We start from the raw sequence: 576,716 nt of genomic DNA, 5'->3' as shown, positions 1-576,716 counted from the left end.
TTTAATTATCTTCTCAAAGAACCAGCTTGTAGCTTTGTTGATTTGTGCTATGGTCTCTTTTGTTTCTTTTGAATTTATTTCTGCCCTAATTTTTATGATTTCTTTACTTTATTAACTGGGGGGTTCTTCATTTCTTCCTTTTCTAGTTGCTCTAGGTTTTCATTTCAGTTGTTGCTCAGTCGTGCCTGACTCTTTGTGACCACATGAATCGCAGCATGCCAGGCCTCCCTGTCCATCACCAACTCCTGGAGTTTACTCAAACTCATGTCCATTGAGTCAGTGATGCCATCCAGCCATCTCATCCTCTGTTGTCCCCTTCTCCTCCTGCCCCCAATCCCTCCCAGCATCAGAGTCTTTTCCAATGAGTCAACTCTCTTCGCATGAGGTGGCCAAAGTATTGGAGTTTCAGCTTTAGCATCAGTCCTTCCATTGAACACCCAGGACTGATCTCCTTTAGGATGGACTGATTGGACCTCCTTGCAGTCCAAGGGACTCTCAGGAGTCTTCTCCAGCACCACAATTCAAAAGCATCAATTCTTTAGCACTCAGCTTTCTTCACAGTCCAACTCTCACATCCATACATGACCACTGGAAAAACCATAGCCTTGACTAGCTGGACCTTTGTTGGCAAAGTAATGTCTCTGCTTTTCAACATGCTATCTAGGTTGGTCATAACTTTCCTTCCAAGGAGTAAGCGTCTTTAAATTTCATGGCTCCAATCACCATCTGCAGTGATTTTGGAGCTGAAAAAAATAAAGTCTGCCATTGTTTCCACTGTTTCCCCATCTATTTCCCATGAAGTGATGGGACCAGATGCCATGATCTTAGTTTCCTGAATGTTGAGCTTTAATCCAAGCTTTAGGTGTAGAGTTAGGTTATTTATTTGACCTTTTTTTGGTTTCTTGAGGTAAGCTTGTATTGCTTTGAACCTTCCCCTTATCACTGCTTTTACTGAGTCCCATAGGTTTGGGTTGTTGTGTTTTCATTTTCATTCATTTCTATGAATATTTTGATTTCTTTTTTGATTTCTTCTGTGATTTGTTGGTTATTTAGAAGCGTGTTGTTTATCCTCCATATGTTGGAATTTTTAATAGTTTTTTTCCTGTAGTTGATATCTAATCTTACTGCATTGTGTTCAGAAAAGATGTTTGGAATGATTTCAATGTTTTTTTAAATTACCAAGGCCAGATTTATGGCCCAGGATGTGATCTATCCTGGAGAAGGTTCCGTGTGCACTTGAGAAAAAGGTGAAATTCATTGTTTTGGGGTGGAATGTCCTATAGATATCCATTAGGTCTAACTGTTCTATTGTATCATTTAAAGTTTGTGTTTCCTTGCTAATTTTCTGTTTAGTTGATCTATCCATAGGTTTGAGTGGGGTATTAAAGTCTCCCACTGTTATTGTGTGACTGTTAATTTCCCCTTTCATACTTGTCAGCATTTACCTTACATATTGCAGTGCTCCTATGTTAGGTGCATATATATTTATAATTGTTATATCTTGTTCTTCGATTGATCCTTTGATCATTTTGTAGTCTCCTTCTTTGTCTCTTTTCACAGCCTTTATTTCAAAGTCTATTTTATCTGATATGAGTATTGCTACTCCTGCTTTCTTTTGGTCTCAGTTTGTGTGAAATATGTTTTTCTAGCCCTTCACTTTCAGTCTGTATGTGTCCCTTGTTTTGAGATGGGTCTTTTGTAGACAGCATATATAGGGGTCTTGTTTTTGTATCCATTCAGCCAAGCTTTGTCTTATGGTTTGGCCATTCAACCCATTTACATTTAAGGTAATTACTGATAACATGATCCCATTGCCATTTACTTTCTTGTTTTAGGTTTGAGTTTATACAGCCTTTTTGTGTTTCCTGTCTAGAGAAGATCCTTTAGCATTTTTGAAGAGCTGGTTTGGTGGTGCTGAATTCTCTCAGCTTTTGCTTGTCTGTAAAGCTTTTGATTTCTCCTTCATATTTGAATGAGATCCTTGCTGGGTATAGTAATCTGGTTATAGGCTTTTCTGCTTCATCACCTTAAGTATGTCCTGCCATTCCTTCCTGGCCCGAAGCGTTTCTATTGAAAGACCAGCTGTTATACTTTTGGGAATCCCCTTGTGTGTTATTTGTTGTTTTTCCCTTGCTGCTTTTAATATTTGTTCTTTGTGTTTGATCTTCGTTAATTTGATTAGTATGTGTCTTGGGTGTTTCGCCTTGGGTTCATCCTGTTTGGGACTCTCTGGGTTTCTTGGACCTGGGTGGCTATTTCCTTCCCCATTTTAGGGAAGTTTTCAACTATTATCTCCTCAAGTATTTTCTCATGGCCTTTCTTTTAGTCTTCTTCTTCTGGGACTCCTATGTTTCGAATGTTGGGGCGTTTGGGTCTCTGAGGTTGTCCTCGTTTCTTTTCATTCTTTTTTTTTTTTTTCTTTCCTCTCTGCTTCATTTATTTCCACCATTCTATCTTCCACCTCATTTATCCTATCTTCTGCCTCAGTTATTCTATCGTTGGTTCCCTCCAGAGTGTTTTTGATATCATTTATTGCATTATTCATTATTGATGGCTCTTTTTTATTTCTTCTAGGTCCTTGTTAAACATTTCTTGCATCTTCTCAATCCCTGTCCCCAGGCTATTTATCTGTAACTCCATTTTGTTTTCAAGATTTTGGACCGTTTTCACTATCATTATTCAGAATACCTTATCAGGTAGATTCCCTATCTCTTCCTCTTTTGTTTGGTTTGGTGGGCATTTATCCTACTCTTTTACCTGTTGCATATTTCTCTGCCTTTTCATCTTACGTATATTGCTTTGTTTGGGGTGGCCTTTCCGTATCCTGGCAGTTTGTGTTTCCTCTTTATTGTGGAGGTTCCTCCCTGTGGTTCCAGTTGTACAGGTGGCTTTTCAAGGTTTCCTGGCTAGGGAAGCTTGTGTCAGTGTTCTGGTGGATGGGGCTGGATTTCTTCTCTCTGAAGTGCAATGAAGTGTCCAGTAATGAGTTTTGACATGTCTATGGGTTTGGTGTGACGTTGGGCAGCCTTATGTTGAAGCTCAGGGCTATGTTCCTGTGTTGCTGGAGAATTTGCGTGGTATGTCTTGCTCTGGAATTTCTTGGCCCTTGGGTGGTCCTTGGTTTCAGTGTAGGTATGGAGGCGTTTGATGAGCTCCTATCAATTAATGTTCCCTGGAGTCAGGAGTTCTCAGGTGTTCTCAGGATTTGGACTTAAGCCTCCTGCCTCTGGTTTTCAGTCTTATTCTTACAGTAGCCTCAAGACTTCTCCATCCATACAGCACCAATGATAAAACATCTAGGTTAATGGAGAAAGGAGTATCCACAGTGAAAGACACCGAGAAAGGTTCCCTGAGTTACATGGAGAAGAGAAGAGGAAGGAGGGAGATAGAGGTGACCAGGAGGAGAAGAGAGGGAATCAAAAGGAAAGAGAGCAATCTAGCCACTAATCAAATCCCTATGTGCTCTCCACAGCCTGGAACACCCAGAGAGGTTCACAGAGTTACATAGAGAAGAGAAGAGGTGGTGGTGGGGGGGGGGGGGTGGGGGCAGTAAATAGAGGTGACCAGGAGGAGAAGAGGGAAGTCAAAAGGAGAGAGACCGATCTAGCCAGTAATCAGTTTCCTAAGTGTTCTCCACAGCCTGGAATACCCAAAGAAATTCAAAGAGTTGGACAGAGAAGAGAAGGGGTGGGAGGAGATAGAGGTGACCTAGGAGAGAAAAAGGAGAGTCAAAAGGCTGAGAGGGCAATCAAGCCAGTAATCACACTCCTAAGTAAAAATGGGTACTGAAGATTGCATTCTTAAAGGTACAAAATTGATAACAAGTACCAAAAAGCAAAGATTAAAAATCTAGAGTACAGGTTAGACCCTCAAAAATACAATATTTTAAAAAAAGGAACAAAATCACAAAAATTATAAAAAATATATATGAAATTTGCTTTAAAAGTAGAATCTTTCTTTTTTGCAAGGTTATAAAAATGGAAATTGAAGGAGTAACAAAGGACTTAAAATTTTTTTAAATGATAATAGTAAAAATATATCTAGGAATTTCTCTGGAGCTATTGCAGGCAGTGTGGTGTCAGTTCAGTTTCAGGTAGTTCTTTGTTCCAGCTTTTACTTCTCAATGTCCATAGGCCCCTTCCAATGTAGTCGGTGCTAACTACAGGGTTTTAATCTGTTGCACCTGTCACTTCAAAGCAGTTCCATCTGTTTATTTTGGCTTCATCTGTCTCTTCAGTGTCTAATTTCCATCCTGACACAAGGGGGCGGTGGTGGACACTCTTTTAGGCTCATTTATTCAGTCCTGCTCTGGGGAGGGAAAAGTGAATGTGAAGTCGCTCAGTCGTATCCGACTCTTTGCGACCCCATGGACTGTAGCCCACCAGGCTCTTCCATCCACGGGATTCTCCAGGCAAGAATACTGGAGCGGGTTGCCATTTTCTTCTCCAGGGGATCTTCCCGACCCAGGGATTAAACCCAGATCTCCCACATTGCAGGCAGATGCTTTAACCTCTGAGCCACCAGGGAAGCGAACACTGCAAACAAATATCACTGGCATGTGTGGGGAATGCTCGCAGTGTGCTCACAGTGTCTTGACCACACTGGGTTTGGCCTGGCTCATGGCGTGTGTGCTTTCCCAGTCTACATTGCTCAGGCTCCAGGTTGCTCTGCAGGGGAGCTGTCTAAAGTGGGCCCTGGGTTGTGTGTACTTCCCAGGTCTAAGCCGCTCAGGTTCAGGTTCTCGGGTACTCCACAAAGGTGCAGACTTGGTTGGGCCTACGTTTTGTGCCCTTCCCAAGTGCAAGCAGCTCAGTCGACCAGGTGCTTGGCAAGTGCACTCTCCCCAGGCAGCTGATCTCTGGCTGCGACCCTCCCAGGGGATGTCAACCGTCCAAGATCCCAGGAAGACTTGGTTAGCAACTGGGAGCCTGCTCACAGTTTGGTAGAGGATGCCATCTCTGGAGCCGAGTTTGCCCTTTGCCTTCTGGCTCTGGCTGTTGCTGCCTGCCTCTCTGCCTCTGGTGGGGGATGGGCCGGTATGCAGCCGGCTACCTCTCTTTTGGTATTCCTTCAGTCTTTTGTTCTGTGAGTGGGCCGGCATGTCTTGGGTTGCTGCTGCTGCTAAGTCGCTTCAGTCGTGTCCGACTCTGTGCGACCCCATAGACGGCAGCCCACCAGGCTCCCCCGTTCCTGGGATTCTCCAGGCAAAAACACTGGAGTGGGTTGCCATTTCCTTCTCCAATGCATGCAAATGAAAAGTGAAAGTGAAGTCGCTCAGTCGTGTCAGACTCTTAGTGACCCCATGGACTGCAGCCAACCAGGCTTCTCCGTCCATGGGATTTTCCAGGCAAGAGTATTGGAGTGGGGTGCCATATGCCTTGGGTTAGAGCTTTTCAAAGGAAAGTTCACACTCTCTCTCTCTTTTCTCTCTCTCTCTGTGGCCATCCCACAGTTTGTGTTGCTAGCTCATGTTAGCTCCCTCAGATTGCCCTCAGGGCATTCAGGCCTAGTCCCTACCCTAAGGAATGTAGCCTGCACCTCTCTGATCAGCCCCCGCTTGCTGGTGATGGATGGGAGCATCTGGGCTTCTCTGCTGGGAGTTGCCATTAGGCACGTAATCTGTGGGGTTTATTTATTAAATTATTTATTTATTTATTTTTCCTCCCAGTTATGTTGTCCTCTGTGATTCCAAAACTCCCCACAGACCCACCAGTGAGAGGGTTTCCTGGTGTTTGGAAACTTCTCCTCTTTTAAGACTCCCTCCCGAGACAGGTCCCTGTCCCTAACTCTTTTGCCTCATTTTTTATCTTTTGTATTTTGTCCTATCTTCTTTTGAAGACAATGGGCTACCTTTCTGGGTGCCTGGTGTCCTCTGCCAGCATTCAGAAGTTGTTTTGTGGAATTTACTCAGCGTTCAAATGATCTTTCGATGAATTTGTAGGGGAGAAAGTGGTCTCCCAATCCTATTCGTCTGCCATCTCAGGACCGCCCCCCTTCCAATTTTAAATTTTCAAAAATATGTATGACTATTAAGTGAAATAATTTTAACATTGTGTGGTTCTTAATATGTGTAGAGGCGAAGCATGCAAAAAAGGAAAGATACATATATGGATGTAAGAGTTCTACGTTTTACTTCAAATGGTAGAATATTCATTCTGAGTAGAATATGAAAACTTAGGTATACACTTTTTTAAATTTCTAGAACACTCATATATGAAATAGAATATAAAGAGACATGGCCAAAGGCTAATAATCAGATTTAAATGAAATGCTAAAATGTACTGGAATAACTTATTTAAAAGTAAAAATGGGGAAACAGAAGAAAACAAGGAACAAACATACACCAAATATAAAGTAGTAAACCTAAGTCCAGCCATATAAATAGCTATATTAAATCAAAATGAACTAAATATGACAATTAAAATGGCAGACTGTTATACCATATTTTTAACACACTTAAAAGTTCACATAAGAATATTATCAATTAAATAAAAAATATGAATAGTAAACAAAGTACAAAAAGATATGCAGTATAAACACTAATATAAAGCTTTTTTATACTAATATAAAAAAGAATTCAAAGTAGAATATTTTGAGTAGAAGTGGACATTAATTAATGAGGAAACAGTAAATTCATCAAAATACCATAATCTAAATTTACAACAAATATAAACTTTACAATAAAAAGCATGAAATACATGAAGCAAAAACTTCATGGAATAATGCTTGAATACACCAATATTCCTCTTTCAGTAGACAGGAAACAATAGGATTTATTGATAGAAGATCTAAATAAGACCCTCAACTTGATATTTATGAAGCACTCTACACATAATTGTAGAACACACTTTTTTTCTCAATTTTTCATAGAATGTACACCTAAAACAAAATCCAGGTGACAACACATGCTGTAACAAATCTGTAATAATAGAAGTTATGTTCTATGACCATAAATAAATTTAATTATAAATCATTAACAGAAAGGTAAATGGATTACCCTCCCCCACAGTATTTGGATTTTTTATTTTATTTTTTAACTTTACAATATTGTATTGTTTTGGCCATATATAAACATGAATCTGCCACAAGTATACACCTGTTCCCCATCCTGAATCCTCCTCCCTGTACCATCCCTCTGGGCCGTCCCAGTGCACCAGCCACAAGCATCCAGTATCGTGCATCGAACCTGGACTGGCGACTCATTTCATACATGATAGTATACATGTTTCAATGCCATTCTCCCAAATCATCCCACCCTCTCCCTCTCCCACAGAGTCCAAAAGAATGTTTTATACATCAGTGTCTCTTTTGATGTCTCATATACTGGGTTATTGTTACCATCTTTCTAAATTCCATATATATGCGTTTGTATTGGTGTTTTTCTTTTGGGCTTACTTCACTCTGTACAATAGGCTCGAGTTTCATCCACCTCATTAGAATTGACTCAAATGTATTCTTTTTAATGGCTGAGTAATACTCCATTCTGTATATGTACCACTGCTTTCTTATCCATTCTTCTGCTGATGGACATCTAGGTTGCTTCCATGTCCTGACGATTATAAACAGTGCAGCAATGAACATTGGGGTACAAGTGTCTCTTTCAATTCTAGTTTCCTCAGTGTGTATGCCCAGCAGTGAGATTGCTAGATCATAAGGCAGTTCTATTTCCAGTTTTTTAAGGAATCTCCACACTGTTCTCCATAGTGGCTGTACTAGTTTGCATTCCCACCAACAATGTAAGAGGGTTCCCTTTTCTCCACACCATCTCCAGCATTTATTGCTTGTAGACTTTTGGATCGCAGCCATTCCGACTGGCGTAAAATGGTACCTCATTGTGGTTTTGATTTGCATTTCTCTGATAATGAGTGATGTTGAACATCTTTTCATTTGTTTTAGCCATCTGTATTTCTTATTTGGAGAAATGTCTATTTAGTTCTTTGGCCCATTTTTTGATTGGGTCGTTTATTTTTCTGGAATTGAGCTGCAGGAGTTGCTTATATATCTTTGAGATTAATTCTTTGTCAGTTGCTTTGTTTGCTATTATTTTCTCCCATTCTGAAGGCTGTCTTTTCACCTTGCTTATAGTTTCCTTTGTTGTACAAAAGCTTTTAATTTTAATTAGGTCCCATTTGTTTATTTTTGCTTTTATTTCCGATATTCAGGGAGGTGGGTCATAGAGGATCCTGCTGTGATTTATGTCGGAGAGTGCTTTGCCTATGTTCTCCTCTAGGAGTTGTATACTTTCTGGTCTTATGTTTAGATCTTTAATCCATTTTGAGTTTATTTTTGTGTATGGTGTTAGAAAGTGTTCTAGTTTCATTCTTTTACAAGTGGTTGACCAGTTTTCCCAGCACCACTTGTTAAAGAGATTGTCTTTTCTCCATTGTATATTCTTGCCTCCTTTGTCAAAGATAAGTTGTCCATCAGTTCAGATCAGATCAGTCACTCAGTCGTGTCCGACTCTTTGTGACCCCATGAATCGCAGCACGCCAGGCCTCCCTGTCCATCATCAACTCCCAGAGTTCACTCAGACTCACGTCCATCAAGTCAGTGATGCCATCCAGCCATCTCATCCTCTGTCGTCCCCTTCTCCTCCTGCCCCCAATCCCTCCCAGCATCAGAGTCTTTTCCAATGAGTCAACTCTTCGCATGAGGTGGCCAAAGTACTGGAGTTTCAGCTTTAGCATCATTCCTTCCAAAGAAATCCCACGGCTGATCTCCTTCAGAATGGACTGGTTATATCTCCTTGTAGTCCAAGGGACTCTCAAGAGTCTTCTCCAACACCACAGTTCAAAAGCATCAATTCTTCGGCGCTGAGCCTTCTTCACAGTCCAACTCTCACATACATGACCACAGTAAAAACCATAGCCTTGACTAGACGAACCTTTGTTGGCAAAATAACGTCTCTGCTTTTGAATATGCTATCTAGGTTGGTCATAACTTTCCTTCCAAGGAGTAAGTGTCTTTTAATTTCATGGCTGCAGTCACCATCTGTAGTGATTTTGGAGCCCAGAAAAATAAAATCTGACACTGTTTCCACTGTTTCCCCATCTATTTCCCATGTGGGACCAGATGCCATGATCTTCGTTTTCTGAATGTTGAGCTTTAAGCCAACTTTTTCACTCTCCACTTTCACTTGTCCATAGGTGCATGGATTTATCTCTGGGCTTCCTGTTTTGTTCCATTGATCTATATTTCTGTTTCTGTGTCAGCACCATACTGTCTTGATGACTGTGGCTTTGTAGTAGAGCCTGAAATCAGGCAGGTTGATTCCTCCAGTTCCATTCTTTTTTCTCAAGATTGCTTTGGTTATTCAAGGTATTTTGTATTTCCATACAAATTGTGAAATTATTTTTTCTAGTTCTGTGAAAAATACTATTGGTAGCTTGATAGGGATTGCATTGAATCCATAGATTGCTTTGAGTAGTATACTCATTTTCACTATATTGATTCCTCAAATCCATGAACATGGTATATTTCTCCATCTATTAGTGTCCTCTTTGATTTCTTTCACCACTGTTTTATAGTTTTCTACATATAGGTCTTTTGTTTTTTATGTAGATATATTCCTAAGTATTTTATACTTTTCATTGCAATGGTGAATGTAATTGTTCCTTAATTTCTCTTTCTCGTTATTTTCTCATTATTATTGTATAGTAATGCAAGGGATTTCTGTGAGTTAATTTTATATCCTGCAACTTTACTATATTCATTGATTAGCTCTAGTAATTTTCTGGTGGAGTCTTTAGGGTTTTCTATGTAGAGGATCATGTCATCTGCAAAAAGTGAAAGTTTAATTCTTCTTTTCCAATTTGGATTCCTTTTATTTCTTTTCCTGCTCTGATTGCTGTGGCCAAAACTTCCAAAACTATGTTGAATAGTAGTGGTGAAAGTGGGCACCCTTGTCTTGTTCCTGACTTTAGGGGAAATGCTTTCAGTTTTTCACCATTGAGGATAATGTTTGCTGTGGGTTTGTCATATATAGCTTTTATCATGTTGAGGTATGTTCCTTCTATTCCTGTTTTCTGGAGAGTTTTTATCATAAATGGATCTTGAATTTTGTCAAAGGCTTTCTCTGTATCTATTGAGATAATCATATGGCTTTTATTTTTCAATTTGTTAATGTGATCTATTACACTGATTGATTTGCAGATATTGAAGAATCCTTGTATCCCTGGGATAAAGCCCACTTGGTCATGATGTATGATCTTTTTAATGTGTTGTTGGATTCTGATTGCTAGAATTTTGTCAAGGATTTTTGCATCTATGTTCATCGGTGATATTGGCCTGTAGTTTTCTTTTGTTGTGGCATGTTTGTCAGGTTTTGGTATTAGGGTGATGGTGGCCTCATAGAATGAGTTTGGAAGTTTACCTTCCTCTGAAATTTTCTGGAAGAGTTTAAGTAGGAAAGGTGTCAGCTCTTCTCTAAATTTTTGGTAGAATTCAGCTGTGAAGCTGTCTGGACCTGGGCTTTTGTTTGCTGAAAGATTTCCGATTACAGGTTCAATTTCCGTGCTTGTGATGGGTCTGTTAAGATTCTATTTCTTCCTGGTTCAGCTTTGGAAAGTTGTACTTTTCTAAGAATTTGTCCGTTTCTTCCAAGTTGTCCATTTTATTGGCATATAATTGCTAGTAGTAGTCTCTTATAATCCTTTGTATTTCCGTGTTGTCTGTTGTGATCTCTCCATTTTTGTTTCTGATTGTATTGATTTGAAATTTCTCCCTTTGTTTCTTGATGAGTCTGGCTAATGGTTTGTCAATTTTATTTATTGTTTCAAAGAACCAGCTTTTGGCTTTGTTGATTTTTGCTATGGTCTCCTTTGTTGCTTTTGCATTTATTTCTGCCCTAATTTTTAAGATTTCTTTCCTTCTACTAACCCTTGGGTTCTTCATTTCTTCCTTTTCTAGTTGCTTTAGATGTAGAGTTAGGTTATTTATTTGACTTTTTTCTTGTTTCTTGAGGTATGCCTGTATTGCTATGAGCCTTCCCCTTAGCACTGCTTTTACAGTGTTCCACAAGTTTTGGGTTGTTGTGTTTTCATTTTCAATCGTTCCTATGCATATTTTGATTTCTTTTTTGATTTATTCTGTGATATGTTGATTATTCAGCAGCGTGTTGTTCAGCCTCCATATGTTGGAATTTTTAGTAGTTTTTCTCCTGTAATTGAGATCTAATCTTACTGCATTGTGGTCAGAAAAGATGTTTGGAATGATTTCAAGAATTCAAAATTCAAATTTTTGAATTTACCAAGGGTAGATTTATGGCCCAGGATGTGATCTATCCTGGACAATTTTCCGTGTGCACTTGAAAAAAAGGTGCAATTCATTGTTTGGGGCTGAAATGTCCTATAGATATCAATTAGGTCTAACTGGTCTATTGTATCATTTAAAGTTTATGTTTCCTTGTTAATTTCTGTTTAGTTGATCTATCCATAGGTGTGAGTGGGGTATTAAAGTCTCCCACTGTTATCGTGTTATTATTAATTTCCCCTTTGATACTTGTTAGCATTTGTCTTACATATTGAGGTGCTCCTATGTTGGATGCATATATATTTATACTCGTTATATCTTCTTCTCCGATTGATCCTTTGATCATTATGTAGTGTCCTTCTTTGTCTCTTTTCACAGCCTTTGTTTTAAAGTCTATTTTATCTGATATGAGTATTACTACTCCTGCTTTCTGTTGGTGTCTATTTGCGTGGAATATCTTTTTCCAGTCTTTCAGTCTCAGTCTGTATGTGTCCCTTGTTTTGAGGTGGGTCTCTTGTAGATAGCATATATAGGGGGTCTTGTTTTTGTATCCATTTAGCCAGTCTTTGTCTTTTGGTTTGGCCATTCAACCCATTTACATTTAAGGTAATTATTGATAAGTATGACCCCATTGCCATTTACTTTGTTGTTTTGGGTTTGAGTTTATACACCCTTTCTGTGTTTCCTGTTTAGAGAAGATCCTTTAGCATTTTTGAAGAGCTGGTTTGGTGGTGCTGAATTCTCTAAGCTTTTGCTTGTCTGTAAAGCTTTTGATTTCTCCTTTATATTTGAATGAGATCCTTGCTGGGTATAGTAATCTGGGCTGTAGGTTTATTTTCTTTCATCACTTTAAGTATGTCCTGCCGTTCCCTCCTGGCCTGAAGAGTTTCTATTGAAAGATCAGCTGTTATCCTTATGGGAATCCCCTTGTGTGTTATTTGTTGTTTTTCCCTTGCTGCTTTTAATATTTGTTCTTTGTGTTTGATCTTTGTTAATTTGATTAGCATGTGTCTTGGGATGTTTTGCCTTGGGTTTATTTGATTTGGGATTCTATGGGTTTATTGGACTTGGGTAATTATTTCCTTCCCCATTTTAGGGAAGTTTTCAACTATTATCTCCTCAAGTATTTTCTCATGGTCTTTCTTTTAGTCTTCTTCTGGAACTCCTATGACTCGAAAGTTGGGGCATTTAACATTGCTCCAGAGGTCTCTGAGCCTGTCCTCATTTCTTTTAATTCGTTTTTCTTTTTTCCTCTCTGATTCATTTATTTCTACCATTTTATCTTCTAATTCACTAATCCTATCTTCTGCCTCCATTATTCTACTGTTGGTTCCCTCCAGAGTGTTTTTGATATCGTTTACTGCATTATTCATGATTGATTTACTCTTTTTTATTTCTTCTAGGTCCTTGTTAAGCCTTTCTTGCATCTTCTCAATCCTTGTCTCTAGGCTATTTATCTGTGATTCCACTTTGTTTTCAAGATTTTGGATCAATTTCACTATCATTATTTGGAATTCTTTATCAAGTAGAATCCTTATCTCTTCCTTTTTTTTTTTTTTGGTTTGGTGGGCATTTATCCTGTTCCTTTACCTGATGGGTATTCCTCTGTCTCTTCACCTTGTTTATATTGCTGTGTTTGGGGTGGCCTTTCTGTATTCTGGCAGTTTGTGGAGTTCTCTTTATTGTGGAGTTTCCTCACTGTGAGTGGGGTTGTATGGGTGGCTTGTCAAGGTTTCCTGGTTAAGGAAGCTTGTGTTGATGTTCTGGTGGGTGGAGCGGGATTCCTTCTCTCTGGAGTGCAATGAAGTGTCCAGTAATGAGTTATGAGATGTCAATAGGTTTGGAGTGATTTGGGGCAACCTGTATATTGAAGCTCAAGGCTATGTTGCTGTGTTGCTAGAGAATTTGCATGGTATGTCTTGCTCTGGAACTTGTTGGCCCTTGGGTGGTCCTTGGTGTCAGTGTAGGTATGGAGGTGTTTGATGACCTCCTGTCAATTAATGTTCCCTGGAGTCAGGAGTTCTCTGGTGTTCTCAGGATTTGGACTTAAGCCTCCTGCTTCTGGTTTTCAGTCTTATTTTTACAGTAGCTTCAAGTCTTCTCCATCTATATAGCACCATTGATAAAACATCTAGGTTAAAGATGAAAAGTTTCTCCACAGTGAGGGACACCCAGAGAGGTTCACAGAGTTACATGGAGAAGAGAAGAGGCAGGAAGGAGATAGAGGTGACCAGGATGAGATGTGGTGGAATCAAAAGAGGAGAGAGCAAGCTAGCCAGTAATCACTTCCTTATGTGCGCTCCACAGTCTGAACCGCTCAGAGATGTTCACGGAGTTATACAGAGAAGAGAAGACGGAGGAAGGAGACAGAGGTGACCAGGAAGAGAAAAGAGAGAATCAAAAGGGAGAGACAGATCCAGCCAGTAATCAGTTCCCTAAGTGTTCTCCACCGTCCAGAACACACAGAGATTCACAGATTTGGGTAGAGAAGAGAAGGAGGAGGGAGGAGAGAGAGGCGACCTGGTGGAGAAAAAGGAGAGTCCAAAGAGGGAGAGAGCAGTCAAGTCAATAATCTCGCTCCCAAGTAAAAACAGGTACTGAAGATTGGGTTCTTAAATGTACAAAATTAATAACAAATACCAAAAAGCAAAGATTAAAAATCTAGAGTAGAGGTTGGATTTTCAAAAATACAATATTAAAGAAATAAAATCACAAAAATTATAATATATATATATATATGAAATTTGCTTTAAAAAAATAAACTATTACTTTTTTGGCAAAGTAATAGTAGGTTACAAAAATGAAAATTAAGGCAGTAACAGGGGACTTAAAATTTTTTTAAATATTTTAAGTTACATAATGATAGTACAAATAGTAAAAATATATCTAGGACTTTCTCTGGTGCTGTTGTGGACAGTGTGGGGTCAGTTCATTTTCGGATAGTTCCTTGGTCCGGCTTATATTTCTCAAGATCTATAGGCCCCTTCCTATGTAGTCGGTACTTAGCACAGGGTTTTAATCTATTGCACCTGTCACTTCCAAGGAGGGTCCCTCTGTTTTAGCTTCTTCTGTTTGCTGGTCTCTTCAGTGTCTAATTTCCGTCTTGACACAAGGGGGCGGTGGTGGACACTTTTTTAGGCTCACTTGCTCAGTCGTGCTTGGGGAGGGACACTGCAAACAAATAACACTGGCGTGTGCTCGCAGTGTCTTGGCCACACTGGGTTTGCCCCTGCTCATGGCGAGTGTTCTTTCCTTGTCTACACTGCTTAGGCTCTAGGTTGCTCTGCCAGGATCTGAGGCCAGCCCTGGGTTGTATGCACCTCCCAGGTCTAAGCCGCTCAGGTTCAGGCACTCGGGTAGTCCTCAGTAGTGCAGACTCCATTGGACCTGCGTTTTGTGCTCTTCCCAGGTCCGAGCTGCTCAGGTGACCAGGTGTTTGGTGAACGCAGTCTCTGCGACTTATCGCCTCCCCTGTCCCTGCAGCTTGGTTTTCTGGGTGTACAACTGGTGCACCTTCTTAGGCGGATGTTGACCGTCCAGAATCCCAAGAAGTCTTGGTTAGCAATGAAGTCTGCTTGCAGTTTGGTAGATAATGCCTCTCTGGGGCCGTGATTGCCCCCCTTCCAGCTCTGGCTGCCCTCGCCTGCCTGTCAATGGAGGAGGATGGGCCGGTCTGTAACTGGCTAGCTCTGCCCAGTCCTTTGTTCTCTGAGCGGGCCTGGCAGTGTCTTAGGTTAGGGCTTTTCACGTGGTAGCTATCCCACAGTCTGGTTTGCTATCCCAAGTTGGTTCCCTCAGATTGCCCTTGGGGCATTCAGGCCCGGTCCTTACTCTAAGCAATGCAGCCCATGCCTCCCTGCCCAGCCCCCCTTGCTAGTGGCGGATGCAAAAGTCTGCGCTGCTTCTCCACGGTGGGAGTTACCGTTGGGCACGTAAACTGTGGGTTTTAATTATTTATTTATTTTTCCTCCCGGTTATGTTGCCCTCTGTGGTTCCAAGGCTTGCCACAGACTCGGCAGTGAGAGTGTTTCCTGGTGTTTGGAAAGTTCTCTCTTTTTTAAGACTCACTTCCCGGGACAGAGCTCCATCCCTACTCTTTTGTCTTTCTTTTTATCTTTTATATTTTTTCCTACTTCCTTTCAAAGACAATGGGCTGTTTTTCTGGGTGCCTGATGTCCTCTGCCGGCATTCAGAAGTTGTTTTGTGGAATTTACTCAGTGTTCAAATGTTCTTTTGATGAATTTGTTGGAAAGAAAGTGGTGTCCCAGTCCTATTCCTCCACCATCTTAGTAAATTATATTGTTATATACAAAATTAAGAACATATCAATGAATTATCTAATACTACAGATTAAGAAAGTTTTGAAATGAACAAAATAAACCCAAAGCAATTCTGAAAAGATAAATAATAAATATAATATGAGAAATCAATGATATTAAAAGCAAAAAAACAATAGAGAAAATTAATAAAACAAAGTTTGTTCTTTGAAAAAATAATGCAATTGATCAATCAGACTGGCAAGTATTTAAAAAAAAAAAATGAGAAGACACAAATTACCAAGTTTCTTTTTTTATATGGAAAATGGCAAAAAATTCAAAGTACTGAGGAAAGGGAACAAATAATGTCAAAGGAAAAGTTAAGCAGAAACGATAGAGTAAGAAAGAATAAGAAAGAAGTATAAGACAGTTGAGGCTATTTGGGGATTTAGAAAGTCATAGTACTTACTAATCCATCCGTGGTCGAATATAAGGCTATGTTATTGCAACACAGTGGACATTAATGTTACTGAAAACACAAAAATCAGTGGTTGTTAATTTCTTCTTCGTCACCCTCAACTTGCTACATTTACCCTTGTGCAAGCAGATTTTAAGATTTTAATCTGTTTATTTCCTACATCATTAATATGGTACTTTCCATTTTATTTTTCAGATCAACTTTTGCAGATACCTGGTAATGTTTGTTCTTCAAGCATTCTGCTACTTTGCCTGTTAGAGACTTTTTTCCCCTGTTTCCACTCTCTCGTTTTGTTTCTTTTGTCTTTTACTTTCTCTTACTCCTACTTCGTTTCCCAAATGTCATACTACCTTTCTGCTTTCAGGTCTACTCCATGTTCTGTTTCATTTTTTCCCCTTCTTGCTTTCTCTTCCCTTCCTTCATTCCCTTTCCTTTTGCTTATTATCTTCACTTTGTGCTTCAGAAGTATTCTATATCTTCATGATAAGGTTGTTGAGAAACAGATTAAAGGATCCACTGCCACGATCATCAGGGTCACTTTCTGGATAAAAGCTCCAAAATTTTCTCCTTTACAATCTGTTTAATTCTAAGTTGATATGCCCCTATCTATCCTGAGAGAGGAGTACATATTTCCTCTCTAAAGTTTATTCATTTTCCCATAATCATTCCCAAGAAAATATCTATAAAAGCATCAGAGAAGGCCATTTTCAATTAGCTCCCTGACTCTGGGTTTGAGTAAAATCCCATCTACATATTTTTCAGAAAATATGACACTGACAACAACCTATGATTATTTGGATTGAATAATCAACTAAATAAATTAATATTTCTCTCTGTTTTTCAGATGCGGTAGCAGTAGAAAATGGTAAGTTCCGTTAGCCATTTTACACTGTGCACATAGTCTTTGGATCTTCTGTCCATGTTGCCTTGTTCCTTGTTGTTTTACTGTCCTTGAAACAAACATGTTTCTTATATGCTATATGACTTAAATTTACATCATTGTGCCTTATTTTTTCTCACTCCAACTGAAGTCAACAAAGTTGTTTCCATTTGCACTTAAACACTATGGCATTTAAATTATTCATGCTACAAGTTGTTCTCTGTTAAAAAATAGACATACATGAACCATATTTGATAATGAATTCCATTAATTATACACTTCTGAATTTCTGGAATTTTTAAGTGGAGGAAATATGCACTTTGTCTAAAATCTCAGAGAATTTGCTTTTTAAACCACTATACAAATTAAGTAAAGTTTATTTTACCTCTTATTGCAGATATTTAGAATTAATTACCTTCTATTAGAAGGAATATTAGGTAATAAATAATCTTTTGTTCTCAGTGAGTAACATCAGTAAAAGGTAAAAACTGAGGAAATGGAAAAAAGTACTAATTGACAAATTATGGGGGGATGAACTCTCACTTTTCATCTCTATTTTTTTTTTGATATAATAATATGTAAATTTATTTAGAACAGTTCAAGTAAACAAACCCATCTGTTTCTTCTATGTTACATAGTAGAGGGTTGCTAGTTTCTCTCTAATGAGATTACATTGTTGTTTTTTTTTTTTTTCTGACTCTTTTTTTTTTTCCTCTAATTTTATTTTATTTTTAAACTTTACATAATTGTATTAGTTTTGCCAAATATCAAAATGAATCCGCCACAGGTATACATGTGTTCCCCATCCCGAACCCTCCTCCCTCCTCCCTCCCCATACCATCCCTCTGGGCCGTCCCAGTGCACCAGCCCCAAGCATCCAGCATCATGCATCGAACCTGGACTGGCAACTCGTTTCCTACATGATATTTTACATGTTTCATTGCCATCATCTCTATTTTTTTGAAGACACGGGTTCAGAGTAGCAATACTGAGTGTTAAGCTGATGAAAAATTTTGAGTGAAGGTTTCCCTGTAGAAAGAAAATGGCCATGGGAAATTTGAACAAACTATAATTCAATAATTTCATTATATTGTGCTAAGAACACTTATGTGAGATATAATAAAACTTTATGTGTACAATGCAATGTTGTTTATTATAGATACAATGTTTTACAAAATATCTCTAGAATTTACTTCTCTTGCTTAACTGAAACGTCATGCCCAATCATTAATAATTTCTTATTTGACCATCAGCCTGACCCTTGACAATCCTCACTTCACATTTTTATTCTATGAATGTGACTGTTGTAGCTACTAGATTTACGTGGAATCATGCAGTATTTGTCTTTTTGTGGCTGGTATATTGGCTTATAAATTTCTTTTCTTGTGGTTTTTGTATTAGATTTATTTTCCTCTGAGGTTTTGGCTTTAGGATGATGCTGGCCTCATAAAATGAGTTTGAAAGTTTCCTCTCCCCTTCTTTTTTGAAAGAATTTGAGAAAGTTTGGCATTCAGTTCAGTTCAGTTCAGTTGCTCAGTTGTGTCCAACTCTTTGTGAACCCATGAACCACAGCACGCTAGGCCTCCCTGTCCATCACCAACTGCCAGAGTCTACCCAAACCCATGTCCATTGAGTCAGTGATCCCATCCAACCATCTCATCCTTTGTTGTCCCCTTTTCCCACCCTCAATCTTTCCCAGCATCAGGGTCTTTTCATATGAGTCAGCTTTTCACATTAGGTGGCATTAATTTTTCTTAAATATTTCATAGTAAAAGTACAAAGAAAATAGAGAATTTTGAAAGAATCAAGAGAAGAGAGAAACCCATATACAAAAACACCCTCATAAAGCTATCAATGGATTTCTCAGAAGAAACTTGCAGGTCTGAAGAGACTTGGATGATATACTCAAACTACTGAAAGAAAAATAACTGCCCACCAAGTATATTATATCTGCAAAACTAAATTCCAAAAATGAAAAAGAAAGAAAAAGTTTGCAGACCAAAAAGCTGACTCATAACCACTAAACCTGCTTTACAAGAAATGTTAAATGAAGTTTTTCAAGTTGAAATGAAAGAATATTAATTAGTAACATAACATTTGAAAATATGAAGCTCACTGGTGAAGTTATGCAATCAAATTCAGATTATTATGATACTGCAATGGTACATAAATCACTTTTACATAAATGGTACATAAATCACTTTTAACTCTAGTTTTAAAAAAGTTAAAAGACAAAACTGTTTAAAACAAATAAAGAAACAAACAGATAGCTAGTGGGAAACTGCTGTATAATACAGGGAGCTCAGCCCTGTGCTCTGTGATGAACTAGAGGGGTGGAATAGGGGCTAGGAGGGAGGCTCAAGAGGGAGGGGATATGTGTATACTTATAGCTGATTCACATTGTTGTACAGCAGAAACCAACACAATATTGTGATGCAATTAGCCTCCGATTAAAAATGAATTAAAAAATAATAATTTGTTAATAGATATGCAATGCAAAAACAGGTAAATTGTGACATCAATAACATAAAATAGAAGAATAAATGGAAATTTTCTTTCAAACTTATACCAAAACTCAAAATGGATTAAAGACTTGAATTTCAGACTTAAAACTATTAGAAGAAAACCTAGAGAAAAACCTCTTTGACATTAGTCTGGGCATATTTTTTATATGATTCCAACAGCACAGGGAATAAAAATTTTTTGAAAACAGACCAATGGGATTTCATCAAAAGCTTCTCACAGCAAGGGAAATGACCAACAAAGTAAAGAGACAACCTAGAGAATAGAAGAAAATATTCACAAACCATGTATCTGAAAGGGTTAATATCCAAACTATATAAAGAAGTCAACTCAATAGCAAAAACCAAATAACTCAAAATGGCAAAAACCAAAAAACCATTTTACTCAAAACAGCAAAAACCAAATAAGTCAATTAAATATGGACAAAAAATTTGAAAAAACATTTCTCCAAAAAGACATACAAATGGCCAATAGGTTTGTAAAACAAATTTTTAAAAATGTTCCAAATCACTACTCATCAGTTCAGTTCAGTTCAGTCTCTCAGTCACGTCCAACTCTTTGCAACCACATGGAGTGCAGCACGCCAGGCCTCCCTGTCCATCACCAACTCTCGGAGTTCACTCAGACTCATGTCCGTTGAGTGAGAGATACCAACCCACCATCTCATCCCCTTCTCCTCCCACCTTCAATCTTTCCCAGCATCAGGGTCTTTTCCAATGAGTCAGTTCATCGCATCAGGTGGCCAAAGTGTTGGAGTTTCAGCTTCAACATCAGTCCTTCCAATGAATATTCAAGACTGATATCCTTTGGGATGGACTGGTTGGATCTCCTTGCAGTCCAAGGAACTCTCAAGAGTCTTCTCCAACACCACAGTTCAAAAGCATCAATTTTTTGCCACTCAGCTTCAGGGAAATACAAATAAAAGCCACAATAAACTATCACTTCATAGCTGCTGAAGGGGCTTCCCTGGTGACTCAGACAATATGGAACCTGCTCGCAATGTGCAAGACCCAAGTTCAATCCCTGGGTCGGGAAGAACCTGCAGAAGGGAATGGCTACCCACTTCAGTATTCTTGCCTGGAGAAATCCATGGACAGAGGAGCCTGGTGGCTACAGTCCATGGGATCACAGACTCAGACACCACTGAGCAACTAACACCATCATAGCTGCTGAACAGCTTTATCAAAAAGACAAAAAATTCAAAAAGAAAAAAATGAAAAGTTTGGCAAGGATGTGGAGAAAAGGGAACACTGTTGCTAAGAATGTAAACTGATACAGTTATTGTGGAAAATGCTATGTAGTTTCTTTCAAATATTATAAGTAAAGTTACCATATGATCCAGCAATCTTACCTCTGGATATAAATCCAAAGCAAATAAAATCAGTATCTCAAAGAGATATCTACACTCCTGTGTTCACTGCAGCATTATTCACAAAAGCCAAGATATGAAAACAACTTCTATCCTCATCAATACAAAAACACATAAATATATGGACTGTATATATCCAGAATAGATATATTGAATATTATTGTATTCTATTGTAATATAGAATATTGTAGAAAAAGAAAGAAATTGTCATTTACAATAACATGTGTAAACCTAGAGGACATTATACTAAGTGGAAATAAGCCAGAAACATAAATATAACACATGATCTCACTTATACTTTTTAGTTTAAATCAGAATGGCAAAATGTATTGCTTTGCTCTTCCAAATCTTATGAACTATAAACCCAAAGATGACACAAGCAATTTTAAAAATTGTTTTCACCAGCCTTCCCAACTCCAAAGGAGATTAAAAAGTAGTAATGTAAAATGTTAAGGTCAAGTTGCCTTAACTTGTTTTTCACTCTCTAAGTTATGTCCGACACATTGTGATCCCATGGTCTGCAGCATGCCAGGCTTCCCTGTCCTTCACCATCTCCCAGAGTTTGCTCAAACTCATGTCCAATGAGTCAGTGATGCCAACCAACGATCTCATCCTCTGTTATCCCCTTTTCCTCCTGCCTTCAATCTTTCCCAGCATTAGGATCTTTTCCAATGAGTCGGCTCTCTGCATCAAGTTGCCAAATTATTGGAGCTTCACCTTCAGCAGCAGTCTTTCCAATGAATATTCAGGGTTTATTTCCTTCAGGATTGACCGATTTGATCTCCTTGTAGTCCAAGGGACTCTCAAGAATCTTCTCCAGAATCACAGTTTGAAAGCATCAATTCTTCAGCACTCAGCCTTCTTTAGGAGAGCCTACTAGTGGCTCAGACAGTAAAGAATCTTCCTGCAATGCAGGAGATCTGGGATTGATCCCTGTGTCAGGAAGATCCCCTGGAGAAGGGAATAGCAACCCACCCCAGTATTCTTGCCTGGAGAATTACATGGACATAGGAGCCTGGCAGGCTTCAGTCCATAGGTCACAAAGAATTGGACATGACTGAATGAGTAACACTTTCAGCCTTCTTTATAGTCCAAATTTCACATCCATACATGACTACTAGAAAAGCCAACAGACCTTGTACAGACCTTGGTCGGCAAAGTGATGTCTCTGCTCCTGTTAGGTCCATGCTGTTTCTCTCTCTCTCTCTCTCTCTCTCTCTCTCTCTCTCTCTCTCTCTCTCTCTCTCTCGCTGTATGTGCGTGTGTGTGTGTGTGCGTGCATGTATATATATGTATATATACATTTTGTTACTCTAGGAAATCTCGTTGATAACATGCCTCAAAAGCCTAAGGCTAGTTCTAAGATTCTTTTGAACCATTTTTCAGTATCATAACACAAAAATTATTGAAACCTTCATATCTCTAGATATTAAATGATGTTCTTTAAATTGTAGTGATGTTTTCAATGGAATAGATTTTAGAAATCTACCTCTTTAATTATGGAATGGATGTGACAAAAATGTTGCAGGAAAAAACTATTAGAAGAAGAGCTTTGTTGCAGCTTCTTTATAATGTTCATATATGTGTGTTTAGATATTTTCTCTCAGAGAGGAGGTGGCACAGTAAAGGCATGGTGGCTGAGAAGCAAAATCTTTCTTGGAGAACCCATCTTTTTCTCTCTCCTGGATTCAGCACCCATGTGATTGCCTTCAGATAATTTCATTTACCCATGAGTTAAAAGAATACACAGAAGAACTATACGAAAAAGATCTTCATGTCCCAGATAATCACTATAGTGTGATCACTGACCTAGAGCCAGACATTCTGGAATGTGAAGTCAAGTGGGCCTTAGAAAGCATCACTATGAACAAAGCTAGTGGAGGTGATGGAATTCCAGTTGAGCTATTTCAAATCCTCAAAGATGATGCTGGGAAAGTGCTGCACTCATATGCCAGCAAATTTGGAAAACTCAGCAGTGGCCACAGGACTGGAAAAGGTCAGTTTTCATTCCAATCCCAAAGAAAGGCAATGCCAGAGAATGCTCAAACTACCACACAATTGCACTCATCTCACATGCTAGTACAGTAATGCTCAAAATTCTCCAAGCCAGGCTTCAGCAATATGTGAACCGTGAACTCCCTGATGTTCAAGCTGGTTTTAGAAAAGGCAGAGGAACCAGAGATCAAATTGCCAACATCTGCTGGATCATGGAAAAAGCAAGAGAGTTCCAGAAAAACATCTATTTCTGTTTTATTGACTATGCCAACACCTTTGACTGTGTGGATCACAATAAACTGTGGGAAATTCTGAAAGAGATGGGAATACCAGACCACCTGACCTGCCTCTTGAAAAATCTGTATGCAGGTCAGGAAGCAACAGTTAGAACTAGACATGGAACAACAGACTGGATCCAAATAGGAAAAGGAGTACGTCAAGGCTGTATATTGTCACCCTGCTTATTTAACTTATATGCAGAGTACATCATGAGAAATGCTAGACTGGAAGAAATACAAGCTGGAATCAAGATTGCCGGGAGAAATATCAATAACTTCAGATATGCAGATGACACCCCCCATGTGGCTGAAAGTGAAGAGGAACTCAAAAGCCCCTTGATGAAAGTGGAAGTGGAGAGTGAAAAAGTTGGCTTAAAGCTCAACATTCAGAAAACGAAGATCATGGCATCTGGTCCCATCACTTCATGGGAAATAGATGGGGAAAGAGTGGAAACAGTGTCAGACTTTATTTTTCTGGGCTCCAAAATCACTGCAGATGGTGACTGCAGTCATGAAATTAAAAGATGCTTACTTTTAGAAGGAAAGTTATGTCCAACCTAGATAGCATATTCAAAAGCAGAGACATTACTTTGCCAACAAAGGTCCATCTAGTCAGGGCTCTGGTTTTTCCTGTGGTCATGTATGGATGTGAGAGTTGGACTGTGAAGAAGGCTCAGCGCTGAACAATTGATGCTTTTGAAATGTGGTGTTGGAGAAGACTCTTGAGAGTCCCTTGGACTGCAAGGAGATCCACCCAGTCCATTCTGAAGGAGATCAGCCCTGGGATTTTTTTGGAAAGAATGATGCTAAAGCTGAAACTCCAGTACTTTGGCCACCTCATGCAAAGAGTTGACTCATTGGAAAAGACTCTGATGCTGGGAGGGATTGGGGGCAGGAGGAGAAGGGGACGACAGAGGATGAGATGGCTGGATGGCATCACTGACTTGATGGACATGAGTCTGAGTGAACTCCGGGAGTTGGTGATGGACAGGGAGGCCTGGCGTGCTGCAATTCACGGGGTGGCAAAGAGTCGGACAAGACTGAGTGACTGAACTGAACTGAACTGATGAGTTGAAAGAGAAATTCAAATACAACAAAGTTGCAAATTAATCGCTGGCAGTAACATTGTGAAAAGAGGCACCCAGAAACCTGACAATGTATTATCTATCCAAAAGTGTTTCAGTATTCCCTTGTATAGTGTTTGTGGCAACTTTATACAATGTAGCTACTCCAATCATGAGAATTGATTTATACATGTAAAAAAGCCAATGACCATATTAAAGCTAACAAACAGGACAACAGGAGCCTAAATATTGCCAAAGGGATCAAGAATATTTTTTACAAATTAACCACCAGAATATTTCTGAAAATTTTGTCAATTAATTAAATTGATTGCATTTCCCTTTTTTTCGTTTACTATAGAATATCTGGGCAATATTGACTTCTGAACCAATTTGTGTGTGTGTGTGTGTGTGTGTTTATCTGAAACTGGATAGGGTTCATTTTAGATACAAACTTTTCAGTAAATTTTCTTTCTTATTGTAGTTCTGTCTAATGAAGCTAACATTTATCTTTCCTTTTTTTTTTTTTTTTTTTTAAGAAGAACCTTGGAAAGAACTAGGTAAAATTTCTGCTCTCATTATGATTGATCCCCTTTAAAATGACTGGTTCATCACTTAATATTGCCTGACTTCTTGTCTGAATGTCTTGTGTTGGCTTGCCTCCTCCTCAGGTATACTAGTTCCACCCCAATATTTTGGTGTTTAATTTCTCCCATTTTAATTCTGATCATTTCTGTTTCTCTACCTTCTCTACTTTTCCATTCCTTCTATTTTCACTTTATACCATGCCATCCCTTTAAAGACTGGTTTCTTCTCTCTTACAAGGACTTCCCATGGTTTCATTAGGAAGCTGGTAACATAAAAGGCATGAGGCTGACAAGGTTTCGATTCAGATATATATTGTTGGAAACCATCCATACAAAGTACCATACATAGTTGGTGTTCTTTGTCAGCTATTCAAGTTTGAGGATACTTATGACACAATCAATACTTCTTTTAAAACATAAATGATGAGAGAAGACACCAATGCTGGGTGTCTTCTCTATTCATTGCCCTTTCAAAATGCTGGGTTAATCTTCTCTATTCATTGCCCTTTCAAAATCTAAATAGTATATGATATTATTCATTGGTTAAGTGTGAACTTGGATATCACTCTTTCACTGTACTTGAACATAGGAACAAAATGTCCCCAGGTATCTAAATATATTACTGAAGGTTTCCTGTTTTAATTTTAACAAAATCAAACCTTACTAATTGTTCCTTATTCTTTTGCAATTTATTTACATAATTATCGAAACATCAGCCACAGTCCCATTAAATATTTTTGGAAGAATTGTGTATCTTAAATGAGGTTTAAAAATATCTCTCCATACTGAAAACATTAAGTGAAGGACACAAGCACTATTGTCTTGCAAGCTTTCAAAAGAAAACCTAATAGATTCATTCAAACTTTAATATTCTTCCTTTCTTATAAAAATTCAAATTACATTCTTGCTTTGGAGGAATGTATCTTAGAAATATATGACTTTAATGAATATAGCTAATATAGATTAGCTATGACAAACCTACACAGTGTATTAAAAAACAGAGGCATCAGTGACAAAGGTCTATATAGTCAGGTTATGATTTTTCCAGTAGTCATGTATGGATGTGAGAACTGGACCATAAAGAAAGCTGAGCACCGAAGAAATGACGCTTTCAAACTGTGGTGCTGGAGAAGACTGTGGAGAGTCCCTTGGTCTGCAAGGAGATCAAACCAGCCAATCCAAAAGGAAATCAATCCTAAATATTCACTGGAAGGACTGATGCTGAAGCTGAAACTTCAGTACTTTGGCCACCTGATGTGAAGAGCTGACTCACTGGAAGAGGCTGTGATGCTGGGAAACATTGAGGGCAAGAGGAGAAGGGGGCAACAGAGGATGAGATGGTTGCATGGCATCACTGATTCAATGGACTTGAGTTTGAGCAAACTCGGGGAGATGGTGATGGACAGAGAAGCCTGGCGTTCATGGGATTGCAAAGAGTCAGACATGACTTACCAACTGAACAACAACAATGAATATAATATATCTCACATGACTATGGCAACAAATTCAGTTTGGCACAAATACATGCCTTCTCTGTATTCTTCCTCACTATTTAATAAGTACCTGTCTTGTGCATGTGTGTACATTTCCATTTTAAAGTGAAAAAGAATGTCCCAATGAAAGAAGAATGGCTGATCTTGTACATCCCAAAAGAATTCCCACCCTAATTCTCCTTAATGGTTTCATTTCCTAATTTAGTTTCTTTTGCACTAAGGGGTGGAATGATGTAAAATGACACTGTCTCTGACTGATGAGATATCCTTTGCAACCTTATGGCTCCAGTTTTCACAAATATGGGTCAAGTTGTACCACGGAGTAAACTATGAAAGGAATCCCAGTTTTTGTTCTCCTTTCTTCCCGGCAATATGCTTTTATTTGGAATGAATTTTTGTTTCTTCCTTTTACTTTTCAAGGAAGAGTGAACAGGAAAGAGGCAAGTACCAATAAGTTTTCCGTTGTGTACTTTGCTATTCTCTTATCTATTTCCTGTATCTTTGAAACTCTTAATATTGAAACTTGTGCTGATCACCTGCCATATGTCAAACAGTGACATGTTTTTACATGATTTTATGTCAGTATCTTAACTTTCAACTCAGTTACCTAGTATCATTTGCAATTCAGTTCATGCCATTATTACCTCTTTCATATTTCTATCTATATCAAGAAGGCAAGGCCCTTCTGTGAACAGAATTTTAGCATCAAGTTATGTGTCAGATTTGAGTAAAGTTCTGATCTGTCAGTTTTCCTCAAGATAGGCTTTTTCAATTTCGATCTCTCTTCATTCCCACATTACATCTCTGTTCTATTCCTTTTCTACCCTATTTGCTTTGCAAGGATGCGTTTTTCCTCACAGTAATGTATATGAGATTACATTATTCTCCCCTTTTTTAAGTTAGGAAGTATATCCTAAAAGACATCTAAATTTAGGAAGGTTATAACTTGAGAGGCAGAGGTGAGTATTAATAGATATTTTAGTCTAGTGAACACAGGAGAGATGTGGGAAAGACCACACAGTGGATTAACACTACCAGAGAGCTTTCCTCCAAAAGTAGGACAAGGAACAGTGTGCACAGTGCAAACACCTTGAAACCTATAAATCACAAGGACTCCCAAATACTGTCGTTTGACAAAATGTCAATTTCTATAAATGAGCTAATCTCTTGAAATTTATACGAAAGCTTTATAAGTGACTTCAATATAACCCAGAGTCACATTATAGAAAGAGATAAAATTCGTGCTTAAAGTACAGTCTTCTAACACTTTGCTTTGATTATATGGTATAATCACAGCATTTGTTTTCCACCATTGACTCAGTGCTGAAGATTATATTTGCCCCAAATGCACAAATCAGTCATCTACATCAATCTTTCCATTTATTTTCTGTTTGTAAAAGATTTGTTTGCTGAAAATTCTTGATAATGAAAGTGGAAAAGTATGGAAAGAATTTGGTTAGAACCATGTCATTCAATTTTTTTACTTTCTGAAGTAAATGATAAAATAAGAAAGTATGGGCTTTCAAAGCTAATTTGGAAGTCCTTCTATTGACCACTAATTTATCCCAGTTTTATTAAGTGTAAACAATCAGAAACCAACAGACTTGCAAAAACATTGTACCAAGACATATAGTCATTAATTTTCTCAATGGCTGTGGCATCTTCTAAAAATACCTTTTTAGGACTTATACATGTGTTTCGTGGCTCAGACATAAAGAATCTGCCTGCAGTGCAGGAGACACGGGTTCAGTCCCTGGATTGGGAAGCACTGGAGAAGGGAGCAGCAAACCACTCCAGTATTCTTGCCTGGAAAATTCCATCATGGTTAGAAGAGCCTGGTGGGCTACAGTCCATGGGGTTGTAAAGAGTCAGGCCCAACTAACAGTTTCACTTTCACCCTAATCATACAAATGACATTTTCTGTTATAGACATCTTGTTTAATCTGACATAGTCAGAAACACTTGAAAACTAAAAATCAATTTTGGTAAACTACTACCAAAATAAAATTATTGTTGCAAAACTATTTTATTAAACAGGCATCTTGGTCTAAATTTGAAATACTTATATCCTGTAAAACTCTCCAAAAATGAAACATGTATGATATGAAATTCTGGTTTTCATTCTACCTACACATTTCACATGGTTCTTTTATTAAGTCAATTGAGAAATTGATTCCCTTTCTTAACTTTTCCAAGTGCTTCCTTACTATATTTTTTCTTTCTTTGTTTTTTCAGCAGGGGGTTGTTTTTGTTTATGTTTTTTTATTCTTCCTACCAATTTTACATAAAGTGAGAACATTCGAAATATTTCCTTTTGTGTTTGCTGGAGTTCTTTGACATCTACATGAGTTTTTTTCTTTCTTTAATTAACTAATTTATTTTAATTGGAGGATAATTATAATATTGTGGTGGTTTGTTTTTGCCATACATCAACATGAATCAGCTAAGACCTTTCATAATTACTTCAGTATTAATGAGTAACTTCTTTCTGACTTTTTAATGGATATATGTCCTAGAAATATTTTTCTTTGTTTTGCTTCCTTCCTTTGGTATATTCTTGGGCTTCTATCTTCCAAACAACTACCAAATTTTCATCATAAGCTTGTTGACATGAATGGGATTAGACTTAGAAGAATGTGATTTTCTCCATTTAATAGAAAGCTTTCTTTAGCCTGGGCTCTCCAAAGTGTCTTCTGAGATGGAATGCCCATTGTTTTGTACATGATATTGTCCCTGTTTTTAAGGGAAGGCTTCAGGCTTCCAACCCGGTGAGAGAGAGAACTTTTTCCTTTTGATTTACACACTTTGTCTATCACTGATATCAGGAGTAAACGTAAGACTTGCTAATCTACTTCTCTTGACCATACCCTCAAGTGATCGAGTGTATGTAAATATTTTTGCCAGATATGGCCTAGTTATTTTCTTTTTTTTTCTTTTTTTTTAAACTTATTTATTTTAATTGGAGGCTAATTACCTTACAATATTGTAGTGGGTTTTGTCATACATTGACATGAATCAGTCATGGGTGTACATGTCTTTCCTATCCTGAACACCCCTCCCATTGCCCTCCCCATTCCATCCCTCAAGGTCATCTCAGTGCACCAGCCCTGAGCACCCTGTCTCATCCATTGAACCTGGACTGGCCATCTGTTTCACATATTAATATATACAGGTTTCAGTGCTATTCTCTCAAATCATCCCACCCTCGCCTTCTCCCACAGAGTCCAAAAGACTGTTTAATACATCTTTGTCTCTTTTGCTGTTACGCACATAGGGTCATTATTACCATCTTTCTAAATTCCATATACATGCATTATTATACGCTTTGATGTTTTTCTTTCTGACTTACTTCACTCTGTACAATAGGCTCCAGTTTCATCGACCTCATTAGAACTGATTCAAATGTATTCTTTTTAATGGTTGAGTAATATTCCATTGTATATAGGTACCACAGCTTTCTTATCCATTCCTCTGCCGATGGACATCTAGGTTGCTTCCATGTCCTGGCTATTATAAACACTGCTGCGATGAACACTGGGGTACACGTGTCTCTTTCTCTTCTGGTTTCCTCAGTGTGTATGCCCAGCAGTGGGATTGCTGGGTCGTATGGCAGCCCTGTATCCGGTTTTGAAGGTATCTCCACACTGTTCTCCATAGTGGCTGTACTAGTTTGCATTCCCACCAACAGTGTAAGAGTGTTCCCTTTTCTCCACACACTCTTCAGCATTTATTATTTGTAGACGCTTTGATAGCAGCCATTCTGAGAGGTGTGAGATGGTACCTCATTGTGGTTTTGATTTGCATTTCTCTGATAATGAGTGACGTTGAGCATCTTTTCATGTGTTAGTTCAGTTCAGTTGCTCATTCCTGTCCGACTCTTTGAGACCCCATGAATCGCAGCACGCCAGGCCTCCCTGTCCATCACCAACTCCCAGAGTTCACTCAGACTCACGTCCATCGAGTCAGTGATGCCATCCAGCCATCTCATCCTCTGTCGTCCCCTTCTCCTCCTGCCCCCAATCCCTCCCAGCATCAAAGTCTTTTCCAATGAGTCAATTCTTCTCATGAGGTGGCCAAAGTACTGGAGTTTCAGCTTTAGCATCATTCCTGCCAAAGAACACCCAGGGCTGATCTCCTTCAGAATGGACTGGTTGGATCTCTTTGCAGTCCAAGGGACTCTCAAGAGTCTTCTCCAACACCACATTTCAAAAGCATCAATTCTTCAGCGCTCAGCTTTCTTCACAGTCCAACTCTCACATCCATACATGACCACTGGAAAAACCAGACCCTTGACTAGACGGACCTTTGTTGGAAAAGTAATGTCTCTGTTTTTCAATATGCTATCTAGATTGGTCATAACTTTTCTTCCAAGGAGTAAGTGTCTTTTAATTTCATGGTTTCAGTCAGCATCTGCAGTGATTTTGGAGCCCCCCAAAATAAAGTCTGACACTGTTTCCACTGTTTCCCCATCTATTTCCTATGAAGTGATTGGCCATCTGTATGTCTTCTTTGGAGAAATGTTTGTTTAGTTCTTTGGCCCATTTTTTGATTGGCTCAGCTATTTTTCTCCAACTGAGCTGCAGGAGCTGCTTGTGTATTTTTGAGATTAATTCTTTGTCAGTGGCTTCGTTTGCTATTATTTTCTCCTGTTCTGAAGGCTGTCTTTTCACCTTGCTTATAGTTTCCTTCATTGTGCAAAAGCTTTTAAGTTTAATTAGGTCCCATTTGTTTATTGTTGCTTTTATTTCCATTACGCTGGGAGGTGGGTCATAGAGGATCCTGCTGGGATTTATGTCGGAGAGTGCTTTGCCTATGTTTTCCTCTAGGAGTTTTACAGTTTCTAGTCTTATATTTAGATCTTTAATTCATTTTGTGTTCATTTTTGTGTGTGGTGTTAGAAAGTGTTCTAGTTTCATTCTTTGACAAATGGTAGATCAGGTTTGCCAGCATCACTTGTTAAAGAGACTGTCTTTTCTCCATTGTATATTCTTGCCTCCTTTGTCAAAGATAAGATGTCCATAGGTGCATGGATTTATCTCTGGGCTTTCTATTTTGTTCCATTGACCTATATTTCTGTCTTTGTGCCAGTACCATACTGTCTTGATGACTGTGGCTTTGTAGTAGAGCCTGAAGTCAGATAGGTTGATTCCTTCAGTTCCATTTTTCTTTCTCAAGATTGCTTTGGCTATTCTAGGTATTTTGTATTTCCATACAAGCTGTGAAATTATTTGTTCCAGTTCTTTGAAAAATACCGTTGGTAGCTTGATAGGGATTGCATTGAATCCATAGATTTCTTTGGGTAGTATACACATTTTAACTACATTGATTCTTCCAATCCATGAACGTGGTATATGTCTCCATCTATTAGTGTCCTCTTTGATTTCTTTTATCAATATTCTATAGTTTTCTATATATAGGTCTTTTGTTTCTTTAGGTAGATTTATTCCTAAGTATTTTATTCTTTTCATTGCAATGGTGAATGGAATTGTTTCCTTCACTTCTCTTTCTGTTTTCTCATGGTTAGTATATAGGAATGCAAGGGACTTCTGTGAGTTAATTTTATATACTGCAAATTTACTATATTTAGTGATTAGCTCTAGTAATTTTCCGGTGGAGTCTTTCTGTTTTCTATGGAGAGGATCATGTCATCTGCAGTGACAGTTTTACTTCTTCTTTTCCAAGCTGGATTATTTTATTTCTTTTTCTGCTCTGATTGCTGTGACCACAGCTTCCAAAACTATGTTGAATAGTAGTGGTGAGAGTGGGCACCCTTGTCCTGTTCCTGACTAGGGGAAATGCTTTCAATTCTTCACCATTGAGGATAATATTTGTTGTGCGTTTATCATATATAGCTTTTATTATATTGAAGTATGTTCCTTCTAAGGCAACCCCCTCCAGTACTCTTGCCTGGAAAATCCCATGGGTGGAGGAGCCTGGTAGGCTGCAGTCCATGGGGTCGTGAAGAGTTGGACACGACTGAGCGACTTCACTTTCACTTTTCACTTTCATACACTGTAGACGGAAATGGCAACCCACTGCAATGTTCTTGCCTGGAGAATCCCAGGGATGGCGGAGCCTTGTGGGCTGCCACCTATGGGGTCGCACAGAGTTGGATATGACTGAAGCGACTTAGCAGCAGCATGTTCCTTCTATTCCTGCTTTCTGGAGGATTTTTGTCATAAATGGTTGTTGAATTTTGTCAAAGGCCTTCTCTGCATCTATTGAGATAACGATATGGTTTTAATCTTTCAATTTGTTAACATGGTGTATTACATTGATTGATTTGTGGATATTAAAGAATCCTTGCATTCCTGGGATACAGCCCACTTGGTCATAATGTATGATATTTTTAGCATATTGTTGAATTCTGTTTTCTAAGATTTTGTTAAGGATTTTTGCATTTATGTTCATCAGTGACATTGGCCTATAGTATTCTTTTTTGGTGGCATCTTTGTCTGGTTTTGGTATTAGGGTGATGGTGGCCTCATAGAATGAGTTTAAAAGTTCACCTTCCTCTGTAATTTTATGGAAGAGTTTGAGTAGGATAGGTGTTAGCTCTTCTCTAAATTTTTGGTAGAATTCAGCTGTGAAGCCGTCTGGGCTTGCCTTTTGTTTGCTGGAAGATTTCTGATTACAGTTTCGATTTCTGTGCTTGTGATGGGTCTTTTAGGATTTTCTATTTTTTCCTGGTTCAGTTTGGGAAAGTTATACTTTTCTAAGAATTGGTCCATCTCTTCCAAGTTGTCGATGTTATTGGCATATGGTTGCTGATAGTAGTCTCTTATGATCCTTTGTATTTCTGTGTTGTCTGTTGTGATTTCTCCATTTTCATTTCTAATTTTGTTGACTTAATTCTTCTCCCTTTTTCCTTGATGAGTCTGCCTAATGGTTTGTTTATTTTAATTATCTTCTCAAAGAACCAGCTTGTAGCTTTGTTGAGTTTTGCTATGGTCTCTTTTGTTTCTTTTGAATTTATTTCTGCCCTAGTTTTTATGATTTCTTTCCTTTATTAACTGGGAGGTTCTTCATTTCTTCCTTTTCTAGTTGCTCTGGGTGTTCAGTTCAGTTCAGTTCAGTTCAGTCACTCAGTCGTGTCCGACTCTTTGCCATCCCATGAATCGCAGCACGCCAGGCCTCCCTGTCTATCACCAACTCCCGGAGTTCACTCAGACTCACGTCCATCGAGTCAGTGATGCCATCCAGCCATCTCATCCTCTGTCGTCCCCTTGTCCTCCTGCCCTCAATCACTCTCAGCATCAGATTCTTTCCATAGAATCAACTCTCTTCACATGAGGTGGCCAAAGTATTGGAGTTTCAGCTTTAGCATCAGTCCTTATATTGAACACCCAGGACTGATCTTGAGGATTGACTGGTTGGATCTCTTTGCAGTCCAAGGGACTATCAAGAGTCTTCTCGAACACCACAGTTCAAAAGCATCAATTCTTCGGCACTCAGCCTTCTTCACAGTCCAACTCTCACATCCATACATGACCACAGGAAAAACCAGAGCCTTGACTAGACGGACCGTTGTTGGCAAAGTAATGTCTCTGCTTTTGAATATGCTATCTAGGTTGGACATAACTTTCCTTACAAGCAGTAAGCGTCTTTTAAGTTCGTGGCTGCAGTCACCATCTGCAGTGATTTGGGAGCCCCAGAATATAAAGTCTGACACTGTTTCCACTGTTTCCCCATCTATTTCCCATGAAGTGATGGGACCAGATGCCATGATCTTCATTTTCTGAATGTTGAGCTTTAAGCCAACTTTTTCACTCTCCACTTTCACCCTCATCAAGAGGCTTTTTAGTTCCTCTTCACTTTCTGCCATAAAGGTGGTGTCATCTGCATATCTGAGGTTATTGATATTTCTCCTGGCAATCTTGATTCCAGCTTGTGTTTCCTCCAGTCCAGCGTTTCTAATGATGTACTCTGCATATAAGTTAAATAAGCAGGGTGACAATATACAGCCTTGACGTACTCCTTTTCCTACTTGGAACCAGTCTGTTGTTCCATGTCCAGTTCTAACTGTTGCTTCCTGACCTTCATACAAATTTCTTAAGAGGCAGATCAAGTGGTCTGGTATTCCCATCTCTTTCAGAATTTCCCACAGTTTATTGTGATTCACACAGTCAAAGGCTTTGGTATAGTCAATAAAACAGAAATAGATGTTTTTCTGGAACTCTCTTGCTTTTTCCATGATCCAGCAGGTGTTGGCAATTTGATCTCTGGTTCCTCTGCCTTTTCTAAAACCAGCTTGAACATCAGGAAGTTCATGATTCACATATTGCTGAAGCCTGGCTTGGAGAATTTTGAGCATTACTTTACCAGCATGTGAGATGAGTGCAATTGTGTAGTAGTTTGAGCATTCTTTGGCATTCTGTTTCTTTGGGATTGGAATGAAAACTGACCTTTTCCAGTCCTGTGGCCACTTCTGAGTTTTCCAAATTTGCTGGTATATTGAGTGCAACACTTTCACAGCATCATCTTTCAGGTTTTGAAATAGCTCAACTGGAATTCCATCACCTCCACTAGCTTTGTTTGTAGTGGTGCTTTTTAAGGCCCACTTGACTTCACATTCCAGGATGTCTGGCTCTAGGTCAGTGATCACACCATCGTGACTATCTGGGTCATGATAGTACAGTTCTTCTGTGTATTCTTGCCACCTCTTCTTAATACCTTCTGCTTCTGTTAGGTCCCTACCATTTCTGTCCTTTATCAAGCCCATCTTTCATGAAATGTTCCCTTGGTATCTCTAATTTTCCTAAAGAGATCTCTAGTCTTCCCATTCTGTTGTTTTCCTCTATTGCTTTGCATTGATTGCTGAGGAAGGCTTTCTTATCTCTTCTTGCTCTTCTTTGGAACTCTGCATTCAGATGCTTATATCTTTCCTTTTCTCCTTTGATTTTCACTCCTCTCGTTTCACAGCTATTTGTAAGGCCTCCCCAGACAGCCATTTTGCTTTTTGCATTTCTTTTCCATGGGGATGGTCTTGACCCCTGTCTCCTGTACAATGTCATGAACCTCAGTCCATAGTTCATCAGGCACTCTATCTATCAGATCTAGGCCCTTCAATCTATTTCTCACTTCCACTGTATAATCATAAGGGATTTGATTTAGGTCATACCTGAATGGTCTAGTGGTTTTCCCTACTTTCTTCAATTTCAATCTAAATTTGGTAATAAGGAGTTCATGATTGAGCCACAGTCAGTTCCTGGACTTGTTTTTGTTGACTGTATAGAGCTTCTCCATCTTTGGCTGCAAAGAATATAATCAATCTTATTTCGGTGTTGACCATCTGGTGATGTCCATGTGTAGAGTCTTCTCTTGTGTTGTTGGAAGAGGGTGTTTGCTATGACCAGTGCATTTTATTGGCAAAACTCTATTAGTCTTTGCCGTGCTTCATTCTGTATTCCAAGGCCAAATTTGCCTGTTGCTCCAGATATTTCTTGACTTCCTACTTTTGCATTCCAGTCCCCTATAATGAAAAGGACATTCTTTTTGGGTGTTTGTTCTAAAAGGTCTCGTAGGTCTTCATAGAACCATTCAACTTCAGTTTCTTCAGCGTTGCTGGTTAGGGCATAGACTTGGATTACTCTGATATTGGATGGTTTGCCCTGGAAATGAACAGAGATCATTCTGTCGTTTTTGAGATTGCATCCAAGTACTGCATTTTGGACTCTTTTGTTGACCATGATGGCTGTTCCATTTCTTCTGAGGGATTCCTGCCCGCACTAGTAGATATAATGGTCATCTGAGTTAAATTCACCCATTCCAATCCATTTTAGTTCTCTGGCTTCAGCAATACGTGAACCATGAACTTCTTGATGTTCAATCTGGTTTTAGAAAAGTCAGAGGAACCAGAGATCAAATTGCCAACATCTTCTGGATCATGGAAAAAGCAAGAGAGTTCCAGAAAAACATCTATTTCTGCTTTATTGACTATACCAAAGCCTTTGACTGTGTGAATCACAATAAACTGTGGAAAATTCTTAAAGAGATGGGAATACCAGACCACCTGACCTGCCTCTTGAGAACTCTGAATGCAGGTCAGGAAGCAACAGTTAGAACTGGACATGGAACAACAGACTGGTTCCAAATAGGAAAAGGAGTACAAAGCTGTATATTGTCACCCTGCTTATTTTACTTATATGCATAGTACACCATGAGAAACACTGGGCTGGAAGAAACACAAGCTGGAATCAAGATTGCTAGGAGAAATATCAAACACCTCAGATATGCAGATGACACCACCTTTATGGCAGAAAGTGAAGAGGAACTAAAAAGCTTCTTGATGAGGGTGAAAGTGGAGAGTGAAAAAGTTGGCTTAAAGCTCAACATTCAGAAAACGAAGATCATGGCATCCGGTCCCATCACTTCATGGGAAATAGATGGGAAACAGTGGAAACAGTGTAAGACTTTATTTTGGGGGCCTCCAAAATCACTGCAGGTGCTGACTGAAGCCATGAAATAAAAAACACTTACTGCTTGTAAGGAAAGTTATGTCCAACCTAGATAGCATATTCAAAAGCAGAGACATTACTTTGCCAACAACGGTCCGTCTAGTCAAGGCTCTGGTTTTTCCTATGGTCACGTATGGGTGTGAGAGTTGGACTGTCAGAAGGCTGAGTGCCAAAGAACTGATGCTTTTGAACTGTGGTGTTGGAGAAAACTCTTGAGAGTCCCTTGGACTGCATGGAGATCCAACCAGTCCATTCTGAAAGAGGTCCACCCTGGGATTTCTTTGGCTGGAATGATGCTGAAGTTGAAACTCCAGTACTTTGGCCACCTCATGCGAAGACTTGACTCATTGAAAAAGACTCTGATGCTGGGAGGGATTGGGGGCAGGAGGAGAAGGGGACGACAGAGGATGAGTTGGCTGGATGGCATCACTGACTCGATGGACGTGAGTCTGAGTGAACTCTGGGAGTTGGTGATGGACAGGGAGGCCTGGCGTGCTGCGATTCATGAGGTCTCAAAGAGTCGGACACGACCGAGCGACTGAACTGAACTGAACTGAATAGGAAGAAATAATTTTTTTTTCAATTCAGAATGTTCACTCATTTTTATCTTTTTCATTTTTTAAAGAAATTCTTTGCAAAAATTACATAAAACCATGTCAGAAACATTTTTTATTTCAACTGTTCCAGATATTTTTCCTAAGTAAATTCATTGTTTGTTCTTTTATATTCATAACCAATATTCTCCTGAAAAAGATAACTTTCAGCTGCTCTGTGTATATGTGTACATGTGTGTGTGTGTATACTTGCATGAGTGTGTGTATTTTGTGTGTTGGCCTGCATCCTGGTACATGTAACACTGCATATGAATTGTCATTAAATTTATATTTTCCTTCTTTTTCTGTTCTCTAACACTTATATGGACCTTTTCACTTTATTTTTCTGATCAGGGTTTGCATTTTGGCAAATTTCTCTGACAACATTTATACTCCAATATGCTTCTAAATGACTGCTTTCTCACAGTCTTTCATATTCCTTTAATCTGTACACCATCTTTTGGCATACCCTACCCCTCAATGTCTGTTATTTTGCTTCATAAGCATCATCTATATTAAGTTGTCTCTATTTCTGTTTTCCTACCCTCTACCCTCGTTCTTTTCCACCCCTTTATTTTTTCAGAACAGATGTTCCTTCCCTATAAGCACTGTCTTCTACTCTGTAGAGTCTTGCCAGAATTTCAGTGTGCATTTTATAAAACAAAAAAGAAGAGACTGATGGGTACATGATTACACTCTGTACTTATTTTCTGAAAACTAGCCATTGTTAGTACATCTACCATATATTCAAAGTTCAAAGGCCATTACACGCAGTTGATATCTCCCCAAACCTTAGGAGATAAGCTAACATTCCATTCTTTCTGAGTGAAGCTTCTTGGTCTATAATCCTTTTAAGGACTATGTAAACTCAGATATCCTTCATGGTTCCAGTGTGAGGTTTAGACTCCCTCTTCCATTGCCCTTGATCGTAGCACCCAAGTACCCTAAATAACAAACATTTACATGGCATTCCTTGGCTTTATTTTCTTTCATACTGTACTAATTGTTCCATCTTTTCCTTCATTTTTATTCTGAAATAATTATTAATTTAGCAATCTATACTTATTTTGGTAGAAAGACTTTTAAGGAAATGTATAACATATTTCTCGATATTGAATTGTTAAGTGGATGACATGAGAAACTAGAGTCCTATGATACTTCTAAAAGATTTTTTAATAATACAATACTATAAATATCCAAAATTTAACAACCTTGTTTTGCGAATGATGGTTTTCAGTCATTTTTTGTTTACAAGTTTAATGAACTTAGCAACACACCTCTTCTTTATACTGAGCAGCCTTCATAAAACTACAGTTACAGATACCATTTTAGACTGATGGGTACTGCTACTGTAGACCTCTTTATGACTTGCTAAATATGTGACTCATGTATGTGTGCTTGTTTCCCTCCACCCTAAAAAAAGGAGAAGGTCCACTGAAAGATGAACGATAGATATTGTTTGCCTTTGTAGCCCTATTCTACCTCCTCTCCTTGAGTCATTATCTGTCTTTGCTACTTTGGTCCAGGAACTGGAGATCGAGATGGTGGGATACAATAAAACAATAACTCTGAATGCAAGACGTCCTGTGAAACATACCTTTACACTTTGGTCAATATGACTTATGGAGTCAAATACAGAAGGATTTCAAATTTCTGCTCTCCTTTTTTTACATTGGGCCCACATTTTGATGAGATGCTTTTTTCCTTCTTTTTTTTCAGATAAGATTAAACAGAGAAAAGACAAGTCAAAAATTGGGGATTTTTTTTTTTTTTTTTTTTTTTTTTGCCTGTTCTTAGTTGTTTCATCTCTCACTTGCACCTTGAAAAAAAGCTGTCATTTTACCTTACCTAAATTCCATCTTTTCCCATTCTTACCTTTTAGCAACAGCAATCTTCCCCTAAAACATTGGCTTCTTTTCAGTTGTTTTTCTCTTCTTTTTTTTTCCCCCCTCAGATAGTATTGCACAGGAAAAAGGCAAGTCAATTTTTTTTTGTCTGTTCTTAGCTCTTGTTTCATCTGTTACTTGCACCTTAAAAAAAAAACTGTCATTTTATGTTACCTAAATTCCATCTTTTATTGTTCTTACTTTTGGTCCATACCAACCTCCCCCTAAAACATTGGCTTCTTTTCAGTTGTTTCTCTTTTTTTTCTTCCTCAGATAATATTGCACTGGAAAAAGGCAAGTCAATTTTTTTTCACCTGTTTTTAGTTCTTATTTAATCTGTTACTTGTACCTTAAAAAAAAAAGTCTGTCATTTTATATTATCTAAATTTTATCCTTTTTCATCCTTTCCTTTTACTGACAGCTATCTTCCCCTAAAACACTGGCTTCTTTTCAATTGCTTTTCTCTTCCTTTTTTCTTTTTCTCAGGTAAGATTATACTGATGTAAGGTGAGTAGGGAGGAAAGAGAGTGAACCTAGCAATCAGGCAAAGAAAAGGGAAATTTATTAGAGGGAAGCAAGAGGGTCACTGGCCCTTAAGGAGAACCAGCATCCTCCCTTTTAGATGGGGTCTTTCTTGTAACATGACAATGAAAAATTCTCTGAAGGGATGGTTAATTATTAGCCTGTAGCTGAGTCCTGCAGTCATGTAGCCAGAGGTCTGGAATCTGGTGGTCTCATAGCCTTGAGAAGGTCGGCACCAGTGGGAAAACAGAATATCGTTTTTGCAACTTGGCCAGTCTCAAGGGTCACTGTGACTTTATTCTTTGTTTGCAAGGTCAGTATACTGAGCCATTTCTACCAGGAGCCCCCATGGAGGCCCTCTCACTCCAGCCTTTTTGATTTAGGATAAGAGCCAAAGGTCAATCTTCTCTAACTGCTTCCTGTGGGACAGGGGTGTTATAGGGGTAAGATGAGAAAAGGTTGGAATATGGGTCAAGGGGATTTGTGTGGGGCCAAAGTTTTTGATAATCTGAATGAGTTAGAAATAGCTTATGGATAGTTTTATTGGTGAAGGCTTGTAAGTGGTCCTGAAGAAATTTTGAAAAAAAGGACTCATTAAACATGGGCAAAAACTTGGAATAAGGGTAAGTAGAAGGAGAGGGCCTAGAAAAGGTAGAACCCAGGGCATCCAATTCCAACTGTTTAGCCAGTTTTCCCATGAATTGCTGAGGTGTCAACATATTTCAAGGCCCTGTTTGTCAGATTTCTTGCTGCTTCCTGATTTGTTGGTGGAGAAGTAGCAAGCTTCCTCCAAAAATAGACATAGGCCCCTTTTTTCTGCTGTTAGAAGATCTAATCTCCTTCTATTTTGGAGGATCATGGCAGCCAGGGAACCTAGCTGGTTTTGGATAATGATAAGTCTAGTAGCTAGTTAGTCTAGGCTCTCAGTGAGGTCTTTAGAAAGGCTTTGGTAGTAATTTAAAGAGGTTGTGAGTCCTGCAGTCCCTGTTCCAATCCCAGTTTCTATTCCTAAACTGATTAACAGGGGAATGAGTTGAATTGCCCGTTTGGGTCAGTTATGAATTAGTGGGATAGGGAGGGTCTAATATTTAGGAGCAATAGAAAGATCCAGGGCTAGATATACCAGGATGCATGTTCCTGTCCAATTAGTGGGAAGACATAAATAGGTGGTGGTTCCAAATAAGAAAAATATTCCAAGTGTAAGAAGACAACAGCTGAAATTAATAGTAAATAGAAGTCTTTCTGGGAACCTGTTAGTAGTTTCTGAGACTGACAGTGAACTTACCAGTGTAGCCCCTACAAAAGAAGTATTTATGCTGTATGTAGAAGGGAGTCTCCCTGAGAAGGCAAAACAATGTCCTGAAGTTCCTGATATGTTGCAGATGGATTGGTCTGAAGGAAAGGAGAGATGTGAAGTGTAATTACAGAGGTGCAGTGGCATAGTTCCTAGTTGGGGGTAAGAATTGTTTACAGAGTTTTGTCTAGAAAAACAGAAAGGACTCTGTTGTTGTAGATGAACGTCAGAGGTTGGGGAGGGTAGGGGTGCGTTTTCCTGTAGCTGGTCCTTTATGAGTAAAAGTGAGATCTGTAAGGAGGGAAGTCAATATCTTGTCAGGATTGTGAATTTGATCAATTGAATATAAATAACACATGTATGATGAAAAGATTCTCCTCTATATTTGTGATAAGGAGAGTTGTTTATGTGAGTCCATTTGCCTGTGGAAATGAGATGCATCTATTCTCCAGGAGAGGAAATGGATAAGCAAATCCAACAATCACTGGCCAGGGTTTGGGTTTTAGGTATTGAGTAAATGATGGATCAGATTTAGAGTTCTGAATAGGTAGGCAAGGTTTGGGGAAGGGTGAATTATAGGCAGGGTATTACTGTGAGGTTTGGACTGTAAAAGAAGAGGGAGTAATAGTAAAATCATGATGTGATGTCTCATGTCTAAGGGGAGAAAATTACAAAAATAAGAATCCAGGTGTAGAAATAAATTTGGGTTGGTGTGAACTCTATGAAATCTCCCTGGAGCCAAAGATTGTTTATAAAGTCAAGGAGTAAAGGGCGATCAGTAACAATGGTGTCTCCAGGAAAGGTAAGGGTTTGTGTTACTACGTGAAGAAAAGTGGATAATGAATTCATCTTGGCTGATCACAGTAAGAGAAGGACCATGCTCAAAAAAAAAAAAAAAACAAGAACTATGGAGAAGTAGGTAAAGCAGAGGGAAAGCTTTTGAATAATAGTCCACTCAGGGGGAGACATAAAGTCCTATTGCGAATAGGGTAGGTAGGGGAAATCCCAGTCCAATTAGCAACCAATACATCTCTTTTTATTTTATTGATTGATATTTGGTTTTGGCTATTCTGTTTCTTCAGGAATTCAATCCAGTCAAAGCCTGGTGGGTCTCAGAACAGTGCTGGTGTAGCAAAGAGTTTTGAGCTAGGAATGTTTCTTGGGGGAGATGGAGAGACTCCTGGGGCCCATTTTAATCTAGAGATGGTGGCTCAGCTGGTAAAGAATCCACCTGCAATGCAGACCTGGGATTGATCCCTAGGTTGGGAAGATCCCCTAAAGAAGGGAATGGCTTCCCACTCCAGTTTTCTGGCTTGGAGAATTCCATGGACTATTTCATATGGTCGCAAAGAGTCAGACATGACTGAGCAACTTTTACTTTCATTTTCACAAAACGATGAGTAAAGACATGCCAGTTTAGCAGCTGTGGTATGGTTAGAACAACCTCAAATGGACCAGACCATCGAGGCTGGAGAGCTTTATGGTATAAGGTCTTAAGTAGGACTCCAAGTATGAGTGTTAAGTCAGCTGGATTTGTTTGATGAGGCTTTGGGAGAGAGTGATCTGCATGCTCTCTCACAAGGGGTACCTAATAAGATTAAGGGTGGGAAGATACTCTCCTAGCAAGGGGGTCGCAGTAGGGAATTGACCTAAGAGAAAACGGCATCCATACATGAGCTCAGAAGGACTGAGGAAAGACAGAGCCCATGGAGTAGCTCTAATGCAAGCCAAAGCCATGGAAAGGGATTCAGTCCATGGCCTTTGTAGTTCTAAAGTTTGGTTAGGTGCGTTTTGAGAATAGATTTTGCCTTTTCTATATTTCCTGAGGATTAGGGTCTGTAAGGAATATACGGAGAAGCCAATGGCACCCCACTCCAGTACTCTTGCCTGGAAAATCCCATGGACAGAGGAGCCTGGTGGGCTGCTGTCTGTGGGGTCGCACAGAGTCGGACACGACTGAAGGGACTTAGCAGTAGCAGCAGGAATATATAGTTTCCAGGTTATGCCAAGGGATTGGGCTACTTGTTGAGTGATTTGGGAGATAAAAGCTGGCCATTTTCAGATTGGAGGGAGAGTGGGAGGCCAAAACAAGGGATGATTTCTCATATGAGAAACTGTGTTACCTCTGAGGCAGTTTCTGATCTCATAGCAAAGCCTCAATCCACTCTGAAAAAGTGTCTACTAGAGTAAGCAAGAGTTTTATTTTTCATGCTGGAGGCATGTAAGTGAAGTCAATTTACCAGTCCTCCTCTGGGATAGTTGAGCCTGATGTGTTGGGAATGAGAAAATAAGCTTTAAGTCTCCCTGCAGTGAGCCTGAGGAGCAGATAATGCAAGACTGAGTGATTTGTTGTAGGAGTGAAAGAAGGTTAGGGTAGGTGATAAGAGGTCTTAAGAGGTGATAAAGCAGTTTAGTGCCTATGTGTAGGGCCTGATGAATGTGCAGGGCCTGATGAAGGTCCATAAGAATCTGTGTGGCCTGAGATTTGGGGAGAAGATAACAGCTCTGTTTTTGTAAACTCTCTCCTTGTGGTTGTGCTCCCTCTTGTAATAATCACGATTTTCTCCTCAGAGAAGTAAAGAGGCCTTATGTTCTGGATTACTATGAATTGTTGAGTGGGTGATGGGAGTGAAGCTTATTTTGTTCTGTCTGTGGCATTGCTGCCCCATGAAATGGGGTCTGAGGCCACCTGGTGACCTGGACAATGGATGATGCCTACTTCAGTTGGCATGTTACCTGCATTTAAAGGCTGGAGTACAAATGGGGCATTAGTTATGGGAGAGCCTTTCATAAATAGGAGCCTTCATTCTTTCAAGATGGCAGCATGTGAGTGTCTGATGTGGAAAGTATATTTAGAATCAGTGTACATGTTTGCTCTGTTAGCTACGAGGGTAAGTGCTCTAGTTGGTGCAATAAGTTCTGCCTATTGGGAAGAGGTTCCTGAGGGGATGGGTTGGGAATCAATAATTTCAGACAACTGCATATGCAGCTATCTTTTTTTTCCTTCTGATGTCATAGCAGAGCTGCCATCAATATACCAAGTAAAGTCAGGGTTATTTAAAGGGGCTGAGGAAATATGCAAGAAATGGTCAGGTCTTCTAATACCTCTTTGCAAGTATGGATGGGGGACTCAGAAAAATTAGGAATAAGTGTGGCAGAGTTGAGAGTAGGACAGCATTCAAAGAAGAACATGGGAGATTCAGGAAGGGTGACATGAATTAGTTGGATGTGTAAAAGAGATAGAAGGGTCATGGATTTGTGAGAAAGTAAGTCCTTAAAGTCATGTGGTGAATGAATGACAGTGGGTCCTTCAAAAGTAAGTTTTTTACTTTCCTGAACAAGGAGTGCAGCTGCTGCCAGAGCATGCAGACAGGCTGGCCATCCTCAAATTGTGGTATCTAATTGCTTTGATAGATAAGCAATAGGGTCAAAGGAGGGGCCCTGATTTTGTCCCAAAACTCCTAGGGCAATTTTGTGTCTCTCAGTAGTGTAGAGTATAAAGGGGTGAGAAAGGTCAGAAAGTGTTAGAGCTGGGGCTGAGATAATGGCTTGCTTAAGGCTGTTAAAGCCTGAATGGGTATTTGATTTTAGCCCTAGGGATTTTGAAAGATCTTCTCTGGTGGTTGATATAGGGATTGTGCCAAGAGGGCAAAATTAGAAATCCAAAATTAGATATCCAGCTAATCCCAAGGACAGGATCTCTGTTTTGGATGTAGGGAGTGGTAGGGTGGATATAAGGGCCTTTCTACCAGAAGTGATATATCTTTTGGTTGGTGTCAAAAGGACTCTGAGATAGGTGACTCTAGGAAGAGAGAGCTGAACCTTGGTGGGAGATACTCTATACCCTCAATTGACTAGAAAATTGAGTTATATACTATATTGTTGAGAGTGTGTAAGTGAAGGACTACAAAGGAGGATATCATCCACATATTGGAGGACAGTACTTGGAATAAGGTCAAGAGAGGTTAGGTCTGATGCTAGAGCTTGGCCAAAGAAATGAGGGCTTTCACGAAAGCCTTGTGGGAGGACTGTCCATGTCAGCTATTGGGAGTGATGATTGTGTGAATCAGTCCAGGTAAAGGGAAAGAGGTCTTGAGAGTCTGGGTGTAAAAGGATGGTAAAGAAGGCATCCTTGCAGTCTAGAACAGTGAAGTGGGTAGTGAAAGAGGGAATGAGAGAGAAGAGTCTAGGGATTTGGAATTACTGAGTGTATGGGAATAACAGCCGCAATGATGTCTCAGGTCCTGGATCAGGTGATAGGAGCTATTTGGCTTTTTGATGGGTAAGATAGGGCTATTATAGGGAGAGTGGGTTGGGCACAAGAGACCCTGATGTAGGAGTTTGGTGACAATAGGCTTTAGCCCTTATTGATATTTCTGAGAGATGGAGTATGGTTGTTGATTGGGGAATATAGAGGGGCCTTTGAGACAAATATGAATTGGAGCATGGTGAGAGGTGAGAGATGGGTTGTCTGTATCCCAAACTATGGGGTTTATGGACAAGGAGGGCAATGGAGAAGGGGAAGAGGAGGTGGGATTGAGGAGCAGTAACCAGGCTAGACCAGAAGGTGGACTTGGGATAGTAATAGAGGCTTTGAATTTTGAAAAAAGTTCTCTCCCAAGAATAGGAGTGGGGCATTTTAGGAGTAGGAGAAAAGAATGGGAAAATGGGGTATCTTGAAGTGTGCAAGGTAAAGGCTCAGTTTTCATGGCATAAACATTAAACAGTCAACCCGCATAACAGAGACCTGAGAAGCCTTGGTTTTTCCAGGGTAGGCAGGCATAGCAGAGTAAGTGGCCCACGCGTTGATGAGAAAAGAGATTGGCTTACCTGCCACTGTAAGAGTTACTCTGGGTTCAGTAGACGTGATGAGAGTTGGGGCCTGGAGCCCTGGGCACCTTCAATCTTCAGCAGCAAGCCTGAGGAAGCTAGGCAGAGCTGGGTCAGAGGATTCATGCTCAGGACCAGGAGGGGATGTCTGATCCCTAGAGGGGAATTTGGGAACTTGACCTTCCAATGTCCCTTTATGCCACAGCTGGTACACTGACCTGGAGAGAGCCGCAGGTCTAGGTAACAATGGCCCAGTGGCCTTCTTTGCCACATTTGAAGCAAGGCAGGTGGCTTCTTGTCTTTGTTGGTTGATGGAGGTTTGGAGCCATGGAGGGCAGAGGCTAAAAGGTGGTATTTGGCCTGATCTCATTGGGCCTCCTCTAGCTTTGCCTGTTCTTCCTGGTTATTGAAAATCTTAAAAGCTAAATTTAAAAGGTCTTCTTGGAGGGTTTAGGAGCTTCTTCTGCTTTTTAGTTTCTTTAGGATGTCTGGGGACTATTGGGAGATAAAATGGGTATTAAGGACAGTGGTGCCCTCTGTGGAAGTGGGGTCTAATCTTGTATATTTTTCTGGACTTCTGTTAACCTGGCTAGAAATTGTTCTGGGTATTCACCTAGTCCTTGAGTTATTAGCCAGAGCATATCAATGTTGATTCTATTATCTGGCCTTTGATGAGTAGTACCTTAATAGCAACTCAAGCCAATCAGACACTAAAGGTGTCCCCACAAGAGAGAGCAACGATGTAGTCTTCACAAGATCTAAAATGTTTACTCCCAAAAATAGTCTAAGAAAGTAAAGGGCCTTCATTGTACAGGCAGTGCACTGAAGGAGAAGATGGCAAAGGCCTTATAGTTAGGGACCCTTATGACAAATTCCCTCAAAACTGGCACGCTCTGAGAGTTGGCATGACTGAGAGTTGCTCAGTCATGTCTGATGTGACCCCATGGACTATATCCTGCCAGGCTCCTCTGTCCATGAAATTCTCCAGACAAGAATACTGGAGTGGATAGCCATTCTCTTCTCCAGGAGATCTTCTGACCCAGGGATTGAAGCCAGGTCTCCTGCACTGCAAGCAGATTATTTACCAAGAGTTGTCATAACCAGACAAAAAGGTTGCTCAGAATTCTAGTCTATTTGACGGGCTGCCATATATAGACCATATGTTACTGGGGTCCAGCCCTGGTTGGATCCAGGGATTCCCTCGGGAGGACGGTGTTGGTGATTGAGAGAAATAGAGAAAGAGATAAGGAAAGAATTTTGCAGTTAAGAAAATAGAGGAGAGAAAAGAGGCTGATATTCCTTAGTTTACTCAGAAAGCCAATAAAGCCCCACCATGAGACTTGCTCTGTTCCCGTAGGCTGAAGGCGCCCACTCAATAGCTGAAGGTGCCCCACCTTAGGCACCTTCTCGAGTGGGTCTCAGAAGCCCAGGCAGGAAAGTGAACACAGAGGGCCCCTGCACTCCAGGGAATCAGCCTGAAAAGGAAAAGGAAAGAGAAAGAACGACATGGGGAGACCAAGCTTCGGTGAGCAAGGCCCACACTTTATTTTCCAAAGTAGTTTTTATACCTTAAGTTGTGCATAGAGGATAATGGGGGGAGGGGTGGAGTCATGCAAGGTCAGCAGTCCTTGATCCTTATCGAAGCCAGGCTTTCTTTCTGCAAACTTATCGTATGCAAAGCTTTAGGTGATTTACATCATCTTCTGGCCAGGAGGCCTGTTAACATTTTATGACCCTTTCTTCAGAAAACTTATTTTTCTCTAAAGGTGATTATTCTAAAGTCAGGTGCCACCCTCCAAAAGCATTAGATAAAGTTGCATTCCTATAAGGCAAAAGTGTGGTGGGCTATAACAAGAAAAGAATTAACTCAAGGGTCCAAGGTTACAAACATCAAAGCTACTACTTACATTTCTATATACCAACTATATTAATCAATACACTCCCAGGGACACAGTAGGTAAGGGATATGGAAACTTGGCAGCAAGCATTAGCTCAACAAAGAAATCTTCTACTAGTCTTATTCTAAGAATTTTAACTCTGAGAAGCTCTGCATTGTTAGAATATCTTAAGCTTCCCGCTCCTGTCGTGGTTGGGAGGCTGTTAACAATCACATGCGTAGCTGCAGAAGTCCGAACAAACCTGTCAGGCAAACTAGAAAGTCATCAGAGGGGTTTGAATTGAAACACTCCTATGATGCCCAGGAGACTTATTAACTAGAGCTTTAAGTTGATTTTCTTCAGAGAAAGGTGGTCGGGGATAGCCCCCTGTTAATGTCAGAGGAGTTGGTAAAAGTCATAAAATAGTAAAACAGACAGATTCTGGTTTTGGGGTAGATGCTCAGGCAGATCGGGAGGGTGGGGGGAGCCGCCCTTGAGCCCTGACTCGCCTTGCCCATCAGGGCTCTCCCGCATGACCTTGTCATGGGTGGGAACTCCCGGGCTGGCTCCCACCAATATGTTACCTTGGTATGCAGAGAACACACCCTCAAAACACAGAAAAAAATCTGAGAAGAGGAGGTAGAACATTTACATCTCAAAGACACAAGGACAAAAGTGCAAGTTCACCCATAGAAAAGGTTTTTTTTTTTCCCCCTTTAAGGTCAGAATTCTGAAAAGATGTTCCAACAAGCAAGGTCTTTTTATCTGTGCATGCAAAAATATAATTTTGGTATGTCAGTTCAGTTCAGTCACTCAGTCATGTCCGACTCTTTCCGACCCCATGAATTGCAGCACGCCAGGCCTCCCTGTTGATCACCAACTGCCAGAGTTCACTCAGACTCACGTCCATCGAGTCGGTGATACCATCCAGCCATCTCATCCTTTGTCCTCCCCTTCTCCTCCTGCCCCCAATCCTTCACAGCATCAGAGTCTTTTCCAATGAGTCAACTCTTCGCATGGGGTGGCCAGTGTACTAGAGTTTCAGCTTTAGCATCATTCCTTCCAAAGAACACCAAGGGCTGATGTCCTTTAGAATGGACTGATTGGATCTCCTTGCAGTCCAAGGGACTCTCAAGAGTCTTCTCCAACACCACAGTTCAAAAGCATCAATTTTTCAGCACTCAGCTTTCTTCACAGTCCAGGTCTCACATCCATACATGACCACTGGAAAAACCATAGCTTTGACTAAACGGATCTTTGTTGGCAAAGTAATGTCTCTGCTTTTCAACATGCTATCTAGGTTGGTCATAACTTTTCTTCCAAGGAGTAAGCGTCTTTTAATATCATGGCTGCAGTCACCATCTGCAGTGATTTTGGAGCCCCCAAAAATAAAGTCTGACACTGTTTCCACTGTTTCCCCATCTATTTCCCATGAAGTGATGTCAAAAGAGCCTCAATTTGGCCATTTTTAGGGTGAAATGTCTTTTAATTCACAACAAAGCAAGTACTTGTAAGTATAAATGCTGTACATACACAACAAAATCTTCCCAATGTGTCTCACCTGAGGATAAACCTCTCAGTGTCTTTCAACTGAGCAAAAGTTTCTCAGTGTCTTTTACCTGTTGCCCTAATGGTCTGGTAACAAGCGATGATAATGAAGACAGAACACAAAATCTGGAGCAATGGGTCAGGAGACCTGCAGCCTCTACTGGACTGAGATGCAGAGTCCACTCTGAGTCCAGCTTTTGTTGCTAATTGCAGACTACAAGACTTTGTTTGATCTTATCTTTCCCAACACACTACACTGACATAGTCCAGATCTTGTTTTTACCCCAGGCTGTTCCCATCTGGGCTAGTTTCAGGAACAATCAGCAACTGCTTAGGCAACGTTCATGCCTGATGCCAACCCGGTGTTCCAAAGTCCATACTTTGATGATCCCAGTCATACTCCCTTCCGGGTTTGGCCTTGGGGTTTGTAACAAGAAGATTATTCTTAAGAAAAACAGTTTCTTAATATATGCTGTTTTTCCAGGTGCAATTCTATGAAATTTCTCAGGGCTGTGAAAGTACATTATCAAGAATTCCCACTACATTCACCCAGGCATCTCTTCTTGACACTGAATTTCAGACAGAGATTTAACACCACAGACTAAATTTCAGGCCATCAGTAAAATGGGAGATTCAAGATCCACCCAGAATCATCTGGACTCTCTGAGGAGGCAGATGGGCACAAACAAACTTCTGCTAGTGACAAAGCTAGAGATCCTCATGGAGTTCAGGTGAAGGAGAGAAGTATGTTTTTGGTTCCTTTGTTGGTCACCAAACCAAAATTATTGACTGAAAAACAAATGCACAAGCTTAAAGTGTCAAGTTATGTTTTATCTGGGGACCTTACTCAGGACTACAATCTGGGAGACAGGATCCCAGAGAGTTCTGAGGAACTCTTCCAGAGAGGTAAGAAAGGATTCAAGATATCTTGAAGTTTTTACCGAGGGGATGGGGGTAACTGTAGTAGAAACACATCAAGATTACCTCTGAGAATAATTTTAAAAAGAAACAAAACAGGCATCTCAAGTTAATGATGTTAATGCTTTTCTATGTGTGGTAAGATACAAGTGTCTGGGCTCACCGAAATTATTCCTTTGACATGCATCATAACTACTGGGCCAGTATCCTGTTTTTCTCTATCCTGAATCCACTCTCGGGTTCTGATGGCTTCATGGTGAGCAATATTCATTGCTTACCAAAATGTCAGGTTAAGATTTTTTTTCTCTGCAAGAACAAATCTTCCATTCTTCCCAAGATAAAAATACTTGTTTCCTTGGTATTTTTCAGGACTTTTTGTTTCTTTGGGTTTTTTTCTAATTACATTCATCTTATCTATTTACTGAGCAGTGGAATTTTATTTTCACTTTCATATACTATATTGTTTTTCCTTGAAATTGACATGAGGTTTTCCATTATATTTTTCAGAACAACTCAAGAAAGAAAATGGTAAGTTTTATGACTTTTTTAAAAAGATTTATTTCCTAGATATGTTTTTTTCCTCTTATTTTATTTTCTGTATTGGCTTTCCTTGAAATTTACATGAGTTTTTCCATTATATTTTTCAGAACAACTCAAGAAAGAAAATGGTAAGTTTTATGACTTTTTAAAAAAGATTTATTTCCTAGACATGTTTTTTTCCTCTTATTTTATTTTCTGTATTGGCTTTCCTTGAAATTTACATGAGTTTTTCCATTATATTTTTCAGAACAACTCAAGAAAGAAAATGGTAAGTTTTATGACTTTTTTAAAAAGATTTATTTCCTATATATATTTTTCCTCTTATTTCATTTTCTGTATTGATTTTCCTTGAAATTTACGTGTTTTTCCATTATATTTTTCAGAACAATTCAAGAAGGAAATTGGTAAGCTTTGTGACTTATTTTTTTAATTAAGAAAAATTTGACATGAATCTGCCACAGGTGTACATGTGTTCCCCATCCTGAACCCCACCTCCCACCTCCCTGCCTCCCACCCTTCTAGGTCATCCCAGTGCACCAGCCCCGAACACCCTGTCTCATGCATCGAACCTGGACTGGTGATTCATTTCACATATGATAATATACATGTTTCAATGCCATTCTCTCAACTCATCCCACTCTCACCCTCTCCCACAGAGTCCAAAAGGCTGTTCTATACATCTGTATCTCTTTTCCTGTGACTTTTTAAAAAAGATTTATTTCCTAGATATAGTTTTCCTCTTATGACATTCACCTCTTACATACTCCTGTCTTTCCTTTGCCTTCTTGTGAATTTCAAATTACCTTATCCATTTTCTTTTTGGTTTCATGAACTCCTCCTGTATTAAGTCTCTTAATTCCCTCCTCTAGTTTTTAATCTTCCTTTTTATTTTATCTTTCTGGTGATTACCATGACTTCATTATAAGGTTGGTGAAAAAAAAAAGATTGGTGAGATCAAAGGGATTAAGCTAAGAAGAATGTTGTTATTTCCATTCAATAGAAAGCTTCTTTTAACTTCGGTTTTTTCTTATGTGCTCTGAGATGGAGTCCCCATTTTTTATATATTATATTCTTTCAACTTAAGAATAATGTTCAGACTCCAAAGCTGCTGAATAAGTTCTTCCTTTGTTGACCTTTCAAACACTTTGCATATACTAATGTCAAGTGTAATCTTGATACACTTTGCTTGACCATAATCTCCAGTAATCTAAGGTATATAAATATTTTTACATGAATTTGCATCCCTTTTTCTTTCCAAGCAAAATTATTACTGTTTATTCATTTTTATTTTAACTATTTAATAGCTAATTCAACAAATTTCTCTTCCTTCAGGGTCTTGAACATACATTTTTCAGTCACTCAAATAAACTTTATTGATATTTTATACATAAATTCTATGGCTATTTTCTAAAATAATTCTACATTATTTTTAGTATCCTACTACAAGAATTATTAAATCTTCATGTCTATTTATATCTGATTATTTTCTTCAAATTATAGTGAAGTTTCCAGATGGAATGAACTTTACACATTTCTTTCATTGCTTTTGAAATGGACATTACTTAGCAAGTTTCAGACACAAATATTGACAGATGTATGGCGTTACTTGCATCTTCTTCATGATGTTAAGAAAATCTGTTTATATACATGCATGATTGTGTATTTTCTTTCAGAGAGGAGGAAGGCTCAATTCAAGTCTGGTGAGTAATGATTATCTCTCAGACACCTTCATTGTTCTGTTTTTCTTGGGTTCTACCCCTATGCCTGTGGGATAGAATGCAAAAATATTTTTTAAAAAAATGTTTAGTGTAAGCAAAACAGCACTGGAAGCATTATCTTTATAAATATCAATGCTTTAATAAATTCTCTCTGAAGTGAAGCCACTAATGATGACTCAGCATGTAATCCTTCCTCTCCCCTTTCCTTCCTTCCATCTCTGCTCCTTCCTTCATGCTTCTGTCCCTGCCACCTTTGTTTTTTCTATATTTCTATCTATCCTTCACCTGATAATTTTATCACCATGTTTGAAATTGGAATATGAGGATATAGGATAAAAAGAGAAAGTTCAAAGGATTCAATAGAAGAAATAGGACAAAGACAAATATTTCTTATATTTGCTTTTAATATAACAAAAAAGACAATGAAAGAGGACACGCAAGAATAAAAGTTAAGTTTTTTCTGTTTTGTTCTTTTGCAGCATGGAGGGACATACCATTATATGCTGGTGAGCAACATGGACTCTGATGAAGAAAATTCTATTATCAAAGATATTTTCAATGAACACCCTACTGTGTGCAAAATGGTTTGCTGAAAATCAAGGAAACTCCAAGGCTTTATTCCATGAACTCAGTATATTGCTCATTATTCTAACAGATAATAATGTGTTTGGAACATTACATTTTAACAGCGTTATTATTTTTAGTTGCATATAACATTGTGATTTGAGTGAAGGTAGAATGGTTATCACCTGTAAAATCTGAAGAATCTAAAGTGAACAATAAGTTATTTGTTTTTTTTTTCTTTTTTTTTTTAATTTTATTTTTAAACTTTACATAATTGTATTAGTTTTGCCAAATATCAAAATGAATCCACCACAGGTATACATGTGTTCCCCATCCTGAACCCTCCTCCCTCCTCCCTCCCCATACCATCCCTCTGGGTCATCCCAGTGCACTAGCCCCAAGCATCCAGTATGGTGCATCGAACCTGGACTGGCAACTCGTTTCTTACATGATATTTTACATGTTTCAATGTCATTCTCCCAAATCTTCCCACCCTCTCCCTCTCCCAGAGTCCATAAGACTGTTCTATACATCAGTGTCTCTTTTGCTGTCTCGTACACCAGGTTATTGTTACCATCTTTTTAAATTCCATATATATGCGTTAGTATACTGTATTCGTGTTTTTCCTTCTGGCTTACTTCACTCTGTATGTTCAGACCCAGCATATGCTATATTTCCTTTCAAACATCCCAAATAGATTGCAAATATTTGTCCTATATGAATTTTGGATGAGGAGAGCAGAGCATTGACACAGGTTTTCAAGTCATACATAATTTAGTATCTTGTAAAAAGAGGTTCAAGTGTATAAAAAGAGGTTGGTTTTTCTTTTCTTTTTTGGTTGCTGTTATTCTTCAATTAAGACGTTTATTACCATAGTATTCTGGACAGACAGGAAGCTCTATCTGTCAGAAGGTGGATTCTTACGTTCATTTGCTCTTTGCAGACTGGAGGAAAGAAGAGTTCCAGACTGGTAAGTCTGTAATGATCCAAGAGAGACCCAGCTCCTTGTGGGGTAGTCCCAGGGAGGATGGGTGAGGGAGGTGAACTGGATCTTCCCAGGGCCAGAGGAGCCCTCACGGAAGGGAGACCGTGGCCTAAGCCTACTGAGACCCTCCCAGAAACTTGATGATCCCTTGTCTTTGCAGTAAATCTGACTCTGGATGCAGCCACTGCCCATCCTGCCCTCTTCCTGTCTGAAGAGGGGAGAAGAGTAACATGGCAAGAACCATGTCAGGAACTTCCCAGCTGCCCAGAGAGATTTGTCTCCATTCCCTGTGTGCTTGGTCAGCTACACATCAGCTCAGAGAGATACTTCTGGGAGGTGGAGGTTCAGGACGCACATTCCTGGGACCTGGGAGTTTGTAGGAATAATGTAGCAAGGGAGGGGAGGGTCACAATGTCACCGCAGAATGGTTTCTGGGCCATTAGGCTCTATGACGGGGAGTACTGGGGCCTCACATCCCCAGAAACTTCTCTTACTCTAAAAGAAAAACTCTGTAGGGTGGGAGTATTCCTTGATTATAAGGCTGGAGATGTATCTTTCTATAACATGACAGATGGATCCCACATCTACACATTTTCCAAACAAGCATTTTATGGTGGCCTAAGACCACTTTTTAGACTTTGGTCCTCTGACTCAGGCCCTCTGACCATTGTCCATTCACATGCCTAACCTTCCGTGATGATTACAGTTCTCCCCACTAGACACAAATTTATTTTTTTCTTCCTCCTTTACTGATTTATTCTAAGTTGAAGCTCTGATACACAGACTGATGGTTGTCTCCCATATTAACTCTCCCCTCTTCCTAAGTTATAAGCCCCTCTTCTTATCACTATGCCTATGACAGCCTAGTACAAAGATTAAATTTCCTCACATCCTCTGCTGAATATGACTAAATTATGACCAGTGCATTTTAAGATGAATTATTCTATATGACTCTTTGGAAAAGACCCTGATCCTGGGAAAGGCAGAGGAGAAGAGGATGACAGATGATGAAGTGGTTGGATGGCATCACTGATTCAATAGACATGAACTTGGCAAACTCTGGGAGATGGTGAGGGACAAGGAAGCATGGAGTGCTACAGTCTGTGGGGTTGTGAAAAGTTGGGTACGGCTTGTCAACTAAACAACAATATTCAGTATGATCTCTGGAATGTGTTCTTAAAGGAAAATTATGTGATTTTCTTCTTTTCTCTAATTATTTGGATGGCTGTAATGTGCCATGATGGATGGATCTCTAAGAACATCTCTGATCATGTAATATGATACAGACAGAAAAGATATTAATAGAATGAGTCTAGAGTTTTGACAGCTTTATGAAACTACTATATGCTCACTTTCTGAATTTCTTCCAGTAAGAAATAAATTTTATATCTTTAAACCATTTGTATGTTGTATTTTGTCTGTTGTGACGAATCCAATACTAACTCAAGCACCCTCCCTTTAAGGATGGTGGCAGATGACTTCCACAGTTGAATATTCAGATGGAACAGGAAATGTAAAGTCCTGTACTTGCTTGCTCAGCTACTCCAGTGTGTCAGTCTCATTAGGGTCTTTCAATTTCTCCTGAATCCTCAGTACCTCTTGACTTTACTTCCCACCCTCTCCTTTGTGGTTACCATGGTTAATAATTTTAAGTATTATCTTACTAATGAGTAAAAATCCTTGGCCTCATTGCCCTTATATCACATGCACTTGGAAAGAAAAAGTCCAAATATGAATAAATCTAATTACCTATCTCTCATACTGGTATAGAAATCCACACATGTGAGCAGATGGTTCCTCTTTACATGTGTGATTACCTATCACAACTTGGACACCAGCACTATCAAGTAATCCTCTCATTCATTAAAAAAATCTACCTTCGTTAAACTTCCAAATCTACTCCCACCTTATACTCAATATATGACTGTGTTCCCACTTTGAAAAATAATATTAATAATAATAATAATCAATTAGAAGACAATTATCTCATCTTTGCAATAATAAATATAACAAATCTAAATCTCTACCTCTCCATTACTCCTCTCTCACTGTGTTATTAACAGAATTATTTCCCTTTCTTCATAGGGAACACCAACCCATCTTTATCTCCACTCATTCTGTACTGTGCTCTCTGGACTTCGATCCTTCACTTGTTCCTCTCAGACTTTCCACAAGCTTTTTCCCATGAACCTTATGTTTTTCAAAATCTTGTCCACCTTAAAAATCAAAACAATACAATTTTCTACCTACTCTAGATCCTCCTCTATACTCTTTTTTCATAAATTCCTCAAAATAATTACATAAAAACTGTGTTCGTATTTCTGTGATTCCCATTTCCTTCAGAATATACTCTAGGTTATGGGGTTAAACTGTATCTCCCTCACCACCTCTCCTAAATTCACATATTGAAATCCTTTACCTCCAGTACCTCTGAATGGGACTTTGTTTGAAAATAGGGTCGTTGCAGGTGTCCTTAAAGATGGAGTAGAGTGCATCCCTAATACAGTAAAACTGTTGGCTTTAAAAAGAGGGGGCGAAATTTAGACATCCACATAGGCACAAGGAGAATGCCATGTGAAGTCTGAAGTCTGCTTCCACAGCCAAGGAATGCCCAAGATTGCTAACAAAATATCAGCTGCTAGGAGAGAAACTTGGAATAAATTTCTCCCCAGCACCTTCAGAAAGAGCATTGCCCTGCCACACCTTAGTATCACAATTCTTGCCCCCAGAGCTGTGATATAATAAACTTCAGTCACTTAAGGTTAGTTAATGTGTGATACTTCATTACAGTCTATTAATAGTCATAGCAAGCCAACGTACTATTTTTTATTTTGGTTTGTTAAGCACAGTCTGATCATTTATTCTTTTTTTTAAATTTTATTTTATTTTTAAACTTTACAATATTGTATTAGTTTTGCCAAATATCGAAATGAATCCGCCACAGGTATACCCGCGTTCCCCATCCTGAACCCTCCTCCCTCCTCCCTCCCCTACCCTCCCTCTGGGTCGTCCCAGTGCACCAGCCCCAAGCATCCAGTAGCGTGCATCAAACCTGGACTGGCGACTCGTTTCATACATGATATTATACATGTTTCAATGCTATTCTCCCAAATCTCCCCACCCTCTCCCTCTCCCACAGAGTCCATAAGACTGATCTATACATCAGTGTCTCTTTTGCTGTCTCGTACACAGGGTTATTGTTACCATCTTTCTAAATTCCATATATATGCGTTAGTATACTGTATTGGTGTTTTTCTTTCTGGCTTACTTCACTCTGTATAATAGGTTCCAGTTTCATCCATCTCATTAGAACTGATTCAAATGTATTTTTTTAATGGCTGAGTAATACTCCATTGTGTATATGTACCACAGCTTTCTTATCCATTCATCTGCTGATGGGCATCTAGGTTGTTTCCATGTCCTGGCTATTATAAACAGTGCATTTCTCCAAAGAAGACATACAGATGGCTAACAAACACATGAAAAGATGCTCAACATCACTCATTATCAGAGAAATGCAAATCAAAACCACTATGAAGTACCATTTCACGCCAGTCAGAATGGCTGCGATCCAAAAGTCTACAAGCAATAAATGCTGGAGAGGGTGTGGAGAAAAGGGAACTCTCTTGCACTGTTGGTGGGAATGCAAACTAGTACAGCCACTATGGAGAACAGTGTGGAGATTCATTTATTCTTTAAAAAAATTAATAACCCAAAACCTGCTACAGAAACTCCAGAGAATTTCTGCATTTATATAAACTTCATGAAACAGTTGAAAACCAACATACAAAAAAAGTTTTAAATTCTATGACTGTAATGAATTTATGTAAAGTACTTAATTCTATGATAATTATGTCTGTATTTCAGTGTTCATAATTCCACATGCCTTAATACCCATTGTTTCATGTTAAAGCTATCAATATCCTTAATTCCTATTTTACAGATGAGTAAAGTAAGGCTTTGATTATTTATATTGTTATCAGACTTTTAATATTTCCCAAAGTCACACATTTACTAGATGCCAGAACTGGAACTAGAGTCCCAGTCTTTTAACTCAACAAATCCAAGGCAACTTTTCCTAAACAAACTCACTTTTTTCTTATTTATCTAGGCTATGGTTTTTCCAGTAGGCTTGTATTGATGTGAAAGTTAGACTATAAAGAAAGCTGAGTGCTGAAGAATTGATGCTTTTGAATTGTGGTGTTGGAGAAGACTCGTGCGAGTCCCTTGGACTTCAAGGATCTCCAACCAGTCAATCCTAAAGGAAATCAGTTCTGAATAGTCACCGGAAGGACTGATGCTGAAGCTGAAACTCCAATAGTTTGGCCACCTAATTGGAAGAACTAAGTCATTTGAAAATACCCTGATGCTGGGAAAGATTGAAGGCAGGAGAAGGGGACAAGAGAGGATGATATGGTTGGCTGGTATCACTGACTTGATGGACATGAGTTTGAGCAAGCTCTGGGAATTGGTGATGGACAGTGAAGACTGGCATGCTACAGTCCATGGGGTCACAAAGAGTCAGACACACCTGAGTGACTGAACTGACATGTGGGATCAAAACTTTCCAAACATTCTAAAGAATTCCCTTCTAACTTCTTCCTATCTCTCAGGGTGGGGATGAACCAAGCTTCCCCCACTCCAGCAAATTCCCTTAACCCTTCAGATTCTTCTGATGGGACAAAAGTCTCACTTCCCACCAGAGGGACAATCCAAGATTTTTATCAGCTGATCTGCCCCTGATATCAGATCAATTTGAACACTATTTGGTCTATAATTCAGGTATAAAACTATGACTACAGAAAAGATGATTTGATGGCCCTGATATTCTTTGGACTCCAGAGAAAAATGTTAAAGTGACATTTTTTTTCTTGGAAACCACAAAACTGGTTCTTTTTTGCATATGCAATTAAAAACAACTAGCTTGTTTAAAAAGCCTGCCTCGGGAAAAGCTAAAGTTAACCCTTTCCATATCCTTGAAATACACTGCCCACTTTGCCTGAGACCTCAGCCTTAGGCAAATTAGAACTTCAAGCCAAAAAAACAATTCCAAAGAAATATTTTAAATCTCAGGCAGAAAACTACGAGAATATGTCTGTCTGTCTGTCTATGTGGATTTATGTATGTCTCAGTGTGTGTCTTTCGTTTTTTGATAATATTGCTGAAGTTGTAAATGAGTTCTTACTTAATTGGCCTAAAGAAAAGTAAACACTTACAAATCAAACAGTTCTAAACAACAACAAAAAAATTATCCTAAATGAATTTCAGATTCACTTGAACTGGGAAATATTCAATATTAAATATCTAGTGTTAATGTTTGCTTGATAATCTAATATAGACATGTCTGGTGGTGGTGGTAGTTTAGTCGCTCAGTCATGACTGACTCCTGTGACCCCATGGACTATAGCCCGCCAGGCTCCTCTGTCCAGGGATTCTCCAGGCAAGAATACTGGAGTGGGTTGCCATGCCCTCCTCCAGGAGATCTTCCTGATCCAGGAATCGAACCCTGGTCTCCTGCACTGCAGGCAGAGTCTTTACCAACTGAGCTATGAGTGTCTAAGAGCCATTAATTAATATTAAGCGTAATATTTTAATTGTGCCAAGTTTTATTATAAGTTAAATAGGTTTATATTATATTATATTATTATGTATTATATATTATATTATAATAGGTTTATTATAAGTTAAATAGGCTTATATTATATTATATATTATACATTATATTATAATAGGTTTATTATAAGTTAAATATTGCTATATTGTTATATCTGTTACAAGTGTGTCAACAAGAAAAGTACTTCTAGGAAAAAAAAAAAAAACTCCTAAAAAATGTAAATGAGATATGAGCTTTTAGATAAACTATTCAAAATAATTATACTTTAAAAATGTCTGTCTAAAATAGTCTTTCCAAATTTTGGTAACATGAATTACTAACATTGTGCTAAACTAAGTGGTGAAAGTTTATTGAATAGCTAGGTTATTTCCAAATAAAATAAGATTCTGAAACATTCACTACTTAACACTAACTTCCTCTTACACAGAAACTAAAGAGATTTTAGAGTATTAATGAACAGCATTTGGTGCCATCCTGAGATGTTCTCTATAAGAAAGCAAAATTTTTTTTTAGAAATTATCATTTCTAAATTTTATGTTCACCAATCTATAGAATGCTAATATAAAGGTCAGGTTTTGGTTGCTTAAGGAAAGTAGGATGTATATTTTGTTAACAAAGAAGGTATGAGGAGTGAAACTGCATTTTATGAAGGGAAAAAGAAGTAGTTCTGACACACATGTGGCTGTTTCGGGATAGGAAAACAAAGGAATGGGTACAGAAAGTCGTAAGGAGGTTTCATGAAAAGTGGACTCCCAGAAAAGAATTTTGCACATAATACAAGTTTTCTTGAGATGTTGAACTGCCTTTGATAATAGATTTTAAGTTCCTTTACCTCTGAAGTGATCTGTTCTATGTTTACCTTTGAAATCTTTTGTTAACTTTGGCTAAGCGAATGATTATGTTTCACAGTGACTTATATGATCCTACCTGACTGTTATAAACCCTTTTGATATTTATTGACAAAACTTCCTAAATAACTTGACTTCTAGCTAACTTTGGGATGCTTCAAAGGGCCCCTGAGACATCCCAAAGAGAGTTCATTTGACATGTTTAATTACACGGGGAGTATTGTTAGAAGAGTGATGAATCTTCTCAGGTTATATCGTATGGTTGATGTTACTACTATAGATATCCCAGAAATTATGTGAAATTCATGAAAATCTGATATGTCCTGGTAAAATGTTGTCAGTTATCATTCTAGTTAACATATTAAAGTGTTACAAGTCACAGCAATGACCAGGTTACTTTGTCAATTGCAATTTAATCAGATTTTAAACATGCCTTCTATGGTTTCATTCTGATGCCTTTGCAAGAATATTGCTACTTCAAGATGTATAGAAAAGACCTTTCTAAGGTTAACCAATAAACAAATTTTGTTTGTTTGTTATCTGGTAAGCTGGTACCAGGCTGGAATTTAGTCTACTCTCAAAGTTAAGAGAACAAAGTTTTCTTAGAATGAAGCTTTCAATAACAGATTTTGAATTTCTTTGCCTTTAAGTGATTTATATTTGTTTTTTAAATCTTTTGTTACTTTGGTAAAGTAAATAAGCATTATTTAAGATTATGGTACATGTAGACAAGGCTCATTCTGCTTCTACAAAAATAACCCCTCATGGTTAGACTTTTGCTATCCTGACATCCTTAAAACATGGCATGGTCTGCTCCTAAATCAGGGAATTAAAAATGGGTGAACAATAGCTGTAAATCAAAGAGTCATGGCTATGGGAAATCCAAGATGGCTGCTTGGCTTTCCTGGGCTCCCTGACAAATCTCATTTTTATTTGATGGATTAAAGCCTTCCCTGGCTACATGGTTAATGCCTTCATACTGACCAATAAATTGTGTTTCACTTAATATTAAGTTCTAATTTTGTTAATTAAGGTCTGTGTTTACAGCAACTCACTTCTGAGCTAGTTCCTTGTTGTTATTGCTAAAAGGTTTAACTAAGTTATTTAAAAGGACACTCTAAGTTTGCTTCTAAAGCTTATCTCAGTAACCAGTCTTTGGATAAAGGTCAGATGCTCCATGATGTACAACCAAGAGATTAACACCTGGCTATAATCATTTAACTAAGCCAGATGACGTGGGGTATAGCTAATGAAAGTTCTTGACTTAAATTCTTGCTTGTGACCTTACTAATAACTGCTAGCTATATTATTTTCTATGTCGCTTGTTTCAGAAGATTGTTTCTTATGTTACCAAATGTGTGACTGAGCCTATGATAAAATGCTAATATGCAGTACCATATGAGATCAATGACTGTAATAAAGTAACTAGATATGGGAAAAGCAACAAGAGGGAATATTTTCCAGGACCAAGAGGCTAGTAAGACAGGTATGGTCCAGAGACTTTTGCTACTTGCAAGGTTTGGTCTAGTAACAATACATTGAGTGGCCTGTCAATGGAATCTTCGTTAGACCTGGGAATGAGCCTTCCCAGCACCACGGGACACAATGGTCATGAAATGCTCCAACGCATGGTCATATATGTGGCTCTGAAGGGGCCTTACTGACTAGAAGTTGGCACTTGCCAGTTGCCTCTACAAAGATTAAATCATTACCACTGCAGGCTGCTGACCTTCAAGACCCCTTGAAAGGAGTTCAGCTTGGAGATCAGAAATAAGGCACTCTGTGTTCTGGGAAAAAACTGGAAGAACAAGCCTTCAGAAAGTCATATGTTTTGAGATAAATATTTTATGAGCCCAAATTCTTGCATCTTCTCATACCTAGAGAAACACTAATCTCACAAAGCAATGTCTAGTCCTGGTTCTCCTGAGGCTACCTCCTCAGCGATTTTCTACCTCTATTAATCTTTGGGCCATGTATCTTTAACTTTCTTGTTAAGTCTGTTTCTTCTAGAATACAACAAATTTCCAAGTGGTAGTACAAGAATAGTCCCTAGCCAACACCCAGACAATGCTGAAACAAGCTGACTTATCCTTCTGTGAACTCTCGTCTCCCTCCATAAATCACCTGACAGAGAGCAGGCAAAGAGAACCCAGAGCCCAACGACACCCCTGTACAGCCTGAAGAAGTGAGAATGGTTATTGCCCCTTTTCCTTTGAGATTGGGTTCCCAAAAGCCTGAGAAGGGAAATAGGTAGATAGTTAGATATGAGTAGGGTATCAAAAGGGGCCAAAGAATTGCCCCTAAAAATAGAGGAAGGAATAAGGTGACCCAAGGATGAAAGACCAGATGAAACCAAGGAGGGTCTTGGAATGCAAGAACGGAAAAATCAGACCCTTACCATCCTTCCCTCCCCCATGTTGTAACTATTAACAGATTTCAGGTCCTCCTGAGCCTGTCTCCCCTCCTACCCCACACAGTGAGAAGATATTTCCCTTACTCTTCTCCCAACCAGTGTACATGCCTCATCCAATCAGCAAATGACCCCCAAGACCCCTATCCTGCTCCTTGTACCCTGGGTATAAAAGTGGACTAAGGACTCCTTTTCGACATCGGTTCTCCCTTTGGCTGGCCCACTGTTCTAACAGCATCTCCCACTCTAATAAACTTTATTCTCCTCTTATTCTGCCTCATGTCTGGAAATTCTTTTCAACCCACGCACAGACCACGACAATAGACACTCTCCAAAATGTAGCTTTATGTACCAGGGTACCTCTGATTCTGGCTCTATAATTGTGTTGTTGCTGTTGTTGTTAATCTCTAAGTCATGCTTGACTTTTTGCAACCTCATGAACAGAAGCATGCCAGGCTCCTCTGTCCTCCATTATCTTCTGGAATTTGCTCAAATTCATGTCCGTGAGTTATGATGCTGTCTAACCATCTCATCCTCTGCCACTCCCTTCTCCTCCTGCCTTCAATCTTTCCCAGCATCAGTGTCTTTTCCAATGTGTCAGCTCTTTGCATAAGGTGGCCAAAGTATTGGAGCTTCAGCTTCAGCAACAGTCCTTCCAATGTATATTCAGAGTTGATTTCTTTTAGGATTGACTGGTTTGATCTTGAGAGAGTAACAGGCAGGAAGGCTAGAGGTCCCCAAGCAAAGGAAATAGACTACAAGTGTCAGACTTTTTTTCTCTCTAAAGCAGCAGGAGGAAACAAACTCAAGTGACAGACATTTTTGTTTCCTTCTCTATACAAAATTAAAAGGAGGTTTCTTTTAAAATTCTGCGTTGTCATGACTACACCTGGTTCCATCTGAACTTAACTTTTCTCAAACCTTAAGCTAACCAATGCATCTCTCTTATGGAAATGTTTTTCTTAAGCTATGTTAATGAACTACGTATTTGCCTTAGGATCTGCCTTTTTTCAAGTCAGTTCTGCCTAAGACTCAAACCTTGAACCACTAAAGGCTGAACAAACCAGTGTGTCTTACTCATGGAAATGTTCTCTTAAGCTATGCTAATGAAACTCTGCATTTGCTTGAAAAGCTGCCTTTAAGATTCATGTCCATTGTTTCATGGCTGGGAATGACTCAACTTGTGCCCAGGCTATCTCAAAATGCATGTTGTGGGAGAAGGGCCTGATGGAACTCCCTCAGTTTTGAGGTGATTCTTTAACAGATATATAACTCTTTGCTAAAAGCTAGCAAGGGGGGCACTCTTTCTACTCCCTTCTGATGTCTATGTCAGAAGCTTCCTCTATCCCTTTATACTTTAATAAAACTTTATTACACAAAAGTTTCATGAGATAAAGCCTCGTCTCTGACCCCGGATCGATATCCTATCCTCCAAAAGTTACAAATTGTGGTGTAGCTCCTGGTTCCTAGCTACAAACTTTCAATCTCCTTGCAGTCCAAGGGATTCTTAAGAGTCTTCAGCACCACAGTATGAAAGTATCAGTTCTTTGGTGCTCAGCCTACTTCATGGTCCAACTCTCACCTCCATAACATGACCACTGAAAAAACCACAGCTTTGATTATGTGGACCTTCATTGGCAAAGTGATGTCTCTGCTTTTTAATGCACTGTCTAGATTTGTCATAGCTTCCTTTTGTTAGGTAGGTAGAATAGGGAAAAGGAGTCCAAAATGGCGGTGGCTAAAAGACAAGGAAGGTCAAAGGAAGGTCCAAGGACCAGAGTGAAGACTTCAGGCAGAACAAATAGAACAAGCAGCACTCCTGGCTAAGCCCAATTTGCATAGGGCAGGCCCAGGTGGAGGAAAAAACATATAAAAGACGGAGCCAAAGCACTTTGTCTCAGACTCTCTCGCGCACGTGCGTGCGCTCTTTTCTCTCTCTCTTTCTCTTTCTCTCTCTCTTTCTCTCTCTCTCTCTCTCTCACTCTCCTGCTATCTTCTAAATAAAATAGAGCTGTAACACTGATTTGCCTAAGAGCTGTAACATGATTTGTCCAAGACCTGAGAGCTGTGATGCACCGAGGGCTTTAATGTCCGTTGCTCCAAATCTTTGTTGTGACGAGACAAAGAACCGAGGAACATACACTCGCGTGACACTTTCAAGGAGCAAGTGTCTTTAAATTTCATGACTGCAGTCACCGGCAGCAGTGATTTTTGGAGCCCATCAAAATCTCTCACTGCTTCCCCTTAGCCCTGACAAATATGCCATGAAGTGAGGAAGAAAGCCTTCCTCAGGAACAGTGCAAAGAAATAGAGGAAGAGAATAGAATGCGAAAGACTAGAGATCTCTTCAAAAATTAGAGATATCAAGGGAACATTTCATGCAAAGATGAGCACAGTAAAGGACAGAAATGGTATGGACCTAACAAAAGCAGAAAGTATTAAAAAGAGGTGGCATGAATACACAGAACAACTATACAAAAAAGATTTTCAGGACCCAGATAACCACAAAGGTGTGATCACTCACCTAGAACCAGACATCCCGGAATGTGAACTCAAGCGGGCCTTAGGAAGCATCACTACAAACAAAGCTAGTAGAGGTGACGGAATTCCAGTTGAGCTATTTCAAATCCTAAAAGATGATACTTTAAAGTGCTGTATTCAATATGCCAGCAAATTTGGAAAACAGCGGTGGCCACAGAACTGGAAAAGGTTAATTTTCACTCCAATCACAAAGAAAGGCAATGCCAAAGAATGTTCAAACTAATGCATGATTGCACTTATCTCACACGCTAGCAAAGTAATGCTCAAAGTCCTCCAAGCCAGGCTTCAACAGTATATGAACCATGAATACCCAGATGTTCAAATTGGATTTAGAAAGGCAGAGGAACCAGAGATCAAATTGCCAACATCTGTAGGATCATCAAAAAAGCGAGAGAGTTTCAGAAAAACATCTACTTCTGCTTTGTTGACTACACCAAACCCTTGACTGTGTGGATCACAATAAACTGTGGAAAATTCTGAAAGAGATGGGAATACCAGACCACCTGACTTGCCTCTTGAGAAATCTGTATACAGGTCAGGAAGCAACAGTTAGGACTGGACATAGAACAATAAGCTGGTTCCACATTGAGAAACGAGTATGTCAAGGCTGTATATTGTTACCCAGCTTATTTAATTTCTATGCAGAGTACATCATGGGAAATGCCAGGCTGCATGAAGCACAAGCTGGAATCAAGACTGCCAGGAGAAATATCAATAACCTACATACGCAGATGACACCACCCTTGTGGCAGAAAGCGAAAAAGAACTAAAGAGCCTCTTGATGAAAGTGAAAGAGGACAGTGAAAAAGTTGGCTTAAAATTCAACATTCAGAAAACTAAGATCCTAGCATTCAGTCCCATCACTTCATGGCAAATAGATGGGAAAACAATGGAAACAGTGACAGACTTTATTTTGGGGGGCTCCAAAATCACTGCAGATGGTGACTGCAGCCATGAAATTAAAAGATGCTTGCTCCTTGGAAGAAAAGCTATGCCTCTGCATATTAAAAAGCAGAGAGATTATTGCCAACAAAGATCTGTCTAGTCAAGGCTATGGTTTTTCCAGTAGTCATATGTGGATGTGAGAGTTAGACTATAAAGAAAGCTGAGCACTGAAGAACTGATGTTTTGAACTGTGGTGTTGGAGAAGACTCTTGAGAGTCCCTTGGACTGCAAGGAGATCCAATCAGTCATTCCTAAAGGTAATCAGTCCTTATATTCATTGGAAGGACTGATGCTGAAGCTGAAACTCCAATACTTTGGCCATCTGATGTGAAGAACTGACCACTGGAAAAGACCCTGATTCTGAGAAAGACTGAAACAGGAGGAAAAGGGAATGACAGATGATGAGATGGTTGGATGGCATCACTGACGCAATGGACATGAGTTTGAGTAGACTTCAGGAGTTGGTGATGGACAGGGAAGCCTGGTGTGCTGCAGTCCATGGGGTCACAAAGAGTTGGACATGACTTAGAAACTGAACTGAACTGAACATATTTTCTGCATAGCAATTCCCTCAACTGATCCCTAAGTCCCAACAACTTTTTTAATTTATTTATTTATTTTTGGCTATGCTGGGTCTTCATTGGTGTGTGGGCTTTTCTCTACTTATGGTGAGCGGGGACAACCCTCTAGTTGCAGAGTGCAGGATTCCCTTGTTGAGGAGCATGGGCTCTAGGGAGCACAGGTTTCAGTAGTTGCAGGCCCTGAGCTCTAGAGCACAGGTTCAATAGTTCTGGCACATGAGCTTATTTGCTCTGTGGCATGCCGGATTCTCTAGGATCAGGGAGCAAACCTGTGCCTCCTGCTTTGGCAGGTGAATTCCTGATCACTGAGCCACCAGGGAAGCCCAAGTCAGCTCTGAAAAATAGATTCATTAAATGAAATAACTGCCCATGGAGAAGTTGTATATCTGAGACTTTTGATATCCTCTTCCACATATTTCTTCAAGCCATATCAGCTATGGGCTGGTTTCAGGACCTAATGAAGCTCAGGTTCTTGATGGCTGAATGCAGAAAGAATCCAGTGAGAGATAAAGTGTGTCTCTTTTAGAAGTAAGAAGTGGATTTATTTAGAAACATACGCCACAGACAGAGTGCAGACTGTCACAGAAGGCAAGTGTGGCCAGTGCCAATCACTTTTGAAACTTTTTCCTAATAGTTCACCTGAGCTTTGGACACTGGCCAAATCCACACCTTCCACTGCATCTTAGACTTGGGAATAGACTGCCTGTGTCACCTAGATCTGAACCTACACTTACAAGTTACTAGACCCTCAGAAGCCCAGGTGTTCCTTTTCTTTTCGAAAGTGAAAGTGTTAGTCACTCAGTCCTATCTGACTCTTTGTGACCCCGTGAACTGTGGCCAGCCAGGCTCCTCTGTCCATGGAATTCTCCAGGCAAGAATACTGGCATGGGTATCCAATCTTTTCTCCAGGGAATCGTCCCCATCCAGGGATCAAACTCACATTTCCCGCATTGCAGGCAGATTCTTTACTATCTGAGCCACCAGAAAAGTCCCAGGAATACTGGAATGGGTAGCTATTCCCTTCTCCAGGAGATCTTTCTCTTTAACTTTATAGCAATCTGCACATTCTGGGTTCTGAAAGTTTTACTCTGCTACTGGGGTCCTGTCCCAGTTGGATCCAGGGATTCCCTCAGGAGGACGGCATTGGTGAAAGAATAGCAAAAAGGGAGAGAAAGAGGCTTGATCTAACTGTTTTACGTGGAAAGCCAATAAAATTCGTGACACCGAACTTGCTCTGACCACGGAGGCCACAGGCACCCTCTCGAATAGCTGAAGGTGCCCCCACCTTAGGCACCTTCTCAAGTAGGTCTTAGAAGCCTGGGCAGGTAAGTGGTTTCAGAGGGCCCCCACTCACCAAATTAGTCATCCTGAAGGAAGAACAGAGAAGAAAAGGAGAGAAAAGGAAGCAAGAACAACTCGGGGAGACCAAGCCTGATGAGCAAGGCCCTTAGCTTTATTTTCAAAAGGAGTTTTTATACCTTAAGTAGTACATAGAGGATAATAGGGGTTGCAGAGTCATGCAAAGTCAGCAGTCCTTGACCCTTATCGAGACCAGGCTTTTTTTCTGTATACAAATGCTTTAGGTGATTTACATCATCTTCTGGCCAGGAGGTCTATTAACATTTTATGACTCTTTGTTTTGATAAAGGTTAGTTAACCAGAAAACTTATTTTCTCTAAAAGTAATTTTTCTAAAGTTTGGTGCCACGCTCCAAAAGCACTAAAGTTACATTCCTATAGGGCAAGGGTGCAGTGGGCTGTAGCAAGGAAAGAATTTACTACCTCAAGGGTCTAAAGTTGCTAACACCAAGGCCACTAGTTATTTTTTCTATATACCAACTATATTAATTAATATACTCCCAGGGACACAGTGGGTAAGGGATATGGAAACTTGGCAGCAAGCATTAGCTCAACAATGAAATCTTCTACTAGTTCTATCCTAATAATTTTAACTCCCCAAGAAGCCCTGCATTGTTAGAATATCTTAAGCTTTCCGTGCCTCTTGTGGTTGGGAGGCTGTGAACAGTCACATGCATAGCTGTAAGAGTCCGAAAACCTGTCAGGCAAGTTAGAAAACTATCTAAGGGATTTGAATTGGAACACACCTATTGTACCCTGGAGAATTATTAACTAGAGCTCTAAGTTGATTTTCTTACAGAGAAAGGTGGTCGGGGATAGCCCCCCATAAATGTCAGAGGAGTTGGTAAAAGTCATGAAATAGTAAAACAGACAGATTCTGGTTTTTGGGGTAGATGCTCAAGCAGATCCAGGGGGCCCCTCGAGTCCTGACTCGCCTTGCCCATCAGGGCTCTCCCGCATGACCTTGTCATGGGTGGGAACTCCCGTACTGGCTCCCGGCACTCTGCAAATTCTAATGCTTATTGACCTTGAACACTTACTTTCTGAATGTTCGTTACCATTATATACTATACTAATGAAAACATTTATCATATTTTACAAGGTCCCTGGTCCACAGAATTATGAGAACTTTTCTAAAATCACACACACACACACACACACACACACACACACACACACACAACACTTGTTGTGGAGTCAAGAAAGCCCCAGTGGCCCACCAACACCACCTTCTTATTTAAGTTTCATAAACCTGCCCTTTCTAATTCCAGCACTAGAGTTTGGGTGGCAGCTGAACAAGCTAGATAGGAAGGCTAGAGAAACTAGACACACTGAGGGAGGTGGTGAACATGAGGCAAATATTAGACTCAGTTCCAGCAGCAAGAAGATGAAGGAGTCCATCAACGCAGAAAGGTCTCAAATAATAGGAGGGATAGCTACACAAGTAGCCAACATCAAGGAGGGCCCTTCATGAGGACACAGCAGAAAAATCTACAGAGAGTCTGATGGACATGCCCAGGAAGCAGAAACCAAAACAGGTAGATAGTTGGTATAGGAAGGACAGAATATAGTCCTTGGCAAACAGATCCAGTTTTAGATGGTAGAAAATATCTTCAAGGCAGAAGAACATTACCACCAAATCATGGTTAGAGTAGTCAATTGTTGTTGTTTAATCACTAAGTTGTGTCTGAATCTTTTGCTGCCCCATGGACTGTAGCCCTCGAGGCTCCTCTGTCCACACATTTTGCAGGCAAGAATATTGAAGTGGGTGGCCATTGCCTTCTCCAGGAGATCTTCCTGACCTAGGGATTGAATCCACATCTCCGGCTTGGCAGGCACACTTTTACCACTGAGTCAACAAGGAAGCCAAAGTACTCAGTTAAGCTACAGTTATAAATTGACTAAAGTAATCTACACAAGGTTAGATCCCATGGAGAGTGACTGCTTCTGGAGGCCAAGACTCTCAAAAACTGGGAGAAATATGATGAGAGCAGAGGGGACAGCAGGCTCTGGGAAAGGGAGCATCTCTGAGTGTTTAGGACAATGAACAAGTATGAGAAAATGGAATTGTCTGTACAGGTAAATCATAAAAATGGTTCCAGTCGCATTTTTGCCTCTTACTTAGTTATGCTTTTGCTTTGTCACCATTTGGCTTTTTCAAGTGGGGAGCTCAAACACTGCCAAGTCCCATGAAGTTTGTATCTATTTATAACAACCCCCGGGCTGAGCCCAAAGTCATTCCCCTATATATGCAGTACCAACAACCCTCACAGCCATCATTATATCTTGGTATAGAAATAATCTTCCAAGATTCTGTCAACTCCCTCCAGATATTTGCTCTTGCTTCCTCAAAAGCTCTTTGACCTGTATCATATTCAATTGTTAAAATCTTTTCAAATCTTTTCTCTAATTGCTCTTTTGCACCAATTAGGTCAGGATTTTGCCTCTGAAATGTCCCAATATGTTTTTAAACCTGGAAGATCTTCTTGGTTTTTAAAAAAAGAAACATGTAAAGTTTCTTATCAAGTTATTTTCTCAGCAATAAAACTATATCTCCCCCCTCCCTTGTGGACAAAGGTCAACCAGATACATCCCAGATATCTTTGCTAACTCATCAGTTGTAGCTGCGTTATTATTGCAATCATTCTTATGTAGGCAATAAAACTTTATAAGACTTGATTTCTCATTATCTAAAGTAAAACGTTTAAAGATCAACAATATACTGAAATGGAAAAAAAAGAGAAGGACAGAGAGACAGGCACTTATTACACTCAGTAGAGAGTTCATAAAGAGGAAACAGAGATGAGAAAATCAGCAAACCTTGGGGGACAATTTGAAGATTATTCTATATGACTTACTTTGAAAATAAAATAGAATGGTATATACAGTGAAATAAGGAAATATGAAATTCATTCATTCAATTGCTCATTTGTTGTAAATGTATTTACTAGGTTTTAACCCAGTCACATTGTGCAGGTCAGTATAAAGTAACAAAATTTTTAAAAGCTCGCAATCAAGGAAATTTTCTCCTGAGCATTAGGAGAGACAAATTATAGTCCCTTGATTTGATATGTGATGGAATTCTACTACTGGAAATAAATTTTCATGAGCTACTATGTAACTGGAGAAAGAATATATATATTTCAGCAGAAATGCCAAAAACTAAAATAGGAAAATTACACAGGACATTTATACGTAAGCACAAGACATAGTCTTAAATCAGGGAAGCATAAGCAGTTGTCTTTACCAAGGGAAACCAGGATTTAAAGCAAAAAATCTCAGAAATGTCTTTATCATTTTTTCCTTTTTGGAGCCCTCCATAAAGTTAAGTGGTAGAGAAACCAACCCCCATTCCTCTATAGCAGTAAGCAAACTCTCTCACCTGACCACCTTAGAATAATAGTGGGTTTGTGAGCATGCTAAGTCACTTCAGTTGTGTCCAACTTGGTGCAACCCTATGGACTACAACCTGCCACACTTCTCTGTCCATGAGATACTCTCAGCAAGAATACTGGAGTGGGTTGCCATGCCCTCCTCCAGGGGATCTTCCCCACCCAGGGATCGAACCCATAGCTCTAATGTCTACCTACATTGGCACATGGGTTCTTTACTACTAGCACCACCTGGGAAGTCCAAGAGTGGGTTTACTTCATGTAAATTCCTGATATTTTTAATGGAATTTTTATGGTAGGACTTGCCTGTTACTTTTTGCCTTAGATCTTTCCTATTTAACTCTTTTGTTTGTCAGTAACCACAGAATTAACAATTTGTCCAGTAAAAAGAAAGTTATTAGTGATTACTAGGTAGACTCAGAGAGATGAGTTATCCACAGGTGCTACACAGTTGCAGGCCATTATGTCCTTCAAGTCCCTGAAATTCTCCAAAGCAGGGGAGAGGTTTAAAGAGGCATTTGCCTTTCTGATGTCCCTTGTGCATTTAAGACCACTGAAATCTGTTCTTAATCTTGTCCATTAATCTAAAAGAACATCCTCCAAATAGCATCATTCAGCATTTCTCATCTACAAAGGTTTCTGTGTGTATATATTCTCTAGCTTAACAGCAGGATGGGATAGGTTTGAGAATTTGTTGCACTAAGTCACCCAAATTGCCATATGAGAGGCCGGACAATGTACAGCATTCTCAGACCAGGTGTAAACACCTCCAAGGCCAAAGAAATGCATCATGTTGACATCAGCATGGGACCTGAGAACCTTTAGAATCAGTTACACTTGTCTATCAGGGATCAAATGCAAGAAACCAGGAAACATCTTGTAAATTCAGCTGATGATCCCTAGAATTTAGTTTTTGGCCTAATTGATTAGACTGAATGCAGATGTTCCAACAACACATGAAAGGTGTGTTCTTGCCTAGAGCAATCATTAGAATTCTAATTAATTTTATGGGCTAATAATACATAATTCATGGGAATATCCTAGAGAAAATGAACTCTTGATGATTGTAAATATCTGCATCAGCTTTTTGAATGAATGGGCTAGAAATATTTATGGGGCTGGAGATGTAGAAATCAGCTATTCTCAACATCCTGGGCAGATTTTCCATAAACTGTAGGATAAATAAGGCTAAGACTGCAAGAACTTGTAGAGGTAGCATATATATGCATTCCTCCCTCTGATCTAGGTAAATACGTAAATCTGGGGCCCTGGTGTGAGAAAGTATCATTTACAGTCTCTACTATATGTTAGGAGAAAGAAATGGCAACCCACTCCAGTACTCTTGCCTGGAAAATTCCATGGATGGAGGAACCTGCTGCTGCTGCTAAGTCGCTTCAGTTGTGTCCGACTCTGTGCAACCCCATAGACAGCAGCCCACCAGGCGCCCCCATCCCTGGGATTCTCCAGGCAAAAACACTGGAGTGAGTTGCCATTTCCTTCTCCAATGCATGAAAGTGAAAAAATAAAGTGAAGTCGCTCATTCGTGTCTGACTCCTAGCGACCCCATGGACTGCAGCCCACCAGGCCCTTCCGTCCATGGGATTTTCCAGGCAAGAGTACTGGAGTGGGGTGCCATTGCCTTCTCCAGATGGAGGAGCCTGGTAGGCTACATTCCATGGTGTCGCAAAGAGTTGGACACGACTGAGCGACTTCACTTTCTTTCTTTCTATAGTTCCTTTTGGAGAAGGAAATGGCAACCCACTCCAGTGTTCTTGCCTGGAGAATCCCATGGATGGAGGGGCCTGGTGGGCTGCAGTCTATGGGGTTGCAAAGAGTTGGATATGACTGAGCAATTAACACACACATACACACACTATATGCTATGATCTTTAAAATAATAATAAAAGTAATAAAAGCAGGGTGAAAGGCAGTCTGTACATGTTCATATGAGCACATATATATCTGAATTAAGTACTTGGCTTTATTGCCCTGTGAGGTTTTTATTATGGTCACATGAATGCAGAAGAGCAGAGTGCAGTCTAAAGTCCCCTCCCAGCTATCTCCTTTCCTTGTGCTACACTTATATCCCTGTTGGTTGGAGTACATAGAGGAGACACAAGTGAGTGGTCTAACTAATGCTTCTAGGGCTTCAGTATTTCAGAGAAGGCTTAAAAGGAGAAAAGAAATGCCCAGTGTATGCTAAGAAACTGATATTTTCTGTCGCTGATTAAGCCAGGTAAGTGTAAAAAGAAACTTCTATCATGTAGAAGAAGGGTAGTGTTGAAGAGAGAGAGAGAGTGAGAGAGAGAGAGAGAGAGAGAGAGTGTGTGTGTGTGTGTGTGTGTGTGTGTGTGTGTGTGTGAAGAATCTGAGAAAGGTCAATAGAGACAGTAAAGAGTCTAAGCAAAATAAATTTAGCATCTTCAACTCTCATGATTTGTTCATCTTTGTTCTAGTTGGAAAGCCTTAAGGGCTCTTCTAGAAAAGCTGTAATCTTCTCCAACCTTAGATATTAGGCTTTTATCTTGCTGTCTCTGGTCCTGAACTTATCTAGTTCAATCCTGAGTGAAGTCGCTCAGTTGTGTCCGACTCTTTGCGACCCCATGGACTGTAGCCTATCAAGCTCCTCCATCCATGGGATTTTCCAGGCAAGAGTGCTGGAGTGGATTGCCATTTCCTTCTCCAGGGGATCTTCCCGACCCAGGAATTGAACCCAGGTCTCCTGCATTGCAGGCAGACGCTTTACCGTCTGAGCCACCAGGGGGATCAGTCCTAGTTGGTTCTCGATCCTCTGCATGTTCCTTGCATTATCTCTATATCCCTTGGTTTTCTTTCATCACTGTCTAGCCAGCAGAGACATTTATTCTTTGTCAGATGAGAACACAGTGAGTCTCTTTTCACCTGCACTCCTTCACCTGAACTCAATCATTCATCCAAAACCAATGCAAGAATTCATTCAGGCAAACCTTCTTCTAAAGGTCTGGAATCTTTCCAACACCTTCCAGCTTCTCATACCTCCTTTGAGAAGGAAGATGAGAATGACAGCAGGTCTGTGGTCAGGTGGAGCTTCCCTCACTCCCATGTGCTGGTGCTGTCAGATGAAGGTACCTCACTCACAGCATAGGACCCAGGAGAGAAGCTCCTCCTCATCCCAACCCCTCCTTGATTTCCCACCTTGGGTCAACCCAGACAGCAATCTTCCCTTGACTCCCCAGGGGATAATGGAGGTCAGCTTTCCTGAGGAAAATGGACCTCAGTTATGATTTTTGTTTGTTTACAGGGAAGAAGCGAAGAAAAACTTTGTTTTCTACATAGAAGCCAACTAAGAAATCTCTGGGTTTCCATTCTTCATATCTTACATTATGATTAAATTATTCCGTATCATTTTAGCTGCTCTTCTAATCTGCACGCTAACTTTGTCTTATCAAGGCATCTCTCAGAAGCCTGGAGGAAGTGGTAAGTTTGAAAAATGAGTGAAGTGGTATTTATAATACTAGACTTCTGCATGGTGCCAAGAAAAGATATGAACAGTGTTTTAATGTATCTGAACAAAGTAATTTCCATGGACCATATCTGATAAACTCGCTCTATCATTTCATCATTCACTTCAGTTCAGTCGCTCAGTCGTGTCCGACTCTCTGGGACCCCATGGACTGCAGCATGCCAGGCCTCCCTGTTCATCACCAACTCCCGGACTTTACTCAAACTCATGTCCATTGAGTCAGTGATGCCATCCAACCATCTCATCCTCTGTTGTCCCCTTCTCCTCCTGCCTTCGATCTTTCCCAGCATCATCATTCAGTGGTCATGTAAGATCTGTGTTAACTCTGGGATCAACAGTGCTAAAGACATCAGATTATATTTTCCAGAATCTGCAGGGTCCACAAACTCTAATGGAGAAAGAATGATTAAATAAATAAAAGACTTAGGGAAAGGAAAGCTTTGTGAGATGTAGCAATTATTTTACTTTCAAATACATAATGAACTATCTAGTTTGATTAATAGTCAACTGATAGAATTACTCAGGCAGAATTAAGACTAATCTGTACGAATTCTTTTTTAAATCCACAGTAATTTTTTTTCTTTCACATTTATTAAGGTGTAATAGCACTGTATAAGTTTAAGGCATATGGCATCTTTTACCTTTCATTTATCATGAAATGATTATCATAATAATTTTAATAAACATCCTCATCTCATATAAATACATATTCATAAAATAGAAAAAAATTTCTTGTGATGAGACCTCTTAAGATTTATTCTCTGAACAATGTTCATCTATAATGTAAAGCAGTGTTAATTACCTCTGTCATGTTGTTTATAATTTAGTAGTTATTCATCTAGAGCTGAAAGTTTGGTGCTGGGAAAACTGGACAGCTGCATATAAAAGAATGAAATTAGAATATTTTCTCAAACTATATACAAAAATAAATTAAAAACAGATTAAAGACCTTAATGTAAGACCAGAAACCATAAAACTCCAGAAGAATACATAGACAGTGCACTCTTTGACATGTCTTAGCAATATTTTTTAGAACTTTCTCCTCAAGCAAGGGACACAGAAAAATAAACAAATGGAACCTAATTAAGCTTAAAAGTTTTTGTACAAAAGGAAAGACAATCTACTGAATGGAAGAAAATATTTGCAAATGATATGACCAAAATGCGTTAATATTCAAAATAAACAGTTCATATAACTCAATTAAAAAAAAATAAACCTGATTTATGAAAGGGCAGAAGAACTGAATAGATGTTTTTTCCAAAGAAATTATACAGATGACAAACAGGGCTTAGTATCCTTTTTTAAAAATTTCCCAGGTATCTTATTTAAAGTCTTTTCACTCATTTTTTATTTTACTTATTGGAGTCTTCTTTTTTTTTCTTAATTAATCTTGTCTGGCTAAGTGAAAGAAAGTGAAAGTGAGAGTCACTCAGTTGCATCTGACTCTTTGTGACCCAAGGGAATTCTCCAGGCCAGAATATTGGAGTTAGCCTTTCCCTTCTCCAGGGGATCTTCCCAACCCAGGGATCCAACCCAGGTCTCCCACATTGCAGGCAGATTCTTTACCAGCTGAGCCACAAGGGAAGCCCAATAACACTGGAGTGGGAAGCCTATCCCTTCTCCAGGGGATCTTCCACACCCAGGAATTGAACAGGGTCTCCTGCATTGCAGGCAGATTCTTTACCAACTGAGCTATTCAGTTTAGTCGCTCAGTCGTGTCCAACTCTTTGCCGTCCCATGAATTGCAGCACGCCAGGCCTCCCTGTCCATCACCAACTCCCAGAGTTCACTCAGACTCACGTCCATAGAGTCAGTGATGCCATCCAGCCATCTCATCCTCTGTCGTCCCCTTCTCCTCCTGCCCACAATCCCTCCCAGCATCAGAGTCTTTTCCAATGAGTCAACTCTTCGCATGAGGCGGCCAAAGTACTGGAGTTTCACCTTTAGCATCATTCCTTCCAAAGAAATCCTGGGGCTGATCTCCTTCAGAATGGACTGGGTGGATCTCCTTGCAGTCCAAGGGACTCTCAAGAGTCTTCTCCAACACCACAGTTTAAAAGCATCAATTCTTCGGCACTCAGCCTTCTTCACAGTCCAACTCTCACATCCATACATGACCACAGGAAAAACCATACCCTTGACTAGATGGACCTTTGTTGGCAAAGTAGTGTCTCTGCTTTTGAATATGCTATCTAGGTTGGACATAACTTTCCTTACAAGGAGTAAGTGTCTTTTAATTTCATGGCTGCAGTCACCATCTGCAGTGATTTTGGAGCCCCCCCAAAAAACTGAGCTATTAAGGTCTGGCTAAGTACTTCCAAATTTTGTCTTTTTTAAAAATCTCACTCATTGTTTTGTTAATTTTTTTCATTGTTTTTGTTTTCTGCTCTGCACCTCATTATTTCCTTCCTTTTGCTTTGAGTTTAGTTTATTCTTTTTGTACTTCGTTGATTCAGTTCAGTTCAGTTCAGTTGCTCAGTTCAGTCAACTCTTTGCCATCCCATGAATTGTAGCACACAAGGCCTCCCTGTCCATCACCAACTCCCAGAGTTCATTCAGACTCACATCCATCGAGTTAGTGATGCCATCCAGCCATCTCATCCTCTGCCGTCCCCTTCTCCTCCTGCCCCCAATCCCTCCCAGCATCAGAGTCTTTTCCAATGAGTCAGCTCTTCGCATGAGGTGACCAAAGTATTGGAGTTTCTGCTTCAGCATCATTCCTTCCAAAGAAAACCCAGGACTGATGTCCTTTAGAATGGACTGGTTGGATCTCCTTGCAGTCCAAGGGACTCTCAAGAGTCTTCTCCAACAACACAGTTCAAAAACATCAGTTCTTCAGCGCTCACCAATTCTCATATCCATACATGACCACAGGAAAGTCCATAGCCTTGACTAGATGGACCTTTGTTGGCAAAGTAATGTCTCTGCTTTTGAATATGCTATCTAGGTTGGTCATAACTTTCCTTCCAAGGAGTAAGCATCTTTTAATCTCATAGCGGCAGTCACCATCTGCAGTGATTTTGGAGCCAAAAGAAAAATAAAATCTGACACTGTTTCCCCATCTATTTCCCATGAAGTGATGGGACCAGATGCCATGAGCTTCGTTTTCTGAATGTTGAGCTTTAAGCCAACTTTTTCACTCCCCACTTTCACTTTCATCATGGGGCTTTTTAGTTGCTCTTCACTTTCTGCCATAAGGGTGGTGTCATCTGCATATCTGAGGTTATTGATATTTCTCCCGGCAATCTTGATTCCAGCTTGTGCTTCTTTCAGCCCAGCATTTCTCATGCTGTAGTCTGTATATAAGTTAAATAAGCAGGGTGACAATATACAGCCTTGACATACTCCTTTTCTTATTTGGAACCAGTCTGTTGTCCCATGTCCAGTTCTAACTGTTGCTTCCTGACCTGCATACAGATTTCTCAAAAGACAGATCAGGTGGTCTGGTATTCCCATCTCTTTCAGAATTTTCCACAGTTTATTGTGATCCACACAGTCAAAGGTTTGGCATAGTCAATAAAGCAGAAATTGATGTTTTTCTGGAACTCTCTTCCTTTTTCCATTATCCAGCTAATATCGACAATTTGATCTTTGGTTCCTCTGCCTTTTCTAAAACCAGTTTGAACATCTGAAAGTTCACGGTTCACGTATTGCTGAAGCCGGGCTTGGAGAATTTTGAGCATTACTTTACTAGCGTGTGAGATAAGTACAATTGTGCAGTAGTTTGAGCATTCTTTGACATTGCCTTTTTTACATTAAATTATTTGATTTTTTTTTTAATTTTAGAGATTTTTTAGTGTAGTCTTTTTTAACTATCAACTGAGAGACTAACACTTTCATTTTCTTTCCATTTTATCTGCCTGCAAGGCAGAAGATTGGGGTTCAATCCCTGGGTCGGGAAGATCCCCTAGAGAAGAGAACAGCAACCCACTCCAGTGTTCTTGCCTTGATGATCCCAAGGACAAGAAGAGCTTGACAGGCTACAATCCATCAGGTTGCAAAGAGTTGGACATGACTGAGTGACTAACATTTTCACTTTCTTTTATAACTATGAACTTCCCTCTTAATACTGCTTAGACATAGATGTAATAATCCTCAGTCAAATTCTAGCATGTCATAAAACTGTACACTATGACAAAATGGGATTTACCCCTGGGATACAAGGTTGGTTCTATATATACAGATCAATCAATGTGATACAATATAACAGAATGCAACATTTAAAACAAAAAGATCACCTCAATAGGTGCAGAAAAAGCATTTGACAAAATTCCACATCCAATCAGACTTTAAAAAAAAAGAAAAATTCCAAACAAAATAGATATAGAAGGAACTAAACACAATAACTAAACACAGGCAGGACTTTCCTGGGGGCTCAGACAGTAAAGTGTCAGTCTACAATGCGGGAGACTCAGGTTTGAGCCCTGGTTAGGAAGATCCCCTGGAGAAGGAAATGGCAATCCACTCCAGTACTATTGCCTGGAAGATCCCATGGACAGAGGAACCTGGTAGGCTACAGTCTACACGGTCACAAAGAATCAGACATGACTGAGCCACTTAACTTTCACTTTCACTTTTCAAACACAATAAAGGCCATATGTGAAGAGCCCACAGCTAGCATTATAATTAATAGGAAAAAGCTTCTTCTTAAAGATCCTGAAAAAGGCAAGCATGCCCACTCTCTCTCTTTTAATCAACATAGTCATGAAAGTACTGGCAATAGCAATTACACATGAAAAAGGTAAAGCTCTCCAAGTCACAGTGGAAAAGTAAAATTGTTTCTATTCCCAAATTGCATATTCTACATGTAGACCATAGATTTCACCAAAAAACTTCTAGAACTCATAAATGAATTATATAAATTTTCAAGATAAACAACCACAAAAATCAGTACCATTTCTTTACAATAACAGCAAAATATCTAAAGAAGAAATCAAGAAAACAACCCTATACATTTAACCAAGGAGATAAAATATCTATATACTGAAAACTACAAAGTATTGATGAAAAAATTTAAGAAGACACAAATAAGTGGAAAAAATATGCACATGGATTGGAAGAATTGATAGTGTAAAATGGTCATATTACCCAGAGTAATCCAAAGATTCAATGAAATGCCTATTAAAATCTCATGGCATTTTACATAGAAATAGAAAAATCAATGCTAAAATTTGTATGAAACCGGAAGACATCAAAGAGCCATAGCAATCTAGAGCAAGAATAAAATGGAAGTGTTTTATTGATTTCTTGATTTCAAATTATACTAATCCAAACAATATGGAACTGTCATGCAAACTAACATATAGACCAATGAAACAGAATGAAAGGTCCAGAAATGAGCACATGCATATAAGGTCAACTAATTTTTAGCAATGGGGAAAGAACAGTCTTTTCAAAAGTGTTGGAAAAACTGTACATTCACATGAAAAAGCATTAAATAGAAAATAATACAATCTACCTGTAAATGGCAATGGCAAATGTGATGGATGTTTGTCCATATAAATGATGTAGTCATTCAGGATGATAATAGTATGTATGATAGAGATAAGAGGCAGAAATAAAATCTGTGAAATAATCTATGAGAAGCAAATTGAAAATTAGTCTACTCACCTTTCTAGAACACAAACACAAATTTTCTTAATTATTCTGACATTTAGATAAATGCAGAATATTTTTCTTTTGTTTTCCAGTGATCAAAACAGAGAGAGCAGGTGAGTAATATTTTTCTTTAGTGAGCCCCAATGATTATCAGATTCTTTGAGATATTGAAATGAGAGGTGTTGAGGCATTAAGATTTTCAAATGAGAAGTACTGATGTATGGACCCTGCAGTCACTGCTATTTGTAGAATCTTTTGCAAAGCATTCTAAATTTGAGATACCTATTGCAATTTCTCGGAGAAGGCAATGGCATCCCACTCCAGTACTCTTGCCTGGAAAATCCCATGGACGGAGGACCCTGGTAGGCTGTGGTCCATGGGGTCGCCAAGAGTCCGACACGACAGAGCGACTTCACTTTCACTTTTCACTTTCATGCATTGGAGAAGGAAATGGCAACCCACTCCAGTATTCTTGCATGGAGAATCCCAGGGATGGGGGAGCCTGGTGGGCTGCCGTCTATGGGGTAGCACAGAGTGAAGCGACTTAGCAGCAGCAGCAGCAGCATTGCAATTTCTGATACAGAATTTCCTTGAAGCACTCATTTTAATTTTTCCAAATCTTTGAGGAGCCTACTACTACTACTACTAAGTCGCTTCAGTCGTGTTCGACTCTGTGCGACCCCATAGATGGCAGCCCACAAGGCTCCCCCTTCCCTGGGATTCTCCAGGCAAGAACACTGGAGTGGGTTGCCATTGCCTTCTCCAATGCAGGCAAGTGAAAAGTGAAAGTGAAGTCTCTGAGTCTTGTCTGACTCTTAGAGACCCCATGGACTGCGGCCCACCAGGCTCCTCCATCCGTGGGATTTTCCAGGCAAGAGTACTGGAGTGGGGTGCCATAAAGAGGCTAATAAATTTCTTTTTGGTGGCTATTACTTTAGAGAAATCCTTTTTAACTGACGTTCTCAAGAAATCTTTATTAACATCTCTAAATATCAAAGTTTTAATTTCTCCTTTGTCATTCTGTCATTACTGAATGTGCCCATTTACAATTTGTCAGACGACCTTGCTTTGGGAACTTGTAACACCAAACTGAATAATTTATCTGCTTCCTAATTGTATTGATTGAATTCAATCTTTCTTACACAGGTTTGTCAGGAAATTGCTTGGAAGCAAAAGAAGGTAAGTTTCATTACCCTTTTTACATCTACTTATTCACTACTGCTATTTTTTTACCTTTTCAATTTTTCCCTTGGACTTTCACCTTCCACTGCATTCTTTCACGATCCTAGGCATATTGCTAAAGTCGCTTCAGTCATGTCTGACTCTTTGAGACCCCATGGACTGTAGCCCGCCAGGCTGTCTGTCCATGGGCTTCTCCAGGCAACAATACTGGAGTGGGTTGCCATCTCCTCCTCCAGGGGATCTTCCCCACCCTTGGTTCAAACTCATGTCTCCTGCATTGGCAGGCAGGTCTTTACCATTAGAGCCACCTGGAAAAATTTCTCTCTCAGATTGAAGCTTGCATGTGCTCAATCATGTCCAACTCTCTGTGACTCCATGGACTGTAGCCTGCCAGGCTCCTCTGTCCCTGGAATTTTCCAGGCAAGAATACTGGAGTGGGTTGCCATTTCCTACTCCCGGGAATCTTCCTGGCCCAGAGACCTAACTCGCATCTCCTCCATTGGTAGGTGGATTCCTTATCACTGTGTCACCTGAGAAGGCATACAAATATATTTAAATTTGTCTCTCAGTTTGAAGCCTACACAATTTTTAAATGTACCTTTCTTCCACACATTGCCTTCTTTTTTCTTCACACCTCCTCTGATTCTGACATTCCACCTCTATCTTTCACTTGATCCTTGTGACTGCATTTGACCCACCAAGAGAATCAAAGATAACCTCCCCATCTGGATGTCTTTAGCTTAATCACATTTGCATAGTCCCTTTTGCTATGTAAGGTAACATACTCCAGAATCCAAGGATTAATTAGTATGTCAGAATTTTTAGAAGGCCATTATTCTTTCTATCACAAAATATACTTCTGCTCATTCTCAACAGTATATGGAGATGTTTTATAGATTTTGTGCTTTACTCTCTGCAAATTTTAAATTCTATTTCCTTTTGCTGTTTTGATTGGGTGCCATAAAAAGTCTCTGCAAGTTTTCTTTCCTAATTTAGTCCTCTATGGCTAAATTAAATTAACCAACCATTCACTGGCCAAACATAGCTGATGTTAAAAAACATGTTTTTGTTTTTTTGAACAAAGAGACAACTCTTAAACTCCTACAGATGGGAGAAGAAAAATGAAAGTGGATTTTTGGGGGATGTAAGGGGTCAAAAAATGAATATTGAATTTAACTGTACATGTCTATATTTTGTTTTTCAGAAAAATTTTCATGGAAAGATATAACTTTAATTGTGTTTGGAATCGGAATAATTGTCCTAATAATAATAAATGCATTTCTCTATTATCACATAAAAAGACACAAAGAACGGGGTAAGATATAAAAAATCAATGCAATAAATTATAACAAAGCCCAACAAAATAATTGGGAAAATAAAAATAAGGAAAGAGTAATATCAATTTTTTCCTGTGTTATTTAGGTAAAAAAAAAGAGATTCCCTGGGAAGGAAAAAAATTTCCCCACTCTCCTTTTGTTTTTTAGCTAGTCTAATAATTAAGTTGACACAGGTAAATTAGCAAGATAAAAAAATTAATTTTGTCCATACAGAGATCTCATAGGTATAAAAACTAAGAAGTCATCAAAGTAGGATTTTATATACTTTTTAAACAAAGAAAATAAATTTGTGAAGAAATGACAGGGCAAAAAAACCTGAGGCTTTGGTACTAATTAATGAGGAAGAAATTATTTTGGAAATACACATTATCATATTTTGGAAATACACATTATCATATTTTCTCATTTTTAAATTATTCTTATTCTGATCAAAACTTACTTGTTCAAGAGGTATAATTTCTTCATATATTGTCATATAAGGCTAACTAAATTTTTGATGTGAACTTTGCATTCATACTTATAAATCTCATTTATTCCATAATAATTCTTTTCTCAGGTTTATAGGATGTTCTAATTAAATTTCATGTAAATTTGGCCAAGGCCAATAAAATATCAAGCTTTACTTAATTTAGCTATTAATGAATATATTTTTGAAAAACTATGAGAATTGAAAACAGTAGGATTTTAAAGCTTTACACACATCATAATGACTGAAAATAGTTTTTCTGAAAATTATTAAGCAACTATATAATCATATAAAAAACTATAACATTTTGACTTTTTTATAACATAAAATATTGATTTAATATTATGCTTCTGCTCTCTGTTCCCCATCAGTCTAAGAGGCCTAATGAAAGATTCCCTTCCCTTTCAGGTTTTTACCAAGGACACTCAGGTAAGATTGAAATATTAATCCCCCCAATAGAAATAATTAAATTACTTAAGCATAAAAATAAGATAATATTATAAACTATAACTTGGTGCTAGTGATAAAGAATCTGTGTGCCAATGTAGGAGACACAGGAGACCGGGGTTTGATCCCTGGGGTTTGGAGAAGGGAATGTCAACCCCCTCTAGTATCCTTGCCTAGAGAATTCCATGGACAGAGGAGTCTGTTGGGCTACAGTCCCTGAGGTCGCAATGAGTCAGACACAACTGAGCACATTTTCCTCCTTTCAGAGCTTATTTATGAAGATTTGCTTATTAGTTGCTAAAGCTTCCATAACAAATTGGATAGGTTAAGTAACAGAAATTAATTGTCTTATAATTCTGGAGAATATAACTCTGGGATCAAGAGACAGTAGTGTCCAACAATCATAATTGTGCACATTATTGATTTGCCACAAAACGAACATACCTATGTCACCAACAGTGAGATTAGGAATAGAACATCAACACACACAGAAAGCTTCCTTCTTGCACCTCCCAATTATAGCCCCCTTATCCACAAAGAACCACTTTTCTGACATCTATTAGCACTATAGATGATTTTTTTAAACCATCATAATTTAGTGCATCTATAGAAATAAAAATGTCAGAAAATGAATTTCATGTATATAAGGTCAACTGCTAGATGAATAGTGACATTTAACTGATATATAGAAGAGACATACATTTGTAATAGAGTGTAAATTAAGAATTTTATTATATTCTTTGTGTTTTTCAAATATTCAACAGTATGAGTTGTTTGTATATTTGGAAAATTAAGCCTTTGTAGGTTCTATCATTTGCAAATATTTTCTCCCAGTCTGTAGGTTGTTTTTCATTTTGTTTACCAAAGGAAACTTTGTGACTGCAGCCATGAAATTAAAAGATGCTTACTCCTTGGAAGGAAAGTTATGACCAACCTAGATAGCATATTCAAAAGCAGAGACATTACTTTGCCAACAAAAGTTCGTCTAGTCAAGGCTATGGTTTTTCCTGTGGTCATGTATGGGTGTGAGAGTTGGACTGTGAAGAAGGCTGAGCACCGAAGAATTGATGCTTTTGAAATGTGGTATTGGAGAAGACTCTTGAGAGTTCCTTGGACTGCAATGAGATCCAACCAGTCCATTCTGAGGGAGATCAGCCCTGGGATTTCTTTGGAAGGAATGATGCTAAAGCTGAAACTCCAGTACTTTGGCCACCTCATGCGAAGAGTTGACTCATTGGAAAAGACCCTGATGCTGGGAGGGATTGGGGGCAAGAGGAGAAGGGGACGACAGAGGATGAGATGGCTGGATGGCATCGCTGACTCGATGGATGTAAGTCTCAGTGAACTCCAGGAGTTGGTGATGGACAGGGAGGCCTGGCATGCTGCGATTCATGGGGTCACAAAGAGTCGGACACAGCTGAGAGACTGATCTGATCTTGCTGTGCAAAAGCTTATAATTTTGATTAGGGAGATACAGGTTGGATCCCTGGGTCAGGAAGATCCCTTGGAGGAGGAAATGGCAACCTACTCCAGTATTCTTGCTGGGGTAATCCTATGAAAAAAGGAGCCTGGCAGGCTATAGCCTATGAGGTCACAAAGAGTCAGACATGACTGAGCAACTGAGCATGCATGCATCTATTTGTTTATTTTTACTTTTATTTCCTTCTGGAGATTCTCTTGTGGCTCCACAGTAAAGAATCTGACTACCAATTAGGAGAAATGTGTTCAATCCCTGGGTTGGAAAGATCCCTGGAGAAGGAAATGGCAACCCACTTCAGTATTCTTGCCTGGAAAATCTCATGGGCAGAGGAGACTGATGGGCTACAGTCCATGGGGTCATAAAAGAGTCAGACGTGACTTAGCAACTAAACAACAGTGCTCTTGATGGTACACACTTATTGTTAAAATCCCTATTTATTTGTCTTAGAAACTGATCTAAGAAAATATTGCTATCATTTATGTCAAGAATGTTTTGCCTATGCTCTTTTCTAGGAGTTTTATGGTGTCAAGTCTTATATTTAAGTATTTTAGGCATTTGGATTTTCTTTTTGTGTATGCTGTTAGGGTATGTTCTAACATAACTGATTTACATGTGACTGTGTAGCTTTCCAAAAAGGCTGTCTTTTCTCTACTGTATATGCTTCCTTCTTTTATTAAAGATTAACTGACTATAGGCACATGGGTTTATTTCTGGGTTCTTAGGCATATGGGTTTCTTTCTGGGTTCTCTATTCTCTTCCATTATCCATATGTCTGTTTTTCTGCCAATACCATACTGTTTTGATTACTGTAGCATTGTAGTATTGTCTCTGTTATGGAAGGCCTATGCTTCCAGCTTTGTTCTTTTGCTTCAGTATTGCTTTGGCAATTCTGGGTCTTTTGTGGGTCTATAAACATTTTAGGATTATTTTTTCCTAGTTTTGTGGAAAAGGTCACAGCAATCAAAAAATGGGAATAAGAAAAAAAGTAGGCATAGGACCTAAATAGATATTTATCCAAAGAAGATATACTAATGGCCAAAAAGGAACAAGAAAAGATGCTCAATATTGCTAATTATTAAAGGAAATACAAATGAAAGCTATAGTGAGGTATCACCTCACACTTGTCTGAAAGGCCATCATCAACAAGTCTACAGATAATAAATGTTGGAGAGAGGGTGGAGAAAAGGAAACCTCATGCACTGTTAGTGAGAATGTAAACTGTAGCAACCACTATTGAAACAGTATGGATTTTCCTTAAAAACATAAATATAGAGTTGTCATATGATCCAGCAACCCCATTCTTGGGATAACTGGAAAAGAAAAAATTCTAATTTGAAAGTTACATGTACCCCAATGTTCATGGTAGCACTATTTACAATAGCCAAGACATGGAAGCAACCCAGTTCAGTTGGGGTTCAGTCACTCGTTTCCAACTCTTTGCAACCTCATGGACTGCAGCACACCAGGCTTCCCTGTCCATCACCAACTCTTGGCGATTACTCAAACTCATGCCCATAGAGTCAGTGATGTCATCCAACCAACTCATCCATTGTCATCCCCTTCTCTTCCCCCCTTCAATCTTTCCCAGCATCAGGGTCTTTTTTAATGAGTCAGCTCTTCCCTAGCAGGTGGCCAAAACTACTGGAGTTTCAGCTTCAACATCTGTCCTTTCAATGAATTATTCAGGACTGATTTCCTTTAGGATGGAACTGGTGGGATCTCCTTGCAGCCAAGGGATTCTCAAGAGTTTTTTTAATTTTAGAGATTTTTTAGTGTAGTTTTTTAACTATCAACTAGAGACCTAACACTTTCATTTTCTTTTCCATTTTATCTGCCTGCAAGGCAGAAGATTGGGGTTCAATCCCTGGGTCGGGAAGATCCCCTAAGAGAAGAGAACAGCAAACCCACTCCAGTGTTCTTGCCTTGATGATCCAAGGACAAGAAGACTTGACAGGCTACAATCCATCAGGTTGCAAAGAGTTGGACATGACTGATGTGACTAACATTTTTCACTTTCTTTTATAACTATGAACTTCCCTCTTAATACTGCATAGGACAGATAGATGTAATAATCCTCAGTCAAAATCTAGCATGTCATAAAACTGTAACACTATGACAAAATGGGATTTACCCCTGGGATACAAGGTTGTTCTATATATACAGATCAATCAATGTGATACAATATAACAGAATGCAACATTTAAAACAAAAAGATCACCTCAATAGGTGCAGAAAAAAGCATTTGACAAAATTCCACATCCAATCAGACTTTAAAAAAAAAGAAAAAAATTCCAAAACAAAATAGATATAGAAGGAACTAAACACAATAACTAAACACAGGCAGGACTTTCCTGGGGGCTCAGACAGTAAAGTGTCAGTCTAACAAATGCGGGAGACTCGGTTTGAGCCCTGGTTAGGAAGATCCCTGGAGAAGGAAATGGCAACCACTCCAGTACTATTGCCTGGAAGATCCCATGGACAGAGGAACCTGGTAGGCTACAGTCTACACGGTCACAAAGAATCAGACATGACTGAGCCACTTTAACTTTCACTTTCACTTTTCAAACACAATAAAGGCCATATGTGAAGAGCCCACAGCTAGCATTATAATTAATAGGAAAAGCTTCTTCTTAAAGATCCTGAAAAAGGCAAGCATGCCCACCTCTCTCTTTTAATCAACATAGTCATGAAAGTACTGGCCAATAAAATTACACATGAAAAAGGTAAAGCTCTCCAAGTCACAGTGGAAAAGTAAATGTTTCTTCCCAAATTGCATATTCTAACATGTAGACATAGATTTCACCAAAAAACTTCTAGAACTCATAATGAATTATATAAATTTTCAAGATAAACAACCACAAAAATCAGTACCATTTCTTTACAATAACAGCAAAATATCTAAAGAAGAAATCAAGAAAACAACCTCTAATCATTTATAACCAGTAGATAATAATATTCTATATACTGAAAAAACAAGTATGATGAAAAAATTAAGAAGACACAAATAAGTGGAAAATATGCACATGGATTGGAAAATTGATAGTGTAAAATGGTCATATTACCCAGAGTAACCAAAGATTCAATGAAATGCCTATTAAAATCTCATGGCAATTTTAACATAGAAATAGAAAAATCAATGCTAAAATTTGTATGAAACCGGAAGACATCAAAGAGCCATAGCAATCTAGAGCAAGAAAAAAATGGAAGTGTTTTATTGATTTCTTGATTTCAAATTATACTAATCCAAACAATTATGGACTGTCATGCAAACTAACATATAGACCAATGAAACAGAATGAAAGGTCCAGAAATGAGCACATGCATATAAGGTCAACTAATTTTTAGCAATGGGGAAAGAACAGTCTTTTCAAAAGTGTTGGAAAAACTGTACATTCACATGAAAAAAGCATTAAATAGAGAAATAATACAATCTACCTGTAAATGGCAATGGCAAATGTGATGGGATGTTTGTCCATATAAATGATGTAGTCATTCAGGATGAATAATAGTATGTATGATAGAGGATAAGAAGCAGAAAAAAAATCTGTGAAATAATCTATGAGAAGCAAATTGAAAAATAGTCTACTCACCTTTCTAGAACACAAACACAAATTTTCTTATATTTCTGACATTTAGATAAATGCAGAATATTTTTCTTTTGTTTTTCACAGTGATCAAAAACAGAGAGAGCAGGTGAGTAATATTTTTCTTTAGTGAGCCCCAATGATTATCAGATTCTTTGAGATATTGAAATGAGAGGTGTTGAGGCATTAAGATTTTCAATGAGAAGTACTGATGTATGGACCCTGCAGTCACTGCTATTGTAGAATCTTTTGCAAAGCATTCTAAATTTGAGACACCTATTGCAATTTCTCGAGAAGGCAATGGCATCCCACTCCAGTACTCTTGCCTGGAAAATCCCATGGACGGAGGGACCCTGGTAGGCTGTGGTCCATGGGGTCGCCAAGATGCCGAACACGACAGAGCGACTTCACTTTCACTTTCACTTTCATGCATTGGAGAAGGAAATGGCAAACCCACTCCAGTATTCTTGCATGGAGAATCCCAGGGATGGGGAGCCTGGTGGGCTGCCGTCTATGGGGTAGCACAGAGTGAAGCGACTTAGCAGCAGCAGCAGCAGCATTGCAATTTCTGATACAGATTTCCTTGAAGCACTCATTTTAATTTTTTCCAAATCTTTGAGGAGCCTACTACTACTACACATAAGTCGCTTCAGTCGTGTTCGACTCTGTGCGACCCATAGATGGCAGCCCACAAGGCTCCCCCTTCCCTGGGATTCTCCAGGCAAGAACACTGGAGTGGGTTGCCATTGCTTCCTCCAATGCAGGCAAGTGAAAAGGGAAAGTGAAGTCTCTGAGTCTTGTCTGACTCTTAGAGACCCCATGGACTGCGGCCCACCAGGCTCCTCCATCCGTGGATTTTCCAGGCAAGAGTACTGGAGTGGGGTGCCATAAAGAGGCCTAAATAAATTCTTTTTGGTGGCTATTACTTTAGAGAAATCCTTTTTAACTGACGTTCTCAAGAAATCTTTATTAACATCTCTAAATATCAAAAGTTTTAATTTCTCCCTTTGTCATTCTGTCAATTACTGAATGTGCCATATTACAATTTGTCAGACGACCTTGCTTTGGGAACTTGTAAACACCAAACTGAATAATTTATCTGCTTCCTAATTGTATTGATTGAATTCAATCTTTCTTACACAGGTTGGTCAGGAAATTGCCTTGGAAGCAAAAGAAGGTAAGTTTCATTACCCTTTTTACATCTACTTATTCACTACTGCTATTTTTTTACCTTTTCAATTTTTCCCTTGGACTTTCACCTTCCACTGCATTCTTTCACGATCCTAGGCATATTGCTAAAGTCGCTTCAGTCATGTCTGACTCTTTGAGACCCCATGGACTGTAGCCCGCAGGCTGTCTGTCCATGGGCTTCTCCAGGCAACAATACTGGAGTGGGTTGCCATCTCCTCCTCCAGGGAGATCTTCCCCACCCTTGGTTCAAACTCATGTCTCCTGCATTGGCAGGCAGTCTTTACCATTAGAGCCACCTGGAAAAATTTCTCTCTCAGATTGAAGCTTGCATGTGCTCAATCATGTCCAACTCTCTGTGACTCCATGGACTGTAGCCTGCCAGGTCTCCTTGTCCCTGGAATTTTCCAGGCAAGAATACTGGAGTGGGTTTGCCATTTCCTACTCCGGGAATCTCCTGGCCCAGAGACCTAACTTCGCATCTCCTCCATTGGTAGGTGGATTCCTTATCACTGTGTCACCTGAGAAGGCATACAAATATATTTAAATTTGTCTCTCAGTTTGAAGCCTACACAATTTTTAAATGTACCTTTCTTCCACACATTGCCTTCTTTTTTCTTCACACCTCCTCTGATTCTGACATTCCACCTCTATCTTTCACTTGATCCTTGTGACTGCATTGACCCACCAAAGAGAACAAAGATAACCTCCCCATCTGGATTCCCTTTAGCTTAATCACATTTGCATAGTCCTTTTGCTATGTAAGGTAACATACTCCAGAATCCAAGGATTAATTAGTATGTTCAGAATTTTTAGAAGACCATTATTCTTTCTATCACAAAAATAACTTCTGCTCATTCTCAACAGTATATGGAGATGTTTATAGATTTTGTGCTTTACCTTCCTGCAATATTTAAATTCTATTTCCTTTTGCTGTTTTGATTGGGTGCCATAAAAAGTCTCTGCAAGTTTTTCTTTCCTAATTTAGTCCCTCTATGGCTAAATTAAATTAACCAACCATTCCATTGGCCAAACATAGCTGATGTTAAAAACATGTTTTTGTTTTTTTGAACAAAGAGACAACTCTTAAACTCCTACAGATGGGAGAAGAAAAATGAAGTGGATTATTGGGGATGCAAGGGGTCAAAAAATGAATATTGAATTTAACTGTACATGTCTATATTTTGTTTTCAGAAAATTTTCATGGAAAGATATAACTTTAAATTGTGTTTTGGAATCGGAATAATTGTCCTAAATAATAATAAATTGCATTTCTCTGTTATTGCATAAAAAGATACAAAGAACGGGTAAGATATAAAAATCAATGCAAAATTATAACAAAGCCCAACAAAATAATTGGGAAAATAAAAATAAGGAAAGAGTAATATCAATTTTTTCCTGTGTTATTTAGGTAAAAAAAAAAGAGATTCCCTGGGAAGGAAAAAAATTTCCCCCACTCGTCCTTTTCGTTTTTTAGCTAGTCTAATAATTAAGTTGACACAGGTAAATTAGCAAGATAAAAAAATTAATTTGTCCATACAGAGATCTCATAGGTGTAAAAACTAAGAAGTCATCAAAGTAGGATTTTATATACTTTTAAACAAAGAAATAAATTTGTGAAGAAATGACAGGGAAAAAAACCTGAGGCTTTGGTACTAATTAATGAGGAAGAAATTATTTTGGAAAATATACATTATCATATTTTTGGAAATACACATTATCATATTTTCTCTTTTTTAAATTATTTTTTCTGATCAAACTTAACTTGTTCAAGAGGTATAATTTCTTCATATATTGTCATATAAGGTTAACCTAAATTTTTGATGTGAACTTTTGCATTCATACTTATAAATCTCAATTTATTCCATAATAATTCTTTTCTCAGGTTTATAGGATTGTTCTAAAATAAATTTCATGTAAATTTGGCCAAGGCCAATAAAAAATCAAGCTTTACTTAATTAGCTATTAATGAATATATTTTTGAAAAAACTATGAGAATTGAACAGTAGGATTTAAAAGCTTTACACACATCATAATGACTGAAAATAGTTTTTTCTGAAAATTATTAAGCAACTATATAATCATATAAAAACTATAACATTTTGACTTTTTTATATACATAAAAATTGATTTAATATTATGCTTCTGCTCTCTATTCCCCATCAATCTAAGAGGCCTAATGAAGATTCCCTCCCTTTCAGGTTTTTTACCAAGGCACTCAGGTAAGATTGAATAATTAATCCCCCCATAGAAATAATTAAATTACTTAAGCATAAAAATAAGAAATAATATTATAAACTATAACTTGGTGCTAGTGATAAAGAATCTGTGTGCCAATGTAGGAGACACAGGAGACCAGGGTTTGATCCCTGGGTTTGGAGAAGGGAATGTCAACCCCCTCTAGTATCCTTGCCTAGAGAATTCCATGGACAGAGGAGTCTGTGGGCTAACAGTCCCTGAGGTCGCAATGAGTCAGACACAACTGAGCACATTTTCCTCCTTTCAGAGTTTATTTATGAAGATTTGCTTATTAGTTACTAAAGCTTCATAACAAAATTGGATAGGTTAAAGTAACAGAAAATAATTGTCTTATAATTCTGGAGAATATAACTCTGGATCAAGAGAACAGTAGTGGTCCAACAATCATATGTTGTGCACATTATTGATTTGCCACAAAACGAACATACCTATGTCACCAAACAGTGAGATCAGGAAATAGAAATCAACACACACAGAAAGCTTCCTTCTTGCACCTCCCAATTATAGCCCCCTTATCCACAAAGAACCACTATTCTGACATCTATTAGCACTAATAGATGAATTTTTTTACACATCATAATTTAGTGCATCTATAAAAATAAAAATGTCAGAAAATGAATTTCATGTATATAAGGTCAACTGCTAGATGAATAGTGACATTTAACTGATATATAGAAGAGACATACATTTGTAATAGAGTGTAAATTAAGAATTTATTATATTCTTGTGTTTTTCAAATATTCCTACAAGTAGCCATCCAACCATCTCATCCATCTGTCCATTCCTTTTCCTCCTGTTTCAGTCTTTCCCAGAATCAGGTCTTTTCCAGTGGTCAGTTCTTCACATCAGATGGCCAAAGTATTGGAGTTTCAGCTTCAGCATCAGTCCTTCCAATGAATATAAGGACTGATTACCTTTAGGAATGACTGATTGGATCTCCTTGCAGTCCAAGGGACTCTCAAGAGTCTTCTCCAACACCACAGTTCAAAACATCAGTTCTTCAGTGCTCAGCTTTCTTTATAGTCTAACTCTCACATCCACACATGACTACTGGAAAAACCATAGCCTTGACTAGACAGATCTTTGTTGGCAATAATCTCTCTGCTTTTTAATATGCAGAGGCATAGCTTTTCTTCCAAGGAGCAAGCATCTTTTAATTTCATGGCTGCAGTCACCATCTGCAGTGATTTTGGAGCCCCCCAAAATAAAGTCTGTCACTGTTTCCATTGTTTTCCCATCTATTTGCCATGAAGTGATGGGACTGAATGCTAGGATCTTAGTTTTCTGAATGTTGAATTTTAAGCCAACTTTTTCACTGTCCTCTTTCACTTTCATCAAGAGGCTCTTTAGTTCTTTTTCGCTTTCTGCCACAAGGGTGGTGTCATCTGCGTATGTAGGTTATTGATATTTCTCCTGGCTGTCTTGATTCCAGCTTGTGCTTCATGCAGCCTGGCATTTCCCATGATGTACTCTGCATAGAAATTAAATAAGCTGGGTAACAATATACAGCCTTGACATACTTGTTTCTCAGTGTGGAACCAGCTTGTTGTTCTATGTCCAGTCCTAACTGTTGCTTCCTGACCTGTATACAGATTTCTCAAGAGGCAAGTCAGGTGGTCTGGTATTCCCATCTGTTTCAGAATTTCCCACAGTTTATTGTGATCCACACAGTCAAGGGTTTGGTGTAGTCAATAAAGCAGAAGTAGATGTTTTTCTCAAACTCTCTTGCTTTTTTGATGATCCTACAGATGTTGGCAATTTGATCTCTGGTTCCTCTGCCTTTCTAAATCCAATTTGAACATCTGGGTATTCATGGTTCATATACTGTTGAAGCCTGGCTTGGAGGACTTTGAGCATTACTTTGCTAGCGTGTGAGATAAGTGCAATCATGCATTAGTTTGAACATTCTTTGGCATTGCCTTTCTTTGTGATTGGAGTGAAAATTAACCTTTTCCAGTTCTGTGGCCACCGCTGTTTTCCAAATTTGCTGGCATATTGAATACAGCACTTTAAAGTATCATCTTTTAGGATTTGAAATAGCTCAACTGGAATTCCATCACCTCTACTAGCTTTGTTTGTAGTGATGCTTCCTAAGGCCCGCTTGAGTTCACATTCCGGGATGTCTGGTTCTAGGTGAGTGATCACACCTTTGTGGTTATCTGGGTCCTGAAAATCTTTTTTGTATAGTTATTCTGTGTATTCATGCCACTCTTTTTAATACTTTCTGCTTTTGTTAGGTCCATACCATTTCTGTCCTTTACTGTGCTCATCTTTGCATGAAATGTTCCCTTGATATCTCTAATTTTTGAAGAGATCTCTAGTCTTTCCCATTCTATTCTCTTCCTCTATTTCTTTGCACTGTTCCTGAGGAGGGCTTTCTTCCTCACTTCATGGCATATTTGTTGGGGCTAAGGGGAAGCAGTGAGAGATTTTGATGGGCTCCAAAATCACTGCTGCCGGTGACTGCATTCATGAAATTTAAAGACACTTGCTCCTTGAAAGTGTCACGCGAGTGTATGTTCCTTGGTTCTTTGTCTCGTCACAACAAAGATTTGGAGCAACGGACATTAAAGCCCTCGGTGCATGACAGCTCTCAGGTCTTGGACAAATCATGTTACAGCTCTTAGGCAAATCAGTGTTACAGCTCTATTTTATTTAGAAGATAGCAGGAGAGTGAGAGTGTGAGAGAGAGAGAGAGAGAGAGAGAGAAAGAGAGAGAGAAAGAGAAAGAGAGAGAGAAAAGAGCGCACGCACGCGCACGACAGAGTCCGAGACAAAGTGCTTTGGCTCCGTCTTTTATATGTTTTTGCTCCACCTGGGCCTGCCCTATGCAAATTGGGCTTAGCCAGGAGTGCTGTTTGTTCTGTTTGTTCTGACTGAAGTCTTCACTCTGGTCCTCGGACCTTCCTTTGACCTTCTTTGTCTTTTAGCCACCGCCATTTTGGACTCCTTTTCCCTATTCTACCTACCTAACAAAAGGAAGCTATGACAAATCTAGACAGTGCATTAAAAAGCAGCGACATCACTTTGCCAATGAAGGTCCACATAATCAAAGCTGTGGTTTTTTCAGTGGTCATGTTATGGAGGTGAGAGTTGGACCATGAAGTAGGCTGAGCACCAAAGAACTGATACTTTGATACTGTGGTGCTGAAGACTCTTAAGAATCCCTTGGACTGCAAGGAGATTGAAAGTTTGTAGCTAGGAACCAGGAGCTACACCACGATTTGTAACTTTTGGAGGATAGGATATCGATCCGGGGTCAGAGACGAGGCTTTATCTCATGAAACTTTTGTGTAATAAAGTTTTATTAAAGTATAAAGGGATAGAGGAAGCTTCTGACATAGACATCAGAAGGGAGTAGAAAGAGTGCCCCCCTTGCTAGCTTTTAGCAAAGAGTTATATATCTGTTAAAGAATCACCTCAAAACTGAGAGAGTTCCATCAGGCCCTTCTCCCACAACATGCATTTTGAGATAGCCTGGGCACAAGGTGAGTCATTCCCAGCCATGAAACAATGGACATGAATCTTAAAGGCAGCTTTTCAAGCAAATGCAGAGTTTCATTAGCATAGCTTAAGAGAACATTTCCATGAGTAAGACACACTGGTTTGTTCAGCCTTTAGTGGTTCAAGGTTTGAGTCTTAGGCAGAACTGACTTGAAAAAAGGCAGATCCTAAGGCAAATACGTAGTTCATTAACACAGCTTAAGAAAAACATTTCCATAAGAGAAATGCATTGGTTAGCTTAAGGTTTAAGAAAAGTTAAGTTCAGATGGAACCAGGTGTAGTCATGAGAACGCAGAATTTTAAAAGAAACCTCCTTTTAATTTTGTATAGAGAAGGAAACAAAAATGTCTGTCACTTGAGTTTGTTTCCTCCTGCTGCTTTAGAGAGAAAAAAAGTCTGACACTTGTAGTCTATTTCCTTTGCTTGGGGACCTCTAGCCTTCCTGCCTGTTACTCTCTCAAGACCAAACCAGTCAATCCTAAAAGAAATCAACTCTGAATATTCATTGGAAGGACTGTTGCTGAAGCTGAAGCTCCAATACTTTGGCCACCTTATGCAAAGAGCTGACACATTGGAAAAGACAATGATGCTGGGAAAGATTGAAGGCAGGAGGAGAAGGGAGTGGCAGAGGATGAGATGGTTAGACAGCATCATAACTCACGGACATGAATTTGAGCAAATTCCAGAAGATAGTGGAGGACAGAGGAGCCTGGCATGCTTCTGTTCATGAGGTTGCAAAAAGTCAAGCATGACTTAGAGACTAAACAACAACAGCAACAACAAAATTATAGAGCCAGAATCAGAGGTACCCTGGTACATAAAGCTACATTTTGGAGAGTGTCTATTGTCGTGGTCTGTGCGTGGGTTGGAAAAGAATTTCCAGACATGAGGCAGAATAAGAGGAGAATAAAGTTTATTAGAGTGGGAGATGCTATTAGAACAGTGGGCCAGCCAAAGGGAGAACCGATGTCAAAAAGGAGTCCTTAGTCCACTTTTATACCCAGGGTACAAGGAGCAGGATAGGGGTCTTGGGGGTCATTTGCTGATTGGATGAGGCATGTACACTGGTTGGGAGAAGAGTAAGGGAAATACCTTCTCACTGTATGGGGTAGGAGGGGAGACAGGCTCAGGAGGACCTGAAATCTGTTAATAGTTACAACATGGGGGAGGGAAGGATGGTAAGGGTCTGATTTTTCCATTCTTGCATTCCAAGACCCTCCTTGGTTTCATCTGGTCTTTCATCCTTGGGTCACCTTATTCCTTCCTCTATTTTTAGGGGCAATTCTTTGGCCCCTTTTGATACCCTACTCATGTCTAACTATCTACCTATTTCCCTTCTCAGGCCTTTGGGAACCCAATCTCAAAGGAAAAGGGGCAATAACCATTCTCACTTCTTCAGGCTGTACAGGGGTGTCGTTGGGCTCTGGGTTCTCTTTGCCTGCTCTCTGTCAGGTGATTTATGGAGGGAGACGAGAGTTCACAGAAGGATAAGTCAGCTTGTTTCAGCATTGTCTGGGTGTTGGCTAGGGACTATTCTTCTACTACCACTTGGAAATTTGTTGTATTCTAGAAGAAACAGACTTAACAAGAAAGTTAAAGATACATGGCCCAAAGATTAATAGAAGTAGAAAATCGCTGAGGAGGTAGCCTCAGGAGAACCAGGACTAGACATTGCTTTGTGAGATTAGTGTTTCTCTAGGTATGAGAAGATGCAAGAATTTGGGTTCATAAAATATTTATCTCAAAACATATGACTTTCTGAAGGCTTGTTCTTCCAGGTTTTTCCCAGAACACAGAGTGCCTTATTTCTGATCTCCAAGCTGAACTCCTTTCAAGGGGTCTTGAAGGTCAGCAGCCTGCAGTGGTAATGATTTAATCTTTGTAGAGGCAACTGGCAAGTGCCAACTTCTAGTCAGTAAGGCCCCTTCAGAGCCACATATTTGACCATGCGTTGGAGCATTGCATGACCATTGTGTCCCGTGGTGCTGGGAAGGCTCATTCCCAGGTCTAACGAAGATTCCATTGACAGGCCACTCAATGTATTGTTACTAGACCAGACCTTGCAAGTAGCAAAAGTCTCTGGACCATACCTGTCTTACTAGCCTCTTGGTCCTGGAAAATATTCCCTCTTGTTGCTTTTCCCATATCTAGAGTTACTTTATTACAGTCATTGATCTCATATGGTACTGCATATTAGCATTTTATCATAGGCTCAGTCACACATTTGGTAACATAAGAAATAATCTTCTGAAACAAGCGACATAGAAAATAATATAGCTAGCAGTTATTAGTAAGGTCACAAGCAAGAATTTAAGTCAAGAACTTTCATTAGCTATAGCACAGTATACCCCAGGTCATCCGGCTTAGGTAAATGATTATAGCCAGGTGTTAATCTCCCGGTTGTACATTATGGGGCATCTGACCTTTATCCAAAGACTGGTTACTGAGATAAGCTTTAGAAGCAAACTTAGAGTGTCCTTTTAAATAACTTAGTTAAACCTTTTAGCAATAACAACAAGGAACTAGCTCAGAAGTGAGTTGCTGTAAACACAGACCTTAATTAACAAAATTAGAACTTAATAGTAAGTGAAACACAATTTTTTGGTCAGTATGAAGGCATTAACCATGTAGCCAGGGTAGGCTTTAATCCATCAAATAAGAATGAGATTTGTCAGGGAGCCCAGGAAAGCCAAGTGGCCGTCTTGGATTTCCCATAGCCATGACTCTTTGATTTACAGCTATTGTTCACCCATTTTTAATTCCCTGATTTAGGAGCAGACCATGCCATGTTTTAAGGATGTCAGGATAGCAAAAGTCTAACCATGAGGGGTTATTTTTGTAGAAGCAGAATGAGCCTTGTCTACATGTACCATAATCTTAAATAATGCTTATTTACTTTACCAAAGTAACAAAAGATTTAAACAACAAATATAAATCACTTAAAGGCAAAGAAATTCAAAATCTGTTATTGAAAGCTTCATTCTAAGAAAACTTTGTTCTCTTAACTTTGAGAGTAGACTAAATTCCAGCCTGGTACCAGCTTACCAGATAACAAACAAACAAAATTTGTTTATTGGTTAATCTTAGAAAGGTCTTTTCCATACATCTTGAAGTAGCAATATTCTTGCAAAGGCATCAGAATTAAACCATAGAAGGCATGTTTAAAATCTGATTAAATTGCAATTGACAAAGTAACCTGGTCATTGCTGTGACTTGTAACACTTTAATATGTTAACTAGAATTATAACTGACAACATTTTACCAGGACATATCAGATTTTCATGAATTTCACATAATTTCTGGGATATTTATATTAGTAAAATCAACCATATGATATAACCTGAGAAGATTCATCACTCTTCTAACAATACTCCCCGTGTAATTAAACATGTCAAATGAACTCTCTTTGGGATGTCTCAGGTGCCCTCTGAAGCATCCCAAAGTTAGCTAGAAGTCAAGATATTTAGGAAGTTTTGTCAATAAATATCAAAAGGGTTTATAACAGTCAGGTAGGATCATATAAGTCACTGTGAAACATAGTCATTCGCTTAGCCAAAGTTAACAAAAGATTTCAAAGGTAAACATAGAACAGATCACTTCAGAGGTAAAGGAACTTAAAATATATTATCAAAGGCAGTTCAACATCTCAAGAAAACTTGTATTATGTGCAAAATTCTTTTCTGGGAGTCCACTTTTCATGAAACCTCCTTATGACTTTCTGTACCCATTCCTTTGTTTTCCTATCCTGAAACAGCCACCTGTACGTTAGAACTACTTCTTTTTCCCTTCATAAAATGCAGTTTCACTCCTCATACCTTCTTTATTAACAAAATATACATCCTACTTTCCTTAAGCAACCAAAACCTGACCTTTATATTAGCATTCTATAGATTGGTGAACATAAAATTTAGAAATGATAATTTCTAAAAAAAAATTTGCTTTCTTATAGAGAACATCTCAGGATGGCACCAAACGCTGTTCATTAATACTCAAAAATCTCTTTAGTTTCTGTGTAAGAGGAAGTTAGTGTTAAGTAGTGAATTTTCAGAATCTTACTTTATTTGGAAATGACCTAGGTATTCAATAAACTTTCATCACTTAGTTTAGCACAATGTTAGTAATTCATGTTACCAAAATCTGGAGAGACTATTTTAGACAGACATTTTTAAAGTATAATTATTTTGAATAGTTTATCTAAAAGCTCATGTCTCATTTACATTTTTTAGGATTTTTTTTTTCTAGAGGTACTTTTCTTGTTGACACACTTGTAACAGATATAACAATATAGCAATATTTAACTTATAATAAACTTATTATAATATAATATATAATAATATAATATAAACCTATTTAACTTATAATAAACCTATTATAATATAATATACAATACATAATAATATAATATAATATAAACCTGTTTAATTTATAATAAAACTTGGCACAATGAAAATATTATGCTTAATATTAATTAATGACTCTTAGACACTCATAGCTCAGTTGGTAAAGACTCTTCCTGCAGTGCAGGAGACCAGGGTTCGATTCCTGGATCAGGAAGATATCCTGGAGGAGGGCATGGCAACCCACTCCAGTATTCTTGCCTGGAGAATCCCTGGACAGAGGAGCCTGGCAGGCTACAGTCCATGGGGTCACAGGAGTCAGTCATGACTGAGCGACTAAACTACCACCACCACCAGACATGTCTATATTAGATTATCAAGCAAACATTAACACTAGATATTTAATATTGAATATTTCCCAGTTCAAGTGAATCTGAAATTCATTTAGGATAATTTTGTTGTTGTTGTTTAGAACTGTTTGATTTGTAAGTGCTTACTTTTCTTTAGGCCAATTAAATAAGAACTCATTTACAACTTCAGCAATATTATCAAAAAACAAAAGACACATACTGAGACATACATAAATCGAGACAGACAGACAGACAGATTCTCGTAGTGTTCTGCCTGAGATTTAAAATATTTCTTTGGCCTTGTTTTTTTGGCTTGAAGTTCTAATTTGCCCAAGGCTGAGGTCTCAGGCAAAGTGGGCAGTGTATTTCAAGGATATGGAAAGGGTTAACTTTAAAGCTTTTCCCTAGGCAGGCTTTTTAAACAAGCTAGTTGTTTTTGATTGCATATGCAATAAAGAACTGGTTTTGTGGTTTCCAAGAAAAAAAATGTCATTTTAACATTTCTCTCTGGAGTCTAAAGAATATCAGGGCCATCAAATCATCTTCTTTTCTGTAGTCATAGTTTTATACCTGAATTATAGACCCAATAGTGTTCAAATTGATCTGATATCAGGGGCAGATCAGCTGATAAAAATCTTGGATTGTCCCTCTGGTGGGAAGTGAGACCTTTGTCCCATCAGAAGAATCTGAAGGGTTAAGGGAATTTGCTGGAGTGGGGGAAGCTTGGTTCATCCCAACCCTGAGAGATAGGAAGAAGTTAGAAGGGAATTCTTTAGAATGTTTGGAAAGTTTTGATCCCACATGTCAGTTCAGTCACTCAGGTGTGTCTGACTCTTTGTGACCCCATGGACTGTAGCATGCCAGTCTTCACTGTCCATCACCAACTCCCAGAGCTTGCTCAAACTCATGCCCATCAAGTCAGTGATGCCATCCAACCATTTCATCCTCTCTTGTCCCCTTCTCCTGCCTTCAATCTTTCCCAGCATCAGGGTATTTTCAAATGACTTAGTTCTTCCAATTAGGTGGCCAAACTATTGGAGTTTCAGCTTCAGCATCAGTCCTTCCGGTGACTATTCAGAACTGATTTCCTTTAGGATTGACTGGTTGGAGCTCCTTGCAGTCCAAGGGGCTCGCAAGAGTTTTCTCCAACACCACAATTCAAAAGCATCAATTCTTCAGCACTCAGCTTTCTTTATAGTCTAACTCTCACATCAATACAAGCCTACTGGAAAAACCACAGCCTTGACTAGATGAACCTTTGTTGGCAAAGTAATGTCTCTGCTTTTTAATATGTTGTCTAGGTTGGTCATAACTTTCCTTCCAAGGAGCAAGCATCTTTTAATTTCATGGCTGCACTCACCATCTGCTGTGATTTTGGAGCCCAAGAAAATAAAGTCTGTCACTATTTCCACTGTTTCCCCATCTATTTGCCATGAAGTGATAGGACCAGATGCCATGATCTTTATTTTCTGAATGTTGAGTTTTAAGCCAACTTTTTCACTCTCCTCTTTCACTTCCATCAAGAGGGCTCTTTCGTTCTTCTTTGCTTTCTGCCATATGGGTGGTGTCACCTGCATATCTGGGTTATTGCTATTTCTTCTGGGAGTCTTGATTCCTGCTTGTGCTTCCTCCAGCCTGAATTTGGCTTGATGTACTCTGCATGTAAGTTAAATGAGCAGAGTGACAATGTACAGCCTTGATGTACCTCTTTCCCAATTTGGAACCAGCCTGTTGTTCCATGTCTGGTTCTAACTGTTGCTTCTTGACCTGCATATAGATTCCCTAGGAAGCAGGTAAGGTGGTCTGGTATTCCCATCTCTTCAGGAATTTTCCACAGTTTGTTGTGATCCACAGAGTCAAAGACTTTGGCGTGGTAGGCTGCAGTCCATAAGGTCCCTAACAGTCAGACACAACTGAGCGAATTCACTTTCACTTTTCACTTTCATTCACTGGAGAAGGAAATGGCAACCCACTCCAGTGTTCTTGCTTGGAGAATCTCAGGGACAGAGGAGCCTGGTAGGAGGCCATTTATGGGGTCGCACAGAGTCAGACACGACTGAAGCAACTTAGCAGCAGCAGCAGATGTTTTTCTGGTATTCTCTTGCTTTTTCGATGATGAAAAAGTGGAACTATGAGCCATGCCGTGTATGGCCACCCAAGATGGGTGGGTCATGGTGGAGAGTTCTGACAAAACGTGGTCCAGTGGAGAAGGGAATGGCAAACCACTTTGTATTCTTGCCTTGAGAACCCCATGAATAGTATGAAAAGGCCAAAAGATATGATACTGAAAGATGAACTCCTCAGGTCGGTAGGTGCCCAATATGCTACTGGAGAAGAGTGGAGAAGTAATTCCAGAAAGAATGAAGAGAAGGAGCCAAAGTGAAAACAATGCCCAGTTGCGGATGTGACTGGTTGATGGAACTAAAATCCGATGCTGTAAAGAACCATATTGCATAGGAACCTGGAATGTTAAGTCCATGAATCAAGGTAAATTGGAAGTGGTCAAACAGGAGGTGGCAAGAGTGAACATCAGCATTTAGGAATCAGTGAACTAAAATGGACTGGAATGGGTGAATTCGATCCCTCAGATTTTGCAAAATAGGAGAAAGACCTGGACCAAAGGGAACCTCAGAATCCTTTCCTAGAGATCATGTGGATATGAAAGGTCGAGTAGGGGTCATCTGGAAATCTGATGGAGAGAAAGAGAGAGGGACAGGAGATAGGGAGGCAACAGAAAGACACATGTGGTATGAATCCCTCAAATCTGGATTCTGACTGAGGGCTTTGAAGGAATGAACATAAGGAAATTCTGAGTCCTTTCTCTGTTTTTGGCAAAGCTACTGTGCTCTTCAGAGGCCACTTTTTGGGGGTTCTCCCAGTTTGTATTTGGGCCATGCCTTTTGCAGGGTCAAAATTTTCCAGTTTCTGAGACTGTAGCCAAGGAGTGAGTCTGAGAAAGGCTTCCAGGACATACCAGAACCCACTCTTAGCTTACCTGACATAGAATGGGGGTACTGAGAGAAAGTTGTCCCTTTGGTCCCAGTGATCTCTCCATGTGACTAATAGCACACAATGGCCAACCGTCCCAACAGTCACATCCGCAGTGAGAGGTGACCCCTGAGAACCATGTGCTAAGGCACCATGTGACCCCAGCAGACAGACATTCCTGGGTGACTCACCATTTGGTGATTCCCTGAAACGTGGAAGGCACTCTTGGGATGGCTCAGAGGTAATATCTAGGCTCCATAAATTAATCCAGACCGAAAAGAGAAGTGAAAGTGACAGGGAAGAAGGCTGAGGAATCCACCTTACTATCCTATTGGGGAGGCATGGCCAGGGGACAATCGTCTCTGTTTTGCTTCAACCACTATGTTCCTGACGGAGTGCATGGAAGTTGTCTTGCTGGGGCTGAATGCCCTTGTGGCCTGATCCATTCCATGTCCCCCTTATCCTCACACAGGAGTCCTCATGTGGCAGGCACCCTAATTGCTTTTAAGTGCCTGACCTGTGCCCATGCAATATTGGTTGGCCTAGTCCTCAGTTAGAAAGGAGTCTAAAGGAGAGACCCTTACCCATTTGGGTGGCAGCTACTGGGGCACAGTGAGCAGTGGGGCCTTTGGAACACACCAGAGGGTAACCCTGGCCAGAGTTCCTCAGTTGCTTCTATAGCACTTGCCAGTTTGTAGAGGGTCCCTATGAGAATGGAGAAGTGAGGAGGTGGGGGAGGAGACCCCAAGTCCCCCTATGGGCCATCAAAAATGTCATGGACCAAGTGAGGATTGGAAAAGAATTTCCAGAAATGAGGCAGAATTAGAGGAGAATAAAGTTTATTAGAGTGGGAGATGCTGTTAGAACAGTGGGCCAGCTCAAGGCAGAACTGACGTTGAACAGGGGTCTTTAGTCCATTTTTATACTCAGGGTACAAGGAGTGGGATAGGTGTCTTGTGGGTCATTTGCTGATTGGATGAGACATGTGTACTGGCTGTGGGAAGAGTAAGGCAAATACCTTCTCACTGTGTAGGGTAGGAGGGGAGACAGGTTATACTGCTCAGGAGGACCTGAAATCTGTTAATAGTTACAACATGGGGAGGGAAGGATGATAAGGGTCTGGTTTTTCAGTTGCTGCATTCCAAGACCCTCTTTGGTTTTATCTGCTCTTTCATCCTTGGGTCACCACGTTCTTCCCTCTATTTTAGGACCAATTCTTTGGCCCCCTTTGGCAAGCCTCAGGTATGGGATGTGTTATTTTCTTCCTTCCTGCCGTCCACAGGTGGACAGGGTTCTGAACAAAGGCACTTTAGTTTAACGATCAGGCAGAGGGGCAGGATTCTCTGAAGCAAATCATTCTGTATGATTATAATAACAAAATCAATGAAAGCAAGTCAAAGAAACAGTTCCATAATGGAGTCAGAATTGGCTTCCATGATTTACTTATTGAGAGGGTAAGGGAAGTTGGTTTAATTATTGTGAGGACTATCAAATCTGAAATCCATAGGGAAGGGCAAGCTGGCAGATTCTATTTCTTTTGATGGCTTCATTTTTAGGGTTGAAATAATTTAGAATAGCACTTTCTAGAAAATACAGCAACCTATGCTGCTGATGCTGCTAAGTCACTTCAGTCGTGTCCGACTCTGTGTGACCCCATAGACGGCAGCCCGCCAGGCTCCCCCGTCCCTGGGATTCTCCAGGCAAGAACACTGGAGTGGGTTGCCATTTCCTTCTCCAATGCATGAAAGTGAAAAGTGAAAATGAAGTTGCTCAGTCGTGTCCGACCCTCAGCGACCACATGGACTGCAGCCTTCCAGGCTCCTCCATCCATGGGATTTTCCAGGCAGGAGTACTGGAGTGGGGTGCCATTGCCTTCTCCGACAGCAACCTATTTAATTTTATAATTTTGAGAGCTTTATTTAAGCAAAAGGCTATCGCAGAAAAGATTTGAGAGCTTTATTTAAGCAAGAGGCTATCATAGAACTAATATTCCTTGGAATCATACTTCGAGAATTAATAGCTTGTGATCATTTAAACTAAGAGCTTTAACACCCACCGTTTAACTATAAAGTGGGCTTGTCAGGTGGTGCTAGTGGTAAAGAACCCACTTGCCAATGCAGCAGATGTAAGAGACATGGGTTTGATCCTTGAGTTGGGAAGATCCCCTGGGGGAGGGCATGGCAATCCACTCTAATATTGTTGCCTGGAGAGTTCTATGAACAGAGGAGCCTGGTGAGTTTCAGTCCCTGGGGGCACAAAGAGTTGGACACAACTGAAGCAACTTAGCATAGCATACATACATTTACTATAACTCTTTGGTCACACTGCTGTTGATTTTACTTCTTTAATCATAAACCTGTAACTGGTCCTCATCATGAAGTATATGTATCGTGATGTTTTGGTCTAGATAAATAAGAAAAGAGTGAGTTTGTTTAGGAAAAGTTGCCTTGGATTTGTTGAGTCAAAAGACTGGGACTCTAGTTCCAGTTCTGGCATCTAGTAAATGTGTGACTTTGGGAAATATTAAAAGTCTGATAACAATATAAATAATCAAAGCCTTACTTTACTCATCTGTAAAATAGGAATTAAGGATATTGATAGCTTTAACATGAAACAATAGGTATTAAGGCATGTGGAATTATGAACAGTGAAATACAGACATAATTATCATAGAATTAAGTACTTTACATAAATTCATTACAGTCGTAGAATTTAAAATTTTTTTTCTATGTTGGTTTTCAACTGTTTCATGAAGTTTATATAAATGCAGAAATTCTCTGGAGTTTCTGTAACAGGTTTTGGGTTATTATTTTTTTTTTAAAGAATAAATGATCAGATTGTGTTTAACAAACCAAAATAAAAAATAGTACATTGTTTTGCTGGGACTATTAATAGACTGTAATGAAGTATCACACATTGATTGCCTTAAATGACTGAAGTTTATTATATCACAGTTCTGGGTGCAAGAATTGTGATACTGAGGTGTGGCAGGGCTATGTTCTTTTTGAAGGTGCTGGGGAGGAATCTGTTCCAAGTTTCTCTCCTAGCAGCTGGTATTTTGTTAGCAATCTTGTGCATTCCTTGGCTGTGGAAACAGACTTCAGACTTCACATGGCATTCTCCTTGTGCCTATGTGGATGTCTAAATTTCTCCCCCTCCCCCCACCCTTTTTAGGGTCAACAGTCTTACTGTACTAGGGATGCACTGTACTCCATCTTTAATGACACCTGCAATGAACCTATTTCCAAACAAAGTCACATTCAGAGGTCCTGGAGGTAAGGGCTTTCAATACGTGAATTTAGGAAAGGTGGTGAGGGAGATACAGTTTAACCCATAACCTAGAGTATATGAAGAAGGAAATGGGAATCACAGAAATACACAGTTTTTATGTAATTATTTTGAGGAGTTTATGAAAGAAGAGTATAGAGGAGGATTTAGGGTAGGTAGAAAATTGTATTGTTTTGATTTTTAAGGTGGACAAGATTTTGAAAAACATAAGGTTTGTGGGAAAAATCTTGAGGAAAGTCTGAGAGGAACAACTGAAGGATTGAAGTCCAGAGAGCCCAGTACAGAATGAATGGAGATAAAGATTGGTTGGTGTTCCTGTGAAGAAAGGGAAATACTTCTGTTAATAACACAGTGAGAGAGGAGTAATGGGGAGGTGGAGATTTAGGTTTGTTGTATTTATTATTGCAAAGATGAGATAATTGTCTTCTAATTGATTATTATTATTAATATTATTTTCAAAGTGGGAACACGGTCATATATTGAGTAAAGGTGGGAGTAGATTTGGAAGTTTAATGAAGGTAGATTTTTTTAATGAATGAGAGGATTACTTGATAGTGCTGGTGTCCAAGTTGTGATAGGTAAATCATACAAGTAAAGAGGAACCATCTGCTCACATGTGTGGATTTCTATAGCATGTTTAACTGCCAGTATGAGAGATAGGTAATTAGATTTATCCATATTTGGATGTGTTTTTCTAAGTACATGTGATATAAGGGCAATGAGGCCAGGGATTTTTACTCATTAGTAAGATAATACCTAAAATTATTAACCATGGTAACCACAAAGGAGAGGGTGGAAAGTAAAGTCAAGAGGTACTGAGGATTCAGGAGAAATTGGAAGACCCTAAATGAGACTGACACACTGGAGTAGCTGAGCAAGCAAGTACAGGACTTTACATTTACTGTTTCATCTGAATATTCAACTGTGGAAGTCATCTGCCACCATCCTTAAAGGGAGGGTGATTGAGTTAGTATTGGATTCAGTCACAACAGACAAAAATACAACATACAAATGGTTTAAAGATATAAAATTTATTTCTTACTGGAAGTAATTCAGAAAGTGAGCATATAGTAGTTTCATAAAGCTGTCAAAACTCTAGACTCATTCTATTAATATCTTTTCTGTCTGTATCATATTACATGGTCAGAGATGTTCTTAGAGATCCATCCATCATGGCACATTCCAGCCATCCAAATAATTAGAGAAAAGAAGAAAATCACATAATTTTCCTTTAAGAACACATTCCAGAGATCATACTGAATATTGTTGTTTAGTTGACAAGCTGTGCCCAACTTTTCACAACCCCACAGACTGTAGCACTCCACGCTTCCTTGTCCCTCACCATCTCCCAGAGTTTGCCCAAGTTCATGTCCACTGAATCAGTGTTGCCATCCAACCACTTCATCCTCTGTCATCCTCTTCTCCTCTGCCCTCAATTTTTCCCAGGATCAGGGTCTTTTCCAAAGAGTCATACAGAATAATTCATCTTAAAATGCACTGGTCATAATTTAGTCACATTCAGCAGGGGATGCGAGGAAATCTAATCTTTGTACTAGGCTGTCATAGGCATAGTGATAAGAAGAGGGACCTATAACTTAGGAAGAAGGGAGAATTAATATGGGAGACAACCATCAGTCTGTGTATCAGAGCTTCAACTGAGAATAAGTCAGTAAAGGAGGAAGAAAAAAAATTTGTGTCTAGTGGGGAGAACTGTAATCATCATGGAAGGTTAGGCATATGAATTACAGCATCATTGTGTTCTAGTCCACCTGGACAATGGTCAGAGGGCCTGAGTCAGAGGACCAAAGTCTAAAAAGTGGTCTTAGGCCACCATAAAATGCTTGTTTGGAAAATGTGTAGATGTGGGATCCATCTGTCATGTTATAGAAAGATACATCTCCAGCCTTATAATCAACGAATACTCCCACCCTACAGAGTTTTTCTTTTAGAGTAAGAGAAGTTTCTGGGGATGTGAGGCTCCAGTACTCCCCGTCATAGAGCCTAATGGCCCAGAAACCATTCTGCGGTGACACTGTGACCCTCCCCTTCCTTGCTACATTATTCCTACAAACTCCCAGGTCCCAGGAATGTGCGTCCTGAACCTCCACCTCCCAGAAGTATCTCTCTGAGCTGACGTGTAGCTGACCAAGCACACAGGGAATGGAGACAAATCTCTCTGGGCAGCTGGGAAGTTCCTGACATGGTTCTTGCCATGTTACTCTTCTCCCCTCTTCAGACAGGAAGAGGGCAGGATGGGCAGTGGCTGCATCCAGAGTCAGATTTACTGCAAAGACAAGGGATCATCAAGTTTCTGGGAGGGTCTCAGTAGGCTTAGGCCACAGTCTCCCTTCCGTGAGGGCTCCTCTGGCCCTGGGAAGATCCAGTTCACCTCCCTCACCCATCCTCCCTGGGACTACCCCACAAGGAGCTGGGCCTCTCTTGGATCATTACAGACTTACCAGTCTGGAACTCTTCTTTCCTCCAGTCTGCAAAGAGCAAATGAACATAAGAATCCATCATCTGACGGATAGAGCTTCCTGTCTGTCCAGAATACTATGGTAATAAACGTCTTAATTGAAGAATAACAGCAACAAAAAAAGAAAAGAAAAACCAACCTCTTTTTATACACTTGAACCTCTTTTTACAAGATGCTAAATTATGTATGACTTGAAGACCTGTGTCAATGCTATGCTCTCCTCATCCAAAATTCATATAGGACAAATATTTGCAATCTATTTGGGATGTTTGAAAGGAAATACAGGATATGATGGGTCTGAACAAATAACTTATTGTTCACTTTAGATTCTTCAAATTTTAGCAGATGATAACCATTCTACCTTCACTCAAATCACAATGTTATATGCAACTAAAAATAATAAAGCTGTTAAGATGTAATGTTCCAAACACATTATTATCTGTTAGAATAATGAGCAATCTACTGAATTCATGGAATAAAGCCTTGAAGTTTCCTTGATTTTCAGCAAACCATTTTGCACACAGTAGGGTGTTCATTTAAAATATCTTTGATAATAGAATTTTCTTCATCAGAGTCCATGTTGCTTACCAGCATATAATGGTATTTCCCTCCATGCTGCAAATGAACAAATTAGAAAAAACAACTTTTATTCTTGCATGTCTTCTTTGTCTTTTTTGTTATGTTAAAAGCAAATATAAGAAATATTTGTCTTTGTCCTATTTCTTCTATTGAATCCTTTGAACTTTCTCTTTATATCCTATATCCTTATATTCCAATTTCAAACATGGTGATAAAATTATCAGGTGAAGGATAGATAGAAGTATAGAAAAAACAAAGGTGGCAGGGATAGAAGCATGAAGGAAGGAGCAGAGATGGAAAGAAGGAAAGGGGAGAGGAAGGATTACATGCTGAGTCATCATTAGTGGCTTCACTTCAGAGAGAATTTATTAAAGCATTGATATTTATAAAGATAATGCTTCTAGTGCTGTTTTGCTTACACTAAACATTTTTTAAAAAAATATTTTTGCATTCTATCCCACTAGCATAGGGGCAGAACCTAAGAAAAACAGAACAGTGAAGGTGTCTGAGAGATAATCATTACTCACCAGACTTGAATTGAGCCTTCTTCCTCTCTGAAAGAAAATACACAATCATGCATGTATATAAACAAATTTTCTTAACATCATGAAGAAGATGCAAGTAATGCCATACATCTGTCAATATTTGTGTCTGAAACTTGCTAAGTAATGTCCATTTCAAAAGCAATGAAAGAAATATGTAAAGTTCATTCCATCTGGAAACTTCACTATAGTTTGAAGAATATAATCAGATATGAATGGACATAAAGATTTAATAATTCTTGTAGTAGGATACTAAAAATAATGTAGAATTATTTTAGAAAATAGCCATAGAATTTACATATAAAATATCAATGAAGTTTATTTGAGTGACTAAAAAATGTATGTTTAAGACCCTGAAGGAAGAGAAATTTGTTGAATTAGCTATTAAATAGTTAAAATAAAAATGAATAAACAGTAATAATTTTGCTTGGAAAGAAAAAGTGATGCAAATTCATGTAAAAATATTTATATACCTTAGATTACTGGAGATTATGGTCAAGCAAAGTGTATCAAGATTACACTTGACATTAGTATATGCAAAGTGTTTGAAAGGTCAACAAAGGAAGAACTTATTCAGCAGCTTTGGAGTCTGAACACTATTCTTAAGTTGAAAGAATATAATATATAAAAAATGGGGACTCCATCTCAGAGCACATGAGAAAAACCAAAGTTAAAAGAAACTTTCTATTGAATGGAAATAACAACATTCTTCTTAGCTTAATCCCTTTGATCTCACCAGTCTTTTTTTTTTTTTTTTTTTTCACCAGCCTTATAATGAAGTCATGGTAATCACCAGAAAGATAAAATAAAAAGGAAGATTAAAAACTAGAGGAGGGAATTAAGAGACTTAATACAAGAGGAGTTCATGAAGCCAAAAAGAAAATGGATAAGGTAATTTGAAATTCACAAGAAGGCAAAGGAAAGACAGGAGTATGTAAGAGGCGAATGTCATAAGAGGAAAACTATATCTAGGAAATAAATCTTTTTAAAAAAGTCACAGGAAAAGAGACACAGATGTATAGAACAGCCTTTTGGACTCTGTGGGAGAGGGTGAGGGTGGGATGAGTTGAGAGAATGGTATTGAAACATGTATATTATCATATGTGAAATGAATCACCAGTCCAGGTTCGATGCATGAGACAGGGTGCTCGGGGCTGGTGCATTGGGATGACCCAGAGGGATGGGAGGGAGGGAGGTGGGAGGGGGGTTCAGGATGGGGAACACATGTACACCCGTGGTGGATTCATGTCAAATTTTTTTTTAATTAAAAAAAAAAAAGTCACAAAGCTTACCAATTTCTTTCTTGAATTGTTCTGAAAAATATAATGGAAAAACTCAGGTAAATTTCAAGGAAAACCAATACAGAAAATAAAATAAGAGGAAAAATATATATAGGAAATAAATCTATTTAAAAAAGTCATAAAACTTACCATTTTCTTTCTTGAGTTGTTCTGAAAAATATAATGGAAAAACTCATGTAAATTTCAAGGAAAGCCAATACAGAAAATAAAATAAGAGGAAAAAACATATCTAGGAAATAAATCTTTTTAAAAGGTCATAAAACTTACCATTTTCTTTCTTGAGTTGTTCTGAAAAATATAATGGAAAACCTCATGCCAATTTCAAGGAAAAGCAATATAGTATATGAAAGTGAAAATAAAATTCCACTGCTCAGTAAATAGATAAGATGAATATAATTAGAAAAAAAAACCCAAAGAAACAAAAAGTCCTGAAAAATACCAAGAAAACAAGTATTTTTATCTTGGGTAGAATGGAAGATTTGTTCTTGCAGAGAAAAAAATCTTAACCTGACATTTTGGTAAGCAATGAATATTGCTCACCATGAAGCCATCAGAACCCGAGAATTTCAGGATGGAGAAAAAGAGGATACTGGCCCAGTAGTTATGATGCATGTCAAAGGAATAATTTCGGTGAGCCCAGACACTTATATCTTACCACACATAGAAAGGCATTAACATCATTAACTTGAGATGCCTGTTTTGTTCTTTTTAAAATTATTCTCAGAGGTAATCTTGATGTGTTTCTACTACAGTTCCCCCTCTCCCCCTGGTAAAAACTTCAAGATATCTTGAATCCTTTCTTACCTCTCTGGAAGAGTTCCTCAGAACTCTCTGGGATCCTGTCTCCCAGATTGTAACCCTGAGTAAGGTCCCCAGATAAAACATAACTTGAAACTTTAAGCTTGTGCATTTGTTTTTCAGTCAATAATTTTGGTTTGGTGACCAACAAAGGAACCAAAAACATACTTCTCTCCTTCACCTGAACTCCATGAGGATCTCTAGCTTTGTCACTAGCAGAAGTTCGTTTGTGCCCATCTGCCTCCTCAGAGAGTCCAGATGATTCTGGGTGGATCTTGGATCTCCCATTTTACTGATGAGCCTGAGTTTTAGTCTGTGGTGTTAAATCTCCATCTGAAATTTAGTGTCAAGAAGAGATGCCTGGGTGAATGTAGTGGGAATTCTTGATAATGTACTTTCACAGCCCTGAGAAATTTCATAGAATTGCACCTGGAAAAACAGCATATATTAAGAAACTGTGTTTTTCTTAAGAATAATCTTCTTGTTACAAACCCCAAGGGCGAACCCGGAAGGGAGTATGACTGGGATCATCAAAGTATGGACTTTGGAACACCGGGTTGGCATCAGGCATGAACGTTGCCTACGCAGTTGCTAATTGTTCCTGAGACTAGCCCAGATGGGAACAGCCTGGGGTAAAAACAAGGAGATCTGGACTATGTCAGTGTAGTGTGTTGGGAAAGATAAGATCAAACAAAGTCTTGTAGTCTGCAATTAGCAACAAAAGCTGGACTCAGAGTGGACTCTGCATCTCAGTCCAGTAGAGGCTGCAGGTCTCCTGACCCATTGCTCCAGATTTTGTGTTCTGTTTTCATTATCATCGCTTGTTCCCAGACCATTAGGTCAACAGGTAAAAGACACTGAGAAACTTTTGCTCAGTTGAAAGACACTGAGAGGTTTATCCTCAGTTGAGACACATTGGGACGATTTTGTTGTGTATGTACAGCATTTATACTTACAAGTACTTGCTTTGTTGTGAATTAAAAGACATTTCACCCTAAAAATGGGCAAAATGAGGCTCTTTTGACATCACTTCATGGGAAATAGATGGGGAAACAGTGGAAACAGTGTCAGACTTTATTTTTTGGGGCTCCAAAATCACTGCAGATGGTGACTGCAGCCATGAAATTAAAAGACGCTTACTCCTTGGAAGAAGAGTTATGACCAATCTAGATAGCATGTTGAAAAGCAGAGACATTACTTTGCCAACAAAGGTCCGTTTAGTCAAAGCTATGGTTTTTCCAGTGGTCATGTATGGATGTGAGAGTTGGACTGTGAAGAAAGCTGAGTGCCGAAAAATTGATGCTTTTGAACTGTGGTGTTGGAGAAGACTCTTGAGAGTCCCTTGGACTGCAAGGAGATCCAATCAGTCCATTCTAAAGGAGATCAGCCCTGGGTGTCCTTTGGAAGGAATGATGCTAAAGCTGAAACTCCAGTACATTGGCCACCCCATGCGAAGAGTTGACTCATTGGAAAAGACTCTGATGCTGGGAGGGATTGGGGGCAGGAGGAGAAGGGGAGGACAGAGGATGAGATGGCTAGATGGCATTACTGACTCGATGGATATGAGTCTGAGTGAACTCTGGCAGTTGGTGATGGACAGGCAAGCCTGGCGTGCTGCGATTCATGGGCTCCCAAAAAGTCGGACGTGACTGAGTGACTGAACTGAACTGAACTGACATACCAAAATTATATTTTTGCATGCACAGATAAAAAAGACCTTGCTTGTTGGAACATCTTTTCAGAATTCTGACTTTAAAGGGGAAAAAAAAAACCTTTTCTATGTGCGAACTTGCACTTTTGTCCTTGTGTCTTTGAGATGTAAATGTTCTACCTCCTCTTCTCAGATTTTTTTCTGTGTTTTGAGGGTGTGTTCTCTGCATAACAAGGTAACGTATTGGTGGGAGCCAGCACGGGAGTTCCCACCCATGACAAGGTCATGTGGGAGAGCCCTGATGGGCAAGGCGAGTCAGGGCTCAAGGGCGCAACCCCCCCCCCCCACCCATCCCCACCGGATCTGCCTGAGCATCTACCCCAAAACCAGAATCTGTCTGTTTTACTATTTTATGACTTTTACCAACTCCTCTGACATTAACAGGGGCTATCTCCGACCACCTTTCTCTGAAGAAAATCAACTTAAAACTCTAGTTAATAAGTCTCCTGGGCATAATAGGAGTGTTTCAATTCAAACCCCTCTGATGACTTTCTAGTTTGCCTGACAGGTTTGTTCTGACTCCTGCAGCTACGCATGTGATTGTTCACAGCCTCCCAACCACGAAAGGCACAGGAAGCTTAAGATATTCTAACAATGCAGAGCTTCTCAGTGTTAAAATTCTTAGAATAAGACTAGTAGAAGATTTCTTTGTTGAGCTAATGCTTGCTGCCAAGTTTCCATATCCCTTACCTACTGTGTCCCTGGGAGTGTATTGATTAATATAGTTGGTATATAGAAATGTAAGTAGTGGCTTTAATGTTTGTAACCTTGGACCCTTGAGTTAATTCTTTTCTTGTTATAGCCCACCACACTTTTGCCTTATAGGAATGCAACTTTATCTAATGCTTTTGGAGGGTGGCACCTGACTTTAGAATAATCACCTTTAGAGAAAAATAAGTTTTCTGAAGAAAGGGTCATAAAATGTTAACAGGCCTCCTGGCCAGGAGATGATGTAAATCACCTAAAGCTTTTGCATATGATAAGTTTGCAGAAAGAAAGCCTGGCTTCGATAAGGATCAAGGACTGCTGACCTTGCATGACTCCACCCCTCCCCCCATTATCCTCTATGCACAACTTAAAGTGTAAAAACTACTTTGGAAAATAAAGTGTGGGCCTTGCTCACCGAAGCTTGGTCTCCCCATGTCGTTCTTTCTCTTTCCTTTTCCTTTTCAGGCTGATTCCCTGGAGTGCAGGGGCCCTCTGTGTTCACTTTCCTGCCTGGGCTTCTGAGACCCACTCGAGAAGGTGCCTAAGGTGGGGCACCTTCAGCTATTGAGTGGGCGCCTTCAGCCTACATGAACAGAGTAAGTCCCATGCTGGGGCTTTATTGGCTTTCTGAGTAAACTAAGGAATATCAGCCTCTTTTCTCTCCTCTATTTTCTTAACTGCAAAATTCTTTCCTTATCTCTTTCTCTATTTCTCTCAATCGCCAACACCGTCCTCCCGAGGGAATCCCTGGATCCAACCGGGGCTGGACCCCGGTAACATATGATCTATATATGGCAGCCCGTCAAATAGACTAGAATTCTGAGCAACCTTTTTGTCTGGTTATGACAACTCTTGGTAAATAATCTGCTGGCAGTGCAGGAAACCTGGCTTCAATCCCTGGGTCAGAAGATCTCCTGGAGAAGAGAATGGCTATCCACTCCAGTATTCTTGTCTGGAGAATTTCATGGACAGAGGAGCCTGGCAGGATATAGTCCATGGGGTCACATCAGACATGACTGAGCAACTCTCAGTCATGCCAACTCTCAGAGCATGCCAATTTTGAGGGAATTTGTCATAAGGGTCCCTAACTATAAGGCCTTTGCCATCTTCTCCTTCAGTGCACTGCCTGTACAATGAAGGCCCTTTACTTTCTTAGACTATTTTTGGGAGTAAACATTTTAGATCTTGTGAAGACTACATCGTTGCTCTCTCTTGTGGGGACACCTTTAGTGTCTGATTGGCTTGAGTTGCTATTAAGGTACTACTCATCAATGGCCAGATAATAGAGTCAACTTTGATATGCTCTGGCTAATAACTCAAGGACTAGATGAATACCCAGAACAATTTCTAGCCAGGTTAACAGAAGTCCAGAAAAATATACAAGATTAGACCCCACTTCCACAGAGGGCACCACTGTCCTTAATACCCATTTTATCTCCCAATAGTCCCCAGACATCCTAAAGAAACTAAAAAGCAGAAGAAGCTCCTAAACCTTCCAACAAGACCTTTTAAATTTAGCTTTTCAGATTTTCAATAACCAGGAAGAACAGGCAAAGCTAGAGGAGGCCCAATGAGATCAGGCCAAATACCACCTTTTAGCCTCTGCCCTCCATGGCTCCAAACCTCCATCAATCAACAAAGACAAGAAGCCACCTGCCTTGCTTCAAATGTGGCAAAGAAGGCCACTGAGCCATTCTTGTGTAGACCTGAGGCTCTCTCCAGGTCAGTGTACCAGCTGTGGCATAAAGGGACATTGGAAGGTCAAGTTCCCAAATTCCCCTCTAGGGATCAGACATCCCCTCCTGGTCCAGAGCATGAATCCTCTGACCCAGCTCTGCCTAGCTTCCTCAGGCTTTCCGCTGAAGACTGAAGGTGCCCAGGGCTCCAGGCCCCAACTCTCATCACGTCTACTGAACCCAGAGTAACTCTCACAGTGGCAGGTAAGCCAATCTCTTTTCTCATCAACACGTGGGCCACTTACTCTGCTATGCCTGCCTACCCTGGAAAAACCAAGGCTTCTCAGGTCTCTGTTATGCGGGTTGACTGTTTAATGTTTATGCCATGAAAACTGAGCCTTTACCTTGCACACTTCAAGATACCCCATTTTCCCATTCTTTTCTCATACTCCTAAAATGCCCCACTCCTATTCTTGGGAGAGAACTTTTTTCAAAATTCAAAGCCTCTATTACTATCCCAAGTCCACCTCTGGTCTAGTCTGGTTACTGCTCCTCAATCCCACTTCCTCTTCCCCTTCCCCATTGCCCTCCTTATCCATAAACCCCATAGTTTGGGATACAGACAACCCATCTGTCAACTCTCACCATGCTCCAATTCATATTTGTCTCAAAGGCCCCTCTATATTCCCCAATCAACAACCATACTCCATCTCTCAGAAATATCAATAAGGGCTAAAGCCTATCGTTGCTAAACTCCTACATCAGGGTCTCTTGTGCCCAACCCACTCTCCCTATAATACCCCTATCTTACCCATCAAAAAGCCAAATAGCTCCTATCACCTGATCCAGGACCTGAGACTTATCATTGCAACTGTTATTCCCATACACTCAGTATCCAAATCCCTAGACTCTTCTCTCTCATTCCCTCTTCCACTACCCACTTCACTGTTCTAGACTGCAAGGATGCCTTCTTTACCATCCTTTTACACCCAGACTCTCAAGACCTCTTTCCCTTTACCTGGACTGATTCATACAATCATCACTCCCAATAGCTGACGTGGACAGTCCTCCCACAAGGCTTTCGTGAAAGCCCTCATTTCTTTGGCCAAGCTCTAGCATCAGACCTAACCTCTCTTGACCTTATTCCAAGTACTGTCCCCCAATATGTGGGTGATATCCTCCTTTGTAGTCCTTCACTTACACACTCTCAACAATATACTATATAACTCAATTTTGTAGTCAATTGAGGGTATAGAGTATCTCCCACCAAGGTTCAGCTCTCTCTTCCTAGAGTCACCTATCTCAGAGTCTTTTGACACCAACCAAAAGATATATCACTTCTGGTAGAAAGGCCCTTATATCCACCCTACCACTCCCTACATCCAAAACAGAGATCCTGTCCTTGGGATTAGCTGGATATCTAATTTTGCCCCCTTGGCACAATCCCTATATCAACCACCAGAGAAGATCTTTCAAAATCCCTAGGGCTAAAATCAAATACCCATTCAGCCTTTAACACCCTTAAGCAAGCCATTATCTCAGCCCCAGCTCTAACACTTTCTGACCTTTCTCACCCCTTTATACTCTACACTACTGAGAGACACAAAATTGCCCTAGGAGTTTTGGGACAAAATCAGGGCCCCTCCTTTGACCCTATTACTTATCTATCAAAGCAATTAGATACTGAGGATGGCCAGTCAGTCTGCATGCTCTGGTAGCAGCTGCACTGCTTGTTCAGGAAAGTAAAAAACATACTTTTGAAGGGCCCACTGTCATTCATTCACCACATGACTTTAAGGACTTACTTTCTCACAAATCCATGACCCTTCTATCTCTTCTACACATCCAACTAATTCATGTCGCCCTTCCTGAATCTCCCATGTTCTTCTTTGAATGCTGTCCTACTCTCAACTCTGCCACACTTATTCCTAATTTTTCTGAGTCCCCCATCCATACTTATAAAGAGGCATTAGAAGACCTGACCATTTCTTGCACATTTCCTCAGCCCCTTTAAATAACCCTGACTTTACTTGGTATATTGATGGCAGTTTTGTTACGACATCAGAAGGAAAAAAAAGATAGCTGCACATGCAGTTGTCTGAAGTTATTGATTCCCAACCCATCCCCTCAGGAACCTCTTCCCAATAGGCAGAACTTATTGCACTAACTAGAGCACTTACCCTCATAGCTAACAGAACAAACATGTACACTGATTCTAAATATACTTTCCACATCATACACTCACATGCTGCCATCTTGAAAGAATGAAGGCTCTTATTTATGAAAGGCTCTCCCATAACTAATGCCCCATTTGTACTCCAGCCTTTAAATGCAGGTAACATGCCAACTGAAGTAGGCATCATACATTGTCCAGGTCACCAGGTGGCCTCAGACCCCATTTCATGGGGCAACAATGCCACAGACAGAGAAGCAAAATAAGCCTCACTCCCATCACCTGCTCAACAACTCATAGTAATCCCCAACATAAAGCCTCTTTACTTCTCTGAAGTAAAAAACATGATTATTATAAGAGGGAGCACAACCACAAAGAGAGATGTTACAAAAACAGAGCTGTTATCTTCTCCCCAAATCTCAGGCCACACAGATTCTTATGGACATTTATCAGGCCCTGCACATTCATCAGGCCCTAAACTGCTTTATCATCTCTTAAGACCTCTTATCACTTATCCTAACCTTCTTTCAGTCCTACAACAAATCACTCAGTCTTGCATTATCTGCTCCTCAGTCTCACTGCAGGGAGACTTAAAGCTTATTTTCTCATTCCCAACACATCAGGCTCAACTATCCCAGGGGATGACTGGTAAACTGACTTTGCTCACATGCCTCCAACATGAAAAATAAAACTCATGCTTACTCTAGTAGACACTTTTTCAGGGTGGATTGAGGCTTTGCCTATGAGATCAGAAACTGCCTCAGAGGTAACACAGTTTCTCATATGAGAAATCATCCCTTGGCCTCCCACTCCCCCTCCAATCTGAAAATGGCCAGCTTTTATTTCCCAAATCACTCAACAAGTAGCCCAATCCCTTGGCATAACCTGGAAACTATATATTCCTTACAGACCCCAATCCTCAGGAAAAGTAGAAAAGGCAAAGTCTATTCTCAAAACACACCTAACCAAACTCTCTGTAGAACTACAAAGGGCATGGACTGAATTCCTTCCCATGGCTTTGGGTTGCATTAGGGCTACTCCATGGGCTCTGTCTTTCCTCAGTCCTTTTGAGCTCATGTATGGATGCCCTTTTCTCTTAGGTCAATTCCCTACTGCAAGCCCCTTGCTAGAAGAGTATCTTCCCACCCTTAATCTTATTAGACCCCTTGTGAGAGAGCATGCACATCACTCTCTCCCAAGGCCTCATCAAACAAATCCAGCTGACTTAACACTCATACTGGGAGTCCTACTTAAGACCTTATACTATAAAGCTCTCCAGCCTCGATCGACTGGTCCATTTGAGGTTGCTTTAACCATACCACAGCTGCTAAACTGGCATGTCTTTACTCATCGTTTTGTGAAAATGAAAGTAAAAGTCGCTCAGTCATGTCTGATCTTTGCGACCATATGAAATACTCCATGGAATTCTCCAGGCCAGAAAACTGGAGTGGGAAGCCGTTCTCTTCTTCAGGGGATCTTCCCAACCCAGGGATCGATTCCAGGTCTCCTGCATTGCAGGCAGATTCTTTACCAGCTGAGCCACCATCTCTAGATTAGAATGGGCCCCAGGAGTCTCTCCATCTCCACTAAGAAACATTCCTAGCTCAAAACTCTTTGCTACACCAGCACTGTTCTGAGACCCACCAGGCTTTGACTGGATGGAATTCCTGAAGAAACAGAATAGCCGAAACCAAATACCAATCAATAAAATAAAAACAGATGTACTGGTTACTAATTGGACTGGGATTTCCCCTACCTACCCTATTCGCAATAGGACTTTATGTCTCCCCCTGAGTGGACTATTATTCAAAAGCTTTCCCTCTGCTTTACCTACTTCTCCATAGTTCTTGTTTTTTTTTTTTTTTGGAGCATGGTCCTCCTCTTACTGTGATCAGCCAAGACGAATTCATTATCCACTTTTCTTCACATAGTAACACAAACACTTACCTTTCCTGGAGACACCATTGTTACTGATTGCCCTTTACTCCTTGACTTTATAAACAATCTTTGGCTCCAGGGAGATTTCATAGAGTTCACACTCAAATTTCTTTCTACACCTGGATTCTTATTTTTATAATTTTCTCCCCTTAGACATGAGACATCACATCATGATTTTACTATTACTCCCTCTTCTTTTACAGTCCAAACCTCACAATAATACCTTGCCTATAACTCACCCTTCCCCAAACCTTGCCTACCTATTCAGAACTCTAAATCTGATCCATCGTTTACTCAATACCTAAAACCCAACCCTGGCCAGTGATTGTTGGAGTTGCTTATCCATCTCCTCTCCTGGAGGATAGGTGCGTCTCATTTCCACAGGCAAATGGACTCACATAACAACTCTCTTTATCACACATACAGAGGAGAATCTTTTCATCATACATGTTATTTATATTCAATTGATCAAATTCACAATCCTGACAAGATATTGACCTCCCTCCTTACAGATCTCCCTTTTATTCATAAAGGACCAGCTATAGGAAGACATTACTTTGCCAACAAAGCTCCATCTAGTCAAGGCTATGGGTTTTCCAGTGGTCATGTATGGATGTGAGAGTTGGACTGTGAAGAAAGCTGAGTGCCAAAGATTTGATGCTTTTGAACTGTGGTGTTGGAGAAGACTCTTGAGAGTCTCTTGGGCTGCAAGGAGATCCAACCAGTCCATTCTAAAGGAGATCAGCCCTGGGTGTTCTTTGGAAGGAATGATGCTAAAGCTGAAACTTCAGTACTTTGGCCACCTCATGCGAAGAGTTGACTCATTGGAAAAGACTCTGATGCTGGGAGGGATTGGGGGCAGGAGGAGAAGGGGACGACAGAGGATGAGATGGCTGGGTGGCATCACTGACTCGATGGACCTGAGTCTGAGTGAACTCTGGGAGCTGGTGATGGACAGGGAGGCCTGACATGCTGCGATTCATGGGGTCGCAAAGAGTTGGACACGACTGAGCTACTGAACTGAACTGATAGGAAGACACGCTCCCCGCCCCCCCCCCCCACCCCCAACCTCTGACGTTCATCTACAACAACAGACTCCTTTCTGTTTTTCTAGACAAAACTCTGTAAAAAATTCTTACCCCCAGCTAGGAACTATGCCATCGCACGTCTGTAATTACACTTCACAACTCTCCTTTCCTTCAGGCCTCTCCGTCTACAAAATATCAGGAACTTCAGGACATTCTTTTGCTTTCTCAGGGAGACTCCCTTCTACATATGGCATAAATACTCTTTTTGTAGGGACTACACTGGTGAGTTCACTGTTAGTCTCAGAAACTACTAACAAGTTCCCAGAAAGACTCCTATTTGCTATTAATTTCAGCTGTTGTCTTCTTACACTTGGAATATTTTTCTTATTTGGAACCACCACCTATTTATGTTTTCCCACTAATTGGACAAGAACATTCACCCTGGTATATCTAGCTCTGGATCTTTCTATTGCTCCTAAATATTAGACCCTCCCTATCCCACTAATTCATAACTGACCCAAATGGGCAATTCAATTCATTCCCCTGTTAATCAGTTTAGGAATAGAAACTGGGATTGGAACAGGGACTGCAGGACTCACAACCTCTTTAAATTACTACCAAAGCCTTTCTAAAGACCTCACTGAGAGCCTAGACTAACTAGCTACTAGTCTTATCATTATCCACACCCAGCAAGCTTACCTGACTGCTATGATCCTCCAAAATAGAAGGAGATTAGATCTTCTAACTGCAGAAAGAATGGGCCTATGTCTATTTTTGGAGGAAGCTTGCTACTTCTCCACCAACAAATCAGGAAGCAGCAAGAAATCTGACAAACAGGGCCTTGAAATATGTTGACACCTCAGCAATTCATGGGAAAACTGGCTAAACAGTTGGAATTGGATGCCCTGGGTTCTACCTTTTCTAGGCCCTCTCCTTCTACTTACCCTTATTCTAAGTTTTTGCCCATGTTTAATGAGTCTTTTTTTCAAAATTTCTTCAGGACCACTTACAAGCCTTCACCAACCAAACTATCCATAAGCTATTTCTAACTCATTCAGATTATCAAAAACTTTGGCCCCACACAAATCCCCTTGACCCATATTCCAACCTTTTCTCATCTTTCCCCTACAACACCCCTGTCCCACAGGAAGCAGTTAGAGAAGATTGACCTTTGGCTCTTATCCTAAATCAAAAAGGCTGGAGTGAGAGGGCCTCCATGGGGCCTCCTGGTAGAAATGGCTCATTATACTGACCTTGCAAACAAAGAATAAAGTCACAGTGACCCTTGAGACTGGCCAAGTTGCCCAAAGGATATTGTGTTTTCCCACTGGTGCTGACCTTCTCAAGGCTATGAGATCACCAGATTCCAGACCTCTGGCTACATGACTGCAGGACTCAGCTACAGGCTAATAATTAACCATCCCTTCAGAGAATTTTTCATTGTCATGTTACAAGAAAGACCCCATCTAAAAGGGAGGATGCTGGTTCTCCTTAAGGGCCAGTGACCCTCTTGCTTCCCTCTAATAAATTTCCCTTTTCTTTGCCTGATTGCTAGGTTCACTCTCTTTCCTCCCAACTCACCTTACATCAGTATAATCTTACCCGAGAAAAAGAAAAAAGGAAGAGAAAAGCAATTGAAAAGAAGCCAGTGTTTTAGGGGAAGATAGCTGTCAGTAAAAGGAAAGGATGAAAAAAGATAAAATTTAGATAATATAAAATGATGAAAGTTTTTTTTTAAGGTGCAGGTAATAGATTAAACAAGAACTAAGAACAGGCAAAAAAAAATTGACTTGCCTTTTTCCAGTGCAATATTATCTGAGGAAGGAAAAAAAGAGAAAAACAATTGAAAAGAAGCCAATGTTTTAGGGGAAGGTTGGTATGGATAAAAGGTAAGAATGAGAAAAGATGGAATTTAGGTAACATAAAATGACAGTTTTTTTTTAAGGTGCAAGTAACAGATGAAACAAGAGCTAAGAACAGGTGAAAAAAAATTGACTTGCCTTTTTCCTGTGCAGTATTATCTGAGGGAAAAAAAAGAAGAGAAAAACAATGGAAAAGAAGTCAATGTTTTAGGGGAATATTGGTGTGGATAAAAGGTAAGAATGGGAAAAGATGGAATTTAGGTAAGATAAAATGACAGCTTTTTTTCAAGGTGCAAGTGAGAGATGAAACAACTAAGAATAGGCAAAAAATAAAATAAAATAAAATCCCCAATTTTTGACTTGCCTTTTTCTTGTTTAATCTTATCTGAAAAAAAAAGAAGGAAAAAAGCATCTCATCAAAATGTGGGCCCAATGTAAAAAAAGGAGAGCAGAAATTTGAAATCCTTCTGTAGTTGACTCCATAAGTCAAATTGACCAAAGCATAAAGGTATGTTCCACAGGACATCTTGCATTCAGAGTTATTGTTTTATTATATCCCACCATCTCGATCTCCAGTTCCTGGACCAAAGTAGCAAAGACAGATAATGACTCAAGGAGAGGAGGTAGAATAGGGCTACAAAGGCAAACAATATCAATTGTTCATCTTTCAGTGGACCTTCTCCTTTTTTTAGGGTGGAGGGAAACAAGCACACATACATGAGTCACATATTTAGCAAGTCATAAAGAGGTCTACAGTAGCAGTACCCATCAGTCTAAAATGGTATCTGTAACTGTAGTTTTATGAAGGCTGCTCAGTATAAAGAAGAGGTGTGTTGCTAAGTTCATTAAACTTGTAAACAAAAAATGACTGAAAACCATCATTCACAAAACAAGGTTGTTAAATTTTGGATGTTTATAGTATTGTATTATTAAAAAATCTTTTAGAAGTATCATAGGACTCTAGTTTCTCATGTCATTCACTTAACAATTCAATATCGAGAAATATGTTATACATTTCCTTAAAAGTCTTTCTACCAAAATAAGTATAGATTGCTAAATTAATAATTATTTCAGAATAAAAATGAAGGAAAAGATGGAACAATTAGTACAGTATGAAAGAAAATAAAGCCAAGGAATGCCATGTAAATGTTTGTTATTTAGGGTACTTGGGTGCTACAATCAAGGGCAATGGAAGAGGGAGTCTAAACCTCACACTGGAACCATGAAGGATATCTGAGTTTACATAGTCCTTAAAAGGACTATAGACCAAGAAGCTTCACTCAGAAAGAATGGAATTTTAGCTCATCTCCTAAGGTTTGGAGAGATATCAATTGCGTGTAATGGCCTTTGAACTTTGAATATATGGCAGATGTACTAACAATGGCTAGTTTTCAGAAAATAAGTACAGAGTGTTATCATGTACCCATCAGTCTCTTCTTTTTCGTTTTATAAAATGCACACTGAAATTCTGGCAAGACTCTACAGAGTAGAAGACAGTGCTTACAGGGAAGGAACATCTGTTCTGAAAAAATAAAGGGATGGAAAAGAACGAGGGTAGAGGGTAGGAAAACAGAAATGGAGACAACTTAATATAGATGATGCTTATGAAGCAAAATAACAGACATTGAAGGGTAGGGTATGCCAAAAGATGGTGTACAGATTAAAGGAATATGAAAGACTGTGAGGAAGCAGTCATTTAGAAGCATATTGGAGTATAAATGTTGTCAGAAAATTTGCCAAAATGCAAACCCTGATCAGAAAAATAAAGTGAAAAGGTCCATAAAAGTGTTAGAGAACAGAAAAAGAAGGAAAATATAAATTTAATGACAATTCATATGCAGTGTTACATGTACCAGGATGCAGGCCAACCCACAAAATTCACACACTCATGCAAGTACACACACACACATGTACACATATACACAGAGCACCTGAAAGTTACCTTTTTCAGGAGAATATTGGTTATGAATATAAAAGAAGAAACAACAAATTTACTTAGGAAAAATATCTGGAACAGTTGTAATAAAAAATGTTTCTGACATGGTTTTATGTAATTTTTGCAAAGAATTTCTTTAAAAAATGAAAAGGATAAAAATGAGTGAACTTTCTGAATTGAAAAAAAAATTATTTCTTCCTATTATTATCATACAAAAATTATGTTGATCCCATTCAAATTGTTTAACTTTCTAATTATTTGGAGGTTAACCTTCATAAATTCCTTGACTGCTACTAAATTAGAGTCACTGCTTATTATTTTGGTAGCACTAGCTGTACAGTAGCCACACTCGCTGAATTAAAGGAGTCTGAACCACTGCTAACAGAAAAAAAACCAAGTTAGGTTCCTGGGTGCTCATTTTCACAAAATTTTCTACAACTGAGTAAACTATAACTTTTAAAACATAGATTAATATTTAAATTGATGGCTAAAAGAAGTTCATTTTAATTAAATCACATGAAAAAAGGAAATGATGCTCTAGACATAGCATATGGGGATTGAAATAAAATGGCTGGGCATATGTGGGACAAACTTTCACATTAGTTCCTGAGGATGCCAATACTTTATAAATGTATGATTAATAAAATTTACACAGCAGGAAGGGTCTGTTAATGCCAGTTTAAGCAAAGTGACAAAGAAGTGATAACTGGGGAAATTGAATGAGAAATAAAAATGGTGAATTTCACTTGAAAAGACAAAATAATGAGACAAAACTCTAAAAGTATGTATAAAGACTTAAAGACAAAGGTACCAGAAAAGAAAGAATCCATGACTAGGTAAGCAAGGAAGATGCCTTTATGTTGGGGACTTGACCTTTTTCTCCTCACATGAAAAAGGAAAAGAACTCAAAATGCATTTAAAATGATAATCCAATGTGAAGAAGAAACAAAGAAAAATTGGAAAAACTTCCATACTTTACTCTGTGGTTCAAACATAACCTAATTTTTTGTAAGATTTGAAGAGCTTTCTAGAAATCTGGGAAAAGATTGTTTTACTTTCATTCACCCTTTGAGGTTAAAGGAATCAAGATAAGAAATGACACTGGGGAAGGAGATAGAATAGAACTTCCTCTTGGATAAACAATGTCTGTCATTAGTGCTGTATTAAACCTTCTACATTTTTCAGAATAAATTGCAGACTCACAGTTTGCACAAAAGAACAGCTTAAAAAGAGGTGAGGAAGCAAAGACAAAAGGCATTCATTTTTCAAAAACAATGTATAACAATAGTCATATGAATCTTGCTACATGCATTAAAGAAATATATTCCTAAATTCCATTCCCTTTGAAGACAAAATTATAATAGAAAATTTCATTAGAAGAGAAGGATGTTAAGTTTAAAATAACTCTATTCAGATCAGATCAGATCAGTCGCTCAGTAGTGTCCTACTCTTTGCGACCCCATGAATTGCAGCACGCCAGGCCTCCCTGTCCATTACCAACTCCCGGAGTTCACTCAGACTCACGTCCATCGAGTCAGCGATGCCATCCAGCCATCTCATCCTCTGTCGTCCCCTTCTCCTCTTGCCCCCAATCCCTCCCAGCATCAGAGTCTTTTCCAATGAGTCAACTCTTCGCATGAGGTGGCCAAAGTATTGGAGTTTCAGCTTTAGCATCATTCCTTCCAAAGAAATCCCAGGGCTGATCTCCTTCAGAATGGACTGGTTGGATCTCCTTGCAGTCCAAGGGACTCTCAAGAGTCTTCTCCAACACCACAGTTTAAAAGCATCAATTCTTCGGTGCTCAGCCTTCTTCACGGTCCAACTCTCACATCCATACATGACCACAGGATAAACCAGAGCCTTGACTAGATGAACCTTTGTTGGCAAAGTAATGTCTCTGCTTTTTAATATGCTATCTAGTTTGGTCATAACTTTCCTTCCACGGAATAAGCGTCTTTTAATTTCCTGGCTGCAATCACCATCTGCAGTGATTTTGGAGCCCAAAAAGATAAAGTCTGACACTGTTTCCACTGTTTCCCCATCTATTTCCCATGAAGTGGTGGGACCGGATGCCATGATCTTCGTTTTCTGAATGTTGAGCTTTAAGCCAACTTTTTCACTCTCCACTTTCACTTTCAACAAGAGGCTTTTTAGTTCCTCTTCATTTTCTGCCATAAGGGTGGTGTCATCTGCATATCTGAGGTTATTGATATTTCTCCTGGCAATCTTGATTCCAGTTTGTGTTTCTTCCAGTCCAGTATAGTGTGATATAAACAAAAGAAAACAACAATAAAAACTGCAACAAAGAAATTGGCTACATCTGATGGGAGGAGAACAGAAATACGGAATGCTTTTGTAGCTTACTCCAAGTTTCAAAGTGACCAATATTTTTTAAATTGGAAGCAAATATTTCCAAAGGACATCTTGTCAAACAGGGCAAAGGTGTATTACACACACACACACACACACACACGCACACACACCACCTGATGCAAAAGTTATAGAGATGGAAAATGACACTATGAGGTAAAAGATTTCTTCTGGGATAAACAACATCAGTCACATATGTTTCACTGGACTTTCCCCTTTTTCTCAGAATACAATCCAAACATGCACATGTACACGAGTGCTTAAAGTGCTTAAGAAATCATGAGCAAGCCTACAACAAAAGCATCCATCTGGCTAAAACTCTATCAATAGCAGTAGACCTATGAAGTCCTTCATGCATTAAAGAGATGTATTCCTTAGTTCCATCTAATCTGTAAGCAAAAATATAATTGAAAATTATCACTGTAAAAAGAAGGTTGTTAAGCTTTTAATGGTTATATTAGTGCTTCATTAAAAAAATGTATATATGTGTATATATATATATATATATATTTTTTTTTTTTAGGAGTATCCTAGAACTCTAGCCTCTTGTGTCATTCACACAAAATTTCAAGATGCAGAAATATGTTATAAAAAATCTTGCTCAATATATAAAGTCCTTCCACAAACACTTAAAAGTTATTGCAGTGTGACAAATTAATAATTATGTCAAAAAATACAAGAAAAAGACAGTAAAATTCCTATCGTATGAGAGAAAATTAAGCCAGAAGTGGTATGTAAAATATCTGTGCCTGAGAGAAGACTCTAGTGAATGGTCTAGGGTATTGACCCTAAAGCCCACATTAGATCTACAAGGTATACCTGAATTTGTACTGTCTTTGAAAGAATATCTCAGCAAATCTAGAGTCTAGTCTTAAAGTTTGGAGAGGTATCAGTGGCATATTAAAGACTCCTTGAATTTTGAATACATGACAGAAACCCTAAGTTATTGAAAGTGTACCAGAAAATAAGTACAGAATGTAAGCCACATGCTCATCAGTCTCATCCCCTTCATCTCACAAAATTCATAGTGAAACTGACAAGGATCTGGATGAGAGAAGAAGACAGGGTATATAGGGAGGGAATATAGGAAATGAAACAAGAAGCACTGAGAAAGAATCAGGTTAGGGTAATAGATGGAAAGAATTTAATATGACAGAAGTCCATAAACAAAAACATCAAGGAGAGAAGAGTAGAGAATAAGATAAAGTGTGAATGAAAATTGGGTTTATAGATAAACAGAAAAGGAATGTTAAAAGAACCAAGAAAGTAGTTGTTTAAAGCTTATTGGAATAAAAATGTTTTCAGGGAAATTTATCTAATTTTTTCCCAAAGATTAAATGAAAATTTAAAAGAAAACATGCAGGTAAGTATAATGGGATTAAAGCACCAGGGAAATTCAAATTTAGTGAAAAATTCACATAAAATGTTAAATGTAGTAAGATTTAAACAAGTGCAAACACATACACAAATGTGGTGATATACACAATGTGCCACAGTTTCTGACAGCTTCCTTTGGTTTTGATCAAAAATTAAAGGAAGAAAAAGATCAGTCTTGCTAACTTGAGTAAAAATTTCAGGCATATTAGTGGTGATGTTTACCATGCAAAAATGTTCTTGAATTATTTGGACACTACATGGGCTGTTATTGTTTGGTAGATTACCTTTAATAAATCCTTTGGCTGCTACTAAATATACATTATTAAGTCTCACAATTATTGTAGCTATGTTGCATAAAGTATCCACAAACAGTGAATTAGAGGCTACTGGACTGCTTCAAGAGAAAAATGCAGGGCTTGGTTCTTAGGAACCTCTGTTTACACTTTGTTAAACAATGATGACATGATTTTCTTTCTGGAGAACTGCTGTATTAGCCCATGGCAAAATGAAGCTCATCTTATCGTGACTGCCTTTTCAGAAAAAAAGGTAAACATGTGCCCATGAAAGCAGAATTGGTTAAGAAGAGATGAGGAACTAAGGAGAAAAAGAATCACTCATTTGTTCAAAATAGTATATGTAGCAGTGCCTGCATGCATTAAAGAGGTAATCTGATTTTTCTCTGCAGATAAAAATATAGTGAAAAATGTCATTAAAAATAGGATATTTCATTAGAACTGATTCAAATGTATTCTTTTTAATGGCTGAGTAATACTCCATTGTGTATATGTACCACTGTTTTCTTATCCATTCATCTGCTCATGGGCATCTAGGTTGCTTCCATGTCCTGGCTATTATAAACAGTGCTGTGATGAACATTGGGGTACATGTGTCTCTTTCCCTTCTGGTTTCCTCAGTGTGTATGCCCAGCAGTGGGATTGCTGGGTCATAAGGCAGCTCTATTTCCAGTTTTTTAAGGAATCTCCACACTGTTCTCCATAGTGGTTGTACTAGTTTGCATTCCCACCAGCAGTGTAAGAGAGTTCCCTTTTCTCCACACCCTCTCCAGCATTTATTGCTTGTAGACTTATGGATCGCAGCCATTCTGACTGGCGTGAAGTGGTACCTCATAGTGGTTTTGATCTGCATTTCTCTGATAATGAGTGATGTTGAGCATCTTTTCATGTGTTTGTTAGCCATCTGTATTTCTTATTTGGAGAAATGTCTATTTAGTTCTTTGGCCCATTTTTTGATTGGGTCATGTATTTTTCTGGAGTTGAGCTGTAGGAGTTGCTTGTATATTTTTGAGATTAGTTGTTTGTCAGTTGCTTCATTTGCTATTATTTTCTCCCATTCTGAAGGCTGTCTTTTCACCTTGCTAATAGTTTCCTTTGATGTGCAGAAGCTTTTAGGTTTAATTAGGTCCCATTTGTTTATTTTTGCTTTTATTTCCAATATTCTGGGAGGTGGGTCATAGAGGATCCTGCTGTGATGTATGTCAGAGAGTGTTTTGCCTATGTTCTCCTCTAGGAGTTGGTATACCTGTGGTGGATTCATTTCGATATTTGGCAAAACTAATACAATATTGTAAGTTTAAAAATAAAATTAAATTAAAAAAATAGGATATTTAAATTTTAATGGATAATTTTGCATCTTATGGAAAATATTTTTGAAAGCATTGAAGACTATAGTTTGTGGCTTCATTCACATAAAATATTCAAGTTTAGAGATAAAAAGTTCCTAACAATACAAATCTTTCCACGAATATTTGAAGTACTTGCAGTTGACCAAATTGACAGTTGTGTTAATAAAAGTAAGGAACAACGAATTAAAATTATTCTCTTCATATATAAAACAAATTGGAGGGGAAAATGGTGAAAAGTATTTTAATACTTGGAGTAGCAGATTTAGGGCAGTGTAAGAATGACCCTCAAGTTTACATGTGACCAATGAATGATTTCAGATATTATTCAGGTTTTGAAGACCAGAAAGAGAGTACTATGGGAGAAGTCAACGAGCAAAATATTGCCTTAGGATGGCAGAGATCTGGATAGTGCAAGGCAAGGATGGTACATTGACTGAAAACTGGTATATGATTAGGACATCAGGAAAGTAAGGATTTTAAAGTCTTTTGGGAATAAAGGGATGCCAAAGATACTTTACAATTTTTAAAAATTTCATCTGTAAAATTCAAAGATGTGTCAATATAAATGTCAGTGGAAAGAAATACACAAAAAATTCATATTTGTTAAAAACTGTATGTAAATTTAAATAATTAGGATACAGATAAACACACAAACCCCACTCATTTACACCAACACACACACAGGCACACATACAGTGTTTGAAATTTCCGATTAGAGAAATGAATAGTATTCAATAAATGAATAAGGAAAAAAGGAATACATTTTTGAATTGAGAAGACAAAACATTTTTTTTTTTTGTTAAATATCTGATGAAATTATTATGATTCCTTTCAGCAATATGTTTGGCCTGGAGAATTCCCTGGACAGAGGAGCCTGGAAGGCTACAGTTCATGGGGTTGCAAAGAGTTGGACATACTGAAAGATTAACACACTCAGCAATATGTACTCTTTTGTTACCAACTTTTTTATCTTTAATAAGTGATTACATGTTGTTAAATATATCAATAAATACACAACTGTCCTAGAGTAGTAGTTTTGCCATATAAAATCACCAAACACTGAATTATTGGATCCCAAACAACTGTTCTTATAGGTTATCACTTTCAGGTTCATGGTGCCTCTTTCCACATTTTAGTCAACTGATTAATACGTAACTGTATTTTATGAGAGTTTGATTTTAACTCATTCCTCAATGAAACTTACCTTCACAAAGTAAAATAAAGGGAATGGAGATGAAATATTAAGTGGCAGTGAGGGAGCTTTTAAATTAAATGAATGAAAATATCTTGGACAAAAATTTCAAATCAGAAACTTAAAAATGGCAAAATTTTATAGGTAAGTTAGTACATATATACACTTTCCCAAAAGGAAAATATCTACATGAATTACACAGATGGGACAAATCAAAGCAAAAGTGATAGAGCATTGAATAACAAACGAAGGGGGCAGACTTCAGTTGAAATAATCATAAAATGAGAAAGAATGATGTAAAGCTATACATACATTGCAGCTGAGGAAGATGATTGCTGAGAGTTGAAGACTAAAGTCAAGGAAACAAAAGAAACATGACAAACTGCAAACTGTGAAACATTAGTGGGACTTACATTTATCCTGTTCACCCTTATCTGAAAAAATAAAAGGAAGAAAGAGCCATGTAAACCAAACTAAGGCACAATGTAAAAGGAGACAATAATTTGATTCCTTTCCATCAGTTACTCATTCAATAAAAATGACCTCCCTTGTCTAAGAGTTGGAACCTAATGTTCCAAAGGCCATATCACTCATGTGAGATAATGCTGCTTTTTATTCCCTCATCCTTTGTGGCAAAGGAATAACTATAGGAAGGGAAATCAGGTAAAGTGAATTCAGTTTATCCCAGTTTATCCTCTGGGATAAGCTGAATAAATACCATATATGAACGCACATACCACTAGACCATTCAGGTATGACCTAAATAAAATCCCTTATGATTATACAGTGGAAGTGAGAAATAGATTTAAGGAACTAGATCTGATAGACAGAGTGCCTGATGAACAATGGACGGAAGTTCATGACATTGTACAGGAGACAGGGATCAAGACCATCCCCATGGAAAAGAAATGCAAAAAAACAAAATGGCTGTCTGGGGAGGCCTTACAAAAAGCTGTGAAAAGAGGAGAAGCGAAAAGCAAAGGAGAAAAGGAAAGATGCAAGCATCGGAATGCAGAGTTCCAAAGAATAGCAAAAAGAGATAAGAAAGCCTTCTTCAGTGAGGTTTGGCAAAACTAATACAATATTGTAAAGTTTAAAAATAAAATAAAATTAAAAAAAAAAAAAGAAAGAGAAAGAACAAAAGGGAATTGCATTCAACTTTTTAAACGAAGAGAGGTTTTTAGAAATATTTGTTCAGATAGTTGCATTTTCAAAATTTTTGTGTTCCTTTTGACTTTATATGGGCTTAAAATTTTTTTTTAATTTTATTTTTAAACTTTACAATATTGTATTTGTTTTGCCAAATATCGAAATGAATCTGCCACAGGTATACATGTGTTCCCCATCCTGAACCCTCCTCCCTCCTCCCTCCCCATATCATCCCTCTGGGTCGTCCCAGTGCACCAGCCCCAAGCATCCAGTATCGTGCATCGAACCTGGACTGGCGACTCATTCCATATATGATATTATACGTATTTCAATGTCATTCTCCCAAATCATCCCACCCTCTCCCTCTCCCACAGAGTCCAAAAGACTGTTCTATACATCAGTGTCTCTTTTGCTGTCTTGTACACAGGGTTATTGTTACCATCTTTCTAAATTCCATATATATGCGTTAGTATACTGTATTGGTGTTTTTCTTTCTGGCTTACTTCACTCTGTGTAATAGGCTCCAGTTTCATCCACCTCATTAGAACTGATTCAAATGTATTCTTTTTAATGGCTGAGTAATCCTCCATTGTGTATATGTACCACTGCTTTCTTATCCATTCATCTGCTCATGGGCATCTAGGTTGCTTCCATGTCCTGGCTATTATAAACAGTGCTGGTATGAACATTGGGGGTACACGTGTCTCTTTCAATTCTGGTTTCCTTAGGGTGTATGCCCAGCAGTGGGATTGCTGGATCATAAGGCAGCTCTATTTCCAGTTTTTTAAGGAATCTCCACATTGTTCTCCATAGTGGCTGTACTAGTTTGCATTCCCACCAACAGTGTAAGAGGGTTCCCTTTTCTCCACACCCTCTTCAGCATTTATTGCTTGTAGACTTTTGGATTGCAGCCATTCTGACTGGTGTGAAATGGTGCCTCATTGTGGTTTTGATTTGCATTTCTCTGATAATGAGTGATGTTGAGCATCTTTTCATGTGTTTGTTAGCCATCTGTAGGTCTTCTTTGGAGAAATGTCTATTTAGTTCTTTGGCCCATTTTTTGATTGGGTCATTTATTTTTCTGGAATTGAGCTGTAAAAGTTGCTTATATATTTTTGAGATTAGTTGTTTGTCAGTTGCTTCATTTGCTATTATTTTCTCCCATTCTGAAGGCTGTCTTTTCACCTTGCTTATAGTTTCCTTTGTTGTGCAGAAGCTTTTAATTTTAATTAGGTTCCATTTGTCTATTTCTGCTTTTATTTCCAATATTCTGGGAGGTGGGTCATAGAGGATCCTGCTGTGATGTATGTCAGAGAGTGTTTTGCCTATGTTCTCCTCTAAGAGTTTTATAGTTTCTGGTCTTATGTTTAGATATTTAATCCATTTTGAGTTTATTTTTGTGTATGGTGTTAGAAAGTGCTCTAGTTTCATTCTTTTACAAGTGGTTGACCAGTTTTCCCAGCACCACTTGTTAAAGAGATTGTCTTTTCTCCATTGTATATTCTTGCCTCCTTTGTCAAAAATAAGGTGTCCATATGTGCGTGGATTTATCTCTGGGCTTTCTATTTTGTTCCATTGATCTATATTTCTGTCTTTGTGCCAGTACCATACTGTCTTGAGGACTGTGGCTTTCTAGTAGAGCCTGAAGTCAGGTAGGTTGATTCCTCCAGTTCCATTCTTCTTTCTCAAGATAGCTTTGGCTATTCGAGGTTTTTTGTATTTCCATACAAATTGTGAAATTATTTGTTCTAGCTCTGTGAAGAATACCGTTGGTAGCTTGATAGGGATGGAAGAATCAATATAGTGAAAATGAGTATACTACCCAGAGCAATTTACAGATTCAGTGCAATCCCTATATGGGCTTTTATTATTCAGTATGCTTGCTGTAATAAGTTTCTTAACATCTACTAAATATAATGTAAATATATTGTAATATATTTACATAATATATTTGTATAATATCTACATAAATATAAAGTAGTCCAAATCTTAGTTTTGTTGTATCTCAATTGAATGTTAGTCATAAACACTGAATCAAGAATCTTTAGCCACTGCTTCTAGTAGAAAACATTGAATTATTTTCCTAGTTTCTTTTGTTCACATTATCTTCATTGGCCAAATAATATATCACCTTGTTTTATGTGTGTTTCTATCAATGAATGCCTAAATGAACTTGAAGACAATGGTACAAGAAAAGATCTATCTTTAACTAGGTTCACAGGGAAATACAAGGGGAATTGGGATTTTTTTTCTTCTCAGTTTTTGAGAAGTGAGAATTAATTCAAACTGAAGGTGTAATACCAGGAAAGGAAAAGGACAGACATTTGAAAAACTTCCATCCTTCCCACTGTGTCTCAGCCTGACCCACATTTTCTGAGAACTGGCATCATTTTCAGAGAAGGTTCAGTGCCCTTCCCAGAAGTCAAAGGAGACTTTTTTTTTTTTTTACTTTCATTCAACCCTTGTGCTAAAGAAACAAGACCAGAAATGATAGCAGGGGAGGAGGTAGGACAGGATTTCTTCTGGGATAAAAAAACACCATCATGGGTGTGAGCTTAGAGCCCACACTGGACCAATGAATTCACACAGTCTTTGAAAGGACAAGAGCAGTAGAAACTTCACTCAATAACTTTGGAGTCTTGTTTTGTCTCATAAGGTTTGAAGAGGTATCCATGGCATATTAATGGCCCCTGTTCTTTGAAAACATAACAGAGGTTCCAAGTGGAATGGGAGTGCTCCAGAAAACAAATATAGAATGTAAACCATGTTCTGATCAGTCTTACCTCCTTCACCTCACAAAACATAACGAAACGGGCAAAACTCTAAATGATAGAATGCAACAGTATTTATAGGGAAGGAACATAGGAATAGGCAAAGGAAGCATTGGGAAAGAATCAGGTATAGGGTAACATAAATGAAGAGAATATTAGTGAAGTTCCTAAGCAAATAATTTGGGAAGTTAGAGTAGGTGTCCGTGCAGAAATAGTTTAAGGTTAAAAGGACAGGAAATATTCAAACTGTTGAGAAAGGATAGTTTAGTGAGGGCTTGGAATATCAGTGGTAAGAAAAATTTACCAATTTTTTTCTGAAGGTCACCTGAAAAAAATAAAAGGAAACACCATTATAAATATGCCTCAGAAACGAAAAGGAATTTAAATGTAGTGGAAATTTCACATACAATATTAAATGTAACAGAGATAGACAAACACAGATACTTACACAACATATGTGCAGGCATACACATATGTACCAATATGACTGGTAACTTCCTTTTGTTCTGAGAATATTGGTCGAAAATTAAAAGAGGAAAAGGAGTGATCTCACTGACCTGAGGAAAAATTTCAGGAATGATACTACTCGTGGTTATCCTTTTGTTTTTGATTTACCTGACATCACTTGGGGTCTTACTGTATGGTCTGTTGCTGCTGTTGCTGTTTAGTTGCTAAGTTGTGTCTGACTCATTTGTGAACCCATGGATTATAGTCTGCCAGGCTCCTCTGTCCATGGGATTTCCCAGGCAAGAATACAGGAGTGAGAAGGAAGTCAGAGTTGCCAGCAATTCCAGCCCTCCAGGATGCTCAGGAAGGAGAAGAATATCTGTGCAATCTGGCAGCCCCCAGGCTGCAGCCACTCCTTATGATGAGCACTGAGGAACTCAGGATGTGGAAAAAAAACACAGGATACTGGTCCCAGGATGGCTGAGGTGCATATGAAAAGAATGATTTCAGTTAGCCCAGAAAACTCTTGCATCCTCCCATACATACAAAAGTGCTAAATTCCTTAACTTTGGATATCTAGTCCTGTTTAATTCACAAAAATATTTTTGATTTTCTGACTGCATGCCCTTTGTTGCAAACTTCTATATGACCTGACTTCTTCCCCTGTCTCCTCAGAGCAGTTCTCTCAGTGTCACTTGAGATACCGTCTCCCAGGCTTGAAGTCTTAAAATTCCCCACGGAATAAAACACAACTCAACTTTTGTGTTGTGACTGTTTTTAAGTTGACAATGGTTTTTTCTATTATCAAGACCTTGACAATTTGGTATAGTGAAATTTTATTGATTTACAAATACTTTCATGTTTCTTTTCTCCTTTCAGAATTGAGCTTGCTCAGTTTGAGAGTCAGGCTTGTTTTGGTTAAGAATTTTCAGGTTAGGGACAATTGCAAGACAAAGGAACAAATAGTCCTGTGGTTTTCTTCCATAACATTTCAGTGACCTGCATAATTTGTGATTCTTTAGTGCTCAGACAGTAAAGAATCTTCCTGCAATGCAGGAGACCCAAGTTTGATCCCTGGGTTGGGAAGATCCCAGGAGAAGGGAATGGCAAACCACTCCAGTATTCTTACCTGGAGAATCCCATGGACAGAGGAGACTGGCAGGCTACAGTTCATGGGGTTGCAAAGAGTCAGACATGACTGAGTGACTAACACACATACACACAAAACTAAGAGCTAGCTTGATTTCATTTAACTGAGCTATACTAATATATTGGGGAAAAGTATTCAACTTTCAGATATAAATGTTCTCAACTTAAAAAAAGAATACTGGAGTGGATTATCATCGCCTTCTCCAGGGGATCTACATGACACAGGGATCTTACCCATATCTCTTGAATTGGCAGGTGGATTCTTTACCCCTGAGCCACCAAGGGACCCCATTTGGTTGGTTACTTTTAATAAATTCTTTGCCTGCTACTAAAAACAAGCAATCAAGTCTCGTATTTGTTTTAACTATGTTGTATAAAATATCCACAATAGTGAACTAGAGAATACTGAACTGCTTGAAGAAAAAAATGCACGGTTTGGTTTTTTAGACTATCTATTCACATTTTATTAAGTGATGATGACATAACTACTTTCGCACATGTCAAAATGGAGTTCATGATATCTCAATCACCTTTTCAGAAAAAAAAAAAAAGATATTACATGCACCTATGCAAACAGTATTAGTTAAAAAGAGATGAAAAACCAGAGAGAAAAAAAATCATCCACTTGTTCAAAACAGTATCTGTAGCAGTGGCTGGCTTCCCAGGTGGTGTTAGTGATAAAGAACTCGCCTGCCAATGCAGAAGATGTAAGAGATGGGGTTTTGATTCCTGGGTCAGGAAGATACTCTGGAGAAGGGCATGGAAATCTACTCCAATATTCTTGCCTAGAGAATCCCACATACAGAGGAGTCTGGCAGGCTAGAGTCCATAGGGTCACAAAGAGTCAAACACAACTGAAGTGACTCAGCACACAGCACAGCACAGCAGTGGCCACATGACCTCTGCTGCCTGACTTAAAGAGGTAAATTTTATTTCTTCTAAAAACAAAAGTATATTGAAAAATGTCATTAGAAAAACAGGATATATTAAAGTTTTAATGAATAATTTCTGCTTTTGTGGGGGAAAAATCTTTTGGAGACACTGCAGGATGGTAGTTTTGGTGAAATTTACATAAAGTATTTGGGTTTGATATATGTATTATTTTTCAGCTTTCCTAACAATATAAAGTTGATAGTCCCCTGGACTGCAAGGAGATCCAACCAGTCCATTCTAAGGGAAATCAGTCCTGGGTGTTCATTGGAAGGACTGATGCTAAAGCTGAAGCTCCAATACTTTGGACACCTCATGCGAAGAGTTGACTCATTGGAAAAGACTCTGATGCTGGGAGGGATTGGGGGCAGGAGGAGAAGGGGACGACAGAAGATGAGATGGCTGGATGGCATCACTGACTCGATGGACATGAGTTTGAGTGAACTCCGGGAGTTGGTGATGGACAGGGAGGCCTAGCGTGCTGCGATTCATGGTGTCACAAAGAGTTGGACACGACTGAGTGACTGAACTGAACTGAACTGAACTGAACAATATAAAGGGGCTTCCCAGGTGGTACTAGTGGTAAATTACCTGCCTGCCAATGCAGGAGGTGTAAGACACCTGAGTTCCATTCCTGGGTCAGGAAGATCCCCTGCAGGAGGACATGGCAACCCACTCCAGTATTTGTGCCTGATAAATCCCACTGATAGAGGAGCCTGGCAGGCTACAGTCCATAGGGTTGTACAGAGTTAGACATGACTGAAGTGACTTAGTATGCATGCATGCAGTAATAGAAAATCTTTCCACAAATATTTGAAGTAATTGCAATTGGCCAAATTGACAGTTGTGTCAATAAAAGTAAATAAGAATGAATTAAAATTGTAGTCTTTGCATGTAAAAAAAGTTCCAGGAAAAAATTATATTTTAGTATTTGATACTTAAGGGTAATAGACTTCAGGGCAATGTAAGAAGGACCCTCAAGTTTACCCTTCGCCAATAAATGATTTCAAATTTTATTCAGATCTCGAAAGAAAAGAAAAGGGAGGCATATGGTAGAAGTCCATAAGCAAACGTTTGCCCTAGAAGGGTAGAGATTCAGGAAAGTATAGGCCAATGAGGGCATGTTGAATAAAAGCTGGGATATGTTTAAGACATCAGGAAAGCAAGTCTTTAAAGTGTTTGGGGAATAAAGGGATGTCAAATATACTTTACCAATTTTTATCTGAAGTTTGTATGTAAAATAAAATGAAAGACAATTTAAATTTCATTGGAAAGAAACACAAAGAAAATTCAGGTTTGTTGAAAATTGTATATAAAATTAAATTATCAGAATATAGATGAACACACAAAACACAAACACACACATACAGATTTTGAAAGTTTCCTTTTGAGAAATAAATAGCATTCAATGAAAAAGAAAAATGAATACATTGTCTGAATTGAGAAAACTTAGGAAATATTATATTTGGTTAATTACCTAATAAAATTTTTCATGATTTCTTTTGAAAGCATTTACTCTTTTATTACTTAGTTTTTTAAAGTTTTTAATTACTTATCTGAGCCCTGCTGAATATATATATATATACAAAAATCTCCTATACTTGTAGTTTCTCTGTATATAAGGTCACCAAAAGCTGAATTACAGAATTTTGATCCACTGCTCTACTGATATTCAGGGTCAGGCTAATGGGTGCCTCTTTTCACAACACTTTGTCAACTGATCAAAACATAACTGCATTTTATGGGAGTTTGATTTTAACCATGGCTTAATGAAGTTTACTCTCACAAAATCAAAGAAAGGGATGGGTATGAAATATTAAATGAGAGTGAAAGGAAGTCTAAGTCAAATGACTGAAACTATTTGGACAAAGCTTTCATATCAGAAACTAAAAATAGCAAAATTTTGCAAATAAATTCTTAGTCGTATGTACTTGACAAAAAGGAAATTTCTTTTAGATAACAATAACAGGATAAATCACAGAATAACACATGAAAAGCATAAACTTCAGTTGAAATAATAATAAAATGAAAAAAAATATGATGGGAAGTTAGGTATATAGGTTGGGGTTGATAGAGGTGGAAATGACAATTAAAGACAATGTAAAAGAAATAGATGAGACATAAGATACAGAGTGTAAAAAATTACTGGTATTTATCTTTATCCTGTTCACCCCTAACTGAAAAATGAAACAAAGAAATAATCATTCAAATAAATAAATCATTCAAATATCGGCAAGAGGACAATAATTTGCAACATTTTTTATTATTTATTCTTCCTTTAAAACTGTCCCATCTTTCTAAGGATTGAAATCAAATTTTTCCAATGCCATGTAACCCAAGAGAAGTAATGTTGCTTTATAACCTTTCATTTTTTTTTCTCATTTACAGAGTGAAACCAAAACCAAAATATGACATTATTATTTCCCAAGGATTTTTCTCCTTTCTTTTTTAATTGGAGGGTAATTGCTTTACCATGTTGTGTTAGTTTCTGCCATACAAGGATAGGAATCAATTTTTATATATCATTATATAATCAATCAATCATTATATATAAATTTATTTATAATATATGTTCTCTCTTTCTTGAGCTTCCCTTCACCATCCTATCCCACCCCTCTAGGTAGTCACACAGCACCACTTTGGTTTCCTGTGTTCTACAGTAGCTTCCCACTACCTATCTGCTGTACAGGTGATAGTGTACATATGTCAGTGGTACTTTCTCAGTTTGTCCTCCCCTCTCCTTTCCCTGTAGTGTCCACAAATCTGTTCTCTAGTCTGTGTATCCATTCCTTCCTTGCAAATAGGTTCATTAGTACTATTTTTCTAGATTCCATATATATGCGTTAATACACAATACTTATTTTACTCTTTCTGACTTATTTCACTCTGTTTAACAGGCTCTAGTCATATACCTCACTCCAACTAACTCAAATTTGTTCCTTTTTATGGCTGAGTAATATTTCATTGTGTATATGTACTGCATCGTATTTATCCATTCATCTGTCCATGGACATCTAGGTTGCTTCCATGTCCTAGATATTATAAATAGTGCTGCAAAGAAAACTGGGATACATGATTTTTGAATCATGATTTTCTTAGGATATACACCCAATAGTAGGATTGCAGTGTCATATAGTAGTTTTAGTCCTAGTTTTTTTTTTTTTTTTTTAAAGAATCTCCATAACTATTCTCCATAGTGACTGTAACAACTTACATTCCCATCAACATTAATTGTTTGTAGTTTTCTGAGGATGGTCATTTAGATTGGCATGAGGTGATACTTCATTGCGGTTTTGATTTGCATTTCTCTAATAATGAGCAATGTTGGTCATCTTTTCATGTGCTTATTGGCTATCTGTATATCTTTTTTGGAGAAGTCCCTCACAGTTTTGTGCAAAGAAGATTAACTTGAGAAAGAAAATAATGACAGAATATAGAGTAGAACTTTCCCTGGTATAAGCCATGAAAATCATTAATCCTACAATGGGCTCATGGGCTTTTTCACAATAAAAGACAAAGATGATCACATGTATAATAAGATATCTACAGTTTTACTTGTGAAAGCATATGGTAAAAGTACCCTCGTGTTACAAACTGCATTTGTTATTATATCCGTATGAAGTCTACTTCATGTTATTAACAAGATATGTTCCCTAATTTCATTCAATTTGTAAATCAAAATATAATAAAAATATTATAAATATTTATTTAGAAAAACCTTTTCGATTTATGCTAGAACAGCAGCATCCCCTGTCATTGACATCAAAAGTTATAAATTGAGATATGTATTGTGCATAAACTTTTCTTAAAATATAACCTCCTTCTGCAAACATTGAAAAATGATTGCAGTTTGAAGAATTAATATTTATGTTAAAAAGTATAAAAGAATGAAGAACATTTATTATAGTTGAAAAAAAAGGAAAGTATTGTAAAGTATTTGTAATATTGGGAACAGTTTGGTAATAAGATAACAGATTAGGAAGGGAGGAGGACAACATTTTGAAACTACCGTAGTGTTCTGTGGGATTCTAACAGACACATATTTCTGAGACTGAAAATGTGAGATTCCAAGGTTATCTCAGTAATTAGAAGATAACGTTTTTGTACTACCATACATGTCTGGTTGCAAAAAAATAAATATTGAAAATGATACCCAACAATGCTGCTGTATAGCACTCCCTCTTGTATAAAAAGATATCAATCATTGTTCTTGCATTGAACCTTCCACTTTTTCAGAATATGATGGAAACATATACTCATTCACCAGAAAGGTAATTGAAAATAGATGACAAAGACAAAGTAAAGACAACCATCTGTCCATAGTTCTGCTGTAACAGTAGTCAAATAAGTCTGCTACATAAATAAGTTTAATATATAACTGAAATGAATTCTTTCTGAAACGAAAATTATCATTAAAACTGTCTTTTAAAAATATCAGTTTTAAGGATTATATCCTGTTTTTGGAAAAAATTCTTTGGCAATTTCCTAGGACAACGTTTTCCTTGACTTTCACATCAAAGTTAAGAACTGAGAGAGAGGTGTAAACCAAATGCAAAACTTTTGGCATATAAATTTATTCTAAAACATCAAACAAAATTCAAGTTGTCAACACGATCACTGTGTCATTCAAAATCCAAAAAAGAAAGAAAACAATTTTAAAAAGGAAAATTGCCATTGTTAGAAGAAAAAAAAATCCCAAACCAGTCTTTGGAAATATTCTTATGCCTGGGAATGCTAAGGTAATGTATTTGGGTACAGTGGGTCAACCGCCTTTTCCAAAATTCAGTAAAAACAGACTACAGGAGAGGTACTTGACAAGGATGAGGAAGAACAGAGTAAAGAAACCCATCTGTCCACAATCTACCTGCAGCAGAAGTATCAAGCTTCTTAGATACATAATTTGATATATAACTGAATTAAATTATCTTTGAAACAAAATATACCATTGAAAGATATCATTAAAAAGTATTAAAGTTTTACATATTCTATCATGCTGTAGGAAAAATAATATTTGGCAACTTGCTAGGGCAATGGTTTCTTAGTCTTTCAAACTGAAAACTGAGAGAGGAATATAAACAATTGAAAATTTCCCAGGATACATATTTCTTCTAAAACCATTAAATAAAATTTGGTTGTGAAGAAGATCATGTGTTATTCAAAGTGCAAAACAAAGAATAAAAAGGGAAAAAATTACTAATATTGGAAGAAAAAATTGCAAGGATAACATTGGAAATATTATTATATCTGAAAATGTGTTCAGGCACAGTGGAAGAATGAGTATCAAGTTAATGGACCAAGAAAAGAAAGCAGAATTTATACAGGCTTTGAAGATTCAATGAGTAGTCAAGCTTTACTCAGCCTGTTAGTGGTCTTCTCTGATCTCTGCAGGTTTGGGAAAGTCTCGTTGACCTAAATTTGGGCCCTAGATATTGGAATTAGCCAGAGGACCTAATTGTGATGTGTTCTGACAAATGACGAGAAGGAACACAGTTCCTGTCAACCTAATATCCTTAATTTCCTCACCTTTTAAGTAAGCCTATAACATTTCTTAAAAAAGAAAAAAAAGTTAATGTAAACAGGAAAGAAATGCCATGGAATGGAATAAGGAGGCATTGAAATGGGTTTTTAGAAGTGGAAATTAATGAAAAGAACTCTCTATGGACAAGTCTATAACTAACATTTGGAGAGAGAAAAGTAGACATCCAAAAATAGTGCAATACAAAGAAAGCGTATGGATTAAGAGACTGGGAATGTCAAGGCCTCAGAAAATCACTTATGTAAAATAGGTTTGTGAGAAACATGTTTAAGAATACTTACCATTTTTCCCTAAGGTTCTTTAGAAAAATAAAATAAGAAGTTTAAGGGCAATGTCATGGAAATGGTACATTAGGAAACAAAATTTGTTATAAAATTCATATTTATGTCTTAACGATCTAAATGCAAATACATAAACATGCCCACACACATACACAGAGTGGCTGAGAGCTCACTTGTTTAAGAGACTATTCTCCCAAACGGAATATGGGTAAAAAGTAAAAGTATTGTGCTAATTGTGAAAAAAATTTAAAATAATAATTCTAAAGTCTACATTTAAAAAATATTCATTATCTATATTGAATATACTACTGTTGTTGCTTTCCAGCTTATTATGTCTAATTTGTCACTGGGCTTTTATTCTATAAATGGAGTCAACTTCATCAGTGCTATACCTAAGAGAGATTGCAACAACAGGACAAATCACAGAAGCACCTATGTGGGAAATTGACTAACAAGTATATATGGCACACAACCATTGAAAGGACATAAAAATGAGATAAAATCATACAAGAATGTGTGTACTGACTCTAAGGAAGATGATGATCAAGCATTGAAGGCAAACTTACAAAAGAAAAATGAAGCTATGACTAGGTACACAGGGAAATACGTTAACAAGAGTTGGATTTAAAGAAGTAACTTGTTAGGAATGGTAGAGGACGATATTTTCAAACACTGCCATATTTTTCTGTGGAGTTCTAACCAACACACATTTATAAATATTTGAACCATGAGAGTCAAAGGCTATTTCAGCAATTAGAGGGAAATGAGTTGTACTTCTTATATGCCTGAGTTCCAACACTTCCCTGGTGGCTCAGACAGTAAAGCATCCGCCTACAATGCGGGAGACCTGGGTTTGATCCTTGGGTCGGGAAGATCCTCTGGAGAAGAAAACGGCAACCCACTCCAGTACTCTTGCCTGGAAAATCCCACGGATGGAAAAGCCTGGTAGGTTACAGTCCGTGGGGTCACAAAGAGTCAGACATGACTGAGCGACTTCACCTTCACCTTATGCCTGAGTTCTAAAAAGAATAAGATTGAAAATGATACGAAGCAAACAGGTAGTATAGTTCACCCTTAGTGATAAAAATCATATCAATAATAGGTCTTGCCTTAAGCCATTTCTTTTTAAGAACACACAGACAGCAAACAAAAGCTCATTTGCAAGAGAGGTAGTTGAGAAGACACGAGGAGGAGGGAGTTCCTCTGTCCACAAATCTACCCTGTAACAGTGGTCATTTAACTCCTGTCAAATATGTTAATTTGACATATTCCTGAGTTGAATTATCTTTGAAATAAAAATTATCACTGAGGGCGGTCCTAAGATGGTGGAGGAGTAGGACGGGGAGACCACTTTCTCCCCTACAAATTCATCAAAAGAGCATTTAAACGCTGAGTAAATTCCACAAAACAACTTCTGAATGCTGGCAGAAGACATCAGGTACACAGAAAAGCAGCCCATTGTCTTTGAAAGGAGGTAGGAAAAATGTAAAAGACAAAAAAAGAGACAAAAGAGGGAGGGATGGAGCTCCGTTCCGGGAAGGGAGTCTTAAAAAGACAGAAGTTTCCGAACACCAGGAAACACTCTCACTGCTGAGTCTGCGGCGAGCCTTGGAAGCACAGAGGGCAACATAATAGGGAGGAAAAATAAGTAAATAATTAAAACCCACAGGTTACTAGCCCAACAGTAACTCCCCCAGCAGAGAAGCAGTATAGACGCCTGCACTCACCACTAGCAAGCAGGGGCTGGGCAGGGAGGCAGGGGCTGCATTGCTTAGAGTAAGGATCAGGCCTGAATGCCCTGAGGGTAATCAGAGTGAACTAATTTGGGCTAGCAAACCAGACTGTGGGATAGCTACCATGCGAAAAGCCCTAAGACTCCACCAGGCCCGCCACAGAACAAAGGGCTGAACAGTACTAGCCGGCTGCAGACCATCCCCCTCCAGTGACAGGCAGCCAGAGCTGGAAGGGGGCAGTTGCATCCCCAGAGAGACATTATCTACCAAACTGCAAGCAGGCTTCTTTGCTAACTAAGACTTCTTGGGGTTCTCAGTCATCATCCGCCTGAGAAGGTGCACCGGTTGTACACCCAGAAAACCGAGCGGCAGGGACGGGAGAGGCGATAAGTCGCAGTGACTGCGGTCACCAAACACATCATCATCTGAGCTGCTCGGACCTGGGAAGGGCACAAAAAGCAGGCCCAACAGCGTCTGTGCCCCTGGGGACTACCTGAGTGCCTGAACCTGAGCGGCTTACACCTGGGAGGTGCATGCAGCCCAGGGCTGGCCTCAGACGGTTCCCAGCAAAGCAACCTAGAGCCTGAGCAGTGTGGGCAGGGAGAGTGCACGTGCCATGAGCAGGGGCAGGCCTAGTGTGGCTGAGACACTGTGAGCACACGCCAGTGTTATTTGTTTGCAGCGTCCCTCCATCCCCACAGCGCGACTAAACAAGTGAGCCTAAAAAAAAAAAAAAAAGAAAACGTGTCCACCACCGCCCCGCTTGTGTCAGGGCAGAAATCAGACACTGAAGAGACCCAACAGAAGAAGCTAAAACTGAGGGAACCACCTTGGAAGTGACAGGTGCAATAGATTAAAACCCTGTAGTTAGTACTGACGACATAGGAAGGGGCCTATAGATCTTGAGAAATATAAGCCAGACCAAGGAAGTATCCGGAAATGAACTGACTCCACACCCCACACTGCCCACAAGAACACCAGAGTAAGTCCTAGATATATTTTTACTATTTTTCTGATCATTCTTTTTTTTGTTCTTTCTTTCTTTTTTAATGTTTTTAAAATTTTAAGTCCTCTTTTGCTCCTTTAATTTTCATTTTTATAACCTACTGCTGCTGCTGCTAAGTCGCTTCAGTCGTGTCCGACTCTGTGCGACCCCATAGATGGCAGCCCACCAAGCTTCTCTGTCTCTGGGACTCTCCAGGCAAGAACACTGGAGTGGGTTGCCATTTCCTTCTCCAATGCATGAAAGTGAAAAGTGAAAGTGAATTCCGACTCTTAGTGACCCCATGGACTGCAGCCTACCAGGCTCCTGTGTCCATGGGATTTTCTAGGCAAAAGTACTGGAGTGGGGTGCTAATGCCTTCTCCTATAATCTACCATTACTTTTCAAAAAAAAAAAAGACTTTTTAAAAGCAAACTTCATATATATATATTTAAAATAATTTTTGTGACTTTTTTTTCTTCTTTCTTTAATATTGTATTTTTGAAAATCCAACCTCTACTCTAGAATTTTAATCTTTGCTTTTTGGTATTTGTTATCAATTTTGTACCTTTAAGAACCCAATCTTCAGTACCCATTTTTACTTGGGAGAGAGATTACTGGCTTGATTGCTCTCTCTCCCTTTGGACTCTCCTTTTTCTCCATGAGGTCGCCTCGGTCTCCTCCCTCCCCCTTCTCTTCTCTACCCAACTCTGTGAATCTCTGTGTGTTCCAGACTGTGGAGAACACTTAGGGAACTGATTACTGGCGGGATCTGTCTCTCTCATTTTCATTCCCCCCTTTTATCCTCCTGGCCACCTCTGTCTCCTTCCTCCCTCTTCTCTTCTCTGTATAAATCCATGAACATCTCTGAGCGGTCCAGACTGTGGAGCGCACATAAGGAAGTGATTACTGGTAGCTTGTTGTCTCCTCTTTTGATTCCACCTCATCTCATTCAAGTCACCTCTAACTCCCTCCTCCCTCTTCTCTTCACCATGTAACTCTGTGAACCTCTCTGGGTGTCCCTCACTGTGGAGAAACTTTTCATCTTTAACCTAGATGTTTTATCAATGGTGCTATATAGAAGGAGAAGTCTTGAGACTACTGTAAAAATAAGACTGAAAACTAGAAGCAGGAGGCTTAAGTCCAAATCCTGAGAACACCAGAGAACTCCTGACTCCAGGGAACATTAATCGACAGGAGCTCATTGAACGCCTCCATACCTACACTGAAACCAAGCACCACCCAAAGGCCAACAAGTTCCAGAGCAAGACATACCACGCAAATTCTCCAGCAACACAGGAACACAGCCCTGAGCTTCAATATACAGGCTTCCCAAAGCTACTCCAAAACCATTGATATCTCATAACTCATTACTAGACACTTCACTGCACTCAAGAGAGAAGAAATCCAGCTCCACCCACCAGAACACTGACACAAGCTTGTCTATCCAGAAACCTTGGCAAGCCACCAATACAACCCCACCCACAGTGAGGAAACTCCATAATAAAGAGAACTCCACAAAAAGCCAGAATACAGAAAGGCCACCCCAAACTCAGCAATATAAAGAAGATGAAGAGACAGAGGAATACCTGGCAGGTAAAGGAACAGGATAAATGCCCACCAAACCAAACAAAAGAGGAAGAGATAGGGAATCTACCTCATAAAGAATTCCAAATAATGATGGTGAAAATGATCCAAAATCTTGAAAACAAAATGGAATCACAGATAAATAGCCTGGAGACAAGGATTGAGAAGATGCAAGAAAGGTTTAACAAGGACCTAGAAGAAATGAAAAAGAGTCAATATATAATGAATAATGCAATAAATGAAATTAAAAACACTCTGGAGGCAACAAATAGTAGAATAACAGAGGCAGAAGATAGGATTAGTGAAGTAGAAGATAGAATGGTAGAAATAAATGAATTAGAGAGGTAAAAAGAAAAACGAATTAAAAGAAATGAGGACAATCTCAGAAACCTCCAGGACAATAAAAACGCTCCAACATTCGATTCATAGGAGTCCCAGAAGAAGAAGACAAAAAGAAAGACCATGAGAAAATACTTGAGGAGATAATAGTTGAAAATTTCCCTAAAATGGAGAAGGAAATAATCACCCAAGTCCAAGAAACCCAGAGAGTTCCAAACAGGATAAACCCAACGTGAAACACCTCAAGACACATATTAATCAAATTAACAAAGATCAAACACAAAGAACAAATATTAAAAGCAGCAAGGGAAAAACAACAAATAACACACAAAGGGATTCCCATAAGGATAACAGCTGGTCTTTCAATAGAAACTCGTCAGGCCAGGAGGGAATGGCAAGACATACTTAAAATGATGAAAGAAAATAACCTACAGACCAGATTACTGTACCCAGCAAGGATCTCATTCAAATATGAAGGAGAAATCAAAAGCTTTTCAGACAAGCAAAAGCTGAGAGAATTCAGCACTACCAAACCAGCTCTCCAACAAATGCTAAAGGATATTCTCTAGACAGGAGACACAAAAACGGTGTATAAACTCGAACCCAAAACAATAAAGTAAATGGCAATGGGATCATACTTCAATAATTACCTTAAACATAAATGGGTTGAATGCCCCAACCAAAAGACAAAGACTGGCTGAATGGATATAAAAACAAGACCCCTATACAGGGGACACGTACAGACTGAAAGTGAAGGGCTGGAAAAAGATATTCCATGCAAATAGAGATCAAAAGAAAGCAGGAGTAGCAATACTCATATCAGATAAAATAGACCTTAAAATAAAGGCTGTGGAAAGAGACAAAGAAGGACACTACATAATGATCAAAGGATCAATCGAAGAAGAAGATATAACAATTATAAATATATATGCACCCAACATAGCACTGCAATATGTAAGACAAATGCTAACAAGTATGAAAGTGGAAATTAACAATAACACAATAATAGTGGGAGACTTTAATACCCCACTCACACCTATGAATAGATCAACTAAACAGAAAATTAACAAGGAAACACAAACTTTAAATGATACAATAGACCAGATAGACCTAATTGATATCTATAGGACATTTCACCCCAAAACAATGAATTTTACCTTTTTCTCAAGCACACATGGAACCTTCTCCAGGATAGATCACATCCTAGGCCATAAATCTAGCCTTGGTAAATTAAAAAAAAATGGAGATCATTCCAAGCATCTTTTCTGACCACAATGCAGTAAGATTAGATCTCAATTTCAGGAGAAAAACTATTAAAAATTCCAACATATGGAGGCTGAAAAACACGCTGCTGAATAGCCAACAAATCACAGAAGAAATCCAAAAAGAAATCAAAATATGCATAGAAATGAATGAAAATTAAAACACAACAACCCCAAACCTATAGGATGCTGTAAAAGCAGTGCTAACAGGAAAGTTCATAGCAATACAGGCATACCTCAAAAAACAAGAACAAAGTCAAATAAATAACCTAACTTTACACCTAAAGCAACTAGAAAAGCAAGAAATGAAGAACCCCAGGGTTAGTAGAAGGAAAGAAATCTTAAAAATTAGGGCAGAAATATATGCAAAAGAAACAAAGGAGACCATAGCAAAAATCAACAAAGCCAAAAGCTGGTTCTTTGAAAGGATAAATAAAATTGACAAACCATTAGCCAGACTCATCAAGAAACAAAGACAGAAAAGTCGAATCAATAAAATTCGAAATGAAAATGGAGAGATCACAACAGACAACACAGAAATACAAAGGATCATAAGAGACTACTATCAGCAATTATATGCCAATAAAATGGACAATGTGGAAGAAATGGACAAATTCTTAGAAAAGTACAACTTTCCAAAACTGAACCAGGAAGAAATAAAAAATCTTAACAGACCCACCACAAGCATGGAAATCGAAATTGTAATCAGAAATCTTCCAGCAAAAAAAAGCCCAGGTCCAGATGGCTTCACAGCTGAATTCTACCGAAAATTTAGAGAAGAACTAACACCTATCCTGCTCAAACTCTTCCAGAAAATTGCAAAGGAATTTTCAAATTCCTTCCAAACTCATTCTATGAAGCCACCATCACCCTAATACCAAAACCTGACAAAGATGCCATAAAAAAAGAAAACTACAGGCCAATATCACTGATGAACACAGATGCAAAAATCCTTAACGAAATTCTAGCAATCAGAATCCAACAACACATTAAAAAGATCATACACCATGACCAAGTGCGCTTTATCCCAGGGATGCAAGATTCTTCAATATCTGCAAATCAATCAATGTAATACACCACATTAATGAATTGAAAAATAAAAGCCATATGATTATCTCAATAGATGCAGAGAAAGCCTTTGAAAAAATTCAAGATCCATTTATGATAAAAACTCTCCAGAAAGCAGGAATAGAAGGAACATACCTCAACATAATAAAAGCTATATATGACAAACCCACAGCAAACATTATCCTCAATGGTGGAAAATTGAAAGCATTTCCTCTAAAGTCAGGAACAAGACAAGCATGCCCACTTTCACCACTACTATTCAACATAGTTTTGGAAGTTGCAGCCACAGCAATCAGAGCAGAAAAAGAAATTAAAAGGAATCAAGATTGGAAAAGAAGAAGTAAAACTCTCACTGTTTGCAGATGACATGATCCTCTACATAGAAAACCCTAGAGACTTCACCCAAAAATTACTAGAGCTAATCAATGAATATAGTAAAATTGCAGGATATAAAATCAATACATAGAAATCCCTTACATTCTATACACTAATAATGAGAAAATAGAAAGTGAAATTAAGGAAACAATCCCATTCACCATTGCAACGAAAAGAATAAAATACTTAGGAATATATCTACCTAAAGAAACTCTAGACCTATATATAGAAAACTATAAAACACTGGTGAAAGAAATCAAAGAGGACACTAATAGATGGAGTAATATACCATGTTCATGGATCAGAAGAATCAATATAGTGAAAATGAGTATACTACCCAAAGCAATCTATAGATTCAATGCAATCCCTATCAAGCTACCAACGGCATTTTTCACAGAGCTAGAACAAATAATTTCCAATTTGTATGGAAATACAAAAAACCTCGAATAGCCAAAGCAATCTTGAGAAAGAAGAATGGAACTGGAGGAATCAACCTACCTGACTTCAGGCTCTACTAGAAAGCCACAGTCCTCAAGACAGTATGGTACTGGCACAAAGACAGAAATATAGATCAATGAAACAAAATAGAAAGCCCAGAGATAAACCCACACACATATGGACACCTTATCTTTGACAAAGGAGGTAAGAATATACAATGGTTTAAAGACAATCTCTTTAACAAGTGGTGCTGGGAAAACTGGTCAACCACTTGTAAAAGAATGAAGCTGGAACACTTTCTAACACCATACACAAAAATAAACTCAAAATGGATTAAAGATCTAAATGTAAGACCAGAAACTATAAAACTCTTAGAGGAGAACAGGCAAAACACTCTCCGACATAAATCACAACAGTATCCTCTATGACCCACCTCCCAGAATACTGGAAATAAAAGCAAAAATAAACAAATGGGATCTAATTAAAATTAAAAGTTTCTTCACAACAAAAGAAACTATAAGCAAGGTGAAAAGACAGCCTTCAGAATGGGAGAAAATAGCAAATGAAGCAACGGACAAGCAACTAATCTCAAAAATATACAAGCAACTCCTACAGCTCAATTCCAAAAAAATAAAGGACCCAATCAAAATGGACCAAAGAACTAAACAGACATTTCTCCAAAGAAGACATACAGTTGGCTAACAAACACATGAAAAGATGCTCAACATCACTCATTATCAGTGAAATGCAAATCAAAACTACAGTGAGGTACCATTTCACGCCAGTCAGAATGGCTGCGATCCAGAAGTCTACAAGCAATAAATGCTGGAGAGGATGTGGAGAAAAGGGAACCCTCTTACATTGTTGGGCGAATGCAAACTAGTACAGCCACTATGGAGAACAGTGTGGAGATTCCTTAAAAAACTGGAAATAAAACTGCCATACGACCCAGCAATCCCACTGCTGGGCATACACACAGAGGAAACCAGAATTGAAAGAGACATGTGTACCCCAATGTTCATCTCAGCACTGTTTATAATAGCCAGGACATGGAAGCAACCTAGATGTCCATCAGCAGATGAATGGATAAGAAAGCAGTGGTACATATACAGAATGGAGTATTACTCAGCCATTAAAAAGAATACATTTGAATCAGTTCTAGTGAGGTGGATGAAACTGGAGCCGATTATACAGAGTGAAGTAAGCCAGAAAGAAAAACATCAATACAGTATACTAACACATATATATTGAATTTAGAAAGATGGTAACAATAACCCTGTATGCGAGACAGCAAAAGACACACAGATGTATAAAACAGTCTTTTGGACTCTGTGGGAGAGGGAGGAGGGGGATGATTTGGGAGAATGGCATTGAAACATGTATAATATCAAATAAGAAACGAATTGCCAGTCCAGGTTTGATGCAGGATACACGATGCTTGGGGCTGGTGCACTGGGATGACCCAGAGGGATGATATGGGGAGGGAGGTGGCAGGGGGGTTCAGGATTGGGAACACGTGTACACCCGTAGCAGATTCATTTTGATGTATGTCAAAACCAATACCATATTGTAAAGTAATTAGCCTCTAATTAAAATAAATTTAAATTAAAAAATTAAAAATTATCACTGAAAATTGTCATTAAAGGATATTAAAATTGTTAAAATTTTATCCTCTTATAGGGAAACATAATTCTTAGTGACTTCCCAGGTAATGGTTTCTTTATCTTTCACATCAAAAGTCAAGAAGTAAAACAGAATAATATAAACAATTGAACATTTCCTAAGATATAAATTTCTTCTGCAATTATTAAGCAGAATTCAGATCGCCATGATGACCTATCATTCACAATATAAACAAAAAGCATTAAAAGATGATTACTATTCTTGGAAGAAAAAAAAAATCTAAGAATAACATTGGAAATATTCTTAAAACTAGGAGTGCTTGGGTAAAGTACTCAAGGACATGGGAGAATGTGCCTCAAGTTTATGAATGATGGAAAGATAGCAGAATTTGCACAGGATTTGAAGGGACAATGTTTCCCTTGTAGCTCAGCTGGTGAAGAATCCACGTGCAATGCAGGAAACCCTGGTTCAATTGCTGGGTTAGTAAGATCCCCTGGAAAAGGGAACAGCTATCCACTCCAGTATTCTGGCCTGGAGAATTTCATGGACTATCCATGAAGTGGCAAAGAGTTGGACACAACTGAGTGACTTTCACTCACTTTCACTTTGAAGGGACAACGAATATGGAAATTTGACTCCGTCTTTTAAGCATTTTCTTTCATCACTGCGGGTTTGAGAAGGCTTCATTGACATAAATGTGGACCCATGAAGTTGGATTTTCTTGGAAGTGCTAACTAGTAAAGTGCTAACTAGTCCTGGGAGATAAACAGAGTGGAGCCCAGTGCCTTTTAACTTAATGTTCTTCATCTCATCACCATCTTAGTGAACCTATAACAAGTCACTAAAAGGGTTTCCCTCATGGCTCAGACGGTAAAGAATTTGCCCACATTGTGGGAGACTTGGGTTGAATCCCTGGGTTGAGAAGGTCCCCTGGAGAAGGGAATGGCAACCCACTCCAGTATTCTTGACTGGAGAATTCCATGAACAGAGGAGACTAGTGGGCTATAGTCCACAGGATTGCAAAGAGTCGGACAAGAATGAGCAACTTTCACTTCACTAAAATAGGAAAAAATGAATGTTAACAGGACAAAAATGATATGGATACACACTACTATATGGAAAATAGTCAAAGAGGATCTACTCTATAGTACAGGAAACTCTACTTATTCTAATATTTATTATATGTCAAATGGGAAAAATTTGAAAAAAATAGATACATGTCTATAGAAATGAATTACTTTCTTGTACACCTGAAATCATGATGGTGTGATCACTCAAGTAGAGCCAGACATCCTGGAATGTGAAGTCAAGTGGGCCTTAGGAAGCATCACTACAAACAAAACTAGTGATGGTGATTGAATTCCAGTTGAGCTCTTTCAAATCCTAAAAGATGATGCTGTGAAAGTGCTGCACTCCATATGTCAGTAATTTGGAAAACTCAGCAATGGCCTCAGGATTGGAAAAGGTCAGTTTAATTCCAATCCCAAAGAAAGAAAAACGCCAAAGAATGCTCAAACTACGGGACAATTGCACTCATCTCACACGCTAGTAAAGTAATGCTTAAATTCTCCAAGCCAGGCTTTAGCAGTACGTGAACCATGAACTTCCAGATGTTCAAGCTGGTTTTAGAAAAGGCAGAGGAACCAGAGATCAAATTGCCAACATCCGCTGGATCATGGAAAAAGCAAGAGAGTTCCAGAAAAACATCTATTTCTGCTTTATTGACTATGCCAAAGCCTTTGGCTGTGTAGATCACAAAAAACTGTGGAAAATTCTTCAAGAGTTAGGAATACCATACCACTTGACCTGCCTGTTGAGAAATATATTTGCAGGTCAGGAAGCAACAATCAGAACTGGACATGGAACAACAGACTGGTTCCAAATAGGAAAAGGAGTACGTCAGGGTTGTATATTGTCACCCTGCTTATTTAACTTATATGCAGAGTACATCATGAGAAACACTGGGCTGGAAGAAGCACAGATTGGAATCAAGATTGCCAGGAGAAATATCAATAACCTCAGATATGCATATGAAACTACCCTTATGGCAGAAAGTGAAGAAGGACTAAAGAGCCTCTTGATGAAAGTGAAAGAGGAGAGTGAAAAAGTTGGCTTAACTCAACATTCAGAAAATGAAGATCATGGCATCTGGTCCCATCACTTCATGGCAAATAGATGGGGAAACCATGGAAACAGTGACAGACTTTATTTTCTTAGGCTCCAAAATCACTGCAGATGGTGACCGCTGCCAACTCCTTGGAAGGAAAGTTATGACCAACCTAGACAGCATTTTAAAAAGCAGAGACATTACTTTGGCAACAAATGTCTGCTAGTCAAAGCTCTGGTTTTTCCAGTAGTCATGTATGGATGTGAGAGTTGGACTATAAAGAAAGCTGATCACTGAAGAATTGATGCTTTTGAACTGTGTTGTTGAAGACTCTTGAGAGTCCCTTAGACTGCAAGGCGATCAAACAAGTCCATCCTAAAGGAAATCATTCCTGAATATTCATTGGAAGGACTGATGCTGAAGCTGAAACTCCAATACTTTGGCCACCTGATTGGAAGAACTGATTCATTTGAAAGGAGCCTGATGTTGGGTAAGATTGAAGGCAGAAGAATAAAGGGATGACAGAGGATGAGACGGTTGGATGGCATCACTGACTCAATGGATTTGAGTTTGAGTAAACTCCGGGAGTTGGCGATGGACGGGCGGCCTGGCATGCTGCAGTCCAGGGGGTTGCAAAGCGTTGGAGATGGCTGAGAGACTGAACTGAACTGATGGATCAATAAAAAAACTATATTCCTGTAGTATGAAAGATATTTGACATTATCTTTGGTAACTGCGTCTCATGAAATTTTAATGAAAACTGATATTTTAGAGATATTTATAATAGACCAATTCCTGAGATATAGGTCTTTCTATAATTATGTATCAGGAGGGTCAGTTTGGCAGTTTAAATTATGTTAATGAAAACGCAAAAATAAAAAGAACAAAATGATTGCTCATTAAAGTTTTTCCAAGAGAATCATGTAAAATTATTTATATACTTGGAAATATTTTGAGAACATGTTAAAAAGAATTGAATAAATAAGCCTTAATTTCATATTAACTAATGATTGAAATTTACTCATGTTTCAGAGGACAATGGATGGAGAAACATCACTCACATGATAGATATCTTCTCTTGTCTCTAAATATTTGGGATATATAATTGATATATTAATAGACATGGCCTCTTGGACTTGGTATATGTGAGAGTTCCTATCTTTGGATGTGTTTTAGAAAGACAATAAAACATTCCTGTCAACTTAATTGCCTTTAATCTCACCAATTTCTCCAAGAAGCTATTGCAAGTCTCTAGAAAACAAAAAAGTCTGACCTGCCTCTTGAGAAACCTGTATGCAGGTCAGGAAGCAACAGTTAGAACTGGACATGGAACAACAGATTGGTTCATAATAGGAAATGGAGTACGTCAAGGCTGTATATTGTCACCCTGCTTGTTTAACTTATATGCAGAACACATCATGATAAATGCTGGGCTGGAAGAAGCACAGGCTGGAATCAAGATTGCCGGGAGAAATATCAGTAACCTCAGATATGCAGATGACACCACCCTTATGGCAGAAAGTGAAGAGGAACTAAAAAGCCTCTTGATGAAAGTGAAAGAGGAGAGTGAAAAAGTTGGCTTAAAGCTCAACATTCAGAAAATGAAGATTATGGCATCTGGTCCCATCACTTCATGGGAAATAGATGGGGAAACAGTGGAAATAGTTTCAGACTTTATTTTTTGGGGCTCCAAAATCACTGCAGATGGTGAATGCAGCCATGAAATTAAAAGACGCTTACTCCTTGGAAGGAAAGTTATGACCAACATAGATATCATATTGAAAAGCAGAGACATTACTTTGCCAACAAAGGTCCGTTTAATCAAGGCTCTGGTTTTTCCAGTGGTCATGTATGGATGTGAGAGTTGGACTGTGAAGAAGACTGAGCACCAAAGAATTGATGCTTTTGAACTGTGGTGTTGGAGAAGACTCTTGAGAGTCCCTTGGACTGCAAGGAGATCCAACCAGTCCATTCTAAAGGAGATCAGTCCTGGGATTTCCTTGGAAGGAATGATGCTAAAGCTGAAACTCCAATACTTTGGCCACCTCATGTGAAGAGCTGACTCATTGGAAAAGACTCTGATGCTGGGAGGGATTGGGGGCAGGAGGAGAAGGGGACGACAGAGGATGAGATGGCTGGATGGCATCACTGACTCGATGGACATGAGTTTGAGTGAACTCCCGGAGTTGGTGATGGACAGGGAGGCCTGGCCTGCTGCAACTTATGGGGTTGCAAAGAGTCAGACACGACTAAGCGACTGCACTGAAATGAACTGAACTGAACTGAATAGGTAAAGAATGGTATGAAATAAATGAAGTTAAGAATGGAATATGAAGGAAAATGGGAAAGTAAAAGGAAATTAACTTCAAGTAACTTAAGAAAGAAGTGCATAGATATTTAATTGAGAGAGAAGGTAGATATACCAGAGAAGAGCAAGCCAATGGATCATTATAGATTAAAAGTCAAAAGACATCAATGCAAGGAGAAACCATCATTTTAGTGGTGTTGAGAACAATAGGTTTTTTGAAAAATTTACCTATTTTAACTGATGTTCTTTCTGAAGAAGAAAATAAAAAGATCAAAGTAAATATAATATAAAAATGGGACGATAATTCAAATTGAATGCGAAATCTACCTTTTGAACCCACATGAATGTGCACACAAATACACACATGTATGTACCACTGCAGGAAGGCACACACATTCACATACTTATACACATGCCCAGTAGCTGAGAGTTCAGTTTTATTCAATGAGTGTTTTTCTCAAAGTGAAAATGGGCATAAAATGAGTGAGTATTCTGACTTGTGAGAACTTTTAGAAATAGCAGTTCTCATGCTTATCTTTAAAATATTACTCTCCTCTTTGAGATAGTTAGGCTTTTATTATTCAGTTTGTATGCTTTCCCGATAGCTCAGCTGGTAAAGAATCCGCCTGCAATGCAGGAGACCCCAGTTTGATTTCTGGGTTGGAAAGATCTGCTGGAGAAGGGATAGGCTACCCATTCCAGTGTTCTTGGGCTTCCCTTGTGGCTTAGCTGGTAAAGAATCCTCCCGCAATGCAAGAGACTTGGGTTTGATTCCTGGGTTGGGAAGATCTCTTGGAGAAGCAAAAGGCTACCCACTCCAGTATTCTGGCCAGGAGAATTCCACAGACTGTATAGGCCATGGGGTCGCAAAGAGTTGGACACAACCGAGAGACTTTCACTTTCACTTTGTATGTTGTAATAATTACTTTGCCTTTTAATTAACATGTGCATTCAATCTGGTTATTATGACATCTATATGTGATAAAATAGCCACAAACACTGATTTGGAGGATCTTAGACCACTGCTTCCAGAGGTACTATAGGGTATATTACCTGGCCTCCTCTATTAAGAATGTTTTCATCACCTAAAGAATATATAACATGGTGCATGCAAATTTATCTTTTAAGTATGCACAAATAAAATTTTTCTTAATTTCCATGAATAGAAAAGAAATATTAAAAGTCAGTAAAGTAGGTCTGAATGAAGTGACCTGAGCATATCTTGAACAAAATTTTCACTTCAGCCACTTGAAAAGACAATAGTTTAGAGGAATATTATTGATAAAATTTACTTGACTCAATAGGAATGCCTGCATACATGACAGCAATAGGACAAATCAAATAGCTATACTGGGGGATAATTGAATAGCTAATGAATATGGAACCCTTTAGTTGCAAAGATAAGATTGAAGTGAAAAAATCATGTAAAATATGTGTATCTTGGAGTTGAGAAAAATAATGTTTGGAAGTTGAAATAAAAGGTATTAAAACAAGTAACAGTTGAAATAAGACTCAGTGGTAAAGAATCCACCTGCCAAGCAGGAAATATAGGTTTGATCCATGGATTGGGAAGATACTCTGGAGAAGGAAATGGCAACCCCACTCTAGTATTCCTGCCTGAGAAATGCCATGGACAGAGGAGACTGGCAGGCTACAGTCCATGGGACTGAAAAGGGTCAGACACCACTTAGTGACTAAGCAATAAAGAGTTGAAACCATGCTTAGGTACACAGGGAATAATATTTATGGGATTTATGTTTTTTTCTTCACCTTTGTCAATAACTAAAAGAAAGAAACCATTCATTCAAAATGATGCACAAGGTCACAAAAGAGGAGCACAAAACTTTCAAACATTTCCAAAGTTGCTTCTGACAGTTGTCTTCTGAGAATTGAAAGTTCAGTGTTCAAAGACCATCTCACTAATCAAAGGAAGATTTATTTCACTTCTGCATATCTTTTGATGATAAGGGACTAAGCAGAAATTACAGAATGCAAGGCCGTGGAATAGTACTCCCTCTGGGTTAAAGGCTATGCGTATGTATACTAAGTTGCTTCAGTTGAGTCTGACTCTTTGAGACCCTATGGACTGTAGCCCGCCAGGCTCCTCTTTCCATGGGATTCTCCAGGCAAGAATATTGGAGTGGGTGGCCATGCCCTCCTCTAGGAGCTCTTTCCAACCCAGGGATCGGATCCATCTCTCTATGTCTCCTGCATTGGCAGGCAGGTTCTTTACCACTAATGCCACCTGGGAAGCCTGGGTTAAAGGCTATAGGATACATCGATCATTGATTTCTATTGAGTTTTTGACTTTTTTAAGAAAAATTTTTCTTTTTTAAAAGTTTTTCTTTTTTAAAGAAAAACACACAGGCATACGCAGAAAGAGGTACTTGAAAAGAGACAGACTGAATAAATAAAGGCCCCATTGTCCAATACTCTCTGCATTACTAAACTTCAGTTCAGTTCAGTCACTCAGCCATGTCTGACTCTTTGAGACCCTGTGGATGGCAGCATGCCAGGCTTCCCTGTCCATCACCAACTCCCAGAGCCTGCTCGAATTCATGTCAATCGAGTCAGTGATGCCATCCAACCATCTCATCCTTGGTTGTCCCCTTCTCCTCCTGCTAAACTTATAGACAGTTGCTAAACTTAAACACAATTTTATAGGAGCATTGAATCAATATATGCTTGAATTGAATTCCTCTTAAAATAGAATTTTCATTTAAAATAATGTTACTTGGAGTAAATGTACAAATTAAGGAGAAGGGTGAGCAAAGGAAAGAATACAGATTAACAGACTGGGAATATTAAGGCCTCAAGAAATCCACCATGTAAAAGGGTTTGTGCTGGGAGCCACCACGGGAGATCCCATCCATGACAAGGTCATGTGGAAGAGCCATGACAAGCAAGGTGGATCATGGCTCAAGGGACCCCCTGAATCTGCTCAAGCATCTATCCCAAAGCCAGAATCTGTCTGTCTTACTATTTTGTGCCTTTCACCAACTCTTCTGACATTAACAGGGGGCTATCTCCGACCACCTTTCTCTGGAAAAAATCAACTTAGGGCTTTAGTTAATAAGTCTCCTGGGCATGAAAGGAATATTTATATTTTAACCCCTCTGTTGGCATTCTAGCTTTCCTGACAGGTTTATCCATACTCTTGCAATTAACACACATGATTGTTCACAACTCCCCAACCTTGAAAGGCACGGGAAGCCAAAACATTCTAAAAGTCCTAATGAGCATAGAGTCCTTTAAGGGATGAAAAATTATTAGAATAGATAGTACTGGTAAAGGGCTTCATTATTGGGCCAATGCTTGCTGCCAAGTTCCCATATCCCTTATCCATTGTGCACCTGGGAGTGCATTGGTTAACATAGTTGGAATGTAACAAAACCAAGTAGCAGCCTTGGAATTAACCACATCAGACCTTTGAGCTAATTTGTTCTTTCTTTGTTGTAACTTACTGCACCTTTGCTCTGTGAAAATGTAACTCTGTTTAGCACTTTCTGAGGCTGACATAGATTAGCAATATAAAGAAAAAACACTTCAAGGGAAAATAAGTTTTCTGGCTGATCAGCCTTTATCAAAAAAGGGTCATAAAATGTCCACAGGCCTCCAAGGTCAGAAGATAATGTACACAACATTCTTTATGGGAAAGGTATGCAGAAAAAACCCTGGTTTTGATAAAGACAAAACAGATGTAATGTTTGGGCTGACTCTGTATGACTTTGCATCTTTCATTTCCCTCTATGTACAAGTCAAGGTAAAGTTATGGGCCTCGCTCACTGAAGCTTGGTCTCCCCGTGTCATTCTTTTGTTTTCCTTTTCTCTCTTTTTCTCTCTCTGTTCTTCTTTCAGGATGACTCCTTGGAACACAGGAGCTTTATTGGTTTTCTGTGTAAACCAAAGAAGATCAAGCCTCTCTCTCTCTCTCTCTCTTTTTACTTTCCTTATTGCCTATGCCGTCATCCTGAGGGTACCCCTGGATCCTGCTGGGGCTGGACCCTGGCAAGTTTGTGAGCAACAAGTTTTTAGCAAACATACAATTTCTTTCCTGTGTTTCTTTAGAAAAATAAAATGTAAGTTTAAGGGCAATATCATGGAAATGGAACACCAAAACCCCAAAATTTATTGAAAAATTCATATTCAAAATTATAGCTATCTGAAAACATATACAAACACACACTACAGGAACACACACACACCACACACACACACAAAATAGTTGAGAGCTCGTTTTGTCAGGAGACTCTTCTTCCATATGAGAATAGGGTAAAAGTTAAAACTTTGTGTGTTAATTGTAGAAAAATATTAAAATAATAGTTTTGAAGTTTACTTTTAAAATATGCTCTTTATCTATTTAGTTATTACTAGGGCTAATATTCTGTTTATTAACTCCAATAGGTTCTTTGGCAGTTATTAAGCAGATGGAGCCAAGTTTATTACTGTAATAGCTAAAATGTGTTAAGAAGGCATGAACATTGAAATAACATCTTGAACCATTGACACAGAGAAAATGCCTGGTTCATTTCTTGTGTGATTCTATTCATACTTAGGTCAACTGGTGAATACATAAACTCTTATAATGTGAACTTCTAGTTTAGCTGAAACCTGAGTGATACATGTCTTAATGAGATCACACAAAAAAGGGATTTAACTACTAAATGATAGTGAAATTGGTTATAAATCAAATGATGTGCATATACTGGAGAAAACCCACACTTCAATATCTTGAGAATGGCAAAAGTATGAAAAGCACCATTACTCACATTTAGTTGACACAAAAGTAATGTCTTCCTGCTGCTGCTAAGTCGCTTCAGTCGTGTCCGACTCTATGAGACCCCACTGCTGCTGCTGCAGCTAAGTCACTTTAGTCGTGTCCGACTCTGTGTGACCCCATAGACGACAGCCCACCAGGCTCCCCCGTCCCTGGGATTCTCCAGGCAAGAACACTGGAGTGGGTTGCCATTTCCTTCTCCAATGCATGAAAGTAAAAAGTGAAAGGGAAGTCTCTCAGTCATGTCCGACTCTTCACAACCCCATGAACTGCAGCCCACCAGGCTCCTCCGTCCATGGGATTTTCCAGGCAAGAGTACTGGAGTGGGGTGCCATTGCCTTCTAGATTACATCAAGATGAGAAATCACAGAAGTACTAATGGAGAAAACTGAATAACAATCACAGAAGGTGAACTTCTAATACCTAGCCTAATATCTCTCATGCCTATAAAAATCAATAAAATAAGGGCACTTCACTGATGACATGTACAATAAAACCCTAATGCTTACAGAGAGGAAAAGGTGTGCAATGAAAATCAAGAAATGAAAAAGGAAAGAATTAGTAAAAACAGATCAAAGACATTAATACAGCATAGTCTACATCCAAAAAATTGGGAGGGAAGGGTGAGCCATGGGTGGCATACACATAGAAAGGCAGAGAATTTTAGCATTCATTTAAGGTTATGGGGCAAAGAATGTCAGAAAAAATTATCAGTTTTCCCCCATAAATTCTGAAAAATAAAATGTAAATATCAAAAGAAAAAAAGATATTTCAATTTTATTGAAAAATTTTATAAAAATTTGTATGTGCTATAAATTAATTAATGTAAAGATATACACACACACATACTAGGAACACCTCTATGGAAGACATGAATATATAAGAACACACACACACAAATATGCTCACAAGTCCACACTGGCAAATCTTGCTCTTGCTCAAGGATAGTCTCCAGAAATAGAGAGGGTCATAAACTGAGTAAATGTAATATGTTTAGAAATATATTTAGAAACTTAGTCCTGGAATTTACCTTTCAAAAAATTTCTTAATTATATTTATCATCAGTTTGACTGTCTTTTTCAGTCTGTAAGACAAAACAAGCTATTTGGGTGCTACTATGCATCTTGAAGGTAGTAGGGAAAATCACTAGACCATTCAGGAATAACAATTCAAGTCCCTTACAATTATACAGTGGAAGTGACAAATAGATTCAGGGATTAGACCTGATAAAGTGCTTGAAGAACTATGGATGGAGGTTCGCAACATTGTACAGGAGGTGGTGACCAAAACCATCTCCAAGAAAAAGAAATGCAACAAGGCAAAACGGTTGTCTGAGGAGATCTTACAGATAGTTGAGAAAAGAAGAGAAGCATAAGGCAAAGGAGAAAGGGAAACATATACCCATCTGAATGCGAGGTTCCAAAGAATAGCAAGGAGAAATAAGAAAGCTTTCTTAAGTGAACAATGCAAAGAAATAAGGGAAAACAATAGAATTCAAAAGACTAGAGATCTCTTCAAGAAAATTAGATACCAAGGGAACATTTCATGCAAAGATGGGCACAATAAAGGACAGAAACGGTATGGACCTAACAGAGGCAGAAGAGATTAAGAAGAGATGACAAGAATACCCAAAATAACTATACAAAAAACATCTTAATGACCCAGAAAACCATGATGGTGTGGTCACTCAACTAGAGCCAGACATCCTGCAGTGTGAAGTCAAGTGAGTCTTAGGAAGCATTGCTACAAACAAAGCTAATGGAGGTGATGGAATTCCAGCTGAGCTATTTCAAATCCTAAAAGATGATGCTAAAGTGTTGTACCCAATATGGTAGCAAATATGGAAAACTCAGCAGTGGTCATAGGACTGGAAAAGGTCAATTTTCATTCTAGTCCTAGAGAAGGGCAATGCCTAAGAATGCTCAAGCATATCGCACATTTGCGCTCACTTCACATGCTAGCAGAGTAATGCTCAAAATCCTTCAAGCTAGGCTTCAACAGTATGTGAACTGAGAACTTCCAGATGTACAAGCTGGATTTAGAAAAGGTGGAGGAACCAGAGATCAAATTGGCAACATCTGTTGGTTCATAGGAAAATCAAGAGAATTCCATGAAAACCCCTACTTCTGCCTCACTGACTATGCTATAGCCTTTAACTGTGGAGCATAACAAACTGTGGAAAATTCTCAGAGATGAGAATACCAGACCATCTTACCAGCGTCCTGAGAAATCTGTATGCGGGTCAAGAAGCAAAAGTTAGAACCAGACATGGACAAAGGACTGATTCCAAAGGAGTCAGTCAGGAAAAGGAGTATGTCAAGGCTGTATACTGTCACTCTGCTTATTTAATTTACATACAGTGTACATCATGTGAAATGCCAGGATGGATGAATCACTAGCTATAATCAAGGTTTCCAGGATAAATATCCACAAACTCAGATAGGCAGATGACACCACCTTAATGGCAGAAAGCAAAGAGGGACTAAAAAGCCTCTTGATGAAGTTAACAGAGGAGAGTGAAAAAACTGGTTTAAAACTCAACATTCAAAAAACTAAGATCATAACGTCTGGTCTCATCACTTCATGGCAAGAAGGTGGGGAAACAATAGAAACAGTGACAAGCATTATTTTCTTGGGCTCCAAAATCACTGCCAATGGTAACTTCGGTCATAAAATTAAAAGATACTTTCTCCTTGAAAGAAAAGTTTTAACAAACTTAGACAGCATATTAAAAAGCAGAGACATCACTTTGCTGATAAAGGTCTCCTTAGTCAAAGCTGTGGTTTTTTCAGTAGCCATGTATGGATGTGAGAGCTGGACCATAAAGAAGGCGAAGGCCATAGAATTGATGCTTTCAAACTGTGGAGCTGGAGAAGACTCTTGAGAGTGTACTGGGCAGCAAGGAGAACAAATCAGTCAATCCTAAAGGAAATCAACCCTTAATATTCATGTGAAGGGTGAAGCTGAAGCTCTGATACTTTGGCCACCTGATGCAAAGAGCCAACTCATTGGAAATGATCCTGATGCTGGGAAAAGTTGAAGGCAGGAGGAGAAGGGGGTGAGAGAAGATGAGATGGTTAGATGGCATCACCGAATCAATGGACATGAGTTTGAGCAAACTCCAGGAGATAGTGAAGGACAGAGGAGCCTGTCATATTGCAGTCCATGGGGTCGCAAAGAGTTGGACATAGACTGAGCGATTGAACAATAACAAATGCATCTCTGGGCTTCCTTAGTGGTTCAGATAATAAAGAATCTGCCTGCAGTGCAGGATACTCCGTTTCAATCCTCTGTCAGGAAGAACCCCTGGAGGAGGGCATGGCAACTCACTCCAGTATTCTTGCCTGGAGAATTCTATGGACAGAGGAGCCTGGCAGGCTACAGTTCAAATGGTCACAAAGAGTAATAAATGACAAGCAACTTGGCACACATGCACCATTTGAGCCAATGCCTAAATGAAATCATCTGAATTAAATCTCATGAAACGAAGGGAAACAAAATATTCAATTCCAGTGAAAGAAGTTTAAATTACAGGACAATAATTTGTATTAGACAAACATATTACATCAGCCACAATGAATATGACAGTATTTCAGTGGTATGTGATCACTAACTTTAACTGGATTGGAATAAAACATCTGCAGAGATTGCAACTCTAGGATGGATCATAAAAGTACCAATGGGGAAAATTGAATGACAGCAGAATATGTCAAATATCCTTGAAAAGACAAAGAAATGAGAGAAAAATCATACAAGAATGTTCATACAATATCTTTGAAAACGATGGTAACTGAACATTAATGACAAAAATACAATATCAGATGGATCCATGACTAGGTACACAGGGAAACACATTAATAGGACTTGCCACTTTCCCCCCACATTTATTCATAAAATCAAAAGCACAAATAAACAATTCACTCAAAATGAAAATAAAAAGTCAGGAAGGAAAGAGGACAAAATTTTCAACCTACTGGAGTTATCTGTGAGGTTCTTATAGACACATATTTCTGAGCACTGAAACCGTGAGATTCCAAGACTATCTCATTAATTATAAAATAATGTTATGCTTCTATGCCTAGGTACAAAAGAGAATATTATTGATAACGACACCAGGTAAAGTGGTAGTATAGCAGCCCTTCTTGGATAAAAACCTATCAATCATTCTTTCATTGGGCCTTCCACCTTTTCCAGAACAGAATGAAACCATATATCAACGCATATACATACCAGAGAGGTAGAGGGGTCAGATTCAAAGATGGAGAATAGAATGGTGTTTGCACATGGTGGGGAGAGAGGAAATGGAATGTTTGTTTAATGGGAACAGAGTTTTAACTAGTGAAGATGAAAAAGTTCTAGAGTTGGAGAGTGCTGATGGTTGGAGAAAAATGTGAATGTACTTAATGCTACTGAATTGTACACTTAAAATGGCAAATCTTATGCTGTTTATTTTACCACAATAAAAAATAGTGGAAAAAAAAAAAAAGAGAGAGACATGAGAAGAACAGAGTAAAGGCGCCTGTCTGTCCACAATTCTAGCTGTAACTGTAGTCAGATAAAACCTGCTATATAAATAAATTTGATGTTTAACTGAATTGAATTATTTTTGAAGTGAACATTATCACTAAAAATGTCTTTAAGAAATGTCAAAGTTTCAAGGATTATATCCTGTTGTAGGAAAAAAAATTCTTTGGTTACTTCCTACAACAATGTTTTCTTTGACTTTCACATCAAAAGTTAAGAACACACAGCTGAAAAATTCCTGGAATATATATTTCTTGTAAAAACAGTAAACAAAGTTTGGGTTGCCAAGATGTTCATTGTGGCATTCAAAATGAAAACAAAATATCAAATAAAAAGGAAATAATTACCATTGTTGGAAGAAAAAAATTCCAAGAATAACTGGAAATATTCTTATGTCTGGGAATGCTAGGGTAATATATTTGGGTACCATAAAAGAATGTGTCAAGTTTATGGACCAAGAAAAGAAAGCAGAATTTACACAGGCTTTGAAAGGACAATAAATAGGCAAACTTCACTCAGCCTGTTAGGTGTCTTTTTTCATCTCTGAAGATTTGGGAAAGTCTCATTGACCTAAACGTGTGCCCTTTAAAATAGAAAATGATGAAATTCCTGACTAGGGATGTGCCCAGAAGATAAATAGGATGGAACCCTGGGCTTTAAATTTAATGTCCTTTATCTCATCAAGTTTTCAGTAGACCTATAACAAGTCTCTGGAAAACAGAAAAAGCTGATAAGTGTAGGAAAGAAATGATATGGAATGGGAAAAGTGGAAACTGAAATGGCTTCTAGGAGGAGAAACTAAATGGAAAGAACATCCTCTGAATAAGTCTATAACAAATTTGGAGATATAAGACAGACATCCAGGGGAAGGGCAAGACAAGGAAACCTATGGATTAAGAGAGTGGGAATTGTTAGGTGTCAAGAAATTAGTCATGTAAAATTCATTTATGAGTAATAAGTTTTACTTGCCAGTCCTTTCCTGAGGTTCTTTAGAAAAATAAAATGGAAAGTTTAAGGTCAATCATGGAAATTCAAGAGACAAAATTTATGGAAAATATTGATACATATGATATCATGTATCATACATGTATCATGTTTAAAATGATAACTAACACACAGACACAACAGAAACACAGAAAACAAGTGGTTCTGGGAAAACTGGTCAACCACCTGTAAAAGAATGAAACTAGAACACTTTCTAACACCATACACAAAAATAAACTCAAAATGGATTAAAGATCTAAATGTAAGACCAGAAACTATAAAACTCCTAAAGGAAAACATAGGCAAAACACTCTCTGACATAAATCACTGCAGGATCCTCTATGACTCACCTCCCAGAGTAATGGAAAAAAAGAAAAAATAAACAAATAGGACCTAATTAAACTTAAAAACTTTTGTACAACGAAGGAAACTATAAGCAAGGTGAAAAGACAGCCTTCAGAATGGGAGAAAATAATAGCAAACGAAGCAACTGACAAATAATTAATCTCAAAAATATACAAGCAGCTCTTGCACCTCAATTCCAGAAAAATAAACGACCCAATCAAAAAATGAGCCAAAGAACGAAACAGACATTTCTCCAAAGAAGACATACAGATGGCTAACAAACACATGAAAAGATGCTCAACATCATTCATTACCAGAGAAATGCAAATCAAAACCACAATGGGGTACCATCTCATGCCTGTCAGAATGGCTGCTATCAAAAAGTCTACAAACAATAAATGCTGGAGAGAGTGCAGAGAAAAGGAACCTTCTTACACTGTTGGTGGGAATTCAAGCTAGTACAACCACTATGGAGAACAGTGTGGAGATTCCTTAAAAAACTGGAAATGGAACTGCCATATGACCCAGCAATCCCACTGCTGGGCATACACAGTGAGGAAACCAGAATTGAAAGAGGCACGTGTACCCCAGTGTTTTTCACAGCACTGTATACAATAGCTAGGACATGGAAGCAACCTAGATGTCCATCGGCAGATTAATGGATAAGAAAGCAGTGGTACATATACACAATGGAATATTACTCAGCTATTAAAAGGACACATTTGTATCAGTTCTACTGAGGTGGATGAAACTGGAGCCTATTATATAGAGAGAAGTAAGTCAGAAAGAAAAACCACAATACAGTATATTAACACATATATATGGAATTTAGAAAGATGATAATGACGACCCTATATGCGAGACAGCAAAAGAGACACAGATATAAAGAATAGACTTTTGGACTCTGTGGGAGAAGGTGAGGGTGGGATGATTTGAGAGAATAGCATTGAAATATGTATATTACCATATGTGAAATTGATCACCAGTCCAAGTTTGATGCATGAAACAGGGCACTCAAAGCTGTTGCACTGGGATAACCCTGAGAGATGGGGTGGGAAGGGAGATGGGAGGGGTTTCAGGATGGGAGACACATGCACATCTATAATTGATTCATGTCAATGAATGGCACAAACCATTACAATATTGCAAAGTAATTAGCCTCCAATTAAAATAAATAAATAAAAAAAAGAAAACACATACTGTGGACTATGAATGAGAGCTCATTTTTTAAATATAGTATTCTCCTGAAAGAGAACAGGTGTAAAAATAAAAGTCTTGTCTAAATTGGGAAAAAGTATTGAATACAGGGTTTGTAGACTGGATGATTCTATTCACATGTTTGTCAATAAATGAATATATAAACTCAATTCAGTTCAGTTCAGTTCAGTCACTGAGTAGTGTCCGACTGTTTGCGACCCCATGGACTGCAGTACACCAGGTCTCCCTGTCCATTGCCAACTCCCGGAGTTTACTCAAACTCATGTACATTGAGTCAATGATGCCATCCAACCATCTCATCCTCTGCATCCCCTTTGCCTCCTGCCTTCAATCTTTCCCAGCATCAGAATCTTTTCAAATGGGTCAGTTCTTCGCATCAGGTGGCCAAAGTATTGGAGTTTCAGCTTCAGCATCAGTCCTTTCAGTGAATATTAAGGACCAATTTCCTTTAGGATGGACAGGTTGGATCTCCTTGCAGTCCATGGGACTCTCAAGAGTCTTCTCCAACACCACAGTTCAAAAGCATCAATTTTTCAATACTCAGTTTCCTTTATAGTCCAACTTTCACATCCATACATGACTACTGGAAAAACCATAGCCTTGACTAGACGGATCTTTGTTGGCAAAATAATGTCTCTGCTTTTTAATATGCTGTCTAGGTTGGTCATAGCTTTCCTTCCAAGGAGTAAGTGTCTTTTAATTTCATGGCTGCAATCACCATCTGCAGTGATTTTGAAGCCCCCCCGCCCCCCCCCCCAAATCTGACATTGTTTCTACTGTTTCCCATCTATTTGCCATGAAGTGATGGGACCAGATGTCATGATCTTAGTTTTCTGAATGTTGAGTTTTAAGCCAACTTTTTCACTCTCCTCTTTCACTTTCATCAAGAGGCTCTTTAGTTCTTTGTTTTCTGCCATGAGGGTGGTGTCATCTGCATATCTGAGGTTATTGATATTTCTCCCAGCAATCTTGATTCCAGCTTGTGCTTCATCCAGCCCAGTGTTTCTCATGATGTACTCTGCATATAAGTTAAATAAGCAGGGTGACAAGATACCCTTGAAGTACTCCTTTCCTCATTTGGAACCAATCTGTTGTTTCATGTCCAGTTCTAACTGTTGTTTCCTGACCTGCATACAAATTTCTCAAGAGGCAGGTCAGGTGGTCTGGTATTCTCATCACTTTCAGAATTTTCCACAGTTTATTGTGATCTACACAGTCAAAAGCTTTGGCATAGTCAATAAAGCAGAAATATAACTCTTGCTTTTTCCATGATCCAATGGATGTTGGCAATTTGATCTCTGGTTCCTCTGCCTTTTCTAAGACCAGCTTGAACATCTGGAAGTTCATGGTTCATGTACTGTTGAAGCCTGGCTTGGAGAATTTTGAGCATTACTTTACTAGGGTGTGAGATGAGTGCAATTGTGCGGTAGTTTGAGCATTCTTTGGCATTGCCTTTCTTTGGGATTGGAATGAAAACTGACCTTATATATATATAAACTAGTGTTATGCAAATTTCTCTTTTAGCTAAAGTCTAAGTGAGGCAGGTCTTTTATGTATGAAAACACGTGAAGGAAATGTATAAGTACTAAATGATAGTGAAAGGGTTTGCACATCAAAAGACTGAGCATATATTGGAGAAAACTCACACTTCAGAAGCTTGAAACTGGTAAATCTTTGAAATATACAAATATTAACATTTTGTTGACAAAAAAGAAATGTCTGCCTAGGTTGTATCAAGAAGAGAAAATCACAGAAGTACTAATGGGGAAAATGGAATGTCAAATACAGAAGGCAAACTAAATTGGGGAAGATTGAATAAAAAGACAAATCATGTAAGCTATTTATATGATGGTGTTTAGAGACATGGAAATAGATTATTGAGGAAAAGGATATAAAAACAGATGAAACCGTGTGTATATTCACAGTGAAATACATTTGGAATCATATGTTTTCCTTCTTTACTCTAATTGATCAACAAAATAAAAGAAATTCAATACATTCAAAAGAGAGAACAATGTCAGGAAGGGACTAGGTCAAAAATTGGAAAAACTCCCTTAGTTTTTTTTTTTTTTTGGTTCAAATGGACCACGATTTATTAGAATTAAAACTAAAAGTTTCAAAGTCCATCATACTAATGAGAAATAACCATTTCATGCCATTCATTCCACTGTGCAAAATGACCCAAGATTGGAAATGGCACCATCAGAAAAGTTAAATTAGGAGTTTTGAGTTCAACAGTATCAGGTCCTTGGTTTTGTGTAAGCACTTCTCCCTATCTCAGAATAGGAAATTAGCATGAATAGATGTATGAGCAACATATTTAAAAAGTGATGAGGACCTATAAAGGGACCTTTAGTACACATGGATCAGTAACCACTTTTAGCCTCCTACTATACTGCTAAATTCTATTTTCTCTGAAACAAAAATATAAATGAAAAACATCAAGAGAATAAAGGAGATAAATATTTAGTGTTTGAATTAGTGTGTTCCGAATAAATCTTTTAAATATGCATTTTGCACCAATAGAAATTTTGAGTTCAAAGGCTGCACAATACTGTAGGGCTTCCTTATTGGATAAAACATTTGTATACCTGGAAACAACTGGGTTTCCAGGTATACAGGGGGATGGGAGAGTAGGTTTAGAGGTCACATGTAATCAAGGAACGTCATCTGAATTAATAGTCTTTGAAAGAGCAGAAGGCAGAATAATTTACTCAACAAATTTGGAATCGTCTGTTCATTTAAGTTTTGGGTCAGTATCGATCACATAGTTATTGTCCCTTAAACTTAAAAGGTCATAATGACTCAACATTAGTGGTCATTTGCATGAAAACATCTATTGCATGGGAGTGATGTGGTGATCAGCCTGATATCCCTCATCCTTACAAAAATTAGAATCAAATCAAGACAACTCTCAGGAGACATAAAAAGGAAGAAAGAAAACCAATGAAGTTTATAGAAAAGACCAGGTGTATGTATATGTATATATATATATATATATATATATATATATATATATATAAAAGCAAGGAATAGGAAGAATTGGAACTAGGGAAAAACAGATAGAAGAAGTTGATATGAAAGTAGTCCATATACAAACAATTGGAGAGGGTTGAGGGGAAGAATGAGTGAAATGATGCCAAAGAGAAAGAAAGGGAGGGAATGATAGTAATCATTTAAATGGTTATGGGAGAAGTGTCTGAAATATTTACCAATTTTTTCCCCTAAAATATCCAAAAAATAAAATGAAGATATCCATGTAAATATCAAAAGATACAAACACATAATAACTCTATTCTACTGTAAAATTTGGCATTTACAGTTCAATTTATTAGTGTTCAGAAACACAAAACACTCATATAGAACATGTATATACACAGAAGAGCTCAAATAGGAATATCAGTACCGACAATCTAACACATCCATAGTGAGAAACCCTCCATTTGCTCACTGTATCTCCAGAAATTCAGAGGGGACAAAAATGAAGTAAATTTACCATACTACAGAGAATTTTAGGAATGCTAGTCCTAGAAGTTACCTTTTTGAAAGGTTTTTAATCACTTGTGACACTAGTTAGGCATTCATTGTTTTAAGTTGAAGTATAAATGATTTACAACATTGTGTTAAAGTTTCAGCTGTACAGCACAATAATTCATATATATATGCACACATATTTTTTCAAATTCATTTCCATTATAGATTATTATAATGTATTGGATATAGTTCTCTGTGCTATACAGTAGGTCCTTGTTTTTCATCTGTTTTATATGTAGTAGTGTGTATTTGTTAATTCCTTACTTCTATTTACCCTACCCACTCTTTCTTTGAAAACCAGAGGTTTGTTTTCAATGTCTCTGAGTCTGTTTCTGTTTGTAAATAGGATTTTGGTATTATTTTTAATATTCCATATAAAAGTGAATATTACATAATATTTGTCTTTTATTTTAATGCACACTAGGGTTGCTTCCATGTCTTATAAATAGTGCTGCCATGAACATTGGGGTACATGATAATGTGTATTTCCAAAATAATTTCTTCTTCATTAATCAGTAACATGGCCTAAATTTCTTTGCTATGTCACTTCTTCACAAATTTATTGTTTCTTTGTTTAAAAAGTATATAAACATCCAACTTGGATTACTTCCTAGTTTTCACATCTATGAGACCTCTGTTTGGACAAAATTAATTTTTTCCCCTGTTAATCTACCTGTGTCAATGTCATTATTAGACCAGCAAAAGAACAAAGAGAGATGGGGGAATTTTTTTTCCTTCTCTGGGAATGTTGCTTTTCCCTAAATGGTCCAGGACAAAATTTATATTACTCTTTCCTTATTTTCATTTTCCCACTCATTTTATTGGCTTTGTCATAGTTTATTGTATTACATTTTTAAATCTTACCCAGTTTATTGTCTATTTTCCTGCAATAGTAAATTCCAATTATGAACATTCCAGTTCTAAGCAGTTCTATTACACCTTTCCACGCAAATTTTTCTGAAAAGCAAAACAAAATATAGATATGTACAGTTAGATTTAATATTCATTCTTACTCCCCTTTCACCCCAAAAGAATCCACTTTCATTTTTCTTCTCGCATTTGGAGGAATTTAAAGGATGTCTTTTTGTTCAAAAAAACAAAAACATGTTTTTTTAACATCAGCTATGTTTGTGATATTACACTAGTTGTGATGGGGAACGCATCAAAACAGAATTTACACTTTCTTTGCTCAGGAAGGTTCCCTGCAGTTATATGATGTATTAGTTGGATCTCCAGGAGTTCTTGTCCTTAAAAAGTTAGGTACACCTTAGAAAAATGGCCAAAGAATGGTTGATTAACTTAATTTAGCCATAGAGGACTAAACTAGGAAAGAAAATTTGTGGAGACTCTTTATGGATCCCAATCAAAACAGCAAAAGGAAATAGAATTTAAAATTTGCAGAGAGTTTAAGGGGACTCTGTGACCATATCAAGCATATTCGCTTTCACATTATAGAGGTCCCAAGAGGAGAAGAAAGAAAGGAACAGAAAACACATTAGAAGATATAATGGCTGAAAACTTCTCTACCCTGGGGAAGGAAATAGGTATCTAGGCTCAGGAAGCACAGAGTCATAAGTGAGGTGATTTCGTAAGAGATTTACACCAAGTCATTTAAGAATTAAAATGGCAAATGATAAAGATGGAGAATATTAAAGGAAAGGAGAGAGGTCTTTGCCATAAAAAATTCTTTCTGTTTAGTTTTCCTACTTGCTAAATATCAGGTCTTCCTTGGTGGATCAGATGGTAAAGAATCTGCCTGCAATTTGGGAGACCTGGTTCGAACCCTGGGTTGAGAAGAGCCCTTGGAGAAGGGAATGGCAATCCACTCCTGTATTCCTGACTGGAGAATTCCATGGACAGAGGAGCCTGGCGGGTTACAGTCCATGGAAAAGTCGGGCATGACTTTGCTAAATAAGTCAGACAGAGAAAGAGATATTGTATAATTTAATTTATATGTGGAATCTAAATAATACAACAAACTAGTGAATGTAACAAAAAGAAGTAGACAGAGATACAAAGAACAAACTACTGGTTACCAGTGGGGAGGGGAGAAGGGCAATATAGGGATTAAGGCCAGGGAGATACAAATTATTGGGTGTAAGAAAGGCTCAAGGATGTGTTGTTTAACCCTGAGAATATAAACAGTATTTTGTTAATAATTATAAATGGAGAGTAACCTTTAAAAATTGTATAAAAATAAAAAAAAATCTAAACTTCCAACCTAATATCTGATGAAAATAGAAGCAAATTGAATCCATGAAAAGTAGAAGGAATAAAATAATAGAGATTAGAATAGAAATAAATTAACTAGAAAATATATGATACAGCTATTCTACTTTCAAGATAAATGAAATCGTACATCTATACAAAAACTTTCCCAGAAAGTGCATACCAGTTTTATTTACTATCCAAAAAGATGGAAACAAACCAAATGCTTGTAAACAGGTTAACAGATGAATCAATTGTGATACATCTATATAATAGGATACTACTCAGTAATAAATAACATGGATGAATATCAAAATAATTACTGATTGGAAGAAGCCAGAAGATAAAATATGGATGTAGTATGTCATTCCATATTCATAAAAATCTATATAAAAGAATGTGGGCTGTGTTCTTAGTCACACAGTCATGTCCAGCTCTTTGTCACCCCATGGACTGTAGTCCGCTGTCCACAGGGATTCTCCAGACAAGAATGCTGGAGTGGGTTTCCATGCCCTCTTCCAATATAAAAGAATAATTTTTATATAAAACTTATAAAAAGAGACTAAAATGGTCTGGTTTCCTCAAATTTGTATTAAAAAACCCTAGTGATATATTGAGGATTTCTCTTTATCAAAACAATCTTGTGACACTGTATGCATATACAATATTTTACAAATAAGTCTCTAAAGCACAAAACTACAAAATATCTCCATATACAGTTGAGAATGATGCAGAAGCATATTTTGTGATAGAAGGAATAATGGTCTTCTAAAAATGCCCACATACTAATCTTTGGATTCTGTGAATATGTTATCTTATATAGCAAAAGGGACTCTGCAAATGTGATTAAGCTGACATCCAGATGGGGAAACTATCTTTGATTTTCTGGGTGGGTCAGATGCAATCACAAGGAAAAGTGAAGGAGGGAGGTGGAATGTCAGAATCAGAGGAGGTGTGAAGAAAAAGAAGGCAAGGTGTGGAAGAAAGGGTACATTTAAAAACCATATAACCTTCAGCCTGAGAGGCAAATTTAAATATTATTTATATGCCTTCTCACGGAGAAGGCAATGGCAACCTACTCCAGTACTCTTGCCTGGAAAATCCCATGGACAGAGGAGCCTGGAAGGCTGCAGTCCATGGGGTTGCTGAGGGTTGGACACGACTGAGCGACTTCGCTTTCACTTTCATGCATTGGAGAAGGAAATGGCAACCCACTCCAGTGTTCTTGCCTGGGGAGTCCCGGGGACGGCGGAGCCAGGTGGGTTGCTGTCTATGGGGTCACACAGAGTCGGACACGACTGAAGTGACTTAGCAGCAGTAGCAGAGCATACGCAAGCTTCAGTCTGAGAGATACATTTTTCCAGGTGGCGCTAGTGGTAAAGAACCTGCCTGTCAAAGAAGGAGACATAAGAGACATGGGTTTGATCCGTGGGTTGGGAAGATCCTCTGAAGGAGGAGATGGCAACCCACTCCAGTATTCTTGCCTGGAGAATCCTATGGACGGGGGAACCTGGCGGGCTATAGTCCATGGGGTCTCAAAAAGTCAGACGTGACTGAAACGGCTTAGCAATATGCCTAGGAACATAAAGAAATTCAATGAAAGGTGAAAGCCCAAGGGAAAAACTGAAAAGCTAAAAAAATAGCAATAGTGAGTAAGTAGATGTAAATAGGGCAATGAAACTCATCTTCTTTTGCTTCTGAGCAGTTTCTTGACAAAGCTGTGCAGAAAATATCAAATTCAATCAATAAAATTAGGAAGCAGATAAATTATTCGGTTTGGTGATACAGGTTCCCAAAGCAACGTCGTCTGACAATTATAAGTGGGAGCATTCAACAATGACAGAATGACAAAGGAGAAATTATGACTTAGATCTTTTAAGATGTTAATAAAGATTTATTGATAATGTCAGTTAAAAAGAATTTCTCTAAAGTAATAGTCACCAAAAATAAATTTATTAGCCACTTTGGATACAGTTAGGCTCCTTGAAGATTTGAAAAAATTAAAATGAGTGCTTCAAGGAAATGCTATATCAGAAAGTGCAATAAATAACCAAAATCTCAAAAGCTTTGAAGAAGCTATTCTACAAATAGTGACTTCAGGCTCTATACATCAGTACTTCTCATCTCAACATCTTTATACCTCGATAACTCTCATCTCAACATCTCAAAGAATATGGTAATCATTGGAGTTCACTAAACAAAAATATTGCTCACCTCTCTCTGTATTGATCACTAAAAAACAAAAGAAAAATTGTGGCTAGTGAGCAAAGTAAAAGTGAAAGAAAAAGAGAAATGGGATAGATTAAAGTTGAAGAATAAAAGTTAGAAAAGATTAAGATAGAACAATCTGGATATCAACAAAGTTATATAAAATTGCCATTTTCTTGAAGGCATGGATAGAAAAGAGGAAATTTAAAAATAAATATGTAAATACCAGTGAAGACAAATAATACAAAAATGTACTGAAAAACCCACAAATAAGATAGGCACTAGGATAACACTAAGGAAAAATATTACTCATGTTCTCTCTGTATTGATCACTAAAAAACAAAGGAAAGATCTTCAGCATTTATGCAAACATCAGAATAATTAAGAAAATTTGTGTTCGTGTTCTAGAGAGGTAAGTAGGCTAATTTTCAATTTGTTTCTCATAGACTATTTTGCAGATTTTATTTCTGCCTCTTATCTATAGCATATATACTATTATCATCCTGAATCACTTATATGGACAAACAACCATCACACTCTTGCCATTGCCATTTACATATAGATTGCATTATTTTCAACTTAATGTAAATGTATAGCTTTTCAAGCACTTTTTTTTGGTCTTTATTTATTTATTTATTTTGGTTAATAAATTTTTTTTTTTTTTTTACTTTACAATATTGTATTGGTTTTGCCATACATCAACATGAATCCGCCACAGGTATACATGTGTTCCCCATCCCGAACCCTCCTCCCTCCTCCCTCCTCATACCATCCCTCTGGGTCGTCCCAGTGCACCAGCCCCAAGCAACCAGTATCATGCATAGAACTTGGACTGGCGATTCGTTTCATATATATTATACATGTTTCAATGCCATTCTCCCAAATCATCCCACCCTGTCTCTCTCCCACAGAGTCCAAAAGACTGTTCTATACATCTGTGTCAAGGAAGTGTAATATCTCCATTTTATTCTTGTTCAAGATTGCTTTGGATCTTTTGTGTCTTTTGTGGTTTCATACACATTTTAGCATTGATTTTTCTATGTAAAATACCATTGAGATTTTAATAGGAATTTCATTGAATCTGTGGATTACTCTGGGTAGTATGGCCATTTTAACACTATTAATTCTTCCAATCCATGAACATATTTGTCCATTTATTTGTGTCTTCTCAAATTTCTTTTATCAATATTTTGTAGTTTGAGTATATAGATCTTTTACTTTCCTTGTATTTGTATTTGGTTAAATGTATTTTGCTCTTTTTGATGATTCTGTAAATGGGGTTGTTTTCTGTAAATGGGAAGGTTTTCTTGATTTCTTTTTTGGATATTTTGTTTTTAATGTAAAGATATGGTACTGAATTTTGTGTTTATTTATCTTGAAAATTTATATGATTTTTTAATGAGTTCTAGAAGTTTTTTTGTGACATCTTTATGGTTTTCTACATGTAGAAGCATGCAATCTGGGAATAGAGACAATTTTATTTTTCCTTTGTGATTTGGATAACTTTAATTTTTTCATGTATAATTGCTCTTGCTAGTACTTCCATTACTAGGTTGAATAGAAGGGAGAGAATGGGCATGCTTGCCTTGTACAGGATCTTAAATAAAAAGCTTTTTCTTATTAATTATAATTCTATCTGTGGGCTGTTCACATATGGCCTTTATTGTGTTAAGTTCCTTTTATATCTATTTTGTTTGGAATCTTTCTTTTTCTAAAGCATGAATGGATATTGAATTTGGTCAAATGCTTTTTCTGCATCTACTGAGGTGATCATGTTATTTTAAATATTATGGTCTGCGATGTCCCTTGGACTGCAAGGAGATCCAACCAGTCCATCCTAAAGGAGATCAGTCCTGGGTGTCCATTGGAAGGACTGATATTGAAGCTGAAACTTCAATACTTTGGCCACCTGATGTGAAGAGCTGACTCACTGGAAAAGACCCTGATGCTGGGAAAGATTGGGGCACAAGATGAGAAGGGGAGGACAGAGGATGAGATGGCTGGATGGCATTACTGACTCGATGGACATGAGTTTGGGTAAACTCTGAGAGTTGGTGATGGACAGGGAAGCCTGGCGGTGCTACAATTCATGGGGTCGCAAAGAGTTGGACACGACTGAACGACTGAACTGACTGACTGATGTTGTATCACACTGACTGATCTGGGTACGTGGAACCAACGCTGTATCCCACTGGTAAAATCCCATTTGGGCATAGTTTATAGTTTTTTGATGTGCTGTTGAATTCAGTTTGCTAGCTTTTGACTGAGGATTATTACTTCTATGTCTAAGCAGTACTAAAAGGGAAGTTTCTAGTTATAAAAGATTACACTAAAAATATCTCCAAAGTTTGAAAAAAAGATCTCAAATAAATGATGTTATATCTCAAGGAACTATAAAAAGAATAAACTAAACTCAAAGTTAGCAAAAGGATGGAAATAATACCTGTGGTGGATTCATTTCAATGTTTGGCAAAACTAATACAATATTGTAAAGTTTAAAAATAAAATAAAATAAAAAAAAAAAGAAAACAGAAACAATGAAAAAAATTAACAAAACAATAAGTGAGGTTTTTCAAAAAAGATAAAATTTGCAAGCACTTAGCAGCAGCTAGACATGATTAATTAAGAAAAAAAGAAGACTCCAATAAGTAAAACAAAAAATGAATGAGACATTGTAAAAGATCTCTGAGAGATTTTTTAAAAAAGGATCCTAAGGCCTTGCTCATCTGTATATTTTCTTTGGAAAAACATCTATTTAGTTCTTTTGCTCTTTTATGAATTAGCTCTTTTTAATATTGTGTTGTATGAATTGTTTATATATTTTGGATATTAACCCATTTGGTCATATCATTTGCAAATATTTTCTTCCATTCAGTGGGTTGTCTTTTCTTTTGTACAAAAACTTCTAAGCTTAAATAGGTTCCATTTGCTTATTTTTGCTTTTGTTTCCCTTGCTTGAAGAGAAAGTTCTAAAAAATATTGCTAAAACATGTCAAAGAGTGTACTGCCTATGTATTCTTCTGGAGTTTTATGGTTTCTGGTCTTACATTAAGGTCTTTAATCCATTTTGAATTTATTTTTGTATATAGTGTGAGAAAATATTCTAATTTCATTCTTTTACAGGTAGCTGTCCAGTTTTCCTGGCGTAACTACTAAGGATATAATTTACAACATAATAGAGGTAATAACAATGCTTTACATTATAGGTGAACATTGTTAAGAGAATAAATCTTAAGAGGTTTCATCACAAGAAAAATTTTCCTATTTTATAAATATGTGTTTATATGAGATGAGGATGTTCATTAAAATTATTGTGATAATCATTTCATGATAAATAAAAGGCAAAAGATGCTGTATGCCTTAAACTTATACACTGTTGCCTATTAACTTTTAATAAACCTGGAAGAACAAATTGAAAAACAGTAAACATTTACTGTGGATTAAAAAAATAATTCATACAGATTAGTCCTAATTCTGCTTGAGTAATCCCCTCAATTCACTGTTCATTAAACTAGATAGTCCATTATATATTTGAAAGTAAAATAATTGCTACATTTCACAAAGCTTTCCTTTCCCTAAGTCTTTTATTTATTTAATCATTTTCTCTCCATTAGAGTTTGCAGACCCTGCAGATTCTGGAAAATATAATCTGATGTCTTTGGCAATGTTGATTCCCAAAATTAATACAGATTTTATATAACCACTGAATGATGAAATGATAAAGTGAGTTTATCAGATATGGTCCATATAAGTTACTTTCTTCAGATATGCTAAAATGCTGTTCAGATTTTTTCTGGCACCATGCAGAAGTCTAATATTATAAATATTCAGATCTGTCACTTCACTCATTTTTTAAACTTACCATATCCTATAGCAGCCAAAGTGACAGTGAATAATTTAATCATAATGTCAGATGTGAAATATGGAACTCCAGAGATCTCTTAGTTGGTTCCTATATACAAAACAGTGTTTTTCTTCCCTTCTTTCCTGTAAACAGAAAAATCACAGCTCAGGTCCATTTTCCTCAGGAACGCTGACCTCCATCATTCCCTGGGGAGTCAAGGGAAGATTGCTGGGTCTGGGTTGGCCCATGGTGGGAATTCAAGGAGGGGTTGGTATGAGAAGGAACTTCTCTCCTGGGTCCTGTGCTGTGAGTGAGGTAACCTCATCTGACAGCACCAGCACATGGGAGTGAGGGAAGCTCCACCTGACCACAGACCTGCTCTCATTCCATCTTCCTTCCTGAAGGAGTGTGAGAAGCTGGAAGAGGTAGGAAAGATTCCAGACCTTTAGAAGAAGGTTTGCCTGAATGAATTCTCGCATTGGGTTTGGATGAGTGATTGAGTTCAGGGGAGGAAATGCAGATGAAAGACTCAGTGTTCTCTTCTGACACAGAATAAATGCCTCTCCTGGATAGACAGTGAAGGAAAGAAAACCGAGAGATGTAGAGATAATGCAAGGATCATGAAATGTATCCAGAATCAACCGGAGATAAATAAGTTCTGAGGACCAGAGAAAGATAAAAGCCAAGTATCTGAGATTGGAGAAGATTACAGCTTTTCTAGAAGAAACTTTAATGTTTTCTAACTAGGGAAAGAAAGAAATCAGAACAAAGATAGACAAATCAGAAGAGTCAAAGACGCTAACTTTAGATCCTTTTTCTTAGAGTCTCTGCTGTCTCTGTTGACCTTTCTCAGATCCTTCACACACACACACACACACACGCATACACATACTCCACCAGTGCCCTTCTTATACATGATAAACGTTTCTTTTTACACTTACCTGGCTTAATCACCAACAGAAAATATCAGTTTATTAGCACACACTGAACATCTCTCTTCTCTTAAGCCTGCTCTGAAATACTGAAGCCCTAGAAGCGTCAGTCAGACCACTCAGTTGCTTCCCGTCTATGCACTCCAACCAATAGGAACAGAAGCATAGCGCAAAGACACAAGGTAGCTGGGAGGGGACTTTAGATTGCACTTTGCTCTTCTCCATTCATGAGACCATAATAAAACCCCCACATGACCGTAAAGCCAAGTATTTAATCCAAATAGGTATGTCCGCATATGAACACACACACAGACTGCCTTTTTTCCCTGCTTTTATTGCTTTTGTTATTATTTTACAGTTCATAGCATACAGTAGAGATTTAAACAATACATTCTCACACCAACTTCTGAGATTTATGTATTTACCTTAATCAGAGGAAGGAATGTGTATATATGCTACCTCTACAAGTTTTTGCAGTCTTAGCCTTATTAACCCTATGGTTTATGGAAAATCTACTTAGGACATTGAAAATAGCTGATTTCCACATCTCCAGCCCCATAAATATTTCTAGCCCTTTCATTCAAAAAGCTGCTGCAGTTATTGACAATCATCAAGAGTTTATTTTCTCCAAGATATTCCCACGAATTACATATTTTCAGACCATAAAATTAAATTAGAACTCTAATGATTGCTCTAGGCAAGAGGAACAGGAACCATCAACCTTTCATGTGTTGTTGGAACATCTGCATTCCAGTTTAATCCATTAGGACAAAAACTAAATCCTTGGGATCATGAACTGAATTTATAAGATATCTCCTGGTTCCTTGCATTTGATCCCTGATGCTGCTGCTGCTGCTAACCACTGTAATTGACCTGCAAGGCTCCCAGGCCCTATACTTATGTCAACATCATGCACTTCTTAGGCCTTGGAGCTGTTTCCTCCTGGTCTAAGAATGCTCTATGTGGTCCTGCCTCTCACATGGCAATTTGGGTGACTTAGTGCAGCAAATTCCCAAATGTATCCCCTCCTGCTTTCATATTAGAGAAAATATCCACACAGGAACCTTTGCTGATGAAAACTGCTTAACTATGCTGTTTGGAGGATGCTTCCTGGTGGCTCAAAGAGTAAAGCATCTGCTTGCAAGGCAGGAGACCTCGGTTTAATCCCTGGGTAGGGAAGAGCCCCTGGAGAAGGAAATGGCAACTTTCTCTAGTATTCTTGCCTGGAAAATCCCATGGATGGAGGAGCCTGGTGGGCTACAGTCCACGGGGTTGCAAAGAGTCTGACACGACTGAGCAACTTCACTTTCTTTCTTCCTTTTAAATGAACAAGATTAAGAACAGATTTCAATGGTCTTGAAAGCACAAGGGACACCAGAAATGCAAACACCTTTCAAAACCTCTCCCCTGCTTTGGAGAATTTCGTGGACTTGAAGGATGGTATGGCCTGCGCCTGTGCAGCACCTGTGTCTACCTCGTCTCTTTGAGCCTGTCTAGTGATTGCTAATAACTCTCTTTTTACTGGACAAATTGTTAGCTCCATGGCCAATGTCAAACAAAAAATGTTAAATAGGAAAAAATCTAAGGCAAAAAGCAATAGCCAACTCCTATTATAAAAATTCCATTAAAAATATTGGGAATTTCTACCACTCGGGATTCCCAGGTGGTGCTAGTGGTAAAGAACCCAGCTACCAATGCAGGTTGATGTAAGAGACGTGGGTTTGATCCCTGGGTGGGGAGGATCACCTAGAAAAGGGCATGGCAACCCATCTCAGTGTTCTTGCCTGGAGAATCCCATGGACAGAGACCCTGGCAGGCTGCAGTCCATAAAGTCACACTCAGCTGGACATGACAGAAGTGACTTAGCACAGACACATGCAAACCCACTATTATTCTAAGCTGCTCAGGTGGGAGATTTGGCTACTGGTGCTAGAGGAATGGGAATTGGTTTCTCTACCACTTACCTTTATGGATAGCTCCAAAAAGAAAAAAAATTATAAAGACATTTCTGGAGCTTTTTTGCTTTAAATCCTGAATTCCCTAGGTAAAGACAACTGCTTAGGTTTCCCTGATTTGAGACTATGTCTTGTTCCCATGGAGAAGGCAATGGCAACCCACTCCAGTACTCTTGCCTGGAGAGTCCCATGGATGGAGGAGCCTGGTAGGCTGCAGTCCATGGGGTCGTTAAGAGTCAGACACGACTGAACGACTTCACTTTCACTTTTCACTTTCATGTATTGGAGAAGGAAATGGCAACCTGCTCCAGTATTCTTGCCTGGAGAATCCCAGGGATGGCGGAGCTTGGTGGGCTGCCGTCTATGGGGTCGCACAGAGTTGGACACGACTGAAGCGACTTAGCAGCAGCAGCAGCAGCAGCAGCAGCAGCAGCTTGTTCCCATATATCAATATTCTGTCTGTGTAATTTTCCTTCTGTTTTAGTTTCTGGCATATATATATTCTCCAATTACATAGTGATTCCTGAAAATTTATTTCAAATAATGAATTCAGTCACATGTCAAATCAAGGGACAATAATTTATTTGTCTCTCCTAATGCTCAGGAAACAATTTCCTTGATTGCAAGCTTGTTTTAATTTTGTTAGTTTATACTGGCTTGCACAGAGTGAAAGAGGGTAAAAACCTAGTAATTACATTTAGAATAAATGAACAATTGAATGAATGAATTTCATTTTTCATTATATTTACTGTCTTTACCATTCTCTTGCCACTTATATTTCAAAGTAATTCATATAGAATAATCTGCAAATTGTTTTCCCCCCAGAGTTTGCTGATTTTCTCATCTCTGTTTGCTCTCCCTGGACTTTCTGCTGAGTGTCATAGGTGCCTGTCTGTCTTTTTTTAATTCCTTTTTAGGTTATTTTTTACCTTTAAACACCTTAATTTATATAATGAGGAAAAGCTATGTAAGATTTTATTGCCTACATGCTAACGATTGCAGCAATAAATCAGCCACAACTTAGGATTTAGTGAAGATATCTGGGTTGTAAATTGGTTGACCTTTGTCCACGAGGGAAGGGTAAGGAAAGATATAGTTTTTATTGCTGGGAGAGTAATTTGATGAGAAATTTTTTTATGTGCTTCATTGTTAAAAACAGAGAGAATTTCCCAGGTTCATAAACATATTAGGACATTTCAGAGGCAAAATCATGACAGAAATGGTGCACAAGCACAATGAGAGAAAAGGAGATTTGAAAATAATTTAACAGTTAAATATAATACAGGTTAGAGGAAACTTTGAGAAAGACTGAAAGTAAATATCTGGAAGGAGCTGACAGAATGTTGGAAGGTCATTTCTGCTCAAGATATGATGTTGATTATGGATGTCATCAGTACTACATGTAAAGAGAGGCATCCTCTAGGTCTTTTGCTCCTATGGTAAAGAATCTGCCAGCAATGCAGGAGACCCAGCTTCGATCCCTAGGTGGGGAAGATCTCCTGGAGTAGGGAATAGCAAGCCACTCCAGTATTCTTGCCTGGAGAATGGACAGAGGAGCTAGAGGGCTATAATCCATGGGATCACAAAGAGTTGGACACAACTGAGCGACCAACACTTTTCTATAGGATCACAACTCCGGGTTCAATCTAGGGTTGTAATAATTAGATACAAACTTCATGTGACTTGGCAGTGTTTGAGCTCCACTCTTGAAAAGGTCAAGTGGCGGCAAACAAGAAGAGGCAAAAATGAGACTGGAACCATTTTTATGATTTATCTGCACAAACAATTCCACAGTTTCTCATACTCGTTTATTGTCTTAGACACTCAGTGATGCCCCTCTCCCCAGAATGTGTTGTTCCCTCTGTTCTCATGATGTTTCTACCAGTTTTTGAGAGTCTTGTCCTCCAGAAGCATTCACTCTCCACAGGGTGTAACCTTGCGTAGATTAGTTTAGTCAACTCATAATTGTAGCTGAAATGACTACTTTACTCATAATTTAGTAGTAATGTTCTTCTGCCTTGATGATATTTTCCACTTCTGTGGGGCTTCCAAAGTGGCTCAGTGGTAAGAATCTGCCAGCCAATGCAGGAGCTGCAGGAGCTATGGGCTGGATCCCTGGGTTGGGAAGATCCCCTGGAGGAGGAAATGGCGAAATGGCAACACACTCCAGTATTCTTACCAGGGTAATCCCAAGGACAGAGGAACCTGGTGGGCTACAGTGTACTGGGTTGCAAAGAATTGGACACAACTGAGTATGAACACACACACACACACACACACTCGTTCTCTTATGCAGTCCTCACTAGAGGGTGAAATATCACCTCCTATATTCTTTCCCAGGCACAATCACTTCGGATAACATCATTCCCCTGTGTCTTCCATCTCTCACTCTGTTCTCCTTTCTATATAAATATATATTTTTATATTTCCCATTTAAAAACAGAATAAAATTAAGCAAAGCTATTCAAAACAAGCTCAAACAAAATTCCTTCCTTCTAACCTGCCTTCTGTTAAAGATTCTGACATTTCTCTTTTTTGGGTATTAGTTCTAGAAGGTCTTGTAGGTCATCATAGAACTGTTCAACTTCAGCTTCTTCAGCATGAATGGGAGGGGCATAGGCCTGGATTACTCTGATATTGAATGGTTTGCCTTGAAAACAAACAGAGATCATTCTGTCATTTTTGAGATTGCACCCAAGTACTGGATTTGGACTCATTTTTCAGTGTCATATCTTTTTGTCTTTCCATACTGTTCATGGGTTCTCAAGGCAAGAATAATTAAGTAGTTTGCCATTCCTTTCTCCAGTGTATCATGTTTTGTCAGAACTCTCCATCATGACCTGTCCGTCTTAGGTGGCCCTATATAGCATGGCTCATAGTTTCACTGAATTAGACAAGGCTGTGATCCATGTGATTAGTTTGGTTAGTTTTCTGTGATTGTGGTTTTCCTTCTGTCTGCCTCCTGATGGATAAGGATAAGAGGCTTGTGGAAGCTTCGTGGTGGGAGAGACTGACTGTGGGGGAATCTGAATCTTGTTCTGATGGGTGGGACAGTGCTTAGTAATTATTTAATCCATTTTTCTGTTGACTGGGCTGTGTTCTCTCCCTGTTGTTTGGCCTGAGGCCAAACTATAGTAGGGTTAATGGTGGTAATGGCGACCTCCTTCAAAAGGACTTATTCAGTGCCCCTGATCCCTCAGCAGGCCACAGTCAACCCATGCCTCCACCAGAGACTCCTGGACACTCACAGGCAAGTCTGGCTCAGTCTCTTGGGACACTGCTCCTTTCTCCTGGGTCCTAGTGTGCACAATATTTGGCTTGTGCCTTCCAAGAATCTGTTTCCCCAGTACTGTGGAAGTTTTGTAGTCAAATCCCACTGGCCTCCAAAGTCAAGTTCCTTGGGAGTTCTCAGTCCCTTTTTCAGATACCCAGGTTGGAAAATCTGTTGTGGGTCCTAGAACTTTCTTAACAGTGTTCTGCAGTTTGTGGGTCATCTGCTCAGTGGTTCTATGGTTGGGCTAATGGCGATCTCCTACAAGAGGGCTTATGCTGCATGCTGTGTGTCCCAAATCTGCTGCAGCCAGAGCCCCTGTCCCTGTGGCAGGCCACTGCTGACCCACTCCTTTGCAGGAGACACTCAACACTCAAAGGCAGGTTGGCTCAGTCTCTGTGGGGTCTCTGGATCCTCATGTGCACAAGGATTTCTTTTGAGCCCTCTGAGTGTCTCTGATGGGTATGGGGTTTGATTCTAAACGTGATTTTGCCCCTCCTACCATCTTATTGGGACTTTTCTTTTGCCCTTGGATGTGGGGTATCTTTTTTTGGTGGGATCCAACATTCTCCATCTGATGGTTGTTCAAAAGTGAGTTACAATTTTGGAACTAACACCAGAATTTTGGAACTAACACCTTCTAGAGCTAACACCATAATAAGATGTCATTTTCATCATAGGGGACTAGAATGCAAAAGTAGGAAGTCAAGAGATGCCTGGAGTAACAGGCAAGTTTGGCCTTGGAGTACAAAATGAAGCAGGGCAAAGGCTAACAGAATTTTGCCAAGGGAACACACTGGTCATAGCAAACACCCTGTTCCAACAACACAAGAGACAACTCTGCACATGGACATCACCAGATGGTCAACACCTAAATCAGATTGATTATATTCTTTGCAGCCAAAGATAAAGAAGCTGTATACAGTCAGCAAAAACAAGACTGGGAACTGACTGTGGCTCAGATCATGAACTCTTTATTGCAAAATTCAGACTTAAATTGAAGAAAGTAGGGAAAACCACTAGACCATTCAGGTATGACCTAAATAAAATACCTTATGATTAAGCAGTGTAAGTGACAAATAGATTCAAGGGATTATATCTGTTAGACAGAGTGCCTGAAGAATTATTAATGGAGTTTCATGACATTGTACAGGAGGCAGTGATCAAGAACATCCCCAAGAAAAAGAAATATAAAAAGGCAAAACAGTTGTCTGTGAAGTCCTTCCAAATAGCTAAGAAATGAAGAGAAGCTAAAGGTAAAGGAGAAAAAGAAAGATATACCCATCTGAATGCAGAGTTCCAAAAAATACCAAGGAGAGAAATAAGAAAGTCTTCCTAAGAAATCAATGCAAAGAAACAGAGGAAAATAATAGAATGGGAAAGACTAGAGACCTCTTCAAGAAAATTAGAGATACCAAGGGAACATTTCATGCAAAAATGGGCACAATAAAGGACAGAAATAGTAAGGACCTAATAGAAGTAGAATATCTTAAAAAGAGGTGGCAAGAGTACACTAAAGAATTATACAAAAAAAGATCTTCATGATCCAGATAACCATGATTGTGTGATCACTCACCTAGAGCCAGACATCCTGCTGTGAAGTCAAGTGGACCTTAGGAAGCGTCACTACAAACAAAGCTAGTGGAGGTTATGGAATTCCAATTGAGCTATTTCAAATCCTAAAAGATGATGCTGTGAAAGTGCTGCACTCAACATGCCAGCAAAGCTGGAAAACTCAGCAGTGGCCACAGGACTGGAAAAGGTCAGTTTTCATTCCAATCCCAAAGAAAGGAAATGCCAAAGAATGTTCAAACTACCATACAATTGTGCTTATCTCACATGCTAGGAAAGTAATGCTCAAATTCTCCAAGTGAGGCTTCAACACTATGTGAACCGAGAACTTCCAGATATTCAAGCTGATTTTAGAAAAGGCAGAGGAACCATAGATCCAATTGCCAACATCCATTGGATCATAGAAAAAGCAAGAGAGTTCCAGAAAACATCTAATTCTGCTTTATTGACTATGCCAATAGTCATTAACAAACTGTATAAAATTCTTCAAGAGACTGGAATACCAGACCACGTTATCTGCCTCCTGAGAAATCTGTATATAGCTCAAGAAGCAACAATTAGAACCAGACATGGAAAAATGGACTGGTTAAATTGGGAGGAGTTCATCAAGACTATATATTGTTGCCCTGCTTATTTAACTTGTATGCAGAGTACCTCATACAAAATGCTGGGCTGGATGAAGCACAAGCTGGAATCAAGATTGCAGAGAGAAATAACAATAACCTCAGATGTGCAGATGACACCACCATTATGGCCAAAATCAAAGAGGAACCAAAGAGCCTACTGATGAAAATAAAAGAGCAGAGTGAAGAAGCTGGCTTAAAACTCAGCATTCAAAAAACTAAGATCATGGTATCTGGTCCCATCACTTCATCGTAAATAAATGTTGAAACAATGGAAGCAGTGACAGACTTTATTTTCTTGGGCTCCAAATTCACAGCAGAGGGTGCCTGCAGCCATATAATTAAAAGATGCTTGCTCCTTGGAAGAAGAGCTATGACCAACCTAGACAACATATTAAAAAGCAGAGATAGTACTTTGCTGACAAAGGTCTGTTTAGTCAAAGCTGTGGTTTTTCCAGTAGTCATGTATCAATGTGAGAGTTGGACCACAAAAAATCTGAGTGCCAAAGAATTGATGCTTTTGAACTGTGGCAGTGGATAAGACTCTTGAGAGTCCTTTGGACTGCAGGGATATCAAACCAGTCAATCCTAAAGGAAATCAGTCCTGAATATTCATTAGAAGGAGTGATGCTGAAGCTGAAACTCCAGTACTTTGGCCACCTGATGTGAAGAACTGACTCTTCTTGATGTGGAAAAGACTCTGATGCTGGGAAAGATTGAAGGCAGGAGGAGAAAGGGATGACAGAGGATGAGATGGTTGGATGGCATCACCGACTTGATGGACATGAGTTTGAGCAAGCTCCAGGAATTGGTGATGGACAGAGAAGCCTGGCATGCTGCAGTCCACAGGATCACAAAGAGTTGGACATGACTGAGCTACTGAGCTGACCTGAACTGATTTCTTTTTACCTTTTACAGCTAATGTTTCTTTGAAAGAGTGGTTCACAGTCATCCTCCTCACTCATCTAATAGCCATTGTTTATAAGATTTCACAATGTTAGCATTCTAATGCCTTTTAATTGAAGAATGAATAAACACAATGTGGTATATCCATACAGTGCTGCTACTGCTGCTGCTGCTAAGTCGCTTCAGTCGTGTCCAACTCTGTGTGACCCCATAGAAGGCAGCCAACCAGGCTCCTCCATTCCTGGGATTCTCCAGGCAAGAATACTGAAATGGGTTGCCGTTTCCTTCTCCAATGCATGCACGCATGCTAAGTTGCTTCAGTCATGTCCAACTCTGTGTGACCCCATGGACAGCAGCCCACCAGGCTCCTCTGTCCACAGGATTCTCCAGGCAAGAATACTGGAGTGGGTTGCCACTTCCTTCTTCAAGATAAATTCTATCAAAAAGGAACAAACCACTGAAATATGAAAAGTGTGTGTCTCTAAGATATTATGCTAAATGAAAGAAGCTAGACATAAAAGACCATATATTATATGACTGCAACTGTATATATCCAGAAAAGGCAAATCTATGTATAGAGAAAATAGATTAGTGATCCCTGGGCCTGGGAACAAAGATTATTTGAAAACGAAAGCAAGAGCTCTTTTGGGGAGATGGAATCCTTTACGATTGGATCAATGATGATTGCTGAACTATGTAAATATGTTAAAAATTATTGAGATGATTTTTTAGAATGAATGAACACTTGAATGAATGTATGGTATGCAAATAACATCTCAACAAACCTTTTTCTCAGAATTATCACAGAATTAAGTACCTTGTATGGATTTATCAGTTTCAGAATTCTTACTTTATTTAAGGTACATTTTATCTATGTTGATTTTCAACCATGGCATGAAATTTGTGTAAATGTAGAAACCCCTTGTAATTTCCATAACATAGTGTTTACTTCTGGATTATTTTTATTAAAGAAAACAAATGAGCAGATTGTATTTAACAAAAGAGAATTGTATTTGTTTGCTACACCTTCTACTATACCACAACAAAATACCACAAGCTGAGTAGCTTAAATGTTGGAAGTTATTTCAATATAGTTGCGGAGGCCAGAAGTCTGAGTTCAAGATGCGGATTCATTTTGATATTTGGCAAAACTAATACAATTATGTAAAGTTTAAAAATAAAATAAAATTAAAAAAAAAAAAACAAAAAAACACAAGATGTTGACATGGTGATGCTTCCTCTGAAGGTGCTAGAAAAAGATTGGTTCCAAGCCTTTTTTTAAACTTCAGGTGCTTTGCCAGCAGGCTTGGACCTTCCTTGCCTTGTGGCAGCAAAACTCCAACCTTCACAAGCTGTTCTTTCTGTGCATGTTTATGTCCAAATTTTCCCTTTTCATAAGGACTCCAGTTACGTTGATTTAGGCACCTGTTCTATGCCATCTTAACTAACTATATCTACAATGACCCTATTTCCAAATAAGGTCACACAGTGGGGTATTGGTGGTGAGGATTTGCATATCATAGAGTATACTAAGAAGGAAATAAAAATGAGGGAATATAAATAGAGACTTTAGATAAATGTTTTGAGAAGTTTGATTATGAAAGAGAGTCAAAAGCGTTAATAAGAAGATGTAGAGTTGATGGAAAATTGCATTGTTGTGATTTTAAGATGGACAAGATTTAAAATTTTTAAGTTTATGGTAGAAAAACTAGTTGGAACACTGAGAGGAATAATTGATGGACCTTAGTACCATGTAAAATAGTATAAGGTGGAAAGATGGGTATAGAGGAGAGTAGGTTGGTGTTCCCTGTAAAGCAAGAGGGATATTTCTCTTAATGTAACAGTGAGGGAGGAGTAATGTAGAGTTGGGAGATTTTGATAATTTCGCTATATTTGTCATTACAATGATGAGACAATTCCCCTCTGATTGATTCTATTTGTTATTATCTTTACTGTTTTTTCAAAATGGAAATACAGTCTTATACTGAGAATTAGGTGGGAGTAGAGTTAGAAGTTTTAAAAAGTAGAATTTTTAATGAAATTGACTGGAAAGGCAAGGGACTGTAAATGACTGGAGACACACGGGAAGATTGCCAGATAGAAAAGTGCCATCAACAGTGCTAGTGCCCAAGTTGTGACAGGTTACTGCACACGTATAGAGTAACCACTCTACTCATCTGTATGGACTTTTATAGCATGTTCAACTTCCAGTATGAGAAATGAATAATAGATTCATTCATTTTGGGGTTTCTTTCCAAGCAGATGTGAAAGGACAATGAGATCAGGAATTTTCACTTATTAGTAAAAGAATACCTAAAATTATTAACCCTGGCATCTAAATAGGAAAGAGAAGGAAGTGAAGTCAGGAGGGTCTGATGAGTCAGGAGTAATTGGGAGACCCTAACTTGACTCATACACTGGAGGAGCAGGAGTTGCTAAGAAATCAAGTACAGGACTTTATGCCTACTACTTCACTTAAATATTCAACTGTGGGTGTCATCTGTTGCCATCCTTAAAGGGAGGGTATACAAACTAGGATTAAATTCAATTATAAATGACAAAAATCCAAAGTATAAAAAGCTTAGAGATAGAACAGTTTATTTCTCACTGAATATAATTTAGGAACTGAGTAATAGAATAGTTTCACAAGTTATCAAAAACCTAAGCCACTGTATCTTGTCTGCCATCCATGATTTTTACATGGTCACAGATGTTTCATTAATGATAGATTTCAGGCATCATAAAAAGTAAACAATGAGAAAACATAGTTTTCCTTTAAAGAAACATCCCAGAAATTACACAGAATAATAAATCTATAATGCATTGGTCATCATTTAGTGATATTCAGCTGGTAGTCTAGAAAATTTAATCTTTATACTAGGTTGTCACAGGCATAGTAATAATAGGAGTTTATAATTAAGAAAGAAGTAAGAAGTGATATGAGAGGCAACAATCAGTCAGTCTCACAGAACTTCACCTCGAGAATGAACCAATATGCAGGAGGGGGAAAAATCATGTTGTGGCCAGTGGGGAGAATTATAATGATCACTTGGGCCCAATGTTATACTTTCTCAGGGAGGTGTAGGCACATGAATTACATCAGTGTGTTCTACTCCACCTCGACAATGGTCAAGGGGCCAGAGTCAGGGAACCAAAGTCTGAAAAGTGGTCTTAGGACACCATAAAATGTCTGTTTGGAAAATGTGAAAATGTGGGATTCATCTGTCATATTATAGAAAGATACATCTCCTGCCTCATAATCCAGGAATATCCCCACACTAAGGGGTTTTTCTCTTAGAGTAAGATGAGTTTCTGAGATGGTAAGGGCCCAGTAATCCTCCTGGTAGAGCCTAATGGCCCAGAAACCATTCTGTGGGGACATTTGGAAAGTCCCCTTTCTTGATACATTATCCCTACAAACTCCCAGGTCCCAGGAATGCAGTTCCCCAACTTTCACCTCCCAGTAGTATCTCCCTGAACAGATTTGTGGCTGACCCAGCACACAGGGAATGGAGACAAATCTCTGTGTGGAGCTGGGTAGATCTTGCTGTATTTCTTGCAAGGTTACTCCTCTCCCCTCTTCAGTCAGGAGGAGGCTGGGATGAGCAGTGGCTTCATCAAGAATCACATTTACTGCAAAAACAATTAGACTGTCATGTTTATGGAAAGAGTCTCAGTAGGCCTGGGCCAGAGGGTCCTCATTCTGTGAGAACTTCTCTGGCCCTGGGAACATCCAAGTCATCTTCACCCATCTTCCTTTCTTACCCCACAAGGAGCAGGGTCCCTCCTGGACCATCATACTCACCAGCTTGGAACTCTTCTTTCCTCCAATCTGCAAGGAACATATGAATGTGAGAAGCCCCATCTGATAGATAAATACATCCATCTGCTCAGATTATGAGTATAAATTCTCAAGGATTAATTTATAAATGATAATAACCAAAGAAAATATTCTTTGATATACTGGCACCTCTTTTCACAGTCTGTTAAATTATGTCTGGCTTGAAGAACTGATTTCTTCAACCAACATTCCCATAGGATAAGTGTCCCTAATCTATTTAAGATGTTGGAAGAGAAATAGAGATTATGATATGCCTGATCAAATAAATTCTCTTTGTTGTGGTTTCCTCAGACTTTATAGGAGATGATCTTTTACTTATCCTCACAGCATTATTTGAGATGTCAATTAAAAAATAATAAAACAAATAATAAATGTTGGCTAGGATGTGGAGAAAAGGAAACCTTGTAAATGGTTGATGGATGTAAACTGGTGGAAAATAGTATAAAGGCTTCTCAAAACACTAAAAATAGAACTGCCATATGATCCAGCAATTCTACACCTGGGTATATAACCAAAGAAAATGAAAACACAAATTTGAAAAGGTACATGCACCCCATTGTTCATACTATACCTGAATTTAATGTATATATATATATATATATATATATATATATACACACACACTACAAGTGACTAAATATTGTTTCTTTGTGTGTGTGTGTATATATATATATATATACACACACATACTGATTACTGTTCCTTTGTGTGTGTGTGTGTGTGTGTGTGTGTATACACATACATGAAATTTTGACATTTGCAACAATATGGATGGACTTGGATGGTATTACTATTAATGAAATAAGTCAGACAGAGGAAGATAAATAGAGTATGTTATCACTAATATGTGGAATCTAAAAAATAAAATAGTGAATATAACAAAACAGAAACAGACTTACAGATATAGAGAGCAAACATAATTATCAGTGGAGAGAGGAAAGGGGGGAGGAATAATATTACAGTTTCAGAGGTACAAACTACTATGTATAAAATAAATAAACCTAAAGGATATATTGTACAGCATGGGGAATATGCTTCTCTGGGCTGGGAAGATCTTCTGGGGAAGGAAATGGCAACCCACTCCAGTACTCTTGCCTGGAGAATCCCATGGATGGAAGAGCCTGCTAGGCTACAGTCCACTGGATCACAAAGAGTCAGACATGACTGAGTGACTTCCCTTTCTTTCATGGGAAATATAGCCAATTTTTATAATAATTTAAATGGGGTATAGCCTACAAAATTTTGAAGTCACTATGTTGTACACCTGAAACTAATGTAATATTGTAAGCCAACTATGCCTGGTAGAAAGTGAAGAAGAACTAAAGAGCCTTTTGATGAAAGTGAAAGAGGAGAGTGAAAAAGTTGGCTTAAAGCTCAACATTCAGAAACTAAGATCATGGCATCCGGTCCCATCACTTTATGGCAGATAGATGGGGAAACAGTGGAAAAAGTGTCTGGCTTTATTTTTCTGGGCTCCAAAATCACTGCAGATGGTGATTGCAGCAATGAAATTAAAAGACACCTACTCCTTGGAAGGAAAATTATGACCTAACCTAGACAGCATATTAAAAAGCAGAGACATTACTTTGTCAACAAAGGTCCATCTAGTCAAGGCTACAGTTTTTCTAGTGGTCGTGTATGGATGTGAGAATTGGACTATAAAGAAAGCTGAACACAGAAAATTGGTGCTTTTGAACTGTGGTGTTGGAGAAGACTCTTGAGAGTCCCTGAAACTTCAAGGAGATCCAACCAGTCCATTCTAAAGGAGATCAGTTCTGGGTGTTCGTTGGAAGGACTGATGTTGAAGATGAAACTCCAATACTTTGGCCACCTCATACGAAGAGCTGACCCATTGGAAAAGACTCTGATGCTGGGAAAGATTGGGAGCAGGAGGAGAAGCGGATGACAGAGGATGAGATGGCTGGATGGCATCATCAACTCGATGGACATGGGTTTGGGTGCACTCTGGGAGTTGGTAATGGACAGGGTGGCCTGGAGTGGTGTGATTCATGGGGTTGCAAAGAGTCAGACACGACTGAGTGAGTGACTTAACTGAACTGAACTATGCTTCAATTATTAAAAAATCAAATAGAAAATAATAATGGTCAAATTGCTAAATTTAATATTTTAAGTACATTATTATTTTTTAAAATACTGAGTAATCTATTGAGTTCATAGAATGCATATTTTGGAGTTTTGTTTGTTTTTATTGTATTGTTTTGCATGCAATAGGTATTCATTTAAAATATATTTTGCAATAGGACAGCCTTTATCAGAATCCATGTCACTCACCAGGGTATAATGTTGACTCCCTCCAGCCTGCAAAAACCAAAACAGGAAACTTTACTTTTTTTTCTTCCATTTTTTTTTCTCATTGTCTTTTTCATTTCTCCTTGTCTTTGTCATATATTTTCTTCTGCATTCTTTGGACTTCCTCTTTTTATCTCATATTCTCATATTCCATTTTTAGAAAACACAATGATAAAAATGATCAGGTGGAGGGTAGATAGAAACATAGAAGCAGTAAAAAGTGGGAGGGATGAAGGAGAAGTGGGAAGGAGAGGACATGAAATAAATTAAGGAAGGAAGGGGAGAGAAGGAAGAACATGCTGAATCACTGGTGGTTTGTCTTTTGAAAATAATTTATTGAAATTACTAGAATTTAGGAAGATAACATTTCAAATGCTTTTTGCCTACTATAAGCATTTTTGTTGCTTTTCTAAATCCTATTCAATTTCTACAGTGGAAGAATCTGAGATTTAGAAGAATAAAGGTTCTTGGGAAATAAGCTTTACTTACCTAATTTGAACTGAGCCTTCCTCCTATCTGAGAGAAAAAAAACAAGTATAAATACACATATATAATGTTAACTAATTAATTTAAAAAACTGTTTTCTTAACATCATGAAAAAGATTCAAGTAAAGTCATACATCTGCACATATATCTGCCAATGCCAGTAGTGTCTGAAAGTTGACCAAGTAATATCCATTTTATTTTTTAAATATAAATTTATTTATTTTCATTGGAGGTTAATTACTTTACAATATTGTATTGGTTTTGCCATGTCCATTTTAAAAGCAACTAAAGAAATCTCTGAAGCCTACTACATCTAAAAACCTTCCTACAATTTGAAGAATATAATTTGATATGTAGGGATATGAGAGTTTAATAATTCTTATGATATAATACCAAAATAGTGTAGGAATAACTTGGAAAATAACTTTAGATTTTAGGTTTACAATGAAGTTTATTTGAGTGAAAAAAAATGTATGTATAAAGACCTTGAAGTATTAATGATTAAAAAGCTAAAAATAAAAATAAAAGAACAACAATAATTATGGTTGGAAAAAAAATCCAGCAAAGTCGTGAAAAAAATATTTATACATCTTAAATCACTTGAGAATATAGTCAAGAAAAATGGACTAGTAAGTCTCAAGATTAACTTGACATCAATATATATAGCATAATATACAAGTAAAAAAAAAAAAAGGAACTTATCTCACTCAGCAACTTTGGAGTTTTAACTTTCCCATAAAAACAAGCAGAATATCATGCATAAAACAATGGGCACTCCATATCAGAGCACATGTTGAAGAACCCAAATTAAAAGAAACTTTCTGTCATCATTCTTAGCTTAATCACCTTTATCTCACCAAGTGTAAAACTAACTACTGTACAGTGAATTACTATAAAATTCCAGTAATCACCGGGGATATATTAATAGAAGAAGCCTAAAAATAAAGCATAGAAAGGGAAGGAAGTGAACAAAACCTGAAAGAATGAAAAGGGAACTTAACATGGAATGAGTTCAGGAAGATAAAAAGAAAACAGATAGGGTAATTTGAAATCCACAAGAAGAAAAAGACAAGACAGGAGTGAGTAAGAGGTAATGAGACAGGAAGTGACAAGGAATTTTTTTCAAAGAAATATATCAGTAAAAAAGAATGTCAGAAAAAAGTTACCAATTTCTTTCTGAAGATCTTCTGAAAAATAAAATGGAAATCTCATGTAAATATCAAGAGAAACCAATATAGAAAATGAAAATGAATAGAAAATTTCCATTGCATAGTAAACTGGAAGGATGAATGTGATTAGAAAAAAACAAACAAAAACTCCTGAAAAGAAAAAAAAAGCCAAGGAAGCACAGTTCTATCTTCAAAAACTGAGAAAAGGAAGTGAATTTCCCCAGTTGAATAAATAAATAAGAATGATGATGAACAGGGCAGAAAAACTAACTAGGATTTTATCCCATACATACATATTTTATGAACAGTATTAAGGACATTCATAATTGAAGATTTGGACAAAATCCATATTTAATAAAAGAATAAAATAATTCCATAACAAATGTTATCTTCATAGTAGTATGTTGAAACTGATTTTGAATTTTGCAAGTCTTTGTATGTCAGATTAAACAAGTTGTCTTTAAGTGAAACAATTTGTGAATTGTAGTCAACAAACACTAAGTCCTGAGAATATCTTTTTAGAAGATGTCATAGCCATTAAGAAAGCAAATGACTATAATGTTTGAGTACAATCTTTGGCGACTGCAGCCATGAAATTAAAAGCTGCTTGCTTGCTCCTTGGAAGAAAAGCTATGACCAACCTAGATAGCATGTTAAAAAGCAGAGACATTAATTTGCCAACAAAGGTACGACTAGTCAAAGCTATGGTTTTTCCAATAGTCATGTATGGATGTGAGAGTTGGACTATAAAGAAAGCTGAGTGCCAAAGAATGGATGCTTTTGAACTGTGGTGCTGGAAAAGACTCTTGAGAGTCCCCTGGACTGCAAGGAGATCCAACCAGTCCATCTTAAAGGAAATCAGTCCTGAATATTCATTGGAAGGACTGATGCTGAGGCTGAAACTCCAATACTTTGGCCACCTGATGGGAAGAACTGACTCTTTGGAAAAGACCCTGATGTTGGGTAAGACTGAAGGTGGGAGGAGAAGGAGATAGCAGAGGATGAGATGGTTGGATTGTATCACTGACTCAATGGACATGAGTTTGAGCAAGCTGTGGGAGTTGGTGATGAACAGGAAAGCCTGGCGTGCTGCAGTCCATGCGGTCACAAAATCTGATACAACTGAGTGACTGAACTGAACTGACATCTTTCCTGAAGTCTGATGGTTTCTATTTACATTGAATAATAGTGCAATGAAATTTAATTGAGTTGTCAGTTGAGAGAACTTTTAAAATTAGATTTGATAAACTCACACTCTCAATTTTATCATGTACCTCAGAAGAAGTTCAAAGAATTGAAGTTAGGACTGTAATGAAACTTCCATTTCTATTAACTTACAAATAAGTACACCATTTATCAGCACATAAATATTTTATAAGCAAGCAGAAAATTAATGACATAAATTAATGTTTATTTTAGATTCATGTATTTGAAGGGACTTAAAATATGAGTTAATGGAGATAAAGTAATGCAAGTATTACATGAGAAAAATGTTAGAAGATCGTTCTTTAAGTAGTTTCTTTTTAATTTTATTCCTATAACGCAACTTTAGGCTTTATGGGATTTCCCTGGTGGCTCAGATGATAAAGAATTGCATGCAATGAGGGAGACTCAGGTTTGATCCCTGGGTGGGGAAGATTCCCTGGAGATGGGAATGGCTACCCATTCCAGTATTGTTGCCTGGAGCATTCCATGAACAGAGAGGCCTGGTGGGCTACAGTCCATGGGGTCGTAAAGAGTGAGACATGACTGAGTGAATAACACTTTCACTTCACTTTCAGGTTTTATTAGAGTCCTTTAAAAAACTTACATATACATTTCAAGAGATAAGCTCTTGTCTAGAATTCATGTGTTGTAAAAAGTATCTTGGGCATTCTTGCATGTTATAAATTTTAAGCTTTTATATAATATTTACATAAAAGTACGGGGCTTTCCTGGTGGCTCAGTAGTAAAGAATCTGCTGCAGGAGATTCTCTCCCTGAAGAAGAAAATAGCAACCTTATCCAGTATTCTTCCCTTGAGAATTCTATGGACAGAAGAGCCTGGTGGGCTACAGTCCACGGGGTTGCAAAAGAGTTGGGTACAACTTAGAGACTAAACAACAATGATGACATAAAAGTACATATGTGCTTTTCCTACATTCTTTGAAGAAACCTCTTTGGTGGTGTTAATTTTACTGCTTCCTCCTTTCCCCATCATTCCTGTATTCTCTAGACTTAACCATTTATTAATACTCATTCATGTCTCTCAAGTTATAACCTTCTTGAATTTTTATGCCTTCTAACCCAATTTTCCTCATAGGAAAAATGAGGATACTATTATACAATTCCCATGGAGAAAATTTCTTATAATTTCTATGCAATGAAATGAAAGGAAGGGAAATAAAATATTAAAAGGCAGGTGAAGTGGGCTCTAATAATATTACCTGAGCTTATCTTGGATAAAGGTAGCAAAACAGTTTTCTAAAAAATACCATAAACTTCTAAAGTATATTATTAATAAAAATTTATTTTACAGAAAAGATCTGTATACATAGATTGGAATGGCAGGATAAATTATGCCAACAATAATGGTGAAAACTGAATAACAAATGAAGATGCAAAACTTCAGTTGGAATCACAGGATCATCAGAAAAAATCATTTAATGCATATGTAGATTGGAATTGCAGAAAGTATTCTTTGATAGTTGAAGAAATAAGTACAAGGAGAGCAAACCGGTCAATCCTAAAGGAAATCAACCCTGAGTATTCATTGGAAGGACTGATGCTGAAGCTGAAGCTGAGATACTTTGGTCTCCAAAGAGCTGACTCATTGGAAAAGACCCTGATGCTGGGAAATGTTGGAGGCAAAAGGAGAAGGGGATGACAGAGGATGAGATGGTTGGATAGCATCGTTAACTCAATGCACATGATTTGAGCAAACTCAAGGTGATAGTGGAAGGTAGGGGAGACTGGCGTGCTGTAGTCCATGGAGTCACAAGGAATCAGACATGACTTAGCATCTGAACAACAACAAGAGGTGACATAATGACTAAATAACAGAGTAAACTACATAAATGGGATTAACTTTTTCATTGTTCATACTCAGCAGAAAATAAAAAAAGAAAGAACCAATTCATTTAAAAACAAGTCACTCTGTCAGGAAGGAAAAGGACAAAAATTTGAAACACATCCATAGTTTTCAAAATGACTCCTATCTTTGACAAGTTGAAACTACAGGGTTCAAAGGCCATCTCAAAGGCCAATAAAAGGCTATAGTGTTTTACATGACCCCCATCCCTTACACAAAAGAAGGAATTAAGACAGGAAACAAAACCTGAGAGGAGATATCATAAGATTTGTCTGGGGTAAATTATATCAATCATTCATCTTCAATTGAACTGTCACCTTTTTAAGAAAAAAATGCAGGAAGATTGCTTACAAGATGGTGGAGTAGAAAAACCCTGAACTCCTCTCCTCTCATGAGCACACCAAAACCACAACTATCTGCTAAACAACCATCAATAAAAGGCACTGGGACTTACCAAACAGATTTTCTATAACTAAAAACACAAAGAAGAAATCACATTGAGATGGTAGGAGGGGCACAATTGTGATATAATCAAGTCCAAAATCCCCTGAGTGGGTGACCCCAAAACTAGAGAATGGTTGTATTGCACAGGTTTTCCCACAAGAGTGAGAGTTCTGAATCCCATGTCTCTGCAGCCTGGGGGTTTGGTATCAGGAAGAGGAGCTCCCAAATTACTTGACTTTGAAGGCCAGTGGGGCTTAAATTGCAGGGGCGCCACAGGACTGGGGGACAAGAGGCTTCATTCTTAAAGGGTGCACACAAAATCTCAAATGTACCAGTACTGAGGGCACAGTAACTTCACAGGAGCCTGGGCCAGACTTACCTGCTGGTCTTGGAAGTTGTCCTGGGAACATAAGGCAGGCACAGCTGTAGCTTACTCTGGGGAATAGACACAGCGGTGGATATATTGGGGAGTATTCATGTGCATGAACTCTCACTGGAGGTTGACATCTTGCTTAGGTCATTAACACCAAGTTCTGGCCCCACCCAACAGTTGGTAGGAGCCAGTGCTGGGATGCTTCAGGCCAAACAACCAACTGGGGGAAATATAGCCCCACCAATCAGCAGACAGGCTGTCCAAAGATTTTTTAAGCCCACAGCCACCTCTAGATACATCCCTTGACATGGCTCTACCCACCAGAGGGCCAGGACCTAGCTCTACTCATCAGTGGTCAGGCATTGGCCCCTCCTGCCAGAAAGCCTACACAAACCTCTAGACCAGACTCATCTACCAGGGAGCAGATGCCAGAAGCAAGAAAACCACAATCCCACAATCAGTGGAACTGAGCCTGCAATATACACTACTACGTGAACAGCTGACTCTGGGAAAGGACCCTGATGCTGGGAAAATTTGAGGGCAGAGGAGAAGGGGGCGACAGAAGATGAGATGGTTGGATGCATCACCGACTCAATGGACATAAGTTTGAGCAAACTCTGGGAGATAGTGAAGGACAGGGAAGCCTGACAAGTCTGCCATTCATGGAGTTGCAAACAGTCGGACACAACTGAGCGACCGAACAACAAATGTGTAAAATAGATAGCTGGTGAGAAGTTGCTGTGCAACACAGGGAGCCCAGCCTGGCACTCTGTGATGACCTAGAGGGATGAAATGGGGGGAGGGGAGGGATGCTCAAGAGGTAGGTGATATATGTATAGTTATGGCTTATTAGCTGTGCTGTATATCAGAAACCAACACAACCTTGTAAAGCGATTTTCTCCCATTAAATAAAAAAAAAAAACAAAAAAAAACAGATCAGACCTTACCCTGGGACCAGTTGATCCCTGAACCTTGAGTAGTGCGAGGGGAGTGCTCTACTGGGACACCTAAGACATCCCCTACAGAGGATCACTTCTCCAAGGTCGAGGAATGTAGCTAACCTCTGCGTGTGTGTGTGTGTTTGTTGCTCAGTTATGTCCAATTCTAACATACATAAAAACACAAACAGAACTTCAGATAAGATGAAGCAGCAGAGGTATATGTTCCAGATGTAGGAACAAGAAAGAAATGCAAATATGCAGATACACACTAGACAGGCGCTCAAAAAATGATAGGGAATTGCATGGTAAAAGCACTCATTTATCCAAAACTGTATCTGCAGCAGTAGTCATATGTGTTCAATATTTAAACACAGACCATTAGAGTGAAATGGCTTTAATGTTTTGATAACTTATATAAGCAAAACCTAAGCTAGGAAAGGTATGGAACTAACAGAAGCAGAGGAGATTAAGGAGAGGTGGCAAGAATACACAGAATTATACAAAAAAGATATTAATGACCTAGATAACCATGATGGTGTGATCACTCACCTAGAGCCAGACATCCTGGAGTGTGAAGCCAAGTGGGCCTTAGGAAGCATCACTATGAACAAAGCTAGTGGAGGTGATGGAATTGCAGCTGAGCTATTTCAAATCTTGAAGGATGATGCTGTGAAAGTGCTGCACTTAATATGCCAGCAAATTTGGAAAACTCAGCAGTGGCCACAGGACTGGAAAAGGTCAGTTTTCATTCCAATCCCAAAGATAGGCAATGCCAAAGAATGCTCAAACTACCACACAATTGCACTCATCTCACACACTAGCAAAGTAATTCTCAAAATTCTCCAAGCAAGGCTTTACCAATATGTGAACTAAGAACATCCAGATGTTCGAGCTCGTTTTAGAAAAGGCAGAGGAACCAGATATCAAATTGCCATCATCCACTGGATCATAGAAAAAGCAAGAGAATTCCAGAAAACATCTACTTCTGCTTCATTTGACTACGCCAAAGATTTTGGCTGTGTGGATCACAACAAACTGTGGAAAATTCTTCAAGAGATTGGAATATAAGACCTTGTTATCTGCCTCCTGAGAAATCTGTATGCAGGTCAAGAAGCAACAGTTAGAACTGGAATAGAACAATGGACTGGTTCCAAATTGGGGAAGGAGTTCATCCAACCTGTATATTGTCACCCTGCCTCTTTAACTTGTATGCAGAGTACATCATGCAAAATGCTGGGCTGGATAAATCACAAGCTGGGATCAAGATTACTGGGAGAAATATCAATAACCTCAGATATGCAGATGACACTACTCTTATGGCACAAATTGAAGAGGAACTAAAGAGCCTCTTGATGAAAGTGAAAGAGGAGAGTGAAAAATCTGGCTTAAAACTCAGCTTTCAAAAAAAGATCATGGCATTCAGTCCCATCACTTCATGGCAAATAGATGGGCAAACAGTGACTTTATTTTCTTGGGCTCCAAAATCACTGCAGATGGCAACTGAAGCCAAGAAATTAAAGGACACATGCTTCTTGGAAGAAAAGCTATGACCAACCTAGACAGCATCTTAAAAAGCAGAGACATTACTTTGCCTACAAAAGTCTGTCTAGTCAAAATTATGGTTCTTCCAGTAGTCATGTGTGGATGTGAGAGTTGGACCATAAAGAAAGCTGAGCACTGAAGAAATGATGCTTTTGAACTGTGGTGGTGGAGAAGACTCTTGAGAGTCCCTTGGATTGCAAGGAGATCCAACCAGTCAAACCTAAAGGAAATCAGTCCTGAATGTTCATTGGAAGGACTGATGCTGAAGCTGAAGCTCAAATACTTTGGCCACCTGATGAAAAGAAGTGACTTATTAGAAAAGACCCTGATGCTGGACAAAATTGAAGATAGGAGGAGAAGGGGATGACAGATGATGAGATGGTTGGATGGCATCAGTGACTTGATGGACATGAATTTGAGCAAGCTCTGGGAGTTGGTGATGGACAGGAAAGTCTTGTGTGCTGCAGTTTATGGGGTTACAAAGAGTTGGACACGACTAAATGACTAAACCGAGCTGAAGCCAGAGTCAAGGCCCTTCAATCCAAGAAAATAGAACTTAACAACAGCCAATCACAGTCAAATAAGCTTTCATAAATAAGGCAACAGTTTAAGCTATGACCAGTAAAATAATTGCTTTGCTTCTGCATCATTTTCTCTATAAAGAGCTTGCCCCTAGTTTCTTTTGGTAGAGCACACTTAACCACTTTCAGTTTAGTGCTGCCAATTTGAATTGATGTTTACTCAGATAAACCCTTGAAAATGATATTGTGCCTCAGGTTATCTTTTAGTATATGAAAACTAGTGTATCATTAAAGAGACATATTCTTAAATTCAATTCCCTCTAAAAACAAAAATATATTTGAATGTCTTTAGAAAAAAAGGTTATAAAACATGATAATTACATTAGTGTTTCACTAAAAAATCTTTTGGAAATATCTCAGGAATCATGCTTCATATGTGATTCACACACAAAATTCAAAATTGAGAGATATATTATATTTGAACTTTCCTTAAAATTAAAATCCTCCTATAAGTATTTGAAAGGAATTACAGTTTGTTGATCTGATAATAAAAATGAAAAAGGTGAAGAAAAATTTTTGTGGTTGAAAAGTTTAAAAATTTAAGAAAACTTAAGTAAAATAATATATACCTGGAAACTCTGGGATAATATGTTCAGTGTAGTGTAAGAATGAATTTTGACCAAGGAATTATATCTGAATTCACACAGTAGTTGAAAGAACAATATAGAAAGAAACTTTAATCAGCAAGTTTGGAGACTTCCTCTCATCTCCTAAAGTATGAGAAAGTATCAATTTCATAGTAATAGGCCTTAGATAGTAATAGTAATAGATTTAGAATACAGATGTCCAAATTTTGGGTATTTTCAAGAAATACATATATAGTGTAGAAACCATGTGCCTATCAGCCTAAGCTCCTACATTGCATAAATTTCATAGAGAAACTTTTGCAAGTTTCTAGAAACAGAAGAGGCAAGTGCATGTGGGGGAAGATCAGGTATGAAATTAAAAAAAAGAAGGAATAGGAAGAATGAAGGCAGGGAAACAAAATGAATAGCACTTAATATGAACAAAGTTTATAATGCAAAATTCATGTGGGAACAGGAGACATCCAGAGTGAGCCAAAAGGTGACATGTTTATAAAAAGGCATGGAATAGAAAGATATCAAGAAAGTAGTTATTTAAAAGTGTTTTAGGAAGACGTGGACGTTAGAGAAAATTTACCTGATTTTTTCTGAAGTTCTTCTGAAAAAAAAAGGAAAGATCACTGTAAATTTTATGAGAAAGAAATATGAATAAAATGCACATTTATTGAAAGGATGTGTTTAATATTAAACCTATAATGACCCATGTAAACACATGCATATGCATGAATACATACGTGCATGCACACACACATGTGAACACACACACACACACACACATAGACACACATACACTTGGCTGAAAGCTCCCTTTTGTGCCAAGAATACTCTTCAAAAGATGAAGAAGGAGGAAATGAATGAATTTTCTGAATTGAAAACAAGCTGGAATTTTTGTTCTGATCATTATACAATTTTTCTTGATCCCTTTTGAAATTATGGATGTTTACAGAAGTTCTTAGTGCTTATAAGTTCTTTGCTCTTAATTATATGTCAGTTATAATTACAGGGTTAAGTTCATGGATGCATTTATTCACAACATTTTTTCAACCAATTAAAGCATCATCTTATTTTATGCTTTTGATTTTAACTCATACCTAAATGCAACTTATCTTAAAAATAGTCAGATGAAAGAAATGGAAATAAGGTATTAAATGACAGTGAAGGCTGTTATAAATCAAAAGACATAAAGTTCAGATCAGAAACCTTAAAAAATACCAAAATATTACAGATAAATTGTTACTAAAATTTACTCAGCAGAAAGAAAATACATGCAGAGTTTGCAGTAACAGGAAAAATCAGTAATAATGAAACAGATACGTAAGAAATGATGAAGAAGCATTACCTTTCAAATACTGTATCTGAATTACAGGTGAAGAGAGTTAATTTTATTTGAAAAAATAAAATAATAAAAAAGCATGAACATGTAAAACTATATGCACATTGGCATTGAGGAAGATAATTATTGAAGTTGAAGACGAAGGTAAAATAAGCAGGAAAACATTGCCTAGGCATGAAGTGAAACATATTAATGGCATTTACCTTTTTCCTGTTTATATTTATCTGAAAAATAGAAGAAAGAAAAACCAATTCATTAAAAATGAAAACACAGTATTAGGGAGAAAAGAGTAGAAAAATTTGAAATCCTATGAGCTTTACTTCTTTAAAAGAATTGATGGTTATTTCTAAAATATTGGAACTAAAAATTTGCAAAGACCATCTAACCCAATGAAAGGCAATGCTGTTTTCCATACAACCCCTTAGTGCAAAAGGAATTAAGAAATGAAACCATAGGATAAATAATGTCAATCATCCTTCATTGGGCTATCTCCTCTTTTTCAGACTAAAATACCATATTAACATACACAAATATGACATAGGAACTTAAAATGTAATGAAAAGCCTATAGAAAATGTACTCATTAGTCAAAACTGCATCTGTTGTAGTAATTACATGGAACCTGCTACATGCATTAAAGATATAAGTTCCCAAACTATATTCAACCTGTAAACAGAAATATAATTTAAAATTTGGAAAAGAAAGATGCTGAACTTTTAGTGATTATATTGATGTTTTATGAAAAAATCTTTCAGAATCATGTTAGGAAAATAGCTTTTTGTGTCATTCACAAAGAATTTTGAATTGAAGACACATGAAATTTTCTTGATATAATATCCTTCTACAAACATTTAATAGGTATTGCAGTTCATAGAATTAATAACTGTGTGACCGAAAGTGCAAAAGAATAAGAACATTTATTATAGTTTGGAAAATAGCCAGAAAAAATTGTGTAAAATATTTGTATGACTGAGAACACTTGAGTAATATGATCAAGGGCAGTGAAAGAGTGAGATCCAAGGTCATAGGTGACCTGTGAATGCCAGTGGAATTTATACAGTCTTTGACAGGATAATGCAGGAAGAAACTTCACTCATGAAATCTGAAATCTTCTTTTATCTTGGGAAAATATCAATTGTACAGTAATGGCTTCTTGAACTTGGAATATGTACAGTGACCCTAAGTTAATGGATGTTTTCAAAACAGTATGTACAGACTGGAACTCATACATCTGTTGGCCTAGTCAATCCCCTTATCTTACAAAACTAATAAAGGATCAATGGCAAGTCAGTGGAAGACAGGAGAAGCCAATGTTTCTAGAAAGGGGCAGTATGGAATGAAGAAAAAAAAAAAGAATGAGGAAATGATAGAAAGTAGGAAAATGGAAATGGACAGTATTTAATGTAGAAGTCCATAAACAAACAAAAACCCTGAAGAAGGAGCAGTAGACATACAAAAGAAGAATGAACCAATAGATCACATTTGGTAAAAAGTCATGGAATGTTAAAAACATCAAGAAAGCAGTCATTTAAAAAGGACAATGGAATAAAAAGTTATCAGAGATAATTTACCCAGTTTTTTCTGAAGTTCTTCTGAAAAACATAATGGAGAGAACAATGTAAATAACATAGGAAACAAAATCAAATAAAATTCAAATTTATTGAAAAATATCCATGTATTAAATGTGAAAATTGGACTAAATGTGAGAGTTGGACTATAATGATTTGAGATTTGGGCTATAAAGAAAACTGAGTGCTAAAGAATTGATGCTTTTGAACTGTGGTGTTGGAGAAGACTTTTGAGAATTCCTTGGACAGCAAGGAGATCCAACCAGTCAATCCTAAAGGAATTCAATCCTGAATATTCATTGGAAGGACTGATGCTGAAGCTGAAACTCCAATGCTTTGGCCACCTGATGCAAAGAATTGTCTCATTTGACAATACCCTGATGCTGGGAAAGATTGAAGGTGAGAGAAGAAGGGGATGACAGAGGATGAGATGGTTGGATGGTATCACTGACTCGATGGACATGAGTTTGAGTAAACTCTGGCAGTTGGTGATGGACAGGGAAGCCTGGCGTGCTGCAGTCCATGGGGTGGCAAAGAGTCGGACACGACTGAGAGACTGAACTGAAAGTGAAAGTTGTTCAGTCATGTCCGACTGTTTGCAACCCCATGGACATAGTCCATGTAAATCTCCCTGCCAGAATACTGGAGTGGGTAGCCTTTCCTTTCTCCAGGGGATCTTCCCAAACCAGGGACTGAACCCAGGTCTCCTGCACTGTAGGTGGATCCTTTACCAGCTGAGCCACAAGGGAAATCCAGAACTGAACTGAACTGAAAGTTAAATGTATCAGAATACAGATAAACACACACATATGTGTGCCTGCACACACTTGTGAACCAACAGTGGTTGAAGGATCACTTGTGTCCAGAAAATATATTTCAAATGTTAAAGGGGGGAAAGGACTGAATTTAGTGAATTGAGATAAAAAAAATTCAGGGGCACATTAGTTCTGCTCTTTACCTTATAAAAATACTATTGATCTGTTTTTAGCCTTATTTAGGCTTTTATTGGAGAAGGCAATGGCACCCCACTCCAGTACTTTTGCCTAGAAAATCCCATGGATGGAGGAGCCTGGTAGGCTGCAGTCCATGGGGTCACTAGAGTTGGACACGTCTGGACGACTTCACTTTCATTTTTCACTTTCATGCATTGGAGAAGGAAATTGCAACCCACTCCAGTGTTCTTGCCTGGAGAATCCCAGGGACGGGGAAGCCTGGTGGTCTGCCGTCTATGGGGTCGCACAGAGTGGGACATGACTGAAGCGACTTAGCAGCAGCAGCAGCAGCAGGCTTTTATTATTCAATTGTTAACTTTATATATTCTTTGACTTCCATGAAATATATATATAAGTCATTCTGGTTATTGCAGTAGCTTTGTCATGTATAGTCACCAAAAGTCACTGTTCCAGTATAGTGAAACACTATTCCAGAAGGAAATCTGTGTTAGGTTTCTAGGAATCTCTATTCATAACATTTTCATGAACCCATTAATATTGAATTTGTTTTGTGCAAGTTTATATTTTAGCATGTACTTGAATGAAGCTTATCTTATCTAAATCACATTAATAGAAGGTGAATGCTGTGTGAGATGACAGTGAAAGGGGTTCTTGAATTATCTTGGGATACACCTATACATTAGCCATTCTAAAAATGACAAAACATCAGAGACATACTATTAATATAATTTACTTGACAAAAGTATTTGTCTACAAGTGTTGAAATGCAGGACAATCCAGAGCAATAATAATACAGGAAAGTGAATTAAAAAGAGAAATGGCATACTCAAAATAATGAAACAAAATCATGACAAAATATACAGATACAGGAATAGAAGATGATGATCATTGATACTTAAAGACAGGTGCAAAAGACACATGAAAGCATGACTAGGCACACATTACTAGGACTAGTCTTTTTTCTGTTTACACTTATACTAATATAAAAAGAAAAACAATCAATCTACATTCAAAATGAGGATACATATCAGTAAGTGAAGAGGATAAAAATTTGAAACACTTCCATAATTTTCTCTACAGTTCAAACTGACCAATAATTCTAAGAACTGGAATTGGAAGATTCCAAAGCCACCTCACCAATCAGAGGCAATATTCTTTTACTTCCGTATGGACTTGGTTCACAAGAGCTAAACAGAAAACTGATCATGAGAGGAAGTTGATATAACTTTGTTGGATAAACAATATCAATCCGTGGTCTTTTAGAGGCACTTCTTTCATTTTAAAACAGAGTACAAATACACAAAACACAAAGATAGGTTGTTAAGAGATGAGGAAGAAAATAGTAAAAGCATCCCTCTAACCAAATCTATTTATCAAGTAGATGTATTTCAAACCTATTCAGTCTGACAAAAAAATGGAAAAATACCATTAGAAATGGAGAATGTTAAACTTTAAATGATTATATTTGTATTATATTATAAAAATTTTTGGAAAAATTCCAGTGTCTTTGTGTCATTGACCTACATCATTCTCAATTGAGAGATTAATCAATGAACTTTCCTTAATATATGAAAGTTTTTCTCTTAACATTTAAAAGGAATTGAAATTTTCAGAATTCATAATTGTGTTAATGAAAGTATAATCAAAATTCATTTTGATTTAAAAGAAAAAAGATAGGAAAGATTATGCAAAATATTTGTATACCTGAGAACACTTGAATAACATATTCACAGGCTATGTAAGACTAAGCCTCCAGTTCACATTTGACCAATGAATGGGAGTAAAACTATATTTAGCTAATAAGGGTTCTTGTTAAAGTTTGGTGAATAATTAATTGCATCTTAACTGGCTCTCATATTTCTTATATAAAACAGAAGTCCTAAATTAGTGGGCAGTGTCCATAAAATATATATAGAATAGAAACCATGTGAATATCAGCCAAATTTCTTTCATCTCTCCAACTTGATAATGCAATAAGTATGACAAGTCTCTGGAAGAACACAAGATCAATGTTTATAGGGAGGTACAGATATTGAATGAAAAAGAAGGATTGAGAATGAATGAAAAGTATAGAAATAGAAATGAAGAGAACATAATGTGAGAGAAGACCATGAGCAGAAATAAAGTGAATGGGACACGTAGACATCCAGAAGAATGAGCCACTGGAAACCATATAGGTAAAATGGAACTCTAAAGACACCAAAAAAGCAGTCATTTATATGGTTATGGGAAATGTCAGAGAAAATTTACCAATTGTTTGGGGAAGATCTTCTGAAAAATAAAATACAAAGATAAATGTAAATATCATGGGAAGTAGATGTGAAGAAAATTAAATGTATTGAAAATTCTAAATATAAGCCCCAAATTAAACCTATTAACATGCAAAAGCACACACACACACTTACTCACATACACACTACCTCACACATAAGTACCAACAGAGGAGGAAATCCCACTTCTGTCCACAGAATATTTTACAAAAAAATCAAACTAGAAATGGAATGAAATTACTGAAAGAGAAAATTTTTTAGAAATATTAGTTGTGGTGGTTACCTCTTAAAATATGCTCTTGACATTTTTTGGCATTATTTAGGCTTTTATTGATGGACAGGGAGGCCTGGCGTGCTGCAATTCATGGAGTCGCAAAGAGTCGGACACGACTGAGTGACTGAACTGAACTGAACTGAGCTGAGGCTTTTATTATTTGATTTGTTAGCTTTGGTAAGTTCTTGTGTTGTGCTGTGCTCAGTTTCGTTCCACCCTTTGCAACCCCAGGGACTGCCAGGCTCCTTTGTTCATAGAATTTCCCAGGCAAGAATACTGGAGTGGTTTTGCCATTTCCTTCTCCAGGGGATCTTCCTGGCCCAGGGACCAAACCAGAGTCTCTTGTGTCTCCTGAACTGGCAGGTGAATTCTTTACCAGTAGTGCCTCCCAAAAAGCCCCAACCCATGGATATATATAGCCTTGTTACATGAAAAGAAGGAAATTGAAATATTAAGTGGCAGTGATGGCAGTTCCAAATCAGATGGCCTCAAGTTATCTTGAATAAAGTTCAATATCATAAAGTTTAAAAATGCAGACATATATTTTAATGCAGGAGGCCCAGGTTCAATCTCTGGGTCAGGAAGATCCCCTGGTGAAGGAAATGGCAACCCACTCCATATTCTTGCCTGGAGAATTCCATGGACAGGGGAACCTAGTGGGCTACAGTCCATGGAGTTGCAAAGAGTCAGACATGACTGAGTGAATAACACATACACACAGAATAATGAATAAATTCTCTAATATCCTGCTACCTTAACCAATGTAACTGTGTATTATCAGCAACATGTAGATATTTAACATGCTTGATGAGTTTAAGATTTTCCAGTCAGTATTTCTTTGATGCTCAATCTCTAAAATCATTATGAAGTGGGATCTTATTTAAGTTGAAACCTGTGTCCTCTTCAAAGGACCCCAGAAGCCTAATGTAGCTTCCTTGCTGTTCATTTAACAAGATATTCCAAAGTAAGTTTGACATTTTCTACCTAATCTGGAAATGGCTATTTTTTTTCAAGACATTTTACATTCTTTTAGTGAGAAATTGTTTAGAGAAATCACAGTCTTGGAAATGGGAACAGGAATTTCTGGGAAGTTGATCATAGTATCCAGACCTATTCAGTGAAACAGATATATGTGTACATATGAAATAATAATACATCATTGGAACTTGCCTTTTCCCTGTTCCTTCTTGTCTGAAAAATAAAAATAAGAAAGAATTAACATTCAAAATGAAAGTACAATGTCAGGAAGAGATGAATATAAAATTTTTAGAAGCATTGAGTTTACTCTGTAGTTTAAGCTAATATTTCTGGGAATTGGGACCACAAGTTTCCTAAAGCCATCAAACCAATCAAAGGCAGCGTTGCTGTACAACTTTCACCCACTGTGCAAAGCAGTTAAGATAGGTGGTGACACCTTGAGAGAAAGTAGACATGACTTCCTCTGGGATATATATATATATGTGTGTGTGTGTGTGTTTATATATATATACACACACATATAATCAATCATTATTCTTTCAACAGACCTTCTTTTTCAGAACAAAGTGCAAGCATGTTCACATACAAGACAGATACTTAAAAAGTGATGAGGAAGCATATAATATAAACATTCATCTGACCAAAACTGTATCTGTAGCAGTAGTTATATGAAGCCTGCCACATATATGAAAGAAGTATATTCCTAAATTCTATTCAACCTGGAAACATAAAAGCAATTTTAAAATTAAGGAGGGCAATAACCTTACAGAAGTATTCTAGGATAATAGCTTTTTAAGTAATAGGTCTATATTATCAAGAAATGTATTAAAGATATAAATTGCTTCTACATCCATAAAAGAATTTTATATGGTATAGTTAAATTCTATGCCAACAAAATGCAAAAATATAAGGAGAATGACTATAGTTGGTAGAAAAAATATGAGTAGGAATTGTGTAAAATATCTATATACTTGTGAACACTTGGGTAAAAAGATTGATTGCAGTGGAAGACAGCTTCATGCTTACAAATGGCCATTAAATAAAATCAGAATTTACACATTTTTGATAGAACAATTGGTGGGGATATTTAATCACATGTTTATTGTCTCATAAGTAATAAACTTTGAAAAGTGTCTATTGCAAAGAAATGAGCCCTAATATTTGGAGCACGTGACAGAGGTCCAAAGTTTGAATATTTTCCAGAAAAACAGATAGAATAAAAATCATATGCCATTTGTCTCATGACTTCTCATTGAAACTGTGGAAGGTCTCTGGGTACAAAAAAAAAGGACAGTATTTATAGAGAAGAAATGGTGTGGAATGAAAAAAGTGAGCACAAATGGAAGGAAGGGACAAGAAATGGAGACAAGTTAATAGAGGAGAGGTAACCAAAAACTTGGGGAGGGAAGTGTAGACACCCAGGAGAAGAGTGAGCCAATGGATGACATATAGATAAAAGATAGATAATCTCAAAGACACCAAGAAAGGAATAATTATAAAAGGATTTGGGAGTAATGAGTTGTCAGAAAATTTACCGAATATTTTCTGTGGTCTCTCTGAAAAATAAAATGAAAAGATTAGTGAAAATATTTTGTGAAAGAAACAGAAAAAATCAAATATTACAATTTTTAAATTTAAAAGTAAACCCATTAGTTTTCAGGTAAAAACACACACACAAATATTTTCCATGCAAAGATGCACATATACACACACACACACTGTCTAAGAGCTCATATTTATCAGAGAATTGTCTACAAAAATGAAAAGAGGAGTGAAAGAGAGAATTTACTGAACTGAGAAAAATTTAGAAATGTTAGATAAAATATGTGTGTGCTGTGCTCAGTTGCTCAGTCGTGTCTGACTCTTTGCAACCTCATGAACTGTAGCCTGCCAGGCTCCTCTATCCATGGGACTTTGTGGGCAAGAATACTGGAGCAGGCTAACATTTCCTCCTCCAGGGGATCTTCCCTACCCAAGGATCATACTGGAGTCTTTGCACTGGCAGGCAAATTCTTTACCACTGAGTCACCTGGAAATTCCTATTAGATAAAATAACTACCTTTAAAAAGTGTTCTTAATCCCTTTTGACATTGTTTAGGCTTTTATTATTTGCTATGCTAGCTTTAATAAGATCTGTGGCTGCTATCAATAGTGATATAGTCAATTCTTGTTTTTGTGATATCTATGTTGTATAACCAGGTGGCGTTAGTGGTAAAGAATCTGCCTGCCAATGCAGGAGATGCGGATTCTATCTCTGGTTTGGGAAGATCCCCTGGGGAAGGAAATGGCAACCCACTCCAGTATTCTTGCCTGGAGAATCCCATGGACAGAGGAGCCTTGTGGGCTATAGCCCATGGGGCCACGAAGAACATGTAGGACATGACTGACTGGTTGAACACACACATGTTGTATAAAGTTGCTTAAAATACTGAAGTAGGTAATACTGGTCCTAGAGAAAATGCAGGGTTATGTTCCTGGGCGCCTCTATTCACTTCTCTGTTCACCTATTTAATGAAACCTAACTGTAGTTTAACTTCTATTTTAATTCATACCTGAATGAGCTAACAAACAAATTATTTGATAGGAAGTGGAATGAGATATTAAATGTTGGTAGAAGTGGTCCTCAGTCAAACAGCTTGAACCTTTTTTAGAGAAAATTTATACACCATAAGCTTTAAAAGTACAAAACTTTTCAGATATATTATTAACAAAATTTATACAACAGAATGAATCTGTTTATATTGTTTCAATGATTAAGACAAATGAAAGAGAATATTGGGGAAAATGTAATAACAAATGATGATGGCAAACTATAGTTGGAAAGATAACAAGACTAAGTCATGAAAAATATGTCTGTTGGAACTGAGGAGTATAATCATTGAACACTGAAGACAAAGGTAGAAGAAACAGATGAAACATGGCTAGGTATACAATGAAATAGCTTAATTGGACTTGCCTTTTTCTTGTTTACTCTTATCTGAAAAATAAAAGAAAGAAAACCAGTTTGTTCAAAGTGAGGGCTCAATGTCAGGAAGGAAGAGGATAAAAAACTTTTAAAGTTTTATAGTTTATGGTTCAAATTGATTCTTATTTATGAGAATAGGAACCTTACGGATGATCAATCAGAGGCAGTACTGTTTTATATTCTCCTACCTCTTATGCAAAAGGAAATAAATAGGAAATTACCTACTGAGAGGAGACTGACTAGGAATTCTTCTTGAATAACTAGTATAAATATTTTGTTTTTCATTAGAACTTTTTCTTTTTTTCAGAATAAAATGCAAACGAGTACACATACATAAGATAGGTACTTAAAAAGTGATGAGAAAGTATACACTAAAACACCTTTGTGTCCATAACTGTACTAGTACATGTACATAAGACGCCTGTGTGTGCTCAGTCACTCAGTTGTGTCTGATTCTTTTGTGATCCCTGGACTATAGCTTATCAGGCTCCTCTATCTCTGAAAATTTTCCAGGCAGGAATATTGGAGTGGGTTGCCATTTCCTTCTCCAGGGGAATGTCCCAATCCAGGGATTTAACCTGAGTGCCCTGAATCTCTTGAATTTGCAAGCTGGCTCTTTACCACTGAGCCACTTGGGAAGCCCATAAGAAGCCTGTTCCATTCATTAAAGATATATGTTCCTAAATTTCACTCCTGAAAACGAAAATGTAATGGAAAAATATCACTGGGAAAAGAAAAATATTAAAACTAGTAATTGTATTAGTGTTAATGAAAACATTTTAGGAATATCTTGGGACAATAGCATAAAAAGGTAGCAGAAAGCTCACTGATCATTATTGATAAATAGTCAAAGTTAAATTTGGTAATATAATTGTGATTCATAATTCACTCAGAATTCAAAGTTAAAATAATGAATGTAGTAAAATAGCCATAACTACAACAAACTGTTGCTAGTTACAAATATTAAAAAAATATGTAACTTGTAATAGCAATAACCTAAACTGTGAGATGGGAGAAGGCAATGGCAAACCACTCCAGTACTCTTGCCCAGAAAATCCTGTGGAGTCAGACACAACTGAGCGACTTCATTTTCACTTTTCACTTTCATGCATTAGAGAAGGAAATGGCAACCCGCTCCAGTGTTCTTGCCTGGAGAACCCCAGGGACGGGGGAGCCTGGTGGGCTTCCGTCTATGGGGTCGCACAGAGTTGGACACAACTGAAGTGACTTAGCAGCAAAACGTGAGGTGAAGAAGCAAAAAGTGTAAGGTTTAGGAATTCTTCTGAAGTTATGTTATTATCAGCTTGAAATAGGGTGTTATAATTTAAGATATTTTATGTAAACTTCATAGTAACCCAAAGGGAAACAAAATCTGTAATAATTATGCAAAAGAATATGATAAAGAAATTAAATCATACTGATAAAAAAAAGACATCAACACACATATATACACATGCAAAACAGAGTAAGAAACAGGGAACAACAGACCTACAGAATAACGGAAAAACAATTAACAAAATGGCACTAGTAAGTTTTTACCTATCCAACCAGCACGCTAAAGCGCTGGTGGCTGCGACCGGCGCGCTAAAGCGCGGGCGGCTGCAACTGGTGCGCTAAAGCACAGCTGAGAGGAGCTACCCGACGTCGGAGGTCAGGGGCAGAAGCCAGGAGGACCCTATGCCTGAAGGGCAGTGGCCAAGAGGAGTTACCCCACGTCCGAGGTCAGGGGCAGCGGCTGAGAGTGCCAGGCTGCGACAGCGCAGGAACTGCCGAGAGGAGCTACCCCGCGTGCGAGGTCAGGGGCAGCGGCCGGGAGGAGCTACCCCACGACCCTATGCCGGAGGCCAGGGGCGGCGGCCGGGAGGACCAACCCCACGTCCAAGGAGCGGTGGCTGCGTGGGCACAGAGGGCCTAGAGGAGCTATCCCACGTTGAAGGTCAGGAAGGGCGGTGGTGAGGAGATACCCCTCATCCAAAGTAAGGAGCAAGGGCTCTGCTTTGCTGGAGCAGATGTGAAGAGATACCCCACGCCCAAGGTAAGAGAAACCCAAGTAAGATGGTAGGTGTTGCAAGAGGGCATCAGAGGGCAGACACACTGAAACCATACTCACAGAAAACTAGTCAATCTAATCACACTAGGACCACAGCCTTGTCTAACTCAATGAAACTAAGCCATGCCTGTGGGGCAACCCAAGATGGGCGGGTCATGGTGGAGAGGTCTGACAAAATGTGGTCCACTAGAGAATGGAATGGCAAACCACTTCAGCATTCTTGCCTTGAGAACCCCATAAACAGTATGAAAAAGCAAAATTATAGGATGCTGAAAGAGGAACTCCCCAGGTCAGTAGGTGCCCAATATGCTACTGGGGATCAGTAGAGAAATAACTCCAGAAAGAATGAAAGGATGGAGCCAAAGCGAAAACAATACCCAGTCGTGGATGTGACTGGTGATAGAAGCAAGGTCCAATGCTGTAAGAGCAATATTGCATAGGAACCTGGAATGTCAGGTCCATGAATCAAGGCAAATTGGAAGTAGTCAAACAAGAGATGGCAAGAGTGAAAGTCGACATTCTAGGAATCAGCAAACTAAAATGGACTGGAATGGGTGAATTTAACTCAGATGACCATTATATCTACTACTGTGGGCAGGAATCCCTCAGAAGAAATGGAGTAGCTATCATGGTCAACAAAAGAGTCCGAAATGCAGTACTTGGATGCAATCTCAAAAATGACAGAATGATCTCTGTTCATTTCCAAGGCAAACCATTCAATACCACAGTAATTCAATTCTATGCCCCAACCAGTAACACTGAAGAAGCTGAAGTTGAACAGTTCTATGAAGACCTACAAGACGTTTTAAAACTAACACCCGAAAAAGATGTCCTTTTCATTATAGGGGACTGCAATGCAAAAGTAGGAAGTCAAGAAACACCTGGAGTAACAGGCAAATTTGGTCTTGGAATACGGAATGAAGCAGGGAAAAGACTAATAGAGTTTTGCCAAGAGAATGCACTGGTCATAGCAAACACCCTCTTCCAAAAGCACAAGAGAAGACTCTACACATGGACATCCGAAATCAGACTGATTACATTCTTTGCAGCCAAAGATGGAGAAGCTCTATACAGTCAGCAAAAACAAGACTGGGAGCTGACTGTGGCTCAGATCATGAACTCCTTATTACCAAATTCAGCCTGAAATTTAGGAAAGTAGGGAAAACCACTAGACCATTAAGGTATGACCTAAATCAAATCCCTTATGATTATACAGTGGAAGTGAGAAATAGATTTAAGGGACTAGATCTGATAGATAGAGTGCCTGATGAACTATGGAATGAGGTTCATGACATTGTACAGGAGACAGGGATCAAGACCATCCCCATGGAAAAGAAATGCAAAAAAGCAAAATGGCTGTCTAGGGAGGCCTTACAAATAGCTGTGAAAAGAAGAGAAGCGAAAAGCAAAGCAGAAAAGGAAAGATATAAGCTTCCGAATGCAGAGTTCCAAAGAATAGCAAGAAGAGATAAGAAAGCCTTCTTCAGCAATCAATGCAAAGAAATAGAGGAAAACAACAGAATGGGAGAGACTAGAGATCTCTTCAAGAAAATTAGAGATACCAAGGAACATTTCATGCAAAGATGGGCTCGATAAAGGACAGAAATGGTATGGACCTAACAGAAGCAGAAGAGATTAAGAAGAGGTGGCAAGAATACACAGAAGAACTGTACAAAAAAGATCTTTATGACCCAGATAATCACGATGGTTGATCACTGACCTAGAGCCAGACATACTGGAATGTGAAGTCAAGTGGGCCTTAGAAAGCATCACTACGAACAAAGCTAGTGGAGGTGATGGAATTCCAGTTGAGCTCTTTCAAATCCTGAAAGATGATGCTGTGAAAGTGCTGCACTCAATATGCCAGCAAATTTGGAAAACTCAGCAGTGGCCACAGGACTGGAAAAGGTCAGTTTTCATTCCACTCCCAAAGAAAGGCAATGCCAAAGAATGCTCAAACTACTGCACAGTTGCACTCATCTCACACGCTAGTAAAGTAATGCTCAAAATTCTCCAAGCCAGGCTTCAGCAATATGTGAACTGTGAACTTCCTGATGTTCAAGCTGGTTTTAGAAAAGGCAGAGGAACCAGAGATCAAATTGCCAACATCCACTGGATCATGGAAAAAGCAAGAGAGTTCCAGAAAAACATCTGCTTTATTGACTATGCCAAAGCCTTTGACTGTGTGGATCACAATAAACTGGAAAATTCTGAAAGAGATGGGAATACCAGACCACCTGATCTGCCTCTTGAGAAATATGTATGCAGGTCAGGAAGCAACAGTTAGAACTGGACATGGAACAACAGACTGTTTCCAAATAGAAAAAGGAGTATGTCAAGGCTGTATATTGTCATCCTGCTTATTTAACTTATATGCAGAATACATCATGAGAAATGCTGGACTGAAAGAAACGCAATCTGGAATCAAGATTGCCAGGAGAAATATCAATAAACTCAGATATGCAGATAACACCACCCTTATGGCAGAAAGTGAAGAGGAACTCAAAAGCCTCTTGATGAATGTGAAAGTGGGGAGTGAAAAAGTTGGCTTAAAGCTCAACATGCAGAAAATGAAGATCATGGCATCCGGTCCCATCACTTCATGGGAAATAGATGTGGAAACAGTGGAAAGAGTGTCAGACTTTATTTTTGGGGGCTCCCAAATTACTACAGATGGTGATTGCAGCCATGAAATTAAAAGACGCTTACTCCTTGGAAGGAAAGTTATGTCCAACCTAGACAGCATATTGAAAAGCAGAGACATTACTTTGCCAACAAAGGTCCGTCTAGTCAAGGCTATGGTTTTTCCTGTGGTCATGTATGGGTGTGAGAGTTGGACTGTGAAGAAGGCTGAGCACCAAAGAATTGATGCTTTTGAACTGTGGTGTTGGAGAAGACTCTTGATTGTCCCTTGGACTGCAAGGAGATCCAACCAGGCCATTCTGAAGGAGATCAGCCCTGGAATTTCTTTGGAAGGAATGATGCTACAGCTGAAACTCCAGTACTTTGGCCACCTCATGCGAAGAGTTGACTCATTGGAAAAGACTCTGATGCTGGAAGGGATTGGGGACAGGAGGAGAAGGGGACGACAGAGGATGAGATGGCTGGATGGCATCACTGACTCAATGGACTGAGCCTGCGTGAACTCCGGGAGTTGGTGATGGACAGGGAGGCCTGGTGTGCTGCGATTCATGGGGTCGCAAAAAGTCGGACATGACTGAGCGACTGAACTGGACTGAACTGATCAACAGTTATGTTAAATATAAATAAATATTCCAATCAAAAGACATAGAGCGGCTGAATGGAAAAACTAATTTAAAAAAAGATAGATTCAATTTTATGTTACCTACAAGAGACCCACTTTCACCTTAAAGACACACATGGATTGAAGGTGAAGGGACGGAAAAAGACATTTCAAGCCAAAAAGAGGAAAATGAGACATATATATTTCATTACATAGTGAAAAAGGGGGTTAATTCTGAAGATATAAAAATTATAAATGTCTATGTGTCTAATTTTGTAGCACCTAAATATACAAGACACATATTCACAGAGATAAAAGGAGAAATAAATAGCAATACAACAGTAGTGGGGTACTTGAATACCTCACTCCCAACAATGAATAGATCACATAGGCAATCAATTAGGAAACAGTGGATCTGAACAACACTATAAGCCAAATAAACCTCACAAATATATCAAGAACACTTATCCATCAACAGAAAATACATATTCTTCAGAATCACACATGGAATATTTTATATTTAGATCATATATTGGGCCACAAAACAAAGTCTTAGCAAATTCAAGAAGACTGAAATCCTACTAAATATTTTGTCTGCTCACAATGGTATGGAACTACCAATAAGATGAGTCCAAAAATCAATAAGAAATAGAAAACTGGAAAATTTACAAATGCATGAAATTAAACAACACTCATTAAAAGCTAATGGATCAATGAAGAATTTAAGGGGCCATACATTTTCTTGAGACAAAGAACATGAAAACACAACATATCAGAACTCATGGAATGTAGCAAAAGCAGATCTAAGCGGGAAGTTCATAGCAATAATAACCCATTATAATAAAAAAATGAAAAAAAATCCCCAAATAAAAACCAAACCCTATGTCTTATGCAACGAGAAAAAGCAAATTGAGCTAAAAGTTGAAAGAAGAAAGGAAATAATAATAGTTAAAGCCAAAGCAATAAAGAATAGAAAAACAATTGAAAGGATAAACCAAACTGAGTTAATGTTTTGGAAAGTTAAAATTGACAAACTTTTATTGAGAATAATCAGTGAAAAAAGAAAGGCTGCAAATCAATAAAATTATAGATGAAAAAAGTGGACATTACAATTATTATTACAGAAATGCAGAAGGCAGTAAGAGGTTATATGAACATCTATATGCCAACAAACTGGACAACTTAGAAGGAAAACAAACCCTCTTAGAAATATACAACCTACCCAAGACTGGAAGAAATAGAAATCTTAACAGACCAATTTCTAATGAGGAGATTGAATCAGTAAGAAAAATTCCCTAGTGAAGCAAAGTCCAGGACTTGATGGCTTCACTGGTCAATTTTACAAATCACTAAAAGAAGAATTAACACCAATCTTGAACAAAAGTTTCCAAAATATCAAAGAAGAGGAAATAATCCCAAACTCATTTTACAAGGCCAGCATTATTCTGATAACAAAGCCAGGTAAGAACATTATCAGAAAAGAAAACTACAGACCAATGTCCCTGATGAATATGGATGCAAAAAATTCTCAACAAAATACTCTTAAATCTAATTAGGCAGCACATTAAAAAGAACATTCATCATGATCAAGTGGTATTTATCTGTGTGATCCAAGGATGGTTTAACATATGCAATGCAATGTGATACATCACACTAATAGAATGAAAGAAAAGAATCATATTATCATCTCAATAATTCAAAAAATGGCAAAAATTCAGCATCTTTCATGATACAAACATATAGCAAATTAGGTGCAGAAAGGACATATTTTAACATAATGAGGACCATTTATGAGAAGCCCATAGCTAACATACTCAATGATGAAAGCTGGAAAGCTTTTCCTCTAAGATCAGAAGTAAGACAGGGGTGCTCACTCTTACCATTCTTACTCAACATAATACTGGAAGTCTTCAGTAGAAGACTAAATGGCATCAGAATTGGAAAGGAAGATGTAAAGCCATCTCTATTTGTTGATGACATGATTTTATACACAGTAAACTCTAAGAACTTGATTAAAACTGTTCATAACCAATCAAGGAATTCAATAAAGTTGCAGGGACAAAATCAACACATAAAAATCAGTAACACTTCAACATACTGACCACAAACTTTCTGAAAAATAAATTTAAAAATTGATCTCATGTATTGTGAACAGTATCAAAAAATTAAAATACTTAGATTCCTAAAATTAAAATACTTAGATTCCTAAATTTAGCTAAGGCAGTGAAGGATCTCTACTATGAAAACTACATACTTTCATGAAAGAAAATAAAGCGTACACCAAAAAATGCAAATTTATCTCATCTACATGCTTGAAAGAATTAATATTGTTAAAATATTGATACAACCAAAAGCCATCTATAGATTCAAAGCAATTCCTAGTAGGATTTTTTTTTACAGAAATAGAAAATACACTCTTCCTTAAAAATCTTATGAAACCACAAATGACTCCATATAGCCAAAGAAATTTTGACAAAGAATAACAAGTATCTCAATTCTGATTTAAGCTATCTTGTAACAGTATAGACCTATAGTAATTGAAACAGTATCATACTGGCAAAAAACTTACAAATAGACCAATGGAAAAGAATTGAGAACCCAGAAATAAAACCAAGTATATATGGCTAACTAGTATTTGACAAAGAAGTCAGGAAGAATCAGTGGGGAAAAGACAGTCTCTTCAATAAATAGTGCTGGAATATTACTCATCTGTTAAAAAGAATGCATTTGAATCAGTTCTAATGAGGTAGATGAAACTGGAGCCTATTATACAGAGTGAAGTAAGTCAGAAAGAATAACACCAATACTGTATATTAATGCATATATATGGAATTTAGAAAGATGGTAACAATGACCCTATATGTGAGACAGAAAAAGAGACACAGATGTAAACAACAGACTTTTGGACTCTGTGGGAGAAAGTGACAGTGGGATGATTTAGGAGAATAGCATTGAAACATGTATATTATCATATGTGAAACAGATCACCAGCTGAGGTTCGATGCATGAGACAGGGTGCTCAGGGCTGGTGCACTGGGATGACCCTGAGGGATGGGATGGGGAGGGAAGTGTGAGGGAGGGTCAGGATGGGGAACACATGTACATCTATGGCTGATTCATGTGAATGTATGGCAAAACCACCACAATATCGTAAAGTAATTAGCCTCCAATTAAAATTTTAAAAAAAGTAAAGAAAAAAAATAGTGCTGGAAAAACAGGATAGTCACAGTGAAAGAAAGAAACTTGATCCTATTTTATATCACTCACAAAAAGTAACTCAAAATGGATTAAAAACTTAATGTAAGACTTAAAGCTGAAACTCCAATACTTTGGCCACCAGATGTGAAGAGCCAACTCATTGGAAAAGACCCTGATGCTGGGAAAGACTGAAGGCAGGGGGAGAAGGAGACGACAGAGGATGAGATGGTTGGGTGGCATCATGGACTCAATGGACATGAGTTTGAGCAATTCAGGAGATAGTGAAGGACAGGGAGGCTGGGGATGCTGCAGTTCAAGGGGTCACAAAGAGTCAGACAGGACATAGTGACTGAACAACAACATTAAAAATATCAGGATGTAAACACACAAACACATATATGCAAGCACACAGATGTGTACCAACAGTGGCTGCAAGCTTCATTTCAACCTGAATATGCTGGTCAAATATTAAAAAATAAAAGGGAATAAACTTACTGACGTGAGCAAAAGTTTCAGGAATATTTGTATTTGTGGTATTGTTTTCAAAATGTTCTTAAACTCTTTGGCTATGGCTGGGCTACTATTCTGTCAGTCGTCATTGATCAGTTCTTTAGCTAGTACTGAAAAGAAGTGATCATTTCCCTCATTTTTGTAGCTCTGTAGTATGAGGTGCACACAGTGAACTGGAGGATCCTGACCCACCACTTCCAGAGAAAATACAGGGATTGGTTCTTAGGAGCCTGCGTTTACATTTTCATCAAACAGTGACTACATTACCACCTTCAGCTGAGTTCTTGTTTTAATTCATGCCCAAATAGACTTCATCTTTTCTCACTCACCTTTTCAAAAGAAAATGGACACATACACCCATACAGAAGAAAGTTAGTTAGAAAGAAATGAGGAAGCAAAGAGAAAAAAGCAGCCCTTTGTGACATACAGTAGCTGTGGCAACCTTTATATGAAGCCTCCTATGTGCATTAAATTTCACTCCCTCTGAAAATAAAAATATAACTCTAAAGTGTCATTTACAAGTGAAGTTTTGAACTTTTAATGGTATATTCATGTTTTATGAAAACATCTTTAGGAGACATTGATGGACAATAGGCTCTTGTGTCATTCACACAAAATTTCAGTGTTGAGACATATATGATTATTGAATTTTCCTTAAAATATAGAACCCTTCTACACACATTTTGGAGAAGGCAATGGCACCCCACTCCAGTATTCTTGCCTGGAAAATCCTATGGATGGAGGGGCCTGGTGGGCTACAGTCCATGGGGTCGCTAAGAGTCGGACACGACCGAGCAACTTCACTTTCACTTTTCACTTTCATACATTGGAGAAGGAAATGGCAAGCCACTCCAGTGTTCTTGCCTGGAGAATCCCAGGGACGGGGGAGCCTGGTGGGCTGCCATCTAGGGGGTCGCACAGAGTCGGACACGACTGAAGTGACTTAGCACACACGTTTAAGAGGAATTGCAGTTTCCCAAATTGTGCCAACAAAAATAAAAACAGGAAGTAAAAGTGCAATTGTTGACAAGAAAAATTTCTAAAAAGTTTAGGTGAAATATCTGTATGAATACTCTGGAACAGATGGGTAATAAGTTCAAGGTCAGTGAGAAAATGACTCTCAACTTTACTCTTGACCCTTAAAATATATCAGAATTGATACTGACTTTGGAAGACAATGAGGAGAGACAACTAGGAGAGAAGCTCCAACCTAAAAATTCAGGTTAGAGAAGTAGACATGCGGAGTAGCGTGAAGCTTTGAATGACAGACCAATAAAACAGTGAGAAATGTTAAAAATCCATCAGAAATACAGTCATTTTAATGTGTTTTGGGAGTAACATGACTTCAAAGATACTTTACCAAATTGGTGTTGAAGTTCTTCTGAAAAAGAAAATGGATAAACAATGTAAATCTCATGGGAAAGACATAAGAAGAAAATTCAAATGTGTTAAAGATATATATTTAAAATTGAATCCATTAAGATGTAGATGCACACACACGTACAAACAAATACAACAACACATACAGATGAATTTACACAGACTTGTCTGAAGGAGGTTTTCTGAGGAAAGAACAGTATTTAATAAAAGAAAGCAGGAGAAATGAATAAATAAATAAGTATTCTGAATTGAGAAATCATTATAAGGAGTGTAACTCTGGTAATTATCTCACTCAATTTTTCATGATCAATTGGACCTTATTTAGTGTTTTATTGCTCAGTTTTTCTTCTTTAAGCAGTCTTCTGATGGCTGCTAAGGATATATAGTTAATCCTACTGTTGAAGCTATGCTATGTATAATACTACAGACACTGAAGTACAGAGTGGTGAGCTACTGTTCCTATAGGATCTGCAAGGTTAGGTTCCTGGGTGCCTCCATTCACCACTCTTTCTCAACTGATTCATACCCCACTGTATTTGTGTGAGTTAACTCATTCTTAATGAAACGTACTTTAACAAGTGTCCGATGAAAGGAAGGTTGAATGAGGTATTAAACAGCAGCAAAGAGGGGTCTGAATCAAGTGAACTGAAACTATCTTGGAAAATATTTTCAGATCAGAAATAAAAATAGCAAAACTGTACAGATAGATTATTACTAAAATATCCTTGACAGAAGGAAGCATGTGCATACATTGTAAGGAGAGGACAACTGAAGAAAAAGTAATGGGAGAAATTGAATATAACATGAAGATTTCAGACTTCGGTTACAACAATAAGAACATGAGACAATCTGATGTACGGCTCCCTGGACATTGATTAAGATGATCACTGAGAATTGAAGATCAATGCCAAAGAAACTAGTGAAACCTGACCAGGTACAAAGTGTAATGGACTACTGGGCCTTTCCTTTTGACAGTTCACCATTTTATAAAACAAAAGGAAAAAATAACCCATTTGTACATAGAGAAGGCACAATGTCAGGAAGACAAGGGGACAATCATCTGAAGCCAATAGATTGCTTGTTTTCTTTCTTTTTTTTTTCCAACAAAACAAACATAACTTTCTATGAATTGGAACCAAAAGTTACAAAGACCACTTAACCCATGAGGCAGTGTTGTCTTACCTCTCCCCAGCCATTTGTGCAAAAACTTTTAAGATAGGAAATGGAATCATGACTGAATATACAGTAGGACTTCCTCTCTGCTAAACTGTATCAATCCTTGGTCTTGTATCAGGCCTTCCAGATTTTTCATAATAGACCAACATTCTTTCCAGAAAAAATTATGGAATATTGTGGTGGTGTAATTAAGAACATGAGGATAATATGATCAAGGACAGTGAAATGTGAGACTCAAACTTAGCCTGGACTCTGAAGTGACATCAGAATTTATACAGGTGTTGACAAGACAATAGAAGACATTTCATTCATCTGGTTTGAGATGTTGTCATATCTCAAGGTTTGGGATGATATCATCACAGTAATGTCCACTTCGTATTGGATATTTTCTGATATATCAGAAAATAAAGTGTGAAAAACATGGGCCTATTAGTTTAATTGCTCTCATCAACAACATTTAAAATGTAAGTATAATAAATCTCTGAAAGAGAGATGAAATCAGTGATGTAGGAAAGAAAGTTATGACATAAAAAACAAAGTAATGGAAATGGTGGAACATAAAGCAATATCAATGGAAAGAAGTTAATAAGAGAGAAACTGATGTCCAGGAAACAGAGAGGGAAGAATGAATAATCAGGAGAGATGAGGAGTCAATGGAGGGCATAGAGATAAAAGGGCAGAGAATATTACTGACACCAGAGGTCATTAAAGGTTTAATGGAATAAAATTTTGTCAAAGAATTTTACCAGTTATTTTCCAAAGATCATCTGAAAAATAAAATGGAAAGATTCAAGTAAATACTGTGGAAAACACACATGAAGAAAAATCAAATTTTTTGAATAATCTGAGTGCAATTTTCAATGTATTGGGAATCAGATAAAAACACACATGCATACACCAGGTACACAAACCAGGCATACAAAATAAACGCACCAATGTTGGCTGAAAGCCGCTTCTTTTCTTCTAGACAATATTCTACAAAAAAGTGAGGAAAAAGCACATTTTTATTATTCTGAATGAAGAGAAGACATTCCAAATGGAGGAAAATTTTTAGGAATATTTGTCTTAGTAGTTAAATTTTTCAATATGTTCACAATCCATTTGACATTATTAAGACATTTGACATTTATTAGTCAGTATTCTTGCTCTAATAAGTTTATTGGCTACTACTAAATATATGGTGTCAATTCTCATTTTTCTATAGCTCTGTTATATAAAGCCACCACAAACACTGAATCAGAGAATCCTGAACCACTGCTCCAAGAGACAAAAACTGGATTTAGATTCCTGAGTTCCTCTATTCACACCATTTTTTGACAACAGATGCGTACAAAACTTTCTTTTGTGTTTATATCTATTTCAGTTCATGACAAAATGCAGGTCATCTTAATTAGATCACATAAAAAAGGAAATGACCCAAGAAACATAAGAAAAGGGGGCTAAAATCAAATGACGTGGGTACATATGTGAAAAAACATTCACATCAGTCCTTGAAAAATGCCAGAGTCCCAGAGCTATATGATTATTAAGATTTACATGGCACAAAGGATCTGGTTATGCCCATTGAAAGGGCTTCCCTGGTGGCTCAGTAGGTAAAAAATTTGCTTGCAATGGAGAAGACTACCTCCATTGAGAAGTTCAAACCCTGGACTGGGAAGATCCCTTGGAAAAGGAAAAGGCAACTGACTGCAGTATCCTTGCTTGTAAAATCCCATGGACAGAGCAGTCTGGTGGGCTACAGTCCATGGGGTCACAAGAGTCAGACACAACTTAGCCACTAACCACCACCACCACCATGACAGTTGAAAGGAAATGTCAAATAAAAAATTATAATGGGGAAAATTAATGGAGTATAAGATGGAGAATTTCAGTTGAAAAGATTAGATACTGAGACAAAAGTCACATAAAGATATGCATATGTTGGATTTGAGAAAGATGGTCATAGAAAACTGAAGATAAAGGTGCAGGAAAATGGTGAATCCATACCTAGGTGCACAAGGAAATACATGAATGGGACTTGCTGTTTTCCTCTTCACACTTATTGATGAAATATTAAAAAAAATCAAATGCATTCCAAATGAAGGCTCAATAAGATGAAGCCAACAGGCTCAAATTTGGGACCTTCCAGTACTATGCTCTTCTTACCCTGACCCACATTTTCCAAGAATTGGCACCATAAACTTTCTAGGGCTTTCCATAAATCAGAGGAAAGTTGGTTTGACTTGCATTCCCCCCTTTTTTTGTCAAATTAACTAAGAACAGAAATGACACCACAGAAGGACGTAGACCAGGACTTCCTCGGGGGTCAACAATATCAATCATTTGTCCTGCATTGAGCCGTCTAACTGTCTCAGAATAACTTGCAAACATACTCATACACAAGAGAGCTATTTAAAAATAATCGAAGATGTGAAGAGGGTAAGTACCGATTTGTCCAAACTCTTTTTGTAGAAATAGTCCTATGAAGCCAGCTACATGAATTAAGGAAATACATTCCCTAATACCATTCCATTTGATAAAAAATTGTACCTGGAAAATGATACTGTAAAAGGAGGAGATTAAAATTTTAAGGACCCTATCAGTAGGCTATAAAACTAAAGAAAACAAAACAATTTTGAGGCTACATTCTAATGGGAGGAAGACAGAAACTTGGAGCCCTTTTGTAGTATAGTTTGTGGTTTAAAATGACAGATAGTTTGAAAAGTGGAAACACAGATTTCTAAGGAACAACTTGCCAATCAGATGCAATGTTGTACTACATCCAACTCTTGGAGCAAAAGGAAGAAAATGGAAAATGACACTGTGATAAGAAGTAAAATAGGACTTATTCTGCGAAAGATGACGTCAATCATTCATCCTTCATTGAAGCTTTTTTGTTTTCAGAATATAGTACAATCCTGCCCCTCTACATGAGCAAAAACTTAAGAAGTGTTGAGGGAGATTACAGTGAAGCCATCTATCCATCTAAATTTATATCTGTAACAATAGTGGCATGATGTCTGCTCCATATATTAAAGAGATGTATCCCTTAATTCTATTCAATGTGTAAACAAAAGTATGGTTGAAAATATGGTTAGTAAAAAAAGGATGTTAAACTTTTAGTAGTGTGCTATTAAATATCATAGGAGTATTCTAGGACTGGTGTCTCTTATATCACTTGCATAACATTTCAAAATTGAGAACTATAAATGGGGGCTCCTTCTACAAGTACTTGAACGTAGTAGTCATTATTCTAGATTATGTCCAAATTATTCAGTAAAAAGAACAACTACTGTGATAGGATTTAATTTAAACCTGGGAAATGATATTAAAAATTTGTCTGCTCAGAAATATGTGAGTAAATGATCAGGTCAGGTGAAAGTGAGCTAAAGTCCACAATGGTCCAATTAATTACATCTAAATTTATATAGTCTTTTAAAGGACAATGGATGGAGAAAGTTCACTCATCTAGTTTGAAGACTTAGCCCATCTTGTGATGTTTGCAAAGGTATCAATTGCATAGTAATAGCCCCTTGAATTTGAGACACATTAAAGAGGTTCTAACTTAATGTATAATTTCTAGAAAATACATATAAAATGCAAACTAGGTGCCCATCAGCCTCATTCCTTCAGCTCATAAAATTCATAGTGAAAATCTGGAAAGACTCTGGATGCTAGAAAAGACAATATTAATATGGAGGCTCTTGCTAAATGAAAATAAAGGATTGGAAAAGAATTAAGGGTAGTGAAAGAGAGAAGACAGAACTTCATTTGAGTGATTTTATAAAGAAATATTGGGAAGGGAAGCATCAACATCCAGGAGAAAGAGTAAGCCAACAGAAGGCATATAGATAAAAAGAAAGGGAATGCAAAAGACCTGGAGATAGTGGTCATTTAGAGGGTGATTGGAGTATAAAGGATGTCAGAGAAATTTACCACATTCCTTCATATGATCATCTGAAAAATAAAATGGAAAGATACATGTCAATACCATGGCATAGAAACACAGGGCACATTTAAATTCAGTGAAAATACGCTCATGCAACATTACAAGTATCCAGATGCAGATAAACATACATACACATATATGTGTGCAGGCACAAAGACGTGTACCAACAGGATAGCTTCCTATCCTCTGAGAATATGGTCAAATATTAAAAGAGGAAAAGGAATGAATTACTGACTTAAGCAAAAATTTAGGGCATATTTGTATTTGTGGTATTATTTTTAAAATGTTCTTAAACTCTTTGGCTATGGCTGGGGCTACTATTATTCTGTCGGTCGTCATTGATCAGTTCTTATCTAGTACTGAAAAGAAGTGATCATTTCCCTCATTTTTGTAGCTCTGTGGTATGATGTGCACACAAACAGTGCACTGGAGGATCCTGACCCACCACTTCCAGAGAAAATACAGGGATTGGTTCTTAGGAGCCTGCGTTTACATTTTCATCAAGCAGTGACTACATTACCACCTTCAGGTGAGTTCCTATTTTAATTCATGCCCAAATAGACTTCATCTTTTCTCACTCACCTTTTCAAAAGAAAATGGACACATACACCCATACAGAAGAAAGTTAGTTAAAAAGAAATGAGGAAGCAAAGAGAAAAAGCAGTCCTTTGTGACATATAGTAGCTGTGGCAACCTTTACATGAAGCCTCCTATGTGCATTAAATTTCACTCCCTCTGAAAATAAAAATACAACTCTAAAGTGTCATTTACAAGTGAAGTTTTGAACTTTTAATGGATTTATTCATGTTTTATGAAAACATCTTTAGGAGACATTGATGGACAATAGGCTCTTGTGTCATTCGCACAAATTTCAATGTTGAGACATATATGATTATTGAATTTTCCTTAAAATATAGAACCTTCTACACATGTTTAAGAGGAATTGCAGTTTCCCAAATTGTGCCAACAAAAATAAAAACAGGAAGTAAAAGTGCAATTGTTGGCAAGAAAAATTTCTGAAAAGTTTATGTGAAATATTTGTAGGAATACCCTGGGAACAGATGGGTAATAAGTTCAAGGTCAGTGAGAAAATGACTCTCAACTTTACTCTTGACCCTTAAAATATATCAGAATTGATACTGACTTTGAAAGGTAATGAAGAGAGACAACTAGGAGAGAAGCTCCAACCTAAAAATTCAGGTTAGAGAAGTAGACATGCGGAGTAGCGTGAAGCTTAGAATGACAGATCATTAAAACAGTGAGAAATGTTAAAAACCCATCAGAAATGCAGTCATTTTAATGTGTTTTGGGAGTAACATGACTTCAAAGATACTTTACCAAATTGGTGTTGAAGTTCTTCTGAAAAAGAAAATGGATAAACAATGTAAATCTCATGGGAAAGACATAAGAAGAAAATTCAAATGTGTTAAAGATATATATTTAAAATTGAATCCATTAAGATGTAGATGCACACACACGTACAAACAAATACAACAACACATACAGATGAATATACACAGACTTGTCTGAAGGAGGTTTTCTGAGGAAAGAACAGTATTTAATAAAAGAAAGCAGGAGAAATGAATAAATAAATAAGTATTCTGAATTGAGAAATCATTATAAGGAGTGTAACTCTGATAATTATCTCACTCAATTTTTCATGATCAATTGGACCTTATTTAGTGTTTTATTGCTCAGTTTTTCTTCTTTAAGCAGTCTTCTGATGGCTGCTAAGGATATATAGTTAATCCTACTGTTGAAGCTATGCTATGTATAATACTACAGACACTGAAGTACAGAGTGGTGAGCTACTGTTCCTATAGGATCTGCAAGGTTAGGTTCCTGGGTGCCTCCATTCACCACTCTTTCTCAACTGATTCATACCCCACTGTATTTGTGTGAGTTAACTAATTCTTAATGAAACGTACTTTAACAAGTGTCCGATGAAAGGAAGGTTGAATGAGGTATTAAACAGCAGCAAAGAGGGGTCTGAATCAAGTGAACTGAAACTATCTTGGAAAATATTTTCAGATCAGAAATAAAAATAGCAAAACTGTACAGATAGATTATTACTAAAATATCCTTGACAGAAGGAAGCATGTGCATACATTGTAAGGAGAGGACAACTGAAGAAAAAGTAATGGGAGAAATTGAATATAACATGAAGATTTCAGACTTCGGTTACAACAATAAGAACATGAGACAATCTGATGTACGGCTCCCTGGACATTGAAGATGATCATTGAGAGTTGAAGATCAATGCCAAAGAAACTAGTGAAACCTGACCAGGTACAAAGTGTAATGGACTACTGGGCCTTTCCTTTTGACAGTTCACCATTTTATAAAACAAAAGGAAAAAATAACCCATTTGTACATAGAGAAGGCACAATGTCAGGAAGACAAGGGGACAATCATCTGAAGCCAATAGATTGCTTGTTTTCTTTCTTTTTTTTTCCCAACAAAACAAACATAACTTTCTATGAATTGGAACCAAAAGTTACAAAGACCACTTAACCCATGAGGCAGTGTTGTCTTACCTCTCCCCAGCCATTTGTGCAAAAACTTTTAAGATAGGAAATGGAATCATGACTGAATATACAGTAGGACTTCCTCTTTGCTAAACTGTATCAATCCTTGGTCTTGTTCAAGCCTTCCAGATTTTTCATAATAGACCAACATTCTTGCCAGAAAAAATTATGGAATATTGTGGTGGTGTAATTAAGAACATGAGGATAATATGATCAAGGACAGTGAAATGTGAGACTCAAACTTAACCTGGACTCTGAAGTGACATCAGAATTTATACAGGCTTTGACAAGACAATAGAAGAAATTTCATTCATCTGGTTTGGGATGTTGTCATCTCTCAAGGTTTGGGATGATATCATCATAGCAATGTCCACTTCATATTGAATATTTTCTGATATATCAGAAAATAAAGTGTGAAAAACATGGGCCTATTAGTTTAATTGCTCTCATCAACAACATTTAAAATGTAAGTATAATAAATCTCTGAAAGAGAGATGAAATCAGTGATGTAGGAAAGAAAGTTATGACATAAAAAACAAAGTAATGGGAAATGGTGGAACATAAAGCAATATCAATGGAAAGAAGTTAATAAGAGAGAAACTGATGTCCAGGAAACAGAGGGAAGAATGGACAATCAAGAGAGAAGAGGAGTCAATGGAGGGCATAGAGATAAAAGGGCAGACTGACACCAGAGGTCATTAAAGGTTTAACGGAATAAAATTTTGTCAGAGAATTTCACCAATTACTTTCCAAAGATCATCTGAAAAATAAAACGGAAAGATTGAAGTAAATACTGTAGAAAACACACATGAAGAAAAATCAAATTTTTTGAGTAATCTGAGTGCAATTATCAATGTATGGGATGCAGATGAAAACACACATGCATACATCAGGCATATAAGTTGGTTATTAGTTAATGAGGAAGCAAAGAATATAAATAGCCCTTTGTGAAATACAGTAGCTGTTACAACCTTTGGATGCAACCTCCTACAGGCATGAAAGAGATACATTCCTAAATTTTACTCCCTCTGAAAATAAAAATACAACTATAAAATGTCATTTAAAAGTGAAGTTTTAAACTTTTAATGGATTTATTAATGTTTAATGAAAAAGTCTTTAGGAGACATTGATGGACAATAGGTTCTCATGTCATTTGCACAAAAATTCAGTGTTGAGATATTTAGTTATTGAATTTTCCTTAAGATATAGAACCCTTCTACACATGTTTAAGAGGAATTGCAGTTTCCCAAACTGTGCCAACAAAAATAAAAACAGGAAGTAAAATTGTAATTGCTGGCAAGAAAAATTTCTAAAAAGTTTATGTGACGAGACAGCAAAAGTGACGCTGATGTATGGAACAGTCTTATGGACTCTGTGGGAGAGGGAGAGGGTGGGAAGATTTGGGAGGATGGCATTTAAACATGTAAAATATCATGTATGAAATGAAATGCCAGTCCAGGTTCAATGCACGATACTGGATGCTTGGGGCTGGTGCACTGGGACGACCCAGAGGGATGGTATGGGGAGGGAGGAGGGAGGAGGGTTCAGGATGGGGAACACATGTATACCTGTGATGGATTCATTTTGATATTTGGCAAAACTAATACAATATTGTAAAGTTTAAAAAAAAAAGTTTATGTGAAATATTTATATGAATACCCTCGGAACAGATGGGTAATAAGTTCAAGGTCAGTGGAAAAATGACTCTCAACTTTACTCTTGACCCTTAAAATATATCAGAATTGATACTGACTTTGAAAGGCAATGAGGAGAGACAACTAGGAGAGAAGCTCCAACCTAAAAATTCAGGTTAGAGAAGTAGACATGCAGAGTAGCGTGAAGCTTAGAATGACAGATCAATAAAACAGTGAGAAATGTTAAAATCATCAAATATACAGTCATTTTAATGTGTTTTGGGAGTAACATGAACTGAAAGATACTTTACCAAATTGGTGTTGAAGTTCTTCTGAAAAAAAAAAATGGATAAACAATGTAAATCTCATGGGAAAGACATAAGAAGAAAATTCAAATGTATTAAAGATATCTCTTTAAAATTGAACCCATTAGGCTGTAGAAACACACACATATACAAACAAATACAACACATAAACAGATCTTTATATTGAGCATGCATTCTTATCTTTGTGGTAGTCTGGTTAATGTGTAAAATGGATGTATTAGTTGTGCATTGCACATTTAGCAATATCAGACACATACAGATGAATACACACAAACTTGTCTAAAAGAGGTTTTTTTCTGGAAAGAACAGTATTTAATAAAAGAAAATAGGGGGAATGAGAAGAAAAATTCTGAACTGATAAATCATTATAAAAATAGTAACTCTGGTCATTATCTCATACAATTTTTCATAATCAATTGGACCTTGTTTAGTTTTTTATTACTCAGTTTTTCGTCTTTAAGCAGCTTTCTGATTGTTGGTAAAGAGATATAGTTAATCTTGTTGTTGAAGCTATAGACAGAGGAGTCTGGGGAGCTATAGTCCATGGGATAGCAAAGAGTCAGACACAACTGAGAGGCCAACACTTTCACTTTGTTTTCATGCTGTGCATAATGCCACAGACACTGAAGAACAGAGTCCTGAGCTACTGTTCCTATAGGATCTGCAGGGTTAGGTTCCTGGGTGCCTCTGTTCACCATTTTTTCTCAACTGATTCATGGAATGAAGTGAAAGTGAAAGTTGCTCAGTTGTGTCCGACTCTTTGCGGCCCTATGGACTATACAGTCCATGGAATTTTCCAGGCCAGAATACTGGAGTGGGTAGCCTTTCCCTTCTCCAGGGAATATTCCCAACCCAGGGATCGAATCCAGGTCTCCCACATTGTAAGTGGATTCTTTACCAACTGAGGTATGAGGGATACCTAACTGTATTTGTGTGAGTTAACTCATATCTTTATGAAGCTTACTTTAACAGTGTCAGATGAGAGGAAGATAAATCAGCTATTAAACAGCAGAGATATGTGGCTTGAATGAAATGATTTTTTTCATTGAAAATTCTATTAACAGTCAATAGAAGGGAAAAAGGAATGTTTTCCCAGTCAATCTGATGATTATAATCAGGGAGGTGGAATCTCAGAATTTCTGAGAACTGTTCTACTCATTAGAAATGGAAGGCACAGTTATATTTTGAAGACAAGGGACAATACATCACATTTTATATAAAGTTCACCAAAGATACATTGTCCAAGTAAGTATATACAAAGCAAGTAGCAAGTCACTGTAACATCCTGTATACAGTCAACCTTTTAGAAAGTTACATTGCTAGCATCAGGAAAAAGGAGAAAAAATATCTTTAGGTTGAGCATGCCTTCCTATCTTTGTGGAAGTCTGGTTAATGGGTAAAGCAGGTAGATGTACTAGATGTACATTGTGCATTTAAGAGTACAGGAGGAGACTCAAATGGACAGAGAGAGGAAATTCTATTTTTAAATTTTATTGTCTTGCTGTAAAATATAAATTTTATTTTATCACCTGAAATTATCTTGGATAAAAATTTCAGATAGAATCTTTGAAAACAGCAAAAGCTTAAATTTAAATTATTGCTAGTAACTCCTTGCCAAAAGAAATGTGTGCATAAATATCAAGGAAAGAACACATCAAATAAAAACAAATAGGGGGAAATGAATAACATCTGAAGATGGCAGACTTCAGTTGCAAGGATAATAACATGGAAAAGATAGATAAATAAAGCTCCAGGTACATTGGAGTTGGGGACAAAGAAACCGATGAGACTTAGGTAGGTATAAAGTGTAATACACTAATGGGACTTACCATTTCCTGTCCTCTCATATAAAAAAAAGAAGAAATAAACCATTCAAACCAATGAAGGCAGAATATAAGGAAGAGAGGAAGACAATAGTTTTAAAATCAATTGATTATTCATTCATTAAAAATGAACCACCCTTCCAAGAGTTGGCATTAAAACTTCCAAAAACTATACAATCCCTGAGAGGTAATAATGTTTTAAATTCTGTCACTCATCTGTACAAAAAGAAGTAAGATAGGAAATGAAATCATAACAGAAAGTATAGCAGGACATCACTTGGATAAATCTTATGAATCACTGGTGTTGCATTGGGCCATCCACTATTTTAGAACAAACTATTGATACAAACATGATTACGACATGAGACTGGAAGTTAAAATGTGATTTAAAAAAAACCTACAGTAAAAGTCAAAGCTGTACCACTCCTCTGTCAAAGCTGTACCACCAGCCATATGAAATGTGCTATATGATTTAAAAAGACATGTTCTCAAATTCCATTCAAAATGCAAAACAAAATATAATTTTAAAATATAATTAGGAAAAATGTTAAATTTCATTTTTTAGTGCTTCATTAAGAAAATCTTAGGACTGCAGCATCTATAGTCATTCATGTAGAAATTTCTGAGTTGAGAGATGTATATTATACATGAATTTTCCTTAAAATTTAACATTCTTCTTCAAACATTAAGAAGGTATTGGTGTGAAGAATTAATGATTATGCAAATAGAGATGCAAAAGAATGCAGAATATTTACTACAGATGGAGAGGAAGAAATGACATGAACAATTCTAGAATATAATTGTAGTATAAATGAGAACATGTAAGTAATATGATCAAAAGAAATAAAAGAGTGAGACTCAAGCTTACCAAATACTCATAAAGGATATTAGAATTTTTATAGTCTCTTACAAGACAGAAAAGAGAAAACTCATGTATCAAGTTTGGGATCTTCTCATCTCCTAAAGTTTGGGAAGGTTCAACAGCATAGTAATGGCCCCTTTAATAGGGATACTTGAAATGATCCTTTGATAATGAAATTGTTTCAGAAAATAGAGTGTGAAAACCATAGACTTATTAGTCTCATCACCCTGATCTCAAAAAACTCATCATGCAAGTAAAGCAAGTCTCTGGAATACAGATGAAGTTGATGCTATAGGAAAGGAAACACATGAAACAAACAAAAGATGGAATGAGAAATGCTGGAGCCTATGGAACCAACATTGGAGGAACTTAGTGAGAGAGAAGCTCGTTAACAATAAGTAGGGAGGGAAAAACAGACATCCCCGAGAAGGGGAGCCAAAGATATATGTATAACTGAAAGGGCACCAACTTACAGACACCAACTGATCAGTCACTGAAGAGTTAAAGGAGTAAAGATTTGTCAGAGAACCTTATCAAACTTTCCCCAAAGATTTTCTGAAAAAGGAAATAGAATATTCATGTAAATACCATGAAAATTGAGAAGAAAAAATTTTTAGAAAAATTTGAACACAATGTTCAAAGTATCAGGATACTGACAAACAAACATACATACTTTAGGCACACTAAATAAACTCACCAAGAATAGATGAGGACTGCTCCTTCTTACTCAGAGAGTATTCTATAAAGAAAATAGAAAAGAGCAACAAAAATAAAGAAAAAGCAGAAAAAAATTATATTTTCTAACTAGAGAAAAAAAATTTTAGGAGCAATATTTCTGAAGGTTCACTTTTCCATATGTTCATAACCTCATTTGACATTATACATTCTTTTATTATTCAATATGGTTGCTCTTATCAGTTTATTGGCTGCTATTAAAGATGTATTGTCAATTCTGATTTTTGCTGTTGCTCTGTTATATATGAAATCATTGATTTCGTTAAAAATTTTAATACTCTTTTAAAAAAAAACTTTTGAGTAATATTTTTGTTTTCAAAAGAAATAGAATTCAGGAATATATTTCCTGAATAATTTCCTGCCTAAGCATAACTGATTCAGTTTGCTGTACACCTGAAACTTATACAACATTGTAATATCAGATCAGATCAGATCAGTCGCTCAGTCGTGTCCAACTCTTTGTGACCCCATGAATCGCAGCACGCCAGGCCTCCCTGTCCATCACCAACTCCCGGAGTTCACTCAGACTCACGCCCATCAAGTCGGTGATGCCATCCAGCCATCTCATCCTCTGTCGTCCCCTTCTCCTCCTGCCCCCAATCCCTCCCAGCATCAGAGTCTTTTCCAATGAGGCAACTCTTCGCATGAGGTGGCCAAAGTACTGGAGTTTCAGCTTTAGCATCATTCCTTCCAAAGAAATCCCAGGGCTGATCTTCTGAATGGACTGGTTGGATCTCCCTGCAGTCCAAGGGACTCTCAAGAGTCTTCTCCAACACCACAGTTCAAAAGCATCAAATTCTTCAGTGCTCAGCCTTCTTCACAGTCCAACTCTCACATCCATACATGACCACAGGAAAAACCATAGCCTTGACTTTGTTGGCAAAGTAATGTCTCTGCTTTTGAATATGCTATCTAGGTTGGTCATAACGTTCCTTCCAAGGAGTAAGCGTCTTTTAATTTCATGGCTGCAGTCACCATCTGTAGTGATTTTGGAGCCCAGAAAAATAAAGTCTGACACTCTTTCCACTGTTTCCCCATCTATTTCCCATGAAGTGATGGGACCGGATGCCATGATCTTCATTTTCTGAATGTTAAGCTTTAAGCCAACTTTTTCATTCTCCTCTTTCACTTTCATCAAGAGGCTTTTTAGTTCCTCTTCACTTTCTGCCATAAGGGTGGCATCATCTGCATATCTGAGGTTATTGATATTTCTCCTGGCAATCTTGATTCCAGCTTGTGTTTCTTCCAGTCCAGCGTTTCTCATGATGTACTCTGCATAGAAGTTAAATAAGCAGGGTGACAATATACAGCCTTGATGAACTCCTTTTCCTATTTGGAACCAGTCTGTTGTTCCATGTCCAGTTCTAACTGTTGCTTCCTGACCTGCATACAAATTTCTCAAGAGGCTGATCAGGTGGTCTGGGATATGTAATATCAACCATACTCAAATAAAAAGCAAAAAAATAAATAAAATAACATTTTACTGAATATATCATGTTTTATGAAAAAATCTTTAGGAAACATTGCAGGCAATAGGTTTTGGTATCATTTGCTTAAAAAAATCAAATTTGAGAGAGAGGCACTGTTACTAAACATTCTTTATGATACAGAACCCTTCAAAACATCATTAAAAGGAATTATAATCTCAGACTGACAATTGTGTCAATAAATACAAAAATGAAAAGTAAAATTACTATTGTTGACAATTTTAAAAAGTATTTAAAATATGTTAAACATTTTTATACCCTGGAAAACCTGGGTAATAAATTCAAGGTCAGTGAAAAAAATAAACTTCAACTTACCACTGACATTGATAGATATCAAAATTTACATTTTCTTTGAGGACAAAGAAGAGAGAAAACTATGGTGGAAGTCCATAACCAAAAATTCAGGTTAGAAGTGCACACATGCAGGAAATGTGTGAGCCAATAAAGAGGATATAGATAAAATGTTGAGAAATGTTAAAAAAAAATCAGAAATCCAGTCATTTTAAACTATTGGTGAATAAAATGATATCTAAGATACATACCAAATTTGTGCTGATATTCTTCTGAAAAATAAAATGGATAAACAGTGTAAATTTTATGGGAAAGACAAGAAGAAAATTCAAATTACCTATAGGAACCATGGAATTAGGATCCTGGGCATCTCCATTAACCACCTTTTCTCAATTGATTCATACACAACCATATTTGTATGAGTTTTAACTCATGCCTTAATAAAGCTTACTTTAACAGAGTCAGAAAGGAAGGGAAATGAGATAGTAAATAGCAGAAAAGAGGGTTGTAAATGAAATAAACTGAAGCTATCTTGGAGAAACATTGCATATAAAAACATTTTAAATTACAAAAACCTACAGATAAATTTCTGCTAATAATCTCCTGGAAGAAAGGAAACACACATAAATTGCAAGGACAGGACAAATTGAAGAAAAATGATGAGGAAACTGAATAACACCCAAAGATGGTAGAGTTCAGTAGCCAAAAAACAAAACAAGAGTAAATGATGTAAAACTCTATCTATGTTGGAATTGAGGAAGATGATCTTTGAGAGTTGAAAACCAGTGTCAAAGAGATAAATGAATTTTGACTAGATACAAAATATAACTCAATAATGAGATTTGTACTGTCCTGTTCACAAAGGGTGAAAAAAAGATGAAAAAAAAAAAAACATTCAAATATAAAAGACACAATAGGAAATGAGGACCATTTGAAACCATTTCATTTCATGTGAAACCAATAATTTGAAACCATTTCCTGGATAGTCTTTCCTTAAAACTAGACTAACATTTCTAAGAACTGGACCAAAGTTTCCTAGAGCCTTGATGTTCATGAGAAGCAATGTTGTGTTACTACCATTAATAGTTTTTTTTTTTTTTTTTTGTAAAAAGTAGTTAATGAATCCATGAGAGACATTAGAGTAGTACTTCTTCTGAGATAGGCCCCACCAATTATTGGTCTCACACTGAGACCTCCAGCTGTTGCATAAAAAAAGCAAACATGTTTACATTCATGAGACTGAAAACTAAAGAATAATTGAAAATACTATTAGAAAAGGGGGATGCTAGACCTTAAATTATTATGTTAATTCTTTAATAAAAATAATAATCCCAAGACCACAGCTTCCCCAATCACTCACATAAAAATTCTAAATTGAGAGATATAGTAGACATGTGTGTTCCTTAAGATTCAAGGTCCTTCTTCACTGATTGAAAATGTATTTTAATGTGAAAAATTAATAACTGTGTGAATAAAAATGCAAAAATATAAAGAACATTTACTATAACTTAAAAGGAAGAAAAGCTAGGGGAAAAAAACTGGAATGTAAATATAGTATAACTGAGAATATATGGATAAGGTGATCAAGAGCTATAAAAGAGTGAGACTCAAGCTCACCCCGGACAAAAGAATGAGATTAGAATGTATGAAGTCTTTGACAGGAAAATGGAGGGAGAAACTTCATCCATCACATTGGAAAGCTTCTCATCTTCTAAAGACTAGGGAATTAACAGTAGCATAACATTTGCCCCTTCAAATTGGATAAGTGAAATGATCCTACATAATGAATTTGTCCCAGGAAAGAAAGATGGAAACCATGGGCCAATTAATCTCATCACTTTCATCTCACAAAATCCATAATACAGTATAGAAAGTCTCTGGAAGACAGATAAAGCCAAAGTCACAGGGAAGGATAAGTATGGAACAATGAGAACAAAAGATGCTATGGGAAAAGATGGAACATAAGGAAAAAACTATGGAGAAAAGTGAATAAGAGAGACGTTCTTATCCAAAACCTGGGGAAAGAAGAATGTACATTTGGAAGGGAGCTGATGGAGGTTATGTGGATGAAAAAGTGGGGACTCTTATAGATACTCTAAAAGAGATGAGTAAAGATTTGTCAGAGAATCTTACCAAATTTTCCCCAAATATCACCTGAAAAAGGAAAAAGTCATATAAATACCATGGAAACACACATGAAGAAAAATCAAATTTTTTGAAAAATCTGAATGCAATGTTTGAAGTATTGGGATGCAGACAAAAGCATACACACAAACACACAGACACACAAAAAACATCAGGCACAAAAAATAAACGCACCAACAGTGGCCGAAAGCTGCTCCCTTATCTCCAGGATATTTCCTACTAAAAATGAAAGAAAAAGCAAAAACTAAGTGAATTTGCGGAATGGATAAAAATTCTTAGGAGTAATATTTCTAGTAGTTAACTTTTCCACATGTTCATTAAACCATTTGACATGATTTAGGATTTACTGATTCAGTATGGTTTCTCTAATAGGTTCATCGGCTGCTACTAAATATATATTGTCAATTTTCATTTTGAGACAAAACTACATTGTGCTCTGTCGCTCAGTCATGTCCAACTCTTTTGTGACCCCATGGACTGTACCCCGCCAAATTTATAATATAACTGACCACAGTCTGGATGAAAGAAGATAATGTATATAATGTATAATTATGTGAAATGAAAAAAGAAAAAGAATTGGGCAAGATGTAAAGGTAGGGAAAAAGAAAAAGTGAGAAATTTATATGGGTGATTTTATGAACAAATAATAGACTGGGAAGGATCAGCATCTGGGAAAAGGGGGTCAACACTGCCATAGAGATAAAAAGAAAGGGAATATTAAAGGCATTGAGAAAGGATTCATTTAGAGGGTTATTTTGGTAAAAAGGTTGTCAGAGAAATTTACCACATATTTTCTGAAGGTCACCTGAAAAATAAAAAGGAAAGATCCATGTTAATATTACGGCACAGAAAAGGGTGGGGGGATTTAAAAGTAGTGAAAAATTCACATGCAATGGTGAAGATACCAAAATGCAGACAAACATACACATCCCCACACATGTGTGCAGACATATGCACTTATACGATTAATAATAGTGTCTGAAAGCTCACAAAATTAAACAAAAATTTAATAGGAGTAAAAGAAATAAACATTGCCTGTGCAAGAATTTCAGGACTATTAGTTTTGTCCATGATCTTTTAAAGTTATTCTTCATCTATGTGGACATTACATTAGATGCTAGTATTCTGTTGGTTGCCTTTAATAAGTTCTTTGGCTGCTAGGAAAAAGAAATAATCAATTCCCTTCATGTTGCAGCTATGCTGTATAAAGTATTCCCAAGCAGTGAAATAGAGAATAATGAACCCACACCTTGAGAGAAAATTCAGGGATTGTTTCTCAGACACCTGTATAAACATTTTCATGAAACATGATTTATGATCTGTTTTTGGCAAGTTTCTATTTTAACCTATCTCAAAATGAAGTACATCTTATTTGATCATCTTTTCAGAATAATATGAAAACCCAGACTCATTACGGGCAAGAGTTAGCTTAAAAGAGATGAAAAACCAAATAAAACAGCACTCCTTTGTGCAAAACACTAGCTGTAGCAGCCCTTACATGAAGGCTACTCCCTGTCCAATTCTAAAGTCCATTCTAAAGGAGATCAGTCCTGGGTGCTCATTGGAAGGACTGATGTTAAAGCTGATTAGGCCACCTCATGCGAAGAGTTGACTCATTGGAAAAGACCCTGATGCTGGGAGGGATTGGGGGCAGGAGGAGAAGGGGACAACAGAGGATGAGATGGCTGGACGGCATCACCAACTCGATGGACATGAGTTTGAATGAACTCCGGGAGTTGGTGATGGATAGGGAGGCCTGGCGAGCTGTGATTCATGGCATCGCAAAGAGTCAGACACGACCGAGCCACTGAACTGAACTCCCTATATTAAAGAGATATATCTCTAAATTCTATTCCCTCTAAAAGCAAAAATATGATTCAAAAAATTCATTTAAAAAGAGGATATTAATCATTAAATGGATATATTAGTGTTTTATGAAAAAAGCTTTAGGAAACATTGCAGACAATAGTTTCTGGTTCTTTCTGCCTAAAAATTCAGAACTGAGAGATGTAGAGACATTGGGTTTTCCATAAGATAGAAAATACTCCTACACATCAGTAAAAGGAATTGCAGTCTCTTAAATTAGCAACTGTGTTAATTAAAAGACAAAATATAAATTCAATTGGAAATTTTTAAAATTCCAAAAAATTATGTCAAACACATTATACCTGAGAAAATTTGAAAGAACAAGGAAGAAAGAAAGTAATGGCTTTCCCCTACTTTCTCTCTTCCTTATTCTTTCAAATGTAAAGTAATTAGCCTCCAATTAAAATAAATAAAATTATATTAAAAAATTCAAGTTAGGATAGTAATCAGCCAGGAAAAGAGTAAGACAGTGAATGACATATCAGAAGAATGAAGGGAAATGTTAAAAACATCAGGAATGTATTTTCAAGTGTTTTGGGTATAAAGAGATGTCAGAGATATGTTACCAAATTTGTGCTGAAGTTCTTCTGTAAAATAAAAAGGAAAAATCAGTGTAAATCTCATGGGGAAAACACAGGAAGAAAAATTAAATTTATTAAAAAGCATGTATTTAAAATTAAAGCATTTAGGATACAGACACACACACATAAATGCAAGAACTCACACCAGGAAGACACATACACACTCACAAAAACACACAAATACACAGACAATGTGAATAAATTTGGTTTAAAGTGCATTATTGAAGAAACGAGTATTTAATGAAACACAAAGGTGGAGATGAATACATTTTCTGAATCAAGGACACATTTTTAAAAACAGAGATTCTGATAACTACTAATACAATTTTTCCAGATTCCTTTTGTTCTTATTTAGAATTTTGTTGCTCAGTTTTTCATCTCTAGAGAGTCCTCTGACTGCTGCTTATATGGTCACTTCTGTTGGGGAAACTATGTATAATCCACAAACACTGATGTATATACAGAGTGCTGAGTTCCTAGAGAATGTGCAGGGTGAGGGTCAAGGGGGCCTCTATCACCATTTCCCTCAACTGAAACATATATAACTGTATTTTATGTGAATATGGTTTTAACTCATGTCTCAATAAGGTCACATGAAAGAAAGGAAAATAAAGTTTTTTTTTGTTTGTTTGTTTTTACTTTTAAACTTTTTGTTTTATATTGAGGTATAGCTGATGCCTGGAGAATCCCGTGGACAGAGGAGCCTGGTGGGCTGCTGTCCATAGGGTCACACAGAGTTGAACGTGACTGAAGCCACTTAGCAGCAGCAGCAGCAGCAACAGCAGCTGATTGACAATGTTGTGACAGCTTCAGATGAACAGCAAAGACGCACAGCCATACATGCCATGTTTTAATTCTCCCCCAAACTCCTCTCCCATCCAGGCTGCCACATAACATTAAGTAGAGTTCCATACTGTATAGCTATACAGTAGGTCCTTGTTGGCTATCCATTTTAAACATAGCAGTGTATACATATCCATCCTAAACTCCCCAACTACCCCTTCTCCACTTTCCTCCCACCATCAACCATAGGTTTGTTCTCCAAGTCTGTGAATCTCTTTCTGTTTTGTAAGTTCATGTGTATCAGGCAAATGAAGTATCAATGTCAAGGAAGGAATTTTAAATTAAATGATGCAAACTATGGGCTTCCCTCGTGGCTCAGAGGGTAAAAGCGTCTGCCTGCAATGCGGGAGACCTGGGTTCGATCCCTGGGTCAGGAAGGTCCCCTGGGGAAGGAAATGGCAACCCACTCCAGTATTCTTGCCTGGAAAATCCCATGGATGGAGGAACCTGGTAGGCTACAGTCCCTGGGGTCACAAAGAGTCGGACACGACCGAGCAACTTCACTTTCACTTTCATCTTGGAAAAACTTTCAAATCAGAAAATTTTAAAATGACTAAACCTTGCTAAAAGATTACTCCTAATACTCCTTGAAGAAGGTAACATATATGTGCATAAATGGAAAGGACAGGACAAACCAAAGAAAAAGTAATGAGGAAACTGAGTAACATCTAAGAATTACAGACATCACGAAAAAGCAAAAACTGCATGACAAAAAAGTGATGTAAAGGTCTACGTACATTGGAGTTGAAGGAGGTGATCATGGAGAACTGAAAACCAATGTCAATGAAACACATGAAACTTGAGTAGGCACAGAGTATAATATAATAATAGGACTTGCCTTTGTCATGTTCACACTTATCTGAAAAAAATAATATAAAGTTATTGAAACATAATGAAGGCACAGTGTTAGGAAGAAGGAGGATAATAATTTGAATTCCTCACATTGCTTATTCTTTTGTTAAAACTGAATGCACCTTTCTAAGAACTGTAACCAAACTTCCAAAGTACATGCAACCCATGAGAGGGAAGATTGTTTTATCTCTGCCCAGCCATTTGTACAAAAGGAATTAATATAGGGAATGGAATCAGGACTAATGTTAGCATAGGACTTTCTCTGAGATAAGACCACCACAGTAGCACAGTAATGGCTTCTTCAACTTGGATAAATGAAAAGATCCTATATAGACCAGCCCCAAAAAGAGAGAGTGAAAATCATGGACCTGTTAATCTCATTGCTTTCATCTCAAAAAATTCATAATGCATTACAGAAAGTCTCTGGAAGACAGACAAACCCATTGTTATAGGAAAGAAAAGGTATAGGATATGAGAACAACAACAACAAAAAGATGAAATGGTGGGCAAAAAAGGAACAACGATGGGAGGAAATTAAGAGAGAAGTTCAAATTTAAGAGTGAACATTCATGAGAAGGAGAGCTAATGGAGGGCACAGAGAAGAAAGGGTGGGGACTGTTACAGACACCAAAGATGTAGTCCTTAAAGAGTTAAAGGAGCAAAGATTTCTCAGAGGATCTTACCAAGTTTTCCACAAATATCATCTGAAAAATAAAATGAAAAAACTCTTGTAAATACCATGGAAACACATACAAAGAAAAATAAAATTTTTGAAAAATCTGAATGCAATGGCCAAAGTATTGGATGCAGATAAAAGCATACACACACACACACACACACACACACACACAGACAATATCAAGCACAAATGTAAACACACCCACAGTAGCTGAAAGCTTCTCCATTCTATCCAGATTATGTGCTACAAAAAAGAAAGAAATAAAAATGAACAAAGAGAATTTTCTGAATGGATAAGACTTTTTGGAATAGTATTTTTGGTAGTTAACTTTTCCACATGCTCATAGTGTCATCTGGCATAATTAAGGTTTTAATTATTCAGTATGCTTGCTCTAATAGGTTTATTGGCTGCTATTAAATATATGCTGCTAACTCTCATTTTGGTGTAGCTCCATTATATAAAATCACCACAAACACTGACTCAGAGTATCCTGAACCACTCCTCCTCAAGAAACCACAGGATTTTAATTCCTGGATAATGATTTACAACATTTTTGTCAATAGGTGTCACAACACAACCTTATATTTTGTGAATTTTTATTACAATTCATGTTGAAAAGATGCTCATCTTAATTAGATCATGTGAAACAACAAATGAAGCAATGAACACAAGTAATGAGGGAGTTGAAATCACATATTCAGGGCACATGTTGGACAAAACTTTCACACCAGTCCTTGAACATTCCATCACTTCAAAAGTATATGATTAATAAAATTTATATGGCAGAAAGTGTCTGTTTGTGCCAGTTGAATGGACAGGACAAAGCCAAGAAATTATGATGGAAGAAACTGAGTGAAAAATAAAGATGATGAATTTCAGTTGGAAAGATTGGATAATGAGACAGACTATGTAAAAATATGCAAATGTTGGATTTGAGGAAGATGGTCATAGAGACCTGAAGATAAAGATATGATAAAAGGATAAGACTGACATTTTCCTCTTCGTATTTCATATAAATTAACAGGAAAAAGAACTGAAAATTCATTCCAGTTGAGGTTCTGATGTGAAGAAGGAACAAGGGCCAAAATTTCAAACTCTTCTATATTTTACTATTTGGCTCAACCTGACTCATATTTCTGAGTATTGACTCCATGTCATCTGGAGGTCATATCACCAATCAGTGAAAGTTTTATTGATTTCCATTTTCCTACTGGTTCAAAATGGAATCAGAAGGTATATGACACCATGGGAGGTGGTAGCATAGGAATTCCTCTTGGAAAACAGCATCTGTCCCTGGTGTTTCACTGAGACTTTTGCTTCTCAGAATCAACTGCACACCCACAATCATACTTAAGAGACTTACCTAAAATGAGGTGAAGAAATAAAGAGCACAATTACTTCTCTGTCCAAATGACATGTTACGGTAGTCAGAGAAATCCTGCTACATATATCAAATAAATATAATCCTAAAAGCATTCCCTTTGAAAGCAAAATCATAATTGAAAAATGTCATCAGAAAAGGAGGAAAATTTTAAGGACTTAATGAAGTATAAAGCAAAAGAATAGCCCATGGTTCAAAATGACCAGTATTTTTAGATCTAAAGGCACCAATTTCCAAAAGACATCTTGCCAATTATAGGTAATGTATTTTTTTCCCATGGAAATTTTGGTGCAAAATGAACATAGATGGGAGATAATACAAAGAGAGGAATTAGAATAAGACATCTCTGAGATAAACTGTAACAGTCTTTCATCTTTCTTTGGCCCCTCTTTTTGTTTTTAAGAATAGAATGCAGTTCTGCCCATATTCAGGTCATAAGGAAGCTACAATGAAAGTACTCTTCCATCTAAATCTATATCTTTAGCAGTACTTGTATGAATCCTGGTCTATGTGTGAAAGAGATATATTCCTTAATTCCATTCAGTCTTTAACAAAAATATAATTGTAAATATCATTAATGAAAGAAGGATGTTAAACGTTTATTGGCTTTAGCAGTGAGTTATTAACCATCTCTTAGGAATATTCTAAGACTTAGCCTCTCAGGCCATTCACACAAAATTTCAAAATAGACTAGTATGTTATAAATGAAATCCCCTTAATATATAAAGTCCTATAAATACTTAAGGTATTTCAATTTTCCCCATCATGTCCAAATAAAGTAATGAAATTACATCACAATTACTACAGTATGAAATAATTTAAACTTGGAAAGTAGTATTTAAAATATATGTATGCCTATAGAATATGTGAGCAAATAATCTGAACAGGTGAAAGGGAGTCTCAAGCCCAAAGTATTCCAAGAGTTACATTTGCGTTTACACAGTTTGAGAGAAGAATGGATGGAGGTGTGTCACTTAGCAAGTTTGTAGACTTAGCTCATTTCATAAGGTTTTGGAGGTATCGACTGTATAGTAGTAATGTCCCTGAACTAGAAATACATGAGATAAGTAGTAACATAGTAGCCATTTTCCAGAAAACAAATTATATGATGTAAAGTAAGTTCTCATCAATGTCATCCCTTTCACATCAAAAAATTCATAATGAAATTCTCGTAAGGCTCTAATGATTGTTGGAAACAATGTTTGTATAAAGACAATATGTTAAATGAAAAAAAAAAGTAGAATTGGGCAATGTTTAAGGGCAAGGAAAGAGAATAAGTGAGAACTCCATATGATTGATTTTATAAACTAATTGGATAAGGATGGGTCAACATCCCATAGTAGGGGGATCAACAGCTGGTATATAGTTTAAGAGACTGGAAAGTATAGGCACTGAGAAAGTGACCATCTAGAAGGTTACTGAAGCAGAAAGATTGTCAGGGAAATTTACCCCACTTTTTCTGAAGGTCATCTGAAAGATACAATGGAAAAGTTCTTGTCAATACCATGGCACAGAAACAGTGAAAAAACTTGTAAGCAGAGAAAAATTCATATGCAAAGATGAACATACCAGGATTCATACAAACACAGACATACACAAACACACCTATGTGCAGGCACACACATATACCAACTGTATCTGAAAGCTGAGCACACTGGTCAAAATTTACTACAAGGAAAAGGAGCAATGTTACTGCCTTGTGCAAGCATTATAGGGTTATTGGTTGTGTCAGTGATCTTTTAAAATTTTTCTTATTTGTACATTACATGGGATACTAGAATTCTGTTTTTGGATGCTAGGAAAAAGAAATAATAAATTTCTTTTAGATTGTAGCTATTTTGTATAAAGTATCCACAAATAGTGAAGTAGAGAATTCTGAACCTATGCTTCCAGAGAAGATTCAGGGATTGGTGCTCAGATACCTGTATAAACATTTTCATGAAACAGTGATGTCATGACCTGTTTTTGTTGAGTTTCTATTTTAACTTATGCCAAAATGAACCATATCTTAAGTCATCTTTTCAGAATAATATGAAAACCCAGACTCATTATGGGTGAGAATTAGTTTAAAAGAGATGAAAATCCAATGATAAAACAGCATTAGCCATAGCAGTCATTAACCTGTATTAAAGTAATATATCCCTAAATTCTATTCCCTCTGAAAACAAAAATACGGCTGAAACTATAATTTAAAAAGAAGATATTTATCTTAATTGGATAAGTTAGTGTTTTATGAAATAAGCTTTAAGAAACATTGCAGGCAATAGGTTCTGGTCTTTTCTGTATAAAAATTCAGAACTGAGAGATGTAGAGAAATTGAACTTTCTATAAGATAAAGAATACTCCTACGTATCAGTAAAAGGAATTGCAGTTTCTTAAATCAACAACAGTGTTAATTAAAAGAGAAAATAGAGTTATTATTGTTGGAAATTTTAAAAATTCCAGAAACTTATATATGAAATCCATGTATGCTCAAGAACATTTGTATAATAAGTTCAAAACAAGTGGAAAAATAGCCCTTGATCTTTGAATGTTATCGGAATATATATAAACTTTGAAAGGACAAAGAAGAGAGAAAAGAAGAGAAATCTATAAGTAAAGATTCAGGTTTGAAGTGTAGGCATGCAGATGAGTGAGGCAATGAATGGCATATTGATAGAATGGTGGAAATGTTTAAAAACATCAGGAAATCAGTCATTTTCAAGCATTTTAGGCATAAAGGGATGTCAAAGATATGTTACCAAATTTGTGCTGAAGATCTTCTGAAAAATAAAATGGAAAAAATCAATGTCAATCTATGGAAAGACACAGGAAGAAAATTTGAATTTATTGAAAAAAATGTATTTAACATTAAAATCATTAGGATGTAGATAAACACAAACTCAAGAAATCATAAATACTCATTCAGTCACATTCAGATAAATGCTGACGAACTTGGATCAAAGTACCCTTTTGAGGATAAAGTAGCTTTTAGTGAAACAAAGCAGAAGGCATGAATAAGTTTGCAATTTAAAGAAACATTTTAAGAACCATAGCTCTGGTAATTACTTGACACAATTTTTAGTAATCTCCTTGATCTTAGTTTTTAATTATTCAGTTTTTTATCTTTAATGAGTTTTATGATTTGGCTAATGATGAATAGTCAATACTTATATTGAGAAAGCTCTGCTATATATAATCCACAAACACTAAAGTGAACAATGCTGAACTATTGCTCCTGTAAGACCTGTAGATTACAGATGTAGTCACTGTGTTTTCTCAACAGCTTCATGCATAACTGTATTTTATATGAATATAATTTTAACTCATGCTTCAATAAAGTCCCATGAAAGAAGGGAAATGAAATACTAAAGTCAAGAAAGAATTTTTTTTGCAAGTCAATCTCTATTGAAAACTGCAGTATTAATACATAACAATTCTTATTACAATAAATGTGCTTTTAAGAATTTTAAATCTAAGTTTGTCTGCTTATCAGAATACATACAATTTAAAATAGTATGAATTAACACATAATGGAATTGGTTCAGGGTGGATGTTCCATTCCTTCGTATTGACTGACACCTTAGTTCAACACAGAGGTGAGGGGTGACTTTAACACTGGAAGACAATGCTGACTTAAGTTTTTTAAATGTACTGAGGTAATGGTCTAAAAAACCAGTACTCAAAAATCATTAAAAAAAAAAAAAAGAACCATTTCCTAGTCAGTAAAGAAAAGTTATGACCAACCTAGATAGCATATTGAAAAGCAGAGACATTACTTTGCCAACAAAGGTCAGTCTAGTCAAGGCTATGGTTTTTCCAGTGGTCATGTATGGATGGGAGAGTTGAACTGTGAAGAAAGCTGAGCGCTGAAGAATTGATGCTTTTGAACTGTGGTGTTGGAGAAGACTCTTGAGAGTCCCTTGCACTGCAAGGAAATCCAACCAGTCCATCCTAAAGGAGATCAGCCCTGGGTGTTCTTTGGAAGGAATGATGCTAAAGCTGAAACTCCAGTACTTTGGCCACCTCATGCGAAGAGTTGACTCATTGGAAAAGACTCTGATGCTGGAAGGGGTTGGGGGCAGGAGGAGAAGGGGACAACAGAGGATGAGATGGCTGGATGGCATCACCGACTTGATGGGCGTGAGTCTGAGTGAACTCCGGGAGTTGGTGATGGACAGGGAGGCCTGGTGTGCTGCGATTCATGGGGTCGCAAAGAGTCAGACACGACTGACCGACTGAACTGAACTGAATAGTGGGCCCAGGGATCTCTCTTGAGTGGGCATCACAACAATACCACCAGGAACACAGGAAAGCTTACTTTCTACCAACCACTGGACTGCACGAGGCCCTACAGGAGACTTCCACAGGGCTCAGGAGGCCAAGATAAGAAACCTGTCATCTCCAAAATACCCATCCTGGGAGCACAGCATGCCCTGATGCTCACTGCAACTTCCCTGAACAGAGATACCAAAGTCTGTTTGGTCCCCCTGGTCCAAGTGACTTGAGGTTGATCCTGGGGATTCAAATAAGATTACCCCAGAGCTTTTAAGAAAGGACTTTTAAAATGAAATGATTGGAGCTATCTTGAAAAAGTTTTCAAATCTGAAATTTTAAATACTACAGAAGTTTGCTAGAAAATTACAAAGAATATTTCCTTGGCAGAAAGGAAATATGAATGGACATAAATTGCAGGGATGGGACAAACCAAAGAGAATAGTAGTCAGGAAGGTGATTACATTTAAAGATTTCAGACTTCATTTACAATAAGAACACCATGAAAAAGAAGTATATAAAGCTCTATGTACATTAGAATTGAGAAAATTGATCATGGTGAGTTGAAGACCAATGTCAAAGAAACTGATGAACTTGAATGGATACAAAGAGTAATACACTAATTGTACTTGCCTTTTTCCTCTTCATATTTATCTGAAAAAATAAAAATTAAATTATTCAAACATAAAGAAGGCACAATGTTAGGAAGAGAGAAGGACAATAATTTGACTTCCCCATATTGTTAATTCTTTTGTTAAAACTAAACCCACCTTGCTAAGAACTAGATGCAAAGGCTCCCAAAGGTCATGTAACCCATGAGAGAGAAGATTGTTTTACCTCTCCGAGCCATTTGTGTGACAGGAATTAATATAAGGAATTAAATCATGACTGAAGTTAGTGTAGTATTTCCTCTGAGATAAGCCTTACCGATCACTGATATTGCATTAAACTTAGCTTTGCAGAATAAAAGACAAGCAAGCTTACATTAATGAGACAGGAACTTAAAATGTGATGAAAACCCTACAGTAAAAGTACCACTCTTGTCAAAAACTCTTTCTATAGCAGTTTGTCATAAGAAACCTGCTACCCACATTAAAGATAAATGTTCCCAAATTGCATTCAATCAGTAAACCAAAATATAATTGACATATCATTTGAAAAGGAGGATGTTATTGGCACTAAAACAGACATATAGTTCAATGGGACAGAATAGAAAGCCCAGAAATAAATTTGCACACTTATGGTCAATTAATCTTCCACTAAAGTGGCAAGCATATACAATGGGGAAAAGACAGTCTCTTTGGCAAGTGGCCTTAGGAAAGCTGGACAGCCATATAAATCAATGAAGTTAGAATACTTGCTCACACCATACACAAAAATAAACTCAAATGCCTTAAAGACCTAAATATAAGACATAACACCATAAAATTCCTAGAAGAGAACATAGGGAAAACATTCTCTGGCATAACTTATAGCCATATTTTAAGGTCAAAGAAATAAAGGTAAAAGAAATAAAAACAAAATTTAACAAATTGGACTTAATCAGCTTTGCTTTTGTTTAGCAAAGGAAACAAAATGAAAATACAATATATAGACTAAGAGAAAATAATTGCAAACAATGTGACTTTCCCAAGAAGGACTTAACTTCTATAATATACAAACAACTCATACAATTTAATAGTAAAAATCCAAAACAACCTAATCAAAAAATAGGGAGGAGACCTAAATAGACATTTCTGCAAAGAAGACATACAGATGGCCAACAAGCACATGAAAAAATACTCAGTGTTGCTAATTATTAGACAAATGCAAATCAAAACTAAAATGAGATATCACCTCAACTCAGTCAGAATGGCCATCAAAAAATCTACAAATAGTAAATGCTGGAGGGGGTCTGGAGAAAGGGGAACTGTCACACTGTTGGTGGGAATATAAATTGGTGTACCACTATGAAGAACGGTATGGAGTTTTCTTAAAAAATAAAAAATCCCACTCCTAGGCCAAAACTGTAACTCAAAAAGATACATGCACTCCAATGTTCATTAAAGCAATAGTTGCAATAGCCAAGACAAAGGAGTAAACTAAGTGTTCATTGACAGATGAATAGATAAAGAAAAGGTTGTATGTATACACATATGTGTGTATATATATATATATATATATATATATATATATATATATATATGTAATGAGATATTACTCAGCCATGAGAAAGAAAGAAATAACACCATTTGCAGCAACATGGATATACTTAGAAATTATTATACTTAGTGAAGCAAGTCCTAACAGAGAAAGACAAATATTGTATGATATAACTTTAGAGTCTAAAACATTATACAAATGAACTTATGTACAAAACAAACAGACTCAGAGATACAGAAAATAAACTTATGGTTACCAAAGGGGAGTGGGAGAGAAGAGATAAATTAGGAGTTTGGGATTAGCAGATACAAAAAGGTATTATGTAACATAAATAAACAATAAGGTCCTACTGTATAGTACAGGGAACTATATGTAGTATTTGGTAATAAATATGGTGGAAAGAATATGAATGTATATATAATACATATATCTAAATGTATGTGTGTGTGTGTTAGTTGTTCAGTCACATCTGACTCTTTGCAACCCCATGGACTGTAGCCTACCAGACTCCTCTATCCATGGAATTTTCTAGGCATGAATACTAGAGTGGGTAGCCTTTCCCTTCCCCAGGGGATCTTCCTGATCCAGGGATTGAATCTGGATCTCCCATATTGCAGACAGATTCTTTACCATCTGAGCCACCAGGGAAGCATGTATAAATGAATATATAACTGCAAATTAACAACACTTCAATTAAAAATGAAAAGGAAGATATTAAAAATTTTATGATTTTATTAGTGCTTTATTGAAAATATCCTAGGACGAGAGCTTTAACACTTATTCACGTAAAAATTTCTGAATTAAAAGATGTGTAATATACATTCTTTCATTAAGGTTTAAGGTTCTTCTTCACACATTGAAAAGATATTTTAGTGTGAAGAATGAAACTTGTGTGAATAAAAATGCAAAAGTACAGAGAATATTTACTATAGATGGAAAGGGAAAGGGCTAAAAAAGTTTTTGGAATGTAGCTGTAGTATAACTGGGAATATGTGGATAAGATAATCAAGGACAGGAAAGAATAAGATCCAAGCACACTCCAGACTAATGAATTTATAAAATTTTTGATAATACAATAGATGGAGAAATTTCATTCTTGGCTTTTGGAAGTTTTTCATGTTTTAAAGTTGAGTAGTATAGGAATGGTCTTTTCAACTTGGATACGTGAAAAGATCCAATATAATGAACTTGTTCCAGGAAAGAAAGAGAGAGTGGAAACCATGGACCTATTAATCTCATAGCCTTCATCTCAAAAAATTCATAATGTATTATAGAAAACTCTCTGGAAGAGAACCAAACCCATTATTATAGGAAATAAAAGGTATAGATCCTAAGAACAACAGTAGAAAAAAGATGAAATAAGAATGGTGGAACCAAAAAGAACAACAATAAGAGGAAATTAATCAGAGAAGTTCATATCCAAGATTTAACATCCAGGAGGAGAAGGAGAGCCAATGGAAGGCATAGAGAAGAAAGGGTGTGGACTGTTATAGACACCAATGGGGTAGTCCTTAATGAGTTAAAGGAACAAAGATTTTGCAGAGAAGCTTACCAAGTTTTTCACAAATATTATCTGAAAAATGAAATGGAAAACTTATGTAAATACCATGGAAACACACATGAAAGAAAATAAAAAATTTGAAACCTCTGAATGCAATGGTCAAGGTATTGGGATACACATAAAAACATACACACACATATGTATACAGACAACACTGAGCACAAAGAAATAAACATACCCACAGTGGCTGAAAAAAGCTGCTCTCTTCTACCCAGAGTATATTCTAAAAAAAAAAAAAAAAGAGAGAGAGAGAGTAAAAGGAATAAAATAAGAGAATTTTCTGAAGCAATAAAATTTTTTTTTTGGATAATATTTTTGGTAGTTAACTTTTCCACATGTTCATAGTGCCACTTGACATGATTCAGGCTTTAATTATTCAGTACGCTTGCTATAATAGGTTTATTGACTGCTACTAAATATATTGTGGGAGAAGGCAATGGCACCCCACTCCAGTACTGTTGCCTGGAAAATCCCATGGATGGAGGAGCCTGGTAGGCTGCAGTCCATGGGGTCGCTAAGAGTCGGACACGCCTGAGTGACTTCACTTTCACTTTCCACTTCCATGCATTGGAGAAGGAAATGGCAACCCACTCTAGTGTTATTGCCTGGAGAATCCCATGGACGGAGAAGCCTGGTAGGCTGCAGTCCATGGGGTCACACAGAGTCGGACACAACTGAAGCGACTTAGCAGCAGCAGCAGCAAATATATTGTCAATTGTCATTTTATTGTTGCTCCATTATATAAGGTCACCATATACACTGAATCAGAGTATCCTGAACCACTGCTCCTTGAGAAGCCATAGGCTTTTAATTGCTGGGTAACTATTCACAACAATTTTTGTCAATGGATGCCACAATATAACCTCATATTTTATGAGTTTCTATTACAATTCATGTTGACAAGAAGCTCGTCTTAATTAGATCACGTGAAACAAGAAAATGAAGCAATGAACACAAGTAGTGGGGGGCTGAAATCAAATATTTTGGGCACATATTGGACAAAACTTTCACAGTTTTCTGTGAATATTCCACCACTTCAAAAGCATTGCTGTGCTTAGTCGCTCAGTCGTGTCCTGGTCTTTGCAACCCTATAAACTGTAGCCCTCCAGGCTCCTCTGTCAATGGGGATTCTCTAGGCAAGAATACTAGAGTGGGTTGCCATGCCCTTCTCCAGGGAATCTTTTGAACCCAGGGAGAGAACCCAGGTCTCCAATACTGGAGTTTGATTCTTTACTGTCTGAGACAACAGGGAAGCCCTCCAAAGCATACCTGAAGACAAAGGTATGAGAAAAGAATGAGACCGTAACTAGATTCACAGAGAAATACATGAATAGGACTTGCTATTTTCCTTTTCACAATTATTGATAAAATAACAGGAAAAAGAACTCATCCCAAAAAAGAGCCCAATGTAAGTAAGAGACAATGGCCAACATTTCAAACACTTCCATACTTTACTCTATGGCCCAACCTGACATTTCTGAGAATTGACTCCATACCATCCAAAGGCCTTTTCACCCATAGGAAGAACGTTTTATTGACTTCAGTTTACTTGCTGGTGAAAAAGGAACTGAAAACAAAAATTACACAAAAGGAGGAGGTAGAACAGGACTTCCTCTGGATAAAGAGTATGCATCATTGGTATTGCATTGGTTCTATTATAGTGGTCCTGTTAATATACCTACATGCATGAAAGAAATATAATCCTAAACATCATTCCCTTTGAAAATAAAATTGTAACTGGGAAATGTCATTAAAAAGGAAGGATGATAGATTTTTAAGGAGTCTATTTCTTTGGTATAAAATGAAATAAAATTATACAAAGAATTTTACTACTTTATAATAAATATATTTTGGCAACTTGGAGTCTTTTCTTAGTTCACCCCATGGTTCAAAATGACTAATATTTTGAGAATTGGAAGCACTGATTTCCAAAGGATACTTGGTCAACCAGAGGCAATGTTGTATTCCATTCCCACCAACTCTTGGTGCAAAATGGAAAAAAATATATATATATGGGCAATGACACAAGGAGAGAAAGAGGAACAGAGCTCCTTTTGGATTGAACAATAATAATCATTCCTCATTCACTGACCTCCTTTTTTCTTCTGAATACACTGTAGTCCTGCCCCTATGCATGAATCAGGTACTTAAGATGTCATGAGGAAACCTTCAGTGAAAGCATCCATCTATCTAAATCTGTAGCAGTAGTCCTATGAAGCCTGTTCCCTATATTTAAGAGATAAATTTCTTAATTCCATTCAATCTTAACAAAAATATAATTGTGAATTATCAGCAAAAGAAGGATGTTGAACTTTTAATGGCTTTAGTAGTGAGTATAAACCATTTCTTAGGAGTTTTCTAAAACTGTAGTCTCTCATGGCTTTGCATGAAATTTCAAAATAGACTAATATGTTTTAGATGAACTCCCCTTAATATGTAAGCTCCTTCTACAAGCACATAAGGTACTTGCAGATTTTCCTAATTGTGTGCAAATAATCTGATGAAAAGACATTACAGTTACTGAGGTATGGAATAATTAAAACTCAGGAAACAGTATCCAAAATATATGTGTACCTAGAGAATATGCTAGTAGATGATCAGAGCAGTGGAAGGTGAGCCTAAAGCCCCAAATTATTCACTGAATTGCATTTGAATTTATAGAGTCTTTTAAAGGAAAATGGATGGAAATGTGTCACTCAGCAAGTTTGTAGAATAGATCATCTCATATGGTTCACAGAAGTATCAATTGCATGGCAATGGCTCCTGAACCAGAAACACACAAGAGATTTAGTAAGTTAACAGCCATTTCCCAGAATATATATACATGTGTGTGTTAGTTCTCAGTTGTGTCCCACTCTTTGGACTGTAGCCCGCCAAGCTCCTCTGTCCATGGAATTCTCCAGGCAAGAATACTGGAGTGGGTAGCCTTTCCCTTCTCCAGGGACTTTCCCAAACCAGGGTTCAAACCCAGGTCTCCTGCATCTCAGGCTGTTTCTTTACTGTCTGAGCCATCAGGGAAGCCTATATATATATATATATATATATATATATATATATATATATATATATATTATAAAACCAAGTCCCCATCAGTCTCATTCTCTTCACCTCAAAAATCCGTATGAAACTCTGGCAAGATTTTGCATAATAGAAGCAGACTATGTTTATAGAGAAATGATATATGAAATGAACAAAAAATTAGATTGGGCAAGATTTAATTGTAGGGGAAGTAAAGAGGAGAGAATTTCATATGGGTGATTTTATAAACAAATAATTGGCAGAGAAATGCTGACATCCAAGATAAGGGGGTGCCAACATTGGCATATAGATAACAAGAGAGGAAGTGTGAAAGGCTTAAAGAAAGTGATCCTTTAGAGGTTTGCGTGTGTGTGAGTACTAAGTCACTTCAGTTGTGTCTGACTCTTTGTGACTCTATGGACAGTAGCCCACCAGGCCCTCTGTCCATGGGATTCTGCAGGCGAGAAAACTGGAGTGGGTTGCCATGCCCTCCTCCAGGGGATCTTCCAGACTCAGGGATCGAACCGGGATCCAGGGATCTCCTGCATTTCAGGTAGATTCTTTACCGCTGAGCCCCCTTTAGAGGTTTATTGGAGTATAAAGATTATCAGGGAAATTTACCACATTTTTTCTGAAGATCATCTGAAAAATACAATGGGAAGATCCATATCAATTCATGGGACAGAAACAGGGGAAATGTAAAGTCAGTGAAAATTTCACATGCATCCTTAAAGGAACCAGGATGTAGGTAAACACACACACACCTGTGTGTACCAACAGAGTTTGGCAGCTGAGAATATTTGTTAGAATTAATAGAAGAAAAGGAGTAAACTCACCGTCTTATGCAAAATTTTCGACTATTAGTTGTGTCTGTGATCTATTAAAAACATTCTTGATCTTTTGGACATTTCTTGGGGTACCAGTATTCGGCTGGTTGCTTTTAATAAGTTCTTTGGCTGCTACATAAAAGACATAATTCCCTCAATGTTATAGCTATGTTGTACAAAGCATCCACAGTGAAGTAGAGAATACCAAATGCATGCTTCCATAGAAAATTCAGGGGTTGATTCTCAGACACCTATAGCCACATTTTCCTCAAACGGTAATTCTATGACCTGTTTTTGGTAAGTTTCTGTTTTAACTCATGCCAAAGAACCCCCACATCTTACTTTGATCACCTTTTCAGAGTGAAATGGAAACGCAGACTCATTATAGACAACAATTAGTTAAAAAGATATAACAAAACAAAGATAAAACAACACCCTTTGTACAAAACACTAGCTGTAGCAGCCATTGCATGAAGGCTGAAGCCATTGCATAAATTAAAGAGATATATCCTTAAGTTGTTTCCTTTTAAATAAAAAAATAACTAAAATGTCATTTAAAAAGAGGATATTAATCTTTAAATGGATATATTGGTGTTTTATGAAACAAACTTTAAGAAACTTAAAGAAAGAAACCTAAAGCAAACAATAAGTTCTGATGCTTTCTGCATAAAAATTCAGAACTAAGAGATGTAGAGACATTGAAATTTCCATAAGATAGAGAACTCCTCTACACGCTGTTAAAAGAATTTGCAGTTTCTCAAATTTAGAATTGTGTCAATGAAAAGAAATAAAAAGTAAAATTACTATTGTTGGAAAAAAAAAAGCAAAACAAGAGAACATAGGGGAGAAGTCACAAGCAATTCAGGTTAGAAGAGTAGATATGCGAGACAAAAGTGAGGCAATCAATGGCATATCAGAGGGGTGGCGGGAAATTTTAAAAATATCAGTAATGTACTCATTTTCAAGTGTTTTGGGCATACAAGGATATTACGGATGTATTACCAAATTTGTGCTGAAGTTCTTCTGTAAAATAAAATGGAAAAAGTGTAAATCTCATGTGAAAAACACAGGAAGAAAATTCAAATTTATTAAAAATCATATATTTGAAATTAAAACATTCAGCATACAGACACACACACATAAGCACAAGAACTGACACTAGGCACACACGTGCGTGCACACACACACACACAAATACACAGATGAATACAAACAAATTTGGCTTAAAGTGCACTATTGAGGAGATTAGTATTTAATGAAATGCGAAGGAGGAAATGAATAAGTTTTCTGAATTGAAGACACATTTTAAATGTAGACATTCTGGTAATCACCTAATACAATATTCCCAGATTCCTTTTGTCCTTATTTAGAATTTTATTGCTGTTTTTCATATTTAGAGTCCTCTGAGTACTGCTGATGGTATATGGTCAGTTCTTCTACTGGGGAAGCTATCTATGTGTGCTCAGTCACTCAGTCATGTCTGACTCTTTGTGACCCCAAGAACAGTAGCCCACCAGGCTCCTCTGTCCATGGGACTTTTCAGGCAAGAATACTGGAACAGGTTGCCATTTCCTATTCCAGGAGGTCCATCTCATTCAGGGATTGAACCCATGTCTCTTGAATCGGCTGCATTGGCAGGCAGATTCTTTACCATTTTGCCACCTGGGAAGCCTGGGGAAGCAATACCGTATATAGTCCACAAACATTGAAGCTGAGAATGCTGTGTTCCTGCAGAATGTGTAGGGCTAGGTTCTCTGGTGCCTATATTCACCACCCTTTCTCAACTGAATCATATATAGTTGTATTTTATGTAAATGTGATTTAAATTTATGCCTCAATTAAGTCACGTGAAAGAAAGCAAAATCAAGTATTAATGTCAGTGCATGCATGCTCAGTTGTGTCTGACTCTTTGTGACCTTGTGGACTACAACCCACCAGGCTCCTCTGTCCATGGGATTTTCCCAACAAGAATAGTGGAGTGGGCAGCCACTTCCTCTCCAGGGGATCTTCCTGACCCAGGAATCGAACCTGTGTCTCTTGCATTGCAGGCAAATTCTTTACCCCTTGAGCCATCAGGAAAACCCATTAATGTCAAGGAAGGGATTTTAAGTAAATGACAAAATGCTATCTTGGAAAAAACTTCCAAATCAGAAATTCTAAAACTACAAGACTGTGCTAGAAATTACAACAAACTTTTCTGTGGTAGAGAGGAAATATGTATGTGCATAAATTGCAGGGACAGGACAAGCCAAAAAAAAAAAAATAGTAACGAGGAAACTGCATAACACCTGAAAACTGCAGAATTCATTTACAATAAGAACACCATTAAAAAAGGATGTAACATTTGATGACATTAGAGTTGAGAAGACTGATCATGGACAGTTGAAGACCAACGTCAAAGAAAGAGATGAAACTTGAGTGGGTACAAAGAGCAATACACTAATGGGACTTGCCTTTTTCTTCTTCATACTTATCTGAAAAAAATTAAAAAAAAATTATTCAAACATAGTGAAGGCACAATGTCAGGAAGAGAGGAAGACAATAACTTGAATTTCCCATATTGCTTATTCTTTTGGAAAGGTTGAGATTTTTGGAATATGGTTGTGGTTATCTGGGAACACATGGATAATGTGAAAGAGTGAGACTCAAGCACACTTTGGACCCTGGACATAGAATGTATACAGTCTTTGACTGAACAATAGACCGAGAAATTTCATTTATCATGTTAGGGATTTTCTCATGTCTTAAAGTCTTTTTTTGTGTGTGTGTGCTCAGTTTTGTCTGACTCTTTGTGACCTTGGGGTCTATAGTCTGCCAGGCTCCTCTGTCCATGGAATTTTCCAGGCAAGAATACAGGAGTGGGTTGCCATTTCCTACTCCAGGGGATCTTCTTGACCCAGGGATTGAACCCACGTCTTTTGTGTCTCCTGGATTGGTAGGAAGATTCATCTTAGGCAGTGACAATAGCGTAGTAATTGCCTTTAAATTTGGATGAATGAAAAGATCCTACATAATGTACCAGTTCCAGTAAAGAGAGTGAAAACTATGGGCCTGTTAGTCTTATTACTTTGTCTCAAAATATTCATAATGCATTACATTTGGAAGGCAGACAAGCCCATTATTATAGGAAAGAAAGGTATGAATCCATGAGAACAAAGAAGGATGAAATGAGAAATGGTGGAACAAAAAGGAACAACAATGGGAGGAAATAAATAAGAGAAATTAATATTCAAGATTGAACATCCAGGAGAAAGAGCATGGAGAAATGGAGCATAGAGAAAACAAGGTGGGAACTGTTATAGACACCAAAGAGCAGTCCTTAAAGAGTTAAAGGAACAAAGACTTCTTACCAAATTTTCCACAAATATCATCTGAAAATTAAATGGAAAAACTCATGTAAATACCATGGAAACACACATAAAAAAAACAAATTTTTGAAAAATCTGAATGTAATGTTTAAGGTATTGGGATGCAGGTAAAAACATATACACAAATACATACACACAGACAATATTGGGCACAAAAAATAAACACACCCACAGTGGCTGGAAGATGCTCATTTCTATCCAGAGTATGTGCTACAAAAAAGAAAGAAAGAAAGAAAAAGGAATAAAATAAGAGAATTTTCTGAGTGGATAAATTTTTTTAGAACAGTTTTTCTGGTAGTTGACTTTTCCGCATGTTTATAGTGCCATTTGACTTGGTTTAGGCTTTAATTACTCAGCATGCTGGCTCTAATTGGTGTATTAGTGAAGTCGCTCAGTTGTGTCCAACTCTTTGCGACCCCATGGACTGTAGCCTATCAGGCTCCTCCATCTGTGGGATTTTCCAGGCAACAGTGCTGGAGTGGATTGCCATTTCCTTCTCCAGGGGATCTTTCCGACCCAGGAATCGAACCCAGGTCTCCCACATTGCGGGCAGACGCTTTACCGTCTGAGCCACCAGGTATTGGGTGCTGCCAAATATATATTGTCAATTTTCATTTTGTTGCAGTTCCATTATATATAGTCACGACAGACACTAAATCAGAGTATTTTGAACCACTGCTCCTTGAAAAACAACATGATTTTAATTCCTGGGTGACTATTTGCAACATTTTTGTCAATTGATGTCACAGCATAACCTTATATTTTGTGAATTTTTATTACAATTCATGTTGATAAGAAGCTCATCTTAATTAGATCACATGAAATGAAAAATGAAGCAATGAACACAAGTAGTGGGAGGCCGAATTCAAATATCCTGGGCACATGTTAGACAAAAACTTCACATGAGTCTCGAACATTCCACCACTTCAAAAGCATATGATAAATAAAATTTACATGGCAGAAAGCATCTGTTTGTGCCAGTTGAACAGACAGGACAAATCCAAGAAGTTATGATGGAGGAAAATGAGTGAGAAATAAAGATTAAGAATTTCAGTTGGAAAGATTGGATAATGAGACAGAACTATGTAAAAACATGCAAATATTGGATTTGAGGAAGATGATATGAGAAAAGAAAGGTATGAGATTGTATGGTATAAGAATGTATAAGATAAGGATGGTGTAAGAAGATAAAGGTATGAGAAAAGTATAATTAGGTTCACAGGGAAATACATGAATGGGACTTGCTGTTTTCTTCTTCATATTTCATGAAAAATATAAGAAAAAAATTGAAAATTCATTCCATTTGAGGGAGGGCCTGATGTGAATAAAGAACAAGGGCCAAAATTTCAAACACTCTCATCTTCTGGGAAACACAATGGACTGTAGCCCACTAGGCTCCTCTGTCCATGGGATTCTCCAGACCAGAATATTGGAGTGGGTTGCCATGTCCCCTTCCAGGGAATCTTCCAGGTATATTACCACTTTAATTGCTCGTGTGTGTGTGTGGGGGAGGGGGGCGCACACGCACACACACACGTGAGCAGAATTTGGGAATAATTTGGGAAAAAAACAAATACTTTTAAGTGTTTACAGTAAGACTTTATATAATAAGGGAAATTCATGTATTAGAACACTCCTAGGAGATTGCTCAGAGAAGGTGATGGCACCCCACTCCAGTATTCTTGCCTGGAAAATCCCATGGACGGAGGAGCCTGGTAGGCTGCAGTCCATGGGGTTGAGAAGAGTCGGACACGACTGAGCGACTTCCTTTTCACTTTCATGCATTGGAGAAGGAAATGGCAACCCACTCCAGTGTTCTTGTCTGGAGAATCCCAGGGATGGGGGAGCCTGGTGAGCTGCTGTCCTTGGGGTCGCACAGAGTAGGACACGACTGAAGAGACTTAGCAGCAGGAGCAGCAGCAGGAGATTGCTAATAACACATTTCTAAAACCATTAAAATTTAACTTTCTTTTTCGCTAATAATATTTTTCAACCATATTTATTTACAGATGGAAAAGATTAAGGAATATACTGCAAGGAAATACTGTAACCTCTTATGCCATTCACATAAAAAATTTCAAAATTGAGAAATATGTTACACGTGAATTTCCCTCATTATAGAAAGTCGTACTATGGAGGTATCAATTAATGACTTCTACACTTGAAACACTAGAGAGATATGGTAACTTAATGGATGTTTTCTAGGAAAATAAATGTGTGTATATATAAGTTATGTATGATCCATGTTAATATCATGGTACATAAACAGGGGTGAAATTTAAGTTTAATGAAATATTTGCACACGATGTACCAAGATGGTAACCAACACACACACATGTTCATGGATGTGTAGCCAGTGGTATTAGTCAAAAGTTAATGGAGCAAATGAAATAAATTTGCTAAATTGAGCAAAAATTTCAGCAACATGAATAGTGTCAGTAATCGTGGTGTTGGAGAAGATTCCTGAGAGTCCCCTGGACTGTAAGGAGATCCAACCAGTCCATCCTAAAGGAGATCAGTCCTGAGTGTTCATTGGAAGGACTGATGCTGAAGCTGAAAATCCAATACTTTGGCCACCTGATGTAAAGAGTTGACGCATTTGAAAAGACCCTGATGCTGGGAAAGATTGAAGGAGGGAGGAGAAGGGGACGACAGAGGATGAGATGGTTGGATGGCATCACCGACTCAATGGATATGAGTTTGAGTAAACTCTGGGAGTCGGTGATGGACAGGGAGGCCTGGGGTGCTGCAGTCCATGGGGTCGCAAAGAGTCAGACACGACTGAGCAACTGAACTGAACTGAATCTTTTCAAAATATCTATTTTGATATTTAGTGGGATACTATTATTATATTGGTTGTCTTTAATAAGTTTGTTGAATACTGCTTGTAAGAAATTGTCAATTACCATCACTATGTTGTCTAAAATATCTATAAGCTGTGAATTAGAAAATATAGAACCATTGCTTTTGGAGAAAATACAGGCATTCTTCTTAGGTGCCTGCATTTGTATTTTCAACCAGCAATGTTGTTAACCTCTATTTTTGGTGAGTTTCTATTTTGACTTATGCCAAAATGAAGCTCATTTTATCTCAATTAACTTTTTGGAATAAAATAGAAATACACATCCATACATGAAAGAGTTAATTAGAAAGAGATGAAGAAGCAAAGAGAAAATATCAGTCTTTTGTGCAGAAGAGCAGCTAGAGCAGATGTTACATGAAGCCTGTCATATGCATTAAAGAGATACTTTTGTAAATTCTGACCCTTCTGAAAAAATTACTCAAAAATGTAGTTTAGGAAAAAATATTAAACTTTTAATTAATATATTGGTGTTTTTATGAAAAAGTCTTTAGGAAACATTGCAAGACAAATAGGTTCTAGTGTAATTTACATTAAAAAATTCAGAAATGAAATATATATTATTATTAGACTTTTGGTAAGAAATAGAACCCTTTACACATATTTAAAAGGAACTGCAGTTCCCCAAATTGATAAATATGTCAATAAAGATAAGGAAGGGGAAGTAAAATTATTATTCTCAGAAATTTAAAAAAATTGGGATATACTTTCATGCCTATGAACACGAGTTATAAATTCAAGGTTGTTAGAAAAATAACCCTGAACTTTATCCTTGATCATTGAATAATATCAGAATATAAGTGAGCCTTGAAATCACAAAGAAGAGAGAAAATAGGAGATAAGTCATAACTAAAAATTCAGGTTAGAAGAGTAGACAAGCAGGAGAAGAGTAAGGTAAGGAATGGCAAATGGGTAAAATTATGAGAAATGTTAAAAACATCAGGAATACAGTCATTTTCTAGTGTTTTAGAAATAAAAGATGTCAGAGATATGTTACCAAGCTTGTGCTGAAGTTCTTCTGTAAAATAAAATGGAAAAATCAGTCATGTAAAGTACAAAGGGGAAAATTCAAATTTATTGAAAAGCATGTATTTAAAATTAAATTAAAATATTTGGTATACAGATACACTGACACACATATATAAATGTAAGAACTTACTCCAGGCACACACATGTGCACACAAACAAATACATAGATAAATGCAAACAAATTTGGCTTAAAGTGCACTTTTGAGAAAACAAGAATACTTAATGAAACACAAGGAGGGAAATGTATAAATTTTCTGAATTGAGGACGCATTTTAAAAATAGGTTCTGGTAATTACCTGGCACAATTTTCCAAGATACTTTTTGTCCTATTTAGAGTTTTATTATTCAGTTTTTAATCTTTAATTAGTCCTATGGCTACTGCTAATGATATATGGTCAGTTCTCCTGTTCAGAAAGCTATATTCTATATACTCCACAAAGTTTGAAGTACAGAATGCTGCACTCCTGTAGAATGTGCAAGGTTAGGTGTTGGTTGCCTGTGTTTACCACCTTTTCTCAACTGATTCATACACAAATGTATTTTGTGTGAGTATGATTTTAACTCAGACCCCAAAGAAACTTACCTTAAACAGAGTCAGATGAGAAAGGGGTAAAGGAAGTATTAACTGGAAAGAAAGGGGATTCTAGATGAAATGACCTGAAACTACCTTGGAAAAAACTTTCAGGTCAGAAAGTTTTAAAATGGCAAAAACTTACAGGTAAATTATTACAAATACTCCCTTGGCAGAATGGAAAGATGTGCACAAATTGCAAGGTCGGAATAAATGAAAGAAAACATTACTGAAGAAATTGAATATCATAGGAAGATGGCAAATTTCAGTTGTAATAGTAACGATGTGGGAGAAAATGACATAAAGTTCTATGCACGCTGGAGTTAACAAAGATAATCACTGAGAGATGAAAATCAATGTCAAAGAAACAGATGAAACTTGAGTAGTTAAAAAGAGTAATACACAAATGGGACTTGCCTTTTTCCTGTTCATACTTCTCTGAAGAGTAAAAAAGAAAACAAAACATTCAAGCATTATGAAAATACAATTTTAGGAAGAGGAAAAATAATTTGAAACCCTTAAATTGCTTACTCTTTGATTAAAATGGACACAATTTAACAAGACAAGGATGCCCACCCTCTCCACTTCTTTTCAGCATACTTTTGGAAGTCATAGCCATGGCAATCAGAGAAGAAGTAAAAAGAATCCAAATTAGGAGAGAAGAAGTAAAACTGTCACTCCTTGCAGATGACCTGATACTATACATAGAAAATCCTAGGGATGCTACCAGAAAACTACTAGAGCTCATCAATGAATTTAGTAAAGTTGTAGGATACAAAATTAAAAGACAGAAATGTCTTGCATTTTTATACTCTAACAAAAAAAAATAATTTCAGAAAACAATCACATTTACCATTGCATCAAAAAGAATAAAATACCTAGGAATAAACCTACATAGGAGGCAAAAGACCTGTATGCAGAAAATTATGATTCTAATGAAAGACATCCAAGATGACAAACAGATGGAAAGATATGGCATGTTCTTTGATTGGAAGATTGGTATAGTATGTACTAGCTCAAAAACAGACATATCAAAGGAATAGAATTGAAGGCCCAAAAATAAACCCATGCACCTATGGTCAATCTATAACAAAGATGACAAGAATATACAACGGAGAAAAGATAGTCTCTTCAATAAGCTGGGAAAACTGGACAGCTACATATAAAAGGATGAAATTATAACATTCTCTGACATCATATACAAAAATAAACTCAAAATGAATTAAAGACCTAAATGCAATACCTGATACTATAAAACTCTTAGAGAAAATCATAGGCAGAACACTCTTTGACATAAATCATGGCAGTAACTTTTTGTGTCCACATTATACAGTATTAAGAATAAAAAAAAAATAAATGTTACCAAAATAAACTTAAAAGCTTTTGCACAGCAAAGGGAACCATAAACAAAACAAAAATACAACCCATAGAATGGGAGAAAATATTTGCAAAAGATGGGGACAAGAAGGAATTAGTCTCCAAAATATTAGTACACACAGCTCAATATCAACAAAAAACAACCTAATTAAAAAATAAGCAGAAGATCTAAATAGATATTTCTCCAAAGAAAGCATAAATATGGCCAAAAAGTACATGAAAAGATGATCAGCATAATTAATTATTAAAGAAATTCAGATCAAAACTATTATGAGGTATCACCTCACACAGGTCAGAATAGCCATTGTCAAAAAAATCTACAAACAATAAATGTTGGAGAGGGTATGGAGAAAAGGAAACCTTCCTACCCTGTTGGTAGGAATGTAAGTTAGTACAACCACTATAGAGAATGGTATGGATAGCCCTTAAAAAAAAATAGAGCTTCTATATGGTCAGGCAATTCCACTCCTGGGCACATATCTAGAGAAAACCGTAATTCATAAAGATATATGTACCCCAGTGTAGGGCTTTCATGGTGGCTCAGCTGGTAAAGAATCTCCCTGCAATGTGGGAGGTTTGGGTTCAATCTGTGGGATGGGAAGATGCCTTGGAGAAAATAGGCTTTGCAGGTGGCACTAGTGGTAAAGAACCCTCTTGCCAGTGCAGGAGACATAAGAGATGCAAGTTTGATCCCTGGGTAGGGAAGATCCTCTGGAGAATGGCATGGCAACCCACTCTAGTATTCTTGCCTGAAGAATCCCCATGGACAGAGAAGCCTGGTGTGTTACAGTCTGCAGGGTCCAAAAGAGTCAGACATGGCTGAAGCAACTTAGCACACATGTATTTACAATAGCCAGGGCATGGAAACAACCTGAAAGTCCATTGATTGAGGAATGGATAAAGAATATGTGGTATATTTATACAATGGAATATTACTCACCCATAAAAAGAATGAAATAATGCCATTTACAGCAGCATGGATATACCTAGAGATTGTCATACTGAGTGAAGTAAGACAGACAGTAAGACAAATATCAAATTATATTGCTTTTTGTTGTTGTTTACTTGCTAAGTTGTGTCTGACTCTTTTGCAACCCCATGGACTGCAGACTTCCAGGATCCTCTGTCCATGGGATTTTCAAGGCAAGAATACTGGAGTGGGTTGCCATTTCTTTCTCTGGGGATCTTCCTGACCCAGGGATCAAACCCATGTTTCCTGCATCTCTTCCTTTGGCAGATGGATTCTTTACCACTGAGCAATCTGCTAAGCTCTATGTTCCTTATATGTGGAATCTAAAAAAATGATACAAATGAACCTATTTACAAAACAGAAATAGCGCCACAGATGTAGAAAACAAACTTATGGTTATCAAGGGGGAAAAGAAGGGATAAATTGTGAGACTGAGATTAAAAAATCACTGCAGATGGTGACCGCAGCCATGAAATTAAAAGACGCTTACTTCTTGGAAGGAAAGTTATGACCAACCTAGATAGCATATTCAAAAGCAGAGACATTACTTTGCCAACAAAGATTCGTCTAGTCAAGGCTATGGTTTTTCCTGTGGTCATGTATGGATGTGAGAGTTGGGCTGTGAAGAAGGCTGAGCGCCGAAGAATTGATGCTTTTGAACTGTGGTGTTGGAGAAGACTTCTGAAAGTCCCTTGGACTGCAAGGAGATCCAACCAGTCCATTCTGAAGGAGATCATCCCTGGGATTTCTTTGGAAGGAATGATGCTGAAGCTGAAACTCCAGTACTTTGGCCACCTCATGCGAAGAGTTGACTCATTGGAAAAGACTCTGATGCTGGGAGGGATTGGGCGCAAGAGGAGAAGGGGACGACAGAAGATGAGATAGCTGGATGGCATCACTGACCCGATGGACGTGAGTTTGAGTGAACTCCAGGAGTTGGTGATGGACAGGGAGGCCTGGCGTGCTGCGATTCACGAGGTCACAAAGAGTCGGACACGACTGAGCAACTGATCTGATCTGATCTGAGATTGACATATGTGAAAGTGCAACTGTTAGTCACTCAGTTGTGTCCAACTCTTTGTGAGTCTATGGACTTTAGCTCACCAGGCTCCTCTGTCCAAGGAATTCTTCAGGGAAGAATACTGGAGTGGGTAGCCAAATTGGAACCAAAGGCCATGTAACACATGAAAATCAATGTTGTTTACTTCTTCCCAGACATTTTTGCAAAAGGAATTAATATACGGAATGAAATACCATGATATATGGTAGAGTCATTCTTCCTGGGGATAAACCCTACCAATCACAGTCCTCAAGGTTTTCAGAATAAGGGATAAGTACATTGATGTTCATAAGATAGGAACTTAAAACATAATGAAAAACCATACAGTAAAAGTAAGCGTCTTTCAGAAACTTTATAGTAGCGAATAGTGAAGTCGCTCAGTAGTATCCGACTCTTTGCGACCCCATGGACTGTAGCCTACCAGGCTTCTCTGTCCATGGGATTTTCCAGGCAAAAATACTGGAGTGGGTTGCCGTTTCCTTCTCCAGAAGATCTTCCCAACCCAGGGATCGAACCCGGGTCTCCTGCATTGTAGGCAGACTCTACTATCTGAGCCACCAGGGAAGTCCTATATAGCAATAATCATATGAAGCCTGCTACACACGTTAATTTGTGTTCTTAAATTCTATCCAATCTGTAAATGAAAATATAATTGAAAATACCATTTGAAATGGAGGATGTTAATCTTTTAATGATTTTATTAGTCCTTTATTAAAAAATTAAGGGAGAAGGCAATGGCACCCCACTCCAGTACTCTTGCCTGGAAAATCCCATGGATGGAGGAGCCTGGTGGGCTGCAGTCCATGGGGTCGCTAAGACTCGGACGCGACTGAGCGACTTCCCTTTCACTTTTCACTTTCATGCGTTGGAGAAGGAAATGGCAACCCACTCCAGTGTTCTTGCCTGGAGAATTCCAGGGATGGGGGAGCCTGGTGGGCTGTCGTCTATGGGGTCGCACAGAGTTGGACACGACTGAAGCGACTTAGCAGCAGCAGTAGCAAAAAATTAAGAAAAGAACAATAACTTAAATTATTCACATGAAAGTTTCTGAACTGAGAGCTGTATTATACATGTTCTTCCCTTAAGATTCTTCTTCACACATTGAAAAATTATTGCAGTGTAAAGAATTAATAATTGTGTGAAAAAATGCAAAAGGACACAGAACGTTTACTACAGATGTAAAGGAAAAAAATCCAGGAAAATTTTTGAGTGTGATTGTAGGGAATCATACATGGTAATATGAATGGTAACACATGCTTACTATGATCAAGGACAGTGAAATACAAGACTTAAGCTACTCTGGGTCTAGTATGAATGACATCAGAATTTACAGAGGATTTGGAGGACTATAGTGGGAATAATTTAATTCTTCTTGTTTGGGATCTTGTCTTCTATTAAAATTTGGGGAAATATCACTAGCATAGCAAGAGCCCCTTCAACCTGGATACATGAAAAGGTTCTTTGTTAATGGACCTATCTCATAAAAGAGAGAGTAGAAACCATGGGAATGCTATCTCATCACTTTCAAGATACAAAATTCAAAGAAAGTATGAAAGTCTTTGGAAGACAGAAAAAAGAAATATTAAAGGGGAAAAGAGGTAAGGAACAGCAACAAAAAAGCTGCTATGAGAAAAATGGGAACATAAGGAAACAACAGTGGAAAAAAGTTAATAAGAGAGAAGTTCATATCTGAAAACTGAAAGGAAAGAAACTATCAGAAGCGCTAGTAGTATGAAGCATGCTGCACACCTGAAGAGATCTATTCCCTAGTTATATTCAATCTGTAAACAAAAATATAAGTGAAAAATATCACTATGAAAAGAGGGATGTTAAACTTTTAATGGCTATATTAGTTTTATTAAAAGACATTTGGAGTATCCTAAGACTCCAGCCTCTCACATCATTCACATAAAATTACAAAATTGAGAAATATAAGCAATTTTTGTTCAATATACATATTCCTTCCACATTTTAAAATTATTGTAGTTTGCCAAGCTAAACATTATATCAATAAAATTTAAGAAAAATACAGGTTTACTATGGCATGAGATAAACCCAGGAAATGGTACAAATGAAAGGGATCCCGAGACAACAGTCAAAGACATTTAAAGAGAGAAGCTAAAGTCCACACTGAAGCTTTGAATTACACCTGAACTTAAGAGTCATTGAAGGACAAGAGTTGGAGAAACTTCTGTCAGCAATTTGGAATTTTATCTCATAAGATTTGAGGAGGTATCAACGGAATATTAATAGCCCCATGAATGTTGAATACATGATGGAAATCCTAAGTTACTGAAACTGTGTCAGAAAATAAATAGAGAATGTAAATCATGTGCCCACCAGTCTCATCCTTTTCATCTCACAAAATTCGCTGTGAAACTGACAAGACCTTCAATGATAGTATAGGACAGTGTTTATAGGGAAGGAGCACAGGAAGTGAAACTGGAAGCACTGACAAAGAATCAGGTCTAGGGTAATAGAAATGGGAGAATATAGTGTGACAGAAGTCCATAAACAAAAATACTGAGGAGAGAAGAGTTGACATTGAGATAAACTGTGAATCAAAATATGGCATATAGATAAAAAGAGAGGGGATAGCAAAAGAAGCAAGAAATTGGTTGTTGAAGATTATTGGAACAAAAATGTTGTCAGGGACACTTACTTACCTAATTTTTTCCTAAGATCACCTGAAAAATTAAAAAGAAATATACACACAGGTAAGTATATTGAGATTCAGGCACAAGCATACAATTTAAATTTAGTGAAAAATTCACATACAATGTTTCATTTAATGGGATTCAAACAAACACACATGTGCAAGCACACACAATGTACCAAAGTTGCTGACATATTGCTTTGGTCCAAATCAAAAATTAAAGGAACAAAAAGGATTATTCCTATGGGCTTGAGAAAATATTTCAAGTATATTAGTCATGATAGTTATCTTTTAAAAATGCTCTTGTATCATTTGGGCATCATTTGGGCTGTTATAATTTGATTGGTTAATTTTAATAAATTATTTGGCTGTTCCTAAATATAAATCATCAAGGCTCATATTTGTTGTATTTAGTATCCACAAACAGTGAGTTAGAGAACACTGCTTCTAGAGAAAACGTAGGGTGTGAATCTTAGGAATCTCTATTCACTTTTTGTTAAGCAATGATGATGTAGGTTTGTGGTGAACTGACATTTTCACTCATGCCAAAATGAAGCTCATCTCATCTCAATCACCTTTTCAGAATAAAAAGTAAACATGCCCCCATGGAAACAGACTTAGTTGAAAAGAGATGAGGAAACAGAGAGGAAAAATAAATCACCCATTTGTTCAAACCAGTATCTGTAGCAGTTACTACATGAAGTCTGCTTATGCACTTAAGAGATGAATTTTGACTTCCCCTGAAAAAAGAGTACTGGAAAGTGTCATTAGAAAAATAGATTATTAAAATTTTATTGAATAATTTTGTATTTTATGGAAAAACATCTTTTGGAAGCATTGTGGGCAATAATTTCTGATGTCATTCACAAAAAGTATTTAAGTTTGAGATATTATTTTAAAACTTTCCTAACCATATAAAATCTTTCCATAAATATTCAAAGTAATTGCAGTTGGCAATAAGAACAATGACATAATTGTGTCAATTAGAGTAAATAATGCAGAATTAAAATTACTCTTTTGGGGTATAAAAAAAATTCCAGGAAAAAAATTTGCATGAAATGTTTACATTAACTGGAAATATGAAACTTAAGGGAAGTGTAAGAATAACCCTCAAGTTTATAATTGACCAAGGAATGATTTCTGATTTTATTTAGGCTTTGAAAGACCAGAAAAAGGAGGAATATGGGAGAAGTCCAAATGCAATATATTGCCTTAGCCTGGTAGAGTTCCAGGAGAGTGCAAATCAATGAGGGAATATTGATGAAAAGTAGGATTTGTTTAAGATATCAGGAAAGCAGACTTTTTAAAGTTGTTTTGGAATAAAGGGATATCAAAGATAATTTACAAAATTTTTCTGAATTTCGTCTGTAAAATACAATGAAAAGTCAACGTAAAATTCGTTGGAAAGAAGCACAAAGAAAATTCAAATTGTTGAAAAATTTTATTAATATGTAAGCCAGCTCCAGGAGATGGTGAAGGACAGGGAAGCCTGTAGTCCATAGGGTCACAAAGAGGCATACGTGACTGAGTGACTGAACAACAAAAACAAAATTTAAATTATCAGGTTACAGATAAACAGACAAAACCCACATGGATACACACAAACATATGTGCAGGCACACATACAAACAGTGTTTGAAAGTTCCCATTTAGAATGAATAGTAGTCAATAAAAGAAGAAAGAAAAATGAGTATATTTTTCGAACTGAGAAAACCTTACAAATACTGTTTTGGGTCATTAACTGGCAAATTTTTTAAAAATTCTTTTGAAAGTGTTTAGCCTTTTGCTACCCATTTTTTTAATCTTTAATAAATTATCCAAGTGCTGTTAAATACATACTCAACTGTCCTCGAGTGGTAGCTTCCTATATAGAATCACCAAACACTGAATTACACAATCCTGAAATAAAGCTCTTTTAGGATATCAGTGTCAGGTTCATGCGTGCCTCTTTTCACAACATTTTTATTAGCTGATTAATGCATAATTGTATTTTGTGGGGCATCAGATTTTAACTCATTCTCAGTGAAGCTTACCTTCACACAGAAAAATGAAAGGAAGAGAAATGGAATATTAAATGGCTGTGAAGGGTCTTCTCAATCAAATGAATGAAAATATCTTGGACAAAACTTTCGTATCAAAAACTTAAAAACTACAAAATTTTACAGGGAAGCTATTACTCATATACACTTTGCAAAAGGAAATGTCTTGCATAAATTGCACAGATGGGGCAAATGAAAGCCAAAGTAATGGAGCAATGAAAAATCTATGAAATAATAATAATTTCAGTTGAAATAATAATAAAATGAGAAAACAAATGCCTGAAAAGCTATATGTACATTGCAGTTGAGGAAGATGATCAATGAGAGTTGAAGACTAAAGGAAAAAAACAGATGAAACATGACAAAGGACAAGGGGTAAAACATTAATGGGACTTACCTTGATCGTGTACTCCCTTATCTGAAAAATAAAGGAAGAAATAGACATTCAAACCAAATGAAGGGACAATGTGAGGAGAAGAAAATAATTTGATTTTTTCCATTATTAATTCTTTGAATTAAAATGACCCCGCTTTTAAAAGTTGGAACCAAATGTTCCAAAGGTCATGTAACTCATGAGAAGTAATAATGTTTTACACTCACTCATTCTTTGCTGCAAAATAATTAAGATAGAAACAGAAATAAAGGTAGAATAGAACTTCGTCTGGGAAAAGTCATATCAATATTTTGTCTTGAATTGGGCTTTCCAGCTTTTTCATAACAAAAGACAAACATGTTCACATATATGAAGTGGGTTTTGTAAATGTGATGTAAATGTGTATAGTGAAAGTACCCTTCTGTCAGAAATTTGACCTGTGAAAATATTCATAAGAAGCCTGCTACATGCATTAAAAGGATATATTCCCAAGTCCCATCCAATCTGTACCAAGACAGAACTGAAAAATATCATTAAAAAGAGGATGTTAAACTTTGAAAAAAAATTGGAATAATCCAAGGATGACAGGTTACCTTGTCATTCACATAAAAATTTCTGGGTTGAGAGATATATTATACATTAATTTTCCTTAAGATAAAACACCCTTTTAAAAAATCCTTGTCTAATTACTGAAAAAGCATTGCAATTTGCAGAAATAATAATTGTGTGAATAAAAAATACAAAAAATAAAGAATACTACAGATGGGAAAAAAGACAGAAAAATATTGTAAAATATTTATAAAACTGGAACATTTGAATAATATGTTCAAGATAATAACAGTGTGAGACTAAATATTACACTTAACCAGTAGATGGCATCTGATTTTATATGATTCTTGGCAGAGCAATGAAGGGAGAAACTTCACTGTCAAATTGGGAATCTTCTCTCTTAGGACTGGATAAGTATTGAGAATATTGTAATGGACCCTTCAACTTGGGTTTGTAAAGGTTTTAAATTAACTGACACTTTTCAGAAAATGTAGAGAGAGTCAGGACCATGTGCTGGTTAGTCCAATCCCTTCATCTCAGAAAATTATGATGCAAGTTTGACAAGTCTCTGGAAGACAGACAAAGCCAATGTGATAGGAAAGAAAAGGGACCAAAAGATGTAATAGGCAATGATGAACCACAGGGAAGCAACAGTGCAAAGAATGAAATAAGAAAGAGGTTCATAACCAAAAATGGGTTTGTGATGGATAGACCTCCAGGACAAAGTGAGCCAATAGATGGCACAATTATAAAAATCAGGGGATGTTCAAGACAACATGGAGCAGTTATTGGAAGAGTTATTAGAGTGAATAGTTAGAAATTTACCAAGATTTTTTTGAAGTTCACCTGAAAAATAAAATGGACAGATTCACTTAAATACTATGGAAAACAAGCATGGAGAAAAATGAAATATTTTGAAGAATCCAAAAGTAATGTTAACTGTATCTGGATGCATTGAAGTAATACATGCACATTGTGAACATAAACTCAACAATAGTGGCAGAAAGCTGTTCTCTTTCGACCAGAGAATATTCTATTTTAGAAAAAGAAAGAAAAGGGAAATGCAGTCAATTTTCTAAATGAAGGAGGTTTTAAAAAATATTAGTTCAAATAGTTGCATTTTCAGAATTTTGTTTACCTTCTGACTTTATTTAGGCTTCTATTATTCAGTCTGCTTGCTCTAATAAGTTTCTTGACTGCTACTAAAAATATATAGTTAGTTCTCAGTTTTGCTGGAGCTCAGTTGTATGTTAGCCACAAACAATCAAGAACCTTGAGCCACTTCTCCTAGCAGAAAATATAGAATCTGTTCCTGGATGCTTCTGTTTACATCGTCTTCATCAAACAATTAATATATTACCTTGTTTTATGTGTGTTTCAATAAATTCTTGAAAGAAGCTCATCTTAATTAAATCAAATGAAAGGGAAGGAAATTATATAACTATAAATAGAATTCTAAATAGAACAACCTATGTTATCTCTGCTTTTTAATATGCTGTCCAGAGTGGTCAAAGATTTTCTTCCAAGAAGCAGCCATTTCATGGCTTCAGTCACCATGCACAGTGATTTTGGAGCCCAAGAGAATAAAGTTTTTCATTGTTTCCATTTTTTCTCTATCTATTTGCCATGAAGTGATGGGACTGGCTGCCATGATCTTAGTTTTTTGAATGTTGAGTTTTAAGCCAGCTTTTTCAGTCTCCTCTTTCACCTTCATGAAGGGGCTCTTTAGTTCCTCTTAGATTTCTGTCATTAGGGTGGTGTCATCTGCATATGTGAGGTTATTGATATTTCTCCTGGCAATCTTGATTACAGCTTGTGCTTCATCCAGCCTGGCATTTTGCATGATGTACTCTACATAGATGTTAAATAAGCAGGGTGACAATATACAGCCTTGATGTACCCCTTTCTGAATTTTGAACCAGTCCATTGTTCCAGGTCCAGTTCTAACTGCTGCTTCTTGATCTGCATATAGCTTTCTCAGGAGGCAGGTAAGGTGGTCTGGTATTCCCATCTCTTTATGAATTTTCCACAATTTCTTGCAATCCACACAGTACTTTAGCATAATCAATGAAACAGAAGTAGATTTTTTTTTTTTAGAATTCTCTTGCTTTTTCGATGATCCAGAGGACATTGGCAATTTGATCTCTGGTTCCTTTGCCTTTTCTAAATCCAACTTGTACATGGAAGTTCTCGGTTCATGTACCATTGAAGCCCAGCTTGGAGGATTTTGAGCATGACCTCGCTAGCATGCAAAATGAGTGCAACTGTGCAGTAGTTTAAACATTCTTTGGCATTGCAAACTACTTCAGCATTCTTGCCTTGAGAACCTCATGAACAGTATGCAAAGGCAAAAAAAAAAAAAAAAAAAGGCATATTAATGGTCCCCTGAACTTTGAATAGATGACATACATTCTAAGTTATTATCAAGTTATTGAAAATGTACCATAAAATAAGGAGAATGTAAACCATTTGCCTACCAGTCTCATCCTCATCTCACAAAATTCATAGTGAAACTGACAAGGCTTATAGGAAAGAAACATAGGAAATTAAACAGGAAGTACTGAGAAAGAATCAGGTCTAGGGTAATAGGAATAGAACTTAATATTGGTGGATTTCATAAACAAATAATTTGGGAAGGTAGAGTAGACATTCAGGAAAAGGTAAGCCAAAGGATGACCTAAGGTTGAAAAGATAGGGAATATTAAAAGTGCTGAGAAAGGGTAATTTAGAGTGTTTTTGGGATATCAAGGCTGTCTGAGAAATTTACCAAGTTTTTTCTGAAGGTCATCTGAAAAATAAAAAGGAAGCACCACTGTAAATATCATGTCACAGAAACACAATGGGATTTAAATTTAGTGGTAAATTCACTACAAATAAAAAGGTAAAAGATAATACACACATGTGTACAAGTAAATATGCATGTACCAATGTAGCTGAAAGCTTCCTTTTGTCCTGAGAATATTGATAAAATATTAAAAAGAGGAAAAGGAGTAATCTTATTGACCTGAGGAATAATTTCAGGACTATTGCCAGTAGCGGTTATCCTTTAAATAAATTCTTGATTTATGAGACATCACTTTGGCTGTTTTATTTTGTTGGTTACCCTTAATAATTTTTTTGTTGCTACTAAATGTAAGTCATAATGTTTTATATATGTTACAGCTCTGTTACATAAAGAATACTGAACTGCTTCTAGGGAAAATGCAGGGTTTGGCACTTAGGAATCTTTATTCACATTTTGTTAAGCAACAGTGACATAACTTTGTTTTTGATGAATTGCCATTTTGCTCCTGACAAAATGAAGCTCATCTTATCTCTATCACCTTTTCAGAAAAAAGTAAACATGTACCCATGTAAACAGAATTTGTTAAAAAGACACGAGGAACCAAAGAACAAAAAAACCCACACATTTCTTCAAATCAGTATCTGTAGCAGTGACTACATAAAGCCTCCCATATGCATTGAAGAGATAAATTTGATTTCCTTTGAAATTTGAATTTTGTCTTCCTCCAATAACAAAAGTATACTGTAAAATATCATTAGAAATATGATATTAAAATTTTACTGGATACTTTTGTTCTTTATAGAAAAAAATCTTTTGGAAGCATTGAAGAACAATATTTTATGGCAACAATCCATAAAATATTCAGATTTGAGATATGTATTATTTTTTAACTTTCATTACATTGTAAAATCTTTTCATAAGTATTTGAAGTAGTTGCAATTTGCCACATTGACAAATGTATCAATAAAAATAAATAAGAATGAATTAAAATTACTCTTTTTGGATGTAAAAAAATTCTCAAAAACTTATGTGAGATACTTGCACACTTGGGAGTAGTAGAATTTAGAGCAGTGTAAGAATGATCATCAAGCTTACACTTGACCAATGAAGGATTTCCAATTTTATTCAGGCTTTGAAAGGCTAGAAAGGGGAGGAATATGGGAATAGTCCATAAGCAAAATATTGCCTTAGAGTGGAAGAGGTCTGGGAAACTGCAAGCCACTGATGGCATATTGATTAAAAGGTGGGATATTTTTGAGGCTGGGAAAGCAGGTATTTTAAAGTGTTTTGGGATTAAAATGATATCAAAGATACTTTACCAATTTTTTCCTGAAGTTTATCTGTAAAATAAAAAGAAAGTCAATGCAAATTTCATTGGAAAGAAACATGAAGAAAATTCAGATTTATTGAAAAACTGTAGGTAAATTTAAATGATCAGGATTCAGGTAAACACACAACCTACCCTCCCTCCCAAAATATACACACAGGCACACATACAGTGTTTGAGTTTCCTTTTGAGAAATAAATAGTATTAAACAAATGAAGAAATAAGAATAAATGAGAAAACTTTTAAAATATGACTTTTGGTAATTGCCTAATAAAACATTTATGACTTCCTTTGAAAGTATTTTATTTTTTATTAATTAATTATTTCTCTTTAACTAGTTATGTGAGTGCTGCTAAATACATATACCCAAATCTCCTATATTGGTAGTTTCACTCTTTATAAAATCACTGAACACTGAATTACAGAATCCTGAACTACTGCTCTTACAGGGTATCAGTGTCATGTTCCTCGGTGCCTCTATTCACAACACTTTGTCAGCCGCTTAATATGCAACTGTATTTTATGGGAGTTTGATTTTAACTACGCCTCAGTTAAGTTTACTTTCACAAAGGAAAATGAAAAGGAGGGAAATGAAATATTAAATGGGAGAGGAGGGGCTTCTGAATCAAATGAGTGAAACTATTTGATAAAACTTTCTTAGAAACTTTAAAGATAGCAAAATTTTATAAGTAAATTATTAGTATGATGTACTTGGCAAAAACAAAATTTTTGTATAAATAGGAAGGACAGGATAAATCATATAATAACACATGAAGAGGATAAACTTCATTTGAAATAATAATAAAATGAGAAAATATGATGGAAAGTTAGGTATATAGATTGGAGTTGAGAAAGTTGAACATTGAGTGTTAAAGACAAATATAAAAGAAACAGATAAAACATGAGTAGATAAAGAGGGTAAAAAACTAATGGACTTGCCTTTATCCTGTTCACCCTTAGCTGAAAAATAAAAGGAAGAAATAACTATTCAAACAAATTAAGGTACAATGTAAAGAAGAGAAGAGGACAATAACTTGAATCCTTTTCATTGTTTACCCATTTTTTTAAGAACTGGAATCAAAGGTTCCAAATCCCATATAACTCATGAGAAGCAGTGTTTTATATCCCATCATGCTTTTGTGCAAAGGGAATTAAGATGGGAAAAGGGAAAAAAATGATAGAATTTAGAGTAGAACTTCCCCTGGTATAAGACAGGAAAATCATTCACCTTGCATTGGACTCTCCTCCTTTTTCACAATAAAAGGCAAAGATTCTCACATACATGAGACAGTTATCTAAAATATAATGGAAAGTGTACAGTAAAAGTACCCCTGTGTTAAAAACTGTATCTATAGCAGTAATCACATGATGTCTACTTCATATTATTAGCAATATATATTCCCAAATTCCATTTAATCTGTAAAGCAAAATTTAATTGAAAAACTACCATTAGAAAAATGAGGATGACAAACTGAATAAATATGTTAGTGCTTTATGAAAAAATATCTTGGATTAATTCTAGAACAGTATTCCTGCTATTCACATAAAAATTCTGAATTGAAATATATATTATACATAAGTGAAAGTCAAAGTGTTAGTGGCTCAGTTGTGTCGGACTCTTTGCCACCCCATGGACTCGGGTCCACCAGGACCCTCCATCCATGAAATTCTCTAGGCAGGAATAGTGGAATGGGTTGATAAGTTTTTCTTAAAATGTAACATCCTTCTGAAAACATTGAAAAAGGATTGCAGATTTCAGAATTAATATTTATGTGAATAAAAATGTTAAAGAATGAAGAATGCTTACTATAGATGGAAAGAAGCCAGAAAAGTATTGTAAAGTATTTGCAATATTGGTAACACTTGTGTAATATGACAAAGAACAGTGAGAGAGTGAGACTCCATCTCACACTTAACCAGCCAATGGCATTAGAACTTACAGTCTTTGTCAGGGCAATGGAGGGAGACACTTCATTCACCAATTTGAAATTCTCTTCTCTTGTTAAGATTTGGGAAGCGTCAATAGTAAAGTAATGGCCTTTTCAATTTGGATACTTGATAATGACCCAAGTAAATGGATGCTTTCCAGAAAATATAGAGAGTGGAAACCATGTGCTTATTAGTCCAATCCCCTTTATACTGCAAATTCACGATGCAAGGATGGCAAGTCTCTGGAAGACAGAGAAAGCTAATATTATAGGAAAGGGAAGGTGTGGAATAAAAATGCAATGGGAAATAATGAAGCATAAGGAAAAACAGTGGACATAAAGTAGTAAGAAAGCAGTTCACATCCAAATATTGGGTACAAAAGAGTAGGTATCCAGGAGAAGGGGAGCCAGTGGATGGCATAATGATATAAGGGCAGGGAGTGCTGATGACATCATGGAAGCAGTCACTGGAAGGGTTACTAGAGTGGAGATTTGTCAGAAAGTTACCAATTTTTTTCTGAAGATCATCTGAAAAATAAAATGGAAAGATTAATTTAAATACTATGGAAAACAAACATGAAGAAAAATAAAAAAAATTTGAAATATCTGAAAGCAATGTTTAATGTTTTGTGAGCAGATAAACACATATACATAAACATATGTGCACACAAAATGAACTCACCAACAATGGTTGAAAGATTCTCTTTTTTTCCCAGAGAATTTCCTACAACAAAAGAAAGATAAAAGGACAATAAGAAGAGAAATACAGGTGAACTCTGTAACTAAAAATTCAGGTTACAGTGGTAGACACTCCAAAGAGGTATGAGACAATGAAAAACATAGTGATAACAGGCTGGAAACAATACACTAAAGACAGGAGAAAAACAATCATCACAAATTGTTTTGGAAGTAAAGTCAAATGTACTTGAGTCAAATGTCAGAGATAATTCACCATTTTTCTGTGAAATAATTCTTTAAAATTGGAGAGAAATATAACAAAAATTCATTGCAATGCAAAATTCATATATAAAATCAAACCTATCTGGATACAGATAACTATAGACAAAAGCATATTGGGTATAAACACACAGCATAGAGTAAAACATACACTCAAACATGTACACAAATACAAGTGTTTGGGATCTGTTTTGTCCAAAGTTTTCTCCCAAAACTGATAATGGGCATACAATGAATGATTTCACTGAGCTGAGGAAAAAAATTAAGAATATTAGTTCTCCTAGTTGCCTTTTAAAAATGTTCTTGATCCCCTTGACTTTAGGCATTTATTATTGGTTGTGAGATTTAATAAGTTTATGCCTTTTAATTAATGTGTATAGTCAAATCAAGTTTTGCAGTAGCTATGTGGTACAAAGTAGCAACAATAAACTAGAAGATCCTAAACCCTGTTTCTTAGAGGTGACACATTTTTTTCTGGGTTTTTGTATTTGCAACATTTCATCTATCAATAATACAAAACTTAGAGGAGTGGGATGGGAAGAGAAGTGGGAGGGGGATTCAAAAGGGAGGAGATATATGTATACCTACGGCTGATTCATGTTGATGTACAGCAAAAGCCATCACAATATTGTAATGTAATTATCCTCCAAGTATTTAAAAAATAATACAAAAACTTGTGTTCTGTGCATTTCTACTTTAACTAATATCTAAATGAAGCTCTTCACATTGAAAAACCTATGAAAGAAAAGGCTATGAAGGCTTAAATGGTCGAGAAATGGACCTGAGTCAAATGACTTTTATCTTGGACAAAACCTTCACATTGGCCACATTGAAAATGTTAATACTAAAGAAGTGTAAGATTAATAAAATGTACTTGAGTCAAATGTAATATCTGTATAACTTGTAACAATAGAATGAATCAAAGATGTAATATGGAAAGATAAGGTACTGTCTCTACAAATAAAGATAGCACTTTTAGTTGGAAAAAGTAAGATTCCAAAAGAAAATCATGTAAAAACATGCATACACTGGAGTTGAGAAAGATGATTGTTCAGGATGGGGAGCACATGTATACCTGTGATGGATTCATTTTGATATTTGGCAAAACGAATACAATTATGTAAAGTTTAAAAATAAAATAAAATTAAAAAAAATACAGTCACTATAAAAAAACAAAACAAAACATGGATACACTGGAGTTGAGAAAGATGATTGTAGGGATTTAAAGAGCAAAGTGCAATAAGAGAAGAAACTATGATTTTAAATAGTGATATATATATCAATGTGATCTACCTTTCTTTTCATTACATTTATTGTTAAAATGAAAGGGAGAAAGAAGCAATTCAAAATGAGGGGACAATGACAGAAAAAAAGAAGACAAAAATTTCAGTCTTGCCATCGCTTTCTGAGAATTTGAACCACCAGACTCAAAGGCAATATCAGAAATTGGAGAAAGGATTTCATACTTCAGTAGACATTTTGTTGAAAAAAGGGACTAAGATTGCAAATGCCATCATGAAAAGAAGTAGTAAGCACTTATATATTGGTATATGATGTAGTATATGGTATGGTATATATGATAAAGCAAAATACAATTCAGAGTAGAACCAATGTTATAGAAGAAATGCAGGGTTGTTTCCTGGATGATTCTATCAACATTGTGAACTGATGAATACATAAACTCATGTAATGTGAATTTCTATTTTAGCTAATGCTTATGTGAATCAGATTTTAATGAGATTCATGAAAGGAAGGATTTAAGTACTAAATAAGGTGAAATTAATTGTCAGTCAAAGATTGATCATATATTGAAGAAAAATCAGAAGATTGAAATTGGCAAAACTTTGAAATATATAATTACTAACATACAGATGACACATAATAAAGTCTTCCTAGATTGTATCTAGAAATCACAGATAATAACGGAAAAATTGAATAACAAATGCTGAAAACAAACTTTATTTGGAAAAACTGAATAATAAGGCTACCAAGTGACTTAAATGTAGGATAGTGCTTGGAAAGATGGAAACTGAGTGATAAAGAAAAAGACATAAGAAAGAAATTAAGCCATAATTAGGTATGCAGTGAAATATGTTATGAGTGCTGCCATTTTTCTCTTAACAATAATTAGTCAAACTAGAGTAAAACACCAATTCATTTAAAATAAGAAAGGAAAGGAGGAGGTTAAAAGTTCAAAGCACTTCCTTCATTTGTCTTGGGTTCAAATAGACCCACATTTATAAGAATTCAAGACATATGGTACAAAGTTTACATCGCTGATGAGAAGTAATGTTGTTTTAATTCCATATATTCCATTTTGCCTGAGGTTCTAAGACTGGAAACAATCTAACCAAAAAGGTAGAATAGAAATTCCTTTGGACTAAGCAATATCAATCACTGGGATTCTGCTGGCCCTTCTACCTTTGTCAAAATAAAAATCTGACATGAATAGATATATGAAAAATATATTTAAAAGTGATGAGGAAACATACAGTAAAGAGACCCTTCTCTATACTTGGCTTGATGGAGCAGTAGCCACTTTTAGCCTCCTATAAATGGTAAAGAGCTATATAGGTAAATTGATCTTCTCCTAAAGCAAAGACATAAATTAAAAAAAAAATCAAGAGAATAGAAGAGGCCAAAAATTAGTTTCAAAGTAGTGCTTTCTGAACCTTATTAGAACTTTCAAAGGAAGATCGCTTCTCATTTCATTAACATTATATTTCATTAATGAGAGATGTTATCAATCATTTTCCCCTAACAGGTGAAATTTTTCTAAACACAATAAGAAATTTGCAGATTGAGAAATAAGAATTCTGAAGGAAAAAAAAGTCATATAATATAAGGTTAGACATTTGTATACCTTGGAACAACTGAGTAATAGGATCCAGGTGAATAACAGAGAAAGCTTAGTGTTCAAACTTTCCCAGTGGATGACATCTGAAATTTTGGTATTTAAAACCTCAGAAAGTGGAGACATTTGTTGTTGTTCAGTTGTTCAGTCATATCCAACTGTTTGTGACCTCATGGATGGCAGCACACAAGGCTTCCCCATCCTTCACTGTCTCCTGGAGTTTGTTTGAACTCATATCCATTGAGTCGAAGATTCCACCCAACCATCTCATCATCGGTCACCCCTTTCTTCTCCTGCCCTCAATTTTCCTCAGCATTAGGGTCTTTCCCAATGAATCAGCCCTTCACATCAGGTGGCCAAAATATTGAAGCTTCAGCTTCAGCATCAGTCCTTTCAATGAATACTCAGGGTTGATTTCCTTTAGAATTGATTGATTTGACCCCCTTGCTGTCCAAGGAACTCTCAAGAAAATTCTCCAGCACCACAGTGTGAAGGCATCAATTCTTCGGTGCTCAGCTTTCTTTATGGTCCAATTCTCACATCCATACATGACTACTGGAAAAACCTAGCTTTGACTTGACTGACGGACGTTTGTCAGCAAAGTGAAGTCATCTAGGCTTGCCCCAAAGAGTCGGAAATAACTGAATGACTAAATTCAGCACACACAGCACAGGTTTGTCATAGCTTTTTTCCCCCAAGGAGCCAGCGTCTTTTAATTTAATGCTGCAGTTGCCATCCACAGTGATTTTGGTGCCTCCCAAAATAAAGTCTGTCACTGTTTCCATTTTTTCCCCCATATATTTGCCATGAAGTGATGAGACCAGATGCCATGATCTTAGTTTTTTGAAAGTTGAGTTTTAAACCAGCGTTTTCACTCTCTTCTTTCACCTTCATCAAGAAGCTCTTTAGTTCCTCTTCATTTCCTACCATTAGGGTGGTGTCATTAGCATATCTGAGGTGGTAGATAGTTCTTGTGGCAATCTTGAGTCCAGCTTATGAGTCATCCAGGTTGGTATTTTTTAATGATCTTCTCTGCATATAGGTTAAATAAGCAGGTGTCAAACCTGTATGCAGGTCAAGAAGCAACAGAACCAGAACAACAGCCTTGATGTACTCCTTTCCCAGTCTGGAACCAGTCTGTTGTTCCATGTCCCATTCTAACTGTTGCTTCTTGACCTGCATACAGATTTCTCAGGAAACAGGTAAGGTGATTTGGTATTTCATCTCTCTAAGAATTTTCCACATTTTGTTGTGATTCACACAGTCAAAGGCTTTAGCGTGGTCAATGAAGCGGAAGTAGATGGTTTTCTGGAATTTTCTTGCCTTTTCTATGTTCCAATGGATTTGGCAATATGATCTCTGGTCCCTCTACCTTGAAAAAATCCAGCTTGTACATCTGAGAATTTCTCAGTTCACATCCTTTTGAAGCCTAGCTTGAAGGATTTTGAGCATGACCTTGCAGGCATGTGAAATGAGCACAATTGTGTGGTAGTTTGAGCATTCTTTGGCATTGCCATTTTTGGGGATTGTGATGAAAACTTATCTTTTCCAGGCCTGTGGCCACTGTTGAGTTTTCCAAATTTGCTGGCATATTGAGTTCAGCATTTCACAGCATCATCTTTTAGGACTTGAAATAGCTCAGCTAGAACTCCATCACCTCCACTAGCTTTGTTTGTAGTGACACTTCCTAAGGTCCACTTAACTTCACACTCCAGGATGTCTTGCTTTAGGTGAGTGACCACACCATTGTGGTTACCTGGGTCATTAAGACCTTTTTTTTGGTACAGTTCTTCTGTGTATTCTTTCCACCTCTTCTTAATATCTTCTGCTTTTGTTAAGTCTATACCATTTCTGTCCTTTATTATGCCCATGTTTGCATGAAATGTTCCCTTGAATCTCTACTTTTCTTGAAAGATGGCTAGTCTTTCCCATGGGAAATAGAATGTTTTCCTCTATTTCTTTGTATTGTTCACTTAAGGCTTTCTTATCTCTCCTTGCTATACTTTGGAACTCTGCATTCAAATGAGTATATCTTTCCTTTGCTCCTTTGCATTTTGCTTCTCTTCTTTTCTAAGGCTTCCAAGACAACTATTTTGCTTTGTTTCATTTCTTCTAATTGGGGATGGTTTTGATCACTGCCAAGGAGAGGCAGCTGCACAGGCACAGGAGGGCCGAAAGGAGCTACTCCACGTTCAAGGTCAGGAGGGGCAGCCGTGAGGAGATACCCCTCGTCCAAGGTAAGGAGCAGTGGCTGGAGCATGTTGCTGGAGCAGCCGTGAAGAGATACCCCACGTTCAAGGTAAGAGAAACCCAAGTAAGACGGTAGGTGTTGCGAGAGGGCATCAGAGGGCAGACACACTGAAACCATAATCACAGAAAACTAGCCAATCTGATAACATGGATCACAGCCTTGTCTAACTCAATGAAACAAAGCCATGTTGTGTGGGGCCACCCAAGATGGATGGGTCATGGTGGAGAGGTCTGACAGAATGTGGTCCACTGGAGAAGGGAATGGCAAGCCACTTCAGTATTCTTGCCTTGAGAACCACATGAACACTATGAAAAGGCAAAATGATAGGATACTGAAAGAGGAACTCCCCAGGTCGGTAGGTGCCCAATATGCTACTGGAGATCAGTGGAGAAATAATTCCAGAAAGAATGAAGGGTTGGAGCCAAAGCAAAAACAATACCCAGCTGTGGATGTGACTGGTGATAGAAGCAAGGTCCGATGCTGTGAAGAACAATATTACATAGGAACCTGGAATGTTAGGTCCATGAATCAAGGCAAATTGGAAGTGGTCAAACAGGAGATGGCAAGAGTGAACGTTGACATTGTAGGAATCAGCAAAATGAAATGGACTGGAATGGGTGAATTTAACTCAGATGATCATTATATCTACTACTGTGGGCAAGAATTCCTTAGAAGAAATGGAGTAACCATCATGGTCAAAAAAAGATTCTGAAATGCAGTACTTGGATGCAATCTCAAAAACGACAGAATGACCTTTGTTCGTTTCCAAGGCAAACCATTCAATATCACGGTAATCCAATTCTATGCCCCAACCAGTAACACTGAAAAAGCTGAAGTTAAATGGTTCTCTGAAGACCTACAAGACCTTTTAGGACTAAAACCCAAAAAAAAGATGTCTTTTTCATTATAGGGGACTGGAATGCAAAAGTAGGAAGTCAAGAAACACCTGAGGTAACAGGCAATTTTGGCCTTAGAGTACAGAAGGAAGCAGGGCAAAGGCTAATAGAATGTTGTGAAGAGAATGCACTGGTCATAGCAACAACACAAGAGAAGACTTTACACATGGACATCACCAGATGGTCAACACTGAATTCAGATTAATTATATTCTTTGCAGCCAAAGATGGAGAATTCTATACAGTCAGCAAAACAAAGACCAGGAACTGACTGTGGCTCAGATCATGAAATCCTTATTGCCAAATTCAGACATAAATTGAAGAAAATAAGGAAAATCACTAGACCACTCAGGTATGACCTAAATCAAATCCCTTATGATTATACAGTGGAAGTGAGAAATAGATTTAAGGGACTAGATCTGATAGAGTGCCTGATGAACTATGGACGGAGGTTCGTGACATTGTAAAGGAGACAGGGATCAAGACCATTCCCATGGAAAATAAATGCAAAAAAAAGCAAAATGGCTGAGGAGGCCTTACAAACAGCTGTGAAAGAAGAGAAGCAAAAAGCAAAGGAGAAAAGGAAAGATATTCCAATTTGCACGCAGAGTTCCAAAGAATAGCAAGGAGAGATAAGAAAGCCTTCTTCAACGATCAATGCAAAAAATAGAGGAAAACAACAGAATGGGAAAGACTAGAGATCTCTTCAAGAAAATGAGAAATACCAAGGGAACATTTCATGCAAAGATGGGCTAGATAAAGGACAGAAATGGTATGGACCTAACAGAGGTAGAAGATATTAAGAAGAGGTGGCAAGAATACACAAAAGAACCGTACAAGAAACAGCTTCACGACACAGATAATCATGATGGTGTGATCACTCAACTAGAGCCAGACATCCTGGAATGTGAAGTCAAGTGGGCCTTAGAAAGCATCACTACGAACAAAGCTAGTGGAGGTGATGGAATTCCAGTGGAGCTATTTCAAATCCTGAAAGATGATGCTGTGAAAGTGCTACACTCAATATGCCAGCAAATTTGGAAAACGCAGCAGTGGCCACAGGACTGGAAAAGGTCGGCTTTCATTCCAATCCTCAAGAAAGGCAATGCCAAGGACTGCTCAAACTACCACGCAATTACACTCATCTCACACGCTAGTAATGTAATGCTCAAAATTCTCCAAAACAGGCTTCAGCAATATGTGAACCGTGAACTTCTTGATGTTCAAGCTGGTTTTAGAAAAGGCAGAGGAACCAGAGATCAAATCACCAACATCTGCTGGATCATCAAAAAAGCAAGAGAGTTCCAGAAAAAACATCTGCTTCTGCTTTATTGACTATGCCAAAGCCTTTGACTGTGTGGATCACAATAAACTGTGGGAAATTATGAAAGAGATGGGAATACCAGACCACCTGACCTGCCTCTTGAGAAATTTGCATGCAGGTCAGGAAGCAACAGTTAGAACAGGACATGAAACGACAGACTGGTTCCAAATAGGGAAAGGAGTACATCAAGGCTGTATATTGTCACCCTGCTTATTTAACTTATATGCAGAGTATATCATGAGAAACGTGGGCTGGAAGAAGCACAAGCTGGAATCAAGATTGCCAGGAGAAATATCAATAACCTCAGATATGCAGATGACACCACCCTTATGGCAGAAAGTGAAGAGGAACTAAAAAGCCTCTGGATGAAAGTGAGAGTGGAGACTGAAAAAGTTGGCTTAAAGCTCAACATTCAGAAAACGAAGATCATGGCATCTGGTCCCACCACTTCATGGCAAATAGATGGGGAAACAGTGGAAACAGTGTCAGACTTTATTTTTGGGGGGGCCCCAAAATCACCACAGATGGTGATTGCAGCCATAAAATTAAAAGACACTTACTCCTTGGAAGGAAAGTTATAACCAACCTAGATAGCATATTCAAAAGCAGAGACATTACTTTGCCAACAAAGGTCCATCTAGTCAAGGGTATGGTTTTTCCTGTGGTCATGTATGGATGTGAGAGTTGGTCTGTGAAGAAAGCTGAGCACTGAAGAGTTGATGCTTTTGAACTGTGGTGTTGGAGAAGACTTTTGAGAGTCCCTTGGACTGCAAGGAGCTCCAGCCAGTCCATCCTAAAGGAGATCAGTCCTCGGTGTTCATTGGAAGGACTGATTCTGAAGCTGAAACGCCAGTACTTTGGCCACCTCATGCGAAGAGTTGATTCATTGGAAAAGACTCTGATGCTGGGAGGGATTGGGGGCAGGAGGAGAAGGGGATGACAGAGGATGAGATGGCTGGATGGCATCACTGACTCGATGGACATGAGTTTGAGTAAACTCCGGGAGTTAGTGATGGACAGGGAGGCCTGGCATGTGAGATTCATGGGGTCGCAAAGAGTGGACACGACTGAGCGACTGAACTGAACTGAAGTTGATCACCGCCTCCTGTACAATGTTAGGAACCTCCATCCACAGTTCTTCAGTCACTTTGTCTATCTTAGCTCATCCTTCATATCTGTTTGTCACTTCCATGTATGATCATAAGGGATTTGATTTAGGTCATATGTAAATGGCTTAGTGGTTTTCCCTTCTTTCTTCAATTTAAGTCTGAATTTTGCAATAAGGAGTTCATGATCTTAAGAGAGTCAGTTCCTAGGCAGGTTGATAAGAAGTCCGGAGTCCCTGAAGAGGAGAAAGGGGTCTGGGGTTCTTGGGTCTGGAATTCTCATGGAGGAGGAAAGGACAAACATCTTTTTTTCTCCACATTCCTTAGTCTTAGTCTCATAAAAGGCTATTTTCTTTAAGCCGGAAACTGATGATTACACAACAAACAACTCAGTTTTAACTCTGTACTAAGGATTATGCAACGACAATGTATCCTGCTTGAGAATAGCTTCTCCGTCAGAAAATCTTCTGACTAATCTTGATTTCTTAGAATGTATATTATAGGAATGGGTCTGGTAGGATCTTTCTATGTTAAATTGTAATCCTGTTATCCTAAAATGTAAATTGTGGTAGTGGATCTGGTAAAACTTTTACAACTTTGAGACATTCTTTTGATTTATTGTAATAACAAATTTAAAAAGTATGTAACTCCCTTGCTAACACCAGCGAGGGGGGCATTTTCCATCCCCCTTCTGATGTCTATGTCGGAAGCTTTCTCTGATCCTTTTCTTACTTTAATAAAATTCTGCAACACAAAAGTTCTTGAGTGATCAAGCCTGATGCCTGATCCCAAAACTAAATCTTCTTTGGAGATCACGAATCCAACATCGTTGACAGTAAGCTACCAATCTGAGCCACAGTCTGCTCCCAGTCTTGCCAATTCAGAATTTTCACTTAAGTTTTGAATACATATTAGTATTAATGACATAGTTATTTGCCTTTGAGCTTGAAATGTCTCAGAAATTTTATATCAATGACCATTTTGCTGAAAATATATATAAGATGGAAACAATGTCTTGATTAGCCTAATAACCCTCATGGCTACTAATAGCCTGAACAAATCACAGTAATTCCCTGGAGACACAAATTAAAAAAACAAAAACAAAAACAAAAAAAATTAATGTCTACAGAGAAAAAGATATATGTAATGAAAAAAGGAATGAGAAGTGGTGAAATTAGGGGAAATGAGATGGAAGAAATTAATCCAGGAGTAATCCATAAACAAAAAATTAGAGAGAGAAGAAAGAGGATAGATAAATAATTTGATGACATAAGACAGAAAAGATAGGGAATGTTAGAATCACTAAAAATAATGGCACAAAGAATGTGAGAAAATTTACCATGCATTTCCTCAGGAACATCTAAAAAATAAAGTGAAAATGTCATGTGAATATCAAGAAAGTAAATCATGTAAATTAGTTGCTAACTTGTGTCCGACTCTTATGACCCCACGGACTGTAACCTGTCAGGCTCCTCTGACCATAGGATTCTCCAGGCAAAAATACTGGAGTCGGTTGCCATTTCCTTCTCCAGGGGATCTTCCCGACCCAGGAATTGAACCCAGGTCTCTGGAATTGTAGACAGATTCTTACCGACTGAGCTATGAGGGAAGCCTAAAATAAATCATATATAATTCAAATTTTTGGAAAAAGTCTGCATTTACAGTTAAGTTTACTCGTATTCATGATCTGAGCCACAGTCAGCTCCCGGTCTTGGTTTTGCTGACTGTATAGAGCTTCTCCATCTTTGGCTGCAAAGAATATAATCAATCTGATTTCAATGTTGGCCATCTGGTGGTGTCCATGTGTAGCATCTTTTCTTGTGTTGTTGGAGGAGGGTGTTTTCTATGATCAGTACCTTCTCTTGGCAACACTCTGTTAGCCTTTGCCCTGCTTTATTCTGTACTCCAAGGCCAAATTTGTCTGTTACCTCAGGTGTTTCTTGACTTCCTACTTTTGCATTCTAGTTCTCTATAATGACAAGGACATCTTTTTGGGTTTTAGTCCTAAAAGGTCTTATAGGTCTTCATAGAACCATTCAACTTCAGCTTTTTCAGTGTTACTGGTTGGGGCATAGACTTGGATTACCGTGATATTGAATGGTTTGCCTTGGAAACAAACAGAGATCATTCTGTCATTTCAGAGATTGCATCCAAGTACTGCATTTCAGACACTTTTGATAACTATGATGGCTACTCCATTTCTTCATTATACAGTGGAAGTGGATTATACAGTGAAAGTGAGAAATAGATTTAAGGGACGAGATCTGATAGACAGAGTGCCTGATGAACTATGGACAGAGGTTCTTGACATTGTATAGGAGACAGGGATCAAGACCATCCCTAAGAAAAAGAAATGCAAAAAAGCAAAATGGCTGTCTGAGGAGGCCTTACAAATAGCTGTGAAAAGAAGAGAAGCAAAAAGCAAAGGAGAAAAAGAAAGATATACCCTTTGAGTGCAGAGTTCCAAAATAGCAAGGAGAGATAGGAAAGCCTTCCTCAGTGATCAGTGCAAAGAAATAAAGGAAAAACAATAGAATGGGGAAGACTAGAGATCTCTTCAAGAAAAAGAGATACCAAGGGAACATTTCTTGCAAAGATGGGCTCGATAAAGGACAGAAATGGTATGGACCTAACAGAAGCAGAAGATATTAAGAAGAGGTGGCAAGAATACACAGAAGAACTGTACAAAAAAGATCTCATGACCCAGATAAACACCTAGAGCCAGACATGCCGGAATGTGAAGTCAAGTGGGCCTTAGAAATCATCACTACGAACAGAGCTAGTGGAGGTGATGGAATTCCAGTGGAGCTATTTCAAATCCTGAAAGATGATGCTGTGAAAGTGCTGCACTCAATATGCCAGCAAATTTGGAAAACTCAGCAGTGGCCACAGGACTGGAAAAGGGAAGTTTTCATTTCAATCCCAAGAAAGGCAATGCCAAAGACTGCTCAAACTACCGCACAATTGCACTCATATCACACTCTAGTAAAGTAATGCTCAAAATTATCCAAAACAGGCTTCAGCAATATGTGAACTGTGAACTTCCAATGTTCAAGCTGGTTTTAGAAAAGGCAGAGGAAGCAGAGGTCAAATTGCCAACATCTGCTGGATCATGGAAAAAGCAAGAGAGTTCCAGAAAAACATCTGCTTCTGCTTTATTGACTATGCCAAAGCCTTTGACTGTGTGGATCACAATAAACTGGAAAATTCTGAGAGATGGGAATACCAGACCACCTGACCTGCCTCTTGAGAAACCTATATGCAGGTCAGAAAGCAACAGTTAGAACCTGACATATAACAACATACAGGTTCCAAATGGGGAAAGGAGTACCTCAAGGCTGTATATTGTCACCCTGCTTATTTAACTTCTATGCAGAGTACATCATGAGAAACACTGGACTGGAAGAAGCACTAGCTGGAATCAAGATTGTCAGGAGAAATATCAATAACTTCAGATATGCAGATGACACCACCCTTATGGCAGAAAGTGAAGAAGAACTAAGGGCCTCTTGATGAAAGTGAAAGAGGAGAGTGAAAAAGTTGGCTTAAAGCTCAACATTCAGAAAACGAAGATCATGGCATCTGGTCCCATCACTTCATGGCAAATAGATGGGGAAACAGTGGAAAGAGTGGCTGACTTTATTTTTTGGGCTCCAAAATCACTGAAGATGGTGATTGCAGCCACAAAATTAAAAGATGTTTACTCCTTGGAAGGAAAATTATAACCAACCTGGACAGTATATTAAAAAGCAGAGATATTACTTTGTCAACAAAGGTCCGTTTAGTCAAGGCTATGGTTTATCCAGTAGTATGTGACAGTTGGACTATAAAGAAAGCTAAGTACTGAAGAGTTGATTCTTTTGAACTGTGGTGTTGGAGAAGTCTCTTGAGAGTCCCTTGGACTGTAAGGAGATCCAACCAGTCCATCCTAAAGGAGATCAGTCCTGAATATTCATTGGAGAGACCGATGTTGAAACTGAAACTCCAATAATTTGGCCACCTGATGCGAAAAGCTGACTCACTTGAAAAGACCCTGATGCTGGGAAAGATTGGGGGCAGGAGGAGAAGTGGGCAACAGAAGATGAGATGGTTGGATGGCATCACCGAGTCAATGGACATGATTTTGGGTAGACTCCAGGAGTTGGTGGTGGACACGGAGGCCTCGTGTGCTGCAGTTCATGGGGTCCAAAGAGTCGGACATAACTGAGGGACTGAACTGAACTAAACTGGCTTACTAGTATTCAGGTACACACACAACACAGGAAAACATATTGGAAATAGTCCTTAAAACAGAAGTATACATACACACAAGCTCTCACATCCTCAGTGGCCAAAATCTTACTTTTGCTCATAGATAATCTCTGAAATGGAGAGTGGCATACATTGAACCATTTTACTAAATTGAGAGAGAATTTTAGGAATGTCCATTCTGGAATTTACTTTTTTAAAAAAAGTTCTTAAAACTTTTGCCATCTGTTAAAATTTCATTATTCGTTTTGTAAGATATAGTAAGTTATTTAACTGCTACTATGTATATTCTGTGATCAGGGTATTATGTTAAACAAACTGGACACAAACATTGAAGTATAAGATTAGAGATTATAAAATAAGATTATAAGATAAGATAAGATCTAGAGATTACACATGGTTATGTACTGGGAGTGTCTATTCAGTTTTATGTCAGTTGAATAAGGTAATGCTTTTTTTTTTTTTGGTGGATTTCTATTTCAACCCATGCCAAAATGAAGCTCTCCTAATTAAATCTGAAAGGAAGATCAACGAAATATTCAAGGCTAGTGAAGCCAGTTCTAACTACAGGGCATGTATGTCCCTTGAGCAAACACATTACACATGAACCATACTGAAAATGTCAATGTTTCAGAAGCATGTGATTACTTGTATTAATTGGACAGGAAAAAATTATGCAGAGATTGAAGCAACAGGACAAGTGACAGAAGTACCAGTGGGAAAATTGAATAACTAAAGAATATTTAAACATCCATTCAAAAACATATGATACAAAATCATACAACAATGTGTGTTTATTGACTTTGAAGAAGATGGAGATTCAACATTGAAGACAAAGTTACAATAACAGATGAAATCATTACTAGATACACAGGGGAAAGCATTAACAAAATTTGTCTTTTTCTCCTCACATTTACAGGTAAACTAAACAAGCAAACAATTCACTCAAAACAAAGATAAAATGTTGGGAAGGGAGAAGGTTAAAATTTTAAACACTGCCATACTTTTCTTCCCTGGTGGTTCAGAGGTTAAAAAAATCTGCCTGCAATGTGAGAGACCTGGGTTCAATCCCTGGATTGGGAAGATCCCCTGGAGAAGGGAGGGGCAACCCACTCCAGTTTTCTTGTCTGGAGGAGTACATGGACAGAGGAGCTGGGCAAGCTACTGTTCATAGTGTTGCAAAGAATTATAAACAACTGAAGCAACTTGGGCACACACCCACACATTTCAACCAATGCCTAAATGAAATTATCTGAATTAAATCTCATGAAAGGACGGGAAATAAAATATTCAATTCCAGTGAAGTGAAGTGAAAGTTGCTCAGTCATGTCAGACTCTTTGCGACCCCATGGACTATATAGTCCATAGAATTCAGATCAAACCCAGGTCTCCCGCATTGCAGGCGAGTTTTTTACTAGCTGAGTCACAGGGAAAGCCCATAAGTTAAAGTGAAGATTCAATTCAACTCAATTAAAGTTCAATTCCAGTAAACAAGTTTTAAATTATAGGACAAGAACCTGTCTGAGACAAACATATTACACGAGTCACACTGAAAATGGCAATATTTCAGAGGTATGTTATCACTAGCTTTAACTTGACAGGAAGAAATCATTTGCAGAGATTGCAACTCTAGGATGAAATGTAGAAGTACCAAAGGGGAAAATTGAATAACAACAGAATATGTCAAAGAAATGAGACAATAATCATGAAGTTGGATTCTTTACCAACTGAGCCACAAGAGAAGCTCAAGACTACTGCAGTGGATAGCCTATCCCCTCTCCAGCAGACCCAGAAATCGAGCTGGGGTCTCCTGCATTGCCAGAGTATCTTTACCAGCTCAGCTATGAGGGAAGCCCGAGAGAGATATAAACAACTGAAAATTTCCTGGAATATATATCTCCTAAAAACACTAAATGAAGTTTGGGTTGCCAAGAAAGTCATTGTGGCATTCAAAGTGCAAAACAAAAAATCAAATAAAAGCAACAAATTACCATTGTTGGAAGAAAAAAGATCCAAGAATAACTGGAAATATTGTTATGCCTGGGAATGCTAGGGTAATGTATCTGGGTACAATGGAAGAATGTGTGTCAAGTTTATCACCAAGAAATGAAGCAGAATTTACACAGGCTTTGAAGGCACAATGAACAGACAAACTTCATTCAGCCTGTTAGGTGTCTTCTCTCAACTGTGCAGATCTGGGGAAGGCTTATTGACCTAAATGCGTGCCCTTAAAAATAGAATATGATGAAGTTCCTGACTAGGGATGTGCCCAGAAGGTAAACAGAATGGAACCCTGTGCTTTCAGTTTAATGTCCTCTGTCTCTTCAAGTTTTCAGGGGGCCTGTATCAAGTCCTCAGAGACAGACTGAGGAAAACAGAAAATGCTGATATGTGTAGGAAGGAAATGCTGTGGAATGGGGAAAGTGGGAATTGAAAGGCTTTTAGGAGGAGAAACTAAATGGAGAGAAGATCCTCTGAATAAGTCTATAACAAATTTGGAGATATAAGACAGACATCCAGGGGAGGGACAAGACAGGGAAACCTATGGATTAAGAGATTGTGAATGGTTAGGTGTGAAGAAATTAGCTATGTAAAAGTCATTCATGAGTAATAAGCTTTTACTTATCACTTCTTTCCTGAGGTTCTTTAGAAAAGCAAAATGGAAATTTTAAGGTCAATTATGGAAGACTAAGAAACAAAATTTATAGGGAGGAGCCAAGATGGCGGAGGAGTAGGACGGGGAGAACACTTTCTCCCCCACAAATTCATCAAAAGAGCATTTAAACGTCGAGTAAATTCCACAAAACAACTTCTGAATGCCAGCAGAGGACATCAGGCACCCAGAAAAGCAACCCAACTCTTCGAAAGGAGGTAGGAAAAAATATTAAAGACAAAAAAAAGAGACAAAAGAGGGAGGGACGGAGTTCCGTCCCGGGAAGGGAATCTTAAAAAGAGAGAAGTTTCCAAACACCAGGAAACCTTCTCACTGCCGAATCTGTGCCGAGCTTTGGAAGCACAGAGGGCAACATAACAGGGAGAAAGAATAAATAAACAATTAAAACTCGCAGATTGCGAGCCCTATGGTAACTCCCCCAGCGGAGAAGCAGCGCAGACGCCTGCATCCGCCATTAGCAAGTGGGGGCTGGGCAGGGAGGCGCGGCGTGGGCTGCATCGCTGAGAGTAAGACTCTGGCCTGAATACCCTGAGCGCTATCTAAACGATATAATTTGGGCTAGCAAACCAGACTGTGGGATATCTACCACGCGAAAAGCCAGCCCTAACCTAAGACCGCCAGGCCCGCGCACGGAACAAAGGACTGAACAGAGATAGCCGGCTGCAGACCTTCCCCCTCCGGTGACAGGCAGCCAGAGCCGGAAGGAGGCAATCGCAGCCCCAGAGAGACATTATCTATAAAACTGTAAGCAGGCTTCTTTGCTAACTAAAACTTCTTGGGGGTCTGGACGGTCAACATCTGCCTGAGAAGGTGCGCCAGTTTTACACCCAGATAACCGAGTGGCGGGGAGGCGATAAGTCGCAGCATTGGTGCTCGCCAAACACCTCATCACCTGAGCTGCTCAGACCTGGGAGGAGCACAAAACGCAGGCCCAACTGAGTCTGCGCCTCTGAGGACTACTCAAGTGCCTGAACCTGAGCGGCTTGGACCTGGGAGGTGCATGCAGCCCAGGGCCGGCCTCAGATTGTCCCCGGCGGAACAACCTAGAGTCCGAGCAGTGTGGACAGGGAGGCTACACGCGCCGTGAGCGGGGGCAGACCCAGGGTCGCTGAGGCACTGCGAGCCCACACCAGTGTTATTTGTTTGCAGCATCCCTCCCTCCCTCCCTCCCCACAGCGCGACTGAACAAGGAAGCCTAAAAAAAAAAAAAAAAAAGTGTCCTCCACCGTGCCCTTTGTGTCAGGGCGGAAACCAGATACTGAAGAGACCAGCAAACAGAAGAAGATATAACAGAGGGAAACGCCTTGGAAGCTACAGGCAATAGATCAAAACCCTGTGGTTACTACGGACTACATAGGAAGGGGCCTATAGATCTTGAGAAATATAAATCTGACCAAGGAACTAGCCAAAAATGAACTGAACCCACAACACCAACAAAAACAAAAAACAAAAAAGTCCTAGATATATTTTTATTATTACAATCATTCTTTTTTTTTAATTAAAAAAAAAATTTTAAGTCCTCTATTGTTCTTTTAATTTTCACTTTTATAACCTATTACTTTGCAAAAAAAAAAAAAAAAGACCCTATTTTTTTCTTCTTCAGCAAACTTCATATATATATATTTTATAATTTTTTGACCTTGTTTTTTGTTTGTTTGTTTGTTTTTTTCTTCTTTTCTTTAACATTGTATTTTTGAAATTCCAAACTCTACTCTAGATTTTTAATTTTTGCTTTTTGGTATATGTTATCAATTTTGTACCTATAGTTTTTTTTTTATATAATTTCTGTGACTTTTTTTTTTTCTTCTTCTCTGTTTCTTTCTCTTCTTCTTTTATATGACATTGTATATCTGAAATTCCAAACTTTACTCTAGATTTTTAATTTAGGCTTTTTGGTATTTGATATAAATTTTGTACCTGTATTTTCTTTATAATTTTTGTGACATTGTTTGTATTTGTTTGTTTGTTTTCTCTCTTTATTTTTCTTCTTCTTCTTTTTTTCTTTTTTTTTTAACATTGTATTTTTGAAATTCCAAACTCTACTCTAGATTTTAAATTTTTGCTTTCTGGTATTAGTTATCAATTTTGTACCTGTACTTTCTTTATAATTTTCGCGACCTTGTTTGTTTTTGTTTGTTCGTTTTTTCTATCTTTCTTTTCCTTCTTCTTTTCTTTAACATCGTATTTTTGAAATTCCAAACTCTACTCTAGATTTTTAACTTTTGCTTTCTGGTATTAGTTATCAATTTTGTACCTGTACTTTCTTTATAATTTTCGCGACCTTGTTTGTTTTTGTTTGTTCGTTTTTTCTCTTTCTTTTCCTTCTTCTTTTCTTTAACATTGTATTTTTGAAATTCCAAACTCTACTCTAGATTTTTAATTTTTGCTTTTATGTATTTGTTACCAATTTTGTACCTTTAAGGACCCAATCTTCAGGACCCATTTTTCACTAGGGAGCGAGATTACTGGCTTGACTGCTCTCTCTCCCTTTGGACTCTCCTTTTTCTCCACCAGGTCGCCTGTGTCTCCTCCCTAACCCCTCTCTACTCTACCCAACTCTGTGAATTTCTGTGTGTTCCAGACGGTGGAGAACACTTAGGGAACTGATTACTGGCTGGATCTGTCTCCCTCCTTTTCATTCCCCCTTTTATCCTTCTGGCCACCTCTGTTACCTTCCTCCTTCTTCTCTTCTCTGTATAACCCCGTGAACATCTCTGAGTGGTCCAGTTGTGGAGTGCACATAAGGAAGTGACTACTGGCTAGCCCACTCTCTCCACTATTGATTCACCTCATCTCATTTGGGTCACCTCTAACTCCCTCCTCCCTCTTCTCTTCTCCATGTAACTCTGTGAACCTCTCTGAGTGACCCTCACTGTAGAGAAACTTTTCATCTTTAATGTAGATGTTTTATCAATGGTGCTGTATAGAAGGAGAAGTTTTGAAACTACTGTAAAAATAGACCGATAACCGGAAGCAAGAGACTTAAGTCCAAACCCTGACTCCAGGGAACTCCTGACTCCAAGGAACATTAATTGACAGGAGCTCATCAAATGCCTCCATACCGACACTGAAACCAAGCACCACACAAGGGCCAATAAGTTCCAGGGCAAGACATACCAAGCAAATTCTCCAGAAACAAAGGAACACAGCCCTGAGCTTCAAGATACAGGCTGCCCAAAGTCACCCCAAAACTATAGACATCTCATAACTCATTACTGGACATTTCATTGCACTCCAGAGAGAAGAAATACAGCTCCACCCACCAGAACACCGACACAAGCTTCCCTAACCAGGAAACCTTGACAAGCCACCTGAACAAACCCACACACAGTGAGGAAACGCCACAATAAAGAGAACTCCACAAACTGCCAGAATACAGAAAGGACACCCCAAACTCAGCAATTTAAACAAGATGAAGAGACAGAGGAATGCCCAGCAGATAAAGGAACAGGATAAATGCCCACCAAACCAAACCAAAGAGGAAGAGATAGGGAATCTACCTGATAAAGAATTCCAAATAATGATAGTGAAATTGATCCAAAATCTTGAAATTAAAATGGAATCACAGATAAATAGCCTGGAGACAGAGATTGAGAAGATGCAAGAAAGGTTTAACAAGGACCTAGAAGAAATAAAAAAGAGTCAATATATAATGAATAATGCAATAAATGAAATTAAAAACACTCTGGAGGCAACAAATAGTAGAATAACAGGCAGAAGATAGGATTAGTGAATTAGAAGATAGAATGGTAGAAATAAATGAATCAGAGAGGATAAAAGAAAAACGAATTAAAAGAAATGAGGACAATCTCAGAGACCTCCAGGACAATATTAAACGCTACAACATTCGAATCATAGGGGTTCCAGAAGAAGAAGACAAAAAGAAAGACCATGAGAAAATACTTGAGGAGATAATAGTGGAAAACTTCCCTAAAATGGGGAAGGAAATAATCACCCAAGTCCAAGAAACCCAGAGAGTCCCAAACAGGATAAACCCAAGGCAAAACACCCCAAGACACATATTAATCAAATTAACAAAGATCAAACACAAAGAACAAATATTAAAAGCAGCAAGGGAAAAACAACAAATAACACACAAGGGAATTCCCATAAGGATAACAGCTGATCTTTCAATAGAAACTCTTCAAGCCAGGAGGGAATGGCAAGACATACTTAAAATGATGAAAGAAAATAACCTACAGCCCAGATTATTGTACCCAGCAAGGATCTCATTCAAGTATGAAGGCGAAATCAAAAGCTTTTCAGACAAGCAAAAGCTGAGAGAATTCTGCACCACCAAACCAGCTCTCCAACAAATACTAAAGGATATTCTCTAGACAGGAAACACAAAAATGGTGTATAAACTCGAACCCAAAACAATAAAGTAAATGGCAACGGGATCATACTTATCAGTAATTACGTTAAACGTAAATGGGTTGAATGCCCCAACCAAAAGACAAAGACTGGCTGAATGGGTACAAAAACAAGACCCCTACATATGTTGTCTACAAGAGACCCACCTCAAAACAGGGGACACATACAGACTGAAAGTGAAGGGCTGGAAAAAGATTTTGCATGCAAATAGGGACCAAAAGAAAGCAGGAGTAGCAATACTCATATCAGATAAAATAGACTTCAAAACAAAGGCTGTGAAAAGAGACAAAGAAGGTCACTACATAATGATCAAAGGATCAATCCAAGAAGAAGATATAACAATTATAAATATATGTGCACCCAACACGGGATCGCCACAGTACGTAAGACAAATGCTAACAAGTATGAAAGGAGAAATTAACAATAACACAATAATAGTGGGAGACTTTAATACCCCACTCACACCTATGGATAGATCAACTAAACAGAAAATTAACAAGGAAACACAAACTTTAAATGATACAATAGACCAGTTAGACCTAATTGATATCTATAGGTCATTTCATCCCAAAACAATGAATTTCACCTTTTTCTCAAGCGCACATGGAACCTTCTCCAGGATAGATCACATCCTGGGCCATAAATCTAGCCTTGGTAAATTCAAAAAAATAGAAATCATTCCAAGCATTTTTTCTGACCACAATGCAGTAAGATTAGATCTCAATTACAGGAGAAAAACTATTAAAAATTCCAACATATGGAGGCTGAACAACACGCTGCTGAATAACCAACAAATCACAGAAGAAATCAAAAAAGAAATCAAAATTTGCATAGAAACGAATGAAAATGAAAACACAACAACCCAAAACCTGTGGGACACGGTAAAAGCAGTCCTAAGGGGAAAGTTCATAGCAATACAGGCACACCTCAAGAAACAAGAAAAAAGTCAAATAAATAACCTAACTCTACACCTAAAGCAACTAGAAAAGGAAGAAATGAAGAACCCCAGGGTTAGTAGAAGGAAAGAAATCTTAAAAATTAGAGCAGAAATAAATGCAAAAGAAACAAAAGAGACCATAGCAAAAATCAACAAAACCAAAAGCTGGTTCTTTGAAAGGATAAATAAAATTGACAAACCATTAGCCAGACTCATCAAGAAACAAAGGGAGAAAAATCAAATCCATAATATTAGAAACGAAAATGGAGAGATCACAACAGACAACACAGAAATACAAAGGATCATAAGAGACTACTATCAACAATTATATGCCAATAAAATGGACAACGTGGAAGAAATGGACAAATTCTTAGAAAAGTACAACTTTCCAAAACTGGACCAGGAAGAAATAGAAAATCTTAACAGACCCATCACAAGCATGGAAATTGAAACTGTAATCAAAAATCTTCCAGCAAACAAAAGCCCCGGTCCAGACGGCTTCACAGCTGAATTCTACCAAAACTTTAGAGAAGAGCTAACACCTATCCTGCTCAAACTCTTCCAGAAAATTGCAGAGGAAGGTAAACTTCCAAACTCATTCTATGAGGCCACCATCACCCTAATACCAAAACCTGACAAAGATCCCACAAAAAAAGAAAACTACAGGCCAATATCACTGATGAACATAGATGCAAAAATCCTTAACAAAATTCTAGCAACCAGAATCCAGCAACACATTAAAAAGATCATACACCATGACCAAGTGGGCTTTATCCCAGGGATGCAAGGATTCTTCAATATCCGCAAATCAATCAATGTAATACACCACATTAACAAATTGAAAAATAAAAACCATATGATTATCTCAATAGATGCAGAGAAAGCCTTTGACAAAATTCAACACCCATTTATGATAAAAACTCTCCAGAAAGCAGGAATAGAAGGAACATACCTCAACATAATAAAAGCTATATATGACAAACCCACAGCAAACATTATCCTCAATGGTGAAAAATTGAAAGCATTTCCTCTAAAGTCAGGAACAAGACAAGGGTGCCCACTTTCACCATTACTATTCATCATAGTTTTGGAAGTTTTGGCCACAGCAATCAGAGCAGAAAAAGAAGTAAAAGGAATCCAAATTGGAAAAGAAGAAGTAAAACTCTCACTATTTGCAGATGACATGATCCTCTACATAGAAAACCCTAAAGATTCCACCAGAAAATTACTAGAACTAATCAATGACTATAGTAAAGTTGCAGGATATAAAATCAACACACAGAAATCCCTTGCATTCCTATACACTAATAATGAGAAAACAGAAAGAGAAATTAAGGAAACAATTCCATTCACCATTGCAACGAAAAGAATAAAATACTTAGGAATATATCTACCTAAAGAAACTAAAGACCTATATATAGAAAACTATAAAACACTGGTGAAAGAAATCAAAGAGGACACTAATAGATGGAGAAATATACCATGTTCATGGATTGGAAGAATCAATATAGTGAAAATGAGTATACTACCCAAAGCAATTTATAGATTCAACGCAATCCCTATAAAGCTACCAACACTTCACAGAGCTAGAACAAATAATTTCACAATTTGTATGGAAATACAAAAAACCTCGAATAGCCAAAGCGATCTTGAGAAAGAAAAATGGAACTGGAAGAATCAACCTACCTGACTTCAGGCTCTACTACAAAGCCACAATTATCAAGACAGTATGGTACTGGCACAAAGACAAAAATATTGATCAATGGAATAAAATAGATAGCCCAGAGATAAATCAACACACATATGGACACCTTATCTTTGACAAAGGAGGCAAGAATATACAATGGATTAAAGACAATCTCTTTAACAAGTGGTGCTGGGAAATCTGGTCAACCACTTGTAAAAGAATGAAACTAGACCACTTTCTAACACCATACACAAAAATAAACTCAAAATGGATTAAAGATCTAACCGTAAGACCAGAAACTATAAAACTCCTAGAGGAGAACATAGGCAAAACACTCTCCGACATACATCACAGCAGGATCCTCTATGACCCACCTCCCAGAATATGGGAAATAAAAGCAAAAATAAACAAATGGGACCTAATTAACCTTAAAAGCTTCTGCACATCAAAGGAAACTATTAGCAAGGTGAAAAGACAGCCTTCAGAATGGGAGAAAATAATAGCAAATGAAGCAACCGACAAACAACTAATCTCAAAAATATACAAGCAACTCCTCCAGCTCAACTCCAGAAAAAGAAATGACCCAATCAAAAAATGGGCCAAAGATCTAAAAAGACATTTCTCCAAAGAAGACATACAGATGGCTAACAAACACATGAAAAGATGCTCAACATCACTCATTATCAGAGAAATGCAAATCAAAACCACTATGAGGTACCATTTCACACCAGTCAGAATGGCTGTGATCCAAAAGTCTACAAATAATAAATGCTGGAGAGGGTGTGGAGAAAAGGGAACCCTCTTACACTGTTGGTGGGAATGCAAACTAGTACAGCCACTATGGAGAACAGTGTGGAGATTCCTTAAAAAACTGGAAATAGAACTGCCTTATGATCCAGCAATCCCACTGCTGGGCATACACACTGAGGAAACCAGAAGGGAAAGAGACACGTGTACCCCAATGTTCATCGCAGCACTGTTTATAATAGCCAGGACATGGAAGCAACCTAGATGTCCATCAGCAGATGAATGGATAAGAAAGCAGTGGTACATATACACAATGGAGTATTACTCAGCCATTAAAAAGAATACATTTGAATCAGTTCTAATGAGGTGGATGAAACTGGAGCCTATTACACAGAGTGAAGTAAGCCAGAAGGAAAAACATCAATACAGTATACTAACGCATATATATGGAATTTAGAAAGATGGTAACAATAACCCGGTGTACGAGACAGCAAAAGAGACACTGATGTATAGAACAGTCTTATGGACTCTGTGGGAGAGGGAGAGGGTGGGAAGATTTGGGAGAATGGCAATGAAACATGTAAAATATCATGTAGGAAACGAGTTGCCAGTCCAGGTTCGATGCACGATGCTGGATGCTTGGGGCTGGTGCACTGGGACGGCCCAGAGGGATGGTATGGTGAGGGAGGAGGGAGGAGGGTTCGGGATGGGGACCACATGTATACCTGTGGCGGATTCATTTTGATATTTGGCAAAACTAATACAATTATGTAAAGTTTAAAAATAAAATAAAATTAGAAAAAAAAAAAGAAAACAAATTTATGGCAAATATTGATACATATTTAAAATTATAACTATCAGAGAATATAGACACAAAACATAAACACACACTGTGGACTGTGTGTGACAGCTCATTTTTTAAATATAGTATTCTCCCAAAATAGAATAGAGGTAAAAATAAAAGTATTGTCTTAATTGGAGAAAATTATTAAAATACTCGTACTGAAGTTGACCTTTCAAACTGTATTTTATTTATGTTGATAGTCTGATGCACAATTATTCAGTTTATTAACTCTATAAATTTATTTGGCTGCTACTTGATAGGGTTAAATCAATTATTGTGATATCTAAAATGCTAAGAGCCATGAGCATTGTTTAATATCTTGAACCAGTGTTGTCAAGGAAATACAGGGTTTGTAGCCTGGATGATTCTATTCACATGTTTGTAAATAAGTGAATATATAAACTATTGTAATGTAAATTTTTATTTTAGCTAAAGCCTAAGTGAGGCAGGTCTTTCATTATGAGTCAAGTATGAAAATACTTGAGGAAAAGTATGCAAATACTAAATGATGGTGAAAGGTTTGTACAACAAAAGACTGAGTATATACTGGAGAAAACTCACACTTCAGAAACTTAAAACTGGTAAATCTTGAAATATGCCAATACAAACATTTAGTGGACACAAAAGAAATGTCTGCCTAGATTGTATCAAAATAAAAAAAATCACGGAAGTATTAATGGGGAAAATGGAATGCCAAATCAGAAGACACACAAAATTTGGGGAGAGTAAATAAAGACACATCTTGTAAGTCATTTGTATGATGGTGCTTGGGAACATGGAAATTGATTATTGAAGAAAAAGGTGTAAAAACACAGATGAAACCATGCGAGGTTCATAGTGAAATACATTATGAGTCATGTGTTTTCCTTCTTCACACTATCGATCAACAAAGGAAAAGAAATTCATTCATTCAAATTAAGAGTACAAAGTCAGGAAGGGATCAGATCAGAAACTGGAAACACTTCCTTCTTTTGCTTTTGGGTTCAAATGGACCACCAATTATTACAATTAAAACCAAAAATTTCAAAGTCCACCATACTAATGAGAAGTAACCATTTTCATTTCATATATTCCATTGTGCAGGATTGGAAATGGACCCATCAGGGGAGTTAAATTATAAGTTCTGCTAAACAGTATCAGATCCTTGTGTTTGTGTTGTCACTTCTACCTTTCTCAGAAAAGAAAATTAGTGTGAATTGATATACAAGCAACAAATTTAAAAAATGGTGAGGAAATATAAATGGACTTTTGTACACATGGGCTAATGGATCAGTAACCAGTTTTAGCCTTCTACTATACTACTAAGTTCTATTTCCTCTGAAACAAAGATGTAAATGGAAAACATCAAGAGAATAAAGGAGATAAACATTTAATGTTTGAATTAGTGTTTTCTGAATAAATCTTTTAAATTTGTATTTTGACCCAAAAGAAATTTTGAGGTAAAAGAGGCCGCACAATACTATGGGGCTCCTTTATTAGATAAAGCATTTGTATACCTAGAAACAACTGGATAATAAGATCAAGGGTAATGGGAGAGTAGGTTTAGAGCTCACATGTTTCAAGGAATGTCACTGAATCAATAGTCTTTGAAAGAGCAGAAGGTGGAGTAGTTTACTCAACAAATATGGAGTTTTCTGTTCACTTAAGTTTTGGGTCAGTATCAATCATATAGTTATTGTCCCTTGAACTTGAAAGGTCACAATGATTTGACATCAGTGGTCATTTACATGAAAACATCTATTGCATGGGAATGATGTGATGATCAGCCTTATATCCCTCATCCCTACAAAAATTAGAATCAAATCAAGACAACTGTCAGGAGACATAAAAAGGAAAACACTGAAGTTTATAGACAAGACTAGGTATATAATGAAAAGCAAGGAATGGGAAAAAGTGAAACTAGGGAAAAACAGATGAAAGAAATTTATATGAAAGTAGTCCATATATAAACAATTGGAGGGGGAAGGGGGGAAGGATGAAAGAATGGATGCCAAAGAGATAGAAAGTGAGGGAATGATACAGTCATTTAAATGCCTATGGGAAAAATGTCAGAAATACTTACCAATTTTATTCCCTAAAATATCTGAAAAATAAAATTAAGAGATCCATGTAAATATTGAAAGATACAAACACAAAATAATTCTGTTGTATTCTAAAACTTACATTTACAGTTCAGTTAACTAGCGTTCAGAAACACACACACACGCATGCATACCCCCCAAACACTCATATAGAACATTCATATACACAGAAAAGCTCACAGGAATATCAACACCCAGAAGCTCACATATTCACAGTGAGAAACCCTCCTTTTGTGAAATATATTCTCCTGGATTCAGGGCAGGCAAAAATTAAGTCAATTTACTATATTGAGATAGAATTTTAGGAACATAAGTCCTAGAAGTTATCTTTTTAAAAAGTTTTAAGGGGGCGGTCCTAAGATGGCAGAGGAATAGAATGGGGAGACCACTTTCTCCCTCACAAATTCATCAAAAGAACATTTAAACACTGAGTAAATTCCACAAAACAACTTCTGAATGCCGGCAGAGGACATCAGGCACCCAGAAAAGCAGCCCATTATCTTCGAAAGGAGGTAGGAAAAATATAAAAGACAAAAAAAGAGACAAAAGAGGTAGGGACAGAGCTACGTCCCAAGAAGGGTGTCTTAAAAAGAGAGAAGTTTCCAAACACCAGGAAACACTCTCACTGCTGAGTCTGTGGCAAGCCTTGGAAGCACAGAGGGCAACATAATAGGGAAGGAAATAAGTAAATAATTAAAACCCACAGATTATGAGCCTAACGGTAACTCCCCCAGTGGAGAAGTAGCGCAGACGCCTGCATCTGTTACTAGCAAGTTGGGGCTGGGCAGGGAGGCTCGGGCTACATTGCTTAGATTAAGGATTGGGCCTGAATGCTCCGAGGGTAATCAGAGTGAACTAATTTGGGCTAGCAAACCAGACTGTGGGATATCTACCATGCAAAAAGCCCTAAGACACCACCAGGCCCGCACACAGAACAAAGGGCTGAACAGAACTAGCTAGCTGCAGACCATCCCCCTCAGGCAGCCAGAGCCAGAAGGGGGCAATCACAGCCCCAGAGGGACATTATCTACCAAATTGCAAGCAGGCTTCTTTGCTAACTAAGACTTCTTGGGGTTTTGGACAGTCATCATCCACCCAAGAAGGTGCACTGGTTGTACACCCAGAAAACTGAGTGGCAGGGACGGGAGAGGCAAGTAATAAGTCACAGTGACCATGCTTGCCAAACACCACATCACCCAAGCTAGTCGGAGCTGAGAAGGGCACAAAATGCAGGGCCAACAGAGTCTGCGCCTCTGAGGACTACCCGAGTGCCTGAACCTGAGAGGCTTAGACCTGGGAGGTGCATGCAGCCCAGGGCCAGCCTCGGATGGTTCCAGTGGATCATCCTAGAGTCTGAGCAGTGTGGGCAGGGAGGCTGCATGCACCGTGAGCGGGGGCAGGCCCAGTGTGGCTGAGACACTGTGAGCACACGCCAGTGTTATTTGTTTGCAGCGTCCCTCCCTCCCCACAGCGTGACTGAACAAGTGAGCCTAGGAAAAAAATGTCCACCACCGCCCTTCTTGTGTCAGGGTGGAAATCAGACACTGAAGAGACCAGCAACAGAAGAAGCTAAAACCGAGGGAACCGCCTTGGAAGTGACAGGTGCAATAGATTAAAACCCTGTAGTTAGTACCGACTACATAGAAAGGGGCCTATAGATCTTGAGAAATAAAAGCCGAACCAAGGAACTATTCGAAAATGAACTGACCCTACACTGCCCAGAACAACACCAGAGAAAGTCCTATATATTTTTACTATTTTTATGATCATTCTTTTCCTTTTTTTTAAACTTTTTAAAATTCTTAGGTCCTCTATTACTCCTTTAATTTTCATTTTTATAACCAACTATTACTTTCAAAAAAAAGATTATTTTTTAAAGCAAACTTCATATACATATATATTAATAACTTTTGTGACTTTTTTCTTCTTCTTCTACTTTTCTTTAATATGGTATTTTTGAAAATCCAACCTCTACTCTAGAATTTTAATCTTTGCTTTTTGGTATTTGTTATCAATTTTGTACCTTTAAGAACCCAATCTTCAGTACCCATTTTTACTTGGGAGCAAGACTACTGGCTTGACTGCTCTCTTCCCATTTGGACTCTCCTTTTTCTCCACCAGGTAGCCTTGGTCTCCTACCTCCCCCTTCTCTTGTCTACCCAACTCTGAATCTCTGTGTGTTCCAGATGGTGGAGAACACTTAGGGAACTGATTACTGGCTGGATCTGTCTCTCTCCTTTTCATTCCCCTCTTTTATCCTCCTGGCCACCTCTGTCTCCTTCCTGCCTCTTCTCTTCTCTGTATAACTACATGAACATCTCTGAGCGGTCCAGACTGTGGACCACACATAAGGAAGTGATTACTGGCTAGCTTGCTCTATCCTCTTTTGATTCCACCTAATCTCATTCGGGTCACTTCTAACTCCCTCCTCCCTCTTCTCTTCTCCATGTAACTCTGTGAACCTCTCTGGGTGTTCTCACTGTGGAGAAACTTTTCATCTTTAACTTAGATGTTTTATCAATGGTGCTGTATAGAAGAAGAAGTCTTGAGACTACTGTAAAAATAAGACTGAAAACCAGAAGCAGGAGGCTTAAGTCCAAATCCTGAGAACATCATAGAACTCCTGAATCCAGGGAACATTAAATGATAGGAGCTCATCAAATGCCTCTATACCTACACTGAAACCAAGCATCACCCAAGGGCCAACAAGTTCCAGAGCAAGTCTTACCATGAAAATTCTCCAGCAATAAAGGAACACAGCCCTGAGCTTCAATATACAGGCTGCCCAAAGTTACTCCAAACCACTGATATCTCATAACTCATTACTAGACATTTCATTGCACTCCAGAGAGAAGAAGTCCAGCTCCACCCACGAGAACACCAACACAAGCTTCCCTAGCCAAGAAACCTTGACAAGCCACCGATACAACCCTACCCAAAGCGAGGAAACTCCATAATAAAGAGAACTCCACAAACTGCCAGAATACAGAAAGGTCACCCCAAACTGAGCAATATAAACAAGATGAAGAGACAGAGGAATACCCAGCAGATAAAGGAACAGGAGAAATGCCCACCAAACCAAACAAAAGAGGAAGAGATAGGGAATCTACCTGATAAAGAATTCCGAATAATGATCGTGAAATTGATCCAAAATCTTGAAATAAAAATGAAATCACAGATAAATAGCCTGGAGACAAGGATTGAAAAGATGCAAGAAAGCTTTAACAAGGACCTAGAAGAAATAAAAAAGAGTCAATATATAATGAATAATGCAATAAATGAGATCAAAAACACTCTGGAGGCAGCAAATAGTAGAATAACGGAGGCAGAAGATAGGATTAGTGAAGTAGAAGATAGAAGAAATAAATGAATCAGAGAGGAAAAAGAAAAACGGATTAAAAAAAATGAGGACAATCAAAGAGACCTCCAGGACAGTGTTAAATGCTCCAACATTCGAATCATAGGAGTCCCAGAAGAAGAAGACAAAAAGAAAGACCATGAGAAAATACTTGAGGAGTTATATAATAGTTGAAAACTTCCCTAAAATGGGGACGGAAATAATCATCCAAGTCCAAGAAAACCAGAGTCCCAAACAGGATAAACCCAAGGTGAAACACCACAAGACACATATTAATCAAATTAACAAAGATCAAACACAAACAACAAATATTAAAAGCAGCAAGGGAAAAACAACAAATAACACACAAGGGAATTCCCATAAGGATAACAGCTGATCTTTCAATAGAAACTCTTCAAGCCAGGAGGGAATGGCAAGACATACTTAAAGTGATGAAAGAAAATAAGCTACAGCCCAGATTACTGTACCCAGCAAGGATCTCATTCAAATATGAAGGAGAAATCAAAAGCTTTACAGACAAGCAAAAGCTGAGAGAATTCTGCACCACCAAACCAGCTCTCCAACAAATGCTAAAGGATATTCTCTAGACAGGAAACACAAAAATGGTGTATAAACTCGAACCCAAAACAATAAAGTAAATGGCAACGGGATCATACTTATCAGTAATTACCTTAAACGTAAATGGGTTGAATGCCCCAACCAAAAGACAAAGACTGGCTGAATGGATACAAAAACAAGACCCGTATATATGTTGTCTACAAGAGACCCACCTCAAAACAGGGGACACATACAGACTGAAACTGAAGGGCTGGAAAAAGATATTCCATGCAAATAGAGATCAAAAGAAAGCAGGAGTTGCAATACCCATATAAGATAAAATAGACTTCAAAACAAAGGCTATAAAAAGAGACAAAGAAGGACACTACATAATGATCAAAGGATCAATCCAAGAAGAAGATATAACAATTATGAATACATATGCACCCAACATAGGAGCACTGCAATATATAAGACACATGGAAAATTCTGAAAGAGATGGGAATACCAGACCACCTGATCTGCCTCTTGAGAAATTTGTATGCAGGTAGGAAGGAACAGTTAAAACTGGACATGGAACAACAGACTGGTTCCAAATAGGAAAAGGAGTACGTCAAGGCTGTATATTGTCATCCTGCTTATTTAACTTATATGCAGAGTACATCATGAGAAACGCTGGACTGGAAGAAACACAAGCTGGAATCAAGATTGCCAGGAGAAATATCAATAACCTCAGATACGTAGATGACACCACCCTTATGGCAGAAAGTGAAGAGGAACTAAAAACCCCCTTGATGAAAGTGAGAGTGGAGACTGAAAAAGTTGGCTTAAAGCTCAACATTCAGAAAACGAAGATCATGGCATCCGGTCCCATCACTTCATGGGAAATAGATGGGGAAATAGGGGAAACAGTGTCAGATTTTATTTTTCTGGGCTCCAAAATCACTACAGATGGTGACTGCAGCCATGAAATTAAAAGATGCTTACTCCTTGGAAGGAAAGTTATGACCAACCTAGACAGCGTATTCAAAAGCAGAGACATTACTTTGCCAACAAAGGTTCATCTAGTCAAGGCCATGGTTTTTCTAGTGGTCATGTATGGATGTAAGAGTTGGACTGTGAAGAAGGCTGAGCACCGAAGAATTGATGCTTTTGAACTGTGGTGTTGGAGAAGACTCTTGTGAGTCCCTTGGACTGCAAGGAGATCCAACCAGTCCATTCTGAAGGAGATCAGCCCTGGGATTTCTTTGGAAGAAATGATGCTAAAGCTGAAACTCCAGTACTTTGGCCCCCTCATGCAAAGAGTTGACTCATTGGAAAAGACTCTGATTCTGGGAGGTATTGGGGGCAAGAGGAGAAGGGGACAACAGAGGATGAGATGGCTGGATGGCATCACTGACTGGATGGACGTGAGTCTGAGTGAACTCCGGGAGTTGCTGATGGACAGGGAGGCCTGGCGTGCTGTGATTTACGGGGTCGCAGAGAGTCAGACACGACTGAGTGACTGATCTTATCTGATCTGATCTGAACAAGTATGAAAGGGGAAATTAACAATAACACAATAAGAATGGGAGACTTTAATACCCTACTCACATCTATGGATAAATCAACTAAACAGAAAACTAACAAAGAAACACAAACTTTAAATGATAAAATAGACCAGCGAGCCCTAATTGATATCTATAGGACATTTCACCCAAAAACAATGAATTTCACCTTTTTCTCAAGCGCACACGGAACCTTCTCCAGGATAGATCACATCCTGGGCCATAAATCTAACCTTGGTAAATTCAAAAAAATTGAAATCATTCCAAGCATCTTTTCTGACCACAATGCAGTAAGATTAGATCTCAATTACAGAAGAAAAACTATTAAAAATGCCAACATGTAGAGGCTGAACAACACGCTGCTGAATAACCAACAAATCACAGAAGAAATCAATAAAGAAATAAAAATATGCATAGAAATGAATGAAAATGAAAACACAACAACCCAAAACCTGTGGGACACTGTAAAAGCAGTGCTAAGGGGAAGTTTATAGTGATACAGGCATACCTCAAGAAACAAGAAACAAGTCAAATAAATAACTTAACTCTACACCTAAAGCAGCTAGAAAAGGAAGAAATGAAGAACCCCAGGGTTAGTAAAAGGAAAGAAATATTAAAATTAGGGCAGAAACAAAGGCAAAAGAAACAAAGGAGACCATAGCAAAAATCAACAAAGCCAAAAGCTGGTTCTGTGAAAAGATAAATAAAATTGGCAAACCATTAGCCAGACTCATCAAAAAACAGAGGGAAAAAATCAAATCAATAAAATTAGAAATGAAAATGGAGAGATCATAACAGACAACACACAAATACAAAGCATCATAAGATTATTATTAGCAATTATATGCCAATAAAATAGACAATGTGGAAGAAATGGACAAATTCTTAGAAAAGTACAACTTTCCAAAACTGAAGCAGGAAGAAATAGAAAATCTTAACAGACCCATCACAAGCACAGAAATTGAAACTGTAATCAGAAATCTTCCAGCAAAAAAAAGCCCAGGTCCAGACGGCTTAACAGCTGAATTCTACCAAAAATTTAGAAAGGAGCTAACACCTATCCTACTCAAACTCTTCCAGAAAATTGCAGAGGAAGGTAAACTTCCAAAGTCATTCTATGAGGCCACCATCACCCTAATACCAAAACCCGACAAGGAACCCACAAAAAAAGAAAACTACAGGCCAATATCACTGATGAACTTAGATGCAAAAATCCTTAACAAAATTGTAGCAATCAGAATCCAACAACACATTAAAAAGATCATACACCATGACCAAGTGGGCTTTATCTAGGGATGCAAAGATTCTTTAATATCTGCAAATCAATCAATGTAATAAACCACATTAACAAATTGAAAAATAAAAACCATATGATTATCTCAATAGATGCAGAGAAAGCCTTTGACAAAATTCAAGATCCATTTATGATAAAAACTCTCCAGAAAGCAGGAATAGAAGGAACATACCTCAACATAATACAAGCTATATATGACAAATCCACAGTAAACATTATCCTCAATGGTGAAAAATTGAAAGCATTTCCTCTAAAGTCAGGAACAAGACAAGGGTGCCCACCATTTCACCATTACCAATAGTAATTTCACCATTACTATTCATCATAGTTTTGGAAGTTTTGGCCACAGCAATCAGAGCAGAAAAAGAAATAAAAGGAATCCAGATTGGAAAAGAAGAAGTAAAACTCTCACTATTTGCAGATGACATGATCCTCTACATAGAAAACCCTAAAGATTCCACCAGAAAATTACTAGAGCTAATCAATGAATATAGTAAAGTTGCAGGATATAAAATCAGAACACAGAAATCCCTTGCATTCCTATACAACAATAATGAGAGAATAGAAAGAGAAATTAAGGAAACAATCCCATTTACCATTGCAACAAAAATAATAAAGTACTTAGGAATATATCTACCTAAATAAACTAAAGACCTATATATAGAAAACTATAAAACACTGGTGAAAGAAATCAAAGAGGACACTAATAGATGGAGAAGTATACCATGTTCATGGATTGGAAGAATCAATATAGTGAAAATGAGTATACTACCCAAAGCAATTTATAGATTCAATGCAATCCCTATCAAGCTACCAATGGTATCTTTCACAGAGCTAGAACAAATAATTTCACAATTTGTATGGAAATACAGAATACCTCGCATAGCCAAAGCAATCTTGAGAAAAAAGAATGGAACTGGAGGAATCAACCTGCCTGACTTCAGGCTCTACTACAAAGCCACAGTCATCAAGACAGTATGGTACTGGCACGAAGACAGAAATATAGATCAATGGAACAAAATAGAAAGCCCAGAGATAAACCCACACACCTATGGACACCTTATCTTTGACAAAGGAGCAAGAATATGCAGTGGAGAAAAGACAATCTCTTTAACAAGTGGTTCTGGGAAAACTGGTCAACCACTTGTAAAAGAATGAAACTAGACCACTTTCTAAAACCATACACAAAAATAAACTCAAAATGGATTAAAGATCTAAACGTAAGACCAGAAACTATAAAACTCTTAGAGGAGAACATAGGCAAAACACTCTCCGACATACATCACAGCAGGATCCTCTATGACCCACCTCCCAGAATATTGGAAATAAAAGCAAAAATAAACAAATGGGATCCAATTAAAATTAAAAGCTTCTGCACAAGAAAAGAAACTGTAAGCAAGGTGAAAAGACAGCCTTCAGAATGGGAGAAAATAATAGCAAATGAAGCAAATGACAAACAACTAATCTCAAAAATATACAAGCAACGCCTACAGCTCAATTACAGAAAAATAAACGACCCAATCAAAAAATGGGCCAAAGAACTAAATAGACATTTCTCCAAAGAAGACATGCAGATGGCTAACAAACACATGAAAAGATTCTCAACATCAGTCATGATCAGAGAAATGCAAATCAAAACCGCAATGAGGTACCATTTCACGTCAGTCAGAATGGCTGCGATCCAAAAGTCTACAAGCAATTAATGCTGGAGAGGGTGTGGAGAAAAGGGAACCCTTTTATACTGTTGGTGGGAATGCAAACTAGTACAGCCACTATGGAGAACAGTGTGGAGATTCCTTAAAAAACTGGAAATAGAACTGCCTTATGACCCAGCAATCCCACTGCTGGGCATACACACTGAGGAAACCAGAAAGGAAAGAGACACGTGTACCTCAATGTTCATCTCAGCACTGTTTATAATAGCCAGGACATGGAAGCAACCTAGATGTCCATCAGCAGATGAATGGATAAGAAAGCAGTGGTACATACACAATGGAGTATTACTCAGCCATTAAAAAGAATGCATTTGAATCAGTTCTATTGAGGTGGATGAAACTGGAGCCTATTATACAGAGTGAAGTAAGCCAGAAAGAAAAACACCAATACAGTATACTAACTCATATATATGGAATTTAGAAAGATGGTAATGATAACCCTGTGTATGAGACAGCAAAAGAGACACAGATGTATAGAACAGTCTTTTGGACTCTGTGGGAGAAGGTGGGGGGATGATTTGTGAGAATGGCATTGAAACATGTATAATATCATGTAAGAATGAATCGTTCAATGCAGTATACAGGATGCTTGGGGCTGGTGCACTGGGATGACCCAGAGGGATGAATTGGGGAGGAAGGTAGGAGGCGGGTTCAGGATTGAGAACACATTTAAACCCATGGTGGATCATGTTGATGTAAGGCAAAACCAATACAATATTGTAAAGTAATTACCTCTAATTAAAATAAATAAATTTAAATTATAAAAAAGAAAAGAAAATCCTGAAGGAAATCAGTCCTGAATATTCCTTGGAAGGACAGATGGTGAAGCTGAAGCTCTAATACTTTGGCTGCCTGATGCAAAGAACCAACTCATTTGAAAAGACCCTGATGCTGGAAAAGATTGAAGATAGCAAGAGAAGGGGATGACAGAGGATGAGATGCGACAACATGATGCGATGACATGTCACTGATGTGATGACATGAGTTTGAGTAGGCTCTGGTAGTTGGTGATGGAGAGGGAAGCCTGGCATGCTGAATTTGCAAAGAGTCAGATAGGACTGAGTGACTGAACTGAACTGAGCATTATTTCTACTAACTGTTTAAGGTTTTGAATAATGTGAATTTGTGTTTAATCAAATTAAATCACTATTCTAATAACTTTATTTCAACATTAATTATATTTTATAATATGTCAGCTAAATGGTAGCTTCCAAGATTTTTAGATAATTTAAAATCTTGGACTGATATTAAATTGAATAAATTAATGGATATTCATTAAATACTAGATCATTTCTAAGTAAAATGGAATACTCACTGAAGCATTAATTACTAAGTATAACTATAAGTTTATATGCTTTTTATCTTTTATTTTTTGATGTCATGGAGAATCTATATTTGGGTTTTTTTTTTTAATGTTTCATATTTTTCCACTTTGAAAACCTGTATTATAAAGACTATATAGAAAATAGGAAGTTACAGAGGTTCAGTAAAAGGTAATTTTATTCAAGAAAAAAAGTTTTTCATCACTTTTGACATTAGTTAGGCATTCATTGTTCACTTTGTAAGATATGATAGGGTATTTGGAAACTAACATATATGTGAGGAATCAAGGTAGCTTTGCTCAATAACTAGGTACAAATATTGAATTACAAGTTTAAAAGCACTCTGGAGATTACTCTTCATTATGAACTGTGCCTCTAATCACATTTATGTCAAGCAAGGAATACATCACCTTTATTTGGGACATTTCTGTTTTGATCTGCACCTAAATGAAGCACGTGTGATTTATATCCAGTGCCTGTAAGAAAAATACAACATTCAATGCCAGTGAAGCAAGAATTACCACTTTTGCAAGAAACTATTCCAAGAATGATAGTTTTTAAATAATACAACTGGGAGACACAAAGTCAGACATACAGGACAAGCACAATACAATGGAAAGCATTTGGATTAAGAGATGGGGCCTCAAGAAATCAGTCATGTTAGAGAGGTTTTTGAGAAGTTTTGGAATACTTACCATTTTGATCTTGAACTTCTATAGAAAAATAAAGTGAAATTTTAAGGTCAGTATCATGGGAATGGCACACTAAGAAAGAAACTGTATTACAAAATTCATATTTAAATTCATTTTGATATGAATGCAAAACACAAAAACAAAACCAAATACACAGTGTGGATGAAGAGCCATTTTGGCAAGGGGCTATTCTTCCAGAAGATTACAGTGTTAAGCAGGAAAAGTAGTGTCTTAATGGGATAAAAGCATCAAAATGATACTTCTGAGGTTTATCTTTGAAACATGTTCTTTTCCTAACATAAATCAGACAGTACGATACATATGGTTATTGTAGTACAAACCACTTCTGTCCTGCTACAACTGTAAAGAGACAGTTTGGAAAGTTCTATTTCCCCTGGAACAAAATGTAAATGAAAACATCAAGTGGATACTTGAGGGAAAACTTTAGGCTTTGACTTAATGTTCTATGAAAACCTCTTTTAAATTTTTTTAAAATATAAATTAATTTATTTTAATTGGAGGTTAATTACTTTACAATATTGTATTGGTTTTGCCATACATTAACATGAATCTGCCACAGGTATAAACTCTTTTAAATTTCTGGCGAGTTCCTTCTCAATTCATTAACATAACATTTCATTATTGAGTGATACGGTATTAGGTGACATTTTGTTAACAGGTGACATTATCATAAACACATTGAGAAAATATGCAGTTTGTAGACCTAATAATTTAGAAATTATATTAAAAAAAAGCATACAATATTTGGTAGAACACATCTATACCAAGAAGAGTTAGGTCGTGTGGTCAATATGAATGTGAGGTTAAGCTTAGGGCTCACATTGGCCAAGGAATATCATCTGAAACTCTAGTCTTTTAAAGAGCAGAAAGTAGACAAAATTTGCTCAGGAAATGTGGAGTTATCTGCTCACTTAAGTTTTATCTCAAAGTCAGTCACATAGCTATTATCCCTGGAATTTGAAATGTCACAGAGATTCTACATCTGTGTTCACTTGCAGGAAAATTTATTTAGAATTGAAAGAATGTAGTGATCAACGTGCTATCACTTATCCCTACAATTATAACCAAAGCTAGTCAATTCTCTGAAGACAGAAAAGGAAGAAATGAAAAAAAAAAAGACCTAATGTTTAGAGAGAAGAAAATATGTTTAAAAAAAAAAGCAAGTAGGGGGAGGAGCTAAGATGGCGGAGGAGTAGGGCAGGGAGAACACTTTCTCCCCCACAAATTCATCAAAAGAACATTTAAACGCCGAGTAAATTCCACAAAACAATTTCTGAATGCCGGCAGAGGACATCAGGCACCCAGAAAAGCAACCCAACTCTTCGAAAGGAGGTAGGAAAAAATATAAAAGACAAAAAAAGAGACAAAAGAGGGAGGGACGGAGTTCCATCCCGGGAAGGGAGTCTTAAAAAGAGAGAAGTTCCCAAACACCAGGAAACCTTCTCACTGCCGAATCTGTGCAGAGCCTTAAAGCACAGAGGGCAACATAACAGGGAGGAAAAATAAGTAAACAATTAAAACCCACAGATTACGAGCCCAATGGTAACTTGCCCAGAGGAGAAGCAGCGCAGACGCCTGCACAGGCTATTAGCAAGCGGGGGCTGGTCAGGGAGGCGTGGCGCGGCCTGCATCGCTTAGAGTAAGGATCTGGCCTGAATACCCCGAGCACTATCTGAGCGAAATAATTTGGGCTAGCAAACCAGACTGTGGGATATCTACCACGCGAAAAGCCAGCCCTAACCTAAGACACCGCCAGGCCCATGCACGGAACAAAGGACTGAACAGAGATAGCTGGCTGCAGACCATCCCCCTCTGGTGACAGGCAGCCAGAGCTGGAAGGGGGCAATCGCAGCCCCAGAGAGACATTATCTATAAAACTGTAAGCAGGCTTCTATGCTAACTAAGACTTCTTGGGGGTCTGGACAGTCAACATCCGCCTGAGAAGGTGCACCAGTTGTACACCTAGGTAACTGATTGGCCGGGAGGCGATAAGTCACAGCAATCACGCTCGCCAAACACCTGAGCTGCTCAGACCTGGGAAGGGCACAAAACGCAGGCCCAACCGAGTCTGAGCCTCTGAGGACTACCCGAATGCCTGAACCTGAGCGGCTTGGACCTGGGAGGTGCAAGCAGCCCAGGGCCGGCCACGGATGGTTCATGGCGGAGCAACCTAGAGCCTGAGCAGTGTGGGCAGGGAGGCTACACGTGCCATGAGTGGGGACAGAACCAGTGTGGCTGAGGCACTTCGAGCACACGCCAGTGTTATTTGTTTGCAGCGTCCCTCCCTCCCCACAGCGTGACTGAACAAGTGAGCCTAAAAAAAAAAAAAAAAAAAAAGTGTCCTCCACCGTCCCCTTTGTGTCAGGGTGGAAACCAGACCCTGAAGAGACCAGCAAACAGAAGAAGCTATAACAGAGGGAACCGCCTTGCAAGCTACGGGCAATAGATTAAAACCCTGTGGTTAGTAACGTCTACATAGGAAGGGGCCTATAGATCTTGAGAAATGTAAGTCGGACCAAGGAACTAGCCAAAAATGAACTGAACCCACAATATCGACAACAAAACCAGAGAAAGTCCTAGATATATTTTTACTATTTTTATGATCATTCTTTCTTTCTTTTTTTTTTTAATTAAAAAAAAAATTTAAGTCCTCTATTATTCCTTTAATTTTCACTTTTATAACCTACTAATACTTTGCAAAAAAAAGAAGACCCTATTTTTTTTAAAGCAAACTTCATATATATATTTTTTATAATTATTTTGACTTTTTTTCCCCTTCTTTTCTTTAACATTGTATTTTTGAAATTCCAAACTCTACTCTAGATTTTTAATTTTAGCTTTTTGGTATTTGCTATCAATTTTGTACATATATATATATATATATTTTATAATTTTTGTGACTTTTTTTTTCTCTCTTTCTTTCTCTTCTTCTTTTATATAACATTGTATACCTGAAATTTCAAACTCAACTCTAGATTTTTAATGTATGCTTTTTGTTATTTGTTATCAATTTTGTACCTATATTTTCTTTATAATTTTTGCGTATTGTGTGTGTGTGTGTGTGTGTGTGTTTTCTCTCTTTCTTTTTTTTTAACATTGTATTTTTGAAATTTCAAACTCTACTCTAGATTTTTAACTTTTGCTTTTTGGTATTTGTTATCAATTTTATACCTATATTTTCTTTGTAACTTTTGTGACTTTTTTTTTGTTTGTTTGTTTGTTTTGTTTTTTCTCTCTTTCTTTTATTTCTTCTTTTCTTTAACATTGTATTTTTGAAATTCCAAACTCTACTCTAGATTTTTAATTTTTGCTTTTATGTATTTGTTACCAATTTTGTACCTTTAAGGACCCAATCTTCAATACCCATTTTTCTCTAGGGAGCGAGATTACTGGCTTGACTGCTCTCTTCCCCTTTGGACTCTCCTTTTCCTCCACCAGGTCGCCTGTGTCTCCTCCCTAACCCCTCTCTACTCTACCCAACTCTGTGAATTTCTGTGTGTTCCAGATGGTGGAGAACACTTAGGGAACTGATTACTGGCTGGATCTGTCTCTCTCCTTTTCATTCCCTCCTTTTACCCTCCTGGAAACCTCTGCCTCCTTCCTCCTTCTTCTCTTCTCTGTATAAGTCCGTGAACATCTCTGAGTGGTCCAGTTGTGGAGTGCACACAAGGAAGTGATTACTGGTTAGCCCACACTCTCCTCTATTGATTCCACCTCATCTCATCCGGGTCACCTCTAACTCCCTCCTCCCTCTTCTCTTCTCCATGTAATGCTGTGAACCTCTCTGGGTGACCCTCATGGTGGAGAAACTTTTCATCTTTAACGTAGATGTTTTATCAATGGTGCTGTATAGAAGGAGAAGTTTTGAAACTACTGTAAAAATAAGACCGATAACTGGAAGCAGGAGGCTTAAATCCAAACCCTGACTCCAGGGAACTCCTGACTCCAGGGAACATTAACTGACAGGAGGTCATCAAACGCCTCCGTACCTACACTGAAACCAAGCACCAAAGAAGGGCCAACAAGTTCCAGGGCAAGACATACCAAATAAATTCTCCAGCAACAAAGCAACACAGCCCTGAGCTCCAAGATATACAGGCTGCCCAAAGTCACCCCAAAACCATAGACATCTCATAACTCATTACTGGACACTTCATTGCACTCCAGAGAGAAGAATTACAGCTCCACCCACCAGAATACTGACACAAGCTTCCCTAACCAAGAAACCTTGACCAGCCACCTGTACAAATCCACACACAGTGAGGAAAAGCCACAATAAAGAGAACTCCACAAACTGCCAGAATACAGAAAGGACACCCCAAACTCAACAATTTAAACAAGATGAAGAGACAGAGGAATACCCAGCAGATAAAGGAACAGGATAAATTCCCACCAAACCAAACCAAAGAGGAAGAGATAGGAAATCTACCTGATAAAGAATTCTGAATAATGATAGTGAAATTGATCCAAAATCTTGAAATCAAAATGGAATCACAGATGAATAGCCTGGAGACAAGGATTGAGAAGATGCAAGAAAGATTTAACAAGGACCTAGAAGAAATAAAAAAGAGTCAATATATAATGAATAATGCAATAAATGAAATTAAAAACACTCTGGAGGCAGCAAATAGTAGAATAACAGAGGCAGAAGATAGGATTAGTGAATTAGAAGATAGAATGGTAGAAATAAATGAATCAGAGAGGATAAAAGAAAAACAAATTAAAGCAAATGAGGACAATCTCAGAGACCTCCAGGACAATATTAAACGCTACAACATTCGAATCATAGGAGTCCCAGAAGAAGAAGACAAAAAGAAAGACCATGAGAAAATACTTGAGGAGATAATAGTGGAAAACTTCCCTAAAATGGGGAAAGAAATAATCACCCAAGTCCAAGAAACCCAGAGAGTCCCAAACAGGATAAACCCAAGGCAAAACACCCCAAGACACATATTAATCAAATTAACAAAGATCAAACACAAAGAACAAATATTAAAAGCAGCAAGGGAAAAACAACAAATAACACACAAGGGAATTCCCATAAGGATAACAGCTGATCTTTCAATAGAAACTCTTCAAGCCAGGAGGGAATGGCAAGACATACTTAAAATGATGAAAGAAAATAACCTACAGCCCAGATTATTGTACCCAGCAAGGATCTCATTCAAGTATGAAGGCGAAATCAAAAGCTTTTCAGACAAGCAAAAGCTGAGAGAATTCTGCACCACCAAACCAGCTCTCCAACAAATACTAAAGGATATTCTCTAGACAGGAAACACAAAAATGGTGTATAAACTCGAACCCAAAACAATAAAGTAAATGGCAATGGGATCATACTTATCAATAATCACCTTAAACATAAATGAGTTGAATGCCCCAACCAAAAGTCAAAGACTGGCTGAATGGATACACAAACAAGACCCCTACATATATTGTCTACAAGAGACCCACCTCAAAACAGGGGACACATACAGACTGAGAGTGAAGGGCTGGAAAAAGATTTTGCATGCAAATAGGGACCAAAAGAAAGCAGGAGTAGCAATACTCATATCAGATAAAATAGACTTTAAAACAAAGGCTGTGAAAAGAGACAAAGATGGTCACTACATAATGATCAAAGGATCAATCCAAGAAGAAGATTTAACAATTATAAATATATATGCAACCAACGCGGGAGCACCACAATATGTAAGACAAATGCTAACAAGTATGAAAGGAGAAATTAACTATAACACAATAATAGTGGGAGACTTCAATACCCCACTCACACCTATGGATAGATCAACTAAACAGAAAATTAACAAGGAAACACAAACTTTAAACAATACAATAGACCAGTTATACCTAATTGATATCTATAGGACATTTCACCCCAAAACAATGAATTTCACCTTTTTCTCAAGCGCACACGGAACCTTCTCCAGGATAGATCACATCCTGGGCCATAAATCTAGCCTTGGTAAATTCAAAAAAATAGAAATCATTCCAAGCATCTTTTCTGACCACAATGCAGTAAGATTAGATCTCAATTACAGAAGAAAAACTATTTAAAATGCCAACATATGGAGGCTGAACAACATGCTGCTGAATAACCAACAAATCACAGAAGAAATCAATAAAGAAATAAAAATTTGCATAAAAACGAATGAAAGTGAAAACACAACAACCCAAAACCTGTGGGACACTGTAAAAGCAGTGCTAAGGGGAAAGTTCATAGCAATACAGGCATACCTCAAGAAACAAGAAAAAAGTCAAATAAATAACCTAACTCTACATCTAAAGCAACTAGAAAAGGAAGAAATGAAGAACCCCAGGGTTAGTAGAAGGAAAGAAATCTTAAAAATTAGGGCAGAAATAAATGCAAAAGAAACAAAAGAGACCATAGCAAAAATCAACAAAGCCAAAAGCTGGTTCTTTGAAAGGATAAATAAAATTACAAACCATTAGCCAGACTCATCAAAAAACAAAGGGAGAAAAATGAAATCAATAAAATTAGAAATGAAAATGGAGAGATCACAACAGACAACACAGAAATACAAAGGATCATAAGAGACTACTATCAACAATTATATGCCAATAAAATGGACAACGTGGAAGAAATGGACAAATTCTTAGAAAAGTACAACTTTCCAAAACTGGACCAGGAAGAAATGGAAAATCGTAACAGACCCATCACAAGCACGGAAATTGAAACTGTAATCGGAAATCTTCCAGCAAACAAAAGCCCAGGTCCAGACAGCTTTACAGCCGAATTCTACCAAAAATTTAGAAAGGAGCTAACACCTATCCTACTCAAACTCTTCCAGAAAATTGCAGAGGAAGGTAAACTTCCAAAGTCATTCTATGAGGCCACCATCACCCTAATACCAAAACCTGACAAAGATCCCACAAAAAAAGAAAACTACAGGCCAATATCACTGATGAACTTAGATGCAAAAATCCTTAACAAAATTCTAGCAATCAGAATCCAACAAGACATTAAAAAGATCATACACCATGACCAAGTGGGCTTTATCCCAGGGATGCAAGGATTCTTCAATATCCACAAATCAATCAATGTAATACACCACATTAACAAATTAAAAAATAAAAACCATATGATTATCTCAATAGATGCAGAGAAAGCCCTTGACAAAATTCAACACCCGTTTATGATAAAAACTCTCCAGAAAGCAGGAATAGAAGGAACATACCTCAACATAATAAAAGCTATATATGACAAACCCACAGCAAACATTATCCTCAATGGTGAAAAATTGAAAGCATTTCCCCTAAAGGCAGGAACAAGACAAGGGTGCCCACTTTCACCATTACTATTCAACATAGTTTGTGAAGTTTTGGCCACAGCAATCAGAGCAGAAAAAGAAGTAAAAGGAATCCAAATTGGAAAAGAAGAAGTAAAACTCTCACTATTTGCAGATTACATGATCTTTTACATAGAAAACCCTAAAGACTCCACCAAAAAATTACTAGAACTAATCAATGATTATAGTAAAGTTGCAGGATATAAAATCAACACACAGAAATCCCTTGCATTCCTATACAACAATAATGAGAAAACAGAAAAGGAAATTAAGGAAACAATTCCATTCACCATTGCAATGGAAAGAATAAAATACTTAGAAATATATCTACCTAAAGAAACTAAAGACCTATATATAGAAAACTATAAAACACTGGTGAAAGAAATCAAAGAGGACACTAATAAATGCAGAAATATACCATGTTCATGGATTGGAAGAATCAATATAGTGAAAATGAGTATACTACCCAAAGCAATCTATAGATTCAATGCAATCCCTATCAAGCTACCAACAGTATTCTTCACAGAGCTAGAACAAATAATTTCACAATTTGTATGGAAATACAAAAAACCTCGAATAGCCAAAGCTATCTTGAGAAAGAAGAATGGAACTGGAGGAATCAACCTACATGACTTCAGGCTCTACTACAAAGCCACAGTTATCAACAGTATGGTACTGGCACAAAGACAGAAATATAGATCAATGGAACAAAATAGAAAGCCCAGAGATAAATCCACGCACATATGTACACTTTATCTTTGACAAAGGAGGCAAAGATATACAGTGGAGAAAAGACAATCTCTTTTACAAGTGGTGCTGGGAAAACTGGTCAACCACTTCTAAAAGAATGAAACTAGAACATTTCCTAACACCGTACACAAAAATAAACTCAAAATTGATTAAAGATGTAAACATAAGACCAGAAACTATAAAACTCATAGAGGAGAACATAGGCAAAACACTCCCTGACATACATCACAGCAGGATCCTCTATGACCCACCTCCCAGAATATTGGAAATAAAAGCAAAAATAAACAAATGGGACCTAATTAAACTTAAAAGCTTCTGCACAACAAAGGAAACTATTAGCAAGGTGAAAAGACAGCCTTCAGAATGGGAGAAAATAATAGCAAATGAAGCAACGGACGAACAACTAATCTCAAAAATATACAAGCAACTCCTACAGCTCAATTCTGGAAAAATAAATTACCCAATCAAAAAGTGGGCCAAAGAACTAAATAGACATTTCTCCAAAGAAGACATACAGATGGCTAACAAACACATGAAAAGATGCTCAACATCACTCATGATCAGAGAAATGCAAATCAAAACCACTATGAGGTACCATTTTACGTCAGTCAGAATGGCTGCGATCCAAAAGTCTACAAGCAATAAATGCTGGAGAAGATGTGGAGAAAAGGGAACCCTCTTACACTGTTGGTGGGAATGCAAACTAGTACAGCCACTATGGAGAAACAGTGTGGAGATTCCTTAAAAAACTGGAAATAGAACTGCCTTATGATCCAGCAATCCCACTGCTGGGCATACACACTGAGGAAACCAGAAGGGAAAGAGACACGTGTACCCCAATGTTCATCGCAGCACTGTTTATAATAGCCAGGACATGGAAGCAACCTAGATGTCCATCAGCAGATGAATGGATAAGAAAGCTATGGTACATATACACAACGGAGTATTACTCAGCCATTAAAAAGAATACATTTGAATCAGTTCTAATGAGATGGATGAAACTGGAGCCTATTATACAGAGTGAAGTAAGCCAGAAAGAAAAACACCAATATAGTATACTAACACATATATATGGAATTTAGAAAGATGATAACAATAACCCTGTATGCGAGACAGCAAAAGAGAGACTGACGTATAGAACAGTCTTATGGACTCTGTAGGAGAGGGAGAGGGTAGGAAGATTTGGGAGAATGGCATTGAAACATGTATACTATCATGTATGACACGAGTCGCCAGTCCAGGTTCGATGCACGATACTGGATGCTTGGGGCTGGTGCACTGGGATGACCCAGAGGGATGGTATGGGGAGGGAGGAGGGAGGAGGAATCAGGATGGGGAACACATGTATACCTGTGGCGGATTCATTTTGATATTTGGCAAAACCAATACAATATTGTAAAGTTTAAAAATAAAATTAAATAAAAAAAAAAAAAGCAAGTAATGAGAAGGGATGGAATTAGGGAAAAGAGGTAAACGGAATTAATATGGTGTAGTCCATATCCAAAAGGTTGGAGATGGGAGAGGGAAAAGATGAGCATGGTGGATTGATACATGGAAAGAAAGGCAGGGAATTATGAGCAATCATTTAAAGGGTATTGGGGCAAAGGTTGTTAGAAACACTTATTAAATACTTTTCCATGGTCATTTAAAAAATAAAATGAAGAGTCCTGGTAAATATGAAAAGAAATAAAGATAAATTAATCTTATTGACCATTTTGAAATTATAAATATATTTTTCATTATTTACACTCACACAAAACAGGAAAACACATATTGAATGTGCATACACACTCAGGAGCATAAGCATATGTTCACACACACGTGCACACAAACACACACATAGACAAAGAAGCTCACGCATTCTCAGTGACCAAACCCTCTCTTTTGCTCAACAATATATTCTAGAAATAGAGAGTGGCATAATATGAGTCATTTAAGAGCACTGAAAGGTAATTTTAGGAATGTTGTTTTTGGAATTTACCTTTTAAAAAGCTAATAATCACTTTTGACATGTTAGATTTTCATTTTCAGTTTGTAAGATACAATTTATTTGGATGTTAGCACACATGTTGAGAGATCACAGTAGTTTTGGTCCATAAACTTGATACAAATACTTAATTGCAGGATTGGAAAAAAATTCTTCCAGAATTTACTGGGTGTCTCTATTCACATTTATGTCAACAATGAACATACCTACTTATCTTATGTGGTTTCTGCTCTGACCCTCTCCTAAATGATACATATTTGATTTAAATTAAGTGATATAAGAAACATAAAATAATCAATACCAGTGAAGCAGGTTAGAAATTATAGGATATGAAAGTGACTTAGATTAATGCATTACACAACAGCCACACTGAAACTGACAGTGAGTCCCAAATATGTGTATACTAGCATTAAATGGACAGGAAATAAATGCTTGCAGATTTTGCAACAGCAAGACAAATCACAGAAGGATAAATGTGGAAAACTGGGGGAAAAAAGTCCATATAGTAAACATCCATAGTAAAGACAGAAAGATGAGACAAAATCATACAAGAATGTATGCATATTGACTTTGAAGAAGATGGAGATTAAGCATTGATGACAAAGGTACAATAAAAGATGAAACCATGTCTAGATCCACAGGGAAATACATTAATGAAATTTGCCTTTTTTCACCTAACATTTAGTAACAGAGTCAAAGGAACTAATGAACGATTCACAAAATTAAGTAACATAACAGGAAGGGAGGAAGACAAAATTTTCAGACACAGCCTTGGTTTTCTTTGTGTTATTAACTGACACACACTTCTGAGCATTTAACCATGTGTTTTAAAGGACATCTCACCAATTAGGGGATAATGTCATTGTACTTTTATAAATGCCTGGTTTTCAAATGAATAAGAATGAAAATGACACCACAAAGTGGGGGGGTCAACCCTCTGTCTGAAATAAATGTCATTACATTCATTGATCTTGCATTGGGTCAACCTCCTTTTCCCAAATTCAATGAAAACAGATAGAAACTGAACTACAGAAGAGGTACTTGAAAAGGATATTGAAGACCAGGAAAAGGATGCTGAAGAACAGAGTAAAGACATCCATCTGTCCACAATTCACTTGTAGAAGAAGTTAAGTCAAGCGTCATTGCTATTTAATCGCTAATTGTGTCTGACTTGTTTGTGACCCCATGACTGTAGTGCACCAGGTTCCTCTGTCCATGGGATTTCCCAGGCAAGAATATTGGAATGAGTTGCCATTTCCTTCTCCAGGGGATCATTCTGACCCAGGGATTGGATCTGCATCTCCTACATTGGCAGGCAAACTCTTTACCACTGAGCTAGCAGGTAAGCCTCCAACTGAAGACTACAACATACATAATTTTGATAAAGATCTGAATTAAAGTATCTTTGATATAAGAAAGTCACTGAAAACTGTCATTAAAATATGTTAATATTTTAAGGATTATATCATGCTGCAGGAAAAAAAAATATTTGGCAACTTACTAGGGCAATAGTTTCTTGGATTCTCATGTTGAGAACCAAGAGAAGAATGTAAACAAGTGGATATTTCCTGGGATGTATATTTCTTCTCAAAACACTAAACAGAATTCAGATTACTAAGACCATTAAAGTGTCATTCAAATTGTAAAGCAACAAACAAATAGAAAGGAAGAGAGTACTATAGTTTGAAGAAAAAATTGCAAGAAGAACATTGGAAATACTATTATACCTGGAAATGTATTCAGGCACAGTGGAAGAATGAATGTTGTTTATGGATCAAGAAATGAAAGCAGAATTTACACAGGCTTTGAAGGGACAATGAATAGGTAAACTTCATCAGCCTGTTAGCAATCTTCTCTGATCTCTGTGAGCTTCAGGAACTATCATTGACCTATGTGTGGGCCCAAGATATTGGAACTGAGATGCGTCCTCACAAATAAACAGGATGGAATCCAGTTCCTTACAATCTGATATTCTTTATGTCATTACATTTTAAGTAAGCCTATAGCAAGCTGAAGAATTGATGCTTTTGAACTGTGGTGTTGGAGAAGACTCTTGAGAATCCCTTGGACTGCAAGGAGATCCAACCAGTCCATTCTAAAGGAGATCAGTCCTGGGTATTCTTTGGAGTGATGCTAAAGCTGAAACTCCAGTACTTTGGCCACCTCATGCGAATAGTTGACTCATTGGAAAAGACTTTGATGCTGGGAGGGATTGAGGGCAGGAGGAGAAGGGGACGACAGAGGATGAAATGGTTGGATGGCATCACCGACTCAATGGACATGAGTTTGAGTGAGCTCCGGGAAATGGTGATGGACAAGGAGGCCTGGTGTTGTGCGAGTCATGGGATCGCAAAGAGTTGGACACAACTGAGTGACTGAACTGAACTGAACTGATAGCAAGTTGCTAAAAATAGTTAAAAAATTAAATAGAAAGAAAATGATACAGAATGGAAAAGGAATTGAAATAGATTTTAGAAGGGGAAATTAATGAAGTGAACTCTCTATGGGGAAATCTCTAAGTAACGACTGGAGAGGTAAAGGTAGACATTCAGAAACAGGGCCATAGAAAGAAAGCATGTGGATTATGAGAGTGGGACTGTCAAGTCTCAAGAAAACACTCATGTAAATGAAGTTTGTGAGAAACAAGTTTTAGGATACTTAACATTTTTCGTCTGGGGTCCTTTAGAAAGATAAAATGGGAAATTTAAGGGCAATATCATGGAAATGGTACACCAAGACGCAAAATTTATTACAAAATTCATATGTAAATTTTAAGTATCCAAATGCATATGTGCATGCACACACTCACACACACAGTGGCTGAGAGCTCACTTGGTTAAGAGACTATTCTCCAAAGGGGAATAAGGATAAAAAATAAAAGTATTGTATTAATTGTGAAAAATTTAAAACAATAATTCTAAAGTTTTCAGTTAAAGAAATGTTCTTTACCTATATTGAATGTACTACTCTTGTTATTATTTGGCTTACTAGCTCTAATAAACACCTGTGCTTTTACTACATAGATGCAGTCAACTTCACTACTCCTATACCTAAGAGAGATTGAGACAATAGGACAAATCACAGATTGTGGGAAATTGAGTAACAAATGAATATGTCACACAACCATTGAAAAGACAAAAAATGAGACAGATTATAGAAGAATATTAGTATCCTGACTTTGAGGAAGATAATGATTGAGCTTTGAAGACAAACGTTCAATGACAGAGGAAACTATGACTCAATACCCCGTTCGTAGTACATTATGTACCCAATACATTAACAAGATCTTCCCTTTTTTTGCCTAACAGTTACTGACAGTCAAAACACAAATACAAAATTCACTTCAAAAGAAGTAACATGTCAGGAATGGAGGAGGACTAACTTTTCAAACACTGCCATTGTCTTCTGTGGGGCCTAAACAATACACATTTCTGAAAATCAGAATCATGAGATTCAAAGCCCATTTCACCACTTAGAGGGAAATACAGTCTTTCTTGGTGGTTCAGATGGTAAAGAATCTGCCTGCAATGCAAGTGACCTATGTTCCATCCCTGGGTTGATAAGATCCCCTGGAGAAGGGAACGGCTACACACTCCAGCATTCTTGCCTGGAGAATTCCATGGACAGAGGAGTCTGCTGGGCTACAGTCCATGGGGTCACAAAGAGCAGGACATGATGAGTGACTAACACTTGCATTTTTCACTTTTTTCATGTTGCACTTCCATATACGCCCAGGTTCCAAAGAGAATAAGATTGAAAATGACACCATGCAAAGAGGTAGCATAGCTTGCCCTCAGTGATAAAAGTCATATCAGGAATTGGTCTTGCCTTACTCCACTGTCCTTTTTAAGAACATGCAGACAACAAAGAAAACTCATTTGTAAGAGAGGTACTTGAAAAGACATGAGGAGGGACCGAGTCCCTCTGTCCACAAATTTACCTGTAAGAGTAGTCATTTAACTCCTGTCAAATACATTTATTTGATATTACTGAGTTGAATTTCCTTTGAAATAAAAATTGTCACTGAAAACTGTCATTAAAGGATACCAGAATTATTAAAATTTTATCCACTTTTAGAAAAAAAATTCTCAGTGACTTCCCAGGACAATGGTTTCGTTATCTTTTACATCAAAAATTGAGACTTGAAAGAGAATACAAACAAGTGAACATTTCCTGAGACACAAATATGTTGGAGATCTTAAATTCAGGAGTGCCTGGATAAGATACTCAAGCTCAGTGGAAGAATGTGCCTCAAGTTTATGGATGAAAGAAGAATATCAGAATACATACAGGCTTTGAAGGGACAAAGCAACTGCACTCTGTAGGCAGTTTCCCTCAATTCTGCCTGTTTGGGAAAGTCTCATTCGCTTAAATGTGGACTGGTAAAATTGGAATGTGATAGAGTTGCTATCTAGGGAGGTCTCCTGGGAGACACACAAAGTGGAGTCCTAATCTAATGCTCTTCATCTTATCAACTTTTCTGTGAGCCTTATTATAACAAACCACTAAAAAAATAGAAAAAATAAAGACAACGTTAATAGGAAATACATGATAAATAATTTAAAAAAAGAAATTGAAAATGATTCTAGGTTGAGAAAATAAATGGAGAGAACTTTCTATGGGGAAGTCTATAAATAAAATCTGCAACTGCAAAGGTACACATCCAGGAGAAGGGCAAGACAAGGAAAAGAAAAGCATTAAGTCTGGAAAGATAAGGCTTCAGGCAATTCAGTCACGTAATAGGGATTTGTGAACAAGTTTTTAAAATACTTACTGTTTGTTTTCTGAGGTTCTTCAAAAAGATAAAATGAAAAGTTTAAGTTCAATATCATGAAAATGGAAAACCAAGAAACAAAATTTATTATAAAATTTATATATAAATTTATAACTATCTGAATGCAGATACACAGACACACACCATACACATAGGGGATGACACCTCACATTTTCAATAGAGGAATAGGAGGAAAAAACAAATCATCTTAAGAAAAAAAAGAATAGTTTTGAAGTTTATATTTGAAAAATATTCTTGGGCATCCCTAGTGCCTAGTGCCTCCGTGGTAAAGAATCTGCCAGCCAATGCAGGAGACATGGGTTCGATCCCTGGCCCAGGAAGATCCCAGATACCACAGAGCAACTAAGCCCATGTGTCACAACTATTGAGCCTGTGCTCTGGAATTCGGGAATCACAACTACTGAGCCCACGTGCCACAACTACTGAAACCTGCACACTCTAGAGCTTGTATTCTGCCCGTAACAGAGAGAAGTCACTGCAATGAAAAACCCACACACCACAACTGGAGAGTAGCCTCTGCTCTCTACAACTAGAGAAAAGCCCACACAATGATGAAGATCCAGCACAGCCAAAAACTAACTAAATAAATAAAACTATATATATACATATATATATATTCTTTAGTTTTTTTGCTGTTTTGTCATAAACTGTTTATTATTAGGGTTATTAGCTTTATTTATTATTCATTATATATTTATTTATTATTATTAATTATTTTTCATTAGGGTTTTAACCTAATGATATGGTTTCTAGCTCTAATAAATTCTTTGGGTTGTTGCATAATAGATGGTGTCCACTTCATTATTATAATACCTAAGATGCCTTTAAAGACATGAACATTAACTTAACATTTGGCCAGTGTTGCAAAAGAAATGCAGGATTTGTTTCCTGGGTAATTCTATTCAGATTTTATCAACTGATGAATACATAAACTTTTGTAATAGAAATTTCTATTTTAAGTAATACCTAAGTGAAGTACTTCTTAATGGAATTACATGAAAGAAGAAATGTAAGTACTAAATGACAGTGAAAGTGGTTGTAAAGAAAATGACAACATATATTGGAGAAAATTCATACTTCAGAATCTTGAAAATGCAGACTTTTGAAATGTATAACTGCTAAAATTTAGTTGACCCAAAAGAAGTCTCTACCTAGATTATATAAAGAAAATAAATCACAGAAGTAGTAATGGGGGAAATTGAATAACAAAGGCAGAAGGCAGGCTTCCTTTGGAAAGACAATCACAAGACAAACCATATGCACACGCATGATGTAAGCCACATGCACGATGGTGTTGAGGAGGATGATAATTGAGAGCCGAAGACAAAGTTATGAGAAACACACAAAGGCACGCTTAGGTTCACAGTGAAATATGCTGTGAGATATGCCTTTTTCCATCTTCAATTTATTAATGGAAAATAATAAAGTATATAATAAATAAATAAAGGAAATAATGTGTAATATACATTTAAAACAGGAAGAAAATAGTAGAAAGGGAGGGAGGAGGTCAAATTTTTTTAATGCTTCCTTGGTTTTCTCTTAGATTCAAACTGACAGACATTTTTGAGAATTCAAGCCATATGGTTTATGTCTATCTCACTAAAGAGAAGTCATGTAATATAAAGTTCATACACTCATTTCCCAAATGGATATACGATGGGAAACAGCCCCATAAGAAGAGGCATTTTAGGAGGTCCTCCAGGTTAAGCAACATCAATCTTTGGTATTGTGTTAGTCCTTCTGACTATATAAAATATATATATATATATATATATATACATATATATTAATACCATTAGCAGACATCCTGGAGATACATTTTAAAAGTGATGAGGAAATGAACAATAAAGGGACCCTTCTGTACACATGGGTTAATAGAGAATTAGGTACTTTTAGCTGCCTACGAAATATAAAGAAGTATCTTGTTAAGTTCAATTTCACTGAAACAAAAATGTAAACAAAAAGTACCAAGAGGATACAAGTGGTAAAAGCTTAGTATATGAATTCATGTTTTCTGAAAAAGTCTTTTAAAAGTTTCCAAGGAAAAGTAACTATTTTTTTCACTAACACAACATTTCATTAATGAGAAATATGTTATGAAATGAGCCTTCTTTAACTGGAAAATTCTTAAACAAGTTAAGAAAAAAATGTAGTTTTGAAAAACTAGTAATTTTGAAAGAAAGCACAATATTAGGTAAAACATTTATTAACCTCAGAACAAGTGGTTAATAAGATCAAGGTTTATTGGAGAGTTAGCTTAGAGCTCACACTTGGCCAATGAATGACATCAGAATTTATAGTCCTTGGAGGACCAGAAGGTGGAGAAGCTTTACTTAGCAAATTTGGAGTTTTCTTTTCACTGAAGTTTTAGGTCAGTATCAAGTGTATGGATATTGTCCTTTGAACTTGAAAGGTCACAGAGATTCTACATCAGTGATTATTTGCATGAGAACATATACAGGATGAAAATGATCACCTAAACATAACTCAATTTTACAAAAATCAAAATCAAATCAATTCTCTGGAGACATACGAATTTTTTCACAGCTAATGTTTACAGAAATAAAAGGTTTCCAAAGAAACCAAGGAATGGGAAGAGATGGAATTATGTAAAAAAGAAAAAATTACAATTGTTGTAGTCTATATAAAATATCGGTAAATGAAGGGAGAAAAATGAGTCAATGAATGGAATATAAATAGAAAGACAGACAATGTTACAATTATTTATAGGTTTATGGGGTAAAGAGTGTCAGAAAAATTTACCATATATTTTTAGAAGATCCCCTGGAAAAAAAAAAAAAAAGAAGATCTAATTAGTTATTTAAAAAAAAAAAACAAAGACAGTTCACTTTATTTAAAATATTGCTTGTAAAAATTAAAGTTATTCTGAGTCTAATACATACAAATACAAGAAGAGTAAGAGACATATGGAACATAAATATACACAGGAGCACACAGACATACACACATTTAACACAGTCAGAAGACCAAAACCTCACTTTGCTCAAGGATATGCTCTAGAAATCAAGAGGGGCATAAAGTAAGTCATTTTACTATTTTGAGAAAGAATGTTAGGAATTTTAATTGTAGAAGTAATCTTTTTAAATAGTTCAAGGTCTCTTTTGTCATGAATTAGGCTTTCATTATTCAGTTTTTGCTTCTGGTAGGTCCATACCATTTCTGTCCTTTATGGTGCCCATCTTAATGTGGAAAATTCTTAGAGATGGGAATACAAGACCACCTCACTTGCCTCTTGAGATATCTATATGCAGGTCAAGAAGCAACAGTAAGAACTGGACATGGAACAACAGACTGGTTCCAAATTGGGAAAGGAGTATGTGAAGGCTGTTTATTGTCACCCTGCTATTTAACTTATATGCAGAGTACATCATGAGAAACACTGGGCTGGATGAAGCACAAGCTGGAATCAAGATTGCCAGGAGGAACATGAATAACCTCAGATATGCAGATGACACCACCCTTATGGCAGAAAGCTAAGAAGAACTGAAGAGCCTCTTGATGAAAGTGAAAGAGGAGAGTGAAAAAGTTGGCTTAAAACTCAACATTAGAAAACTAAGACCATGGAATCCAGTCCCGTCACATCATGGCAAATAGATGGGAAAACAATGGAAACAGCGAGAGACTTTATTTTCCTGGGCTCCAAGAGAGTCTCTTGGACAGCAAGGAAATCCAACAAGTCAAACCCAAAGGAAACCAGTCCTGAATATTCATTGGAATGACTGATGCAGAAGCTGAAACTCCAGTCCTTTGTCTACCTGATGCAAGGAACTGACTCATTGGAAGAGACTCTGATGCTGGGAAAGATTGAAGGCAGGAGAAGAAGGGGACCACAGAGGGTGAAATGGTTGGTTGGTATCACTGACTCAATGGACACTGGTTTGAGTAAGCTCTGGGATTTGGTGATGGACATGGAAGCCTTATGTGCTGCAGTCCATGGGGTCACAAAGAGTCAGACAACACTGAGTGACTGAACTGAACTAAACTTATTCAGTTTGTAAGATAAAATAAACTATTTGTCTTTCAACAGGGAAACTAAAAGGATAGAAGTATCTATGACAAAGCCTATACCTTTAAACTCTATCTGTAACAGTAGTCATATGTTCATTAAATAGAGAAATTTTTGCAGTGAATTCCATTGAAATCTAAAATACAGTTGTAACACATCATTACCAAAATACATTAAACACTAAAAATTATATTTCTGATAGAAAATGATTCAAAGAAATGGAAAGATATTCCATGTTCTTGGATTATAATGAATAATACTTCTAAAATGTCCACACTAATACCCAAAGCAATAAAAAATTTAATGTGATCCCTAAAAAATTACGTCTGACATTTTTCACAGAACTACAACAAGTAATATATATGAAATTCCTATGAAATTGACAAAGCAATCCTGAGGAGAGAGAACCAAACTGCAGTCATAAGGCTTCCAAACTTCAGACAGTAGTACTGTTTTCCAGGAGAATCAAGTAAAATTATTTGTATACCTGAAAATGCTTGAACAAAATGGTAAAGAGAACTGGATAAATGAGCTTCAGATTCAAATTAACTAATGAGTCATGTTTACTCATGTCTGAGTGGACAATACATGGAAAAACATTACTCACATGATAGACATCATCCCTCATCTCTAAATGTTTGGTAAGTATCATTGCCATAAAAATGGTCCTATGAACCTGATATATGTGATGGACATCCTATCTTTGGATGTGTTTCATAACAGAAAACAAAACGTACCTATCAGACTAATGCCCTTCATCTCACCAGTTACTCAGCGAAATGACTGCAAGTGTCTGGAAAAGCCAATATCCACAGGTAAAGACTGGTTTAGAATTTAAAAGAAGGAATGGAAAATAAAGGAAGATTGGGTTACTAAAATGACATTAACTTTAGGTCACTTAAGAAAGAAGTGCATAAACATTTAATTGGGAGGGAAATGTAGACATTCAGGAAAGAGCAGGCCAATAGTAGATACAGATTAAAAGGCAGAAAATGCTAATGCAATGAGAAACCATCATTTTAATGGAGTTGGGAGCAACAGGTTTTTTGAAAATTTACCTACTGTCAGTGCAGGTCTTCCTGAAAGAGAAAATAAAGAGATCAAAGTAAATATAGTATAAAAATGGGGAGGTAATTTAAATGCAATGAAAAATTTATGTTTCAAAGTGAACCCACATGGATGTTCACACAAATACACACATGTACATACCACTGCATGAACACGCACACAATCCTACAATATACACGTGTCCAGTGGCTGAGAGCTCAAATATTTCCAAAGAGTGTTTTTCTCAAAATGAAAATGGGCGTAAAATGAATATTCTGATTTGATTTAACATTTAAGAAACTTCAGTTCTCGTGGTACCCTTTAAAAATTTCCTCATCCTATTTGACATAGCTAGGCTTTTATCATTCAGTTTGTATGATCTGATAAGTACTTTGCCTTTCAGTTAATACGTACATTCATTTTGGTTATTACATCTAAGTGATTAAAGTAGCCGCAAACACTGAATTGGAGGCTCTATCACTGAACTGGAGGATCTACTACTACTTCTAGTGGTACTACAGAATATATCGCCTGGGCTCCACCACTAAAAATATTTTCATCAACTAGGAATACATAACACTGTGTATGTGAAGTTCTCTTTTCCTAAATAAAATTTCTCTTAAGTTCCTTGAGAAGAAAAATAAAATAGTGACTGTGAAGTGGGTCTAAATGAAGTGACTTAGGTATATCTTGGACAAAACTTTCATGTCAGCCACTTTGAAAACCCTAATGGCTACAGAGGACTAGGATTAGTAAAATTTACTTGACTGAAAAGGAATGCTTCATTCATTATGATAACAGGACAAATGAAATAACAATATTGGGAGAATAATTTAACAGCAAATGCAGACGAAACCCTTAGTTGCAAAGATAAGATCCAGAAAAAAAATCATGTAAAATATTCACAACTCAGAGTTGAGATAAATGATTCTTAGAAGCTGAAGTGAAAAGCACAAGTAATAGATGAAACCATGTTTACATACAAGGAAACACACTTATAGGACTTACCTTGCTCCCCTTCACATTTAACAATAAAAAAAGGAAAGAAACAATTTATTCAAAATTAGTCATGATGTCAGAAAGAAGGAGGGCAAAACTTTCAAGTACTTCCAAAGTTGTTCCTGAGAGGTGTATTCTGAGAATACAGACTGCAATGTTCAAAGACCATCTCATCAATCAAAGAAAGATTTATTGTACTTCTGTACATAAGGGATAAAGAGAGAATTGTAGACTGCAGGGCAGTATGATAGCCCTCCCTCTGGGATAAAGGATATGGCATATGCCAATCATTGGTTTGTATTGGGCTTTCCAACATTTTCAGAATAAAAGGAAAACACACATTCATATCCAAAAAGAGGTACTTGCAAAGAGAAAGAATAGATCAAAGCCACCATTCCCCAATAATCTGTGCATTACACAGAGCTTCATTGAAATATTAAATCAATATATAGTTGAATTTCCTTTGAAATAGAAATTATTTAAAAATACAAATACATGGAACCTGTTAAAGTTCTAATTGCATTATATTTGTATTGTAAGACAATATCTTGGGCAAAATCCCACAGTAATGATTTCTATGTCTTTCACAGGAAAAATTGAGAAATCAGAAAAGTAAAAATGTTAGTCACTCAGTTGTGTCTGACTCTTTGTGAACTATGGACTGTAGCCTGCCAGGCTCCTCTGTCCATGGGATTCTCCAGGCAAGAATACTGGAGTGGGCTGCCATTTCCCCCTCCAGGGGATCTTCCAGACCAAGGGATTGGGCGCGGATCTCCTGCATTGTCAGCAGATTCTTTACCAACTGAGCTATGAGGAAAGTACAAGAGACAGACAAACAACTGAAAATTTCCTGGAATATATATTTCTTCTAAAAACACTAAACAAAGTTTGTGTTGCCAAGATGATCATTGTGGCATTCAAAATGCAAAACAAAAATTCAAATAAAAAGGAAAAAATTACCATTCTTGAAAGAAAAAAAATTCCAAGAATAACTGGAAATGTTTTTATGCTTTGGAATGCTAGGGCAATGTATCTGGGTACAATGGAAGAATGTGTGTCAAGTTTATGGGCCAAGAAGAAAAGCAGAATTTACACAGGCTTTCAAAGTGAAGAACTAAAGAGCCTCTTGATGAAAGTGAAAGAGGAGAGTGAAAAAGTTGGCTTAAAGCTCAACATTCAGAAAACTAAGATCATGGCATCCAGTCCCATCACTTAATGGCAAATTAATGGGGAAACAGGGGAAACAGTGGCTGATTTATTTTTCTGGGCTCCAAAATCATTGCAGATGGTGATTGCAGCCATGAAATTAAAAGACACTTATTCATTGGAAGGAAATTTATGACCAACCTAGATAGCATATTAAAAAGCAGAGACATTGTTTTGTCAAAAAAGATTCATCTAGTCAAGGTTATGGTTTTGCCAGTGGTCATGTAAGGATTTGAGAGTTGGACTATGAAGAGAGCTGAATGCTGAAGAATTGATGCTTTTGAACTGTGGTGTTGGAGAAGACTCTTGAGAGTCCCTTCGACTGCAAGGAGATCCATCCAGTCCATTCTAAAGGAGATCAGTCCTGGGTGTTCATTGGAAGGACTGATATTGAAGCAAAACTCCAATAACTTTGGCCACCTGATACAAAGAGCTGACTTATTTGAAAAGACTCTGATGCTGGGAAAGGTTGACGGTAGGAGGAGAAGGGGACGACAGAGGATAAAATGGTTGGATGGCATCACTGACTCAATGGACATGGGTTTTGGTGGACTCCAGGAGTTGGTGATGGAAAGGGTGGCCTGGCGTGCTGCAGTTCACAGGGTAGCAAAGGGTCAGACATGATTGAGCGACTGAACTGAACTGAACTGAAGGGACAATGAATAGACAAACTTCACTCAGCCTGTTAGGTATCTTCTCTCAACTGTGCAGATTTGGGGAAGTATTATTGATCTAAATGTGTGCCTTTAAAAATAGAATATGAAGAAGTTCCTGACTAGGGGTGTGCCCAGAAGATAAAGAGGATGTAACCCTGTGCTTTCAGTTTAATGTCCCCTGTCTCTTCAAGTTTTCAGTGAGCCTGTGTCAAGTCCTCAGAGACAGACTGAGGAAAACAGAAAATGCTGATATGTGTAGGAAGGAAATGATGTGGAATGGGGAAAGTGGGAATTGAAATGGCTTTTAGGAGGAGAAACTAAATGGAGAGAACATCTTCTGAATAAGTCTGTAACAAATTTGTAGATATAAGACAGACATCTAGGGGAAGGACAAGACAGGGAAAAGATAAGATATGATAAAAAGAAAAGATAAGATATCTTATGGATTAAGATATTGTGAATGGTTTGGTATAAAAAATTAGTTATGTATAAGTCATTTGTGAGTAATAAGTTTTTACTTACCACTTCTTTCCTGAGGTTCTTTAGAAAAACAAAATGGAAAATTTAGGGTCAATCATGGAAACGGAAGATCAAAAAACAAAATTTATAGCAAATATTGACCACATATGTAAAATTATAGCTCTCAGAAAGCATACACAGCAACACATAAGCACACAGAAAACGCACACTGTGGACTGTGTGACAGCTCTTTTTTAAAATATAGTATTCTCCTGAAATAGACAATTAAGTATTGTCTTAACTGGAGAAAATTCTTAAAATACTAGTTCTGAAGTTGATCTTTCAAACTGTATTTTATCTATGTTGACAGAACTAATGTATAAATATTCAGATTATTAGCTCTATACATTTATTTGGCTGCTACTTAATAGACAGGGTTAAATCAACTATTGTAATATCTAAAATGTTAAGAGCCATGAGCATTGTTTAACATCTTGAACCAGGGATGTCAAAGAAATAATGGGTTTGTAGCCTAGATGATTCTACTCACATGTTTGTCAATAAATGAATATTTAAACTACTGTAATGCAAATTTCTATTTTAGCTAAAGCCTAAGTGAGGCAGGTCTTTCATGTATAAAAAAGATACATGCAGAAAAGGTATGCAAATACTAAATGATGGTGAAAGGGTTTGTACATCAAAAGACTGAGCATATGTTGGAGAAAACTCACACTTCAGAAGCCTAAAACTGGTAAATCTTTGAAATATACCAATACTAACCTTTAGTTGACACAAAAGAAATGTCTGCCTAGTTTGTATCAAAATGAGAAAATCACAGAAGTACTAATGGGGAAAATGGAATGCCAAATGCAGAAGACAAACAAAATTTGGGGAGACTAAATAAAAAGACATATCTTGTAAGTTATTTGTTTGATGGTGCTTGGGAACATGGAAATTGATTGTTGGAGAAAAAGGTATAAAAACACAGATGAAACCACATGTAGGTTCATAGTGAAAAACATTTTGAGTCATGCGTTTTCCTTCTTCACACTATTGTCAACAAAAGAAAAGCAATCCAATTCATTCAAATCTGAGGACAACGTCAGGAAAGGACCAGGTCAGAAATTGGAAACACTTCCTTTGTTTGCTTTTCAGTTCAAATGGACCACCATTTATTGGAATTAAAGCCAAAAGTTTCAAAGTCCACCATACTAATGAGAAGTACCCATTTTCATTTCACATATTCCATTATGCAAGGTTGGAAATGGCCCCATCAGGGGAGTTAAATTGTGAGTTCTCTTTAATAGTATCAGATGCTTGCGTTTGTGTTGGCAGTTCTGCCTTTCTCAGTATAGAAAATTAGTGTGAACTGATAGACAAGCAACATATTTAAAAGGTGATAAGGAAATATAAATGGACTTTTGTACACATGGACTAATGGATCAGCAACCAGTTTTAGCTTTCTACTATACTGCTAAGTTCTATTTCCTCTGAAACAAAAGATGTAAGTGAAAAACATCAAGAGAATAAAGGAGATAAACATTTAGTGTTTGAATTAGTGTTTTCTGAATAAATCTTTTAAATTTGTGTTTTGAACCAATAGAAATTTTGAGTTAAAAGAGGCTGCACAATACTATGGGGCCTCCTCATTAGATAAAGCATTTGTATACCTGGAAACAACTGGATAATAAGATCAAGCATTCTAGAGATTACTCTTCATTATTAACTATGTGCCTCTATTCACATATATGTCAACCAATGAATACATCACCTTGATTTGGGACGTTTCTATTTTGATCCACACCTGAATGAAGCACATGTGATTTATATCCAGTGCCTGTAAGAAAAATAAAACATTCAATGCCAGTGGAGCAAGAAATATCACTTTTGCAAGAAATTATTCCAAGGAGATCTAACCAATCCATTCTAAAGGAAATCAGTCCTGGGTGTTCATTGAAAGGACTGATGCTGAAGCTGAAACTCCAATACTTTGGCCAACTCATACGAAGAGTTAACTCATTGGAAAAGACCCTGATACTGGGAGGGATTGGGGGCAGGAGGATAAGGGGGCGACAGAGGATGAGATGGCTGGATGGCATCACCAACTCGATGGACATGAGTTTGAGTGAACCCCAGAGTTGGTGATGGACAAGGAGGCGTGCTGTGATTCATGGGGTCGCAAAGAGTCAGACATGACTGAGCAACTGAACTGAACTGATTCCAAGAATAACTTCTGAAATATTTCTTTATCTGGGAAGCCTAGGGTAATATATTTGGGCATAGTGGAAGAATGAGTGTCAAACTCATGGATCAAGAAATAAAGCAGAATGCTTATGTGCTTTGAAGGACAATGAGAGGCAAACTTCACTGAGCACATTAGGCATCTTCTCTATCTCTGCAGGTTTAGGGAAGTCTTGTCACAATAAACATGAGCCCTAGATACAGGCATTTTACAGAGGTCCTAACAATGGATGTGTCCTTGGAGATAAGCAGAATGGAATTCAGTGCCTTTTAACATAATATCCTTCATCACATACTCTTTATAATGAGCCTATAACATGTCTGGACAACAGGAACAAGCTAATGTTTACAGGAAAGAAGGATACAGATTGGAATATAGAATGAAGGACTGAATAGAGAGACTGTCTGGGGAAGCCTATAATTCAACTGGGAGACACAAAGTCAGGCATCCAGGACAAGCACAACACAATGGAAAGCATCTGGATTAAGAGATGGGGCCTCAAGAAATCAGTCATGTTAGAGAGGTTTTTGAGAAGTTTCAGAATACTTACCATCTTGATCACGAACTTCTATAGAAAAATAAAGTGAAATTTTAAGGTCAGTATCATGGGAATTGGAGAAGACTCTTGAGAGTCCCTTGGACTGCAAGGAGATCCAACCAGTCCATTCTGAAGGAGATCAGCCCTGGGATTTCTTTGGAAGGAATGATGCTAAAGCTGAAACTCCAGTACTTTGGCCACCTCACGCGAAGAGTTGACTCATTGGAAAAGACTCTGATGCTGGGAGGGATTGGGGGCAGGAGGAGAAGGGGACGACAGAGGATGAGATGGCTGGATGGCATCACTGACTCAATGGACGTGAGTCTGAGTGAGCTCCGGGAGTTGGTGATGGACAGGGAGGCCTGGCGTGCTGCGATTCATGGGGTCGCAAAGAGTCGGACACGACTGAGCGACTGATCTGATCTGATCATGGGAATGGAACACTATGAAAGAAACTGTATTATAAAATTCATATTTAAATTCATTTTGATCTGAATGCAAAAAAAAAAAAAAAAAACCAAAAAACAAAAAAACTCAAAACCAAATACACAGTGTGGATAAAAAGCCATTTTGGCAAGGGACTATTCTTCCAGAAGATTACAGAGTTAAGCAGGAAAAGTTGTGTCTTAATGGGGTAAAAGCATTGAAATGATACTTATGAAGTTTACCTTTGAAACATGTGCTTTTCTTAACATAAAACCAGACATTACTATACATATGGTTATTGTAGTATGAACCACTTCTGTCCTGCTACAACTGTAAAGAGATAGTTTGGAAAGTTCTATTTCCCCTGAAACAAAATGTAAATGAAAATATCAAGTGGAAACCTGAGGCAAAACTTTAGGCTTTGACTTAATGTTTTATGAAAAACTCTTTTAAATTTCTAAGGAAAGTTGCTTCTCAATTCATTAACATAACATTTCATTATTGAGTGATACGGTATTAGGTGACCTTTTGTTAACAGGTGACATTATCATAAACACAATGAGAAAATGTTCAGTTTGCAGACCTAATAATTTAGAAATTATTAAAAAAACATACAATATTTGGTAGAACACATCTATATCAAGAACAATTAGGTCGTGTGGTCAGTGTGAATGTGAGTTTAGGCTTAGAGCTCACATTGGCCAAGGAATGACATCTGAAACTCTAGTCTTTTAAAGAGCAGAAGGTAGACAAAATTTGCTCAGCAAATATGGAGTTATCTGCTCACTTAAGTTTTGGCTCAGAGTTAGTCACATAGCTATTATCCCTTGAGTTTGAAATGTCACGGAGATTCTACATCTGTGGTCACATGTAGGAAAATTTATTTAGAATTGAAAGAATGTAGTGATCAACCTGATATCACTTATCTCTACAAATATACCAAAGCTAGTCAATTCTCTGGAGACAGAAAAGGAAGAAAAGAAAAAATACCTAATGTTTAGAGAGAAGAAAAGATACATTGAAAAAAGCAAGTAATGAGAAGGGATGGAATTAGGGAAAAGAGATAAAAGGAATTAATATGGGGGTAGTCCATATCCAAAAGGTTGGAGATGGGAGAGGGGAAAGATGAGCATGGTAAGAAAGGCAGGGAATTATGAGCAATCATTTAAAGGGTGTTGGGGCAAAGGATGTTAGAAACACTTACCAAATGTTTTTCCATGATCATCTAAAAAATAAAATGAAGAGTCCAGGCAAATATGAAAAGAAACAAAGATAAATTAATCTTATGGACTCTTTTGAAGTTATAAATATATTTTCCATTATTCACACCCACACAAAACAGGAAAACACATATGGAATATACATATACACTCAGGAGCATAAGCATATACTCACACACATGCACACACAAACACACACATATACAAAGAAGCTCACACATTCTCAGTGACCAAACCCTCTCTTTTGCTCAACATATTCCAGAAATAGAGAGTGGCATAATCTGAGTCATTTACGAATACTGAGAGATAATTTCAGGAATGTTGTTTTTGAAATTTACCTTTTAAAAAAGCTTATAATCACTTTTGACTTTAGTTAGATGTTCATTTTCAGTTTGTGAGATATAAGTTTTTTGGATGCTAGCATACATGTCGAGAGGTCACAGTAGCTTTTGTCAATAAACTAGATACAAATATTTAATTGCAAGATTGGAAAAAAATTCTTCCAGAATTTACTGGGTGTCTCTATTCACACTTATGTCACCAGTGAACATACCTACTTGCCTTATGTGGTTTCTGTTCTGACCTTCTACTAAATGATACACATTTGATTTAAATTCAGTGATGTAAGAAACATAAAATAATCAATATCAGTGAAGCAAGTTATAAATTACAGGATATGAGAGTGACTTAGATTAATGCATTACATAACAGCCACACTGAAAATGACAATAATTCCCAGATAAGTGATCACTACCATTAACCAGACAGGAAGTACATGCTCGCAGATTTTGAAACAACAAGACAAATCACAGAATTATAAATAGGGAAAACTGAAAAAAAAATAGTCCATATAGCAAACATACATTATAAAGACAGAAAGGTGAGACAAAATCATACAAGAATGTGTGCATATTGACTTGGAAGAAGATGGAGATTGAGCACTTATGACAAAGGTACAATAACAGATGAAACCATGTCTAGATCCACAGGGAAATACATTAATGAAATTTGCCTTTTTTCACCTAACATTTACTAACAAAGTCAAAGGAACTAATAGGCAATTCACAAAATGAAGTAACATGACAGGAAGGGAGGACAAAATTTTAAGACACAGCCTTGGTTTACTTTGTGTTCTTAACTGATACACACTTCTGAGCTTTTAACCATGAGTTTCAAAGAACATCTCACCAATTAGGGGATGATGTCCTTGTACTTTTATAAATGCCTGGTTTCCAAATGAATAAGAATGAAAAATGACACCACAAAGTGGGGGGTGGTCAACCCTCTGTCTGAAATAAATGTCGTTACATTCATCGATCTTGCATTGGGTCAACCTCCTTTTCCAAAATTCAATGAAAAGAGAAACTGAACTATAAGAGAGGTACTTGAAAAGGATATTAAAGACCAGGAAAAGGATATTGAAGAACAGAGTAAAGATATTCATCTGTCCACAATTCACTTGTAGAAGAAGTTAAGTGAAGCTTCATTGTTATTTAATCACTAAGTTGTGTCCAACTCATTTGTGACCCCATGGACAATTGTACCAGGTTCCTCTGTCCATGGGATTTCCCAGGCAAAATTACTGGAGTGGGTTGCCGTTTTCTTCTCCAGGGTGTCTTCCTGACCCAGGGACTGGACCTGCATCTCCTGCATTGGCAGGCAAACTCTTTACCACTGAGCCGGCAAGTAAGCCTGCATGTCAAGACTACAACATACATAATTTTGATACAGATCTGAATTAAATTATCTTTGAAATAATAAAGTCACTAAAAACTTCCATTAAAAGATGTTAATATTTTAAGGATTATATCATGCTGCAGGAAAAAAAATATTTGGCAACTTACTAGGGCAATAGTTTCTTAGGCTCTCACATTGAGAACCAAGAGAAGAATGTAAAAACTGGATATTTCCTAGGATGTATATTTCTTCTCAAAACACTAAACAGAATTCAGGTTACTAAGACCATTAAAGTGTCATTCAAAATGTAAAGCAACAAACAAATAGAAAGGAAGAGAGTACTATTGTTTGTAGAAAAAATTGCAAGAATAACATTGGAAATATTATTATACTTGGAAATGTATTCAGGCACAGTGGAAGAATGAGTGTTGTTTATGGATCAAGAAATGAAAGCAGAATTTATATAGGCATTGAAGGGACAATGAATAGGCAAACTTCATCAGCCTGTTAGCAATCTTCTCTGATCTCTGCAGGCTTCAGGAAATCTCATTGACCTATGTGTGGGCTCGAGCTATGGGAACTGAGATGCATCCTGGCAGATAAACAAGATGGAGTCCACTTCCTTTCAACTTGATATCCTTTATCTCGTTAACTTTTAAGTAAGCCTATAGCAAATTGCTAAAAGTAGATAAAAATTAAATAGAAATGAAATGATATAGAATGGAAAAGGAATTGAAATAGAATTTTGAAGGGGAAATTAATGAAGTGAACTCTCTATGGGGAAATCTCTAAGTAACATTGGAGAGGTAAAGGTAGACATTCAACAATAGGACAATACAAAGAAAGCATGTGGATTATGAGAGTGGGAATGTCAGGCCTCAAGAAATCACTCATGTAAATGAAGTTTGTGAGAAATAAGTTTTAGGATACTTACCATTTTTCCTCTGGGGTCCTTTAGAAAGATAAAATGGGAAATTTAAGGGCAATATCATGGAAATGGTATACCAAGAAACAAAATATATTATAAAAGTCATATTTAAATTTTAAGTATCCAAATGCAGATACACACACACACACACACACACACACACACACACACTGGCTTAGAGCTCACTTGGTTAAGATTCTCCAAAGGGAAATAAGTATAAAACATAAAAGTATTGTATTAATTGTGAAAAATTTTAAACAATAATTCTAAAGTTTTCAGTTAAAGGAATGTTCTTTACCTATATTGAATGCACTACTCGTGTTATTATTTGGCTTACTAGCTCTAATAAACACCTGTGCTTTTACTACATAGATGCAGTCAACTTCGTTACTGCTATACCTAAGAGAGATTGCACCAGGACAAATCACAGAATGTGGGAAATTGAGTGACAAATGAATACATCACACAACCATTGAAAAGACAAAAAGATGAGACAGATTATAGAAGAATATTAGTATCCTGACTTTGAGGAAGATAATGATTGAGCATTGAAGACAAACGTTCAATGACAGAGGAAACTATGACTCAACACCCAGGTGTAGTACATTAGAAAGTAATGTACCCAATACATTAACAAGATCTTCCCTTTTATTGCCTAACAGTTACTGACAGTCAAAAGACAAATACAAAATTCACCCCAAAAGAAGTAACATGTCAGGAACGGAGGAGGACTAATTTTTCAAACACTGCCGTCGTTTTCTGTGGGGCCTAAACAATACTCATTTCTGAAAATCGGAATCATGAGATTCAAAGCCCATTTCACCACTTAGAGGGAAATACAGTCTTTCTTGGTGGTTCAGATGGTAAAGAATCTGCCTGCAATGCAAGTGACCTATGTTCCATCCCTGGTCGGTAAGATCCCCTGGAGAAGGGAACAGTTATCCACTTCAGTATTCTTGCCTGGAGAATTCCATGGACAGAGGAGTCTGCTGGGCTACAGTCCATGGGGTCACAAAGAGCAGGCCATGATGAGTGACTAACACTTTCACTTTTCACTTTTTTCATGTTGCACTTCCATATACGCTCGGGTTCCAAAAAGAATAAGATTGGAAATGACACCATGGAAAGAGAAAGCATAGCTTGCCCTCAGTGATAAAAGTCATTTCAATAATGCCTTACTCCATTGTCCTTTTTAAGAACATGCAGACAACAAAGAAAACTCATTTGTAAGAGAGGTACTTGAAAAGACATGAGGCGGGACCGGGTCCCTCTGTCCACAAATTTACCTGTAAGAGTAGTCATTTAACTCCTGTCAAATACATTTATTTGATATTACTGAGTTGAATTTCCTTTGAAATAAAAATTGTCACTGAAAACTGTCTTTAAAGGATACCAGAATTATTAAAATTTTATCCACTTTTAGAAAAAAAAAATTATCAGTGACTTCCCATGACAATGGTTTCATTATCTTTTACATCAAAAATTGAGACTTGAAAGAGAATACAAACAAGTGAGCATTTCCTGAGATACAAATATAATATTGGAAATCTTAAATTCAGGAGAGTTTGGATAAGATACTCAAGCTCAGTGGAAGAATGTGCCTCAAGTTTATGGATGAAGGAAGAATATCAGAATACACACAGGCTTTGAAGGGACACAGCACCTGCACTCTGTAGGCAGTTTCTCTCAACTCTGCAGATTTGGGAAAGTCTCATTTGCTTAAATGTGGATTGGTGAAATTGGAATGTGATAGAGGTGCTATCTAGGGAGGTGTCCTGGGAGACACACAAAGTGAACTCCTAACTTAATGCTCTTTATCTCATCAACTTTCAGTGAGCCTTATAACAAACCACCAAACAAATAGAAAAAATAAAGACAACATTAATAGGAAATGAATAATACAGAATAACAATAAAGAAATTGAAATATATTCTAGGTTGAGAAAATAAATGGAGAGAACTTTTTGTGGGGAAGTCTATAAATAAAATCTGTAAAGGTACACATCCAGGAGAAGGGCAAGACAAGGAAAATCATTACGTCTGGAAAGATAAGGGTGCAAGCAATTCAGTCATGTAATAGGGATTTATGAATAATGAGTTTTTAAAATACTTACTGTTTGTTTTCTGAGGTTCTTAAAAAAAATGAGAAGTTTAAGGTCAATATCATGAAAATGGAAAACCAAGAAACAAAATTTATGCAGATACACAGACAGACACCACACACATAGGGGATGACATCTCACATTGTCAATAAAGGAATAGGAGTCAAAAAAAAATCTTAAGAAAAAACTATTAAAACAACAGTTTTGAAGTTTATATTTGAATAATATTGTTGGGCATCCCTAGTACCTAGTGCCTTCATGGTAAAGAATCTACCTGCCAATGCAGGAGACATGTGTTCGATCCCTGGCCCAGGAAGATCCCAGATACCACAGAGCAGCTAAGCCCATGTGTCACAACTATTAAGCCTGTGCTCTGGAATTCGGGAACCACAACTACTGAGCCCACGTGCCACAACTACTGAAGCTTGCACACTCTAGACCTTGTATTCTGCCTGCAACAGAGACAAGTCAATGCAATGAAAAACCCACACACCACAAGTGGAGAGTAGGCTCTGCTCTCTACAACTACAAAAAAGCCTGCACAATGATGAAGATCCAGCACAGCCAAAATCTACCTAAATAAAATTATACATATATATATATATATTATTTAGCTTTTTTGCTATTTTGTCATAACAAGTGATTTGGTATTAGAAATATTAGATTTATTAATTATTTATTAAGTATATTATTTATTTTATTAATTATTTATCCATTAGGGTTATTAGTAATAGTAAATTATTTTGGTTGTTACATAGTAGAGGGTGTCCACTTCATTATTATAATACCTAAGATGCCTTTGAAAACACGAATATTGACTTAACATCTTTGGCCAGTGTTGCAAAGGAAATGCAGGAGTTCTTTCCTGGATAATTCTATTCACATTTTTATCAACTGATGAATACATAAACTTTCATAATAGGAATTTCTATTTTAAATAATATCTAAGTGAAGTACTTCTTAATGGAATCAAAAGAAGGGATTTAAGTACTAAATGACAGTAAACTGTTGTAAAGCAAATGACTGAGCATATATTGGAAAAAATTTGTACTTCAGAATCTTGAAAATGCAGACTTTTGAAATGTATAACTGCTAAAATTTAGTTAACCCAAAGGAAACGTCTGCCTAGATTTTATCGAGAAAAGAAATTACAGACGTAGTAATGAGGGAAATTGAATAACAAAGGCAGAAGGCAGGCTTCTTTGGAAAGACAATCACAAGAGAAACCATATGCACATGCATGATGTGAGTCACATGCACGATGGTGTTGAGGAAGATGATAATTCAGTGCTGAAGACAAAGTTATGAGAAACAATGAGAGTTCGCTTAGGTTCACAGTGAAATATGCTGTGAGACATGCCTTTTTCCATCTTCAATTTATTAATGGAATATAATAAAGGAAATAACTATACATTTAAAATAAGAAGAAAATGGCAGAAAGAGAAGGAGGAGGTCAAATATTTTTTTTAATGCTTCTTTGGTTTTTCTTCAATTCAAACTGAAAGACATGTATGAGAATCCAAACCATATGGTTCATGTCCATCTCACTAATGAGAAGTCATGCAATTTAAACTTCATACACTCATTTCCCAAATGGATATACAATGGGAAAGAGCTCAATAAGAAGAGACAGATTAGGAGTTCCTTCAGGTTAAGCAACATCAGTCTTTGTCATTGTGTTGGTCCTTCTAACTATATAAAAATAATATATATATATATATATATTAATACCATTAACAGACATACTGGAGATATATTTTAAAAGTGATGAGGAAACGAACAATAAAGGGACCCTTCTCTACACATGGGTTAATGGAGAATTAGGCACTTTTAGCCTCCTACAAAATATAAAGAGGTATCTTGTTAAGTTCAATTTCACTGAAACAAAAATGTAAATGAAAAATATCAAGAGAATACAGGTGGTAAAAGCTTATTATACAAATTCACATTTTCTGAAAAACTCTTTTAAAAGTTTCCAAGGAAAAATCACTATTCTTTTCACTAACACAACATTTCATTAATGAGAAATATGTTATGAAATGAGCCTTCTTTAAGGCTCTTTAATTTCCTTCTGGGAAATTCTTAAACAAGTTAAGAAAAAATGCAGTTTTCAAAAACTAGCAATTTTGGAAGAAAACAAAATATTAGGTAAAACATTAATTAACCTCAGAACAAATGGTTAATAAGATCAAGGTTTATTGGAGAGTTAGCTTAGAGCTCACACTTGACCAATGAATGACATAAGAATTTATAGTCTTTGGAGGAGCAGAAGGTGGAGAAGCTTTACTTAGCAAATTCGGAGTTTTCTTTTCACTTAAATTTTGGGTCAGTATCAATTGTGTGGATATTGTCTCTTGAACTTGACAGGTCATAGAAATTCTACATCAGTGGTTATTTGCATGAGAACATACACAGGATGGAAGTGATGTGTTGATCAGCCTAACATACCTCAATTTTACAAAAATCAAAATCAAATCAACAAGTTCCTGTAGACATATGAATATTTTTAAAGCTAATGTTTACAGAAATATAAGGTCTCCAATGAAACCAAGGAATGGGGAGAGGTGGAATTACATAAAACAAATAGAAAAAATTACAGTGGTTGTAGTATATATAAAATATTGGTAAATGAAGGGAGAAAAATGAGTCAATGAATGAAATATAAAGAGAAAGGCAGACAACATTACAATTATTTATAGGTTTATGAGGTAGACAGTGTCAGAAATATTTACCAAATATTTTTCGAAGATCCCCTGAAAAATAAAATGAGAAGATCTATGTAATTATTTTTTTTTAAAAAGAGAGAATTCACTTTATTTTAAATATTGTTTGTAAAAATCAAAGTTATTCTTAGTCTAATTCATACAAATACAGAACAGTAAGACACATATGGAACATAAATATAAAAGGGGCACACATGCACATTTAACACATTCAGAATGACCAAACCCTCACTTTGCTCAAGGATATGTTCTAGAAATTGAGAGGGGCATAAAGAAAGTCATTTTCCTATATCGAGAAAGAATTTTAGGAATTTTAATTCTAGAAGTAATCTTTTAAAATAGTTCATAGTCTCTTTTGACATGAATTACATGTTCATTATTCAGTTTGTGCTTCTGTTAGGTCCATACCATTTCTGCCCTTTATGGTGCCCATCTTAATGTGGAAAATTCTTAAAGAAATGGGCATACCAGACCACCTGACCTGCCTCCTGAGAAATCTGTATGCAGGTCAAGAAGCAACAGTAAGAACTGGACATGAAACAACAGACTGGTTCCAAATCAGAAAAGGAGTATGTCCAGGCTGCATATTGTCACCCTGCTTATTTAACTTATATGCAGAGTACATCATGAGAAATGCTGGGCTGGAGGAAGCACAAGCTGGAATCAAGATTGCTGGGAGAAATATCAATAATATCAGATATGCAGATGATACCACCCTTATGGAGAAAGTGAAGAACTAAAGAGCTTCTTGATGAAAGTGAAAGAGGAGAGTGAAAAAGTTGGCTTAAAATTCAACATTGGAAGACTAAGACCATAGCATCCAGTCCCATCCCTTCATGACAAATAGATGGGGAAGCAATGGAAACAATGAGAGACTTTATTTTCTTGGGATCCAAATTCACTGCAGATGATGACTGCAGTCATGAAACTAAAAGATGCTTGTTCCTTGGAAGAAAAGCCCTGACCAACAGAGATAGCATATCAAAAAGCAGAGACATTACTTTGCCAACAAAATTCCGTCTAGTCAAAGCTATGGTTTTTCTAGTAGTCATGTATGGATGTGAGAGTTGAACTATAAAGAAAGCTTAGCACCAAAGAATTGATGCTTTTGAACTGTAGTGTTGGAAAAGACTCTTGAGAGTCTCTTGGACAGCAAGGAGATCCAACCAGTCAAACCTAAAGGAAATCAGTCCTGAATATTCATTGGAATGACTGATTGAAGCTGAAACTCCAATCCTTTGGCCACCTGATACGAAGAACTGACTCACTGGAGGAGACCTTGATGCTGGGAAAGATTGCAGGCGGGAGGAGAAGGGGATGACAGAGTATGAGATGGTTGGATAGCATCAGGACTCAATGGATGTGAGTCTGAGTAAGCTCTGGGATTTGGTGATGGACAGGGATGCCTGGTGTGCTGCAGTCCACAGGGTCGCAGAGTCAGACAACACTGAATGACTGAACTGAACTAAACTGATTCCATTTGTAAGATAAAATAAGAGTTTATTATCATTTTTTAAAATAGTTTATTTTAAAAAATAGTTTATTACTATTTAAAAAAAAATAGTTTCCCTGTCTTTCACCAGGGAAGCTAAAAGGATAGAATTGTCTATTTCAAAGTTTATATCTTTAAACTATCTGTAACAGTAGTCATGTGCTCATTAAATAGATGAATTTTTGAAATGAATTCCATTGAAATCTAAAATGCAATTGTAATACATCATTACCCAAAACACATTAAACAGTAAAAATTATATTTCTGATTGAAAATGATTCAAAGAAATGGAAAGATATTCCATGTTCTTGGATTATAAGTAATAATACTGCTAAGATGTCCATACTACTGCTGCTGCTGCTGCTGCCAAGTCGCTTCAGTTGTGTCCAACTCTGTGCGACCCCATAGATGGCAGCCCACCAGGCTCCGCAGTCCCTGGGATTCTCTAGGCAAGAACACTGGAGTGGGTTGCCATTTCCTTCTTTGAAAATGTCCATACTACACAAAGCAATAAAAAGTTTAATGTGATCCCTAAAAATTACTTCTGACATTTTTCACAGAACTATAGCAAGTAATATTGAAATTTCTATGAAACAACAGAAGACCCAGAATTGCCAAAGCAATCCTGAGGAAAGAGAACCAAACGAGTCATAACACTTCCAAACTTCAGACAATACTACTATTTCCCAGAAGAATCATGTAAAATTATTTGTATACCTGAAAATGCTTGGACAATATGGTAAAAGGAACTGGATAAATGAGCTTCAAATCTTTTTTTTTTTCTCTTTTTTAGAATTTTTTTAAAATATAAATTTATTTATTTTAATTGGAGGTTAATTATTTTACAATATTGTATTGGTTTTGCCATACATCAACATGAATCAGCCGCAGGTATATACATGTTCCCCATCCTGAATCCCCCTCCCTCCTGCCTCCCCGTACCATCCCGTTGGATCGTCTCAGTGTACCAGCCCCAAGAATCCAGTATCAAATTCAATTTAACTAATGATTGATGTTTACTCATGTCTGAGTGGACAATCCATGGAAAAACATTACTCACATGATAGACATCTTCTCTCATCTCTAAATGTTTGATAACTATCATTGCCATAGAAATGTTCCTTGAACTTGATATATGTGATGGACATCCTATCTTTGGATGTGTTTCAGAAGGGAAAAGAAAACGTACTTATCAGACTAATGCCCTTTGTCTCACCAACTACTCAGTGAAATGACTGCAAGTGTCTGGAAAAGCCAATATCCAGAGGTAAAGAATGGTTTGGAATTTAAAAAGCAGGAATGGAAAATAAAGGAAGCTTGGGAAACAAAAATGACACTAACTTTAGGTCACTTAAGAAAGAAGTGCCATCCCAGTGCCCCAGCCCCGAGCATCCTGTATCCTGCATTGAACCTGGACTGATGATTCATTTCATATATGATATTATACATGTTTCAATGCCATTCTCCCAGATCATCCCACCCTCACCCTCTCCCACAGAGTCCAAAAGACTGTTCTATACATCTGTGTCTCTTTTGCTGTCTCACATACAGGGTTATATTTACCATCTTTCTAAATTCCATATAATGCGTTAGTATACTGTATTGGTGCTTTCTTTTTGGCTTACTTCACTCTGTATAAGAGGGATGGTATGGGGAGGGAGGTGGGAGGTGGGTTCAGGAGGGGGAATACGTGTACAACCATGGCAGATTCATGTTGATGTATGGCAAAACCAACACAATATTGTAAAGTAATATTGTAAAATAAATAAATTTATATTAAAAAAAAGAAATCCTAAAAGAAGAAAAAAAAAAGAAGAAGTGCATAATCACTTAATTGGGAGGGAAATGTAGACATTCAGGAAAGAGCAGGCCAATAGTAGATACAGATTAAAAGGCAGAAAATGTTAATGCAATGAGGAACCATCATTTTAATGGAGTTGGGAGCAACAGGTTTTTTGAAAATTTACCTACTGTCAGTGCAGGTCTTTCTGAAAGAGAAAATAAAGAGATTAAAGTAAATACAATATAAAAATGGGAAGGTAATTTAAATGCAATGAAAAATTTATGTTTCAAAGTGAACCCACATGGATGTGCACACAAATACACATGTACATACCACTGCATGAACACACACACACTCCCACAATAAACACATGTCCAGTGGCTGAGAGCTCAAGTTTTTCCAAAGAGTATTTTTCTCAAAATGAAAATGGACATAAAATGAATGAGTATTCTGATTTGATACAACATTTAAGAAACTTCAGTTCTCGTGCTGCCCTTTAAAAAGTTCCTCATCCTATTTGATATAGCTAGGCTTTTATCATTCAGTTTGTATGATCTGATAAGTACTTTGCCTTTTAGTTAATATGTACATTCATTTTGGTTACTACATCTAAGTGATATAAAGTAGCCACAAACACTGAATTGGAGGATCTACCACTACTTCTAGTGGTACTACAGAATGTATCGCCTGGGCTCCACCATTAAAAATATTTTCATCAACTAGAAATACATAACACTGTGTATGTGAAGTTCTCTTTTCTTAAATAAAATTTCTCTTAAGTTCCCTGAGAAGAAAAATAAAATAATGATTGTGAAGTGGGTCTGAATCAAGTGACTTAGCTATGTCTTGGACAAAACTTTCACTTCAGACACTTTGAAAACCATAATGGCTACAGAAGACTAGGATTAGTAAAATTTACTTGACTGAAAAGAAATGCCTGCATTCATTATAATAACAGGACAAATCAAATAACAATATTGGGAGAATAATTGAATAGCAAATGAAGATGAAACCCTTAGTTGCAAAGATAAGATTCAGAAAAAAAAATCATGTAAAATATTCACAACTTGGAGTCAAGAAAAATGATCTTTAGAAGTTGAAGTGAAAGGCACAGGTAACAGATGAAACCATGTTTACATACAGGGAAACACACTTATAGGGCTTACCTTGCTCCCCTTCACATTTATCAATAAAAAAAAAAGAAAGAAACAATTTATTCAAAATTAGTCATGATGTCATAAAGAAGGAGAACAAAACTTTCAAATACTTCCAAAGTTGTTTCTGAGAGTTGTATTCTGAGAATACAGACTGCAAAGTTCAAAGATCATCTCATCAATAAAAAATTGATGCACTTCTCATCATGCACTTCTGTACATGACACACCTCCTGGTGACAAAGGGATAAAGAGATAATTATAGACTGCAAGGCAGTATGGTAGCCCTCCCTCCAGGTTAAAGGATATGGCATATGCCAATCATTGTTTTGTATTGGGCTTTCCAACTTTTTCAGAGTAAAAGGAAAACACACCTTCATAACCAAAGAGAGATACTTGCAAAGAGAAAGAATAGATCAAAGCCACCATTGCCCAATAATCTGTGCATTACATACAGCTTCATTGAAATATTAAATCAATATATAGTTGAATTTCCTTTGAAATAGAAATTGTTTAAAAATACAAATACATGGAACCTGTTAAAGTTCTAATTGCATTATATTTGTATTGTAAGACAATATCTTAGGCAAAATCCCACAGTAATGATTCCTGTCTTTCACAGGAAAAATTGAGAAATCAGAAAAGTAAAAATGTTAGTCACTCAGTCGTGTCTGACTTTGTGAACCATGGACTGTAGCCTGCCAGACTCCTCTGTCCATGGGATTCTCCAGGCTAGAATACTGGAGTGGGCTGCCAGTTCTCCCTCCTGGGGATCTTCCAGACCAAGGGATTGGACCCAGATCTCCTGCATTGCAGGTAGATTCTTAATGGTCTGAGAGGTACATAGCAACGGAACATACCTTGAGAATTAAATCCTTTCTACAAATAAAAAATATGAACTGAAGTTTAATAAAAATAGTTTCATTGTAAAGGTAAAAGAGAAAAAACAGCACTGTAACATACATGAAAATTTCTATGAGAATCTTAAAAGAATATTCATATACTTTGTAAGTGTTCTTTATATATTCTAGATGTTATTGTTGTTGTTTAGTGGCTGAGTCATGTTGGGCTACTTTTCGACCCCATGGACTGTAATCCACCAGCCTTCACTGTCTGCAGAATTTCCTAGACAAGAATGCTGGAGTGGGTTGCCATTTCCTTCTCCATGGCATCTTCTACTCCCAGGGACTGAACCTGAATGTCCTGCATTAACAGGTGTATTTTTAACACTGAGCCATCTGGAGGGTTCAAATATTCATATATTTTGGAATGCTCCGGTAATATGCTCTATACCAGTGGAATAATGAGGCTCAAATTCATCTTTGACCAATGCACAATATCAGAATTGACACATGCCTTTTTAGATAGACAAACTGAAATCAGCAAATGAGAGTCTTCTCTCATTTCTTAGATTATAAAAGCATCAGTGGTATAAAAACTGGCTCACGCACCTGGCCTCTGTGACCGGAGGCCTAATATTGGATGTGTTCCAGGAAAAGGTACAAAATGGAAACGATGTCTCTATCAGACTAGTGCCCTTTATCTTGTCACCTTCTGAGTGAAATCATAGCAAATGCTTGGAAAACAGGAAAAGCTAATGTCATAGGGAAAGAGCACTTTGAAATGCAAAGAAAGGAATTTGGAAAATACAGAAAGAGGGAAGTTGTAAGAAGAGAAACTTAATCTGGGAAAAGTCTGTAAGATGTTAATTGAGAAAGTAAAGGTAGACCCCCCAGGATAAGCATGAACATGTGACTGACATCAGATTAAAAAGCAGGGAATGTTAAGGCAGCAGGAGACAGGCATTCTACTGAGGTGGGGAGGAGGTTTACAGGATTTCAGAAGATTTACCGTCTGATGTCTGATGTTGTTCTGAAATGAAAATGGAGAGATCAATGTAAATATCATGGAGAAGAATGTGAGAAAATTCAAATTTAATGCAAAATTTATATAATAATAAACCAATGAGGACAATGATGCACCCACACACACACACAAATGCTGTGATATAGGGCCAGTTTTACCCTGAGGATATACTCCCTGAAATAAAAGTGTTATTAAATTCGTGAATTTAATGGTCTGCGAGAAAATTTTAGGGAATAGTAGTTCTCATGGTTGCCTTTTAAAATATCCCTTATCCTTTTAGACATTACTTAGGGTTTTATTATTTAATTTGTATGATTTCGTAAATACACTGGTTTTCAATTTACATGCATTGTTTGATTCTATTTATTATACAATATGTTTTCCACAATGAATACTAGACAAAAGGATTCTGAAGCACTGCGTCCAGAGATACTACAGAGAAATTTACCTGAGCACCTCAATTCACATTTTACCAACTGATACATAAATAATCTGTGTTTTGTAAGTTTCTATTTTTAATAAATGCCTAACTAATGTTATTAATAAAATTCCATGAAAAGAAGAAAATGAAGTGTTACATGGCAGTGAAATGTAACTGTAATGGTTTAAATCAAATCACCTGACGTATCTTGGACAAAACTTTCCCATCTGCATTATGGGAAGTGCCAATACTTTAGATGTATTTGTTTAATAAATTGCCTGGCTCGAAAGGAATATCTGCATCAGTTCAGTTCAGTTCAGTCTCAGTGGTGTCCGACTATTCGCGACCCCATGAATCGCAGCATGCCAGGCCACCCTGTCCATCACCAACTCCTGGAGTTTACCCAGACTTACGTCCATTGAGTCAGTGATGCCATCCAGCCATCTCATCCTCTGTTGGCCCCTTCTCCTCCTGCCCCCAATCCCTCCCAGCATCAGAGTTTTTTCCAATGAGTCAACTCTTCACATGAGGTGGCCAAAGTACTGGAGTTTCAGCTTTAGCATCATTCCTTCCAAAGAATTCTTAGGGCTGATCTCCTTTAGAATGGACTGGTTGGATTTCCTTGCAGTCCAAGGAACTCTCAAGAGTCTTCTCCAACACCACAGTTCAAAAGCATCAATTCTTCGGCGCTCAGCCTTCTTCACAGTCCAACTCTCACATCCATACATGACCACAGGAAAAACCATAGTCTTGACTAGATGAACCTTTGTTGGCAAAGTAATGTCTCTGCTTTTCAATATGCTATCTAGGTTGGTCATAACTTCCCTTCCAAGGAGTGTCTTTTAATTTCATGGCTGCAGTCACCATCTGCAGTGATTTTGGAGCCCAGAAAAATAAAGTCTGCCACTGTTTCCACTGTTTCCCCATCTATTTCCCATGAAGTGATGGGACCGGATGCCATGATCTTCGTTTTCTGAATGTTGAGCTTTAAGCCAACTTTTTCACTCTCCACTTTCAATTTCATCAAGAGCCTTTTTAGTTCCTCTTCACTTTCTGCCATAAGGGTGGTGTCATCTGCATATCTGAAGTTATTGATATTTCTCCCGGCAATCTTGATTCCAGCTTGTGCTTCTTCCAGTCCAGCGTTTCTCATGATGTACTCTGCATATAAGTTAAATAAGCAGGGTGACAATATACAGCCTTGACGTACTCCTTTTCCTATTTGGAACCAGTCTGTTGTTCCATGTCCAGTTCTAACTGTTGCTTTCTGACCTGCATACAGATTTCTCAAGAGGCAGATCAGGTGGTCTAGTATTCCCATCTCTTTCAGAATTTTCCACAGTTTATTGTGATCCACACAGTCAAAGATTTGGCATAGTCAATAGAGCAGAAATAGATGTTTTTCTGGAACTCTCTTGCTTTTTTGATGATCCAGCAGATGTTGGCAATTTAATCTCTGGTTCCTCTGCCTTTTCTAAAACCAGCTTGAACATCAGGAAGTTCACGGTTCACATATTGCTGAATCCTGGCTTGGAGAATTTTAAGCATTACTTTACTAGTGTGTGAGATGAGTGCAATTGTGCGGTAGTTTGAGCATTCTTTGACATTGCCTTTCTTTGAGATTGGAATGAAAACTGACCATTTCCAGTGCTGTGGCCACTGCTGAGTTCTCCAAATTTCCTGGCATATTGAGTGCAACACTTTCACAGCATCATCTTTCAGGATTTGAAATAGCTGGAATTCCATCATATTGGAATTCCATCACCTCCACTAGCTTTGTTCGTAGTGATGCTTTCTAAGGCCCACTTGACTTCACATTCCAGGATGTCTGGCTCTAGGTGAGTGATCACACCATAGTGATTATCTGAGTCATGAAGATATTTTTTGTACAGTTCTTCTGTGTATTCTTGCCATCTTTTCTTAATATCTTCTGTTCTGTTAGGTCCATACCATTTCTGTCCTTTATCGAGCCCATCTTTGCATGAAATGTTCCCTTGGTATCTCTAATTTTCTTGAAGGGATCTCTAGTCTTTCCCATTCTGTTTTTTTCCTCTATTTCTTTGCATTGATTGCTGAAGAAGGCTTTCTTATCTCTTCTTGCTATTCTTTGGAATTCTGCATTCAGATGCTTATATCTTTCCTTTTCTCCTTTGCTTTTGGCTTCTCTTCTTTTCACAGCTATTTGTAAGGCCTCCCCAGACAGCCATTTTGCTTTTTTGCATTTCTTTTCCATGGGGATGGTCTTGATCCCTGTCTCCTGTACAATGTCACGAACCTCATTCCAGAGTTCATCAGGCACTCTATCTGTCAGATCTAGGCCCTTAAATCTATTTCTCACTTCCACTGTATAATCATAAGGGATTTGATTTAGGTCATACCTGAATGGTCTAGTGGTTTTCCCTACTTTCTTCAATTTAAGTCTGAAATTGGCAATAAGGAGTTCATGATCTGAGCCACAGTCAGCTCCTGGTCTTGTTTTTACTGACTGTATAGAGCTTCTCCATCTTTGGCTGCAAAGAATATAATCAATCTGATTTTGGTGTTGACCATCTAGTGATGTCCATGTATAGAGTCTTCTCTTGTGTTGTTGGAGGAGGGTGTTTGCTATGACCAGTGCATTTTCTTGGCAAAACTCTATTAGTCTTTGCCCGGCTTCATTCCATATTCCAAGGCCAAATTTGCCTGTTACTCCAGGCGTTTCTTGATTTCCTACTTTTGCATTCCAGTCCCCTATAATGAAAAGGACATCTGCATAGGTTGCAACAAAAAGACATATTAAGGAAGAAAGAGAGTGGGGTATTTGAATAGCAAATGATGATGGCTACCGTCCGGGCAAAGATAAATTTGAAGAAAATAAACATATGGAAGTCCAATGAAAATGATGATTTAAGGGGTTTAGAGAAAATACAAAAAGCAGATAATACTTTGATATGTACACAGGGAAATACATTAATGTGATTTGCCACTTTCTTCTTCATATTTATGTCAGGCCCAATGTCAGGAAGAAAGGAAGACAGAACTTTCAAAGACTGTTATAATTCTCACCGCGATCCTAACTGGCACACATTTCTGAGAATTGGTGCTACAAGATTGAAAGCCATCTCACCAATCAGAAAAAACTGTGTGTGTGTTTTACTTCCTTATACCGCTTATTGAAAAAGGAACAAGGTTGCCAGTATACCACACAAGGAAGTAGACTGAAATGCTGTTCTCTTTCTCTGGGATACAAGATATAGCAATCATCCCTCTTGTATTTTGCCTCCTACATCTTAATAATAAAATGAAAATACACACTTATTCATAAGAGAGATACCTGGAAATAGATGAAAAGAACAGTATAAAGCTGCCCATCTGTCCACGACTCTATCTGTGGCAATAGTCACATAAAGAGCATATACATAAAAATCAGTATATTCTTGAGTTGAATTCTCTTTGAATAACTATCATTAAAAGAGGTTGTTCAACCTTCTAAGAAGTGTATAAGAAATATGTTTTTAAAAAACTTACAATAATAGTTGCCCATGCATTACACATGAAAAATTGAGAATTAACAGATACACAGTGTTTGAACACTCCCTGTGCTATAGAACTCCTCTTTACATATTTAATAGAAACTGCAGTTTGTGTTAATGATAAATGTGACACTGAAAATACCCAAATCACAAAACAGTGTTTTGGTTAAAAAAATTCTGAGAATACTAATGGGAAATATTTTTACACCTGGGATTCTTTGGACAATAAATTCTGTCACAGAGAATAAGCCTTAATTTCTCATTGTCTAATGGATTGTAACATAAATTTCATAGGCTTTGGAAGACAAAGGATGGACAAATTTCACTCAGTATGTGAGATCAGTTCTCATGTCGTTTAGTTTGGGCAAGTTTCATTGGCATTGAAATGAGCCCTTAAACTTGAGATATGTGCCAGAGTTCCCATTTTGCAATGTATTCTGCAAAAATATGCAGAATGGAAACAGTGTGCCTTTCAACTGAATGCTCTTCATCTCAACAACTTCTTAACGAAATTATAACAGGTCACAGAAAGACAGAAAATACTGATGATTATGGGAAAAAATTATATGGAGCAGAGAAAATGAGAACTGAAAAAGATTATTAGAGAAACTAAGGAAAGAGAACATAATCTGAAGATCTGCAGCTTAAAAATTAGGAAGGGAAAGGTAGAGACATAGGAAAAGAACAAGACAAGGAGAGGTGTATAGATTAAGAACATGGGAATCTCAAGGACTCAAGAAATCAATCATGTGAGAGCAGTCTGTGAGTAACAAGTTTTCAGAGACTTTACCCTTTTTTTCCTGAGGATCTTCTGAAAAATAAAAAGGGAGATCAATACAAACATAATGTAAATACAAATCAAATGCACAATTAATTCAAAATTTATGTTTCAAATTAATCCTATCACAAGTCAGATAAGCATATTCTTACACACACATACAAGCACGCATACATTGCATGAGGTACACATAAACTCATGCATACAGATGCACCATGTCTAAGGTCTCAATTTTGTCCATAGCATGCATGCGTGCTAAGCTGCTTCAGTCGTGTTCAACACTATGCAACCCACTAGTATCCATTTATGTATCCACAAGTATAGATTTATAGGAATTATCTTTGACTTCTTCACATTCATGAATAAAATAATTGAGAAAGAAGCAAATCAATATGAGGACACAATATCAAGAAGGGAGGAGGATAAAGATTTTATACACTTCTATAATTTTGTCTGGAGCTCTAATGATACACATTTTGTAACCAGGAAGTTCAAAGACCATCTTACCAAAGAGAGTAAACACTGTTTTACTAGAATACACCATTTTCTGTCAAAACAACTAAACTTGAAAATGATCCCATATTAGGAGAAAGAGTAGCACTTCCTCTGGGATAAAGATGTATATATAACAAGCATTGATTTTTCGTTGAGGCTTCTACATTTTTCAGAATAAAATAAAAACCTACACTTACACAAGAAAGATGCTCATAAAGAGATAGAAAAACAGCAGAGTATAAGCACTGCTCTGCCCAAAACTATTTTAGCAGTAGTCAGATAAAGCCCAGTATATGTATTAATTTGATATATTCCTTAGTTGAATCTTCTTGAAATTAAAAAATAAGTTGAAGAAATGGCATTGGAAACAGGATGCTATAGTCCTAATAATTATATTATTGTAAGGGAAAAGAATGGCAACATTCTAGAATAATTGCTTCACATATCATGTAAGTGAAAATTAGGTCACAGGCCACACAGTGCACTTGGCTCCTGCTTCTTTTGACACACAGCTGGTAAGAGGAGATATCCATTAGAATCAACGTCCCAGACAAAGTATATTATCTATCTCCATTGCTACTTTATTTGATTATATCATGAGTTCTTGCCAATGAAATAGCAAAATTTATAGATTGTTTCTTGCCTGGAACCGGTTTCCACTGTGACTTTCTCATGACCTCTTTCTGCATGAAAAGGAAAAATATTAAAATCATTTACTTCATAATTTTTGTTAAATTCATTCAATTTCCCAGTTTTCTTACTCTGATGAAATACACATAACAAAATTTATTATCTTAACCATTTTCCAGTGTAGAATTTGGTTGTGTTAAGTATATTCATGTTGTGCAACCATCATGAACAACCATCTTGCAACACTGAAACTCTGTACCTATTAAAAAATAATACCTACGGTTCCCTCTTTTCAATCTCTGGGAACAATCATTCTACTTTCGTTTTATTTCCTTTTTAAAAAAATTTCTCCCTTTTCTTCATGCTCCAGTTCCTGGTAGAGCAACCATCTACTCCGTTTCTGTGTTTGGATTTTTTTTTTTTTTTTTTTTTTGAGTTCACATATAAATCGGATCATGCAATATTTATCTTTATATGTCTGGCTTATTACACTTAGCAAAATGTCTTCCATGCTCATTCATCTTGTCAAAAAAGGTAATATTTTATTCTTTCTTAAGGCTGAATAATATATCATTGTATCCTATGCATATTCTCCTTATATACTTGTCTGTTGATGTTCAATTAGGTTTTTCAATGTCTTTATTGTTGTATAATGCAGCAATGAACATAAGAGTGAAGATATTACTTTGAGATCCTGTTTCCTGCTAGTGGTTTTATGATTTCAGATCTTATGTTTAAGTAATTCACAAGGGAAATAATTCCAGAAGAAAAGTTGGAGCATCAGAAAATAAACAACATCAGAAGTGGTAAATATCTATGTGTATATGTGTAGTTGAATCTTAATTACTCAGTCATGTCCAATTCTGTGACCCCATGACTATAGCTTGCCAGGCTCCTCTTCTTACATGGAATTCTCTAGGCAAGAATACTGAAGTGGGTAGCCATTCCCTTCTCCAGGAGATCTTCCTGATCCAGGGATTGAACCTGGGTCTCGTGCATTGTGGGCAGATTCTTCATTGTCTGAGCCATCAGAATAAATATCTAGGTATATAAAATAGGTAACTTTCCTCTTATTTTCTTTTAAAGACATAAATATCTGTTTTATAAAAAATCAAATATTGATGTGTATTTTTCATAAATTACGGAAGGTAGGGGAGTTAAAAGGACCTATGTTGTTGCTGTTTCTATATTTTGAATAAATATAAAATGCAAGAACGATGTAAAGTGTTAGAACTAAAAAGTCAAAGATAAAACAATATCCTATCCTGAAATTATTTGAATAATCCAAAGAAAACTGAAAAGGGCAAAGTACAAAAATCAAAGGAGGTAAGTAAAAATATATACAAAATGGTAGACGTGCATCCAACCATATCAAGAATTACACCAATGCACTGCAGAACATACTCTAGAAGCAAATTGAATGCAGAATATAACTAGAAGAAAGGCAATACTTACACTACTTTGAGTGCTTTTTTAGCAACTTGTCAACTTCCGCAAAACAACAAAAATCTACAAAATAAAAGAAACAAATAATTGGGAAAAAATTTTAAAAGTCAAAATTTGGGTCTTTGCAGAGAGCAACAAAACTGATAAAATATTCATCTATCAGATCAAGAATAATACAGATCAAGAGATATTACAAATCACCAACATTAGGAACAAAGGTAGAGCTGTCACCATAAATTCTGTATATATTAAAAGGATAATGAGAGAAGATTTTATCAACTTATAGGGTAAATTGGACAACCTTTATTAAATTTTTAAAAATTCCTTGAAAATACAACCTACTAGAGGTGATGCAAGAGAAACATAGAATATCATTATCCCTAAGTCTATTAAAGAAATAGAATTTATCAAAACCTTTCCTCAAAAAAAGTCCAGAACAGTGATTTCACTGGTGAATTCTTCTGACTATTTAAAGAAGAAATAACAAGTCTTTTACAAACTCTTGCAAAAAATAGTAAATGAGGAAACATTTATCAATTTGTTTCATGAGATCAATATATATCTGAAAACAAAACCAGGCAAAGATATTACCGAAAAAGTAAGTTTCACACCAACAGCACTAATTAGCAAAAATAAAAGAAATCCTTTACAAAGAAACTGCAACTCCAAATCCAAAATATATGAGAAGACTGGGGTCAGCAGAATTTGTACCCACTGAAAGACTGTTCAATACTCTTAAAGCAATCAGTGCAACTCTTCATATTAATAAAATAAAGGGAAAAAAACAGATAATCATTTCAAGGACTTTTTAAAAAGTGTTTGACAAAATATGCCATCTGTTCGTGGAACCCTCTTACACTGTTGGTGGGAATGCAAACTAGTACAGCCACTATGGAGAACAGTGTGGAGATTCCTTAAAAAACTGGAAATAGAACTGCCTTATGATCCAGCAATCCCACTGCTGGGCATACACACTGAGGAAACCAGAAGGGAAAGAGACACGTGTACCCCAATGTTCATCGCAGCACTGTTTATAATAGCCAGGACATGGAAGCAACCTAGATGTCCATCAGCAGATGAATGGATAAGAAAGCAGTGGTACATATACACAATGGAGTATTACTCAGCCATTAAAAAGAATACATTTGAATCAGTTCTAATGAGGTGGATGAAACTGGAGCCTATTATACAGAGTGAAGTAAGCCAGAAGGACAAACACCAATACAGTATACTAACGCATATATATGGAATTTAGAAAGATGGTAACGATAACCCTGTATACGAGACAGCAAAAGAGACACTGATGTATAGAACAGGCTTATGGACTCTGTGGGAGAGGGAGAGGGTGGGAAGATTTGGGAGAATGGCAATGAAACATGTGAAATGTCATGTATGAAATGAGATGCCAGTCCAGGTTCAATGCACGATGCTGGATGCTTGGGGCTGGTGCACTGGGACGACCCAGAGGGATGGTATGGGGAGGGAGGAGGGAGGAGGGTTCAGGATGGGGAACACATGTATACCTGTGGTGGATTCATTTTGATATTTGGTTTTAAATTATTTAAATAAAAGAAAAACAAACAAAAAAAAAAAGGAAAAAAAGAATTCAAATTCCATTGTAATAGTAATAGGGGGGGAATCTCCTCAACTTGATCAATGACATTCATGAAAAAATCCTAAAGCTTATATTGCACTTAATGTTGAAATATTGAATGTTTTCCTTCAAGATTGAAACACAGGAAAAGGAACCCATTCTCACCACTTTTCATCAATAATTTACTTGAGGAACTGGCCATTGCAGTAAGAAGGAAAAGAACATTTTAAAATCAGAAAGTTAAAAACTAACACTATCTCTATTTGCAGATAATGTGTAGAATATACATGTAAATTTTCTAAGGAATTTACAACATCTGCAACTAATAAGAGTATTTAGCAAGGTTACAGAATATTGTTTTTAACTTTATGGATTAGCAATAGACAGATGACAAATTAAATATAGAAAATGCATTTGTATTAACAAAAGTGTGAAATACTTGAGACTATACATAACAAAAGACATGCAGGATATCTTCAGTGAAAACTGAAGATTATTGTTAGGAAAAATTAAAGAAAGCATGAAAGGAGAAAAATTCCTTTTTTTTCTTTTTTTACAATTTATAAGACTCATAATTGTTAATTGTCTGCTGCTGCTGCTGTCGCGTCAATCGTGTCCAATTCTGTGCAACTCCATAGACGGCAACCCACCAGGCTCCTCCTTCCCTGAGATTCTCCAGGCAAGAACACTGGAGTGGGTTGCCATTTCCTTCTCCAATGCATGAAAGGGAAAAGTGAAAGTGAAGTCGCTCAGTCATGTCCAACTCCACGACCCCATGAACTGCAGCCAACCAGGCTCCTCTGTCCATGGGATTTCCCAGGCAATAGTACTAGAGTGGGTCACCAGTGCCTTCTCCAGTTAATTGTCTATTCTCCCTAAAATCATCGATAGCACCAACCTCATCCCCATGAACAATTTTGCTGCCTTTTCCTTTGTGGAAATTCACAAACTGATTCTGAAGGGCATAGATCAGTCAAAACAATATTAAAATGAAGAAAAAAGTGAGAGTTTATATATATAGTTCTAATTTCAATAAAGGTACATTAACTCAGAAGTATGTCAGCATTAGGAGAGATATATAGACTAATGAACCTGAGAAATACAGAAATCCACCCTTATTTATATGCTTTAATAGCAATAAAAGTGCCAAACTCATTCAACAAGAGAAAGAATAATTTTTCAATGAATGGCATTGGAAAAACTGAGTATCCACTTGGAAAAAAATAAGCAGCAACTCAAACTTCATAATATTAAAAAAATCAAATATTAATAGAGTTGCATATAAAACAAGTTATAGATGTTCTAGATAAGCACACAGGGGAAATTGTCAAGACTTTAGGCAAATATTTCTTGGAACATATAAAACATGAATCAAAAATAATTTATAAATTGGATCTTCAAATTTTAAAATTTTGTTCTTCAAAAGATATACTCAAGGAAAGAAAGGAAAATATTTACAAAATAGCTCGCAATTTTTTGTGATACAGCAATGCCAGTTCTACAGGTAAACTATTCTCTTATGGGATGACAGAGCATAGTACTCTCAAATTGGCAGCAAAACTCTAATTGGTTCAATTCTTCTGTTTCCTTAAAAACTAAAGCTTTGATTTGAGCATCTGTATGAAGGAAAGTGGAGAGAATTATGTTTTTAAATCTTACAGGTCTCTTTGCACATGCATTCTATTATCATGGTTTTCATATCCTGTTTTGTTGTTGCTGTTGTTTAGTGGCTAAGTCATGTCAGACTCTCACAACCCCATAGACTGTAGCCTGCCAGGTTGTCTGTCCTTGAGATTTCCCAGGCAAGAATTCTGGAGTGGGTTGCCATTTCCCTCTCCAGGGGATCTGCCTGACCCAGAGATCAAATCCATGCCTCTTGCAAGTCTCCTGCATTGCAGGTGGATCCTTTACTGCTGAGCCACCAGGGAAGCACATCCTGTTTTAGACACTAATATTAAATAAGTAAAAGAGTACAAAGAAGTCTTATGAGGGATTTCAGTTTATAAAGGATTGATTTTAAGTAGAGAAGTACAAGGCAGAAACAGGACTCAGAATGTTCTCACCTACAGAAAAAAAATGTCCCTTGGACAGATGGTGGTGGAAGGAGAATTCAGAAATGAAGGAAGGACACAGAGACCATGGAAGGGATCCATGACCAATAGGGAAAGAGCCAGACTAGTTGTGAGGACCAGAGAGAGCAGCGTGAAAGCCCAGTATCCAATGCTGGAGAGCGTTTGGCTCTTCTAGAGGAGCTCTTAAGGTTTTCTAACTAGGAAAAGAAAAAAATAAAAGACGGACAAATCATGAGAATCAGAGCCACTAAATCTAGACCCTTTTATCTAAATTTACCATGTCTCTATGGAGCTTTCTCAGGCCCTTCATGCACACACACACACACACACACACACTACATTTCTAAATTCTCAGGAAACAAAATACTGTTAACTTACCTGGCTTAATTACCAACAAAGCAGTGTCAGTTTCCTCTCTTCTCTTGAGCCCCCTCTGAAATACTGAAGCTTCAGTCAGACCATCCAGCTGTCTTCCTCCCTGTTCTGTAACCAACAGGGATATGAGGGTGGCACAAGAGCAGGAAGCACCAGAGAAAGAAACTCTGGACTGTACTTTACTCTTCTTCTTCATATGATGGTAATAAATACAGTCTCACATGAACCTAAAGCTGATATACATGCTTATGTGAAGACACACACACATTTAACAACCCTGTGAAGAACGGCTGTCTTTCTTCCTGCTTTTATTATATTATTTTCAAGAGAATAGCATAGAGGTAGATATTTAAGTAAAATATTATCATACCAACCTTCTAGAATTCTGTTATTCCCTTTTTTAGAGTAAGGAAGTGTGTATATATGTGTGTGTGTGTGTATATATATATATATATATATATATATATATATATTACAATCTAAACTTATTAATCTTACAGTTTGTGGAAAATCTACCTGGGACATTGAGGGTGGCTGATTCTTAATTTTACAGTCCCATAATTGTTTATAACCTGTCTGTGCAAAAAGTTCTGATAGATATTTACAATTGTCAAGTGTTTGCTTTCTCCAGGATACCCCCATGCCTTAAACAATATTAATCCATAAAACTAAATTAGAGATTCTAATATTTGCTACAGGCAAGAACTCAGAAACAACCCAGCTTTCATTTGTTGGTCATTTGCACTAACTTTAATTTTTTAGGATATAAATTAAATTCTAGGGGTTATTACCTGAGTATATTAGATACATCTTGATTCCTCCAATTTTGATCCCTGCTTGAGAACACCATTGACCCTCATGGCTGTCAGTCCCCACGCTAACATCAGCATCATGCATTTCTTTGGCCTTGGAATTATTCATTCCATGTCTGAGAATGATCCCTGCTCTCAGGTGGACAATTTGGATGACTGAACACAAGAAGTCCCCACACCTACCCCCTCCTCCTGTCAGACAGAGTAGTGAAAATATGTATCCTGAACATGTTGTAGATGAGAAATTCAGAACTTTGCTATTTGGAGGATGTACTTTGAAAATAACAGAAAAGATTAAAAACAAATTTTAATGGTCTTATATGCACCAAGGACATCAGACAAGCAAGCTCCTTTGGATCCTTCTTTCTTGCTTGCTTTGTAGAATTTCAAGAACTTGAAGAAAATTGTGGCCATAGTTTTGTGAATGTATAGGTATCATGATATCAAGGTGATGGTTTTCATATCTCTCTTAATCTACGAGCTTATTACTTGATATTCATTGCCTTACTACTGGTGAAATTGTTGTTCCCTATCAGTATAAAAATACCAAATAGGAAGAGATTAAGCCCCAAATAACACCCAAGTCCTACCATAAAAATCCTATTGAAAGTATCAGGAACTTCTGCCAAGTAAGTGTACTTAACTGTCTTTGTTTTTTTTTAATGTATTTATTTCAACTGGAGGCTAATTACTTAACAATATTGTAGTGGCTTTGCCATACATTGACATGGATTCACCACGGGTGTACATGTGTTCCCCATCCTGAACCCCACTCCCACCTCCCTCCCTATCCCCTCCCTCTGGGTCATCCCAGTGCACCAGCCCAAAGCACCCTGTCTCATGCATGGAACCTGGACTGGTGATTTGTTTCACATATGATAATTAACTTTCTAAGCTACTCAGTGACAGACCTTTGGCCTTTTGCTGACTGGAGGAGTGGGGGATGGTTTCTCTACAGTTAACTCACTATGGAGGCCAGAAAAAAAGTTAATACTGATAAATGCATTCTGGGGAAACTTCAGAAATCCTTCATTTTAAATACTAATCTTATTGGTAAAATGACTGGCTCAGCTTCCCTAGATTCAGACTAGCTTATGTCTCGCTCAGGTATGTCAATCCTCTGTGCAACTTCCCTTCCATTTCAGTTTTTGGCACTTCTAAGTGTTTTATACACACACACACACACACACACACACACACACACACACACATATATATATATATTTACTTTTGGATTGTGTTGTAATTTTGTGTGTCTGTGATTTTGTGCTATGTTACCTTAAGTGTGAACTCCATGGCCCAACCTGTTGGTGTCAGAATGGGAATTGAACCTGGCACACTTCTTACAGGGGCAGATGAGGAAATGCCATGATGTACATTCCTCCAAGTGCATAGTTTTCTTCAAAATGTATTTTCAACAATAGAATTAAGTCAGATATCAAATAAAAGGGTAATCAATTACTTGTCCCACCTAATGCTCAGATTCCTTGCTATTCAGCTTTTTACATTTTTATCAGTTTATACTTGCTCGTGTAGTATGGAAAAGGGTGAAAAGTGAGTTAAGTGCTTTTAGAACAAATGAAAAGTTGAATTAATGGATTTCATATGCCTTTATATTATTTTTATGACTCTATTACAATCTACATTTTGAAGTAATTCATATGGCATGATTCATGCATCTTCTTTTTCAAAAGCTTGCTGATTTTCCCATCTCCATTTCTCTCCATGAATTCTCTACTGAGTGTAATCAGGAGCCTGTCTGCCTGTCAATCTCTTTCTCTTCGCTCATTTCTTGGTATGTTGTTGATCTTTGAACATAGGATTTTAGAAAATATGAGAAGGGCATACACATGTTTTTATTGCCCAGATAAGAATGATTGCAGAAATAAATCAGCCAAAACTAATACTTAGCAAAGATAACTTTCTGGGCTATAAATTTGTTCACCTTTGAATTTCATCCATAAGGTTGGGGAGGGGTGGTATTGCTCTTACTGTTGGGAGACGAACTTAATATAAAAACTTTTTTTGTGTTTTGGTGTTGAAAACTTAGAGAATCTTCTAGGTTTCATAAAAAGGAACTGGAGTATTGGTACTTTTCAGAGGCAAAGGTCATGATAAAATTGGTGCATGAGAGCAATTAGAGGAAAGATTTGAAAAGGACCTAAAAAGAAAATGTACAGATCAGAGGGACTTTCAGAAAGGATAGAGAGAAAAATGCAAGGACCCCACAGAATGTTGGAAGATCATTTCTGCACAGAGATAAATAACATCATCTATGGAGGTCAGTATTAACTGGTTGGTAGTAACAGGAGCATGAATCTGGGCTAAGTCTGAGGTTGTGATTATGATATACAAACTTAATGAGACATGATAATGTGTGAGCTCCTCTCTTAAAAAAAAGACCAAATGGTGACAAATCTAGACCATAATTAACTGAGAAACAAAAATGCAACTGAGACGATTTCTATGATTTACTTGCACAAATACTCCCATGGTTTCTTGCACTTTCTCATCATCTCAAGCACTCAGAGATGTCCCTCTTCTCCAGAGTCTATGGTTCACTTTGTTTTCATAATGTTTTCCCCAGTTTAGTATGATCTTGGCCTCCAGAGGTATTAACTTTCCACTGGATCGATTACTTATGCAGATTATATTAGTCACTTTTTAAAAACAGCCTGAGAATATTTTAACCACCAATTTGGTAGGTAATTTTTCTCTCTTAAAGATCTTTTCCACCATGTGTACCCTTATTCAGTCTTCATAGTGGTCACTAAGCTTATGACACTCAAATCTTGTTTGATTCCCATGAAATAATACTCATTTTTTTGTATCTATGTGTCTCTGTAGGCCTTTCTCTTCATCCTAGCTCTTAACCTTTTCCTTATACCCCAATTATATTCCTCTTGAGCTCCCAACAGATATTTAATGACTTCTAGAACATCTCATTTTGGTCATTTTATTTGTTCTTTGAATTCAGCATATGCAAACATGAATTCATCATTTGCTCCTCAAATTTTGTCCTGTGCCATGTAATTTCATTCTCAAAGAATGTCAAAATATCTACTCATATTTAGGAAGTTCAATGTTTTCTGATCATTGTTCTTCAGAGAAAATATATTTTTGAAAGATACACTATTTTCTCTCTATTTCTACTTATTAGAATTTCCATAGAAATTTTACATTCTTGCCATAATTGCAGAGGATTATTGCTGGGAGTACAGGTATATTTGCTTGATATCTTAATTCTGTCTATCCAACCTCATATTTAAGCAGAATATAAGTGCAAATGATCAGATTTCTACAGGTTTAAGTTCTGCTATCTTTGAAAACATGGTTCAAAACCTGGCAAACATCTATTTGTTGAGAGCTTTTCCTTCTAGCAAAACTTTTTCTTCCAAGCACTTCAAAATTGTGGGAAATTTTATACTATTCTCCTCTTTTCCCCTGCTACCCCTGCCAACCTCCTGCGCTGCTCCAGCACTTAATAAATGTCCCATTGGAAAAAATATCCTTCAGAGTGGGAGCCTCTAATTTCTACTTCATTGCTGCAGATTCACCTGTCTGTCAAAGACTACACCATTGTCCCTCTGCTCAAACTAAGCCCTTTCCTGAATTAGCAAATGACCCCCGGGAAATAAACTGCCCATTGAATCAGCTTATTTGTTCAAGTCAGTATTTCTTCCTTAGCTTTTGGTTATTGAGACCAAACTCACTCTGCTTGCAACACAAAAGGCCAATAAGAGTATAGATGGGATGTTGAGGCAAATGCCATGCTTCGTTTCTGAGTCTGTCCGACTCTTTGCAACCCCATGGACTGTAGCTCATCAGGCTCCTCTGCCCATGGGGTTTCCCAAGAAAAAATACTGGAATTGATTGTTCTTTCCTTCTCTAGGGAATCTTCCCAACTCAGGGATCTAACCTGAGTCTCCTGTGTCTCCCACATTGGATTCTTTCCCACTGAGCAGATTCTTTACCACTGAGCTACCTAGGAAGCCTCCCAGGTGGTGGCAAGGAATAGGACTTTATTAGGAAAGCCAGCAGATCAAGAAGATGGCTTAGTCAGACTAATGTCTCAAAATAACCATCTTCTTGGGGTCTGGATACCAGATTCTTTTATAGAACAGAGTTGAGGGGAGATGAGGAAATGAAGTTAGTTTGGCAGATATCTCCTAGAATGGCAAGACTCAGGGAGAGGATGTTGTTCATTTCTTCCTTCCTGTAGCCACTCACATGTGGACAGGGTCCTAAACAAAGGCATTTTGGTTTAACATTCAAGCAGAGGGATAGGGTTCCCCAAGGCAGGCCATTATGTATAAACAATATCATTTTAGTGAACAAAAACAATGGCAAGTCCCGGGGTCCAGCCCCGATTGGATCCAGGGATTCCCTCAGGATGACAGTGTTGGTGATTAGAATAGAGATAGCTTAATTAAGTATTAATTAGAGATGTAAAAAGTAGTTAAGTAGGGACAGCTCAGTGAGAAAATTCAGTGGAGAAAAGAGGCTGAATAACTTGGTTTACATGGAAAACCAATAAAACTCCAAGACACGGAATTTGTGTCACCTATGTAGGCCCCAGGCATCCTCCCGTTCTCCCAAAGGAGAGGAGACACTAAGGCCTCCCCAGTCAGATCTTAGAAGCCCAGGCAAATTAGTAGGCTTGACGAGCCTCCATGCTCCAGATGGGAATTCAGCCAGAAGGTGAGAGAAAGAACGACATGGGGAGACCAAGCTTCGGTGATCAAGGCCCGTAGCTTTATTTTCAACAGGGGCTTTTATACCCTAAGTTGCACAGAGAGGATAATAGGGGGTATGAAATCATGCAAAGTCAGCAGTCTTTGATTCTTATCGAAACCAGGGTTTCTTTTCTGCAAACTTATCTTATACAAATGGTTTAAGTGATTTACATCATCTTCTGGCCGGAAGGCCTGTTTTATGACTCTGACAAAGGTTTGTCAACCGTAAGACTTATTTTCTCTAGGAGTAATTATTTTAAAGTTTGGTGCCATCCTCCGAAGGTGTTAGATAAAGTTGCATTCCTATAGGGCAAAGGTGCAGTGGGTTTACAACAAAGGAAAGAATTTATTACCTTAAGGGTCTAAAGTTGTTAACACCAAGGCCACTACTTATTTTTTCTACATACCAACTATATTAATTAATACACTTCCAAGGATACAATACAGGGGATGTGGAAACGTGGCAGCAAGCATTGTCTCAACAATGAAATCTTCTACTAGTTCTAGTCTAACAATTTCTAACTCTCCGAGAGGCTCTATACTATTTGAATATCTTAAGCTCCCCGTGCCTCTCGAGGCTGGAAGACTGTAAACAATCGTATGCATAGCTGTAGGAGGCCGGGTAAACCTGTCAGGCAAGTTAGACAGCCATCTGAGGGGTTTGTGAACTAAAACACTCTTGTCACGCCCAGGAACTTTATTAACTGAAGCTGTAAGTTAACTCTTTTTCAGAGAGAGAGATGGTGGTGGGGGACAGCCCCCTGTAAAGTCAGAGGTGTAGGTGAAATCACAAAGCAGTAAAGTAGGCAGACTCTGGTTTTGGGGTAGATGCTCAGGCAGGCCCAGTGGGGCACCCCTCGAGTTCTGGCTCACCTTGCCCACCAGAACTCTCCCATATAACCTTGTATGGGTGGGGACTCCAGTGCTGGCTCCCGGCATCAAGGTTAAAGTCAAAGAAGCAGATCAAACATGGAGACAAAATTGGCTCTTCTCAGTCATTTTGACTTGTCTAAATCTATGATTTAACTTACTCATTTCATTTATTCTCATTTATTTTTATTGAGTATTACCCACCACATTCTACTCAGAAACACAAGTCACCAGTTAACTATGTTTTTAAGTGGAATAAATTTTAATGTGAATTTCTGTGCTCAACTTGATTTGATTTCACATGAAGTAGAAGACAAACTCTACCTCTCATGATCATTCTTTCTATGTAAAATTTGAAATAAAAAGAATTAGAGAAATTTGTTTTTAAAGTTTAAAATTTTAATATATATATAAGCAATATAAGTGCTAAATAAAGATAATAGATTTCTTTGTTAAAAAACAAACATGAAAAAACCTTCCCTGCTATAACTACTTTAAAATGAACAGAGTCAGGATTTTTGAATGTTAAGTATTTATAACAGAGAATTGAGATGTTAAATCCTCCAAGTACTCACTCATCTCTTTTAAGACTGCTTTTTTGGCTTCCTGGGTATTTGTATTCCCTTCTACTCTCTTGGAGATAGCTTTGCTCTCCTTTGCCTAACTTTCCTTCCAGCAATCCCTGTGTAGACCATTTTCAAATTCTAATGCTTTTTCCACCTCCCTGTACACTGATTCATATAAATTCCAGAGAGATTAAACCAATATTCAGATAGCTGATCAGTTTTGCCATATAAAATTTTGAAATATTAGCACTGAAAAATATAATATATCAAAGAATATTGGAAGAAAATATGAGAGGAAAACTAATATAAAAATATCTATCTATCTCTATCTATGTCTGTGTGTATATATATAGATAGATACACATAGACAGAAAAAGATAATAGTGATTAGATGCCAGTGGAGAAGAGTAAGAACAGATTGAAAGCCCTAAACTGCCTGATTATTGTTTGTATTAGGAGGTCTTGAAAAGTCTACATCTCAATGGCTCCCTGTAAACAACCAGCAGGGATATGGTAAAAGATGCATCCTCAGTTGAGAACAATATTCCCACTACCACCATGCCCTCCTGGGCTCATCATGCCTCACAACATCTGGGGCATGGAACCCATACATGTTCAAGCTAGAAAATCAAGTTGATAGCTTCCCTCTTTAGAAAGTGAGGTACTCTTTTGGTCTTCTCCAGGTAACTGAAAGTTCCTAGGCTCCACATCCAAAAAGTAAAGCCACTGCAAATAACTTGAATTTAGCTATTTCAAAAAATTTCTATTACGATTATTGTGGCTTAAAATTATTTGAAAGAAACCAATATATCCTTCACCAGGAGAATGGGTAAACAAACTGTCAAACATACTTATGAAGGAATGTGAAAGTCATAGTCACTCAGTCGTGTCTGACTCTTTGTGACCCATGGACTATATTCTGCCAGCCTCCTCTGTCCAGGGAATTCTCCAGTCAAGAATACTGGAGTGGGCAGTCATTTCTTCCTTCAGGGATCTTCCCAACCCAGGGATCAAACTCGGGTCTCTTGCAATGTAGGCAGATTCTTTACCATCTGAGCTATGAGGGACGTTACTTATCAATTAGAAAAAAATGCACTATCAAGCCACAGAAAAGCATGGGGGTAACTCAAATGCATTTCTCTCAGTGAAAGAAGCCAGTCTGAAAAAAACTGCAACACTATATGATTTCTACCACATGACATGCAGAAAAAGGCAGAACTATAGAGATGGTAAAAGGATCAGTGGTGCTAGGGGTTTAGAAGAAGGGGAGTAGAAATGGACAGGTAGAGGGTGGAGCCCAATTGATGTTGGTTCATCAATTATAACGGATGTAACACGCTGATGCGAGCTGTTACTAGGTGGAACAGTGTTCAGGGAATGAGGGTTATAGGTAAGTTTTGTGTACTTTATGCACAATTTTTCTGTAAACTTAAGGTTGCTCTTAGAATAAAGTCTATTATAATGTTTGCAAAATGGACTGAAGACACTCAGAAAATAAACAAAATGTAGATAAGCACAGGAAAAAAATGTTCAACATAATAGCCATTAGATGGATTCAAATAATAACACACTGAGATACCATCCCATACTTATGATAATGGACATAATTAAATATTAACAATGAATGAAATGTGAAACAAGAAATCAAAACTTAACAATATCAGGTGCTGGTAAGGATGTGGGACAATTGGAACTCTCGATTATTTCTAGTAGGAATGCAGAATGGTACATCCACTCTAAAATAGTTTGGCAGTTTCTTATAAAATTGTAACTGCTCTAATCATATGATCCAGTCATTTCACTTTTAGATATTTACCATAGAAAAGTGAAAACTGATATTCACAGACAAATGTTTACATAAATGTTTATAGCATCTTAATTGTGATGGCAGTCTGAAACATGGGTTTGAAAAGAATTTTCAGATACAGAGTACTGCACAAAGGAAGAAGTTTATTAAGAACAAAGAGCAGAGATAATGTGGGCACTGTGCATACAGCAGGTTACACTCTCAGTGGAAAGTTGACACTTTTTGTGGGTTTGCAGCCAATTTTTATAGCTTCAAAACAAAGAAAATCTATGCTGCAAAGTTGGCATTAGGGTAATATAGGGTGGGTATTTTTACCTAGTATGGGGTCAGGAAACCTGCTGGTAATGTTCAGGGGGGCTCTTGACAACGGTTATAATGGGGCTCAGTCAGCTTCCGAGATGACTTTGGTGCTGGGCTCTGCTTCTGTGACCTTGGGGCAGGACTCCACATTAATTTATAATCACCTCAGTTGGAAACAACATAAATGTTCTTTAGAGATTAAACAGCCAAATTGCTGTACATTAATTCATTGGAATACTAATCAGCAAATAATAGGAATCAAGTATTAATACCTCTAATATCATGGTTGAATATCAAAGCCTTATTCTAAGGGAAAGGAGCCAATCTCAAAACGTAAATTATAATATGATTCTGTCTATATGAACTTCTGGTAAAATACAGAAGCACTAATAGATCAGTTATTTCCAGGTTAGGTATTAATGAAAGGTTTGACTACACAAGTCTAGCATAAAATAGCTTTTTGGAATAATGGAACTATCTTTTATTCTGATTGTAGTAGTGGCTACATGAGTCTGTATAAGTGCTAAAACCCACAAGACTGTACTAAAAAGTCATTTATACCGTGTGTACATTAAGAACATGTCTTCCCAAGCTATATATAGTAGTAAGAAAAGGCAGGAAAGAGCCAATATCTCAGAGGGAATGGGAGGGTAAAAAGTGTAAGGATGGAATATAGATGTTCACACAGGGAAAACCAAAGAATAAACTTGAAAACTTCTGTTTCCATCTGAATGTCACTAAGTTAGACAACTGAGAACAACCCAATTGTTTTTTATTTGAAGGTTTTATTTTTCTGCATATCACTTTATAAATGTAGTACAAAACCCAAAGGTATAAAACCAAATGTTATTCTCTTCTTTATTTCTACCCCTGACATTTTAAATTTGTAATCTTAAAGACATTACAGTACTGTATGGACAATCACATGCACTAGATCCTTGGGTATGTTTATAATGATAATATGATTAAATTACATGAAGTTTTTTCTTCATTACACATATCACAAGCAACATACACTTTTTTACCCTGCACCATGCTTTGGGGGAGCTGTTTATGAAGAAAATAAAAGAATAAGGAAAACCATACAAATGGATAAGAAAAAATAATTTGCTTCTGGTCTAGAAGAATTCACATCATGATCAGATGTTTCAAGCCACACTGACCTGCAGCTTATATGATGCTCTTAGTACAGGGGATTCTGGGCTGCTCCAGGCACTGGACAGATGGTCAAACGCTCTGACTCACTGGACCAAAGCCTTAAAAAAGGCTTTAAGGGCCCACCAAAGGCGCCTTGAGACAAGGTGTGAATGTGAGATTTATCTCTCATATTATAAAATGAAATACGTCCCTCCTCATATTCTAGGAAAATACAGACTCTGGCCGGGTGCTCCTTTACCGTGAGTTTTGTTTCTGGAGAGGTGAGTGCCCAGTACTCCTGCTTATAGAACCTGAGGGCCCAGAAACCATCTTCAGGTTTGATGCAAATCCTGCCCTTCCCCATTACATGAGGCCTACAAATCCCTAGGTCCCAGGTGCAATGGCTCCCGACCTCTACTTCCTACCACCTCCCTGAGGTGATGTCCTGATGATCCAGCACACAGGGAAGAGAATAAAATCTCTGGGTCATCAGGCATCTCTTGAGACTTCTCTCCCTAGGTTACACATCTGTTCCCTTTTGACAAGATGAGGGAAGGATGGGCAGAGGCTAGATCCAGAGTGTTATCCATTGTAAAGATGATAACCCTTTTAATCTCTGAAAAAGAGGGATCGGAAAGTAGAGATAGCATTTATATTAGCCTGAGATATTTTAGAGTTTGTGGGACTCTCATATGTTTCCACAAGGACTCTTTCAGCTGCTCTCTTCCAACAAATCCTGAGACTGATCCTGAGAGCATAAGGAGTAGTCTCTCTTCTGCCATCAGAGAATGACTCACCAGCCTGGAAAAATTTCTTTCCTCCAGTCTGAAAAGTGGAGAAGGTGATGGCACCCCACTCCAGTACTCTTGCCTGGAAAATCCCACGGACGGAGGAGCCTGGTAGGCTGCAGTCCATGGGGTCGTGAAGAGTCGGACACGACTGAGTGACTTCACTTTTCACTTTCATGCATTGGAGAAGGAAATGGCAACCCACTCCAGTGTTCTTGCCTGGAGAATCCCAGCGACGGGGAAGCCTGGTGGGCTGCCTTCTACGGAGTGACACAGAGTCGGACACAACTGAAGCAACTTAGCAGCAGCAGTAGCAGTCCGAAAAGAAAATAAATGGTCATTATCAGACCTAGTGCCTGAATTTACTCATACAAGAGGTAAATTCTTCTTACTAATGCTTCTGTTTCTAAGGATGCAAAAGTATTCTATAACTTTTGCTTAAACTAAAGTTTTCACTGCTTATCTTATTAAATATTCTCATATGAATTAATTATTCAGTGTATACTTTATGTAGTGCAGACTGTAGGCATTCCCAAAACACAGTTACCCTTTCCATAAACAAACAGCTAAATTACATGCTTGTCCTTCATCACCTTCACTGAATTTAGGTGAGACTATGTAACTGAGTTCTGGCCAATAAAATGTGCTCAGGGACCATATCATTTCTAGATTTGACAATAAAATAGTTCATGTGATTTTTTTTCCATTTTCATTTTTACTGTAACACTTTCCCACCCAGTCCCAGAACTGTAAGGCCCTAACAATGGAGGGAACTGGGGGAAAAAACTAGTCCTCAGAGTTACTGTTTTGAAAAGAGTTGCATTAGAGAACCACTGACCCAGATAAAGTAATTTATATGAGTGTGGTTAAACTGTGGAGATATAGGAATTGCTCTTTTAAAAAAAAATCAAAGTTAATTACACTGCTCGATGCAGAAAGTGCTATTGTAAAGTGAAAGCAAAATACTGTAACCAACACTTTAAAAGTGTGTGGTCTTGCTTTAATGCTTAGGTAACAGGAGTGACAAAAAAAGATGCAACTGACTGCATATAGAGACAGTCTGTATGTACTAAGTCACTTCAGTCATGTGTGACTCTTTGCAACCCTATGGACTATGCATCACTATGTAAGACAGAATCACATCCAAGAGAATCAAATGTTATGACAAAAATAAGAAATCTGAGAAATAAGCCTTGAACAGGGAAAATCCTTTTTCGTCTTTGAATCTGATCTTTACTTTGGAAGTCTACACTGAAAAACATTCGTTCTTATTTATATGCAGTTTTAAAGGAGGGAGGGGAAACATAGGAGTGGGGGTATGGGAGGTACAAACTATTGAGCATAAGATAGCTTACAAGGATGTATTGTACAACACAGGAAATACAGTCAATGTTTTGTAATTACTGAAAATGGAGTGTAACCTTTAAAAATTATGTGAAAAAGCTTATTCATTCTAAATGTAAATTCTACATGTTTAAACTTTTTTCAGAAAATGCATTTGAAAGTCATAATATAGTCTAATATGTTATTCAGATTATTTCAATTTTCTTTTAAATGAGTATTCTAAGAATTTAAGTCTGGGATTTGACCATCTTTACATAATGATACTGTAAAATGACAGTTTTACAGTTTTATTATATGTAATGATACTTTTTACACAAAAAGAAGTACAAAATGGTCTCACTTCTTTTTGTTTATATTATTGTTTTTCTTCTTGCTAGATATCCACCAATTCCCTACCTATTTTCTCAGCAAAATGCCTGAGAAATGCCTGAAAGAACTGATTTTATCTACATAGTTACTATTAGTACCATTTGAGCAGAAAGCTTGATCCAGCTCTCCTTCTAAGTAAATGATCATGTCATTTATGGGTACTTTAGTTCTTTCACTCAATCTCTTCCTCAAAAAGTGACCAGATCACCTTCCATTGTCTTATCTACCATGTACAATTATACTTCCTCTCCTAGAATTATACCACAAATTCACTGGCAATGGTCAACACCAATGACATTGCTAAATCAGCTATTTTTTAACCAATATTCAGTTTTCTACAACATGGATATTATTTGCCATTCCATTCATTTTTTAATATATATTGGTGTGTCTTTTTAAAACATTATTTCCTACATCTACTCCTGTCCATAGGATGCTCTTTCTCTGTCACTTCTTTTGTCCTCATATTTTCCACTACAGAATATTACTTTGAAAGTAAGCAAATTATTATGTATATGAAATATATGTATAAAATCATAATACGTAAGGCAATGATAAAAAATGTGTTAAATCTGAAAAGTGACATATAATCATCATTGAGGAAGTCAATATAACAAACTACATTCTCTTTCCTGTTATATATGAATATTTTAGATTCTAAATAGATTAATCAATAATAGCAAAAATCTGTTTGTGTGAATATGGTCTTATACACAAAAGTGAAGAGGAACTAAAAAGCCTCTTGATGAAAGTGAAAGAGGAGAGTGAAAAAGTTGGCTTAAAACTCAACATTCAGAAAACTAAGATCATGGCATCTGGTCCCATCACTTCAGGGGAAATAGATGGAGAAACAGTGGAAACAGTGTCAAACTTTATTTTGGGGAGCTCCAAAATCACTGCAGATTGTCTTGAAATTAAAAGATGCTTACTCCTTGGAAAGAAAGTTATGACCAACCTAGATAGCATATTCAAAAGCAGAGACATTACTTTGCCAACAAATATCCATCTAGTCAAGGCTATGGTTTTTCCAGTGGTCATGGATGTGAATGTTGGACTGTGAAGAAAGCTGAGTGCTGAAGAATTGATGCTTTTGAACTGTGGTGTTGGAGAAGACTCTTGAGAGTCCCTTGGACTGTAAGGAGATCCAACCAGTCCATTCTGAAGGAGATCAATCCTGGGTGTTCATTGGAAGGAATGATGCTAAAGCTGAAACTCCAGTACTTTGGCCACCTCATGTGAAGAGTTGACTCATTGGAAAATACTCTGATGCTGGGAGGGATTCGGGGCAGGAGGAGAAGGGGATGACAGAGGATGAGATGGTTGGATGTCATCACTGACTCGATGGACATGAGTTTGGGTAAACTCCAGGAATTGGTGATGGACAGGGAGGCCTGACATGCTACAATTCATGGGGTCGCAAAGAGTCAGACACGACTGAGCGACTGAACTGACTGACTGACTGATACACAAGGAAAGACCAGAGAAACTTACCTGTACACATCAACCATTCTACTGAAAATATAACTGTAACAAAAGAAGGTGTTTGTTACATATTACAAAACAGTTCAGTGTTCAAAGTTAACATCAAAGTAGTCTAATGCCATATTCTTGCATAAAATGGCTTTACAGCATTATGTAAGTCTTATGTTACAATAATTTGAATATTACCCCACTGATGGCCTGAAATAATTTTTTCCAATCTCTATCTGTGAGTTGTCCTTGATTATTTTTCCAAACAGAGAAGCTTACTAACATAGCCATAGTTGTACTATAAATCAATTTTTTAAGGACTTACTATCAATCAGAATATTAGCCACCATAAGTTGGATCTGTACTCCATTGCTAAATATTTCCAATTACTGCACATTAAATTGTATTCACCAGGAATATTAAAAGCATCTTGGAATTCCACAGCAATGTGTTCATTGAAAGAAGCTTTTATTTCATCATTACACAGAATGGCCAGTATGAGAGTAAAGTAAGTGTTAATTGTTCAGTCATGTCCGATTCTTTGCAACTCCAGGGACTGTAGCCTGTCCGCCAGGTCTATCTTTCCATGAAATTCTCCAGGCAAGAATACTGGAGTGAGTAGCCATTCCCTTTCAGAGTAGCTTTCCAACCCAGTGTTTAAACTCATGTCTCCTGCATTGCAAGCAGATTCCTTACCACCTGAGCCACCAAGGAAGACCAATATGTGAGTACTGCTTTTCAGTCCTATGAGATAATTTTTCATGACTTTAGAATGCAAGTATCACATACTAATTGGTAATTTTTATTATATTAATTATATTTTTGAAATAAGTAATATACTAATGACATGTAGAAAAGAATGTATGGAAGTCAGACTGACCAAACTTGAGGAAGTAAAAGATTCAAGTCTTAAGCCTTGTATCCTGAGCTCTGCTCTATCTTTGTGACCCAAATGCTTTTGTTAAAAGCACTAGCTAGACATACAGGCTCTCTCTCTCTCTCTAACACACACATGCCACAAAAGCACAAACAATATCAGCAATATAAAAAAATAGAACTCACCTTTATGATTTTCATTTATTGTAGGTAATTTTCTACAGTGATCTATTGAATAAGTCACCATCTAAGGAAAGAAATTATTTCACATTTGTCACTTGTGGCTCAAAGAATACCTAAACTTGGTTCTGAGCTGTTTTGGCAGGATTTTGAAATGTTTTTGTGGCCCTTCTTCAAACACAGAGTGGGGAGAGATTATATGACCCAAGCCATTATCCCTGGGTCAGAGAGAAGTTTTAGTTATATGAATCAGGTTTCTGGCTTTTGAGTTCTGTAGGTGAAGTAGGGAATTAACCAGAAGCAGGAAAGAGACCCTGTACTCTGAACCTTAAATGATCATAAAACAGTATTTTAGTAACCGTTATTCATTTTCTTATTTGTATAAATGCACAAATAACTGCATATATACAGAAAATCAAATGATAACTACAGATTAGATTTCTTTTTAAATTTAAAATTTTTTTCTCTTCATGCAAATCTACCACAGAGTGTCTAGTGCTGATGGAGGAAGAAATGTTATGTTCACTTGATCATTTATATAAATCAGTAAAACTAAGCCAGAGTTACTGCTTAACAATCCTGCCCAAGTCCTATCTCACACTAATCAGATAGAAATTTCCTAGGGGTGGAAGGAAGGAAAAGAAGGTAGAATTATGAATCAGTAATTTGAAAGATATTCTCAAGTGATTATACTGTGCCCTAGTGCTGCCATGCTCAGTCATGTCTGACTCTTTGTGATTCTATGGACTGTAGCCTGCCAGGCTCTTCTGTCCATGGGATTTTCCAGGCAAGAATACTAGAGTGGGTTGCCATTTATTCCTCTGCAGATTGTCTCAACCGAGGGATTAAATCCTGGTCTCCTTCACTGAAATCAGATTCTTTACCACTGAGCCATCAGGAAGCCGATTATACTGTACAACCCAAGATTAAGAAATGCAGTCCTAGGCTGACTTCTCCATGATTTCTCCACCTTATCTGTTAGCCCCTGTTAAGCCCTCAAATCAAGGTGAGGTGGAAAGGAGTATATTATTCAAGGATCCTCTTATCAAACCAGCCACTTCTTATAAAAAGAAATATTTGAACTTTGTCTTCTCAGTGGCAAAGAATGTTAAAACTATTGGCAAGTTCAGTTCAGTTCAGTTCAGCCGCTCAGTCGTGTCCAACTCTGTGCAACTGCATGGACTGCAGCACACCAGGCCTCTTTGTCCATCACCAACACCTGGAGTTTACCCAAACTCATGTCCATTGAGACGGTGATGCCATCCAACCATCTCATACTCTGTTGTCCCCTTCTCCTCCTGTCTTCAATCTTGCCCAGCATCAAGGTATTTTCAAATGAGTCAGCTCTTCTCATCAGGTGGCCAAATTATTGAAATTTCAGCTTCAACATCAGTCCTTCCAATGAATATTCAAGATCGATCTCCTTTAGGATGGACTGGTTGTAACTCCTTGCAGTCCAAGGGACCCTCAAGAGTCTTCTCCAACACCACATCAGAGGAAGATTTGTGTATACTATCATATCCAAGGTCTGGGGTAGTCCAACTCTCACATCCAGACATGACTACTAGAAAAACCATAGCCTTGACTAAATGGACCTTTGTTAACAAAGTAATGTCTATAGTTTTTTATATGCTGTCTAGGTTGGTCAAAACTTTCCTTCTAAGGAGTGTCTTTTAATTTCATGACTGAAGTCAACATCTGCAGTGATGTTGGAGTCCAAAAAAATAAGTCTTCCACTGTTTCCACTGTTTTCCCATCTACTTGCAATGAACTGATGGGACCAGATGCCATGATCTTAATTTTCTGAATGTTGAGCTTTAAGCCAACTTTTTCACTCTCCTCTTTCACTTTCATCAAGAGGCTCTTTAGTTCCTCTTCACTTCCTGCCATAAGGGTAGTGACATCTGCATATCTGAGGTTATTAATATTTCTCCCGGCAATCTTGATTCCAGCTTGTACTGCATCCAGCCCAGCATTTCTCATGATGTACTCTGCATAGAAGTTAAATAAGCACAGTGACACTATACAAAGTTGAAGTACTCCTTTTCCTATTTGGAACCAGTCTGTTTTTCCATGTCCAGTTCTAACTGTTGCTTCCTGACCTGCATACAGGTTCCTCAAGAGGCAGCTCAGGTGGTCTGGTATCCCATTTCTTGAAGAATTTTCCACAGTTTATTGTGGAAAATTCCACACAGTCAAAGGCTTTGGCATAGTCAATGATGCCAGTGCCAGCTGGCAAAGTTGATCAGGTCCCGAGAATGTGCACGGTGCGGCTGAGAAAGAAAACTATAGCAAAAGAATTCTACAACAAAGATAGGGTCGAGAGGTTCAGACACGTCTCCACAAAGGGAAGCGGTCTGACACTGACTTTATTCAGCATCTTATATTTATACAGGAGAGCGTGAGAAAGACAAGACAGTTAACATTTTCTTGGTTGACCCATACATCTTACAAACAGTCACAAGAAATCTTGAGAGCATGGGAATGGCACCCTGTTATTATTTCTTACACCAGATAACATTTCCCTGTGTGTGAGAAGTTTGCACAGAACTCCAGGTGTCTGCAGTAAATAATCACCTAATCTCTGGGGTGGAGGGACAGAGAGCTATGTTTGCAAGCAAACCCTCAAGGACTGAGGCAGCTCCCAGAGCTATGTCCTTCAGACAAAGGACCCTGTTCTCACAGGCAGCTCCCCGCACAATGAAGCAGAAGTAGATGTTTTTCCAGAACTCTCTTGCTTTTTCCATGATCCAGCAGATGTTGGCAATTTGATCTCTGGTTCCTCTGCTTTTCCAAAACCACTTGAACATCTGGAAGTTCATGATTCACATATTGTTGAAGCCTGGCTTGGAGAATTTTAAACATTACTGTACTAGCGTGTGAGATGAGTGCAATTGTGCAGTACTTTGAGCATTCTTTGGCATTGCCTTTCTTTGGGATTGGAATTAAAACTGACCTTTTCCCGTCCTTTGGCCACTGCTGAGTTTTCTAAATTTGCTGGCATATTGAGTATACCACTTTCACAGCATCATCTTTGACGATTTGAAATAGCTCAATTGGAATTCCATCACCTTGACTAGCTTTGTTCGTAGTGATGCTTTCTAAATCCCACTTGACTTCACATTCCAGGATGTCTGGCTCTAGGTGAGTGATCACACCATCGTGATTATCTGGGTCATAAAGATCTTTTTTGTACAGTTCTTCTGTGTATTCTTTCCACCTTTTCTTAATATCTTCTGCTTCTGTTAGATCTATACTATTTCTGTCCTTTATTGAGCCCATCTTTGCATGAAGTATTCCCTTGGTATCTCTAATTTTCTTGAAGAGATCTCTAGTCTTTCCCACGCTTTGTTTTTCCTCTTATAGTAAGAGGGGTGGCCCAGAAACCATTCTATGGGGTCATTGAGATCCTCCCCTTCCTTCTTACATTACCCTACAAACTCCCAGGTCCCAGGAACAAGTGTTCCCAACCTGCACCTCCCAGAAGTATCTCCTTGAGCTGATGCTCAGCTGACTTAGCACAGTGGGGAGTGGAGTGGAATCTCTGTATGGAGCTGGGAAGATCCTGACACTTCTTCTGCCAGGCAACTTGTTTCCCCTCTTCAAACAGGAGGAAGGCAGGATGAGCTGTGGCTGCATCCAAGGTTCACATTTGCTGCAAAGAAAAGTGGATCATCATGTTTCTGGGAAGGGTCTCAATAGGCCTGGGCCAGAGGGTTCTCATTCTGTGAGGACTCATCTGACCCTGTGTAGATCAGCTCACTTCCCCACAACATTTCTCCAGACTGTCCCACAAAGAGCAAGGACCCTTGTGGATCATTATGTACTCATTAGCTATGAATTCTTTCCTCCAATTTTCAAGGAGCAAGTGAACATGAGAATGCACCATCTGAAAAATACAGCCTGTCTGTCCAAAATATTATAAGCTGCCTAGGATTAATTGAAAAATAATAGCAACCAAAGAAAATGCTTTTAATACCTTGAACTTCTGTTTATAATCTACTAAATTACATTTGACTTGAGACCTGACCTATTCCTAGCTCTCTCAGAGGGGTTGACATTCCTGTAGGCTAAATATCTAGAAGCTATTTACTGTGTTAGAGAGGAAATAGAGAACATGGCGTTTCTGACCAAATGATTTATTTTTCAAGTCAGTTTCCTCAGCATTTAGCTGATGAAAACCACTCTACATATGCTTAGAATACAATGTAAGATACAATTAAAAGACAAAAACAAACAAACAAAAAACTGTTAAAATTTAATGTTTCAAACACATTATTTTCTGTTAATGAGCCATCTATGGAATTCATGTTATGTATACTTTGGAGTTCCTTTAATTTTCAGTATATTATTTTGCACATTGTAGGTGTTCTTTTAAAATATCTTTGATAGTAGGATGTTCTTCATCAGAGCCCATATCACTCACCAGGATATAATGGTGCATTCCTCCAAGCAGAAAAAGAACAAATAGGAAATCCTTTACCTTTTCCCCTGCCTGTTTTCTCTTGTCTTTTCCATTTCTGCCTGTCTTTATCCCATTTCTTCTTTTGAATCCCTTGAACTTCCTTTACCCTATATTGCCTTTTTATATTCCATTTTATTTCAGATGTGATAATAAAAATGATCAGGTGTGAGATAGGTAGATATAGGAGCACTAAAAGGTGATAGGGACAGAGTTGGAGATCACATGAAACAAAGACAAGAAGGCAGGAAGGAGAAAAGGAGGAACATACTGAATAATCCTCATTTACACTTCAAAGAGAATTCATCAAAATTACAGAAATTTGAAGAAAGAAAAACAAAGGCTTCTTTGCCAGCTGTAGACCTTTTAATTTTTATTCCCATATCGTATCCTATTGCTATAAAGATAGGACCCAAGAGATTTGTAAGGATGAAACTTCCTGAGATATAAACATTTACTCACCATGTTTGAACTGAGCCTTTCTCCTGCTTGAGAGAAAACACACAAACACGTATATATATGACAATATTTCTAACATTATAAGGAAGATTCAATTAATGCCATACATCTGCTGACAGTTGTGTCTGCATATTGTCGAGTAATGCATATTTTTAAAATAATCAGAGAAATCTCTGAAGTCTATTTTAAATGAAAAATTCACTTCAAGTTGAAGAGCACTGTCTGATACACAGGGTCATGAGAATTTAAACAATTCCCACAATGGTGTACTAAAAAATATTGTAGGAATACTTCATAAAATGGCCTTAGACTGTAGAGATACATTATCAGTGAAGTTTACTTGAGCAAAATTGTAGTATAAAATATCCTGAAGAAAGAGTAATTTCTTGATTTACTGTTTGAGTGAATTAAAATAAAAATTAATAATAGCTAAGGTTGGGAAGAGGAAAAAAATAGGCACAATCAGGAAAAATATTTATAGACATTGGATCATCTGAGAGTGTGGTCAAGAAAATTGGACCAAGTCTCAGTTTTACACATGGTATGGGTAATCAATATATAAAGGACAACAAGAAATTTAGGCAAAGTGTGTAAATCAAAAAGAAAAACATCTTTCTCACCAGGTTTGGAGTTTGAACCATTCCTTTAATAACTGAGATAAAATCTTGAACAAAACCATGGGCATTCTATCTCAGAGGACAAGTTGAAGAAAGCTTTCTATTGAATAGAGAAAGCACTATCCTTCTTAGTCCAGCCCTCTTTATTTAACCAACCTCATAGTGAAATTATGATAAACATTTGGAAAATAGTAACTTAAGGCTGTACTAGAGGGAAAAAATGGAAACTAATATATTTCTAGGAAATACCTCTGCAAAAGATAAAGATTAGAAAAAAAAAAAACTACCAGTTTCATACTGAAGGATGTCTGATAAGTTAAAAAAAAAAAAAGTAAATGTCATAGAAAATCAACAGAAAATAAAAGTAAGATGAAAATTTCTAGGTATGGAATTTCCAATTCAAAATTTAGACTAAATATGCATTTGGTATATAAAGAAAATTGAGCACCGAAGAATTGATGCTTTTGAACTTTGGTGTTGGAGAAGACTCTTGAAAGTCCCTTGGACTGAAAGGAGATCAGACCAGTCCATCCTAAAGGAAATCAGTTCTGAATATTCATTGGAAGGACTGATTCTGAAGCTGAAACTCCAATACTTTGGCCCTGATGCAAAGAACTGACTCATTTAAATAGACCCTGATGCTAGGAAAGATTGAAGGAGGGAGGAGAAGGGGACAACAGAGGATGAGATGGTTGGATGGCATCACTGACTCAGTGGACATGAGTTTGAGTAAGCTCCAGGAGTTGGTGATGGACAGGGAAGGCTAGCGTGCTGCAGTCCATGAGGTGGCAAAGAGTCGGACATGACTGAGTGACTGAACTGAACTGCACTGAACTGCATTTAGTAAAATAGGAAGATATTTTATAACAAATACTATATGTATGACAGATTAAACAAGATGTTTTTAAGTAGAAATATTATTTGTATAATTAGTGATAGACATATATACAGGTTCTGATGATTTCTAATTATTTGCACTTAACAAATTTGCAATAAAATTGGTTATGTTACACATTTGTAGGGCTTTCAAAATTAGATTTGAAAGTCTGTGCACTCTGATTTTATCACCTATTGCAAAAAATTGAAGAATTGAGTGATAAGGCTCTAACCAAATTCGCTCCACTTCTTACACAATAACTTACATAATAGTAGCAAATTTCTCAGCAAACAAACCTCTTATAAATAAATAGATAAATATATTTATAAATATATTTTTATTTATATTATATTTATATATATATACACACATATATTTATATTATATTATAAAATAATAAATATATTTATTTATATTTATAAATACATATAAATTTATTTATAAATAAATAAACAGAAAATACAAGGAATAAAATTGATATTGGTGACTGACTCATGTATTTGGGGAAACATAATTTATAAAAATGAGTTAATGGATCCAAACAAATACTAGGATTACATAAGCAAAGTGTCAGAAAGTTGTGCTTTATATACTTCTTTTATCTTTTTTCTATAATATGACTCTAGGCTTTATTGAAGCCCCTTAAAATTTCATGCAAATTTCAAGAGATTAGTTCATTTCTAGAATTTAAATTTTATTAAAAGACAGCATTTAAGAGCCCTTAGAATTCATAGAATTCAAGTTTTTGTGTACAAGGTACACTTTTACTGTCCTACATTATTGGAGGAAACCTCTCTGGTGGTGTTACGTCAACTATGTTGTCTTTTCTGATTTCTCCTGGGTTTACTAAACTAAAACATAAATCTGTATGCCAAGTTATAACCTTCCTAAATTTAGATGCCTTTTAGGATATAATTCCTCACTTTTAAGTGAAAGGAGAATAATGTAATCTCATATACCTTCCAGTAAGGAAGAGCTCATTGCTCTAAATTAAATAACAGGAAAGTAATAGAAAGAGGTGTTATGTGACAGTGAAGAGAGATCTATGTTAAATGAGACTATGTTGGTGACAACTGACAGGTCAGAACTTTACTCAAACTTGGCACATATCTTCATAAAAAATTCTATTCATGGGAATTATTAAGCATTAAAGCAGAGACATTGCTTACAAAGGTCTACATAATCAAAGCTATAATCTTTCTTCTTTGGTTGTACCATTGTTTTTTACACTGAAATGCAGATATAGACACATGTAGGACACAGGTGGGCTACCCACCTGTAGGTGGTGGCTCAGTGGTAAAGAATCACCTGCCCATGCAGAAGACTTAGGTTTGATCCCTGCATTGGGAAGATCCCCTGGAAAAGGAAATGGCAACCCACTCGAGTGTTGTTGCCTGGAAATCCCATGGACAGAAAAGCCTGGCAGCTACAGTCCATAGAGCTGCAAAAGAGTCAGACACGTTTTAGCGACTAAACAACAACAGGCGATAGGTACTTAAAAAGTGAGGGGGAAGCATATAGCGAAACACCCATCTGTACAAAAATATATCTGAGGCAGAAATCGTATGACATTTCCTATATACATTAAAGAGGCTTCCCTGGTGGCTCAGATGGTAAAGAATCTGCCCACAATGTGGGAGACCTGGTTTGATTCCTGGGTTGGGAAGATGCCCTGGAGAAGGGAACAGCTACCCACTCTAGTATTCTGGCCTGGAGAATTCAAAGAACAGACGAAGATGGCAGGCCACAGTCCATGGGATAGCAAACAGTCAAACACGACTGAGTGACTTTCACTTCACATATACATTAAAGAGATAAATTCCTAAATTCCATTCTCAAAGAAGACTATAACTGAAAATTTTCATGAGAAATTGGTACAACCATTTTGGAAAGCAGTGTTATGATAGCTTCAAAATGTAGAAATAAACTTACTATTATGATTCAGACTTTCCTCTTCAAGAAAAAAGAAGCAAAATGGAATTTCTACACAAACATTGTAAATGAACGGTCACAGCAGTTTTGTGTGTACAGGCCAAAAACGTGAAACAATTTAAATATTCATTGGCAGGAGAAGAATAAAAAATTGCATGCAACTGCAATGGGATAATACACAACAGTAGAGAATAAAAAACAGATGTGGATACATGCAACAAATGCAGCAATATGGATAACTGAAAAATGAGTATTCTGAGTGAAGTAAGCCATATATAAAATTATACAAAAATTATACATTTGCATAAAATTCTTGAAAGTAGGAGATAAACTGCATTCAGAAAAACACCTGCAATTATGTAGGAATTGATGTGGAAGAAAAAAGGGCTGAAGGTGTCATTACAAAAGTCATGAGAAAGCTTACTGGTATCAGTTGAGTTCAGTCGCTCAGTCCTGTCCGACTCTTTGTGACCTCATGGACTGCACACAGCAGGCTTCCCTGTACATCATGAACACCCAGAGCTTTCTTAAACTCATGTCCATCAAGTCAGTGATGCCATCCAACCATCTCATCTTCTGTTGTCCCCTTCTCCTTCCACCTTCAATCTTTCGCAGCATCAGGGTCTCTTCCAGTGAGTCAGTTCTTTGCATCAGGTGGCCAAACTATTGAAACTTCAGCCTCAGCATCATTATTCATTCTTTGAGATTGGAATGAAAATTGACTTTTTCCAGTCCTGTGGCCACTGCTGAGTTTTCCAAATTTGCTGACATATTGAATGCAGCATCATTTTTTAGGATTTGAAATAGTTCAAATGGAATTCCATCACCTCCACTAGCTTGGCTCGTAGTGATGCTTCCTAAGGCCCACTTGACTTCACATTTCAGGATGTCTGGCTCTAGGTAAATGATCACACCATCATGATTATATGGATCATTAAGATCTTTTTTGTATAGTTCTGAGTATTCTTGCCACCTCTTCTTATCTTCTGCTTCCTTACCATTTCTGTCCATACCATTTTTGTCCTTTAATGTTGAAAGGGTGGAACAAGATTTAGTGACTAAACAACAACAAAGGAATAGAAAAGAGGTGTTATATGTCACTGAAGAGGGATCTATATCAGAGGAGCCTAACTTGGGGAAATCGGCTTCCCTTGTGGCTCAGCTGGAAAGAATCGGCCTGCAATGTGGGAAACCTGGATTCAGTCCCTGGGTTGGGAAGATTCCCTGGAGAAGGGAATGGCTACCCACTCCAGTATTCTGACCTGGAACATTCCATGGACTGTATACTCAATGGGGTTACAAAGAGTAGGACACAACTGAGCCACTTTCAATTTTCACTTGGAGAAAACTGATAGATCAACAATTTAGAATATACAAACTTGTCATGTATCTTACTAATAAAATTCTGCTCATGGAAAGTCTCTGTATCCTTGGTGCTCATGACTAGAAGTACAAAAGAGATAATAATGCCATAAATTGAATAGCAAATGAAGATGGGTAACTTGGGTTGGAAGAATAAGATACTGACATAAAATCATGTAAAAACATGTTTCTGTTTGCCTTTAAGAGAGATGGTCTCTAAGAGCTGAAGGCAAGAAAGAGCATAAGAAATAGATGAGAGAATGACAATGTACTCAGTGAAATACCTTATTGGTACATATTTTCCTGTTCATTCTCCTCTGAAAAGTAGAAGGAAGAAATTAGCAATTCATTTGAAATAAAAGCATAATGTTAAGAAAGAAAGAAAACCAGAATTGGGACTCCTTTCATATTGTACTGTGTGGTGCACACTGATCTTTATTTGTGGAAACTGGAGCCATAAATTTCCAAAGGACATCTCACCAGTCAGAGGCTAGGTTGTCTTACATCCCTCCACCCCTTTCTGCTCAAGGAATTAAATTAGGAAATAAAATCATAAGAGGAGATAGGGCTGGAATTCTTAAGGGATCCATAATATCAGTCATTCTTCTCTTGTTGGGCCATCCTTTTTTACACTGAAATACACATGTGGGCTTTCCAGGTGGCCCAGTGGTAAAGAATCCAACTGCCAAGGCAGGAAATGCATGACTTAGTGACTAAAGAACAATAGGAAACAGGTACTTAAATAGTACTGAGAAAGCATACAGTGAAGACACTCATCTGTGTAAAAATGTAGCTGTAGCAGAGGCATATGAGACTTACTATACACATTAAAGATATATGTTCCTAAATTCCATCCTCCAAACGAATATAACTGAAATTGTCCTGAGAAAGTGATACAACCATTTTGGAAAACAGTGTTAGGGTACCTTGAAAATATAGTAATAAGCTTCCTGTTATGTTCCAGGTTTATTCTCCAAGGAAAAAGAAGTAAAATAGAATTTACACATAAATGTTTATAAATGAATGTTCACAACAACTTTGTTGGTACAGGCCAAAAATATGAAACAATTTAAATATTCATTGGCAGGTGAAAGATAAAGAAACTGCTGCATATACATTCAAGGGTATAATACACAATGATAAAGAATAAAAAATAGGTTGTAGAAACACGAAATAATGGGCTTCCCTAGTGTCTCAGTGGTAAAGAATCTACCTGCAATTCAGGAGCTGCAGAGGATGTGAGTGAGCTTCCTGGGGCAGGAAGAGACCCTGGAGGAGGGTATGGCAACCCACTCCAGTATTCTTGCCTGGAGAATCCCTTGGACAGAGGAAGGTGGGGGGGCCACAGTCCCGAGGGTCACAAAGAGTCCAACACAACTGAAGGGGACTTAGCACATACATGAAACAATATGGAATAACCACAAAATGAGTATTCTGAGTGAAGTAAGCCAGATATGGGGCTTCCAGGGTAGCTCAGCTGGTAAAGAATCCACCTGCAGTGCAGGAGACTCCATTTGGATTCCTGGGTTGGGAAGTTCCCCTGGAGAAGGGATAGGCTACCCACTCCAGTATTGTTGGTTTTCCCTTGTGGCTCAGAGGGTAAAGAATCCACTCCTAATGTGGAAGACCTGGGTTCAATCTCTGGGTTGGGAAGATCCCCTGGAGGAGGGCATGGCAACCCACTCCAATATTCTTTCCTGGAGAATCCCCATGGACAGAGGAGCTGGGCAGGCTATAGTCCATGGGATAGCAAAGATTCAGACATGATTGAACAACTAAGCACAGCACAGCACAAGGCAGATATAAAATAATACATAGAGTCTGAATCTGTTCGCATATTCAAGAGATTATCTGTATTTATAAAGATATTCTTGCTTACTTAGGAACAAGATGGGGGCAGAAAAAGGCATGAAAGTAAAAAGTGAAAGTGAAATTGCTCACTCTTGTCCGACTCTTTGCAACCCCATGGACTGTAGCCCACCAGGCTCCTCCATCCATGGAATTTTCCAGGTAAGTACTGGAGTAGGTTGCCATTTCCTTCTCCAGGAGATCTTTCTTACCCAGGGATCAAACCCGGGTCTCCCTCATTGCAGGCAGACACTTTTACCATCTGAGCCACCAGTGAAGCCCAAAGGGCATTAAGGAGTCATATAAATCCCAGGTGGCTCAGTAGTAAAGAATTTGCTTGCAATTAAGAAGCTGTAGGAGACGAGGGTTCCATCCATGAGTTGGGAAGATTCCCCTGGAAAAGGAAATGGCAACCCACTCAGTATTCTTGAGGGGATAATCCCATGGACAGAGGAGCTTGGTGGGCTACACTCCATGGAGTCTCAAAGAGTCAAACACCACTGAGCAACTGAGCTCACAGGCATGTCACTTATGCAAGTCCTACTTTCCATTTTTCTGGTAATGAATTTTAACACAAGTATAAAGATATTTTTCAACAAATCTTAGTCTCAGTCTTAGAGATAGATAACCATTATTTTTTCTTATTCTTTTTCCTCTTTTGTTTTTCCTCTCTTCCTCCTCCTCCTCATCCTCTCCTTATTATTACTCTTTCCTTTTCCTTCTTCTTCCCTCATTTTTCATCCTTCTCTGTGGAGATCACCATTACCTAAGAGACTTCTTTCTCTTCTTTCTTATTTTCTCTGCCTTTCTCTTCTCTCTTTTCTCTGAATTTATGCATTACTTTCCTTTCCCAGACTCTTACTTGGTTTTATTAGAGAATTTCTCAATAAAAGAGATATTCAGTTTGATATATATTTTTAAAGATCATTAGTCATTTCTTTTTAATCTTGAAAAATCACTTAAAAGTTACCATTTATTCCTAACTATAATATTGCTTTAGAAAAAAAAGAAATTAAATATTTATAGTAAGCTCTCTGAGAATCTCTCAGAAATAATTTTCAAACTATTTAAAGAAATGGAAAATATTTCTTTTCAAACGTTGTGTGAGAATTTTTGTGATTCCTAAGTCAAGGCAGACAAGTTGAATTTTGTGATAATCCCAGTATTCTGTTTTGAGGCACTATCTGAATTTCATTTAATAAGGAGTGAGATGAAGAGAATCTTGTGGTATCCCTCAGGTGATCCCAATAAGATCATCCAAGATTTACCTAAGATTTCTGTGGGATAAAAGGAGCTGGAATTTGTATAACTGAATACTGTGAGGAGGAAGGTTTTTAAAGAAATATATCCAAATATCTGCTTAGATTTCTTCCTTGATTCTGAGGCTGAGTTTAAGCAATGTGTGTATGTATGGAACTAATGAAGTGAAGCTACTGCAGCTGCTGCTAAGTCACTTCAGTCATGTCCGACTCTGTGCGACCCCATAGACGGCAGCCCAACAGGCTCCCCCGTCCCTGGGATTCTCCAGGCAAGAACACTGGAGCTGGTTGCCATTTCCTTCTTCAATGCATAAAAGTGAAAAGTGAAAGTGAAAGTCGCTCAGTCGTGTCCGACTTTTAGCGACCCCATGGATTGCGGCCCACCAGGGTCCTCCATCCATGGGATTTTCCAGGCAAGAGTACTGGAGTGGGGTGCCATTGCCTTCTCCAAATGAAGTGAAGCAAATAATGGCAAAGGATCTATAATATATACAGGACTTAAATAGGACTGGAGGCACTCAAATTTATAGCAGGTGGAGTGAAGAGTTTTCATTTAATATGTGTTTACTGAGAAAACGCCAAAATATGGGTAAATCTAGTGGCCAGGCAAAATGAATCATTATTAAGGAATACTCTAATCTTGCTTTGACAAAGTGTAAAACTAATCTTAAAAGAATCAGGCTAATTCCTGAGTAATTACTCTACCAGACGAATTCAATACTCAACAAAACAAAACACAGGCTCCAGCAGTGAATGAACTACTGTTCAAAATATGCAGCCTCCTGCAAAAAATTACATAGATGGAAGAGAAAAATATAATCCATAACTAGGAGAGAAACATACAAAAGAAAAAGATCTAGAATGGCAGAGATCAGGGAATTAAGACAAGGTTTAAAGACTGTATTTTTTGTCTGTATTATAAATATATTCATTTAATATGATCTTTAATTTAAAAGATCATGAGAAAAAGAATGCAAAGTACAAAATGAGACAAGTAAAACTCTTAAGAATAAAAAAATGCAGTATTTGAAACAATTTGCTTAATATTTGTATATACTAGATGCTGCAGAAGCAAAAATACTAAAAGTTGAGACAATAATTGTAACCAAACTAAAGTACAGAGGAAAAAGGAAAATAGAATGAACTTACACACATGTGTTTTAGACTGTAGGAACATTGTAATGAATAGGGAGAGTGAAGAAGAAATAGTTGTCTAAATTTCACCCAATTTTATAAAACTGGTCACCAGTAACAACTGGTCCCAAACGGGGTAAGCAAAAAGACATCTTCACTAAGGCATATTCTTTAAAGTCTGGAAAACAGTAAGAGAAAAAGACATTTTATTATATATATATATATATACATATATATATATATATATATATATATATATATATATACATATATACACATACACATATATATGGAGAAGGCAGTGGCACCCCACTCCAGTACTCTTGCCTGGGGAATCCCATGGATGGAGTGGCCTGGTGGGCTGCAGTCCATGGGGTCGCTGGGAGTCAGACACGACTGAGCAACTTCACTTTCACTTTTCACTTTAATGCACTGGAGAAGGAAATGGCAACCCACTCCAGTGTTCTTGCCTGGAGAATCCTGGGGACGGGGGAACCTGGTGGGCTGCTGTCTCTGGGGTCACACAGAGTCGGACACAACTGAAGCAACTTAGCATACATATATATACATACATATATATATACATATATATATATATATATATATATATATAAAAGGTCTTGTAGGTCTTCATAGAACAGTTCAACTCCAGCTTCTTCAGTGTTACTGGTTGGGGCATAACCTTGGATTACTGTGATATTGAATGGTTTGCCTTGGAAAAGAACAGAGATCATTCTGTCGTTTTTGAGATTGCATCCAAGTATGGCATTTCTGACTCTTTTGTTGACCAAAATGGCTACTCCATTTCTTCTAAGGGATTCCTGCCCACAGTAGTAGATATAATGGTCATCTGAGTTAAATTAACCCATTCCAGTCCATTTTAGTTCGCTGATCCCTAGAATGTCAACGTTCACTCTTGCCATCTCCTGTTTGACTATTTCCAATTTGCCTTGATTCATGGACCTAACGTTCTAGGTTCCTATGAAATATTGCTCTTTACAGCATCAGACCTTGCTTCTATCACCAGTCATATCCAGAACTGGATATTGTTTTTGCGTTGGCTCCATCCCTTCATTTTTTCTGGAGTTATTTCTCCACTGATCTCCAGTAGCATATTGAACACCTACTGACCTGGGGAATTCCTCTTTCAGTATCCTATCATTTTGCCTGTTCATGGGGTTCTCAAGGCAAGAATACTGAAGTGGTTTGCCATTCCCTTCTCCAGTGTACCACATTCTGTCAGACCTCTCAACCATGACTTGCCCATCTTGGGTGGCGCTACACGGCACGGCTTAATTTCATTGAGTTAGACAAGGCTGTGATCTGTGTGATTAGATTGACTAGTTTTACGTGATTATGGTTTGTGTGTCTGCCCTCTGATGCTTCTCGCAACACCTACCGTCTTACTTGGGTTTCTCTTACCTTGGACATGGAGTATCTCTTCACGGCTGCTCCAGCAAAGCGCAGCCACTGTTCCTTACCTTGGATGAGGGATATCTCCTCACAGCTGCCCCTCCTGACCTTGAACGTGTAGTAGCTCCTCTCAGCCCTCCTGTGCCCACGCAACCACCGCTCCTCGGACGTGGGATTGCTCCTCTCAGATCGCCACCCCTGACCTCGGGCGTGGGGTAGCTACTCCCGGCCGCCGCCCCTGACCTCGGATATGAGCTAAATCAAATCCCTTATGATTATACAGAGGAAGTGAGAAAAAGATTTAAGGGCCTAGATCTGATAGATAGAGTGCCTGATGAACTATGGACTGAGGTTAGTGACCTTGTACAGGAGACAGGGATCAAGACCATCCCCATGAAAAAGAAATGCAAAAAAGCAAAATGGCTGTCTGAGGAGGCCTTACAAATAGCTGTGAGAGGAAGAGAAGTGAAAAGCAAAGGAAAGGAAAGACACAAGCATCTGAATGCAGGGTTCCAAAGAATGGCAAGGAGAGATAAGAAACCCTTCTTCAGCAATCAATGCAAAGAAAGAGAGGAAAACAACAGAATGAGAAAGATTAGAGACCTCTTCAAGAAAATTAGAGATACCAAGGGGACATTTCATGCAAAGATGGGCTTGATAAAGGACAGAAATGGTATGGACCTAACAGAAGCAGAAGATATTAAGAAGAGGTGGCAAGAATACACAGAAGAACTGTACAAAAAAGATCTTCATGACCAAGATAATCACGATGGTGTGATCACTCACCTAGAGCCAGACATCCTGGAATGTGAAGTCAAGTGAGCCTTAGAAAGCATCACTATGAACAAAACTAGTGGAGGTGATGGAATTCCAGTTGAGCTCTTTCAAATCCTGAAAGATGATGCTGTGAAAGTTCAGCACTCAATATGTCAGCAAATTCAGACAACTAGCAGTGGCCACAGGACTGGAAAAGGTGAGTTTTCATTCCAATCCCAAAGAAAGGCAATGTCAAAGAATACTCAAACTACCGCACAATTGCACTCAACTCACAGGCTAGTAAAGTAATGCTCAAAATTCTCCAAGCCAGGCTTCAGCAATATGTGAACTGTAAACGTCCTGATGTTCAAGCTGGTTTTAGAAAAGGCAGAGAAACCAGAGATCAAATTGCCAACATCCACTGGATCATGGAAAAAGCAAGAGAGTTCCAGAAAAACATCTATTTCTGCTCTATTGACTATGCCAAAGTGTTTGACTGTGTGAATCACAACAAAATGTGGAAAATTCTGAGAGATGGGAATACCAGACCACCCTATCAGCCTCTTGAGAAACCTGTATGCAGGTCAGGAAGCAACAGTTAGAACTGGACATGGAACAACAGACTGGTTCCAAATAGGAAAAGGAGTACATCAAGGCTGTATATTGTCACCCTGCTTATTTAACTTCTATGCAGAGTTCATCATGAGAAACGCTGGGCTGGAAGAAGCACAAGCTGGAATCAAGATTGCTGGGAGAAATACCAATAACCTCAGATATGCAGATGACACCACCCTGATGACAGAAAGTGAAGAGGAACTAAAAATCCTCTTGATGAAAGTGAAATAGGAGAGTGAAAACGTTGGCTTAAAGCTCAACGTTCAGAAAATAAGATCATGACATCTGGTCCCATCACTTAATGGGAAATAGATGGGGAAACAGTGTCAGACTTTATTTTTGGGGGCTCCCAAATCACTGCAGATGGTGATTGCAGCCATGAAATTAAAAGACGCTTACTCCTTGGAAGGAAAGTTATGACGAACCTAGATAGAATATTTAAAAGCAGAGACATTACTCTGCCAACAAAGGTCCGTCTAGTCAAGGTTATGTTTTTTCCAGTAGTCATGTATGGATGTGAGAGTTGGACTGTGAAGACAGCTGCGCACCGACCAATTGATGCTTTTGAACTGTGGTGTTGGAGAAGACTCTTGAGAGTCCCTTGGAGTGCAGAGATCCAACCAATCCATTCTAAAGGAGATCAGTCCTGGGTATTCATTGGAAGGACTGATGCTGAAGCTGAAACTCCAGTACTTTGGCCACCTCATGTGAAGAGTTGACTCACTGGAGAAGACCCTGATACTGGGAGGAATTGAGGGTAGGAGGAGAAGGGATAACAGAGGATGAGATGGTTGGACGGCATCACCGACTCAATGGACATGAGTTTCGGTGAACTCCAGGAGTTAGTGATGGACAAGGAGGCCTGGCATGCTGCAATTCATGGGGTCACAAAGAGTCGGACACAATTGAGAGTCTGAACTGAAGTGAACTGATGTATATATAAAACGAATTTCTTACAGTTCTTCATCATTAAGTATGCAAACCAGGAGGCTATCGAATCACAATTTGAAAGTCTGAAAAGGGAAAAATGAAGAAAGGAAAAGAAAACTAGAATTCTAAATTCAGTGATATATCCTTCAAAATTAAAGAAGTATAAATTAATTTTTAAAACAAACAAATGTAGAGGTTTACCTCACCAGAATAGTGCAACTACAAGATAGAAGAAGCCAATGTATATTTAGGAAAAATGACATAAAATGAAAATAAATGATTGGGAGTGTATAGAAGGTAGGGAGACAGAAACGACAGAACTTAAAACAGAAGTCCAACATTAAAAAATTTATATGTGAGAAACAGGCATCCAGGAGAGCAAGCCAATAAATAGCGTGTAGATTTTTTAAAAGGCAGTGAATTACAAAGACACCCAAAAACCAGTTGTTTTCAAGAGCTCTGGGGGTAAAGGATTTCTGAGCAATTACCAGTGTTTTTCTTTCTTTCTTTTTTTTTTTTTTTTTGTCATTCTGTTTTATTTTTATTTTAATTGGAGGCTAATTACAATATTGTGGTGGTTTTTGCCATACATTCACATGAATCAGCCACGGGTGTACATGTGTTCCCTATCCTGACCCTCCCTCCAACCTCCCTCCCCATCCCATCCCTCAGGGTCATCCCAGTGTACCAGCCCTGAGCACCCTGCCTCATGCATCAAACTTGGACTGGCGACCTATTTCACATATGACATGTTTCAATGCTATTCTCTGAAATCATCCCACTCTCGCCTTCTCCCACAGAGTCCAACAATCTGTTCTTTACACCTGTGTCTCTTTTTGCTGTCTCACATATAGGGTCATAGTTAACCATCTTTCTAAATTCCATATATGTGCATTAATGTACTAATTGGTGTTTTTCTTTCTGCCTTACTTCGCTCTCTATAATAGGCTCCAGTTTCATCCACCTCATTAGAACTGATTCAAATGCATTCTTTTTAATACCTGAGTAATATTCCATTGTGTGTGTGTACCACAGCCTTCTTTTTTTTTTACTTCTTTTTTAAAATTTCATTTTATTTTTAAACTTTACAATATTCTCTTGGTTTTGCCAAATATCAAAATGAATCCGCCACAGGTATACATATGATCCCCATCCTGATCCCTCCTCCCTCCCCATACCATCCCTCTGGGTCATCCCAGTGCACCAGCCCCAAGCATCCAGTATCGTGCATCGAACCTGGACTGGCGACTCGTTTCATACATGATATTATACATGTTTCAATGCCATTCTCCCAAATCTTCCCACCCTCTCCCTCTCCCACAGAGTCCATAAGACTGTTCTATACATCAGTGTTTCTTTTGCTGTCTTGTATACAGGGTTATTGTTACCATCTTTCTAAATTCCATATATATGCGTTAGTATACTGTATTGATATTTTTCTTTCTGGCTTACTTCATTCTGTATAATAGGCTCCAGTTTCATCCACCTCATTAGAACTGATTCAAATGTATTCTTTTTAATGGCTGAGTAATACTCCATCGTGTATATGTGCCACAGCTTTCTTATCCATTCATCTGCTGATGGACATCTAGGTTGCTTCCATGTCCTGGCTGTTATAAACAGTGTTCTGATGAACATTGGGGTACACGTGTCTCTTTCCCTTCCGGTTTCCTCAGTGTGTATGCCCAGCAGTGGGATTGCTGGATCATAAGGCAGTTCTATTTCCAGTTTTAAGGAATCTCCACACTGTTCTCCATAGTGGCTGTACTAGTTTGCATTCCCCCACCAACAGTGTAAGAGGGTTCCCTTTTCTCCATACCCTCTCCAGCATTTATTGCTTGTAGACTTTTGGATTGCAGCCATTCTGGCTGGCGTGAAATGGTACCTCATAGTGGTTTTGATTTGCATTTCTCTGATAATGAGTGATGTTGAGCATCTTTTCATGTGTTTGTTAGCCATCTGTATGTCTTCTTTGGAGAAATGTCTATTTAGTTCTTTGGCCCATCTTTTGATTGGGTCATTTATTTTTCTGGAGTTGAGCTGTAGGTGTTGCTTGTATATTTTTGAGATTAGTTGTTTGTCAGTTGCTTCATTTGCTATTATTTTCTCCCATTCTGAAGGCTGTCTTTTCACCTTGCTAATAGTTTCCTTTGTTGTGCAGAAGCTTTTAAGTTTAATTAGGTCCCATTTGTTTATTTCTGCTTTTATTTCCAATATTCTGGGAGGTGGGTCATAGAGGATCCTGCTGTGGTGTATGTCAGAGAGTGTTTTGCCTATGTTCTCCTCTAGGAGTTTTATAGTTTCTGGTCTTACGTTTAGATCTTTAATCCATTTTGAGTTTATTTTTGTGTATGGTGTTAGAAAGTGTTCTAGTTTCATTTTTTTATAAGTGGTTGACCAGTTTTCCCAGCACTACTTGTTAAAGAGATTGTCTTTAATCCACTGTATGTTCTTGCCTCCTTTTTCAAAGATAAGGTGTCCATATGTGCGTGGATTTATCTCTGGGCTTTCTATTTTGTTCCATTGATCTATATTTCTGTCTTTGTGCCAGTACCATACTGTCTTGATGACTGGCTTTGTAGTAGAGCCTGAAGTCAGGTAGATTGATTCCTCCAGATCCATTCTTCTTTCTCAAGATAGCTTTGGCTATTCGAGGTTTTTTGTATTTCCATACAAATTGTGAAATTATTTGTTCTAGCTCTGTGAAGAATACCGTTGGTAGCTTGATAGGAATTGCATTGAATCTATAAATTGCTTTGGGTAGTATACTCATTTTCACTATATTGATTCTTCCAATCCATGAACATGGTATATTTCTCCATCTATTAGTGTCCTCCTTGATTTCTTTCACCATACCACAGCTTTCTTATCCATTTGTCTGCCGATGGACATCTCAGTTCAGTTCAGTCGCTCAGTCGTGTCCCACTCTTTGTGACCCCATGAACCGCAGCACGCCAGGCCTCCCTGTACATCACCAACTGCCGGGGTTCACCCAAACCCATGTCCATTGAGTTGGTAATGCCATCCAACCATCTCATTCTTTGACCAGTGTTTTTCTGACATTCTTCTGAAAAATATAAATCCAAACATCAATGTAAATTTCATGAGATAGACACAAGACATAAAATTTGAACCTATTGAAATATTTGTTTTTAAAATTTACACTATCAGGTAACAAAAGACTACTCACCTTCATACACACAAAGGAACACAAAGGGAATCAGAACTCACCTATTATTATATTTATTTTCTTTTATTTGATATTTGACTGCTGTTAAATACACAGTCATTTCTCATATTGTGGTTACTACATTGTATAAAGTCACCTCAAACACTGTATTCAGTTCAGTTCAGTTCAGTCGCTCAGTCCTGTCCAACTCTTTGCGACCCTGTGAATTGCAGCACGCCAGGCCTCCCTGCCCATCACCAACTCCCGGAGTTCACTCAAACTCATGTCCATTGAGTCGGTGATGCCATCCAGCCATCTCATCCTCTGTCATCCCCTTCTCCTCCTGTCCCCAATCCCTCCCAGCATCAGGGTCTTTTCCAATGAGTCAACTCTTCCCATGAGGTGGCCAAAGTACTGGAGTTTCAGCTTTAGCATCATTCCTTCCAAAGAACACCCAGGACTGATCTCCTTCAGGATGGACTGGTTGGATCTCCTTGCAGTCCTAGGGACTCTCAAGAGTCTTCTCCAACACCACAGTTCAAAAGCATCAATTCTTCGGCACACAGCTCTCTTCACAGTCCAACTCTCACATCCATACATGACTACTAGAAAAACCATAGCCTTGACTAGACGGACCTTTGTTGGCAAAGTAATGTCTCTGCTTTTGAATATGCTATCTAGGTTGGTGGGCGTTAGAAAGCATCACTACGAACAAAGCTAGTGGAGGTGATGGAATTCCAGTTGAGCTATTCCAAATCCTGAAAGATGATGCTGTGAAAGTGCTGCATTCAATATGCCAGCAAATTTGGAAAACTCAGCAATGGCCACAGAACTGGAAAAGGTCAGTTTCCATTCCAATCCCAAAGAAAGGCAATGCCAAAGAATGCTCAAAGTACCGCACAATTGCACTCATCTCACACGCTAGTAAGGTAAGGCTCAAAATTCTCCAAGTCAGGCTTCAGCAATATGTGAACCGTGAACTTCCTGATGTTCAAGGTGGTTTTAGAAAAGGCAGAGGAACCAGAGATCAAATTGCCAACATCCTCTGGATCATGGAAAAAGCAAGAGAGTCCAGAAAAACATCTATTTCTGCTTTATTGACTATGCCAAAGCCTTTGACTGCGTGGATCACAATAAACTGTGGAAAATTCTGAAAGAGATGGGAATACCAGACGACCTGATCTGCCTCCTGAGAAATTTGTATGCAGGTCAGGAAGCAACCGTTAGAACTGGACATGGAACAACAGACTGGTTCCAAATGGGAAAAGGAGTACGTCAAGGCTGTATATTGTCACCCTGGTTGTTTAACTTCTATGCAGAGTACATCATGAGAAACTCTGGGCTGGAAGAAGCACAAGCTGGAATCAAGATTGCCAGGAGAAATATCAATAACCTCAGATATGCAGATGACACCACCCTTATGGCAGAAAGTGAAGAGGAACTAAAAAGCTTCTTGATGAAAGTGAAAGAGGAGAGTGAAAAAGTTGGCTTAAAGCTCAACATTCAGAAAACGAAGGTCATGGCATCCAGTCCCATCACTTCATGGGAAATAGATGGGGAAAGAGTGGAAACAGTGGCAGACTTTTTTTTTCTGGGCTCCAAAATCACTACAGATGGTGACTGCAGCCATGAAATTAAAAGACGCTTAATCCTTGGAAGGAAAGTTATGTCCAACCTAGATAGCATATTCAAAAGCAGAGACATTACTTTGCCAACAAAGGTCCGTCTAGTCAAGGCTCTGGTTTTTCCTGTGGTCATGTATGGATGTGAGAGTTGGACTGTGAAGAAGGCTGAGTGCCGAAGAATTGATGCTTTTGAACTGTCGTGTTGAAGAAGACTCTTGAGAGTCCCTTGGACTGCAAAGCCATCCACCCAGTCCATCCTGAAGATCAGCCCTGGGATTTCTTTGGAAGGAATGATGCTAAAGCTGAAACTCCAGTACTTTGGCCACCTCATGGGAAGAGTTGACTCATTGGAAAAGACTCTGATGCTGGGAGGGATTGGGGGCAAGAGAAGAAGGGGACGACAGAGGATGAGATGGCTGGATGGCATCACTGACTCGATGGACGGGAGTCTGAGTGAACTCCGGGAGTTGGTGATGGACAGGGAGGCCTGGCGTGCTGGATTCATGGGTTCACAAAGAGTCGGACACGACTGAGCGACTGATCTGATCTGATCTAATCTGATCTAGGTTGGTCATAACTTTCCTTCCAAGCAGTAAGCGTCTTTTAATTTCATGGCTACAATCACCATCTGCGGTGATTTTGGAGTGCAAAAAAATAAAGTCTGACACTGTTTCCCCATCTACTTCCCATGAAGTGATGGGACCACATGCCATGATCTTAATTTTCTGAATGTTGAGCTTTAAGCCAACTTTTTCACTCTCCTCTTTTACTTTCATCAAGAGGATTTTTAGCTCCTCTTCACCTTCTGTCATCAGGGTGGTGTCACCTGCATATATGAGGTTATTGATATTTCTCCCAGCAATCTTGATTCCAGCTTGTGCTTCTTCCAGTCCAGAGTTTCTCATGATGTACTTTGCATAAAAGTTAAATAAGCAGGGTGACAATACACAGCCTTGACGTACTCCTTTTCCTATTTGGAACCAGTCTTTTGTTCCATGTGCAGTTCTAACTGTTGCTTCCTGACCTGCATACAGGTTTCTCAAGAGCAGGTCAGGTGGTCTGGTATTCCAACATCTCAGAATTTTCCACATTTTGTTGTGATCCACATAGTCAAAGGCTTTGGCATAGTCAATAAAGCAGAAATAGAAGTTTTCCTGGAACTCTCGTGCATTTTTGATGATCCAGCAGATGTTGGCAATTTGACCTCTGGTTCCTCTGCCTTTTCTAAATCCAGCTTGGGCATCTTGAAGTTCACAATTCACATACTGTTGAAGCGTGGTTTTGAGAATTTTGAGCATTACTTTACTAGCATGTGAGATGAGTACATTTGTGTGGTTGAGCATTCATCGGCATTGCCTTTCTTTGGGATTGGAATGAAAATTGACATTTTCCAGTCCTGTGGCCACTGCTGAGTTTTCCAAATTTGCTGGCATTATGAGTGCAGAACTTTCACAGCATCATCTTTTAGGATTTGAAAGAGCTCAACCGGAATTCCATCACCTCCACTAGCTTTGTTCATAGTGATGCTTCCTAAGGCCCATTTCACTTCACATTTCAGGATGTCTGGCTCTAGGTGAGTGATCACGCCATCGTGATTATCTGGGTCATGAAGATCTTTTTTGTACAGTTCTTCTGTGTATTCTTGCCACCTCTTCTTAATCTCTTCTGCGTTTTCTAGGTCCATACCATTCCTGTCCTTTATTGAGCCCATATTTGCATGAAGTGTTCCCTTGGTATCTCTGATTTTCTTGACGAGATCTCTAGTCTTTCCCATTCTATTGTTTTCCTCTATTTTTTTACACTGTTCACTGAGGAAGGCTTTCTTATCTCTCTTTTCTATTCTTTGGAACTCTGCATTCAAATGGGTATATGTTTTTCTCCTTTGCTTTTCACTTCTCTTCTTTTCACAGCTATTTGTAAGGCCTCCTCAGACAGCCATTTTGTCTTTTTGCATTTCTTTTTCTTGGGGATTGTCTTGCTCCCTGTCTCCTGCACAATGACATGGACCGCAGTCCATAGTTCATCAGGCAATCTATCTATCAGATCTAGTTCCTTAAATCTATTTCTCACTTCCACTGCATAGTAGTTTAGGATTTGATTTAGGTCATACCTGAATGGTCTAGTGGTTTTCACTACTTTCTTCTATTTAAGTCTGAATTTGGCAATAAGGAGTTTATGACCTGAGCCACAGTCTGCTCCTGGTCTTGATTTTGATGACTGTATGGAGCTTCTTCATCTTTGGCTGTTAAGAATATAGTCAATCTGATTTTGGTGTTGACTGTCTGATAATGTCCATGTGCAGAGTCTTCTCTTATGTTGTTGGAAGAGGATGTTTGCTATGACCAGTGTGTTCTCTTGGCAAAACTCTATTAGCCTTTGCCCTGCTTCATTCCGTACTCCAAGGCCAAATTTGCCTGTTACTCCAGGTGTTTCTTGACTTCCTACTTTTGCATTCCAATCCCCTATAATGAAAAGGACATCTTTGGGGGTGTTAGTTCTAGAAGCTCTTGTTGGTCTTCATAGAATCGTTCAACTTCAGCTTCTTCAGCATTACTGGTTTGGGCATAGACCTGGGTTACCATGATACTAAATGATTTGCCTTGGAAACGAACAGATATCATTCTGTCATTTTTGAGATTGCATCCAAGTACTGCATTTCTGACTCTTTTGTTGACTGTGATGCCTACTCCATTTCTTCTAAGGGATTCTTGCCCACAGTAGTAGATATAATGTTCATCTGAGTTAAATTCACCCATTCCAGTCCATTTTAGTTCACTGATTCCTAAAATGTCCTTGTTCACTCTTGCCATCTCCTGTTTGACCACTTCCAATTTGCCTTGAATCATGGACCTAACATTCCAGGTTCCTATGCAATATTGCCCTTTACAGCACTGGAGTTTGCTTCTATCACCAGTCGCATCCGCAACTGGGTGTTGTTTTTGTTTTGGCTACGTCTCTTCATTCTTCCTGGAATTATTTTTCCACTGATCACCCAAGTAGCATATCAGGCATCTACTGACCTGGGGAGTTCATCTTTCAGTGTCTTATCTTTTTGCATTTTCATAGTCTTCGTGGGATTCTCAAGGCAAGAATACTGAAGTGGTTTGCCATTCCGTTCTCCAAAGGACCATATTTTGTCAGAACTCTCAATTATGACCTGTCCGTTTTGGTCGGCCCTACATGGCATGGCTCATAGTTTCATTGAGTTAGACAAGGCTGTGGTCCATGTGATCAGATTGGTTAGTTTTCTGTGACTGTGGTTTTCAGTCTGTCTGCCCTCTGATGGAGAAGGATAAGAGGCTTATGGAAGCTTCCTAATGGGAGAGACTGACTCAGGAGAAGCTGGGTCTTGTTCTAAAGGGCCATACTCAGTAAATCTTTAACCAATTTTCTGGAGCACAGTTCCCTCCCTATTATTTCCCTGGGGACAAACTATGGTGGAAGTAAGTAAGATAATGGCAATCTCCTTCAAAGGTCCCTTGCATGTACTGCTACACTCAGGGCCCCACACCCTGCAGCAGGCCACCACTGACCTCTGCTGGAGACTCCTAGGCAAGTCTGAGTCAGTCTGTTGTAGGGTCAGTTCTCCTTTCTCCTGGGTCCTGGTGCATACAAGTTTCTGTTTGTGCGCTCCAAGAGTCTATTTCCCAGTTCTGTGTAAGTTCTTGCAGCTCTATGGTGGGGTTAATGGCGACCTCCTTCAAGAGAGCTTATGTCATACCCAAGTTTGCTGCTCCCAGCCATACCCAAGTCTGTTGCACCCAGAGCCCCTGCCCCTGTGACAGTCCACTGCTGACCCATACCTCCACAGGAGATGCTCAGATACAATTTTGTCTCAAGTCTCTGTGGGGTCTCTGGGTCCTGGTGCACACAAAGTTTGTTTGAGGCCTCTGAGCATCTCTTTGGGGAATGGGGTTTGATTCTAAACACGAATTTGCCCCTCTGATCATCTTGCTGTGGTTTCTCCTTTGTCCTTGTATGTGGGGTATCTCCTTGCAGCCACTCCAACACCATGCAGCTGCCGCTCCAGCACCTGTCTTGCTGGGGCTTCTCTGACCCTGGATGTTGGGTATGTCCTCACAGCCGCTTCAGCACAGCATGGCTGCTGTAATTATATTACATTAGCAAAGTAATGCTCAAAATTCTTTAAGCCAGGCTTCAACAGTACTTGAACCATAAACCTCTAGATGGTCAACCTGGATTTATAAAAGGCAGAGGAACCAGAAATCAAATTGCCAACATCTGTTGGATCATCAAAAAAGCAAGAGAGTTCCAGAAAAAACATCTGCTTTTGTTTTATTGACTATGCCAAAGCCTTTGACTATGTGGATCACAACAAACTGTGGAAAATTCTGAAAGAGATGGGAATACCAGACCACCTGACCTGCTTCCTGAGAAATCTATATGCAGGTCAGAAGCAACAGTTAGAACTGAACATGGAACACCAGACTGGTTCAGAATCAGGAAAGGAGTATGTCAAGACAGTATATTGTCACCCTGCTTATTTAACTTATATGCAGAGTACGTCATGCAAAATACCAGGCTGGATGAAGCACACGCTGGAATCAAGATTGCTGGGAGAAGTATCAATAACCTCAGATATGCAGATGACCCTTATGGCATAAAGCAAAGAATTAAAGAGGCTCTTGATGAAAGTGAAAGAGGAGAGTGAAAAAGTTGGCTTAAAACTCAACATTCAGAAAACTAAGATCATTGCATCTGGTCCCATCGCTTCATGGCAAATAGATGGGGAAACAAAGAAAACAATGAGAGTCTTTTCTTTTTGGGGCTCCAAAATCACTGCAAATGGTGACTGCAGGCATGAAATTAAAAGACCCTTACTCCTTGAAGAAAAGCTATGTCCAACCTAGATAGCATATTAAAAAGCAGAGACATTACTTTGCTAGCAGAGGTCTGTCTAGTCAAAGATATGGTTTTTCTAGTAGTCATGTATGGATGTGAGAGTTGGACTATAAAGAGAGCTTAGCAACAAAGAATTGATACTTTTGAACTGTGGTGTTGAAGACTCTTGAGAGTCCCTTGGCCTTCCAGGAGATCCAACCAGTTCATCCTAAAAGAAATCAGTCCGGAATATTCATTGGAAGGACTGATGCTGAAGCTGAAACTCCAATACTTTGGCCACCTGATGCAAAGAACCGACTAATTGGAAAAGACCTTGATCTTGGAAGGATTGAAGGCAGGAGGAGAAGGGGACGACAGAGGATTAGATGGTTGCATGGCATCACCAACTCGATGGACATGAGTTTGAGTAGGCTCTAGGAATTGGTGATCAACAGGCAAGGCTGGCGTGTTGCAGTCCACGGGGTTGGAAAGAGTTGGAAACAATTGAGTGACTGAACTGAACTGAACTTTGATGCAGTCTGAAACAAGGTGATCATTACTACATCACATGGGGAAAAGGGGGAAAAAAGTATTAACTGACAGCAAAGAACATTTAAATCAAATGACGTGAGTTTTACTTGGAGAGATCTTACATGGCATAAACCTTAAATATGGTGAAATTTCCAAGGCATCTTGACAAAATTTATGAGAAAAGCTATCTGTTCTGTTGATTGCAACAGAAGACCAATCAAAGAAATAATGATGGGGAAAACTGAATGACAAAGGAAATGAGTAATCTCAGTTGGAAAGATAAATTAACAAGATAAAAATCAAATAAAAATATGTGTCTGTGTTAGTTCAGGCAAACAATTCTTGCTGAAGGTGAGTGTACAGGAAACAGATGAAATAACGACAAGTTCCTAGTGAAATACATTATTGATACTTCCCTTTTTCTTGTTCACTTCCTCTAAAAAGTAGAAGGAAAAAACAATCCATTCCAAATGAAAGCATTTTGTCAGGAAGAGAGAAGGAGAAAATTTAAAACCCTTTTACAATTGACTTTGATAAATTGCTTTTATAATTTACTGTTTATAATTTACTTTATAATTTATGCAGGCTCCACACTGAGTTGGGGCTTCCCTCGAAAAGTGTCCCCTCTATGCAGGAAACTCAGGTTGATCCCTTTGTCCAGATGATGCCCTAGAGGAGGAAATGGCAACCCACTGCAGTATTTTTGCCTGGGAAATCCTATGGACAGAAGAGCCTCATAGGCTACAGTCCAAATAATTGCAGAGTTGGACAGGACTTAGAAATTAAACAACAGCAAAGGAATAGAAAAGTGATGTTACATGTCAGTGAAGAGGGATCTATATCAAATGAGACCAACTTGGAGAAAGTTGAATAGTCGGAAGTTTAGAATACCCAAATTTGACATATATCTTAGTAATACAATTCTGTTCATGAAAAGGCTCTCCCCTTGATGGCAATGAGTAGAAATATAAGACAGGTAATAATTCCATAAATTGAATATGGGTAATACGCAAAGAGTCGGACACGACTGAGTGACTGAACTGAACTGAACTGAATATGAAGTTAGAAGAAAAAGTTACTGACATAAAATCATGTAAAATCGTATCTCTGTGTCTTAGAGAGATGATCTTTAGGAGTTGAAGGGAAGGACATAATAAATAGATGAAAGAGAGGAACAAGATGGCAGAGGAGATGGTGAACGTGGAGTACATCTCTTCATGGACACATCAGGAATACACATTTAGACACAGAAGTGCTTGTAGAACACTAGCTGAGAGTGGACGGGAGTACTTGACCATCAGAAAAGAACCACACAAAACTGGGTAGGAAGAAGGAACTAAGGGGAAAAACAGGAGTGTTAGTAGGCTTGAAGGGTGGGGGAACTGAAACAGGGGTTTGATCGGGGCACATCGGGGCAGTTATCTGGGTCAGAGGAGGAATACTGAAGGCTGAGAATGAAGCAGCTGATCTGTGACAGCCTAAATGGAAGGAGAATCAGACAGTCCTAGAAGGCACGCTGGCTGGGAGCTGGAGTGTGGGGATTGTGGAGCAATCCCAGGGTAAGGGCTACTGTTGACTGTGGAGAGATGCACTTAGGGGACATGAGGGAGAAACATGTGGTGAGAAATGCCTGTGGAGGAAAGCCAGGCAGCCATGAAAGCAAAGTGATACTGCTTGGTCATGTGTAGGGGGAGGAGCCGTCACCATAGCCTCTCTTAACCCACATGCCAGCATTGGGCAGCTGAACCCATCAAGTGCCAGACCTACAGAACAAAGAGCAGGACCCCACCCAGGGTGCCATTTTAAGTGCCTGACATACCAAACTACAGAGTAGGATTCCAGACCTGGTGCCCCTTTAAGTGCCTGACATGCTGATCTACAGAGTAGAACCCCAGCGGGGCAGAGACAGGGCTGGGAGTGGGGGTTGGTCTATGTGCCTGATGTGCCCAGCAACAGAGAAGGACCACAGGCAAGAGAGCCCTGTAAGTGCCTGAACAGGTGGAGCTATGGAGAAACCCTAGCCAAAGATCGATTGCCAACTCCCAGAGGCTCGAAAAAAGACTCAGATAGGGCCATAACTCTGAGGCAGTCCATGTCCCTGTACACTTGGCGCCATCAGGGTCCCTGTGACCCAAGTAGCTGCACCACGTTCCTGCTCAACCATCACTGGGACAAAGCTGCCACAGGCAAAAAAGTCTTGCATCTATACACGTGAAGCCACTTCAGTCATGTCGAATTCTGTGACCCTGTGGACTGTGACCTGCCAGTCTTCTCTGTCAGTGGGATTCTCCAGGCAAGAATACTGTAGTTTATTGGCCAATACTGGTTGCCATACCCTTCTAGAGAGCTACATTTCCTGCTGCCCTAGTCGCCAACTCCCCTGACTCCCTGATGCTGCCAGAACCCCTGAAACCCAAGCAGCTGCACCATCCCCACACCTGGCCCTTACTGGGGCAGCCCCCAGTCCTCCAAGGCAGCCTCAGGAGCAAACCCCAGTGGATGATCCACATGTAGAGGGGGAAATAAGACCACAATTGAAACCCAGGGGCACTGTGGCTAAGGAAGAAGATCCCAAACCTTCCCACCAGCTATACAAGCTGCAGATTAAATCCACATGATCAACTAGGCAGACTCTGTGTCTATGGAATATATAAATGGACATTGAGAGCTCCCACAAAAGAAAAAGCTCTAGTTCTGATAGCTGTGGACTTTGGAGGCAAAAACACACAGGAGTAGGACCAGATTAGAGTCTGAACTGTCCCCACAGCACATCCAGAGACCAGCGCAGTATTGGAGGTTATCCTAGGGAGGCGAGATGGTCTGTGACTCTGAGTGAGGGAAAGGACTCTGCAAAGAGAAACTCAAGAAAGACATTTATTATCCTTATATTTAGACTTGTTCTTTAGTTTCTTTTGGATTTTTTTTCTTTTTTCCTCCCACTGCCCCCCCCCACTGCCATTGTAGTTATTGATTTTATCAGTATTATGAAATCTAATTAAGCTTTTATTTTTTTAAATCATACTTTTAATTTCAGTTATAAACCTTTGCCTCTATTTTGGTCTTTTGCAGTTCTGTGTAATTTTCCTTTTTTTTTTTTCTTTCTTTCTTCTTTTTTAATTTTAATTTAAAAAATTTTAAACCTTAAAAAATTTTTTTATTATTTTTCTACATTTATTCCTTCATTTACTTTTCCTACTGTTCTTTTCTCTTTGATTTAATCTTTAATATATATAAAATCTTCTTTATCTATCTCTATTTAACTTTCCATTTTTCTTTTTTCTAAGATTTATTTCTTGTAATTGAAGGATAATTGCTTTACAATATTGTATTGATTTCTTGCATTCTTCAACATGAATCAGTCATAGGTATGCATATGTCCCCTCCCTCTTGAACTTCCCTCCTATTCCCCACCCCATCCCACCCCTCTAGGTTGTCACGGAACACCGGTTTGAGCTCCCTGAGTCATACAGCAAATTCTCACTATCTATTTTACATATGGTAGTGTATATGTTTCCATGCTACTTTCTTTTTTTTTTTTTTTTTAACTTTACAATATTGTATTGGTTTTGCCATACATTGAAATGAATCTGCCACAGGTGTACATGTGTTCCCCATCCTGAAACCCCCTCCCACCTCCCTCTCCATCCCATCCCTCTGGGTCATCCGAGTGCACCAGCCCCAAGCATCCTGTATCATGCATTGAACCTGGACTGGTGATTCGTTTCACATATGATAATATACATGTTTCAATGCCACTCTCCCAAATCATTCTGCCCTCGCCCTCTCCCACAGAGTCCAAAAGATTGTTCTATACATCTGTGTCTCTTTTGCTTTCTCGCATACAGGGTTATTGTTACCATCTTTCTAAATTCCATATATATGCATTAGTATACTGTATTGGTGTTTTTCTTTCTGGCTTACTTCATTCTGTATAATAGGCTCCAGTTTCATCCACCTCATTAGAACTGATTCAAATGTATTCTTTTTTAATGGCTGAGTAATATTGCATTGTATATATGTAGCACAGCTTTCTTATCCATTCGTCTACTGATGGACATCTAGGTTGTTTCCATGTCTTGGCTATTATAAACATTGCTGTGATGAACATTGGGGTACATGCGTCTCTTTCAATTCTGGTTTCCTCAGTGTGTATGCCCAGAAGTGGGGTTGCTGAGTCATAAGGCAATTCTATTTCCAGTTTTTTAAAGAATCTCCACACTGTTCTCAATAGTGGCTGTACTAGTTTGCATTCCCACCAACAGTGTAAGAGGGTTCCCTTTTCTCCACACCCTCTCCAGCATTTATTGCTTGTAGACTTTTGGATAGCAGCCATTCTGACTGGCGTGAAATGGTACCTCATTGTGGTTTTGATTTGCATTTCTCTGATAATGAGTGATGTTGAGCATCTTTTCATGTGTTTGTTAGCCATCTGTATGTTTTCTTTGGAGAAATGTCTGTTTAGTTCTTTGGCGCATCTTTTGATTGGGTCATTTATTTTTCTGGAATTGAGTTGCAGCAGTTGCTTGTATATTTTTGAGATTAGTTGTTTGTCGGTTGCTTCATTTGCTATTATTTTCTCCCATTCTGAAGGCTGTCTTTTCACCTTAGAGTTTAGAGTTTCCCTTGTTGTGCAAAAGATTTTAAGTTTAATTAGGTCCCATTTGTTTATTTTTGCTTTTATTTTCAATATTCTGGGAGGTGGGTCATAGAGGATCCTGCTGTGATGTATGTCAGGGAGTGTTTTGCCTATGTTCTCCTCTAAGAGTTTTATAGTTTCTGGTCTTACATTTAGATCTGTAATCCATTTTGAGTTTATTTTTGTGTATGGTGGTAGAAAGTGTTCTAGTTTCATTCTTTTACAAGTGGTTGACCAGTTTTCCCAGCACTACTTGTTAAAGAGATTGTCTTTAATCCACTGTATATTCTTGCCTCCTTTGTCAAAGATAAGGTGTCCATAGATGCGTGAATTTATCTCTGGGCTTTCTATTTTGTTCCATTGATCTATATTTCTGTCTTTGTGCCAGTACCATACTGTCTTGATAACTGTGGCTTTGTAGTAGAGCCTGAAGTCAGGTAGGTTGATTCCTCCAGTTCCATTCTTCTTCTTAAGATAGCCTTGGCTATTCGAGGTTTTTTGTATTTCCATACAAATTGTGAAATTATTTGTTCTGGTTTACTAAAAAATACCTTTGGTAGCTTGATAGGTATTGCACTGAATCTATAGATTGCTTTGGGTAGTATACTCATTTTCACTATATTAATTCTTCTGATCATGAACACGGTATATGTCTCCATCTAATTGTGTCCTCTTTGATTTCTTTCAACAGTGTTTTATAGTTTTCTATACATAGGTTTTTTGTTTCTTTAGGTAGATACATTCGTAAGTATTTTATTCTTTTCATTGCAATGGTGAACGGGATTGTTTCCTTCATTTCTCTTTCTGTTTTCTCATTGTTAGTGTATAGGAATGCAAGGGATTTCTGTGTGTTGATTTTATTTCCTGCAACTTTACTATATTCACTGATTAGCTCTAGTAATTTTCTGGTGGAGTCTTTAGCGTTTTCTATGTAGAGGATCATGTCATCTGCAAACAGTAAGAATTTTACTTCTTCTTTTCCAATCTGGATTCCTTTTATTTATTAATTTTTTTTTCTGCTCTGATTGCTTTGACTAAAACTTCCAAAACTATGTTGAATAGTAGTGGTGGTGGTGGGCACCCTTGTCTTGTTCCTGCCTTTAGGGGAAATGCTTTCAGTTTTTCACCATTGAGGATAATGTTTGCTGTGGGTTTGTCATATATAGCTTGTGTTATGTTGAGGTATGTTTCTTCTATTCCTGCTTTCCGGCGGGTTTTTATCATAAATGGATCTTGAATTTTGTCAAAGGATTTCTCTGCATCTATTGAGATAATCCTATGGTTTTTAACCTTCAATTTGTTAATGTCATGTGTTACATTGATTGATTTGTAGATATTGAAGAATCCTTGCATCTCTGGGATAAAGCCCACTTAGTCATGATGTATGATCTTTTAAATATGTTGTTGGATTCTGTTTGCTAGAATTTATTTAAGGATTTTTGCATCTATGTTCATCAGTGATATTGGCCTATAGTTTTACTTTTTGTAGCATCTCTGTCAGGTATTGGTATCAGGGTAATATTGGCATCATAGAATGAGTTTGGAATTTTACCTTCCTCTGCAATTTTCTGGAAGAGTTTGAGTAGGATAGGTGTTAGCTCTTCCCGAAATTTTTGGTAGAATTCAGCTGTGAAGCCATCTGGATGTGGGCTTTTGTTTGCTGGAAGATTTCTGACTACAGTTTCAATTTCTGTGCTTGTGATGGGTCTCTTAAGATTTTCTATTTCTTCCTGGTTCAGTTTTTGAAAGTTGTACTTTTCTAAGAATTTGTCCATTTCTTCCACATTGTCCATTTTATTGCCATATAATTGCTGATAGTAGTCTCTTTTGATCCTTTGTATTTCTATGTTGTCTGTTATGATCTCTCCATTTTCATTTCTAATTTTGTTGATTTGATTTTTCTCCCTTTGTTTCTTGATGAGTCTGGCTAATGGTTTGTCAATTTTATTATCTTCTCAAAGAACTAGCTTTTGGCTTTGCTAATTTTTGCTATGGTCTCTTTTGTTTCTTTTTCATTTATTTCTGCCCTAAGTTTTAAGATTTCTTTCCTTCTACAAACCCTGGGCTTCTTCCTTTCTTACTTTTCTAGTTGTTTTAGGTGGAGAGTTAGGTTATTTATTTAATTTTTTTCTTGTTTCTTGAGGTATGCCTGTATTGCTATGAACCTTCCCCTTTGCACTGCTTTTACAGTGTCCCATAGGTTTTGGGTTGTTGTGTTATCATTTTCTTTCACTTCTATGCATATCTTTATTTCTTTTTTGATTTCTTCTGTGATTTGTTGGTTATTCAGCAGCATGTTGTTCAGCCTCTTTATTTTGAGATTTTTAATAGTTTTTCTCCTGTAATTGAGATCTAATCTTACTGCATAGTGGTTAGAAAAGAAGCTTGGAATGATTTCAATTTTTTAGAATTTACCAAGGCTAGATTTATGACCCAGGATGTGATCTACCCTGGAGAAGGTTCCATGTGCAGTTCGGAAAAAGGTGAAATTTATTGTTTTGTGGTGAAATGTCCTATAGGTATCAATTAGGTCTAACTGGTCTATTGTATCATTTAAAGTTTGTGTCTCCTTGTTAATTTTCTGTGTAGTTGATCTATCCATAGGTGTGACTAGGGTATTAAAGTCTCCCACTATTATTGTGGTATTGTTAATTTCCCCTTTCATACTTGTTAGCATTTGTCTTACATATTGTGGTGCTCTTATGTTGGGTGCATATATATTTATAAGTGTTATATCTTCTTCTTGGATTGATCCTTTGATCATTATGTAGTGACCTTCTTTATCTCTTTTCACAGCCTTTGTTTTAAAGTCTATTTTATCTGATATGAGTTTTGCTACTCCTGCTTTCTTTGGTCTCTATTTGCGTGCAATATCTTTTTTCCAGCCCTTCACTTTCAGTCTGTATTTGTCCCTTGTTTTGAGGTGGGTCTCTTGTAGACAGCGTATATAGGGGTCTTGTTTTTGTCTCCATTCAGCCAGTCTTTGTCTTTTGGTTGGGGCATTCAACCCATTTACATTTAAGGTAATTACTGATAAGTATGATCCCGTTGCCATTTACTTTATTGTTTTGGGTTCAAGTTTATGCACCCTTTTTGTGTTTCCTGTCTAGACAATATCCTTTAGCATTTGTTGGAGAGCTGGTTTGGTGGTGCTGAAGTCTCTCAGCTTTGCTTGTCTGTAAAGCTTTTGATTTCTCCTTCATATTTGAATGAGATCTTTGCTGGGTACAGTAATCTGGGCTGTAGGTTATTTTTTTCATCACTTTAATTATGTCTTGCCATTCCCTCCTGGCTTGAAGAGTTTCTATTGAAAGATCAGCTGTTATCCTTATGGGAATTCCCTTGTGTGATATCTGTTGTTTTTCCCTTGCTGCTTTTAATATTTGTTCTTTGTGTTTGATGTTTGTTAATTTGATTAATATGTGTCTTGGGGTGTTTTGCCTTGGATTTATCCTGTTTGGGACTCCCTGGGTTTCTTGGACTTGGGTGATTATTTCCTTTCCCATTTTAGGGAAGTTCTCAACTATTATCTCCTCAAGTATTTTCTCATGATCTTTCTTTTTGTCTTCTTCTTCTGGGACTCCTATGATTCAAATGTTGGAGCATTTAGCATTATCCCAGAGGTCCCTGAGTTTGTCCTTATTTCTTTTAATTCTTTTTTCTTTTCTGTTTCATTTATTTCTGCCATTCTATTTTTTACCTCACTTATCCTATCTTCTGCCTCCGTTATTCTACTGTTGGCTCACTCCAGAGTGCTTTTGATCTCCTTTGTTGCATTATTCATTATATATTGATTCTTTTTTATTTCTTCTAGGTCCTTGTTAAACCTTTCTTGCATCTTCTCAATCCTTGTCTCCAGGCTATTTATCTGTAACTCCATTTGGTTTCAAGATTTTGTATCATTTTCACTATCATTATTCGGAATTCTTTATCAGTAGATTCCCTATCTCCTCCTCTCTTGTTTGGTTTGGTGGGCATTTATTCTGTTCCTTTACCTGCTGGGTATTTCTCTGCCTTTTCTTCTTGTTTATATTGCTGTGTTTGTGGTGCCTTTTCTGTATTCTGGCAGTTTGTGGAGTTCTCTTTATTATGGAGGTTCCTCGCTGTGGGTGGGGTTGGATGGGTGGCTTGTCAAGGTTTCCTGGTTAGGGAAGCTTGTGTCAGTGTTCTGGTGGGTGGAGCTGGATTTCTTCTCTCTGGAGTGCAATGAAGTGTCCAGTAATGAGCTATGAGATGTCAGTGGGTTTGGAGTAACTTTGGACAGCATGTATATTGAAGCTCAGGGCTATGTTCCTGTGTTGCTGGAGATTTGTGTGGTATGTCTTGCTCTGGAAATTGTTGGCCCTTGGGTGGTGCTTAGTTTCAGTGTAGGTATGGAGGTGTTTGATGAGCTCCTATTGATTACTGTTCCCTGGAGTCAAGAGTTCTCTGGTGTTCTCAGGATTTGGACTTAAGCCTTCTGCCTCTGGTTTTCAGTCTTATTCTTACAGTAGCCTCAAGACTTCTCCATCTATACAGAACCAATTATTAAACATCTAGGTTAATGATGAAAAGTTTCTCCACAGTGAGGGACACCCAGAGAGGTACACAGAGTTACATGGAGAAAAGAAGAGAGAGGAGGGAGATAGAGGTGACCAGGAGGAGAAGAGAGGGAATCAAAAGGGAAGAGAGCAAGCTAGATAGTATCACTTCCCTGTGTGCTGTCCACAGTCTGGATCCCTCAGAGATGTTCATGGAGTTATAGAGAGAAGAGAAGAGGGAGGAAGGAGACAGAAGTGGCCAGGAGGTTTAAAGGGGGAATCAAAAGGAGAGAGACAGATCTAGCCAGTAGTAAGTTCCCTAAGTGTTCTCTACAGACTGGAACACACAAAGAGATTCACAGAGTTGGGTAGAGAAGAGAATGGGGAGGGAGGAGATAGAGGCGACCTGATGGAGAAAAAGGAGAGTCCAAAAGAGGAGACAGCTATCAAGCCAGTAATCTTGCTCCCAAGTAAAAATGGGTACTGAAGATTGGGTTCTTAAAGGTACAAAAGTGATAACAAATACCAAAAAGCAAAGATTAAAAATCTAAAGTGGAGGTTAGATTCTCAAAAATACATATTAAAGAAAAAAACAGGGGGGAGGAGCTAAGATGACAGAGGAATAGGACGGGGAGACCACTTTCTCCCCCACAAATTCATCAAAAGAACATTTAAATGCCAAGTAAATTCCGCAAAACAACTTCTGAATGCCAGCAGAGGACATCAGGTACCCAGAAAAGCAGCCTATTGTCTTCGAAAGGAGGTAGGAAAAAATATAAAAGACAAAAAAAGAGACAAAAGAGGGAGGGATGGAGCTCCATCCTGCAAATGGTCTTAAAAAGACAGAAGTTTCCAAACACCAAGAAACACTCTCACTGCTGAGTCTTGCCGAGCCTTGGAAGCACACAGGGCAACATAACAGGGAGGAAAAATAAATAAACAATTAAAACTCACAGATTACAAGCCCAACGGTAACTTCCTCAGCAGAGAAGCAGCGCAGATGCCTGCACCCGCCACTGGCAAGCAGGGTCTGGGCAGGGAGGCATGGACTGCATCGCTTAGAGTAAGGATCTGGCCTGAATGCCCTGAGTGCTATCTGAGTGAACTAACTTGGGCTAGCCAACCAGACTGTGGATTAACTACCACTTGAAAAGCCAGCCCTAACCTCAGACACCGCCAGGCTTGCGCGCAGAACAAAGGACTGAAAAGAGATACCCGGCTGCAGACCATCCCCCTCTGGTGACAGGCAGCCAAAGCTGGAAGGGGGCAATCGCAGCCCCAGAGAGACATTATCTACAAAACTGTAAGCAAGCTTCTTTGCTAAGACTTCTTGGGGTTCTGGACGGTCAATATTTGCCTGAGAAGGTGCGCTGGTTGTACACCCAGAAAACCGAGCGGTGGGGAGGCGATAAGTTGCAGCAACCGCTCTCGCCAAACACTTCATCACCTGAGTTGCTCAGACCTGGGAAGAGCACAAAACGCAGGCCCAACCAAGTCTGCGCCTCTGAGGACTACCGGAGTGCCTGAACCTGAGCGGCTTAGACCTGGGAGGTGCATGCAGCCCAGGGCCAGCCTCGGATGGTTCCCAGTGGAGCAACCTAGAGCCTGAGCAGTGTGGGCAGGATGGGTACATGCTCCGTGAGTGGGGGCAGGCCCAGTGTGGCTGAGGCACTGCAAGCACACGCCAGTGTTATTTGTTTGCAGTGTCCCTCCCTCCCCACAGTGCGACTGAATAAGTGAGCCTAAAAAAAAAAAAAAAAAAAGTGTCCACCACCACCCCCTTTGTGTCAGGGTGGAAATCAGACACTGAAGAGACCAGCAAACAGAAGAAGCTAAAACAGAGGGAACCGCCTTGGAAACGACAGGTGCAATAGATTAAAACTCTGTCGTTAGTACCAACTACATAGGAAGAGGCCTATAGATCTTGAGAAATATAAGCCAGACCAAGGAACTAGCTGAAAATGAACTGATCCCAAAACATCCACAACACCAGAGAAAGTCCTAGATATATTTTTACTATTTTTATGATCATTCTTTCTCTTAAAAAAATTTTTTTTTTCTGTTTTCACCTTTAGTATTTTATTTTATTTTTTTAAGTTTTATTTTATTTTTAAACTTTACAATATTGTATTAGTTTTGCCAAATATCGAAATGAATCCACCACAGGTATACCTGTGTTCCCCATCCTGAACCCTCCTCCCTCCTCCCTCCCCATACTCTCCCTCTGGGTCGTTCCAGTGCACCAGCCCCAAGCATCCAGTATTGTGCATCGAACCTGGACTGGTGACTCGTTTCATACATGATATTATACATGTTTCAATGCCATTCTCCCAAATCTCCCCACCCTCTCCCTCTCCTAATTTTTTTTTTAAAATTTAAGTTCTCTATTACTCCTTTAATTTTCACTTTTATAACCTAATATTACTTTGCAAAAAAAAAAGACCTTATTTTTTTAAAAGCAAACTTCACATATATATTTTTTATAATTTTTGTAAGTTTTTTTTTTTCTCTCTTTCTTTTTTTTTTCTTCTTTTTTTCTTTAACACTGTATTTTTGAAATTCCAAGCTCTACTCTAGATTTTTAATTTTTGCTTTTTGGTATTTGTTATCAATTAGGTACCTATATCTATCTATCTATCTATATATTAATAATTTTTGTGACTTTTTTCTTTTTCTCTTTCTTCTTCTTCTTCTTTTCTTTAACATTGCATTTTTGAAATTCCTAACTCTACTCTAGATTTTTAATTTTTGCTTTTTGGTATTTGTTATCAATTTTGTACCTTGAGGAACCCAATCTTCATTACCCATTTTTACTTGAGAGTGAGATTACTTGCTTGACTGCTGTCTCCCCATTTGGACTCTCCTTTTTCTCCACCAGGTAGCCCGTGTCTCCTCCCTAACCCCTCTCTGCTCTACCCAACTCTTTGAATTTCTGTATGTTCCAGACGGTGGAGAACACTTAGGGAACTGATTACTGGCTGGATCTGTCTCTCTCCTTTTCATTCCCCCCTTTTATCCTCCTGGCTACCTCTGTCTCCTTCCTCCCTCTTCTCTTCTCTGCATAACTCCGTGAACATTTCTGAGTGGTCCAGTTGTGGAGTGCACATAAGGAAGTGATTACTGGCTAGCCTGCTCTCTCCTCTATTGATTCTACCTCACCTCATTCAGATCACCTCTAACGCCCTCCTCCCTCTTCTCTTCTCCATGTAACTATGTGAACCTCTCTGGGTGTCCCTCACTGTGGAGAAACTTTTCATCTTTAACCTAGATGTTTAATCAATGGTGGTGCATAGAAGGAGAAGTTTTGAGAGTACTGTAAAAATAAGACCAAAAACCGGAAGCAGGAGGCTTAAGTCCAAACCCTGACTCCAGGGAACTCCTGACTCCAGGGAACATTAATTGACAGGTGCTCATCAAACATCTCCATAGCTACACTGAAACCAAGCACCACAGTAGGGCCAACAAGTTCCAGAGTAAGACATACCACACAAATTCTCCAGCGACACAGGAACACAGCCCTGAGCTCCAATATACAGGGGGCCCAAAGTTACTCCAAACCCATTGACATCTCATAACTCATTACTGGACACTTCATTGCACTACAGAGAGAAGAAATCCAGCACCACCCACCAGAACTCTTACACAAGCTTCCCTAACCAAGAAACCTTGAGAAGGCACCTGTACAAACCCACACACAGTGAGGAAACTCCACAATAAAGAGAACTCCACAAACTGCCAGAATACAGAAAGGCACCCCAAACTCAGCAATATAAACTAGATGAAGAGACAGAGGAATACCAAGCAAGTAAAGGGACAGGATAAATGCATACCAAACCAAACAAAAGAGGAAGAGATAGGGAATCTACCTGATAAAGAATTCTGAATAATGATAGTGAAATGATACAAAATCTTGAAATCAAAATAGAATCTCAGTTAAATAGCCTGGAGACAAGGATTGAGAAGATGCAAGAAAGGTTTAACAAGGACCTAGAAGAAATAAAAAAGAGTCAATATATGATTAATAATGCAATAAATGAGATCAAAAACACTCTGGAGACAACAAAGAGTAGAATAACAGAGGCAGAAGATAGGATTAGTGAATTAGAAGATAGAATGGTAGAAATAAGTGAATCCCAGAGGAAAAAAGAAAAAAGAATTAAAAGAAATGAGGACAATCTCAGAGAACTCCAGGACAATATTAAACACTACAATATTTGAATCATAGGAGTCCCAGAAGAAGAAGACAAAAAGAAAGATCATGAGAAAATACTTGAGGAGATAATAGTTGAGAACTTCCCTAAAATGGGAAAGGAAATAATCACCCAAGTCCAAGAAACCCAGGGAGTCCCAAACAGGATAAATCCAAGGCAAAACACCCCAAGACACATATTAATCAAATTAACAAACATCAAACACAAAGAACAAATATTAAAAGCAGCAAGGGAAAAACAACAGATATCACACAAGGGAATTCCCATAAGGATAACAGCTGATCTTTCAATAGAAACTCTTCAAGCCAGGAGGGAATGGCAAGACATACTTAAAGTGATGAAAAAAATAACCTACAGCCCAGATTACTGTACCCAGCAAGGATCTCATTCAAATATGAAGGAGAAATCAAAAGCTTTACAGACAAGCAAAGCTGAGAGACTTCAGCACCACCAAACCAGCTCTCCAACAAATGCTAAAGGATATTGTCTAGACAGGAAACACAAAAAGGGTGCATAAACTTGAACCCAAAACAATAAAGTAAATGGCAACGGGATCATACTTATCAGTAATTACCTTAAATGTAAATGGGTTGAATGCCCCAACCAAAAGACAAAGACTGGCTGAATGGAGACAAAAACAAGACCCCTATATATGTTGTCTACAAGAGACCCAACTCAAAATAGGGGACACATACAGACTGAAAGTGAAGGGCTGGAAAAAGATATTTCATTCAAATAGAGACCAAAAAAAAGCACGAGTAGCAAAACTCATATCAGATAAAATAGACTTTAAAACAAAGGCTGTGAAAAGAGACAAAGAAGGTCACTACATAATGATCAAAGGATCAATCCATGAAGAAGATATAACACTTATAAATATATATGCACCCAACATAAGAGCACCACAATATGTAAGACAAATGCTAACAAGTATGAAAGGGGAAATTAACAATACCACAAGAATAGTGTGAGACTTTAATACCCCACTCACACCTATGGATAGATCAACTAAACAGAAAATTAACAAGGAAACACAAACTTTAAACAATACAATAGACCAGTTAGACCTAATTGATATCTATAGGACATTTCACCCCAAAACAATTAATTTCACCTTTTTCTCAAGCACACACGGAACCTTCTCCAGGATAGATCACATCTTGGGTCATAAATGTAGCCTTGGTAAACTCAAAAAAATTGAAATCATTCCAAGCATCTTTTCTGACCACAATACAGTAAGATTAGATCTCAATTACAGGAGAAAAACTATTAAAAATTCCAACATATGGAGGCTGAACAACATGCTGCTGAATAGCCAACAAATCACAGAAGAAATAAAAAAAAAATCAACATTTTCATAGAAACAAATGAAAATGAAAACACAACAACCCAAAACCTATGGGACACTGTAAAAGCACTCCTAAAGGGGAAAGTTCATAGCAATACAGGCATACCTCAAGAAACAAGAAAAAAGTCAAATAAATAACCTAACTCTACACCTAAAGCAACTAGAAAGGAAGAAATGAAGAACCCCAGGGTTAGTAGAAGGAAAGAAATCTTAAAAATTAGGGCAGAAATAAATGCAAAAAACAAAACAAAACAAAAGAGACCATAGCAAAAATCAACAAAGCCAAAAGCTGGTTCTTTGAAAGGATAAATAAAATTGACAAACAATTAGCCAAACTCATCAAGAAACAAAGGGAGAAAAATCAAATCAATAAAATTAGAAATGAAAATGGAGAGATGGTAACAGTCAACACAGAAATACAAAGGATCATAAGAGACTACTATCAGCAATTATATGGCAATAAAATGGACAACATGGAAGAAATGGACAAATTCTTAGAAAAGTACAACTTTCCAAAACTGAACCAGGAAGAAATAGAAAATCTTAAGAGACCCATCACAAGCACAAAAATTGAAACTGTAGTCAGAAATTTTCCAGCAAACAAAAGCCCAGATCCAGATGGCTTCACAGCTGAATTCTACCAAAAATTTCGGGAAGAGCTAACACCTATCCTACTCAAACTCTTCCAGAAAATTGCAGAGGAAGGTAAACTTTCAAACTCATTCTATGAGGCCACCATCACCCTAATCCCAAAACCTGACAAAGATGCCACCAAAAAAGAAAACTACAGGCCAATATCACTGATGAACCTAGATGCAAATATCCTTAATAAAATTCTATCAATCAGAATCCAACAACACTTTAAAAAGATCATACACTATGACCAAGTGGGCTTTATCCCAGAGATGCAAGGATTCTTCAATATCCACAAATCAATCATTGTAATACACCACATTAACAAAATGAAAAATAAAAACCATAGGATTATCTCAATAGATGCAGAGAAATCCTTTGACAAAATTCAAGATCCATTTATGATAAAAACCAGCCAGAAAGCAGGAATAGAAAGAACATACCTCAACATAATAAAAGCTATATATGACAAACCCACAGCAAACGTTATCCTCAATGGTGAAAAATTTCCCCTAAAGGCAGGAACAAGACAAGGGTGCCCACTGTCACCATTACTATTCAAAATAGTTTTGGAAGTTTTGGCCACAGAAATCACAGCAGAAAAATAAATAAAAGGAATCCAGATTGTAAAAGAAGTAAAACTCTCACTGTTTGCAGATGACGTGATCCTCTACATAGAAAACCCTAAAAACTCCACCAGAAAATTACTAGAGCTAATCAATGAATATAGTAAAGTTGAGGAATATAAAATCAACACATAGAAATCTTTTGCATTCCTATACACTAATAATGAGAAAATAGAAAGAGAAATTAAGGAAACAATTCCATTCACCATTGCAACGAAAAGAATGAAATACTTAGGAATATATCTACCTAAAGAAACTAAAGACCTATATATAGAAAACTATAAAACACTGTTGAAAGAAAAAAAGAGGACACTAATAGATGGAGAAATATACAATGTTAATGCATTGGAAGAATCAATATAGTGAAAATAAGTATACTACCCAGAGCAATTTATAGATTCAATGCAATCCCTATCAAGCTACCAATGATATCCTTCACAGAGCTAGAACAAATAATTTCACAATTTGTATGGAAATACAAAAAACCTCGAATAGCCAAAGCAATCTTGAGAAAGAAGAATGGAACTGGAGGAATCAACCTGCCTGACTTCAGGTTCTACTACAAAGCCACAGTCATCAAGACCGTATGGTACTGGCACAAAGACAGAAATATAGATCAATGGAACAAAATAGAAAGCCCAGAGATAAATCCACGCACGTATGGACACCTTATCCTTGACAAAGGAGGCAAGAATATACAATGGAGAAAAGACAATCTTTTTAACAAGTGGTGCTGGGAAAACTGGTCAACCACTTGTAGAAGGATGAAACTAGAACACTTTCTAACACCATACACAAAAATAAACTCAAAATGGATTACAGATCTAAATGTAAGACCAGAAACTATAAAACTCTTAGAGGAGAACATAGGCAAAACACTCTCTGACATACATCACAGCAGGATCCTCTATGATCCACCTCCAAGAATATTGGAAATAAAAGTAAAAATAAACAAATGGGACCTAATTAAACTTAAAAGCTTCTGCACAACAAAGGAAACTATAAGCAAGGTGAAAAGGCAGCCTTCAGAATGGGAGAAAATAATAGCAAATGAAGCAACTGACAAACAACTAATCTCAAAAATATACAAGCTCAGTTCCAGAAAAATAAACGACCTAATCAAAAAATGGGCCAAAGAACTAAATAGACATTTCTCCAAAGAAAACATACAGATGGCTAACAAACACATGAAAAGATGCTCAACATCACTCATTATCAGAGAAATGCAAATCAAAACCACTATGAGGTACCATTTCACGCCAGTCAGAATGGCTGTGATCCAAAAGTCTACAAGCAATAAATGCTGGAGAGGGTGTGGAGAAAAGGGAACCCTCTTACACTGTTGGTGGGAATGCAAACTAGTACAGCCACTATGGAGAACAGTGTGGAGATTCCTTTAAAAACTGGAAATAGAACTGCCTTATGATCCAGCAATCCCACTGCTGGGCATACACACTGAGGAAATCAGAATTGAAAGAGATACATGTACCTCAGTGTTCATCGCAGTAGGACATGGAAGCAACCTAGATGTCCATCAGCAGATGAATGGATAAGAAAGCTGTGGTACATATAAACAATGGAGTATTACTCAGCCATTAAAAAGAATATATTTGAATCAGTTCTAATGAGGTGGATGAAACTGGAGCCTATTATACAGAGTGAAGTAAGCCAGAAAGAAAAGCACCAATACAGTATACTAACTACTATATATGGAATTTAGAAAGATGGTAACAATAACCCTGTATATGAGACAGCAAAAGAGATACTCATGTATAGAACAGTCTTTTTGACTCTGTGGGAGAGGGAGAGGGTGGGATGATTTGGGAGAATGGCATTGAAACATGTATAATATCATATATGAAACAAGTCGCCAGTCCAGGTTCGATGCACAATACTGGATGCTTGGGGCTGGTGCACTGGGACGACCCAGAAGGATGGTATGGGGAGGGAGGAGGGTTTAGGATGGGGAACACGTGTATACCTATGGCAGATTTATGTTGATATATGGCAAAACCAATACAATATTGTAAAGTTGAAAAAAAAAGTCACAAAAATTATAATATATATATATGAAGTTTGCTTTAAAAATAGGGTCTTTTTTTGCAATGTAATAGGTTATAAAAATGAAAATTAAAGGAGTAATAGAGGACTTAAAATTAAAAAATAAAAATTTAAAAAATGATAATAGTAAAAATATATCTATGACTTTCTCTGGTGGTGTTGTGGCCAGTGTGGGGTCAGTTCATTTTCAGATAGTTCCTTGATCTGGCTTATAGTTTTCAAGATCTATAGGCCCCTTCCTATGTAGTCGGTGCTAATTGCTGGGTTTTAATCTATTGCACCTGTCACTTCCAAAGTGGTTCCCTCTGTTTATTTTAGCTTCTTCTGTTTGCTGGTCTCTTCCGTGTCTAATTTCCACCCTGACACAAGGGGGCAGTGGTGGTCACTTTTTTTAGGCTTACTTTTTCAGGCATGCTGTGGGGAGGGTGGAACACTTCAAACAAACATCACTGGTGTTTGTGGGGAGTGCTCACATTGTCGGCCACACTGGGTTTGCCCCTGTTCATGGCGTGTGTGCTTCCCAGTCTACACTGTTCAGGCTCTAGGTTGCCCTGCCAGGAACTGTCTGAGGTGGGCCCTGGGTTGCATGCACTTCCCAGGTCTAAGCCACTCAGGTTCCGGTTCTCAGGGACTCCACAAAGGCGCAGACCTGATTGGGCCTGCGTTTTGTGCCCTTCCTAGGTCTGAACAGCTCAGGTGACCAGATGCTTGGTGAGCTCAGTCACCCCCAGTTGGGGGCTGTGTCTTATCTCCTCTCCCATCCCAGCTGCCAGGTTTTCTGGGTGTACAACCGGTGCACAACTGGCGCGCCTTCTCAGGTGTGCCCTCTGTCTCTTCTGGGGAGCTGATCTCTGGCTGCAACCCTCCCGGCAGATGTCGACCATTCAGAATCCCAAGAAGTCTTGGTTAGCAACCAAGCCTGCTTGCAGTTTGGTAGATGATGCCTCTCTGGGGCCACAGTTTCCCCTTTCCATCTCTGGCTGCCCTCACCTGCCTGTCTCTGGCAGGGGATGGGCCAGTCCGCAGCTGGCTAGCTTTGCTCAGTCCTTTGTTCTGTGAGTGGGCCTGGTGGTGTCTTAGGTTAGGGCTTTTTGAGGGAAAGCTATCCCACAGTCTGGGTTGCTATCTCAAGTTAGTTCCTTCAGATTTCCCTCAGGGCATTCATGCCCGGTCCTCACCCTAAGCAATGCAGCCCGTGCCTCCCTGCCCAGTCCACACTTGCTAGTGGCAGATGCGAGTATCTGTGCTGCTTCTCCCCTGGGAGTTGCCATTAGGCATGTAATCTGTGGGTTTTAATTATTTACTTATTTTTCCTCCCTGTTATGTTGCCCTCTGAGGTTCCAAGGCTTGCCACAGACTCGCCGGTGAGAGTATTTCCTGGTGTTTGGAAACTTCTCTCTTTTTTAAGACTCCCTTCCAGGGACGGATCTCCGTCCCTAGACCTTTTGTCTCTTTTTTTATCTTTTATATTTTCTCCTACCTCCTTTTGAAGACAATGGGCTGCCTTTCTGGGTGCCTGATGTCAGCATTCAGAAGTCGTTTTGTGGAATTTGCTCAGCACTCAAATGTTCTTTTGATGAATTTGTGGGGGAGAAAGTGGTTTCCCTGTCCTATTCCTCTGCCATCTTCAATTCAGTTCAGTCGCTCAGTCATGTCCGACTCTTTGCAACCCCATGAATCGCAGCAAGCCAGGCCTCCCTGTCCATCACCAACTCCCGGAGTTCACTCAGACTCACATCCGTCGAATCAGTGATGTCATCCAGCCATCTCATCCTCTGTCATCCCCTTTTCCTCCTGCCCCCAATCCCTCCCAGCATCAGAGTCTTTTCCAATGAGTCAACTCTTCGCATGAGGGGGCCAAAGTACTGGAGTTTCAGCTTTAGCATCATTCCTTCCAAAGAAATCCCAGGACTGATCTCCTTCAGAATGGACTGGTTGGATCTCCTAGCAGTCCAAGGGACTCTCAAGAGTCTTTTCCAACACCACACTTCAAAAGCATCAATTCTTTGGCACTCAGCTTTCTTCACAGTCCAACTCTCACATCCATACATGACCACTGGAAAAACCATAGCCTTGACTAGACGGATCTTTGTTGGCAAAGTAATGTCTCTGCTTTTGAATATGCTATCTAGGTTGGTCATAACTTTCCTTCCAAGGAGTAAGCGTCTTTTAATTTCATGGCTGCAATCATCATCTGCAGTGATTTTGGAGCCCCCAAAAATAAAGTCTGACACTGTTTCCACTGTTTCCCCATCAATTTCCCATGAAGTGATGGGACTGGATGCCATGATCTTCGTTTTCTGAATGTTGAACTTTAAGCCAACTTTTTCACTCTCATCTTTCACTTTCATCAAGAGGCTCTTTAGTTCCTCTTCACTTTCTGCCATAAGGGTGGTGTCATCTGCATATCTGAGGTTATTGATATTTCTCCCGGCAGTCTTGATTCCAGCTTGTGCTTCTTCCAGCCCAAAGTTTCTCATGATGTACTCTGCATAGAAGTTAAATAAGCAGGGTTACAATATACAGCCTTGACGTACTCCTTTTCCTATTTGGAACCAGTCTGTTGTTCCATGTCCAGTTCTAACTGTTGCTTCCTGACCTGCATACAGGTTTATCAAGAGGCAGGTCAGGTGGTCTGGTACTCCCATCTCTTTCAGAATTTTCCACAATTTATTGTGATCCACACAGTCAAAGGCTTTGGCATAGTCAATAAAGCAGAAACAGATGTTTTTCTGGAACTCTCTTGATTTTCGATGATCCAGCAGATGTTGGCAATTTGGTCTCTGGTTCCTCTGCCTTTTCTTAAAACCAGCTTGAACATCTGGAAGTTCAAGGTTCATGTATTGCTGAAGCCTGGCTTGGAGAATTTTGAGCATTACTTTGCCAGCATGTGAGATGAGTGAAATTGTGCGGTAGTCTGAGCATTCTTTGGCATTGCCTTTCTTTGGTATTGGAATGAAAACTGACCTTTTCCAATGCTGTGGCCACTGCTGAGTTTTCCAAATTTACTGGCATATTGAATGCAGCACTTTCACAGCATCATCTTTCAGGATTTGAAAAAGCTCAATTGGAATTCCATCACCTCCACTAGCTTTGTTCGTAGTGATGCTTTCTAAGGCCCACTTGACTTCACATTCCAGGATGTCTGGCTCTAGGTCAGTGATCACACCAATGTGATTATCTGGGTCATGAAGATCTTTTTTGTACAGTTCTGTGTATTCTTGCCACCTCTTCTTAACATCATCTGCTTCTGTTAGGTCCATACAATTTCTGTCCTTTATTGAGCCTATCTTTGCATGAAGTGTTCCCTTAGTATCTCTAATTTTCTTGAAAAGATCTCTTGTCTTTCCCATTCTGTTGTTTTCCTCTATTTCTTTCCATTGATCACCGAAGAAGGCTTTGTAATGACCTGGGCAGACCAAATCTTGGAATGATTTCATGGAGCAGTTTTTTTTACCACCTCCTCAGCCTTCTCAGTCTGGGTGGGAAAGCCTTCAATCCATCCTGTGAATGTATTTATCATATCTAATAGGTATTTACACCCTTGAGAAACTGGCATCTGGGTGAAGTCCATCTGCCAGTCCTCTCCTGGGTAGGGCCCACGTCGTTGGACAGGCTGGGCCAGCTGGGGTCTTCGAGCTCCTTGGGGGTTGTTTAATTGGCAAGTGGGACAAAAGGAGACCACCTGTCTTATAGTCGTTTGGAAGCCTGTTCCTCTGAAGGATCTTTCTAGTAATCTTTTGAGGGCCTTTTCTCTTAAATGAGTAGTGGCATGTAAGGAGTTAACCAACTTCCATTGGAAGTTTCCAGGGAGAAAAATGAGTCCCTCCTTTTGGAACCACCCCATATGATCTTCTTGAAAGCCCTCGCTCTTAGCTTTAAGAGTCTCACTTTCAGTATATGAAGGAGCTTCTGGCAAATTAGTCTGTGGAACTAAGGTGGCAATCCCTATTAGGACATGGTTCTGTAATTCTGCTCTCCTAGCTGCCTGATCAGCTGCTTGGTTCCCTCGTGCCACTTCTGTATTCCCTTTTTGGTGTCCTTTACAGCAGGAGACTGAAACCTCAGTGGGTAGATGGACTGCCTCCAAGAGTCGAAGAATCTGATCACTATATCTGATTGGGGACCCTCGGGTGGTCAAGTCGCCCCTTTCTTTCCAAATAGCTGCATGTGCATGTAGCACCAGAAAGGCATATTTGAGTCAGTGTAAATGGCTATTCTTTTTCCTTTTCCCAGCTCTAAAACTCGAGTCAGGGTTATGAGCTCAGCTAACTGGGCTGAAGTAACTGGTGGCAGAGGCTTAGCCTCTATGGTCTCAAAATTGGAGACTACTGCATACCCGGCTCTTCTTTTTCCATCCAGGACAAAGCTGCTTCCATCAGTGTACCAGATTTCCTCAGGATTGGTCAAAGGATCTTCTGACAATCCCTCTCGGGGTTTTGTCCAGTGGTCCAAGGTTTCTAGACAAGAGTGAAAGGGGAGAGAGCCCTCGCAGGTAGGTAGGAGGGTGGCTGGGTTAAGAACCTCACAAGGGGATATAGTGAGGCCTGGATTTTCCATCAGCATTACTTGATATCTGAGGATTCTTTGATCAGACATCCATAAATGGCCTCTCCCATTTAGGAGTTGTTTTACTTGGTGGCTGGTAAAAATAGTTAGTTTGTCCCCAAAGGAAAGTTTTAAAGCATCTTCTATCATGATTGCAATAGCTGCAAGATTTCGAAGGCAATGGGGCCATCCTCGGGTAGCTGGATCGAGCCTCTTGGATAAGTAAGCTACAGGCTGGGGCTCAGATCCCAACCTTTGAGTTAACACTCCCAAGGCTATTCCCTCTCTTTCATGGACATAAAGTTGGAATACTTTTTCTAGGTCTGGCAACCTCAAGGCAGGTACCTGAGTTAAGGCCTGTTTTAGTGTAGCCTCTGCCTTCTTTTGAGGAGTTCCCCACATTAGTGGGATTGAATCATCTCGTCCCTTTAAGCTTTCATATAAGGACTGGGCAATTAGGCCATAGTTGGGTATCCAGATTCTACAATAACCAGTTAAACCCAGGAAAGCTCGCAATTATTTTCAAGTCGGGGGGGAGGGCAACTGGAGAATTCCTTGTACCCGATCACAGGACAGCCTCCTGGACCCATGTGTAATCTGAACTCCCAGGTAAGTGACCTTTGTCTGGACCATCTGTGCCTTAGCACGGGAGGCTTTATATCCCCATTCTGCCAAGAAGTTTAGAAACTGAATTGCATGTTGTTGGGCACTTTTCTCATCTGGAGAGCAGAGTAGTAGGTCATCTACATATTGTCATATTTTCCCATTAGGTCCCAGGTCCAGATCTAGGAGGTCCGGGCTAAGGGCCTGTCCAAATAGATGGGGGCTATCTCTGAACCCCTGAGGTAATACTGTCCAAGTAATCTGTTGGTGTTTTTCTCCTGGGGCCTCCCACTCAAAGGCAAAAAGGTATTGGGATTCTTTAGCCAGTGGTATGCAAAAAAATGCATCTTTGAGATCCAAGACTGTAAACCACTTGGCACTGGGTGGGATTTCTCCCAAGACTACATAGGGATTGGGTACTGTGGGATAGAGGGGGACTACAGCTTCATTTATGATCCAGAGATCTTGAACCATTCACCAGGTTCCGTCTTTTTTCTTTACTGAGAGGATTGGGGTGTTACATGGCGAACTGGTGGGGACCAATAGCCCACAAGCAAGGAATTTATTTATTAAAGGCTGTATCTCTTTTGAGAGGATATTGTTTCCAGTTAGGAAACCGAGTGGGATCTCGGAGGACAATGATGACCAGTTCAGCTTGGTGGGCTCGTCCAGGAATCCCCTGGTCCCACACCTGGGGGTTAATTTTGTCTTCCCATAGTTTGTGGTCCCTCTCTATTGCAGGTGTAGTGGGTTCTTCAGTAGTAACCAGGAGCTGTAGAGCTCTAGGGGCTAAAAAACTTCCCATCACAAGGGTGGTCTCCAGTTTAGTGAGTATATCTCTTCCCAATAAGGGAGTAGGACACTCAAGGACCACCAGAAACTGGTGGGAAAATATTTGTCCATCCCAGCAACAAAGAAGTGCTCAGGTGAATCTTTTAGTAGTTGTTTTTCCTGTAGCACCCAAAATGGTACATGTTTGGGAGGAGAAGGCTCCAGAGTAGGAGATCAAGACAGAGTAGTTATCCCCTGTGTCAACCAAGAAATTCTCGGACCTACCTGCCACATCCAGTTGTACCCTTGGCTTCAGCCCTGTGATGGTTATCTGTGACAGGTGGGCTGGCTTGAGCGGGCCACTTCAGTCCTCTTGAACCATCGTGAGGGTAGGCTTGGCGCTTGACCTTGAGGCTCTTGGGTCCCCAGGGCAGAGTGCTGCCCAATGTTCCAGTTGATGGCATTTGTGGCAAGCTGTTCTAGGAGACTTGTCATGGTTTGGACACTCTTTGGCCCAATGCCCCGCCTGTCTACAGATCAGGCATTTGTCTCGTGCCTTGTCCTTCAGGGACTCGGGTTTGCCATAGGGCTTCTCTGGAGGGTGGCCAGCATCCGGGCATACCTTGTCTCTTTCTTTCTCTCCTTCTCCTGGGCCCTGGCCTCCTTCTCCTGTTCTCTGTTATAAAAGGTATTGGTGGCTGTCTGGACCATCTCATCTAAAGAGGCGGCAAGGTCCTGCTGTTGTAGCTTAATTCTGATATCTGATGCACATTGGGACAGGAATTTGTCCTTTAAAATCACCTGTTCCTCGTAAGAGTCTGAGTCTAGATTGGTAAACTTTTGGAGTGCCTCCTTTAGCCTTTCCAGAAAGGCAATGGGGTTCTTATTGGGCTCCTGAGTTATTGCTGAGACTGGGCACAGTCCCAGAAGTAATAGGATTCTTTCTGTTTGCATAGGTAGACTTCCTTAGGGGTGAGTCTTTCTGAAGCTTATCCTACCCAGAACTGTTGTAACCTGAGAACCAGGCGTCCCCGGGTGAGGGTGCAGATCCCCAGGCAGGCTGAGATGTGACAGCCTCCTAGAGATCGAATCCCCAGGCAGGTCAAGGCATGACAGCCTCCCGAGAATTGGGTCCCTAGGCAGGTCAAGGCGTGATGACCTCCTGGGACCCCTGGGACTGGAGGATCCCCAAGCAGGTTGAAGCATGACAATCTTCGAAGACCAGATCCCTAGGCAGGTCAAGGTGTGATGACCTCATGGAACCCCCGAACTGGAATTTGGACGTCCCCAAGCTCTCCAGTGTGGCCAGTGCTGGGTAGAATTAAGGGGTTTGTAAATAATTGCTAGTTTGCCCACTGTGGATGGGAATAGATATGATGTAAATTCATCCTACCTAGTACTGTTGCAACCTGAGAGCCAGGCGTCCCTGGGTCAGGGTGCAGATCCCCAAGCAGGCTGAGGCATGACAGCCTCCTAGAGATCGAATCCCTGGGCAGGTCGAGGCGTGACGGCCTCCCGAGAATTGGGTCCCTGGGCAAGTCAAGGCGTGACGACCTCCTGGGACCCCTGGGACTAGCGGATCCCCGAGCAGGTTGAGGCGTGACAACCTTTCAAGGACCAGATCCCTAGGCAGGTCAAGGTGTGATGACCTCCTGGGACCCCCTAGACTGGAGTTGGGCGTCCCCAAGATCTCCAGTGTGATCAGTATTGAGTAGGATTAGGGGGTTGGCTATTATAGAGTATTTCCCTCCCAAGGCCAGCTATTTTCTGATTGTCTCTCCAGAAGATTATAGAGGCAACCTTGTGGGTCTGGATGGGGCTCAGAAAAGAGCATGAAACAGGAGGGAAGGGGGCAGAGCACAACCTTTGAAAGACTGACATAGAATTAATTTTTGCTGGGCTGCTTTCAGTCCTGCCTTCACACAGATTAGAAAATGATCTCTTTCCCAGATGTGCTCAGGGTCATTATAATTCCAATTAGGATTGGAGGAGGGGACTGCAGTTTCCCCTACTCGGTATCTATCACTGGACATGTGAAGCCCTGTTGCATACCTCCAGGCTTCCTTTAAAACCCTGGTATGTTCAGAATCAGATAAAGTTTGACTAAATATGACCATGATGTCTTTCCACGTCAAGTCAAAGGCCAAGGTAACATGTTGGAATGTATCTATATATTTGCCTGGATCATCTGTATAGCTTCCCAGGTCTTGTTTGATCTGTCTTAGTTCTAAGAGGGAGAAGGGCTTATGGACCTGGGTTGGTCTGAATTCTTCTCCAGTTTCAACTAAGGGATATACTCGAGCTGGCTTTTGTGGAGATGGTGCTCCTGGATATGGGGGCACGTTTAGGTACAAGGAAGGAGCACCAGGCAACTCAGGAGATGTGGGAGGTGAGCCTTCACGAGGGGGTTCCTTTTCTTGGTTGCCTGTGCCAAACACCATTTGCCTAGTCACTCTGAGGTCTGCCATCTTAGGACCACCCTAACTTTCCATTTTTATTCTTTCTTTCTTTTCTTTCTTTTTCTCATCATATTTATGAGTTTTGTTTTCATTTCTTTATTCCTCAGTTGGCACCTTAGTTTACTTTTGTTTTCCAATTTGTGCTTTAGTTACTTTTGTTCTTAACTGGTGGATATCATTTTTTGTTTCCTTTGTTCACCAGGTCAATCTATTGTATTTTATTTTTATTGAACTCTTTTGATTTTTCTTATGGGTGTATGTGTATATTCCATTATTTTAATTATCATTTGCTGGATTTTGTAACTGCCATTTGTCTGGGTTCATGTTTGGCTTCTCATTTCAGGGTATTTCTTTTAATCTCATTTAATGCCGTACAAACCACCTGTGCAATCTCCATTCCTGGCCAGAGATCAAGCCCTGAGCCTTTGTTTGTGGGAGCATTGACTCCAAAACCCTAGAACCAGAGAACTCCTAACCCTAGGGAGTATCAAATAGTGAGAACTCCCACAAAGGAAACCACTTGAATACAGCATCACCCAACTACCAGTAGCACCCTGTGCAGGACCCCTCATCCAAACAACAAAAAAGACAAAAATACAAATCCAATCATCAGCAGACAGAATTACCACCTCACTCAGTCCTCCCCATCGGGGGGGGGGGGGGGAAACCTCAGCACAAATCTCACCCTATATGAAGCTCACACAAACCACTAAACCAAACATAGGAGGGCAGAAACCAAAAAGAAGAAATAATTCAACCTTGAAGGCTGGGAAAAAGAGACATCAAACACAGTAAGTTTAAAAAAAATTTATGAAAAGACAGAGAAATATTGCATAAATGAAGGAACAAACTGGAAATACATAAGTAAAAATAAATGAATAGGAAATAGGTAAAATACCTGAAAAAGAATTGAGAATAGTGATAATAAAGATGATAAAAAAACCTTGAAAATAGAATGGAGAAAATGTAAGAATCAATTAACAGACCTAGAATAATTAAAGACCTAGAATAATTAAAGAATAAGCATACAGAGATAAAACACACACACACACACACACACACAATTACTGAAATTAACAATACTCTAGAAAAAAATCAGTAGCAGAATATCTGAAGCAGAAGAACATATCATGTGAGCTGGGAGATAAAATGGTGGAAGTAACTGCTGAAGAGCCAAATAAAGTAAAAACAATGTAAAGAACTGAGGATAGTCTTAGCGACCTCTGGGACAATTTTAAACTGCACCAACATTCAAATTATAGGGGTCCCAGAAGAAGAAAAGAAAGTGTATTATAAAAGTTTTGATGAGTTTATAGTTTAAAATTTCCCCAACATGGAAAAGGAAATAGTCAATCAAGTCCAAGAATTGCAAAAAGTCCCATACAGGATAAACCCAAGGAGAAAAATGTCAAGACACATAATAATCAAATTAACAAAAATTAAACACAAAGAAAGAATATTAAAAGCAGCAAGAGAAAAGCAACAAATGCCATACAAGGGGAATCTCACATGTTTAACAGCTTATCTTAAAGCAGAAACTCTGCAGGCCAGAAGGGAATGGCAGGATATATTTAAACTCAAACAGGGCTCTGTATCAACCTAGAAGGGTGGGTTAGGGAAGGAGATGGGAAGGAGTTTCAGGAGGGAGGGTGCATATGTATACCTATGACTGATTCATGTTGATGTTTGACAGAAAACAAAATTCTGTAATGCAATTATCCTTCAATTAAAACATTAATAAATTTTAAAAAATACAATAAAGTAAAAGAAATATAGGAGAGAATATCAACGCACACAGTGAAATATTGTATTGGTAACTGTCTTTTTCTTGGTGATCTTCTTCTGAGAAGTACAAGGGGAAAATAAGCAATTCATTCCATATAAAAGTATAAAGTTAAGAAGGAAGGAGAACCAAAATTGGGACTCGTTTCATAGTGTACTGCATGGTGCTACTTGATCTATGTTTGTGAAAACTGGAGCCATACATTTCCAAAGGGCATCTCACCAATTGGAGGCTGGGTTGTCTTACATCCCTCTACCCCTTTGTGCAAAAGGAATAAATTAGGAAATAAAACACTAAGAGGAGATAGGGCAGGAATTCTTTGGGGATGCAAAATATTAACCATTTTTCTTTGGTTGGACAACCCTTTTTTACAGTGAAATTCAAATATACACACATGTAGGAGACAGGTAGGCTTCCAAGGTGGCTCAGTAAAGAATGTGCCTGCCAATGTAGGGGACCCTGGTCTTATCCCTGGGTCAGCAAGATCTGCTGGAGGAGGAATTGGCAACCCACTCCAATAATCTTGCCTGGACAATCTCTTGGACAGAGAAGCTTAGTGGGCTACAGTCCACAGGGTCACAAGTGTTGGACACAACTGAGCAATTGAGCATGTAGGATTGTCATTTATGGATGTCCTATTTCCCTTTTTCTGGTAATACAACTTTTAACACGTTTAGAGTTTTTGACAAATCTTCATCTCAGTCTTACAGACAGAGTAGCATTGTTGTCTCTGATTCTTCTTCCTCTTTCTCTTCTCTTCGTCTTCCTCCTCCTCTTTTCTTCATTTCATATTCTCCTTCCCCCATTGTTCTTCCTTCTCTATGGAGGCCACCATTTCCTAATAGATGTCTATGTTTTCTTTCTCTGCTTTCTCATTTTCTCTGCCTTTCTCTTCCCTCTCTTCTGAATTTATGCATTACTTCTCTTTCACAGACTCTTACATGGCTTTATGGAGATATTCTCAATAAAAGAGTAATTTATTCTGACATACAAAATTTTTTTCTGCTGTTAGTCAATCCTTCCTTTTTAACTTTGAAAAATCCCTTGATAGTTACCATACATTGCTAAATATAATACAGCTTTAGGAGAAAAAAAAAGAAATTAGCTATTTGCCATAAGTTCTCTGTGAATCTTCAGAAAGAATTTTCAAATTACTTAATGAAATGAATAATTGTTATCTTCAAACGTGTTAGAATTTTTGTGATTCCTAAGCAAAGGCAGACAAATAAGTTGAGTCCTAAGATGATCCTGGTATTCTACCTTAAGGCACCATCTGGACTTCATTTAAAAGAAGAGTGAGACCAAGAGAGTCTTGTGGTATTCCTCAGGTGATCCAATAAGTGATCGAATAAGATCAGTTTCTGTGGCTGAAGGAAGTTGGAACTTTTATAACTGAATATCATGAGGAAGTAGCTTTTTAAAGAATTAACTCCATGTATCTCCTTAGTTTCCTGCCTTGATTCTGTTTCTGAGTTTCTCCCAGTTATGCATGTGTAGCATGAAACTAAAGAAGTGAGGAAAACAATAGCAAAGGATCCATAACATTTATAAGACTTGTATAGGACTGGGAGGCATTCAAGTTTATAGCAGCTGGAGTGAAGAGCTTTCACTGAACATATGGGACACTGACAAAACACTGTAAAATTAGCAAATCTAGTGGTAAGATAAAACTGATCATATATTAATGGCTACTCTCATCCTACTTTGACAAAGTTTAAAACAAACCTTAAAAGATTCAAGCCAATTTTTGAGTAACTAAACTGTGCCAGAAAAAGTCAATACTCAACAATCCAAAACACAGACTCCAACAGTCAAGGATGTAATATTCAAAATATCCAACATCAGCAAAAAATTACTAGCTAGATGCAGGAGAAAAATATAATCCATAGCTAGGAGAGAAACATTCAAAAGAAAAAGACAGAATAGCAGAGAAGAGGGAATTAAATAATGGCTTAAAGACCAAGTTTTTGTCTGTATTATCAACATATTGATTAATTTTAAAAACATAAAACACTATGAGAAAAAGAATACATTGTTATTGTTATTATTTTAGAGATCATAGCATATAGTAGAGGTTTAAATGATACATTCTCACACCAGATTCCGAGGTTTATGTATTTACCTTGATCAGAGGAAGGAATGTGTATATTTACTACTTCTATAAGTTTTTGCAGTTTAGCTTTATTAATCCTACAATTTATGGAAACTCTATCCAGGATGCTGAAAATAGTTGATTTCTACATCTCCAGCTCCATAAATATTTCTAGCCCATCCATTCACAAAGCTGCTGCCTATATTTGCAGTCATCAGGAGTTTATTTTCTCCAGGATAGTCCCATGAATTACATACTGTCAACCCATAAAATGTTTACTCTAGGCAAGAACACAGGAATCATCTACCTTTCATGTGTTATTGAAACATCTACATTCAGTTTAATCAATTAGGACAAAAACTAAATCCTAGGGATCATCAGCTGAATTTACAAGATGTCTTCTGGTTTCTTGCATTTGATCCCTAATAGACAAGTGTAACTGACTCTCAAGGTTCTCAAGTCCCACACTGATGTCAACATGATGCATTTCTTTGGCCTTGGAGGTGTTTATACCTGTCATGAGAATGCTGTACATGGTTCTGTCTCTCACATGGCAATTTGGGTGATAAATTACCAAGCTTATCCTCTCCTGCTGTCAGACCAGAGAAAACATGCACATAGAAACGTTTCTCATCTATAAAGTTTTGTAGATGAAAATGCTGAATGATCCTATTTGGAGGATATTCTTTTAGATTAATGGGCAAGATTAAGAACAGATTTCAATGATCTTGAATGCACAAGGGACATCAGAAAAGCAAATGCCTCAGTAATATTCTCCCTGGCTTTGGAGAATTTCAGGGACTTGAAGGATGTTATGGCCTGCAACTGTGCAGCACCTGTGGACACCCAGATGCTGTATTTCTCATTTCTCTGAGCCTACCTAGTAATTGCTAATAACTCTTTTTTTACTGGACAAATTGTTAACTCCATGGTTAATGTCAAACAAAAAAGTTAAATAGGAAAAATCTAAGGCAAAAAGTAACAGCCAAGTCCTACCATAAAAATTCCATTAAAAATATCAGGAATTTCTACCAAGCAAATCCACTATTGGGTTTCCCAGGTGGTGCTGGTGGTAAAAAACAAAACAAAACAAAACTCACCTTCCCATGCTGATGGATGTGGGTTCAATCCCTGGGTAGGGAAGATCCCCTGGAGGAGGATATGGCAGCCCACTGCAGTATCCTTGCCCAGAGAATCCCATGGACAGAAGAACCTGGCAAACTGCAGTTCATAGGGTGGCACTAAGTTGGACATGACTGAAGTGACTTAGCATGCTTGGAAGCCCACTATTATTATAAGGTGCTTAGGTGAGAGACTTTGGCTACTGCTGATAGAGAAATGGGGGTCGGTTTTTCTACCACTTAACTTTATGTAGGGCTCCAAAGAGGAAAAAAAAAATGATAAAGGAATTTCTGGAGATTTTTTGCTTTAAATCCTGATTTCCTTTGGTAAAGACAACTGCTATGCTTCCCTGATTAAAGACTATGTTTTGTTCTTATGTAAATGTTCTGTGTGTATAATTTTACTTTTATTTTATTTTTTGGCATTCTGCTGAAATATACATATATTCATTCTCCAGTTACATAGTAGTTCCTGAAAATTTATTTCCAATAATAGAATTCTATCACAAATCAAGGGATGACAATTTCTCTCTCCTAATGCTCAGGAAACTATTTCCTTGCTTGCAAGCTTCTTAATGTTTTGTTAGTTTATACTGGCTTGCACAATTTAGAACAAATGAGCAATTGAATGAATGAAGTTCATATTTCCTTATATTGAGTGTCTTTATTATTCTATTTCCGCCTGCATTTTTAAAATAATTCATATAGAATAGTCTTCAAATAGTTTTTCCCACAAAGTTTGCTGATTTTCTCATCTCTGTTTGCTCTCCATGAACTCTCTACTGAGTGTAATACGATGCCTCTCTCTGTCTCTTTCTTCCATTTCAGTAACTGCTGATGTTTAAATGTCTTACTTGAGATAAGGAGAAATAAAAGCATGTAAAATTTTATTGCCTACATGAGAATGATTGCAATAACAACCCAGACACAACTGACGGCTTAGCAAAGATATTTGGGCCGTAAATTGGTTGACCTTTGTCCACAAAGGAGAGGAAGATACAGTTTTTATTGCTGGGAAAGTAATTTGATGAGAAAATTTTTATATGTTTCATTGTTAAAAAACAGAGAATCTTCCAGGTCCATAAAAGTACTGGGACATTTTAGAGGCAAAATCATGAAAGAAATGTTGGACAAGAGCACTCAGAGATGACTCTCTTCCCATAGCCTGCCATTCCTTCTGCTCTCATGATATTTCTCCCAGTTTTTGAGAGTCTTAGCCTCCAAAAGCATTCACTCTCCTCTGGATATAAGGTTATGTAGGTTCAGTTCAGTTCAGTTGCTCAGTCGTGTCCGACTCTTTGGACCCCATGCCTCACAGCACGCCAGGCCTCCCTGTCCATCACCAACTCCCAGAGTTCACTCAAACTCATGTCCATTGAGTCCATGATGCTATCCAACCGTCTCATCCTCTGTCATCCCCTTCTCCTCCTGCTGCCAATCCCTCTCAGCATCAGGGTCTTTTCGGCCACCTCATGCGAAGAGTTAGTCAACTCTTCGCATGAGGTGGCCAAAGTATTGGAGTTTCAGCTTTAGCATCAGTTCTTCCAAAGAATACCCAGGACTGATCTCCTTTAATATGAACTGGTTGGATCTCCTTGGAGTCCAAAGGACTCTCAAGAATCTTCTCCAACACCACAGTTCAAAAGCATCAATTGGTCAGTGCGCAGCTGTCCTCACAGTCCAACTCTCACATCCATACATGACCACTGGAAAAACCATAACCTTGACTAGACAAACCTTTGTTGGCAAAGTAATGTCTCTGCTTTTGAATATGCTATCTAGGTTGGTCATAACTTTCCTTCCAAGGAGTAAGCGTCTTTTAATTTCATGGCTGCAATCACCATCTGCAGTGATTTGGGAGCCCCAAAAAATAAAGTCTGACACTGTTTCCCCATCTATTTCCCATGAAGTGATGGGACCAGATGCCATGATCTTAGTTTTTCTGAATGTTGAGTGCCGGGGTCCAGTCTCAGCAGAGTCCAGGGATACCCTCAGGATGAACGGCGTCGGCGAGAGAGATGACATGGGGAGAACAAGCTTAGGTGAAGCGGGTCTGCAGCTTTATTTTCAAAAGGAGCTTTTATATCCTGAGTTACACATTTCCAGAAGTGAAAGATGCAGAGTCATGCAGAAAGTACTTAAAAAAAAATAATAAAGTTACATTCTTATGGATCAAAGGTGCAGTGGGTTACAACAAAGAAAGAACTTATTAACTCAAAGGTCTTATGTTGCTAATGCCAAGGCTATTACTTGTTTTTTTCTATATTCCAACTATATCAAGTAATGCACTGCCAGCACACAATGGGTAAGGGATATGGAAACTTGGCAGCAAGCATTGGCTCAACAATGAAACCCTCCACCAGTACTATCTAATAATTTTTCACCCCTTAAAGGGCTCTATGCCCATTAGGACTTTTAGAATGCTTAGGCTTCCCGTGCCTTTCATGGTTGGGAAGTTGTGAACAATCATGTGCGTTAGTTGCAAGAGTATGGATAAACCTGCCAAGCAAGCTAGAATGCCAACAGGAGTTTAAATTGAAATACTCCTTTCATGCCCAGGAGACTTATTAACTAGACCCCTAAGTTGATTTTCTTCAGAGAAAGGTGGTTGGGGATAGCCCCCTGTTAATGTCAAAAGAGTTGGTGAAAGGCATAATATAGTAAATAGTAGACAGACAGACAGACTTGGTTTCAGGGTATATGCTCAAGCAGGTCCAGGGGAGTCCCTCGAGTCCTGATCCTCCTTGCTTGTCAGGTCTCCTCCGCATGACCCTGTCATGGGTGGGATCTCCCATGGTGACCCCTGGAAGTTGAGCTTTAAGCCAACATTTTCACTCTCCTCTTTCACTTTCATCAAGAGGCTTTTTAGTTCCTCTTCACTTTCTGCCATAAGGGTGGTGTCATCTGCATATCTGAGGTTATTGATATTTCTCCTGGCAATCTTGATTCCAGCTTGTGCTTCTTCCAGCCCAGCGTTTCTCATGATATACTCTGCATAGAAGTTAAATAAGCAGGGTGACAATACACAGCCTTGACGTACTCCTTTTCCTATTTGGAACCAGTCTGTTGTTCCATGTCCAGTTCTAACTGTTGCTTCCTGACCTGCATATAGGTTTCTCAAAAGGCAAGTCAGGTGGTCTGGTATTCTCATCTCTTTCAGAATTTTCCACAGTTTATTGTGATCCACACAGTCAAAGGCTTTGACATAGTCAATAAAGCAGAAATAGATGTTTTTTCTGGAACTCTCTTGGTTTTTTTTTTTTTTTTTTCATTTTTTTAATGTAGGTTAATTTAGCCAATTTATAACTGTAGCTTAAATGACTACTTTGGCTTCCCAGGTGACTCAGTGTTTAAGAATCTGCCTGCCAAGAAGGTGATGTGGGTTTAATCCCTGGGTCAGAAAGACCCCTTGGAGAAGGCAATGGCAACCTGCTCCCATATTCTTACCTGGGAAATCCATGGACAGAGGAGCCTGGTGGTTTACAACCCAGGTGGGTTGCACAAGTGTTGGACACAATTTAGCAACTAAACAGCGATTGACTGCTTTAACCATGATTTGGTGGTAATATTCTGCCTTGAAGATATTTTCCATCATGTGTTATGCAGTCTTTAATAGTGGGTGAAATATCATCTCCTCTATTCTTTCTCAGGTATAATCACATCAGATGATACTTGCTCCCCAATCACTTTCATCTCTCACTCTCTGCTCTCCTTTCTACATAAACATATGTTCTTATATTTCCCTTTTTAACAAAATAATATTCAGCAAAGCTGTTCAAAACACTGGAGAGGGGAATGGAAAACCACTTCAGTATTCTTGCCTCGAGAACCCCATGAACAGTATGAAAAGGCAAAAAGATAGGACACTGAAAGATAAACTCCCCAGGTCAGTAGGTGCCCAATATGCTACTGGAGATCAGTGGAGAAATAACTCCAGAAAGAATGAAGAGACAGAGCCAAAACAAAAACAATACCCAGTTGTGGATGTGACTGGTGATAGATACAAGGTAAAATGCTGTAAAAAGCAATATTGCATAGGAACCTAGAATGTTAGGTTCATGAATCAAGGCAATGTGGAAGTGGTTAAACAGGAGATGGCAGGAGTGAACGTCAACATTTTAGGAATCAGCAAACTAAAACGGGCTGGAATGGGTGAATTTAATTCAGATGACCATTATATTTACTACTTTGGGCAAGACTCCCTTAGAAGAAATGGAGTGGCCATCATAGTCAACAAATGAATTCAAAGTACACTACTTGGATGCAATCTCAAAAATGGCAGAATGATCTCTGTTCATTTCCAAGGCAAACCATTCAATATCATGGTAATCGAGGTCTATGCCCTGACCAGTAATGCTGAAGAAGCTGAAGCTGAACAGTTTTATGAAGACCTACAAGGCCTTGTCTAACACAATGAAACTAAGCCATGCCCATGGGGCAACCCAAGATGGGCGGGTCATGGTGGAGAGATCTGACAGAATGTGGTCCACTGGAGAAGGGAATGGCAAACCACTTCAGTATTCTTGCCTTGAGAGTCCCATAAACAGTATGAAAAGGCAAAATGATAGGACATTGAAAGAGGAACTCCCCAGGTCAGTAGGTACCCAATATGCTACTGGAGATCAGTAGAGAAATAACTCCAGAAAGAATGAAGGGATTGAGCCAAAGCAAAAACAATACCCAGCTGTGGATGTGACTGGTGATAGAAGCAAGGTCCGATGCTGTAAAGAACAATATTACATAGCAACCTGGAATGTCAGGTCCATGAATCAAGGCAAATTGGAAGTGGTCAAACAAGAGATGGCAAGAGTGAACGTCGACATTCTAGGAATCAGTAAACTAAAATGGACTGGAATAGGCGAATTTAATTCAGATGAGCATTATATCTACTACTGCAGGCAGGAATCCCTCAGAAGAAATGGAGTAGCCATTATGGTCAACAAAAGAGTCCGAAATGCAGTACTTGGATGCAATCTCAAAAGTGACAGAATGATCTCTGTTCATTTCCAAGGCAAACCATTCAATATCACAGTAATCCAAGTCTATGCCCCAACCACTAATGCTGAATAAGCTGAAGTTGAATGGTTCTATGAAGACCTACAAGACCTTTTAGAACTAACACCCAAAAAAGATGTCCTTTTCATTATAGGGGACTGGAATGCAAAAGTAGAAAGTCAAGAAACACCTGGAGTAACAGGCAAATTTGGTCTTGAAATAAGGAATGAAGCAGGGCAAAGACTAACAGAGTTTTGCCAGGAAAATGCACTGGTCATAACAAACACCCTCTTCCAACAACACAAGAGAAGACTCTACACATGGACATCACCAGATGGTCAACACCAAAATCAGATTGATTATATTCTTTGCAGCCAAAGATGGAGAAGCTCTATACAGTCAGCAAAAAACAAGACCAGGAGCTGACTGTGGCTCAGATCATGAACTCCTTATTGCCAAATTCAGATTTAAATTGAAGAAAGTAGGGAAAACCATTAGACCATACAGGTATGACCTATTTCAAATCCCTCATGATTATACAGTGGAAGTGAGAAATAGATTTAAGGGCCTAGATCTGATAGATAGAGTGCCTGATGAACTATGGAATGCGGTTCGTGACACTGTACAGGAGACAGGGATCAAGACCATCCCCATGGGGAAAAAAAGCAAAAAAGCAAAATGGCTGTCTGAGGAGGCCTTCCAAATAGCTGTGAAAGAAGAGAAGCAAAAAGCAAAGGAGAAAAGGAAAGATATAAGCATTTGAATGCAGAGTTCCAAAGAATAGCAAAAAGAGATAAGAAAGCCTTCCTCAGAGATCAATGCAATGCAAAGAAGTAGAGGAAAACAACAGAATGGGAAAGACTACAGATCTCTTCAAGAAAATTAGAGATACCAAGGGAACATTTCATGCAAAGATGGTCTTGATAAAGGACAGAAATGGTATGGACCTAACAGAAGCAGAAGATATTAAGAAGAGATGGCAAAAATACACAGAAGAATGTTACAAAAAAAGGTCTTCATGACCCAGATAATCACGATGGTGTGATCACTCACCTAGAGCCAGACATCCTGGAATGTGAAGTCAAGTGGGCCTTAGAAAGCATCACTACGAACAAAGCTAGTGGAGGTGATGGAATTCCAGTTGAGCTTTTTCAAGTCCTGAAAGATGATGCTGTGAAAGTGCTACACTCAATACGCCAGCAAATTTGGAAAACTCAGCAGTGGACACAGCACTGGAAAAGGCGAGTTTTCATTCCAATCCCAAAGAAAGGCAATGCCAAAGAATGCTCAAACTACTGCACAATTGCACTCATCTCACATGCTAATAAAGTAATGCTCAAAATTCTCCAAGTCAGGCTTCAGCAAAATGTGAACCGTGAACTTCCTGATGTTCAAGCTGGTTTTAGAAAAGGCAGAGGAACCAGAGATCAAATTGCCAACATCCACTGAATCATGGAAAAAGCAAGAGAGTTCCAGAAAAACATCTATTTCTGCTTTATTGACTATGCCAAAGCCTTTGACTGTGTGGATCACAATAAATTGTGGAAAATTCTGAAAGAGATGAGAATACAAGACTACCTGATCTGCCTCTTGAGAAATTTGTATGCATGTCAGGAAACAACCGTTAGAACTGGACATGGAACAACAGACTGGTGCCAAATAGGAAAAGGAGTAAGTTAAGGCTGTATATTGTCACCCTGCTTATTTAACTTCTATGCAGAGTACATCATGAGAAACGCTGGACTGGAAGAAGCACAAGCTGGAATCAAGATTGCCAGGAGAAATATCAATAACCTCAGATATGCAGATGACACCACCCTTATGGCAGAAAGTGAAGAGGAACTAAAGAGCCTCTTGATGAAAGTGAAAGTGGAGAGTGAAAAAGTTGGCTTAAAGTTCAACATTCAGAAAACTAAGAACATGGCATCTAGTCCCATCACTTCATGGGAAATAGATGGGGAAACAGTGGAAACAGTGTCAGACTTTATTTTGGGGGGCTCCAAAATCACTGCAGATGGTGACTGCAGCCATGAAATTAAAAGATGCTTACTCTTTGGAAGGAAAGTTATGAGCAACCTAGATAGCATATTCAAAAGCAGAGACATTACTTTGCCAACAAAGGTTTGTCTAGTCAAGGCTCTGGTTTTTCCTGTGGTCATGTATGGATGTGAAAGTTGGACTGTGAAGAAGGCTGAGACTGAAGAATTGATGCTTTTGACTTGTGGTGTTGGAGAAGACTCTCGAGAGTCCCTTGGACTGCAAGGAGATCCAACCAGTCCACTCTGAAGGAGATCAGTCCTGGGATTTCTTTGGAAGGAATGATGCTAAAGGTGAAACTCCAGTACTTTGGCCACCTCATGCAAAGAGTTGACTCATTGGAAAAGACTCTGACGGTGGGAGGGATTGGGGGCAGAAGGAGAAGGGGACGACAGAGGATGAGATGGCTGGATGGCATCACTGACTTGATGGATGTGAGTCTGAGTGAACTCTGGGAGTTGGTGATGGACAGGAAGGCCTGGCGTGCTGCGATTCATGGGGTCACAAAGAGTCGGACACAACTGAGCGACTGAACTGAACAAGGCCTTCTAGAACTAACACCCAAAAAAGATGTCTTTTTCATTTAGGGGACTGGAATGCAAAAGTAGAAAATCAAGAAACACCTGGAGTAACAGGCAAATTTGGCCTTGGAGTACAGAATGAAGCAAGGCAAAGGCTAATAGAGTTTTGCTAAGAGAATGCACTGGTCATAGCAAATACCCTCTTCCAACAACACAAGAGAAGACTACACACGGACATCACCAAATGATCAAGACCCAGATAATCATGATGGTGTGATCACTCACCTAGAGCCAGAGATCCTGGAATGTGAAGTCAAGTGGGCTTTAAGAAGCATTACTACAAACAAAGCCAGTGGTGGTGATGGAATTCCAGTTGAGCTATTTGAAATCCTCAAAGATGATGCTGTGAAAGTGTTGCATTCAATATGCCAGCAAATTTGGAAAACTCAGCAGTGGCCACAGCATTGGAAAAGGTCAGTTTTCATTCCAATCCCAAAGAAAGGCAATGCCAAAGAATGCTCAAACTAACACACAATTTCACTCATCTCACATGTTAGCAAAGTAATGCTCAAAATTCTCCAAGCTAGGCTTCAGCAATACGTGAACCATGAACTTCCATATGTTCAAGCTGGTTTTAGAAAAGGCAGAGGAACCAGAGATCAAATTGTCAACATCTGTTGGATCATCAAAAAAGCAGGAGATTTCCAGGAAAAAAAAAAAAACAAAAAAACATCCACTTCTGCTTTATTGACTATGCCAAAGCCTTTGATTGTGTGGGTCACCACAAACTGAGGAAGATTCTTCAAGAGATGGGAATACCAGACCACCTGACCTGCTCTTGAGAAATCTGTATGCAGGTCAGGAAATAATAGAAACTGACATGAAACAACAGACTGGTTCCAAATAGGAAAAGGAGTACATCAAGGCTGTATATTGTCACCCTGCTTATTTAACTTCTATGCAGAGTATATCATGAGAAACGCTGGGCTGGATGAAGCACAAACTGGAATCGAGATTGCCAGGGGAAATATCATTAACCTCAGATATGCAGATGACACTACCCTTATGGCAGAAAATGAAGAACAAAAGAGGCTCTTGATGAAAGTGAAAGTGGAGAGTGAAAAGGTTGGCTTAAAGCTCAACATTCAGAAAACTAAGATCATGGCATCCAGTCCCATCACTTCATGGCAAATAGATGGGGAAACAGTGGGAACAGTGGCAGACTTTATTTTGTGGGGCTCCAAAATCATTGCAGATGGTGACTGCAGCCATGAAATTAAAAGGTGCTTGCTCCTTGGAGGAAAAGTTATGACCAATATAGATAGCCTATTAAAAAGCAGAGACATTACTTTGCCAGCAAAGGTCTATCTAGTCAAAACTATAGTTTTTTCCAGTAGTCAATAATGGATGTGAGATTTGGACTATAAAGAAAGCTGAGCGCTGATGAACTGATGCTTTCAAACTGTGGTGTGGAGAAGACTGTTGAGAGTCCCTTGGACAGCAAGGGGATCCAGCCAGTCCATCCTAAAGGAAATCCGTGCTGAATATTCATTAGAAAGACTGATGTTGAAGCTGAAACTCCAATACTTTGGCCACCTGAGGTGAAGAGCTGACTCATTTCAAAAGACCCTGATGCTGGGAAAGATTGAAGGAGGAAGGAAAAGGGGACCACAGAGGATGAGATGATTGGATGGCATCACAGACTCAATGGCCATGAGTTTGAGTAGACTCCAGAAGTTGGTGCTGGACAGGCAGGCCTGACGTGCTACATTTCATGAGGTTGCAAAGAGTAGGACACTACTGAGCGACTGAACTGAACTGTTTCAAAACAAGTAGAAACAAGATTTCTTCCTTCTAACCTGCATTTTCTTATAGGTTCTGCTATATCTTTCTGCCTTTCACGGTCAATGTTTCTTTGAAAGAGCAGTCCACATTCTCAACTTCTTCACTTACTTGACACCCATGTACTCTTTAAATCCCATCAGTCTGCTCAAAGTGCCTCAGGTAGATTGCATATGCTCTGCTTGGGTTTTATTTTTTCAGCTCAGCCTGAGCTAACGTCACCCTCCACAGCATTTGGATGTATATGATCACTAAGTCTATGACATTCTTGTCTTGTTTGAGTTTCATGAAATGGCACTTTTTAGTTTCTAATGGGTATCTGTGGGCCAGTTATGTGGTCTGTCTCTTTAGCCCAGTCCTTAACCTCTTTCCACACCCCAATTCCTCTTACTGAGGATTTCAAGCTTTTGCTTTATTTTTCTCAACCTGTATGATTTCCATCATTAATTTTATCTAGACTCGTGAATTTAGCAGTCATCTATATAAATGTATTTTAGGCACTCTTCCTGAGCTTTTGACAGATATATTTACCTCCAGAATGTCTCCTCTTGATTATTTTGTTTTTCAAATTTAGCATATGCAAAGATGAACTCACCATTTGCTCCTCAAATATTTTCCTGTGGCTGTAATCTCAGTCTCAGAGAATGCCAAATCATCTGCTCATATGATATTTAGCACTGTCAACATTTCCTGATGACAGTTATTTAGAGAAAATATTTTTTGAAAGAAATACATTTTCTTTTTACTTTTTAGTGTATCTCTAGGCTTTTAGTGTTTTTGGTATAATATCAGAAGAATATTTCTGGGTGTATGAGTAGCTCATTTTCATATCTCAGTGCTGTCTACCCAACCTGATATTTATACAGTCATAAAAGCAGAAGTGGTTATGTTCTTTCAGCTTTAAAATCCTACTGTCTTGGAAAACGTGGTTCAAAACCTGGCAATCGTGTATTTGTTGAAGTTTCTTTCCTTCAAAGAAGAGTTTTTCCTCAAAGTAACTCAAAATAGCAGGAAAATTTTATCTCTCTTCTCTCCTGCCACTGAAAGTCTCCAGCACTACCCTAGCACTTAGTAATGGAAAATATAACCCTCAGTTTGGTGGTGGTGTTAGTTGCTTAGTCATGTCCGACTCTTTGCAACCCTATGGACTGTAGCCCTCCAGGCTCCTCTGCCCATGAGATTCTCCAGATAAGAATACTGGAATGTGTAGCCATTTTCTTCTCCAGGGGATCTTTCAGACCCAGGGCTCAAACCCAGGTCTCCTGCATTGCAGGCAGATTCTTTACTACTGAGTTACCAGGGAAGGCCTAACCCTCAGTTTGGGGACCTTCAATTTCTAAGTTTTTTTTTTTTTTTTTCTAATTTTATTTTATTTTTAAACTTTACATAATTGTATTAGTTTTGCCAAATATCAAAATGAATCCGCCACAGGTGGTACTGGCACAAAGACAGAAATATTGATCAATGGAATAAAATAGAAAGCCCAGAGATAAATCCACGCACATATGGACACCTTATCTTTGACAAAGGAGGCAAGAATATACAATGGATTAAAGACAATCTCTTTAACAAGTGGTGCTGGGAAATCTGGTCAACCACTTGTGAAAGAATGAAACTGGACCACTTTCTAACACCATACACAAAAATAAACTCAAAATGGATTAAAGATCTAAACGTAAGACCAGAAACTATAAAACTCCTAGAGGAAAACATAGGCAAAACACTCTCCGACATACATCACAGCAGAATCCTCTATGACCCACCTCCCAGAATATTGGAAATAAAAGCAAAAATAAACAAATGGGACCTAATTAACCTTAAAAGCTTCTGCACATCAAAGGAAACTATTAGCAAGGTGAAAAGACAGCCTTCAGAATGGGAGAAAATAATAGCAAATGAAGCAACCGACAAACAACTAATCTCAAAAATATACAAGCAACTCCTACAGCTCAACTCCAGAAAAATAAATGACCCAATCAAAAAATGGGTCAAAGAACTAAATAGACATTTCTCCAAAGAAGACATACAGATGGCTAACAAACACATGAAAAGATGCTCAACATCACTCATTATCAGAGAAATGCAAATCAAAACCACTATGAGGTACCATTTCACACCAGTCAGAATGGCTGCGATCCAAAAGTCTACAAATAATAAATGCTGGAGAGGGTGTGGAGAAAAGGGAACCCTCTTACACTGTTGGTGGGAATGCAAACTAGTACAGCCACTATGGAGAACAGTGTGGAGATTCCTTAAAAAAACTGGAAATAGAACTGTCTTATGATCCAGCAACCCCACTGCTGGGCATACACAATTTCTAAGTTATTGCACCAGATTCATCTAACTGTCAAAGGCTCTGTGGTTTTCTTCTTTCCACTATCAGTTTTCCTCTGTTCAAGCCATGCCCCTTGCCTGAATTAGTAAGGAAACAAAATGGCCAGTCAATTGGAAGATATGGGGTGTGTGTGTGTGTGTGTGTGTGTGTATGTATATGTATATATATATATATATATATATATATATACACATACAGTGGAATATTACTTAGCCATAAAAAGAATAAAATAATGCCATTTTCAGCAACATGGGTAGAACTAGAGATTATCATACTAAGTGAAATAAGAAAAAGACAAATATTGTATGATATCACTTATATGTGGAAACTAAAATATGATAAAATTAACTTATTTATGAAACAGAAACAGACTCACAGATATAGAAAATAATCTTGTTTATCAAAGGGGAAATGGGTGGGGGAAGGATAAATTAGGAGTTTGGGATTAACAGATACAAACTATATAAAATAAACAACAAGATCCTACTGTAGTGCACAAGGAACTATATTTAATCTCCTGTAATAAAAAAATAATGGAGAAGAAAAAAAAGTCAATTAGTACCAGGCTTTGAAACTTGATAGAGTTAAGGTGTAGATCACAGACAACCGATACTATAAAGAACCATATAGAGTAAATGTGTTAGGCTTGGCAGTCCGAAAAGCAAAATTAAAGTTATTATGTAGGCATGTATATGAAATCAAAGCTTTGTGCATTTATATAATAAGATAGGAAACCAATTTTGTTGATGAAATTCAAAATCTGTAATATAGTTCTTTTTTTTGGTAATACAGGCTAACTAATAATAATTGAATTCTCGCTTGTCTCTTTTTTCTAGGTTTGAAGATAACATTTTGTTTAATTGAGGTTCAATATTATTGTTTCCCATCTCCAGATTTATTCCAGATGTTCATTAGTGTTGATCAGTAATGAGATTTTATGTATTTCAGTGGAAATGACAAATAGATTTATGCGATTAGAACTGATAGAGTGCCTGAAGAACTATGGATGGAGGTTCATAACATTGCACAGGAGGCAGTGATCAAAACCATCCCCAAGAAAAAGAAATGCAAAAAGGTGAAGTGGTTGTCTGAGGAGGACTTACAAATAGCTGATAAAAGAAGAGAAGTGAAAGGAAAAGGAAGAAAGGATAGATATATCTATCTGAATGCAAAGTTCCAAAGAATAGCAAGGAATGATAAGAAAACCTTTTTTTTTTTTTTTTTTTGAATTTATATCTTTGCCATTTATTTTTTTAAATCTTATTCAAAATATTAAATAATACAATTTCAGATATGAAAAAAATTACCACAAGAACAGTTCAGGTGTACCTCCACTGTGCCTCCCTTCCTTACTGAAACAGTAAACGGTCCACCAAAGAGAAACGATGGACTGCCCTGCCTCTTCCATCTCTACACAAACAATATGCCCACTAGCTCACCTGGGTTTTTTGAGTGGTGTTTAACACATATTAGGGGTTATGTTTTCTAAAAAGTTGTTGTGACACCTGTAAGTCAACCATGTTTCAAATCATATATTTACATACTGATCAATGGAGGAAAACAATAGAATGGGAAAGACTAGAGATCTCTTCAAGAAAATTAGCGATACCAAGGGAACATTTCATGCAAAGATAGGCACAATAAAGGACAGAAGCTCTATGGAGCTAACAGAAGCAGAAGGTATTAAGAGGTGGCACGCATACACAGAAGAACTATAAAAAAAAGATCTTAATGACCCAGATAACCAGGATGGTGTGATCACTCACCTAGAGCCAGGTGAGTCCAAAGTCAAGTGGGCCTTAGGAAGCATCACTACGAACAAAGCTAATGAAGGTGATGGAATTCCAGTTGAGCTATTCCAAATCCTAAAAAATGATGCTGTGAAAGTGTTGTACTCAATCTGCCAGCAAAATTGGAAAATTCAGCAGTGGCCACAGGACTGGAAAAGGTCAGTTTTCATTTCAATCCCAAAGAAGGGCAATGCCAAAGGATGTTCAAACTACTGCACAATTGCAGTCATCGCACATGCTAGCAAAGTAATGCTCAAAATCCTTCAAGCTAGGTTTCAATAGGATATGAACTGAGAACTTCCAGATGTTCAAGCTGGTTTTAGAAAAGGCAGAGGAACCAGAGATCAAATTGCCAACATCCATTGGGTTATTGAAAAAGTAAGAGAGTTTCAGAAAAACATCTATTTCTGCATTATTGACTATGCCAAAGCCTTTGACTGTGTGGATCACCACAAACTGGAAAATTCTGAAAAAGATGGGAATACCAGACCACCTGTCCTGCCTCCTGAGAAATCTGCATGCAGATTAAGAAGCAACAGTTAGAACCAGACATGCAAGAACTGACTAGTTCTAAATTGGGAAAGGAATATGTTAAGGCTGTATATTTTCACTCTGCTTATATAACTTCTATGAAGAGTATATCATACAAAATGCTGGGCTGGATGAAGTACAAGCTGGAATCGAGATGGCCAGGAGAAATATTAATAACCTCAGATATGCAGATGACACCACCACCCTTATGGCAAAAAGTGAAGAGGAACTAAAGAGCCTCTTGATGAAGGTGAAAGAGGGGAGTGAAAAAAACTGGCTTAAAACTCAACATTAAAGAAACAAAGATCATGGCATCTGATCCCACCACCTCATGGCAGTTAGGTGGGGAAACTGTGAAAACAGTGATAGAATTTATTTTCTTGGGCTCCAAAATCAAAGCGGACAGTGACTGCAGCCATAAAATTAAAAGACCCTTGCTCTTTGGAAGAAAAGCTATGACCAACCTAAAGCAGAGATATTACTTTGCCGACAGAAATACATATTGTTAAAGATATAGTTTTTCCAGTAGTCATATATGGATATGAGAGCTGGACAATAAAAAAGGCTGAGCAGTGAAGAACTGATGCCTTCAAATTGTGATGCTGGAGAAGACTCTTGAGAGTCCCTTGGACAGCAAGGAGATCAAGCCAATCCGTCCTAAATGAAATCAAGCCTGAATATTCATTGGAAAGACTGATGCTGAAGCTGGAGCGCCAATACTTTGGCTACCTGATGTGAGGAGCCAACTCATTTGAAAAGACCCTGATGCTGGGAAGGATTGAGGGCAGGAGGAGAAGGGGACAACTGAGGATAAGATGTTTGGATGGCAATGGACGTGAGTTTGAGCAAACTCTGAGAGATGGTGAAGGACAGGGAAGCTTGGTGTGCTGCAGTCCATGGGATTTCAAAGAGTCAGACATGACTGAGTGACTGAACAACTATAGCAACATCAATTCATGAGCATTTATTTTAGTTTATTATAGTCATTGTTTGGATGTCTCGAAAACTAGTCGCTTTGTTTATATTTCAGTTTGAGGAATGTGAGTCTATATAGTTCATGTTGAGATTTTGCCTTTTCCTCTTGTGTATAGATTTGCCTATTGACCCTAGCTTGGTATTACTAATGCCACCCTCAAGTAGACAGCTAGTGCTAGACTCAATTTCAATATTGGATCTCCACTTGGTGAGGACTACATTCTGTCCTTCCTATACCAACTATCTACCTGTTTTGGTTTCTGTTTGCTAGGCATGGCCAACAGACTGTGTGTAGTTTTTTCTGCTTTGTCTTCATGAAGGGCCCTTTTTAAGGTGGATACCCATCTACCTGTCCCCGCTATTATGTTATTTGAGATCTTCCTAACTTGATGGGTTCCTTCTTCTTCCTGCTGCTGGAACTGAGCCCAATATCTGCCTCATCTTCACTACCCTCCTCAGTGTATCTAGTTTCTCTAGCCTTCCTGTCTAGCTTGTCCAACTACCACCCAAACTCTAGTTGCATCTGAATATTCAACTGTAGGTGTCATCTACTACCATTCTTTATCGGAAGGTGCTTCAATACTGAGTTAGTATTGAATTGAGTCACAACTGACAAAAATCCAGCATACAAATGGCTTAAAGATGTAAAACTTTATTTCTTATGGGAAATAAATGATAAGACATAGAGTAGTTTCATAAAGTTGTCAAAACCCCAAGGTGATTCCATCTTCTCATCCATCTATATCATATCACATGATAATATTACATGATCTGAAATGTTCTTAGAGATCTATCCATTATGCCACATTCCAGGCATCAGAAAAATTAAAGAAAATAAGAACATCACATAATTTTCCTTTAAGGACACATCCCAAAGATCATAGATAATAATACATCTTATAATGCACTGCTCATAATTTAGTCACATTTAGCAGGGAATGCTAGGAAATCTAATCTTTGTAATAGGCTGTCATAGGCATAATTATAAGAATTGATATGACGGGCAACCACCAGTCTGTGTCTCAGAGCTTCATCTTGAGAATAAACCAGTAAGGGAGGAAGAAAAAAAAATCAGTTTGTGTCTAGTGGGGAAAATTGTAATTGTCAGGGAAAGGTAGGCACACGAATTACAATATTAATGTGTTCTACTCCACTTGGACAATAGTCAAGGAGCCTGAGTCAGAAGCCTGAAGTCTAAAAAGTGGTCTTAGGACACCATAAAATGCTTGTTCAGAAAATGTGAAGATATGGGATCCATCTGCCATGTTATAGAAAGATACATCTCCAGCCTCATAATCCAGGAATACTCCCAACCTACAGGGTTTTTCTTTTAGAGTAAGATATGTTTCTGGGGATGTAAGGCCCCAGTACTCCCCCTCATAAAGCCTAATGGCCCAGAAACCATTCTGCGGTGACATCTTGACCCTCCCATTCCTTGTTACATTATCCCTACAAACTCCTAGGTCCCAGGAATGTGCATCCCCAACCTCCACCTCCCAGAAGTATCTCTTTGAGCTGACATGCAGCTGACCAAGCACACAGGTAAGGGAGGTAAATCTCTGTGAGCAGCTGGGAAGATCTTGACGTGGTTCTTGCCATGTTACTCTTCTCCCCTCTTCAGACAGGAAGAGGGCAGGATGGGCAGTGGCTGCATCCAGAGTCAGATTTACTGCAAAGACAAGAGAGCATCATGTTTCTGGAAATGGTATCAGTAGGCTTGGGCCAGAGTCTCCCTTCTGTGAGAGCTTCTCTGACCCTGGGGAGATCCAGTTCACCTCTGTGCATCTTCCCTGGGACTACCTACAAGGAACAAGGTCGGTCTTGGACCATGATAGACTCACCAGTCTGGAACTCTTCTTTTCTCCAATCTGCAAGGAACAAATGAACATGAGAATCTACCATCTGACAGATAGAGCTGCCTGTCTGTCCAGAGCACCATGGTAATAAACTCCTTAATTCAAGAATAACAGCAAACAACAAAGAAAAAGCCTCTTTTATATACTTGAATCTCTTTTTACAAGATGCTAAACTATATATGTCTTGAAGACCTGCCTTGTACCTATGCTCTCCTTATCAAAAATTCATATAGGATAAATATTTGTAATCTATTTAAGATGTTTGAAAGGAAATATAGGATATCATGGGTCTAAGAAAAATAATAATAATAATCTAAGAAAAACAGAACAGTAAAGATTTCTGAGAGATGGTCATTACTCACCAGACTTGAATTGAGCCTCCTCCTTCTCTGAAAGAAAAGACACAATCATGCATGTATATATAAACAGATTTTCTTAACATCATAAAGAAGATGCCAGTAATGCCATACATCTGTCAATATTTGTATCTGAAACTTGCTAAATAATTTCAAAAGCAATGAAAGAAATGTCTAAAGTTCATTTCATCTGGAAACTCCACTATAATATGAAGAATATAATCTGATATGAAATGACATGAAGATTTAATAATTCTTATAGTAAGATACTAAAATAGTATAGAATAATCTTAGAAATTAGCCATAGAATTTAGAGATATATTATCAATGAACTTTATCCAAGTGACTGAAATATGCTCAAGGCCCTGAAGGAAGAGAAATTTGTTGAATCAACTAATAAGTGGTTAAAATAAAAATGAATGAAGGGTAACGATTTTGGCTGGAAAGAAACAACGATGCTAAGTCATATAAAAAATAATTATATGCCTAAGATAACTGGAGACTATGGCCAAGCAAAGTGTATCAAGATTACACTTGACATTAGTATATGCAAAATGTTTAAAAGGTCAACAAAGGAGGAACTTATCTTATTAAGCAACTTTGGAGTCTGGACTCTGTTCTTAAATTGAAAGAGTATAATATATAAAAAATTGGGACTCCATCTCAGAGCACATGAGAAAAAATCAAAGTTAAGGGAAGCTTTCTGTTGAATGAAAATAATCACACTCTTCTTAGCCTAATCCCTTTCATCTCACCCATCTTTTTTTTTTTTTAATCAACCTTAAAACGAAGTTATGGTAATCACTAGGAAGATAAAAGAAAAGGGAAATAAAAGGCAGAGGAAAAAATTAAGAGACTTAATATGGGAACTTTATTAGAAGTTCAGGATGCCAAAAAGAAAATGGATAAGGTAATTTGAAATTCACAAGAAGGCAAAGGAAAGATAGGATTATGTAAGAGGTGAATGTCAAGAAATAAGAGGAAAAAATATATCTAGGAAATACATCTTTTGAAAAAAGTAATAAAACTTACCAATTGCCTTCTGGAGTTGTTCTGAAAAATATAATGGAAAAACTCATGTAAATTTCAAGGAAAACCAGAAAATGAAAGTGAAAATAAAATTTTCACTGCACCATAAATAGATAAAATGAATGTAATTAGGGGGGAAAAAAAAAAGTCCTGAAAAATACCAAGGAAGCTAATATTTTTATCTTGGAAAAATGGTGACAATTTGTTCTTGCAGACAAAAAAAGTGTTGCCTGACATTTTGGTAAACAATGAATGTTGCCTATCATGAAGCCAACAGAACCAGATGGTGCACCCTGTGGGTATTCAGGATGGAGAAAAACAGGATACTGGCCCCAGTAGTTAGGATGCTTATCAAAGGAATAATTTCAATAAACCCTGACTCTTGTATCTTACTATATATAAAAAGGATTAACTTGAGATGCCTGTTTTGTTTTTTTTAATTATTATTAGAGATAATCTTGATGTGTTCCACTACTGTTTTGCTTTTGTTTTTTCAGTAAAAACTCCTAATTTGAATCCTTCCTTACCTCTCTGTAAGAGTTCCTCAGAAATCTCTGAGAGGCTGTATCCTAGGTTATAGTCCTGAGTAAGGTCCCCAAATAAAACATAACTTAAATCTTTTAGCTTGTGTATTTGTTTTTCAGTCAACAATTTTGATTTGGTGACCAAAAAGGGGCCAAAACCAGACTTTTATTCTTCACCTGATCTCCATGAGGATCTCTAGCTTTGGCACTAACAGAAGTTCCTTTGTGTCCATCTGCCTCTTCAGAGGGTCCAGATGATTCTGGGTAGACCTTGAATCTCCCATTATTTACTGATGAACCTGAGTTTTAGTCAGTGGTGATAAATCTATGGAGTAGAAACTTTCTTAGAAATTTAGTTTCAAGAAGAGATGCCTGAGAAAAAGACACTGAGAAACTTTGCTCAGTTGAAAGACACTTAAAGGGTTATCCTCAGCTGAGACACACTGGGAAGATTTTATTGTGTAAGTATAGAATTAATACTTACAAATACTTGTTTGTTGTGAATTAAAGGACATCTCACCCCAAAAATGGCCAAATTGAGGCTCACTTTGGCATACCAAAATTATGTTTTTGCAAGCTAGCTTAATAGAGCTGGCTTGATGAACATCTTTTCAGAAATCTGACTTTAAAGGAAAAAAAAAAAACCTCTTCTATGGGGGACCTTGCATTTTTGTCCTCTGTCTTTGAGAGGCAGATGTTCTACTTGCTCTTCCCAAATTTCATTTTTCTGTGTTTTGAGAGCTTGGCCTCTGCTATGCAGAAGGTACATAATGGTATACATTTGGCAGCCAGTCAAATAGACTGGGATTCTGAGCTATCTTTTTGTCTGGCTATGCCAACTCTCGGTAAAGAATCTGCCTGCAAGGTAGGAGACCTGGCTCGATCCTTGAATCAGGAGGATATCCTGGAGAAGGGAATGGCTATCCACCCCAGTATTCTTGCCTGGAGAAATCCATGGACAGAGGAACCTGGCCAGCTACAGTCCATGGGGTTGCAAAGAGTCAGATATGACTGAGCAACTAACTGCATACCAACTTGCAGGGAATTTGTTATAAGTTGCTCCAACCCATAAGGCTTTTGTCATCTTAACTTTCAGTGCATCTGCCTTCACAGTGTACTGTGAAGGCCCTTTAATTTCTTAGACTATTTTTGGGAGTAAACATTTTAGATCTTGTAAAGACTACATCCTTTGCCCTCTCTTGTGGGGACACCTTTTGTGTCCTTTTGGTTTAAGTTGCTATTAAGATATTACTCATCAATAGTCAGACAATGGATCCTTTAAATTGGAGAAATTTTAAATTGGTAAATTTTTAGAAAGGTCTCATTATAAACAGCAATTTTGTTTATGAGAAAAACAAATTACAAAGTGGCTAATAATATATATATGAAATGGATAACCTGAAAACTCTCTTTAGTTTAACAAACAAAAAAATTGTGAAGCCTTATTTGTGGTCACAGCTTCCCAATCAAGTAGTCTTATAAATGTTAATAAAATATTATATCAATTGCTAATTAAATTGATTAATATGGGAATAAAAAGAAGCTGAAGGAAAGCCTAAAATTTCTTTCTCAATAGGTGGAAATTTCAAAAGGACTCATCCCCAAAAGAAAAATCTTTCCATGGTTATAAAGAAACAGAATTTTTAAAATGGACATTAACAGGATTAAAGCAAAATTTGTACCATACTACCTGAGGTTTGATAAGCCAAAGGAATTCCTTGTTGGTCTTCAACATTAAAAGGCCCCAAATAAGTCCACTTTATTTATCATGGAAGAATAATTACAGAGGTATCTGATAAGCTGTTAATTACTTGGGGCAACAGTCAGGACAATTAATCAAATTGAAAGATTGACAAAAAAGTCTTCATCCCTTGGTTCAGTGTCTCACTGAGGATACCAGTGAATTTATACAAAAATTGATAATATGGCTGGTGGCTATAAAGAAAAGCTTCTGGTACTCATTGAAGATCAAGGCTTGCTAATGGAATCTTAATGAAAATTAAAGTCAAAGATATGAAAATTGATATAATTGAGATCAAAGTTTATAAAAATTGATGTATTTAAGTAAGTTTCTATATTTTAAGAATGTTACATCTCTTATGTCTGATTATATTGTGGGATAGACATTATACCTCACTCTTGAGTGCTTCCCCTGACTGGTATTATAAGACAAGGCATATAAATCTGTCCCTCAGGCAATATTAATTAAATATACTAAAGGAAACCAGTAGGGTTACCTGTGCTTATACAATGTGAAATAAAAACTGAGAGCTAACATTTAAGGCTAATAAAAACAGTAATAGGGATTATTTGCTGTAGGTTTGATTTGTGATTTCCCAGCATTTAATTTATCAAAGCTAAAGTTTTATCTGAAAAAACTATTTTAGACATACCCAAAACAGAATTATTCTTAGATTTCACCTGAAAATTCCATTCTAATTTACTTTTATTTTATACTTTATAAAAATATCATCACACCAAGGTAACTGGGAAAGACCCAGAAACAGGGTCTTTGTCTAATGCCTTATGCAAATTTTTGAGGGATGATACATTGAACCCTACAGTTATAAAAGATAGGCTTGATTTTCAGTTTAGTTGGAAATCTTATCAATGATATAAAATATCAAATTAAAGAAAATATTGTTAGACAAATAAATGTTTTAACACCATTTAGGTGGCAGATTGAGCTTCCCTATTGAGCTTCCCTAGTGGCTCGGCTGGAGAAGGCAATGGCAACCCGCTCCAGTACTCTTGCCTGGCAAATCCCATGGACGGAGAAGCCTAGTAGGCTGCAGTCCATGGGGTCGCTAGGAGTTGGGCACGACTGGGCGACTTCACTTTCACTTTTCACTTTCATGCATTGGAGAAGGAAATGGCAACCCACTCCAGGGTTCTTGCCTGGAGAATCCCAGGGAAGGGGGAGCCTGGTGGGCTGCTGTCTCTGGGGTCGCAAAGTCGGACCTGACTGAAGCGACTCAGCAGCAGCAGCAGTGGCTCAGTAGTAAAGAACCCACCAGCAAATGCAGGATACATGGGTTCGACTGACTCCTGGGTTGTAATGATCCTGGAGGAGGAAATGGTAACCCAGTCAGTATTATTGCCTGGAAAATCCCATGGACAGAGGAGCCTGGCTGGCTACTGTCTATGGGGTGGTAAAACAGTCGGACACTGACTTAGTGACTGAACAACAACAGATGGCAGAACAGTTATTTGGGGTTGGGTTTCATGAGTTTGAGTACACTCCAGGAGTAGGTGATGGACAGGGAAGCCTGGCGTGCTGCTGTTCATGGGGTCACAAAGAGTCAGACACGACTGAGTGACTGAACTGAACTTAGTTGCTAATTCATGTTTGATCCTATGTGACCCCATGAACTATAGGCCACCCGGTTCCTCTGTCCATGGGATTTCCCAGGCAAGAATACTGGGGTGAGTTGTCATTTCCTTCTCCAGGGGATTTTCTGGACCCCGGGATCAAACCTTGGTCTCTTGCATTGCAGACAGAGTCTTTACTCACTGACTCACCAGGAAAGCTTGAAGCAATTGTCTTTTTCTTGCAAATCCATAAGAATCAGAAAGGTATCGTGCATTGAACCTGGACTGGCATCTCGTTTCATACATGATATTTTACACGATACTGGATGCTTGGGGCTAGAGCACTGGGACGACCCAGAGGATGGTATGGGGAGGGAGGAGGGAGGAGGGTTCAGGATGGGGAACACATGTATACCCGTGGCAGATTCATTTTGATATTTGGCAAAACTAATACAATTATGTAAAGTTTAAAAATAAAATAAAATTAAAAAAAGAAAAAAAAAAGAATCAGAAAGGTAAATGGCCTTAGACTGAGCCTAATTAGCTCAAAAAGGTAGAACCTGAACCAAAGTTAGACAGTGGTAGGAGTGACAGGGGACTCAGGAGGTCTTTTAAGTTCAAATTGCTGGAAAGGCTTCCTCACCTAAAATCTACTTCACAACTTCCTTAGGGATTTATCAGGAACAAATACAAATCTTAAATGTCTTTTCCACAAAATATAAAGCCTTAATCACTCAAACAAATAAGTTTGATTTATTCCAACTCTTATTTATAAACTAGAAAGTCTATATTGGAATACTTGATTCATGACTAAGTTTTAAAGTGAAGCTATGAGATCTATGGTTCAGTTCAGTTCAGTCGCTCAGTTGTGTCCAACTCTTTGCGACCCCATGGACTGCCAAATGCCAGGCTTCCCCTGTCCATCACCAACTCAGGGAGCCTACTCAAATTCATGTTCATCAAGTCCGTGATGCCATCTAACCATCTCATCCTCTGTCGTCCCCTTCTCCTCTCACCTTCAATCTTTCCCTTCATCAGGGTCTTTTCAAATGAGTCAGTTCCTGGCCAAAGTACTGGAGTTTCAGCTTCAGCATCAGTCCTCCCAATGAATATTCAGAACTGACTTCCTTCAGGAAATCAGATCTATGATTTCCTCTAGGAAATCAGACCTATGGTTATGTCAGTTTGTATGTCTGTGTGGATTATATATATGGTATGTGTCTACCTTCAGATAGTATTATCAAATTTAAATTATAAAAGAGCTGTTTAATTGACTTAAAAGTAGGTGCTTACAAATTAAATGTTTCTAAATATAAAGGAAACCGGCCCAGATAATTTTGGATTCATGTGATTAGTATTAATTTAATATCTGGTATTAAAGTTACTTTAGGCTTGTTGGTTTAATTGATGTGGACATGTCTTTGGAGTCATCAGTATTGAGTATGATATATTTTTGTAACTAGGTTTATTGAAAGCCGTTAAGTTCATGGTATTTCTGTTGCAGAGTTTTTCAGCAAGAAAAATTACCTTGGTGTGATGATATTTTCATAACATATAAAATAAAAGTAAATGAGATTAGAATTTTCAGGTGAAATCTAAGAATAATCTATTGTGGGTATGTTTAAAATAGTTTTTCCAGATAAAACTTTAGTTTTGATAAATTAAATTAAATGATGGGAAATCACTGAATACATAGATTATTCAAATACAACAAAATAATGGAACATTGCTAAACATTTTTATGCTTATCTACTTTGTCTTCTTATGAGAGGAAACCTAAAGATAATTGAGTTTATTAGACATGTGTTTTTTACCACACTGAGGAAAGAAATGGTGCTATGAGAAGATGTATGTTTATAGAGGTTATGGAATGTTAAGCTTGAGAATCAAGAAATTCCTGTATGATGAACCGTTCATAATTGCTTACTTGTTTTCACTAGAGATTAAGGTATTTAAGAGTTAAAATTATAATATATGCAATTAAATTTACTTGGATGTCAAATGAAACATTTCAGTATGTAAGAAAAGTAGAAGGTATATTTTCAGCAAAAGATGGTATGAGGAATGGAGATACATTTTGTTAAGGGGAAAAACATGATTTTGTCTTACAGCTGGTTATTTCTAAGTGGGGAAAGAAGGGGTTACCTAATATAGATACAGAAAATTGTGAAAAGCTTGTGAAAAAGGATTCCTGAGAAAATAATTTTGCACATGGTAAGGTGGAAGTGGAATTGGACTTTATTAGGCAAATAAATTATGTTCTTGATGTTGAATTAGGGCAGAACTGGAATTTTCTTTCTGTTAAGAGAACAAAGATTTTGGGAATGTTGAGCTACACCTGATAGCAGATTGTGAATTTCTTTGCCTTCTAAATGTTCTGTATTTGCCTTGAAATATTTTACTATCACTTGGGTTAAATGAATAAACATTGATGCACAGTGTCCTATGACCCTATTTGACCAAGTGTTTTAAAACTTTTTGATAACTCTGACAAACTTATCTGAGGAAAAGCCAGGAAAAGTTACTACAGCAAGAAGCAAAATAAACCTGGGAGAAGGTATGTCTAATACTTATACAATGAGAGAAGACTAGTAAATACTCAAAGACATTGGAAGCATGACCTAAAGTCCAAACTGGACCAGGCTGTGAAAAGATAATGAAGAAAGAAATGCAGAACAAATCCATGAGCAAAAATTCAGGTTAAAATAGGAGACATTCTGAAGAAGTTTGAGCCAATAGGTGTTAATCCATAAAAAGGTTGTTGATCAAAAAGTTTTATAGGTATAAAAGAATATCAGAATTTACCAGCTGCGTTCAGAAGTTCCTCTGCAAAATAAAAAGAAAACAGCTATGTAAATATTATTGAAAATAAATATGAAGAAAATTCAAATGTATTAAAATTTGGTAGGCAAAATTTTCCTTAAACACAGGCCAGAATGAAGCCTATCTTAGCTCCATTACATGAAAGGAAGGACAATAAAGTATTACGCAACAGGGAAGGGGTTTCCAAGTCAAAAGAACCAAGCTGGACTTGAAGAAAGCTGATACATCAGAAACTTAAAAAAATACCAAAACTCCACAAGTATATTGTTAATAAAATTTACTGGACAGTAAGGATCTGTCTCCTTGTATTGCAAAGACATGACAAATCAAATGAGTAAGCTGGGGGAAACTGAAGAGAAAATGAGGATTGTACACATCAGTTAGATGTGACAGTGAGAAGAAATTATGGAAAAGTGAAGGGATATTGGGGTGGAGGAAGCTGATCATTGAGAGGCAATTATGCCGGTCTAAGAAGCAGATTAAACAGTGACTAGGAACAGAACAAAATACATTTTATTATCGATTGATAACTTACCTTTATCTCTGCTTCAGGAATAAGGAATTATTTCCTTAACATTCTTCTACCTTAGCCATGCAAATATGCATTGTTAACAACACATGCATATTTAACCTATTTAAAATTTTCCCAGTCACGATTTCTTTGATGTTCAATCTCTACTGTCATTGCGAAGTTAGATTATATTCATGGGAAAGTGAAAGTGAAGTGAAAGTCGCTCAGTTGTGCCTGACTCTTTGCAGTCCATGGAATTCTCCAGGCCAGAATACTGGAGTGGATATCCTTTCCCTTCTCCAGGGGATCTTCCCAATCCAGGGATAGAATCTAGGTCTCCAGCATGGCAAGCAGATTCTTTACCAGCTGAGCCACAAGGGAAACCCAAAAATACTGGAGTGGGTAGCCTATCCCTTCTCCAGTGGATCTTCCCTATCTTGGAATCAAATCCAGATCTCCTGCATTGCAGGCAAATTCTTTATCAATTGAGCTTTCAGGGAAGCCCATTCAAGGGAAACCTGTGTTCTATTAAAATGAACCTAGAGAAGGAAATGGCAACCCACTCCAGTGTTCTTGCCTAGAGAATCCCAGGGACGGGGGAGCCTGATGGGCTGCCATCTATGGCAATCATTGCTATTTCCTTGGAACTTCTACCTTTTTCAAAGTACACTGCAAACACCTTGCATACACAACAGAAGTTACTCAGAAAGTGATGAGATGCATGCAGGCAAAGCATCCACATAACTAGAACTGTGTCTGTAGCCATAGTCATATGAAGCCCGCCACACACAGTAAAGAGATATAGTCCCCAATTTCATCCAATCTGAAAACAGAAAAGTGATTGAGAAATACCATTACAATGGAGGATGGTAAACTTTTGGAAAAATCCTAGGATATTCCTTTCTCTTTCTGTTTACATTAAAATTTCAGAATGCAGATTATCAGAGGATGAGAGAGTCAATTCCTAGGCAGGTTAATAAGAAGTCTGGGGTTCGCTGAGGAGGGGAGTGGGGTCTGGGGTTCTCAAGGAGAAGGAAAGGACACACCTTTTTCTTTTTCTTTTTCTCTATATTCCTTAGTCTTAGTCACATAAAATGGTCTTTTATTTTTTTTCTTTAAACCCAGAATTGATGATTACACAACTCAGTTTAAACTCTGTACTAGGGATTATACAACAACAGTGTATCCTGCTTGAGGACAGTTTCTCCTTCCTCAAAACCTTCTGACTAATCTTGATATTTTAGAATGTAAATTACGGGAGTGAGTCTGGTAGGATCTTTTTATTGTTAAATTCTAATCATCCTGTTATCCTAAAATGTAACTTGTGGGAGTGGGTCTGATAAAATTTTCACAAACTTGAGATATCCCTTTGATTTATTGTAATAATTTAAAAGTATACAACTCCCTTGCTAACACTAGTGAGGGGGGCACTCTTCGTCCCCCTTCTGATGTCTATGTCAGAAGCTTTCTCTGCCCCTTTTCTTACTTTAATAAAACTCTACCACACAAAAGCTCTTGAGTGATCAAGTCTAGTCCCTGGTCCTGAAGCTAAACCTTTTTCTTCAGAGATCATGAATCTGACATTGTTCACGGTAAGCTATCAAGAACATCTTATCAGAGAACATTTCTGAAGACCAAAAGTGTTTCTAAACACACCAAAAATTGCATTTAAGAGTTTCTGCTGCTAAGTCACTTCAGTCGTGTCGGACTCTGTGCGACCCCATAGACGGCAATGCACCAGGCTCTGCCGTCCCTGGGATTCTCCAGGCAAGAACATGGAGTGGGTTGCCATTTCCTTCTCCAATGCATGAAAGTGAAAAGTGAAAATGAAGTCGCTCAGTCATGTCCGACCCTCAGCGACCCCATGGACTGCAGCCTTCCAGGCTCCTCCGTCCATGGGATTTTCCAGGCAAGAGTACTGGAGTGGGGTGCCATTGCCTTCACCATTTAAGAGTTGACTACTATGCAAATCAAAATATGAAAATAGAATAATTACGGTGGTTTGTAGGGGAAAAAAGAAAAAGCCAGGAAACATCATGTGAAGTATTTGTATACTTGTGAATGCTTGGTGCTATGATCAATGGCAGTGGAAGACTTGGGTTCAAGCTTACATTTGACCAAAGAATGACATCAGAATTGACTCATATTTCACAGGACAAAAATACTATATTGAAAATTACTGAACAAGTAATCTAACAAGGTTTGGGAAAACATCAGTTGCATAAACATTGGCCCTAGTAGTTGAAATTTGTGTCAGTGGTCCAAAGATTTGGTATCTCTAGAAATACATTAGGTGTAAGCCCGATAGTTACTAGTCAAATGCCCTCTATCTCACCACTTTTTAGCAAAACTATGGGAAGCCTCTGGAGACAAAAGAAACCAACATTTATAAGGGGAGAGTAGAGGCAATAAAAAAAAGAAAGAATGAAATGCAGGAAACAGAAAATGACAGAACTTAATAAGGAGGAGGGCATAATAACATTTGAAAAGAAAGTGTAGACACCCAGGAGAAGGTCAAGCCCATAGACAACATACAGATAAAAAGGTAGAGAAATTAAAAAAAAAAAAAAAAAAGGTAGAGAAATTAAAGAGACACTAAAAAAGGAGGGTTTTCATAAGGCATTTGGGAGCAAAAAGGTGTCTGAAAATTTACCTAAATTGTCCTGCGATATGTCTGAAAAAGAAAATGGAAGGATCAATGTAAATATATTGTGAGGGAAACACAAAGAAAATCTAGTGTTCTAGAAAAAAATATATTTTAACACGAAACAAATCAGGATGCAGATAAACACAAAAACATAGTTTGCAAATGTACACACACAAACATACAGACATGGGCTGAAAGCTCACACTTATCCAGAGAATAGTCTATAGCAGTGAAAAGAGAACTAGAAGAAGAGAATTTACTGAATGAGAAATATCTTAGGAATGTTATATTTGATGACTACCTTTTAAAAGTGTTCTTAATACCTTTTGATATTACTGAGACTTTTAGTATTTAACTTGCTAGGTTTTGAAGGTACTGGCTACCTTAACTTCAAGAGAATTGTAGTATTAATGCCAGTAGTGAGAGGTCTAAATAAAATGACCAAAGTTTCTCTTGAAGAATACATTATGCATCAGAAACTTTAAAACTGCCAAACTTATTAGATATATTAGTAATAAAATTTATCTGAACAAATGGAACTGTGAGCATTGATTTCTTGGACAAGACAAATGAAAGAGGTAGAAATGGGGGAAACTGAGCAACACATGAAGATGGCAGACATCAGTTGGAAAACTAAGAGAGTAAGATGAAATCATGCAATAATATGAATGTGGAGGTTGAGGAAGATGATCATTGATAGTTGAATACAAAGGAGCAAGTTACAGATGAAACAACTAAGAAGATGCAAAAGCAATTTTGACTTTTTTTTTCCTGTGCAATCTTATTGAGGGAAAAAAAGAAGTGAAAAACAATTCAAAAGAAGCCAGTCTTTATAGGGGAAGCATGGTGTGGAGTATAAAAGGAAAGAACGGGAAAAGATGGAATTTAGGTAACATAAAATGACAACATTTTTTTAAGGTGCAAGGAACAGCTGAAACAACAATTAAGCATATGTGAAAATATTTTTGACTTACCTTTTTCCTGGGCAATCTTATCTGAGAGAAAAAAAAGAAGAGAGAAGAAATTAAAAGACGCCAGTATCTTAGGGGAAGATTGGTATGGAGTACAAAGGAAAGAATGGGAAAAGATATAATTCAGATAATAAAAAATGACAGAACTGGTTTTTTTTTTAAGATACAAGTTACAGATGAAACAACAACCAAGAAGAGGTGAAAAAATTTTGACTTGCCTTTTTCTTGTTTAATCTTATCTGAAACAAAAAGGAAGAGAAAAACAATTCAAAAGAAGCCAATTTTTATAGGAGAAGCATATGGTAAAGTAAAAGAAAGAAAGAGTGGGAAAAGATGAAAGGTAACAGAAAATGACAGAACTTTTTTTTAAGGTGCAAGCAGCAGATGAAACAACAGCTAAGAACATGCAAACAAATGTTTTGACTTGTGTCTTTTCTGTTTAAACTTATGTGAAAAAAAAAAAAAGAGGGAAAAATATTTCATCAAAATGCAGCCCCAATGTCAAAAAAGGAGGGCAGAAATTTGAAACCTAAGTTTTTAAGTTATAGTCTGTAGTTTACCCTGTAGGTCAATTGACCAATATTTTAGACGGTGGAAAGGTGATGCTCCACAGGACAACCTACAGTCAGGGGCAATGCTGTATTACATCCCACCACCCCCACCTCCAACACCTGGAGCAAATGTAGCAAAGACAGATAATGACTCAACCAGAGGAAGTAGAATAGGACTATTAGGGCAAACTATCAATCATTCATCTTTTAGTAGACCTTCTTTTTTTGTCATAGTGGAGTGGAAAAAAACATACATACATGAGTCACATATTTAGCAAGTCATAAAGAAAATTCCTCTTGAGAAACCTGCATGCAGGTCAAGAATCAACAGTTAGAACTGGACATGGAAAAACAGATTGGTTCCAAATAGGAAAAGGAGTGCGTCAAGGCTGTATATTGTCACCCTGCTTATTTAACTTCTATGCAGAGTACATCATGAGAAACGCTGGGCTGGAAGAAGCACAAGCTGGAATCAAGATTGCCGGGAAAAATGTCAATAACCTCAGATATGCAGACGACACCACCCTTATGGCAGAAAGTGAAGAGGAACTAGAAAGCCTCTTGATGAAAGTGAAAGTGGAGAGTGAAAAAGTTGGCTTAAAGTTCAACATTCAGAAAACTAAGATCATGGCATCCAGTCCCATCACTTCATGGGAAATAGATGGGGAAACAGTGAAACAGTGTCAGACTTTATTTTCTGGGGCTCCAAAATCACTGCAGATGGTGACTGCAGCCATGAAATTAAAAGACACTCCTTGGAAGGACAGTTATAACCAACCTAGATAGCATATTCAAAAGCAGAGACATTACTTTGTCAACAAAGGTCCGTCTAGTCAAGACTATGGTTTTTCCAGTGGTCATGTATGGATGTGAGAGTTGGACTATAAAGAAAACTGAGTTCCGAAGAATTGATGCTTTTGAACTATGGTGTTGGAGAAGACTCTTGAGAGTCCCTTGGACAGCAAGGAGACCCAACCAGTCCATCCTAAAGGAGATCAGTCCTGGGTGTTCATTGGTGGGAGTGATTTTGAAGCTGAAGCTCTAGTACTTTGATCACCTGATGTGAAGAGCTGACTGGTTTGAAAAGACCCTGAGGCTGGGAAGGATTAAGGGCAGGAGGAGAAGGAGATGACAGAGGATGAGATGGTTGGATGGCATCACTGACTCAATGGACATGGGTTTGGGTGAACTCTGGGAGTTGGTGATGGACAGGGAGGCCTGGCATGCTGCGGTTCATGGAGTCACAAAGAGTCAGACACGACTGAGTGACTGAACTGAACTGAAAGAAAATTCCTGGCGGGCCTCAGTCCATGGTGTTGCAAAGAGTTGGACCCGACTAAGCAACTGAGCACAAAGAAGCCTATGGGCTTCTCAAGTGGCCCTGAATGTAAAGTACTCACCTGCAAATGCAGGAGACATAAGCAACATGGGTTCAATCCCTGGGTTGAGATGATCCCCCGGATGAGGGCATGACAATCCACTCCAGTGTTCTTGCCTAGAGAAGCCCATGGATAGAGGAGTCTGGAGGGATATGGGTCATAGGATCACAAAGAATCAGAAACAACTGAAGTGACCAAGCATGTACGCACCCACACACGCAAAGAAGCCTTCAGTATAAGTACCAGTCAGTCTAAAATACTGCGATCCAAAAGTCTACAAGCAATAAATGCTGGAGAGGGTGTGGAGAAAAGGGAACCCTCTTACACTGTTGGTGGGAATGCAAACTAGTACGGCCACTATGGAGAACAGTGTGCAGATTCCTTAAAAAACTGGAAATAGAATTGCCTTATGACTCAGCAACCCCACTTCTGGGCATACACACTGAGGAAACCAGAAGGGAAAGAGACACGTGTACCCCAATGTTCATCACAGCAGTTTATAATAGCCAGGACATGGAAGCAACCTAGATGTCCATCAGCAGATGAATAGATAAGAAAGCAGTGGTACATATACACAATGGAGTATTACTCAGCCATTAAAAAGAATACATTTGAATCAGTTCTAACGAGGTGGATGAAACTGGAGCCTATTATAAAGAGTGAAGTAAGCCAGAAAGAAAAACACCAATACAGTATACTAATGCATATATATGGAATTTAGAAAGATGGTAACAATAACCCTGTATACGAGACAGCAAAAGAGACAGTGATGTATAGAACAGTCTTATGGACTCTGTGGGAAAGGGAGAGGATGGGAAGATTTGGGAGAATGGCATTGAAATATGTATAATATCATGTACGAAATGAGTCGCCAGTCCAGGTTCGATGCACAATACTGGATGCTTGGGGCTGGTGCACTGGGATGACCCAGAGGGATGGTATGGGGAGGGAGGAGGGAGGAGGGTTCAGAATGGGGAACACATGTATACCTGTGTTGGATTCAATGCCTGTGGCGGATTCATTTTGATATTTGGCAAAACTAATACAATTATGTAAAGTTTAAAAATAAAATAAAAAGACATGCCTGCTAAAAATAAAATAAAATTAAAAAAATAAAATACTATCTGTAACTGTAGACTTATTAAGGCTCTTCGGTATATGGAAGAGGTATGTTTCTAAGTTCATTAAACCTGTAAACACAATACGACTGAAAAACCATCATTAGAAAATCAAGAATGCTAAACTTTGGATGTTTATATCACTGTATTATGAAAAAATCCTTTAGGAGTATCATATGAGTATAGTTTCTCATGTCATTCACATAACATTTCAGTATTGGGAAATCTGTTGTATATTTCCTTAAATTAAAAGTTCTTCTACCAAAATCTAAAAATAAGGGCAGTTTACTAAATTAATAATTATGTCAGAATAAAAATACAAGAAAAAAATGGAATAATTACTATAGTGTGAAAGAAAATAAACCCAGTGAATACCATTAAATGTTTGTTATTTAGGGCACCTGGGTGATATGATCAAAGGCAGTGGAAGAGGGAGCCTGAATACCACACTGGAACCATGAAGGATATCTGAGTTTACATGGTCCTTAAAAGGACCACAGACCAAGAAGCTTCACTGAGAAAGAATGAAGTCTTAGTTCTCATCTCCTAAGTTTTGGGCAGATAGCAACTGTATAGTAATGGCCTTTGAACTTTGAATATATGGCACATGCACTAACAATGGACAGTTTTCAGAAAATATATGCAAAGTGTAATCATGTACCCATCAGTCTCTTCCCTTTTGTGTCACAACATTCACATGGAAACTGGCGAGACTCTACAGAATAAAAAAAGGCAGTGTTATAGGTCAGGAACCTGTGTTCTGAAAAAATAAAGGGATGGAAAAGAATGAGGACAGAGGGTAGAAAAGCAGTAATTGAGACACTTAATATGGATGATGTTTATGAAACAAAAAAAGAGAAAATAGCAGACATTGAGGGGTAGGGCATACCAAAAGATGGTGTATAGATAAAAGGAAAGGCAATGTGAAAAACTCTGAGGAAGCAGTCATGTAGAGTCTTATCGGAGTGTAAAAGTTGTCAGAGAAATTTACCAAATTTTTTCAAAAGCTGGTCAGAAAAATTAAGTGAAAAGATCCAAATAAGTTTTAGAGAACAGAAAAGAAAGAACATACAGATTTGATGAAAATTCACATGCAATGTTAAATGTACCAGGATGCAGGCCAACCCACAGAACACACACACACACATGCAAGCACACACACATATACAAACTGCAGCTGAAAGCTACCCTTTTCAGGAGAATATTGGTTAGGATTACAAAAGAAAAAACTGAATGAATTTACTTAGGAAAAATGTTAGGAACAGTAGTAATATGGTAACTTTTAAAAAATGTTTCTGACATCGTGCTTTTATGCAATTTCTTTTTTTTTTTTTTTGCAAATAATTTCTTTAAAAAATGAAAAGGAGAAAAATGAATGAACTTTCTCTATTGGAAGAAAATCATTATTTCGGCCAATTATTATCTTATAAAATTACCTTGATTCAAATTGTTAAATTTCTATTTCGTAGAGGTTAGCCCTCATAAGTTCCTTGAGTGGTACTAAATATAGAGTCAATGCTTATTGTACAAATAGTCACACTCACTGAATTAAAGGAGTCTGAACCACTACTAATAAAAAAAATATCATGTTAGTTTCCTGAGTGCTTCTTTCACAAAGTTTTCAGCAACTGAGTAAACTATAACTTCTTAAAATGTAGATTTCTATTTCAATTCATGGCTAAATAAAGTTCATCTTAATTAAATCACATGAAAGTAAGGAATTGATGCTCTAGACACAGCATATGGAAATTGAAATTAAATGACCTGGGCACATGTGGGAAAAGCTTTCAAAATAGTCTCTGAGAATACCAGTACTTTAGTAATGTATGGTTAATAAATTTACATGGCATGAAGGGACCGTTTATGCCAGTTGAAACATTAAAAAATTAAAGAAATAAAAATTAAAAAACAAAATATGAAATCATAATGGAAGAAATTGAATGAGAAATAAAGATGGTGAATTTCAGTTGGAAAGACAAAATACCAAGACAAAGCCACATAAAAGCATGCATAGAGACTTGACGACAAAGATACCAGAAAAGAATGAATCCATGACTAAGTAGGCAAGGAAGTTGTCTTTACGCTGGGAACTTGATGCTTTCCTCTTCACATAAAAAAGAAAACAGAGGGGGAGGAGCCAAGATGGCGGAGGAGTAGGACAGGGAGAACATTTTCTCCCCCACAAATTCATCAAAAGAGCATTTAAACGTCGAGTAAATTCCACAAAACAACTTCTGAATGCCGGCAGAGGACATCAGGCACCCAGAAAAGCAACCCAACTCTTCGAAAGGAGAGAGAAGAAATACAGCTCCACCCACCAGAACACCGACACAAGCTTCCCTAACCAGGAAACCTTGACAAGCCACCTGTACAAACCCACACACAGCGAGGAAAAGCCACAATAAAGAGAACTCCACAAACTGCCAGAATACAGAAAGGACACCCCAAACTCAGCAATTTAAACAAGATAAAGAGACAGAGGAATACCCAGCAGGTAAAGGAACAGGATAAATGCCCAACAAACCAAACAAAAGAGGAAGAGATAGGGAATCTACCTGATAAAGAATTCCGAATAATGATAGTGAAATTGATCCAAAATCTTGAAATCAAAATGGAATCACAGATAAATAGCCTGGAGACAAGGACTGAGAAGATGCAAGAAAGGTTTAACAAGGACCTAGAAGAAATAAAAAAGAGTCAATATATAATGAATAATGCAATAAATGAAATTAAAAACACTCTGGAGGCAACAAATAGTAGAATAACAGAGGCAGAAGATAGGATTAGTGAATTAGAAGATAGAATGGTAGAAATAAATGAATCAGAGAGGATAAAAGAAAAACGAATTAAAAGAAATGAGGACAATCTCAGAGACCTCCAGGACAATATTAAATGCTACAACATTCGAATCATAGGGGTTCCAGAAGAAGAAGACAAAAAGAAAGACCATGAGAAAATCCTTGAGGAGATAATAGTTGAAAACTTCCCTAAAATGGGGAAGGAAATAATCACCCAAGTCCAAGAAACCCAGAGAGTCCCAAACCAGATAAACCCAAGGCGAAACATCCCAAGACACATATTAATCAAATTAACAAAGACCAAACACAAAGAACAAATATTAAAAGCAGCAAGGGAAAAACAACAAATAACACACAAGGGAATTCCCATAAGGATAACAGCTGATCTTTCAATAGAAACTCTTCAAGCCAGGAGGGAATGGCAAGACATACTTAAAATGATGAAAGAAAATAACCTACAGCCCAGATTATTGTACCCAGCAAGGATTTCATTCAAGTATGAAGGAGAAATCAAAAGCTTTACAGACAAGCAAAGCTGAGAGAATTCAGCACCACCAAACCAGCTCTCCAACAAATACTAAAGGATATTCTCTAGACAGGAAACACAAAAACAGTGTATAAATTCGAACCCAAAACAATAAAGTAAATGACAACGGGATTATACTTATCAGTAATTACCTTAAATGTAAATGGGTTGAATGCCCCAACCAAAAGACAAAGACTGGCTGAATGGATACAAAAACAAGACCCCTACATATGTTGTCTAAAGGAGACCTACCTCAAAACAGGGGACACATACAGACTGAAAGTGAAGGGCTGTAAAAAGATTTTCCATGCAAATAGGGACCAAAAGAAAGCAGGAGTAGCAATACTCATATCAGATAAAATAGACTTTAAAACACAGGCTCTGAAAAGAGACAAAGACGGTCACTACGTAATGATCAAAGAATCAATCCAAGAAGAAGATATAACAATTATAAATATATATGCACCCAACACAGGAGCATTGCAGTATGTAAGACAAATGCTAACAAGTATGAAAGGAGAAATTAACAATAACACAATAATAGTGGGAGACTTTAATACCCCACTCACACCTATGGATAGATCAACTAAACAGAAAATTAACAAGGAAACACAAACTTTAAATGATACAATAGACCAGTTAGACCTAATTGATATCTATAGGACATTTCATCCCAAAACAATGAATTTCACCTTTTTCTCAAGCGCACATGGAACTTTCTCCAGGATATATCACATCCTGGGCCATAAAGCTAGCCTTGGTAAATTCAAAAAATAGAAATCATTCCAAGCATCTTTTCTGACCACAATGCAGTAAGATTAGATCTCAATTACAGGAGAAAAACTATTAAAAATTCCAACATATGGAGGCTGAACAACACGCTGCTGAATAACCAACAAATCACAGAAGAAATCAAAAAAGAAATCAAAATTTGCATAGATACGAATGAAAATGAAAACACAACAACCCAAAATCTGTGGGACACGGTAAAAGCAGTCCTAAGGGGAAAGTTCATAGCAATACAGGCACACCTCAAGAAACAAGAAAAAAGTCAAATAAATAACCTAACTCTACACCTAAAGCAACTAGAAAAGGAAGAAATGAAGAACCCCAGGGTTAGTAGAAGGAAAGAAATCTTAAAAATTAGAGCAGAAATAAATGCAAAAGAAACAAAAGAGACCATAGCAAAAATCAACAAAACCAAAAGCTGGTTCTTTGAAAGGATAAATAAAATTGACAAGCGTTAACCAGACTTATCAAGAAACAAAGGGAGAAAAATCAAATCAATAAAATTGGAAACGAAAATGGAGAGATCACAACAGACAACATAGAAATACAAAGGATCATAAGAGACTACTATCAACAATTATATGCCAATAAAATGGACAACAAGGAAGAAATGGACAAATTCTTAGAAAAGTACAACTTTCCAAAACTCGACCAGGAAGAAATAGAAAATCTTAACAGACCCATCACAAGCACAGAAATTGAAACTGTAATCAAAAATCTTCCAGCAAACAAAAGCCCAGGTCCAGATGGCTTCACAGCTGAATTCTACCAAAAATTTAGAGAAGAGCTGACACCTATCCTGCTCAAACTCTTCCAGAAAATTGCAGAGGAAGGTAAACTTCCAAACTCATTCTATGAGGCCACCATCACCCTAATACCAAAACCTGACAAAGATCCCACAAAAAAAGAAAACTACAGGCCAATATCACTGATGAACATAGATGCAAAAATCCTTAACAAAATTCTAGCAGTCAGAATCCAACAACACATTAAAAAGATCATACACCATGACCAAGTGGGCTTTATCCCAGGGATGCAAGGATTCTTCAATATCCGCAAATCAATCAATGTAATACACCACATTAACAAATTGAAAAATAAAAACCATATGATTATCTCAATAGATGCAGAGAAAGCCTTTGACAAAATTCAAGATCCATTTATGATAAAAACCAGCCAGAAAGCAGGAATAGAAGGAACATACCTCAACATTATAAAAGCTATATATGACAAACACACAGCAAACATTATCCTCAATGGTGAAAAATTGAAAGCATTTCCCCTAAAGTCAGGAACAAGACAAGGGTGCCCACTTTCACCATTACTATTCAACATAGTTTTGGAAGTTTTGGCCACAGCAATCAGAGCAGAAAAAGAAATAAAAGGAATCCAAATTGGAAAAGAAGAAGTAAAACTCTCACTATTTGCAGATGACATGATTCTCTACATAGAAAACCCTAAAGACTCCACCAGAAAATTACTAGAGCTAATCAATGACTATAGTAAAGTTGCAGGATATAAAATCAACACACAGAAATCCCTTGCATTCCTATACACTAATAATGAGAAAACAGAAAGAGAAATTAAGGAAACAATTCCATTCACCATTGCAACGGAAAGAATAAAATACTTAGGAATATATCTACCTAAAGAAACTAAAGACCTATATATAGAAAACTATAAAACACTGGTGAAAGACGTCAAAGAGGACACTAATAGATGGAGAAATATACCATGTTCATGGATTGGAAGAATCAATATAGTGAAAATGAGTATACTACCCAAAGCAATTTATAGATTCAATGCAATCCCTATCAAGCTACCAACAGTATTTTTCACAGAGCTAGAACAAATAATTTCACAATTTGTATGGAAATACAAAAAACCTAGAATAGCCAAAGCGATCTTGAGAAAGAAGAATGGAACTGGAGGAATCAACCTACCTGACTTCAGGCTCTACTACAAAGCCACAGTTATCAAGACAGTATGGTACTGGCACAAAGACAGAAATATAGATCAATGGAACAAAATAGAAAGCCCAGAGATAAATCCACGCACATATGGACACCTTATCTTTGACAAAGGAGGCAAGAATATACAATGCATTAAAGACAATCTCTTTAACAAGTCGTACTGGGAAATCTGGTCAACCACTTGTAAAAGAATGAAACTAGAACACTTTCTAACACCATACACAAAAATAAACTCAAAATGGATTACAGATCTAAACGTAAGACCAGAAACTATAAAACTCCTAGAGGAGAACATAGGCAAAACACTCTCCGACATACATCACAGCAGGATCCTCTATGACCCACCTCCCAGAATATTGGAAATAAAAGCAAAAATAAACAAATGGGGCCTAACTAACCTTAAAAGCTTCTGCACATCAAAGGAAACTATTAGCAAGGTGAAAAGACAGCCTTCAGAATGGGAGAAAATAATAGCAAATGAAGCAACTGACAAACAACTAATCTCAAAAATATACAAGCAACTCCTACAGCTCAATTCCAGAATAATAAATGACCCAATCAAAAAGTGGGCCAAAGAACTAAATAGACATTTCTCCAGAGAAGACATACAGATGGCTAACAAACACATGAAAAGATGCTCAACATCACTCATTATCAGAGAAATGCAAAGCAAAACCACTATGAGGTACCATTTCACACCAGTCAGAATGGCTGTGATCCAAAAGTCTACAAATAATAAATGCTGGAGAGGGTGTGGAGAAAAGGGAACCCTCTTACACTGTTGGTGGGAATGCAAACTAGTACAGCCACTATGGAGAACAGTGTGCAGAATCTTTAAAAAACTGGAAATAGAACTGCCCTATGATCCAGCAATCCCACTGCTGGGCATACACACTGAGGAAACCAGAAGGGAAAGAGACACGTGTACCCCAATGTTCATCGCAGCACTGTTTATAATAGCCAGGACATGGAAGCAACCTAGATGTCCATCAGCAGATGAATGGATAAGAAAGCTATGGTATATATATACAATGAAGTATTACTCAGCCATTAAAAAGAAAACATTTGAATCAGTTCTAATGAGGTGGATGAAACTGGAGCCTGTTATACAGAGTGAAGTAAGCCAGAAGGAAAAACACCAATACAGTATACTAACCCATATATATGGAATTTAGAAAGATGGTAACAATAACCCGGTGTACGAGACAGCAAAAGAGACACTGATGTATAGAACAGTCTTATGGACTCTGGGGGAGAGGGAGAGGGTGGGAAGATTTGGGAGAATGGCATTGAAATATGTAAAATATCATGTATGAAACGAGATGCCAGCCCAGGATCGATGCACGATACTGGATGCTTGGGGCTAGAGCACTGGGACGACCCAGAGGGATGGTATGGGGAGGGAGGAGGGAGGAGAGTTCAGGATGGGGAACACATGTATATTCCTGTGGCGGATTCATTTTGATAATTGGCAAAACTAATACAATTATGTAAAGTTTAAAAATAAAATAAAATTAAAAAAAAAAAGAAAACAGAACTCAAAATACATTCAAAATAATGTTCCAATATGACAAAAAAATAAAAGAAAAATTTGAAAACCTCTCATAATTTACTCTTTGGTTCAACATGACCTCATTTCCTATAAGATCTGAAGACCTTTCCAGACATCAAGGAAAAGATTGTTTTTACTTTCATTCACCCCTTGGTGTCAAAGGAATCAAGACAGGAAATGACCCTGGGGAAGGAGGTAGAAAGGTAGAAAGGACTACTTCGATAAACAATGTCCATCACTGGTCCTGTAATGGACTTTCTACATTTTTCAGAATAAACTGCAAACTCACAATTTTACACAACAGAACAAGTTAAAAAGAGATAAAGAAGCAAAAAGAAAAGGTGCTCATTTTTTCAAAAGATGTATAGCAATAGTTTAAAAAATGTACACCTGTGGCTGATTCAAGTTGATGTATGCCAAAAATCACAACAATATTGTAAAGTAATTAGTCTCCAAATAAAATAAACAAGTTAATTTAGGAAATAATATGACAATGACAAGGGAATGCAAAATAAAATTAAAAGTCTATTGCATTGGCAGACAGGCTCTTTATCACTAGCACCACCTGGGAAATCCATGCTTAATTATATCAATACCTAAAAAAGAAAGCTATTCAATATTATTTTTAAATGTTATATATTATCATAAGGAAATTAAAATATATCATATCCTGCTAAGTAAAGAGCAGGAAAAATGTTCATTATCAAATAGGTCTTTATATTTTTAAATAAATTGTTGGCTTTTAAAACTATCACTATGTGGCTAATAAAGCAATCTTCTTCTCTTCTAACAGCCCTTCAAATGGCAAAGCTTATTATCCTCGGGTCTGAAATTTCCTTTGGCCATTGACTAAAATGAATGAAATGAGTATTAGAAAATTTGGAAAAATCTCTATTCTTCTTAAAGGCAATATTTACTTCTGCTAAACATTAACAGGACTTAGAATCTGTGTCATGTATTGATTGTACATTGCCTTGCCTTGTTCTTTATTTTTGCCATAATTTTATGTATATTAAACTTAGCACCCATAGATAATGGAAACCTGCTATATAGCAGAGGGAACTCTAATCAATGCTCTGTGGTGTGACCTAAATAGAAAGGAAATCAAAAGTGAGGCTATGTATATACATATTACTGATTCACTATGCTGTTCAGTAGAAACTACCACAATATTGTAAAGGAACTATACTCCAATAAAAATTGGGGGAAAAAAAGAGAGACAGGAAGCAAAGAGAAAAAGCATTCTTTTTCAAAAAATGTATAGTAATAGCAATGAATCCTGTTAAATGCATTAAAGAAATACATTCCTAAATATCATCACCTCCTTTGAAAACACAATTATAATTGAAATTTTTCACTAGAAAAGAAGGATGTTAAGTTTAAAATTACTATTAGGGTGATATAAAAAAATAAAACAACTATAAAAACTGTGACCAAAAGTTATCTACATATGATGCAAGAACAGAAATTTGTGATATTTTTATAGCTTACTCTAAGTTTCAAAGTGATCAATATTTTTTTAAATTGGAAGCAAAGATTTCTGAAGGACAGAGGAGCAATGTCAAACGTTGCTCCATTGTCAAACAGTAGCAATGGTATATCACTCACTCACTCACTCACACACACACACACCGCACTTGATTCAAAAGTTGTAAAGATGGAAAATGACACTGTGAGGTAGAATAAGACTTCTGGGATAAACAACATAAATCATATATATTTCATTGGATCTTCTCTTTCGTCAGAATACAATCCAAACTTGTACACATACATGAGTACTTAAGGTACTTAAGAAGTCATGAGGAAATCTACAACAAAAGAACCTATCTAGCTAAAACTCCATCCATAGCAGTAGTCCTATGAAGCATGCTTCATGCATTAAAGAAATGTATTCCCTACTTACATTCAATCTGTAAGCAAAAATATAGCTGAAAAAATATCATTATAAAAGGAAGAATGTTAAACTTTCAATGGTTATATTAGCGTTTCATTAAAAAAAAACATTTAGGAGTATCCTAGAACTCTAGCCTCTCATGTCATTCACATAAAACTTCAAAATGGAGAAATACGTTGTAAACAATCATGCTGAGTATACAGAGTCCTTCCACAAACACTTTGAAATTACTGCCGCTTGCCACATCAATAATTATATCAATAAAATGTAAGAGAAAGACAGGAAAATTATTGTGGTATGAGGGAAAATAAACCCAGGAAATAGTAGGCAAAATATCTGTACCTGAGAGAAGACTAATGAATGACCAAAGGCATTGGATGTGTGAGCCTAAAGCCCACGCTGTATCTATGAGTTACACCTGAATTTACACAGTCTTTGAAAGGACAAGAGTCAGAGAAAATTCACTCAGCAGGTGTGGAGTCTTATCTCATAAAGCTTGGGAGGTATCCATGGTATGTTAATGGCCGCCTGAACTTTGAATACATGACAGAAAGCCTAAGTTATTGAAAGTGTACCAGAAAATAAATACAGACTGTAAACAATGTGCCCTCAGTTTCATCCCCTTCATCTCACAAAATTCATAGTGAAACTGAGAAGACTCTAGATGACAGAATAAGACCATGTTTATAGGGAAGGAACATGGGAAATGAAATAGGATGTTCTGAGAAAGACTTACACAGGTCTAGGCTAATAGATGGAGAGAATTTAATATGAGAAAAGTCCATAAACGAAAACACTGAGGAGAAAAGAGTAGATAAAGAGATAAAGCGTGAGCCAAAAGATGAAGTGAATGTAACGTGTTAGTTGCTCAGTGTTGTCCAACTCTTTTGTGACTCTATGGGCTGTAGCTTGCCCGGTTCCTCTGTCCATGGGATTTTCCAGGCAAGAATACTGGAGTGGGATACCATTTCCTCCTCTAGGGGATATTCTCTACCCAGGGATCTAACCTGGGTCTACTGCATTGCAGGCAGATTGTTTACCATCTGAGCCACCAGGGAAGCCCCATATCAAAAGATGGCATATAGATAAAAAGAGAGAATGATGAAAGAACCAAAAATATGGTTGTTTAAAACTTATTTAAACAAAAATATCTTCAGGGATAATTACCTATTTTCTCCCAAAGAACACCGGAAAAATTAAGAGAAAACAAAAACAGGTAAGTATAATAGGATGAAAGGTCAAGGAAAACTAAATTTAGCAAAAAATTTACATACAGTTATAAATGTAACAAGATTTAAACACACACACACACAAACATATGCAGGTGTATACAATGTGCCAAAGTAGCTGACAGCTTTCTTTGGTGCTGATGAAAAATTAAATGAAGACAAGGAATAATCTTGCTGACTTGAGGGAAAATTTCAGGTGTATTAGTAGTGGTGGTTACCTTTTGAAAATGTTCTTGAATTATGTGGACAGTACTTGGCTGTTATGATTTGATTGATTACCTTTAATAAAGTTTTTTGCTGCTACTAAATATATATCATCATCTCACAAAAAATATCAAGAAGGAGTGAATTAGAGTGTACTGAACTACTTCTAGAAAAAATGCAGGATTTGGTTGTTAGGAACCACTATTAACATTTTGTTATACAATGATGATATAACTTTATTTATGGTGAATTGCTAATTTAGTTCATGAAAAAAAGAACCTCATCTTATCTCAATAATCTTCTCAAAATAATGCAAATATGAACCCATGCAAACAGAATTTGTTGAGAAGAGATGAGGAATCAAAGAGAAAAAAATCACCCATATGTTCAAGACATTATCTGTAGCAATGACCACATGAACTCTGCTGCATGCATCAAAGAGATACATTTCCTCTGAAAAAAAATGTGTACTGAAAAATATGCTTAGAAAAAATAGGATATTAAATTTTAATGAATAATTTTGTGTTTTATGGAAAAACTCTTATGGAACATTGCAGAACAGAAATTATGATTTCATTCACATAAAATATTCAGGTTAGAAATATGTACTATTTTTAACATTTCTAACAATATAAAATCTTTTTGAAAATAGTTGAAGCAATTGCAGTTGTCCATATTAACAATTCTGTTAATGAATGTAAAAATGAAAATTACTCTCTTTGGATATAAAAATATTTCAGGAAAAAAAAATCTGGGTATTACTCCCAGATTTTAAGGCAGTGTAAGGATGACCTTCATCAGTGAATCATTTCAGATTTTATTCAGGCTTTCAAAGACCAGAAAAGAGAGGGATATGGGAGAAAGTGACATGCAAAATATTGCCTTAGAATGGTGGAAATATTGTAGAGTGCAAACCAATGATGACATATTGATGAAAGGGTAGAATATGTTTAAAATATAAGGAAAACAGGCATTTTAAAAGGTTTTGGGAGTACAGGTATGTCAAAGATACTTTATAATATTTTTTCTGAATTTTTTCTGTGAAATACAATGAAACATTAATGTAATTTTCATTGAAAAGAAACACAAAGAACTAAACTTTCAGATCAGAAACTTAAAAATTGCAAAATTTTACAGTTAAGTTCATATTTGTATTCACTATATACAAAGAGCAAATCTCTGCATAAATTATACAGATGGGACAAATGAAAGCAAAAGTAATGAAGTATTGAATAACCCATGAAGAGGAAAACCTTCAGTTGAAACAATTATAAGATGAGAGAAAAATGATGTAAATTCATATCTACATTGCAGTGGAGGAAGATGCTCACTGAGAATTGAAGACCAAAGTTAAAGGAAGAGATGAAACATTACAAGGTACCAAGTGTGAAATAGTTTTGGGACTTGCCTTTATCCTGTTCACCCTTATCTGAAAAATAAAAGGAAGAAACAACCAGTCAAACGAAATGAAAGCAAATTGTAAGGAAGAGAAGACAATAATTTAATTTCCTTCCATTATTTATTCACTCAGTAAAGTGATAACACTTCTCTAAGAATTAGAACCTAATGTACCAAAGGCCATGTACCTAATGAGAAGCAATGCTGTTTTAAGTTCCCTCATCCTTTTCTGCAAAGGAATTACCACATGAAAACTTCCTTTGGGAAAAACTGAATCAATATTTGGTTTTGAATTGGGCTTTCCAGCTTTTTTAAAAGCCCATAACAAGTGAAAACATGCTCAAATATATGAAATAGGTACTACAAATGTGATTAAAAGGTATATAATGAAAGTATTCCTTTATCAGAAATTTGATCTGTGGCTGTATTCATATGAAACCTGCTAAATGTCTTAAAAGTATATGTTCCCGAGTTCTGTCCAGTCTGTAAATCAAGAGGTAATCGAAAAATGTCACTAGAACAGGAAGATGTTATGCTTTGAAATTTGAAGTGCTTTATGAACAAAAATGGCAACCCACTCCAGTGTTCTTGCCTGGAGAATCCCAGGGACAGGGGAGCCTGATGGGCTGCTGTCTGTGGGGTCGCACAGAGTTGGACACGACTGAAGCGACTTAGCAGCAGCAGCAGCAGCATGAACAAAAATTTTGGAATCATCCTAGGACAACAGCTTTCCTTGTCATTCACATAAAAAGTCCTAAAAATTGAGATATATCATTTATCAATTTTCCTCAAGATACAACCTCCTTGTTTAATTATTGAAAAGACATTGCGGTTTGCAGAAATAATAATTGCATGAATAAAAATAGAAAAGAATAAAGAATGCTATATGGGAAGATGACAGGGAAATATAAAATAAACCTAAAACTGGAACATTTGAGTAATATATTCAAGAACAGTAAACGAGTAATCCACTAGGTAAGTGTGGGAAAGAGTTCACTCGTTTACTGTTCTTGAATATATTACTCAAATGTTCCAAATCACATGACTAGCACACATGTTGTAAAACTTTCACATCAGTCACTGAAAATGCCAATAATTTAGAGATATAAACTTTGACTAGACCTAGAGGACTTGGGATTTTTCCTTTCAAATTTATTGATATCATAAACAGGGAAAGATCTTAAAACACATCCAAAATGAAACTACCAGGGCAGGAAAGGAGAAGAGCAAATATTTGAAAATTTTTCATGCTTTACACTATGGCACAGTCTGACTTGCATTTTCTGAGAACTGGCACCATTCTCAGAAAAGACTTAATGGCCATCTCAAAAATCAGAGGAAAGCTTTTTAACTTTTATTCACCCCTTGGTGCCAAAGAAATAATACTGAAAAAGACACTATAGTAGGAGGCAGAACCTCCTCTGGGATAAACAATACCTATCACGGGTACTGCATTGCTTTCCAGTTTTTTCAGAATCAGTTGCCTACACAGCTTATAAGAAAGCTATTTAAGAAGTTATTAGGAAGCAAAAAATGTGTTCATTGTCTCAAGTTCTATGTGTACCACGTGTTACATGAAGCCTGCTAAAATACTTTAAAGTAATCCCTACATTTCACTTCCTCTGTAAAAAAAAAAAAGAAAAGAAGAAGTGTTATTGAGAAGGAGAATGTCAAGCTTTCAGTAATTCTATAAGTATAGTAGGGTAAAAAATCCACAAGCATTTGGGTACATTCTCATGGGAAGATGACAGGAATGTGGAGTGCTTCTATAGTTTGCTCCAAGTTTCAAAGAAGTACTTTTAGAACTGGGAGCAAAGTTTTCTAAGGACATCTTGCCCCCCAGAGGCATGTTTTATTGTATCCTCCCCTGCCACCACCACCTCTTGATTCACTTGATCTTAGCCAAAAAAAGTACAAAGATAGAACAATGACGCTATAAAAAGAGGTAGAAAAGGACTTCTTCTGGGAATAAATATTGTTCATATACATTCCATTGAAACTTCTTTCACTGTACTATTCTTTTCAAGAATACAATGCAAGCATGCACACATACAGGAGTCAGATACTTCAGGAGTCATGAGGATGCCCACAACAAAAACACCCATCTAGCTAAAACTCCATCAGTAGCAGTATTCATAGGAGGAATACTTCATACATAAAAGAAATACATTTGCTACTTTCACTCAAACTGTATTCAAAAACATAACTGAAAATATTACTACAAAAGGAAGGATATTAAGTTTTTAATGGTTATATTAGTATTTCTTTAAGCAAACATTTAGGAATATCTTAGGACTCTAGCCTCTCATGTCATTCACATAAAATTTCAGAATGGAGAAATGCGTTATAAATGAACTTTACTCAATTTACAATACAAACCCTTAAAGTTATTGCAGTTTGACAAGTTAAAAATCATGTCAATAAAATGCAAGAGAAGGACAGTAAAATTACTTTGGTGTGAGAGAAAATAATCTCAGCAAATGGTTTGTGAACTTGAGAGAAGACTCTAATAAATGGTCAAAGTCATTGGAAGAACGAGTCTAAAGCCCACACTTGTCCAATAATTACACCTGAATTTACACAGTCTTTGAAAGGATAAGTGTTGGAAAAACTTCACTCAGTGAATACGGAGTCTTGTCTTACCTCATGAAGTTTGGGGAGGTATTGATGGCATATCAATGACCCCTTGAACTTTGAAAACATGACAGACTTTCCAAGTCAATGGAAGTGCTCCGAGTAATAAATACAGAATGTAAACCATGTTTTAATCAGTCCCATTTTCTTCATCTCACAAAATTTATAATGAAACTAGCAAAACTCTGAATGATAAACTGGGACAATATTTAGAGGGAAAGGACATAGGAAATGAAAAAGGAAGCATTGGGAAAGAATCATCTGTAGGGTCATAAAAGTGGAGAGAATTTAATATGTGTGAAGCTCCTAAACAAATAATTTGGAAAGTTAGAGTGGACATCCAGGAAAAAGGTAAGCAAGCCAACAGAAAATATTCAAATTGCTGAGAATGGATAATTTAAAGTCTTTTGGAATATCAATGCTGTCAGATATATTTACCAAATGTTTTCTGAAAGTCATCTGAAAAATAAAACCAGAAAACTACTGTAAAAATCATGCCATAGAAACACAAAAGAATTCAAATTTAGTGAAATATTCACATACAATGGTAAAGGTTACAGGATATAGACCAACACTGATACATACACACACATGTGCAGACACACACACATGTACCAATGTAGCTGAAAGCTTCCTTATGTCCTGATAACACTGATCAAAAAATAATAAAAGGAAAAGGAGTGATCTTCCTGACTTGAGGAAGAGTTTCAGGAATGATATGGCTAGTGGTTTTCCTTATATAAGTTATTAATTTATTAGACTTACTTGAGTGATTATTATTTGGTTTGTTAGCTTTAATAAATTTATTGGTTGCTGTTAAATATAAATAATCACATCTCATATTTGTTGTAGCTTTGGTGTATAATAAGTTAGAGAATACTGAACTGCTTTAGAGAAAATGCAGTGTTTGTTTCTTGGGAACCTATATTCACATTATGTTAAAAATGAAGCCATAACTTTGTGGTGAATTGCCAGATTAGGACATGTCAAAATGAAGTTCATCTCATCTCAATCATCTTATCAGGAAAAACGTTAACATGCACCCATGCCAACAGAGTTAGTTAAAAAGAGATGAGGAACCAGAGGACAAAAATCACCCATTTGTTCAAAACAGTATCTGTAGCAATGACTACCTAGCCTTTGATGCATGAATTATAGAGATAAATTTGATTTCCCTGAAAACAAAAGTATACTGAAAAATGCCATCAGAAAGATAAGATATTAAAGTTTTAATAAATAATTTTGTGTTTTATCAAAAAATAACTTATAGAGGCCTTGCAGGACAATAATTTATGGTGACATTCACCTAAAATATTCAGATCTGAGATTTGTGCTTTTCTTTATCATTCTTAAAAATTTTAAATCTTTCCAAAATAGCTGAAGTATGGCTAAATTGACAATTGCATTAATAAAAGTAAATAAGAATGAAATTAAATTACTCTCTTTGGATATAAAAAATTCCAGGAAAAAAATGTGAGTATATGCACACCTGGGATTATTAGACTTTAGCTAGTGTAAGAAGGACTCTCAAGTTTACACTTGACCAGTGAATGATTTCAGGTTTTATTCAGGCTTTGAAAGACCAGAAAAGGGAGGAGTATGAGAGAAGTTGGCAAGACAAACATTGCGTTAGAATGGTAGAGATCTTGGCGAGTGGAAACCAATGAGGGCATATTGATGAAAGCTGGGATTTGTGTAAGACATCAGGAAAGCAGGCCTTTTAAAATGTTTTGAGAGTAGAGAGATATCAAAGATACTTTACCATCTTTTTTCGGAGTTTTTTCTGTAAAATACAACGAAAAGTCAATATAAATTTCACTGGAAAGAAACATGAAAGTTCAGATTTGTTGAAAATTGTATGCAGATTTAAATTATCAGGAGGCAAATAAACACTCAAAACCACACACACTTATACCAACACACACAGGATGCAGTGTTTGAAAATTCCCTTTTAAGAAAAGAATAGTATTCAACAAATGAAGAAGGGAAAAAGAGATACATTTTCTGAATTGAGAAAACTTAAGAAATACTTGGTAATTACTTGATAAAATTTTTATGATTCCTTTTGGTAGTATATACTCTTTTGTTACTCAGATTTCTATCTTTAATAAGAGATCTGTGTACTGTTAAATCCATTCACTCAACTGTCCGAGAGTGGTAGCTTTGCCATATGAAATGACCAAACACTGAATTACAGAATTCTGAGCTACTGCTCTGGTAGGACATCAGTGTCAGGTTCATGGGTGCCTCTTTTCACAATTTTCTCAACTGCTTAATGAATAACTGTATTTTATGAGACTTTTAATTTAACTCATTTCTCAATGAACCTTACTTTTATCAAGTAAAATGAAAGAGTGGCTAATAAAACACTAAATGGGAGTAAATAGATTTCTAAATCAAATGAATGCAAAATATTGGATAAAACTTTCAGAACAGAAATTTTAAAATTGCAAAGCTTTGCAGGTAATTTCACACTTGAATATATTCTACAAATATGAAATGTCTGTGTAATTGCACAGATGGGACAAATCAAAGGAAAACTAATGAAACATTGAATAACCCATGAAGAGGGCAGACTTCAATTAAAGTAGTCATAAAATGAGATTTAAAAAATGATGTAAAGCTATATGGTATGTACATTGCAGTGGAGGAAGATGATCACTGAGAGTTGAAGAAAAGTCAAAGAAAGAGATGAAACATAACAAAAGTACAAAGTGTGAAAAGTTAATGGGAGTTACATTTATCCTGTTCACCTTTATCTAAAGACTAAAAGAAAGAAATAACCATGCAAAGCAAACAAAGGCACAATGTGAGGAAGAAAAGACAATAATTTGATTCCTTTCCATTATTTATTCATTTAGTATAAATGAAGCCACTTTTCTAAGACTTTGAACCTAACATTTCAAAGGCCATGTAACTCATGAAAGGCAATGCTGTTTTAAGTTCTCTCACCCTTTTCTGCAAAAGAATTACCATACAAAAGTAAATCATGGTAAAGTGGAAATTCTTCTGGGATAAACTGAATCAATATTTGGTCTTGAATTTGACTTTCCACATTTTTCATAACAAAAGACATACATACTCACATTGATGAAGTGGTACTATAAGTATGATGTATATGTGAATAGTTAAAGTACCCCTCTGTCAGAAAATTGATCTGTAGCTGTTTTCATTTGAAGCTTGCCAAATGCCTTTTAAGGATTATGTCCCCAAGATTTATCCAGTATGTAAACCAAGATGTAATTGAAAAATATCAAGGAGAAAAGGAGGATGTTAAACTTTGAAATTTGAAGTGATTTGTGGGAAAAAAAAAAATTGGAATTATTCTAGTACAATAGTTCCCTTTTCATTTACATAAATAGTTCTGAATTTTGAAATATACAAGATTTTCTTTTGAGATACAATATATTGTTTACTTACTGAAAAGACATTGCAGTTGGCAAAAATGATAATAGCATTGATAAAAATTTCAAAGTATAAATAATATACATAGATGGGAAAAAGACAAGAAAATATTGTAAACTATTTGTAGAACTGGAACATTTGAGTAATTTGTTCAAGAATAGTAAAAGAGTGAGATTCAATCTCACACTATCCAGTGGATGGCATTGGATTTTACAAGATCTTTGACAGGACAATGGAGGGAGAAACTTCATCATTAAACTGAGAATCCTCTTTCTCTTAAGCATTGGGAAATATTAACAGAGTAATCACCCCCTTCAACTTGGGTACTTGTAAACATCCTAAAGTAACTGACATTTCTCAGAAAATAAAGAGAGCATGGTAACCATGCGCTGATGAATTCAGTCCCTTCATCTCAGAAAATCATGATACCATTTGGGAACTCTCTGGAAGACAGACAAAGCCAATGTGATAAGGAAGAAAGGTAGAAAAGATGCAATGAGCAATGACAGACATAGGGGAAAAAACAACGGAAATGATGAAATAAGAAAGAGGATCATATCCAAAACTGTACAGAAGTGAATGACGGTCCACGTGAAAAGTGAGCCAATGAATGACATAATGATAGAAAGACAGGGAATGTTCAATACAGTGGTAGCAGTCACTGGAAGTTATTGGAGTGAAGAATTGTTACAAACTTACCAAGTTTTCTCAGAAGATCATCTGGAAATAAAATGGAAAGCATCATATGAATATCATGGAAAACAAACATGAAGAAAAATAAAATATTTTAAAGAACCTGAAACTGATGTTAACTGTTTCTGTATACATAGAAACACATGCAGGTTTGCACATCATGAACACAAAACAAACTCAATAGTGGCTGAAAGCTGCTGTCTTTCAAACATAGAACATTCTATTTAAAAAAAAGACAAGCACAGTCAATTTTCTAAATGAAGAAAGATGTTTAGAAATATTAGTTCAGGGAGTTACACTTTCAAAAATTTTGTGTACCTTTTGACTTTATTTAGGCTTTTATTATTCAATAAGCTTGTTCTAATAAGTTTCTTAACGGTTACTGAAAATATATAGTCAGCTCTCAGTTTTATTGTAGCTTAGTTATTTAAGTTCACCATAAACACAAAATCAAGAATCTTAAGCCTTTGCTCCTAGCAGTAAATATAGAATTAGGTTACTGGATGCCTCTATTCACATCATCTTTATTTGCAAACTGTTTTATGTATGTTTCTATCAATGAATGCCTAAATGAAGACAATGGTACCAGAAAAACATGCAACTTTAACTAGGGGAATACATCAGTGGGACTTGGGATTTTTCTCTTCACACTTATTGATAAAATATTAAGTTAAAGTTCTCAAAATTCATTCAAAATGAAGGTGCAATGACAGGAAAAGGACAAACATTTGAGTAACTTCCATTTCTCACAATGTGGCTCAACCTGACCAAAATTTTTGAGAATTGGCACCATTCTCAATGAAGGTTTGATAGTCTTCTCAGAAGACAGAGGAACTGTTTGTTTTGTTTTGTTTTGTTTTTCACTTCCATTTACCTCTTTGATGCCAAAGAAACAAGACTGAAAATGACAACATGGGTGGAGCTAGGTCAGGTCTTCCTCTGTGATAAGCAGTACTCATATGGGGACTGTATTGCCTGTTTTCTTCAGAATCAAATGCAAACACAATTCAAACACTAGAGTGCTATTTCAGATATTATGAGGGAGATTTCCCTGACAGTTCAGTAGTTGAAACTCTGTGCTTTCACTGCAGGGGGGCATGAGGTGGATCCCTGGTCAGAAAACTAAGATCCCACATGCTTGGATTTATCTTTGGACTTTCTGTCCTCTCATTGATCTATATTTTTTCTGGATTGACCTAGAGATTGTCATACAGAGTGAAGTAAGTCAGAACGCGAAAAACAAATATCATATAATATCACTTACATGTGGAATACACAAAAATAGTACAGATGAGCATATTTTCAAAGCAGAAATACAGTCAGAGATGTAGAGAACAAACTTATACACTGACTTGAGGAAAAATTTCAGGTGTATTAGTGGTGGTTACCTTTTCAAAATGTTCTCAAATTATTTGGCAACTACTCCCGCTGTTATGATTTGATTGGTTACCTTTAATAATGTCCTTTGCTGCTGCTAAATATAAATCATCATCTCACATAAAATATCCACAAGGAGTGAATTCGAGTGTTTTGAAGTACTTCTAGAAAAATGCAGGATTTGTTCTTAGGAACCACTAGTAACATTTTCGTATGCAATGATGATATAACTTTATTTTTGGTGAATTGCTATTTTCAGTTCAGTTCAGGTCAGTTCACTTAAGTCACTGAGTCGTGTCTGACTCTTTGCGATCCCATGAATTGCAGCACTCCAGGCCTCCCTGTCCATCACCAACTCCTGGAGTTCACTCAAACTCACGTCCATCGAGCTGGTGATGCCATCCAGCCATCTCATCCTCTGTCGTCCCCTTCTCCTCCTGCCCCCAATCCCTCCCAGCATCAGAGTCTTTTCCAACGAGTCAACTCTTCGCATGAGGTGGCCAAAGTACTGGAGTTTCAGCTTTAGCATCATTCCTTCCAAAGAACACCCAGGACTGATCTCCTTCAGAATGGACTGGTTGGATCTCCTTGAGGTCCAAGAACTCTCAAGAGTCTTCTCCAACACCACAGTTCAAAAGCATCAATTCTTCAGTGCTCAGCTTTCTTCACAGTCCAACTCTCACATCCATACATGACCACTGGAAAAACCATAGCCTTGACTAGACTGACCTTTGTTGGCAAAGTAATGTCTCTGCTTTTCAATATGCTATCTAGTTTGGTCATAACTTTCCTTCCAAGGAGTAAGTGTCTTTTAATTTCATGGCTGCAATCACCATCTGCAGTGATTTTCGAGCCCAAAAAAATAAAGTGTGACAGTGTTTCCACTGTTTCCCCATTTATTTCCCATGAAGTGATGGGACCAGATGCCATGATCTTCGTTTTCTGAATGCTGAGCTTTAAGCCAACTTTTTTACTCTCCTCTTTCACTTTCATCAAGAGGATTTTAGTTCCTCTTCACATTCTGCCATAAGGGTGTTGTCATCTGCATATCTGAAATTATTGATATTTCTCCTGGCAATCTTGATTCCAGCTTGTGCTTCTTCCAGCCGAGAGTTTCTCATGATGTACTCTTCATAGAAGTTAAATAAGCAGGGTGACAATATATAGCCCTGACATACTCCTTTTCCTGTTTGGAACCAGTCTGTTGTTCCATGTCGAATTCTAACTGTAGCTTCCTGACCTGTATATAGGTTTCTCAAGAGGCAGGTCAGGTGGTCTGGTATTCTCATCTCTCTCAGAATTTTCCACAGTTTATTGTGATCCACACAGTCAAAGGCTTTGGCATAGTCAATTAAACAGAAATAGATGTTTTTCTGGAACTCTCTTGCTTTTTCCATCATCCAGCGGATGTTGGCAGTTTGATCTCTGGTTCCTCTGCCTTTCCTAAAACCAGCTTGAACATCTGGACGTTCACGGTTCATGTACTGCTGAAGCCTGGCTTGGAGAATTTTGAGCATTACTTTACTGGCGTGTGAGATGAGTGCAATTGTGCGGTAGTTTGAGCATTCTTTGGCATGTTAGTTCACACCAAAAAGAAGCTCATCTTATCTTGAGCACCTTCTCAAAGAAATGTAAATATGAACCCATGTAAGCAATTGTTTGGAAGAGATGAGGAACCAAAGAGAAAAACATCACCCATATGCTCAAAACATTATGTGTAGCAATAACTACATGAACTCTACTACATGCATCAAAGAGATAAATTTCCTCTGAAAACAAATGTATACTGAAAAATGTCCTTAGAAAAAAATAGGATATTAAATTTTAATGAATAATTTTGTGTTTTATGGAAAAAAATCTTATGGAACATTATAGAACAGAGATTATGATTTCATTCATGTAAAATATTCAAGTTAGAAATATGTACTATTTTTAACATTTCTAGCAATATAAAATCTTTTCACAAATAGCTGAAGTAATTGCAGTTGTCCATATTAACAACTGTGTTAATAAAAGTAGGAATGAAAATGATTCTCTTTGGATATTAAAAAAAAATTAGAAAAAAAAAAAAATCTCGGTACTACTCCCAGATTTTAGGGCAGTGTAAGGATGACCTTCATCAATGAATCACTTCAGATTTTATTCAGGCTTTCAAAGACCAGAAAAGAGAGGGATATGGGAGAAGGTGACACGCAAAATATTGCCTTAGAATGGTAGAAATACTGTAGAGTGCAAACCATTGATGACATTTGAGGAAAAGTTGGGGTATGTTTAAAACATCAAGTAAACAGGCATTTTATAGTGTTTTGGGAGTACAGGGATGTCAAAGATACTTTATAATATTTTTTTCTGAATTTCTTCTGTGAAATACAATGAAAAATCAATGTAATTTTCACTGAAAAAAAAAAAAAACACAAAGAGCTAAGCTTTCAGATCATAAAGTTAAAAATTGCAAAGTTTAACAGTTAAGTTCATATTTAAATACACTTTACAAAGAGCGAATGTCTGCATAAATTGTACAGATGGGACAAATGAAAGCAAAAGTAATGGAGCACTGAATAACCCATGAAGATGAAACACTTCAGTTGAAATGTTGACAAAATGAGAGAAAAACAATGTAAATTCATATCTACTTTGCAGTGGAGGAAGATGGTCACTGAGAGTTGAAGACCAAAGTCAAAGAGATGAAACATCACAAGGTACCAAGTGTGAAATATTATCAGGACTTGCCTCTCTCCTGTTCACCCTTATCTGAAAAATAAAAGGAAGAAATAAGCAGTCAAACCAAATGAAGGCACAATGTGAGGAAGAGATGACAATCATTTCTTCCCTGTATTTATTCACTCAATAAAGTGATTCCACTTCTCTAAGAATTAGAACCTAATGTCCGAAAGGCCATGTAACTCATGAGAGGCAATGATGTTTTAAGTTCCCTCATCCTTTTCTGCAAAGAAATTACCATTTGAAAACTTCCTTTGGGAAGTTTTGGGAAAAACTGAATCAATATTTGGTCCTGAATTGGGCTTTTCAGCTATTTTTTTAAAGCCCATAACAAATGACAAATATGCTCAAATATGTGAAGTAAGTAATGTAAATGTGATTCAAAAGTATATAATGAAAGTATGCCTCTGTCAAAAATTTGATCTGTGGCTGCATTCATATGAAGCCGGCTAAATGCCTTAAAATTATCTGTTCCCAAGTTCTATCCAGTCTGTAAACCAAGAGGTAATTGGAAAATGTCATTAGAAGAGGGAGATGTTATACTTTGAAATTAAAGTGCTGTATGAAGAAAAATTTTGGATTCATCCTAGGAAAACAGCTTTCCTTGTCATTAACATGAAAAGTCTTGAAAATTGAGATATGTCATTTATCAATTTTCCTCAAGGTATAACCTCCTTGTTTAATTATTGAAAAGGCACAGCCATGTGCAGAAATAATAATAACATTGATAAAAATTTCAAAGTATAAATACTACACATAGATAGGAAAAAGACAAGAATATATTGCAAAATATTTGTAGAACTGGAACATTTGAGTAATTTGTTCAAGAATAGTAAAAGAGTGAGACTCAATCTCACACTATCCAGTGGATGGCATCGGATTTTATAAGATCTTTGACAGGACAATGGACAGAGAAACTTCATTATTAAATTGGGAATCTTTCTTTTAAGCGTTGGGAAATATTAATGGTAGAGTAATCGCCCCCTTCAACTTGGGCACTTGTAAACATCCTAAATTAACTGACTTTTCTCAGAAAACAAAGAGAGCATGGTAACCATGTGCTGATGAGTTCAGTGGCATCATTTCAGAAAATCATGATACCATTTGGGAAGTCTCTGGAAGACAGACAAAGCCAATGTGATAAGAAGGAAAGGTAGAAAAGATGCAATGAGTAATAATGGAACATAGAGGGAAAACAACAGAAATAATGAAATAAGAAAGAGGTTCATACCCAAAACTGGACAGAAGTGAATGGCCATCCACGTGAAAAGTGAGCCAATGGATGCTGTAATGATAGGACAGGGAATGTTCAGTACAATGTGGAAACAGTCACTGGAAGAGTTACTGGAGTGAAGAGTTGTGACAAACTTACCAAGTTTTCTCAGAAGATCACCTGGAAATAAAATCAAAAGTTTCACGTGAATATCATAGAAAACAAACATGAAGAAAAATAAAGTGTTTTGAAGAACCTGAAAATGATGTTAACTGTATCTGTATACATATAAATACATGCATATTTACACATCATGAACACAAAACAGACTCAACAATAGTGGCTGAAAGTTGCTGTCTTTCAAGCATAGAACATTCTATTGAAAAAAAGGCGGGGGGCAAACACAGTCAATTTTCTAAATGAAGAAAGATGTTTAGAAATATTAGTTCAGGTAGTTACACTTTCAAAATTTTTGTGCACCTTTTGATTTTATTTGCTGCTAAGTCACTTCAGTTGTGTCTGACTCTATGCGACCCCATAGACAGCAGCCCACCAGGCTCCCTTGTCCCTGGGATTCTCCATGCAAGAACACTCGAGTGGGTTGCCAGTTCCTTTTCCAATGCGTGAAAAGTGAAAGTGAAGTCATTCAGTCATGTCTGACTCTTAGCGACCCCGTGGATTGCAGCCTACCAGGCTCCTCCATCCATGGGATTTTCCAGGCAAGAGTACTGGAGTGGGGTGCCATTGCCTTCAGGCTCTTACTATTCAATATGTTTGTTCTAATAAGTTTCTTAACAGCTACTGAAAATATATAGTCAGCTCTCCGTTTCATTGTAGCTTAGTTATTTAAGTTCACCATACACACTGAATCAATAATCTTAAAACTTTGCTCCAAGCAAAAACACAGAATTCGGTTTTGGGGTGCCTCTATTCGCATCATCTTTATTTACAAATTGTTTTAGGTATGTTTCTATCAATGAATGCCTAAATGAAGACAATGGTACCAGAAAAAGGTGCAACTTTAAGTAGGTTCATAGGGAAATATCAGTGGGACTTGGGATTTTTCTCTTCACACTTATTGATAAAATATTAAGTTAAAGTTCTCAAAATTCATTCAAAATGAAGGTGCAGTGACAGGAAAGGAAAAGGACAAACATTTGAATAATTTCCATTTCTCACAATGTGGCTCAACCTGACCAAAATTTTTGAGAATTGGCACCATTCTCAATGAAGTTTTGATAGTCTTCTCAGAAGACAGAGGAACTGGTTTTTTTTTTTTTTTTTCCACTTCCATTTACCTCTTTGATGCCAAAGAAACAAGACTGGAAATGATAACATGGGAGGAGCTAGGTCAGGTCTTTCTCTGTGATAAGCAGCACCCATATGGGGACTGTATTGCCTGTTTTCTTCAGAATCAAATGCAAACACAATTCAAACACTAGAGTGCTATTTCAGATATTATCAGGGAGATCTCCCTGACAGTTCAGTAGTTGAAACTCTGTGCTTTCACTGCAGGGGGGCATGAGGTGAATCCCTGGTCAGAAAACTAAGATCCCACATGCTTGGATTTATCTTTGGACTTTCTGTCCTCTCATTGATCTATATTTTTTGTGAATTGACCTAGAGATTGTCATACAGAGTGAAGTAAGTCAGAATGAGAAAAACAAATATCATATAATATCACTTACATATGGAATACACAAAAATAGTACAGATGAACATATTCACAAAGCAGAAATAGAGTCAGAGAAGAAGAGAACAAACTTTTAACTACTATGTATAAAATATATAACTAATGAGAGCTATAATATATAATGAATATAACTACTCTATAGCACAGGGAATTCTACTCAGAGCTCCCTGGTGACCTGGGAAGGAAATCTAAAAAAGAATGGATGTATATATATATATATATATATATATATATATATATATATATATATTCATAACTGATCCCCTATGCTGTAGAGCAGAAACTAACAAAGCATTGTAAAGCAACTATAATACAGAAAAACAAAACAAAACCAAACACCAGAAATAGCAACTGCACTACCTCTTCAACAGAGCATAGGTGTTATTAGAAGAAAAAAAATTCCATAGCCCTCATGGTGTAGGTAAGAAAAACATAGTACTAAAGATGCAAAAAGTGCAAGCATGCACTTGCCCCAAGCTCTACTTGTACTAGGTGTTATATGAAGCCAGCTAAATACATTAAAGTAACTCCTGTACTCCACTCCCTTGTAAAAAAAAAAAAAAAAATTACATCAAAAAATGTTATTCGAGGAGAATGTTAAGCTTTCAGTGACTCTCTAAGTACAGTAGGGGCAAAAAAATCCACAAACATTTGGCTACATTCTAATGGGAAGCTGATAGAAACATAAAATGCATATATGCTTACTCCAAGTTTCAAAGGGTCAAGTATTTTAGAACTGGGAGCAAAGTTTTCCAGAAGACATCCTGCCACTCAATAGCATGCTTTTTGCATCCCCCTCCCGACACCCACCTCTTGATTCAAAAGAAGATGACACTAAAAGAGGCATAAAAGGATTTCTTCTGGGATAAAAATATCAATCATATATATTTCACGGGACCTTCTTTCATTGTACTATTTTTTTCCAGAACACAATGCAAGCATGCATGCAGATTGGAGTCAGATACTTAAGAAGTCATGGGGAAGCCTACAACAAAAGCACCCATCTAGTTAAAACCCCATCAGTAGCAGTACTCATATGAGGCATACTTCACACATAAAAGAAGTGCATTCCCTACTTTCATTCAATCTGTACCCAAAAATATAATGAAAGATATCACTATCAAAGGAAGAATGTTAAACTTTTAATGGTTTACATTGAAAGTGAAAGTGAAAATCGCTCAGTCATGTGGGACTCTTTGCAACCCCGTGGACTGTAGTCCATGGAATTCTGCAGGCCAGAATATTGGAGTGGGTAGCCATTCCCTTCTCCAGGGATCAAACCCTCATCTCACGAATTGCAGGTGGATTCTTTACCAGCTGATCTACCAGGGAAGCCCAATGGTTATATTAGTGTTTCTTTAAATAAACATCTTGGAGTTTCTTCAGACTCTAGCCTCTCATGTCATTCACATAAATTCACTCAGCCTTCTTCACAGTCCAACTCTCAAATCCATACATGACCACAGGAAAAACCATAGCCTTCACTAGACGAACCTTTGTTGGCAAAGTAATGTCTCTGCTTTTGAATATGCTATCTAAGTTGGTCATAACTTTCCTTCCAAGGAGTAAACGTCTTTTAATTTCATGGCTGCAGTCACCATCTGCAGTGATTTTGGAGCCCAGAAAAATAAAGCCTGACACTGTTTCCACTCTTTCCCCATCTATTTCCCATGAAGTGATGGGACTAGATGCCATTATCTTCATTTTCTGAATGTTGAGCTTTAAGCCAACTTTTTCACTCTCCACTTTCACTTTCATCAAGAGGGTTTTTAGTTCCTCTTCACCTTCTGCCATAAGGGTGGTGTCATCTGCATATCTGAGGTTATTGATATTTCTCCTGGCAATCTTGATTCCAGCTTCTGTTTCTTCCAGTCCAGCTCAATAAAATACATACAGCTCATACATTCATACAGCTCAATAAAATAAAATAAAATAAAATAATGGACAAAAAACCAAAATAGATATTTCTCCATAAAGTGAACGAAAGTCACTCAGTAATGTCCAACTCTTTTTGACCTCAAGGACTGTAGCCCACCAGGTCCTTGGAATTTTTCAGGCAAGAATGCTGGAGTGGGTTGCCATTTCCTTTTCCAGGGAATCTTCCCAACCCAGGGATCAAACCCAGGAGCCCTGCATTGTAGGCAGATTCTTTAGCATCTGAGCCATGAGGGAAGCCCAAAGAAGACATACAAATGGCAAGTGGCACATAAAATGATGCTTCACACTCCTGATCTCACCTTCAAAAATTCTACAAATAATAAATGCTGGAGAAAGTGTGAAGAAAAGGGAATCCTGCTACATTCTTTATGGGAATGTAACTTGGTGTAACCATTATGGCAAAAAGTATCGTGATTTATTTAAAAACTAAAACTACAGTTATTATATACTCCAGCAGTCCCAGTCCTGAACATATTAACATATCAGGAAAAGATAAAGACTAATTTTGAAAATGTGCATATACCATGATGTTCATAACATCACTATTTACAATAGCCAAGACATGGAAGCAACCTAAGTGTTGATCAATGGATAAATGGATAAAGAAATGGGCTATATATCTATATGCATTGGCACATTATACAGTCAGGAAAAAATGAAGTATTGGTATTGGCAGCAACATGGATGGACCTAGAGATTATCATACTCAGTGGAGCAACTCACAGAAAGAAAATCATATATGATACCACTTATATGTGGAATGCAAAATATAATGCATATGAACTGATTTACAAAATAGTTATGGACTCACATAGAAAAAGAACTTACATTTTCCAAAGGGGAAAAGGGATAAATTAGAAATATGGGATCAACTAGATACATGCTACTGTATATAAAATAGATAAACAACAAAGATTTCCTGTATAGCCCAGGGAATTTTATTTAATATCTTGCAATAACCTATAATGAAAAAAAATCTGAAAAAGATTCTATATACCCATATATTTTATACATGAGTTTACATATAAAATATGAATATTTTATATATAATATATCTGAAACACTTTGTGGTACACCTCAAACTAACCCAATATTGTAAATCAACTATATTTCAATAAGCTGAAACTATATTTGAGTCGTATGAAAAACATTTGAAATCATCTTTGGTAATTACATTCCATGAAATTTTAATGAAAATTGATATTTTAGAGGTATGTATAAAGGAACAATTCCTTAGATATAAGTCCTTCTATAATAGTTTGGCAAGAATGCAAATTTTGCAATTAAAATTATGTTTTTGAAAATGCAAAAATAGAACAGATTATTCATTAAAATTTTTCCAAGAGAATCATGTAAAATTATTTGTATACCTGGAAATGTTAAGATAGCATGTTAAAGAAAAGTGAATAAATGATCCTCAAATTCATATTAACTAGTGACTGATATTTACTCATGTTTTAGAGGACAATAGATGGAAAACATCACTCACATGATAGACATCTTTTCTCATCTGTAAATGGGGAAGTTTCATTGACATATTAATAGAAATGATCTCTTGAACTTGATATATGTGGCAGAGTCCTATCTTTGGATGTGTTTCAGAAAGACAAGCAAAATATGCCTATCAGCTTGGTTGCCCTTCAGCTCACCAATTTCTCCATGAAAATACTGAAAGTCTCTAGAAGCAAAAAAAGGCAATGTCCATAGGTAAAGAATGGTATGGAATAAATGAAGTAAGAATAAGAAAAAAAAAAGAAAAAGAAAAAAAAAGAAAAAAAAGAAAAAGAAAAAAGAAAAAAAAAAGAAGAAGGAAAAAAAAAAGAAAAAAGAAGAAAAGAAAAAGAAGAAAAAAAAAAAAAGAATGAAATATGAAAGAAGTTTGTGAAATTAAAAGGAGGTTAACTTTAGGTAACTTAAGAAAGAAGTGCATGAATATTTAATTGAGAGAGAAGGTAGATATCCAGGAGAAGAGCTAGTCAATGGATGGTTATAGGTTAAAAGGCAAAAGACATCAATACAAATAGAAACCATCATTTTGATGGGCTTGGGAGGAAGAGGGTTTTTAAAAATTTACCTGATTTCACTGGAGATTTTTCTGAAAAAGAAAATGAAAAGATCAAAATAAATATAATATAAAAGAGGGAAGGTAATTCAAACTTAATGCAAAAGTTATCTTTCAAATTGAACCCATGTAGATGTGCAAATGTACATGCCATTGCAGGAAGGCACACACACTCACATACTTATACATGTGGCCAGTAGGTGAGAGCCCAGTTTTATCCAGCGAGTGTTTTTCTCAAAGTGAAAATGGGCATAAAATTAGTTAGTATTCTGATTTGAGAGAACTTTTTAGAAATAGCAGTTCTTATACTCACCTTTAAAATGTTCCTTCTCCTCTTTGAGATAATTAGCCTTCTATTATTCAGTTTGTATGTTGTAATAAGTATTTTGCCTTTTAATTAATATGTGTATTCAATCTTGTTATTATGACATTTATATGGTATAAAATAGCCACAAACACTGAATTGGAGGATCTTAAACCACTGCTTTCAGAGGTAATATAGGGTATACCACCTGGGCTCCTCTATTAAGAATATTTACATTACTCGAGGGATATATAACACGGTGCATGTAAACTTATCTTTTGTTGTTGTTGTTCAGTTGTCCTGCTGTGTCCGACTCTTTGCAACCCCATAGACGGTAGCACAACAAGCCTGCATGTCCCTCACCATCTCCCAGAGTTTGCCTAAGTTCACGTTCAGCATATTGATGATGCCATCCAGCCATCTCATCCTCTGATGCCCTCTTCTCCTGCCCTCAATCTTTCCCAGTATCAGGGACTTTTCCAATGAATCCTGTCTTCTCATCAGATGGCCAAAATACTGCAGCTTCAGCTTCAGAATTAGTCCTTTCAGTGAATATTCAGGGTTGATCTCACTTAAAGATTGACTGATTTGGTCTCCTTGCTGTCAGAGGGACTTTCAGCAGTCTTCTCCAGCACCACAGTTCAAAGGCATCAATTCTTCCACATTCTGCCTTCTTTAAGGTCCAGCTGTCACAACCATATGAGACCACTGGAACCTTTGTTGGCAGTGTCTCTGCTTTTCAATACACTGTCTAGGTTTGTCATAGCTTTCCTGCTGATAAAAAATCATCTTCTGATTTTATGGCTGCAGTCACCATCTGCAGTGATTTTGGAGCCCTAGAAAAGGAAATCTGTTACTACTTCCAACTTTTCCCCTTCTGTTTGCCTTGCCAGAAGCCATGATCTTAGTTTTTTTAAGATTTAGTCTTAAACCAGTTCTTTCACTTCCCTCCTTCACTCTCATCAAGAGGCTCTTTAGTTCCTCTTCAGTTTCTGCCATTAGAGTGGTGTCATGTGTGTATCTGAGGTTGCTGATGTTTCCCCCATCTATCTTGATTCCAGCTTGTAAGTCATCTAGCCTGGCATTTCTCATGATGTGCTCAGCATCTAGATTAAACAAACAGGGTGACAGCAGACAGCCCTGTCATACTTCTTTCTCAATCTTGAACCAATCGGTTGTTCCATACGGGGTTCTAACTGTTGCTTCTTGACCCGCAAACAGGTTTCTCAGGAGACAGGTCAGATGGCCTGGTATTCCCGTGTCTCTAAGAGCTTTTCACAGTTTGTCATGATCCACACCCTCAAAGGCTTTAGCATAGTCAATGAAACAGGGACAGATATTTTTCTGAAATTCCCTTACTTTCTCTATTATCCAGTGAATGTTGGAAATTTGATCTCTGGTTCCTCTTCCTTTTCCAAACCCAGCTTGGATATCTGGAAGTTCTTGGTTCAAATTATGTTGAAGCCTAGCATGCAAGATTTTAAGCATGGGAGATGAGTGCAAATATATCTTTTAACTATACACACAGGAATTTTTTCTAAAGTTCCATGAACATAAAATAAGTATTAAAAATCAGTGAAGCAGGTCTAAATGAAGTGACCTGAGCATATCTTGGATGAAATTTTCACTTCATCCACTTGAAAAGCCAATACATTAGAGAATATTACTGATAAAATTTACTTGACTCAGTAGGAATGCCTGCATACATTACAGCAATAGGACAAACTAAATAACAGTCCGTTCAGTTCAGTCACTCAGTAGTATCTGACTCTTTGGCACCCTACAGTCTGCAGCATGCCAGGCCTCCCTGTCCATCACCAACTCCTAGAGTTTACCCAAACTCAAGTCATTGAGTTGGTAATGCCATCCATGGTTTTCTCATCCTCTGTCGTTATCTCCTCCTGCCTTCAATCTTTTCCAGCATCAGGGTCTTTTCAGATGAGTCAGCTCTTCACATCAGGTGGCCAAAGTATTGGAGTTTCAGCTTCAACATCAGTCCTTCCAATGAACATTCAGAACCGATAGCCTTTAGGATGGGTTGGTTGGATCTCCTTGCAGTCCAAGGGACTCTCAAGAGTCTTCTCCAACACCACAGTTCAAAAGCTTCAATTCTTCAGCACTCAGCTGTCTTTATAGTCCAACTCTCACATCCATACATGACTACTGCAAAAACCATAGCCTTGACTAGACAGACCTTTGTTGGCAAAGTAATGTCTCTGCTTTTTAATATGCGATCTAGGTTGGTTATAACTTTACTTCCAAAGAGTAAGCGTCTTTTTATTTCATAGCTGCAGTTACCATCTACAGTGATTTTGTAGCCCAAAAAAATAAAGTCAGCCACTGTTTCTGCTGTTTCCCCATCTATTTGCAATGAAATGATCGGACCATATGCCATGATCTTACTTTTCTGAATGTTGAGCTTTAAGCCAACTTTTTCACTCTCCTCTTTCACTTTCATCAAGAGGCTCTTTAGTTCTTCACTTTCTGCCATTAGGGTTGTGCCATCTACATATCTAGGTAAGTGATCACATCATCGTGATTATTTGTGTGAAGATCTTTTTTGTACAGTTGTTCTGTGCATTCTTGCCATCTCTTCTTAATATCTTCTGTTTCTGTTAGGTACATATCATTTCTGTACTTTATTTCATACTTTGCATAAAATGTTCCTTTGGTATCTCTAATTTTCTTGAAGAGATTTCTAGTCTTTCCCATTCAATTGTTTTCCTCTATTTCTTTGTATTGATCACTGTGGAAAGCTTTCTTATCTCTCCTTGATATTCTTTGGAACTCTGCATTCAAATGGGTATATCTTTTCTTTTCGCCTTTGCTTTTGGCTTCTCTTCCTTTCACAGCTGTTTGTAATGCCTCCTCAGACAGCCATTTTGCCCTTTTGCATTTCTTTTTCTTAGGGATGGTCTTGCTTCCTGTCTCCTGTACAATGTCACGAACCTCCAACCATAATTCATCAGGCACTCTTTCTATCAGATCTAGTCCCTTAAATCTATTTCTCACTTCCACTGTATAATTTTAATGGATTTGATTTAGGTCATGCCTGAATGGTCTAGTGGTTCTCCCTACTTTCTTCAATTTAAGTCTGAATTTGGCAATAAGAGTTCATATTTGAGCCACAGTCAGCTCCTGATCTTGTTTTTGCTGACTCTATAGAGCTTCTCCATCTTTGGCTGCAAAGAATATAATCAATCTGATTTCGGTGTTGGCCATCTGGTGATGTCCATGTGTAGAGTCTTCTTTTGTGTTGTTGGAAGAGGCTGTTTGCTATGACCAGTGCATTCTCTTGGCAAAACTCTATTGGCCTTCACCCTGCTTCATTCTGTACTCCAAGGCCAAATTTGCCTGTTACTCCAGGGTTTTCTTGACTTCCTACTTGTGTATTCCAGTCCCCTATAATGAAAAGGACATCTTGTTTTGGGTGTTAATTCTGAAATATCCTGTAGGTCCTCATAGAACCATTCAAATTCAGCTTCTTCAGCATTGCTGGTCAGGGCATACCTGGATTACCATGATATTGAATGGTTTATTTGGAAATGAACAGAAATCATTCTGTCATTTCTGAGATTGCATTCAAGTACTTCATTTCGAACTCTTTTATTGACTATCATAGCTACTCCATTTCTTCTAAGGAATTCTTGACCACAGTAGTAGATATAATGGTCATCTGAGTTAAATTCATCTGAGTTAAGGTCCATTTTAGTTTGCTGATTCTTAAAATGTTGACATTCACTCTTGCCATCTCCTGTTTGATCACTTCCAATATGCCTGGATTCATGGAACTAACATTCCAGGTTTCTATACAATATTGCTTTTTACAGCATCAGACGTTGCTTCCATCACCAGTCACATCCACAGTTGGGTGTTGTTCTTGCTTTGTGTCCATCTCTTCATTCTTTCTGGAGTTATTTCTCCACTGATCTCCAGTAGCATATTGGGCACCTACGGACCTGGGGAGTTCTTTCAGTTTCCTGTCTTTTTCCCTTTTCATACTGTTCATGGGGTTCTCAAGGCAAGAATACTGAAGTGGTTTGCCATTCCCTATCCAGTGGATCACATTTTGTCAGAACTCTCCAGCATGACCTGTCCTTCTTGGGTGGCCCTACATGGCATGGCTCATAGTTGCAATGTTAGTTAGACAAGGCTGTGGTCCATGTGATTAGATTGGTTAGTTTTCTGTGATTGTGATTTTCTGTCTGCCCTCTGATGGAGAAAGATAAGAGGCTTATGGAAGCTTCCTGATGAGAGAGACTGGAGCAGGTAGCCTATTGCTTCTCCAGTTGATCTTCTGGACCCAGGAATCAAACTGATATCACCTGCATTGCAAGCAGATTCTTTACCCACTGGGCTATGAGGGAAGCCCGAGAGAGAGATAAACAACTGAAAATTTCTTGGAATGTATATTTCTTCTAAAAACACTAAACAAAGTTTGGGTGGCCAAGATGATCATTGTGGCATTCAAAATGCAAAACAAAAATTCAAATAAAAAGGAAAAAATTACCATTGTTGGAAGAAAAAAATTTCCAAGAATAACTTTGGAAATATTCTTATGCCTGGGAGTGCTAGGGTAATGTATCTGGGTACAATGGAAGAATGTGTGTCAAGTTTATGGACCAAGAAGTGAAGCAGAATTTACACAGGCTTTGAAGGCACAATGAATAGACAAACTTCACTCAGCCTATTAGGTATCTCCTCTCAACTGTGTAGATCTAAGGAAGTCTTACTGACCTAAATGTGTGCCCTTAAAAATAGAATATGATGAAGTTCCTGGCTAGGGATGTGCCCAGGAGATAAATAGGATGGAACCCTGTGCTTTCAATTTAATGTTCTCTGTCTCTTCAAGTTTTCAGGGGGCCTGTATCAAGTCCTCAGAGACAGACTGAGGAAAACAGAAAATGTTGATATGTGTAGGAAGGAAATGCTGTGGAATGGGGAAAGTGGAAACTGAAATGGCTTTTAGGAGGAGAAACTAAATGGAAAGAACACCTTCTGAAAAAGTATATAACAAATTTGGAGATATAAGACAGACAACCAGGGAAAGGGCAAGACAGGGAAATCTATGGATTAAGAGATTGTGAATGGTTAGGTGTGAAGAAAGTAGTCATGTAAAAGTCATTTGTGAGTAAGAAGTTTTTACTTACCACTGCTTTCCTGAGGTACTTTAGAAAAATAAAATGCAAAATTTAAGGTCAGTCGTGGAAATGGAAGATCAAGAAACAAAATTTATGGCAAACATTGCCTCCATATTTAAAATTATAACTATCATAAAGTATACATACAAACACATAAACACACAGAAAACACAAACTCTGGACTGTGTATGACAGCTCATTTTTAAAATATAGTATTCTCCTGAAATAGAATAGGGGTTAAAATAAAAGTATTGTTTTAATTGGAGAAAATTATTAAAATAGCAGTTCTGAAGTTGACCTTTCAAACTGCACTTTATCTATGTTGACTGAACTAATTCAATTTATTAGCTCTATAAATTTATTTGTCTACAACTTAATACACAGGGTTAAATCAATTAATGTAACATCTAAAATGTTAAGAGCCATGAGCATTGTTTAACATCTTGAACCAGTATTGTCAAAGAAATGCAGGGTTTGTAGCCTGGATGATTCTGTTCATATGTTTGTCAATAAATGAATACATAAAATACTGTAATGCAAATTGCTATATTAGCTGAAGCCTAAGTGAAGCAGGTTTTTTCATGTATAAAAAAATACATGAGAAAAAGGTATGTAAATACTAAATGATAGTGAAAGGGTTTGTACATCAAAAGACTGAGCATATGTTGGAGAAAACTCACACTTCAGAATCTTAAAACAGGTAAATCTTTGAAATACACCAATACTAAATTTAGTTCACACAAGATAAATGTCTGCTTCCATTGTATCAAAATGAGAAAATCACAGAAGTACTAACGGGGAAAATAGAGTGCCAAATGCAGAAGACAAACAAAATTTGGGCAGACTAAATAAAAAGACATATCATGTAAGTTATTTGTATGATGGTGTTTGGGAACATGCAAATTGATTGTTGAAGGATGTATAAAAACACCAATGAAACCATGCATGGGTTCATAGTGAAATACATTATGAGTCATGTATTTTCCTTCTTCACACTATTGATTAACGAAAGAAAAGAAATCCAATTCATTCAAATAAAAGTAGAATGTCAGAAAGAGACCAGATCAAAAATTGGAAACACTTCCTTCATTTGCTTTTGGGTTCAAATGGACGACCATGTCTTAGCATTAAAACCAAAAGTTTAAAAGTCTACCATACTAATGAGAAGTAACCATTTTCATTCCATATATCCCATCGTGCAAGATTGGAAATGGCCCCATCAGGGGAGTTAAATTATGAGTTCTGTTAAACAGTGTCAGATCCTTGGGTTTGTGTTGGCACTTCTGCTTTTCTCAGAATAGAATATTAGTGTGAATTGATATACAAGCAACGTATTTTAAAAGTGATGAGGGAACATAAAAGGACTTTTTTACACATGGTACAATGGATCAGTAATCAGTTATAGCCTCCTGTTATACTACTAAATTAAATCTCCTCTTAAAGATGTAAATGAAAAACATCAAGAGAAAGAATAAAGTAGATAAACTTTTAATGTTTGAATTAGTGTTTTCTGAATAAATCTATTAAATTTGTATTTTGTACCAATAGAAATTTTGAGGTAAAAGAGGTTGCTCAATACTATCAGTTCAGTTCAGTCACTCAGTCGTGTCTGACTCTTTGCGACCCCATGGAATGCAGTGTGCCAGGCTTCCCTGTCCATCACCAACTCCCAGAGCTTACTCAAATCATGTCCATTGGGTTGGTGATGCCATCCTTATTACATAAAGCATTTGTACACCTGTAAACAAGTGGGTAATAATATCAAGGGTAATGGGAGAGTAGGTTTAGAGCTCACTTGTAATCAAGGAATGTCACTAAATTACTAGCCTTTGAAAGAGCAGAAGGCAGAGTAATTTACTCAACCAATTTGGAGTTTTCTGTTCACTTAAGTTTTGAGTCAGTATCAATCACATAACTATTGTCCCTTGAACTTGAAAGGTCACAATGATTCGACATCAGTGGTCATTTACACAAAAACATCTATTGCATGGGAGTGATGTGGTGATCAGCCTGATATTCCTCATCACTACAAAAATTAGAATCAAATCAAGACAATTCTCAAGAGACACAAAAAGGAAAACACTGAAGGTTATAGACAAAAATAGGTATATAATGAAAAACAAGGGATAGGAAGAGTTGGAACGAGGGAAAAGTAGATGGAAGAAGTTGATATGAAAGTAGTACATATACAAACAATTGGAGAGGGATGAGGGGAAGGATGAGTGAATGGATGCCAAAGAGAAAGAAAGTGAGGAAAAGGTCTTAGTCATTTAAATGGTATGGGAAAAGTGCCAGAAATACTTACCAATTTTATTCCCCAATAAACCTGAAAAATAAAATTCAGAGATCCATGTAAATATCGAAAGGTACAAACACAAAATAATTCTATTCTATTCTAAAATTTGCATTTACAATTCAGTTTACTAGTGTTCAGAAATACACACATGTACACACACAAAACACTCATATAGAGCATGCATATACACAGAGGAGCTCCCACAGGAATATCAACACACACAACCTGATACATCCACAGTGAGAAATCCTCCTTTTGCTCCAAATATTCTCCAGAAATTCAGAGGAGGGCAAAAATCAAGTCAATTTACTATATTGAGAGAGGATTTCAGGAATGTTAGTCGAGGAAGTTTTTAATCATCTTGGCATTAGTTAGGCATTCATTGTTCACTTTGTAAGATGTGATAAGGTATTTGGAAGCTAACACATATGTGAGGAATCAAGGTAGCTTTCTTCATTACACTAGATGCAGATAATGAATTTCAGGATTAAAAACATTTTAGAGACTAGTCTTCATTATGAGCTATGTGCCTCTAATCACATTTAATGTCATCCAATTTGTCCTTAGAGTACAGAATGAAGCAGGACGAAGCTAATAGAGTTTAGTCAAAAGAATGCACCAGTCATAGCTAACACCGTCTTCCAACAGCACAAGGGAAGACTCTACACATGGACATGACCAGATGGTCAACACCGAAATCAGATTGATTATATTTTTGCAGCCAAAGATGTAGGAGCTCTATACAAGCAGCAAGAAAAAGACCAGGAGCTGGCTGTGGCTCAGATCATGAACTCTTTATTGCCAAATTCAGACTTAAATTGAAGAAACTAGGGAAAATCACTAGATCATTCAGGTATGACCTAAATCAAATCCATTATGATTACATAATGGAAGTGAGAAATAGATTTAAGGGACTAGATCTGATAGACAGAGTGCCTGATGAACTATGGATGGAGATTCTTGACATTTACAGGAGACAGGGATCAAGACCATCCCCAAGAAAAAGAAATGCAAAAAAGCAAAATGGTTGTCTGAGGAGGCCTTAAAAATAGCTGTGAAAAGACAGGAAGCCAAAAGCAATGGTAAAAAGGAAAGATATACCCATTTGAATGCAGAGTTCCAAAGAATAGCAAGGAGAGATAAGAGAGCCTTCCTCAGTGATCAATGCAAAGAAATAGAGAAAAACAATAGACCGGGAAAGACTAGAGGTCTCTTCAAGAAAATTAGAGATATCAAGGGAACATTTCATGCAAAGATGGGCTCAATAAAGGACAGAAATTGTATGGACCTAACAGAAGCAGAAGATATTAAGAAGAGGTGGCAAGAATATACAGAAGAACTATACAAAAAAGATGTTCACAACCCAGATAATCAGATTGGTATGATCACTCACTTAGAGCCAGACATCCTGGAATGCAAAGTCAAGTAGGCCTTAGGAAGCATCACTACGAACAAAGCTAGTGGAAGTGATGGGATTCCAGTTGAGCTATTTCAAATCCTAAAAGATGATGCTGCAAAAGTGCTGCACTCAATATGTCAGCAAATTTGGACAACTCAACAGTGGCCACAGGACTGGAGAAGGTCGGTTTTCATTCCAATCCCAAAGAAAGGCAATGACAAAGAATGCTCAAACTACCACACAATTGCACTCATCTCACACACTAGCAAAGTAATGGTCAAAATTCTCCAAGCCAGGCTTCAACAATACGTGAACTGTGAACTTTCAGATGTTCAAGCTGGTTTTAGAAAAGGCAGAGGAACCAGAGTTCAAATTGCCAACATCCACTGGATCATCGAAAAAGCAAGAGAGTTCTGGAAAAACATCAATTTCTGCTTTGTTGACTATGCCAAAGCCTCTAACTGTGTGGATCACAATAAACTGGAAAATTCTGAAAGAGATGGGAAAACCAGACCATCTGACAGGTTGAAAAACCTGTGTGCAGGTCATGAAACAACAGTTAGAACTGGACATGGAACAACAGGCTGGTTTCAAATAGGAAAAGGAGTACATCAAGGCTGTATATTGTCACCCTGCTTATTTAACTTATAGGCAGAGTACACCATGAGAAATGCTGGGCTGAAGGAAGTACAAGCTGGAATCAAGATTGCCGGGAGAAATATCAATAACCTCACATATGCAGATGACACCACCCTTATGGCAGAAACTGAAGAAAATCTAAAGAGCTTCTTGATGAAACTGAAAGAGGAGAGTGAAAAAGTTGGCTTAAAGCTCAACATTCAGAAAACTAAGATCATGGCATCTGGTCTGATCTTTTCATTGCAAATAGATAGGGAAACAGTGGAAACAGTGGCTGATTTATTATGGGGGGCTCCAAAATCACTGCAGATGGTGACTGCAGCCATGAAATTAAAAGACTCTTACTCCTTGGAAGGAAAGTTATGACCAACCTAGACAACATATTAAAAAGCAGAGACCTTAATTTGTCAACAAATGTCGGTCTAGTCAGGGCTATGGTTTTTCCAGTAGTCATGGATGATTATGAGAGTTGGACTATAAAGAAAATTGAGCACAGAAGAATTGATCCTTTAAACTGTGGTGTTGGAGAAGACTCTTGAGAGTCCCTTGGACTGCAAGGAGATCCAACCAATCCATCCTAAAGGAGATCAGTCCTTGGTGTTCATTGGAAGGTCTGATGTTGAAGCTGAAACTCCAAAACTGTGGCCACCTGATGCGAAAAGCTGACTCTTTTGAAAAGACCCTGATGTTGGGAAAGATTGAAGGCAGGAGGAGAAGGGGATGACAAAGGATGAGATGGTGAGATGGCATCACCGACTCAATCGACATTAGTTTGGGTGAACTCTGTGAGTTGGTGATGCAGAGGGAGGTTTGGCGTGCTGCCGTTCATGGGGTCGCCTAGAGTCAGACATGAATGAGCAACTGAACTGAATTGAACTGAATGAATACATCACCTTGATTTGGGATGTTTCTCTTTTGATCCACATCTGAATGAAGCACAGGTGATTTACATCTACTGCCTGTAAGAAAATACAACATTCAATGCCATTGAAGCAAGAATTACCACTTTTTCAAGAAAGTGCTCCAAGAACAACTTTAGAAATATTTCTATATTGGGAAGCCTAGGGTAATCCTATTTGGGCACAGTGGAAGAATGAGTGTCAACCTCATGGATCAAGAAATAAAGCAGAATGCTTACATGCTCTGAAGGGAGAGTGAGAGGCAAACGTCACTGAGCACATTACACATCTTCTTCTCTATCTCTGCAGGTTTGGGGAAGTCTCATAACAATAAACATGGGCCCTAGACGCAGGCATTTTACAGAGGTCCTAACAAGGGATGTGTCCTTGGTGATAACCAGAATGGAACTCAATGCCTTTTAACATAATGTCCTTCCTCATCTCCATTTTGTAGTGAGCCTATGGCATGTCTCTGAAAAACAGGAACAAGCTAATGTTTACAGGAAAGAAGGATAAGGGATGGAAAATAGAAGATTAAAAATGGATTTTAGATGGGGGAACTGAAGAGAGAGACTCTCTAAGAGGAAGCCTGTAATTCAACTGGGAGACACAAAGACAAGCATCCAGGACAAGCACAATACAATGGAAAGCATCTGCGTTAAGAGATGGGGCCTCAAGAAATCAGTCATGCTAAAGAGGTGTTTGCGAAGGTTTAGAATACTAACCATTTTGATCTTGAACTTCTATAGAAAAATAAAGTGAAATTTTAAGTTCTGTATCATGGGAATGGAACACTAAGAAGCAAACTGTATTACAAAATACATATTAAATTCATTTCGATGTGAATGCAAAAAAAAATACAAAGAAAAAGATATATACAAGTTTGGTAAAGAGCTATTTTGGCAAGGGAGTATTCTTCCAGAGGATTACAGTGGTTAAAAGGAAAAGCAGTATCATAATGGGGTAAAAACATTGAAATTATACTTCTGAAGTTTACCTTTGAAACATGGTCTTTTCCTAACATAAAATCAGACACTACTGTACATGTGGGTTATTGTAGTATGAACTTCTTCTGGCTTCCTACAGACTGTAAAGAGATAGTTTGGAAACTACTATTTCCCCTGAAACAATATAAATGAAAACTTCAAGTGGATACCTGAGGCCAAACTTTAGGCTTTGACTTAATGTTTTCTTGAAAAACTCTTTTAAACATCTATGAAAGTTGCTTCTCAGTTCATTAACATAACATTTCATTATGTATGAATATGATATGGTAATGGGTGACCTTTTCTTAACAGGTGATGTTATCCTAAGCACATTGAGAAAATGTGCAGTTTGCAGACCTAGTAATTTTGAAATTAAAAAAAAAAAAAAGAGCATACAATAATTGGTAGAACACATCTATACCAGTAACAGTTAGGTATGTGGTCAGTGTGAATGTGAGGTTAGCCTTAGAGCTCATATTGGCCAAAAATGACATCTGAAACTCTAGTCTTTTAAAGAACAGAAGGAAGACAAAATTTGCTCAGCAAATGTGTTGCTATCCGCCCACTTAAATTTTGGCTCAGAGTCAGTCATACAGTTACTATCCCTTGAATTTGAAATGTTACAGAGATTCTACATCTATGGTCACTTGCAGGAAAATTTATTTAGAATTGAAAGAATGTAGTTATCAGCCTGATATCACTTATCCCTACAAATATAACCAAAGGAAGTCAATTTTCTGGAGACAGAAAAGGAAGAAGAGAAAAAAAAAAAAGAAGAAGAAGGCCTAATGTTTAGAGAGAAAAAAAAGATATGTAAAGAAAAACAAATAATGAGAAAGGATGGAATTAGGGAAAAGAGAAAAAGGAATAAATATAGGGGTAGTCCATATCCAGAAAACCATCTATTTCTGCTTTATTGACTATGTCAAAGCCTTTGTGTGGATCACAATAAACTGTGGACAATTCTGGAAGAGATGGGAATGTCGGACCACCTGACCTGCCTCTTTATTTATTTATTTTTTTTTCTGACCTGCCTCTTGAGAAACCTATATGCTGGTCAGGTAGCAACAGTTAAAACAGGACATGGAACAACAGACTGGTTCCAAATAGGAAAAGGAGTACGTCAAGGCTGTATATTGTCACCCTGCGTATTTAACTTATATGCAGAGTATATCATGAGAAAGGCTGAGCTGGAAGAAGCACAAGCTGGAATCAAAATTGCCGGGAGAAATATCAATAACCTCAGATATACAGATGACACCACCCTTATGGCAGAAAGTGAAGAGGAACTAAAACGCCTCTTGATGAAAGTGAAAGTGGAGAGTGAAAAAGTTGGCTTAAAGCTCAACATTCAGAAAACTAAAATAATGGCATCTGGTCCCATCACTTCATGGGAAATAGATGGGGAAACAGTGGCAGACTTTATTTTTGGGAGCTCCAAAATCACTGCAGATGGTGACTGCAGCCATGGAATTAAAAGACGCTTACTCCTTGGAAGGAAAGTTACGACCAATCTAGATAGCATATTGAAAAGCAGAGACATTACTTTGCCAACAAAGGTCCATCTAGTCAAGGCGATGGTTTTTCCAGTGGTCATGTATGGATGTGAGAGTTGGACTGTGAAGAAAGCTGAGTGCTGAAGAATTGATGCTTTTGAACTGTGGTGTTGGAGAAGACTCTTGAAAGTCCCATGGACTGCAAGGAGGTCCAACCAGTCCATTCTAAAGGAGATCAGTCCTGGGTGTTCTTTGGAAGGAATGATGCTAAAGCTGAAACTGCAGTACTTTGGCTACCTCATGCGAAGAGTTGACTCATTGGAAAAGACTCTGAGGCTGGGAGGGATTGGGGGCAGGAGGAGAAGGGGACAACAGAAGATGAGATCACTGGATGGCATCACGGGCTCGAAGGATGTGAGTTTGAGTGACTCCAGGAATTGGTGATGAACAGGGAGGCCTGGCGTGCTGAGATTCATGGGGTCACAAAGAGTCAGACACAACTTAGCAATTGAACTGAACTGAGTCCATATCCAAAAGGTTGAAGATGGAAGAGGGTAAAGATAAGCTGGTGGATGATATATGGTAAGAAAGGCAGGGATTTGTGAGCAGTCTTTTAAATGGTGTTGAGGCAAAAGATGTTAGAAACACTTACCAAAAACTTTTCCATGATCGTCTAAAATATAAAATGAAGAGTCCAGGTAAATATGAAAAGAAACAAAGATAAGTTAATCTTATTGACTATTTTGAAATTATAAATAATTTTTCCTTATTCACATTCATACAAAACAGGAAAATACATATGGAATATGCATACACACTCAGGAGCGTAAGCATATATTCACACACATGCACACACAAACACACACATATACAAAGAGGCGCACACATTCTCAGTGACCAAACCCTCTCTTTTGCTCAACAATATAGGCCAAAAATAGAGAGAGGCATAATCTTGGTAATTTAACAACACTGAGAGATAATTTTAGGAATGTTGTTTTTGGAATTTACCTTTTAAAAAAGCTTATAATCATCTTTGATATTAGCTAGATTTTCATTCAGTTTGTAAGATATAAGATATTTGGATGTTAGCACACATGTCAAGGGATCACAGTAGCTTTTGGTCAATAAACTGGATATAAATACTTAATTACAGAATTGGAAAAAAATTCTTCCAGAATTTACTGGGTGTCTCTATTCACATTTATGTCACCCATGAAAATGCCTAGTTGTATAATGTGGTTTCTGTACTGACCCTCTCCTAAATGATACACATCTGATTTATCTAGTGACTGTAAGAAAAATAAAATATTCAATACCAGTGAAGCGAGTTACAAATTACAGTATATGAAAGTGACTTACACTAATGCATTACACAACAGCCACACTGAAAATGACAGTAATTCCCAGATATGTGATTACTAGCATTAAATGGACGGGAAAGAAATGTTTGCAGATTTTGCAACAACAAGACAAATCACAGAAGGACAAATGGAGAAAACTGAAAAAATAATCAATAGAGAAACATCCATTGTAAAGACAGAAAGGTGAGACAAAATCGTATAAGAATGTGTGCATTTTGACTTTGAAGAAGATGGAGATAACATCTTTTCTGATGATAATAGATAAGAAACACCTTTCATCATGACAACAGATGAAACCATGTCTAGATGCACAGTCAGTTCAGTCCCTCGGGTGTGTCTGACTCTTTGCGACCTCATGAACTGCAGCATGCCAGGCCTCCCTGTCCATCACCAACTCCTGGAGTTTATTCAAACTCATGTCCATTGAGTCAGTGATGCCATCCAACCATCTCATCCTCCATCGTCCCCTTCTCCTCCCGCCTTCAATCTTTCCTAGCATCAAAATCTTTTCAAATCAGTCAGTTCTTCATCAGGTGGTCAAAATATTGGAGTTTCAGCTTCAGCATCAGTCCTTTCAATGAATATTCAGGACTAATTTCCTTTAGGATTGACTGATTGGATCTCCTTGCAGTCCAAGGGACTCTCAAGAGTCTTTTCCAACACCACAGTTTAAAAGCATCAATTCTTGGACTCTCAGCTTTCTTTACAGTCCAACTCTTACATCCACACATGACTACGGAAAAACTATAGCTTTGATTAGATGGACCTTTGTTGGCAAAATAATGTCTCTGCTTGTTAATAAGATGTCTAGGTTGGTCATAACTTTTCTTCCAAGGACCAAGTGTCTTTTAATTTCATGGCTACAGTCACCATCTGCAGTGATTTTGGATCCCCCAAACATAAAGTCTATCACTATTTCCCCATCTATTTGCCATGAAGTGATGGGACTGGATGCCACGATCTTAGTTTTCTGAATATTGAGATTTAAGCCAACTTTTTCACTCTCCTCTTTCACTTTCATCAAGAGGATCTTTAGTTCGTTGCTTTCTGCCATAAGGGTGGTGTCATCTGCATATCTGAGGTTATTGTTATCTCTCCTGGCAATCTTGATTCCAGCTTGTGCTTCATCCAGTCCAGCATTTCTCATGATGTATTCTGGATATAAATTAAATAAGGAGAGTGACAATATACAGCCTTGATGTACTCTTTTTACTATGTGGAACCAGTCTGTTGTTCCATGTCCAGTTCTAACTGTTGCTACTTGACCTGCATACAGATTTCCCAGGAGTCAGGTCAGGTGATCTGGTATTCCTATCTCTTTAAGAGTTTTCCACAGTTTATTGTCATCCACACTGTCAAAGGCTTTGGCATAGTCAATAAAGCAAAAGTAGATGTTTTTCTGGAACTCTCTTGCTTTTTTGATGATCCAGTGGATGTTAGCAATTTGATCTCTGGTTACTCTGCTTTTTCTAAATCCAGCTTGAACATCTGCAAGTTCATGGTTCAAATACTATTGAATTCTGGCTTGGAGAATTTTGAGCATTCCTTTGCTAGGTGTGAGATGAGGGCAATTGGGTGCTAGTTTGAGCATTCTTTGGCATTGCCTTTCTTTGGGATTGCAATGAAAACTGACATTTTCCAGTCCTGTGGCCACTGCTGAATGTCCAAATTTGCTGACAGGTTGAGTGCAGCACTTTCACAGCATCATCTTTTAGGATTTGAAATAGCTCAACTGGAATTCCATCACCCCCACTAGCTTTGCATGTAGTGATGCTTCCTAAGGCCCACTTGACTTCACATTCCAGAATGCCTGGCTCTAGTTGAGTGATCACACTGTCGTGATTATGTGGGTCATGAAGATCTTTTATGTATAGTCCTGGGTATTCTTGCCACCTCTTCTTAATATCTTCTGCTTCTGTTAAGTCCATACCATTTCTGTCCTTTATTGTGCCCATCTTTGCATGAGAATTTCCTTTGGTGTCTCTAATTTTCTTGAAGAGATCTTTAGTCTTTCCCATGTTATTGTTTTCCTCTATTTCTTTGCACTGATCACTGAAGAAGGCTTTCTTATCTCTCCTTGCTATTCTTTGGAACTCTGCATTCAAATAGGTATATCTTTCTTTTTCTCCTTTGCTTTTCACTTCTTTTCTTTTCATAGCTATTTGCAAGGCCTCCTCAGACAACCATTTTGCCTTTTTGCATTTCTTTTTCTTGGGGATGGTCTTGATCACTGCCTCTTGTACAATGTCATGAACCTCTGTCCATAGTTCTTCAGGCACTCTATCAGATATAATCCCTTGAATCTACTTGTCACTTCCACTGTATACTCATAAGGGATTAGATTTAGGTCATACCTGAGTGGTCTAGTGGTTTTCCCTACTACTTCAAATTAAGTCTGAATTTTGCAATAAGAAGTTCATGGTCTGAGCCACAGTCAGCTGCTGGTCTTGTGTTGCTCACTGTATAGAGCTTCTCCAACTTCAGCTCCAGAGAATATAATCAATCTGATTTTGGTGTTGACCATTTGGTGTTGTCCATGTGTAGAGTCTTCTCTTGTGTTGTTGGAAGAGGGTGTTTGCATTGATCAGTTTGCTCTCTTGGCAAAAGTCTATTAGCCTTTGCCTTGCTTCATTTTGTACTCCAAAGCCAAACTTGCCTGTTACTATCTCTTGACTTCCTACTTTTGCATTCCAATCCCCTATGATGAAAAGGACATTTGTTTTGGGTATTAGTTCTGGAGGTCTTGCAGGTCTTCATAGAACCATTCAACCTCAGCTTCTTTGGCATTAGTGTTTGGGGAATAGACTTGGATTACTATGATACTGAATGGTTGCCTTGGAAATGAACAGAGATCATTCTGTCATTTTTTTAGATTGCACCCAAGTACTGCATTTCAGACACTTTTGTTGACTATGAGGGCTACTTCATTTCTTCTAAGGAATACTTGCCCACAGTAGTAGATATAATGGTCATCTGAATTAAATTCACCCATTCAGTCCATTTTAGTTCACTAATTTCTAAAATGTCACTTCAGTTCAGTTGCTCAGTCATGTCTGACTCTTTGAGACCCTGTGGAGTGCAGCATGCCTAAAATGTATGAGAGAGTCAATTCCTAGGCAAGTTGATAAGAAGTCCACGGTCCCTGAGGAGGAGAGAGGGGTCTGGGGCTCTTTAAGAGGAGATAGGGGTCTGGAATTTTCAAGGAGGAGGAAAGGACAAAGGTCTTTTCTCTCTCTCTCTCTCTCTCTCTCTCTCTGTCTGCATTTCTTAGTCTTAGTCACAAAACATTTTTCTCTTTAAGCCAGAAATTGATGATTACACAGCAAACAACTCAGTTTAAACTCTGTACTAAGGGGTATATAACAACAATGTATCCCCCTTGAGGACAATTTCTCCTTCCTGAAAACCTGACTAATCTTGATATCTTAGGATGTATATTATGGAGTGGGTCTTGTAAAATCTTTCTATTGTTAAGTTTTAATCCTGTTATCTTAAAATATAAATTGTCTTGGAGTGGGTCAGGTAGAATTTTTACAACCTTGAGACATTCTTTTCATTTATTGTAATAACTAATTAAAAAAAAATATTTAGCTCCCTTGCTAAAGACTAGCAAGTGGGGCACTCTCCATCCCCCTTCTGATGTCTACGTCAGAATCTTTCTCTGTCCCTTTTCACTGTAATAAAATTCTGCTACACAAAGCTCTTGGACTTCCCTGATGGCTCAGATGGTAAAATGTCTACAATGCGGGAGAACCAGGTTCTATCCCTGGGTCAGGAAGGTCTCCTGGAGAAGGAAATGACAACCCACTCCAATACTCTTGCCTGGAAAGCGACTTCACTTTCACTTTCACACAAAGCTCTTGAGTGATTAAGCCTGGTCCGTGGTCCCGAAGCTAAATCTTCTTCAGAGATCCTGAATCTGACATCGTTCACTGTAAGCTATCAATGTCAATTTTCACTCTTGCACCTCCTGTTTGACCACTTCCAATTTACCTTGATTCATGGGCCCAGCATTCCAGGTTCCTATGCAATATTGTTCTTTAAAGCATCAGACTTTACTTCCATCACCAGTCACATCCACAACTGGGCATTGTTTTTGCATTGACTGTCCCTTCATTCTTTCCAGAGTTAATTCTCCACTCATTTCCAGTAGCATACTGGGCACCTACCAACCTGGGGAGTTCATCTTCAGTGTCAGTATCAAATCTTTTTGTTTTTGCATACTGCTTATGGGGCAAGAATACTGAACTGCTTTGCCATTCCCTTGTCCAGTGGATTACATTTTGTCAGAACTCTTCAACACATGGTTGTCTGAGGGGGCCTTACAAATAGCTGAGAAAAGAAGAGAAGCTAAAAGCAAAGGAGAAAAGGAAAGATATACCCATCTGAATGCAGAGTTTCAAAGAATAGCAAGGAGAGATAAGAAAGCCTTCCCCAGTGATCAGTGCAAAGAAATAGAGGAAAACAATAGAATGGGAAAGACTAGAGATCTCTTCAAGAAAATTAGAGATACCAAGGGAATATGTCATGCAAACATGAGCACAATAAATGACAGAAGGTGTATGGACGTAACAGAAGCAGAAGATATTAAGAAGAAGTGGCAAGAATACAGAGAAGAACTATACAAAACAGACCTTAATGGCCCAGATAACCAAGATGGTGTGATCATTCACCTAGAGCCAGACATCCTGCAGTCCAAAGTCAAGTGGGCCTTAGGAAGCATCACTACAAACAAAGCTAGTGGAAGTGATGGAATTCCACTTGAGCTATTTAAAATCCTAAAAGATGGTGCTGTGAAAGTGCTGCACTCAATATGCCAGCAAATTTGGAAAACTCAGCAGTGGCCACAGGACTGGAAAAGGTCAGTTATCATTGCAATCCCAAATAAAGGCAATGCCAAAGACTGTTCAAACTTCTGCACAATTAGACTCACTTCACACCTAGCAAAGTAATGGTCAAAATTCTCCAAGCCAGGCTTCAGCAGTACATGAACCATGAACTTGCAGATGTTCAAGCTGGATTTAGAAGAGGCAGAGGTACCAGAGATCAAATTGCCAACTTCCACTGGGACATAGATAAAGCAATAGCGTCCCAGAAAAAGATCTACTTCTGCTTTATTGACTATGCCAAAGCCTTTGACTGTGGATCACAACAAACTGTGGAAAATTCTTCAAGGATACCAGACAATTTACCTGCCTTCTGAGAAATCTGTATGCAGGTCAAAAGCAACAGTTAAAACAGGACATGGAACAAGGGACTAGTTCCAAATTTGGAAAGGAGTACATCAAGGCTGTATATAGTCACCCTGCTTATTTAACTTGTATGCAGAGTACAACATGCAAAATGCTGGGCTGTATGAAGCACAAACTAGAATCAAAATTGCCCAGAGAAATATCAGTAACCTCAGATTTGCAGATGACACCTCCCTTATGGCAGAGGGTGAAGAACTAAAGAGCCTCTTGTTGAAAGTGAAAGAGGAGAGTGAAAAAGTTGGCTTAAAGCTCAACATTCAGAACACTAAGATCATGGCATCCAGTCCCATCACTTCATAGCAAATAGATGGGGAAACAGTGGAAACAGTGACAGACTTTATTTTGGGGGGATCCAAAATCATGGCAGATGGTGACTGTAGCCATGAAATTAAAAGACGCTTTCTCCTTGGAAGAAAAGCTATGACCAAACTAGACAGCATATTAAAAAGCAGAGACATTACTTCGCCAACAAAGGTCTGTCTAGTCAAAAGTATGGTTTTTCCAGTAGTCATGTATGGATGTGAGAGTTGGACTATCAAGAAAGCTGAGTGCCAAAGAATTGATGCTTTTGAGCTGTGGTGTTGGAGAAGACTCTTGAGAGCCCCTTGGCCTGCAGGGAGATCAAACCAGTCAATCCTAAAGGAAATCAGTCCTGAATATTCATTGGAAAGACCGATGCTGAAGCTGAAACTGCAATATTTTGGCAACCTGATGCAAAGAACTGACTCATTGGAAAAGGCCCTAATGCTGGGAAAGACTGAAGGCAGGAGGAGAAGGGACAACAGAGGATGAGGTTGTTGGATGGTATCACTGACTCAATGGACAAGAGCTTGAGCAAGCGCCAGGAGTTGTTGATGAGCAGCAAAGCCTGGCACGCTCCAGTCCATGGGGTTGCAAAGAGTTGGACATGACTGAGTCACTGAACTGATAGAACCTTCACTGGTATTTTGATAGGCAAGCTTCACACAGCCAGTTAGTGATCTTCTCTGATTTCTGCAGGTCTGGGGAAGTCATATTAAAATAAATGTGTGCCCTAGATATTAGAATGCAACAGAGGTCCTAACTGGAGTTGAGTCCTGAGAAATAAAAAGAATGGAACCCAGTGACTTCCAACCTAATGTACTTTATCCCATGGGTTTATCATTGGCTTATAACAAGGCTCTGAAAAATAGAAAAAAAAATCTAATGTTTATAAGAAAGGAATGATGTGAAATGGTATAAGAAGGAAGTGAAATGGGTTTTAGAATGGACACTAATAGGAGGGATAATCTACAAAGAAATCTATAGCAAAAGTAAAGAAAAAAGACATCCATGAGAAAATCAGTATGGGGAAAATCATATGGTTAAGAGACTGGGAATATTAGGGCCTCAAGAAATCAGTCATGAAAAAGTAGTTTGTGAGTATCAAGTTTTAAGAATACTTATCACTTCCTTTCTTAGGTACTTAATAAAAGTAAAATGGAAAGTTTAAGATCAATATCAAGGAATTAGAATGCCAAGAAACAAAATTTACTTAAAAAAATAACTTTGGAAATATTCTTATGCCTGGGAAAGCTAGGGTAAACTATTTGGGCACAGTGGAAGAATGTGCCTCAAGTTTAGGGACGAAAAGTAGGAAGCAAATTTTATATAGACTTTGAAGGGACACTGAGTAGACAAACTTCACTCAGCATGTTAGGCATCTTTTCTCATCTCTGAAGATTTGGGGAAGTCACATTGGCCTAAATGTATGCCTTTAAAATGGAATATGATGAAGTGCTTAACTAGGGATATGTCCTGGGAGATAAACAGGATAGAATGCTGTGCTTTCAACTTAATATTCTTCATCTCATCAACTTTTTAGTGAGCATATAACAAATGTCTGAAAAACAGAGAAAACTAATATATATATGGGAAAGAAGTTATGTGGAATGGGAAAAGGAGGGGTTGAAATGGGTTTTTGAAGGGATACTAAATGAAGAAAACTTTCTCTGAGGAGGTAAATATTCCACAGAGAACATTTAGGAAGTAACTAAAATTTGAAGATATAAGAGCTTTATTGACTATGCCAAAGCCTTTGACTGTGTGGATTACAATAAACTGTGGAAAATCCTTAAAGAGATGGGAATACCAGACCACCTGACCTGCCCATTGAGAAATTTGTATGCAGGTCAGGAAGCAACAGTTAGAACTGGACATGGAACAACAGACTGGTTCCAAATAGGAAAAGGAGTACGTCAAGGCTGTATATTGTCACCCTTTTATTTAACTTATATGCAGAGTACATCATGAGAAACACTGGACTGGAAGAAACATAAGCTGGAATCAAGATTGCCAGGAAAAATATCAATAACCTCAGGTATGCAGATGACATTACCCTTATGGCAGAAAGTGAAGAGGAACTCAAAAGCCTCTTGATGACAGTGAAAGTGGAGAGTGAAAAAGTTGGCTTAAAGCTCAACATTCAGAAAACGAAGATCATGGCATCTGGTCCCATCACTTCATGGGAAATAGATGGGGAAACAGTGGAAACAGTGTCAGACTTTATTTTTCTGGGCTCCAAAATCACTACAGATGGTGACTGCAGCCATGAAATTAAAAGATGCTTACTCCTTGGAAGGAAAGTTATGACCAACCTAGATAGCATATTCAAAAGCAGAGACATTACTTTGCCAACAAAAGGTCATCTAGTCAAGACTATGGTTTTTCCTGTGGTCATGTATGGATGTGAGAGTTGGACTGTGAAGAAGGCTGAGCACCGAAGAATTGATGCTTTTGAACTGTGGTGTTGGAGAAGACTCTTGAGATTCCCTTGGACTGCAAGGAGATCCAACCAGTCCATTCTGAAGGAGATCAGCCCTGGGATTTCTTTGGAAGGAATGATGCTAAAGCTGAAACTCCAGTACTTTGGCCACCTCATGCGAAGAGTTGACTCATTGGAAAAGACTCTGATGCTGGGAGGGATTAGGGGCAAGAGGAGAAGGGGACGACAGAGGATGAGATGGCTGGATGGCATCACTGACTCAATGGACGTGAGTGTGACTGAACTCCAGGAGGTGGTGATGGACAGGGAGGCCTGGCATGCTGCGATCATGGGGTCACAAAGAGTCGGACACGAATGAGCGATTGATCTGATCTGAAGAGAGACATTTAAGAGAAGGGCAAGACAAAGAAACATATGGATTAAGTGATTGGGAGTGGTTAGGCCTCAAGAAATTATTTATGTAAAAGTGGACTATAGTAATGTTTTGGGAATACTTATCATTGCTTTTCTGGAGTTCTTCAGAAAAATAAAATGGAAAGTTCAAGGTCAATATTATGCAAATGTAAGATCAAGAAATAAAATTCATGAAAAATACATATTTAGAATTATAACTAGCAGTGCACATACATATACACACAAACACACATAGAGACACAAACAGTGGTCTATAGATGAGAGCTCATTTTCAAAAAATTATAGTATTTTTTTTTAAAGACTAGGGATAAAAATAGAAGTACTGTCTTAATTGAGGAAAATTATTAAAAACATAGTTCTAAAGCTTACCATTTTGAAATATTCTTTGTTGACAATACTAGTGTTAAAATTCAGTTTACTAGATCTACTAATCCTTTGGCTGTTAATTATAGGTGGGGTTAAACTGATTATTGTTTAACACCTAAAATGCATTAAGAAGCCATGAACATTGTTTAACATCTTGAACCAGTGTTGTAAAAGAAATGCAGAATTTGTATCCTGGATGATTTATTCATATGTTTTTCAACAAATGAATACATAAACTCCTGTTATTAAAATTTCAATTTTAGCTTATTCCTAAGTGAAGCAGGTCTTTCATGTTGGAACATGAAAGAAGGCATTTAAGTACTAAATGATAGTTAAAGTGTACATCAAAAGACAGAATATATTGGAGAAAACTCATACTTCAGAAGCTTGAAACTGGTCAATTTTTGAAACATACCAACACTAATATTTGGTTGACACAAAAGGAATGCTTGCCTAGCTTATATCAAGAACAGAAATTACAGGTTAATGGGAAAATGGGATACAAAATGCAATCTGGCTGTGTGCTCAGTCGCTTCATTCATGTCTAACTTTGAGAGCCTATGGACTGTAGCCCACCAGGCTCCTCTGTCCATGGGGAGAGAGATTCTCCAGGCAAGAATACTGGAGTGGGTTGCCATGCCCTTCTCCAGGGGATCTTTCAGACCCAGAGATCAAACCCATGTCTCTTGCATTGCAGGTGGATTCTTTACCACTGAGCCACTGGGGAAGCCTACCAAATGCAGAAGGCAAACTAAATTTGGGAACTCTAAATAAAAAGTGAAATAATGTAAGCTATTTGTATGATGGTGTTGGGATAGATGGAAATTGATTGTTGAAGAAAGCATGAAATGGATGAAACCATCCTAGATTCTCAGTAAAATACATTATGAGCCATGCCTTTTTCCTCTTCACAGCAACTGATAAATAAATTTTTTAAAAAAGAAATTGAGTTCATTCAAATAAGAGGAAATCAGTCCTGAATGTTCATTGGAAGGACTGATGTTGAAGCTGAAACTCCAATACTTTGGCCACCTGATGTGAAGAGCTGACTCATCTGAAAAGACCCTGATGCTGGGAAAGATTGAAGGCAGGAGAAGAAGGGGATGACAGAGGATTAGATGGTTGGATGGCATCACCGACTCAGCAGACATGAGTTTAAGTAAACTCCTGGAGTTCGTGATGGACAGGGAAGCCTGGCATGCTGCAGCCCACAGGGTCCCAAAGAATTGGACATGACTGAGTGGCTGAACTGAACTGAGTGAAGTAAGAGGAAGGAGAAAGGTCAAACACTGGAAGCACTTCCTTAGTTTTTTCTTGGGCTCATATGAACTCTCATTTATTATAATTTATAACAAAACTCCATCTTACTAATGAGAAGTAATAAAGTTTTCTTTCCATACACATGATAGTGCAAAAAGATCCAAGTCTGGCAATGGCCTCATCAGAGAAGTTAGGAGTTCTGAGTTAAACAGTATCAGATCCTTGGATTTGTGCTGGCCTTTCTACCTTTTTTTAAACAGAAAATAAGTATGACTCAATATATGAGTATGTATTTAAAAAGTGATGAAGAAACATAAAGGGACCTTCTGTACACAAGGGTTAATGGATAAATAATCACTTTTAGCCTATTATTATACTGTCATATTCCATTTCTCTTGAAGCAAAAATGTAAATGAAAGACATCAAGAGAATAAAGAAGGTAAAAATTTGGTGTTTGAATTAGTGTTTTCTGAATAAATCTCTTAAGTTTGTATTTTGCACTGAAGGAGGTAAAAGACAGAACAGGTTCCATCTTGAAAACAGGACTCCATCTTGGGCCGGACTGTGGACTTTGAGCTATGTGCCCTGTATCTATGGGAATGACATACAAACTGGAAAACCAGACACCCTGGATGAAGGAGCCTCAGGACTTGTACCTAGACTCTCCTTCACCTAAAAAACATGCTAATTATCTCTGTAGTAGAACAAAGTCATAAATCCCATTATGCTTATCGGGGTACGACCACAGGCCTATTGATAAATGTCTACTGTTTAACTATCTAGGCTTATGACACGTGAATCATGGGTTAACTTTGATCGTATCTTTCTTTTCCCTTGTCCAGACTAGTTTCAAGGAAATTGGGGAGGTGGGTTTGAGCATGTATACTTAGGGTATATAAGGTTTTCACAAAAACTGGTCAGGGTCCTTGGCTAAGAGGAGACTCTGCCTTGGGCCTGCCAGTGTAATAAACTGCACCCCACTATCTGCATTGTCCTTCTGAGTAAGCTTGTTTCCCGGAACATGTGGCTACAATAGCACCAACTGTAATTTTGAATTAAAAGAAGCTGCACAATACTACATAAAGCATTTGTATAACTTGGAACAAATGGGTAATAATATCAAGGGAAATGGGAGAGTAGGTTTAGAGCTCACATGTGATAAAGGAACATCATCTGAATTAATAGTCTTTGGGAGAGCAGAAGGTAGAGGAATTTACTCAGCAAATTTGGAGTTTTCTGTTAAGTTTTGCATCAGTATCAATTGAGTAGTGAACTTGAAATGTCACAGTAATTCAACACCAGTGGTCATTTGTATGAAAACTTATACAACATGGGAGTCATGTGGTGATCAGCCTGATATCCCTCATTACTACAAAAATTATAATCAAATCAAGACAAATCTCAGGAGGTATAAAAAGGAAATTAAAACATTTTCAGTTTACAGACAAGAGAAGGTATTATGAAAAGCATGGAAGGGAAGAGTTGGAACTAGGGGAAAACAGATGGAAGAAGTTAATATGAAAATAGTACATAACCAAAAAAATTGGAGAAGGAAGAGGGGAAGGATAAATGAATGGATGCCATACAGATAGAAAAGGAGGGAATGATAGTAATCATTTAAATGGTTATGGGAAAAGTGTCAGAAATACCATTCCCCCCTGCCCCGCACCAAATATCTGAAAAATAAAATGAAGAGAGCCATGTAAATATCAAAAGAAACAAGGACAAAATAATTCTATTTTCTTGAAAATTTTTCATTTGCATTTCAATTTATTAGTGTTCACAAACACACAAAACATTCATATACAATGTGCATATACACACAAGAGCTCATACAGAAATATCACCCACACACTCACACATCCATAGTGAGAAACCCTCCTTTAGCTCAAGAATATTTTCCAGAAATGGAGAAGGACAAAAGCTGAGTCAGTATATTATATCGATAGAGAATTTTAGTCCTGGGATTTTTTTTTTAAAGCTCTTAATCACTTCTGGCATTAGTTAAGCATTCATTGTTCAATTTGTATGATAAGTTATTTGAATGCTTACATTTGTTGAGGGGTCGAGGTAGCTTTGTTCAATAGACTAGGTACAGTACTGAATTACAGGGTTAGAAAAAAATCTAGAGATTACTTATGGTTATGAACTGCATACCTCTAATCACATTAATGTCAACAAATGAATACATTACCTTGATTTTGAGAGTTTCTGTTTTGATCCATTCCGACATCAAGCACTTGTGATTTAAATCCAGAGGCTGTAAGAAAAACAAAATATTCAATGTCAGTGGATAAAAAATTACCACATTTGCAGGAAAATATTCAAAGAATAATTTTGGAAATATTGACATACCTGGGAATGCTAGGGCAATATACTCAGGCACAATGAAAGCATGAGTGTAAAGTTTATGGACCAAGACAAGAAAGCATAATTTATACAAGGTTTGAAGGGACAGTGAAAGGCAAACTTCACTGAGCACATTAGAAATCTTCTCTATCTTTGTCGGTTTGGAGAAATCTCATTGCCATAAAGGAACACCCTAGACATTGGAATATGACAGAGATCTTAACTAGGAATGTGTCCTGGGAGGTAAACAGAATGTAATCCAATCCAGTGCCTTTTAACATAATGTCCTTCATCACATCCACTTTATAGTGAGCCTATGATATGTCTTTGGAAAAAGAGAAAAGCTAATGTTTATAGGAAAGAATGATATAGAATGGACAAAAGAGGAATAAAAATGGATTTCATATGGGGCAACTAAATGGAGAGACTTTCTATAAGAAAGTATGTAATTAAATTTGGAGATGAAAAGATAAGCTTCCAGGGCAAGTGAAATACAAGAAGCATATGGATTAAGAGATGGGGGGATGTTAAAATCTCCAGAAATCAATCATGTTAAAGAGGTCTTTGAGAAACACATTTTAGAATACTTACCACTGTTTTCATGAATTTCTGTAGAAAAATAAAGTAGACATTTTAAGGTCAATATTATTTAAATGGAACACCAAGAAACAAAATGTATTACAAGATTCATATTTAAATTTAAATTTATTATGATTTGAATGCAGATACATACACATACATACACAATGTGGATGAGAGGTCATTTATTCAAGGGACTATGTTCTCAAAAGAATTATAGTGGTAAAAAGTAAAAGTAATCTCTTAACGGGGGAAACATATTGAAATGATACTTCTGAAGTTCACCTTTGAAAAATGTTCTTTTCCTATTTTGACAGTAGTAGTGCTATAACTATTCAGTTAATTAGTTCTAGTAAGTTCTTTGGCTGTTACTTAATAGATGGAATTAGCTTTATTATTGTAATACCTAAAATGTATTAAGAAGCCAATACATTGATTAACACTTTGAACCAGTGTTGTAGAGAAAATGCAATGTTTGTTTCCTGAAAATCTGATTCTATTCACATTTTTGTCAACTGATGAATACATAAAATCTGGTAATGCAAATTTTTAATTTACCAGTGCCTGAATGAAACAGGTCTTAATGAAATCAGGTGAAAAGAAGGTATCATAGTACTAAATGACAGGGAGAATATTTGTAAATCAAAACAACTAAGCTTACTTGGAGAAAATTCACACATCAGAAGCTTCTGTTGCTGTCATTCAATTGCTAAGTCCCGTCCGACTCTTCAGGACCCCAAGTAGTGCAGCATGCCAATTTTCCCTGTCCTTCACTGTCTCCCTGAGTTTGCTCAAACTCACGTCCATTGAATTGGTGATTCCATCCAACCATCTTATCTTCTGTTGCCCACTTCTCCTCCTGCCCTCAATCTTTCTCAGTAATACAGTATTTTCCAATGAGTCAGCTCTTCACATCAAGCTGTCAAAGTATTGGAGCTTCAGCTTCAGCATCAGTCTTTCCAGAGACTATTCAGGGCAATTTCCTATAGGATTGACTGGTTTGATCTCCTTGCTGTCCAAGGGATTCTCAAAAGTCTTCTCCAGCACCACAGTTCAAAAGCATCAATTCTTTGGTGCTCAGCCTTTTTTATGGTCCAACTCTCACATCTATAAATAACTACTGGAAAAACACAGCTTTGACTATATGAATCTTTGTCAGCAAAGTCCTTTTTATGCTGTCTAGGTTGGTCATAGCTTTTCTTTTAAGAAAGAAGAGTTTTTTTTTTTTTTTTATTTCATAGCTGCAGTGATTTTGGAGCCAAAGAAAACAAAATCTGCCACTGTTTCCATTGTTTCCCCACCTATTTGCCATGCAGTGATGGGACCAGCTGCCACAATTTTGGTTTTTTGAATGTTGATTTTTAAGCCAGCATTTTCACTCTCCTCTTTCATCCTTATCAAGAGGCTCTTTAGTTCTTCTTCACTTTTAGAATGGTATCATCTGCGTATCTGAGATTGTTGATATTTCTCCCTGCAATCTTGATTCAGCTTGTGATTTATCCAGCTCAGCATTTTGCATGATGTACTTACTTTGCATATAAGGTAAATACATAGGATGACAATATACAGCCTTGTTGTACTCCTTTCCCAGCCTGAACAAGTCTGTTGTTCCATGTCTGATTTTAACTGATGCTTCTTGACCTGCATACAGGTTTTGCAGGAGGCAGGTAAGGCTGACTAGTATTTCCATCTCTTTAAGAATTTTAAATTCTTAAAATTTAAAAATTTTAAATCCCATGGACGGAGGAGCCTGGTAGGCTGCAGTCCATGCGGTCGTGACCAGTCGGACACAACTGAGCGTCTTCACTTTCACTTTTCACTTTCATGCATTGGAGAAGGAAATGGCAACCCACTCCCATTGTTCTTGCCTGGAGAACGCCAGGGACGGGGAAGCCTGGTGGGCTGCCGTCTATGGGGTCACATGGAGTCAGACACGAATGAAGAGACTTAGCAGCAGCAGCAGCACACAGTCAAAGGCTTTAGCTTGGAAATGGCAGAATTTTGAAATGTATTATTACTAACATTTAGTTGACACAAAGCAAGTCTGCCTAGACTATCAAAAAGAGAAATCAGAAGGACTTGTGGTGGAAATTGAATAACTGTTACCAAAGGCAAATTTCATTTGGAAAGACTCAGTAACAAGGCAAATCATGCAAGTTATATGTAAAGATGGTGTTGGGGAAGATGGTAATTGAATGTTGAAGACAAAGTTATGAGAAACAAATGAAACCATGCTTAGGTTCACAGTGAAATACTGTATTAGAATGCCTTTTTCTTCTTCACAGTAATCAGTCAACAAAAGGAAGAAATTTCAACATGTTCAAGATAAGAGGACAATGTCAGGGAAGGAGGAGGCCCAAAATCTGAAGCACTTCCTGAGTTTTCTCTTTGGTTCAAATAGACCTACATTTATGAGAATTCGAACTGTAAGGTTCCAAGTTCAACTCACTTATGAGAACTAATGTAGCTTTAAGGTGTGAGGTTGGACACAGTATCACAGCATAGGTAAAAGAGGAATTTCTCTGTGTTAAGCAACTCACTGGGTTTGTGGAGGCCTGGAATTTGCCTTTCTCATTTAACATTTCCTGATGAAGTAAAAGGCAATTCACTCAAATGAATAATTCACTCAAAATGACACTAGAAGGGGGAAGACAAAATTTTTGATCATTGCCATAGTTTTCTGTGGGGTTTTTACTACACATTTCTGAGAATTGGAGTCATCAGAGTCAAAGGTCATCTCACCAGTTGAGGAGAATATTGTTGTACTTCCATATGCCCACATGTGAAAGGCAATGAAATTGAAAACAACACCATGCAAAGATTTAGTATAGGACTACCTCTGGAAAAAAAAGAATTAATAATCATTGGTTTTACTTTGGGTCTACCACTTTTTCAGAATAAAAACCTACACGAACAGATATATAAGATATATATTTTTTAAATGATGAAGGAAGATAAAATAAAAAGACCCTACTGTAATTGGGTTACTGTAGCAGTAGCCACTTTTAGCTTCCAGCAAACTGTAATGAGATATAATGCTAAATTCTGTTTCCTCTGAAACAAAATGCAAATGAAAACATCAAATGGATATATGAGGAAAAAGTTTTGGCTTTGAGTGATATATTAGCAGATGACCTTCTGTTAACAGGTGAAGTTCTCCTAAACATATTGAGAACATTTTTAGCTTGCAGACCTAATAATTTTGAAATTTAGAAAAAGACCATATAGTATTTGGTAAAACACATTTATATCTAGAACAATTGGGTCATATGGTCAATGTGAATGTGAAGTTTGACTTAGAGCTCACATTGGCCAAGAAATGACATCTGAAACTCTAGTCTTTGCAAGGGCAGAAGGTAGAAAAAAATTATTCATCAAATTTGGAGTTTTCTACCCACTTGAGTTTTGGCTAGAGTCAGTTACATAGTTATTGTCCCTTGAATTTGAAAGGTCACAGAGATTCTATACTTATGGTCACTTGCAAGAAAATATATTTAGAATTGAAAGGATGTAGTGATCAGCCTGATACTGCTGATACCTACAAATATCATAACCACAGCAGGTCAATTCTCTAGAGACAGAAAGTAAGAAAAGAAAAAGAAAAAAAAAAAAAAACCTAATGATTAGAGAGAAGAAAAGAAATATAATGAAAAGCAAATAATGGGAAGGGATGGAATTAGGAAAAAGAGAGGGAAGAAATTAAAATAAGGGTAATCCATATCCAAGATGTTGGAGATGGATGAGGGGAAAGATGAACTAATGGATGGCATTTGGAAAGAAAAGTGAGGAATGTTAGCAATCATTTAAAGGGTGTGGGGCAGAAGGATGTCAGAAATACTTACCAAATATTTTTCCATGATCATCTAAAAAGAAAATAAAGAGATCCGTGTAAATGTGAAAAGAAACAAAGAAAATTTAATTTTATTTAATATTTTGAAATTACAGTTGCATTTTTAGTATTCAGATACACCCACAAAAGAGGAAAATACATATGGAATATGCATATACACACATATTCACAAAAATATATGCATATATTCACAAAGGGGCATGTATTCACATACACACAGAGAGAGAATGTCACACATTCACAATAAGTAACCAAACCCTCTCTTTTGCTCAATGATATACTCCAGAAATAGGATGACATAACCAGAGTCATTTTACAATATTGAGAGATAATTTTAGTAGTGTTATTTTGGGGGGATTACTTGTTCTTAAAAAAAAAAAAAAGAACATTTGTAATCACTTTTGACAATAGTTAGGCTTTCATTATTCACTTTATAAGATATGATAAGTTATTTGGATTTAGCACAAATGTTGAAGGATCAAAGTAGCTTTGCTCAATAAACTAGATATAAATACTGAATTTATAGGATTAGAAAAAAATTCTTCCGGAATTTACCGGGTGTCCCTATTCACATTTATGTCACCAATGAACATACTCATTTGTATTATGTGGTTTCTAATATGATCCTCTCCTGAATGATGCACATCTGGTTTAAATTCAGTCACTGTAAGAAAAAAAAAAGATTAATCCCAGTGAAGAGAAGTGAAGTGAAATCATTCAGTCGTGTGCGATTGTTTGTGACCCTATGGACTGTAGCCTACCAGGCTCCTCCCATGGGATTTTCCAGGCAAGAGTACTGGAGTGGGGTGCCATTTCCTTCTGCAGAGGATCTTTCCCACCCAGAGATCGAACCCCGATCTCCCGCATTGTAGGCAGACGCTTTACCGTCTGAGCCATATCTTAAAGTGAAGTAAGTTCTACATTACAGGACATGAAGTGTCTTAGAAAAGCATTATACAACAGCCACCCTGAAAATCACAGTAATTCTGAGGTATCTGATTACTAGCATTCATTGAGGAGAAACAAAATGTTTGCAGATTTTGTAACATCAGGACAAATCACAGAAGTACCAATGGGGCAAACGGAATAAATAATCAACACAGCAAGCATCCATTGTAAAGACAAAAAGTTGAGATCAAGTCATATAAGAATGTATGCGAGTTGACTCTGAAGAAGGAGATTGAGCATTGAAGGCAAAGGTACAATGAAACCATGACTAGGTCCACAGGGAAATACATTAAGAGATTTGCCTTTTTTCACCCATCATTTACTGACAAAATCAAAGGAACTAATAAAGAGATCAATCAAATGAAGATAACATGATAGGAAGTGCGGAGGACAAAAATTTCAGACACAGCCTTGGTTTTCTTTGGCTTCTTAACTAACACACACTTCTGAGCATTGGACATTGAGTATCAAAGAACAACTCACCAAATAGAGTATAATATTGCTGTACTTTCATATATGAAGGAATATGTAGGAAAGGTTCCCAAAGGAGTAAGAATGAAAATGACACCTTGCAAAGCAGTGGGACAATCCTCCCTCTGAGCTACAAATCATTACATTCACTGATCTTGCATAGGGTCAACCTCATTTTTCAAAATTCTATGAAACAGATGCAAACTAAACTATAGAAGAAGTACTTGAAAAGAATGAGGAAGAACAGAATGAAAACACCATCTGTCCACAATCTTCCTGTAGCATGTCATATCAAGGCTGCTGCATACATAATTTTGATACACAACTGAATTAAATTGTCTTTGAAATAAAAAATACCACTGAAAACTGTCATTAAAAAAATGTTAAAAATTTAAAGATTATATCATGCTGTAGGAAAAAAATTGGCAACCTGCCAGGGCAATGGCTTTTTCATCTCTCACATGGAGTACTGAGAGAGGATTATAAACCATTGAAGATTTCCTGGAATATACATTTCTTCTAAAAACACTGAACAAGATTTGGCTTACCAAGATTATTATTTTGTCATTCAGAATGCAAAACCAAAAAATTAATAAAAGGAGATTACTATTGTGCAAAAACAAATTTGCAAGGGTAACACTGGCAATATTATTATACCTGGAAATGTAGTCATGCACAGTGGAAGAAAGAATGACAAACTTATGCAGCAAGGAAATAAAGAATTTACACAGGCTTTAAAAGGCCAATGAATTGGCAAATTTCACTAGGCCTGTAGTGATCATCTCTGATCTCTGCAAACTTGGGGAAGTCTCATTGCCCTAAGGGACTACCCAGGTGGAGCTAGTGGTAAAGAATCCACCTGACAATGCAGAAGGTGCAAGAAACACAGATTTGATCCCTAAGTTGGCAAGATCTCCTAGAGGAGGAAATGGCAATTCACTCCAGTATTCTTGCCTGGAAAACTCCATGGACAGAGGACCCTGGTGGGCTACAGTCCATGGAACCACAAAGAGTCAGACACGACTGAGTGCACGCACCTGTGTGTGTACTAAGTCACTTCAGTTGTGTCCGACTCTGAAATACTATGGACTGTAGCCAGCCAGGCTCTTCTCACCATGGGATTTCTCCAGGCAAGAATACTGGAGTGAGTTGCCATGCCTTCCTCACCACCATCTTTCCCATCCAGGGATCGAACCCTTGTCTCTTGTTTCCTACATTGGCAGTCAGGTTCTTTACCACTAGCACCACCTGGGAAAGCCTGAGCACATGCATACATTTACCTAAGTGTGGGCCCTAGATATTGGAATATGACAGAGGTACTGTCATACTGGGGATGTGTCCTGGGAGAGAAACAGAAGGAACCCAGTACCTTTCAACCTAATATCCTTCATCTCATCAACTTTTAAGTAAGCCAGTAAGCTGCTAAAAATATAAAAGAGCTAATGTTAATAAGAAAGGAAAGATTGGAATGGAAAAAATAGGTTTTGAAATGTATTTTTGAAGTGTGAATTAATGAAGAGAACTCTTTATGGGCAAGTCTATGACTAACATTTGGAGAAGAAAAGGTAGACATCCAGGAAGGCAAAACAAAGAAGCATGCTGATTAAGAGGGTGGGAATGTCAAGGCCTCAAGAAATCACTCATATAAAAGAGGTTTGTGAGAAATAAGCTTTAGAATACTTACCATTTTTTACCTGAGGTCCTTTAGAAAATAAAATGAAAAGTTTTAAGGGCAATATCATGGAAACAGCACAATAAGAAATGAAGTTTATTATAAAATTAGTATTTAAATTGTGTCTTTCTGTATGTAGGTACACACACACACACACACACACACACACACAGTGGCTAGAGGTCATTTATTTAAAACTATTCTCCCAAAGGGGAGTAGAGGTAAAAAGTAAAAGTATTAATTGTGGGAAATTATTAAAATAATATTTCTGAAGTTTGCATCTTGAAAATATTCTTTACCTATATTGAATGTACTACTTTGCTATTATTCAGGTTATTAGCTCTAATAAGCTCCTGGTCTTTTATTAAACAGATGATGTTAGCTTCATTAGTGCTATGCCAGAGAGAGATTGCAACAACAGGACAAATCACAGAAATGATGTGGGAAATTGAATAGAAAGTAAATTGAGAACACACAGCCACTGAGGAAACTAAAAGATGAAATAAAATTGTACAAGAATGTGTGTATATTATCTTTGAGGAAGATGATGATTGAGCATTGAAGCCAAACATGCAGTAACAGATGAAGCTATGACTGGTACACGGGGAAATATATTATAGATATATATATATGTGTGTGTGTGTGTATATATATATATATATATATATATATATATTAAATATTGCTTTTTTCCCTAATAGTTCTTGACAAAATCAAAGGAACAAATAGTTCACCCCTAAAGAAAACATGTCAGGAATAGAGGAAAACAAAATTTTCAAACACTGCCATAGTTTCTATGGGGTACTAGTTGACACTCATTTCTGATTGGAACCATAAGAGTCAACTGCCATTTCAGCAGTTAAGGGGAAATGTGTAGTACTTCCACATATGCCCAAAAGAATAGTGAGAATGCCACCATGCAAAGAGGCAGTATAGCTCGCCCTAAGTGATGAAAGTCATACCAATAGTTGGTTTTACCTTAGGTCATTTCCTTTTTCAAAACACACAGACAACAGACAAAAACTCATTTGAAAGAGAGGTACTCGAAAAGACATGAGAAGGACAGGGTCCCTCTGTCCACAAGTCCACCTGTAATAGTAGTCATTTGACTCCATAATTCAAATTAAATATGTTAATTTGATATATTCCTGAGTTGAATTATCCTTGAAATCAAAGTGCCACTAAAACCTGTCATTGAAATATATTAAAGTGATTAAAATACTAAAATTATTAAAATTTTATCCTCCTGTAGAAAAATAATTCTCAGGGGCTTCCCAAGCAATGGTTTCTTTATCTTTCACATCAAATTTTGAGAAGTGAAAGAGAATACTGTAAACAATTTAACATTTCCTGAGATATAAATTTCTTCTGCAATCATTAAGAAAAACTCAGGTTGCCACGATGAACTGTCATTCACAATACAAAACAAAAAGTGTAAAAAGATTACTATTCTTGGGAGAAAATATTCTAAAAATAATATTGAAAATATTCTTAAATCTAGGAGTGCTTGGGTGATGTACTCAGGAACAGTAGAAGAAAATGCCTCAAGTTTATGATAAGGAAAGATAGCAGCATTTACACAGGCTTTGAAGGGACAAAAACAGGTAAATTTCACTGTCTTTTAGGCATTTTCTTTCATCTCTGCAGGTTTGGGACAGTCTCACTGCCATAAATATTGACCTATGAAATTGGATTGTGTTGAAAGTGCTAACTAGGGATGTATCCTGAGAAAGAAACAGAGTGGAACCCAGTGTCTTTTGATCTAATGTCTTTCATCTCATCACCTTCTTAGTGAACATATATGTCATTAAAAATAGAAGAAAAGTTAATGTTAATAAGAAAAAGATTATATGCATATACAGTACTATATGTAAAATAGTCAATAAGGCCTACTGTATAGCACAGAGAACACTACTCACTATTTTTAATAACCTAAATGGGAAAATAATTTGAAAGAGAATAAATTCATATATATGTATAAATGAATCATTCTGCTATTCACCTGAAACTAACACAAAACTGCAAATCAACTACATTCCAATATAAAATTTTTTAAAAAAGAAATAATATGGGATAGAAAAAGAAGGAATTGAAATGGATTTTGGTTGAGAGACTAAATAGAACTTTCTACAGTAGCTAGGAAAATGGCAAGACAAGGAAAAGCATAAAGATTACAAGATTTGGAAGAAGGCCTCAAGAAATGTCATGTAAAAGGAATTTGTGAGTAACAAGTTTTTAGAATACTTACCATCTCTTGTAGGTTCTTCAGAAAAACAAAACAGAAAGTTTAAGGTCAATATCATGAATGTAATACCAAGAAACAAAATTTATTATAAAATTCATACATAAGGTACTGAATGCAAATACAAACACACACACACACATAGTACATGACACCTCATTTTATTGGAAGCATTCCCCTGAAGGAGAATGGGAATTAAAAATAAATATCATCTTAACCAAGGAAAAACTATTAAAGTAATCGTTCTGAAGTTTACATTTTAAAAATTTCACTTACCTATTTTGTCATAACTAGAGCTTTGTTATTAATGTTATTAGTTCTAATAAGTTCTTTGGTTGTTACTTAATATGAGGTCTTTATTATTGTAATACCCAAGATGTCTTAAGAAGCCAAATCTTTGGCTAGTGTTGCAAAGGAAGTGCAGGGTTTGTTTGCTGGATAAATTCACACTTTTGTCAACTGACAAATACATAGACTTTTGTAAAGAAAATTTCTATTTTAGATAATGTCTTAGTGAAGCATTTCTTAATGAAATTATATGAAAGAAGGGATTTAAGTACTAAATGATAGTGAAAGTGATGGTAAAGCAAATAGCTGAGGACATATTGGAGAAAATTCCAATACTTCAGAATCTTGAAAATGGCAGAATTTTGAAAGGCATCATTACTAACATTCAGCTGACACAAAAGAAAGGTATGTCTAGATTTTATCAAGAAGAGAAATCCAAGAAGTAGTGATGGAGCAAACTGAATAACAGCTGTAGAAGGCAGACTTCATTCAGAAACACTAAATAACAAGACAAACCATGTAAGTTATATGTATGATGGTGTTGGGAAGATAGTAAGTGAATTTTGGAGATAAAGTTGTGAGAAACACATGAAATTATGCTTAGGTACAAAGTAAAACAAGTTGTGATACAGTCTTTTGTTTCTTCAATAAATCAATCAAGTAAAATTAATGAAATATATTTTTAAAATAATAGGAGAATAGCAGGAAGTAAAGAGATAAAAAATTTGAAACTCTTTTTAAGTTTTCTTTTAGATTCAAATGAAATGCTATTTATAAGCATCTAAACCATAAGGTTAATGTTCATCTCTCTAATGAAAAATAATGTAGTTTTAAGTCGGTAATGCCATGTCCCAGATAGATATAAGATTGGAAATTGTCCCATCAGAGGAGGTAGTATAGGAGTTCCTTGGGGTTAAAGCAATGTCAATCATTGGACACATGTTCGCTGTTTACATTTTTCAGAATAAAAAAAAAAGAAAAAACTACCATTAGCAGATATACTAGAGACATATTTAAAATTGATGAGGAAACAAACAGTAAAGGGACCCTTCTCTACATTAAGGTTAATGGAGAATTAAGTACTTTCAACCTCCTAAAAAGTGTAAACAGATATACTGCTAAGTTCAATTTTGCTGAAACAAAAATTTAAGCATTTAAGAGTAATAAAAAGTTAGTGTTTGAATTAGTGTTGTACGAAAAACTCTTAAAATTTCAAAAGAAAGTAATTATTCATTTCACTAACATAACATTTCATTAATTAGAAATACATTATCAAGTGATATTCCCTTAACTGGTAAAGTCCTTCTGAACAAATTAAGAAAAATTACAGTTTGCAGAATTAGTAATTTTGAAAGAAAAGAGGCCACACAATATTAGGTAAAACATTTGTATACCATGAAACAACTCATTAAAAGATCAATGTTTATTGAAGAGTTAGCTTAGACCTCATATTTGACCAATGAATGACATCAGAACTTATAGCCTTTTAGGAGAAGAAGAACGAGAAATTTATTGTGCATAGTTGGTGTTTTCTTTCTTTCTTAAGTTTTGGGTCAGTATCAATTGCCTGGATATTGTGCCTTGAACTTGAAAGGTCACAGAGATTCTACATCAGTGGTCATTTGCATTAGAACATATACAGGATGGAAGTGATGTGGTGAGCAACCTAATGTCCCTAATTTCTATAAAAGTCATAAGCAAATCAACAAGTCTGGAAACTCATAAATTTTTTTTAAAAATTAATGTTTACGTGAAGGAAAAGGTCTGCAATGAAAACCAAGAAATGGTAAAGGATGGAATGAGGGAAAACAAATAGAAGATATTAAAATGGTAGTAGTCCATATGAAAAATTAGAGAGCAAAGAGGGGAAGGATGAGTCAATAGATAGAAAGGCATACAGATAAAAAGGCAGAAAATGTTATTGTCACTTAAAGGGTTATGGGGCAAAGAGTGTCAGAAAAATTTACCAAATTTTTTTCGAATATCCGCTGAAAAACAAAATGAGAAGATCTGTGTGAATATTTAAAAAACAAAGATAATTCACTTTTATTTTAAAATTTGCAGTTAACATTAAGCTCATCCACATTCTGATATACATAACACAAAACAGTAACACAATATGGAACACATATATACACAGGACAGAGGATCCTGGACTGCTGTGGTTCATGGGGTGTCAAAGAGTCAGACATGACTTAGCAAATAAACAACAATGATATGCACAGGACTATTCAGACACATACACATAATCTAAACCAGCTGAGGGTGCCAAACTCTGATCTTTGCTCAAGGGTATTCTCCAGAAATGGAGAGGGGCATAAAATAACTTATTTTATTATATTGACAGAGAATATTAGAAATTTTTGTCCTGAAAGTAATCTTTTCAAATGGTTCAATAGTACATAGTCACTTTTGTCATTCAGTTCAGTTCACTCCAGTAGTTCAGTCATGTCCAACTCCATGAACCACAGCACACCACGACTATCTGTCCATCACCAACTCCCAGAATTCACCCAAACTAATGTCTATTGAGTCAGTGATGCCATCCAATCATCTCATCCTCTGTCATACCCTTCTCCCACCCTCAATCTTTCCCAGCATCAGGGTCTTTTCAAATCAGTCAGCTCTTCACATCAGCTGGCCAAGGAATTGGAGTTTCAGCTTCAACATCAGTCCTTCCAATGAACACTCCAGGACTGATCTCTTTTAGGATGCACTGGTTGAGAGTCCAAGGGACTCTCAGGAGTCTTCTCCAACACCACAGTTCAAATGCATCAATTCTTCTGTGCTCAGCTTTCTTTATAGTCCAACTCTCACATCCATTCATGACCACTGGATAAACCATAGCCTTGACTAAACAGACTTTTGTTGACAAAGTAATGTCTCTGCTTTTTAATATGCTGTCTAGGTTGGTCATAACTTTCCTTCTAAAGAGTAAGCATCTTTTTGTTTCATGACTGCAATCACCATCTGCAGTGATTTTGGAGCCCAAAAAATAAAGTCAGCCACTGTTTGCCCATCTATTTGCCATGAAGTGATGGGACCAGAAGCTATGATCTTAGTTTTCTAAATGTTGAGCTTTAAGCCAACTTTTTTGCTCTCCTCTTTCACTTTCATCAAGAGGCTCTTTAGTTCTTCTTCACTTTCTGCCATAAGGTTGGTGTCATCTGCATATCCGAGGTTATTGATATTTCTCCCGGCAATCTTGATTCCAGCTTGTGCTTCCTCCAGCCCAGCATTTCACATGATGTACTCTGCATATAAGTTAAATAATCAGGGTGACAATATACAGCCTTGGCGTACTCCTTTTCCTATTTGGAACCAGTCTGTTGTTCCATGTTCAGTTCTAACTGTTGCTTCCTAACCTGCACACAGGTTTCTCAAGAGGCAGGTCAGGTGGTCTGGTATTCCTATCTCTTTCAGAATTTTCCAGTTTATTTTGATTCACACAGTCAAAGGTTTTGGCATAGTCAATAAAGCAGAAATAGATGTTTTTCCAGAACTCTTTTGCTTATTCAATGATCCAGTAGATGTTGGCAATTTGATCTCTGGTTCCTCTGCCTCTTCTAAAACCAGGTTGAACATCTGGAAGGTCACTGTTCACGTATTGCTGAAACTTGGCTTGGAGAATATTGAGCATTACTTTACTAGCGTGTGAGATGAGTGCAATTGTGCGGTAGTTTGAGTATTCTTTGGCATTGCCTTTCTTTGGGATTGGAATGAAAACTGACCTTTTCCAGTCCTGTGGCCACTGCTGAGTTTTCTAAATTTGTGGGCATATTGAGTGCAGCACTTTCACAGCATCATCTTTCAGGATTTGGAAGAGCTCAACTGGAATTCCATCACCTCCACTAGTTTGTTCGTAGTGATGCTTCCTAAAGCCCACTTGACTTCTCATTCCAGGATGTCTGACTCTAGGTGAGTGAACACACCATCATGAATATCTGGGTCGTGATGATCATTTTTGTACAGTCTTCTGTGTATTCTTCCCGCCTCTTCTTAATATCATCTGCTTCTGTCAGGTCCATACCATTTCTGTCCTTTATCGTTCCCATCTTTGCATGAAATGTTCCCTTGGTACATTTAATTTGGTATATCTAATTTTCTTGAAGACATCTCTAGTCTTTCCCATTCTGTTGTTTCCCTCTATTTCTTTGCATCGATTGCTGAGGAAGGCTCTCTTATCTCTCCTTGCTACTCTTTGGAACTCTGCATTCAAATAGGTATATCATTACTTTTCTGCTTTGCTTTTTGCTTCTCTTCTTTTCAAAGCTATTTATAAGGCCTCCTCAGACAGCCATTTTGCTTTTTTGCATTTCTTTTTCTTGGGGATGGTCTTGATCCCTGTATCCCGTACAGTGTTATGAACCTCCATCCATAGTTCATCAGGCACTCCCTCTATAAGATCTAGTTCCTTAAATCTATTTCTCATTTCCACTGTATAATCATAGGGATTTGATTTAGGTCATACCTGAATGATCTAGTGGTTTTCAACTTTCTTCAATTTCAATCTGAATTTGGCAATAAGGAGTTTATGATCTGAGCCACAGTCAGCTCCTAGTCTTGTTTTTGCTGACTGTATAGAGCTCCTCCATCTTTGGTTGCAAAGAATATAATCAATCTGATTTTGCTGTTGGCCATCTGGTGATTTCCATGTGTGGAGTCTTCTCCTGTGTTGTTGGAAGAGGGTGTTTGCTATGATCAATGCGTGCTCTTGGCAAAATTCTAGTAGCCTTTGCCCTGCTTCATTCTGTATTCCAAAGCCAAATTTGCCTGTTATTCCAGGTGTTTTTGACTTCCTACTTTTGCATTCCAGTCCCCTATAATGAAAAGCACATCTTTTTTGGGTATTAGTTCTAAAAGGTCTTCTAGGTCTTCATAGAACTGTGCAACTTCAGCTTCTTCAGCGTTACTGGTCGGGACATAGACTTGGATTACCTTGATATTGAATGCTTTGCCTTGGAAATGAACAGAGATCATTCTGTCATTTTTGAGATTGCATCCAAGTACTGCATTTTGGACTCTTTTGTTGACTATGATGGCTACTCCATTTCTTCTAAGGGATTCCTGCCCAAAGTAGTAAATATAATGGTCATCTGAGTTAAATTCCCCCATTCCAGTCCATCTTAGTACACTGATTATTAGAATGTCAATGTTCACTCTTGCCATCTCTTGCTTAACCACTTCCAACTTGCCTTGATTCATAGACCTTAAATTCTAGGTTTCTATTCAATATTGATCTTTACATCATTGGACCTTGCTTCTATCACCAGTGACACCCACAACTGGGTGTTGTTTTTGCTTTGGATCCGTCCCTTCATTCTTTCTGGAGTTATTTCTCCACTGATCTCCAGTAGCGTATTGGGCACCTACTAACCTGGGGATTTTATCTTTCAGTATCATTATGCTTTCATTATTCAGCTTGCATGATAAAATAAGCTAATTGGCTTTTAATGGATAAAATAAGCAAAAAGAACTTTCTATGTTGAAGTCTGTAACTCTAGACTATAACTGTAACTGTAGTCATATATTCATTAGATATATTTCTAAGTTAATTCCATTGAAATCTAAAATATACTTGTAGTATATCATAACACAGAATATACTAAGTATTAAAAACTATATTCCTGATTGAAGATGATTCAAAGAAATGGAAAGATATTCCATGCTTTTGTATTAGAACTATTAATATTTTTACAATGACCGTATTTTCCACTAGTCATGTATGGATGTGAGAGTTCAACCTTAAAGAAAGCTGAGTGCCAAAGAATGATGCTTTTGAACTGTGGTGTTGGAGAAGACTCTTGAGAGTCTCTTGGAGATCAAAGAGATCAAAGCGATCTATAAATAGATCTACAAATCTACAAAGATCTACAAATCTACAGATTTTAGATCTACAAATCTACAAAGAGATCTACAAAGAGATCTACAAGTTTACAAAGATCTACAAAGATCAAAGAGATCTACAAAGAGATCAAACCAGTCAATGCTTAAAGAAATCAGTCCTAAATATTCATTGGAAGGACTGATGCTGAAGCTGAAGCTCCAATACTTTGGCCAACTGATGGGAAGAACTGACTCATTAGAAAAGACCCTGATGCTGGGAAAGATTGAAGACAGAGGATGAGATGGCTGCATGACATCACTGATTCAATGGACATGAGTTTGAGCAAATTCCAGGAGTTGATGATGGACACTGCCATGCTGCAGTTTATGGGGTCACAAAAAGTTGGACATGACTGAGTGACTGAACTGAACTGAACCCAATGCATGCATGCTAACTTGTTTCAGTTGTGTCCAACTCTCTGCAACCCCATGGACTACAGGCACCAGGCTCTTCTGTCCATGGGATTCTCCAAGCAAGAATACTGGAGTGGATTGCCATTCCCTTCTCCAGGGTGTCTTCCTGACCCATGGATTGAACCCACATCTCCTGTATTGCAGGCAGATTCATTACTGTCTGAGTCAGCAGGGAAGCAATCTATCCAAAGCAATCTACAAATTTAATGTAGATTAAATTATCAAAGTTCCTATCAAATTACCCATAACAGTTTTTCACAGAACCAGAACAAATAATCCTAAAAGTTATAAGGAACCACAAAAGACACAGAATTGCCAAAGCAATCTTAAGGTAAAAGAACAAGGTTGGCAGTATAACCATCCCAGACTTCAAACAATACAAAAAGCTAAAGTAATGAAAACAGTATGGTTTTGGCACAAAAACAGAAATCTATATTAAAGGAAAAAAATAGAGTCCAGAAATAAACCCACACAGCTCTAGACAATCTTTGACATAGGATACAAGAATGTACAAAGGAGGAAAGACAGTCTCTATAGTAAGCATTGTTGGAAAATCTGTACAGCTGCTTATAAATCAATGAAGTTAGAAAATTCCCTTAAATCATACATAAAAGTAAACTCAAAAGGGATTAAAGACTTAAATATAAGACATGACACCATAAAACTCCTAGAAGGTAACAAAGGCAAAACATTTCCTGACATAAATTATAGCAATATTTTCTTAGATCAGTCTCCAAAGGCAGAATAAAGAAAACAGTAATTAAAAAATAAGACTTAATCAAACTTATAATATTTGCACAGCAAAGGAGACCTCAAAAAAATTAAAAAAATACAGTCTATGGACTAGGAGAAAATATTTGCTAATTATTTGATCAACAAATGATTAATTTCCAAAATATACAAAGAGCTTGTGCAGTTCTTAGGCTTCCCTGGTGGCTCAGACAGTAAAGCATCTGCCTGCAATGCGGGAGACCCAGGTTTGATTCCTGGGTCTGGAAGATCCCCTGGAGAAGGAAATGGCAATCCACTCCAGCACTCTTGCCTGAAAAATCCCATGGACGGAGGAGCCTGATAGGCTACAGTCCATGGGATCGCAAAGAGTCGGACACAATTGAGCGACTTCACCTTCACCTTATGCAGTTCTTTATTGCAAAGCAAAAGCAAACACAAGCAACCTGACCAAAAACTAGGCAGAAAACCTGAAAAGATATTTCTCCAAAAAGTCATACAGATGACCAACAGGCACATGAAAAGATGCTCCACACTCCTAATTACATCATCTAAAATTCCAGAAGAAAAAGAAACTCTCCTTAACTGTTGATTGGATGAATTTGGTGCAACTACTATGGCAAACAATATGGCAGTTTCTTTAAAAAGTAAAAATAGAGTTACCATATGCTCCAGAAATGCCATTCATAGGCATTATCCAGAAAAGACAAAAACTCAAATTTAAAGATACACACATCACAATGTTCATTGCAGTATTTACAATAGCTAAGACATGGAAGCAAACTTAATTTTTCATCAACAGATAAATGGATTAAAAAGATGTGGTGTATGTGTATATATATATATATCCCACTATATATAGTGGGATATTATGCAGCCAGAAAAAGTGAATTTTTGGCATTTGTAACAACATGGATGGATAACAGATATCATATTCAGTGTAATTCAGAGGAAAACAAATAGTAGTACATGATATCACATATATGGAACATAAAAAATAATGCAAATGACTTATTTACAAAGCATATACACAATTATAAAAAAACAACTTATATTTACCAAAGTGGAAAGCCAGGAGAGGGATAAATTGAGAATATGTCATTAACAAATACACACTACTGAATATAAAATAGATAAACAACAAGGATTTCCTATTTAGCACAGGGAACTATATTCAATATCTTGTAATAACCTATAAAAGAGAATCTTAAAAAGACTGTATATATGAATCACTTGTTATACATCTGAAACTAATGCAATATTGTAAATCAACTATAGTTCTATATATAAAACTATATTCTTGTAGATCGAAAATATTTGACATCAATCATATTAAGTGATTTCATCTCAGGAAATTTTAATGAAAACTGATATTTTAGAGGTATATATAATGGAGTAGTTCCTGAGATATAAATGCTTTTATAGTTATTGATCAGGAATTTCAATTTGGCAACATTAAAATTGATATTGAAAATGCAAAAATAGAATAGTATGATTGTTTATTAAAGCCTTTCCAGGAGAATTATGCAAAATTTGTATACCTGAAAATACTTAAATAACATGTTAAAGAGAAGTGGATAAATGAGCCTCAAATTCACATTAACTAGTGATTGATATTTATTCATGTTGATTGAACAACAGATAAATAACATTACTCACATGATAGGCGTTCTCATATCTAAATGTTTGGGAAGTATCATTGACACAGAAATGGTCTCTTGAACTTGGTATATGTGACAGAGTACCTATCTTTGGACATGTTTCAGAAAGACAAACAAAATGTGCCCATTAACTTAATGCCCTTCATCTCACCAAATTCTCAGTAAAATGATTGCAAGTCTTTGGAAAACAATTTCCTTAGGGAAAGAATGGTATGGAATAAAAAAAGAAGGAATGGAAAATGTTTGAAGGTTGGGAGATTAAAAGAAAATTAACTTCAGACAACTTAACAAATAAGTACATAAACATTTAATTAGGAGGGAAATGTAGACATCCAGGAGAAGAGCAAGCCAATGGATGGATATGGTTTAAAATGCAGAAAATGTTAATGCAATGAGAAACCATCATTTTAATGGGTTTGGGAGCAACAGAATTTTTGAAAATTTACCTAGTTTCTCCTCAGGCTTTTCTGAAAAGAAAAAAATGAAGAAATGAAAGTAAATATAATATAAAAATGGGAAGGCAATTCAAATTTAGTGCAAAATTTATAGTTTAAATTGAACTCACATGGATGCACACACAAAAACACATATGTGCATACCATTACATGAAAGCACACATTCACACACAAAGACACATGTCCAGTGGCTGAGAGCTTAGTGTTATCCAAAGAGTGTTTTTCTCAAAATAAAAATGCACATAAAATGAATGAGTTTTATGATTTGAGAAAATTTTTTAGAAACAGCAATTCTCATGATAACCATTAAAATAGTCATTTTGTTTGATATACTTAGGCTTTTATTATTCAGTTTGTATGATGTAATAAGTACTTCGCATTTTAATTAATATGTATACTCAACCTGGTTATTACATCTCTAAGTGGTATGAAGTAATCACAAACACTGAATCAGAGGATCTCAAACCACTGTCTCTGCAGGTACTATAGTGTATGCCACCTGCTCAGTCACTCAGTTGTGTCTGACTCTTTGTGACCGCCTGGACTCTGGCCTGCCAGGCTCCTAGTCCATGGGATTTTTCAGCAATCATATTGGAGTGGGTTGTCATTTCCTCTGCCAGGGGATCTTCCTGACCCAGGAATCAAGTCTGTGACTGTGGTGTCTCCTGTATTGTCAGGTGGATTATTTACCACTGAGTCACCTGGGAAGGCCATGGTATGCCACCTGGACTCCTCTATTAAGAATGATTTTATCAGCAGAGTACTACATAATATGGTGTATGTGAATTTCTCTTTTAACTATGCCTAAATGAAATTTCTCTTAAGTTCTTTGGAAAGAAAATATTAATGGTAGTGAAGTGGGTCACATTAAATTGACCTGAGAATGTCTTGGACAAAACTTAGACTTCAGCCACTTTGAAAACCCATTACTTCATAGGGCTATGATTAGAAAAATTTACTTGAGTCAAAAGGATGTTTGCATTCATTATAATAACAGGACAAATCAAATAGCAATATAGGGGGAAATAATTGAATCAAAATGAAGATGGAACCCTTATTTGTAAAGGTAAGATTCTAGAAAAAAACGTAAAATATGCATGTCTTGGAGTTGAGAAAAAATATCTTCAGAAGTTGAAGTGAAAAGCACAAGTAACAGATGAAACCATGTTTAGGTACACAGGGAAGCACATTTATGGGACTTACCTTTTTCATCTTCAGATTTGTCAATAAACAAAGAAAATAAACAATTCATTCAAAATGAGGCACAATATCAGAAAAAAGGACAAAACTTTCAAACACTTTCAAAGTTGTTTCTGAGAGTTATCTTCCGAGAATAGAAACCACAACGTTCAAACACTATTTCGCCAATCAAAGGAAGAGTTATTTCACTTCTATATACCTCCTGATGACAAAGGGACTAAATGGAAACCACAGAAGGCAAGGCAGTACAATACTACTCCCTCAGGGCTAAAGGATATGGGATATTTCTATCATTGGCTTGTATTGCGGCTTCTAAGTTTTTCAGACTAACAGTAAAGTATACAATTGTACACGATAAGAGATACTTGAAAAAGAGAAAGAATAAAGTCACCATTGTCCAATAATCTGTGCATTGCAGTATTCATACATAATTTCATAGAAACATTAAATCAATATATACTTGAATTGAATTCCCTCTTAAATAGAAATTATCAGTTAAAAATATCATTACATGGAGCCTTTTAAAGTTCTAACTGCATTATACTTATATTGTAAGACAATATCATAGACAAAATCCCAGAGTAATGATTTTCATGTCTTTCACATGAAAAATTGAGATTTGAGAGGTACACATAACAATTGAACATTCCCTGTGAACTAAATTCATTCTACAAATATACGATAGGAACTGAGGTTCAATAAAATTGTTGCATTGAAAAGGTAAAGGAAAAATAGTATGGTTGTATGTATAAAATTTCCATGAGACTCATGTTCATATTCTTTGGAATATGCTCTGTAATAGTGGGAGAACGGAGCTCAAACTCATACTTGACCAATGGACAATAATAGAATTTACACCTGCCTTGAAAGGACAATGGATGGACAAACTGAAATCAGCAAATAATAGTCTTCTCTCATCTCTTAGATGTGTTCTAGGAAAATATACTAATCCTATCAGATTAGTGCCCTTTATCTCATCACCTTCCGAGTGAAATCATAGCAAATGCCTGGAAAATAGAAAAAGCTAATGTCATAGGGAAAGAGCACTTTGGAATGGAAAAGAAAGGAATTGGAAAATACAGAAAGTGGGAAGCTGAAAAAAGAGAAAATCTGGGAAAAGTCTGTAAGATGTTAATTGAGGAAGTAAAGGAGAAGTGTGAATGGGTGACTGACATCAGATTAAAAAGCAGATGAAAAAGCAGGGAATGTTAAGGCAAAAGGAGAACAGTCATTTTACTGAAGTGGGGAGGTGGTTTACAGGATTTCAGAAAATTTACCGTATGGCCAACGTTGTTCTGAAATGAAAATTGAGAGATCAATGTAAATATCATGAAGAATGTGAAAAAATTCAAATTTAATTCAAAATTTATACATAAAAATAAACCAATGAGGACAATGATGCACACATACACAAATGCTGTATTTATTATAGACTCTATTTTTCACAGTAGATACTAGATGAGAGGAACCTGAAGCACTCCTTCTGGAGATACTACAGAGAAATTTACCTGGGCACCTGTATTCACATGCTAACCAACTGATACATACATAACATGTGCTTTGTAAGTTTTCATTTTTAACAAATGCCTAACTAATGTTCTCATTAATAAAACTCCATGAAAAGAAGGAAATGAAGTGTTACATGGCAGTGAAATGGTCTAAATCAAATGACCTGACATATCTTGGACAAAGTTTTCCCATCTACATTATGGGTAATGACAATACTTTAGATTTATATGTTTAATAAATTGGTTGTCTCAAAAGAAATAACTGTATAGATTGCAACAAAAAGACAAATCAAAGAAACAACAGTGTGGGTTAATTGAATAGCAAATTAAGATGGCAACCTTCAGGGCAAAGATAAGATTGGAGAAAATCAAGTAAACATCTGCAAGTCCAGTGAGAATGATGACTGTAAGGGGGTTAGAGAAAATGCAAAAAAAAAAAAAAAAAAAGATACTTTGCTATTTTACACAGGAAATACATTAATGTGACTCGTCACTTTCTTCTTCATGTTTATTGAGAAAATAAAAGCAAGGAAGTAACAGTTAATTCAAAATGAGGGCACAAGGTCAGGAAGAAAGGAAGACAGAACTTGCAAGCACTGCTATAGTTTTCACTGTGATCTTAACTGGCACACATTTCTGAGAATTGGAACCACAAGATTTTGAAGACGATCACCCCAATCAGAAACAAACAACCTGTATGTATGTGTGTGTTTTACTTCCATACTCCCCTTGATAAAAAAGGAACAAGACTGCAGATAGACCACACAAGGGTAGAATGGGATGCTATTTTAACTCTGTAGGGTACAACAAATTGATCTTTTTGTATTTTACTTTCTATGGTTTACAGAATAAAATGAAAACCCCACACTTAGTCATAAAAGATATACTTGAAACTAGATGAACAGTAACAGTCTCCCATGCATGCGTGTTAAGTCACTTCAGTCATGTCTGACTCTCTGCGACGCTATGGACTGTACCCTGCCAGGCTCCTCTGTCCATGGGATTCTCCAGGCTAGAATACTGGGGTGGATTGCTATGCTCTCCTCCAGGTGATCTTCCTGACCCAGGGATTGAACCCACGTCTCTGTCTCCTGCACTGGCAGGTGGGTACTTTACCACTAGTGCCACCTGGGAAACCCATAACGCCTCCCATCTGCCCACAACTCTATCTGCAGCAATAGTCATATACAGACTATATACATATTAAATCAGTATATTCCTGAGTTGAACTCTCTTGAATTAATTTTTTTCATTGAAAAATTATCATTAAAAGAGGTTGTTCAATTTCTAAGAACTGTATTTGTGCGTAAGAAATATGTTTGAAAAAAACCTATGGTAATTGTTGTCCAAGCATTTCACATAAAAAACTGAGAATTGAGAGAACACAATAATCAAACACTCTCTGTGCTATAAAGCTCTTTTACACATATTTAATAGAAACTGCAGTTTGTATAAATTATAAATGTGACACTGAAAATGCCCCAAACACAAAACAATGTCTGTGGCTGCAAAAACTTCTGCGAATACCCATGGGAAATATTTTTATGCCTAGGATTCTTTGGATAATAAGCTCTCTATCACAGTTAGAGAATAAGCCTTAGTTTCTCACTGACCAAACAATGATAACATAAATTTCATGGGTTTTGAAAGAATAATGTGTGGACAAATTTCACTCAGTATGTCATATGTCACTTTTTATTTCTAATAATTTGGGCAAGTTTCATTGGCATCAAAATGAGCCCTTGAACTTGAAATATGTGACAGAGCTCCCATCTTGCAATGGATTCTGGAAAAATAAACAGAATGGAAACAGTGTGCCTTTCAACTGAATGCTCTTCATCTCAACAACTTCTCAGTGAAACTAAAATGGGCCATAAAAAGACAGAAAATACTAATGCTTATAGTAACAAAATGATTTGGAGTAGAAAAATTGAGAACTGAAAAGGACATTAGCTAGAGAAACTAAAGAAAGTGAGCATAACATGAAGACCTGTAGGTTAGAAATTAGGGAGAGGAAGGTAGAGATCCAAGAGAAGAACAAAGAAAGGTGTTTGGGGTAAGAGCATAGGACTCTCAAGGGCTCAAGAAATCAGTTATGTAAAAGCAGTTTGTGAGTAACAAGTTTTCAGAAATTTTATCTTTATAGAATCTTCTGAAAAATAAAATGGGGAGATCAATGAAAACATAATGTAAATATAAATAAAATGCACAATTAATGCAAAATTTACTTTTAAAATTATGCCAATCATGATTCAGATAAACACACGCAAGTAATCATACATTGAATGTAGGCACACACAGATGTGCATACCTGCATAGTGTTTAAGATCTCAATTTTGTCCAGAGTGTGTTCTCCCCAATGAAAATTGGCATAAATGGATGTATATACTGCATTGAGAAATATTTTTCTGGAATATTACTTCTCATGTTCATCCTTTTATAATGGTCCTGAACCCTTTTGTCATAAGTTAGACTTTTATTATGGTTTGTAAGATTTAATAAATTTTACGTTGCTTTCAACTACTGCATATACTCAGTTCTACATTGCAGAGGCTATGCAGTATAGAATTGCCACAAATACTAAATTAGAGGCTATTGAATTATTGCACTGCTTCTAGGGATATTACAGGGCAATTTTCCTGTGCTACTCTATTTACAAAATCTTCAACTGATGGATAAACAAAACTGTGTTTTGTGAATTTCTATGTTTTTGAACTGTGGTATTGGAGAAGACTCTTGAGAGTCCTTTGGACTGCAAAGGAGATCCAACCAGTCAATCCTAAAGGAAATCAGTCCTGAATATTCATTGGAAGGACTGACGCTGAAGCTTCAATACTTTGGCTACCTGACGCAAACAACTAATTCATTAGAAAAGAATGATGCTGGGAAAGCTTGAAGGCAGGAGGAGAGGGAGATGACAGAGGATTAGATGATTGGATGGGATCACCGACTTGACGGACATGAGTTTGAGCAATCTCTGGGAGTTGGTGAGGGACAGGGAAGCCTGGTGTGCTGCAGTCCATGGGGTGGCAAAGAGTCGGACGTGACTGAGCAACTGAATTGATACTGATAATGATTTAAAAACTAATGTCTAAATTAAGTTCTTCTTAATGAAATTCCATGAAAGGAAACAAAGTCTTCAGTGGCAGCAGATCAAATCTAAGTCAAATGACCTGAATATATCTTGGACAAAACCTTCACATCAGCCATATTCAAAATGCTAGTACTTCAGAGGTATGTAATTAATGTAATCTACTTCACTCAAAATATCTGCTTGAATTACAACAACCTGGCAAAGTAAACAATCAATAATAGGGGATGACAGAATAACTGATGAAGATGATATCCTTCAACTGGAAAGAAAAGATTCAAGAAAAAATTATAATCTTTGAGTGTGGAGGAAAAGGCGCAAGTAACAGATGAGACAATTCTAGGTACACAATGAAATACATTGATAGGAATGACCTTGTATTTCTTCACATCCATGGATGAAATAATTAAAAGAGAAAAAGAAATCAAAATGAGAGCAAAATATCAAGAAAGCAGAAGGGTATATTAAACACATCTATAGTCTTCTCTGAACTAATACACATTTTGAGAACTGGAACCACGAGATTCAAACACTATCTCACCAAACAGAGTAAATACTGTTTTACTTCAATATACCACTTTCTGAAAAAGCAACTACACTTGGAACTAACACCACATGAAGAAGTAGAATAGCACTTCCTCTAGGATAAAGAATGTATCAGTCATTGGTCTTACATGGAAACTTTTACCCTTTTCAGAATAAAATGATGACCTACACTCATACACAAGAGAGATACTTTAAAAGAGATAAGTAAGAACAGAGGAAAGACACCATTCTGTCCAAAACTATTTTAGCAGTAGTAAGATAAAGTCCACTATTTATGTTAGTAATGATAAATGCTTTAATTGAACCCCCTTGAAATTACCAAAAAAGTCACTCAAAAAAAAAAAGGCATTATAGGGAGGATGCTATAGTTCTGAGGATTATGTTCTTGTTGCAAAAGAATTGGCAACATTCTAGAATAATCGCTTCATGTATTTTACACAGTGAAAGTTTAGCAACAGAACACACATCGCAGCTGGCTCCTTCTTCTTTGACCCACAACTGATAATAGGAAAGATAGATTCGAATCAACATCCCAGGCAGAGTATATTATCTATCTCCAGTGCGAATTTATTTGGCTATATAATTAATTCTTGCCAATGGAATGTGAGTAAAAGTTATGGGGATTATATCTTGCCTGAGGCAGGTTTCTCTTGTGACTTTCTCATGATCTCTTCTCCTTCTGCAGAAAGAGTAAAAAACATAAAAATTATATAATTTCGTAACTTTTGTTAAATTCATTCAACTTTCCACATTTTTAGAGTAGTGTAATACCCATAAAATTTAATGTCATAACCATTATCCAGTGTAGAGTTTGGTTCTTTCAAATACATTCATGTTGTGCAAATGTCACTAGCAACCATTTCTAGGACTCTCTTCATCTTGCAACACTGAAACTCTGTCGCTATTAAAAATAACACCCTTGATTCTTTCTCCCCAGTCCCTGAAAAAAACTATTCTATGTTTGTCTTTCTTTCCTTTTTAAAAAACGTTTCTTCCCATTCCCCATGCTCCAGTTTCCCCATTCTCTGTCTTTATGAGTTTGGCTTTTTTTCTTTTTTTTTTGTTTAAGAGTCCACATATAGATTAGATCATGCAATATTTGTCTTTATATGTCTGGCTTATTTCACTTAGCAAAATGTCTTCCAGGTTCACCCATTTCATCTCAAAAAGTGGGATTTTATTCTTTCCTAGGGCAGAATAATTTATCATTGCATACCAATACATATTTTCTTTTTATACTTATCTGTTGATATATACTTAAGTTTTTTAATATATTTGCTATTGCTTATAATGCAGCAATGAATATGAGTCCAGTATTGCTTTGAGATCCTGATTTTACTTCCTTTAAATATATATACAGAAGTTGGATTGCTGGATCTTATGATAGCTCTACTTTTAATTTTTGATATGCATTTGTACTATTTTCCATAAGAACTGTACCAATTTCCATCACCACAACAATGTACAAGGGTTCCCTTTTCTGCATATTCTCATCATTTGTTATCTTTGACAATATTTATTGCAAGTTTGAGGTGATATCTTATTGTGGTGCATTAGCTGGATGATTAGGGGTGTTGAGCTCCTTTTCATATGTTTCTTGTACATTTATATATTTTTGGAGAAATTTTTATTCAAGTCCCTTGTCCATTTTTAAGTAAAAATATTTTTGTTTTGCTTGCTATGGAGTTATTTATACATATATTTACTATACTAATCCCTTATCAGATATATTATTTGCAATTTGTTTTCCCATTTTCTCATATGCCTTTTCATTTTGATGATTGTTTCCTTTGAGGTACAGAAACTTTTTAGTTTGATGTAGTCACATTACTTATTTTTGCTTCTGTTACCTGTGCTTTTGGTGTCAAACTAAAAAAAAATCATTACTAAGTCTAATATCAAAGATCTTTTCCTTTATATTTCCTTCTAGTTGTTTTATGATTTAAAATCTTATGGTTAAGTCTGTAATCAATTTGGGGTTGATTTGTAAGACAGGGCTTGAATTTCCATTTTCTGCATGTGATTATCCAATTTTTGCAATGCCATTTATTGAAGACATCATCCATTCCCCCTTGTATATTGTTTCCATCTTTATCGTAGATTTAACTTCTTCTCATGGGTTTATTTCTTGGCTCTTGCTTATGTTCCATTGGTGTATGCTTCTGCTAATATGCAAGTATCATATGATTTTGATTGCTGCTGCTGCTTCTAAGTCACTTCAGTCGTGTCCGATTCTGTGCGACCCCATAGACGGCAGCCCACCAGGCTCCCCCGTCCCTGGGACTCTCCAGGTAAGAACACTGGAGTGGGTTGCCATTTCCTTCTCCAAAGCATGAAAGTGAAAAGTAAAAGTGAAGTCGCTCAGTCGTGCCCGAGTCTTAGCGACCCCATGGACTGCAGCCTACCAGGCTCCTCCATCCATGGGATTTTCCAGGCAAGAGTATTGGAGTGGGTTGCCATTGCCTTCTCCAGATTTTGATTGCTATAGTTTTGTAATATAGTTTGAAATCAGAAGGATGATGCCTCCAATTTAATCTTTTCTTCTTGAGATTGCTTTGGCTACTTGGGATTTTTCGTAGTTCCATACAAATGTTAGGATTATTTTTGTTTGTTTGTTTCTGTAAGAAATATCATTGGATTAAGCTAGGTACTACATTGAATTTGTAGAATCTGTAGATTACTTCAGGTAGTATGGACATTTTAACAAAATTGATCCTTCCAATCTATAAGCATGGGGTATATTTTAATGTATTTGTGTCTTCCTCAGTTTCTTTCATCAGTGTCATAGCTTTCAGTGTACACATATTTTACATCCTTGGTTTCCTTTATTCCTAAGTATTTTATTCTTTTTAAAGATACTGTAAATGGGGCTTTTTTCTTAATTTCATTTTTAGATAGTTTGTTGTTTGTGGGTAGAAATAACACTGATTTTTAAATGTTGATTTTGTTTTCTACAACTATTAAATTTATTTATTAGGCTTAACAATTTTTTTATAAAAGCATTATGGATTTCTACATATATTTGTATGTCATCTGCAAACAGAGATAATTTTAAGTCTTCTTTAATGGTTGGATGCCTTTTATTTCTTATTTCTTTTCTTATTCCCTTAATGCTCTCTGGCTAGGACATTGAGTACAAATGTACCTTGGAGACTACAGATTCAGTTCCAGATCACCACAATAAAGTGAATGTTGCAGTAAAGTAAGTCATATGAATTTCTGGTTTCCCAGTGCATATATCCTGTCATCTATTAAGTGTGCAATAAAATTATGTCTAAAAAAATGAACATATTTTAGTTAAAAATGTCTTAATGCTAAAACATGCTAGCCATCATTTGACAATGCAGGGTTGCTACAGACAATCAATTTGTATAAAATGCAATATCTGCAAAACACAATAGAGTGAAATGCAATAAAAAGAAGTATGCCTGAACTATGTTGGACAGAAGTTGCAATAGTGGACACACATTTCTGATCTTAGAAGAAAAGCTTTTAGCTTTTCACCATTGAGTAAGATGTTAGATGTGTTTGTTTATATGACTAACATTATATTTATAATATCCTGTTGAAGTACTTTACATTTATACCTAATTTGTTGAGTTTTTTTATTAAAAAAAAATTTTGTCACTAAATTTACATTTAAAACACACTCAACTCTATTAACCATCAACAAAATGCAAATTAAATGCAAAATGTAATAACACTATGCATTGTCTAATGTTTAAAATGAAACACTGATGATATCTAGTTTTGGTGACCACCTGGAGTATAGCATATTCAAAAGCAGAGACATTACTTTGCCAACAAAGGTTCGTCTAGTCAAGGCTATGGTTTTTCCTGTGGTCATGTATGGATGTGAGAGTTGGACTGTGAAGAAGGCTGAGCACCAAAGAATTGATGCTTTTGAACTGTGGTGTTAGAGAAGACTCTTGAGAGTCCCTTGGACTGCAAGGAGATCCAACCAGTCCATTCTGAAGATCAGCCCTGGAATTTCTTTGGAAGGAATGATGCTAAAGCTGAAACTCCAGTACTTTGGCCACCTCATGCAAAGAGTTGACTCATTGGAAAAGACTCTGATGCTGGGAGAGATAGGGGGCAGGAGGAGAAGGGGACAACAGAGGATGAGATGGCTGGATGGCATCACTGACTCGATGGACATGAGTCTCAGTGAACTCCGGGAATTGGTGATGGACAGGGAAACCTGGCATGCTGTGGTTCATGGGGTCGCAAAGAGTCAGACACAACTGAGCGACTGATCTGATCTGGAGTAATTAGAATTTTCATATCCTTCTGCCAACAATATAAACCACAGTGAACATTTTAGAAATCAATTTGACAAATATAAAGTGAGATGGTATATTTTAAGTTTAATATCCGAGTCTATTGGAGAAGGAAATGGCACCCCACTCCAGTATTCTTGCCTGGAGAATCCTCTGGACAGAGAAGCCTGGTGGGCTGCTGTCCATGGGGTTGCACAGTCGGACACGACTGAAGTGACTTAGCAGCAGCAGCATCCAAGTCTATGTAGAGAATCAGCTTACTAACAAACTGATGCTTTTTACAGAAAGCAACTATAAACCTTGGGTGAAATAAAAGAATTAGCTACTTGAGAGTCCTGGAAAGTGAACAAAAGCAGACAGAATTTGTTGGTGACTCAATACTTGGAGCAAGTGATCAGAATAAAGCAGGTTTTCTCATTTTTGTGCCTTTGCTCCAGGGGTAGCCAGTTAACAATGTTGCTTACATTCTAACTGAAAGTCTTATAATTTTGTGTCAGGGAAAGAACTAAGAATACGGGAGAATAAACAGGATTAGGAGACAGCCAAAAAGGGGAAACCTGAAGTCAGGTAGAAACTTGTCCCAAAACCCTTTGAGCTACGGACCATGCACAAATGGGAATGACTTATTAAAGTTCAAACTGAGATGTAAGCATCACCTATCACAGGCATCACAGTGCTTGCAGTTTGAGTTTGCTACTAAGTCACTTCAGTCATGTCCGATTCTGTGTGACCCCATAGACGGCAGCCTACCAGGCTCCTCCATCCCTGGGATTCTCCAGGTAAGAACACTGGAGAGGGTTGCCATTTCCTTCTCCAATGCGTGAAAGTGATAAGTGAAAAGTGAAAGTGAAGTCACTCAGTGGTGTCCAACTCTTAGCAACCCCATGGACTGCAGCCTACCAGACTACTCCATCCATGGGATTTTCCAGGCAAGAGTACTGGAGTGGGGTGCCATCGCCTTCTCCAAATTTGAGTTTAAATAAGTTAATTGTCCACTTATCTACCTTTTTGAAATATACAAAAAATTTCAGAGTTTCTGTAACATAACATTCAAACTGCCCAGGTTACAGTCCATTATGTGATACATGAAGCTCCAGGAAAATGTGACACATTCGCAAGATAAAAGATAAAAAATAGATGGCATCCTGGAAATTACCTAAGTGTTGGAAATAATTTAATAATGACTGTTAAGCCATTATCAAAGCTATGATCAATAAGAAAAAAGAAAACACACATTATGAATAAAAAGAGACAAATTTCAGGAGAAGACAAGAAAATACAAAAAAAAAAGAAAATCATATGGGAATTTTTAAACTAAAATCTAAATATTTAAAAATATATGATAATTAGCTTATGGAATAAAAAGTTTGGCAAAGAAACAGTTAATGAACATGAACATAATAATTATCTAGTTTAAAGAGAAAGACAAAGGATGTGGGAAAAAGCCCACTGTAGCCTGAAGGACCAGTGGGATAATATCAAAAGGCATTACAGAGACATATGTGGAATCAGAGAAAGAAGGAGGAGAGGGAATGTGTCAGAAAGATATTTGAAGAAATAATGGTTCTTCTTCAAATTCTTCTCCTAAATTTAGTGAAAGACCACAATTTAAAGCTCCAATTAGTTCAGAGAACCCCCAAGAGTATAAATATGAAGAATATCATGCTTAGGCACATGATACTGAAACTGAAAAATGTAAAGACAAGGAGAAGAATGTTAAGTAGCCAGAAAAGTGACATATTCCTTAAGAGAAACAATGATTTGACAGTGCAGAGTTTTACCAGATCTCTGGAAGGGAGTGAAACAATATCTTTATATCACTAAAGAAAGGTTAAAAAAAAAAAAAACTTTTCATCTTAAAATTCTAACTTAAGCAAAAATATCCTTCAGAGGTTAACAACAGGTAAATTCTTTTTTGCTAATTAAAAGCTATGAGAGTCACCATCAGACTCACACTTTAAGAAATACTAAGGGAATGATGCTAAAGCTGAATGAAACTCCAGTACTTTGGCCACCTCATGCGAAGAGTTGACTGATTGGAAAAGACTCTGATGCTGGGAGGGATTGGGGGCAGGAGGAGAAGGGGACGACAGAGCATGAGATGGCTGGATGGCATCACTGACTCGATGGATGTGAGTCTGAGTGAGCTCCGGGAGTTGGTGATGGACAGGGAGGCCTGGCGTGCTGCGATTCATGGGGTAGCAAAGAGTCGGACACAACTGAGCGACTGATCTGATCTGATCTGAAGGGAATTCCTCAGTTGGAAGGGAACTAATACTAGAAGAACAATCAGAGCTTCAGAAAAGAATGAAGAGTATCAGAGGTGATAAATAGGGGCTGGTGCTGCTAAGTTGCTTCAGTCAACGCTGTGCGACCCAATAGACGGCAGCCCATGAGGCTCCCCCGTCCCTGGGATTCTCCAGGCAAGAACACTGGAGTGGGTTGCCATTTTCTTCTCCAAATAAATAGCTAGATATATAAAATATTTCACTTTTCTCTTATTTTTTTCAGAGATATAAATATGTTTTTTTTAATAAAATATTGACATGTGTATTTCACAAACTACAGAAGGTAGGGGAGCTAACATATTGTTATTCACATATTTTGAATAAATATACTACACAAGGATGATGTAAAGTGTTGGAGATAAAAAGTCAAAAGCTAAAATAGTATCCTATCCTAAAAATATTCAAATAATCCAAAGAAAACTGAAAATGGAGAACAGAGTAAAATAAGCAGAGGAGGCAAGTAAAAACATATACAAAATGATAAACATAAATCAAATCATATCAAGATAGACACCAACCCACTCTGGAATATACTCCAGAAGCAAAGTGAATGAAAAGTGCAAGTAAATACTTACACTATTTTGAGTGTTTTGGTATCAGCTTGCTAATTACCACAAAACAAGAGAAATCTACAAAATAAAAGAGATAAATAATTGAGAAAATTTTATAAAAGCCAAAAGTTTTTTGCAAAGAGCAGCAAAATTGATCAAATATTCATCTATCAAATCAAGAATTAACACAGATCAAGAGATAAGACAAATCACCTACATTAGGAATAAAGGAGGCCATCACTAAAAATTCTGTATGTTAAACCGATAATGAGAGTATATTTTATCAGCTCATAGGACAAGTTGGACAACTTGATTAAATTTTTAAAAGTTCCTTGAAAAATACAAGTGCAAGAGAAACATAAAATGTCATTATCCCTAAATCTATTAAAGAAATGGAATTTGTGATTAAAACCTTTCCTCAAAAAAAGTTTAGAACAGTGATTTCACTGGTGAATTCTTCTGACCATTTGAAGAAGAAACAATGCCAGTCTTTCACAGACTCTTTCTGAAAGTAGTAAATGAGGAAACATTTACTAATTTGTTTTGTGAGATCAGTCTAAATCTGAAAACAAAACCTGACAAAAATATTACACAAACAGGAAGTTCAACACCAACAACACTCATAAACAAAGACAAAGAAATCCTTTACAAAGAAATTGCAGTTTTGAATCCAAAATATATGAGAAGATTGAATCAACAGAATGTATCCCAGGATTACAAGAATGTTCAATACTCAAAGCAATCAGTACAACGCATCAAAGTAACGAAAATAAGGGAGAAAAGCAGATAATCATTTCAAAAGACTTTAAAAAAAAGCATTTGTCAAAATACACCTTCTCTTCATAGTTTAAAAAATTAAAATGCCATTAAAATAGTGATAGAGGGGAATTTCCTCAATTTGATCAACGGCATTTATGAAAAATTCTAAAGTTTATATTATACTTAATGCTGAAATATTGAATGCTTTCCTTCAAGATTGAAAAACAGGAAAAGAAGCACATTCTCACCACTTCTCATCAATAATTTACTTGAGGCACTAGCCATTGCAGTAAAAAGAAAAAGAACAGTTAAAAATCAGAAAGTTAAAAAGTAAAATATTTGCAGATAATGTGTAGAATATACATGCAAAAGTTCTAAGGAATCTACAAAGCATCTGCAACAACTAATAAGTGTATTTGGTAAAGTTACAGAACACTAGTTAATACACAAATAGCAATTTAACTTTATGTATTAGCAATGTGTGTGTGCTAAGTCACTTCAGTCGTGTCCGACTCTTTGTGACCCTATGGACTGTAGCCTGCCAGGCTCCTCTGTCTATGGAATTCTCCAGTCTAGAATACTGGAGTGGGTTGCTATGCCCTCCTCCAGGGGATCTTCCCAACCAGGGATTGAACACACATCTCTTGTGTTCCCTGCACAGGCAGGCGGATTCTTTACCAGTAGCATACTGCAGAAGCCCGTAGTGTATCATAAGGGATCATACTGCTGCTAAGTCGCTTCAGTCGTGTCCAACTCTGTGCGACCCCATAGATGGTGGCCCACCAGGCTCCCCCGTCCCTGGGACTCTCCAGGCAAGAACACTGGAGTGGGTTGCCATTTCCTTCTCCAATGCATGAAAGGGAAAAGTGAAAGTGAAGTCGCTCTGTCGTGTCCGACTCTTTGCGACCCCATGGTCTGCAGCCTGCCAGGCTCCTCCGTCCATGGGATTTTCCAGGCAAGAGTATTGGAGTGGGGTGCCATTGCCTTCTCCAATAAGAGATCATAAGAGATGATAAATACAGACAACAGCAGTTGTATTAACAAGTGTGTAAAATACTTAAGAATATGTATAACAAAAGACATATAGGATATCTTCTATGAAAACTACAGATGATTGTTAGGAAAAATTAAAGAAAGCATGAAGGGAGAGAAACTCCATTAAAAAAAATATTGTTAGACTTATTGTTAAAATGTCAATTATTTCCTAAATCATCTGCAGCACCAATATAATCCCCATCAAAAGTCTAGCAGCCTTTTTCTTTGTGAAAATTCAGAAACTGATAGCAAATCATCTAGACTAATCAAAGAAACATTAAAATGAAGTAAAAAAGTAGGAGAATTTATTTATTTTTTGAAATTTCAATAAAGCTACTTTGACTCAGAAGTATGTTGTTAGCATTAGAAGAGATACTTAGACTAATGTACCTAATGAATATTATAGAAATCCATCCATGTTTATATCCTTAAATACTTAGCAAGAAAAGTGCCAAAGCCATTCAATGGGAGAAAGAATAATTTTCAATGAATGGCTTTGGAACAACTGGATATCCACATTAGAAAAAAAAAAATCTCTAACCTTACAGTATTAAAAACAATGCAAAAAAGTTTATAAGAGCTTCATGCAAGTCATAGATATTCTAGAAAAACACACAGGGGAAATTTTTTGATGATTTGGATAAGTCAAGTATTTCTTAGATGAACATGAATCATAAATGATTTATAAATTAGACTTTAACAAAATTAAGAATTTTTTGTTATTCAAAAGATATAATCAAGGAAACAAAGGGAAAATATTTACAAAAGAGCTGGCAAATGTGTATGACACAATGACAATATGGTCAATTCTGAGGGTCATATGTTCCCTTATGGGATGATAGAGCACACTACTGTGAAATAGGCAGCAAAAGTCTAACTGGCATAACTTTATTTTTTTAATAAAGCTTTATTTGGACATTTGTGTGAGGGAATGAGAGGACAATTAGGTTTTTAAATCATACAGGATTCTTTGTACATTCATTGCAAATATTATGGTCTTCATATCCTGTTTGAGACATTATTATTAAATAAGTACTCAACTGATCCTGAAAGAAAATCTTACGAGTTCATGAGGCATTGAATTTAGGGAAGGAAGTACACAATGTTCTTAGGGAAAGAAGGACTCAAAATGTTCTCACTGACAGAAAAAAAACAAAGCCTTTTGGACAGACAGTGGTGGAAGGAGAACTGAGATATGAAGGAAGGACACAGAAACCATGGAGGGGATACATGACCAACAGGGACAGAGCCAGACAAGTTGTGCGGACCAGAGAAAGCAGAATGAGAGGAGGTCTAAAAATTTTCTAACTAGGAAAAGAAAAAAATAAAAGATGGGCAAATCATGAGGATCAAAGACACTAAATTTAGACTCTTTTATTTAAATTAGTCATGTCTTTATTGGTCTTTCTGAGGCCCTTCTCACATACACACACACACACACACTCCACTGCTAATTTCCCAGGAAACAAAATCTGCTTTTAACTCACCTGGCTTACTTACCAACAAAGCAGTGTCAGTTTCCTCTCTTCTCTTGAGCCCCCTCTGAAATACTGAAGCTTCAGTCAGACCACCAAGCTGTCTCCCTCCCTGTTCTGTAACCAACAGGGATATGAGGATGGCACAAGAGCAGGAAGTACCAGAGAAGGAAACTCTGGACTGTACTTTACTCCTCTTCTTCATATGATGGTAATAAATATGGTCTCACATGAACCTAAAGCTGATATACATGCTCATGTGAAGACACACACACATTTAACAACCCTGTAAAGAATGGCTGTCCTTCTTCCTGCTTTTATTATATTATTTTTAAGAGAATAGAATAGAGATTTAAGAAAAATATCATATCGATTTTCTAGATTTATGTTTTTACCTTTTTCAGAGTACAGGCTGTATATATGTACTGCCAAAATAGTTTTGTTTTGTTTTTGTTTTTTTGTAATTTAGCCTTATTAATCTTAACAGTTTACGGAAAATCTACCAGGGACATTGAGGGTACCTGATTCTTAATCTTCCATCTCTGGTTGCATGAATGTTTAAGGCTTGTCTGTGCAAAAAAGCTCCAGTAGACATTTAGAATTCTCAAGAGTCTGCATTCACCAGGACACTCCCATGACTTAAATGACTGTTGTTTAATCACTAAGTCATGTTCCACTCCTTTGCAACCCTATGGATGACAGTCTACCAGGCTCCTCTGTCCAAGGGATTTCCCAGGGAAGAATACTGGACTGAGTTGCCATTTCCTTCTCCAGGGATTCACACTTGCATCTCTTGAGTCTCCTGCATTGAAGGTGGATTCTTTACCTCTGAGCCACCAAGGGAAGCCTTAAACGATGTCAGCCAATAAAACTAAATTAGAAAAAAGTTGCTGTAGACACGAACTCAGAAATGAACTCACCTTTCATTTGTTGTTGGATCCCTTGCACTCAGTTTAATCTCACAGCATATAAATTAAATTCTAGAGATAATTATCTGAATATATAAATACTAGATACGACTTGATTTCTGAACGAAGACCCCCAACTGACCCTCATGGCTGTCAGTCCCTACACTAATTTCTTCATCATGCATTTCTTTGGCCATAGAGTCATTCATTCCACGTCTGAGAATGTGATACATGATCTCTGCTCGCAGGTGGGCAATTTGGATGACTGAAGGCAAGAAGTTCCCACCTACACCTACACCATCCTCTCATCAGACTAATTAGTAAAAGTGTATACACAGAACACTTTGCAGATGAGAAGTACAGACTGTACTATTTGGAGGATGTACTTTGAGAATAATGCAATCTTGCCTGGGAAATCCCATGGACAGAGGAACCTGGTGGGCCACTAAGAGTTGGACACAATTTAATGGCTAAATAACAACAACAACAAATAACACCTATCACTTTGTTTTGCCACAAGGAGAATTTATTCAGATATCTGTTTTCCAAATATCTCCCCACAAAAGAAGTCACTCTTTCAATAAGCCTTACTTATTAATTGATAAAGGTCACAAAGATTATGATTAATTTGATCAGTTAACTTGATGAATGTTGATCGAATACCCACAAATCTGTGTCTAACAACTCATAGTAGGGATTAGAAAGCTAATTTTAAAAAACAAGTAGTATATAGACATTACCCTCATGGCACTTATACTTTTCCACTTAAAGTTTAAGTATAAAAGTAGTATTTAATACAGTCAGATGATACGGAGACAA

General features: G+C 37.5%; 3 protein-coding genes and 1 long non-coding RNA gene across 20 annotated transcripts; all 4 read right to left on the bottom strand.

Annotated features, from left to right (window-relative positions):
- Window positions 1–108,113: 108,113 nt before the first annotated feature.
- Window positions 108,114–183,330, bottom strand: LOC112443756 (butyrophilin subfamily 1 member A1-like). 2 transcript variants are annotated; one of them, XM_059880616.1, is made up of 15 exons: window positions 183,079–183,330; window positions 182,156–182,280; window positions 174,742–174,834; window positions 136,635–136,655; window positions 132,824–132,844; window positions 124,258–124,278; window positions 124,032–124,052; window positions 123,826–123,846; window positions 112,267–112,287; window positions 112,129–112,149; window positions 111,991–112,011; window positions 110,684–110,710; window positions 110,166–110,192; window positions 109,561–109,587; window positions 108,114–109,385 (listed from the first exon to the last, which is right to left on the bottom strand). In XM_059880616.1, the coding sequence occupies exons 2-15, from the start codon at window positions 182,196–182,198 to the stop codon at window positions 108,862–108,864; spliced, it is 909 nt and encodes a 302-aa protein (XP_059736599.1). In that variant the 5' UTR covers window positions 182,199–182,280; window positions 183,079–183,330; the 3' UTR covers window positions 108,114–108,861. The 2 variants fall into 2 exon arrangements, with proteins under 2 accessions (XP_059736599.1, XP_059736600.1); XM_059880617.1 differs by lacking the exon at window positions 110,166–110,192.
- A 3,172-nt stretch (window positions 183,331–186,502) lies between these two features.
- On the bottom strand, window positions 186,503–368,874 carry LOC104972343 (E3 ubiquitin-protein ligase TRIM38-like). 9 transcript variants are annotated; one of them, XM_059880610.1, is made up of 60 exons: window positions 368,857–368,874; window positions 361,299–364,139; window positions 357,849–357,869; window positions 355,129–355,146; window positions 353,022–353,039; window positions 350,395–350,415; window positions 348,777–348,794; window positions 347,756–347,821; window positions 346,048–346,065; window positions 342,676–342,696; window positions 340,354–340,374; window positions 322,737–322,754; window positions 322,452–322,517; window positions 312,250–312,270; window positions 296,016–296,036; window positions 285,972–286,013; window positions 285,797–285,817; window positions 284,301–284,321; window positions 283,354–283,374; window positions 282,017–282,037; window positions 280,075–280,095; window positions 278,725–278,745; window positions 276,299–276,319; window positions 269,623–269,643; window positions 265,934–265,975; window positions 265,748–265,768; window positions 264,851–264,871; window positions 263,400–263,420; window positions 262,192–262,212; window positions 258,731–258,775; window positions 258,544–258,564; window positions 255,483–255,503; window positions 253,337–253,357; window positions 252,045–252,065; window positions 249,416–249,457; window positions 249,219–249,239; window positions 248,522–248,542; window positions 246,826–246,846; window positions 245,178–245,198; window positions 244,568–244,612; window positions 244,382–244,402; window positions 242,500–242,520; window positions 240,433–240,474; window positions 237,036–237,056; window positions 233,901–233,921; window positions 232,550–232,570; window positions 229,568–229,609; window positions 229,381–229,401; window positions 227,439–227,459; window positions 215,647–215,667; window positions 214,304–214,324; window positions 212,840–212,860; window positions 209,640–209,660; window positions 208,273–208,293; window positions 207,314–207,334; window positions 199,200–199,220; window positions 198,037–198,063; window positions 197,530–197,556; window positions 195,202–195,228; window positions 193,978–195,029 (listed from the first exon to the last, which is right to left on the bottom strand). In XM_059880610.1, exons 2-60 carry the CDS (start codon window positions 361,453–361,455, stop codon window positions 194,506–194,508), a joined length of 2,124 nt encoding a protein of 707 aa, XP_059736593.1. In that variant the 5' UTR covers window positions 361,456–364,139; window positions 368,857–368,874; the 3' UTR covers window positions 193,978–194,505. The 9 variants fall into 9 exon arrangements, 8 of the variants coding, with proteins under 8 accessions (XP_059736597.1, XP_059736593.1, XP_059736592.1 ...); XM_059880614.1 differs by lacking the exons at window positions 193,978–195,029; window positions 368,857–368,874 and adding an exon at window positions 186,503–187,157 and having other exon boundaries at window positions 361,299–368,850; XM_059880609.1 differs by lacking the exon at window positions 368,857–368,874 and having other exon boundaries at window positions 361,299–368,850.
- A 1,108-nt stretch (window positions 368,875–369,982) lies between these two features.
- On the bottom strand, window positions 369,983–375,615 carry LOC132343631 (uncharacterized). Its single transcript, XR_009492559.1, has 3 exons — window positions 375,460–375,615; window positions 371,425–371,478; window positions 369,983–370,022 (listed from the first exon to the last, which is right to left on the bottom strand). It is a non-coding gene; the product is annotated as an uncharacterized lncRNA (long non-coding RNA).
- A 90,001-nt stretch (window positions 375,616–465,616) lies between these two features.
- Window positions 465,617–575,164, bottom strand: LOC107131258 (butyrophilin subfamily 2 member A1-like). 8 transcript variants are annotated; one of them, XM_059880602.1, is made up of 32 exons: window positions 575,015–575,164; window positions 571,745–571,798; window positions 565,236–565,280; window positions 560,734–560,751; window positions 558,248–558,268; window positions 551,079–551,099; window positions 548,830–548,844; window positions 546,594–546,611; window positions 544,086–544,154; window positions 543,483–543,503; window positions 539,653–539,670; window positions 538,907–538,972; window positions 525,969–525,989; window positions 522,829–522,894; window positions 519,907–519,927; window positions 517,611–517,628; window positions 512,169–512,189; window positions 506,623–506,643; window positions 506,482–506,535; window positions 505,260–505,280; window positions 501,159–501,179; window positions 498,817–498,837; window positions 497,493–497,513; window positions 494,431–494,451; window positions 479,228–479,248; window positions 479,013–479,033; window positions 478,045–478,065; window positions 474,863–474,883; window positions 468,225–468,245; window positions 467,199–467,225; window positions 466,822–466,848; window positions 465,617–466,649 (listed from the first exon to the last, which is right to left on the bottom strand). In XM_059880602.1, the coding sequence occupies exons 3-32, from the start codon at window positions 565,264–565,266 to the stop codon at window positions 466,126–466,128; spliced, it is 1,308 nt and encodes a 435-aa protein (XP_059736585.1). In that variant the 5' UTR covers window positions 565,267–565,280; window positions 571,745–571,798; window positions 575,015–575,164; the 3' UTR covers window positions 465,617–466,125. The 8 variants fall into 8 exon arrangements, with proteins under 8 accessions (XP_059736585.1, XP_059736586.1, XP_059736587.1 ...); XM_059880603.1 differs by having other exon boundaries at window positions 575,002–575,150; XM_059880604.1 differs by lacking the exon at window positions 497,493–497,513 and having other exon boundaries at window positions 575,015–575,151.
- Window positions 575,165–576,716: the final 1,552 nt, after the last annotated feature.

Source organism: Bos taurus, chromosome 23, assembly GCF_002263795.3.
Source record: "Bos taurus isolate L1 Dominette 01449 registration number 42190680 breed Hereford chromosome 23, ARS-UCD2.0, whole genome shotgun sequence".
NCBI classification, from domain to species: Eukaryota; Metazoa; Chordata; class Mammalia; order Artiodactyla; family Bovidae; genus Bos; species Bos taurus.
The sequence above is the reverse complement of the archived record's forward strand: the minus strand, read 5'-3'. Positions and strand labels throughout refer to the sequence as shown.

Excerpts from the sequence above, each read along its gene's own strand:
- LOC112443756 (XM_059880616.1), bottom strand. The coding sequence starts at position 182,198 with ATGATTAAATTATTCACTGTCACTTTGGCTGCTATAGGATATG. Across the intron at positions 174,835-182,155 it reads TTTGGCTGCTATAGGATATG|AAAAATTTGCGTGGAAAGGT; the intron begins GTAAGTTTAAAA and ends TTTGCTTTTCAG. Across the intron at positions 109,588-110,165 it reads GGAAATACCATTATATGCTG|ACTGGAGGAAAGAAGAGTTC; the intron begins GTAAGCAACATG and ends TGCTCTTTGCAG.
- LOC104972343 (XM_059880610.1), bottom strand. The coding sequence starts at position 361,455 with ATGCAGTGGTATGTACATGTGTATTTGTGTGCACATCCATGTGGGTTC. Across the intron at positions 278,746-280,074 it reads TGAACTTCAAAAAAATCTTG|ATAAGGGAGTACACGATCAA; the intron begins GTAAATTTCTAA and ends TTTATTTTTCAG. Across the intron at positions 229,402-229,567 it reads GCGGCTTTCAGCCAACATTG|ATGATCTTTGGAAAATAACT; the intron begins GTGCGTTTATTT and ends TTTATTTTTCAG.
- LOC107131258 (XM_059880602.1), bottom strand. The coding sequence starts at position 565,266 with ATGAGAAAGTCACAAGAGAAACCTGCCTCAG. Across the intron at positions 506,644-512,168 it reads AAAATCTCCAGTGAAATCAG|GTGATCTTCTGAGAAAACTT; the intron begins GTAAATTTTTAA and ends TTTTATTTCCAG. Across the intron at positions 494,452-497,492 it reads TGACTTTCAGAAAACATTTG|ATAAGGGTGAACAGGATAAA; the intron begins GTAAATATATCT and ends TTTATTTTTCAG.